Raw genomic sequence first — 489,781 nt, 5'->3', positions numbered from 1 at the left:
CTCACCCCAACTGAGATTGCATCCTTGGGCTAACAAAGCTGTGGCCTTTCCCTATTCATTTCTAACTGAGTTTGCTACTTTTAGTATGCAAAGTCGTAAGGTTTCATGCCACTTCTCTACCCTAAATTTTATAATTTTAAAATTTTTAAGTATTTCTCCTCTGGCAGCAGAACCACTGGGTTTTTGGCCAACTCTGAATTAGAAAACTACAATTCTTGCTGATTGATTGAGCTTGATGGGAGCTGGGGGGAAAGAATTAGCCTTCTGCTGTTCCTCCTTGAATCTCTAGGAGCTTTTCAACTTGCTGCCCATCTCTGGCAGGTTTCTAGTTTCCTGGGTGCTTTTGTCAATTTTGTCCAGTTGTATGATTTTTTTTAGTGGAGGAGTATTGGTGACCTCTTCATTCTGACATAATGAAAGTTGATTTTATAGATATGTTTTAATAAAATATCTTTAATTTTTATTAAAAATAAAAGAAACAGTGAAAAGAACATTTTTGCTTCTCTGAAACTTCTGTTGGAGGTTTCTTAAGTTGTCAAATGTCATTTGTACAAGGATAAATGGGATAAATTCCTTTTAGGATGTCATACACAAGGCCTCTCCCTTCCTTTATGACTTACTTGGTTCCTTGATAACATTCACAAGTTGAATCACAAAAAGTTAAACATTTATAAGGAATGAATGTTATAAATTAGAATTTTGTCCTTGAAACTCATTTCATACTGTAATATGCTGAGACATAATAAACGTTCTCTAAAACCACACAAATGTTTGTTTTTACAAACATTAAGTATGTAGAATTTCATTCAATAAATACCTACTGAGGGATTGATACGTACCAGAGACTGGACTAAGCACTACAGATGCAAACAAATGAATTCACTAGGTACAGCTGCTGCCCTGCCCTCACACGCCAGTGAGAGAGACGATTACGCAGGAAATTACTATCAAGTGTGTTACTGAGGAAGTACAGAGTGTTATGACTATGTCCAGTATCAGTGTTTTCTCACTTTTTTTTTTTTCTTGCCTTTGAAATTCTTTACGCTTTACAAAGAAAATATCATTAGAACCTGGACTGAAGACATGTCTTCTGTAGTAAGTATGAATGGTAAATGCTCGGAGAGGGACAATTTCCTTAGGAAACATGTCATCTATTCTCAACTTGGAATGTACATTAAATCACTTGGGAAACTTTAAAAAAAAATCCCCTTTGCTTGGGCTCCACTTCTAAAGATTCTATCTTACTTGGCCTGAGGTGAAACTCAAGGAACATTTTTTTTTTTTTTAAAGTACTCAGGTGGTTTTAGCATGCAGCCACAGCCAAGAACCACTGTAGTCCTCCCTTCCAGTTTCCTCAACATTTGACACCTATCATAAAAGATGCCTCCTTCAATGATTGTAGCTAAGTTTTCTGGGAAGTTCTTCTGTGCAATACTTATGGCTTCCTTCTACTGCACTGATATCTGGTAGGGAGGGAGCCCTTATTCTCAACACCTCAAGTTTCTACAGAACATGAGGTACTCATTCCTATCCCTTTCTTGCTGGAGGGGTTAGGGGAGGGGCAGATGATAGCACATCCATATTCTCTCTGTCTCTTATTCTTCCCCAAATGTGATGGAGAAATTCATCTGATGGGTTAGACACTGATATCCACTGCGCCACTATCTATACAGTGGTAGGTGTGGTCATTTTCCTTATAAGCGGGAAACATGCTCCACCTATTTCTCTTTTGTCCTTTATCCCTTTGGGATAGTAAAATTAGCTACTTGGTGCTTATTGAGTGTTTACCGTGTGTTGCATGCTGCTCTAAGCTTTTTATGTAAATTAATACATTATATCCCAACATCAACCTCATGATGTACATTCTATGGTTATACCATTTTACACATGAGGAAGCTAAGGCTTAGTGGGATTAAATAACCTGTCTGACACACTGAACTTGGACTGTGATTTCAACCCAGACAGTCTGGGTCCAGAGCCTGCTCCCTTAACTTCCATGCTACACCCTCATGCTGCAGCCTCGGCTGCACCCTCCGTGGAGCTGGTGGGAACTGGGGACAAGCGCGAGCCCTGCCCTTCTGAGTTGGGATGGGAACTCCCCTGGTGCCACTGTAGCCACCCAAACCATGGCTGTAGAACCTGGCCTCCCACTCCACAGAGCAGGCAGGAGCCTTGCCCTCCCAGTAGGGCTGCAGCCACCCAACCGTGGCTGCAGATGTGAGCTTCCCTTTGCTCTTGGGGGACTGGGAGCAGGCAGGAGCAGCAGGACTCAGGCATCCCTGCACTCTTGGAGGCCCTGGAATGCCCCCCTGCTCTTGCAGACTTGGAAGTGCCTGCTCCTGCTACCTGGCTTCTCCCCACTCCTGGTGCATGCTCTGATTGTGGAGCAAGGTTGGGGCTGAGCTGGGGCACTGTTGCAGGCCAGCGGGGTGGGCACACGCTCAAGGCAGTGCTGACATGCCAGCCCCCTGCTACCTTGGCCCCCTCCTGTCTTTGGGCACTGAAGAGCACAGGAGGGAAGCTGAGGGGGTGCTGAGGGCAGTTCAGTGCTGGCCTGCAGGCATCCCTTGGCAGTAAGAGCCTGGGTGCCATGAATGACAAGGGAGGCAGACAGCTCCTGGGCAGAAGGGGGCAGGGCCTCAGTGAAGTCCCACCTTCATGCCGAGAAGTCCTGAAGCCTGGGGGCCAGGCTGCCAGTACTGCTGCCTGGAGGGGGAGTTTATATCGCTTTTTCCTGGGCCTGCCCATGGCTGCGCATGGACCAATCAGCATGCACTTCCCCTCTCTGAAGCTAAAAAAACCATGGACTCAGCCAGAGCAGAGGAGATGTCTGAATGACCAGCTGCAGAGAGGCGCTACCTTCTCTGCTGAGAGCTGAATACTCATCGTGATGACCTGCCTGCAGAGAGGAGCCATCCACTCCATTGCCTCCTTTTTGCTGAGAGCTGAACACTCAATGGGATGACCTACCTACAAAGAGGAGCTACCTACTGTGGGTCTCCTCTGAGCTGTACTAACACTCAACAAAACTGCTCTTCATCTTGCTCACCCTCTACTTGTCTGCATACCTCATTCCTCCCGGACACAGGACAAGAACTCAGGCAAAGGCCCCACTGTCCACAGAGGTTTCTGGCCAGAAAAGCAACACCCCCAAAATCCCATAACACTACTATATTGCTAGGGTTCTAGCTGGCTTTTGTTCCACAATTGGTAAGCACAGTTGAAGGCCATTCACTGTTACTCAGGGGCTTGCTGACATTCTCCACTCCCCTAGTAACCGAGTCTATAGTCCTCTGTGCAGTTTGTTGCATAAAATCACTCCAAGTGTTTGTAAATACAACTCTACCCTCAGGTGGGTACCAGTGGCTTAGAACTGAGTAGGGGGATAGGAGTTAGCAGTGGAAACTCCTCCTGAACTAACACTCAGGCTCTAACATAATTTGTCTGGGAGTTCTGTACTTCAGGAACTTAGAATTCCCAACAATTTTGTGCTAACAGTTTCTCATCCTAAAGAGATCCTTTACCCACACTGCATACTTTCCTTTTGGATTTTACCTTGCCTCCAGCTAAAGCACTGCCTCTCTTTACAATGATTCACTATATCTGATTATGCATCCATGCAAAAAGTTTTCTCTCTCAGACAGTTCGTTGTGATTGTGCATTGCTATTGATCATACTAGTCTGGCCCCAATTCACTACATGGCTCCAGTCACTATGACCACATGGCTTTAAGTGTGTGTTTTTATTGTCACTATAGGTGTTTTATTTTCAAAAGCAAAAATTAGAAAAGTTGGAGCTTTTTAACTCAAGCCATTATAAGTAAAAGATTGCCAGTACCAGGAAAAAGTTTTCTTCTCCTGGTAAACTTCAATTAGTCAATGAGAATTGTATAAAAACTTGTATTTTCCTTGACATTCTAAACACAAAACATAGTTTTAGAAGTCTACATAAGGACAAAGATTTTTAAAGAAAATATCATACTTTAAGTTTCATTACGTATGTCCTTTATCAGAAGCTATTTTAAATCCTTTTTCAAACATGAATTGATTTTAATTAAAATAAAATTTTACTGGAACACAGTCATGCTCATTCATTTCTGTGTCACCTAGTGCTGCTCTTACCCTACAACAGCAGAGTTGAGTACACAGTTATGATGGAGACCATCTGACCCGCAAACACTAATGTAGTTACCATTTGGCCCTTTACAGAAAGTCTGCTGTTCCCAGCTGTATAGCATTCGCCTCCTACCTTCTATCCCATCAGCCCAACCTAACTCACTTCTCATTTTGTGTTCCTGATGTTTTATTTCAAAAGCGAATGATATAACTTTACCTAGTTCAGGTTAGCATTTTTTTAAAGAACAAAACAAAATTTAGTTGCTTCCTTATTGGTGCAGTGTTTTTTTGTCAGTGATCCTCAAGGGAAAAAAAAGGTGCCCCAATCCTAGTTTTGCTAGGGCAAGGTGAACCCTTTCAAGTTTGTACACTTAGTTTAAAAAAAAAACTCAGAAAATTAATTATTAAACTCTGATTATTGTTTCTATCTTATTTGTTCTGGTTTCTTCTTCAAGAACTCCGATTGCTTTGGGATAGGTCACCTACAGCTAACTGCTGTCATTTTAATCACTTTGCCTATTCTTTCCCATCTCATGTTGGAGCACTTAATAAATGTGTCGCCAACATTACCAATTTTATTCTCTGCTGTGATGTTTCTGCCCTTTTCACTGCATCCAAATGAATGTGTAAATTTTGTTGCTGGATTTTAAATCTTTTTACATTTTTCCCATCTTAGCCCATTTTCTTTCCTTTTCAGCCCGCATCTGTCTATTTTTTGACCGTGTCTGTTCTTATTATTCCCTACTTCAGTTTCTGAAAAGACCCTTTCTTTTTGACTCCTATTAAAAACACCCACCAAATGTTTCTGAAATTTTACTTGTTTCTTACAGTAAGATATTTTCTAACATAAGCTTTTATTGTTTTCAGAGTAGCACACACTTTCCTTTATAAATTCTTTACTTGAGTTCCATGTTGATGTTTTTGCTCATTTACTGTTTTTTCCTATTTGCCAGCCTTTGAGGAAGAATCCTCATGGAATCCTGATGCTTGTCAATACACAGGACGGGCAGATTGCCTTTCAACAGCACCATCTCTATGGCTGTTGCATGAACATACTTCTTAGATCTAAAGCTCAGAAGTGGGTTGATGTGCCACTGTAGAAGTAGACCAAAGCATAGTTTTCTGTTCCAATGAAGATGGACACTTGGGTTTCCAGTTTGGGACTATTGTGAATACCACTACTATAAATATTTTTGTCATGCCTGTTGGTTCGCATACTCATGCATTTCTGTTGAATATATATCTGGGAGATAAAATCCTGAGTCATGGAATATGCACATTTTCAGCCTTAGTAGATAATGCCAATGTCCTGCGAATAGTGAACCAAAACTACTTGGAAAAATATTCCACAACATTTCCTTTTGTTTGATTCAACAAACCAGCACTCCTCATAGTTAACAAAATATTGAAATGAGACATAAGAAAATGTTCTTTTTAAGTAGGGCGTCTAGAAGACACTGAAGAGAATGAAGATTTTTCATTTGATTATTATTACTGAAAACCATTTTAAATTATTGGGTGTTTAAGGAAAACAAATCTCCTTTCTCACGAAACACACATTGGCAAGTTTATGAGCAGTGCACACTTTGGGAGAAGTGCAGACCATTGGAATTCTTTATGATGATTCGCACTGCTTCTTTTTATTTTTTAAATCACAATCTGTAAAAAAGAGCCAAACAAATGTTTATGATTATGTCATCTTTTAGAAACATTCATTATCAGATCAATACATGCAAAAAATTACTGTGATACAGTGTGTCTGAGCCCTAGCTTTGGACTCCGACAGCCCCACACATACCCCAGCTCTGCCATTTATAAGCCTTAGGGATCCAGATGTTTCTTACTTCGCAGTGTGTCAGTTTCCAAATTCTAGCACTTAAAAAAATATGTACATTAACTGGGTTGTAATTGAAAATAATATACATACATCATAAAAAAAATAAAAATACAAAAGAATGTCAACATGAGGAAGGTAAATCTCTTTTCCCCAAGTGTGAACTCCAGTCCCCAGTTTCCATGCCTGGCAACAGCTACCTACCAATTTCTTATTGACCTTTCCAGAAATATTCTCTGTATATTGCAGGCATAATGTATATACATATATATATTTGTTTGTATACATACATATGTATTTCTAACTTTTAAAAAACCAGGTATGCCTTTATTTCATTACTTGTCCAAATATTACTGGACCATAAACAGAAGAGTCAGACATGTACTATAATAACTAAGTTTATCATCTTTGGTTCTTGCCATCTTTCAATTACATAAAACCCATAGCTGCTTACCCATTTTTCAATGTTATCATCTCAAAGACATGTTTGTGAAAGTAGGTGGGTAGAATAAATTTTATCTAACAGTATGTTAGCCTAATTTACAACTTTATATATTTTCATATGATATGAAGCTTCAATTCATCCTCTTGACCTGGGTCTTGCAAATACCAGGAGCAGGCCTGCTTATGAATGTCCTGAAGAGCAGTTATCCATGGAACATTTGTTTGGGAAAAGTTAATATGTAGACATTGGAGGACATAAGTACTGTTTCTGATTCTCTTTCCATTTTACTTTGACTTACTGCCAACATCCTTTACTATTTCATTTATTTACTTTTAACTGACAAAGAAAGATTATATATATTTGTCAGGTACAGCATGATGGTTTGAAATACATACACATTGTAGAATGGCTCAGTCGAGCTAATTAACATATGTACTACTTCATATACTTTTCATTTTTGGGGGAAAGAGTGCTTAAAATCTCTCTTTGCTATTTTCAAAATATAATATATTGTTATTAAATATAGTCACCATGGTTGTACAACGCATCCTTTGAACTTATTCTTCCTAATGGAAATTTATATCCTTTGATCAACATCTCCCTACCACACTAGCTTCTGGCAACCAACATTCTACCCTTTACTTCTATGAGTTCAACTTTTTTCTATTCTACATGTAAGTGATAGCATATGTGTATGTGTGTGGATGCATTATGCCTGGTTCATGGCATTATGCTGGTATTTCTGTGCCTGGCTTATTTCACTTAGCATAATGCCCTCCAGGTTCAGACATGTTGCTGCAAATGACAGGATTTCCTTCTTTTTTCTTTAAGGCTGAATAGTATTCAATTGTGTGTATACCATCATCTGTTGATGGACACTTAGGTTGATTTCAAATCTTGGCTATTGTGATTAATGCTGCAGTGAACATAGGAGTGTAGATATCTCTTTCACACACTGATTTCATTTCCTTTGGATATATACCCAGTTGTGGAATTGCTGGATCATATGGTAGTTCTATTTTTTATTTTTTGAGGACCTCCATAATGTTTTCCACAATGGCTGTACTAATTTACATTCCCACCAACAATGTGCAAGGGTTCTCCTTTCTTCACATCCTCCTCAACACTTATTTTTTGTCTTTTTGATAATAGCCATTCTAACAGTATGAGGTGATATCACATTGTGGTTTTCGTTTGCATTTCTTGAATGATTATAACGTTGGACATTTTTTTCATGTATCTGTTGGCCATTCATATGTGTCTTCTTTTGAGAAATGTATATTCAGTCCTTTGCCCGTTTTTTAATTGGGTTATTTACTTTCTTGCTATTGAGTGGTTTGAGTTCCTCACATATTTTGAATATTAACCTCTTACCAGATGTACAGTTTGCAAATATTTTCTCCCATTTAGCAGGATGTCTCTTCACTCTGTTTATTGTTTTTTGTTTTGCTAAAACTTTTTAGTTTGATGTAATCCTTTTGTCTATTTTCACTTTTGTTGCCTGTACTTTTGAGTCATATCCAAAAGATCATCATCCAGACCAATGTTAGACGAGTTTTTCCCTTATGTTTTCTTCTCGCAGTTTTGCAGTATGAGGACTTATGTTTAAGTGTTTAATCCATTTTGAGTTGGGTTTTGAATATGGTGTGGAGAAAAGGTTCCAATTTCATTCTTCTGTATGTAGATACCCAGTTTTTTCAGCATCATTTATTGAAAAGACTGTCCTTTTCCCATTGTGTGTTCTTGGCACCTTTGTCAAAAATCAATTAACCACAAATCCGTGGGCATATTTCTGGGCTATTATGTTCCATTGGTCTTTGTGTGTAGTACCATGCTGTTTTGATTAGCATAGCTTTGCAGTAGATTTTTAAGTCCGTTAGTGTGATGGCTTTGTTCTTTTTGCTTCAAGATTATTTTAGCTACTTGGGGTCTTTTATGGTTCCATATGAATTTTAGGATTGCCTTTTCTATTTCTGTGAAAAATGTCATTGGAATTTTAATAGAGATTGCAGTGAATCTGTAGATTGCATTGAATCTGTAGATTGCATTAAGTAGCATGGATATTTAAACAATATTAATTCTTTCAATCCATGAACACGGGATATCCTTTCATTTAATTGTGTCTTCTTCAATTTCTTTCATCAATGTTTGATAGTTTTCAATGTACAGGTCTCCTTGATCCAATTTACTCCAAAGTATTTTATTTTTTCCTTGTAGCTATTATAAATGGGATTGTTTTCTTGATTTCTTTTTTGTATAGCTTGTTGTTAATGTATAGAAATGCTACTGATTTTTGTATGTTGATTTTGTACCTGTAACCTAATTCCTTTATCATTTCTATTAGTTTTTTTTGTTGGAGTCATTAGGGTTTTCTATATATAAGACCATGTCACCTGCAAAGAAAAACAATTTAACTTCTTCCTTTCCAATGCGGGTGCCTTTTATTTCTTTCTCTTGCCCAACTGTGCTGGCTGAAATTTCCAGTACTATGTTGAATAGAAGTAGCAAGAGTGGAGCATCCTTGTCTATTTCTGATCTTAGAGGAAAAGGCTTCAACTTTTTACTGTTGAGAATGATGTTAGTTGTGGGTTTGTCATATATGGATTTTACTATGTTGAGGTACATTTGTTCTATAACAACTCTGTTAAGAGTTTTTTTTTTTTGTCATGAAAGAGTATTGAATTTGTCAAATTTTTTTCTGAATCTATTGATATGATCATGTGATTTTTGTCCTTCATTCTGTTAATATGGTATATCACATTTATAGATTTGTGTATGTTGAGCCATTCTGTCATCTCTAGGATAAATCCCACTTGATCATGGTGAAAGATCCTTTTAATTTGTTGAATTTAGTTTGTTACTTTTTTTTTGAGAATTTTTGCATGTATGTTAATCAGGGATATTGGCCTATAATTTTTCTTTCTCGTAGTATCCTTGTCTAGTTTTGAAATAAAAGTAATGCTAACCTTATAAAATGAGTTTGGAAGTATTCCCTCCTTTTCAGTTTTTTTTGGAAGACATTGCAATTTAAATGTTTGGTAGGATTCAGCAGTGAAGCCCTTGGGTCCTGCCTGGGATTTTCTTTGATGAGGTTCTTTTCATTACTGATTCAATGCCCTTATTTGTTATTGGTCTATTCTGATTTTCTATTTTCTTCATGGTTCAGTCTTGATAGGTTGCATGTGTCTAGACATTTATCCATTTCTTCTAGATTGTCCAAATTGTTGGTATATAGTTGTTTATAGTAGTCTTTTATCTTTTGCATTTCTGTGGTATCAGTTGTAATGTCTCCTCTTTTACTTCTGATTTTCCTCGAGTCTTCCCTCTCTGTCCTTAAGTAGTCTAGGTAAAGGTTTGTCAATTTTATTTTTTCAAAATACCAACTTTTAGTTCTGTTGATCTTTTCTATTATTTTTCTAGTCTCTACTTCACTTATTTTGGGTCTAATCTTTATTATTTCTTTCCTTCTACTAATTTTGGGCTTAGTTTGTTCTTTTTTTAGTTCTTTGAGGTGTAATATTATGTTGTTTACTAGAGATCTTTCTTCTTTTTCGATGCAAGCACATATTGCTATAAATTTCCCTCTTAGAACTGCTTTTGTTGCATCCCATAATTATGTCTTGTGTTTCCATTTTCATTTGCCTCAAGGTATTTTTTTTTAATTTCCCTTTTCAATTCTTCTTTGACTTCTTGTTGTTCAGGACCATGTTGTTTAATTTCCATGTAATTGTGAATTTTCTGAAATCCCTTCTGTTACTGATTTCTATTTTATATACCACTGTGGTTGGAAAAAAATACTGGCTATAATTTCAATCTTCTTAAGTTTGTTAGGCTTGTTTATCAGTCATCAGTCTTGGAGAATGTTCTGTGTGTATTTGAGGAGAATGTGTATTCTGCTGCTAGTGGATGGAATATTCTATATATGTCTGTTAGGTCCATTTGGTCTAAGGTGTAGCATAAGTCTGATATTTCTCTATTGATTTTTTGTCTAGATGTTCTGTTCATTGCTGAAAGTGGGATACTGGAGGTCCTCACTATTACTGTATTACAGTCTAGCTCTCCCTTCATATCTATTAATATTTGCTTTATATATGTAGGTGCTCCAATGTTGAGTGCACATATATTTATAATTGTTAAAGCCTCTTGATGAATTGACCACTTTATCATCACATAATGACTTTTTGGTCTCATTTTATAGTTTTTTACTTAAAACCTATTTTATCTGATGTAAGTTTAGCTACACTTGTTCTATTTTGGTTTCTATTTGCATTGAGTATCTTTTTTCATCTTTTCACTTTCAGGCTATGTGAGTCCTTAAACTGTGAAGTGAGTCTCTTGTAGGCTGGACATAGGTCTCATTTGTTTGTTTTTATCCACTCAGCCACTCTATGTCTTTGCATTGGAGAATTTAATCTAATTACATTCAAGGTAATTATTGATAAAGACTTACTACTATCATTTGGTTCATTGTTTTATGGTTGTTCTGTAGGTCCTTGTTCCTTTCTTCCTCTCTTGCTGTATTCCTTTGTAATTAGGTGACTTTCTCTAGTACTATGCTTTGATTTCTTGCTCTTCACCTTTTGTGTATTTAACATACGTTTTTTGCTTTGTACTCACCATGAGGAATATATAAAACACCTTATAGTTACAATAGGCTATTTTAAACTGGTAACAACTTAAATTTGATTGCATGCAAGAACTCTACACTTTTTATCCACCCTCCTCAACATCTGTGTTTTCAATTTCACAATTTACATATTTTTATGTTGTATATCCCTTAACAAATTATTGTAGGTATTATTTTTAATAGTTTTGTCTTTTAACCTTCATACTAAAGATAAAAGTGATTTACACGCCATCATTACAGTATTAGAATATTCTGAATTTGACCATGTACTTACTTTTACCAATGAGTTTTATACTTTCATATGTTTTTGTATTACTAACTTTCAACTGTGGAATATGACACATATAGGAAAGTACCTAAAAGCAACGTGCAGCCTAATGAATTAATGTACAGTACTCATCTGTGTAAATATCACCCAGGTCAGGAAATAGTATTCCATAAGCTCCCATTTACCCCTTCCCAATCACAATCCTCTCTTTACCTCCTAAAAGTAATCACTATTCTGATTTTTATTTTATTTTTACAGTAGTCACTTTCTTACTTTTCGTTATACCTTAACTTTCTAAGTATGCATTCCTAAACACTCTAGTTTGATGCTGTTGGTTTTGAACTTTATATAAATAAACTCATACTGTGGATTATTTTTGGATTTGGCTTATTATGGTGCTTATTATATTTGTGAGATTCTTCCATATGTTATATTTAGTTCTACTTCATTGTAATTACTGTAGAGTAAGGAATGATAAACTTTTTCTGAAAAGGGCTTAATAGTAAATATTTTAGGTTTTGTGAGTCAAATGGCAAAATCAATGATACTCATTTAACAAAAGAGAAAACAAATTTTCATAACATTTTTGATAAAATTCAAAATACACTACTAATAATTGACTATAGCTTTTTGTGATATAGTTATCTTAATGAAAAGAATGGAATTCTTATTGGGGGAATAACATTTTGCTTAATTTGGGTTCAAGTCATTGAAATTGATTGCAAATGTTCATTTATTAATAGTGATGTGTAATTAGACTTTCCTCTTTCTCATTTCATCTTTGAAAATGAGATTTTCCCCTATCTTATCACATCCCTATGTCATCTTTGAAAATGTCTTTTCATTCAGAACGGTATGGCCAATACTGGTATCCATCCACAATTATATACTTTTATATAAATATCCATATGTATTGCTTGGAAGGCATTTATAGAATTCTATTAGATTCTTCTCTTGATATTTTCTTTTTAGCATGTCATTACAATACAGATTACTTCCAATTGAAGGTAAGATGGACATGCTTCCATTGCAGATAAATAGATTTTGACATTTCCTTTGCACTTGTTTCAAAGTCCAAAATTGCTCCTAGAAAAGTAGTTTAGGCTCAGAAAATATATCCAATGCAAATACATGTAGGAATGAAGATCTTCCTTCTTGTTTTAACTTTTCATAACATAGGAAGTATATTATTTGGGATTCAAATAATGTTAGTTGCCAGTGAAGGGACTTCACCATAGCATAAGCTCTGCATGTGAGTTCTGCTTGCCTTGCAACATTAGGACAGATTCATTAAAAAATATTACCGAGTCTGCAGTAACAGCCAATTTTCAAAGCCAGTCAGTGTTCTGTGACAGTAGCTGAGGATGGTGCTCTTACTTACAAAAATCTCAGTCTTGGCCCTGAGCTGGAAAAAATCACACTGAAACTTTATCACTCTGAATCACTGAATGTCAGAGTGATGGTGCAAGTCAGAACATTCAGCTTCTCTTTCTGACCAAAAACCAACCAACCAACCAACCAACCAACCAAACAACACATATACACAAAAACCCACAAAAAACAAAAAATGATAGAAGTGTCAATGGTTAGGTCCATGGAACTGAGTGAATTTTATTACTGACATAACTGGTTAAATAACATGATGGATTCAAACATTTCTCAACCAGAAAAAGGGTATCTACCTAAAACCTAAAGCTAACATTATATGGGAAAATTTGGCCTCACCCTAGGGGCTCCTCTGCACCCTAATCCATCATGCCAGCCCACACAGCTCCCCTGGCTTCTCTTTCCCTTGGTAATGTCCCTCTGCCCTTGGCAAGAATATGCATCTGTAGTTGTTGGGCATAATATTCTATAAATGTCCAGTAGGCCAAGTTTTTAAAAATTATGTATCTAAAATATTCCATTTTAATTTTATTATTATTATTGAGACAAGGTCTTGCTCTGTCACTCAGGCTGGGGTGCAGTGGCATGATCTCAGTTCACTGCAACCTCTGCCTCCTGGGCTCAAGCAATCCTCCTGCCTCAGTTTCCCAAGTAGCTGGGACTACAGGTGCACACCACCATACCTGGCTAATTTTTTTTGTATTTTTTGTAGAGACAGGGTTTCACCATGTTGACCAGGCTAGTTGCGAACTCCTGAGCTGAACTGATCCACTCGCCTTGGCCTCCCAAATTTGCTGGGATTACAGACGTGAGCCACTGCACCCAGCCAAATATTACATTTTTTAAATGTTTTTTCTCTCTGCTCGCTTGTTAGTTCCTGATAAAGATTAAAATTTCCCAGAATTATTGTGGATTTGTCTATTTCTACAGGCAGTTCTGTTAAATTTTGCTATAGGGTAAGGCCGTGCTATTAAGTATATTTAAATTGTGACATTATATCTTCCCAATAAATTAGACCTTTATTTTTATGGCATGTCCCTCTTTTTCTCTAATACTTTGTGCCTTAAAGTTTTCTTTGATATGAATATTGCTATATCTGCTTTTCTATGGGTGGTGTTTTTACGGTATCTTTTTCAATCTTTTAACTTGCAACCATTTTGTATATTTAGATTTTATATAGGCTTCTTGCAAGCAGCATATAATTTAGTATGATTTTTATTCAGTCTGGTAAATTCTGACTTTACTTAGAATATTTTGTCCATTCACATTTAATGTACTCAATGACAAATTTTGGTTTACATCTACCATTTTATTCAGTGCTTTCTATTGGTTCTGTTTCCTTTTTTCTCCTTTCTATCTGCTTTTTGTATTGAGTGTTTTGAAAACTTAATCCCATTTTCTTCTGTTAGTTTAGATGTCATATATCTCCTTACTATCCCTTCAGAGTTACCCTAGAGGTTACAAAATGCATCCTTGAGTTATCACGGATCATTGAATTATCAATGTCAACTTATACTTTTATCTTCCTCCTAGACAATGCAAGTGTCTTAGAACAATTTAATCTATTTAGCCCTCTTCTGACTTATATATTACTCTTTTGTTTTATAACTGCATTGCTCCTATTACTGCTGTTTCTTGTAATTATTGTTTTATGCAATCAATAAGCCAATCCACATACCTGTCCTTAAATTTATTTCCAACCTTCCACCTGGGATAATTTTTCTTCTGCTTAAAAAGCACGCTTTAATAATTTCTTGTGTTGCAGATCTCCTAGTGACAAATTTTATTAGTTTCATTTGTCTGAAAATGTCTTTCATTGCCATTCTTGAAGAATATGTTTGCATGAAGAATACATTTGCATAGAATCCTACTTTATTTTGCTATTTTGATATACTGAACATATCATTCCATCTTTTTGGCTTTCATTGTTTCTGACGAGAAGTCAACTGTCAGCTTAATTGTTGCTCTTCTGAAGGTAATTTATCATTTTTCTCTGAATGCTTTTAAAGGTTTTTTTCTTTTTGGCTTTCAGCAGTATTAGTATTCTAAGATGTATCTAGGTATGGTTTTCTTTTTATTTATTCTGCTTAGGGTTAAGAAGTCTTCTTGAAAACAATTCTTTTATTATTTTTGGAAAATTCATATTCCATATGATCTCCCAACATATTATTCCTTCCTTTAGTAGTCAAATTTATTCAATCAGTGGTCCATACCTACTCACTTTTTCTCCTTTTCTAAATCATTAAGTTATTCTAAATCTATCCTTCTCTCTCTTCTATAAATTCCTATCCTTTTGTCTTTCCATGCTTCTTTCTAAATATCTCTGAGGAGAGATTCACTGAGTTTCTCATTTTTGCTACTGTATTTTTAAATTCTGGAATTTCTATTTTCTTCAAATATGCTATATCATTTTTATAATGTCCAGTTCTCTTGAAATTTTCAATATTGGCATTTACCCTTTGAACACAGTAAGTGTCTTAGCTCAGGCTGTCATAACAAAATACCATAGATTGAATAGCTTAAACAGCAGAAATTTCTTTTCTCACAGTTCTAGAGGGTACAAGTCCAAGATCAAGGTGCCAGCATGGTTAGTTTTGGTTGAAAGTTCTCTTTCTGGCATCTAGATGGCCACCTTCTCACTGTGTCTTCACATTGAAAGTGGAGGAAGAGAGGGAGAAAGGAAGAGAGAGAGAGACGGAGAATGGCAGAGGGAGAGAGGAAGAAGGAGAGGAGAAGCACTGTGATGTCTCTTCTCGTAAAAGCAATAACCCCATCATGAGGGTTCTGCCCTCATTACCTTATCTAACCCTAATTCTCTTCCAAAGGTCCTGTCTCCAAATACCACATTGGGGGTTATAGCTTCAACATATGCATTTTCAGGGACACATTTCAATCATAGCATTCTACCCCAGGTAGAATTCATGTTCTTCACCATTCATTCTACACCAACAATACCAAAAATCTTAACTCATTCCCACATCAACTCTAAAGTCTACAGTTCAAATTCTCATAAATATTATCCAAATGAAGTACGGGTAAGACTCAAGATATGACTTGTCCTGAGGCAAAATTATTCTCCACCTATGAGCCTGTGAAACCAGCCACACTATGTGCTTCTAAAATACTATGGTGGGAGAGGCATAGGGGACATATTTCCTTCCAAAAGGGAAAAATCAGAAGAAAGAAATGGGTGATGGATCCTAAGCAAGTCCACAACCTGGCAAAGCAAATTCCACTGGATCTTAATTCTTGAGTATAGTCTTCTTTGGCTTAGTGTCTTGCTTTCTAAGCCCACTGGGGTGGCAGCATCATTCCCATGGCCCTGCCCCTTTGACTCTACAGTGCCCCATCCCCATGACTCTAGGTAAGTGTCTGCTCCCTGTAGCTCTGCTGACCCAGGGTCCCACCCCATAGCTCAGATGAGCTGGGGTCCACTGGGTGATCCTTCCTCCAAAGCTCATGGTGAAAGCCACCTGGCCTGTTGAAACTGGGACAATGGCCCTGATGACCTCTGGATCTCCTGTGGAATCATTTTTCCTTCTTCTTGAAGAATAGTGCACGTTTGCAGCTGAATAGTTCTATCATCCCATCCTGTCTAATTCAAGAAGTCCAATCAATAGGCTTCCTTAATTTCATCCTGCAATGTTTCTGCTCATATAATCCCATACACTTATCAAATGTCTGTTAACCGACCCTTAGCATTCCCATCAGAAAGAGCTTTCTCTTTTTTTCCAATATGAACAGGCTAAGAATTTTCCAAATCTTCACATTCTGATTTCTTTTTGCTTAACAATTGCTTCTTCAATTAATCTCTTGCCATTTGCATTTTACGATAAGCAGTCAGGAGGAACCAAGTTGCTCCTTCAACACTTTGCTTAGAAATATCCTCAGCTAAATATCTAATTTCATTGCTTGCAACTTCATCCTTCCATTAAACACTACAGCACAGTTCAGTTAAGGTCTTTGCCATTTTATAATAAGGGTCACCTTTCCTCTAGTTTCTAATAACATATTCCATATTTCCATCTGAGAACTCACCAGAATCACCCTTGATGTCCATATATATATAGTATATACCTCAAAACTCTTCCAGCTTCTACCCATAACCAGTGGCAAGGCCACTCCCACATGTTTAGGTAGTTGTTACAGTAGTACCCGACTCCTGGTACCAAAATCTGTCTTAGTCAGCTGGGGCTGCCATGACAAAACAACATAGACTGGACGGCTTAAACAACAGAAATGTATTTTCTCATCGTTCTGGAGGATAGAAGTCCACAGTAGTAAACATAGTTATTTTAAAGTCTGTGTCTAATCACAAAGGCATAAGAACGATACAATGGACTGTGCAGACTTGGGGGGAAGAGTGGGAAGGGGACGAGGGATAAAAGACTACAAATATGTTGCAGTGTATACTGCTCTGGTGATGGGTGCACCAAAATATCACAAATCACCACTGAAGAACTTACTCATGCAACCAAATACCACCTGTACCCCAATAACTTATGGAAAAAATAAATAAAGTCTGGGTCTAACAACTCCAATATTTTAGATCCTTTTATGTCTGTTTCTGTCATCTGTTGTTTTTGCCGCTTGTTCAGATTGTCATGTCTCCTCATGTACCTGAATATTCTTGATTGTGTTCTAGAAATTGTGAAAATAGAGGTCTAGAACAATGTTAACTTCCTTTAAAGAGAATTTACATTTTATTTCTGGCAGGTTCCTTGAGGCAATAGAAACCAAGAACCTCGTTAAGTTTAATTTCTGGGATTGAGATTTTTAAAATCACTCAGATGATGAGAAGCTAAACTACATTATACGCCAGGGATAGTTTACTTCCAGTCAACCCTTACCACTAGGGCATAGCCTTTTAGAGTCCCTACCCAAATGAAGAAGGTTTACCAGGGCCCCATCCTTGACTCAAGTTTTTTGTCCCCCTGGTTTTGCAAAGCTTTTAAAAATACTGCTCAGTCTTTCAGCCACATTTTCTAGAATCTTCATATTCTCCCAGGAAAAAAGTAGCTCCAAATGCCAGACCCAACCCTCTAAATTTCTATCTTCTCCTAGATCTTGGCCCAGAAATTCTTCACTATTTATTAGCTCTCTGTTCAAGCTAATTAAAAATACGTATTTTTAAATATGTATTTTAAATCAGTGGTCCATGCCTACTGCCCCTTTCCCTAGCTATCATTGAATAATCTCACATCTGTCCTTCTCTGCTTCCCTCTGCAAGAAGGAAGAGGGAAGATATACTTTGGGGACAGCTAAGCTGCATGTTCCAACCATTTAATTTATTGGTTGATCACCTTTGTTGAGTGTCTGTAATTAGCCTGACAACTAGACTTTCTTGCAAGTAGATTTTATAATTATCATATACACTTTACATAGGCTTTAATGAAATACATTTTACTTTAAGTATAAAATAGAAGATAATTTTTGTTCTCCTCTGGCTTGATTTCACAGGTCACTATGGATGTCATGGAGTAGGTATCATAATCAGAAGTAAAGGCAGATGTATTCAATGCAAACTGTGTAAATTATTAATCTTATTAAATTTCCATGTCAGAAAAATGACCACCCCAACCTTAAGGCTTGCTTTTGTCACAGTAATAAGGTAGGCAAATGCTTTGGTCCTTGAATTTACATTGTATAGACAATATATAACATAACATGTAATAGATGTTTTATATTTTCAATTATTTCAGAGGTTATTTTACTATTAAAGTCTAAAGTTTTTCTGCTGTAATTTACAGCCACAGTTTGATATTTAAGAGTCACTTATTAGCTTTCTCTCTGCAGTATTTCTTACCTTCCCTCTCATCTCAACCTTCCTTCCATGATTCCTTTTGATTGAGACTTAAGATTCCATTCTATTGGACCAAGGACTGAAGCAGAGAAATTATTTGTATAAGATTATACAATTGGTGGCAGAGTTGGCCAATACACAAAACTTCTGAGTGCCAAACTAAAATTTCTCCCTAGCCCTGGTACTTTCCCCAACCTGATGGTTGGCATACCTTCAGGGCAAAACAGCAGAAGATGTGCCTCTACCACAAAAGGGTTGAGGGAGAAAGTATAGGCAAAAAGTTCACTCCATTCCCCTCCTCATGAGAATTTTAGTTTTAATTGACTCCCTAGCACTATTCTCCTAGTAACCTGATAAGGTGATAGGTGTCAACTGTGTTACTGAGCAACTTGAACTACTTAAAAATGACCCCTGATCGGCAACTTCCATCTGAACTGGGAGGAATGAATACCTAATAGAAAACCATAGCTTTGAGTTTCTGTGAGTATGTTGACTTTTATAGCCGGGCAAATCCACGGTGGGGACCCTGGAAGCTATGCCTATGGAATTATTACAAGAGATTCCGGCCCCTGGGGTGTGAAACTTTTACGCCAGGGCAGCTCCTGTACCCCCCCCCCCCCCCACCTACCTCTTTTTCTTGTATTGTATCTGCACTCCATAAACTAGGGACTAAAGAAAATAGCTATGTGTTCTTCTGCATGACTATGGCAAGGGCTCCTACAGGAAGAGAAATGTCTGATGTTGCCTTGCTGGAAGCTGTTTCCTGTCTTATATTTTTCTAAGTACATTCATGCCAAATATGGTCTATGTTAGTCTTGTGAGTATGACAGCCTTTAGTTGAGCCCAAGACCAACCCCTAGTGGGCACTGCAGAAGGTGTCTGAGCTAGAATTGGGCAGGCTCATGCCTGCCATGCTGTCTCATGCCATGCTTACAACTAGCACAATGCATTAGGGCATACCTTGTCTACTTCCATAAGAACAAGTTTTTTTAAATGTATAACACTGACACGTTCTGTAGCTTCATTTGACAAGGTACATACACACTAAAAGAACCCATAAAAATAATTTAGAGTCCTATTTTTTGTATCACAAGAGTCTATTTGCTGTAATATAAACTCTAATTTTCTAATAATCTCAACAGTAGATGCTATAACCTAGAGGAAATGTGCCAATTTAAATGGAAGTCCTCCATTTCTTAAACAACAATCTTCCATTTCTTAAACAGCAATTATGATGGTTAGAGCACAGCACAAAGCTGAACAATGCCGCTTTTCTTCCTTTCTCTGCTTTTTTTCCCAGGTGGAAAATCAAACTCACCTTAGCTGTTGTTCTCATTTTGAGTTTCTTTCTCAAGTAACATGGCAGCATTTGAGGCCTCATCTTGCTGTCCCTCAGTTAATCTCTTTTGAACCATGCTTTCTGTGCAACTGTGGATGATCTGATGGGCTGCAAGAATATGTTTCCGCTGTGCGTTCCTCACTGTGCCAAAGTAATAGAAAAATTTTCACTCTGAAAGTCTGAACGAAACCATTCCCAAATGTTTCAAGAGAGTCATGATAGAAATAATTTTGCAAACTAAAGGTAAACCCAACCCAAATCTAATTTCTTTCTGCTCCCTCGGTTCCCACTCTCTGGTTCAGCCCAGTCATACTCCTTCCCACCAGGCTTGCCTCCATTCCACTCCTCAGCAGTTTCCCTCACCTGGAATGCCTGTACTCCAAAACCTGGAAAGCTCATGTCCAAGATCCTCCAGGAAGTCTCCTCTGACTACATCAGCCCAGATTTACCACTTACCGCACTTCAGTTTGTACCAACCTATTCAGCATTGAAGCACTTCATGTGAGTTACATTTTGTTTGATACCTAGAGTGTAAATAACTTACAAATAAAGACCTTGTCTTATACTTCTTTTTGAGCCTTAGTTCTTAATGTGGAGGGGACTTGCTGATTGATGATGAGTTTATGAGCTCATGGCTTTAGAAGGTAGTCCTAGCTCCAAATTCTAAGAATATTCACTATCAGGTAAGCACCTAAGACCCTGGAAAGGAGTAGTGATGATGATGATGTTAGCAGTTAGCATTTGTCCTTACTTAGTGCCAGGTACTGTTTTAAGCAGTTGACATGTAATTCTTCATTTAATCCTCCTAAAAGATAGTATTTTAATATCCTCATTCTCAGAAGAAGAAACATGGACACAGAGACATTAGATAATTTACCTTTTTTTGATCCAATTTACGTTTTTCTGATCCATTGGCTTTTTAAAAAGTGATATATCTCAAAATCATCTGTAATATTATCTTAATTTTGGGTAAAGAGTGTATATATAATACATACGGTTCTCATTTGAAAAGAGAAAAAAAAGGTCCTAGTGTGCTCCCTGTTCATATGGCTCTTTTGATTTGGCAAAAATATAAAGGGAAGAGCTAGGGACTCACTCAACTTGACCGCAGATAAGTGCCACTGGATTCCTTTCACTCAAGTCTTCCTCCAGATCCTCAACTCAGACTCCCAAGGTGAGGGAGGGGATCACAAACTAGTAAATTTTTTTTTTTTTTTTTTTTTTTAGACAGGGTCTCACTCTGTTGTTCAGGCTGGAATGCAATAGCACAATCTCGGCTCACTGCAGCCTTCACCTCCTGTGCTTAAGTGATCCTCCCACTTCAGTCTCCCGAGTAGTTGGGACTACAGGTGCATGCCACCACACCTAGCTAATTTTAAAATATTTTTTGTAGCAACTGGGTCTCCCTATGTTGCCCAGGCTGGTCTCAACTCCTGGATTCAGGTGATCTTCCCACCCCAGACTCCCAGAGTGCTGGGATTACAGACTTCAGCCACCACACCTCGCCACAAACTAGTAATTATTAAACCCACTGTTTTCCTCCTCTCTTTCAATCCTAGGGTGGAATTCGACCAAGGGTGTAATGGCTTTGAAGCAGCCTGGCCTCACTTTGAACCCAGGAGAAGTGGAAAGGAGTTGCATATTTTCTTAAGGTCCTAGAAAACATAAGGTCCTTTTGTAACATAATGTGACACAGAAATATATTACTTGATCTGAAAATTAATTTTTTTGTATAAGCACTATCATACGCTACTGATGTGAGTAAGCGATCATTTTGTGGGGCAATATGGTAATATCAAATTGGGAGAACAATCTTTTTGTAGGAAATTTGGTACTATCTATCAAAATGTAAAATACACATACCTTATATCCCAGCAATTGTACTGTTAGGAATTTACTCTCAGAAGCATGGCCGGGATATGTGTAAAATATATTGATTGAAGCACCGTTAGTAACAGGAAAACAAACTGGAAACAAACTAAATGCTTATCCTTAGGGGGTACTCGTTTAAAAATTACACTACAACTATGCAATGGAAAAATCAGGCATTTCTTTGTCCTCTCCAAATGTGTTAGAATTCCACCATTTCTTTATCCCTGGTTAAGCAAATTGAAATGTTAAGCATTTTTCTGCTTAAACCTGTCTGGAATTCCCCTGTATCATTTTCAATGCTTTTGAGCTGCTATTTCACTTAAATATTGTTCTTCTGGTTGCTCCCCTCTGTCTAGGATCAAGCCTGCCATCAATAGTCTCAGAGCTATGGAAGAATCTTACTTTTCTGTTTAAGATATTATTTTCTCTTTCTCTATTGACTGAAAGCATCAATCTTTAAAAACATGCCACCAGTGACAAATGATAAATTAGGATATTTATACTTGGATGGAGTTCCAGCAGAAACAAGCTATTTGGGGTGCAGGCAGAGCAGCAGAGTAGATTTAGACCTTTCCCGCACCCCTGCTTTTTAATATTCACGGTTCACGTGTCCTGCCTCCATAAGGCTGCTACAATGTGCAAATCTTTTATGTGCTCATTATCTGTTTTATGCTTTAAAAAAAAATAAAAAATATACCTTTTCTGAAAACTTGGGAACATCCTTTTAAACAAGGTTTGGATTTTGATATTGTCACTCTTACTAGAACTACGTCCCATCTGTATTAGATTTGATTATATTCTAGAATCAGGTAGCATGAAGAGAACCTGACAAACTCTGAAATAAGAAAACTCAGTGATCCTCCTTCAGAAATTTCCCCATCCCTCTGTTTAATTTTAAATCTCTGGGATATTGAAAATAAGTTACATATTTTAAAAATCCTAAAGTAAAGCATTTACATTGGCTTACCTTTTTCTTTGACAAAGTATTTTTGCACCTCTGGGATCAGAAAACTATAAACCAACTCAGCAACAATCTCCTCTGACTGAAGATAGGTTCGGCTAAAAAATATAAAACAAATTGAATTATTTCTTTGGATTTTTTACTTGAGCTGCTGATTTATGCTTTCCTGCTGTGTAAGCAACTCCATTCAAATCCCAACATCACCTTTTCCTTGATTAAGTGATCTGAAATATCACATTCCTGGCAAGTTTGTTTAACTCCATAAAAAAAATTTGGATTTGACCCTGTCCTTCAGTTACCCTGCCTGCCAGGAAGAGAATGTTGGAAACACAGCTTATACATAGAAGCCAGAAACCTTGGGATGAAGTCCCAGTAATGTTGCACATACGTATTCACATTGTTTTCATGCTTCCGAGTATTCTTAAAGTAAGTAATGAGAGTAATCCAGATTGCAGAGGATAACTGAGAATACATACAGAGGTACACGCATATTGGCTTCTCAGGAGTTATGTTAATAAAACAATGGACCCTGAAGTATGAGTTATTTGTTTCTCCTTGGTGGTGAAATTGTAAGCTCTTGAAAAAATATATATGAGTATCAGCAAATAGGCTGTCCATTCTACAATCTGTTCTCTTGATACACACCGGCTTTCCATTTCATAAGCAATGTCATTGATTTTCTCAGCCATCTTCTCTATTTCTGCCCTGGCTTGTTCTTCTGCAGTATTCGCTTCAGTATTCAGTATTATGTCTTCTAGGTAGGAGCTTATAGTACTATGGTGAACTTTAACTACCTGCAAAATACAATAATACCCTCACTAAAACAGGTATGCTGTTGTAAACAACACAAGAAAAATACACAAACATTGGGTTAACTTTTTTTAGCTCATATATTTCATTTATTAAGTCAACAGTCCCTTCACTCATCATTCATTTTCTTTAGCATCTCATCAGTCTATTTCTCATCTACCTGCCTACTCATTCTGGGCAGCCCACACCCATTTAGCCCATTTCAGAATTATGGATCTTATTGGGTGGGGGGGCAAGACAGCATTGCTGAAGGATCATGGGCTTCAGAGTCAATAATGCTGGTTCAAATCCTGGCTTTGTTCTTACCAGCAACGTGATTTGGTCAAACTACCTAACAGAAGAACAGACTAGGAGGTATTCTCCAGTATCCTTTCCCTCCTTCCTCTTACATAATAGAACCCCTGGATTTCAGCTAGGCAAACAGGTGCCTAGAATAAAGACTACATTTCCTAGCACCCACAGGAGCTGGATTGGCCGTATGACCACATTCTGACCAAAGAAAGGATTCTTAAAGGGAAAGACCTGGCTTCTTTTTTTCTCTCTTCATTTCTCCTTTCATGAGGACATAATGCTGGAACACCAGCAATCATCTTAAATTGCCAGAAGGGCTACGACTTAGGAAGAGAAGAGCAGAAAGCTAGAAGGATCCTGGGTCTCTAATGAATTTATTGAATTATCATACCAGCCCTTGACTGCTTCTTTTTAAAGCTTACTTGATATCATGAAATAGGATACAGATTTTAAAAGTGCATTGGAAGCAAACTCAGAGATTAGAAAAATAAAACAAAATAAAAAGTACAGAGCACATAAATGTACAGTGTAATGAATTAGGGTAAAGTCAGAACCCATGTACTATAGTAACTGCCAGTATCTTAGAAGGCCACCATGGTTTCTTCTTTTACTACAGCACCTTCCCACTTTCATGGTAAACACTTTGTTTTCTCTATATTTTTGCTCCCTAAGTATGTAACCATAAGCAAAGTAGTTTGGTTTTTCCCGTTTTACAGGTGTATGCACATAGAAAGATTAAGCAACAACTGTGGCATAGTTTTGCGTGTATATGTATGCTGATTATCAGCTTCTTAGAGGTAGGGCACTTTTCTGTTTCATGTCTAAATATATCTTTGTATCTGAGATAATGCCTGGGACTCAGTAACAATTCAGTACCTGTTTCTGGATTGGCACTTTGGCACAATTCTGAGTATATGATACTGTACACCTATGTGTAAAACATCAACCTTCAATTCCTATGCCTTCTCTATGGGAGACTCTCAATGGCCAGTTGAATACAGTATCAACCAAACAACTACCCCACCAAAATATATCTGCTGAACGTCTATTAGGTACAGGGATCTATGCTGTGTTGTGCAAGGCACAAAGGGAATATACAATATTCATGCTCTCATAGAGCCCACCCTCTTATTCAGGAAGCAAGTTACATCTATATGGATCAATTAGACAGCTCAGTCATGTAATAGTAGAGAGGTGGAAAGTTTACTATGGTCCATCCATAGCCATATATGTACCTGTGTGTTTATGTATATCTTTATAAATGTGTAAATTTCTGGACACATTTGTGCGTGTATGTACATGAATAAGGAAACGTGTGGCTATGTGTGTTCCTCTATGTCTTGCTAATATTTTGCACACCAGATATTTGTAAATATGTTCTCATGTATGTGCCTGCAAAATTGTATATGTATTTAAAGATGAGTCTATGACTTTATATCTGTGTTTCTCACTATCTATATGCTATATTTTGGAAATGTATTAAATATTACATTTCTGTTTTATAATTTATGTGCAAGCATATTTCTCTTCAAGAGAATCTGTTTGAATGGAGGTTGGGGAAGTAGGATGGAAAATAGTCATTATATTTTAATTAGAAAGGTTGGGAATTAAAATGATGGATGATATTTGAATCTGTGGGTCCACAGTGGGTACATTTTTTACCTAAGTGATTCTTAAATCAGGCTAGAAGGGCTATCTTAACCCTTTCCTGCCCTTGCTAGACAGAGCTGATGTTTTCTGCCATCATTCCCATTTAGAAGATGTCTTCCTAAGAAGCTTTTTACCAGCTTCTTGCTTTCTCTGCTTTTGTGTATAGTAGCTCCTCTGTTCCATTGCTTCTTATTCTCACCCCCAGCTATTCTTCCCATCTCCAGCAGTTCTTCCTTAGTGATATTAGGTAGATATGGCAAGTTCTGATTTGCCAATAATTTCTAAATCTCAGTAACTCTTTTTGAAGAAAAGTGTGTTAAGATTGGTAGGAGGCTACAAGCTGGTCACCAACTCCCAAATTTACATCTTCAGCCAAAACCTCGTTTCTAAATTCCATCTTGTAGATCCACCTACTGAAACAATACCTCTGCTTAGATGTCCCAAACTAAATATAAATTGATTTCCTGATTCTTCTCCTGCCCCTACGCTTATTCCTCTCTCAACTTTCCTACCTCAGGAAATAATACCATCATCTTCCAGTTGCTCAAGCCTGACACTGGACGTAATACTCGACTTCCTGTGTCTCACTCGGGCCTTCACTACTTCAACAGCTACTTCCTGGCCGCCTTGTTCTCCCCTCTGTCCTCCCTCCAGCCTGTGCTCCACACAGCAAGTGGAGTAACCGGCTTAAAATGTGTCTCTGGGCTCTATTTGTTTCCTTCATGGAGCTCAATACATTTTCTAATTCTATACACAGGTGCGTATTATGTGTTATTTAAGCTTTAGGAGAGAAGGAATCGTGTCCGGGTTTTTTTCCCCTCCAAAGTTTCCCACAATGCCTATGTAGAGTGCCTGGCATACAGTAGGAACCCGATGCATAAACAAAAGCCAAATGCCATTTTATGTTATGAGCATCCTTTGGTTTGACTTGGCTCCTTCTAGGCAGCTTCCATACACCCAGCTGCCCCTACTTGCCTCCTTAAATATCTCGTCCTCCTCCCGCAGGCGCTGTTTTTCCACCTGGCGCCGACCACTCTCTTCAGCCTCTCGTACCCGCCGCTGGCGCTCGGCCAGCATGACAAAGGCATGGATCCTCCTCTCCTCCTGCAGTCTCACCAGCTCTTTGGACAGGAAGTCAAACATGTCTGCCAGTGCCCTTCCTTCCAGTCCAGCCAAATGGTTTTCAACCAGTGACACCTTGAAAAGAATAACATAACTTTAAGGACACAAATTCCACTATGAGTGGTGATTATTAGAAGAGGCACCGGATTACTCAAAACTCTTGGCAGTCAATTCACTTTCAGAATGCATTTAATTTTTATTGGGAATATTACCTCTCGATTGACTCCATCCCAGGTTCTTATGAGGAAAACAGAGGCGTAAGAAAGTCGATTGTTTGGTCAGTCACTGATGGACCACAGCCCTCAAATAAGCAAGAGAATTTAGCAAGACATTTCTGTTAGTGACCATGGAGAATGGGTTTTTTTCCTTTCAATTTTATCGACAAGGTAAAGTGTGTCTTCCCAGACATGAAGGGAAATGTCAAGTTTTTATTAAAGATAATATTGGAGTTTAATCAAATTGAATCTCCTAGAAATTCACTCGTGATACCTGTTAATTTTTCAATATCTTTCCTTTCACACAAGTTAGGAGTTAAGATCTTGAATAACATGAAAGTAGAAAACCTTGGTATTTTTTAATCTTTTCATAACTTTGAAGTCATTAACAACAATCTTTGAAATAGCACAGGAATGGCTGGGCATGGTGGCTCAGGCATGTAATCCCAGCACTTGGGGAGGCTGAGGTGGGTGGATCACCTGAAGTCAGGAGTTTGAGACCAGCTTGGCCAACATGGTGAAACCCCGTCTCTACTAAAAATACAAAAATTAGCCAGGCGTGGTGGTGCGTGCCTGTTTAATCCCAGCTACTCAGGAGCCTGAGGCAGGAGAATTGCCTGAGCCCAGGAGGCAGAGGTTGCAGCAAGCCAAGATCGCTCCACTACACTCTAGCCTGGGTGACCGAGTAAGACTCCATCTCAGAAAAAAAAAAAAAAAGAAAGCACAGGAAAAAGACCATATGTCCATCTAATCACTGAGGCAAAATTAGGAACCCATTGTGCTCTCTGCCAGAAGTCAGCTACAGTGCCTATTTATGAATCCCTGTGTCCTGGCTTTGACATATGGAGAAGAAAAGTGCTTAAGATGACTTTGCAAATTCATCCCCTTTCCTCTCCTATCCTTGGTTGTAAGGGAAAAGGGCTCATCTTCCAGTCACATGCCACCTTCTCAGTGACAGTTCTCCCTCTGTGCTCAGCTCCCTTCCTGGTTTCTATCTGAAGGGAGGGAATACTCAGTTCTCAGAGGCCATGGGGCTATGGGTAAAAGCATCAGTCAAGTGTGGTTGTTGGCCCCAACACCACCCATCTTCATCCTCACCTGCCTCCTAGCCCACAGACTTTCTAACCACAAAGTTCAACTTTATTTATATAGTAGGGAGAGATGGAAAGAAAGGGCAAAGCTAAGAGCATCTCACTACTCCTTCCGTTCATAAACAGTAGATACTCAGCCCAGAGATCACAAATAGATTCTCTCCTTAGCTGCAGGGAGCATAAGCTCCCTCACTCGGGGTCAGGTGCCACCTTGAAAATCCTGAGGTGGCTAGAAATCCTGCTCAAGTTTAGCCTCTTCTCAGCAAGAAATCTGGGTATGCACAGGCAGTACAATCTAATTTGAAATTAAGGGAAATGTTTAGGGAGGGGATTCTGCTGTAGTCACAGAAAGTACTGTGTTACATAATTGGGGGTTGTGCATTTTCTGGACTGTTTTCCACAGAAATATAAGAGAAGGGGAAAAGAGACAGACCAACATTGCTGCAGGTATACATGAAGTGCTCACTCCCTCAGATCCCTGCATACATCCAGGGTGTGTCCAGGTACAGCTGAAGGTAAGCAGAGTGAGTCCTTGGCTAAGTGACAGCTTTGCCCATTAACTCCTCCCTTAGCTGTAAGCTGACACGATTTCACCCACGCATATATCCACTAAATGGAATAAATGAACTGAAAAGCCTGGGTTAGCTTAGCTGTGCCCACTAAAGTCATGATCAGAAACCTGAAAGGGCCAAGGGGGGCATTTTTTCATCCACGGTCTCAGGGCCTAGCGCCCCCAGGGCATTCTGTTCCTTATCTGAGCTTTTCCAGGACTCTAGGACTTCTAGATTCAGGGACTTCAGTGTTCACATTCTCCTCTTCCTTCTCTGGTTCCTCTGTTGGATCTCACAGCCTGTGGCTTGCTTCCTCCCCATCCTGCCTCACTCCCCAAAAGTTCCCCAAGCCCAGCAACCATCCATGGTGCTGCTGTCGTGTGAAAGAAAGAAAGTTGTGGTTATTTCCAGGCTGCTTACTATTTGTGCTCAACTCCCACATAACACAAGAGTTATATATGTTGCTAAAGGGGGGTCATATTAACTTTAATTATTACTTCCCTATAACACTAAATTCTGTGCAAATTGATTCTTTTTCAGATTGACTTACAGAAAAGTGGGAGAGGGAGTAAAATAAAGTGTAACTATACTATGTCAATAGCATTTAAAAGTGTGTGTATACATAGACAAACATTGGAAGAAAATAGGAAAAATATTTACAGTTGTTGGTTTGGAGCTGTAATTCTTAGCTGTGTCAGGTGGCACAGAGCTGGGAGGTCACGATGAAAGTCACCACATATCATGAAACAGTAACATATTTAATACGCAGTTTAACCAGCACGAGCTATGACAGTTCTAAAACTCCAAAATAAATGCTAATATTTTAAGATAAATCTTATTTCTCACTTTTTTTCACATTGCTTTTGTTATTTATTCAGTCTGCAAAACCCTCACTAACTGAAATACAGTAGTCACTGGATATTTGTGGAAAAAAAGGAAGGAAAAAATCTTAAAGTTGAAAAGAATGCATTATTTTTGTTTTGTTGTTATTGTTTTGCAAATAAAGAAACAATACCACCATATTCAAATCAGTAAGGGCACATCCCCAATCAAATTAAGGACAACAGCAGCATTATTTAAGAATTCCAGCACTTTGGGAAGCCAAGGCAAGCGGATCACCTGAGGTCAGGAGTTCAAGACCAACCTGGCCAATATGGCGAAACCCCATCTCTACTAAGAATATGAAAATTAGCCAGGCATGGTGGTGCATGCCTGTAGTCCCCACTCGGGAGACTGCTTCACTTGAACCCATGAAGCAGAGGTTGCAGTGAGCCAAGAGTGCGTCACTGCACTTCAGCCTGGGCGATAGAGTGAAACTCCGTCTCACACACACACACACATACACACACACACACAGCTGACAGAGTGATGGGATTGTGGGGCAGTTTCTTTTTCACCATTTCATGAATTTTTATTAGAATGTTGCTGTGCCATGATAAAATCAAGGGAGAAAATTTAACAAGAAAGTAACAAGAAAAAAAAAGGAAAACCTTGTGCTCATGTAAGTTCCTCTGCCGCTGTAAGGCCAGGGTCACTTGCTTCTCGGCTTTTTTCACCAGCTTTTCATCTTCTTGTAGTGCGTGGCAGGTGCGCAACTCCTGGATCAACTCCAGTCGCTTTTCTTTCCCTTCAAACATCTGTATCAAATCAAATCAAATCAAATCAAAGAGAGACCTATAAGTTACCATCCCTTTGTGCCAAGCACTAGGAGTCACACGCAGTGATTTGTGAGACACTTGTGAACAGTGGGTTCTGTCCTGCCTTTTGGGTTCCACAGAGCGGATGTCTCCCACAGAGCTAGAGTTCAGCCCTCTTTTCTGTGCCTTCAGCTTCTCAGTCAGAGAATGGGCATAGTTTTCAGTGAGCTGTACTTAGTTTCTGACAATACCTCTCAAGGACAAGATGACAACTCTAGGGTCATATTAAGAAACCAGAACCTTCCCCTCATTTCCTGTGCTCCTTCGATAATAAACCTGAGGATGGCATTTTTCATGGCCATATTTCCTTTTCCAATAAATCTGTCCCTGGTTTGTGATAATCTGTTGTCCGAATTTAACTGTGGCATTTCTCTTGGGAAAATACTGAAAGGAGAGTAACAAACAGTGCTAAACACAAGTTATTCATCCAGTTGAGTTACTCATCATATCTGAATCTCTTATGAGTTATAGCTGTCTGGGGAAAAAAATTAACTGGGGCTTTATATCAGTCCATTTTTTACGTGAAGTATGCCTGCTCCAGCAACACAAATAATCTGGCTGAGGCTTTACAGTCAGGAAGACCAGAGCGGGGATAACTATATCTCCCTCAGACTCATATTACTTACCTGTAAAATGAGATTATGGATAGGAAAAAAAATGAGACAATACATGTAGTGCAAAGAATAAATAGTGTGGGCATATAGTAAGGGTTCAAAACCATAGTTCATTATTTAGCTATTTCATTTATAATGTAGGTATCATCAGACATACGCAAACTCAAATAATTGTAATGACTATGTTAAAAATTAGGGACTCCACCTAGTTGATAATGCTTAAATAGCCAAAATTCAGGTGAGAAAATGTATGGATTTAACAATTCCAAGGAAGAAGTCAGTTTCACACTGCCTTAGTTACAACCATGGCAAATAGCAGGTAGGTCCTTCCTGCCTTTCTCCTTGACACTGTGCCACCCACCTGGACAAACGATGTCACCAGAAGGAAATGGGACACCAGAAGGAAATGGGTAGTCAATTTAAGAGTTTAGCTGAATAGGATAGCAGGGTGCAAAAGGGAATTCACTCCAAGGAACCAAGCACATATGCATTCTAAAAAAATTATTCTCAAAAGAGAAACGCAGGGCCAGCAGTTGGACCTACACACCATGTTCTGAACGACTCTGCCCCGGAGTAACTTTTGAAGGTAGATCACAGCCATTTCTATTTCTTCTTCTTCCTAAAAGAACAAAGAGAGAACCAAGCAGCTTGAGAACTGCAGTAGTCCAAGCATCAAATATTCTTTTGAAGACTTATTTCAAGCAAAACAGACTGTGCCAGATGCCGAAAAGATTTAAAGAGAAATAAAACATGGTCCCTGCCCTTATTGAACATATACTATTTTAATGTTACTTACATTAAAATTCATTATTTTCATCATTAACAAACCATATTACAAGCAAAAAATTCACGCCCTGCCATGCTATCCCTACAAATGAAGCCACTTTCATTTCTTTATATTCCTTTCCAACAAAATCTTTCTTGAAGCAACAAGTATTGCTGATAACATCATTTTGCAATAAAATTTTTCACATTTGATCATCAGTAGACAAAAATACACCTAGTCTATTGTCAGAGTAAAGTACTTCTCACAAGAATTCAGCTATGCTGATAAAATCAGAATATAAGAGACAAGGTTAACCATATATAAAAATCATCTTAAAAACTGTGTGTCCAAAGCAGAAAAAGCAAGGTCTGGAAATCTAATTAAGGTTCCTTTGAATGTAAAAAGAAAACAGCAGTCTAATCGATGACATTAACACACATGAAAGACAATGTGTCAGGCTGAGTGCAGTGGCTCACGTCTGTGATCCTAGCACTTCGGGAGGCTGGGGCAGGTGGATCACCTGAGGTCAGGAGTTTGAGACCAGTCTGGCCAACGTGGCAACACCCCATCTTTCCTAAAGCTACAAAAATTAGCTGGGCGTGATGACACACACCTGTAGTCCCAGCTACTCATGAGGCTGAGGCAAGAGAATCGCTTGAACCCAGGAGGCAGAGGCTGCAGTGAGTCAAGATTGTACCACTGCACTCCAGCCTAGGTGACAGAGCGAGATTCTGTCTCAAAAAAAAAAAAGACAATCTGTCAACCAAAGGCCTGCACAAAGTCTAGAAAAGAGAATATTACCCAGCAGCACATCCCAGCCGGCTGGTGGGAGCTTTCTGGTCCCTCTGCAGGAGCCACTCATCAGAGGCAGTAACAGGGGTTAGTGTGGTCTCCCACCAACACCTGCCCTCAGCCAAGAAACACACCAGCCTTCTGAATACAATTTGGCTTCTTGTGAGGACTGTCCTATATTGAGAGATAATGTGCTGACTGGCCAAGAGGAATAGCCTGATCTAGTAGGCAGTTATGGTTCTCTCCGTAAAGTAATAAATTTGCAACATGGCATCTCTAACAGTTTCCTGTGGATTTGTTTAGTCTGAGTCAGTCCTCTAAATCCTAACCAACTCTGCTACCTTGCTCAAATTGAGTCTGGTGAGATGTGGCCCTGGGCAGGCCCTTTGAGTCATTCCCACCCCAGAAGCAAGCCTATCTTGATGACACCTCTGGCATTTCGTTCCTCTTCGACTCCAACAGTCATCAGCCATCTCTCCATATGGGAAGATATTTATGGTAACTGATCATCACTCAATCTTCTTTTTCTATTTCATATACATGAGCACTACCTTCTGATGCTGATTTTTCATGGAAAGATTTTTTAAATTGTGTTTTTATTTTTGAAAAGAACTGGGTTTAGATTTCATTTCATCTCGTTTGTTTTTGTGTGTGTCTGATGTTTGCTACATAAGAATAAAGACAATATTTAAGTTAGAGCTTGGGAAACTAACACTGCTAAATTAGATTTGCTTTAAGCTAAACTATCCTAAGAATAAGCTGACAACGATATTGAATTTAACATTTCAACTAAAAAGTTTCCAACTTACATTGGAAGTCATTTCCAAGGTTGGAGTTGGAAGCCGAGGTTGAGGTATTGGGTTTCTCTGAAGGAAGCGAGGGGGTTTCCTGGCTTCAAGAACTTTGTTCTTCTTATCCAACAGTGCCTGAAATAATGCCAATTAATAGAATCTCTTATTTTTTTAACAAAAATTTGCATAAATTTACGGGGTAAAAGTGCAGTTTTTTACATGAATATATTACATAATGGTGAAATCTAGGCTTTTAGCATACCCATCACCTGAATAACGTATATTGTACCCTATATTTTCCTTCATTACCAGATCTAGGTCACAGATATAAATATTAATCAGAATATTAATATTCTCTATGGTGATGCTAGGTCAGTTTGAGAAATACTACCAAGAATGTGTGTATCTCCCAAGAGGTGCTACGATATTCCTAAAAATACGTTAACCAACCAGCCTGACCAACAGAAACCCTGTCTCCATTAAAAATACAGAATTAGCCGGGCATAGTGGTGCATGCCTGTAATCCCAGCTACTCGGGAGGCTGAGGCAGAAGAATCACTTGAACCTGGGAGGCAGAAATTGCAATGAGCTAAGATCGCGCCAGTGCACTCCAGGCTGGGCAACAAGAGCGAAACTCCATCTCAAAAAAAAAAAAAAAAGTTAACCACTGACTAAACATGGTTATATTCTTGGTGGATTCATCATCAAATGATGAGTAGAGAAATAAAATGTGGTATATCCACACAATGGAATGTTACATAATCATAAAAAAAGAATGAAGTACTGAGATGTATTAAAACCTGGATGAACCTTAAAAATGCTATGCTAAGTGAAAGAAGCCAGACGCAAAAGGCCATATACTGCATGATTCCATGTATATGAAATGTCCAGAATCAGCAAATCCATAAAAAGAAAGTAGAATAGGCCGGGCACAGTGGCTCACGCCTGTAATCCCAGCACTTTGGGAGGCTAAGGTGGGTGGATCACGATGTCAGTAGATCGAGACCATTCTGGCTAACACGGTGAAACCCCGTCTCTACTAAAAATACAAAAAAAATCAGCCAGGCGTGGTGGCGGGTGCCTGTAGTCCCAGCTACTTGGGAGGTTGAGGCAGGAGAATGGCGTGAACCCAGGAGGCAGAGCTGGCAGTGAGCCAAGATCGCGCCACTGCACTCCAGCCTGGGCGACTGAGAGAGACTCCGCCAAAAAAGAAAAAAGGAAAGTGGTTGCCGGGGGCTAAGGGGAAGCGGGAATTGGAATTGAGCACTATTAGGCCTGGGGTTTGTTTTGGGGATGATGAAAATATTCTGGAATTAGATGGTGGTGATGGTTGCACAGACTTGTGAATATGCTAAAAACTACTGAATTATATATTTTAAAAGTGTGATTTTATTGTATGCAAATTACATTCCCCCCCGCTCCCCAAAATAAAGCGGGCAAACAAAGACTGAAGGAATTCATGGCCAGCAGACCTTCCCTGCAAGAAATGATTTTTTTAAAAAAAGTTCTGCAGGCAGGTGAAAAATGGAATAGATCAAAAACTTAGATCGATAAGTATAAGAAGAGCAGAAGAGAAGGAATAAATAAATTATATTGTTTTTCTTATTTTTAATTGATCTAAAAGATAACTGCTAACTAAAGCAATAAAAGTAAAATGATTATAGCATTATAATCTGATTATAGCATTTGGACGAGTGAAATGAATGACAGGAACATCACAGGGATGGGAAGAAGGAGTTGGAAATAATCTGCTCTAAGGTGTCCGCTCTACCCATGAAGTGGCATTGTGTTATTTGAAGGTGTATTTTATTATTTTATATGTATAATCATACACTGGTCCACAAAGCAAGCCTCATGAAATTTCAAAGGATAGGTAACACACAGACTATGACCTCTGATTACAACGCAATTGAGTTAGAGGTTAATGAGAAAATGAGTTAAAATTCCTGCATATTTGGAAATTTTAAAACACACTATTAAATACTCACAGATTAAAAAATTATAATGGTTTTTTTGATATTAGATATTAAGAATGACAAATACTACATATCAAAACTAATGAAATGTAACAAAAGTCAGCATTTTGAAGGAAATGTTTAACCTAAAATACTTATATAAAACAGATGAATGCCTGAAACTGATGAGCTACATGTGCAATTTAAGAAAAGACCTGTGAAACAAACCCTAAGAAAGTAGAAAGAAATATAGAATAAATATAGGAGTAGAAATTAATATGATTTAAAAAAACATATAATACAGGAAATCAACAAAATCAAAAGTTCATTGTTTGGAAACATAAATATTAAGAAAATAAGCAAGCCTTCAGTAAACCTGATTAAGGAAAAGAGTTAAGGCATAAATAATATTGTAAATGAAAAAAGTAGACATGAATAAGATAAAACAAACATTTAAAAGATTATAAAACAATACTATCAGTAATCATATGCAAAAAAAAAATTGAAAAGGTAGGTGAGATGGAATTTATTAAAAAAAAATTTACCAAAAATAATTCAGAAGAGTTCTACAAGTTGTAAAGAAATTGAAATAGTGGTTAAAATTTTTCCTATGAAGAAAACATTAGTCCCAGATAATTTCACATGCATAGTCTACCAAACTGAAGGAACAGATCATCCCAATCTTATTTAAACTCATCCCAGAAAAGAAAAAGGAAGGAATATTCCTCAGTTAATTTCAGGAGACCTGCATAATTATAACACCAACCCCATACATAGTCAAAATGAGAAAGAAAAACAAGAAGGCCATTTCACTCATGAATGTAGAAGCAAAATCCTAATCAACATATGAGTAAACCAAATCCAACAAGGTATTGAAAATAAGCTGTATGCTTTGACCAAGGCAGGTTCTTTCCAGGCATGCAAGGATAGATTAGCATTTGTAAACAATTATAAATGTTGCTACAATAATTTAAAAAATAACATGTCTAAAAATTGTGTGATAGAGATAAACATTTGATAAAATTCAACATAAACACATGATTAAAGGCTTTAGTAAATTAACAATAGAAAGGAACTTCCATAACTTAATAAAAAGAATCTATAAAAAATCTTAATAGAAAGTGAGAGAATGATGAACACAGCATTCAGGATGGGTAAAAGGAGATGGGGGAATGGGGATGAGGTGAGAAAGAATCACTTCGATAAACATAAATTACTGTTAAGGTCCTGTTTTGAGGATAGGTTACCATCAATCTTTATTAACTACTAAAATCAACTGAACAAACATGAATGGGTCAGTGATTAAAGCGTATCATAAACCAGTGGGCCTTGAAGTGTGATTCCTGGACCAGCAGCAGCAGCATCACCGGGAAACTTATCAAAAAGGCAAATACTCCAGCCCTACCTCAGACCTACTCAATCAGAAACTTTGGGGATGGGGCCCAGCTGCATGTGTCTTAACAAGTCCTCCATGAGATTCTGATGCACAGGAAAGAATAAGTACCACCAGCATAAACCACAGATTCCGTACACCTGCAGTCCAGCTACCAAAAGGGAAAGCCCAGCTGGTGGATGACATGCTGCGGATCCTGGGGAAGGCCATCACACATTTTCCTTTAGAGCTTTAACTAGATGAGAAAGGAGTTGAACGTAACTCTTTTTCTTCATATGCCCTAATCACATGAACACAAAAGGGAGAAAATCAGGCCTATTACAGCTACTAACACCAACAATAGAAACTTGCTACACCTTAGTATAGTGTCAAAGTTTATATAGAGATCCAAGTTGAAAACGCTTTCAGAAAGTAATATGATTTCTGCAAATGGGGAAAATAATCTCCAAGAAGTTTCCTGAAGTGTGAAATGAGGGGAAATCCACACATGGGTTCAGCAGAGCATGGGCAATCTCAGAAAACTGCAGAGCAGAGAATGTAGGTCTATGTTTGACCCACTGGACATTGCTGCAATTTTTGGAGTGTAGCATTTATCTGCAAAAATCACATTAGAAGCATTTTGTCCTCCAGATAATGATTATACCTTATGAACCTCTGCCAACTCATAGTCCAACCTTGCTGCCCTCTTCAGAAAACCAGCTGTGGTGGTAATGACTTTAGGTTTTGGAGCTCGGATTCGGGGTTGTGTCACAAAATCTGGGAGACGTGACTCAAGTTCGACTAATCCTATGAGAAGGAAGCACATGTTTTTTAGTATCCAGTGCTTACGTTTATTATTTTTAAGGTATATTGTTAACTTTTGTAGCTGTTTTCCAAGTAGTTTCATTAGAATTGTTGAAAGCGTGTATCTCATATAATAGAATGAAGTGTCCCTGAAATGTATTAGCACATTTCCATATAATTAACTCATATTCTCAGTGACTTAGACTGTAAAATGAGAAATGCATTCTAAAGTGAAACTATTGCCCTACAAAAAAGTAGCAATTCAATAATAGTAATCAACAGAAAATTAATGATTCTATGATATGTGGTGCCACCCTTCTAAAGTAGACGTTCACCAGTTTATTACATTTAGCTCCAGAGATGGCCAGCCAGAGCTACAAGTTCAGCAGTGTAACCAGCAACTCGTGATCTTGGCCACATGATACTTTAACTTGTCAGTGAAATTAAATAACTAAATAAGCCTTTTTTGAACTTCATAAGAGGTATAGCCCTCTCCATGAACTTATCCCCTGGTTCCCCATCCTCTTGCCCACTAGTTTTTTGACACTTCTTTATAAAGGGTTGATTTCATTATACATATTTCTTGTTTGCTTCAAAAACCTGGTATAAAAGTTTTCTCTATTTCATTGTTAAATAACTTTTATTATTAGTGACATTAAACATTTTTTAACATTTAGTAGCTAACTGAATTTAGTCCTTGCTGAATTGTTCTATAGCAAGGACTATAGTGTGTCTATTTGTGTGTTCTATAGTGTGTCTATTTATTTATTTGCGTCTTAGCAGTTTTTATTGGTTTGTATGAACTCACGTTAATAATGTTAAACCTGTTCATCAGTGTTTATTGCTGATATTTTTATTGCTTAGCTTTTAGTCTACATTTCTACATTTTGTATATTTGCTCATATTTCTGAGATAACCCTCTTATAGCAGATTTCCAATTATGTAAATTGCTTACCTTCATAGGTGTTGAGATAGTAGTTTTTTACTACAAAGTCCTCTGAGTTATTGTCTGGGAAACACCCAAGACGAGACAGAGGTCCATAGACTTGTGATGCATAATCAGAATAATCCTTGATGATATTTCTTCTCTCCAACTTCCCTTCTATGTTCTTTCCCTTTCCTACAAGTTTTCTGATTGCTGAAATAAAACATACCTCCATGACTATCTCCAAAATATTGCTCTGAATTATACAAATGCAGAAGAGTAAGCCAATTCTAGTGTTATTCACAGAGAAGCTATTGAAATGAATGAATTTCATGATGACTCACGACAGCCAGAATGTAACACTAAAAACAGAGGTCTGCCATCTGTGTGGCCCAGATTGTCATGAGACAGGCAGGAGTCACAGAAGCAGAATCAGCTAGTGCCCTCAATTGGTACTCGTCAAAAATATTTTATAATTGCATTTCAAACTCCAGGCCAAGAAGAGGTATTCAGTAAAAGTTTGTTAAATGAATGAAACTCAAAGCAACTGGAAAATACATGTTCAGTGGGGGAACTAGGGAATTATTCTCCCTTACAAGAATAATCAAAAGCAAAGACTATAGGTTCATCTTGGTTAACACCAAAATAAACCAAAGACTGTCCCAGCTTACAGTTTTTTGGCAGTCAGAGGGAAAGGCTCAACTGTGCACATGAGGAGTACACTCATCTAAAGAGTCACGCTCACCACCTCCTGTGCTCCTTTTCTCTCAGATCCCATCACAGACCCAAGCCCCTTTGGTGGCTCTACATTGTGCACTTTCAACAGGGGTAAAAATCTTATCACAAGATCGTGACGTCATGCTGCAAGAGGGGGCCTGTGTGCCACTGCTGTCTTGGGGATGTTGTTTATGTTTGATCCTCAGCACTTTTGGGTGTGACTTGGGTTTTAGAATTAAGTAAAAATGATTTAAATTTTATTATTTGCCTACAAAAGTCAGATCTATCATTAGTTATGCCAAGTACTGAAAAAAATGTTGATCATATCTAAATAAATATCTGGCAGTTAAGTGCTCTTTTCTCACATCAAGAAAAAGTTAAAATTTAAGTTCACTAAACATAATTGTAAGCAATAATTTGTTTTGTGATTTTTTATTTTTGTTAGAAAAAAATTTTGAATGATTTTTTAAAATGTGATTATATTGTGAATGAGTGCATATATAGTCTGCACATGTAATTGATACCATTTATTTATTTATTTTGAGACAAGGTCTATATCACCCAGGCTGGAGTGCAGTGGTACAATCATAACTCACTGTAGCCTTGAGCTCCTGGGCTTAAGCCATCCTCCCACCTCAGCTCCAAGGAGCTATGACTACAGATGTGTACCACCACATCTGGCTAAGTTTTAAAAAAATTTGTAGAGATGGGGTCTCACTATGTTGCTCAGGCTGGTCTTGAACTTCTAGCCTTAAGCAATCCTCCCACCTCAGCCTCCCAAAGTGCTGGAATTACAGGCATGAGCTACCTCTCTTGGCCTTAAATTTTTAAAATATAAATTTAACTTGAATCTTTAATTCAGTCATTCTTAATCTTGCACTGAATAAAAATAATAAACCATATACTTCCTCTTTTAATGTATAAAGTATAGATATACATATAGTATGTAAACATACATATGTTATATATGTGGTATTAAAATTTCTTGTGGCAAGGTGATTAGGAAAAAGGATGTCTAAAACGTCACCTTTAAGGGCAAAATGAAAAAAGGGTAAGAAACAGGGCTCTTTATCCAGGGCTGTGGACCATGAATATGGGGAACCTAACACCTATCCCACCACACATACATACAGACACACACATACATACACACACACACACACACACACACACACACACATTATCTCAATAACTTGATTACCTGTTAGGACACCATCACTTGATTTTCTTAGTAAGGGAATTTCCTCCACTCTTCTACCTTTAAGAAATAACTCATCTCTCAGCCCTTACCTATGTGATTCCCAGGACCAAAACAGAATTATATCATAGTTAAGTCAGGTTTGGTCAAAGATCCAAAGCAAAGCCCACTTTTCCACTGTCTTCATTGTTCATACTACACCATTACTTGATACATGTGTGCGCTGAATTTTTGCCATTTTTGCCTCTTTTGCCTCCTGCAGTTTAGACCACCGTGCATTCAAGTGCTTCATATTCACTTCATTCTGATTCTCTTCACGCTTCCTCAACAGCTCTTTTAGAACTTCCAGGCGAATCTCCTGCAGTCTTCAAGTAAATTACAAAACATAAAGAAGCATATGGCATCTCAAACGGAGAGGAAGGGAACGGCTGCCACAGACAGGCTCTTCTCTGTGGGCTGGTATCATGTTCATGTATTGTCAAAAGACCACTCTGGCAAAAGTATGACAGATGAATTCAGGGCGTGGGGGTGGCACTCAATAGAGACTCTCTATATAATAGGAATATATATGGGTGTAGTTCTCAAGGATGAAGAAGAGTATGCCAGGCAGATGGGGTAAAAGAAGGGCTCTCTAGGCAGATGGGCCTAAACGAACAGTAAGAGGTTTGTGCACAGTGCCAGGTCGAGTGGTATTCCTGGAGGGTTATGTAATAGGGGGAGTGAAGAGGAAATGTGGTTCTGGCATGCTGTCCTAAGGAATGAGGTAAAAATGCCAGTGCCTGGCATATAATAGGTACTCAACAAATCTTTGTTTCTTTTCCCCCTACCTTCAACTTGTTCTCCTTGGGCTACCTTGCTCATGTGCATCCAACAATGCACAGATGACTGTGTAATCTGTACCTCCAGCTTAGATATTTCTTTTTTCTTTCTTTTTTTCTGAGACAGAGTCTCGCTCTGTTGCCCAGGCTGGAGTGCAGTCGCCTGATCTAAACTCACTGCAGCCTCTGCCTCCTAGGTTCAGGCGGTTTTCATGCTTCAGCCTCCCGAGTAGCTGGGACTACAGGCGCCCACCAACACACCTGGCTAATTTTTGTATTTTTAGTACAGATGGAGTTTCACTACATTGGCCGGGCTGGTCTCGAACCCCTGGCCTCAAGTGATCCCACCTTGGCCTCCCAAAGTGCTGGGATTACAGGCGTGAGCCACCACGTCCAGCCCAGCTTAGATATTTCTGAACCAGAATTTCCATCTATTTGAATCTCCAGCTGCCCCTTGACAATTAAAAAAACAAAACAAAACCCTACTCATTTGTTCCCCCAGAAGTCTGCCCCTCTTACACCTTCTTCCCGCTGCTACAGATCTCTCCTCGTAAGTGCTTCTTGTATTCCCTAGCTCATGTCTGGTCATCTCACTCCTAACATGGACTCCTAGCTGCTAGTCTGTCCTCCTTCCCATCTTTGCTCCACCCAGCTGTCAAGGTTTTCCTTCCTAAAACAGAGATTTGAACATACATTTTACTCCTGCTTAGAAATTCATACCTGAATTTATTCACTTACTCATTTGCCAAATATTTATTAAGTGCCCACCATATGCCAGGCAGGAACAACAATGTACAAGACAAAACACCTTCTCTCAACAAGCACTGTTCCGGCGGAATAGGCATATGAACCAACATTTCCAGCACAAGGAGATACATACTAGGCTAGAAGAGTGAAAACTCTTCCTGGAAGAAGAAAGGATAGGGCAGGGGGAAAAGAGGGAACAGGTGGGGAAGCCTTCCTTAGAAGAGCTGTAAACTCAGGATTGGGATTTGCCACATTGACAAGGGAAAAGCAGGGCCTCAGCAGGGGAAGCTGAATGTTCAACTCAAAAGGACTGGAGGGAGAACAAGATGTCACACAGGCAGGGTTTCTCAGAGTGAATGCACTTGAGAGGGGTGAGAGTGTAGTGACAAATGAGAATGGAGTGGTAGGCTTTGTGTGTGTGTGTGTGTGTGTGTGAGAGAGAGAGAGACGGAGTCTCGCTCTGTCGCCCAGGCTGGAGTGCAGTGGCGTGATCTCAGCTCACTGGAGAGGTAGGCATTTTTAAAACTAAGCCACACACCCCAGTCACTTTTCTCTCTAGAGTTAGAAATGCTAGGTTCAATTTTCCATGTCACCACTGACCTCAATCTCTTCAATGGTAAAGTGGAGGGAATAATAGTACCCTCTTCATGAAGTTGTGAGCATTAAGTGAGTTAATGTATACACGAAGTGCTCTAACAGTAGTCTCAAATTTCAGAGTGCAGCATAATCTAGAGCACAGGTTCTGATATGGATTGCTGGGTCCCAACCCCTGATTCAGTAGGTCCTGGGATGGGGCCTGATCACCTGCATTTCTACCAAGTTCCAAGGTAATGTTGATGCTGCTGGTCTGTGGACCACACTTTGAGATCTATATGCTTAGAGCATCATCTGGTAGGTAGTAAGCCCTCTATAAGTGTCCCACGCTCTATAGATATCTTCTTCTTCATCTGATATCATTGACAGAACTCCTTATAATCCACTCATCACCATATTATTATTATTGTTATTATTATTATTGACAGAGCTCCTTACCATTCACTTATCATCTGATATTGACAGAGCTCCTTATAGTCAACTAATCGTCATCATCATCATTATCATCATCAATCTGATATTATTGACAGAGCTCCTTATAATTCACTGGGGCAGGAAGGGGCAGGAAGATGGGCAAAGAGATGGTGCAAAAGATCTCAGACCAACACCTCTGAAGTATTGGTCTACCTGATAGTTTCTGATATGACTGTCTGATATTACTATCTGCCTGATGGCTTCTTACCTACCCTTCAAAACCCAGCTCAGAGGCTACCTCCTCTTAGTAGTTTTCTTTCTCAAATCACCCACCTTAAATAGAACTAACTGTTCTTTCACCTGGGTTCCACCAAGCACTTTTTGTACAGAACAGCACATCACCTGATAGGCACAGCCCGAGAGGGGTTGGTCTAAGATCTTTTGTCCCATCCTTGTCCACCTTCCCTGCTCCCCCTGCCCCAGTGGACCATAAGGAGCTCTGTGAGGAAGAGCAGTTTCCTATTCATCCCTATTTTCCCAGCTCACAGCACAGAGCCTAGCAGGTAAAAGGGACTCAAAATACATGTATCAAAATTGCCCTCAGTTTAACAAATGTACTTGCTTTCTCAGGTGACGCCTTCACTCTGGCCAGATACATTTTTAATAGTTTCAATGCCTTTTGAAAAGACACATATCTTTCCAAAGTACAATAATAAATTTAAATTTCTGCCAACAGGATTGGGTATTTGACACCTACTTTACCCCAAACACTATTTTTTAAATTAAATTGCAAGCTTTTATCAAAACATCCCAAAGCCTAGATTCAGGCTTAATCTGAAGGTGTTGGAAAAAATTAACATATTCCAAATTTAGCACCAAGCTGAGTCTCTAACTCTCTGGGTCCCTCTCTTGTGTGTAAGGGTCCTTGGTAGCATTGCTATGAACAATAAAGTACGTCAGCACAGCCTAGCACAAAGCACAAACTCAGCAAACGCCCTTCCTTTGTTCTTGCTAGAGAGTTATAATTTTTTGGTTCTCATAATCTCTTATCATTTCCACATATCAGCAACAACTCCATTGCTGAAAATATATCAGTTAAAATAATTCAAAATCCAACCACAAGTACCTCAGCATATTGTTATTTATGTATATTGTTATATAAACTCATCTCTTAATGGAAGAATTCCATAATTTGTCTTTTGAATAGGAAATTCCCCATCAGCTCTAGCTAGAACGCAAGGCATCCTGACTGTGAATACAGTGTCTTGGGGGTGGAATGGGGGGGCAGTGGGTAAGAGCTAGGACTAGTGCCAAGGCTGTTTGAAGGGATACATAGAAAGCCCAGGGACTGGGACAGTGGCACTGGGAATGAACATGAAGGGACAGTTTGAAAGGTGCTTTGCAGAAATTAGTGGGATTCTGTGACAGTTAAGATAGCTACTAAAGAGAAAAGGGAAGAGAAGAATCAGAGATGCCCTTCAGGAGTTGTTCAAACCTGGGTTCCATGCTGACCTTCTTCACACACACAGAGGGCATTCTACATTTGTATGTTATTGGAGAGAAGAGTATACAGAGCTTCTGGACCACCTCAGAAGCATGTGACTGCTCCTGAAAGAAGCGGAAGCCCAATTTCCTATCTCTATATGTTGAGAATTGCTTTTCAACCCATACATTCGGGAGAATGCTTTGCAGATATAAAGTATTAACATTATTCCCACCAGTACAGGAACAGTTGCCTGGGTGACAGAGAACCTACTTTTCAATCTCCTGCTCTCTGAAGGCCCACTCCTTCCTCTCCATTTCATTCATCATCTTCCTCCTCTTCTCAAACTGGGAGGTGTCACTCAGAGCAGGGAGAGTGGCTTCCCAAGCACGCTTCTCGCGGGCTCTTTCTATCATCTCCACCTCAGCTTGTCCTGCTGGGAGACCCCGACCTGCAGGATGAAGCAGCACAGCTTAGGAACAAGTGGGCCAACCCACACCCCCCCCAGTATATAATTAACTCCCTGTCAGTTCCTTTCCTCTTCTCTAAATGTGAGGGCCATGACAGGATAACATGACATCAGGGAACAGCCTCTAGATGTGCCTCACAGCTTGTGTTATCTGTGCCTCACTGCCTCTTGTTAGTAATTGCACCATAAGACATTTTAGTTGCATGTAAGATGCTGGAATGCATTTGAAGAATATTAAGGGACTACTGAATAATCACATCGTGGAATGCTCTGTAATAAACAAATTTACATACTGAAATACAAGGCGTTTTCAGACTCCAGAGGTGGGAAAAATATGGGGTAGGGAATTTGTTGGATAAAGGTGAAAAATACATGTTTTTTTTTGAGTCAGGGTCTCACTCTGTTGCCCAGGCTGGAGTAGAACGGTATGATTACAGCTCACTGCGGCCTTGACCTCCCCGGCACAAATGATCCCCCCACCTCAGCCTCTCAAGTAGCTGGGACTACTGGCATGTGCCACCACACCTGGCTAATTTATTTTGATTTTTTTGTAGAGACAAGGTTTCACCATGTTGCCCAGGCTGGTCTCAAACTCCTAGGTTCAAGCAATTCTCCTGCCTGAGCCTCTCAAAGTGCTGGGATTACAGGTGTGAGCCACTTGGCCAAATACTGTTTTTAAAAAGTAACAGAAAATGAAGACACTAATCACTAGCTGAGAATTCACCATCTTTGGGTTTTGTCCCCACAGTGCATGTACAATTTAGGGCTATCTCTTACCTCCAACTTTAGGCATTCGAAGACACAATACCCGTAGGTCAGGCAGGAGGATAGGGACAGCTGGATATGTTTCCTGACCAGCTCCGAGGCACTGGCTGAGACCTAAACCTACGTATGCCTCCCTGGATCAAGTTTTGAGGATGCCAGCACACTTAGGTACCTAGCACCTTTAAATGAGGCCTTGCAAAAGCAAGTAAAGGAAAGGGAGGCTGGAACAAGTTTCCTGTTTGATCACTGAACCACAATAAGTCAACCTTTGTTTTATTTTCATTTAAAAATATAATTATACAGAAAAATTCAAGGAAATAAGTCACAAGTCATATTTTTACCACGTACAGTAGGGCATGCCTAAGATTTTTGTCTTATTTCAGATCTTTTGTAATGTTTATGCTTTTAGAAAGCAAAGAAGTAATATATGAATTCACAATCTCTTGTTTTTAATATTAGGGTATTAGCCAGGTGTGGTGGCAGGCGCCTGTAATCCCAGCTACTCGGGAGACTGAGGCAGAAGAATGGCTTGAACCCGGGAGGTGGAGGTTGCAGTGAGCCGAGATCGCGCCACTGCACTCCAGCCTGGGGGACAGAGCGAGACTCCATCTCAAAAAATAAATAAAATAAAATAAAGTAAAATTAGGGTATTATAGAGAAGGCTAAAGTTCTGTACTCTGCTTCCTCATTCTGATCACCTTCCCAGAGGTAGTCACAATGATGCATTTAGTGAAGAGGAATACTACCAGCTCATCTTTTTACTTTTATAGATGTATAAAGAAGTAAATAAATCTGTATACAAAACAACATATATATGTATGTGTATATATGTATATACATGTATCTACATATTATTTTGTGGGTCTTGCATGGCATTTTCTTTAGTAATTTTAAAAATAACTACGAAAATCATACCATAAGTATGCAGACTTAACAACTGTACACATTTTGTCATATATACTTTACATTTTTTAATAAAAAATTGAAACATTATAAATAAAGCCGATGTACCTTTTAACTACCACATTGAGTCCCACTGCCTTCTCCCATTTCCCAAAGTAAACACAAAAAGGAATTTGTGGATTTCCATTCAATCTTAACATTTTATATACAAATTTATGTGTCTATGAATTATAATAATAATGAAATCTAACATTACTTAAGCACTTTTATTATGCCAAGCACTTTTTTTTTTTTTTGAGACGAAGTCTCGCTCTTGTCACCCAAGCTGGAGTGCAATGGTGCGATCCCGGCTCACTGCAACCTCCGCTTCCCGAGTTCAAGTGATTCTCCTGCCTTAGCCTCCCTAGTAGCTGGGATTGCAGGCACCTGTCACCATGCCCGGCTCATTTTTTTTGTATTTTTAGTAGAGACGGGGTTTCACCATGTTGGCCAGGGTGATCTCGAACTCCTGACCTCAGGTGATCTGCCCACCTCAGCCTCCCAAAGTGTTGGGATTACAGGCGTGAGCCACTGCGCCGGCTATTTAAGCACTTGTATTATGTCAAGCACTTTTCTAATGCATTCAATCTTCAATAAATCCCTATCATGTAAACATAATTATGCCTGTTTTACAAATAAAGAGACTGAAGGGCTAAAAGGTTAAGTAACTTGCACATGGCAGTCTGAACCTTATATTTTTGTGCACTATACTATACTTCCTCTCTAGTAAAAACAAATATGAACCAAAAATGAATTATATAGAAGCAAGACACAGTACTGATGTTTCTTTAATATTTATATACATGGTATTGTACTATAACCATTCTGCAACTTGCTTTTTTAACTCATCTTTGTTTTGGAAGCCTAGCTGTACTGATGTATACAGATCTGGTTTCCTTCTTCCACTGTAAGGCTTTATTACAGTTTAAGCTATCTATCTTTTCAAATGACATTTAGATTGCTTTTAATTTTTTGAGCATACATAATGTTGCAACAAACATCCTTGTACTGGTCTCATTGTACCATATGTGAGCTTCTCTAGGATTCTTAGAAGTAGAAATGCTAGAGTCTAGCAGCTACATCACAAAATATGATCATTTTTAATTCTGGATATTGCTTAATTTACCCTCAGAAGTATATTTTTGCTCCTGCCTTCTGAGATCCCCTGATGGTTCCTCTCCCATGGTGCATGCTTCACTTCCTCCCACATTGCATCTGCCCAATCTCAGCTGCTTTTTGCAGTCCTTACAAATATTTAGTGGTTCGTGAATTACATATATTTTTAGTTTTACTGAAAATGGAGTTTGTGGGAGTATTGTTGTTGTTACTTTTGTAAAATTTCTGGGAAGAGAAGATGAAAAGTGCTAATTTACCCAGGCATAGTTATATTGAGAGTGGGAATCTGGATTAGAACTACTTGAAGGTATAAATTATTTGAGGGAGAAGTCTTATCTCTTCAAGCATGAGTTTCCCATTGATAAATATGTTCTCTCTTTTCATCAAATCTTTGTTTACGTGCTTAAAGAATAATTTATAATTTTCAACATAAATCCCTTGCACACGTTTTTGTTAAGTGATTCCCTAGGCACTTTGTTATTCATTGCTATTGTGCATGTAATTTTTTTCAGCCAAGTGCGGTGGCTCACCTATAATCCCAGCACTTTTGGAGGCCGAGACAGGAGAATTTCTAACTCCAAGAATTGGAGACCAGCCTGGGCAACATAGTGAAACCCCATCTCCACAAAAAAATATTTTTTTTTAATTAGCCTGGCGTGGTGATGTGGACCTGGGGCCCCAGCTACTTGGGAGGGTGGGGTGAAAGGATCACTTGAGCCATAGGGTTTGAGGCTGCAGTGAGCTATAATCACATTACTACACCTCAACCTGGGCAACAGAGTGAGAGTACATCTCTAAAACAAATAAATGAATGTAATTTTTTTCAATAAATTCTTTTTGGCAGAGTCTTGCTCTGTCACCTAGGCTGGAGTGCAGTGGTACAATCTTGGCTCACTGAAACCTCCGCCTCCTGGGTTGGAGTGATTCTCCTGCCTCAGCCTCCTGAGTAGCTGGGACTACAGGCAAACGCCACCATGCCCAGCTAATTTCTTTGTATTTTTAGTAGAGACGGGGTTTCACCATATTGGCCAGGCTGGTCTTGAACACCTGATCTCAGGTGAATAATGTTTCTTTTCTTTTTCTTTCTTTCATCTTCTTTTCCTTCTCTTTTCTTTCTTTTCTTTTTTTTCTTTCTTTCTTTCTTTTTTTTTTTTTTTTTTTTTTTGAGACAGAGTCACACTCTGTTGCCTAGGTGGGAGTACAGTGGCAAGATTATAGTTCACTGTACACTGTAACCTTGAACCCCTGGGCTCAAGCAATCCTGCTTCAGCCTCCTGAGTAGCTAGGACCACAAGTGTGCACCACCACACTCAGCTAATTCTTCTTTTGTAGAAATGGAGGTCTCACTATGTTATCCAAGTTGGTCTTAAACTCCTGGCCTCAATCAATCCTCCTGCCCTGGCCTCCCAAAGTGCTGGGATTACAGGTGTGAGCCACTGCACCTGGCCTCAACAATGTTTTCTAATTGGATATTGCTGTCATATAGGAAAGTGACTGATCTATGTTGACTTCTTGTTGAACTCTCTTTTTAGTTCTGATAATTTATTTGATTTTTGAAGTGAGCATGTGTGCAAATAATGATAGTTTTGCTGCTTCTTTCTCATCACCATGCCTCCATTTTTCTCTTATCTTGCTGCACTGTATCTCCTCAACAAGGGTGCTATTGCCATAATGGGCAGATAATTATTTGTATGAAACTCCCCCAAGCAGCACAGGATGTTTAGTATCCATGCCAGCCTATCCGCTATACCCTGTCCCATGAGCTAAATGCCAGAAGCACTTTCTAATCATTATTACATAGAAAACACCACTCATATTCCCAAATGTTCCTGAAAGGAGGGATCATAGCCAGGCTTGATAAACTCTGGGCTAAGGTCTTCTCTACGTTGTTAAATAGTAGTGATAATGAGCATTATCAATGTCTTTTTCTTTTAGGGTAAAGCTTCTGAAGTTTCACCTTTAGTATGATGTTTATTACAGGCTGTGGTAGATTATTAAAGTTTCCTTCTGCTCCCAGTTTATTCCAAGTAAATGTCATAAATGAGCATTGCATGTTATAAAATACTTTTTTCTGCATCCAGAGAAGGATTTTTCCTATGTTTTCCATTAAAATGGTAAATTACATGAATGGCTTTCTGATATTGCAACAAACTTGAATTTCTCTGATTAACTCCATTTGGTTATAAGTCACTCTTTTAAAACACAGCAAGATTAGATTGCTAGTGTCTTATTTAGAATTTTTTGTATATTTCTTCATATGTGACATTGGCTTGTAAGTTTCCTTACTAGTATAGTTGGCCCTTCATATCCAGGGGTTCTACATCTGTAGATTTGACCAAGTGCAGGTTGGAAATATTAAAAAAAAAAAAACAAAACTGTGTTCTGAACATGTACAAACTTTTTTCTTGTCATTATTCCCTAAACAATACAGTATAATAACTATTTATATAAAATTTGCATTGCATTAGGAATTATAAGTAATCTAGAGATTAAATATATGGGAGGATGTGTGTAGGTTATATGCAAATACTATGCCATTTTACAGAAGAGACTTGCGCATCCAAAAATTTTGGTACGGTTGCAGGGTCCTAGCATCAATCTCCTATTAATACTAAGTAACAACCGTACTGTCCTCACTCAGTTTTCAAATCAAGGCTATACTGGTCTCATAAAATGAATAAATTAACTTCTATTCTGTGTTTCCTGGAAGAAGTTGCATAAAACAGTTTATTTGGTCCTTAAAGGAGTGGTAAACTTGTAAAACTGTTTAGGCCTGGTGCTCTTAAAAGGATTTTTTTTTTCTATTTACCAAGTCCATTTCTATAGTTACTCTTCTATTCAGGTTTATGATTTTTTCTTAAAACCAAGTGAGCAATTTATATTTTCTTTAAAAATTGTATAATTTATCTAAGTTTTTTTTTATTTATTTGAGATGGAGTCTCACTCTGTCACCCAGGCCGGAGAACAGTGGTGCAATCTCAGCTCACTCACTGCAACCTCAGCCTCCTGAGTAACTGGGATTACAGGCGCCCACCACCATGTGTGGCTAATGTTTGTATTTTCAGTAGAGACAGGGTTTCACCATGTTGGCCAGGCTGGTCTCGAACTCCTGACCTCAAGTGATCCGCCTGCCTCAGCTTCCCAAAGTGCTGGGACTACAGGTGTGAGCCACCGCGCCCGGCCTTTCTAAGTTTTTAAATATAGGGCAAAAGATATTCATAGCACTCTCGTATTTCTTAAATTGTTCATTCTGTAGTTACTCTGTCCCACTTTCAGTCCCAACACTCTGCTTGCATCTTCTGTCTTCTTTCTTGATACTTCCTACAAGAGGCTTGGCTGTATTATCACTCTTTATCAGAAAATTACTTATGGCCCTAATGACCATTTCTTTTGCCTTTTAAAATATCTGTATTATCAACTATTTATTTCAACTTTATTATTCATTTAACGTGTGAAGACTGAATAGGTTTAAAATGTAAAGCACTTGGATCAGTTTTTGGCACATCATAAGCATTCAATTTTATCCCCGCAGTGCTTACAGTGTCATCCTTTTTCAGTGTCATTATTTTTCCCTTATCTTTATGTAAACTTTTCACAAATGTACAGCATACATAAACAAAAACAGATATCCCATCTAATCGGCACCCAGATCAAGGAATAGAATATTACCAGAACACTGGAATGCCCATGATACTCCCTTCCCAGTCTCTACCTGCCCCAAGGATAGCCTACCATCCTCATTCCTAATGCGTTCATTTAGTTTTGATTGGTTTTAAGTTTTATGTAAATGAAATCACAGTGTAGGCACTCTTCTGTATCTTATTTTGTTCAGCATTATATATGCGATTATATACACATCTACAATCTCCCTTGTAACCACATGCAGTTGTACTTCATTCTCATTATTATATAGCATTCCATTACGTGAATACACTATATTTTATTCATCCATTCTATGGTTGATGGACATTTGGGTTGTTTTCGGTTTGGAGTTATTATGAATAATGCTGCTGTGAGTTTTCTTGTGCATGTCTTCTGGTGAACACATCTATGTATTTCCGTAAGTAGAATAATGTGCTTTTTTTTTTTTTTTTTTTTTTTTTTTTTTTGGTGTATAGTTAGGAGTGAAATTGCTGGAGTGTAGCTATGAACACGTTACACAAATAAATTTACTTAATCCTTACAATATCCTATGAGATAGATTTCTTCTTATGTATGAAAATGTCTTTATTTCACCTTCACTCGTCAATAATAGTTTGGCTGGTAAAATAATTCTAGGTTTGCAATCATTTTCCCACATCACCTTAAAGGCAATACTACAAAATATCAATCCTTTTTTTTTTTCCTTTGTAGGTAATCTGAGTTATCTTTCTAATAGTTTTTTCACTTTTTCTTTTTCTTTTATTAGGAGGTGTGAGTTTTGAAAGAATCATTCTGCTTGGTACTCAGTGGAATTTTTCAGTGTGAAGGCTAATGTCTTTCTTCAGTTCTGGGGAGTTCTCAGCCACTGATTCTTGCATTGCTTCTCCACCATTTTCCCTGTACTGATGTCCTAGCACCCACAGCTCTTCCTTGTCTTTTATCTTGTTCTACCACTATATGCTGCATTCTGGAATATGTGTCCATTCAATCTGTCATTTCACTAATTTGCTCTTCAGTTCTGTCTGTTCCAGTATTGAGTTCATTTTATTTCAAACATTATAGTTTTCCTCCCCCTTGATTCCAACTGGTTCTTTTTCATGACTCCCATTCTTGTTTTTAGTGTTGCTATTTCCCCCTTATCCTTTTGAGAATATAGAAGGCACTTCCCAAGTCCTTTTCAGATTGCTCCATTTTCTGTTCACTCAGAAATTTCTTCTCCCATTTCCTTTATTTGTTGTGGGCCACTCCTGGTGTCTCTGTTCCTTGTGTGCTTTGGGGTTTTTGGGTGGAGATCAGCTGCTGGCTTCTCTCATAAGCACCCTGGTCAGTAAGCAGCCTTGACCTGTGAGTGGCTACTACCTAACCTCATTCTTCAGAGCCCTGTTCATCACCACAAGATGAGGAGTCCAAGGCCCCGTGCCCACCTGGAGCTAGTTCCACGTGTAGAGGTCCTGGAAATCCTACAAATGGCCCGAGCCTGCTTCCAAAGTCTCCATGGGCCTCTTTACAGGATTCAGATTCCTGAGGGCATACTATATGCTGCTGTTTGTTCACCCTTAAGCCCAAGGTGGGGCCAAACGGCAGCTGTTTGTAGGGATGTGTGAACATTGGGAAGAAGAGCGAGGTAATCACGGGCATGCATGACAGGCCCCTCAGATGTAGAGCAGAGCCAGGGTTGGGAGAGAAAGGGGCAGGCCACAGTAGGCTCTCGCCTCGCTGCCACATTACAGTATAGAATCCCAGGAGCCTAAGAATTCCAATTTAAACTTGTCCTTTTAACTTCTTATAAAGATGTTTGTAAAAAAACCCAACATATTTTACTTAACAGTTCTTAGCTTGATTTATACTTTTAAAATATCTATACGTATGGTAGGTGGGCCTCCCTTAGAGTCCGGGGTCCCACACATGGTAGGAGTAGGCCTGGCTCATAGAGGCTTTTATTGACACTTTAACTTCAGTTCTGCTATGACAGTGCACCAGATTTTTTTTTTTTTTTTTTTTTTTTTGCCTAGTGAAGCATTTCTGAGCCTCTGCCTGGCTCTTGTCCTCCTGCAGTTTAATGCCAAGACCTTATCACACTAAGAGGTAAAGTCCAAGGCCACAGGCAGGAATGCCTGACTCTGTTCTATTATCTTCATAGGCACCAGGCTTCAGCTGCACCTGTGTGCAGGAGAAGGACGCTGGCCCCTCCAGTTCAGGCAGGTGACTTGGACCTGGTTCCCTGCCATGCACAGCTCCCACTTACCACCAAAGGTCCCCAGCTACTTCTTTATTTAGGAAAAAGTCTCCATTTCTACATTACGAATATTTTCTTTCTTGCTTTTAAGTGTGTCTATATGTTTATTAATTTTTTCCTATACTTTTGATGCATTCAGAGCAGAAAGGGAAGGTTACAGCATATTTTTAATTTGCCACCTAGGCCTGAAAGTAGAGCCTCTGCTTTAAAGTACAGGTTTTGGGTCAGGCACGGTGGCTCACGCCTGTAATCCCAGCACTTTGGGAGGCCGAGGCGGGCAGATCACAAGGTCAGGTGATCGAGACCATCCTGGCTAACACAGTGAAATCCCACCTCTACTAAAAATACAATAAAAAAATCAGCCAGGCACGGTGGCACGCACCTGTAGTCCCGGCTACTTGGGAGGCTGAGGCAGGAGAATCACTTGAACCCAGGAGGCGGAGGTTGCAGTGAGCCAAGATCACACCACTGCACTCCAGCCTGGGCAACAGAGTGACACTCCATCTCAAAAAAAAAAAAAAAAAAAAAAAAATGGGTGTTGAGAATGCTTAATCTGGATTCATAAAGTGGGCTAGGAAACAAGTCAAAACTAGAGCCCAGATATGAACATTTTCTTTGCCTGGGATGCAGACTTGATCACAGCTATCTGTTACAATGCGGGGAAAAGCAATCTCATTTAAAAATCATTACTGTGTACCGACTGTCTCTGTGTCCTTGGAGGAATTAGTTAACCTCTCTGGTTCTCAGTTTCCCTGCTATTAATACAACTAAGTGAGTTAGATAAGCTAATTTCTAATAATTTCTAAAAGTGCTCTCACTTATTATTTATATAGGTTCACATAATACAGGCCTAGGCCAGATTTTATTGCATTCTAAGAGTTAATTTCTGAGCCTGAAAGATATTTAGCATTTCAGAGATAATATCAGGTCATCCAAATCATCTAATAAAGTATATAAGGGATCTTTGGTAAATTAAGATATTTTGGCAAATTAAGATAATATTACATATATAGGAATGTGCATTCAGTATTTTACACTTAAAAAAAGCTTATGTGTAAAGAAGTATGATTGCTCAATAAAAAGGAAGTGATTCACTAGGAGAGAGAAAAGAGAGGACATAGGTCACTAGTTAGCAAAGCAACTACAATATTAAGCTGAAATTCAGCTTCACAGATAGATACCTACAACAAAAATATAGTATCTTTATTTGACCAGAAGTATCAGAAAAATTATGAGTCTATGAAGTTGCTGCACTGAGTAAGACACTTTATACAGCAACACTGTAAACCACAATTGCCTGTACATGGGCCATTTGAACAGCATGCGTGGTTATCAGCACTGGCATCTGCCAATAGTCAGGAGATTTACCAACTCACCCCAAGTAAGCGTAGCCAGGGTCAAGAGCTCGGGGATAGAGTCCTGACACACTACATATTCTGGAGAGTATGGATCTGTTTGAACATCAGCATCCCGATAATCAGTCTGAGTGCCCACAGTTGACTTTGAAGGGATGGATAGGTGCTTAGTAGAAGTAGGAGGAAAAGTGTATGGTTCTGCCCTAAAAGGAAAAAATCGGTTTAAAAATTGAAACCTCTTATGATCACTTAAAATATTATATAACCAAGTGGAAACAAATCTTCGAAGCTTCATCAAGTCCATTCCTCCTTTAAATGTTGACAGGTACAAAGTCATGAATCCATTATAACCAGGATTATGCCCCCAAATCTTGAGAGGATTGCCTTGTTATTCTCATCTCTGCCAAGAAACTGAGTGGGTCTAAGTACCATAGTTGACTCACAAAAGTGCCTACTTATATGTGTGTCACTGGGCAAGGTTGTAGAACAAAGCTATTCTAGAATGCCGTACAGCACTTTCGGACCTGTTCAGAATTATTGCATTCTCTGGTTTCTTTCTCCTCTGTTTCAGTCTGATACCCACTCTCTGTTTCTTTCCAGAGATACGGGAGCACAGAAAAGAGAAGAGATGCTTTCTGCTGAAAGAAAGAAAGAGAAAAAGAAAAAGGAAGGAAGGGAGGAACGAAGGCAGGCAGGCAGGCAGGCAGGCAGACAGGCTCTATCTGGATAAATGATTCAATAATTAATGCTGGGATCACTTTGTTATTAACATGTGGGAAAGTTACCTTGTCTCTTGCAGAAAAATTAATTCTAGATCTTTAAAAAATTAATGTAAAAATGAGACTGTAAAAGTACTAACAGGAAACATAAGTCAATATTTATATCATCTTTGAGTGAAGGTCTTTTTAAGCCTGGCTTAAAAGCCAGAAGCTATAAAAGGAGATGATCAATAGAATTGAGGGTAAGTTTCAACTTCTAGGCCTCAAAAATATCACAAACAAATTTAAAAGGTGGATGGCAAACTTAGAAAAAGGTTTTAGAACATATATGATAAAAAGTTTAAATAGCCTTTCTACATAAAAAGCCCTTGTAAATCAATTAGGCAGTTAAATATTCCATGGAAAAATGAGTAAAGGAGAATTCACAAAACAAAAAGTAAAACTTCTAACAAACACATGAGAAGATAATGAAGATAACTAGTAATCAAAGAAAAGTAAATTAAAACGGCAAGATACTATTTTATGCTATTTTATCACATAAGCAAAAATCTAAAAGATTGAAAGTACCTAGCATCGATCATGTTGTGAAGAAATAGTCCTTCTCATAAACTGTTGATGGAAATACAAATAGGTACACCTAACTGACAAGTTAAAATACCCTTTGATCCGGCATTTCTACTCCTAGGAATTTATTCTAGGAAATAACTGGACAGGTGTACAAAGATATATATGAAAACATGTTCATAAAGTCTCATTTATAAGAGTGAAAAATTAGAAACTTAAATGATCACATCAATGCAAGAATTCTTTAGAAAAATGATGCAGCCATAATGGAATTTATGCAGCTATTCAAAATAATAATGTAATCTATACCTGTGAGCATTCAAAAATGTCCATGATTCATTGTAAAGTAGAAAAAAATGACACTATTAAGTGGGTATGTATAGTATGATTCCATTTTTACATTTTAAAACTGAGTTTTTATGCATAGAAAAATACCTAGATGTATATACAATAATAGTAATTATTTCCAGATAGAATTATACAGATAATTTTTTTCATCTTTATACTTTTCTGAAACTTCTTTTTTAACATGTACATGCATTGCCTCTAGAATAAGAAAAAAATCAATATAGCCACTTTGACTTAAAAGACATTTTTTTTTCAAGTTGGTAAAAGTAACTTGAAATTGGTTAAATTATATAAATAACTAAAGATGAAGGCAAAAGCGAGATATTTCCATTTTGAAAAACAGAGGCAATGGTAAGAGCTTACATAAGAGCACAGCAAATACATGCACCAAAGATCTTTAAAAAAAAAAAGGTGGGGGGCAGGGCACAGTGGCTTATGCCTGTAATCCCAGCACTTTGGGAGGCAAAGGCAGGTGAATCACGAGGTCAGGAGTTCGAGACAAACCTGGCCAACATGGTGAAACCTCGTCTCTACTAAAGAGTGTGGTGGCACGTGCCCTGTAATTCCAGCTACTTGGGAGGCTGAGGCAGGAGAATCACTTGAACCTGGGAGGTGGAGGTTGCAGTGAGCTGAGATCACACCACTGCACTCCAGCCTGGGCTGACAGAGCAATTACTTTAGATAGTTTTTTTGTTTTGTTTGTTTCGTTTGTTTTTTGAGATGGAGTCTCGCTCTGTCACCCAGGCTAGAGTGCAGTGGTGCGATCTCAGCTCACTGCAACATCCGCCTCCAAGGTTCAAGTGATTGTCCTGACTCAGCCTCCCAAGTAGCTGGGATTACAGGTGCCCATCACCTCGCCCAGCTAATTTTTGTATTTTTAGTAGAGTCAGAGTCTCTCCATGTTGGCCAGGCTGGTCTCAAACTCCTGACCTCAAGTGATCCTCCTGCCTCGGCCTTCTAAAGTGCTAGGATTACAGGTGTGAGCCACTGCACCTGGGCTTTAGTTTTTAAAGCTGAACTGTAACTGCTATTGAAATCACTTTCCAGTAGTTGCTATAATTTTCTAACATGTAGCTAATACATGGCTTCTTATGTTTTCAGTAGAAATTATTCTACTATAAAATTCTAGTTGAGGAAATAACTTCAAATCAGCTTTATGTCATCCAAAGTTACATGAAGTTTTATTATATTAGTGCACCATTATCTTGAATCAAGAGAATAAAATAATTTTTTTTGTTTTTGTTTTTTTGTTTTGTTTGTTTTTTGAGATGGAGTCTAGCTCTGTCCCCCAGGCTGGAGTGCAGTGGAGTGATCTCGGCTCACTGCAAGCTCCCCCTCCTGGGTTCACGCCATTCTCCTGCCTCAGCCTCCTGAGTAGCTGGGACTATAGGCTCCCGCCACCACTCTTGGCTAGTTTTTTGTATTTTTAGTAGAGACGGGATTTCACTGTGTTAGCCAGGATGGTCTTGATCTCTTGACCTCATGATCCACCCACCTCAGCCTCCCAAAGTGCTGGGATTAGAGGCATGAGCCGCCGCGCCCCGCCAAAAATAAATTATTTTTTTCTCAAATTGAATAATTACACATTTGGACCATCTGATCAAATGTGCTTAGTTTACGGTAAGGCCTAATGAGCTCTTCTGATGAAGGTTTCTGTCTCCCTATCTTTCCAGGTGGGTCTGGGAATAGAATGTAAAAGAGGAAAGCTACTTTGAACCCTTCCAGTAACTTAATACATGGTTTCTTAACTAACTTCTTAATTTCTCCAACCTATTTTTTCCCCATTTCAGTTGGCTTTAGGGGAGAGTAAAATATGAGTAACAAAGAGCAATGATCCCTTTCCCACCTCCTCCCCAACCTCAAACAGGACCCAAACCCAGAAAGGTCCCACATCTGCTCCATGCTGGCCTGACCCCTGCTGTGTCCTGGCCCCTGTCCTCAGGCTCACTTGCTCTGGCTTTAGTACTCATATGACAGCCAGGGCTACTCTGTGTGTTCTATCCAGGCCCTTCCTCCTCCACCACTGCCCGGGAACCAGGAGCATGCGCTGTCTGCCATACCTACAGTCTTCTAGATTTTCTCTCCCAGCCCCAACAGAGCTGTACAGAGACGGGCTTCACAAACCTAGCAAATCCTGTTCTACTATGAGCTTCACTGAATGTTTTAGAAGTATTAACTTTTTATTATCTTGGAAAAGGTGCTTATGTAGAATCCAAAGGAAAGACTCCAACAGCTAGCCATGAGAAAGGTGTGGCTGGAGAAGGCCAGCTGGTCCCAAGACAATTCCATCCCTGATAACACAAGGTGGCATTATACTCACTGCTCAGAAACTCAAACATACTGGAATTCCAGAGTTGACCTCACTCAGGAATACTGATTCATTCTTTAAAAAGTTCTAAGAGAGACAGAGAGTAGCTACAATGTCAAATGTCATAGTTTAACTGTTGGATGGAATCTTTATCCCTTGTGTCAGGGTTATTTAGGAAGGAGTCGGAGAGGTCACGGTGTTCATCACTGTAGGCCTCTGAACTCCCTCGAATTAGTTTAACAACTTTTAGACTGACGCACTTATGACCTCCAAAGCAGGTAATCCAGTGAGCCTGATTTTAAAGAATTACCAGAAGGATCTTTAGGGATCTACATAGCTCATAGCTCCCCTTTTGCTCATACAAAACACTTCATAGAATATAAGTCTACAGCTATCTCTGGATAAACTGGTACCCCAGGAAGTTGCTATCTGGGGAGAGCAGGGAATCTGTACTCCATCTCTATAAAGAGCCAAAGGCATCCACACAGTCTTAAAAAAAGTCAAGGGTGAAGTAGAACCATAACTAGCATTTATCTTGAGGATTACAGACATTTAATAACATGTGTCCTATTTATATGATGATATATATTATTAGGAATAACTATATTATTTAAATGCACCCTTGAAAACCCAGCCCTGAATAAATTTGTATTCAGAAATATGAGACCTTAAAAAAGGTTTCTATTCCTAATAATTTCATGAATACCTTGGACTTTTTTCTCTTATAGAAATATCAAATTTTATTAATGGAGGAAAGAGTGTAGCAAAAATTAGATTTTTAAAAGGAATACTCTACCCAGTCTGCTGCCTTGTCCTGAAACCAGAGATGAGAAATACACATTTGTCTCAGATTCAGCCCTTGTCCCTTACCTCCCTCTTACCTTGGTTCACTCTGTTGTGGGGCAAAAACCATGTTTTATTTATCTTTGTATACCACGTTGTCTGTGTAGATTAGATGGTTATTAAGTTATAAAATTCTAGCATTCAAAAAATATTACGTGACTGATTTGTTTATTTGATGAAATGTTGAAGAACTGTCATCAAATAAGTGTTTCAGAGAAGCAAAAGAAGATATTTAAAGCACTTTTCAACTTTTTTAAACCACAACTGCTACAATTTGAATATGTGGCTGTGTCTTCTCCAAAATTCATGTTCAAACTTAGTCCCCACTGTGGTGGTATTAAGAGGTGAGGCCTTTGGGGAAAGTGATTAAGTCATGAGGACTCTATCCTCATCAATGGATTAGTGCCTTATAAAAAGACTGGAGAGAACTAGCATAGGTCCTTTTTGCCCTTCCACCATTTGAGGACACAGCATTTGCTGCTTCTGCCATGTGAAGACACAGCAAGAAGGCCCTCACCGACACTGACTGCCAGCCCCTTGCTCTTGGACTGTCCAGCCTTCAGAATTCAAGAAACAAATGTATTTTATTTATATCACTAAGTCTGTTAATTTGTTATAGCAGCACAAATGGACAACTAACAGTAAGAAATACATTTTATATCATAATCCATCATATACATATAAACATATGCATATATTTTTCTGAAACAAAAGTTATAAACAAAAACCAGCTTACCCTCCATATACCTGATGCTTTGGTTATTTTCTATTCTGTTTCATGTTTTAAAACACTGCTCATGACCCACTAGAAGATTTCATACCCTTCCAATGTTTTGTGATCCACAATTTCAAAAATAGTGATTTAGATAACTATCTTCTAAGAGAAAATATGGAAGCAAACAATAAATAAACTGAAAAATAGTTTTTAAATAATGGTTACTTACTTGGATATGGCATAAACAACATTGAATGGCATCTGCTGAAAAAATGGAAGAAAAGGCCTGGGAAGAAAAGGAAAACATAAATGTGTGGGACTTTTGCAATGAATGTACTCTAAGCTCTCTTCCAGCTCTAATATTTGTCCCTTAAAAATCAGTGAGCTTAAATATCCCATATATCAGTGCTACTTCTGGATATACAAAATCACTGAGGTGTGGGGAGGTTCTTGTCTAAAATGCAGATTCCCAGGTCTGGCCCATGATATTCAGTACATACAGGGTAGAGCCAATGAATGTGCATTCTTAATAAACACTCCAGTATTTTCTCTTCAGATAGTAAACAAGTCACAATTGAAGAAGCCACCCTTTAAGCCCTATACTTGGGCTTCAGCTGGCCATTAGTTCCCAGCAACTTCTCAAGTTCCTGAGACATTCTGAAATTCACAACGATTTAATCTAAAGCCTTCCCCTAAAAGTTAAGAATTGTACAGTTAACTGTATAGAATTGTATAGTTAACAGTTAAAAATTTAACACTTCTCTGAAAAAGTTAGCATCACAAAATTTCCATAAGGAGGTTGCTCATAAATAATAATGTGGATTAGAAATTTACTTTCTCAAGGAAGCTTATGCAGATGTAATATCAAGACTATTTTTTCTAACTCCAGTAAGATGTATAAGGAAATCCTCATCTAATTTTTATTTGATTTGAGTATATGGTTATTACATGAGCATAAATCACAAATGAAATAAAACTAACCTTTTGGCTATGTTGGTTTGGGCAAGATTCACACAAAGAGAACAAACATTATCCCTTTGAACACAAGTTTCCCCTTCACCATGACTTCATGGTATCTCCACTGTGTCTCACTCATTTGATGACTTCATTTCAAATGTTTTCAAATACATATTCTTAGTTGCAATCAGTATCTCTAAAGTCAGGCAGGCTTAGTTTGAACCCCAGATCTACCCCTGGCTAGCTTATATGACCTGAAGCAATCTATTTATCATCTCTCAGTCTCAGCTTCATTACTGGTAAAACAGGGATCATATATATCTTATCCTACATTTCTGTTGAAAAGATTAGATCATATGCATGTAAAGCACTTAAAATAGAGTCTGACACATTGTATGCACTGAAAAATGATAACTGTTATTAGTATCATAAAGAGGTTCTCTAATAATATTAGAGCTCAAATATTCATTAGTAATTACATTCTACCTTTCAAAGTATTTATAGCGATTCTTTCCAGTAACTTCAGGATCTTCATAAACTTCTCTAGGCATCTGAAAAGAAGTGTCAGTTCTAAAATGAAGCAAGAAAACATCATTTAAGTCTAAAATATTTCCACATATAATTTCTATTTAATATTTCTATGTGTATAGAGTAGGAGTTACACAAAGTATCTCATACTGAGAGTAAAGTCTTCCATAACCTGCATTTGACTGTCATACAACTTAGAGTATATATGATTCTTCCCCTGCCCTGAGCCAGGAGACCCAGGACCTAGTCAGAGGGTAGATTTATGAAATCCTACATACAAAAAAAAAAAAAAAAAAAGTAGATTTATGAAATCCTACATACAAAAATGCCCAATTTTAATTAAAAGCACACAAGAATAACAAAATACTAAAAGACAATTTTTTTTTTATTTATTTATTTTTTTCAGACAGAGTCTCGCTCTGTCACCCAGGCTGGAGTGCAGTGGCGCAATCTCGGCTCTCTACAAGTTCCACCTCCTGGGTTCACGCCATTCTCCTGCCTCAGCCTCCCAAGTTGCTGGGACTACAGGTGCCCGCCACCACACCCGGCTAATTTTTTGTATTTTTGGTAGAGACGGGGTTTCACCGTGTTAGCCAGGATGGTCTCGATCTCCTGACCTCATGATCCACCCGCCTTGGCCTCCCAAAGTGCTGGTATTACAGGCATGAGCCACCATGCCTGGCCAAAAGACAATTTTTCTATGTCCAGGCTAAAAGACTTTATACTTTTAAATTTACTAAATGTGAACTTGTAAGTAATTAAAATAATAAATAATTCAACTTATCCTTGAAGGTGCTTTGGCCGCAAGTTCCAAAAAATATTTTAGATATTAGCAGAAAAGAGCACTTTCAATTGCTAAGTTGGATCCAAGCAACAACAAACTCAGTCATCCCTACCTTTGGTGGACAGTTGTCATTATATATATATCTATATATATATAGATATATATGATGGAAAAAATATATATAATACATATAATCAGGCTTGTTTGGTCAAAAGAGGTTTAAAAAGAAAATTTGGTCTAGGTATAACACCACGACTGAACATTTTAAAACCACACATGGTAAATGAATTTAAAAAAATATTTTTAATGCATTTATTTTAGGCCCTGGAGCCACCCGACACTTACATGGCAAGCTGCTGGAGGGCTTCTCTGTGTTTCTCCTCATGTCCCTTCCATTCCCGACTGATAAATGGTGGGACAGGATCTGACTTGCTCCAATATAGAGAATATCTTGGATAATGGATCAGGTTACTGAACATGGTTTTAAACCTGGGAACTTTTCTCTAACGTTAGGGAAGGGAGGCAAAGGACAAAATTATACCATCAGCTTTTCTAAAGTATTTTAATTACATTGTAAATTTTTTAAAAAAAGATACAAAACAATGTATATAATATAAGAAGAGGGGTTATTGCTATATACATAGAATATCTTTAAATGGATGCCCAAGAAACTGATGACAATGGCTGTTTATGTGGAGGGGGTGAGGGTAGGGCTAGAATTTATTTCGTACTGTGTATGCTTTTGTACTACTTAAATTCTTTTAACATGGGCATATATTATTATATTTATCCCATTGAAATAAATTAGCTTATGGGTTCTCTATTCATTATTAGTGACTTAATCCTCGCAACGAGCCACAAGTATTAAGATGCTTTGGCCCCCAGTAATCTTGGCAAAGTAATTTCTGTGGAACCTAAAATCCAGTGAAGATTTGGTGATTAGTCAATCTGATCAATGCAGTTAGGCAAACTAGATGGTTCAGGTTCATTAGGTCGCCTTGGTTGATGCATTAGACATACCAGTCTGCTGCGAATCAGGGTGGCTTGGATATTTGCCTGTGTGTGGTCTTTCTCACTTGACACAATAAACAATGGATCTGCAAAATAAACAATCAAGTAGCATAACAAATAGAACATATCTACCCCTAGGCTGAGAATAATGGCAAAGCAATGTAATCTCTTAATTGGAAAACAAATTTAAAAGTTTAAATATTGCCCGACTCGGCAGCAGCTCATGCTCTGTTGTGCATGTGGCCCTGTTACTCTACCACTTCTACCAGTAACAGTTGTCAAGATGATTTTCTTTTCTGAGTATTCCAGGTCAGCATATGGAAGTGGAATGCATAAAGAAAGTCTAGCATGTTTTCAAGTACTACACCCTAAACACACTTTATAATCTCTCCTACGAACAAAACTCCTTCTGAGCCTGGGTAGCCCAAAAAATTCTTTAAGGGAAAGACCTTGTATATATGCACTATGCCAATTTGCAAGGGAAAGAAGCAATACATTTATACTATCTCCCATCTTTGATGCACTAGAAAGATGCAAACCACATGATATCTCAGAACTGGTGAACATGATTTAAAAAAATCAGCTATCTTCAGAATTCACCCCTTAAGTTTGTAAGTTTGCTGATGATGGGACCATTATTTTTACAAAGTCCAACAGAATATTGCCCTGCTATTATAAGTATCTGTTTATCAGGTATATCTTTAAAGTGATGAAGAGTATTCATGATTGACTATACTGTACTGCCCTTTAAAATCAACTGATTTGCCATTAAATTAACAAGCAGCCTTCAGATATATTTGATTTCCCAAGTAGACTTGTCTCTGGGGAGGCAAATACCCTGACCAGCTAGTCTAGATAACATGGTAACACGTATTTCTCCATAGAAATTAATAAACTGGGAATTGCGATTTAGAAATGTCTCTTTTGAATTTGGATAATGTGTGTTAATTCCTGAAAGCTAATAATTCATCAGTTACCCAACAAATATGATTTATTGAATGCAGACATTTGATATTCCCACCAAGGCTGAAAAGCTGCAAGAGGCTCAGGTTCTTTTTGCTCCTTCATTCAACACATGTTTATTGACTGGCTGCTCTATCTAGGTGCTTAGAATACATCAACAAAACGACAAAAATCTTTGACTTCGTACGAGAGAGACAATAAGCAACAAACATAATAAACTAGCAAATTAGACATTAGAATTTGAGGGCTGTTATTTTTTAAAAAGAAGAAATCGGGTAAGGGAGACTGGGTGGCAATTTTAACTAGGGTGGTCAGGACAGGCCCTTGAGAAGGTGGCATGTATAGAGACTTGAAGGTAAGGGAGTTAGCTAGTTAGATATCTGAAGAATATTCTAGGATGGGAGCATGTCTGATACATCTGAAGAACAGCAAAGTCCCTAGGATGGGAACATGCCTGATACATCTGAAGAATAGCAAAGAAATCAGGACAAATGAGGCAGAATGAAGGAGGGAAAAGAGAGCAGATAAGAGGCCAGATAAGCAACTAGGGAACTAATCACATACGGCTTTGTAGGGAAGGGTAAAAGAGCCTGGAAAGGAGTTCATCTTTGCACCACCACAGTTCTGTCAAGGTGGAAACCTGGCCCAAGGCCAGTCAATTCATTGGCCAGCCAACAACCAATCTTAAATTTCTAACTTAAATTTTCAGCTACAGTACACAAAGATGCTATACAATTGGTGGTGAGCTTTAGGGCTAACTAGTCAAGAAGCAGGCCACCCTAGTCCCTATCATAGTAAGAGAAATCCATACACAAGAGGCTTTCTGTCAGATGGAAGAAGTAAGCAAGCATAGTGATGTCTTGCTTAATGATGGGGATACGTTCTTAGAAACGGGTCATGAGGTGAGCTTACCATTGTGTAAATATCGGAGGGTGTTTAACATAAACCTAGATGGTATAGCCTACTCCACACCTAGGCTATGTAGCATAGCCTATTGCTCCTAGGCTACAAACCCATACAGCATGTTATTGTACTGAATACTGTAGACAACTGTAACACAATGGTATTTGTATATCTAAACAGAAAAAGTGATGCATTGTGCTACAATGTTATGACAGCTACAACCTCACTAAGTATTTGGAGTTTTTCAACTTCATTATAATCTTATGGGACCATCCTTATACATGTAGTCCACTGTGGACCAAAATATCATTACTTGGGGCTTGACTATACATAGAAAGAAGGCTAGAGTTGCCAGATAAAGTACAGGATGTCCAGTTAAATTTATATTCAGATAGGCAATGAATAATTTTTTAGTATAAATATGTTCCAAAATATTGCACAGGACAAAAATTTATACTAAAATATTATTTGTTATCTGAAATTCAAGCTTAACTGTGCATCTTGTATTTTTATTTGCTAAATGTGGCAACCCTAACAAGGTGAAAGGTTATAAGGTCAAAGAAAGAAAGCAGGAGAGCACAGCATCTTAGTTCTGATCTTCCCCGTCCAGGTTCTCATCTGCCATGGCTATACTTCGCTTCCTGTCCATGAATACCGGCGAGATTGTCTGTTTTATAACAACACAAACTTTAATTTGATCTACTGAGTGAATTTCTGTTCTTAGCAAGGCACATGGAAACATTTAGCAATTCCTCTGCAAAAGAGACACTTATGCATCAAAGAAACCACCACCTTAATAAATACTTTGGGGAGATGTTTGTCCTCCTTCTCAAATTACCCGTGAAAAAAACATGGTGATGTGTTTACAGGAGCTAACTTGATTTATTTCACAAAACCAAGAGTAAATACAGAAAACCACTGGCCAGAATATGTCAGCAATCACTACACAGCCTCTATCTAGGAATGTGTACTCTAGAGAGTCCCACACAAAGGAGACCCTGGGATTCCCAGAGGCAACACCACATTGCTGAAAGCAATGCAAGGTTCAGGTGAAAAACCTGGGACTGCAGAGGGCAAAATTGGAAAAAAAGCATGCTTAGCTGGTTACAATTCTTGCCACGACAAATTCAATAAACATTTATTAATTGAAGCGCCTAGTACATGTATCAGCACTAGAATAGGTGCTCACAAGGCTACAAAAATATACAGAACAGGAACCTAAGGAACTCAAGGAGCATGGAGAGAGAGAAAACACAAAACGCACAAGCAAGCCGTTAAAATAAACTGGGCCTTTATTGGCCCAAGAGGAGCCAGCGGACCTAGTCTATAAACAATGCTTTGACGCAGAAGTTGAAAACAAAAACAAAAACAAAACTAAAAGCAAGCATGAGATAAACTGGCACTTTTTTTCGCCCAACTTGTATTTGCCCAGAGAGTAGGAGACAAAAGATTATTTTCGTAGGGCATTTTATGCAGGAACATTGAGTGAATTTCCGAGTCTACAAATCGTTGCATACTTTTCTGGGTACCAAAATGCCCGGAACAGGTATCAGGAAGATCGCCCCTTGAAGCGGAGCGCACCCGCGCCTTTCGATGCACGCGAACCCCCGACCCCACCCTGAGTGCGGGCACCTGGAGGGCTCGGAGCTGCCCCTACCCGACCAGGGACAACCGCGGGCAAGAGGTCAGTCCAGAGGGTCGTCTTTCGTTCGCCATGCCCCTGGCCAGGTCCCACCATCTGGGAGCCCACCTGGCCCAGAAGTGGACGGACGCGGAGGAAGGTCTGCGACTGTCCTTACCGTACAGAAAATCATACGCTCGATTGGAGGAGATGTGGTTCCCAGCCCGCGACCTCTCCCGGTACCGAGTTTGAGACACCTGAGGCTGGGCCTGGGGCTCCTGGATGGTTACTGCGTGGCTCATGGTACCGCCTCTTTCCTCGGGCCAGCAGGGGACCAGCTGGTCTGGCTTGGCTGCTGCGTGCACGTCGCTATGGTAACCGCCGCCGGCGCTAGGGGATAAGGGGCGGGGCCAGGAGGAGGGAGGAGGCCGCGGGGCGGGGCCGAAGAGGAGTGGAGAAAAGTGAAAGCAGGAGTGGCCGGCCAAGAGTCGGGAGGGGAGTGGAGGGGAAGATGAGATGAGAGGGGAGAGGCAGGGTGAAGGAGGAAAAGGCTTGCTTCCCTCTACACTCCAGAGACAGTGGGGAGGCCGGGAGAAAGCTACTCTTAAGTCATTGATTTGCCAGTTACACCTCGTAGCCTCTCGGAAATCCCTGAGAGATCTCAGAACCTTCTAGAATAATTGGGTTCTTCCCCGCCCCGCTTCCCCAGCCCTTTTCCAGGGGATTTGTCCCGAGAGCTGCGGAATTCAGTCAGGTTCCTAAATGTTGCTCCTTAGCACGCTGTGAACTTTGCCCCACACTCGTGAGCATCAGTGTTTAGGGTGGGTTAGGTAATCAGTAACTGTTGATCTGAGACTGCTGACCCTTTCTGAGTCCTGGGCATTAGGTAACAGAAGATGATGTGGGGTAAGCACTGACTCTGCTTTTAAAAAGTATTTATAATGGAAAATTTTAAACATTAACATAAGTGATTCTACTTTTAATAACAAACCCTCAAGTAATCCATCCCTCAGAATCAACATTTAGCAACATTTTGCCAATGAAGTTTCAGTTTCTTTCCCCTCTTTTTTAAAGAAATCCTAGACATAATATTATTTTACCCTTAAATTAGTCTGCATCTCAAACTGATACAGATTTTTAAAATTTAACTACCGCTATCATATCTAACAAAATTAACAATAATTCCTTAGTACTATAAATATTCCAATTTTCCTGTCTGAGTCCAAATTGTCTTTTATAGTTGGTTTGTTCTAGTCAAGATCCAAAAAAAAAAAAGTCCACATGTTGCATTTTGGTATGTCTCTTATCCTAGAGCAGTGAATTTCTAATACTTTCAATAATTCTCTATTTATTACCAGAGGTTCTTCTATAAAAGGAACTTTTTCATACCAACTCATTGGTTATCCTAAGATAACCAGGATAACCCCATAGAGGAAAGACTGGGTAAATGCTGAATTCGTTCTCTTTAATTATGAAATTTCAGAGACATGAGTTGGTGCCCTACCAAACTCCAGAGTTAACCACAAAGTTTTTATTTGTTTGATATCATTATGAATGCATGCATTTTTTACAGATCTGATGTTTCAATCTATTATGATCATTATTATTTATTATACTCACATTATTAAAGCTAATGGCATACCTTAGAGTTGGCTTCTTTGTCCTTTAATGTTGAGATGAGAAGTCTTCCGATCAAAGATTTTTCTTGATCGAAGGGTTCATGGTCTCATGGGCTTCAAGGAATGAAGCTGTGGTCCGCAGCTGCGAGTGTTACAGCTTTACTAGAGAAATGCCATGGCAAGATTTGTTAAAGCCAAAGCAAAAGTTAAGGGAAAGTGAAAGTAAAGCTTCCACGTGGTGGAAGGGGACCCCGAAGGATTGCCGTTTCTGACTTGGGTGTCTTACGTTTATATCCCTTATGACTCCTCCCCTTTACCTTTTTCTGTCCTGTAGGATTAGCTTATTTTCTATCCGCTTGTGGGTTTGTAGCAGGAGGAGCTGCAGACAAGAACCACTCAGACACCAAGTTGTGGAAGGAAAGGGCTTTGTTCAGCTGGGAGCATTGGCGGACTCACGTCTCCAAAAACCGAGCTCCCAGAGTGAGCAATTCCTGTCCCTTTTAAGGGCTTACAACTCTAAGAGGGTCCATGTGAGAGGGTTGTGATAGATTGAGCAAGCAGTGGGTACATGACTGGGAGCTGCATGCACTGGTAATCAGAATGGAAAATAATAGGACAGGGATTTTCACACTGCTTTTCCATACAATGTCTGGAATCTATAGATAACATAACCTGTTAGGTCAGGGGTCGATCTTTAACTGCCAGGCCCAGGGCACGGTGCTGGGCTGTCTGCCTGTGGATTTCATTTCTGCCTTTTAGTTTTTAATTCTTCTTTCCTTGGAGGCAGAAATTGGGCATAAGACAATATGAGGGGTGGTCTCCTCCCTTAGGTTGGTGGGCCTGGTTGGTTAAAAACATCAGGCTGCAGCTAGAGCTTAAACTCCCTATATGATTGGTTGAAGTTTCAATCCCTTAATTTGCAGCTGGGACTCACTTTGGCTTAGTGGAAAGTCCCCTTTGATTGATTGAAGTTTCAATCCCTTAGCTTGCAGCTATGACTGATTTTGGCTTAGGGGAAAGTCCTGTAGGGAAGTTCCTATTGAACCAGGAAGTCCAGCCAGCTTAGCCACTTAGTCCCTCAATGTGATCCACAGACACTTCCTGAATATGCTTCCTGGCCTATGACTCTTTCTGCATATACTCCTGGTTTTAACTTATTGTCTCTACTTCTAAATTTCTTGGGGTTTTTGAAAACCAGCTATGTCCTAGGTCTGTCTGTGTACTTTCTTGTAAAATTCAGTTTTAGCAAAGAACCATGCTAAGTCAGTTTGGCAAGAATTCCCCATCCTAGATATCTGACTGGGGTCCTCATCCTTTGCTTTTGCTTTTCACCCCCAGGTGAGGTCTGATTACCCTGGCTGTCTTCAGCAAGAATCCTTTGGGATGAGTTTAACCAGAATTCTCTTTACCTCTGATATTTCCGCTTAGTAATTTTTCATCCACTGACCCCCACCCTGCTCTTTGCTATAAATTGCTACTTGCTTATGCTATATTCGGAGTTGAACCCAATCTCTCACCCAACTACAAGACCCTGTTGCAGTAATTCCTATATCTATTGCAGTGGTCTTGAATGCAGTCTGCCTGTCCATGCCTTAACAAGATCATTGAATAATTTTTTCTTTAACACCCCTCAACTAATTTAGGTACATTTCAAGACTCACCTCTAACTTTGCCACTTCTATGCAGTTTCCTCATATCTCTCAAATACAGTGAGATATCATCCTTCCAATGCTATAGTAGTACCAATAGCATTGACCACCTTTTATTAGTAATTAGTAATTGCTCGCAACTCTGCTTCCCACAACTTTGAGTTCACTGAGGGCACAGCACTTCACCTGGTCATTTTTGTATCCCTGAAGTATCTGGTACATGAAAGGTTAATGAAATGATTACTAAATCCATCCCTTTGTTAAATAAATTTACTGAATGTCTACTATATAATAGATGTTAAAGATTTTGAGATAATTTGTACAGCCCACTGGGTGATAGAGAAAGCTGACACAGAAGCAAAGTACAATATAATAGTGGTATAGTACTTTTCCATCTGGGGTACAGCTACATTCTCAGAGCCTCCCACTTCTCATTTCTTCTTCTCAATGTTCCTCACTCCCACCTCCTTATCTTCTCACAGCTAGCTCCTCAACATATAACATCAGCTAAAATGTTCTCTCATTACTGGAAAGGGGTCCGGATCCAGACCCCAAGAGAATATTCTTAGATCTCATGCAAGACAGGATTCAGGGTGAGTCCATAGAGTAAAGTGAAAACAAGTTTATTAAGAATGTAAAGGAATAAAACAATGGCTATTCCACAGACAGAGCACCCCCGAGGGCTGCTGATTGCCCATTTTTATGGTTATTTCTTGATGATATGCTAAACAAGGTGTGGATTATCCATGCCTTCCCTTTTAGACCATATAGAGTAACTTCCTGACATATAGAGTAACTTCCTGACATGTAAACTGGCATGCTACTGGTGGGAATGTAGCAGTGAGGATGACCAGAGGTCACTCTCATGGCCATCTTGGTTTTGGTGGGTTTTAGCTGACTTCTTTGCTGCAATCTGTTTTATCAGCAAGGTCTTTATGACCTGCATCTTGTGCTGACCTTCTGTCTCATACTGTGACTTAGAATACCTAACCATCTGGAAATGTAGCCCAGTAGGTCTCAGCCTTATTTTATACAGCCCCTACTCAAAATGGAGTTGCCCAGGTTCAAACGCCTCTGGCAGTCTCATCAGAAAGACTTTTCCTCAATCAGCCATGGTGGTTCACACCTGTAATCCCAGCACTTTGGGAGGCCGAGGCAGGCAGATCACCTGAGGTCAGGATTTCAAGACCAGCCTGGCCAACATGGTGAAACCCCATCTCTACTAAAAATACAAAAAAATTAGCCAGGCATGGTGGTGGGTGCCTGTAATCCCAGCTACTCAGGAGGCTGAGGCAGGAGAATTGCTTGAACCTGCAAGGCGGAGGTTGCAGTGAGCTGAGATGGCACCACTGCACTCCAGCCTGGGCAACAAGAGCAAGACTCTGTCTCAAAAAAAAAAAAAAAAAAAGAAGAAGAAGAAGAAGAAGAAAGACTTTTCCTCATTCTATCAGATAAACGATCTAAGGTAGTCAACAGCCAGCAGCCTCCATAAACACATCCGAAGACACTATTACCTTGATTTTTTTACAGCACTGAAATTTTACTGATTTGCTCATGTATTATATCTCCTCCCACTAGAATGTAAGCTCTGTGAGACCAGAGACCTCAAATGTCCTGTTCACCCTGAATTCATCCATATCTCTTAGGCCAGTAAAACCATCTTTGCAAAAATTATAACAGAAAATTATGACAGTGAGAAAAATCTGACATGGCTGAGTCCATCTTGACTCCAGCCTCACAGGTTGGCTGTCTTTGCTCATTCCGGGGCCTGAGCCAGGCTAACTTCGGGAGAAATTTAGTGTATAGTTTTTTTGTTTGTTTTTTGTTTTTGTTTTTGAGATGGAGTCTCGCTCTGTTGCCCAGGCTGGAGTGCAGTGGCACAATCTTGGCTCACTGCAACCTCCACCTCCTGGATTCAAGCGATTCTCCTGCCTCAGCATCCTGAGTAGCTGGGATTACAGGAGCCCGCCACCATGCCCAGCTAATTTTTTTGTATTTTTTAGTAGAGACAGGGTTTAGCCATGTTGGTCAGGCTAGTTTTGAACTCCTGACCTCAGGTGATCCACCTGCCTAGACCTCCCAAAGTGCTGGGATTACAGGCATGAGCCACAGCGCCCAGCCTTGTTTATAGTTTAAATGATAATAGCCCCTCCCAAAAACTAAACTATTTTTATAAAATGAGTGAAAGGCCACAAAGTTAGGATGAGAGAGGCCTGAGTGATAAATAATTACCATTTTTTTCTGAGGTCGTAAGATTTGCAACTTCCCCAATTACTCTTGAAGATAACATCACTATTGTAGAACCTAAGATTGACCTTTTGAACTATCTTTTTAGTCCTTTGCATTTCTGACAACCAGATGGCCCCACCTGGACCTGCCAATGAGTCCTGTGGCCCTCCACGTAGGAACTGACTCAGCCCAAGAGGACAGTATTGATTCCCTATGATTTCATCTCCAACCCAACCAATTAGCATGCCATGCCCCCTACTCTACCCCCTTGCCCTAGTAGCAGCAAAATGTAACTACTATGTAACTGGTAGTTACGTAGTACTAGCAGTAGTATCAGCAGTATTAGTACTGTGTACTACCAGTACATACTATTAGTTACTATGTAACTATGTAACTATTACATAGTAACATTTACTACTACATTACATAGTAGTTACATTTAGCTTCTAAATGCTATACATCAGCTTTTGGTACTTTTGGAAAACATTAACAGTTCAATCAGAAAAAACAAATGTTATTAGAAAATAAAATTTCCAGTTTAAGCTGGCTCATTAGGTGAAATTTTAAATTTACAGGTTAGTGTGTGTGTGTGTGTGTGTGTGTGTGTGTATGTATGTATAGCATTTAGGCCAGGTATGGTTGCTTATGCCTGTAATCCCAGCACTTTGGGAGGCTGAGGCAAGAGGATCACTTGAAGCCAGGAGTTTGAGACCACGCTGGGCAACATAGCGAGATCCACTCTCTGCAACAACAAAAGCAACAAAATTAGCTGGGTATGGTGTCATGTGCCTGTAGTCCTAGCTACTCAGGTGGCTGGGGTGGGAGGATAGCTTGAGCCCAGGAGTTTGAGGCTGCAGTGAGCATTTTATTTTGATCAGTGTTTTGCAACTTATTGGAGTTTGTTCTGAATTTTGGTTGATGGGCTCACAGCTATAGAAATTCTTTGTATTTTTTGGGAAGAAGAAATTCTTCCCAACCAGTAGCTAAAGACAAAAATAACACAGGTTTGGTCTCATTTATTTTAGATAGTTCACCAACTTTTATTCATTTATGTGTATGTTCACACAGTCTCTTATTAGCTTTTAATCTTTTATCAATAACAAATATGTAGAGAGATGAATCTCCAAGCAAAAAAGGGTTTATTTTGGAATAAACAAAGAAATAGGGTTGCAATCTGGTACACATGCATAGACCAGGGTGGTCTCTGATATGTGGTAGAACAAAAAAAAAATGGTTGAGGTTTTATCAGGAAAGGAGAAAGACTATGCGGGTTGTTATGAAAGAAAGCTCTTTGGTGCTTGCAACATGTTTTTGCAGGAGCTGGTGAGCTCTGATTGGTCAGTGGCCACAATTCCTAAGTAAAACTAGTTTTAAAGTCATGGTGGCTGTTTCCTTGTAAAACTAGTTTTAAAACTGTAACAGCTGCTTCATTGAAGTGGGCTTGTTGGACAGTTTCTGGAGCAGGATTTTGAGACCTGAGTTTTGTTTTCATTTTTGTTTTTTCTCTATGTACCCCCGCCCCCTAAATTTTAGTTGGGTATGACAGGAATGACTCCATTTAGATAATCAACTCTCACATTCTGCTCCCGCCGCCCCCCCCCCCCCCTTTTTTTTTTTTTTTTTTTTTTTGAGACGGAGTCTTGTCCTGTTGACCAGTCTGGAGGGCAGTGGCGCCATCTCGGCACACTAGAACCTGTGCCTTCCAGCCTCAAGCAATTCTTGTGCCTCGGCCTCCCGAGTAGCTGGGATTACAGGCAAGTGCAACCACTTCAGGCTAATTTTTGTATTTTTATTAGAGACAAGGTTTCAGCTGTTGGCCATTCTGGTATCAAACTCCTGACCTCAAATGATGCACCCGCCTCAGCCTCCCAAAGTGCTGGGATTACAGGCGTGAGCCACCGCACCCATATTTCCCTTTTTTGACTAAGATCTTTCTCTGAAAGCATCACTGGTCAACTATCCTTGAAGTTAGACTTGATCGTCCCTCAGTGCCGGGATGTGCTTGTCCTAGTTGTTCTGACCCCACACTAGAGGGAAAATGTGAGTCAATAGGAGTCAACATTAGAGGCCCAAGCCACATTTGTACAACAAAGGGGCCAGAAGGAAAGACCCTTACAGGGTAGGTCTACTTGGGATTCAGCATTGGATTCCATGTTATTAGTTACACAGGCATTAGCAATCGTCTGGAAGCACTGGACTACCATTTTCCTATTGGGAAAGCAGGCTTTGCAAAGATTAGACAGGCAACAAAAATGTAACTTAACTATCATAATGTCAAGAATAAGCAGCAATAGTATCATGAATTCAGTTAGAAAAATAGCTCTAAACCATGAATCTTATTTTGAAGGTAAGCCACTAAACAGACTGAAAAGTCCAAATGCATTGGGTGGAAGTTTCTGGAGCCAGGTGGCATATTCCTTTATCTTTCATAATTGTGTTTTCTACTCCCATGTGCAGCTAGTGTAAGCAATTGCACAAATACCACCTTGTTCAGCTAATAAGCAATCTAGAGCAATCCTGTTATTGAAAACCACTTTAGCCAGAAAATCTAAGGAAGTCTGTTGAGCTGCCATGGCTTTGGCTGTGGAGTCAACTGGAGCTCCAATAGTTCTGGATAAATTTCTTACCATTATTTCTAAGGTACTAACCCCAATCCAAAGGAAGAAGGATCTAACAACTGAGGCCCATCCTGCTGAGTTTATGCCTCTAGGTAGAGTGTCTTTTCTGATATGATGGTGCAAGTTAGTAGGTGTCAACCAATGTTCAGATTTTGCTAGTTTAAACTGAATGTAGAAATATCCTAGACCATATTGGTGCTTTTTTTCCATTTAGTGAGACATGATGTTGCCCATGAATAGAGCTGACTGTAGGCTCCCCGACAGATGAAAATGTATCTCAATGTGGCACAACAGGTAATTCCATGTAGATGGGTATCTTGTGCATTAACAGTTACTTGTAGGGAGGGTGTCAACAGTAATTATCCAGGGTTCTATTATTGAACTATTGCACTGTTGGAGGTCATCAATCAACAATTAGAGGATGAAGGTCAGAAATATTTTTATAAGCTATCAAATTTCTTTTATCTTGAATTCTATCAGCATGTTGTTTGCATAATCTTAATCTAACTTCAAGGCCTTTTCTGTAGATCTTAGGTAATGCTAGGGTGAAACAGGAAATCTGAATATGTGAGTCTAAAAGCTTGACCTTGTAAAAAGGACTAAATGTATAATTAGAACAGTTACATGGGGAATATCAGTAAAATCTGTTATGAGGGCTGGGCACCGCTGGTCACGCCTGTAATCCCAGCATGGGAGGCCAAGGCGGGCAGATCATGAGGTCAGGAGTTCGAGACCAGCCTGACCAACATGATGAAACCCTGTCTCTACTAAAAATACAAAAATTAGCTGGGCGTGGTGGTGCACTTGTAATCCCAGCTACTCAGGAAGCCAAGGCAGGAGAATTGCTTGAATCCAGGAGGCAGAGGTTGCAGTGAGCCGAGATCACACCACTGCACTCCAGCCTGGGCAACAGAGCGAGACTCCGTCTCAAAAAAAGAAAAAAAAAATCCATTATGAGTTAGACCAGGGGTTCACTTGCATCATGGAGACTGAAGATTTTTGGTACCAAATCCAACAAATCGGTTATGTTTCTCATTTTGGAAATAGATTAGAAAATGCAAATTAGAGCATTATTTTCCCAGGAAAATAAAAGCACGTAAGAAGAGACTAATAATAAAAGGAAAGGGATATATTGGCCTGGTCTGGATATATTGGGAATAGCAGTTTATTTCAATTGTTGTCTGCTTCAGATAACAGATAAACTTTAACTTTAAATCACCTGCTGGAGTACTGGTCCAGGTAGAAGTAGAAGCCCTTTCAAAATGAGAGATGTGGATCAATGAGTCAATGCCTTTGAGTTTGGTGATACAGGGATTGGTGAGAAGGTCTCGATATGGGACCTTCCAATGAGGTTGGAGGGAGTCTTCATATAGGTGTCTTTTCAAAATAGACAGAATCACCAGGTTGTAGCTTTAGGTCTTGGTGCTTTAGGTCTTTGTCCTGCAGGAGCACACTGTGGAAAGATTTTTCTACCAAAATATAATATTTGTCCACTACTGTATATAGTATCTCTCCTGTTAACAATTGAGGGTCAAAGACAGTGGGCATTAAATGCATAGGATGACCTATGATTATTTCAAAAGGTGAAAATTTGTGAGCTCTAAAAGCAGTGGTTCTCAGTAATAATAACCAAGAGAAGAACTTTAAACTAAGGGAGGTGCAAGTTTTCCATACATTTTGCCAACTGAGTCTTTATGCTTCCATTTGTTTATTCTATCAGGTCAGAAGATTGGGGACGATAAGAACAATGTAAGTCCTATAAGACGGTAAGCATAATAAGAAGTCCATGTGGCTAGTAAAGTGGGTTCCCTGGTTACTATGAAGCTCAAGGGGAGTTCCCCAAGGAGGGATAATTTTTTTCAAAGAGAAGTTTGGCCATAGCTGAACCAGTAGCTTATCTACAAAGAAAGCCTTCCACCCAATGGGAAAACATACAGATCATAACCAATACATATGTATACTTATGGGAGGGAGGTACTTGGAAAAAATTCAGTTGCCAAATGTTGAATGGCCTATTAGGTAAATTTAAATGTCCAGGAGCAGTCTATACAGATTTTCCTGGGTTAAATTTAGGACAGGTAGTAAAAGTCAAATAAGCATTTTAGTGGCTTTTAAAATATTTCCCCACCAATATATTTTTATGGAAGAAATTAATGTCAGTTGCCTAATGAATCAAATTATGTACTGTAGTTAATAGTGGATATTTCCATGAATCTGGAAGAACTGGTTTGTTATCAGGTCCAGATCAGAGTTCCTTTTGATTATCAAACCAGAAATCATGGTCCTTTATCGGTTTCATTGTTGTTTTTGAGACAGGGTCTCACTCTGCCACCCAGGCTACAGTGCAGTGTGATCATGTCTCACTGCATCCTCAAACTCCTAAGCTCAAACAATACTCCTGCCTCAGCTTCCTAAGTAGCTGGGACTACAGGCACACCCCACCACACCTGGCTAATTTTCTTATTTTTTGTAGGGATGGGGTCTCACTGTATTGGGCAGGCTGTTCTTGAATCTCTAGCCTCAAGCAATTCTTCCACCTTGGCCTCTCAAAGTGCTGGGACTGCAGGGGTAAGCCACCACCCCCAGCCTGTTTTGTTTTGTTTTGTTTGAGACAGAGGGGTCTCAATCTGTCGCCCAGACTGGAGTGCTGTGGCGAGATCTCGGCTCACTGCAAGCTCTGCCTCCCAGGCTCAAGCAATTCTGTGCCTCAGCTTCCTGAGTAGCCAGGATTATAGGTGCGTGCCACCAAGCCTGCCTAATTTTTTTGTATTTTGACAGGGTTTTGCCATATTGGCCAGGCTGGTCTTGAACTCCTGACCTCAGGTGAACCACTCACCTCAGCCTCCCAAAATGCTGGGATTGCAGGTGTGAGCCACTGTGCCCAGCCCTGTTTTGTTTTTTAACTTCAGTTTTGTTTTTTTGACTTCTGATGCCTAATTCTGTGCATGTTTGGTAATTGTCCTTTTTTTTCTTCTTCTTCTTTTCTGGGTCTCATTCTGTCATCCAGGCTGGAGTACAGAGGCTTGATCATGGCTCACTGCAGCTTCTACCTCCCTGAGCACAGGTGATCCTCCCACCTTAGCCTTCTGAGTAGCTGGGACTACAAATGCACACCACCATGCCCAGGTAATTTTTTCAGTGTGTTTTTTTGTAGAGATGAGGTTTTGTCACGTTACCCAGGCTGGTCTCAAACACCTGGGCTCAAGCAATCCACCTGCCTCGGCCTCCCAGAGTGTACAGCCATGAGCCACTGTGCCTGACCTCTTTGGTAATTATTCTTAAGTGATTTGTTGAAAGTTCTTTTAGTGGGGCCACAACAGAGATTTGATCAAATGATCCTTTAATAGCAGCATTCTTTGCTGCATTATTAGCAAAGAGGTTTACTCTCACTTCCGTAAAAATGTAGATTTTAATGTCCAGAAAATTAGACAATAGCCAAAGCAGCTGGTAGCTAGATGACATCCAGTAAGTCTTGTGTGTAGGATCCATTTGTAATTTGGCTTCCCATGGAAGTGAGGAAACCTATTATTTCCATAACATCCCCAAATCATGAGCAACCTCAAAAGCATACCTACTGCCTGTAAATAAAGATTAGCAGATTTCCCTTTAGCAAGGAGGCAAGCCAAAGTAAGGGCAAAAGCTCAGCCTGTTTGACAGAAGTAGCCACAGGTAGGAAGCTAGCCTCAGATACTTCAAAAGAGGTAATAATTGCATATCCTGCACACTCTTTGCCAGTGTCATCCTTTAAATATGATCCATTTATAAACAACGATAGTTCAGCACTGTCTAATGGACTTTTCTGCAAATCTTTCTGGGGAGTCAAAGATAGTGAGGGTCAAACACTTATAGGGGGTTTCATCAGAAAGAAGGGGTGAGTGAGATGCAGGATTAAGATTGTTACATAGAGAAAGTTATGTGAGGAGCAGCTAGTAAACAAAGTTCATAAAAGCTAAGACAACTGGTGGAAAGGTGTTGGGTATGATGGGAATTTAAGAGCTTCAACAGAATGGGGAACAGAAGTGGTCAAAGGAGATCTCATGATTGTTTATTCTGTAGCTGTAACTAGTAGAACAGTAGCTGGAATAGTTCCCAAACAGGAGCATAATCCCCAAGCCACTGGATCTAGTTATTGGCTGTAATGTCCACTAGGGGCAGTGTTACTCTCAATGCTTTTTTAGTTGGGATGCCCAAGGAATTTCCCTTTTTTCATAAACAAAAAGGAAAATAAGGAGTGGATAATTGGGATGTCTCAGGATATGGGGGGTTTAATAATTCTTCCTTTAATTTAGTAAATGCAATATTTTTAGATTCTTCTCAAACAATGGGATCGGTTTTAGAGGTCTTGAGTAGGCTGTACAGGGGTTGAGCAATTAAGTAAAAGTTTGGTATCCAGTTACTGCAGTATCCAGCAAGTCTAAGAAACTCTCTGAGTTGCCATTTCATTGTAGATTTGGGGAACTGCAGGACACCTTGGATCTGTTCGGGGCCCAAATGTAGTCCTGTTCAAGAAGTCAGATGACCTAGATATTTAGCTTGGGTCTTAAGTATAGTTATATTTTTTCTTAGAAACCTTATGATTTTTTTTTGTGACTAGAAGTTTTAAAAGATGCACACTGTCTATCTCACAGGCTCCCTGCATGAGAGAGAACAAAGAAATAAATTACCCACGTATTTTAGTAAGGGTGAGCCTTGAAGAAAAGCCACATTTTGTAAATTAGCTTTCAGAATTTGAGAAAAGTAGGAAGGGCCTTCCATATAGCCCTGAGGCATAACTGTCCAAGTATATTGTTGTCCTTCCCAGGTAAAGGCAAACAGATATTGACTAGTTTGATCAACAGGGATGCTGAAGAAGACACTGCAGAGGTCAGTAATAGTGAAAATTCACTATCAGCAGGTATAGAAGTCATCTGTATGTGGATTTGGGAACAGAAGTATGTATATTTGGGACCATGAGGTGACAGGGTATAACGATATTATTTATGGCATGGAGATCCTGAACAACTCTCCATCCTCAACCATTAGGTTTTCTTACTGGGAGGGTGGAAGTGTTAGGGGCTGATACAGGGAATTATTAGGCCTTGAGTTTTGTATTCTTCAATATTGGGTCTAAGGCAGTTTGGTTAAGGACTATTGTTTAATACCAGGCAAGGGCTTGGTTGAATCAATTTGGATTTTGATTGAGGGTGCATTATGAATTCTACCAACATCTGTTGATGATGTGGTTGATAAAGAGACAGTTTTCTGTTCCAGTAGGGAACTCTGGGACCCAGTGGAGAGTTCTTTACTGCATGAGACAACATAACAAATGAGTGGGAGATTATTGGTAGAGTTCAACAGGCTATTTGGCTTATCAGACTCCAAAATTATTTCCCCCTTTAGGGATAAAGAGATGCCAACATGACTTTTTTTTTTTTTTTAATTTCATCCCAATAAGTTAGCTGGAGCAGATTCTGCTAGTAAAAAAATGATAGGTATCTTGTAAAAACCCAAGGCAAAAAGCAATGGGCTGCTCTAGAAATGCCATCAGTGGTTTATCAGAAACTCCTACTATTTGAATAATTTTATAACTCCAAGGCAGGGCCTGGCTTAGGTTGGTGGGTTTGAGCACTGATAGGGTTGCTTCTGTGTCAATGAGAATGGGTAGGACCTCATTGCCAAGGAGGTTGAGGGGAAGAATTGGAAAAAGCCCCTGTATATTTTTGGATCCCTTTCATTAGGAGGCAGGAGTCAAAGAGTTAAATGAAGAAGACTATTTAGATTGGTTAAGTTTATAACAGTTTTTCTTGCTGTGTCCAGGTTGTTTACAATAATGACAGATGCCAGGAGGTGAGTTTCATGAATTAGAGGAGTGGTGCCATTCAGAGCCCTAATTGTTTTCTCTGGGACCTTTCATTTGTTGTAATTGGAGGCTTGGGATTTTTGTAGTCTTCTTTTTATTGGTATCCTCTAGGGTGCTATCTAATTGATTTGCCAAATTAACAAGGTAAAGGATTGGCATGGGTTCTCATTCCTTGCAAGCTCTTTTGACTAACTGAGCAAATTGTTAAGAGAGACCATTAACAAACATAAAGTTAAAGGCACCTCTAGTAGAGTCAATGTCCATGGGAAGGCCAGAATTCTCTTTAAGTACAATCTGGAGTCTATTATAATCACATAGTTATGAACCGGTTCATTTGGTTCTTGGGTACATGCTTGAATTTTATTCTGATCAGTGACTTTAGGGAATGCTTTGGGGATGGCCCTATATAAACTTTGAACGTTACAGTTCCTGCTCCCTATATTATAAGCCAGTTTCTAGGGAGATGAGGAGGGGTCTTTCTAAATTCTGTTAGGGGTGTGATATGATTTGGCTCTGTGTCCCCACCCAAATCTCGTCTTGAATTGTACTCCCATAATTCCCATGTGTTGTGGGAGGGAGCTGATGGGAGATAATTGAATCATGGGGAAGTTCCCCCATACTGTTCTTATGGTAGTGAATAAGTCTCACAAGATCTAATGGTTTTATCAGGGGTTTCTGCTTTTGCATCTTCCTCATTCTCTCTTTGCCTGCTGCCGTCCATGTAAGATGGGACTTGCTCCTCCTTACCTTCCACCATGATTGTGAAGCTTCCCCAGCCATGTGGAACTGTAAGGCCAATTAAACCTCTTTCTTTTGTAAATTGCCCTGTCTTGGGTATGTCTTTATCAGCAGCATGGAAATGTACTAATATAATAAACTGGTACCAGGAGGGGGCTACTGCTGAGAAGATACCTGAAAATGTGGAAGCAACTTTGGAACAGGGTAACAGGCAGAGATTGGAACAGTTTGGAGGGCTCAGAAGACAGGAAAATGTGGAAAAGTTTGGAAATTCCTGGAGATTTGTTGAATGGCTTTTCCCAAAATGCTGATAGTGATATGGACAATAAGATCCAGGTTGAGGTGGTCTCAGATGGAGATGAGGAACTTGTTGGAAACTGGAGTAAAGGTGATTCTTGTTATATTTTAGCAAAGAGAGTGGTGGCATTTTGCCCCTGCCTTAGAGATTTGTGGAACTTTGAACTTGAGAGAGATGATTTAGGGTGTCTGGTGGAAGAAATTTCTAAGCAGCAAAGCATTCAAGAGATGACTTGGATGCTGTTAAAGGCATTCAGTTGTAAAGGAGAAACAGCATAAAGGTTTGAAAAGTTTGCAGCCTGACAATGCAATAGAAAAGAAAACACCATTTTCTGAAGATAAATTCAAGCCAACTACAGAAATTTGCATAAGTAACCAGGAGCCAAATGTTAATTTCCAAGACAATGGAGAAAATGTCTCCAGCGCATGTCAGAGGTCTTCATGGCAGCCACTCCCATCACAGGCTCGGAGGTCTAGGAGAATAAAGTGGTTTTGTGGGCTGGGACCAGGGTCCCCAAGCTGTGTGCAACCTAGGGACATGGTGCCCTGCATCCTAGCCACTCCAGCCATGGCTGAAAGGGCCAACATAGAGCTCAGACCATGGCTTCAAATGTCACAAACCCCAAGCCTTGGCAGCTTCCATGTGGTGTTAGCCTGAGGGTGCACCGAAGTCAAGAAGTGAAGTTTAGGAACCTTCACCTAGATTTCAGAATATGTGTGTAAATGCCTGGACACCCTGGCAGAAGTTTGCTGCAGTGGGGGGTCTCTCATGGAGAACCTCTGCTAGGGTAATGCAGAAGGGAAAGGTGGGGTTTGAGCCCCTACACAGAGTCCCTACTGGGGCACTGCTTAGTGGAGCTGTGAGAAGAGGACCACTGCCCACCAGACCCTAGAAGTGTAGATCTACCGACAACTTGCACCATGCACCTGGAAAAGCTGCAGACACTCAACACCAGCCCAGGAAAGCAGCCAGGAGGGAGGCTGTAACCTGCAAAGCCGCAGGCGGGGAGCTGCCTAACACCATGGGAACCTACCTCTTGCATCCGCATGACCTGGATATGAGACATGGAGTCAAAGGAGATCATTTTGGAGTTTTAAGATTTGACTGCCCCACTGGATTTCAGACTTGGCTGGGCCCTGTAGCCCTTTTGTTTTGGCCAATTTCTCCTATTTGGAACAGTTGTATTTACCCAATGTCTGTATTTCCATTGTTTCTAGGAAATAACTAACTTGCTTTTGATTTTACAGGCTCATAGGCAGAAGGGACTTGCTTTGTCTCAGATGAGACTTTGGACTGCGGACTTTTGAGTGAATGCTGAAATGAGTTAAGACTTTGGGGGACTGCTGGGAAGGCATGACTGGTTTTGAAATGTGAGGACATGAGATTTGGCAAGGGCCAGGGCAAAATGACATAGTTTGGTTCTGTGTCCCCCCTAAATCTCATATTGAATTATACTCCCATAATTCCATGTTGTGGAAGGACCCAGTGGGAGACAATTGAATCATGGGGGTGGTTTTTCCCATACTGTTCTCATGGTAGTGAATAAGTCTCACAAAATCTAATGGTTTTATCAGAGGTTTCCACTTTTGCGTCTTCCACATTTTCTTTCCCTGCCGCCATCCATGTAAGATGGGACTTGCTCCTCCTTGCCTTCCACCATGATTGTGAGGCTTCCCCAGCCATGTGGAACTGTAAGGCCAATTAAACCTCTTTCTTTTGCAAGTTGCCCCTTTTTGGGTATATCTTTATCAGCAGCATGAAAACAGACTAATATAGGGTGTGTGCAATTGACCTTTTTCTTTCTTTCCTTTTTTTTTTTTTGTTTAGACAGGGTCTCACTTTATCACCCAGGCTGGAGTGCAGTGGAGTGATCTCGACTCATGGCAACCTCCACCTCCTAGGTTCAAATGACTCTGCCTCAGCCTTCCGAGTAGGTGGGATTATAGATGTGTGCCACCAGGGCTGGCTAATTTTTGTATTTTTAGTAGAGACAAAGTTTCGCCATGCTGGCCAGGCTGGTCTCTATCTCCTGACCTCAGGTGATCTGCCCACCTCAGTCTCCCAAAGTGTTGGGATTACAGGCGTGAGCCACCATGCCCAGGCACAATTGACCTTTTTCATCCAGTGATTAGCCTGGCCTTCTCCCACAAGCATGTGGACAAGTTGATTAAGATCAGAGAAGCTGGGCTAGTAAGCTTCAATTGTAATGTTAAATTCATCAGCAAAACAAAGAAGGTCCTGGGTAACTTTAAGAAATTCCTTAGCTTTAACATGGATTTCAGCCTTATTCCAAGGACACAGACAATCTAAGGAACCTCAGGATTGTTAGTGGGTCTAACTCTAAAGTGATGAGTTTTTATAGGTTGAGGATGGGGATCAGAAGCTGGGAGGGTAGTAGGGGAGGAAGTATCAGGATTGAGTAGGGTTTTCAGAAAGGGAAGGGTAGAGAGGAGAGAGAGGTGGTGGTACCAGGCAAAAGAAAGACTCTGATTTTCTAAGACCTTTTTAAATCTTCCTTTAGTTGTTTATCTGTCTCAGTTAACTTAGCGATGGTATTTTGGACTTAGGTGATTTTCGAGGCTGGAATACATTTAGATGTTTCAAGATATCACTTAAAGTATATGCCCCTTTCAGGCAATTTAATTTTGTAGCCATAGCCTTCTAATTTAGTTTTAAGAAAAACAAATTTAGGGAGTTCAAGAGATGGCCATTGTAATTCCAAATTTTCTTTGGTATAATTGGTCCATTGAGATAACAAAGAATAGGAAGATGGACCATAATACTTAAGCATATAACAAGCTCAAGTCCCCAGTGCGGGGGAGCTATTTTGGTATATCTTTGAATTTGGGGAGCCCATGTGTAAATAAATGTATCCAAGTGAGTCAGTGCAAAGCCAAACACACAAAAGCCAAAATAAAAACCAAGCACACAAAATGAACCAAAGAGTGAAGTACATACTCACCGGGAAGAACGACAAAACCTTCTTCAAATCCCTTATAAATAGGAGTCCTAATAAATAGGAGAGGAAAGGCCCTTCATAAAGAAATCCCAAATAAAGCTGAAGAACTCAAATCCAAAAAAAAAAAAAAAAAAAAAAAGGGTGTTTAACCCAAGAAAAACTCACTGTGGTGGAAAAAGATCACCAGGGGAAGTAGGGGGCTCAAGGGGTCTGACTGTGAGTGCTGCACACCATAGTTCCAGGGGCCATTTTCTTTCCAAAGTCAATCTGCTTTGCATCTCACTTCTGACACCATGTAATGTCAATAACAGATAAACATATAGAGGCTAATCTCCAAACAAAAAGAGTTTATTTTGCAATAAACAAAGAAATAGGATTGCAATCTGTGACAAACACACAAACTGAGGTGGTCTCCAGTATATTCAAAAAAAAAAAAGGAAATGGTTGAAGTTTCATTGGGAAAAGAGAAAGGTCATATAAGTTGTTATGAAAGAAAGTTCACTGATGCTTGTGGCATTTTGCAGGAGCTGGAAAGCTCTGATTGCTGGGTGTCAAAAGTTACTAGGCAAAACAAGCTTTGAAGTCATGGCAGCCATTTGTTGTCAAACTAGTCTTAAAATTGTAGCAGCTATTTCATTGGATTGGGCTTTTGGGATAGTTTCTGGAGCAGGCTTTTGAGACCTGAGTGTTTCTTCACCCCTGTGGTCCTCTAACTCTAAATTTTAGTTGGGTATAACAGGAATGACTCCATTTGTATAATCAATTTTCACTTTAGATAATCGACCTGTGGTAGACAGATTCTTAAGGTGGCCCCTGGATCCTGATCTCTTGGTGTTCATGTTCTCATGTGATGCCCTCTTTTCGAGTATTTTAACCAATAGAACATGCCAAATATGATAGGATAGATGTAATTACATGGTTTTCTTACATAAGACTGTAATGCCTATATTTCTGGGTGGCTCTCTCTCCCTTGCTGGCTTTGAGGAGGTAAGTGACCATGTTGGGAACCCTATGTGGCAAGGAACTACAGGAGGCCTCTAGGAGCTGAGGGTAGCCTCCAACTGATAGCCAGCAAGAAACCAAAGCCTTTAGTCCTACAATAGCAAGAAACTGAATTCTGTCAACAACGTAAGATTGGAGCATATTCTTCCCCAGTACAACCACAGATGAGACCAAGTCTTGGCTGAAAGCTTGATTCAAGTCTTGTAAGACCCTAATCAAAGAAGTCACTTAAGTAATGCCCTTAACCTACAGAAACTCTGAGACAATAAATACGTTTTACCACCAGGTATGTGGTAATATTGTTATACAGCTGTCTTAGTCTCCTTGGGTTGCAATAACAAAATACTATAGACTGGGTGGCTTAAACAACAGATATTTATTTTTCACAGTTCTGGAAACTGGGAAGTCCTAGATCAAGGTGCCAGTCAATTTAGTTCCTGGCAAGGATCCTGGCTTTACTTCTGACTTACAGAGGGCTGCCTTCTTGTTGTATCCTCACGTGGGTACAACAAAAGGGCTCTGGTCTCTTTCTCTTGTTATAAGAGTACTAATACCATCATGGGGTCTCCATCTTCATGACATCATCAAACCTACTTATCTCCCAAAGGCTCCATCTTCAAATATCATCACATTGGGGATTAGGGTTTCAGTATATAAATTATGGCAGGACACAAACATTCAGTCCATAGTAATAGCAATAAATGACTAATACACAACCTTTGTGAAATTAGGTCGTGTCATTTAGGTTACTTGTATTAAAATAACTTTGATATTGGAGAGGGATATTAGTTCATAAAATTTAATTAAAATGAAGTACATAGTAATGTTGGGAGATAATTCTCCATGGGTGCACATGTTTCTGCATGTCTTTTTTTTTTTTTTTTTTTTTTGAGACAGACTCTCACTCTGTCGCCAGGCTGGAGTGCAGTGGCATGATCTCGGCTCACTGCAATCTCTGCCTCCCAGATTCAAGTGATTCTCCTGCCTCAGCCTCCCAAGTAGCTGGGACTACAGGCATGTGCCACCACGCCCAACTAATTTTTGTACTTTTAGTAGAGACAGGGTTTTACCATGTTGGCCAGTATAGTCTTGATCTCTTGACCTTGTGATCTGCCTGCCTCGGCCTCCCAAAGTGCTGGGATTACAGGTGTGAGCCACGATGCCCGGCCTTCTGCATGTCTTTCAATGGGTGGCACTGTTTGCCTTTGTTCCTTTGTGTAGGAAACAATCTTGGAAGACAAAGGTAGTGTCTCCTTTGGGAGCAAAAGTCAGACATTTTTACTACCCACAACTAAAGATTTGAGTTTCCTAAGCTCACTGTTCCTTTCCTATAATTCAGCCCAAGGCGTATGTGGATACCATCTGGGTTTCTTCACATCCGCCTGTGGACTTGGAGCTCAGGGAACTGGCACAAAAATGCTGATATTCTGCTGCTGCTATTGCTATAAGTAATAAATTGTCCTTCATCTGTGACCTAACTGCTTGGAGGCTTCCACCAATAATATGGTGTGGCTGTGTCCTTACCCAGAATCTCATCTTGAATTGTAATCCCTACGTGTCAAGGGTGGAACTGTTACCGGGGGTCCTTGCTCCCAGAGCTCCCAAGATGGTGGTGGGCTGCTTCCAAAATGGCGGTGGGCCACTTCCAAGATGGTGGCAAGCCTCGTGTTCTCTGACCTGGGGGTCTTGGCCTCATGGATTCCAAGGAATGGAATCTTGGGCCATGCAGTGAGTGTTACAGCTCTATTAAAAGCCGTGGGTCACGGAAGAGAACCGTGGAACCCAGTGACTAGTGTTCAGCTCGATTAGGACAAACCCAGGCACTTAGCCATACAGGAACAATGGCAAGCCTTTAGCCTGATCAGGAGCAGCAATGGGTGCCTCACTGGATCAGGAGCACACGGACACCCTGCCGGATCCGGAGGGATGGGAGTCAGCCGCGGGTCTGCGAGGGCGGCAAACAGCAGTGGTGAACAGAGAGCGAAAGCTCAGCTCGAGCAGTAACAAACACGGACCAGAAGAGTGCAGTTGTAAGATTTAATAGAGTGAAAACAGAACTCCCATATAAAGGGAGGGGACCCAAAGAGGGTTGCCGCCTTGCCAGCTCGAATGCCTGGGTTTATATCCGGATCCTTGTCCCTCCCGCTGTGCTCCCAGGCAACAGATGATTGGCTATTTCTTTACCTCCTGTTGTTGCCTAATTAGCATTTTAGTGAGCTCTCCTTACTATCTGATTGGTCGTGTGTGAGCTAAGTTGCAAGTCCCATGTTTAAAGGTGGAAGTGGTCACCTTCCCAGCTAGGCTTAGGGATTCTTAGTCTGCCTAGGAAATCCAGGTAGTCCTGTCTCTCAGAACCTGGTGGAGGTAACTGGATCATGGGGGCAGTTTCTCCCATGCTGTTCTTATGGTAGTGAGTGAGTCTCACATGATCTGATGGTTTTTATCAGTGTCTGGCATTTCCCCTGTTGGCACTCACTCTGTCCTACCATCTCATAAAGAAGGTCCCTGCTTCTCCTTTGCCTTCCACCATGAGTCTCCTGGACCCTCCCCAGCAATGCAGAACTGTGAGTCAATTAAACCTCCTTCCTTTATAAATTACCCAGTCTCGGGTATTTCTTTATAGCAGCATGAGAACAGACTAATACAACCAACATTCATAAAACTGTGGCAGGCAATTTGAATAAAATTGCAGCTATAGAGAATGTCGTGCAGTACATATTTACCTGTGGAAACTGGAAAGCATTTCTTTATTTGCAGGGGCAGATATAAGTAGAAAAATCACCTTACTTACTTTTGTAAGTTAGTTTATACAAAGTAGACATAGTACATTAGGCCAATGAGAATTTAAGTCTTGTAATTCTTATCTCTCAACATATGGTGTCACTCCTTCTCCGCCAACAACTACCCACTCTTACTTGGTAAAGCTGCCACACCTGGGATTAGTTAGGCCTGAAAAATGGCTAAAAATACCTTTATCATAGAAGGATTTTAGAAAGTATTTTCTTAGTTGTTGCTTCTGGCATTACCAGGGCTGTCATGCATCCACGAAATTGCTGTTTGGTGCCACTGGTAGCTAATGTCCCCATTCAATAACATACGATAAACATATTCACTGTGTTATGAAAAAGTCCACTACAGTCACCACTTCAAGTCTTAATGCCTACTAATTTAGCAATTATAGTGATAGCAAAGCATTCCAAAGGTTTAAAAGAGTTCCAATTCTGGTTAAAATCAAAATTGAGGAGCAAGAGCTTGATATAAAAGGTACAAATCAAACTAATCTCAGAGTTGCCTTTGTAAAACAGATGGGTGAATTTTATCTTTTATTATTTGGTACTGATCAGCCACCTAGTGTTAATTTAAACTCTAATTACAGCTCTCTAAAATTATTTTTCTTGGGGGAAGTGGGCTATTAAGATTTTTGTTGGGGGTAGAAAGGGAAATGATAAATTTCATATGTTATATACTCCTACTTTTCCTTTAATACCAAAACAGGCCATCCCACAAGTATAAAAGCATTTAGGCTAGGTAGGAAAAGAAAAAATGATAAAGAGAAAGAAGAAAAGCATAATGATAACATAAAAATCAAAAGTTGACCTTAAAGCTTACTTTATATAAATTTTTATTATTTTGAGACAGTCTCACTCTGTTGCCCAGGCTGGAGTGCAGTGGCATGATCTCGGTTCACTGCAACCTCTGCCTCCCTGGTTCAAGGGATTCTCCTGCCTCAGCCTCCTGAGTAGCTGAAATTACCGGCGCCTGCCATCACGACCAGCTAATTTTTGTACTTTTAGTAGAAACGGGCTTTTACCATGTTGGTCAGGCTGGTCTCTAACTCCTGACCTTAAGTGATCCGCTGGCCTCAGCCTCCCAAAGTGCTGGGATTACAGGCGTGAGCCAGTGTGCTCCACCTTACTTCATATAAAAAAAGGTGGAAGGAAAAGTAACCCACATATGTCGGTTAGCTGTACCATCCTGAAACAAGAGGATAGTTTAGTAGCTAGATATAAAGGACTAAATATTTCACTTTGGAAAGGCCACTGTTCTTTTTTTTCAAAGTCAGGAGAATATTTCATCCTGAAGAAGCAGTTGTTGAAAGAGTGTAAGGGTTACAGCGCTCATTTGTAAATGTCTGGAACATAGCAGGTTAAGGAAGTGTGGTGCAGAAAGGGCTGCTACTCAATTTTTTTGCCTGAGGCCTGCCAGTATTAGCTAACCTGAGGAAGTCACAGACAGTGTTATCACAACCAGTAATCTTTCTTCCCTGAAGCAGGGAGGGACAGTGGGCTAAAAAGTCCAATTGCAGAAAAGTTCTTTGAGTCTTTGGGTTTGTAATCTGTTCCTACTGTTTATCTCAATTCTCTTAACTCTCTAAACTCTTGTTAGATATTTATCTTCCTTTTCTTCCTTGTTCATTTCCTATACATAAAAATGCAACAGCACAAGTGAATGCAAATCAATGATTAGTTTTAAAATAAAAAAAATTGCTTTGCATTAATTAATTAATTAAAATTTTTTGAGCGTCTCACTATATCACCCAAGCTGGAGTGCAGTGGCACAATTTTGGCTCACTGAAATCTCCACCCCTTGGGTTCAGGGGATTCTTATGCCTCATCCCCCCAAGTAGCTGGAATTACAGGTTATCACTCCTGGCTAATTTTTGTATTTTTAGTAGAGATGGGTTTTCACCATGTTGGCCGGGCTGGTCTTGAACTTCTGACCTCAGATGATCTGCCTGCCTCAGCCTCCCAAAGTGTGGGATTACAGGTGTGAGCCACTGCACTGGGCTTTGCCTTGCATTTAGATAAATTAAGTAGGAAAGTAGAATACAGGGAGAAGATGGTGAGACTCAGTACTGCCACTTTCAAGTTATGAAGCCTTGAACAAATCATGTACACCTCTGAACTTCAATTTTTCCCCATCTATAAATGCAGATAATAATTTTGACTGCAATGAAGATTAAATGATGGCTCACAACCTCCACAGCTCTATGTATATGGAAGATATTGTGGCTGAAGGTGACATTGTTTCAACTGAATACACCTTCTAAGTGAACACATTAGTTTTTTTAACTCTAAAAATTTTTAAAAATATTTAGATTTCAAATATGTTCTCCCAATTCTGTCATCTATTTGTTAACTTTGTCTATAGTAATGTATGTAAAACCCCAAGCCTTTATTTTGATGCAATTTCTTCAATTTTTTGACATACAATTTGTACTTTTGAAATGTTGTAACATAAGTTATTCCTCCATCCCTCAGTATTAAAATATTCTCCTCCACAATTTGCTATTAATTTCACATTTCAATCTTTCCCATGTAGGCCTTTAATGCATCTGGAGCTCTTCCTTTTAATGTAGTGTTCAATTTTCTCCAGATGGCTAGCCTATTTTCTTTTCCCCATTGATTTGTTGAACCACATTTTATTGTATATTAAGGTTAGAAGTGATGTTGATATTGCTCATCCAGGAAGCACTGTTTAGCAAGATTCTAAACAATGTGAGTTAGCACCTAGTTGAAAGAATTGATAATAATGGATGAGGGTGAATTTAGAATATGAGGGTAATATGTTGTATTATTAAACATATCGATCAAGAAGGAAATAAAAATCATGCTTATTGAAAGTTTTCAGATGACAAAATGGGGATGGTCTTAGTAACTAGAAAAATACACATATAGAAATTACTCTTATACAGCACCAGTTCACAGACACACCTGTAGATTCCCTGAGCTAAATATCTATAATATAGAAACAAACTTTGATTAGGTGACACTGAAAGTTTAAGTACTTAAAAACACCCATCACCAGGCGGCTATTGAACAGGGCCTCGAAGCCCTGCTTTAAAAAATGATTTTATTGGCCAGGCGCAGTGGCTCACGCCTATAACCCAGCACTTTTGGAGGCTGATGTGGGCGGATCACCTGAGGTCAGGAGTTTGAGACCAGCCTGGCCAACATGGCAAAACCCCGTCTCTACTAAAAAAGGCAAAAATTACCCGATCGTGGTGGTGCACACCTGTAATCCCAGCTACTCAGGAGGCTGAGGCAGGAGAATCGCTTGAACCCAGGAGGTGGAGGTGGCAGTGAGCTGAGATCATGCCACTTCACTCCAGCCTGGGCAACAGAGCAAGACTTTGTCTCCAAAAAATAGAACAAAATAAAATAAAATTAAATAGAGTTTATTGCCTGTTTCCAACAGTTCTCTGCAGGAAAAAAATCCAATGATTATATCCATTTCGTTGCGAATAAGACGGGCACCAGTTTACCTATGTACCTGAGGAAATGCTATGGAAATGGTATTTTTCAATATTATTCATCAGTATATTAACGAATATATGACTGAATAATTCATACTGAACTCAAATCAGTTGGAGATGGGCTATAAATGCAAATTAGCTGAGGGTTGAATGTGCATAGGAGATGTATAGGGGGTTAGAGGACCTTTTAAATTCCCCCAATAGTTGTGGTTTGGGTGGTTCTGTGTCTTTGCTATTCATTTTTAAATAGGTCAATTAAAGGAAAGGCCTGCAGCGTGTGGGGATCAGGAAGAAGGCAGATAAAAAACGGGGAAACTAGTCTGTTATTCAAGAGAACTGGCTTTCGCTTGTGGTTTCTCCTGTTTGGCTTGAACAAATCATTTCACCATCTTGGGCTTCCGTTTCGATACTGGGTGGGGAGGAACGGGTGTTACAAGATCTCTCAGTTGTCTTGCTGCTTTCCTTCTTCGTGAGCCCTCCCCAAGTTGATTTAACAAATTCTCTATAACCTAGAGTCCTAGAGTGTAAATACTACAGTCCAGGTGACCGGTCAGCGGGCCTCCTTGCGCATGCGCTGATGAGGCACCCTCTCGTTAAGGCCGGAATTTTGCCTCTGCTGCGCACGCGCCCCTTTTAAATCCCCCACCTGTCAGAGAGAGGCAGGACTTCCTGTATTTTTTTAGAGCGACTGCCGGAAGTGGCGGCGGACAAATCGGCGTTTGCGGAGGCTGGGATAGATTTGGCTGTCTCCGCTCGTAGCTGTTTTTGGCGCGAAAGATGCCGGGTCTGGTCGACTCAAACCCTGCCCCGCCTGAGCCTCAGGAGAAGAAGCCGCTGAAGCCTTGCTGCGCTTGTCCGGAGACCAAGAAGGCGCGCGATGCGTGGTCAGTGTGCAGCCTGAGAGGGCGCGGCCGACGAGCCTCGGGCCGCGGCCTGTGCCTTCCGGTGCCTCTGCCCTACGCCCTCTGCCCTCTGCCCTTTTCCTTCCCCTCTTACCCCCTCCTCTTCCCTGCCTCCTCCCCCCCTCCTCCCCTCCCCCCGCCTCCTCTCCCCCACTCCCCGCCTCCTTCCCCCTCTCCCAGCCCGATTGCGGCGCTCTGGAGATAATTACTGGGCCTCGTAGGTTTCCTGGTCGGCTCTCTGTTGACTTATCCGGTGGCTTAGTCCCGGGGAGCGATGAAGAAAGAGGAGAACCGCTATCAACCACTCATTCCTTCTTACAAATGTGTTTTGAGTATCTGTTCTGGGTTAAGCACTGCGTTAGGTCCGAAGATGTAGACATGGATAAAGATGGGTCTTGATATAAAGGAGCTTAAAGTTAATGGAGACATATACCAATGACTTGTATACCACGTGGTAAGGGCTATGATAGAAGATTTGTTAAGACCAAACAGGAAAGGTTTTCTGGTGAATTCTAAGGCTTCCTCCCAAAATTTAGAGACAGTAGGACACGGTGCGTTCCTTACAGTTCTGAAGAGTTCCCCTTCAACCCTTTTAAGGCAACCAAAAGTTGAAAATCAACGTCTATGGCGCAGGGGACAAAGTATTCAGAATAGTTCATCTAGATTGTCAGTCCACAAAAGGTTTGTTCTTATTTTATATATCCTCTTTTGTGGAGCAAATCTCATTAGAGGACGTCCTGAGATAACGTGAATGTGCATCTCTTCCTCTGGCCCCTTTTGTCTTCGCAAATAATAGATATAAGAAAGAAATCATTAGTGCTGTAATGGGATAATAAGAGTGTAGGAGCTCAGTGCTTTTATTAATCCTCAGTATTTTGTAAATAATACTGTGAAGGCAGGATTGAAAGACTGCCGTCTGAACAAATTGTTCCAGTGGTAACAGTAAGTGCTATTGAACCTTGAGTAGTATGACAGCATGATTAAGAGTCTGGGATCCACAGTCAACGTTTGAATCTTAATCCACTAACTTGGTGACCTTGAGCCTCATGTGTCTATAAAATGACTCTAATAAAAGAAACTCCCTCCAGTATTACTGTAAAGGTTAATGGTACAAGCCATGTCAAGTGCCTAGCACAGTGTACATGGCAATAAATGATCAATGAATGCTAGCTATTATCTTCACAATGATCTCACTCTCCCAGGCAATCTCTCCCATTTGCGGGCAGCTCTTGAGCTATTGAAGGATGGGTAGAGTTTCGATGGAAGGAGAACCTATTCCCTTCTTTAAATTCCTTTTGCCTCGATTGCCTCAGACCACGTGGGTTCTCCCCAAATATCTGTAGTCAGGAGTCAGTTTTTCCTTGTAATTGAGTTTGGCTTAACTTGATTGTTTGCTAAATCACATTTTCAGGCCTTAGAAATAAAGCTGTGTAGTCCTAGTCTTGTCTTTGTGAATTTTACAAGTAAAATGTTCTTTCATCATCACGAGGGGGTGCTCATCTTGGTCTCCTGGCTACCAGATGTTTTTGGTGTTTATGTTTTTGATGTCTTGTAATTAGAAGTAGACTTATTTGGTTGTATTTGAATGTAGGGCAAAATCAGAAAGTTAATTTCTCCGTGATAATAAGCAAAAAATTGATCTGTTTTCTGTGCCCTTCATTTAGCATAAATGTTTTATTCAGTCAGTTTATTTCTTTATAGAGCAATGTTACTCCTTGGATATTGACTAGAGGCAATATTTAATATGGGTGATTATTTCTTATCAGATTTACCCCCCAAAATCACTTATCTGTGTAATGTCTTCATAGGCATGGAAATATCATAAGATCAAATAAAAACAAAGCTGGTTGAGGTAATAGCATTTGTTTTAACTCCAGCTACATTCCATTATACCCATGTTTTGTCTCACTGCCCATCACTATCATGCATACTTAATAATGTGCTTAATGCCTATTTAGATAACAAGTACATTTTGTTTTATAGTATCATCGAGAAAGGAGAAGAACACTGTGGACATCTAATTGAGGCCCACAAGGAATGTATGAGAGCTCTGGGATTTAAAATATGAAATGGTAAGCTTCTTGCTTCAAATTTGTATTGCTTTACAGATTTAGCAACAGTTGGGCTACATTCTCTCTGAAAGGTAGTTCACCTGGTTAATCTAAAATGCTTAAGTATCAATTTGAAAAAACCATGATTTTTCAGTTCCCAGTGAAGGGAGTAAATTATGTCAGTAAAGACAGGCATTTAGCAGATTGGGGAAGGGGAGAATTGAGCTTTTAAGAAAGGATTTGACAACAGTCTTTAGGTCTCATGGCTTTAGGAAAATTGTCTGACTGAAGGAACTAAAAGAAAAATATTCTCTTTCTTGTTTCTAATATTGTGAGACTTCAGTAAATGCTTTTTTTTTTTTTTTTTTTTTTTTGAGGCAGGGTCTCACTCTGTAACCCAGGCTGGGATGAAGTGGCCCAGTCACAGCTCACTGCAGCCTCAACCCTCCAGGCTTGGGTGATCCTCCCCTCAGCCTCCTGAGTAACTGGGACTACAGGTGTGGGCCACCATGCCTGGCTAATTTTTTGTTTTGTTTTTTAGAGATGGGGTTTCGCCATCTTGCCCAGGCTGATCTCAACCTCTTGGACTCAAGCAGTCCTCCTGCGTTGGTCTCTCGAAGTGCTGGGGTTAGAGGTGTGAGCCACTATGCCTGGCCAATGAATGCTTTTAAGTAGGGAGTAGGTATCCCATGGAAGTGTTGCTCTCTGAAAAATGAAAATGGAATTGTAGTTATTTCTTTTGTGCCATGCTTTATTCGAATAAAACTAAAGCCTCAGGCCCATTTTTTTTTTTTAATTAAAAGTAAACTTTAATGTCAAAAATGCAAACTTGGGGAAGACAGAAAAGATCACACACAATGCTGTTACTTCACACTTGGAAGGTTGCACAGCGACTGGGCAGAGGTGCTCCTCACTTCCCAGACAGTGGGGCAGCCGGGCAGTGGCCCTCTTCACTTGCCAGGTGGGGCGGCAGCTGGTCAGAGGCGCTCCTCACTTCCCAGACAGGATGGAAGCCGGGCAGAGACGCACCTCACTTCCCAGACGGTGGGCAGCTGGGCAGAGGTGCTCCACACTTCCCAGACAGTGGGGCGGCCCCGCAGAGGCGCTCCTCACATCCCAGACGGGGTGGCAGCCAGGCAGAGGCGTTCCTCACTTCCCAGACAGGGCAGCAGCTGGGCAGAGGCGCTCCTCACTTCCCAGACGGGGTGGCAGCCGGGCAGAGGTGCTCCTCACTTGCTAGACGGTGGGCAGCCATCCAGAGGGGCACCTCACTTCCCAGACGGGGTGGCTGGGCAGAGGCGCTCCTCACTTCCCAGACAGTTGGGTGGCTGGGCAGAGGTGCTCCTTACTTCCCAGACAGTGGGCAGCCGGGCAGTGGCACTCCTGACATCCCAGATGGGGTGGTGGACCTCAGGCCATTTTTTAAAAGAACTTGGAACTCTTAATCCAAATTTAAGTGCTGAAAGGGACCTTAAGTGATATGTGTCCAACAGTTCCATAAACAAATGATATTCTTTTGTTTGGAAGCTCTTTCTTTAGTTATCAACTTAGCTCACCTCCCCCCCCCACACCCCCTTTACTCAGTTCTCTTCAAAAGTCTCCTTATTAGAGAGGCTTTCCCTCAACGCCCCATGTAAATTACATCCCTTGCCCATCATGGTGCTGTCCTAACAGAGCTTTCTGTGAACATGGAAATGTTCTGTATCTGCACTTGCCAGTCTGGTAGCCACTAGCCTTATGTGGCTGTTGAGCACTTGAATTGTGGCTGGTAAGACTGAGGTACTGAATTTTTAGTTTTTAAAAATTTTAATAGCTACATGTGGCTAGTGGCTACTCTATTCTATACACTGTCACCTACATATTATATATATTTTTAATTATCTGTGTTGCTTCACGGCAGCTAGAATGTAAGCTCTGAGAAAGTAGAAATTTTCTATTTCATTGACTGTCATATCCCCACCACCTATAACAGTGCCTGGCTCATAGTAGGTGCTCAATGGAGGATTGTTAAATGAATGAATAAATAAGGAAATTAAAGCTAATGGTTACGAAATGACCCCTAAGGTGGGTTGTGCAGTATCAGAACTGGAGCCTCAGTCTCCAGGCTGATTCCCTCTGCTTTTTGCCCCTACCCTAACTTCCACACCACACTGCCACTTTTAACTTAATAACAGCTGAGAGATAATGCCAAAGCCACATGCCAATATATTAGTACTGGAGAGCCTGGCTTCTTTCCCTTGCACCTCTTTCCTGCCTCTTTGGAATTTCACATATGGCCGGTCTTCCTCACTGAGCTATAAAAAAGAAGGGATAAGGAACTTGTCGCAAGCTGATAAGAAGTTACTGTGTAATGGAAAACAGTCTAGGCTGAAAGTCCTGAGGCTTTATTTTTATTCTTCTGATATTTAGTTTAGCATGTTTTTCACTTTAGCTACATTTAGCTTCATCAAGACATTATTCCTCTGAATTTCACGTATTATTTATAAAAAGAGAACCATAATACATTTTGTGATTCTATATATAGTATGGTATATCTTCTGTCGTGTATATGATACGCTTAAGTAGCTTTTAGACTAGATGGTTATTTAAAGAAATGCCGTAATGAACTATTTTGTAAAATAAGTAAATTTGAAGGGGAGTGTGTTCTTAAAAAGTGTAAGTGTACTTTATTAACTATTTTTAAAGATGCAGCCTCAACATTTGTACGTGGTTTCCTTGTTCATGATCTAAGTCTCTCATCAGTTGCATAAGCTGTAGGCTTGTGCTGAACCTGCCTTGATAAAAAAGGGTGATTTTAAAAAATGCTAATTTTAGGAATATCAAAAGCTTATCTTGGACTTCATCGGAACCACAAAGGTGGTGCAATTGTTATAAGTGGCATATATTCAAAAATACCATATGATATCATAGTTTTCTTTATGTTATTGGGACAGAGAGTGAGAATTATGTCTGTGTACTTCATTTGTGTGTAAAAGAAAATGCAAAAGCTTTAGACTTAGAAAATCTACTGTTTAACTGATTGTGTGGTCTTGGGCAGGTCCTTAACTTTCTGTACCTTGGTTTCCTCATCTGTAAAATGGAGACAATAATACATGCCCAAACTACTTCATAGAGTTGTTGTGATGATTAAATGTAAAATAAATCATCTGTAAAAACCAGAACAGAATAGCTCATACCTTGAGAGTTGTAGATAGCAGACATTCAGTTGAGGTCTGTTAAGTATATGACTTGATTGTTATTGAATCCTGGTTACAGGAAGAACAATCTGAATCCATGTAGGACCTTTCTAAGAATTCAAACTGCATGTTCTTCATTTTCAGTGTAATAATATTTTTGGAAGAGGACTGGTTGTTGGATCCTCGTTGGTCCCAGGTGTCCTATTTCCCCAACCTCCATGGGGAAATGGAGGCACAGTGAAGTCAAAAAAGACTTGCTCAAGTTAAGAGTGGATAGTGGTCAAATTACATTAGAGTTCAGATCTTTTATATTCTCCAAATCACAGGCACTTTACACTTCACTCCTTGTATTTAATGAGATTTTATTCCAACATGTTCATTTTTAGAATTGCACATAATCTTGATCTTCAATCTTAAAACCTCATTATGAATGCTAATTAGAAAGACCTGTTGCTGAAATGTACAGTTGCATATAACCGAGTAAACAGGCCATTGGCTGGAGGGTGAAATCCAACACAACTGTCTGCATTGCTATAAGATAAACTTAACCTAAATTGGTATTTCTTAGACTGTTAGATCACATTTTTCTGAGAATAGCTTCAAAGGAAAAATATTTTGCAAACTTAGATCTTTCTGGCAATGATCATGAAAGTTCCTGAATTCAGAAACCTTTGTAGATTTCGATGTTATTCCTAAGTAGATCTTAATTGTACCTCGAGTACAGTAGATTGGGAATGAATCTATTATACATTTTTTATACTTAATGTGAAAGTAGGCTACATTCACCCAGTAGTTCTTACCCAGAGGTGCACCTCAGAATCATCTGAAGAATGTTTTACAAAATTCACAACTTGGGCCCTGGTCTGCACCTGTTGACTGAGAAACTCCTAGATAATTTTCAAGTGCACTCCTCTTTAACAACCACTGGCCTAAGTTGAAGACAAATAGCAGAGATAATGCTAGATGTAAATTATCTGAAAATTTAGTGGTAGCAAAGGCAGAAACTTGAAAACTCAAGAAAAAATGGGTATGGTGGTGATTTTAGACAATTTTTTCTATTTTTTGACTGCTTCTTTTACTGAAAAGAGAAATTACAAGAACCTAGAACCTCATTAGAAATATAAGGAGGAAATGGATGGCTACTGTCTTTCTGCCTTTAGGTGTCAGAAGAAGCCTAAAGAACCCATTTTGGAGACTAAAGTCATTGAAAGAAATTAAAGGACTAGTACTGAGTAGTGGTGATATTCAGTATTAAGTTTAACAGCTTAACAGTTGGGTGCTTAAAATATGCTGAATTTTACGCACACACACACACAAAACTGATTATGTATGAAAATCTGATCCCAAGATAATCCAGAAAGAGTAATTTCTGCCCTTCAAACGTTTATTCATTCAACAGATATTTATTAAGACCCTGGAAAATGCCGAGGGGAGAAAGATTATCCCTCCAGTCAAGGACTTTACATCCAGAGATATAACCAAACAGGTTTAAATCCACAGTCTTCTACCACGTAGCCCCTTTTGATGTGTAGTCAGTAGCAAAAGTGGTAACAATGCTATGAGCTGCTATAATTGAAAGGTTGAATGGCTTCGCTTTTGGTTGTCTTTCCAAGCTTTTCTATAAATGTATTCTTCCTTTGAGCCTTTTAGAAAAGAGAGAGTTTAGATGTTTGTGTCTTGATGTGTTTTATCTTTATCTAAACCAAATGAAGTGAACAGCTAAATGAGGCAAGTATTTGCATTAGACTTGAAGAGTTAGCTACTCCAATTTAATTACCTTCCTACCATTGTTCTCAATCTTCTGGGATAGGCATTGGGAGCAGTGTGAGAAGCCTGGTATTGACTTGACTGGATCAGCAACCCTATCTATGCTACTTTCCCTTTTTGATTTTTCCAAATGAATGTTAAAGGGTTGCCCTTATCTTGCCTTTGGAATTAAGGGAGTAACTTTCCACAGGAAGTGCCTTGAGTACTGAGCTGACCTTCTGCCTTCTACTTTGTGGATCTTCGCCAGTCATACTTGAATCAGCAAAGAGGGGTTTGCAAGTCTTGTTTCTTGAATATCTGTAAAAATAACTGCTGTAGCCTTTTTTGGAGGATATTTTTGAGAAATACATATTTCTCAAACACACGTATTATTTCTATATATATACACACACAGAGAGGGAGTTTTTACTTCAAAAACTTTTAAAGAGTAAACAGTATCGTAGTAGTTTCACTGATGTTTTTAGTTAGGCAAACCTAGAATTTTAAAATGTTGATTTTGAATTTTATGACTGATTTGGAATAATTCTGGCAATTAGTTAGTTACTCATCTGCGGCATTCATTTCTAGTGGTCTTAATTCCCTGACTCCATAGGTCTGGCATGATGTTTGAAATCTGACTTTCTAAAATAAATCTTTTTCTGTAGGTGGTCTGCTGTGTGAATAAATAATTCCTGAAGAATGAAGAAGATTAATTTTGGGAGTTCTTTGATGAACTTTGATATGTGGAAAAAGTATTTATAATTTATTTTTAAAAGAAAGTAAAATATTACTAGCGAAAGATCTTCAGTTGTGTTTCTTTTTGTGTGTGTGTTCCTCATTTGCTCACGTGGCTTTTTTTCCCCAAAGGGTATATATCAACAAATCTTGTAACATAAAGTGCTTATATTCTTATTAAAATGTCATTCTGGGAACTCTGGATATCTGTTGTCAGGAGAAAGCAGATACTGATCTCAACCAATGAAATCTCCAGAATTAGGTGAATAGAAGTAGGAAAAATAACCCTTTACCAATTCAGAATCAGTGTGGTAGCCGTATCATCTCCTTCAACACTCTTTTTTTTTTTTTTTTTTAAACTTTCTTAAAGGTAAGAACAAGCCTTTAGTCTTATTATTTAAACCATTATTGTTTATTAGCTGTCTTTTGGAAAAGTCAGTTTAGATTTTGGATCAGATTAGGGTGATTTGGCTTGGAAGATCTCAACTGTTTGGCATTATAAATCTGTACATGGCTAGTTATATTTTAAAATAGACTAGGATTTTAAGTTTCGTGCCTACAGGTTAGACAGTTGTCTCTTAATTAGAAGCTGGCTTAGGCTGGAGACTGAATTGGGACTAAAAGTCACTAATCAAACAGCTCAGTGCTATGCCATGGTGATGTCTGGAGTTGAACAGAGTGTGATTTCCTTAGTATAGCAATCTTGTCATCCTTGTAGCTGCTGATGGGCTAATGAAGTATGGTCATATTCTGCTTGTAAAGTACATTGAGTCTAAAATCTCAAGAACAAAAGATACTGAGAACATAAGAGGATATGTAATGTTCATGTGTCATTGTGTGATGGAAAAAGTCTCTCCTTTATAAAATAAGGAGCTGAGTCGGATGATTCCTTAAGATTCTTTCCTAATTCATTAAGAGCATGGCTTTGAGGTATGACAGACTTAGGTTCAATAGCTGACTATGTGACCTCAAGCAAGGGATAGCTTTTTTGGGTCTCTTTCTCAGCTGAAAAAAAAAAAACCAAAAAAAAAAAAAAAAAAAAAAAAAACAGCAGGTATAGAAGTAATACCTAACTTACAGGATGGGAAGTACTAATTAAAAATGATGTATACACAGTATTTGGCACTGTTATTAGCATTCTCTTATTTTATTTTTATATTTTTATTTGAATATTCATTTGGATATACTTTAGTAAGCACTTTATGATTTACAGACATAATTTACATGAAGAATAGAATCTTGGACAATTAAGACAGGTATGAACCAACTTCCCACCCAATACAGATCTTTGGCATATGGTTATCCAAACTCTGCTTGAATATGTCCTGGAACTACAAAAAATAAAACAAAAAAATCAATAACCTTATCACCTGTTGTTGATTTCTAATATATACTAGTCCAGACTTTTTCTATGCCTTTATACATGTTTTAAAACAAAAATAAAATTTTTTCTGTGCTATATATATTTTAATGAAGTTATAACATTATCATGTTTTGCCCCTAATGTATTTTACCATCAGTGAGTATAGGTCTATGGTGTCATTTGTATTGCCTATGTATAAATTCATCTGTGACTTAACCATAATTTAACCAATACCCTGTTTTTTCTTTTTGCACATTTGGACATTCATTCATTAAACAAATACTTCATATAGAGTGTCTTCTGTATGTCAGATGCCATTCTAGGAATTGGATCTCAGTCTGGAACAGGATGTATGTCAGATAACCTAAATTCTGAAGTTTTGTTTTATTTTGTTGGTTGCTTTAATGGAAACATTATAAGGAAGAAATATCCTGAAATCCCACCAGTCTACAATAGAACCTCTCTTCAATAGCATTCTCTCTCTCTCTCTCCCTCCCTCTCTCCCTCCCTCCCTCCCTCCCTCCTCTCTCTCTCTCTGTGTGTGTGTGTGTGTGTATATATACACCTTTTACTTTTTTTTTTCTTTTGGCTACTCTGATAACACTGCAATAGAAGTCTCCTTATGGAAAGTCTTTACAAGTGTCCTTTACTAATCACTCAGCTAAGGAGGGGCCAGAGGCCATGCATGTTTTCAAGGCTTTGAGTGACGACTGCCCCCAAATGATCTCTAGAAAAAAAAATACGCATTTGCACCTTAGTGTCTCAGAGCACTGATTAATCTCTGAGCAACACAATTTTTTAAAACTTTTGCCAGTTTGGTATGCTTGCCTGATTTGTAAAGGACCTGAAAGCACCCTTTTTGGCCTCTGCAACACTTAAAAGTACATCTCACAAGACCCTCTGCCCACCCTTTCCTAGTGCTTGAGTCTTCCCAAAGATGATGTGCAGCATTTCCGTAATAATAAGAGGCATCACCACAGTAACTGGAAAAATGAAGAACTTGGCCTCCTAGTGGGTAACAACCACATTCTAATGCACCTCTTTGCTAAGCCTTTGCTCTTCACAATAATGACTAAACTCAATGCGGATATATTCACACTATTCTTTCTAGTCCCCTCTTTGTCTAACCTTGAAATGTTTAACTTGAAGGTTGATGAAAACAGGATCATATCCTTAAGTAAGGCCTATCTTGGGATTACTACGTCTTTCACAGGTCTAATGTGATCTGTGATGTGATGGAAAAACCATGATCCTCATTTTACAGGTGAGTATAGGTGCTCAGAGAGGTTAAGAAAATCACCCTGATCCAATAGCTGGTAACCTGTGATGTAAGTTGAAGCCCAGTGTTCTTTGGTGTACTAGTTATCCAGTATAAACATCATGTATTTGTAGTTATAAATTCATTTAATGCATACTTAGTGAAGGCCTGTTATTTGCAGGTAACAGCCCTAGTGTTGATAATTCATGTGTGAATCAGACATACTTTTTTCAAGATGAGAGGCTGTGTGATTCATCACTTGCTGAGGACATACTGTATGCCAACTATACAGAGTAGTAGTCAAAGAGTAGTAAGACATAGACTCTTCCCTCAGAGAGCTTATAGTCTAGTGGATATATATATATATATATAAACCATAGAAATATAAAGTTGAATGCTCAGTGGTATGATGGATATTCCAAGATGCTTTCCTAAAGTGCATGTGTGATTATGCCCAGTATTTATTTCTTTAGGTATTAAAATGTGCTAGATGTTCCGTCTGTGTTGATTATGGTGCTTTTGATAGCAAGTAATAGAAAATCCTCTTAAGGAAAAGTCACGTAGCTGGAAGTCCAGTTAGAGTCAGCTCTAAATGTGATGATATCATAGGATCACTAATTTCATCCAAGACTCAAGTTATTTTCATCTCAGAGCTTTCTCGTCCAGGACTGATGAAGCCCATCATGTGCTTTCTTGTTCAAGTGCAGCAGAAGAGAGGGAAACCATTTCCTGGGCATGGACTCTTAGTCCCTTTTCTAAAGTCTGATTGAGCCAAATTAGGTTATATGTATTTTTATGGACCAGTAATAGTTATCAACGGAATACGTTATGCTGATTGGCTTACACAAGATTCCCCACCTCCACCCCACCCCCGCTTAGATCCATGTGCAGGTTTGATATCTGGACAAAACAAATTCTGTCACAATTGAGGAAGAGGTAATTGGATATTGAATAGACAACTAGATTTCCACTGCACCATCTTGTTCACCTAACAGGTCACCCTGAACGGTCAAATTGAGTTTGTAGGAGGAATTCCTCTCGTAGTTTACTCAAACTTTAGAAAGAAAATTATTGGTAGAGCATAATTCTGATGTTCAGTTTTTATAGAATAAGACAATTAGCAGATGTTCAGAGAACTGTTCCCTGAAGAGTTGTCCTTAGGGAGATCTGAATTAGGATGCTTTCAAAAGCAAGCACTAGAATACCCAACTATGCTGACGCAAGCAATATAGAAAAGTAATTTATCTCCCTGTTAGGAAGTTTAGAAATTAAAAGCTCCAGGTTTGAGACAGTGGCTCAGTGGTGCTTTCAAGAACTTAGCCTTGGCCGAGTGTGGTGGTTCATGCCTGTAATCCCAGCACTTTGGGAGACCGAGGCCAGAGGATCGCTTGAATCCTGGAGTTCAAGACTGGCCTGAGCAATGCAGTGAGAACCTGTCGGTACAGAAAATAAAAACATTAGCTGGGCATGGTAGTACATGCCTGTAGTTTCAGTTACTTGGGAGGCTGAGGTGAGAAATCACTTGAACCCAGAGGACTGAGGCTGCGGTGAGCCGTGATTGCGCCACTGCATTCCAGCCTGGCTGACAAAGCAAGGCCCTGTCTTAAAAAAGCAAGCAAACAAAAAACCTAGGCTTGTTCTATTTTTCTGCTCTTTATCCTTCTCATCCTTAGGCGTATCATATCTCATGACTATGGTAACTTCAAGCATTACATCATCACACAACTGTTCGAGCCTGGATGAAAGGTAGGCCTGCTGTCTATCAGGGAGTATGCTTTTTCCCAGAAGCTCCCCCACATACTTTCTCTTACATCTCATTGCTCACATGTCTCCTTTTGTGCCAGTCACTACCAAGGGGAATGAGATACTGTGCTTGGCTTCAACCAATCTTAGATCAGGCTCTGGCAACCTGGGGAAAAGCCCACCTTCCTTAACATATTGCCCAAGCAAAACTAGATTTGCATAAACTAAAGAAAAAGGGGAAATGGCTATGGAAGTCAACCAATAGTGTCTGCTTAAGTTCAACTGGACACTGTGTGTCTAGACCATAAAATTATGCCTCTGTTTTATTTTAGTATCCATACTAGGAAAGTGTTAGCCTCAAGCTCAGTGTTTCTCAAACTGTATGTGGTGAAGAACCAGCTTTTTTCCCCTCAATTCATCACAGACCAACACCAGGAAAATGAAATAAACCCATATAGATTTTAAAATATACTATACAAACCCAGAATTTTTGTTCAAAGGCCATAGTTTCTCTGTGGGATTGCTATAAAAAATGTCTAAACTCTCACAATTTCTGTCCTTACCCCAGTGTGAACCAGCATGGACCAGTAACAAACAGTTTGAAGACCAGGCTGAGTTCATGACCACACTTGTTGACTCTGCTGACTTCACAAGCTGGCCCCAGCCTGCCTCACCTGCCCCTTGTCTGCTGCTCCTTTTGTTCACCTACAACAAGCTGTTCTCTGTTACCAGAATATGCCACATATTTTGTTTCACTTCTGGAATTGACTTTATAATCTGTTCTTTCTTCTTGGAATGCCCTCCTCTAGCTGGGGAAAATTTTTTAGACCAGATTAAAAGTCACCTTCCCTGTGATGTTTTCTCATGAAAAAAATATTTTTTTAAGAGACAGGGGTCTCACTACGTTACCTAGGCTGGTCTCAAACTCCTGGGCACAAGTGGTCCTCCCACCTCAGCTTCCCAAAATACTAGGATTACAGACATGAGCCATCACGCCCCAACCTCATGAATTTTAGTTAGGTTATGGCAGTATAGTAAAAGTCCCTATGCATTAAATTATTTGCTCCCTCATCAGTGTTTTTTCTTTGAATCCTAGGTACACTTGTTTTATTGGATTACAGTTTCTGGGTCAGTATCCAGGATAGACTGAAAGTTTCTTGAAGTGATAATTATCTTATTCATCTTTATATCCCCTGTTCTTGGAACACATAGTTTGTCCTGAATAAATACCTACTGAATTGAATCAACTCAACAAATGAGAAAACTTCTGTTTCTTTACTTTTTTCTTTCCCAGATGTTTATTGTGTTCTACCTTCATGTTTGTGTGTTTCCTTGTAAGAACATACCATTTTGACAGATAATACATTTTTTCTTTCCTTTTCTATCAGATCTGGACTTAAACAAGACACAACTTTTCATTGTTGTGTTCTAATCACAGGTCCTATCCTGTGGGCATCAGTTTCACTATTACTGCAGGCCACGTGTGGGGTTTTTGCACCCATGATTCTCTGACATGTATGCCACCCTAGCAACATACTCAGATTTCCAGCAGCAATAGATGAGCTTGTATATGCAGATATGTAAACTCCCAAAAGTACCTGGTAGGATGCTATTAATATATTGTAGAGAATATACAATTCAGATACACACTGACCTGGGCTTTAATCCTTATTCACAGACTGACTAGCTTTGTGGCCTTGGGCAAGTTCCTTAGCCTCTCTAAGCCTGCTTCTTCTATTAAAACAAAAAATAGGTATAGTAAGATAACGTGAGAAAACAATAGTTTCTTGGTAAATGTTAGTCCCCTCTGCTGAGACAGCACATACGTGGATTGGCAGGAAAGCAGGTTGAGTGCAGTCTGGGCAGCAGGACAAGTGAACCATAGAGTTAATGGGTCTGCCTGTCTCTTTAATGGGTCAGGGCCAACCTCTTTGGCGGGTCTCCTGAGAAAGATGAGCTGCTTTGAAATTCTATCTTGGGCAGAGCCTTGGTTGCTTCTCCATTTCTGGGCTTCTGACTTCCCTGCTTACAGCTGGCAGGGACAGCTACTCTGGAAGCTCAGGGCCTGCATGTCTGTGGTAGAAGGATGAGCAGCTGCTGCTTGTTAAAGTAGGGGGGTTGTTTGGGAGGCAGGCAAGTGACATAAAAACAGTATATGGAAATCCCCAAACCCCACTGTTCAAATGACTTCAGGGGTCCAAATCATGTCCATGAAGTGGACTCAATGACATTTCTTCTCCAGACACTCCAGCTCTTTCCTTTACTGATTTTTTTCCTCTTAACTTTAGAAAGGAGGAAATACGGTATATATTTGTTGGTCAGATGATTTTAATTAGGTTGAGAAAAAAATGGCTTCCTTCAACATGCCGTGCATTTTCATACTTCTGTGCCCGTGCTTCTGCTGTTCTTGCCAGTAGAAATGCTGTTCTCCCTCTACCTGCCTGGTGAATTCAACCTCTAAACCTTAAATTAGAGGCCAGCCCTTCTTTGCGTCTTCCCTCCCTGATGCCACCCTTCTTTCTAGGCTGCCACCATCCTTCAAACTTAACTTGGTTGTTGCGCTTCACACACTGAACTGCCTTTGTTTTTTGAGGTCTCTTTACCCTAACGGTGAAAGTTTCTCTTGAGGATTTTTGATCCCCAAGTGCTTAGCTCATAAAAGGCACTCAGTAAATATTTGTTGGGTGAAAACATCCATATTTGACAATTTCTCATTTCTCTTAAATTTTTATCAAGTTATAACAGCATAGTAAAAGTCCTTATGGATTGAGTGCTTGATTAGTTCTGGGAGGTTACTGAGCGCCCCACCTGCACTTCAGGGGCAATAGGAGTAATGGTAGTAAGTACTGACCTAGCAGCAGGAAGAATCAAGGAGTCATTTGGAATCCATAGAGTCATTCTTTCTCCCTTCCTCCCTCCCTCCCTCCCTCCCTCCCTCCCTCCCTCCCTCCCTCAGTCCCTTCCTTCCTTCCTTCCTTCCTTGAGAGAATCTCGCTCTGTCACCCAGGCTGGAATGCAGTGGCAAAATTTTGGGTCACCACAGCCTCTGCCTCCCAGGTTCAAGAGATTCTCGTGCCTCAGCCTCCCCAGTAGCTGAAACTACAGGCACCTGCCACCACGCCCAGCTAATTTTTATATTTTTAGTAGAGACAGGGTTTCCACCATGTTGGCTAGGCTGGTCTCGAACTCCTGACCTCAGGTGATCCACCCGCCTTGGCCTCCCAAAGTGTGGGATTACAGGCGTGAGCCACTGCGCCCAGCCAACATTTCTTAGCTTAATGTTTGCATACTCCAGCTTTATTTCTTGGCAGCCCAAAGTAGATTCCTGGGTTCAACCAGAAGTTCCTTGAAAATTGTCAGACTTCATAGAAGTGTGGAGTTGGGAGTCATGGATCTAGTACTGTACTTCCACTTACTGGCAAACCCCTTGGGACAGAGTATTAAGTTTGATAGACTTGGGTTCAAATCCTGGCTCTGCCACTTACTATCTGTGGGAGCTTGTTACCTCTCTGAGCCTCAGTTTCTTCTAGATCGAGAAGGAGAATAGTATTTATTTTGAAGGGTTGTTGTCACAACTAACTTATAAGTGTATAAAATGCCTAATCTAGGTTTGGTACTTCATGGGTGTTTAATAGGTGGGAATTATAACTTGGAAACACTGGAGTGGGTGGGATGATGATCTGGGCAATGTATTATTATTTGTTTACTATTACCAGATCCAGATATATGCAGGGGAAAGCCAGCTTAGAATTCAAAAAGCCGCTTTACATAGCTACTTTTGCTAAATGGATGTCAAATAAATATGTAATGATACTTGCAGTGTGACTTAATAAAGGCCTTCAGGGGTTTTCCCAGCTTTCACTGTTAGGACTTTTTCTGATAATAGTCCCACACTTTCCTACTCTGATGTGTCCTCACTCAGGAGCACTGTCTGGCTCTCCCCACAGGGAGCTGGGGACAGTTTCCTACCTGAAGCGTTGAGGTGAATTCTGTGCTCACTTTTCCTTTCTCTCTCCTTGTCTGCCTCTCTCACCCTGAGGTCTTATCTCGTCCTCTGGGAGGTATGTTAAGTGCTCTGCCAGGCTGTCTGTGCCTGGCCTGTTTTTTCTCACTGCCAGTACCTCTTGGATTCCAATTCCAAACATGGTATCCATCTGGGGTCACCCTTTCTTCCGGTGCCAAGAGAGAACACATTCCAAATGGAACACAAGTGTGCCTCCCATGCTGGCTCTCCTCATTCTGCTTGGGAAAAACAGAGAGCAGGATGTGGCCGCGTCATCCCACACTGCTGGGCTTTTCGGTCCTGTAGTGCTACTTTCCCTGGGGACTATTTAGGTTTTTCTGCTAAGAACCAAATTTGAAGACTGTCCCAAGAAACCTGGAACCAAGGAAGTTTGCCAGAGCTCTGCAGGGAGAGCCAGAGCCTTGCTGAGGCGGGGGTGGGGGGGCGGGGAGGGGGAGAGGTTGGGGGAGAGGAGAGAGAGAGAGAGAGAGATTTTTAAATTCTCCATGAAGTATACTATGTTCCATCACTCCTTCCCAAAGCCACTGGAAGCATTCCTTCTAGGAAAGGTGGAGTTGGTGGCGAGAAGCTGGAGGTGAGAAGAACCCTGAACGGACGGATTCATTCATTTTCTGAATTTCCTATGTGAGGACGTATTAGAGCCCAGTGAGGCTTTGAGAGGCCCCAAAGATGAGCGCCAACAGCAGCAGAGCGGGCCAGCTTCTCTTGCAGGCTTCAGCGTGCATTAGCTGGAAGCAGGATGTGGAAGGGGCTGTCTACCATTTAGCCAACTGCCTCTTACTCCTGGGCTTCATGGGGGGCAGTGGGGTGTATGGATGCTTCTATTTTTTTGGCTTCCTGAGTGCAGGTTACCTGTGCTGTGTGCTGTGGGGCTGGTTCAGTGCCTGTGGCCTGGACATTGTTCTTTGGAGCTTCCTGCTAGCTGTGTTCTGCCTGCTCCAGCTGGCACACCTGGTATACCGCCTGCGTGAGGACACCCTCGCTGAGGAGTTTGACCTCCTCTACAAGACGCTGTGCCTGCCCCTGCAGGTGCCCCTACAAACATACAAGGAGATTGTTCACTGCTGCGAGAAGCAGGTCTTAACTCTGGCCACTGAACAGACCTATGCCGTGGAGGGTGAGACACCCATCAACCGCCTGTCCCTGCTGCTCTCTGGCCGGTAAGCTACTCTGTCTATTGCCCAGAATTTCTTTCCCCCGCCCACACTTCTCATTTCCTAGTGTGTCCCTTTCCATTTCATGTCCCATTCCATTGAGGGAAGGATGTGACAAGTCAAACAAACCAAAATAGATTTTTCTAAGAGTGGGGTTGCTTCCTCTTTCTTGGCATTTTCCAAGAAGGAACCAGTTGGTGAGGCATCTTGGTTGGCAAGAATGGTTGTGTGCGCCCTTGCTGCTGGAAGGTGTGCAGTGTGTGTGTCTTGCGCCTGGGCCTTAAAGAACCCCTCTACCACCACCACACACATATCAGTGTGTCATGCCTAAGCTGCAGCAGTATCTCTGTAAGCTTTGAAAAACTAACATTTCAGTAAGGTTAATCTGTTCCTTATTCAAATTCAACATTTGCTAAGTACCAACTATATTCAGGGAACAATGCTAGAAATGGGAGATCAGGGAAGGGGGGTGGTTCTCATAATCCCTGTTCCCTGCCAAGGCATCGAGGAAACAGCCCCACTTGTGTTTGGGGTACCTGTATGCAGCCAGGTAGGGAGAGTGAATACCCCTTGCCCACCTTTCCATTTCCAGTTGTTCTATTGAGGCTCTTGCAAACTAAGAAGTCAAGTACAGTACTGTTAATCTGATGGCCTAACAATGGGAGAAGAGAAGTGATGCTTATGCTGATCTCATTAAGGCTTGTGTGGAAGCACCGCCTCTTTTGGAGAAGGCTGACAGTCGGATATGGGCAGAGATGGTCTTAGTCAGGATCAGTGTATGCCCAGTCAACCTGGATGTGAATGTTGGGCACGGATATCTTCTGAGAAAATATCACGGGGCTCTGTGCTACACACTTAGTAGGTAATTGTGGATTTTTTTGATACTGCCCTAGTGGCTCTTGAGCCCCACAACCCCCACTCCACCAGCTTTCTTGAGACCAGGAGAATGTGGTAGAAAAGGTAAGATGGCAATTAGAAGGCTCCAATTCCAAGAAAAAACAAATCGAATCCAGATAATACTGCCAACCACACAATGGGGGAAAAACGTTTGACAATGATGCTAATTGTACTACAACTACCACTAATAGTAATAATACACGTTTATGTATTCATTTATAGAACCTGAAATATCATGTATATATGTTTTGATTTTGTTTGAACTCAGAGGTCCTGGGTTGAATGAACTATGAGGGGAGACATTTTGTGGGGGTACATTTCATTTCATTTATTGGTGAACTGATAGTGTAAACCAATGTGATTATTTCTAAACAAATATAAGTGTAAATACAAATACATATAACTATTGCCAAAATGTTTGAACCTATAGTTCCATGCTTAAAGACAATTTAGGGAACTTGCTCATTCATGAGACCCATGACGTTGTAACTCGTCTGTTCAAAGGAGGAAATTGAGACCAGCAGAAGTGCTTCCTCCAGTGTAGGGTGCTCATTTGCTGGAAGCATGTAGGGTTACTGTAGAGTTCAGGTAGGACAGATTTACTGTGGACTTGTATAAGATCACTTCCCAGTGAAGGGGAGAGGGGGGCTTGCCCTTGGTGTAGCTTTTCCTGGTATACTTAGCATCAAAAGGCCGAGTCAGAAATTAGACAATTTTGATTTTTTTTCTTGCCTTTCAAGGTTTGGAGTAAGAGTTTTGTTATCTTTCAATGTCACCCTGTCTCAGCTTTGCTGAGTTGGACATAGGGGAAAAGGCTTCTAGTCTATGACTGGGCTCTAGTTTTAAAGGAGAATCGCTGAACCCTGGGCTGGTTGCAGTAAGGGAGCAAACATCTCAAAGCAGCAGACAAGAACTTTGTGCCAGGAGGTGGGGACTCTTGTGCAGACTTCCTGATCTCACATGCACACTGTTCTCTAGAGTCCTTCACTCAAACTTCAGAAGTCATTTTGTTTTATTTTAATAAAGGAAACCAATCTAAACCAATCTCTTTCAAAACTCAGAGAGGCAAAGTGACTTCCTCAAAGTCTGTCTCCCTGTTAAGCAGAGCTTAACTTAGACAGTTTCTCTCATATAAAATTCAAAACACAAACTTCCATATATACAACCCCCTGAGCAGGCAACTAACTATCTAAGCTATTCATATAGGAGAAGATCATCCATCATCCAGTAGATCAAGAAGGAAGAAGAGACAGATGATAAAGGGCACAGCATTCCAATTAAAATGGCTTCAGCGAGCCATGAAGACCATTAGACACTATCTACACTCTATAGTCATCACTCTTTGGTGGCTTGCCTGGGTGGCTGAAATCGCCTAAGGATCTGACAGGTGCTGCAGCAGCACCATTCTCTTCTGCTGTCTTCCTTTCCTAGGGAAGCTTTTCACTGAGGTTTTGATCCCCTTTTATTGTGACACAAGTGTGTTTGTTCCTTGGTTTCCTTTGTTGATTTATTCATCCTTCCTTTCTTGTTTCCTTCTTTCCTTGTTTTCCCCCTTCCATACATATTTATTCAGAGTGTTCCTGTCTTCCAGTTTTAGGTTGTCAGATAATAAGTGCAATCGTTTTTTAATTGGTCATGATCTTTGGTAATTTGTACACACGCATATATACCTAGGCATTCATTGAAAGGAAGGCTCAGGAGTGCTGATATCCCATTGGCCAGGACTTATCACATGCCTATGCCTAGCAGTCAGGGAAGTAGAGAAATGTTGATTTTTGCTCTGCAGTCATGTGTCCAGTTAAAATCTAGCACCATTAAGGAAGAGAAGAAAGCAGCTACTGGAGAACAGACTGCCACACTGGATTTCCCAGGTCTTTGTTCATCCCCATGTTTATCTGCTTCTCAATACCCTTTGCATCCCTCAAAATTCAGTTCAACTGTCATCTCCTTCAAGAAGTCTGCTGCCCAAAGAGAACCAATCTCTCTCCATCCTTTGTTACTGTTCCACAATAGCACCTATCACATTGACTTACAGTCAGTTATTTATGTGCCTGTGACTTCCACTAAATTGTGAAATCCTCAAAGACAAAGACCAGATTGTGTCCATCTCTGCATTCCCAGATCTCCAGGAACATGGGAGATGCTCCATGAATGTCTGTTTAGCCAATAAATCTCCAGAAATAATGGAGGGATATCTCCACCAAATGAACAAGGTGTACCTTAGAGATCTTTTTCATCTTCCCCCTTTGCCTAATAGAGGCACCCCATTGTCCGATATAACTCACTTTAGAAGAGAGGTTAAAGATGGAACTCTTAAGTTTTCTGGGCAGTGGTTGAGAGGGAAGGATAAAGCCCATACTGGATTCTAATCTTTTTCCAGATGTGGCATCACATCTGAAATACATTCCCTGTCCTCAGGCATCGTCATACAGCCACAAGCGTACAAAGGCAGCAAGCAGCAATAGTAAGGCTCCTAACCCCATAAGTTGTGAAACCAAGCCTGGGGTCATGGGCCAGTCAAGAGCAATTGTTTAACCTGTTGGTAGTGTGGAATAAGAATATTCATAAAATTAAAGTGAATATATTAATTAGGATTTCTGGCTGCAGACAGAAACCCACTCTAGCCAGCAGAAGGGTGTGGGGGCTGGAAAGGTCTTTATTTAAAAAGATACAAGGATTTCTCATGAAACTCAAGGAAAGACATGCACCTGAGCCTCAGGTAGTACTAGAAACAAGAACGTGTCCTACTAGGACATTTTATGTGATTTCAAGTCTATTTTCTCTATAGCCAGTTGGGACCCATGCTCTTCAAAGTCTGAGTTATGTGTCAAAAAAAAATTTTTTTTAGTTCCTTCAGGGAGGAGTATGTTAGTTTTGTTAATGTCTGATAATTGTCCCCATCCAAGGCATGATTTACATTCAATTCCATTTCCAAATTCGCAGGGAAGGAGTTTGATTGGCTCAGCTTAAGTTAGGTGTTCACCCTAGGACCATCAACTGGATAGGGTGCGTAGGATCTCATTGTCTAAAGAAACAAGCTATTATTGTCCCCTGTGGTTAGAGAGGTCAGGGAAGGGATCATGCTGGGAGAGTCCACTACCATCTACCCAAAGCTCTAGTAATAGGGTGGCAACACAGTGTTGTGCCAAGAACATAGAATTTTGGTTCTGCCACTTGATCGCTATGTAAACTTAAGCTCGCCACTCAACCCTTCTAAGCACCAGTTTCCTTAGCTATAAAATACAGAAATGAATAATCTACCTTGAGGTGTTGTGAACATTATATAAGAGAACACTGGTAAAGTGTCTAGCAGAGTCTGGCATATACTGGACTTGCCACTTCCTTCAAAGTCTACAAAGTGGTTAAATGTAAGCATGGATCTTCACGTAGCTAATGGGAAGGAAGAAAGGAGAATCTGTGGGGCAGTGGCATCCAACAGAGCTTTCTGTGATGACGGAAATGTTCTAGATCTGTGTTGTACAACATGGTAGTCACAGGCCATATGTGGCTGTTGAGCACCTATAATGTAATTAGGTAAGGAACTGAATTTTTAATTTTATTTAATTTTAATTAGTGTAAATGTAAACTTAAATAGGCAGCAGCGTTCTTTTCTCTTTTTTTGAGACATAATTTTGCTCTTTTGCCCAGGCTGGAGTGCAGTGGTGTGATCTCGGCTCACTGCCACCTCTGCCCCCGAGTTCAAGTGATTCTCCTGCCTCAGCCTCCTAAGTAGCTGGGATTGCAGACACTCACCACCATGCCTGGCTAATTTTTGTACTTTTAGTAGAGATGGGGTTTCACCATCTTGGCCAGGCTGGTCTCGAACTCCTGACCTCAGGTAATCCACCTGCCTCGGCCTCCCAAAGTGCTGGGATTACAGGTGTGAGCCACTACACCGGGCCAGCAGCAGAGTTCTTGAGCAGTAGTTTCCATCCTGGCTACACATTAGAATCACTGGGGAGATGTAAATACTAATAATATCCAGATCCTACCTAGAGAGATTCTTGTTTCATTGCTCTGGGATAAGGCCCAAGCCTAGGTGCTTTTTTAAAAGCTTCCCTGGGGCTTCTACTCTGCAGCCTGAAATTGAGAACCACCAGTAAGGAGAAGGAGGAGGAAAATGAGGGTTCAGGAAGTCTCAATGGGTTCCATTTCTGAACTATTTGCATGCAGTAACTAGGCTGGCTAGTCTAGCTTTGGGTTTTGCCATGCTTTAGGCAAAGTATTTCTACAGGAAGATTCGTGTTAATCAGCGACACCTAACTTCAGAATAGATGACTTGGAGAGCCATTTTCCTTTTCCCACATGATCTCTTCTCTTCCCTTGCCAGGGTTCGTGTGAGCCAGGATGGGCAGTTTCTGCACTACATCTTTCCATACCAGTTCATGGACTCTCCTGAGTGGGAATCACTACAGCCTTCTGAGGAGGGGGTGTTCCAGGTAACAGGGAGCCCCGTGGCAGCACCGCCTCGCCCCGTCCCACTGTAGCCCAGCAGTATCCGTGCCTCCATGTTTCCCCTCTCACATCTGCCCTTTGCACCACTGCCAGTGTAAAGCTACAGGCCGGGGCACTCTTCCTCTGTGAAAAGAGTTCCTGGGCTCCTAGCCATAGGTGAGGCAGGGTAGGAAGATACTGGCCCCTGGGTAGACCATGTTACTTGAATGCTTAAACTCTTCTGGAAGACCCTAGTGCCACAAGATAAAAACCCACACTCCTTACAGGGTAACTTAACCCTTTTAGTGCTCTCTAGCCACATTCCCAGCTCTCCCTCCTTCATATTTTTTGCTCATACTAGCCATGCTGAACCACTAGTCCTTACCTAAATACATCACATTGTTTTGCATCTCTGTGCCTTGGCCCCTACTCTCCCCTCTGAAATGGATTTCCCTTTCTAGATGAGACCACAGCACCTCACTTCCTCTGTGAAAACTGCCCGAATTGACCTCACCAACATCCACCCCACAGCCTAGTGCTCCGGTGTGCCTGTTCTAGTCCTTTTACTTATGCTAACTGGTGCACATCTTGCTCTCTGTTCTAATAATCTGGTCTCCTTTCTGTCTTCTGTACCGTGAACTCCTTGAAGTAAAAATCTAGGCTTTTCCTTCTCTGTTCCCAGACTCTAAAGGAAAGTACCTGGAGCACAGCAGCTGTTCAGTAAAGAATTGCTGGCTGGGCGTGGTGGCTCACACTTGTAATCCCAGCACTTTGGGAGGCTGAGACGGGAGGATCACGAGGTCAGGAGATCGAGACCATCCTGGCTAACACAATAAAACCCCATCTCTACTAAAAATACAAAAAAATAGCTGGGCGTGGTGGTGGGTGCCTGTAGTCCCAGCTACTCGGGAGGCTGAGGCAGGAGAATGGCGTGAACCCGGGAGGCGGAGCTTGCAGTGAGCTGAGATTTCACCACTGCACTCCAACCTGGGTGACAGAACAAGACTCTGTCTCAAAAAAAAAAAAATTGCTGAACTGGTTTGCCACTGGGCAGCTGATGTCCCAGAGGACTCCATGGGGCATTCACATACATGCTTCAATGCAGGTGCCTGGCTGCCTGGCCCCTACTCTTCTTATCTCTGCCAATCCCTCAGGCTTTGGTCACTTTCTCTTTAGCTCTCACTTATTGAATGGCTAGCATGTGGCAGGCACTACATATCATATTGCCTCATTGGTTCTCACAACAACTCTATGGGTTGAATATGATTATTACCCCATTTAACAACTGAGGAAACTAATGCCCAAAAACATCAAGTAATTTGCCCAGGGTCTTCAGCTAGAAAGTGACAAAGCCAAGTTGCCTGGATCTACCATTTCTGTTCTTTATTAAAATGGGAGGGTCACCAGAAGAGTGGAGTTTACACACACATGCACACACACACACACGCATGCACACACACGCACACACACTCACTCACCCCTTTAAGGACTCCCCTGCCTGGATAGTTTGCTGGAACTGGAAACACTGGGTTCCATGTGTCTCCTACTACTTTTATCAGGGAGTCCCTCAAACCAACATATGAGCCAACCCCGGAACAGACACACACAGGCATTGCTACCTGGCAGGGCCTGCTTCCGCCCCCACCCTGACACTTAGCTCTGTGATAATAATGGAGCCTGAGAGGCAGTCCTGATCCCACTGCCAGGGCACACAGCCGCAGATCCACTTCCATCATGTTCCTACCCTGACCTCCCTCCACACACCCTCTCTAGCTAGCCCAGAAACCTTCTTCAGGAACTCTCTCAGGCACATGAGAACCTCTAGGAGGGCTGAGTCAGGACGTGAGCCAGCTGGACCGGGGCTCTTTCTGACACTGACACGGAGGAACAGGTGGTAGGTAAGCCGGGTGTCCTCCCCTAAGTTACGCTCAAGAGGAAGGGCTGTAACCCCACATGGCCTCTCAGCCTGGAATGTAGGTGCGGTCATATTCCTCCATTTATATTTTTAGTGTGCACCTCCTTTGGGACCAATGAGAGCCACACATTTGCTATTGGCTGTGTAAAGTCCCATTTCCTCTTTGCAAATGTCAAGTGTTATCTTAAGTTAGAGTTCATCCTGTCCTTGCCTTTTGCAATTACATAGTCTTTGTTGACTGAGAGCAATCCACAGTGACAGCCTAAATTACAATTCACATTGTACTTAATACAAATCAATCAGCATTCCACCACACCTCTCAACAATTCAATTAAGTCAGAATGCATTGTGTGTTCAGCACTGTGACACTCATTAGTCACCGAGAACACAGCACAGGAGGGATCACACAGACATCATCACTGTTTTTCTAATTTGCATCCTATCTTACTGGACTTAAGCCCTATTTACATAGGTTATCTCATTTACTTCATTCAACCATCCTGGCCAACATGGTGAAACCCCATCTCTACTAAAAATACAAAAATCAGCCAGGCACAGTGGCAGGTGCCTATAATCCCAGCTACTTGAGAGGCTGAGGCAGGAGAATTGCTTGAACCCAGGAACTGGAGATTGCAGTGAGCCGAGATCACGCCACTGTATTCCAGCCTGGGTGACAGAGCAAGACTTCGTCTCCAGTGGGGAGAGGAGGGGAGGAAAGTGACATTAGGTTGTTTTGCAATATACAACATTGGCTGTCTTCCCTTGATTCGTTTATTCACTTCAGTTATATTTATTGAAAACTTAGTATGTACCAGGCACTGTTAAAAGGGCTTGAAATATATCAGTGAACAGAACAGATGAAGATCCCTCACCTCATGAAATTTACATTCTCATAAGGGAGTCAAAAAGCCATAGGCATAATGAATAAGTAAATTATATAATATGTTAGAGGACAATAACTGCTAGTTAAAAAAAAAGAAACCCTAGAGTAGTATAAGGGAGATATGGTTGCAATTTTAAATAGGGTGGTCATGGAAATCCTTGTTAAGCAGGTAACATTTGAGCAAAAACCTGAGAGAGGTGACAGGTGAGGTCTGTGAATATCTGGGAAAAGCATATCAGACAGAGGAAAGAGCCAGTGCAAAGGCCCTGAGGTGGGGCCAGTGGTGTTTGACTCACAGAAAGGAGGACAGTGGACCTGGAATGGAGAGAGGAAGGGGAGGGAATAGCAGGACAGAAAGTTGGAGAGGTGATGAGGTAGCAAGATTATGTAGGGCCATAGCATATATTGTCTTGATACAGCCAAAAGGATTTTCTAAAGGGTTGGATATAGTATGTGAGAGAAAGAGAAGATCAAGGAAGACTCTAAGGCTTTTGGCCTGAGCAACTGGACGGGTGGTGTTGCTGTCATCTGAGATAAAGAAAGCTGCAGGTACAGCTGCTTTCGGGGGACTAGGAAGTTCAGTGTTTGATGATCTGTGGACATTTGGATGGAGATGCTACATAGGCAACTGGATATTTAAGTCTGGAATTCAGGAATGAGATCTGGGCCTGAGATATAAATTTGGGAGTTGGTTGTATACAGATGATATTTAAAGCCATTGGATAGGATGAGCTCACCAAGTGAGTGAGTGTGGATGGAAGAGGGAATGGTTCAAGAGGGGAGTCCTGGGACACTTTAGTGGTAAGAAGTTGGAGAGAAAAGGAGAAAGCAGCAAAGGAACTTGAAAAGGAACAATCATGAGATTGGACCAGGAGTGTATGGCATCCTGGCAACCAAGAAAAGAAGGTGTATTAAAGAGGAGGGGGAAATTGATGGATGCCATGAAAAGTGACCATCAGACTCAGCAGCTTAGAGGTCATTGGTGACCTTAACAGGAACAGTCTTTGTGGACTGCTAGGGACAAAGTCTTATCGGTTTAAGAGAGTGAGAAGAGAGGAATTGGAGACAGTAAGTATAAACAGGTTTTTTTTTCTTTATGAGCTTTGCTAAAAAGGGAAGCAAATTAGTGGAGTGATAGCTAGTCAGGGAAATGAGGTCAAGAAAAAGAATTTTTATTTGTACAGTTTTGTTTTATTTTAAGATGGAAGAAGTAACAGCATATTTCTTAGAAGGTTCACAGTCTTTGTGTTGGCTTTAAGGACATTATTTACATTCAGCTTAGCTCTTGCTCAAACACACCTGCTTCATATTTGGTACTCATTTCTTGTTTGGGAATTGTTCATAAGTACATCTAAGGTATAGGCTATGGCAGATTGTGACGACTGTTTGCTGAACTATTAGTCATGGACAGATTGTATTATTTTCAGAATTATTTCTCATGAGGCAAGAGAGATTAAGTAATTTATCTGACATCATACAACTGATAGAGGTAAAGTTGAAACATGAAACCACTTCTGGCCTCGATAACGTAGTTTACGTCCTGATTGCAGCGCTAACAATTAGTGGGGAAAAGTTGAGAGGAAGAAATGAATAAAGGATGTGGGGGAGGGGTATAGCAGAAAGGAAGGAAGAGGAGGTTAGTGGGAGATCTGGTAGGCAATGCAGGAATGAAAAGGATTATATATAATCTCTAATAAAGAATGTTTGGAAAGCTAACCTACCTTCAATTTGACAATTCATATAAACTACTTAACACAATGCCTGGCACCTCTTGACAAATGTTAGCTGCTAACATCATTATCATCATTTCCACTGTCTCCATCCACAAAAATACATCATGAACTCTGCCAGCCCAAAGTATTAGGGTCAATTAGATTATTAAAAATTGTGTGATTCTGCACCTTTTCCTGCACTGTCCTAAGCATGTTTCCATTTTAACCCCAGCTTTACCACTCATCATTATTGTAACAAGGATTTATCACGCATCTGCTGCATGCCAGGCACACGTTATTGTTTATTTCCCATGCAAATGTAATTTAGCTTTGCATCATGGGCACATAATGAGTGCTCAGAAATTCCTAGATGAATAAACAAATGGAGAATGGGGTGCCCTTTGATTTTCTGTCCTTTAGAGTTTGTCTTCCTCTACGCCCTTTTTTCTGATTTCAGTCATCAGATCCTTTTGGTTACTTGAAGTGGCCAAGTTAAAAGCAATTTCATGGACCCAAATCCCAGGCCCATGCTTCATCCACATGATGTAGCTTGGCATACCTCATCAGAAGCTTTTTCTCAAACTGAACTTTCCAGCTCTTTTTGTGTCCCTACCCCAATATTTTATCCTTCCTCAGTCTTAACATGAATAGTTGTCAGCATTTCAACCACTCTTCAGAGCACCAGAAGGCCCTTTCTTTCTCTATCTCAAAATCATAAGACTCAGAACCTTCTGCAGTCACTAGTACCATTAGCCATGGAACCACAGAATTGGAGCTGAGGAAAATGGGTGAGGAACCTGAGGCTCCAGGAAGTGATGGGTGAGTGAGTGAATGGCTGATCCCAGGGCTCCTGATACTAGACACCCCCATATCAGTGCACACAAGTGAAAGTCATCTACTAGACCTCCTCCAGGCAAGGTCATAGAGGGGTACTCCCACACAGCTTCTTCAGTACAAGTACAGCTATTTTCCAAGTGACTGTATGGTCTCTGTGCTCAGCATGGACACATTTTCTAGTTTAAACCTTTACTGTCTGCTTCTGACCCCTCTCAGGTCACTCTGACTGCTGAGACCTCATGTAGCTACATTTCCTGGCCCCGGAAAAGTCTCCATCTTCTTCTGACCAAAGAGCGATACATCTCCTGCCTCTTCTCGGCTCTGCTGGGTTATGACATCTCAGAGAAGCTCTACACTCTTAATGACAAGCTCTTTGCTAAGTTTGGGCTGCGCTTTGACATCCGCCTTCCCAGCCTCTACCATGTCCTAGGTCCCACTGCTGCAGATGCAGGACCAGAGTCCGAGAAGGGTGATGAGGAAGCCTGTGAGCCAGCTGCGTCCCCTCCTCAGGCCACACCAACCTCTCTCCAGCAAACACCTCCTTGTTCTCCCCCTCCAGCTGCCACCAACTTTCCTGCACCTCCTTCCCGGGCCAGGTTGTCCAGGCCAGACAGCGGCATCCTGGGTGAGGACTCCACCAGTCTGGTGCTGGAGGATTTTGAGGAGGTGTCAGGATCAGAATCATTTATGGATTATAGGAGTGATGGGGAGTACATGAGGTGAAGGGAGAACTAACATGGGCACAGCCACCGGCTCAGGATCCTATGTAAGTACTCAGAAGGCAGCTGCCGCACATTCCCGTCAACAGCTGGCCTTAACTCAGCTTGTTAGGGCAAAAAAAAAAAAAAAAAAATCATTTGTGGAATATCTCCTCTTAGAGGACTCACAGAAAGTGGCATTAACCCAACTTTGCAGATAGCAACTCACTCCGGGTGCATGCAAGGCATGAAGGGATTTTAAAAACTCATTCATTATTAACTGTGATTGCATTTTGGAAAGTGGGCTGGTTGATATGTTGAGCCAGGAAGGTAGATTGCTAAGCATTTTTGCAAGTTTGTTCTAATAGCTGAGGCCACAGCTGGAGTTAAAGGGGCTTTTATTTGTGGCATGCATTTCAAAAGAAAAAGAATGTGGCAGGGTTCTAATTCTGATTGCTTGTCTTTCCTGGTATAGAGCCCATCCTGGAAAGCAGTTGTTATTTAGCCTAGACTGGGCAGGCATCTCTATTAAAATTGCATATTTTAAAGAGAATTGTGATTATGGGCTAATAGCTCAGGGAGGAAAATGTCCTCATCTTGCTTTCCTCTCACCCAGTGAAGAATGTGTTTGTTGATCACACAGACAGAGGACTCGATACTGCTATGAATAAATGTTACTATGATCAGATGGGTATATGGCAGCCTGGCTTTCCCGTCACCCACACCTGTGGGAGGTAGGATGTGTATAAATCCTGGAGGGCCTCACGGTGCGTGCAGGATTTCCCTCACAGAATTTCCCTCCCCAGAGAGTCCACAAGAAAGTCTGTGCCCAGTGGTTCTGGGAAATTGCTCTCATGTTCCCCCGGCCCCCTCACAATGCTGTGACGTTTTTTTCTGTAACTCCACCCAACCATGATGTAGGCCTGAATTTCCTGAGGAAAATCCCATTGTTCCAATTTGGAAGGCGCTTCCCACTGTTCTTTAGAAAGCACCAATAAAAATTAGCCCAGTGAGGAAGGTCTCCAGAGTACATGAAATGAATGAGTGAATGTTTGTCTCTTCTGAAAAACAGGTTATATAAACGATGAAAGAGGGCCCGGAGGTGACTGATGAAAGGTTAGAGATTTGGTTTTGTAGATATGGAATTTACAATCTCCTGTGTTACCAGTGTCCTTAGAACCATAGTTCAGCTGATTCTGAGGTAATTCCAAGGATCAGTCTAACACTCCAGATCACTTTGTTGAGTTCCTCCAAGTGTGTATTGGCCACTCTGATCACTCCTTTCCCTCTGTGCAGCTGTTCGCCTTCCTACTCATTCATCCTGCATCCACGCATGCTCCTTATGACCTGTGGATCCCTCTTGGTCCAACTTGCCCATCCACCTATACACTCTCTCTTGGACTCACAGCAGCTCTGTTTTCTCATGTTGTTCTTCCTGGTTTTCTTCTCTTTCCTTGGTTCTATTTTTCTCTTCTTTCTTCTCCAATTTCTTCTTAGTCCTTGATTCCTTGATTGTCTCCATTTGCTGTTTTGTTGTTGTTTTTTTTTTCCTTTCCTTTCTTGAGACAGGGTCTCACTCTGTTACTCAGGATGAAGTGCAGTGGCACGATGTCAGCTCACTGCAGCCTCTACCTCCAAAAGTTCAAGTGATCCTCCCACCTCAGCCTCCCAAGTAACAGGGATTACAGGCACATGTCACTGTGCCTGGATAATGTTTAATTTTGAAATGTTTTTTGTAGAGACAAGGTCTCCCCATGTTGCCCAGGTTGTTCTCGAACTCCTGGGCTCAAATGATCCTCCTGCCTTGGTCTCCCAAAGTGCTAGGATTACAGGCATGAGCCAGCTTACCTGGCCAGTTTGCTGCTCTTAAGTGTCCGTTTTCTTCCGTCTTCTCAGTTTATTTCTCCCTCTTCAGTTGTCTCTTGTTTTCTTCCATTTTATTGTTCATATATTTATCTCTCCTATTACCTCCTTTTTTCTTTCCCACTTTTTTTGCCTTGCTCTATGTATTCTTCCTCCTAAACACCCTGTACCCCCATCTTATTAGTTTTTAATCCTAACTCTTCCAAAGATCAGTACTTTTCCCTCTGCCTATAAAGAAAACCATACGGCCGGGCGCGGTGGCTCAAGCCTGTAATCTCAGCACTTTGGGAGGCCGAGGTGGGCAGTTCACGAGGTCAGGAGATCAAGACCATCCTGGCTAACACGGTGAAACCACGTCTCTACTAAAAATACAAAAAAATTAGCTGGGCGAGGTGGCGGGCGCCTGTAGTCCCAGCTACTCAGGAAGCTGAGGCAGGAGAATGGCGTGAACCCAGGAGGCAGAGCTTCCAGTGAGCTGAGATCCGCCACTGCACTCCAGCCTGGCGATGAGTGAGACCCGCCTCAAAAAAAAAAAAAAAAAAAAAAAAAAAAAAAAAGAAAAGAAAAGAAAAGAAAACCATTCAAGTGAAGGTGTAAAATCCCCAACTTCAGGAATATTTTTCAAACATCAGGAGGCAGACAGCACGGTAAATGAGAAAGAGACCAGGACTGGGAATCCAAAGTCCTGGCTTCTATGTCTGGCTTTGCTACTAATCAAATACGTGACTTTTTTGCAAACCATACAACCTCTCTAAACCTTACTTTCTTCGTTTGAGCGTGTTGGACCAGCTGTCCCCAGGAACCCTCTTGGATTTATCTGAGAAGGCAAGGATAAGTTTTTCAAAGGAAGAGAAGAGGAGCAGTCAGACCGCAGTTCAGTAGACACTCCAGCCCAGGATCTTGAGTGTCTTCAGCAAGAGCTCTCATGTGTTTCTCACTACAGTTTCTCTCTGCCACCTTTTAGACTCTCCCCAATCTCGTGTGTGGTCTTGCTTCACTTTCAGAAGTCCTCCATTCTAGGGAGCCAGAAGAATCTATCACTTACCATGTGATTGCAGTGAAGATTTTTTTCATTCTCTCTCTCTCTCTCTCTCTCTCTCTCTCTCTCTCTCTCTCTTTGAGACAGTTCCTTGTTTCTGTCTCCCCAGGCCAGCAGGGCGCTTGTGGGAAAGCTTCTGCCTTCCGGGTTCACGCCATTCTCCTGCCTCAGCCTCCGGAGTAGCTGAGACTACAGGCGCCTGCCGCCACGCCCGGCTAATGTTTTTGGTATTTTTGGTAGAGACAGGGTTTCACCGTCTCCATCTCCTGACCTGGTGATCCGCCTGCCTCGGCCTCCCAAAGTGCTGGGATTACAGGCGTGAGCCTCCGCGCCCGGGCTACAGTGCAGATATTTTATGTGAGAGGAGATCACAACTCACTCCCCAAGCCCTCAACCCTTAATACATACATGCCTCTTTCCAAATTCAACCTTTTCTAAAACTCAAGATGAGAAAACTGCTGATGAGGCTCACTTTCTAAAATACCGGAATTTGCAATATGGAGAGAATAGGTTTTTCATGTTTCTTTGTTTAAGCAATAGAGAGAAAAGAAAATTATGTTGTTTACTTTTTAGGCCATAGAGGTTTTCAGAACAACTTGAAAACATGATCAAATTAGCCAAACTTCTGACAGTTTTCAATGTAGTCTGTAATAATGGGATAATTTAGCCTCAGTTCTTTTTCTGGAATTGTGTTTTGAATGTTTGGTTTTACTTATTTACCATCAAACTTGCTGTAGGGTTATTACTGTAACTAATAGGCCTATTCCCTCATGATTGGGAGCAATTTACTGTTGTTTCTTTCACAAAGTACGGCACCATTCACTATCTATTTCCTGGCTCTTTAGTTATCAAAATTTTAAGCTCATTGCTATTCATCCCATCACAGCACTTATATGAGAGGCATGAAGCTGGCTGAATTCTGCATCATTAGGGATGACACAGTCTCATTACATTGATACCAGCGCTTGTCTCTCACACCAATCCAAATTAAGACCAACTGAAAATAGCCAAAGTTTCCTCTTGAACTCCTTGTTGAAGACACATATGTGTTTTAGTCTGGTGGTACCCAAAATTGAACAAAAAAATGGGTGCTGCTTCTCTTAACAGTCAAAATTATGCTGCAGGATAATGTATTCATGCAGGGTCTTCCAGTCAGACCCCAAATTATCACTGCCTTCACTAGAATTTTTCTGTTTAATTCTATGGCCACTCTCCACAGGAATCCATTCTGTGTCTTACTTATAGGAGATGCTCAGTGAATGAAGGATTTATCTTCTAGAAATGCAGCTCCGATGTAGTCCGTTGAGTGAAATAATGAATCCATTATCACAGACTAAATTGAAAGATGTCTGACATCTGGAGGATTTTAATTTTGTTTCACATTGTTCTGAAAACTCTGTGGCCTGGAAAGCGAAAACTGTACTGTTTCTTTTCTCCCTATTATTTAAATAAACAAATGATGAACAGATTACAAAATGGAGGACGCTCGAGGTAAGGGAAGGAGCCCCTCGACAGGAGGATCAGGACATAGTACCAAGGGCCAGAGAAATGATTCGATAAACATTTACTATTTACCATATATTTCAGGCATGGTTCTAGGTAATCACGTGATAAGTAGTTGAAAGAACTGAAAATGTTTAATCTGCAAGAAAAGGGCAAATGTAATATCTTCAAATTTTAAAAAGAATGTGAATTAGAACTTGACTTAATTTGGTGTAGTTTTTGTGGGCAGAAATTGAATGGCTGAAAGTTACAAAAAGGATTTTAGCTTAGTATTGATACTGGATTGTTCATGGGTAGTGAGAGTTACTCATCACTGGAAGAGTTCAAGCAGGGGCCAAAAGAAATCTCAGAGATTTTATAAGGTGATTCACGCTCTGGGGAAAGGATGCCTTGGATTATTGCTGTTAGAGTACCTTCTAACTCTAGGATTCTGTGGTTCTAAGATCTGGACTCTAGCCTTGCCATTCACCTGCCATCAAGAGCAGGTTCCTCATCTGAAGGACAGGACCAAGATGTCTCTGTCTACCTTACCGGGTTGCTGTGAGGAGCGATTGTGATAAAATACATAAAGGCAGTTTTTAAGCTGTGAAGCGCTAGTTAAATGTGTAGCGTATTTTAAGATTCTGTTGTATGTACAATTATTTAGCAGTCTCTCTCTCTCTCTCTCTTTCTTTTATCAGAGATAGATGATTTTCCCTCTTATTTCCCTCAGTTTGGCTTTTCAGGGAAGGTGGCAGCTGGCAGAATCCCCTGACAACAAAAGGTACAGCAAAAAGTGGAGGCCTAAAGAAAACATGTGCTAGCCCCTTAGCCTCTGAATAACGAAGTCACACCCCAGTCTGCTCTCCTTCATCTGTTTGGGAGGAGGCAGATTAGAGTCATCAGGCTCTTCCCCTCAGAAGCAGCTGTAAGGTATTTGGTAGCTGTCAGTGCTAGCAAACAGCACTTTTCTCACAGAACTACTGGAAAGAGTCCTGGCACAGAAAACTTGCTCTTGAAAGTGACACGGCCAGAGCAGTGGTCTCTAGAGGGTTGTGCCACCTCTACCTGCCACAGGTTCCATTGTCAGTCAGGTAAGTTAGAGGCAGCAGGTCCTCACCTGCCCTCTGGATCACAGCAGCCTGGGGCTGCTCCCAACTCATATTTCCACTTCTGCCTTACAGGCCTCATTTTCCTACCCATCTTTCTGTAAAAATGAAAGTCAGGAGTCTTATGAAACTTACCATTATTCAATACAGGCTTTTGGTTTTTTTCTTTAAATTAGATAGGGTTAGGTAAGAAGTAGAGTTCTGTAGAATGTTCATAGGAAGCAACAAAAGTTGATCTCTTGATCTCTACAATAGGAGAGGATTGGGCTAGATAACTTCAAAGCTGACTTGCCCTAATATTCTAGTACGAAATGATTCAAAGGTACACCTGCCCCTCTCATGTCAGGCAGTGAGTACAGCTAAAACACTGGGAATTGATAGAGGAAAAGAAAAAAATTGAAAAGAACCCTTTGAAGTTAGACAAACGGTCCAGAGACATAGTGCTAAAATCCTCCCTCTTTTTCTTTCCACAGCTTCTAGAATTCCTCTCCAGAGCTACTCTCCAGTTATATCCAGGGGACAGGCCCCTTTGGCTCCAACCCACACGCCTGAACTTTAAGGATCATTGGACTATCTTCTCTGTGGCCGGCACAGCTCCCTTCTGTGTTCACAGAATGGCCACTGATAGGCACGCCTCTTTCCCCACCCACTGGAAGGCTCACAGGCAAGGTGAGAGAGGACACAGAAGGTGCCAACACTGTCGCTGTATTAAGGACCTTGAGTGACTTTGAGAAATTCACCCTCGCAAGCCTTCCTTCAGGAGCAGGCATTGGAAGTGCAGAGGCGCAGATTCCATTCTTTACCAGCTGCAGAATCTTGGGCAAGTTGCACGGCCTCTGTGAGCCTCATCGGTAAACAGTGGGGGTAATGAAACCCACCTCACAGGGTTGTTGTGAGGATCCGATGAGTTGATTTAGGTAAGCACCTAGCACATGGCGTGGCACCAAGTAAGCACTCAATAAATCACTCAATTCCTTTCCCTATGTTGTTTCTTTGCATTGTCTGAAAGGATCAGTGGAGTCAAAGATCCAGCTTTTCACTGGTGATTATTTTTTATTTTTCAGTTAAGATTCAAATTTATGGAAGTCGAAATTTAAAAACCTCGTTTTCCCTTAGACTGTGACATTTAACTTATATCTCTTTTTCTATTGATGAACCTAGTATTAAACAATAGTTTTTAGAGGAACTTCTACAAACTTAGTTTATTAGGTTTTCTTAAACATCTTAAAGTAGGTTTATAAATTTAATATATTCTATTTTCCTTTTTCTTTAAACACTTCAACAATATTTCAGTTATCTATTGCTGTGTAATATCAATCCCTAAAATAGTGACTTAAAATAGTCCTAATAATTTGTTGTGCCCATGAGTGTGGGGCCTGACTGGGCTCAGCTAGGCGGTTCTCACTCAGGGTTTCTCATGTTGTTTCAGTCAGATAGTGGTTCAGTCTAGAATCATCTCTAAGGCTTCTTCACTCACCTGTCTGGGAAGACTCAAACAGCTGAGAGCTGAAACAGCTGGGAATCCTTGGACATCTCTCCCTCTCAGTAGCTTTTTCGTTTTTGTTGCTGTGTACTCTTTGTATCACTATACCACAATTTATTTATCCAATCTACAATTGATGGGCATTTGGATAGTTTCCAGCTTGGGGCAATTACAAATAGTGCTGCTATGAACATTCTTGTACATGTCTTTCGGTACACATATGTATACATATCTTGGATATATACCTAGGAATGGAATTACTCAGGCATTGGGTAACCCTAGAGGGCTGTTGTGGAGAGTAACCAAAGCAATAAACAAATAACAAAAAAGTACACTGGGCCAGGTGCAGTGGCTCACACCTATAGTCCCAGCACTCTGGGAGACCGAGGCAGGTGGCTCACTTGAGGTCAGGAGTTCAAGACCAGCCTGACCAACACGGTGAAACCCCATCTGTACTAAAAAAATACAAAAGGTAGCTGGGCGTGGTGGCAGGCACCTATAATCCCAGTTACTCGGGAGGCTGAGGCAGGAGAATTGCTTGAATAAGCTGAGAGGCAGAGGTTGCAGTGAGCCAAGATTTGCACCATTGCACTCCAGCCTGGGCAACAGAGCAAGACTCCGTTTCAAAAAAAAAGTACACTGTACACTGTAAATTGAGAGTCAACATAACCTGGATGTGGTGCCACTGCCCAACCTGGAGGATCACCAAGGCAGGGCTGTCATTACACACCTATGGCATATAGCAGTGGTTTCTCAAGATGAGGACCTCTTTAATCCCTTTTCTCCGCCAAAGAATCAGACCTTACATTGTCGAAGTTGTGCTTTTATTATCTAATGGTGTATGTAAGGCAAAAGACATTTGGATTTCAGTAGGATTTTTAGATAAATTTACAGGTTTTAAAAATTCGCCACAACAGTCTCTTTATATATTTGAAAAATAGCATTACATATATGTATAAAGCAAAAACCCGTGAGAGACCATGGGGAGAAGAATTGCCTGGAGGGGGAAACTAAGTCCATCTCCAATGTTCAGTACCTCTTCTCTTTCTGTTTTTCTTTTTTTGAGACGGAGTCTCGCTCTGTTGCTGAGGCTGGAGTGCAGTGGCACAATCTTGGCTCACTACAAGCTCTGCCTCCTGGGTTCACGCCATTCTCCTGCCTCAGCCTCCTGAGTAGCTGGGACTACAGGCACCCGCCACCACATCTGGCTAATTTTTTGTATTTTTAGTACAGACGGGGTTTCACCGTGTTAGCCAGGATGGTCTTAATCTCCTGACCTCGTGATCCGCCCGCCTCGGCCTCCCAAAGTGCTGGGATTACAGGCGTGAGCCACCGCGCCTGGCCGCACCTCTTCTCTTTCTATTTTTGACACCCTGTAGACACCCATACAAATCTTGAGGTAGAAGTGAAAACAATACTGTCAGCAGTTTTATGTCTGCTGTTGTCTTTGATTTCATGCACTGACATGTGCCTCCTACTCGGAAATTTATCTGGTGATTATACTTTATTTCACTGTGGTTCACTTCTGTGATATCATCCTTCCTGAAAGTGTCTTCACCCAGCACATGATCACCAACTGTCACATGATTGCGTCACTGCCACAGGGGAGCCCAGGACACAGCACAGAAATCAGCTTAGTCCAGCCTGTAAACTGAACCTTTGCTTAATAGCCTGGAATTGCCCTCCACCCCTCAGCCCTCAGGCTTGAAATCCTATTCACCCCTCAAACCTAATACACATGTCCTCTCCCTATGCACACTCTCCTGGCCTTCACCTCGCCCTCAGCATTGACCAATCCCCTTCAGGACTCGCAGAGTCCTCTGGGGCCACCCCCCTCAGCTCTCATCCCTTGCTAGGCACTTGAGGGCTGGGGAAGTCTTACTTATTTGCTGTGGCCCCAGCACCTCACACAGGGCCACTTGTGTGACATTTAGTTGGTAATGCTTAAATGTTGGTTAAACTCAGCTGTTAACTGCTAGTAGGACAATTCATGTGCGCATTTCGGCAAGGGTAAGGTTAACACTTGGGGTTTTAGAGATTTCTAGTTCCACTTTCCAGTTTTCTTTTCTTCTCTCCCTATTCAAACTAGCAGGATAAGAGAGTAGTAGTTCAGGGGTTGGTGCCAAAATCCAGAGCCTTATCAGGGGGAATACACAAGAAGGGACAGATCTCAGATGCATTTTAAGATATTGAGAGACAGAGTCTGAGTATAAATTGGGGGAAGGAGGCAAACAGCTTTAAAAAAATTTTTTTTTTAGCACTGTGATGTTCTGAGTCAAAGATGACTCAGGCTTCAAGCCTGGATGATTGGATCGTGGTGGCAGCTATTACCATAAAAAGTGGAGGAATAACTGGGGAAGATGTTGATTTCCTTTTGGATGGATTGAGTTTTGACTCTTGTCAGGACACTAAGTGGACACAGAAATGCAAACAGTTGTTTTCATAGATGAGGGTAAATGCTAAGGATCAGAGAGGATTCCAAGGCCTTCTTAGGGCCTAGGAAGACTCAGGCACTGGATACTCTCATCACCCCCATGTTCTTCTTAAGGGTATGAAACCTACCTCCTCTGAGATGGTGGGGCAGGGGGGAGTTGTGATGGTCATCCCAGGGCTTGGGGTGTGCCCAAGAGTGAGATCAGATATGTGTTTGTGGCTGTGGGGAGCAGCATATGTCACTTTCAGAATGTCAGACTTGGGACCACTCAACCAGGAGATCAAGGGCTGGGTGAGAATTCAGCAATTACAGAAGATTTATGTTTCAATGTAATATCCTTTTTCCTACAGAGATTTAAAACTTTTAAAAGTTTACACATACAATTTTAAAACAAGATGAGTACATGAAGGCCATTCCTGACACTTATGAAAAGACATTAAGCCCTCCTTTAAAGTTAAGCCTCTCTGTGCCTGACTTTCTCTCCCTGCCTTTGTCTATACCACTAAGATTACTGCCTTTAATTCAATTCACGGAGCTTTTATTGTATGCTTACAATGAATTACAGTGTTTTGGGGACACAGCGAAAGAGAAAACATAGCCCCTGCTTTTAAAGACCTTACAATCTCATCATAGAGGCGTGACATACATGCAGTAAGCTATTAACCACCATTGCAAGGCAGCATAGTTACTGACTGATAGAACATATGGGTGACCAGGTTCCCTGGGGAAGATAGAAATGGAAGTGGACCCTGAATTATTGGTAGAATATAAAAGTGTGGGGGTGGGAAGGAGAAGGAACAAAAAGACATGGAGATGACATTGACCATAGTATGTTTTAGGGGAATACTGGCTTCAGCACACTGGGGAAAGTGGCAGATAATTTTAGTTAGGCAGAGTAGGGCCAGACTGAAGAACCCTATTGAGCTAATACATCTTGGTTGCAAGTGCTAGAAACCAACGTGAACAGGCTAAACTGTACAAAAACATGGTGGTTAGAGCTCAGATTCTGAAGTCAGATGGCCTTGATGTGAATCCTGATTTTATCCATTGCTAACTATAGTGGACAAGTTACTTAATTTCCTTGTCCCTGTTTCCTCATATGTAAAATGAAGTAATACATGGATTTATTGGGAATATTAAATAAGATAATTTGTGTAAGCTAACTGAAACTTTACCTAGCATACACTAACTGCTCAGGAAGTTTTGTCTTTTTTGTTGATAATGTTGACAATGTTGATAATTATGATGACGAAGCGAAGGAGAACTTAAAAGGACACGGGGGTGCCTTATAGAATTCAAAGACAGAAATGCCTCCAGATTTTAATATGGGACTAGATCAGAAAGCCATCAGGGAAAGCAGAAAGCCGTCAGGGACCCAGTCACTATCTTCTGTTTCTGTTTCTCTTAGGAGAACTGCAACATGTTTCTGTTTTCCAACAGAGCAGTCTTTCCTGTTTCTCTGTTCTCACAGTGGAATATGTTCGCCCTCAGCTCCTGAGTTCATATGGAACAATTCCAACTACCAGAAGACAAGTATGGCAGCCTCTTAGTTGTAATTTCAGACTTTCAGGAAGGAAATCTACCTTGTCCACATTCAGTGATGTGTCTACTTCTGGTCCACTCACCTGGGCCTGAGGACCGGGTCATGCAGTACAATTGGGGCTGCCCATCTTCTAGATGGAGGTCAGTTCTTAGAGAAAGGAATGACTCTTAAGTTCAAAAGACGCTCAAGCTCTTTCCCTTCGGCGTGCCACTGAAGATTCTGGTGTCACCACGGGCCGCCGCCCCACTGGTGTTACCATTATTGTAAGAACAACCCAAAGCCTCTCTTCTCGCGAGGTATTCCTGATGCCAAGATTCTCATCTTTGACCTGGGGCAGAAGAGGGCAAAAGTGGTTGAGTTTCCACTCTGTGGCCACATGGTATCAGATGAATGGAGCCCTGGAGGCTGCCCGAATTTGTGCCAATAAGTACATGATAAAAAGTTGTGGCAAAGATGGCTTTCACATCTGAGTGCGGCTCCACCCCTTCCATGTTATGCACATCAACAAGATGTTGTCCTGTGCTGGGCTGACAGGCTCCAAACAGGTATATGAGGTACCTCTGAAAAGCCCCAGGGCACTGTGGCCAGGGTTCACACTGGTCAAGTCATCGTGTCAATCAGCACCAAGCTGCAGAACAAGGAGTATGCGATTGAGGCCGGGCGCAGGGCCAAGGCCGAGCTCCCTGGCCACCAGAGGATCCACGTCTCAAAGAAGTGGGGCATTACCAAGTTCAATGTGAATGAATGTGAAGACGTGGTGGCTGAGAAACAGCTCATTCCAGATGACTGCAGGGTCAAGTACATCCCCAATCGTGGCCCTCTGGACAAGTGGTGGGCCTGAACTCATGAGGGCTTCCACTATGCTGCCCCTCCTAATGCCCGACAATAAATCCTACTTTCTGTCCACCTGAAAAAAAAAAAGACACCTCAAACTGGCTAGGTATCTACTACAGCAGTGGTCTCCAACCTTTTTGGCACCAGGGACTGGTTTTGTGGAAGACAGTTTTTCCACAGACCAGTGCAGTGCGGGGACGGTGGGGAGGGGGATGGTTTCAGGATGAAACTGTTTCACCTCAGATCATCAGGCATTAGTTAGGTTCTCATAAGGAAAGCACAATCTGGATCCCTTGCATGAGCATTTCCTAGAATCCAGTGCCACAGCTGACCTGACAGGAGATGGAGCTCCCGTGGTAATGTTCACTCACCCAGGGGTTGAGGACTCCTGTACTAGAGCACTCTAGCCTTCTGACCTGAGGAACATGATTTTTAAGATAATGTTATTCATTTAGGAATTCCAATGTCTGGTAAATGACCACCGAGGTCTCAGGATCTGAGTGAGAAAATGAGTATATTCTGTACTTCAGGCTCTATTGAGGATAATGTTAAGGAAAATTCCATTCCAAATTTGTCTCTGAAATAGATCTTTGTGGTCCAAGAGTGAAGATAAGTTAGGCATATGTAGCAGAATATCTTTTTGATATAGTAACCAATGTAAATTTTTCCAAGAATTGCCTGTGATCCTATGACGCTATCCTTTTTGGGCAAGAGATCATGAAAGATCTGGTGCCTCAAGGAAGACTGACAGAGCAGAAGCAAAAACAAAAGGGTCAAGGCAGATTTGTGGCTTTAGCTGTTTTTCAAAGTGATGTGGAATAATATCTAATCGAGAAAGACAATAAAGATTAGAGTAGCAATTATCACACTAGAGAATAGAAAACCAAAGTTGATTCCTTGAAAAGATCAATGAAATTGTCAAATCTTTATCTAGACTTACCAAGAAAAAAAGAGAGAAGACTTAAATTACTAAAATCAGGAATAAGAGAGGAGACATCATTACTGACCTTATAGAAATAAAAAGAATCACAAGAGAATACAGCAAACAATTGTGTACCAACAAATTAGATAAATAAAATGGACAATTTTTACAAAGGTACAAATTACTGAAATAGACTCAAGAGAAAAAGAAAATCTGAATACATCTATAACAAGTGAAGAGATTAAATTATTGAAAAACTACTCGGCAAGAAAAGCCAACACTGAGATAGCTTCACTGGTGAATTCTGCCAATAATGAAGCCTTAGACATGAAAATACTTCCTGGGACCACTTATTTATTCATTTTCTAACAAATATTGGAGAACTTACTGTATGCTAGGGACTTGGAGTACAACAGTAGACAAGACAAAGTCCCTGCTGCCCAAGGGCTTGATTTGTCATGAGAAGAGTTTTAATCAAGGCACAGTTTGTGAGCTACAAGGGAAACTATTGTGAACTCACGGAGTCTGCATAGGACTTTATGGAATGCTGGGTTTGTGTGCAAACAACTGTTTATCTGACTGCAGTCACCTCTATCCATGCTTCCGTCTCCTCTCTCCTCTCCCCTATCCTTCTGCTCCCACCTTTTTCTCCCTCTGTTGAAGCAGCCAGCCCTGCTATTCAGAAGTGAGTACACATGTCTTCTTTGCTGTTAACCACTCTGCAGTTGCTAGACAATCTCACCTGTAGACACAGGAGTGGAAGGTCTTTCCTACGTCTATTCTCAAAGTGTGGATCATCAGACCTCGAAAGAGGATAGGAAGTCATTTTCTCCCTTATCAACCCATCCCAATCTCTCCCTGGCATCTTGTGCTCCAGATGTTGGGGACAGCATTCCAAAATGCTGCTGGAGATGGGCTCTCTCCTACATGTCACCAAGCCGTGCAGTGGAAACCAAGCTCCCACAGCCTCTAGTGTAGAGGAACCTTAAATAACATTCATCTGAAAATCTAGTGATGGTTAATACAGGAACGTGTCCCCTGTATTATTTTTTTCTTTTCTTTTTTTCTTTTTCTTTTCTTTTTTTTTTTTTTTTTTTTTTTTTGAGATAGAGTTTCACTCTTGTTGCCCAGGCTGGAGTGCAATGGCACAGTCTCGGCTCAGTGCAACCTCTACCTCTCAGGTTCAAGCGATTCTCCTGCCTCAGCCTCCCAAGTAGCTAGGATTACAGGTGCTCACCACCATGCCTGGCTAATTTCTGTATTTTTAGTAGAGACAGGGTTTCACCATGTTGGCCAAGCTGGTCTCGAACTCCTGACCTCAGGTAATCTGCCCGCCTCAGCCTCCCAAAATGCTGGGATTACAGGCATGAGCCGCCGCGCCCGACCGGGTCTGAATATTTTCTGTAAGAAACGCTAGCACCCCTCTCAAAGGCCCTATAACCTTTTTTTCATCCTTCACAACTTTCTTCCTTAGCCACCTGGGGTTTGTCTGGGTTCACAGTCAGCGGCACTACACAAGCTCGGCTGGAATGCCTGGCTCTGGGGATTGACAGTGTGGCTCACGTGGCTGCAGGGCTGGCTTCCTGGGCATGCGACCTGTACACTTGGGCACAGGGCTCCACTCAGGCCCCACACTTGGTTTCATGCTCTGCTGTCACCATCTTGAAATTCTCAACTTTTTAAATAAGGAGGCCGCATTTTTATCTTGCACTGGACCCTGCGAATTATGTATCCAGTCCCACAGGGTTGCACTTTGGACCTTTAGGGGGGACTTCTCTGTTGTGTTTCTGAGTCTGGTTAGAGTGGTGATTATTCTCCTGGCTCTGGGGTGGACAGCTGGCATTTGAATCCTGGCTCCTTTACTTACTAGACCCGTGATCTTGAAAGTTCCTCAGCCTCTTGATTTCTTTATCAGTAAAGTAGGATAATAATAGCATGTATCTCATAGGCTCGCTGAGAGGATAAAATATGTTAATACATATGACACACTCAGAATGGTGCCTGGAACATAGTAAAAAGCTGTGCAATGTTGGATGTTTTTGTTGCGCGGCTATTCCAAGGTCACGTTGCTCTGTATCTTTCAGCAGTGTATCTCGCACTTCGTGGTGAATCTGCCTGTTGGATTTAATTAGCTCTGTAATAGTCTCTGTTCATGAAAAGACTGCAGCAGAGTGCGCAAAGTGGGTGTGGAAGGGAGACCCAAGCTCTGCTTTTGCTCTGCCATGGAGCAGAATTCCATGTTAGCTCTCCCTTTTCCTGAACCCACAGACATCCCATCTACTTAAAGCCGTGTTTCCCAAAGTGTGGGCCACGTACCCCTGGACAGGATGATTTTAGGTACCACATAGACCCAGCATTAAACAACATTCCATCTCATAGACAGTTATACATTTCTTATATCCTTTCCATCCGGTGATTATATATAGAAAAATGTCTCCACTCAGTGTTAATACTTTTTTTTTTGGAGACAGAGTTTTGCTCTTGTTGCCCAGGCTGGAGTGCAATGGCTCGATCTCGGCTCACTGCAACCTCCGCCCCCTAGGTTCAAGCGATTCTTCTGCCTCAGCCTCCTGAGTAGTTGGGATTACAGGCGCCTGCCACCATGCCCGGCTAATGTTTTGTATTTTTAGTAGAGACAGGGTTTCACCATGTTGGCCAGGCTTGTCTTGAACTCCAGACCTCAGGTGATCCACCTGCCTCGGCCTCCCAAAGTGCTGGGATTACAGGCATGAGCCGCCGCGGCTGGCCAGTGTTGATAAATTTTTAACATCTCCCACATACTTGCAAATTTTCCCTTTTTAGTAAAGAAAAAATTTTGCCTTCTGAACATGAAAGAAAAAAAAAAAAAGGAAAAAACTGGCCCGGGACTTTGAGCCTGCATCGGACCACAGTATCTAGTTGGAATGTTAAACATTATAATGTTCTCATTATATTTCTTTCTAGGATTAATTTATGAGTAGAGAAACTGGTTTTTCCATGTAAGGTAGTAATCCAAAGTTTCTAACTAGGGGCAAAATAACATGTGAGAAAGTCTAACAGTGTTTAAAAATAAGAAAATATTCCCAAAGAAACCCAGGGCTATGGCCAAAAGCAGAATGGAAGTGTGAGGCCACTGCAGAACAGATTGAGTCAGTTTAACACCAGTTAGCATCAACATCACAAAACATGATTTGTTGTTGTTGTTGTTGTTTTTGAGACGGAGTCTCACTCTGTCTGTTAGGCTGGAGTACAGTGGCATGATCTCAGCTCACTGCAACCGCTGCTTCCTGGGTTGAAGCAATTCTTGTGCCTCGGCCTCCTGAGTAGCTGGAATTACAGGAGTGTGCCACCACACTGACTAATTTACAGCTAATTTTTTTTTTTTTTTTGTATTTTTAGTAGAGATGGGATTTATTTCATCATGTTGGTCAGGCTGGTCTTGAACTCTTGACCTCAAGTGATCCACCCGGCTTGGCCTCCCAAAGGGCTGGGATTATAGATGTGAACCACCGTGCCCGGCCCACAATATGATTTTCATCACAGAAATGTAATACACATTTGGAAATGAAGCAACGAGCAGTGGGGAAAACTAAGGAAGAAGTATGTGCTAAGCAGTGTCTCCCAGGATGGCAAATGGAAGTGCAGCGTAATACAGCTCAGGGTAAGACTGTCTCCAGGGAGGAACCTGCGTGGAGTAAAGAGAGGGAAAAGGAAAGGAGGGTTTTTGGTTTGAAGAAAAGTAGAAAATTGAAAGCCTACGCAGTAGGGAACATGTGTATTCTTTAGACATGACTGTGATCATGCAGACAGTTAAACATCTTTGTGAGCCTCACCTGTCCTTTTGGTGGCATTTCCAAGGCCTGGACGAAGGCCGAAGCTCTCAGTGCCCTGGCTGACTTGGCCCAGATGGAGTCATTGCAGCCTGTTGCTTCCATCATTCTCCCACTCTTTCTTGTGGAGAGCAAATCAGCAAGTCAGCAGTTTCCTTTTAAAGCTCATTTATTTATGTTTTTAAAAAAGTGAATTTAAAGAATAAAAGAATCCAGGGGAAACCTGGATTTAGGAAAGTGGTGAGGGCGTGTGCCATATCTGTTAGTTCCCCACCCCCTTCCCATCCACTCTACACCCTTCTCTGTCCTGCTGTATATGCCGCAGGCCTGTTTAGGCCATGTCAATGTGTTATTTGCCCTCTGGCTTCTGTTGGGGGTCCTTAATGGGGAGCACTAGCAGGAAAATGGGGGAGGAGGAACAGTGAAGTCAGAGAATCTGCTCCTGCTCCCTCCCTGCGGGGTTGCTGCTGGCTGACTGTGTCCCTGTACGGCAGGTCTGCAGCCCCCGGTGCTGCCCCTCCTCTGGCCTCTTCAAGGGTAGCGTAGTAGCAGCTTCTACTGCCAGTAGCTTCAGGGAACTACATTATCCCTGTGGTTTCCCCACAAAAGACTACGGCAAATAGTCCTTTTCTTAAATTCTCCCAACACAGATTGAGCGCACCATCTGTTTTTGGCTGGGCTGCGGCTGATACAAGGTTATTTACAAAGATCAAAGTTTGGGAAACAGTAACCCAGAGGAAATCCACCTGTATTCCCCAAGATCTCTCTGATCCCTCAAACCTTCCAGATATCCAAAGGAGGTAATGGTAAGGGTTAGTAAATGGTGCCATCTTCCTCCCCACCCTTCATCCCCTCTCTTGTTCCAAGTACTTCTTTTAGTTGCTATTTTAATACAGATAATGCAATACTGTTTTCTGCAATCCTACAGAGTATAAATCTCAACTTTTTGTAGGTAACAGAATTCCATTCAAGTAAAACAGTTCAATGATTCAGGTACTCCATGAAGTTTTATTTTTAAAAAATTGTTTACTCTGTACATGTTTCTATTGAATCCTAAGTACAGATATACAAGGAGCTAAAGCAAGTGCAGTTAAGTATGCATGGGAGAGCTAAAATGGGTATGTACATAAGATCAGCAGCAGAAACCAAGCTCTGTAAAATGAGTTCTCCCTCCCCTCCAGGGTGGCTCATTATGGAGAAAATAAGAGCTTTGCCTTTCTCCGTAGCAGTAATGGTCTACAATAAGCTGCACACACACACATCCCTCATCACACCTCCCTCCAAAAAAAAAAATGCAGGGAGATGTGTCCTGCCCAGGTTAAACTATACGCAGGCTATCTTCAGGTCATGAGAAGCAGTCACACTTGCTTGTAAGTTCACCGGTTCGGGTAAGCAGATCACCTTTTCTCTGGAAGAGAAGAGCAATAAGAGAGCAGTGGCTGGTGAGCAGACAGGGCTTGGCATTCTGTGGCTTTTGAATTTCCATGATGTCTGATGAAAGAAGTCTGCAGTCACCTACAATTAAGAGCCAGTTCATGTGGTCCAAGGGCCGGGGGTGGTAAGGTTAATGACATAAATGCCTTCAGAGGAAGGGAAAGGGGATGTGGATTCTGGATCCACACCCATGAATGTGACCCATGATATGTTTGGAGTGGAGGCCACAGAGGAGAAAATATGCAATGAGAAAACTTTGTTCTAATGAAATCTTACATAGAAACTAAATATGTAGAACAAACACAGTCGAATTTCCCCAACCCAAGATGGTCCCACAGGAGGTTCTGGAAAGCTGGGTCTCTGTCATTTCTGCTTCTAAGATGGTAATCACTATGATGAGCTTGAATCTCAACAGGCAGCACATCTAAGGCCAGGACTGATCTTTGATGTGTGTGTGCGTCTGGCGGGGGGAAGTGGATACTGGGGCTTACCTGTGATTGACAGGCAAAAGGGCAGTGCAGAACTTCCCAATAATAGTAGTCCGGTCTTTTTTCCAAACTCGGTTGGAAGACTGAAACTTGAATTTCACTTGCTTTATCTGGCACTGTGGGGTGGCATGAGCTATGATTCCTTTCCCGTGAAGTTGCCGCTTAGGTCTGCAAGGAAAGGGGCAAGGGAAAGTAAAGGACTGCAGCCCTTATGGCCTGTACTTTCCCTTTGGCTCCAATCAGGCTCTGCTGGTGGCACTGGTTGGCTGTCATGCACCAAAGGGTTAGCTCCTTACCACAGTCCTTTGTGTCACCCTCACCAGCCCCTCTGCCCACACCTCCAGCTTTGAATATGACCAAGAAAGTAGTTGTTGATTTTTTAGAGTGAACAAGTGGACACTGCAACAAAATAGTAGCTCCTGGATTTTCATATCTGGAAAAACTGTTCCTCATTCTTGGATTCCCAGCTGGAGGAGACCTTCACCTTCACATCCAATTACCCAGAAGTAGAAACCCTCTTTTAGAACATTCCTTTTCAAAGAATTCTGTGTAAGGACTTTTCTGTTTTAGGCTAAGTATGAATGTGTGGGTGGGAACAGCGACAACAAAACAGATCATGAGGCACAGACAGAGCTGGGTGGAACCCAGGTTTTGTCTTCCCAGCTGTGTGGCTTTGGAAAAGTTACCTAACCTGGCAAGGTGGCTGTGGAGTCACTAGCAACTAGGTGTAAGTCCCAGCTTCCCTACATGCTGCTATGAACTTGAACCACGGGGTTTGGTTCATACTGACTTAGGCCTAGGAGGCTCAGAGTGAAAACAGTATCCAGTTCTGTCTTAACCCACCCTCTTGGCTTTGCCCCTCAGATTCCCTATCTGTTTAAAGATTCAGGCACCACTTTGGACTGAGACAAAGATGAGGGAGGAGTATGAAGTGATCAACCTAGCAGCGTGCTTCCAAAAGGGCTGTGGTACCCCCTAGGTACTAGGTACTGGAGACAAAAGCAAAAAATCGTGAGATTCAATGAGGACAGTCTTCATGCTGAGTGCAAGGCACAGCCCAGCCAGCAGAGCCTGAGGGTGGTGAGCAGGGGATCAGGGAGAGCGCCCAGCAGGGCTGCACCACCCAACTAGGGAAGGAATTTGATTTGTGGGGCCCTTTGTGATCCTCCCTGGCCTCTGAGGGGAACTCTGAGAAAGAGGAAAGAAGGAGGGCGCTGCGTTCCTCTCGGCGGGGGGCGGGGGCCAGGGGGTGTGGGGAGCCACCCCTGCCAACTCGGTTTCCTGTTCGTTTCTGGCCTTCACAGAGTGATGACAAGGCTTCTTTGTGTTCTTTTTGGTCCAGGGTTAGTCATATATCTTGTTTTTTCCTTCTAAGAGAAGATCATTATAATTTTGTTTAAAAACCAGTCCCTCTTTTTTTTAATTCACAAGTCTTTTGAAATACCTCAGAGGAAAAAATAAGATTGTTTCCTTTAAGAAACAGCTTAGATTGAAGAGTTTGTAAAATTCAAGGAATATGAAAAATCTTTTAAGTGAGTGATTTGGGGAGTTGGCCCAGGTTAATTCTCCAATTAGAAGAAAATCTTAGAGTCGCGTAAAGCTATAGAAATTTGGAGAAAGACCACACGTAACCTTCTCCCCATTTTTCCCCCAGTTTCTGATCTGCAAGAAGTGAATCATGTTCTGGTGCCTTCTTCAAAAGAGTTATGTGAACCCGCTCGGGGAGGAAGAAGCGCTAATCTGTGGACGTTGACTGGAATTCTTCGGGGAGCTTTTGAAGTGTAGCTGTGGAGCCTGTGCCCAGAGACCCTGATGTGATTGTTCTGGGGTGGGGGGCTTGGCATCAATTTTTTTTTTTTTTTTGAGACGGAGTTTCGCTCTGTTGCCCAGGCTGGAGTGCAGTAACGCAATCTCGGCTCACTGCAAGCTCCGCCTCCCAGGTTTACGCCATTCTCCTGCCTCAGCCTCCCGAGTAGCTGGGACTACAGGCCCCCGCCACCACGCCCGGCTAATTTTTTTTTTTCGTATTTTTTAGTAGAGAGAGGGTTTCATCGTGTTAGCCAGGATGGTCTCGATCTCCGGACCTCGTGATCCACCCGTCTCGGCCTCCCAAAGTGCTGGGATTACAGACTTGAGCCACCGCTCCCGGCGGGCATCAATATTTTTTAAAGCTCTCCAGGTGATTCTAATGTGCAGCCAGAGGTGTGGGTCATTTTCATGACTCCTGCCAGTGTTTTTGGACCTACCAATGGGCTAGAAGATGACGAAAACACCCTTCTAGAAGTAGCACAACCTTGAGCGGGTCTAATGAAAGGTATTTGGCTTACTGATACATAGCCACAGTCTGCAAGGCCCTGTGGGCACCTGCAGGCCTGTGTTGGAAACCTGATGGCTATATGTAGCTGTGTGACCTTGGGTGAGCCAGAAGGAACACCAGCTACTGGCCAGGGATTTGGGAGCGAAGAAGTGCGCTCCTTCCAGCAGAAACTTGTAGTGCCTCTTAGCAGAGTTCACGTCCAACATCCCAGCCTGAGAAACATCTCCAAACTCACATCTGATCTCATCACTGTCCTGTTTAAAACTCCCAGTGGCTCTCCAAACTACTCTCAGGATAAAAAAACTTGTCCTTCAAAGCCTGGCAGGGTCTGACCCTGACTTGCCTCTCCAGCCCCACACCATCCCCGTAACCCTAAATCTGTGCTCCATACACATCAGAAGTGTCACTTTCTCCCTAAGCCTGGCCTGGGTAGCTCCTGGAAAGCCTCCAAATCTCTGCTCATCATTTCCTTAGACTCGGTCAGGCTCCGTCTTCCATGCTTTCACTCTCAGGGCATTGCTGACACATTTAAGTGTGTATGCACCGGTCATTTCCCTGTTTGCTCTGGATTGATCTGTTCCCCTGCAGGTTCCCCCACCAGCAGGTTCCAGTGAGGTCTAACCCAGTGGAAGCACGCTCAGGTGGGTGGCTGCTTTGGGCAGGGATTCCAGACGGGCTGCACTTCCCATGGGTTCAGCTCCTGCCAAGCAGCCTTCCCTGTGGACCCAGCTTTGCCAGTGCCACTCCTGCTTTGTCTCTCTAGCTTAGGGTGGTCGTGGCTCCTGTTGTGAGTACATTCTGCATTGTGTCCCCATCTCTCAGTTTTTCAGCTCATCCAACACACTTGTAATGAGTTCGCCGTGCTAAATTCCTTCTCTTGGACCTCCTCTGTTTTCCTGACCGGACTCTGACTGAGACAGTGACATTATCTGACAGTCTGTCTGCCGCTGGCTTGTGAACAACGAACCAGTTGCTTTTTAAAGAAGTATGCACCATGGCTGCTGCCTTCCTATCCCCTGCAGGCTGTGGCTCCCTACAGTTGGGGTTCTTTACCCTCTCACTTCAAGCGTAGTTCCACCAGCCCCCAAACCCAAGTCTGCCCCAACAAAGGAAGGGAATGATTAGCCCCAGTTCCAGGAATCATCAAGCCCTCCTGGCCGCCAGTCTGGCCCTCAGCTTGCACTCCTTTGCTGACTGACCCTGTGCCTCAGATTCCATTCTGATAACTAACCTAGAACTGCTCTCCTTTCCCAGGAGTGGGTGCTCTCCAGGCTCTGGCTAGCCCTCCCTGGGCTGGTGACTGAGGCCCTCCTCCCTACTGACATCCCTGATACCCGCACTGCCTGGATTCCAGAGTACTGTTTCCTCTCAGGGACCTGATTCCTAGGTCCTCTCCACCATGTTGGCATGGCATGTTGCGACATGCCGTCCCTGCTGCCTGCCTGCCCTGCCTGCTCTCATCTGAATCTGTTATACTTGGACCCACTACTGAGCAGCTCCCCAGCCTGTGTCTGTGGCTGGATCTAGAGTAGGTGCTGCCCCCAGCCGAGCTGGCTGGGCCCCGGAATCCGCAATCACACAGTACCTGACCTGGGTTGTCCATGTGTGTAAAATGAAAAAGTAACCAGCTCCTAAGGGAAGGGGTCAACCAGGTGGGACACTTACGTACATGGTGATCTTAGATGAGAAGGTGACGTTACTGCTAAGGAAAGTAACCTCGATGTTGGTGTCCTTTCTTCTCAGTTGCTTCAAGTGAAACTCCACGAGGCTGTGATGCACTAGGAAACCAAAGCACAACAGAGACTGGGCCAGAGGGCAGAAGGTACAATGAGCAAAAACCCCAGAGAGCAGCAGTGTGGTTGGGAATCTTGGCTCTATCTCTTAGTAGTTGTGTGCCCAGGAGGAGATTACCTATAATCTCAGATCCTCAGTTTCCTCAAGTGTAAATTGAGGATAATAAAAATAGACACTTGGCCGGGCGCAGTGGCTCATGCCTGTACTCCCAGCACTTTGGGAGGCCGAGGTGGGTGGATCACCTGAGGTCAGGAGTTTGAGACCAGCCTGACCAACATGGTGAAACCCCATCTCTACTAAAAATACAAAAATTAGCTGGGTGTGATGGTGCACATCTGTAATCCCAGCTACTCAGGAGGCTGAGACAGGAGAATCGCTTGAACTCAGGAGGCGGAGCTTGCAGCGAGCAGAAATCGCACCACTGCACTCCAGCCTGGGCGGCAGAGCAAGACTCCGTCTCAAAAAAATGAAAAAAAAAGTAGACACCCTAGGCCTGAGATAAATAGGTTAATATGTATGAAGTCCTCAGGCCAGTGCCTGTGCCTAGGAAGCATTCAGTAATGTTGGTTTTTGTTATTTTGTAATACTACTGTTTTACTTCCCCTTGTTTTCTCACATTTTCATGGTGGGATGATCTTGAATGAACCAAATGCATCTGTCATATATGGCTATCCTTTGAATGTTTGTGTCCCCTCCAAATTCATGTTTAAACTGAATGCTTTGTGCAACAGTATTCAGAGGTGGGGCCTTTGGGGGAAGGGATTACATCATGGGGGCTCTACTATCATGAATGAAATAGTGCCTTATACAAGGGCTCAAGGGAATTGGCAAGGCCCTTTTTTGACGTCCTGCCTTCTGCTGTGTGTGAACGCAGTATCTGTCCCCTCTGGAGAACGCAACAGCAAAGCACCTTCTTGGAAGCAGAGAGTGCAACCCTTATAGACATGGAATGCCGGCGCCTTGATCTGGGACTTCCCAGGCTCCAGAGCTGTGGGAAAATAAATTTCTGAGCTTTGTAAGTTACCCAGTCTCAGGTACGGTGTCATAGTAGCACAAATAGACTAAGACATAAACTAAAGATTTAACTCGTAAGGTCAGGCACGGTGGCTCACGCCTGTAATCCCAGCACTTTGGGAGGCCGAGGCGGGCGGATCACCTGAGGTCAGGAGTTCGAGACCAGCCTGGCCAACACGGTGAAACCCTGTCTCTACTAAAAATATAAAAATTAGCCGGACATGATGGTGGGCATCTGTAATCCCAGCTACTCAGGAAGCTGAGGCAGGAGAAGCACTTGAACCCGGGAGGCAGAGGTTGCAGTGAGCCGAGATGGCGCCATTGCACTCCAGCCTGGGCGACAAGAGTGAAACTCTGTCTCAAAAAAAAAAAAAGAGAGAGAGAGAGAGAATTAACTCATAAAATATAGCAACGGCCCTGCTTCCTCTCCACACACCCAGCGTCAGGAAAGGAGGCTGTGTGTATAGGAGACTGCTCCTCGCCCTGCGGCCACTGGTTGCCTATGTGGCATCTGGACTCTCCTTTGAGCAGCGTGGATGCTGGAGTTCTCAAGGTGAGTATCGCCAACGTAGACTGGATGTAAAACGTGGGCCACGGTGATATCCCTGGGACCTGTTGTCCCTCTGACAAGAGAAGGTAAGAAAGATTACAGGCCAGGCATGGTGGCTCACACCTGAAATCCTGGTACTTTGGGAGGCCAAGGTGGGCAGATAACTTGAGCCCAGGAGTTCAAGACCAGCCTGGGCCACATAGCAAGACCCAGTCTCTACACAAAAACAAAAACAAAAAATTAGCTGGGCATGTAGTATGTGCCTATATTCCCAGCTACTTGGGAGGCTGAGATGGGAGGATCACCTGAGCCAGGGAGGTTGTGGCTACAGTGAACCGTGACTGTGCCACCACACTCCAGTCTGGGTGACAGTGGGAGACCCTGTCTCAAAAAAAAAAAAAAAGAATTAAAAAATTTAAGAAAAGCCAGTCGCAGTGGCTCACGCCTGTAATCCCAACACTTTGGGAGGCTCAGGCGGGCAGATCACCTGAGGTCAAGAGTTCGAGACTAGCCTGGCCAACATGGTGAAACCCTGTCTCTACTAAAAATACAAAAAAAGTAGCCAGTCATGGTGGTGGATGCCTGTAATCCCAGCTACTCAGGAGGCTGAGGCAAAAGAATTGCTTGAACCCAAGAGGCAGAGGTTGCAGTCAGCCGAGATCATGCCACTGCTCTCCAGCCTGGGTGACAGAGTAAGGCTCTGTCTCTAAATAAATAAATAAATAAATAAGAAAAGAAAGATTACAGTTTCCCTAACACACTGTCCCTTTTTTTATTAAGGGGTAGGTGCACCTGGTGGCATTTTGCAATCGCTTTAGTCTCAGGGAATTTTCCCAGGCTCCTTTGGTGATGGAGATACAGCTAGAGATGCAATCCTTCACCTCTACTCTACCTGTACTTTTTCATTTGCCATATTTTATGGGCTAACATTGGGGAGGGGAACATAAACTGGATGCAGGTGAACTCAGCACTAAGTTGGAGGAGTGCTATGGCCCATCTGGGCTCCCTGGGGTAACAGGGCTCACCAAAAGGTGCCAAGATGCCAAGAATCCACGAGAAAAAAAGAGCCTTGACTGTTTCCCCTCCACAGAGGAGGACATCTGACACCACACCCCATCTGTTTCTCCTTCTCAGATGTTACTATGGGATATCAATTGTTATGGGGACAGGCAAGGGCTGAACTGGAATGGATGATATTTGCAATGTGGAAAAAATAACTAACTTACATAAGCTTTAGGAATTTAATTCTCAGGGCTGAGTTTGCTATATTATATTATTAATACTTCTTCCTTTGCTAGCAGGTATCATTGATTAAGAAAGTTTTCTAAGATTCTGTTTCTTCTTCTTTTTTTTTTTTTTTTTTTTAAGAAACAGGTTCTTGCTCTGTTGCCCAGGCTGGAATGCAGTAGCATAACCAGCTCACTGCAGCCTCCAGCTCCTGGGCTCAAGCAATCCTCCCACCTCAGCCTCCCTAGTAGCAAGGACTACAGGTGAGCACCATCATGCCTGCCTAATTGTAAACAATTTTAGGAGAGACTGGGTCTCATTATGTTACCCAGGCTGGTCTCAAACTCCTGTCCTCAAGCGACCCTTCCACCTCTGCCTCCCAAAGTGCTGGGATTACAGATGTGAGCCACTACGCCTGGCCTGCTTCTTTCTTCACTAAATTACCCTGGAGGCCCCAAGGGAGCCAGGCCTAATGTTGGGTGGGTGGGAATTAGTGGAATCAAATGTGCACAGGAACATGTCTCATGTCATACAACATAGAGTCCTGGGTGGTGGGTCAGGAGGCCTGGATCCAAGCCCCAACCCTGCTGCTTACAAACCATGCTGCCTTGCCTAAGACACTGAGCCTCTCCATGCTTCAGTTCCCTCATCTGCAAGCAATAGCCCCCAACTTATCACACAGGACATGGTAAGGATGGGGTGAAGTAACGGAGAGAAGGTACACTATGTGAAAAACTGTTCTATGAGGGAATATATTGTATAAAAGTTATTTGTTAGAAGATCCTTTGCCCATACTGGTGCATGCCTGGCACAGGTCAACATTGCTGAAGTCAAAGCAGGCCAACGGTGCTAGGCATGGGAGCCCAGTGCCATGATGGCCTAAGAGTAGCTGGAGAGCTGCTTCTCCCTACCCACTCCTGAACATACCCATATCTGTCCAGGGAGAGCAGGGAGGATCCAGCTTCCATCCCTAGAAGTGACAGCTTACGGCAGAGCATGCAGGCAGGCATGCCTGTTTCTGTACCCCTCTGTGGTTTTGGAACCAACATGGCTATGCTTCTGGAGGCATGGGGAGGTGGTCTCACAACAAATATGAAACAGTCAGAAAAAGTATGGCTCTGTGAACCCCCTCAGCAGGGACCTTAACATGCTTTTAACCTCCAGGCATTCCCCAAACTTTCCTGCCAGGTGTATTCTTAGCTGCACAGACATAGAGGCGCCAGCTCAGGTTGCTGTGAATCTGCCCAGCAGCTGGAATTAAAAGCCAGGACATCTGGTCCTGGCAGCACCGCGTCCACCACCAGACAAAACATCCTCCCACATGCCAGCTCTGATGGGGTGGCGCTGACAGAAGGGGAGCTGAGACATACGGCCTGCAGACAGCAGGTTTTCAGAAGATGGAACCATGGTTGTGGCGAGGAAGGAGTATAGATTTTAGAGTCAGAAGACCTGGAATTGATTTCTGACCTTTTCACCCAGCTGTGGAGCCTTAGGCATGCCACTTGGTCTCTCAGAGCTTCCCTTTCCCTACGTCTCCCAGTGGGTTGTCAAATGAGCTGTTAAGGATGTGAAAAGCCACAGTTGACTCTGTAGTCCACTTTGTTCCTAAGAGGTAGCCATAAATTTTCTCTGGCATGAAGGTAGAAACACCCTAACTATTCCTCTCCCAAATTCTCCGATTGACTAAGGGAAGGAAATTATTACTGATTGGGTTCCAGTCCCAGTACTAGTGACCTCCTGTGTCCATTTTATTTTATACTCACAATTGATTCTTTAAAGTAGGTACTGTTATGGTTCCTGTATTCACATAAGGATATAGAGTTCAGAGAGTTTAAATAACCTGCTCCTGATCACACAGCTGGTAAATAGAGAAGCTGAGATTCAAATCCAGGTCTAGGTGAGCACAGAGTCTGAGCTCTGGGCTCCATATCACATGGTACCAGGCCTTCTAGTACCAGGAAGATATTGTCACAAAGATCCCTCCACTGACCCGACACGAACTGACCAGAAAATCAGTTAAAATTGGGTGGCATACAGTTTATATCCAAACCAGCATGCTTTATCCTGTACACATGATAAAGCAGACAGGATCCCAGGATAACCAGCATAAACCAGGAAATATAGTCACCCTAGTTAAGATGCACATAATATAGAGAAGGATGATGGTTCAGCTTGTAATGTATTTCATGGATTCCGGACACACTTTTCTTTCACATTTAACATTGTTACAACCATTAGCATCCTAGCTTCAAAGAAATGCCATGGTTAGGAGTAACAGTGGGAAGCCGGAATGCATCTGTGAAGGGGAAGGAGAGCAGAGGGAAAGGTTCAGTATTTCCCAGGGACCCCCACCTTGGAGGCTGCCAGGGTGAGAAACACATAGGGTGGGCACCAAGAAGTGGGAAATGAGAGAGCAGAAAGGAGATGGCCAGAGGACACTCCTAAACACCACTCTAGAGAAGACCCACTGGAGGGTAAATTTGGAGGGTCGGAGGAAATAGGACCAGTAGATAGACGGTAAGAAGCCCCAAGTCCTCATCTGAAGAGCAATCGGTTGGACTCTGAAAGTTTTGGTTCAGACCAGGGGCTGTTGTCCCACCTCCGGTGTTGCCTTTGCCCTTATCATTCATTCCCACCCAGACTACCACACTGGGCTGGGCACAGCCCAAGCCGAAGCCCTGGACTCTTCTGGTGGCACCCTGGCAGAGCTGAGCTCATGCATTTCCCCCTACTCACTGCAGTACGGAGCATTGGAAGTAGTCAGGAGGTAGACTTTCACTTCCTTGGGAAGTGGCTCTATCTTGACACCGCCGTGTTCCACCAGGCCTGAAAATAAAGAAGCAAAGAAGCAGAGTCCTGAGAAGGCTATCTTAGGGTCCCACAGCACCCAGCCACATGTTTATTAATTCACGCACCCATTTATTCCACAGACATCTACACTCCACACGCACTATGAGAGCGCAGAAAGGAGAATGCAGAAAGGAGACAGCCAGAGGACACTCCTAAACACCACTCTAGAGAGAAAACCCACTGGAGGGTAAATTTGGAGGGTAGGAGGAAATAGGATCAGTAGATAGACGGTAAGAAGCCCCAAGTCCTCATGCTGTATTCTGAGGTGAGTCCTGGGATCCCAGCAACTCGGTCCAGTGGGCAGTAAACACACACATAAATGGCACTATGCTTTTTAGATCATCTGACTCATTCTTGGCAGGTAATTATAGGAAATCTGAAACTGCATCTCTAACTTGCAAAACCAATCTCCTATAGCAGTTGTTTTCATGACACTTACATCCCGTGCAGTGGGAGCACGGTGAAGCACGAAGTGTTTGACCTGAAGACTAGTGGATGACAGGTGGGGAGAGCGCATTTTGGGAAGAGAGTATGGTTATGGCCAAGGCACACAGGTGAGGAAGCCTGATGTACACTTGGAAGTACAAGTAGTTAGCACCGTCCGGTGTTCAGTGCAAGGGAAAGTGTAGTGAGACATGAGGCTGGGCAGACAGTGTGAAGCGGCTGTTATGTCTGTGGGTCCATGGCATGTAGGGGAAACTGACATATGCACAATGAGTAGGAAATAATGTTGACTTGTTCTATCATGGGAAGCTACCCTACTTTACTATTTTGTCAAGCTGGTACCCATTTCACTCATATAAGCAGTAGCAAGCTGCTACAGTTGAGTGGCAGCCAGGGGTAGCGGGAAGCAAGAGAGTGTGGGAAGGAGAGAAACCGTTTCCACTGCCCAGGAGTTTTTCCTGGAGCTCTTCATCCTGGATAACCACAAGATATTCATAGCAATGGTCTACACAAGTGAGTTAGAGGCCAGATCCTGCAGCCTTCCTGGCATCCTTTCCCCAGACTGGCCTGGATCATCCAAGAAGGTACCCAAGCCCCCCAGCAATTAGGCATCTCCCCAGCTGCCATGAGACCACCAGAATCTCAGACCTCTAATGTGGGTCTTGTGTTCCACTCTTAGGGATTCCCCACCACACAGAGAATTAGGGTCTATGAAGAACTGGAGAATGGCAAGAAGTGAGAAAGATCTATAAGCAGCATCTGGTCCAAGAGTGGGGGGACCTGTATGTGGGAAGGGTGTGTGTGGAGCAAGGATGGCCATAGGGAACACTATAGAGGGTGAGGGTTGGGGCACGAGAACCAACCATCCATCTCCAAGTAAGAACAGGCTGAGCACCTCATTGCTTAATTTTCTTTTCCCCAATTGGATAGAATTCTTGACCACAGGAGATCAGGACATTAAGAGGGGACAAGTAGTAGGGCTTGAACTTTCCTCGCATTGTCAAAGGAAGTCAAAGGGGAAGCACTTTACCTATCCTTGGGCAGGAAAGCAGAAAAGGGTTAAAACAATCCAGACAGTGTCCGGCAAGGAAGGCCGTGTAGCTGTCACAGGGAAAGGCCATCAGTGGACAGGAATTCTCCAGGGCGCTGATGTAGAGGTGCACGGCTCTCATGTGATCACAGATCAGATAACTATAACCTGAACAGAGAAAAAACACAACCAAAGTTTCAGTCAAGACAAATGGAATTCCCTCTGTGCTGCTCACTGAAACTCTATTGAATTTTATATTCCAGCAAGCTGTAAATAAATGCATGTGAGTCCCCTCAAATCACTGTTTCAAAATATTAGTGTACATGGTTACTACATTCTACTTTTTCATTTTACTTTTCCTGAGATACATAAGCATAATCCATCAAGAAAATTGCTTGATTTGAGATGCATTCTTTCTTTTCTTTTCTTTTTTTCTTTTGAGACAGAATCTCACTCTGTTGCCCAGGCTGGAGTGTAATGGCATGATCTCGGTCCACTGCAACCTCTGCCTCCTGGGTTTAAGTAATTTTTCTGCCTCAGTCTCCTGAGTAGCTGGGCTAACAGGTGCACACCATCACACTTCACAAATTTTTGCATTTTTCATAGAAACAGGGTTTTGCCATGTTGGCCAGGCTGGTCTCGAACTCCTGACCTCAGGTGATCCACCTGCCTCAGCCTCCCAGAATGCTAAGATTACAGGTGTGAGCCACCATGCCCTGGCCTTGAGATGGATTCTTATATGATCATGCAAACTCTCCTTCATAAAATGGGAATATATAGAGAGTTGATGATGCTGCCCCACTTCTCAAAATGGGTATTTGTGCATATTTTTACTTTCTTCATCATCACCCATACAACAAATTTTTTACAACCTCATTATACCCAACATCAGCCGCAGTTTATGGTCGATCACTCTCTACAGCCAATGTGCTGAGGTTCACCGGGCCAAATGACTGATATGCTGAATTTGTCAAATATCCCAGTTTACCAAAACTTAGTTTCATTGTTATTTACTATTTAAGTTTGCAGCATTCGACATTGGTTAAATTGGCTGGAACTAAGAAGTATGTGGTGAGCTACAACTCCAGGGTCCTGGGGTCTTCAAACTCTCCCTACACCTTGAGACCTCGTTGCTGAGACCTGCAACCAAAGCCAAGCAGAATTTTGACTTTCCTTTCCCCTGTGGTTGGGACACTCTCTATGGTCAAGCTCTTTCCAGCTGCAACAGGGAACTGGGGCAGAGACAAACTAAACCCTTCTCAAATTGTGTTATGGAGAAAAAGTGAAAAGTGGTCAATTGAAATGCCACCAAATCTTCAAAAGCCATTGAAACCAAACTCGTATTTTATCAGAATTGCTGAGAAATTCACAAATTGCAAAAAGAAGCATGTTTTTGGAAAACTAGTAAATTTGGTAAAATCAATGAGTAGTTATTCAATAAGATTGTCAAAGGAATCCTTAAAATGTTAAAAATTTAGTAAAGCAAGACAAGACTAAAAACATAGTAAACAGAACTCAGCATTTTAAATTTTTATATGAAATGCTGATATATTGGCTATATTCATAAGATATAAGAAAACCAAATAATTATTGATCTTAGCTTTTGACACATTTAGTATGCTAAGAATATATCAATAAATATATTAAAAAGAACATTCCAGAAGGCTATATTTAAAGAGAGGAAATGTCCGGTCATTGAGTGTGTTCAAAAAGATCACCTTGAAAACAATTTTAGAGAACTGTTAGAGTTGGTAAATGTGGTGAAATGACTGGGCAGTGAATTGATCCTTCTGCTCACTAGCTTTGGGCAAGATGGCTTGCTTCTGCCAAAGCAAGGCTCTGTAGAGGATGCAGTTGGTGTGGACTGTGCCACACCCTCCCCTCAAATGCCTGGGCTCTGAAGACGTCCATCCTTGAATACACTCTGAGTAAGGCATTATGGGACATAGCAAAGGACACTTGTCAAGCAGACCCTCTGTGGGCCATTCTGGCTGACTCAACACAACAGCTGTTGGTGAATTCCAATCTCTGGGGTCACCAAATACCAACTTTTACTGGATTTCTGACCTGCATAAAAGTAGGTGGGGCAGCCGGGTTGGTCTTGGCCTCCATTGACAAAGTAGTCCACGTGTCCAACGGGAATCCGAATACCGAAATCTGAAAGGAGACAGAACTCCATTAACTTCTTTGCTTCAGGGAGTTGGCTGGCAGCAGACCTCAAACTCTGACCTCAGGAGCCCACCCACTGTCTGCCCCGTCACTTCTAAGTGCTGTGAGACTTCACAGGATGAGCCCTCAGACAGATTTTCCTTTCCTTTCCTTTTCTTTTCTTTTCTTTCTTTCTTTTTTTTTTTTTTTTTTTGAGACAGAGTTTCACTCTTGTCACCCAGGCTGGAGTGCAGTGGTGCGATCTCTCACTGCAACCTCTGCCTCTTGGATTCAACGATTCTCCTGCCTCAGCCTCCGAGTAGCTGGGATTACAGGCTCATGCCACCACACCTGGCTAATTTTTGTTTTTTTTTTTTTTTTTTTAGTAGAGACAGGGTTTCACCAGGTTAGTCAGGCTGGTCTCAAACTCTTGACCTCAGTTGATCCACCCACCTCAGCCTCTCAGTTTTCTAAAGGGATTTTTCATGCTAAAAGGAACCAAAGAGATTCAGTTGGTAAGATGCTCATATTTGCCTAAGAAAATCAAGAAAAATATCCTGTAACACAAGGTTTTGTAACTCAGTAAATGTTATAAACTTGGTAAATTTCCTCATTGAGTAGTATCAGTTTTCTTTTGAGTAATAGTTCAGGTAAACATGTTTGGGGTCACATTTCCACAGTCCCCCCTAAAACATATCTTTGTGCTCTCCTGAGTGGAAATAGGACACGGCTCCAGAGCTGAGGTAAGAGAGCATCTTCTGCCCTCATTCTGTCCCTGTGATCAACTCCTGGATGCTCCACTGTGGCAGACTTGAGCCCTCAGACTGGCTCAGGCCCAGCTGCTGAAGACCCCAACTTTCTCCTTCCTATCACCTTTCACTATTGGAAGAAAATGATTGTGTATTATTTGCTTACCGCCATCAACCTGGAGGTTAAAAAATGACCTAGAAGCCACCCTTGAGTCTTGCCTTTCCCTCATACCCCACATGCAGCCCTTCACGAGTCTAGTCAACTCTACTTCCAAAACATATTTTGAATCTGTCTACTTCTCTCTGTCTTTACTGCCACCACCTTTACCCAAGTCACCATCATCTCTCACCCGGACCCCTACTGCAGACACTCTCTAATGGGCATCCGGGCTTCCCTTGGTGACTCCTACGGTCCATGTAGCCTGTAAGCAGCATGTAGGCAGGGACCTCATTCAATGTGTTGATCATTGCTAAATTCTCAGCACCTGCCACGCAGCTTAATAAATAGTGATTGAATAAATATAATTTTTTCTTTTTAAGTCACATCAGGGAGAGGCTCCAACTTTGAAGGGGCCTGAGAGGCCTCGCTTAGATAAATGGGTACCTAATAAGTCACATATTTAGCAAATTTTAGGATAGAAAGGATTCACTTTTTTTTTTTTTTTTTGAGACGGAATCTCGCTCTGTCGGCCAGGCTGGAGTGTAGTGGCCGGATCTCTGCTCACTGCAAGCTCCGCCTCCTGGGTTCACGCCATTCTCCTGCCTCAGCCTCCCGAGTAGCTGGGACTACAGGCGCCTGCCACCACACCCGGCTAAATTTTTGAATTTTTTTTTAGTAGAGACTGGGTTTCACTGTGTTAGCCAGGATGGTCTCGGTTTCCTGACCTTGTGATCTGCCCGCCTCAGCTTCCCAAAGTGCTGGACTTACAGGCGTGAGCCACTGTGCCCGGCCAGGATTCACTTTTTAAATGAACAAGCTTAACTCACCTAATATAGCTAGGATGAGGCCTGTGGGCTTTGGTTTCCTATCTGTGAAATAAAGGTGGGAAGAAGGGTTGAACAATATAACTGCGTGTGTTTCTTTCAGAATCATGAGTCTTAAATGCCAAAAAGAGACTTCTGACCACAGGAAAAGAGACGTGGACATCTCTCACTTGAGCTGCAAGCTCCTCTGGTCAGGGACAGATGTTATTTCTCCCTGCACCCACCACACTAAGCACAGACCTCATGGGCATTGGCTGCGGAGCAGAAATGAAGAGGAATGCCCCCGCCTTTCCCAACTGGTCAGAAGAACTTAAGTTGGTCAAAACGGGTTGAGAGTTGGAGAACCTTTCCTGTGCCTGTCACTACTGGAAGAGGGATTCTTTTTCTTTTTCTTTTTCTTTCTTTCTTTCTTTCTTTTTTTTTTTTTTTTTTTTTGAGACAGACTCTCGCTCTGTCCAGGCTGGAGTGCAGTGGTGCGATCTCGGCTCACTGCAAACTCCACCTCCTGGGTTCACGCCATTCTCCTGTCTCAACCTCCCGAGCAGCTGGGACTACAGGTGCCTGCCACCACGCCTGGCTAATTTTTTGCATTTTTAGTGGAGACGGGGTTTCACTGTGTTAGCCAGGATGGTCTTGATCTCCTGACCTCATGATCCACCCACCTCGGCCTCCCAAAATGCTGGGATTACAGGCGTGAGCCACAGCGCCCTGCCCAGAAGAGGGATTCTTATTCTCCACTGGACTGAAGGGCCAAGCTTGTCATCTGGGGAGGAGGGAAGTTGTGACACGCCTACCTGCCTGCGGGGGCCCAATCCCTTGGGACCAGGCACACCCATCCTAAAAAAGCTTCATGACTTTCCCATAAGTCAGCCAGACAGCAATGCCCTACCCAGTACTGCTTAGCACACTGTTGTTGCTGCATTCGTTTGAATCAGAAAGTGAGACTCATAACCAAGTACTTTTGGTCTGTGAGTGAGAATCCTCCTGCCTATGGTGGCTAAAAACACAACCATTCACCTCAGTGGTCACAGAGACAGAGCCAGAAGAGACTTTCAATATAATTTTGGTAAACTCCTTACTGTGCAGCAGAATCTCAGAGAGGGGGCAGAGCATCTCTGCCCAGGGTCACACAGCTAGATGCCAGCCTCCTAGGCGCTGCCTTGAGCTCATTCCCTCACCCCAGGAAGGTCACCCCAGCTCACTGTCAGTGTCTGTGTGGATGGCTTCCACGAAGAGGGCATCTCCGGCATCCAAGCGCTCCTCCACACTGGCGCTGGTGTACTCAGGTCCAGCGGGGTCCAGGCCTGTGAGAAGAGACTGATATGAGGGACCACTTTCCTCTCAGCTGCAGGAACATTCATGGACCCACCACACACCCACCACTTCCAGTGCAGATCATAGAGCCTCCCTGAAAAGACCCAAGGGTTGGGAGAATTAGCTGAGGACCATCTTCCTCAGGAAACCCCACTCTCTGTTGTCTCTCTAGAGGTAACCTCTCAATGACCCAGTTTCTCTGGCTCTAAGATGAGCTTGAGGCTGCGCGTGGTGGCTAATGCCTGTAATCCCAGCACTCTGTGAGGCCGAGGCTGGCAGATCACGAGGTCAGGAGATCGAGACCATCCTGGCTCACATGGCGAAACCCCGTCTCTACTAAAAATACAAAAAATTAGCCGGGCGTGGTGGCGGGCGCCTGTAGTCCTAGCTACTAGGGAGGCTAAGGCAGGAGAATGGCATGAACCCGGGAGGCAGAGGTTGCAGTGAGCCGAGATCATGCCACTGCACTCCAACCTGGGCAACAGAGCAAGACTCCATCTCAAAAAAAAAAAAAAAAAAAAAAAGAGCTTGATAACACCAATTATTTGATAGAAGTTAATATAATGTAAAGCTTGTTACTGCCTTCATGTAGTAACAGCAATAGCTACAATTTCTTCGAGCAGTAACTATGGACCAGGCTTTATGCCAGGCAGTTTTACACACTGTAGTCCTCATCATAACACAGTGATTACTGTGAATACTACTATTCCCATGTCTCAGTTTGGATCTCTTCCCTTCCCCTACAAAAAGCAGACCCTGCCACAAGAGTTCAAGGTAGATTTGGGAGAAAGTCTCGGAAAGCATGGTGAGGGAGTGGGAAAGCAGGGCAGGAAATAAAGGAAAATAGTAGTGAGTAGGATATCCCCATGGGCTTTCACCCCACTGGAGTGCCTCTGTGAGATTCTGTAAAACAAGACCCAGAATTGTCCCACTGAAAGGCCAGGAAGCTAAGGGTTTTTGCCATACAACTCCAGTCCCTTATTAACTGAGAGTGGCTCTGGAAGCATAAAGTCCTCCACACTTTTACATGTATATAGCAAAACTGTGTAAAGTTTATTTCCACAGTGGGCCAAGGAGATGTGGGCTGTTACCACTATTTTACAGATGTAGAAACTGAGGCTCAGAAAGAAATAGAAGGGGAAGTGCTTGCCAGAGCAATCAGGCAAGAGAAAGAAATAAAAGGCATCTAAATAGGAAAAGAGGAAGTCAAATTGTCTCTCTTCATCAATGAAGAGAACCCTAAATGTTTGACCAAAAGACTTCTAGACCTGAAAAACAACTCCAGCAAAGTCTCAGGACACAAAATCAATGTACAAAAGTCAGTTGCATTTCTATGCACTAAGAACATTCAATCTGAGAGCCAAATCAAGAATGCAATCTCATTTATGATAGTCACACACAAAAATAAAGTACCTAGAAGCACACCTAACCAAAAGAGCGAAAGATCTGTACAAGGAGAACTCTAAAACCCTGCTAAAAAAAAAAAAAAAAAATCACAGGTGACACAAACAAATGCAAAAATATTCTATGCTTTTGCATAATATTTGCCAAAGTATTCTGTATTCTATGCAGGGTTGGAAGAATAAATATCATTAAAATATCCATTTTGCCCAAAGCCATCTACAGATTCAATCCCTACCAAATTACCAATGTCATTTTTCACAGAATTATAAAAATCTATTCTAAAATTTATATGGCACAAAAAAAAGAGCCCAAATAGCCAAGGCAATCCTGAGCAAAAAGAATAAAGCTGGATGCATCACACTACCCAATTTCAAACTATACTATAAGCCTACAGTAAGCAAAACAGTATGGTACTGGTACAAAAATAGATACATAGGCCAATGGAACAGAATAGAGATCACTGAAATAAAGAAGCACACCTATAACCATCAGACATTTGACAAAGTTGACAAAAATTAACACTTTTTTTTAGAGAAAAAGATACCCTATTTGATAAATGGTGTGGGAAAACTGGCTGACCATATGCAGGAGAATGATTCTGGACCCATAGCTCTCACCATATACAAAACTTACTCAAGAAGGATTAAAGACTTAAATGTAAGACCTCAAACTATAAAAATCCTAGAAGAAAATCTGGGAAATACTCTCCTGAATATTAGCCTTAGGCAAAGCATTTATGACCAAGTCCTCAAAAGCAAATGAAACAAAAACAAAAATTGGCAAGTGAGGCTTAAACTAAAGACCTTCTGCACAGCAAAAGAAACAACCAATGGAGTAAACAGACAACCTACAGAATGGGGGAAAATATTCACAAACTGTGCATCTGACAAAGGACTAATATCCAGAATCTATAAGGAACTTGAACAAATCAACAAGAAAAAACAACCCTATTAAAATGAGGGTGAAGGACATGAAAAGAGACTTCTTGAAAGAAGACATACAAGTGGCTAACAAACATATGAAAAAATGCTCACCATCACTAATCATCACACCATGATATACCATCTCACACCAGTCAGAATTGCCACTGTTAAAAAGTAGAAAATAAATAAATAGATGTTGGCAAGGCTGCAGAGAAAAGGGAATAGTTATACACTGTTGGTGGGCATGTAAATAAGTTCAGCCAGTGTGGAAAGCAATCTGAAGATTCCTGAAAGAACTAAAAATAAAATCACCATTTGACCCAGCAATCTCGTTGCTAGATATATACCCAAACAAAAAGAATTTCTTCTACCAAAAGGATACCTGCACTAGTATGTTCATTGCAACACTATTCATAATAGCAAAGACATGGAATCAACCCAGGTGCCCACCAATGGTAGACTGGATAGAGAAACTGTGGTCCACATACCCTATGGAATTCTACACAGCTATAAAAAAGAATGAAATTATGTCCTCTGCAGCAACATGAATGTAGCTGGAGGTCATTTTCCTAAGCCAATTAATGCAGAAACAGAAAACCAAATACTGCATGTTCTCACTTACAAGTGGGAACTAAACATTGGGTGCACATGGACACAAAGATGGGAACGATTGGCACTGGGGATTCCAAAAGGAGGAGGAAAAGCAAGGGGAAAGGGTGGAATAACTGCCTATCAAGTACTGATTGCTACTTGGGCAACGAGATCATTAGAAGCCCAAAGTTCAGCATTGCATGCTATACCCATGTAATAAACCTGCACACGTAAACCCTGAATCTAAAATAAAATTTTTTAAATAAGAAATTTAAAAATAAAAAGTGAAAAAAGAAATACATGGCCTCTCACATTGATATTAGAAATCATGCAATAATAACACACACCGTTTTATACAAAAGAACCACAATAAATAAATTTTAGTGGTAATAGGTGACTTGATTGTAAGAACAAAGGCTCCGTACTCCCCTCTGCTTGCCTTAGAAGAGACATTTTCAGGGAAAGCTTTTCTATCTCTAAAGCCTGGAGGATGGGCAGGGATGAATGTTACCTGTGATCTGTCCCAGCTGGCCTCCGAAGAGCTGTCCCACCATGCCCCCAACGTGGGCCCCCAGGCTAACACCAATGATGTGGATTGAGGATTCCGACACACCCAGCACCTAGAAGAGCAGGAGCAGTGAGCTCCCTGTGGGCCACAGAGTCTGCTGGCTTCGCAGTGGCAGGCTTTCCCCGAAAGCTTCAGAAGCCGAGGCCCTGGGCATGACAGAACCACCACACTTACTTTGGAGGGAAAATGGACAGCACTCTCATCATTAATCACTTCTTCTCTTCCTGGGCTTCCCACCCTCACAACCCACTCACTCTCCTTTTGGTGCCCAAAGTATGTGAGTAATGACCACGGCCATTCTCTCTTGAGGGACAACTAAGTGCCAGGCCATCTGCATTCGCTGTCCAATGTGCCATGACACATTTTACAGAGGAGCAGCAGGAAGCTCAGAATGTTCAATAACCTGCCTAAGGTCAGTGCTGTGAGTGGCAAAGTCAAGATTTGAACCCAAGACCACCAAGCTACCCAGTGACTCTGTTTCCACCCTAAGCCTCCTCAGGCAGTGCTTTTGTCTTTCTGACCCTCTCTCCTTATACGCAGCCCAAACTCACCTGAAGCTCTTCTGCACCTACCAGGAGTTTATTGAGGAAAAGGCAGATCTTGAGGCTCAACTTAATCACATTTTTCACAGCTAAGAAGTAGACCCCTGTAGACCCATAAATCCAGTCCACGACAATCACATTAGCATTCGTTGCACGCAGAAGAGTTCTAATGAATTTATCAATCCAGGAAGGCTTTGTTCCTAAAACCCTAGAGAGGGGCCCAAAAACGGATGGAGAAATTACCCACCAAGTGGATATTCATTGTCATGTAAAACCTCTATTAATCCCAAACCCAGAAAAGAAGTCAAAACTAGAGGAGTTTATTACACAGCACTTGGAGCATAGGGAGGACACAATTCCAAAGTTGTCAGCCCTTCCGCCAGCACATATGCAGTCTTCGTGTAAATTATAAAACTTTGCCTTTTGTTCCAGGTAGAGGCAGCCTCATGCCAGGGTTCAGAACTCAGGTTGGATTTCAGCCCCATCAGCCTTTTGTCAGGCACCTTTGCACAATGCATAAACCACATAAACTGTATACATTGCATCGCTCCATTTGTGTTATTTGTGGAAAGCAAAAGATAGCTTTGTGCCCTAGAGTTAAGATTTGCAATCTTAATTCTCATTCTAAAATATAGGCTCTTTCTCTGTGGACATTTTCTTTTTTTCTTCTTTCTTTCTCTTTCTTTCTTTCTTTCTTTCTTTCTTTCTTTCTTTCTTTCTTTCTTTCTTTCTTTCTGTCTGTCTGTCTCTCTCTCTCTCTCTCTCTCTCCCTCCCTCCCTTCCTTCCTTTCCTTTCCCTTCCTTTCCTTTCTTTTCTTCTTTTCTCTTTCCTTCTTTTTCCTTCCTTCTTTGTTTCTTTCTCTCATTCACCCATCGATTTATTCAACAAACATTTATTGAGTATCTATGGGCCAGGCAGTATGCTAGGTGCTTTCCAAAAAATAAAGACAAATAAGATATCGTCCCTATCCTTCTGGAACTTACAGTATAATGGGAGTTTTCCAGGAAAAGGAAAATGATAGAAAAATGTTTAGAAATCTTTCCCAACAGATTGGGATCAGGAAATAAGTTTTTTGATGGCTCCCAGTATAGAAGCAAAGAGAGCACGCTCATACGGGCAGAGGAGTGCGGACTGGGTGTGTGCCAGAGAATGGGGTTGCGGGATTTAAGAGCAGACAGAGTGCCTCGCCTGACGAGCTCTCCACCTCTATTAGCTATCCCTGGGTTGGAGGTACACACTCAGCCTTGGAAAGTGGTCGAATGTAAGCTTTGCTAGAGGAGAGGCTTTGGCACAAGAGCAAGGAAGCAAGAAGAGAAGCCTAAGGAAACGTGGCTGAGTCCTTGGAGTCCAGGGATTTGAGAGGCAGAGACAGGCCAGAGATCAGGAAATGGTGGTCCTTTGTGCATGGCCTTTGTGTCTACCTTTTCATTGGGTGCCCCGAACTCTACTTGCTCCATGGTGCTGTTACTTTACCATATTCTCTCCCTCTTTCCTCCCATAAACCTTTCTCTATTTCTGGGCTTATTGATGGGCTTTGGAGAAAAGCTGTTCAAAGAAAGGATGGTGATTGGAATTGAGACTCAGTGACTGTATATTACAACAAAATGTGGACTGGAGAGTGTCAGAGAAATTGAAGAAGAGAACTACATAGCTCCATCACACCCATAACCTCTGGGTATGATGGAAGTGGCACCCACAAATGGAAGTTTCTTAGGTCATAAAACCAGGGAAGAAGTGAAGAAGGGGAAATACAACCCTGGGTAATAAAGGCTCTGTGTATGGAGATTTGTCCAGAGTCACAGACATGTACTGTTTGTGAGTATGTAGACAAGACTGGCTGGGGAAGTACGATACATGACCAATAAGAATGAACACCATGTGTGCATGTTGACATGAGACCCATCAAAGACAGCAGGACATGAGGGATGGAACATGTGACCTTTGGTAAACTCATTCTTCCTCTTGTTCCCCACTAACTTCTTATGGTATTATGGTTACTTGATCATTCGTAGCTGAGAGGTCCTGTTGGTTAGTTAACTCCCACCTGAATCCATGGATAATTAGTTTGGTTCCCAGAGTGGCATTGAACCCAGAGTTTTGGAGGTCACTGCTTCCTTCTAATAGCTTCCCACAGTTAGGATTCGAAGGGACAAAGAGGAGAAACTGGACTTTGAGATCGGAGCCTTCAAAAAGGTTGGCGCTCTGGAAGTCAGCGCACTTTGGCTGTGGGGTAGGAGGTGCATCCCCTGGAGGAAAATAAAACAAACGAGAAACATCCAAAGGTGAGGTCATCTGTTCTTAGAAGGAAGAAAGACAACCTTGGAAGGAAACAAGAAACAGGGGCCTGCAGTCATGGGGTTTATTATACATCACTTAGTGCAATAATCACTCATTTATTACAGCCTGCATCACTTCTGTAATGAAACTCTGTGAATATTTTTCATGCCTGAGGACAAAATAGCAGAGAAGAGATATTGCTCAACTAGATGAGCTTAAAGACCATGGTGAAATGGCTGTTGTTCTGGGCTGAACTGAGTCTCATCCCCCAAAATTCATATGTTGAAATCTTAACCCCCAATACTTCAGAATGTGACAGTATTTGGAGGTAGGGTCTTTACAAAGGTTAAAAGGAGTGCAACAGAGTGGGCCTAAATCAATATGACTATTGTCTTTATATAAAGAGGAAATTTGGACACAGACAGAGGAAAGACAATGTAAAGACACAGGGAGACAGTGGCCATCTACAAGCTAAGGGCAGGGGCCTGGAACAGATCCTTTGCTCATTGCCCTGAAGGAACTAACACTGCCAACATCTTGATCTCAGACTTCCAGCCTCCAGAACTGTGAGGCAATACATTTCCATTGTTCAAGCCACCCAGTCCACAGCACTTCATAATGGCATCCCTAGCAAACTAGTAGAGAAGTCTAAATAGAACCCTGGTCAGCCAAATGAACAGTTGCCCTGGGGACTAGCCTCACTCTAGTCTGAACACTCTGTCCCAGAAGGATTTCCAACCCCTTAGCCCCGCCTAATCACCTCTTGTCCTTATGAGCAGTCAAGAGCCCTGCCATAGCCTTCCAGTGCCCAGCCCATGGCCTAGAGAGATGGTAGAGAAGAGCCTTAACAAGCCCCATCTACTTCACAGCACCTTACAATAGATACCTTTACAATGGAAATTCTCTGGCCAAGATAACTGCAGGCCTTTAAAAAACACTGAACAGAAAAGGCAACGTGAAACTCCTGCTTCCCAGGGAGCTGAAAATCTGGCCCATTTTCAATACCTAGCATCCCACCCTGATCCCCACTTCTGTGATGCAGAGGTGTGGTCCCTGACTTCCATGCATCCCACAGGGAGACTAGCAGGAGCAGCAGGGTGCACGCTGACCCACAGAACAGAGCCCCACACAGCATTGCTGCCACCAGACAAAGTGATTCACAGAATCAGAGGTTCAGAGGAGAGGTCCGGATTGCAGACTTTGGTTTGTGTGGGCCCCTTTGTCAAAGAAGACGTAACTTTAGGTTTCTGGAGTGATCATCTGCTATCAGAGATAACTGGGAGCCCATATACAACCGGGGTGTGGATCTGGGATGCTCTGGTATATGGTGCTGTGAGTGTGGAGAATACCTCAAGCCACGAGGCCTTCTGGAGCATCGCTGAGGTAGACTAGAGGTTTCCCCATCACTGCTTCTGAGCCCCAGACTTTATCCCCAATCCCCTTGCAGAGCCAGACCAAGCAGACAGGTTTGGAGGCTCCTGGGAAGAAGCCCACTCTGAGAGTGCGAGCCCTAAGCTCTTCAGCCTGCGGTTTGAACTCCCACAGCACATGAGAGAGCTAATACCTGACTCCATCCTTTTATCAGCCTCCCCCAGCGTTTGGCTCTTTAAAGAAAAGATGAAAGGACTGTGCTTCAGCATGAGACGTGAACCACATTAATGAGTCAATCTGCTCTGTTGTTCACATAGGGAAGCCTTCATCCATCAGAGAGTCTGAGTCCTTTTAAATAACCATAATATGTCACAAAGCAGGCCCAAATAATCACCAAAGAATCAATATCATCTAAATAAAATGTAATAAAACTAGAAATCAATAACAAAAATTATTTTAATATACATTTGGAAATGTAAAAACACCCCCTCCCATTTTTTCCAATAAGACAAGCCCATCCCATGTGCCTGTGGTATTTTTACCAGCCCACACAAAGAGAAGCTCCTGGGCACAGTTCCTCATGGACATATATTGCTGAAACTTGTTCAAGATTTTTAAACATTTTTTATATTCAGGTAAAAAAATATATAAATTATCATCTTTACCTTTTTTAAGTGTACAGTTCAGTGATAATAAATACACATATATTCTTTTCTCCCCTTCATTCCCAACTCCTCTCCCCTTCTCAGCCTCTGGGAGCCACAATCTACTACTCTCTATCATCATGAATCCACCTTTTTAGCTCCTGCATATGTGTGAAAACGTGATATTTGTCTTTCTGTTCTTGGTTTATTTCACTTAACATAATGGCCTCCAGTTCCATCCATGTTGCTGCAAATGACGGGATTTCCTTCTTTTTAAAGGCTGAATAGTATTCCTTTGTGTATATATACCACATCTTCTTTTTTTTATTCATTCATCTGTTGATGGGTTCTTAGGTTGGTTGGTTCTATATCTTGGCTATTGTGAACAGTGCTGAAATAAACATGAAAGTGCAGATACCTCTTTGATATACTGACTTCCTTTCCTTTCTTTTGGATATATACCCAGTAGTGGAATTGCTGGATCATATGGAAGTTCTATCTTTAGTTTTCTGAGGAGCCTCCATCCTATTCTCCATAGTGGCTATACTAATTTACACTCCTACCCACAGAAAAACACCCTTTTAACCTTTTAAGGAATGTATGGGTTAAAGAATAATCACAATGAAAACTATAGAATATTAAAAACTAAATGACAATAAAATCAACACATATCAAAACTTGCAAAGAGTGGCTAAAACAGCACTTGGGTTGTTAAAATAATTACTTGGGAAGCCATTAGACTGAGGCAGCTCTAGTGCTTGAGTTCCTATAGAAGCTCACCAAACCTCAACTCATAGTGAACAGCTATGTCCTATGAGGCTTAAGCTTTAGCACTCAGAAGCTGCCAACTAACCTAGGGACCTTAAGGTACTGCTCCACTTTAATCAATCAAATATTTTCTTTGCCTTGCTCCATAGGCACCTTATAAAATTTCTTCCTCATACCCCTTTGGTGGAGCCCTGAGCCACTTGCAATGTGAAGCTGCCCAAACCATGAATCACTGTTTGTTCAAATAATCTCTTTAAAATTTTAATGCACCTAAGTTTACCTTTTAAGAGGGAAAAATGTATAACCTTACATGCAAATGTTAGGGGGGAAAAGGGAAAGACTTAGATTAAATAAGTTAATATTTTAACTCAGAAAAGAATACCACAGTAATCCCAAATAAAATATAGGGAAAGAAATATAAAGGTAATAGTTGAAATGGAAGAAATAGAAAATAAGGAAATATGAGCAACATTGGTAGCAACCAGTCATTACAATTTCTCAGGCTTTGCAAAGTTGCCTGGGATGTCTTTGACTCTTCCCTGTCCCTCACTTCCCACATACAATTGGTAAGTTCTGTTAGCTTGAACATCAGAATGAAATATTCGGAATCTAACCCTTCTCACCACCTTGGTCCAAGCCATCATCATCTCTCACAACCACTGCCATAGCCTGCAACTGCGTTTCTTGCCCTCTCTTTTGGCCCCTTCAGTCTATTTGCAACACAGCAGTCAAGATTTTTCTTTAAGTCAGTCGAGTCACGTTACATCTCTGTGCAAAAGTGTCCAAGCCTTTTCACTCAGATAGAAACCTGAAGTCCTAACAATGGACTGTAAGGCCCTAACTGAGCTAATCCACCCCACTCCAAGAGTCCTTTGCCTTATGCTAAAATCACTCACTTTTGCAGCCAGTTATTCTCCTGGCCCTTCCTCAGTCTAGATGGCTTCCTGCCTGAGGGTCTTTGCCCGGCCATTCCTTCTGCCTGTAATGCACTTCCCTTATGTATCTACATGGCAGTTCCTTCCCCTCCTTCAAGTCTTTGCTTGTCAAGTGCTCTCTTCTCTATTCTCACATCCTATTTCAGTTGTAACCTGCTTGTGTTCCTCACCTCATTTCTCTCAATCTTCCTTACCCTGGTCTATTTGTTAGCAATCATCACCTTCTAATCTACTATGGAATTTGCCAAGTTATTATACTATTGTCTATTGGTGGTCAGTCCACATTAGAATGTACTTTTGAACAAAGCAGGGATTTTTAAAATCCATTTTATTCACTCTACTGCCTAAAGAAGTAGCTGTCACACACGAAGAGCCAGTACTCAAAACTAGCTCTTGAAAAAGAATAATGAGCTAGATGTACTTTTGATAAGACAGAATAAGAGAAAAAAGGGAAGGTACAAGTAAACAATATCAGGAATAAAAAGGGGATATAAATACAGACAGTAGATTTCCTTAAACCATAAAAAAGTTTATATATACCCCAAAACTGAAAATACTGATATTTTGCTAGAAAATGGATAATTTCCTAGAAAAATGTAACTTACCAAAACTTAGTCAAGAAAGGAAAAACAGAAAATCCAATGTAAAACTATAGCATAAAGGAATTGAAACACTAGTTTCAAAACTATCCCTCAAAAAAGTCTAAGAAGCCTGAGAGTTTTACAGAGGAATTCTATAAATCCAGCAATCCCTAGCTTACACATGCTGTTCCAGGAATAGAAAATGGGAGACAGGATTCCAGTTCATTCTATGAGAATATCCAACATACCAAAACTGCACAAGGACAGGCGAGAAGAAAAACTAAAGGCTACTTTCATGTATGAACATAAACAGAAATCTAAGATAAGATATCAGCAAATCTAAATCCATCCGGGATAACAAGACCACAAAGTATATCATGGCCCAGCAGGGTTTGCTGGGTCAATTCTTTGCAAAGAATTAAAGTTTATTTTAACATTAGAAAAAGTACTAATGCAATTCACATATGAACAAACTAAAGAAGAAAAATCATATGCTCATCTCAATGGATGAGCAGAAAAAAAGAACGCTTGACAAAATTCAACACTCTTTAACATAAGAAAGGATATCTACTAAAAGCCTATAGTAAAGATTAGATTTACTGGGAAACATTAGAAGTATTCCATCTAGAACTGGGAACAGATGAGAAATGTCTGCTACCACTGCTTCTGTTAAATATTGTGCTAGAGGTCCTAGTCCTAACCACTGAAACAAGACAATACAATGGGATAAAAGTTATAAAGTTTGAAAAGGGAGAGAAGAAAATTGCCAATATTTGAAACTGATAAAATAGGGAAGCAAATTCAGATACTGACTCTACCTAGCCACCACTCCAACCAAAGAACAGTGACAGCTGAGTATCTGGCCAGGCTGACCAGAGGTTTACAAACAATAGAAAGGAGGGGTGAAGAATGAAATACTGGCTTGTCTGAGTCTGAAAAGAGCCTATAGTTTTCTGTTCTTGAATCTTTGACACTGAAGAAGTGTTAGAGAAGGGTGAGTAAAGCCTGGTAACACCCATGTTACCATAATGGGAAGTGACTCTCAGGCATATGTGACAGAGCTCCCTTCACCCTCCTGGGATGCTCGTGGTTCCCATGGGTGGCCTCTGTGATCTGTAAATGCTGAAAATGTGCTCGTCTACGCTGCCACCTGCACCTCTCTCAGCTGTGTTCTGTAGATTGGTATCCCCCATGTGCTTTTGTTTCATAGAAGTGTTATTTTGCTAAAACAGTTTTGATTGTGTGACCTGGACCAAGAACGGATGGGTGCTCTGGCAGTGACAGAGCTGGCACAAAACCATATCAGACACTTTATCAAATGTGGAGATGACAGAGGAACCACTGGTGCATGTGTCGGGAAGCGGGTGCCCTTCTCCGGGCTCCTCAGGAGGACACTGTAGGAGGGGAGGAGGGCGGAGGCCCTCTCCCAGTAGCTGACTTGAGAGTGGCTCTGCCATGCATGCAGGGTGCAGTACCACCTTCAGGTCCAGGCTGGCCTTGGAGAGGCTGGTGTCACAGGCTGCTTCTACTCAGCTGTCTCTGCCGCCAGCTCAGCACTACGGGCCCCTGAACTTCCTGCCACCCCCTTGAGCTCTGGGCTCCCCACAGACAGAGCTGTGCTATCAGATGACCTGTGGATTGAGGCATCAGCAGCCAGGAGTGTCTTTGAAATGGGCCAACCTCTGGAACCCTTCTTTGGCTGAATTGTTTCAGGATGAGTGTCATTTAATCAATCTGCCCTAATGTCAGGAAGTAGAGATGAGGACTGCAGCCCGCTCAATTTCTTTCTTCTCAGTTGCCAAGACCTTTGGCTTATTGAATGTGTCCTGTGTGTCAGGGCCTAGGTGAGGCTCTGGGGATTCCAGGATGAAGAAGACGCCAGCCATAACTGTCCTTTGGGAGCTCAAAGTCTAGCGGAGAAGGGGAAAATAAGCCAGAAGCCCCACAGCAAATAGGGATGTAAGATCTGTGACCAGGAAACATAGGTACTGAGAGAACACACAGAAAGGCCATCTACCTCAGATGGAGGAAGACTTGTGCACCCATCTGGAGGAGAGGACGCCTGAGCCGGCCTGGAAGCTCAAGGGCCAGGTTGATCAAGGAGCTCAACAATCGCAAGCTCCATAGTCCAAGGAAAAGCTGGGTGTGACTGGGGTTGCCATGAAAGATTGTGTGGGCACACAGTCAGGAAAGTGAGTGGAGGCTGAACTTCCAAGAGGCCCATGTGGGTCAGCTACTGCCCTTGTGTGACAGCAGGCACCTGGATACCTCCTGAACCTCCTCCCTCCCGATCATTTGAGCTCTTCCTTTCCTTTACCTTGAGCTCTCTGCATCCGGCATCCTCTTTATTTCCACCTACTTCATCTAGGCTGTCTGAAGACAATTATATCCTTTTTCCTTTTCCCTTTGGCATATTTCTATCCCTGCCAGCCACACACACACACACACACACACACACACACACACACACAGACACACTTCTATCTCTGCCTATCCATCAACTTACTTACTTTCTGAGATAGCACTGCTAAAAGTAAGAATAAGGAACATTAACTAAATAAATATTGTTGCTGTTGACAGTGGGAAAGGAAGAGAAGCAGATGGGAAATAGAGAATACTTCACTGGGTAAGTGTGAAAAGAAAGACACGAGAGACAAAGGCAAGAGGACAGGGCAAGGAAATACCCAGGTCCTGCTAACATGTTTTCATAAGCCCACTTCCTGCCCAGAGCATCTAGAGTGGTTCCCACATATGTGGTTGGAACCTGATCCGCTTCTGCCCTGATCCTAACCCTGCTACCTGGTTCCGAATTTCTGAGCTTCTCTTATCTGTGTGACAGAGACCCCAGGCTTACCGACAGATGAGCTTCCAAAAAGAGATTGATGCCAATTTACTATTAGTCCTCCCACTCCTCAACCTTCAAACCGGGACAACTAGCAAATGCCTTCCAGCCCCTAAGGAGGCCTGGGGCTCCTGAGCAGGGACAAAGTGGGCCTGCCAAGCCCACTTCTCAGAATGGGACCCACAGCTCTCCTAGGCGATACCTCCCACCTTCTCTCCAAGGTGGCTCATGACAGCCCTGCTCCCTCCACTTCCATCAGCCTAGACAACCATTTGCTAATAGTAAAATCGTAAGGGAATAAGCAACTGCAAAAGTCAGACCCTGTGCACAGATGATCTCATTCAGTCCTTACAACATTCCTATCTGGTAAGGATCATCTCCAACTACAGGTAAAGAAAGCCACTTCCTCAAGGTCACATAGCTACAAAGAAACAGAGCCAGGATTCCAGTCAGGGTTAGCCTGACCCAGACAGAGCCCACTTCCCATCAGCTCAACCCATTGCCTCCTCTAAGCAGCAATGCAGCAACATTCACTGGACATCTGCGGTATACAGAGCACAGCACTAAGTATGCTAAAAGAGACAGAAACCTCAAATCCTCGCCTTTTAGGAACAAATAATTGAGGCAGGAGAAAGCACATACAGAGCTCAACAGCACCTCTGAGAAACCAGCCATGAGTGCAAGGAGAGCATGCAGTCACCTAAGTGGAACTTTGTAGCAGGGAGGGGTGTTGAGCAGAAAAATAATGAATACAAGGGAGATAGGAATACAGAAGCCCCGTTGGAAGATGCAAAGAACAGAAATCAATCCAAAGGTGATGTGAGCAACTCCAGGCAGAAGCAATGACATATTCTAGAGCCAGGGAATGAGAATTAAATGTCCGGCAGAGAAGAAAGAAAAGCAGCCTGCTGTTGGGAGCAGAGGGAGGGGATTTTTCTAAGGGTGAGGTCACCACCAGAGTGAGAAGAAGTCTCCTGAGAACTTCTGAGAACCCAAAGCAGAGCAGGTTAATTTGCTATGTTAGGCAAGTGGGATCAGTGCGTCAGTTCTTTACTGGGGAAAGATAAATGCAAATTGGCATCTGAGGGAAGTTTTCCTAGGGGCATCTGGGGTTAGCAGGGACTAGTTCCCATCACCCAGCGGGGATGACGAACCACTTGAGTTAGGTTGCCGGATTAGAAAGGACATCTAACAATCTCAGTGACAAAATCGTTATTAGTTTGGAAAACCTAAATTTTAAAATTAAATATATCTTAGAATGGTGGATATTTATGGGATGAAAAATGAATATCTTAGAATTAACCAAATTGTATTTTCTTACAGTGAGTCCTGGCTTGTGCAAGGTGAAAGGGGTTTTTTATGTGGGTTTTAGAAAAAATGAGTCGGATAACCAGGGAAAGTTCAGGTTCTGTGACCTGTTTACCATCATTCTGATTATGATAAAAGGGTTTTTTTCCCCCCCTACTCTTTTAAATTCACCTCAGAAGAGGCAAAAGGCTTTTAGGGGACCTTCCAAAAGTTGGTACTGCATAAGTAGTTGGAGATATATGATCATTGACTGAAATAAGTTCCTCCCAAGGCCTGAGCCCTGGCTTACCTGAACTTCCAACGCTGAGCCACAAAAGTAGGCCCCCCACCCAGAAGCGGCTTTTCCAGGGACCTGGGGGCATTGCTGAGCTGGAAATCTCAGAGCTGGTATGGAGTAATTCCCTAAAGCCAAAGAGATCACATAACCCAGCCTCTCAGAAAACACCCACGTGGATTTCACTAATCATTAACTAGCCTCATGACCTGAAAAGGAAAAATAAATTCTTCCTTATTTATTTAAATGCCAGAGTTTTCGGTTTCTTCTTCTCAATGAAAATAAATACACTTTCTTTTTTGTTAACCAGAGTGCATTGAAACACACTGTCCTTCCTCTTTGAGCCAAACATGATCAGGAAACTATTTCCTGCACCTCTCCCACTTCCCATGATAGGATGTTACTAATAACCAAGGCAGAAGTCCTTCATCTCTGGGTGACCAGAAACCCCTCATCGTGTTGGAATTATCTGTGGACATGTGTGTCTCCCTAGAAGATTCTGAGTGACTTGAGAGCAAAGGCTTTCTCTTTTCATTTTTTAATCCGCAGTGCCTAGCACAGGACTAAAATAATAATATATTTTAAGTGTCCATTTAATGGACAGAAAGGAAGAAGATAAAGTTTCCCTCTGGAGAGTACTATCATTTTGTAGAATCTTGGGGCTAGAAGTCAAGTCCAGCTTTGGAGATGTTCAACTTCCTGAATTCACAAAGAAACTGAATATTAGAAAAGAAAATGACCTATAGAGATCACATTGGTGGAAGTGGCAGAGCCGGGCCTGGAACCAAGGTGGTTCCAGCACCATATGGCCTCTCCACCCAAAGGTGTGGCAGAAACCACAGAACTATTTCTAGGCACGTCAGTGGGGCTGGGGCAGAGGGCGGGGCACTTGTCTGCCATTCCCTAAATCATAACACATTGCTGTTAGGCAGACAGCCCACCAGCAGGGCCAGGATCATCTTTTCTGAACAATAACTCTCTGAGGTGAGTATTAATAACTACTGTATTAAGTACAAATTACTTAACTGTGATAATTACACAGTTAATAATCACAGATAAGTACAAATTACTTCTCTGTGACAGAAGTTAAGTAATGTGTATTAAGTACAAACATTTGTGTTTTACACAGCTGGTAGGGCACAGAGAATTTAAGTCATTTGCCTGAGATCATGCAGAGCTGTGATTTAAAGCAGGATGAGCCAGCCTCAGAATCCATGCTCTGAGCAATGATACTGTACAGCAACAACTCCTGAAGAGGCACTGGGACCATGCCATCATGGCTGAATACAGGATACGATTATTTTGGAGGGGCTAGCCCTTACTTCCCCTTGTGCGCACGATCTCACTGCTCAAGTGTTGCTGCAACCAGGCAGGAGTGTGACAATAAGTAGGGCACAGCAGAGGTCACTACTGAAAGCAGTCTTGATGTTAGAGATGAAGCCGAGTGTATGAGTTCAGGTCCTCGGAGAAGAAGATGCCAAGATAAGACAAGATATACAAGAGATTTATCGGACTAACACCTGTAAAGAATAAAAGGTGCTAGAGAAGGCAGGAAGAGCCTTTAGGTTGTGGTGCACATCTGACACCTGTGAAAGAGAACGGGCAGGAAACAGAGGATTACATAGGAAGAATCTCGTGCTGCAGGACAGTTTCTAGAATATTCTGATCAGGCCAATGGGGACTCCTCAGGCCAAAGTCTTTTGTGACAGCAGATCTGTGTTTTGTAGAAATGAGCCTGCATTAGCAGCCACATCCTGCTTAGTCATTAGCTGGGGTCAACCTCAGCACAAAGACAGAGGTAGATTCAGAAGGCAGCAGCTGGAGCTGTCAGTCAATCATTTTCCCTACAGCAGGAGACCTGAGGGCTGTTTTCCTGGCCGCCCACACCGTGGCCAGAGATAGTTAATCCCAGGTGCCCTTGTGCCTGGCATGAACACAGCTGACACTGACAGAGCACTTTCACTTTCTTTCACATCCAACACCTAGCACAGTGCTCTCCGAGCGGGATCAGAGTGGTCCCTTCCAGAACCACCTGCCTCACAACCTTCCAATTGACTTGGGACAGATTGCTGGACCCACTCCAGACACACAGAATGAGAATCTTTGGAACAGGGCCCAGGACTCTGCAGCTCCAGCAGGCTCCTCGGGTGATTGCTAGAACCGCTAGTCTTCTGTTAATACTTACAACAGCCATGTCCATTTCACCAGTGGAGAAACTGAAGCTCAGATAGGCCAGGGGCCTAAGGACACTGCCTGAGAGGGCCAAGGCGAAACAAGATATGCAAGAGTTTTACTGGACTAAACCTCGTCCTTCTGAAAAGTGAGATTACATGTTTTAGAAGGTGAGGATGAGACCCTTCTACCTGGAGACACTGAGAGAGCCACAGTTCATATTCAGTGTATGCTGTCTGTCTCCCCCAAGGAGAACGTCAGCCTCAGAAGGGCAGAGTCCTGGCCTGTTTTGCTCACTGAGATATCCCAGTACCTAACACAGTACTTGTTACACAGTCAGTGGTCAATAAATATTTGCTAGGGGAAGGCATTGTTCAACTGGTAGGGTGTGCTGGTCAGTCCCCACCCCTCTTTTAGAGAGGGGGTCCTACTCACCCATTTTAAAGTGGAGTCAGATGGTTCTATTTGCCTAGGATCCAGGCACACAAGGAACAAGTGACCAGGGAATCAATGTTCAAAATTCTGAAATGCAGTGGTGTGATAATGGCTCACCACAGCCTCAACCTCTTGAGTTCAAGCAGTCCTCTTGCCTTGGACTCCTGAGTAGCTGAGACTACAGGTGCACACTACCACACCCAGCTAATTTTATTTATTTATTTATTTATTTGTTTGTTTGTTTGTTTGTTTTTGAGACAGGGTCTTGCTCTATCACCCAGGCTGGAGTGTAGTGGTATAATCTCAGCTCACTGCAGCCTCAACCTCCTGGCCTCAAGTGATCCTCCCACCTCAGCCTCTCAAATAGCCTGGAGTACAGGCGCCTACCACCATTCCTGGCTAATTTTTAAAAATCTTTTTGTAGAAATAGAGGTCTCGCTGTATTGCTCACGCTGATGTCAAACTTCTGGTCTCAAGCAATCTTCCCATCTCAACTTCAAAGCATTGAGATTAGAGGTGTGAGCCACCATACCTGGCCTAACATGCATTTTTTAATAGCTCTACACGTATACACTTTTTTAAAAAATACAAAAACACGGTTAAAAATAAATCTCCATCTCCTTCCCCCAGGTTTCCCAGATCCTACAGAAATCAGGCAATGTCATTGTTTCCTTGCACATCCTCCTAAAGATATTCTATCTCATGCTTTTTAGATTTTTACACCCTTCTTTTGACCTACTACTTTTTTTTTTCTTTTTTGACAGTGTCTTGCTCTGTCACCCAGGCTGAAGTGTAGCAGTGCAATCATGGCTCACCGTAGCCTTGGCTTCCTGAGCTCAAGTAATTCTCCCACCTTGGCCTCCCAGGTGGCTGGTACAGGCACACACCACCATGGTCACCTAATTTTTCTTTCTTTCTTTCTTTCCTTCTTTTTTTTTTTTTTTTTTGGTAGAGACAGGGTTTTGCCATGTTGCCCAGGCTGGTCTTGAACTCCTGGGCTTAAGTCATCTTCCCGCTTTTGCCTCCCAAAGTGCTCAGACTCTAGGTGTAAGCCACCACGCCTATTCTTACACAAACTCTTTTGAACCTTGAGTTTCACACTAAACAAAATACTTTGGAATTGCCTCATCCTTCTTTTAAGGTTGCACAGAATTCCATCAGATAGAATGTGTCATGAAATTTTAGTGCTCAACCCAAAATGGCTGAAGCCCTTATCCTACCTGATTTTCAGAAAGTCCAATCTTTCGCCAGATTCTAATTTGAGGTGAAGAGCACGATTATGGAGTCTCTCCACTCCTGCTGTCCTATATGCCCTGCATGTGAACATGGGTACATGCACGCACGCACACACACACACATGCACCTTCTCAGAACAAGTCATAAAACACAAGTATAGTGAAGGACAGTTTTCAAGGTCTTGGACTGGGCCCAGTTCTTTCAGTTTTCTGGCTTATAGTTCTCAAGAATAACTGTAGAATGTGCTGGGAATCCAACATCCTGGGACCTGTTCCAGTCCCCCCACTACACGATATCCTTCAATGCTTTAGCTCAGTGATTCTTGTTTCCCTTGAGTATAAAACCCAGGATGGGCTGCCTTCCTGGGGGTCCTCAGCTGTGGTGCAAGTGGGCATGTGCAGATGAGGCTCTGTGTGCCCCAGACAGCTTTCCTAAGCCTTGGGGGACTGGCTCACATGAATTTCAGGCTTCTGTTGTCTGCTGCCTAGCTGTAAGTAACAAGCCAGATTCCTGTAACTTATTGTGTGCATAGGTATTCTGTCTCCCAAGACTCAGACAAATCACAGTGAACCTGCTTTTCACACAGGACAGTCTAAAACCTTACGGAGAAAGAGAACATTTCATACCCCTAATACGCCAAACCACATTATTTTAGCCTTCATTTAAAAACATCTATATTCTGTCTCTGTTTTTCCAGAAAGAATAAGTAGAGACCGGCTTTACATTAGCCCAGACAAAAAGGTCATTTGTGGTTTTGCCAGAACAGAGAAGCTGTGTACCCTGCCGGTGATGCCAAGCTTGCAACTGTTGAGAGGGCTGAAAATTATTTGTAGCTTTAAAATGACAGTTTGATACTAAAATTCAATGGTTTTGTGTTTATTCTCTGAGATCACTTAACTTCAAAGTAAAATTGTGAACTTTAAGGGCTTATCTTTGGGTGTGCATTATGGCAAGGGAGTATTGTGAGAAGGTTGAAGGGAAAGAAGGCCCTGTGAGCACCCGGGGTTGTGTCAAAAGTTTCCCACATGACAGAAGAAACTGGCTGGAGGTGGTTGTCTGGGAATTTCCCTGGGTTTCTCATTTCATGACAGCTTGGTAAAAAGAAGACCCTAGATACACTTTTTAAAAGCCACCAGTAATATGTAGATAGTATATGTTAACATATCTTTTTCCATTTTTTGTTTAACTGCTTATTATATGCTAGATACTATGCTGTGTAAAATGTACAACAATCCCACAAGGTAGATACTATTATTAACTCCATTTTCCATGTGCAGAAACAGGCAGTGCAAGGTTTAATAACTTGCCCAAGGCTGCACAAAGTGGCATAGCATGGATTTGAATTTGAAAAACTACCACCAGCAACAGGTCCTTATCCTTTCTGCTGAATTCATGCTACCTACTCTCATTCTCACCATACTCTCAAGGTGGGCATTATTAGCCTCAACTTACATTAGTCCTGAGCAACCTGAGGCTTGGAGGCATCTGGTGGCAGAGCCAGGTTTCAATGGTGGCTCTCTGGAAAAGATCACAGAGCATGCCTTTTCTTAGTCCTAATTACATAGCAATTACCATGTTCCTGCAACAAGGAAAAAATTCACACCTTCAGAGCACCCTCCTCTTAGGTCTCCTGGATTCAGGGCTGGTGGAATAAGGGACAGTAGAGAGTCCACCTCACCCCAGAATGTCACCTCCATTAGAGCAGTCTCCAATAGAAAGTGTATTTTAGAAGGAAGATATAGTAAGAAGACACAGCCAGCCCCTGAAGTGGGCCGACAGATGGACTGTGTCACTTTCACCTGCTGACATTGACAATGGGGAGGAGGGTTGTCCATATACCAGCCAAAATGATGAGAAACACCGCTTTGAAGCATGGCTCTCTATTAGTAAGTACATGTTTCTATCCACAACTCTGTAGATTGGGAGACCAAAAGATTCTTTCTTTGCTCTTATCTCCAAGTCAGACAACCCCATTTTAGACTCATGTTCTCTGGGTGTTAGTATTGAAAGTCCAGGGGCTCCAAGCTCAAATACCCTGAGAGGGGTCACTTGCCTGAGGCCACCAGTTGGTAGAGACAATGACCTCAAGGCCCACAAAAGTGAAGGACCTTGGCAAGTGGAGACAGATATAACCAACCACAGTGTGAATAGATAAGTCTAGATCATGTCCGAAGCATTGGGTGGGGTCTCCACTGTGGCTAAGGGGCAAAATGAGTGCAGAGGTGGGGGAACTGCCTGAGAAGGGGAAAAAGCCTGAGAGGAGAGTGAAGATTCTCTGCCCACTTCACAATTTTTCCTGGGTTCACTCTGTCCCTTCCCTACCCCTGCTGCCAAATGTGGATCTCAAACCCACACCTAGTCTTTCCTTTTGACATCACCACTTAATTGTAGGAAGGTGAAGACAGCACAGGCTTACACTGTCACCATATTATACCATTTTGACCTAAGGAATGATTTTCTAATACTTAAACAGCTAACAATTAGAGTGTAGTAAAATGTGTACAAAGAAAATGGGCTTTAAAGACTGTGCTATGATGACATAGTAAGAAATATGTATTTGGTCTCTACCCCTGAGTTTCTGATGCAGAGCTGCTAAAACCCTTGTAGATAGGGGTGCTAATCTTTTGTTCAAATATTTAGTCTTTGACCCTGGTTCCTGGCACAGAACTCTTAAATCCCTTGATATTTCCCGAGTGAGAGGAGCATCTTTTGTTCTAGTGAGAGGACTTTTCGGTGGGCTCCTGGATAGCCTCTGGATGGGGACTTGTTGCCAGGGGGATCAATCATGTGATTAGAGGGTTGCAACTTTTGTCCCCACCCACCTCATGACCCGCAGGGAGGGGTGGGGGCTTAAAGGCTGAGTTGATTCCGAATGGCCAATGGTTTAGTCAATCATGCCAACACAATAAACCTCTATAAAAACCTAAAAGAACTGGGTTTGGACAGCTGAACCCATGGAGCTTCCTAAAGGGTGGTATACCTGGAGAGGTCACCGAAGCTCCACACCCCTTCCCACATGCTTTGCCCTGTGCATCTCTTCCAACTGGCTAGACATTTGTAGCCTTTGTAATATCTTTTAACAAACCAGTAAACTAAGTGTTTTCCTGAGTTCTGTGAGCCACTCCATCAAATTAATCAAACCTGAGTAGGGTTTTGTGGGAACTCTGATTTACAGCTGGTTGGTCAGAAGCACAGGCCAGAACCTGGGACTTGTGGTCAACATCTGAAGCAGTGGTATGGGTGAGAAGGGGCAGTCTTGTGCCTTAAATTGTGGAATCTGATGCTATCATCCAGAAGATACCATCAGAATTGAATTAGAGGACACCCACTTGGCGTCTGTTAGACACTTGCTTGGTGCATGGAGAAACAACTCCCACACCTTTGGGTGTCAGAAGTGTGAGTGCTGCATGAGACTGAGAAAAGCACCTTGGTTTGGTTCCATCCTTTGTACGAGAAACAGACCTGGTTTTAAACCGCAGCTCCATCTCATCCTGAGTGACTTTGAACAGATGGCAACCTCTCTAAGCCCAATTTCTTCATCTATTCATGGGTTGTTGTGAATGATCTGACACACAGCAATATTCTCTTCCTCTCTTCTTTATCCTTCCCCAAATGGAAAGAGCCTCCCCTACTCCCTAGGAGTTACTCTTTCCAACCCCCAAGCCCAAAGAGTAAAACAAATGATGGTAGGCTGCCCTCCAGTCCCATCTAAATAACCTGTGGGTCCTCAGCCTGACCCCAGGCAACCATTGTTGAGGAGCTGGCCCGGGAGGCCGGTTGGATTGTGAAGTTAGTCCCCATTCCTTCCCCTCAATGTCCTAGTAGCTCAGTGGCTGTTTTAAAAAGATGCAAGTTTACTCACTCCAGAGAGGTACAGAAAGAAGAATAAATGAAGAATGTTGTTGGAGAATCTTGAAGAAGGGTGAATGAGGTCAATGCTAATTTTGTAGATCTAAAACAACAAACAAACAAGCAAACAAGAAACAACTATTGCCAAGGCTTCTAGACAACATGTAGCAATCTTGGCTAACAAAGAAAGCAAATGAAACAGGCATCACACAGCAGGTCCAAAAACTATCATTTGAAAGGTCACATATGACCTCCTCTGTTGTGCAATACACATAGATTAACTTGATAAGAATGGCAAATTCATACAATGTGTCAGACCATCTTTATTGATTTACCCTAACGTTATGCATAAAGTTCATCTCTTTCCCCCATTCGTTTTCATCCTCCCTTCTCTCTCTCTCTCTTTCTCTGACACACACACACACACAAGGAAGCAAAGTCACCAGCTGAGAGTGAAGTTTGGGTGGAGGTTTTGAGGTTTGAGAAAAATGAAGTCTGAAAGTCTAACCTCTTTTTGAAATGTGCCTGTAAGGAAGAGTGACAATCGGCAAAGCAAATCTAATAGGATCCCTAAAGAGCATTTTCCTCTTGTTTACAATTGTGGCTAAAGCCCTGCACTAGAAAACAACAAATGCTAAGATCCTCCCTGCATCCCCTAACCCCTACCCCCTGCGACACACACAACCCTCCTCCACCACATTCTAAAAAGACTGGAAGGACCTGGAAAAACATTCCTATGGGACAAACCAGAAGGGGGCAGGACAGCTATCATCAGACCTCATTTCCCCACCACTCCCAGCTGAAAACCAGGGATTTCACAAAGGAAAAATCATGAGTCATAGTTTTGTGGTTTTCTCAAAAGGAGAAGGAGGAGACGCTCTTCCTTCCCACCCCTGAGAATAGGCCAAATGAGAGTAAGCCCACTGGCTGGACTGAGGGTGACCAAATGAACGTGATGATGGCATCTCATTTCCCAGGTGGACATCTGCTGGGCAGCCTGTGCCTAGGACTGACTCAGAAGACACACAGCACCACACAACAGGATTGATGCAGTGACAAGGCCAGGACAGAAGGTTGTGGGAGGAGTGAAGAGAAGGTGGCCAAGTGCCTGAACAATCAGAGCAGGTTTCACCCAGGAAGCTCTATCTATCTGAGTTGGGTCTTGAAGGACAAGTAAGAATTTATTATCAGGTAGACAAGGATTGGGAAGAGCATCCAGAAATGAAGAACATGATTAGACCATGATTAGTTTAGCATGGTCAATTTATTATTTGTAAACATAACTCTGGAGGGTAATGAGGGAAGCACAAGCTAGGAGGCTAGTTCATAACACTCAATAGATACTGATTAATGCCTATTGGCTGCCCAAGCACTGTGCTAGGTTCTGTCTAGAAATAATACAAACAAGCAAATAGATAATAACAAAATTGGTAACGTGTTAACTGCCATGATGAGGAGAGTACTGAGAGCAGCTCAGAGCAGCATGTCCCAGACTTGAGTAGCTTGGCTTGCAGAAATCCAGCTGAAAAATCCTCAGGGCAAGAAGGTAATAGAGGTGATAGATTTAGAGTATATTTAGGAGGTAGACCGGCCTAGCAGATATTGTTAGGACCCCACATATACCCTCACTGTTCCCATGCCCCTTACAGCTTGCCCCTGCAAGTATCTCTGAGTCTTTACCTGAAGACACTCAGGTTTGGTTTGTTCAAAGGGCAAGCCAAGAAGTACCAGGGATTAGCACCCCTGGCAGTGGTCCTCAAGCAGTGTCAGATGGAAGTCAGTGGATAGATACCCCAGGTTTGCTTGCTCTTCAAATGGGATAGTTCTGAGGACTGCTTTAGGCAGAAGACTCAGATGGCAGAGTGCCAACTGCTCACAGTGGAAACCTGCTCATTGACATACCCGGTACTAGCTCCCTTCCCTTCCTGGTTTCATTTCCCCATTCTCATATCGGTATTTCCTGGAATCATCTCCCAGATAAACTGCTTGCATTCTGATCTTTGTCTCAAAGTCCACTTTGTGGGAACCCAACTTGAGACAAACAGAAAAAACTTTTAGAACAAGTACATGATGAAAATGAAGACTCAAATATGAGGTTATGAGATTTTTTGGTTGGGAGACACTGACTCCATCAACTGAGTGAAAAGAACAGGGATAGATTCTGGAAGAAAAGGATGAGCCTGAAAACACTGAGCTCAAGGTGCCCAAGGGACTTGTTATCTCAAAATTCCCTGAGTACAAGGTTAAGACTCTTGACTTTGGAAAAAGTGAAAAGAAATAGCACAAAAGGAAATACACAAAAGAAGAATCCATCAGAAATGAACATCACATCTCCTAAAGGGAAATTACAGTGTCTTCTTTTGCCCCGAGAGAATATAAAGCCCTAGCTGTCTCTTCCAGCCGGTTTCTGTATTCTAGTTTCTCATAGTTGGAGGGACTCACTCCTTTAAAACCATACATAACTCCCCACCAGCAGCCAGCAATGGCAGCTGTAGAATCACTGTCTCCACCATGGAAAAAGGCTCGGTGGGCAAGCTCCTTCCAGGAGTCTCCCGCGGCAAGGACAGCATCGTAGGCAATCATGGGGGCATCGTGCCCACTGCTGCCACCCCAGCCAGAGTAGCTCAGGGAGGTGTAGAACTGATCCCTCTCCTTCACACCGAAGGGCTCGGGGAAGGTAGGGGCTGATTCTCCATCCAAAATCCCTCTAAGTTTTAGGTAATTTTCCCATTTGGTTTGGAAGTAGGACCTGTAGAAAGGAAAAAATCTAGAGTCAGTTGAAAAAAATAAGGTGAAAAGTCATAACAAAAAGCACCAGATGGATGTGTGAACAGAGGAAAATCCAACATAACTTCGACTTCTTGCAGTAATATCTTAAACTATTTAAACATTAAAATTATTTCTATATAAGTACCATTCATTCAATACATTTCTCATAAGGATCTACATAAATAAGGCACTGATCCTGTTGCTAAATAAAGAGATACATATCATGTTAAAGGGTAGGAAATAAAGGTTTGTTTTTCCTGGGAGGGTCGAGAGCAATGACCTTTCAAGGGGGAACTTCAGGACATCACAACTGTGGGTGACTTCAGCAGAAAGCCTCTTTTTATTCTAAGAAAGAGAGTGTGAAGTGAATTCACAAGAAGGGGAAGATGTGGCCTTACCACTTATTAGTGAGCTAGTGGAAAAACCTGTCTCTGGCATTTTAACCAAGGATTTCAAAATATTATTTGTGTATGTATCAAGACAACACTGAAAAAGCAAATTCCAGGAAAGTAGGAAATAGGCATGAAAATTCATGGCAGCATAGGATAGCCATAAAAACGACAGGATCCCTGTGTAAGAAGGAAACACCACAGCTGCCCTATTCATTGAGGTACCCACTTGGCTACTTTGTACAATCATTACTGGAAAGGACCTTGAAATCCTTAGCAGATTGGTAGAAAGGGGGCTGGGTGGTGAAAACCATGAGGGTTGCTGTGATCTCTGAATACAAGATATATATGTGCAGGTGGATGTGCACACACAGATTCAACCATGTTTGAGCAGGGCATGCACCTACAGACTCACCAGTGTTGAAGATTTTCCTCTACGAAGTAGCCTGATTGGACAATGTACTTTTTAGCTTCTGGTAGCAGCTCCATCAGTCCTTTTCCCCACTGCAAGGGTGGTCTGGCATTCACAGCATAGGCTGTAAAAAGAGCGGACGCAAGGGCCCCCAGGTAGCCTGTTGGGTGGTGGTGGGTCATCCGACCGCTCTCGATGCTCACTTGGATCAGTGTGTCCAGCTGGCTATGGTGTGGGAACCTGAGACCGATGCACATGGCCCGCATGGCGGCCCCACAGCCGCCCTCATGGCTGTTGAAGGGAATTCTCCAGCCATTGGGCTTGCCAGGTTTCAGCTGCATGGCGTTGTGCATCGAGGCATTACCTGGGGAAGAGTCGGATAAGGGATGGGGGTTAGCATAACCAAAGCAAAGGCCCCAGCAGGAATAAATAACTAAACTCTGTCTCCAAGTATTTTTGATGGAGAGGGAGAGCCAAAAAATATGATGATGAATGCCCCAAAACTCCAAACCCCACCCAACAATGTGCCTTTCTTTATGTATAACCCTTGGCAAGAAAACGCTAATAAAAGCAACAGACTCATATAGGGACCCTTGGAATCTTTACCAGTCATTACTGAGACATCATAACAAATTTAAGAAATAAGTATATTATTCTCTTTTTTAAGTAAATAAGTCTTTTAAACTCAGAGCTTAAGAAACTTCTTCGAAATCACATAATCAGCTAGTTAATGGCTGGGTAAAATCCATCGGACTCCAAAGCCCAATCCCTTATGGAGTCCAATAAGAACGTTACAATTAGGCCGGGAGCAGTGGCTCACGCCTGTAATCTCAGCACTTTGGGAGATCAAGGCAGGCAGATCACAAGGTCAGCAGATTGAGACCATTCTGGCTAACACGGTGAAACTCCGTCTCTACTACAAATACAAAAAATTAGCCGGGCGTGGTGGCACGTGCCTGTAGTCCCAGCTATTTGGGAGGCTGAGGCAGGAAAATCGCTTGAACCTGGGAGGCAGAGGTTGCAGTGAGTCTAGATCGCGCCACTGCACCTCGGCCTGGGCAACAGAGTGAGACTCCATCTCAAAAGAAAAACCCAAAAAACAAAAAACAAAAACCTCACAACTGGAGTTCCTGAATATCAAAAAGAGAGAAAGAGGCCAAAAATTCTAGAGTGAAGCCCTGGGCTCAGATGAGGAGCAGTGGATTCAGGGAAACAATGTGTCTTTGGTGAGTCACTGAACCTCTGGGCCTCGGCTGTCCCCTCATGGCAGTGACGTAAGCAGGCTTGTCGCCCTGACCTGTCCTACTGGAGACCTGTGAATACGCATGCGAGCCAAGCGATGGCAGCAACATACGACGGAGTGTGGCACTGCTGTTCCTTTACTAGTCAGTGTATTCACAACAATGTTCATGGATGGCACAGGTGGACAAAAAAAAGTTTCCACTTGCTAAACTGATGAGCTATCGGATGCCAAGAAAGAATAAACAGAGATTGGCATCTCAAGCCAATCTTTGGGGTGACAAGGACCCCTTGGTATGGTGGTGGGAAGCTTTCATCAGGAGGTGTTATGTGCTGAATTGAGTCCCCCCAATTCAAACACTATAGCTCTAAGTACCTCGATTTGGAGATAGGGCCGCCTTTAAAGAGGTGATTAAGCTAAAATGTGGCCTTTAGGGTAGGCCCTAATCTAATCTACCTGGTGTCCTTATATGAAGAGGAATGCGGACACACACAAACACTAGGGATGCATGCACACAGAGGAAAGACCATGTGAAGACACAGCGAGGAGGCAGCCGTCTGCAAGCCAAGGAGAGAGGCCTCAGAAGAAAGCAAGCCTGTCAATACCCTGACTTGGATTTCCAGCTTCCAGAGCTGTGAGAGATAAATTTCCATTGCTTCAGCCACTCAATCTATGCCATTTTGTTATGGCAGCCCTAGTAGCCTCAAATAGGAGAGGTAGGTCAGATGGGCCAGAGAAAATCACCTGGTGGCCCAAGTGGCTGTGACAAGTTGCCGAAGTGGGCAAGAACCACTTGTGAGCAAACCTGTGGCCAGAAGTCTCTAGAAAACCATTTGCATTTTTTTTTTCTTTTTCTTGAGATGAGGTCTCACTCTGTAGCCCAGGCTGGAGTCCAATGGCGCCATCTTGGCTCACTGCAACCTCTGCCTCCAGGGTTCAAGCGATTCTCCTGCCTCAGCCTCCTGGGTAGCTGGGATTACAGGCATGCACCATCACGCCCAGCTAATTTTTTTATTTTTAGTAGAGACGGAGTTTCACCACGTTGGTCAGGCTAGTCTCTCCTGACCTCAGGTGATCCGCTCGCCTTGGCCTCCCAAAGTGCTGGGATTACAGGCGTGAGCCACCGTGCCCAGCCGCATTTTTCTTTAAAAATAAAAAATACACATTTTTCTTTTCACTTATTCATCACAGAAAACTTAGAAATACAAATAAGTAAAAATAAAAAACTATAAATACTCCCATTACCCAAATATAATTAGTAATCTTTGTACATGTTCTTCAAGACCTTTCTCAACACAGAAATACATATCTATTTAAAAAAAAAATTTTTTTTGGCCGGGCATGGTGACTCATGCCTGTAATCCCACCACTTCGGGAGGCTGAGGCAGATGGATCAACTGAGGTCAGGAGTTGGAGACCAGCCTGGCCAACGTGGTGAAACCCCACCTCTACTAAAAATACAAAAATTAGCCAGGCATGGTGGTGCATGCCTGTAATCCCAGCTACACGGGAGGCTGGGGCAGGAGAATCGCTTGAACCTGGGAGGCAGAGGTTGCAGTGAGCCGAGATTGTGCCACTGCACTCCAGCCTGGGCAACAAAGTGAGACTCCATCTCAAAAAAGAAAAAAATTTTTTTTAGAGACAGGGTCTTACTCACTCTGTCACCCAGGGTGGAGTGTAGTAGTACAATCATGGCTTACTGCAGCCTGGACCTCCTGGGTTCAAGCAAGCCTCCCATCTCAGCCTCCCAAGGAGCTGGGACTATGGGTGCCTGCTACTACAACTGGCCATTCAAAAAAATTTTTTTTTAAGATGGGCTTTTGCTATGTTGACCAGGCTGGTCTCAAACTCCTGGACTCAAGCAATCCTCTCCCCTCGGCCTTTCAAAGTGTTGGGATTACAGGTGTAAGCCACAGCACATGGCCCCACAAGATCTATTTTTTAAAGGACGGTAGGTTCATAACATACATATTATTTTACAACCTATTGGTGTATAATAATACCTTTCAGTATTAGTAAATATTATTTGCAAATTTTAAATTTTTATTAATGTTAATTGACAAATCATAATTACATATATTTATTTGGTATAATGTGATGATTTGATATATGTAAACAACGTGGGATGATCAAATCAAGCTAATTAGCATATCTATTGCCTCACTTATTTTTTGTGGCGAGACATTTGAAATTTACTCTCTTGGTTATTTTGAAATATACAATACCTTGTTATTGACTACAGTCACCCTGAATAATTTTAAATGGTTCCAAATGTGTCAGCTTAATTAATTATGAGATATTTAGGTTCTTTCTATTTATTTCTTTATTTTTTAGAGTCAGGGTCTTGCTCTGTCACTTAGGCTGGAACACAGTGGCATGATCCCAGCTCACTGCAGCCTCGACCTCCTGGGCTCAAGCAATCCTCTTACCTCAGCCTCCCAAGTAGCTGGGACTACAGGTATGTGCCACAACACCTGGCTAATGTTTTAAAATTTTTTTCTGGAGTGGTAGTCCCCAACCTTTTTGGCACCAGTGACCGGTTTTACAGAAGATAATTTTTCCATGGACGGGGTTGGTTGGGGGAGCTTTTGGGACGAAACTGTTCCCCCACAGATCATCAGACATTAGATTCTCATAAGAAGCCCACAATCTAGATCCCTCCCATGTGCAGTTCACAACAGGGTTCAGGCTCCTATGAGAATCTAATGCGCCACTGATCTGATGGAGGCAGAGCTCAGGTGATGATGCTCCTTCGCCCATCGCTCACTTCCTGCTGTGTGCCCCAGTTCCTAACAGGCCATGGACTAGTACCTGTCTCTAGAACAGGGATTGGCTACCCCATTCTAGAAACAGGGTCTCAGGATATTGCTCAGGCTGGTCTTGAATTCCTGGGCTCAAGTGATTCTCTCACCTTGGCTTCCCAAAGAGCTGGAATTACAGGTATGAGCCACCACCATGCTGTTGTTTCTATTTTTATCACATTTAGAAACACTATTGTTTCTTTGTTATTTAAATCTCCATCAACATTGTTAATGATTTCCTCGAGGCTGTTTTATTCTTTGCCTTCCTTGTACCTCCCACTGGCTGTGCTCACCTGGTGCCCGTCCATCCATGTCTTCCATGCAATCTTGGTAATGCTTAGCAAGGAGGTAATACAGTTGAGTCAACTTAGGGGCTTTCCCAGCTTCCACAAGAGCTTCTGCTGTGGCCAAGTGCATCACTGTGTCATCACTAACTCTCCACCTTCCCACATCTAGGGCATCCAAGCCGCCCAGCTGGGCCAACTGCCGGTGTATCTTCTCCCCATCCTGGAGGAACTCCCACTTCCCATTGTAGTACCCCAGGGAATCTCCAGCTGCACTTAGCACCATAGCAGCCACATACTTCTCCATCAGTCCTTCACACTTGCTGGGCTCTGGAGAGGGTGTCTTCGTGGGAAAATTAAGACAAAGGAAACAAGATGAGGAGGAAGAAGAATCAGAAAAAACAACGGCTCCAGCTATGTTTTATTGAGCACTCACTACTTGCAGGCATTGTATCAGGGGCATCTCATGTAATCCTCCTCACTGCTCTATGAAGAAAGTAAAGCCCAATTTATGTATGAGCAAGTGGAGGATCATGGAGATAACGCAGTTTCAGAAATGTTCAGTGACTTGTCTCAGGTCACAGAGCTAATAAGTGGCACGGCTGGGATCCTAACATAGGTTCATCTGACTCCAAAGTCTATCATTATAACTACAACTGTATCTCTTGCCTCTTGGTGAGTAGTAAGCCCATTAAATTCTGCAAGTCAAACCCAGCTCATCATTTTCTCTTCTTAGCTGGGATTTGGCCTTAGAAGTGCAAGGCTTTACACTTCCTATTGGTGTCACAATGTGTAGTTCACAAAGCACCTGCACATTCATTGTCTCACTAGTAGGGAGGGATTACAGTATGCATTTCACAGATAAGAAAATGAAGGCTCAGATAAGCTAAATTCACAAAACAAGAGGAGTGGAAGTACTGGAACCCAAATCTTCTGATTCCAGCCAACCCAGGATGCTTGGCATCACGCCACTCAGCCTCAGCCCAGATTTTCTTACCTTGGGCAACCTCTGGGTACCTCAGCCTCCACATTTGTAAAATGGCACTGATTTTAAAAAGTAACAACCTCCTGGATTTGTTGTTAGGAATAAACAAATTAAATTTCATAAAGTTGGCTGGACACGGTGGCTCACGCCTGTAATCCCAGCACTTTGGGAGGCCGAGGTGGGTGGATCACCTGAGGTCAGGAGATTGAGACCAGCCTGGCCAACAGGGTGAAACCCTATCTCTACTAAAAATACAAAAATTAGCTGAGTATGGTGGTGCGTGCCTGTAACCCCAGCTACTAGGGAGGCTGAGGCAGGAGAATCGCTTGAACCCAGGAGGCAGAGGCTGCAGTGAGCCGAGACCGCACCACTGCACTCTAGCCTGGGCAACAGAGCGAGACTCTGTCTCAAATAAATTAAAAAATAAATAAATAAATAAACAAATAAATAAATAAGTTATTAGAGTGCTTGGCACATAGTAAGCTTGATTTTTGACGTATTTGTATTATTCATATACAACCAGGGAAAATGGGTGTTCTGTTTTAGAACTAGAACATTTTATCCCCACAACCTTTCCTTCGACAGCAATGTTTAAATATTGTTTCTCTTAGAAATGATCAGCTTCTAGAGAATTAGAATCTCGATTAATAACATACCCACCATGAATGAAATCCCTGGTAAAGCGCTGGCTTCCCTTTTGGTGCATTTCCTAAGAGCCCCCCTCTTTCAGCCAATTCCCCAGGGTTCCCTACTCCCTGTGGCTTTCAGGTCAAAGCCCTCCATCCCATCCAGGCCAATACTTTTATAAGGGTCCGGCAGACTAGCTCGTTCTCCCCTCAGGTGAAACTTTTCCCTCCCCTCCATTTATCTAAACCCTATTTACTCAAGGTCTAGTTCAAGTCACGGGGCTTCCAGAAGTGCTTCTGCAGCTGCACTGCTGTTGTCCATGGAATGCAGGCTAGGGAGCCCCTGGAGGAGTAAACGACGAAGACGGATGCGTTCTAGTACCCAGTTACTGGTAATGCTGTTTCTGCTCACAAAGGATATTTGTAAATGTTATTTACGTCGCTTATTATTTACAGTGAAGCCTAGGCACTGAGGTTCTGGGCTATTAGACCTGACTCTGCCGAGACAGAGTTGTGGGAGAACAGACACTCGGGACCGCGGTTTCCCCATCTGTAAATTGGAGGGGTAGTGGGGAGGTATAGGCTCCCTGAAGTTCCGTCCTGCGCTGTGATTTTCAGACACTAGCTCCGCTTCTTGGCTTCTGAAGACTAACTGTTAACCCCCCATACCCTCCATCTCAATGTCCTCATTGTACTTTCCGTAATTCCTTCTGGCTCCACCCTAATGTGTGTTTCGGTGAGTTGCAAGCTGGGATGGGGGAAGAAGACCGGCATCTTTTTTCGTTTGTAAATTGCCTTTAACGTTCGCTTTCAAAACGCTGTAATTCCTTAACTCCTCTGAACTTTCATGGGTCACATTCTCGTACCCGAACTATACATTCAGAACTAAGATCTGATCAGCTGCTTCCGGGGGGCGGTTGACAAGCTCTCGCGCTTTGCAAGACTGGGAATCCTCACGGCCCCGCCAGCCAGGGGCCGGGGAGGGGAGCGCGGGGCCGAGGGCCGGGGGCGCGGTACCTGCTTGTAGCCTGGACTGGAACGCGCGAGCGAAGGGCGCGGCGCGGGCTCCCGGGGCCAGGGAAGAGGCCTGGCTGCTGCCGGTGGGCGACGGCGCGGGCTGGGGCGGAGTCAGGTCCCCGGCTTCCGGGACTGTCCCCAGGTCTGCGTGGAGGCGGCGAGTGCCCCAGCACCTGCGCTCGGCTGCGCGGAGTTTGAGCTAATCTTGGAACTTCCAAGGCGGCTTCCCGGCACTGCCGCGCCCTTCTGCACCCAAGCGAGAGTGGACAGGACCTCCGTCGCCCGCCCCAAATGCTCTGAAGGGCCCGGAGCCTGGTCCCCGGAATGTGGCGGCACCGGAAAGCCGGCTCTCGCCCGGGTGTGGTCAGTGACTCCCGCGTAGACCCGGCTGACGCCTTCGCCCGTGCTCACGTCCGACTCTGTAGGGCTGTAGTGGACCGGGTGTGCCCAGATGCTTGGAAGAGCGTACTGAGTGCGCCGCCCTTGCCCGAGTTCTGGGCCTTCACGCATAAAGTGGGATAATAATATCTGCCTCTTAGAATGGTTGTTAAGGATCCAGTTAGTTAATTTTAACTCGTCTTTTATTTGGCAGCAGCGTAGAATTATTTTATCCTGATCGTAAATAAAAGCAAAGAAAAACGAAGATTATTTTCGTCTAAATACATTAATCATGCCACTTTTAAAGCAAATCAGGATCACCATATGCAAGTATTCTATGTATTTCTCCAAAGTTTTAAATTTGCTATGCCTGTTTTCTTGCTGTAATGACTAGCTTTGGTCTGAGAGCTTTTTAAAAAATTGATATCTAATTTATGTATAATGAAATGCCCTTACACCATAATCAAAATATGGAATTTTCCATTACTTTAAAACATTCTCTTGAGGCCTTCCCAGTGAATCCCCATCACCATCTCCAACTCTAGCCTAAGTGACTTTTGAGTGTTTACAAAAATCAAGTTCACCAGTAAGGGAGGCAGAGATCACCCTGAACCCCCTACACCCTTTAGCTTTTAGTGGGCTAATCAGCTGCATCTAGAAGCCAAATTGACACTAGGCAGATTAACAAGAGAAAAGCATACAAATTTTATTAATTGTACATGTACACGGGGATGTTAAGAGACTGAATCCTGAAGAAAGTGGCCAAAGCAAGATGCTTTTATACTTTTTAGAAAAAGAGTGATAAATTAAAGAAGAAATGACAGGACAAAGAAAATCTGGCTAAGGTGGTAAAAATTTCTGGGGGAGCCCCTAGGAGATACATGGGGGGTGGGGTGTAAAACAGGTGGAAGATAATGGTTACTTTGCAAGAATGTTTATTCCAGTCCAAATGCCACCTCCAGTTCCAAATCTCTGGTGATAAGGGTTATTTTCTCACTCTGGCGTGGAGAACATACCTCTCCTAGAGGAATCTTTATTGCTGGCTACATGTAGGAAGAGACAGTTCAGCTCCTGTTAGGGAACCAGGTTCATTTGCCTTTCACACAGTATGCCAATCACTGAGGCGCATGAGTTTTGCAGTAGAGAAAGGGCGTATTCACAAGGCAACCAGGCCAGGAGACTGGAGAACAGGCCTCAAATCTGCCTTTCCAAAGATGGAATTTTAGGGATGCTTATAGGTTAGGGGAGGAAGGTGGTCCAAGGTGCCCAAAAAGATGAGGTAAGGAAAACAGGCAATCGGTAATCTGAGCAAGCATAGTCAAGCTTCATGGCTGTTCATAGAACACATGTTCACAAAATCACGATGTTAGCATGACCTGAGGGTGGAGTTTTGGGCCTTCTGATGTCAAAAGTTCACCCATTGGACACTCATGCAGGCCCAGATGAAGGGCTGGTGGCTTGAACTGGACAAGAACTGATTCTAAGTTCCTAAAAAATAACTTAAGCAATCATTTCCATGGTGTCCTATCAGAGAAGTTATCTCTAAGGAGGCAAGTGGAATTTAGTTATGTATTGTATAGCTACGTGACTTTTAGCTATGCAGGTTTTAAAATTGACTAGAAACAAGGGACTAAAAGCAAGTGAGGCAAATTAAGTGTCAGGCCTTATCAGGTCAGACCTCACTTTTACTCACCCTTTCTGAAACTATAATTTCTTTAATGTTTTCAACTCAAAATAATCAATATATTATATGGCATATTTGGGGATGACACATCCTTTGTTCCTTCAACTATCAAAGATTTTCAGCCTCTGAGGATGCAGCCGAAGCAAGTTCCGTAGTAAGAGACATTTCGAATAATAAGCATCCCGATACAACTCAACACAGTTTCAGCTTAAGATGTCTGCTGAGGATATTGTTCATATTATATAGTGATCTTTCTGTGAGAATCCATGGGAAAGGGTGATTTTTTGTTTTTGGTTTAAATGTAAAGAATAACTGGGGCTGGGCACAGTGGCTCATGCCTGTAATCCCAGCACTTTGGGAGGCCGAGGTGGACAGACTGCTTGAGACCAGGAGTTCGAGACCAGCCTGGGCAACATGGTGAAACCTGTTCTGTACAAAAAATACAAAAATTATCCAGGCATGCGCCTGTGGTCTGAGCTACTCAGGAGGCGGAGTTGGGAGGATTGCTTGAGCCCAGGAGGCAAAGGTTACAGTGAGCTGAGATTGTGCCACTGCACTCCAGCCTGGAAGACAAAGCAAGATCCTGTCTCAAAACACAAACAGACAAACAAACAAACAAAAACAAAACAGAAAAACTGGGGTTGTTAGCAATTAGTTTGCTCTGAACTTTATGGTGCCTGTGAACTTGCGACCATTAGCATAGACTCCTGACACATCCATGCTATCTGGTTTCAAATCCTTGTGATAACACTTGGGGGCCAGGCACAGTGGCTCACGCCTGTAATCCCAGCATTATGGGAGGCCAAGGCAGGTGGATCACAAGGTCAGGAGTTCGAGTCCAACCTGACTAACATGGTGAAACCCAGTCTCTACTAAAAACAAAAAATTAGCCGGGCATGGTGGTGGGTGCCTGTAATCCCAGCTACTCGGGAGGCTGAGGCAGGAGAATGACTTGAACCCCGGAGGTGGAGGTTGCAGTGAACCGAGATCGTACCACTGCACTCCAGCCTGGGCAACAGAGTGAGACTCCATCTCAAAAAAAATGAAACAAAACAAAAACAAACAACAACAAAAAACACTAGCTTGAGTAAGTGACTTTAGACAAGTCACTTCATCTTGCTAAGCTTCACTTTCTGTTGTAAAGTAGGAAAAATAATAGTACATATTTCATAAAGTTGGTTTGAAGATAGCATGAAATAATTAATTGAAAAATTTTAGCACAGTGCTTATCAATGTAGTAGTCATGCAAAAAAAAATTACTACCAGATCAGATACCTCTCTGTATTCCCAGTTCTCATCTCCATCACACACATGAGCCATTCTACCTTCTTTTCACATTAGTTAACACCTACTGACATCCTTTCTCCTCTGTCAAAATTAGAAAATGTTTCTGGGGCATCAAGGACATTGTCGTGTAAACCAACAGGATAATTCATCAGTTAGCATGTTTCTGGTTCCAAATAATGGCAAATAACATCACTCTTCCCCACCCCCAAAACACCACATACTCACCAGGCTTAAATAATAAGGACACTTATCTTATGTAACAAAATGTCTAAAGGTAAGAAGTCCCAGGGTTAATTCAGCAACTCAATACTATCATCAAAGGCCCTGTTCTTCTTATCTTTCTGACCTACTATCTTCAGTTATTTTTATTCCCAGACTGATGTTTTTAACTGGCACAAGATCACATTTTTCCCCATTTTAATTCATTTTATCAAATGTATATAGAGGTCCTATCCTTCGGTGTGTTTTTGTTTAAAGTATTTTGCTATTTTGTGTCTGCTAGTGAGTCCAAGAGGCCTTGCCTATTAACCACTTACTGTTAATTCCTTTGAAAATTTTTGTTTAGCTCTGATTATTTCAGATTATATATTTATGATTATATTGCAGTCAAGATAATGTGTATGCATAATAATGCATTGCAGTTGCAGTTATAGACAGTGTCCAGTGGAAAAAGAGAGTGTCTCTTCTTTCAAGATAAAGAAACTATTCTCAAAGATCCTCCAGAAGTCTAAACCAATTCCCGGCAGGCAAGTTGGATTATGATGTTTCCCTTAGATCAATGATAGACACGTCTTCCCTGAGAGATAGTGGTAGGTTCTTTTACAAAAACCAGTGTTTGTTTGCGAAGGAAACAGTGAATGTTGTTCTGCCAAAAAGAACAAATAGTTACTTGGCATCTTACTAGGTGCTAGGCATTAGCACAGGTCCTGGAAAGACAAATATATTGCATACTTGGTTCCTTGCTCTTAGTTTTATTGAGGAAGACACATCATAGGCATCTTCATTACTCACCGATACTGAATCAATTGCTATGTTGATGCTCTTGCTGAGAAATAAACTTGTAGGCCTTGGACCTGATCTCTAAGATCCTTCAGACACTTCATGTATAAGGTAGGAACAATGACACTGTTCTTAACAAACTTGTCACTTACAAGAAAGATCTTTATACATTCTTCAGACATTAAACACCTGCTGTGTAAGTATGTGCTAGGCCCTGACAGCCCCTGCTCCTCTAGAGTACCCAAGTAATCTTATTTTTAGGCTGCTAACTATTTTTAAAATTACCAAAACAAGTGTTTATATGTTTTCTTAAATAACTTTATTGAGATATGACTGACATACAAAAAGCGGTACATATTTAGTGTATACAACTTGATGAGTTTGAAGATAAGTGCAGTAACTTTTTTATAATAAAAGTAATGTATAATTGTAGTCAAAATGTTCTAAAAGAAATACCCACACACATTCACAAATATAAATGTTTCTGGATGTTCTGCACAAAATGTTCCCAATGGCAGAAAATTGGAAATATCCTCAATATCTATCTACAGGGGAGTATTCATTTCCTTCCCCTATATTGTGACATAACTATTCATGGAAAAACTATGGAGCTGCTTAAAACCGTGAGGTAGACATAGACATGCTCACATGGGAAGAGCTTAGAGACACTTAACTGAAAAAAACAAAATTTTAGGCTGGGCGTGGTGGCTCACACCTGTAATCCCAGCACTTTGGGAGACCAAGGTGGGTGAATCACCTAAGGTCAGAAGTTCAAGAACAGCCTGGCCAACATGGGAAAACCCTGTCTCTACTAAAACCACAAAAATTAGCCAGGCATGGTGGTGCAGGCCTGTAGTCCCAGCTACTCAGGAGGCTGAGGCAGGAGAATCGCTGAACCCCAGAGGCAGAGGCTGCAGTGAGCCAAGATTGCGCCACTGCACTCCAGCGTGGGCAACAGAGCAAGACTCCATCTCAAAACAAACAAACAAAAAATTTAAAAGATTTAAAAAGATGAATATATATGGCCTTATTTATATTTGTGAGAAAAGCTCTGTGTGTGTGCATGTGCAAATGCACGTATATGTGTATAAAATGGATAGAAGGATAAATATCAAATTACTAATAATGATTACAGTTATCTCTGAGGATGGGGATGAGAGAGTTGTCAGGGAGTAGGAAGAGAGAGAAAGGGAAGCTTAATGCTTGCAATAAGCATTTTTGTATATTATGTGTATGAAGAAATTTTAGAAAACATAGACAAAATAGAAACCATCCACAGTTCATGATTCAGGTTGTATATATTTACAGTCTTTATTTTATGTACATATTTTTTGAACAAAAATGGAATAATTTTGTGTATGCAATTTTATATCCTGTAAATAAAACTACTTACTTTTACATTATAAGTGTGTCTGTCTCATTTGCAATAGTATTATGACCGTAATTGATTCTAAATGTTCAGATAAGGTCATGCTTTTAGAATAAACTCCCTTCCAATTTGACACAAAAAAGTCTAAGGCCCTAGTGGTCAGCTCCTCTACCACACCGTGGCTAAAACTGCTTCAACAGGAAAGGCAAATGGAAGCACAGAATCAAAAAACAGGAATTAACTCTTTGCCACTTTGGGGCCTGAATATGTGGATTATACATACATGACTGCCTAGCTGAATAATCGGAGCTTAAAAAAAAAAAAAAAAAAGTGAAAGAAAAGGGAGTTGGTTGAACACGAAATGGTTGATAGGCTGGGCCGCTTGGACTTACTAGCAGACACAAAATAGCAAAAAAGCTTAAAGAAAAACATACTACAGGTTAGACCTCTATATACATTTGTTAAAATGAATTTAAATGAAGGAAAATGAAGAAAGCAGAAGAAAGCTAGTACAGGAGAAACAGGAAACCAAAAGTAGCTGCTCACATATCCCGTGTTGTCAATTCAATTCAAGAAGATTTAGTGAGCATCTGTGATGGCTAATTTTGTCAGCTTGGATAGGCCACAGTACCTAGATATTTGGTCAAACATTGTTCTAGATGTTTCTGTGCAGGTATTTTTTAAGATGAAATTCACATCTAAATCAGTAGCCTTTGAGTAAAGCAGATTACTCTCCCTAATGTGGATGAGCCTCATTCCAATCAGTTGAAGGCCTTAATAGAAAAAATACTCGCCTCCCCCAAAGAAGAGAGAATTCTGCCAGCAGACTGCCTTTAGACTCTCTGCCTTTAGCTGCAACTCTTTCCTGGGTCTTCAGCCTGCTGGCCTACCCTGTCGAACCTACCAGCCTCCACAATGGTATAAGCCAATTCCTCAAAGTAAACTCTCTTTCTCTGCATGTGTGTGTGTGTGTCCATCCTATCGGTTCTGTTTCTCAGAAGAACCTTGACTAATACAGTATCTAAAATGTGCCAGCCAGTCTGGTGCGGTGGTTCACGCCTGTAATCCCAGCACTTTGGGAGGCCGAGGTGCGTGGATCACCTGAGGTCGGGAGTTCAAGACCAGCCTGGCCAACAGTGTGAAACCCCATCTTAACTAAAAATACAAAAATTAGCTGGGCATGGTGGCGGGTGCCTGTAATCCCAGCTACTTGGGAGGTTGAGGCAGCAGAATTGCTTGAACAGGGGAGGCAGAGGTTGCAGTGAGCCAAGATCGCACCATTGCACTCCAGTCTGGGCAACAAGAGCAAAACTCTGACTCAAAAATAATATAAATAAATAAATAAATAAAATGTGCCAGCCAAGCACATGCTTGGTGCTTCTTGCAGCTACAGAGGTAGGGCAAAAATCACATGAGAAGAGGAGACACTGTACAGGACAATGGCACGAGGCTGTGAGAGTGTGGAAAGAAAGAACGGTCAAGGTACATGGTTGGCACCTATGAGAGAGTTAATGTTATCAGCTCAGTCAGGGTGTTCAGAGAGCGGCATCCAGAAGATCAGCTCATCGGTGAAAACAGGCTCAGACTCCACCGCTGATTTCAACCAACCACATGACTGCTGTCCCTTCCTTTTGCAGTTTTCACACACAACTGACACACAACTGACCATCATTCTGTCCTGATAAGAGACCACCAGTCACAGATTGGTTTTGGCCAGTCTACAGAGGACCTGCAGTGAGGGTTTTTGTGTCCTCTGCTTCACCTTTTAACATCAGAGGGCCGAGAACTCCACCCTCAGATCATGCTGATGCTGTCATTTTTTGTACAAGGGACACCTTAAAGGGGCATGAAGCTCAACTGCACATGCACATGTTTCTCCTTTCATAAATATTCATGATTTCTCCTATAGCTTATTAAATATGTGTATTTTTGTAATCCCAGCTACTTGGGAGGCTGAGGCGTGAGAATCGCTTGAACTCGGGAGGTAGAGGTTGAAGTGAGCTGAAATTGTGCCACTGCACTCCAGCCTGGGTGACAGAGTGAGACCCTGTCTCACTAAATAAATAAATAAATAAATAAATATGTGTATTTGGCCGCCCTGCTCAGCATACATTCCTGTTCCCTTTGCCCTTCCCTCGAAGTGCCTCTTTTTGGCTTCTGGCTGGAAGGCTATACTTCCCAGACTGAGAACGGACACCCTGCGGTCTGCAACCCTTTATGAAAAATAAAGCTCTCCTTTCCAGATTTATAAACTTGTCAATTCTCAGTTGACGACAGTTTCTTTTTTTCCTTTTTTCTTTTCTTTTTTTTTTTTTTGAGACAGAGTCTGGCTCTGTCACTCAGGCCTGAGAGCAGTGGTGCAATCCCAGCTTGCTGCAACCTCCACTTCCCAGGTTCAATCAATTCTCCTGCCTCAGCCTCCCAAGTAGCTGGGATTACAGGTGCTTGCCACCATGCCTGGCTAATTTTTGTATTTTTAGTAGAGAGGGGATTTCACCATGTTGGCCAGGCTGGTCTTGAACTCCTGACCTAAGTGATCCACCTGCCTCAGCCTCCCAAAGTGCTGGGATTGTAGGCATAAGCCACCGTGCCTGGCTGACAATAACTTTCTAGGGAGGAAGCTGAGGTCAGTGAAGACAGTTACTCAGAGTTTATATAACTCAGTTTCACATGTGGAGAGAAGTGGGCCTGGAGCCCATGCCTTTGAACTCCCAGCCAGGACTTCTTCCATTCCTTCTACTGTCACTTAGAAAAAAATTGAAATTACGTGATAGACTAAACATCTATTAAAGATATGAAAAAAAAAAAAAAAAGATATGAACCTCTTGAGTCTGATTTTTAAAATATTTGCTGGGTACAGTGACTCATGCCTATAAACCTAGTATGCTGGGAGGCAGAGGTGGGAGGATCACTTGAGTCCAGGAGTGCAAGACCAACCTGTGCAACAAAGTGAGACCCTGTCTCTGCAAAATAAATAAATAAATAAAATTATCCAGGTGTGGTGGTGCACACCTGTAGTCCCAGCTACTGAGGAGGCTGGGGCAGGAGGATTGCTTGAGCCTGAGAGTTTGAGGTTACAATAAGCTAGGGTCACACAACTGCACAGTAGCCTAAGTGACAGAGTGAGACCCTGTCTCTAAATAAATAAATAAATATTCTATACCCTGCCCCCAAAGAGGCTTAAGTCTCTTCTTGATGACAGTCTAATAGTTGTATTTAAAGAAAAATCTAAGATATGCATTGTAATTCTAACAAGAGGTAGTAATCAAATATAGCAAGAGGTAGAGATGGGAGACTATATGGAGAGGAGCAAAAGAGATAAGTGGATACAAACTGGTTTTAAAACCTAGGAGTGGCCGGGTGTGGTGGCTCACACCTGTAATCCCAGCACTTTGGGAGGCCGAGGCAGGCGGATCACAAGGTCAGGAGTTCAAGACCAGCCTGGCCAACATGGCAAAACCTCCTCTTTACTAAGAATACAAAATTATCTGGGCGTGGTGGTGCATGCCTGTAATCCCAGCTACTCGGGAGGCTGAGGCAGGAGAATCGCTTGAACCTGGGAGGCAGAAGTTGCAGTGAGCCAAGATCATGCCACTACACTGTAGCCTGAGTGACAGACCCATACTCCATCTCAAAGAAGAAAAAAAAAAAAAAAAAAAAAAAAGGAGCAGCTTCCACCCTTCCCTGCAGAGCGGAAAGAGACCCGAGGGAAGTCTATGTGGATGTGAATCCCGCCCCTCCCAACAACGCAGTAGCCTGCTCCTGTAGGTCAGGGCTTTCCAGCCTTTGCTCTGGAGATCCACCAGTACTTTTCAAATCTTCTTTGGTACATTTCCTAGCAGATGACCTCTGTTGCTCCCTTTCTCCTGGTTTTGCTGGGATTTCCCACAGGAAGAGAAGCTCAGCTGGCCAGCTGAGTCCCAAGTTCCGCTTCCAGGGTTTGCAATGAAACATCAATCCTCCTGCCCACGGTCCCATCCTAAGGGGACTTCACTGCCTGCTAGACTCTCAGTAGGTGAAAATACAGCTTCTAGGAAGTAAAAAGTGACTGCTCCTGAAACCAAAAGTTTGGAGAGCCTTACTGAAGTTATCTTTCTTTCATGCGGCCTCTGCCCCACAATCCCTCCATTGGGGTCAACCTGGGCAAACACACACGAATCTACTCTCATTTCTGTTTCTAGAAGAGTCCTTGAGACAAAGAGTAAAGAAAAATCTAGTCAGGGGACATTTTGTTCCTCTCGTTTTTCCAGCTAGCTCCTTCTCCCTCTGATGAGGCAACAGTCCCTCATTCCTTGGTCTCTGGCATTCATTCCTAAAATTACTCTCTGGAGAGAACTCCTGAAGTTTAGGGTGGTGCATCTAAAAAAGGACACCAAAAGGTTTCAAATGGCAGCCAGTTTAGGCACATTTCCTAGTTGTGTCTGGGGCCATTGGAGGAGTCACTCAACTTCTACCAGTGGCCACTGGAGAAATCAATTCAGGCTCCGGAGAGATTCAGTCTGAGAGTGCTGCTAAGGATCTTCACTCCATAAAATCCTGTTCTTCATCATGTGGTACTTGTATAAATCAGACCCTCAAGTGGTCAAATTCCTTCTCGTATTCAAATCATAGGTAAATATCCACACGAGGTTAACTTTTTTGGTTTTTGTTTGTTTGTGTGTTTGTTCGAGTCAGAGTCTCACTCGGTTGCCCAGGCTGGAGTGCAATTGTTCAATCTCAGCTCACTGAAACCTCCGCCTCCCAGGTTCAAGCAATTCTCATGCTTCAGCCTCCGGAGTAGCTGGGATTACAGGCACCCACCACCATGCCCAGCTAATTGTTTAATTTTTAGTAGAGATGGGGTTTTGCCATGTTGGCCAGGCTAGTTTCAAACTCCTGACCTCAAGTGATCCCCCCTCATTGGCCTCCCAAAGTGCTGGGATTACAGGCGTGAGCCACCACACCCGGCCACAGGTTAAGTTTTAAATGTTGACCCTTCTAGAAAGAGTTAGTGAAGGGGAACTTCCCCTTTCCATTCAAGTCTTGCAATTTCTCTTTAATTTTAGGAACAGAATCAAACTCCTTTTCCGAAATCTGGAAACCATGACCTTTGACGTTGTGGACCAACGTAATATACAACAAATGGCAACTGTTTGATTTATTTTTCAGAATAATACACAAAAAGGAAGAAGTGGGGGTCAGAGCTGGGGAGAAGGGAGGGAGGAGGAACAGGCTGTCTCCATGACCCTTCAGCTCTAATTCATTCACGTCATGGTGGCCCACTTTGAAAGCATAGATTATGTCTGGCATCTCCTACTGCTTGGTCCTTGGTTCCTGTTTCTCAGGGGACAGGGAAAATGAAATAGAAAACTGAAAAGGGTGACTTTTATAACTTTGTTAGTGGTTCTGGTGGACAGTGTGTCAGGGCTGGGGAGTGGCAGCCAGTGGCAGTGACATGTAATGCCTCAGATCCTAGAATCGTGGACGGCCCGGGATTCCACCACAGTTCCATACTCTCAGGCAGAGAAACCTCTGTTTTTCCAAAACAGGATTTGTCTCTTCTCTTCTTAAAGCATCAGGCAATAAAAATTTGCAACCTTCTTTGAAAGTCACCTTTTCCAGCTTCAACACAAAAAAAGTTTTCCTTAAACACAATCAAAATTTATCCTGCTTACATGTAGATTATTTTCTCCAGTTTGGTCGCCTACAGACATAGAGGGCATTTATGTCCCTGACTAGCTCAAAACAAAGAAACAGACACACCTCAAAGCCACAGAGGATCATTACCAAATGCCTCAAAACCACTTGGCCCGTCTAAAACATCTCGGCTCCCCATTCCTCTGTTCTCTGAGCTGCCTGATTTAGCATCTTTTTTGTTATTGTTTGTTACCTTCTGCCGGATCCTCTCCACATTTAGTTTGAAGTTGGAAGTAATATTTCAATAAGGATCTGGGTTCATGTAGAAAGACTCCAAAGAGATAATTTCTGGCCATGGTATGTCATGTTGCCACTCATATCTCGCAATATGTTGTTGGCATTTTCGCCACACTGCAGACTTAAATTCAGCTAGCTGCCCTGCTCTTTTTCTGCTGTTTCTTTTTCTTAGCATCTGTCCACATTGTCCTCTCTCTCCTGGTCAAGCCATTTTGCTTCTCCAGTGTTTGAACCCTTCCAGGCACATAGCAGGCACTCAATAAATTTGGGGGTGGGTGGGTGGGGAGGGATTGGATTGGTGCCAAATGAGTGGCACAGACACAGACATAGGACCTCAGAGAAGGAAAAGAGCAGATGGAGATTTAGAAGAGTCAGGAAATTCTTGGGGAAGTGGCATTTGGCCTGGTCCTTTGAGGAAGAAAGATGTTTAGATGGGCAGAGAGAATGGGGAAAGGCAGCCAAGGAATTTGGGGGACAGTGTGTCAAGAGTCACAGGCAGGAAGAGTAAGATGCCAAGTATAGGAGGGAGAGTGGGCAGTGAGCAGTAAGAAGAGGGCCCTCACTCTGAATGAGGGCTAGCTCTGAAAGTCCACTTCTCTTCATTTTAGCATTTTGGTGATTTCCATCTCGAAGAACCAGAAAGAACGTGACAGCATTTTAAGATGAAGAGGTGAACTCTTCCACTTTGATGACATTTGCTGCCAGCTTTAGCAGACTGTGGCACTCCTGGGGAGCACCGTAGCCTTAAAGCCTAGATCAGCTGCCCTATGCGGGGTACAAGCCTGATAGACGTGCTGGGTTAAAGTAGGGAAAGGAGCCAGGAGCATTTCAACCCTCCACAGAGAAGCTGACAGTCACTGCCACCATATTCTGTGACAGAAAACAGTGTGAAGATGCTGGGGAATTGTATTGAAATGGTCAGAAGGCTTCTTGTTATCCTTCACTGCCAAGACTGCAGCCACATCTAAAAATGAACTTCTAAACTCCATGTTAGAACATGAAAAACTCCCCTGAAAATTTTTGTCAGTGCAATAACGGGTTTTGTTTGCATGGCACTGTGGGAAACGGGTTTTCCCAGCAGTCAGGCTAGCACCGTGGGCCCTGAGTAGGCAACCTACAAATGGCAGCACTTACAGTAATTCTGAGGCCACTGCCTGGAGCCAGCCCAGCCTTCCTTGCGGATGCTGGAAGGAAGGGTAGGAAGTTTGAGCTCAGGCCGGCTTTATCAGCTGAGGAGGTGAAGTGGCTCTGAGGTCAAGAGTGGAAAGATGGAATCTTTGTTTCCACAGAGATCATCCTGCTCGGGGGTAAAGCAAAGGGCCAGGCTTCCCCTACAGTGTCGCAACAGCCTCTGTACCACGTGTGCTTCCTGAGTCACAGAGCTGCATCTCCCTCTCCTCATCTCTTCCTGCTGGGTCCTCTACAGTCTGTGACTGTGTTTTCATTTCATTTATGGTGTCTTTCATTGTACACATATTTTTAATTTTTATGAACTCAAATCTGTGTATCTTTTCTTTTTTCACGGCTTCCAAGTTTTGCGGCTTGCTCACCCTAGAATTACAAAAATATACTTTCATAAATTTATCCTTTAAATTTTTCACATAAAAATTTTTAAAATAATTTCTTTCACTTTTATTACAGTAAAGCCAAGGATGGATTAAAAAAATAAGTGGCGGTGACGAATTTACACTGAGGAGCAGTAATTCCTGCTCTATTCTTCTCCAACCCTGGGTCTGCTCCTCAGAACAAACTCATTTAAAGTGTTTTTGTTTTTGTGTTTTGTTTTGTTTCATTTTTGAAACAGACTCCTGCTCTGTCACCCAGGCTGGAGTGCAATGGCACAACCTTAGCTCACTGCAACCTCCACCTCCCAAGTTCAAGCAAGTCTCATGTCTCAGCCTTCCGAGTAGCTGGGATTACAGACGTGAACCACCATGCCCAGCTAATTTTTTTTATTTATTTATTTATTTATTTATTTATTTATTTTTGTAGAGATGGGGTTTCACCTTATTGGCCAGCTGGCCTCAAACTCCTGGCCTCAAGTGATCCGCCTGATTCAGCCTCCCAAAGTGCTGGGATTACAGACATGAGCCACTGCGCCCGGCCTCCTTTTAGATCTTTTACTTGGTTTTGTTTTGGTTTGTTTTCCAGTAATATAGGTGTTCGGGGTCAGCTTCCTTTGCCCTTCTTCATCCATCACCACCTCCAGTGTCCTGAAATTTACCTTAGAAATCTGTGGTTCACAGGTCATGCTCCTAGACCCATTGAAGGAGGAAGAGGAATTAAACACATCCCATTAGTACATAATCTTGGAAGAGGAGCCTTCTGAATTTTAGAATCAGGATTGGGGAAACCCTGTAAAGTACCTACCTGGTGTTCCTTTCTTCCAGCCTCTTTGATTAAGTCACATCAAGATGCTAATGGCAAAGCTGTTTAATGGGTGTTTCACCAAGGCAGGTTAGGATTTCACTGGGATTCTTAAAATTTGAGGGTGTCTGTGATCATCAAAATTTTTATTCATATAGTCCCTCATGAAATTTCTAAAACTCGGCTGGGTGCAGTGGCTCACGCCTGTAATCCCAGCACTTTGGGAGGCCGAGGCGGACTGATCACGAAGTCAGGAGTTTGAGACCAGCCTGGCCAAAATGGTGAAACCCTATCTTTACTAAAAATACAGAAATTAGCCTGGCGTGGTGGCACACACCTGTAGTCCCAACTACTAGGGAGGCTGAGGCAGAATTGCTTGAACCCAGAAGGCAGAGGTTGCAGTGAGCCAAGATCGCACCACTGCACTCCAGCCTGGGCGGTAGAGCAAGACTCCATCTAAAAAAGAAAAGAAAAGAAATTTCTAAAACTCTGTATTTCTTTGCTCATTTTAAGTTGACATCTATAACTTTCTATTACTTCAAATACCTGGAAAAATTATCACTTCCAGTGCATTGTAATAATGTATCAAGTAGAAGCGGCAAAAATCAGTGAAAACATTTATTTGATCTGAATAAATGTTCAAGAAAATAGAAAGCATGAACTTACCTCTAACCTATGTTCCCTTTACTTGAAAATTTAATGTTGATCTACCAGAGGTAAGGCGGAAATGGTCACGTCCATATTCCTTGCAATTATTCAAAATATGCATCTGAGACCAGAACAAGACACAGGTGAAGAAGGGTGTTCACTAGGCCCCTTCTGCCAATACAGAAGGTGACAGTGCAGTGGAGTCCTTTCATAGCAAGTTCTGCCTGCATGATTTCCAAAGCTTGAGTATTCCAAATCTAAGGTGAATAGGGTGATATCCACTAAGCCCTGCCAAAAACTTGTTGCTGAGATGAAGGAAGCCGCCGCTGCAGTCAGTATTTCTCACCCACACACTTTGCTCTCTTTCTGGCTGGTATGGGAAGAATGGTGTCTTTTTTTTTTTTTTTTTTTTTTTTTTTTGAGACAGAGTCTCAAAAAACTCAGGCTGGATTGTTGTGGTGCTATCTCAGCTCACTGCAACCCCTGACTCCCAGGTTCAAGTGATTCTCCTGCCTCAGCCTCCCGAGTAGCTGGGACTACAGGTGCCCGTCACCATGCCTGGCTAATTTTTATATTTTTAGTAGAGACAGGGTTTCACCATATTGGCCAGGTTGGCCTTGAACTCCTGACCTTGTGATCCACCCACCTCAGCCTCCCAAAGTGCTGGGATTACAGGCGTGAGCCACTGTGCCCGGCTGGCATCTTTGATGATAGGTAGGTAGTAGAAGACGCAAGTTTATTAAATAAAAGCTGCCGTCATTCCTGCCACCCCACTACAATACATGTATTTCTTTTGTTGTTTTTTTTTTGTTTTTTTGTTTCTGGTTTTGTTGTTGTTGTTTTTTGTTTGTTTGTTTTTGTTTTTCTTTTTGACAGAGTCTCACTCTGTCGCCCAGGCTGGAGTGCAATGGCACAATCTTGGCTCACTGCATCTTCCGCCTCCTAGGTTCAAGTGATTCTCTTGTTTCAGCCTCCTGAGTAGCTGGGATTACAGGCTCCTGCCACCACACCTGGCTAATTTTTGTATTTTTAGTAGAGACGGGGTTTTGTCACGTTGTCCAGGCTGGTCTTGAACTCCTGACCTCAGGGGATCCACCTGCCTCTGCTTCCCAAAGTGCTGGGATTACAGGTGTCAGCTACCATGCCCGGCAATACATGTATTTCTAATGCCATGTTTCTACTTAATAGTAATATAGACAAGATAGGAAGGACACATTGGCCCGATCTTGGGCTTATATTGTCTTGATTTAAGGAGGCCAAATTGATAAAAGCACCAGTATTTCAAATGGTCCCTTTATTTGACACTCTGAAGTTTTTTTTACTTTCTAGAATGTTGTACCACAGTAAGATTCAGGTTGGGTGAGAGGTAAGCCTTTCTTTTTACATGAGGTGAAGGCCAGGATCCTTCTCACTGCAAGTTAAGTTTTAGGAAAGAATACATAACAAGACTGAAAACCTAAAAATTGATTCTCTTAAAAACTATCAGTGCTGGCCGGGCGCGGTGGCTCAAGCCTGTAATCCCAGCACTTTGGGAGGCCGAGACGGGCGGATCACGAGGTCAAGAGATCGAGACCATCCTGGCTAACACGGTGAAACCCCGTCTCTACTAAAAAGTACAAAAAACTAGCCGGGCGAGGTGGCGAGCGCCTGTAGTCCCAGTTACTCGGGAGGCTGAGCCAGGAGAATGGCGTAAACCCGGGAGGCGGAGCTTGCAGTGAGCAGAGATTAGGCCACCGCACTCCAGCCTGGGTGACAGAGCGAGACTCTGTCTCAAAAAAAAAAAAAAAACTATCAGTGCCCACATACCCTGTGAAAATCCCCAACTGTTCTCAGGAATACGAGTACTTCAGTTACAAGAGCTTGCCTCAGCCCAAGTGAATGCATCTTGTGGCAGGGAAGTGCATGCATTGTGGGGTGCCAGTAGTGGTGACGCTTTAGAAGTGGACCTATTTAGAAGTGGAAAATGCCTGTATTCTTCCTCTCTCTTTCTTTAGGATGATTTTCACTCTCCCAACCCAATGGACACCCAGAAGCCTCATGCTTTCATCCTTCCTAGTCATCTTTTTATTTAAAGGGATCTCAGTGTCTTCAGTAACACTGAAAAATACAGGATGGCTAGCAGCTCAAATTGCTATTTTTGCTAGGAAAGTTTGTTTTCTAATGGCCTTAAGTCAATATTCAGACACTTCTATATCATATTCACAATGTTTGTCACATTCATATACCATGTCTACTATCATTTTCTTATTTCTCTCTAAATGTACTCTTCATTCTACATGTTTAATTTAGAGAAAAAGCTATTGTATCTCCACCACACTGAATATCCCTGCTGTCTTAGCCTGCATTCTCCAGAAAGCCAAGCTGGAGATAAAGGCTTGAGTGAAGTAATTTATTTAGAAACATTGGTCCAGCAATGCAGGCCTGGGAAGGAGGCACAGCCAGTACAAGGAAGCCTCACAGAGGTGACCACTGTTAGGGGCCACTGGTACTTGATCCCACAGGGACTTTCTGGGGAGCCTCACGCAATGTCCGTCAGAACTGTTCACCTGGGAGGCAAAGGAGGAAGCAGTTATCCACCAGCTTCCAACCCTCTTGGTCAAGAGCAACTCCATGGGCATCGACTTCCCTGTATTTCTGGATTGCACATGCTTGAGTGAACTTTCAAAGAATGCCAAGACAGCAGAGAAGCCCTGGGTGAGGACAGAATGGAATCAAAGTGTGGATCCTGCAGGCCCATGCAAGGTGCTGTCAGGTTCCACCTGTGCAAACAAGTACAGTGGTCCAGCATGGGTCAGCTGCTCACTCACAGGGGCTCCAGAATCCTGCAAAGGGGCACACAGGGGTGGGTGGCAAGCTAGTTGGAAATGGGAGAGATGGGCATGACTAAAGTCTTCCTCACCCCACCTGAGATGCACTCAACTGTGGCTAGGGTGACCAGAATTCACTGTCCAACGTCGCTGGCAAGAGCCCACTCTCTGAAGATGGTGGGATGCAGAGGTGGGAGCACAGTTGAGGGTGATCTTGTGAGCTGAGCACTCTCCCAGAAGTGTCCCCTACATATGAGGTCGACAGCTTATTCCTGCAGGGACTCAGGAGTAACTCTGGGTGCTAAAACAAAACTTGAGACCAGCACAGAAACAGCCAGCCCATGAAGTTCGCCTTCCATCACACAGCAAGGCTAGCGGGATGCCCCTCCCTCTTCTTGGGCATCATTCTTCACTTCCCCTACGCCGCCGGGTGCTCTTGGTGTTTTGTGTTTGTTAGTCTGTGCACGGTGGTGATGGAGGCTGCTGTGTGATTTGCCCAGACACAGCCTCTGCAAAAGCAACTGGGAGAAGTCAGCAGCAGAGGGAACTTCCTCTGCTGTCCAATAAAACTGCTGGCGCTAACAAAGTACGTCTGAGTCAATTCAAATCTTCTGTCAAGCAACTGCAGGCTAGAAGGGGGAAATGCCACCTCTCTGATAGACGACCCACCCGAAGAAAACGGAGCGACTTGTCATTGCTTTATAGACTACAAGAAGAGAACATCTCAGAAGTGGAGTCTCATCTGAAATCAAAGGAGTTAAAGAAAAAGTGGAATTTTTCTTCAGCAAGTAAGTACATTTACTATTATCTTACTGTGGGATAGCTTGGTAGAACTAGTTACCAGCAACCTCACTGCTTTTTTTTTTTTTTTGAGACGGAGTCTCGCTCTGTAGCCCAGGCTGGAGTGCAGTGGCCGGATCTCAGCTCACTGCAAGCTCCGCCTCCCGGGTTCACGCCATTCTCCGGCCTCAGCCTCCCGAGTAGCTGGGACTACAGGCGCCCGCCATCTCGCCCGGCTATTTTTTGTATTTCTTAGTAGAGACGGGGTTTCACTGTGTTCGCCAGGATGGTCTCGATCTCCTGACCTCGTGATCCGCCCATCTCGGCCTCCCAAAGTGCTGGGATTACAGGCTTGAGCCACCGCGCCCGGCCACCTCACTGCTTTTTAAGCAAACACACCGCCACTACCACCTCCTGGATCCATGCTTGCCCTCAAAGGAAACTTCAGGGTCTCATTCCCACAGGAGGCTGTGGCTTCCCAACACATTTGGAGCATCATAGTCAGAATTGTGGCCCTTTATTTTAAAATGTCCTAGATGCTAGCAAATATTATTTTTGTGGGCTGTATTTGAATTTCTCAAGCCAGTAAAATTCTAGTGAAAGTCGGAAAATCGCTCGAGCTCGGGAGGTTGAGACTGTGGTGAGCTATGGTCACGCCACTGCACTCTAGCCTGTGCGACAGAGTAAGATTCTATCTTAAGAAAAACAAATTCTGGTGAATAAGTCTCTTTTAGCTAATCCTGCCTAAAATGCATGATGGCTAACAAAACAATATGGCGTGACGAACTCTAGCTTCAGCGTGGTCTCCAAAGAGGACACTCAAGTATTCTCCGAGCAGCACGAGGCTGTGTCCTAGTAGCAGCCTGAAGGCGTGACAGTGGAGCACAGTGTTCATTTTCATTTCTCAATTTTGATGTATTTACTGGAAAAATTAAACCCTAGCCGTCTCACATGAGATCACATAATTTTTTTTTTTCTCTGTCACCCAGGCTGGAGTGCAGTGGTGCAATCTTGGCTCACTGTAGCCTCCACCTCCTGGGTTCAAGCAATTCTCGTGCCTCAGCCTCCCAAGTGGCTGGGATTACAGGCACCCACTACCGCACCTGGCTAATTTTTGTATTTTTGGTAGAAATGGGGTTTTGCCACATTGGCCAGGCTGGTCTGGAACTCCTGACCTCAAGTGATCCGCCCACCTCAGCCTCCCAAAGTGCTGGGATTACAGGCATGAGCCACCACGCCTGGCCCTGGAGTACATAATTTTAATAAGTAACGTGTGCAGTGTCTTTTTTCCCTCCCTTTTTATGGATAGACTTTTCTGGTTATTGAGATCTCATACCCCTTTATGATATGTTATTTGAGCAGCGGGTTTAAAGAATTGAGATACCTGTTTTCTTATGTTAATATGTCAAGAAAGAAGTTATTTCATAACTTAGGTCCTGCCTTGGACAAAATACACCCTTACTGTCTGCTCTGTGTTTCTTGGTATGTTCAGAAGAGAATTTGAACTTTTGGAGGCTGGCTAGCAGATATGGAGGGTCCTTAGAGCTCTCTGTGTTTCTAACCAAATCTTACTCCCGCCTATTAAGTAGAAAGCCTTTACATGGAAGGGCTGTGGTTGGTTCTTGGAACTGGTCCCTTCACAGAATTTCAACTTTCTTTCCCTCAGGGTCATGCCCTGCTTTAGAGGTTGCTTAGGTTAAACTCTCTAACTAATTTTAGCAGGCAACTCCGGAGTTTTACAACTCACAGTAGGCACACCTTCCTTCCTGGATGACTTTTATTTGTTCCTTTTTCAGGTTGTGAAACTAAATCCACAACCTTTGGACACCCAGGAACACCCTCCAATCTCTGTGTGCTTTGTAAACATCACTGGAGAATCCTCTGGGCCGGCAATTGGATTGTCACCACCCTGCCTGTTTTGTGCCTGGGAAGTGCCCTGGTCTTGTTTGGCTCCAAATTGTTGGCTTTCACTTTTGACCCGAAGCATCTGAAGTCATGGGCCACACATGGAGGCAGGGAATATCACCATCCAAGTGTCCATACCTCAAGTTCTTTCAGCTCTTGGTGCTGGCTTGTCTTTCTCATTTCTGTTCAGGTAAGCAACTTTCAGGAACTTAACGGAGTCAACTGCTACAGGGTTAAGAGAAAGGAGGTGGGGTTCTCTGAGCTGCTCCCTTCTATTATCCTATCAGCTGGAAGGAACCTTCAGGGTGTTTTCAGAACATTTTAAAGATGAGAAGACTGTGGTTCAAAGAGGTTAAAGGACATTCCTATCATCACACAGCAAGTTAGCAACCAAGTTAACTCAAGAACGTACAAGGAAGCATGGAAGGGACGGTGTTATTTTAACAAAACCATAGAACCAATTCATAATGGTCTCTTTCATTAGATGAGTATTTTGTGATGTGCTAATACCAGCCTCAGAGTCCATTCCCAAACTATATTTTCATGATACAGCTCAGTGAAAGTGTCCTGCTTCTAAAGTTGAACAATGGTGATCTTCTTTCCAATTTGAAGGCGGGAGAGTAGTTGAGGACAATTCCTCTTAATGACGTTAATCTTCTTAACCTTCTTAAGTTCCTCTTAATACATTAATCTTATTTGTTCTGTTTTGGATGCTGAGATCTTTTTTCAACATTGGCATCTGACTTTAAGTGGTTTCAGATTTAATATAAAATTATATTTTTGGTTGTTTCTAATCTGCCACAGAGGTATAACATATATGTCCTGAAAGTAATAATTTGACTTCCAGAGGCTTTTGTTCCTGCTCAGGTGATCTTAAGAGTGCTGAACTTTTGGGACTGTCAAGAAGGGTGAGGCTTGTCCCTGCTGGCAGGATGGTTCTGATTTTTTTTTTTAAAGTCAGAAAACAAAAGATCTGTTTTCTAGTGAGCAGCATACCTCCTGGTTTCCCACAAATCAAGAAGTTTGGGCTCCAGCATGATTTGCCAGTCTGCAAAGACCTGACTATTAAGGGTTCTTGTCTTAAAAACTTCTCACGTAAAGTACTGCCTAGAATATCAGAGGTGTGAGAGAGAGGTAGAGGGAAGGGAAGAGGAGTTGGGGGCACACAGATTACTTGACTGCAATGGTGGTCATTTAAAGTTTTCTCTCCAGAGCTATTTTGCATTGTTTTCAGGACCAAGAGAACCATGGCTTACATTTCACAATTTACACCTCAGATTTTGTATATATTTGACAGTTACATTACATTTCCAACAGTTACAATTTCCTTCTGGGGAGCTGGGGAAGCATTCCCAAACTAGTCTTCTGGGGAGTACAGAGGAGTTTAAAATATTTAGAAGGAAATTTGTACAGGCTTCCCAGAAATAAGGGAGGTGGGAAGGGAGAGAGAATAGAAAGAGGGAGAACGATAAAAAAGTAAAAGAAGACATAAAATAAAAATTAAAACTCAAACTTTAGAAACTGTACCAGGAAAATTAGAGTCAGAGTTAAATGGAAAGAGATCTTTGAGCTAAAGAAAGATGTTTAGGAAAGCACCTTGTTCTCCAGCTATATCCTGATTTTACTGCTGCTGTGACTAAGTCAATGAACCACCTACTGTGTGCCAGGTGGGCCATAAAGTTGAGGCTAGGATTTCTGCACTCAAAGAGGTCTGCAAATGTTAGTTGGGGGAATGCAAAGTTAACCCATGTAAAACAAGCAAAGAGCAATGAAATGCTTTGCCCTGATTGTAGGAGCCCAAGATCTGGGAAAGGGGGTACCAGACTGGGCTGCAGCAAGGAGGGCAGGCTTTACAGAGGCAGATGAATGATGGAGAGAGAATTCTGGTCAGGGCAACAGCCTGGACAAAGGCACAAAGGTAAGGATGAGGCTGGCACAGGTGTTCATTCTTTTGTTTAATCATTTATTAATTCAACAAACATCATCTACAAGCAAGAGACTTTTCTTGGTCCTGGGGACATGGCTCGGGCGTTTGTGAAATTTACTATCATTGGGAAGAGGGAAAGTAATCCAATAGCCACTCAAATGAATGTGTTTGTTTGTTGGCCAACAAACAAAGCCAAGTGCTTTGAAGGCAGGGCATAGGCACTGCCTGAGAAAGTGCTGTCTTCCCCTGCCAGTGAGGAGTGGCAGTGAGCTATGGGAGGAGCAGAGGAGGGACTGGCCCAGTGAGCAAAACCAGACCCTGCAGCACTTGTGGACTATAGTCACGAATCCGCATGTTATTCAGGAGGCTGGAAGGGCTTTACCCAGGGTAGTGGCGTGGTCTACCCCAGCTCTGTTCCCACATACCCGTAACCGGGGGATTTTGCTAAATTGCAGTCTCTAGCACAGGGAATTTTTTAGAGAAGTGAATCTATTTTGCATAATGCTGTAATGATAGATATAAGTTATTATAAATTTGTCCAAATCCATAGAATATGCAATACCAGGAGTGATCCCTATCGTGAACTCTGGATTGGGGCGGTAATGATGTGTTAATGTAGGTTCATTGATTGTAACAAGTGGACTGCTCTGGCGCCGGATGTAGACAGTGGTGGAAGCTGTGAATATGTGGGGAGGGAGTATATGGAAATCCTCTGTACTTTACACGCAATTTTTCGATGAATCTAAAGCAGCTCTAAAAGATAAAGTCTATCTAGTTTTTTAAATGCTGTTTCCACTTAGGTGGGTCTGGGATGGGCCTGAGATTCTGCATTTCTAAGAAGCACCTAGGTGATGCTGATGCTGCTCTGCATACACTTTGAGTTTCAGTAGTAAAGGTGTAAATAACTTCGAAAAGGAAAAAGTGTTCCTGAAGAAGGGCTTGTAGGGCAGCCCCCATGACTGTGCAAAACCTATTAGGAGGTTATTTCAGTACTTACAGTAACTGATGATGTGTTTGATGAAAAGAATTGAGTCAGAGGGAAGTTGATGGAGAGTGTGTACCATGTAAAATTAGTGAAGACTGCCCAACGGGAGTGTAGGTGTGAGTTGTGCGTGGTCTGTGGGAGGCGAGATTGAGTGAATAAAGTGGAGTAGGATTATAGAGAGCTTTATTCAGGGCAGAGATTTGCCACACTAGGTCTTCCTCTCCTGCCCTGGGTCAGAAAGCTATACCATGGCAAAGGTGTTCCCCCTCTCCTCCTGCCCAGTCACTGATGCCCAGGGGAAGGGACCCCTCTTTCATGCACAAGGTGGAACCAGCCAGGCTCCTCTCCCACTCTAGGTCGGCAGGCACTGTCTATGGGGCAGAAACGCCTGACTTTGTACTCCAGCAAAGTACAATAAGTGCTTTGTCAGTAAGTAAGTGGCAGTAAGGCAGAGGCTCTAACAGGGGAGCCCTCAGGAGGACCAATGTGGGTAGCTTTTCTTTCAGAGCCAGAGTCCTTTAAGAGAGGGTCAGGTCTAAGGAGAGGGGAAAGGCCTCCTGCAGGAGGAGGCAAGAGATGCAGGAAAAGCATTGCCTATAAGTTTATAGTCTGAGAACTCAGAGCTAGGAGAAAAGAGAATGCCCCAAAGTGCCACCATTCACAGAACACATCCTCCTCTCCCCGCAACACATACCACTATGCTGCTGGCCCAGGGGTCCCATGACCAGTGATTGTTCCCATCATCACCCTGACAACAGTTGTTCAAGTCCCTGAGCATTTTAAGGATATAAATACTGTGTAGAAAGAGAAAAAGTAAGGATCAGATGGTACAGAGTATATGAGCGGGGTCTAAACAGGGGGAAAAGTCAGGAACAGTGTGAACACCAGGAGACACAGGTCTCAAGCCTGCGGCTGCCAGAGGCAGCTCTTCCTGTCTCCTTTGTGTGGCTAGCACCTAGCCCATGGCTGACACCAGCCCTGTCGGTGCTAGTTCACCTAATCAAACATTTAGAGGGGTCCAAGATGGTCACTCCTGTTGGAAGGGTGTGCACAAACCAGGAACAGTAAAATCTCCAGGTAGTGAGACAATAGGTGACTTTCACGCTTTTCTATATCTTCCATTCTTTCTAAGAATGTTTATTTTCTAGTCAGGGCAAATGTTTATTTAAAAAGCACACTTGTGTTTACAGGGAGATCATGTATGCCCTGTCATTTGGTAAGTTTTAAGATGTTGTGTCAACTGCTTCTCTCCCTTCTCCACCAGCAGTGGCGATGCAGCTCCCTTTCTGACTGCTGCTGGGTAGAGGTGCTGGATGGGCTCCCCATGCCAGCTAGGGGCACTGAACTTAGTTCAAGAATCAGCCAGTTACCATGGTGATGTGGTCCTGTGGGGGTGTGGTTCAGCAAAGCAGGCTGTTGTGCATGAGAAAGAACAGCCCCATTAAAAATCTGTAGAGCCTTCTACACTTAAGAAAGCACTTTACATCTGGTATCCTGTGATCATTGTGATAATTATGTGAAGCAGGGAAGATAGTTATCTTGGTCTGTTTTGTGCTACTATAACAGAATACCTGACACTGGGTAATTTAGAAAGAACAGAGATTTATTTCTTACTGTTCTGGAGGCTGGGAAGTCCAAGGTCAAGGGGCTCACATCTGATGAGGACCTTCTTGCTGTATCATCCCATGGCAGAGGATAAAAAGGCAGGAGAGCACGCACAAGACACAGAGTGGGAAGGAGGCCAAAACCATCCTTTATAAGGAAGCCGCTCCTGCTGTAGTGAACCCACTCCCAAGAAAATGGCATGAATCCATCCATGATGGCAGAGTCTCCATGACCTAGTCACCTTTTAGCAGTCCCACTTCTCAACACTGTTACACCCAGAATTAAATTTCCAACACCAAAACTTTAGGGGACACATTCAAATCATAGCAATAGTATTATGACTGTTTTACAGAGATGGAACCTGAAGCCCAAAGAGGTTACCCACCTTGCTCATGGTTATGATTCTAATACACAGTGGATGGAGCCAGACCTCATTTCCTCATGCCTAGACATGCATTCAGCAAGTATTTACTGAGCACCTACTATGGGCCAGGTCCCGTTCTAGACACTGCAGATATGGCGGTGAACAAAGGAGGAAGCCTCTGCTCCATAGCTCCATACGTAATTATGTATCACATATACATGTAAATATACATCACAGTTGTAAAAATATATATCAGTTGGAGACAAGCCTGAAGAGAAACAAATCAGGCAAAGAGACTAAAGAGTAGCAGGATGGAGCTGGGCAAGGAGGATGATGCTGTTCAAGGAGAGTCAGGGAAGGCCTCTTTGACAAGGGGCCACGAGAGCAGATGTGAGCAAAGTGAGACCTGAACTGTGTGGATCTCTGGGGAAGACATTGGCTCCCTTTAATGTCCCAGGTACCGTGGAGGACTTTTATGAGCAGCACTTCATTTTGAATCCTCACACCCACTGGGATGGGTAGGTCTCACAATGCCCATTCAAAAATGGCAAAGCAAGCTCAGAAGTTCAACCAGGTTTGAAATAGTAATATTGAGATTTCTGGACCCTGACTCTCCCCGCCAGAGTCACTGAAGCAGACAAAACCGTTAGAGACATGTCAGTGTCAACCGCTTTTTGTCTGTGTGTGACAGAGTCCCTAAAACAGACAAAACTGATATAAATTTGTTGGGCAAATTTATAATGACTGTTTTCTGTCTCTGTGTGGTGGAACCCTGAAAACTGAGTTTCTGTGTGAATTTCCAAATTGTTCAGAAGATTTTGGTTCCTCTTTTTAGTTCTATTCTTCCTCACGCTTATCCTCAGAAGGCTGGACAAAAACTCCTTAGAAGCCATCATCAAAATTACATGGTTTCTCTTTCAGTTATGCTATCTCTTTTGCTAACATCACCACATACCAAAATCAGTGAGAAATATTGGATTCTTTTTGGGTGGGAACAAATAGCTCGGTGGGGAAAGACCGTATTATTGGGGGCCCAGATAAGTGAGTTGCTGTCTGTCTGGCCCAAAGCAAGACCAGAGTCCTATATCTGACATAACCCTTGAGTGAAATGAAAGGTAAGAGTTAGCAGTGGGAGGAGGGAGAAAGAAAAATTGAAACTCTTACAGAAGACCTGCTATGTCCTTGGGACTTTTTATTTATACCATTTAATTGAATTGAATTTTCCAGTGATCCCAAGGGGTAGGTGTCATACCAATTTAGAGATGAGGAAACAGATGAAACAGCAAGTGGCTGAGCTGGAACTAGAATCCCATCAATGGAGATGGATAGCCCATGTTCCTTCTATGTCTCATTTTGCTTTCCTTGCAACACTAGGAGTGTCTGGATTGTCATTTGATCTTTAGCTAATATAGCTTCACTTTGAAATACGCTCCCCTCAAGTATATCTTTTCATTTCTTCCCTTCTTTCAGTTATATTCCCTAAAGCAGGGACCGGCAACATTCCACACAATTGCTGAAGGGGTGCCTGGACTATTCTGCATTACCTCACTTTGCTATGCAAATACCCACCATCACAACACTCTCTTGTTCAGTGCTGTGGTGGGGCTGTATCCAGTCTCACAGAGGCCTGAGAATGGCTGGTGAGATGGAAAGGTGCTAGTGCCCCATGATCCTGCTATCTAAGAAGAGAGAGGGCTTGGAAATGAAGTTCCTAGACATGGGTCTCCCTAAGGGGATCTGTATGGCTTCAGGGAATACAGGGCCCAGAAGGCATAGCATGACAGCACCGGGCAGGGGGCACTGGGGCCTTAGAGGGATGCTGCTTTTAGGTCCTACAACAGCCTAGGAAGAATGACCATGCCTTCTAAACCAAAAATCAGAAAATATAGCCTGCTAAGGAATTTTGGTGCTATTGACACAGAGACTAGTTTAGATATTGATGTGCTGATATTTCTTGGTTATACGGATGTTTTAAACAACACTTCTAGCAAATCCAGGCTGGAGGGTAACTGTATAGCATGGACTGCAGATAGCCAAAGAGATAAAGCAGGCTATAAGATCTATTTAGGGTACCTGAAGATGGTAGAAATAGTCCAAAGGTATAAGCATGGGAGTCATTTCAGTCTGAAACCATGGAATCAATCAGATCTGGAAAGAAAGGGACTCTGTTTCTTATTTATTTATTTATTTATTTATTTATTTATTTATTTATTTTGAGACGGAGTCTCACTCTGTCACCCAAGCTGGAGTGCAGTGGTATGATCTTGGTTCACTGCAACCTCCACCTCCTGGGTTCAAGTGATTCTCCTGCCTCAGCCTCCTAAGTAGCTGGGATTACAGGTGTGTGCCAACATATCTGGCTAATTTTTTTGTATTTTTAATAGAAATGGGGTTTCACCATGTTGACCAGGCTGGTCTCAAACTCCTGACCTCGTGATCCACCCACCTCAGCCTCCCAAAGTGCTGGGATTACAGGCTTGAGCCACGATGCCCGGCCTGGGACTCTGTTTCTTAAAGCAAAAGGGCTCAGTGGTAGGGCTGGGTTGGAGTGGGGGGAGGACAGTGTTGGCTTACTTACTGGAACTGGGGCCTAAAACTGAAGAAATCAATAAACAAGAAGAATGGCTCTAAAAGCCTGGGCCAGAAAGAAAAAAATGTGTAAAACTGGGGCAGTTTCTTTTCCTCAGCTCAGTTTCCTCATTTGTAAGATAAGGCCACGAGAATGAATGATCATGGAAATCCCTTCCAGACCTCACATTCCTTACTATGACTTTCATATCCCCTGGGGCTGAGTACATTGTTTAACCCATGGTTGGCACTTATATCCAGGCCTTCTCAGGGAACCAATGGACTTTATCCCTCACTAGGGATCCTTGTCTCTGTCCCCAACTCCTGGCCCATAGGCATCTGGCTATATACATAAAACAAGCAAGTGCCTTTCCATATTTCTGAATGCTCAAGATGTCTCGTCATGCTGGGTGTGGCGGCTCAAACTTGTAATCCCAGCATTTTGGGAGGCTGAGGTGGGCAGATCACCTGAGATCAGGAATTTGAGACCAGCCTGGCAAACATGATGAAACATCGTCTCTACTAAAAATACAAAAATTAGCTGGGCGTGATGGTGGGGGCCTATAATCCCAGCTACTTGGGAGGCTGAGGCAGGAGAATTGCATGAGCCTGGGGGTGGAGGTTGCAGTGAGCTGAGATTGCGCCACTTCACTCCAACCTGGGCAAAAGAGCAAGACTCCGTCTCAAAAAAGAAAGAAAGAGAGAAAGAAAGAAAGAGAGAGAGAGAGGAAGGAAGGAAGGAAGGAAGGAAGGAAGGAGAAAGAAAGGAGGAAGCAAGGAAGAAAAGAGAAAGAAGGAAGGAAGGAAAGAAAAAAAGAAAGAAAGAAAGAGAAAGAAGAGAAAGAAAGAGGTGTCATCATATGGAGATGCAGGGGAAGGGGAAGATTCTGGATAACTCTTGAAAGGTAATATCACTGGAAGAGCTTTACCCATTTGGTTGGGTGTTGAACTGGATGTAGGAGCAGCACTCAGTGGTATGTGCAGGTGGAAAAATAAGGCAATTTGCTTGTCAGTATATCAATAGGTATATCAAAGGTGTAAGGTGGCTGCTAATATATTGAATTCAACTTTAGGCTGCAAACATAGATTTAGGTAAAGGAGGTGACAACCCAGTTCTACTCTGAGCCAATCACACAGTGGATGTCTGGAATGTTAGATTTAATGGACTTTGCTCTCTCAAAAAAATATACACACAAATCAAACTGTGTAGTGAGGAAAGTGAGGGCACTCACTTTCAATACATCAATAAGGAACAGGGGCAGATGAGAACTTGCAGAACTATCTGAGAGAGGACATCACTATACTCAGATATCTGCAAGTCTTGTCATGTAAGAAGAATGAGATGTGTTTTGTAATACATGTAGAAGATAGAGGGAAACAGACTTCAACATAAAGCAAAGCAAAACTTCCTCAGTCAAACTGTCCAAAGATGAAATCAAAAGCCTTAGAAGTTAGTAAATTCCCCACCCCCTTGGAGAAAGGAGAATGGGATTCATATTTGGTGTGCATCTAGGCACTGAAATACAGTACGTGCCTGCCATAAATTACCTCATTTAATCCTCATAATAACCAATGTGAAGATTGGGGTTCAGAGAAGTAAAGCAAATTGCTTGAGGTCACACAGCTACTGTGGATTTTATTAAACACAAAAGGCCCATGTTCTTTCTACACCAACAACCAGGAGCCTCTAGGCAAGGATGCTAGCAGGGGGCACTTAGTCATGATTGCCTTTAAGGTAAGTAGGGAAGTAGGCAGTCCTGAGAGCTTTAAATCCTAAGTCACTCAAGTGAAAAGAGGAGGAATCAGGATGTGTATTAAGGTGACAGATGAAGGTTTTATTCCTGTGCCAAGCCAGTGAAGTCACATGAAATGGATTGTCTTTAGCTCACTTAATCTGGATAAAATTTATCCTTAGATTTTTTCCATGGTTAAATGCAGTTCTGTAGTTTAAATGAATGGGTGTACACGTGCATATCTCTGTGTGTGTGTGTGTGTGTGTGTGGTTGCATCACGTGATTGTGGGGAGAGGGGCTGTAGGAGAAATGCAAGGGAAAGGGCAGTAAGCATCAGAGACTAGGTCTTTATAGTGAAATTCTAATTTCTCAAGGCAGTAGTAGCTGAAAATTACCTAATCAAGTGACCAGGCAACAGAGCCAAGAAGGAGGCCTTCTGTAAGTGGGAATTCATGAATAATGAAGATTGATTATGTTCCCTACCTATTTAAAGTATGGCCCTCTTTTTTCTTCTTAGTTGACCTCATCTCCCTCCCTTATTCTTCGTCATGGCTGCAGAATCATAGGCCCTTGGAATCTCAGGCTGACCTGCCCTGTCCTAGACTTCCTGAACCTCACAATCTCTCAGTTGCCTCAGCTGCAAAATGGGGAAAATAATACATATCTCATGGGGTTGTTGGGGGATTAAATGAAATAGCACCTGTCCCCTCCATAGAGCCACCACAGAGGAAGCAAAAAAAAGGAAATATTATGAAGAGTAATTCAATATAGGCTATCTAGACAGAGGTGGGCAGCAGCACCTTGCCCTCCTCCACCACCACGGTGCCCAGAACCTTAGTCAGGACTGACTTCTCTTGGGGGTGGTATTGTGTTAGATAAACCAAATAAGAAGTAATAGGACTAAACATGCCTGCTGTAAAAGAAGGCTCATATGCTCCTAAATCTTGCATGTCATTGGAAAATTCTCAAGAAAAAGGAAAGGGATAGTTTATGTTATAATGATTGGTCCACGAGTCCGATTTTAGTGATTTGTCTTCACTGTTTTCGAAACCAAATTTGTTTTTTGTGCAATCACATTTAGTTTTTCTAAATAGTGACTTCCAAAACCTTTAAAAAGCATTTAAGGTGCAACTGCTACTTTTTGAGGTTCCTCAAAAAATTAAAATTAAAAACAGAACTACCATATGACCCCAAAATTCCATATATCCATAAGAATGGAAAGCAGGGTCTTGAGGAGACATTTGCACACCCATGTTCACAGCAGCACAGCAGCCAGGAGTTGGGAAGCAAGCAAAATGTCCATCGACAGATGAATAGGCAAACAAAATGTGCATCGACAGATGAATAGGCAAACAAAATGTGCGGGGGGTGTGTGTGCATAATATTATTCATTATTCTCATGATCACATCATTACCATTCCAAAGGAAGGAAATCCTATCGTATGCTACAACTTGAATGAACCTTGAGTGCATCATGCTAAGTGAAATAAGCCGATCATAAACAGGCTGTTACTGTATGATTCTATTTCTATGAGATATTTAAAGTAGCCAAATTCATACAAACAAACAGAATGGCAATTGCCAGAGACTGAGGGGAGAGGGGGAAAAGGGAGTTGTTTAATGGGCATAGAGTTTCAGATTTGCAAAATGAAAATTTCTAGAGACCTGTGTCACAACAACGTGAATATACTTAACACTACTGAACTGTACACTTAAAAATCAATAAGATGATAAATTTTATGTTATGTGTTTGTTTTGAGACGAAGTTTCACTCTTGTTGCCCATGCTGGAGTGCAATCTCAGCTTACTGCAACCTCCACCTCCTGGGTTCAAGTGATTCTCTTGCCTCAGCTTCCCGAGTAGCTGGGATTACAGGTGCCCTCCACCACACCCGGCTAATTTTTTGAATTTTTAGTAGAGACCGAGTTTCACCACGTTGGCCCGGCTGGTCTCAAACTCCTGACCTCAAGTGATATGCCTGCCTTGGCATCCCAAAGTACTGGCATTACAGGCGTGAGCCACGACGCCCGGCCTGTTATGTGTTTTTTACCACAATTTTTAAAAAATGAAGAGAAAAAAAGCATTGAGGACCCAAAAAGTCAAACTGGATTGATGCTTAGTCACTAGACACAACACCCTAAGTTCTGTTACTGCCAACTTTGGATTCCTGACCGTGCAGGAATCTATATTTAATAAATATACAATCCTGTTCTGTTTGCCTCTCCATAGGTGTTATCCACGTGACCAAGGAAGTGAAAGAAGTGGCAACGCTGTCATGTGGTCACAATGTTTCTGTTGAAGAGCTGGCACAAACTCGTATCTACTGGCAAAAGGAGAAGAAAATGGTGCTGACTATGATGTCTGGGGACATGAATATATGGCCCGAGTACAAGAACCGGACCATCTTTGATATCACTAATAACCTCTCCATTGTGATTCTGGCTCTGCGCCCATCTGACGAGGGCACATACGAGTGTGTTGTTCTGAAGTATGAAAAAGATGCTTTCAAGCGAGAACACCTGGCTGAAGTGATGTTATCCGTCAAAGGTTGGTGGGATTTTCTGATTTTACTTTAGGCCGGCAGATTCTTAATGCCCTTAAAGACACATGGCTATTGATTTAGGTGAAAATTTTACCAAAGAGGGATGTAACTCACTTCATGTCTTGGGGTTAAGTCTCTAGTTGTATGATAAACCCTAACTGGTTTCTAAAGATGTCCTGGAAATATCTGTTAATGTGCATTTCTTGTTCTTTGACAATCCTAGTTCATGACAATCATCCTGGGGCACTGTAATGACCTAAAGAGCCTCTCAATTACCAAGGGGCATCTTTGACTTGATATAGCCTTGCTACTAACTGCACTTGACCCAGCAATATCTGCTTGTGAAAGTATGCTGAAAAGGTAACGGGGCTGGGTATGGTGGCTTATGCCTGTAATCTCAGCACTTTGGGAGGCCAAAGCGGGCAGATCACTTGAGGTCATGAGTTCAAGATCAGCCTGGCCAACATGGCGAAACTCCGTCTCTACTAAAAATACAAAAATTAGCCAGATGTAGTGGCGCATGCCTGTAATCCCAGCTACTCTGGAGCTGAGGCAGAGAATTGCTTGAACCTGGGAGGCGGAGGTTGCAATGAGCCGAGATCACACCACTGCACCCCAGCCTGGGTGATAGAGCAAGACTCCATCTCAAAAAAAAAAAAAAAGAAAGAAAGAAAAGAAGAGGTAAAAGAACAATGGAGGCATAAAATCTCTTTCAGGTAGTATGTGAATGTCTATTACTATGGCTATTTTACTATTATATTCTAATATTTTCAAAGTGATCATTTACTTATTGCATATTTGAAACTCTAATCTAGCAGTCAGTCCTGAAAAGTTAGATGTTAGAGAATTGGGCCGGGCGCGGTGGCTCAAGCCTGTCATCCCAGCGTTTTAGGAGGCCAAGGTGGGTGGATGGCTTGAGCTCAGGAGTTCGAGACCAGCCTGCCCAACATGGTGAAATCCCATCTCTACTAAAAATACAAAAATTAGCCAGGGGCGTGGTGGCTACTTAGGAGGCTGAGGCAGGAGAATCATTTGAACCTGGGAGGCGGAGGTTGCAGTGAGCAGAGATTGTGCCACTGCACTCCAGCCTTGGTGACAAAGACTCTGTCTCAAAAAAAAAAAAAAAAAGTAGACTACAGAGGAGGGTGAACATTTCCCTAGTGGTAGAGACTCTGTCTTAAAAAAAAAAAAAAAGTTAGAGAATTGAATGCATAATTAATTCCTGCCACAAGGAAAAAAACTAATCTATGAATCATAGCCCTATTTATCTACCTACTGTGGAAGGCAAGCATTTCTGGTCTCAGAAAGAAAGGCTTTTGTAACTGCCCAAGCGGTTTACCTTGCCTGCTGCCTAGACAGAGCCAATTCACCAAGACAGGGGAATTGCAACAGAGAAAGAGTAATTCATGCACAACTGGCTGTGCGGGAGAGTGGAGTTTGATTATTACTCAAATCAGTCTCTCTAAGCATCTGGGGAGCAGAGTTTTTAAGGATAACTTGGTGGGTCAGGGGAAGCCAGTGATCTGGGAGTGCTGATTGGTCAGGGATGAAATCATAGGGAGTTGAAGCTGTCTTCTTGCACTAGGTGGGGGCCACAGGATCAGATGAGCCAGTTTATTGATCTAGGTGGTGCCAGCTGATCCATCAAGTGCAGGGGCTGCAAAATAGCTCAAGCACTGATCTTAGGAGCAGTTTAGGGAGGGTCAGAATCTCGTAGCCTCCGGCTTTATGACTCCTAAACCATAATTTATAATCTTGCGGCAAATGTTAGTCCTACAAAGGCAATCTACTCCCCAGGCAAGAAGGAGGTCTGCTTTGGGAAAGGGCTGTTACCGTCTTTGTTTAAACTATAAACTATAAACTAAGTTTCTCCCAAAGTTGGTTCAGCCTACGCCCAGGAATGAACAAAGACAGCTTAGAGGTTAGAAGCAAGATGGAGTCAGTTAAGTTAGATCTCTTTCACTGTCTCAGCCATAATTTTGCAAAGGGGGTTTCACTTTAATCACAGTATAACAGAGGATACTGAAGGAACCAGAGTCCTTCTTGAGAAATTATAGCCCTGAGCCACTTTCTCACAGTTGGAATTTGAACATATTTCTTTTTTTCCCTGGGCACTTGAGACTGTAGTGCAAACCAAACTTGTCACTTAATAAAACATAATGATTAATCTTGATAATAGATAACTTCAGCAGATCCTTAGTGAATTCCTTACTGTTCTTCGTTTTGATCATTAGCTATGAATCTTTCCTTGTGACATCTAGATCACACCTAAAGTTTTGGGGAGTAAGGCAAAGTTACATGGAACTATCTTAAACTTCACTCGGTGTTTTCTCTGCTCTTGGATAGAATAAATGATTATATGGTGATGTGATTTGAGGGGTACTAAGAAGCCTACCTCTTCCACAATTTTCACCTGCATTGACTCCTGAAATTCTCATCATCATAGCCATTCCTGCTAGTTTCTCCATTTTCCTCCTAAAAGATCCCTGTTGAAACATTTCAAGGGGGCAGGCCCTATTAGCAGATTACCATAAGAGGACAACGTGACATTTCTGGGGTACTCAGAACCGAGGGTGTGGGGGTGGACAAAATCCAGTAAAGGGAAGACAAAAAGATTACTTGCTTAATTTTACCGAGAAGCATTCTGAATTTTCCAACTGAGTCAAAGCAGTGCTTCTCAAAGGTTTATATGCCTATGAGTCACTTGAGGGTCTTGTTAAAAAGGCAGATTTAAGTTCAGTAAGTCTAGGATTTGGATCTGAGATTCTGCACCTCTAACAAGCTCTCAGGTGATGCCTGTGCTGCTGTGGAGGACCACAATTTGAGAAGCAAGAAATTAAGCTCTCATTTGGCTAGAGTGACCAGTTATCCTCTTTGCTCAGAACCAAAGGGTTTATTTGGGGCACAAGATTTTTGGTGCTAAAACTGGTCCTTAGGCAAATAGGACAAGTTGGTTATCCTATATTTGTCTAAGATTGCAAAATGGTAATATAATATCAGCATAGCTATATGAAAACCTCCATTAACTGGCATGTATGAGAACTAGCTACATTAGTTAACAGCTTAACTAGGTTGATGGATTTTTCCTTCTAAAACGTGTGCACCTATTCCTTTACTCATAAGATATTCTTACCCTTCCCTATTAAGAGTGATGAAACTTGGGTTAACTAATTAAAATGAGATACAAAGGTCACAGTCTTACAACGTCTTTGATTGTTCACAATCTCACAGGACCTTAGGAGTGGTTACCCTAAACAGATCACCCTAGAAAAATGGTGGGAGATGGCGTTTGGGCTGTTCTAAGCCAAGACAGATTTTGAAATTTTTTTTTTTTTTTTTTTTTTTGAGATGGAGTCTCTCACTCTGTCACTCAGGTTGGAGTGCCATGGTGTGATCTCGGGTCACTGCAGCCTCTGCCTCCTGGGTTGAAGCGATTCTCCTGTCTCAGCCTTCCAAGTAGCTGGGACTACAGGCGTGTGCCACCACGCCTGGCTAATTTTTTATTTTCAGTAGGGACAAGGTTTCACCATGTTGTCCAGGGTGGTCTCAAACTCCTGACTTCAAGTGATCATCCCGCCTTGAGCTCCCAAACTGCTGGGATTACAGGCGTGAGCCAGCGTGCCCGGCCTTGAAAATATTTTTAATACAATTCTTGGTATAAGTGGCATTCCTGTAGTTTATTTCCCAGAAAAGCAGAGAACAAAAATTAACATGAATCATATTAATAATTTAGGATATGAGTTATTTGGATTTGTTATTCCTAATTATAACACAAAACATATTGATGTTATAAGAAACAGAATATTCTAGATGTCAGCTGCCTGTGTCATGAGTCGATCTTATAGGATAAATTAGTAAGTGGGAAATAACAATGCCAAATAAAAATGGCTCGGGAACATATCAAACTTCATTTAAGGATAGGGTTCATTGAAAAAAAAAAAAAAAAAGGTAACTTCACCTCCAACCAAATCCAACTTTCCCCCTTTCCTGGCAATTATAATCATTTGTCATGGCTTCCCTTTATCGTCTTATTCTAGGTGCCACAAGGCATTCCTGGAAGTGTTTGCCTGGCAACCTGATTTAAATGAGGGGGCTTACCTAAGAGAGGATAAATTCAAGACCCACTTAAATATAGCTATCATTGGCTGGGTGTGGTGGCTCACGTCTGTAATCCTGTAATCCCAGCACTTTGGGAGGCTGAGGTTAGTGGATCATGAGGTCAGGAGATGGAGACCATCTTGGCTAACAGAGTGAAACCCCATCTCTACTAAAAATACGAAAAATTAACTGGGTGTGGTGGTGTGTGCCTGCAGTCCCAGCTACTCTGAAGGCTGAGGCAGAAGAATCGCTTGAACCGGGGAGGCGGAGGTTGCAGTGAGCCAAGATGGTTCCACTGCACTCCAGCCTGAGCAACAGAGCGAGACAGTTTCCTGTATGTCAGGCTCTGTACTAAGTGATTTCTATGAATGATGTCATTTAATTCTTACAACCCTGGGTATTAGTATCCCTATCTTATAGATGAGCAAACTAAGACTAAAGGTGGGTAAGTTATTGACCCAGGGTCACAAGGCAGAACTGGTTTTAAAACCTGCTCTCGACGATCATATGCTACTTGACATCTCTGTGGGGCTCAGAATTCTGAAAAGAAAGATAACTCTATGGGGAGATTGAATCCCCACACTCATGCTAAGAAGTTAAACTCTTTACGTGTAAGAATAAGTGAGGAAGTCGCTAGGGGATCTTTCTCCTATGTTCTCTGCATTTATTTTCCTGTACTTTGTACTTCAGTATCTTATGGGGATCAAATATATAAATGAAAGAGTGCCTCAAGTGTCTTGGAGGAATGCTAGGAAGGCCTTCCTGTCCCTTTAAGGCATATCAAAATATTAAGAAAATCAATAAAGTATGGTGGATGAGGTTATAGGCTCAATGTTGTAGTTTGGATATACGTTTTTCTGAGTAAAAGATTACTTTTTTTTTTTTTAATTTCAACCAGGTATTTAATTGGTCTGGCAACTGCACAATATACAAATTTCTGAAAGGTATCTCCTGTTTGAAAGCTAGCATAGCTTCATCCCAGTAATTAATTCAGACAAATACACAGAACACAGAGAAGTCATAAATTATACATGGAAGACTCCCAAACCAATTAACAACTAAACTCAACCTATACAGCTTTCTATTTTTCAGGCTTCCGTATACATATTAAATAAATAAACAGCATGTCTACTATCAAAATAATTTTAAAAATTCAAATGAATTCAAATAAATTTATTCAAATAAATTTCAATGACATTTTCAAATGAAAATATTACTGATATGGTTCACAGTTTTTCTTCTCACCTAAAATAAAGAGCTTTGCCCATGGTCTCAGGACAGAATAAAGAGAGGAGAAACCCCCTCCAGAAATAGATATGCAAATCCAAAAATATTGGTCCTGGGTGTTTTTTTGGGGGGCTGCGGGGTGTTGGTGAGACTCAGTAGAAGCAAAAGCTCATGACTATAGTTCAGTGCCCGCCCCCCACTCACACGCACACAATGCCCCCTCAAAAGCCAGGTCACAGGCTTGCAAATTAGGCAGCATTTTCCTTTCTCCAAGATCTCCTCTCCTTGACCAGATTTATATTTTCTCTCTCCCCATCTAGACCCTTTCCAAACGAAAGTTCTGTGTTAGGCGAAGCCTCCTCTATTTATGTATTGAGTTTAGGTAGTCAGAGAGAAGAGGGAACACAACTTCATGGAGCCCTTACCTGTATCAGACTTAAGAGTCAATGTTCAAAGGATAAGACCAGAAAGGAAGACATGAGAAACCATTCTCAAGAGCAAAGGGGTAGGCCCCTCATGTAAAAGACGACCTTTTAAAAAGGAAAGAGATGCTAACCATAAATTTAGGATAGCGATTACCTTAGGTAAGGGAAAGAGAGGGACAGGATAGGTGACATCATAGTAGCAGATTTACCTCAGTTACTGTCAGTGTTTTGGGTCTCAAGTTGAATGGTGGGTTTTCAGGTGTTCACTATAGTTTAGTAAATAAATAGATAACATAGAAGAAAGCCACTGTGTACCTCAGGCATCAGGAAGAAACAAAGAGAAGACAAGAAAAGGAAAGGAAGAAAGGCAAGGTCAAGAAAAGACAGGCTCTGGTGTCAGACAGATTTGAATTCTGCCACTACTGGTTGGTTATAATTTCTCTAAACCCGTTTGATTACTTATAAAATGGAAATTATATTAGGTTAAATCATATAAAATTACTGATCTTTGACCTTTTTAGATTTACAACTTACCTCTCTAGGGATTCTGTGAAGACAAAATGAGATAAAGTCCAGACCTAACAAACAAGAGCTCAGTAAATGTTGTCTATTATTCTTCTCTTTATCTCTTACAATTGCAAGTACTCTGGCAACATTTATTCACATGAACCTACTTCTCCTTTCTCTAGTAAGTGCCCTCCTATCTCCATCAAAAGTGGTAAAGAATTGATATAACCAATTCAAATCAAAGTTAGTCTTTGGATTATACATAACTATTAATGATTAATGGGAAGTTGCAAGTTATATCTCATTTTATCATTCTTGTTTTGTTTTGTTGTTTTTGAGATGAAGTCTTGCTCTTTTGCGCAGGCTGGAGTGAAGTGGTACGATCTCGGCTCACTACAACTTTCACCCTCCAGGTTCAAGCAATTCTCCTGCCTCAGCCTCCCGAGTAGCTGGGATTATAGGTGTCTGCCACCATGGCTGGTTAATTTTTGTATTTTTAGTAGAGATGGGGTTTTGCCATATTGGCCAGGCTGGTCTCAAACTCCTGACCTCAGGTGATCCACCTGCCTTGGCCTCCCAAAGTGCTGGGATTACAGGCGTGAGCCACTGTGCCTGGCCTTAATCAACTCTTATTAAAGCTAGAAAATTATTTAAAAATAAACCTCTACACACATAGGTTTGTAACTATATGTAATTATATATTCTTGTTCTTTCCTTAGCTGACTTCCCTACACCTAGTATAACTGACTTTGAAATTCCACCTTCTAACATTAGAAGGATAATTTGCTCAACCTCTGGAGGTTTTCCAGAGCCTCACCTCTCCTGGTTGGAAAATGGAGAAGAATTAAATGCCATCAACACAACAGTTTCCCAAGATCCTGAAACTGAGCTCTATACTGTTAGCAGCAAACTGGATTTCAATATGACAACCAATCACAGTTTTGTGTGTCTCATCAAGTATGGACATTTAAGAGTGAATCAGACCTTCAACTGGAATACACGTAAGTGACATTGTTCTGGGGAGTTTCTACTATATCGAATCTAAAAAGACAATATAGTCGTGTGTCATTTAATGATGTGGATACATTTTGAGAAATCCATCATTAGGCAATTCTGCCACTGTCTGAACATCAGAGTGGACTTACATAAACCTAGATGGTGTAGCCTACTGCACACCTAGGCTACATGGTACAGCCTAGTGCTTGAGGCTACACACCTGTACAGCATGTTACTATACTGAATACATAGGCAGTTGTAATACAATAAGTATTTGTGTATCTAAGCATATGTAAACACAGGAAAGGTACAGTAAAAATACAGTATTATAATTTTATGGGACTACCATCATATATGCGGTAGGTCATTGAAAACATTGTTATGTGGCACATTACTGTAACTCAGCCAGATACATTTTAGAATTGTCATATTTACTTTGATAGTATTTTATAGTATTTTTAGATACACAAATGACCATGTCCTATTATGACTTATTAAAGTCACTGTGAGGGCTAAGCACAGTGGCTCACGCCTGTAATCCCAGCAGTTTGGGAGGCTGAAGTGGGAGGATCACTTGAGCCCAGGAGTTCAAGACCAGCCTGGGAAGCATGATGAGACCGACTCTATGAAACATTTAAAAAATTAGTTGGACTTGGTGGCACATACGTGTAGTCCCAGGTACTCGAGAGGGTAAGGTGGGTGGCTTACTTGAGCCCAGGTGTTCAAAGTTGCAGTGATCTATGATCATGCCACTGAACTCCAGCCTGGGCAACAGAGTGAGACCCTGTCTCTAAAAGAAAGAAATAAAATAATTTTAAAAATAAATTTAAAAAATAAAGTCACTGTGCAAGGTGTGATAATGTTACTAATTTTCTTTTTATTTTATTTTTTTGAGACCACCTCACCCTGTTGCCCAGGCGGGAGTGCAGTGGCACAACCTCTGCCTTCCGGGTTCAAGCAATTCTCCTGCCTCAGCCTCCCCAATAGCTGGAATTACAGGCGCCAGCCACCACCCTCGGCTGATTTTTTCTGTCTTTGGTAGAGATGGGTTTCACCATGTTGGCCAGTCTGGTCTTGAACTCCTGACCTCATGACCCACCCACCTCAGCCTCCCAAAGTGCTGGGATTATAGGCATGAGCCACTGTGCCTGGCCTTATTTTCTTGTAATAAATATTCTAAAATTTATATATACTAATAACCACTATCCATCATCTTAAAAAGTTATTGTAAAAATATTGTTATTGAAAGTATTAAAATGTGCCCTTTGGAATTGCCCTTAGGGATTTGGTACTTTCTTTTAGGGCATGCCACCCACATGGTTCCATGGTGCCAAACAATTTTTTTTTTTTTTTTTTGTGGGTGAATGTGCTTTTTAAGAACTATTGGTTCCTTCTGAACCAAGTCTGGGAAAGGTGAGTGACAAACTCCTTGAAGACAACGCCTGAAAAGAGGTCATTTTGGAGCAAATATTTTACCCTACTGGTAGTAAACTCAGAGAATTCTCTTTCCCCGAGAGGTGAAATCACTTGAAAATATAAAATGAAATCGTTGGGTTTACATGAATATATGCATCTTAGGCCTATAATGGCTTAAGATGGCTTACAAGGTGAACTCAGATGCTCAAAATATTAATACTTGTTTAAATTGTATGGTTGATCATACAGAAGACCACAGTCTCTCTCCCTACCCCGAGCCCCACTCCCAAGGATAGGTTTTGTGACTAGAGTAAGAAACAATACACTGAGTTTGATATACAGTTGCACATAAGTATATAGCACAATATATATTATATAGTATGTCTTTACTTATAGTTGTGAAGTGGATAATTTATTTTAGATGGTCTAGTAATTCATGCTAGTATATGATTTACTCTAGATCTTTCAGTGTTACAGCAGATTCTTTTTTTGGGGGGATGGAGTCCCGCTCTGTTGCCCAGGCTGGAGTGCAGTGGCGTGATCTCGGCTCACTGTGACCTCTGCCTCCCAGATTCAAGCAATTCTCCTGCCTCAGCCTCCTGTGTAGCTGGGACTATAGGTGCCGGCCACCACGCATGGCTAATTTTTGTATTTTTAGTAGAGACGGGGCTTCACTATGTTGGTCAGGCTGGTCTCAAACTCCTGACCTTAGGTGATCCACCCACCTCAGCCTCCCAAAGTGCTGAGATTATAGGTGTGAGCCACCACGCCCAGCTACAGCAGATTCTTTATTTTCCTCAATGAGATAAAATTTCATGGGAAAATTAGGTCAACTATAAACCAAACATTGACATGACTATTGATACTCCAAACTTATCAGTCTCAGTCATCTTTTATGTGTTGTAAAAATTTTATTAAAATGAGGCTTCAATCATAAAGATAGTTTATTAAGTCTCTGTTTTTACCTTCTTGTTATAGAATTATTTAACGAATTTTATATTATTCTGATTGAAGGTAGAAAACAGTAGAGTCCTGATTATTAAATCAGTAATACTAGCTTGAACTGCATTTTGATTTGGACATTATTTATATTGGAATATGGATATATGTGACATTCTAGGACAGGGGTTGGCAAATTTTTTCTGAATAGAGCCAGGTAGTAAATATTTTAAGCTTTGCAGTCACAGTCTCTGTTGCAACAAGTCAATTCTGCTGGTTGTAGAATGAAAGCAGCCACAGACAAGACATAAATGTTCCAACAAAATTTCGTTCTTTCTTTCTTTGCTTTTTTTTTTTTTTTTGGAGACAGAATTTCACTCTCATTGCCCAGGCTGGAGTGCAATGGTGTGGTCTCGGCTCACTGCAACCTCTGCCTCCTAGGTTCAAATGATTCTTCTGCCTCAGCCTCCCAAGTAGCTGGGATTACAGTTGCCTGCCACCACAATTGGCTAATTTATGTATTTTCTTAGTGGAGATGGGGTTTCACCATGTTGGCCAGGCTGGTCTCGAACTCCTGACCTGGCTGGTCTTGAACTCCTGACCTCAGGTGATCCATCTGCCTCAGCCTCTCAAAGTGATTACAGGCGTGAGCCACCACGCCCAGCCACAAAATTTCATTTTTAAGAACAGGTGGCAGGACAGGTTTGGCCCATGTGCTATAGTTTGCTAACTTAAAGATTTTGTGGTTGGAGAGCTTTGGTGTATAAATGTCTGAAATCTCATTAATTGGACTGTGTGGGGATTCTTTAGAATAAGATTCAAAAGCAAATAATGCATTTATGGGAGGTCAAGGGCTGACTGCACTAACAAATATACATTAGATGTACAGTTCATAGAAATGTTACAGGTCAATGTGAGTAAAGTTTTGACGTGAAAAGTATTAGTCTGTTTCCATGCTGCTGATAAAGACATACCCAACACTGGGCAACTTACAAAATAAAGAGGTTTAATTAGACTCACAGTTCCACGTGGCTGGGGAGGCCTCACAATCATGGCAGCAGGCAAGGAGGAGCAAGTCATGTCTTACATGGATGGCAGCAGCTAAAAAGAGAGCTTGTTATAAGGAAACTCCTGTTTTTAAAACTATCAGATCTCGTGAGACTCATTAATTATCACAAGGACAGAGCAGGAAAGACTCGCCCCCATAATTCAGTCACTTCCCACTGGGTTCCTCCCATGACATGTGGAAACTGTGGGAGTTATAATTCAAGATGAGATTTGGGTGGGGACACAGCCAAACCGTATCAGTAAATAACTGATCTGGAAAAAAAAAAAAAAAAAAAAGCCCAAATGTATTAATTAAGCAGATTGGGCATATGATTCTTTTTAGTGTAGTCCCACCAAATTTGTTTTCCCTTGATAAACTGGAAGGAGATAAATCTAGGAGAGTCATACTCATGGTATCTAATAAGCTACATGTGCAGATGCCCTCACACAGCTGTGCACCTTGGATTCTGGGTCTGCCCCTCTGGGGTGTTACCAGGTTTCTAACAGGTGTCATGACAGACCTGGCTTGCTGCTACTGAGGCCTCCCTCTTTCCCTCACACACATACTCTCTCTAGGTTGAAGGAGGCTTGTGGATGGGTGTGGAGTGGAAGCCAGGAATGAGCTGAAGCCTGTGAAACTTCTAGACACCCAAGATAACAGCAATGGCTTGTTATTTTTTGTGTCATTCTAATCTGTAGAGGTCAACTCTGATAATCACTTGATGTCTCCATGCAATCTGGTGTTTTAGAGAAAAAAGAAAAACCAACTCTCCTATCTTTAAGTGGTAGATACACTATGATTAAACAGGTGTTTTAGAATGATTACTGTGACAGCAATGTGCAGGAATTATTAGAGCCTAGGAAACCTGAGGCAAAGAGACCGGTTTGCAGGCTACTAAGTGGGAGATGAGAAAAATCTCAGCTAAGGCAGTTGCTGCAAGAGATTTGGGAAAAAGCAGTAAGTTCCAGAGATATTCTGAATATAGAACAGAAAATACATGGGAGCCTACTGGGAAGTGAGCACAAAGAAAATACCACACTCTTATTTGGGTAACTAAATGGTATTGTTATTCACTGAAATGGGAGAATACAGGTGGTAGATATGATCTGGAAAGCATGTAGTAAATTCAGTTTTAATCAAGTGGAAATTCTGGCATCCATCCAATATATAAATTTAAAAATCAGATGACATTTTTGTTTTTTTCTTTGTCTTTTTCTGAGATGGAGTCTTACTCTGTCACCCAGACTGGAGTGCAGTGACGCGATCTCAAATCATTGCAACCTCTGCCTCCTTGGTTCAAGCAATTCTCTTTTTTTTTTTTTTTTTTTCCTGAGACGGAGTTTTGCTCTGTGGCCCAGGCTGGAGTGCAGTGGCGTGATCTCAGCTCACTGTAAACTCCACTTCCCAGGTTCACACCATTCTCCTGCCTCAGCCTCCCGAGTAGCTGGGACTACAGGTGCCCGCCATCACGCCCGGCTAATTTTTTGTATTTTTAGTAGAGACGGGGTTTCACCATGTTAGCCAGGATGGTCTCGATCTCCTGACCTCGTGATCCGCCTGCCTCGGCCTCCCAAAGTGCTGGGATTACAGGCGTGAGCCACCACGCCCGGCCTCAAGCAATCCTCTTGCTTCAGCCTCCCGAGTACCTGGGATTGTAGGCATGCACCTCCATGCCCCGATAAGTTTTTGTATTTTTAGTAGAGACAGGGTTTCACTATGTTGGCCAGGCTGGTCTCGAACTCCTGATCTCAGGTGATCTGCCCACCTTGGCCTACCAAAGTGCCGGAATTACAGGTGTGAGCCACTGCACCCGGCCTCAAATGGCATTTCAAATCTTGGGTGTGGAGGATATAACCCAGGAAGACTGGGGCCAGGAAGGGCAAAATGGGACCACAAACAGAACCATGGGAACAACAATAATTAGAGGACAAGAAGAGGAAGAAAAGTCTTTGAAGCAAAGCCTTCAGAGAAAACCGAGTGCAACAAACCGAAACAGAAGGATGTGGTGTCACAGAAGTCCAAGAAGGAGAAGATTCCAACTGGCCAAATGCTGATGAGAAGTCCAATAAGAGAAATAATAAAACTAGGCCAGGCACAGTGGCTCACGCCTGTAATCCCAGCACTTTGGGAGGCCGAGACGGAAGGATCACCTGAGGTCAGGAGTTTGAAACCAGCCTGGCCAACATGGGGAAACCCTGACTCTACTGAAAATACAAAAATTAGCTAGGTATGGCGGCATGCCCCTGTAATCCCAGCTACTTGGGAGGCTAAGGCAGAAGAATTGCTTGAACTTGGGAGGCAGAGACTGCAGTGAGCTGAGGTCGTGTTACTGCACGCCTGGCCTGGGGAACAGAGTGAAACTCCATCTCAAATAAATAAATAAATAAATAAACAAAACTTACCACTAGGTTTGGTAATCAGAAAAGTAAAAACAGGGATCTTGGACTCCCTGGTCCCTGGACCCTGTCTCCAGCCCAGCCTTGCTAGCTCTGCATCTGGTGCATGCTCCTGCCTCTGACTCAATGGTTTGCAGGAAAAATTTAGAGAGCACAACAGTGGCAATTCGCAATGAAGAGATCTACTGCAAATCCTGCTATGGAAAGAAATATGGGCCAAAAGGCTATGGTTATGGCCAGGGCACTGGCACGCTTAACATGGCGAGAGGCTGGGCATCAAGCCAGAGAGTGTTCAGCCTCACAGGCCTACAACAAATCCAAACACTTCTAAATTTGCTCAGAAATATGGAGGTGCTGAGAACTGTTCCAGATGTGGGGACTCGGTATATGCTGCCGAGAAGATAATTGGAGCTGGAAAGCCCTGGCACAAAAACTGTTTCTGATGTGCAAAGTGTGGGAAGAGTCTTGAATCAACAACTCCACTGAAAACGAAGGTGAAATCTATTGTAAAGGATGCTATGCAAAGAACTCTGGGCCCAAGGGATTTGGCTATGGCCAAGGAGCAGGGGCTCTTGTTCATGCCCAGTAAGATGTAAACCCAGAACTAAGCATCACACACTGATAATCTCTTCGTTATCTAGGCACAGATAATCTTTAACACTAAACTACTGTGAAATTCTACCAGCATTGAGTATTGTATATTACCCTGTACTTGGATAGGCTGGGCTAACTCAGAGGGAGAGAGCACTGTATCATACCATTTTGCTTTATTCACCAGCATTTTTGGGGAACATTTCTTTTATGTTTTAAATAAAACTTCAGCATGGGGGGGAAAAAAAGGAAAAACAATAAGTTAGTAAATATTCATTTATTTGTAAGCCATTTCAGAGAAACCAGATGAGCTGCTATAATTTGTGTCCCTGCCCTTTTTCCAGATGTTGCTAACTATTCTTCAAAGCAGCTGAAGAATAAACAGTGTAGCTGCTGCTCCTGATCTGGAGGCATGGACCAGCAGCACCATATCCACCAACACCTTTCTCCTCCCCACCCTCATCCTTCCTGTGTACTTCTTGTGCTCTGTGGGACTGAAACTACAGCTGATAACCTTCAGAGCTCTCTTCTAGGATGGTCCCACCTAATACCAAGCCATATCCACACTTAGTTCTTTGCTGGACTTGTTCTGTATTTCCAGTAGCTCTAGGCTAGAGGGTGAAAAACCTGTATCCGAAAGTGAATGCAAAGTGGCTCCTGCAGCTTTAGGGCAGCTACTGTGAGGTAAGGATGTGTGTGATGTGTATGTGTTGACAGACAATATGGTAGGAGAAAGGGAGAAGGCATGACAGAGCTAGAGAAGGAAAAATAAAGTATACATAGAACACAACATCAACCAGTTAGTAGTAATACATAGTTATAATCAGCTATAAAAGTGAGATATTACAAGATGGCTTGTAAAAGATTTCCTTAAAATCTTCCTTATATCAACTTAACTCAGTAAATGCAGACATTCAAAGTGCCTTTTTCACTTTTAGTATCTGACATCTGAATATTAGTTGCCCACAAGTGTGTGCCTGATGGAAGAATTATGCAAGAAAAATGCTAGCAGCTGCATACTGGAGAGGTGACCAGACAAAGAATACTCCACAGTTGCCTCAATAGAAAAGGCACAGAATGAATATCAGGCAGTAGGAAACACATTACAGCTGACATTATTCTTTTCCCTCCACAGCCAAGCAAGAGCATTTTCCTGATAACCTGCTCCCATCCTGGGCCATTACCCTAATCTCAGTAAATGGAATTTTTGTGATATGCTGCCTGACCTACTGTAAGTACTATCATACTATCATCCTGATCTCAATTCTGGAAGATCAAACTTTATTAGCATGGTTCAGCAGCTCTCTGAGATTTTAGCCTATTCTCTCTCATATTTACAGAAAGTCTGTGGAAACATTAGCATCTCCTTTACTTGTCTCAGTAAGTTCTGTTCATTCACTGGACATTTTCCGACACCTCCTACACGTGTGGCACTCTACTAGGCATTGGAATTACAGAGCTAAGAAGTCGCTGCCCTCAAGACACATTCTAGTTTAGTCCATCTATTTTTTCCCTAACTTCATATATTTTTGGAGACTGGGGTTTGCTAACTAATTTGAAAATGTTTCTGATGCTAAATGATATTCTAACTTTTTTTTAAGGGCTAGTCAATTTGGCAGGTGAGTTGTTAAACACTCCTTAGTGAATTCCAACTTCCATGGCCACCATCCTGCTGATATTCTAATTTTGATTTGGAGTTAGAGAAAAGGCAAATTGACAAATTTTGGGGCCAAGAATCATTTTCTTGGAGGAGGGCAAGATGCACTGATACAGTCGAGAAACTACATGGCTACAGGTGATCCTACCAATTCTCAGTTCTTGGGCCGGGCAAGGTGGCTCACGCTTGTAATCCCAGAACTTTGGGAGGCCAAGGTAGGTGGATCACTTAAGGTCAGGAGTTTGAGACCAGCCTGGCCAACATGGTGAAACCTCCATCTCTACTAAAAATTCAAAAATTAGCCAGGCATGGTGGTGTGCACTTGTAGCCCCAGCTACTTAGGAGGCTGAAGCAGAAGAATCGCTTGAACCCAAGAACCCAGGAGGCAGAGACTGCAGTGAGCCAAGATCACGCCATTGCACTCCAGCCTGGGCAACAGAGTGAGACTCCATCTCAAAAAACAAACACACACATTTTCAGTTCTTTTTTTTTTTTTTTTTTTGAGATGGAGTCTCACTCTGTCACCCAGGCTGGAGTGTAGTGGCCCAATCTCTGCTCACTGCAGCCTTCACCTCCCAGGTTCAAGCAATTCTCCTTCCTCAGCCTCCTGAGTAGCTGGGATTATAGGTACGTGCTGCCACACCGGCTAGTTTTTGTTTTTGTTTTTGTTTTTTTGTATTTTTAGTAGAGATGGGGTTTCACCGTGTTGGCCAGGATGGTCTTGACCTCCTGACCTCGTTATCTGCCCGCCTTGGCTTTCCAAAGTGCTAGGACTTCTTGTCTTTGTAATTCCAGTGCCTAGTAGAGTGCCACACACATAGGTGTCTGGAAAAATGTCAATTTTCTCAGTTCTTTAGAATACATTTTTGGATGAAAGATCAGGAGTGGCTGATGAAAGAAGAGATTTCTAAGATATTTTACCCTATGAATTTACACTTTGGGTGTTAGACATATGCTGCCCTCAATCTCTATGATTAAATGAAGAGGAACTGCTAGTTCTATGGTCTGAAATAAGGCCATAATCACTATGAAGGGGTACCAATTCTTCTTTGAGTAGAAATCATGTACGCTGATCAAATAAAATTGGAAGATCAACATCTGCTGATTTTCCCAGGATTTAGCACCAAAAAAACCCCAAAGCACAGTGAATTCCTTAGAGAGTATGTGCTGTTAACAACTTATCCCAAGGGTAGGATAAAGAGGTCTGGTGGGCTCAAGGATGTTTCTAATACCAACTATCCAGTGTTACCCCTTTAATTCAGGGGTTCTCATCCTCAACATTATTGGCATTTTGGGCAAGATAATTCTTTGTTTTGGAGTGCTGTTCTGTGCACTGTAGGATGTTTAGCAGCTTCCTTAGCCTCTAATCACTACATGCCAGTAGCACTCCTTGCCCGTTGTGACAATCAAAAATATCCCCAAGCATTGCCAAATGTCCCCTTGACAAAGAGATGAAGAGGTAGGTTGTAAATCACCCCTGATGTAAGAACCACTGCTCCAGTTCTAAGTCAGTCTGAAGCCTTGCTAAAGTAAATATTAATATATGGGCACAATTCAAGGGAAACGCACTAATCATTTTTATTGTTTGTTCTTGTCTCCAAGGTTTTGCCCCAAGATGCAGAGAGAGAAGAAGGAATGAGACATTGAGAAGGGAAAGTGTACGCCCTATATAACCGTATCGGCAGAAGCAAGGGGCTGAAAAGATCTGAAGGTAGCCTCCGTCATCTCTTTGGGGATACATGGATCATGGGGATCATGAGGCAGTGTTCCCTTACTCTTAGTAGTAAATTTAAGCTGTTTTACCTACTACCTCACCTTCCCAAAAGTCTATTTTGGATTAAGCTGGACAGTTATAAGATGGCTGGCATCCCTCTCCTTTCTCCCCATATGTAATTTGCTTAATGCAGCCTCTTCTTTTGCCATGTTTCCATTCTGCCATCTTGAAATATTCCCCTGTCAGCCAATTCAATGTCTTCCATTACCTATTAAACACTAATTTGAGTTTGTCTTGAATATTCCTGTGGTAACTTCTTATTCTGATCATTCATTTTTCCCTATATCTCTCAGTATTGATGGACATGGGTTGGGGCCACTTTGTATTAATATGGTAACGTTTTCATTGGTTTCTCTGCCTCTTACTAACAGACTCATCCTACTGACCAATCATGGAGCCAAATTTCATAAAGAATTACTCTGTCATGTCATTTTCCCACTCAAAAACTCAGAAGAGACCCCCGTGCCTACAGGAAAAGCTTCAAAGCTTTTTAACTTTCTACATTCCACCTGATCTCTTGTCTAAACACCCTTGAGTTCTGTCAGTTGTTCCTCACATGGCATGGTTTCCAGAGCCTCATATGAATGGGAAAAACGGAACCCAAGACTTTAGATTTGGTTTTAATGACTCTACATACAATGAGATAATTATTATCTGGGGTCTGGAATGTCCATTCTGCTAATAGATCCTAACACAGCACTAGCTTTAGTGAGTCACAAATCCCCAGGTATTTTCATGCAAGAGAAACTTACATGGGACATTAGAATCCAAGAGACTGATACCAGGTCTAAGGTAGTTACAAGCCTCCCTAAACAGTTCAGCTTTGACTTGTGAAGATTGGAGTAACACCAGTATAAGAAATTATCTACAAAATTATCTTTAAAAATAAAAGAAAGCAAGAATTGTCCTGGGCAGGAGGGGGAAATAGAAATAAAAATGAAAAATAATACCTGAGACTTATACAACAGGTTGTTTTGCAAAAACACGATTTCATCTTAGTCTTATAAAAATCTCTATGAGCAAGATCTATTTCCATTTTATGGGAGAGAAACCAGAGGCTCCCAGAGGTTAAGTAATTTGCTTGTAAGGTCATACAGAGGAGGAATAAAACCAAGATTCAAACTGGACATCAAGTTCAGGTTCCTTTCCCTACAACCTGCCAGCCTATACATATTTTCCTCCAAGGCAGTCTCTCAACTTCCTATCCTGTTTTTTCACTGCCACTGAATGCTTGCTCACTCCTCAGAATGTCCTTTCCAGGATGTTGCTGTGGCTCAGTTCTGTCATTATTTTCTTGACTTTCTATCTAAAGTCTTCTGCTCAGTCTGCTGATACTTCAAAATGAAGCCATGTATCCAATCTTCTACACAAGGCCTTCTGTGGCCATCTTATCCAGCTCAAGCAGTTCCACCTGTAGAGCACATCTCATACCACTAGCATAGGTTGATTTTCATGTACCACATCTTCCTTCCATCCTTTACCGGACTGTATGTAGGCTTACTGAGAAAAGCAACCATGCCTGATAGCCCCATACATAGAAGAGTACCTTCATCAAGCATGTGGCCGTTTAGTAATAGCTGGTAATAACTAAATATTTGCCTGATCAATATTTCATGTGATAAAAATCGCCAGAGTAGTTTTAAGTTCTCTCATAATTTAGCTCTCCCTTCATATTCTTCAGCTATCAAGGTTACTATGTACAAGTTGGGAATACCCTTGATCTTGAGATTAAAATCTAAATTAAGAGATTAACATTAAAATTTATATGTATGTGGATATATAAATTTAAGATGTTCTCCTCCTTTGCCAATATAGGGTTTGATGTAATCATTTGTTTTCTCAGGTCCCAGCTCCATTTGCAATTGACCTCTTCTGGGAACTTCTTCAGATGGACAAGATTACCCCACCTTGCCCTTTATGTGTCTGTTCTTAGGTGCTTCTTCACTTCAGTTGCTTTGCAGGAAGTGTCTAGAGGAATATGGTGGGCACAGAAGTAGCTCTGGTGACCTTGATCAACGGGTTTTGAAATGCAGAATTCTTGAGTTCTAGAAGGGACTTTAGAGAATACCAGTGTTATTAATGACAAAGGCACTGAGGCCCAGGGAGGTGACCAGAATTATAAAGGCCAGAGCCAGAACCCAGATGTCCTAACTCTGGTGCTCTTTCATCAGTTTGACTGTGGCCTGTTAACTGGTGTATACATATACATGTCAGGCAAAGTGCTGCTGGAAGTAGAATTTGTCCAATATCAGGTCAACTTCAGAGACTGTCTGATTTCCTAATGTCAGAGTAGATTTTATATTGCTGTTTACAAAAGCCCAATGCAATGCATAGGAAGTATGGCATGAACATCTTTAGAAAGCTAATGGAAATATTATTGGTGTTTACCCAGTATTCCATTTTTTTCATTGTGTTCTCTATTGTTGCTCTCTCACTCCCCCATGAGACACAGGAGAAAGTAGAACTATCCAAAACTAATTTCCTCTGACATGTAAGATGAATGATTTATGTACCTCAAAGCAGTAGTCAAGGAGGAAAGGGATAGTCCAAAGACTTAACTGGTTCATATTGGACTGATAATCTCTTTAAATGGCTTTATGCCAGTTTCACCTCATTTGTAAACCATTTATGAGAAAGTTCTCATTTAAAATGAGATCATTGTTTACGGTGTACACACTAAACAGTAAGCTATCTTCAAATGTCTAAGGTAGTAACTTTTCACATAGGGTCTCCTTAGATCCCTAAGATGGCTTTTCCTCCTTTTTATTTCTGGGTCTTTCCGACATCAGCAGAGAACTGGAAAGACATAGCCAACTGTTGTCCATGTTACTCGTGACTCCTTTCTCTAAAACTGCCTTCCACAATTCACAAGACCAGAAGTGGATGCTGTGGGGAAAAGAGAGAGAGATCAGACTTACTGTGTCTATATAGAAAGAAGTAGACATAAGAGACTCTATTTTCTCTATTTGAGATGCTGTTAATCTGTGACCCCACCCCCAACCTTGTCCTTGCAAGAGACATGTAGAGTGGTGACTCAAGGTTTAATGGATTTTGGGCTGTGCAGGGTGTGCTTTGTTAAACAAGTGCCTGAAGGCAGTATGCTTGTGAAAAGTCATCACCATTCTCTTAATCTCAAGTACCTAGGGACATGTACACTGCCAAAGGTCACAGGGACCTCTGCCTAGGAAAGCTAGATATTGTCGAAGGTTTCTCCCCATGTGATAGTCTGAAATATGGCCTCATGGGAAGGGAAAGACCTGACCGTCCCCAGCCTGACACCCGTGAAGGGTCTGTGCTGAGGAGGACTAGTATAAGAGAAAAAGAAGGCCTCCTGGCAGTTGAGATAGAGAAAAGCATCTGTCTCCTGCCTATCCCTGGGCAATGGAACATCTCGGTGTAAAACCCGATTGTATGTTCTGTTCACTGAGAAAGAAGAAAACTGCCTCAGGGCTGAAGGTGGGACGTGCTAGTGGCAATGCTGCTCTTTATGCACTAAAAAGTTTTATGGAGATGTCTGCATATGCATATCAAGGCACAGCACTTTTTCTTAAACTTATTCATGTCACAGATCTTTATTCACATGTCTTACTGCTGACCTTCTCCCTACTATGATCCTATTATCCTGCCACTTCCCTTTTTCTAAGATGGTAAAGATAATGATCAATAAATACTGAGGGAACTCAGAGACTGGTGCCGGCGTGGGTCCGCTGTATGCTGAGTGCCGGTCCCCTGGGCCCACTTTTTCTTTCTCTATACTTTGTCTCTGTGTCTCATTTCTTTTCTCAAGTCTCTCGTTCCACCTAACGAGAAACGCCCACAGGTGTGGAGGGGCAGGCCACCCCTTCATCTGGTGCCCGACGTGGGTGCTTTTCTCTAAGGTGAAGGTACGCTCGAGCTTGGTCATTGAGGACAAGTCGACGAGAGACTCCCGAGTATGTCTACAGTCAGCCTTGCGGTAAGCTGGTGTGCTCGGAAGAACCTAGGGTTACAATGGGGCAAACTAAAAGTAAATATGCCTCTTATCGCAGCTTTATTAAAATTCTCTTAAAAAGAGGGGGAGTTAAAGTCTCTACCAAAAATCTAATTATACTATTTCAAACAATAGAACAATTTTGCCCATCATTTCCAGAACAGGGAACTTTAGATCTAAAAGATGGGAAAAAATTGGCAAAGAATTACAACAAGCAAGTAGGGAAGGTAAAATCATCCCACTTACAGTATGGAATGATTGGGTCATTATTAAAATAGCTTTAGAACCGTTTCAAACAGAAGAAGACAGTGTTTCAGTTTCTGATGTCCCTGAAAGCTGTGCAGTAGATTGTGAAAAAGAGGCAGGGATAGAATCCTGGACAGGAACGGAAAGTTCACATTGTAAATGTGTAGCAAAGCCGGTAATGGCTCGGTCAATGCAAAATGTTGGCGATAATCAATTACAGGAGGTGATAGATCCTGAAACGTTAAAATTAGAAGAAAAAGGTCCAGAATTAGCAGAGCCATCAGAGTCTAAACCACGATGGCCAACTCCTCTTACAGCAGCTCAGATGCCTGTAACTTTACAACCTCAAATGCAGGTTAAACAAGTACAAACTCCAAAAGAAGATCAAATAGAAAAAGATAGAGTCTCTGTCATGGCAATGCCAATCCAAATACAGTGTCCACAATATCAGCTGGTAGAAAATAAGACCCAGCCGCCAGTAGCCTATCAATACTGGCCGCCAGCCAAACTTCAGTATCGGCTGCCCCCAGAAAATCCATATGGACAGCCAGGAATGTTTCCAGCGCCACAGGGCAGGGCGCTAAATCCTCAGCTGCCCACCATGGAACGTAATCCTACAGCACTGCCTAGTGGACGGAGTGGTGCATTACATAAAATTATTGATGAGGCAAGAAAACAAGGAGCTATTGAAGCGTGGCAATTTCCAGTAATATTAGAATCAAGACCACCTGGAGAAGGGGCCCAAGAGGGAGAGCCTCCCATAGCTGAAGCCAGATATGAGTCCTTTTCTATAAAAATGCTAAAAGAAAGAGGGAGTAAAACAGTATGGACCTAACTCTCCTCACATGAGAACATTATTAGATTCCATTGCTCGTGAACATAGACTCATTCCTTATATTGGGAGATTCTGGCAAAATCATCACTCTCACCCTCTTAATTTTTACAATTTAAGACTTGGTGGATTGATGGGGCACAAGAATAGGTCCTAAGAAATAGGACTGCCAATCCTTCAATTAACATAGACGTAAATCAACTATTAGGAACAGGTCAAAATTGGAGCACTGCTAAGTCAACAAGTAATAATGCCAAATGAGGCCACTGAGCAAATTAGGACTATCTGCCTTAGGGCCTGGAAGAAAATCCAAGACCCAGGAACCGCCTGCCCCTCCTTCAATACAATAAGACAAGGCTCTAAAGAGCCTTACCCTGATTTTGTAGCAAGGCTTCAAGATGCTGCTCAAAAGTCAGTTACCAATGAGAATGCCCGTAAGGTCATAGTGGAGTTGATGGCATATGAAAACGCCAATCCTGACTGTCAATCAACCATTAAGCCATTAAAAGGAAGGGTCCCAGCAGGATCAGATGTAATCTCAGAGTACGTTAAAGCCTGTGATGGAATTGGAGAGGCTATGCATAAAGCTATGCTTATGGCTCAAGCAATCACAGGGGTTACTTTAGGAGGACAAGTTAGAACATTTGGGGGAAAATGTTATAATTGTGGTCAAATTGGTCATCTAAAAAAGAATTGCCTAGTCTCAAATAAACAAAATATAACTACTCAAGCTACTACAATAGATAAAGAGCCACCTGGCCTATGTACAAGATGTAAAAAGGGAAAACATTGGGGTAATCAATGTCGTTCTAAATTTGATAAAAATGGGCAACCAGTTGGGAAACGAGAGGAGGGCCAGCCTCAGGTCCCGCAACAAACTGGGGCATTCCCAATTCAGCCTTTTGTTCCTCAGGGTTTTCAGGAACAACAAACCCCACTGTCACAAGTGCCTCAGGGAATAAGCCAGTTATCACAATACGGCAATTATCCCCCCCACACATGTGGCAGTGCAGCAGTAGATTTATGTACTATACAAGCAGTCTCTCTGCTTCCAGGGGAGCCTCCACGAAAAATCTCCACAGGGGTATACGGCCCATTGCCTGAGGGGACTGTAGGACTAATCTTAGGAAGATCAAGTTTAAATCTAAAGGGAGTTCAAATTCGTACTGGTGTGGTTGATTCAGACTATAAAGGTGAAATTCAATTGGTTATTAGTTCCTTAATTCCTTGGAGTGCCAGTCCAGGAGACAGGATTGCTCAATTATTACTCCTACCTTATATTAAAGTTGGAAACAGTGAGATAAAAAGAACAGGAGGGTTTGGAAGCACTGATCCGGTAGGAAAGGCTGCATGTTGGGCAAGTCAGGTCTCTGAGAGCAGACCTGTGTGAAAGGCCATTATTCAAGGAAAACAGTTTGAAGCATTGGTAGACACTGGAGCAGATGTCTCTGTCATTGCTTTAAATCAGTGGCCAAAAAATTGGCCTAAACAAAAGGCTGTTACAAGACTTGTCGGCGTAGGCACAGCTTCAGAAGTGTCTCAAAGTACAATGATTTTACATTGTTTAGGGCCAGATAATCAAGAAAGTACTGTTGAGCCAATGATTATTTCAATTCCTGTTAGTCTATGGGGTCGAGATTTGTTACAACAGTGGGGTGCAGAAATCATTATGCCCGCTCCATTATACAGCCCCACGAGTCAAAAAATCTTGACTAAGATGGGATATATACCAGGAAAGGGAATGGGAAAAAATGAAAATGGCATTAAAGTCCCAATTGAGACTGAGAAAACTCAAGAAAGAAAAGGAATAGGGGATCCTTTTTAGGGGCGGCCACTGTAGAGCCTCCTAAACCCATTCCATTAACTTGGAAAACAGAAAAACCGGTATGGGTAAATCAGTGGCTGCTACTGAAACAAAAACTGGAGGCTTTACGTTTATTAGCAAAGGAACAATTAGAAAAGGGACACATTGAGCCTTCAGTCTCGCCCTGGAATTCTCCTGTATTTGTAATTCAGAAAAAATCAGGCAAATGGCGTGTGTTAACGGACTTAAGAGCCATAAATGCTGTACTTCAACCCATGGGGCCTCTCCGACCCGAGTTGCCCTCCGCAGCCATGATTCCAAAAGACTGGCCTTTAATTATAATTGATCTAAAGGATTGCTTTTTTGCCATTCCTCTGGCAGAGCAGGATTGTGAAAACTTTGCCTTTACTATACCAGCCGTAAATAATAAGGAACTAGCCACCAGTCTTCAGTGGAAAGTGTTACCTCAGGGAATGCTTCATAGTCCAACTATCTGTCAGACTTTTGTAGGTCAAGTCCTTCAAACAGAGACAAATTTTCAGATTGTTGTATCATTCACTATATTGATGATATTTTATGTGCTACAGAAACAGACAAATGAATTGACTGTTACACTTTTCTGCAAGCAGAGGTTGCCAACGCAGGACTAACAATAGCATCTGATAAGATTCAAACCTCTACTCCTTTTCATTATTTAGGGATGCAGATAGAAAATAAAAAAATTAAGTCACAAAAAATAGAAGTAAGAAAAGACACATTAAAAACATTAAATGACTTTCAGAAATTGTTAGGCGATATTAATTGGATTCGGCCAACTCTAGGCATTCCTATTTATGCCATGTCAGATTTGTTCTCTATCCTAAGAGGAGACCCAGACTTAAATAGTAAAAGAATATTAACCCCAGAGGCAACAAAAAAAAATTAAATTAGTGGAAGAAAAACTTCAGTCAGCGCAAATAAGTAAAATAGCCCCACTCCAACTTTTGATTTTTGCTACTGCACATTCTCCAACAGGCATCATTGTTCAAAATACTGATCTTGTGGAGTGGTCATTCCTTCCTCACAGTACAATTAAGACTTTTACATTGTACTTGGATCAAATAGCTACATTAATTGGTCAGGCAAGATTATAAATAATAAAATTCTGTGGTAATGACCCAGACAAAATAGTTGTTCCTTTAACCAAGGAACAAATTAGACAAGCCTTTATCAATTCTGGTGCATGGCAGATTGGTCTTGCTGATTTTGTGGGAATTATTGCTAATCATTACCCAAAACCAAAAATCTTCAGTTTTTAAAATTGACTACTTGGATTTTACCTAAAATTACCAGACATGAACCTTTAGAAAATGCTCTGACAGTATTTACTGATGGTTCCAGCAATGGAAAAGTGGCTTACACAGGGCCAAAAGAGCAAGTAATCAAAACTCAATATCAATCGGCTCAAAGGGCAGAGTTGGTTGCAGTCATTACAGTGTTACAAGATTTTAATCAACCTGTTAATATTGTATCAGATTCTGCATATGTAGTACAGGCTACAAGGGATGTTGAGACAGCACTAATTAAATATAGCATGGATGCTCAGTTAAACCAGCTGTTCAATTTATTACAACAAACTGTAAGAAAAAGGAATTTCCCATTTTATATTACTCATATTCGAGCACACACTAATTTACCAAGACCTTTAACTAAAGCAAATGAACAAACTGACTTACTGGTATCCTCTGCATTCATAAAAGCACAAGAACTTCATGCTTTGACTCATGTAAATGCAGCAGGGTTAAAAAACAAATTTGATGTCACATGGAAACAGGCAAAAGATACTGCACAACATTGCACCCGTGTCAAGTACTACACCTGCCCACTAAAGAGGCAAGAGTTAATCCCAGAGGTCTGTGTCCTAACGCATTATGGCAAATGGATGTCACACATGTACCTTCATTTGGAAAATAATCATATGTTCATGTAACAGTTGATACTTATTCACATTTCATATGGGCAACCTGCCAGACAGGAGAAAGTACTTCCCATGTTAAAAAACATTTATTATCTTGTTTTGCTGTAATAGGAGTTCCAGAAAAAATTAAAACTGACAATGGACCAGGATATTGTAGTAAAGCTTCCCAAAAATTCTTAAATCACTGAAAAATTACACATATAACAGGAATTCCTTATAATTCCCAAAGACAGGCCATAGTTGAAAGAACTAATAGAACACTCAAAACTCAGTTAGTTAAACAAAAAGAAGGGGGAGACAATAAGGAGTATACCACTCCTCAGATGCAACTTAATCTAGCACTCTATACTTTAAATTTTTTAAACATTTATAGAAATCAGACTACTACTTCTGCAGAGCAACATCTTACTGGTAAAAAGAACAGTCCACATGAAGGAAAACTGATTTGGTGGAAAGATAACAAAAATAAGACATGGGAAATAAGGAAGGTGATAACCTGGGGAAGAGGTTTTGCTTGTGTTTCACCAGAAGAAAATCAGCTTCCTGTTTGGATACCCACTAGACATTTGAAGTTCTACAATGAACCCATCAGAGATGCAAAGAAAAGCGCCTCCACGGAGATGGAAACACCGCAATCGAGCACCACGGAGACGGAAACACCGCAATCGAGCACCATTGATTTGCAAGATGAACAAAGTGGTGATATCAGAAGAACAGATGTGCGGGAAGTCAGGGACCCTGAACGGAGGGACCCGCTGAAGCCACAGCAGAAAAACATAAAATGTGAAGATTTCATGGACATTTATTAGTTCCCCAAATTAATACTTTTATAATTTCCTATGTCTGTCTTTAATCTCTCAATCCCATCTTCTTTGTAAGCTGAGGAGGATATATGTCACTTCAGGACCCTGTGATGATTGCGTTAACTGCACAAATTGTTTGTAGAGCATGTGTGTTTGAACAATATGAAATCTGGACATCTTGAAAAAAGAACAGGATACCAGCAATGTTCAGGGAACAAGGGAGGTAACCTTGAACTGGCCGCCGGTGAGCTGGATGGAACAGAGCCATATTTCTTCTCTTTTTAAAAGCAAATAGGAGAAATGTCGCTGAATTCTTTTTCTCAGCAAGGAACATCCCTGAGAAACAGAATGCACTTTGAGGGTAGACCTATAAACGACCCCCTTGGAAGTGTGCCGCCTTTTACGGTAGAAGCCAAAGGGATGAAATAAGCCCCGGTCTACTGTAGTGCTCCCAGGCTTATTAGGATGAGGAAATTCCCGCCTAATAAATTTTGGTCACACAGGCTGTCTGCTTTCAAACCCTGTTTCCTGATAAGATGCTATCAATGACAAAGTGTGCCCAAAATTTCACTAGCAATTTCAGTTTTAATTTTAATTTTAACGCCATCTTGTGGTCCTGTGATCTCATCCTGCCTCCACTTGCTTTGTGATATTTTATTACCTTGTGACGTATGTGATCTCTGTGTTGGTACCAGAAACTGAGGCAATTGCAGGAGTTGCTGATGGCCTCACAAATCTTAACCCTGTCACTTCGGTTAAGACCATGTAAAGTACTACTATTGTAAATTTCACATTAATCCTTGTGTGCCTGTCTGCTGTTAGTCTGCAGGTATACCCAACAGTTCCAAAGAGACAGCGACCATCGAGAACGAGGCATGATGACAATGGTGGTTTTGCTGAAAAGAAAAGGGGGAACATGTCGGGAAAAGAAAGAGAGATCAGACTGTTACTGTGTCTATATAGAAAGAAGTAGACATAAGAGACTCCATTTTGTTCTGTATTTGAGATGCTGTTAATCTGTGACCCCACCCCCAACCTTGTCCTTGCAAGAGACATGTGCTGTGGTGACTCAAGGTTTAATGGATTTTGGGCTGTACAGGGTGTGCTTTGTTAAACAAGCGCCTGAAGGCAGTATGCTTGTGAAAAGTCATCACCATTCTCTTAATCTCAAGTACCCAGGGACATGTACACTGCCAAAGGTCACAGGGACCTCTGCCTAGGAAAGCTAGGTATTGTCCAAGGTTTCTCCCCATGTGATAGTCTGAAATATGGCCTCATGGGAAGGGAAAGACCTGACCGTCCCCAGCCTGACACCCGTGAAGGGTGAAGGGTCTGTGCTGAAGAGGATTAGTATAAGAGGAAAGAAGGCCTCCTGGCAGTTGAGATAGAGAAAAGCATCTGTCTCCTGCCCATCCCTGGGCAATGGAACATCTCGGTGTAAAACCTGATTGTATGTTCTGTTCACTGAGAAAGGAGAAAACCGCCTTAGGGGTGAAGGTGGGACGTGCTAGTGGCAATGCTGCTCTTTATGCACTAAAAAGGTTTATGGAGATGTCTGCATATGCATATCAAGGCACAGCACTTTTCCTTAAACTTATTCATGTCACAGAGATCTTTATTCACGTCTTACTGCTGACCTTCTCCCTACTATGATCCTATTATCCTGCCACTTCCCCTTTTCTAAGATGGTAAAGATAATGATCAATAAATACTGAGGGAACTCAGAGACCGTGTGGGTCCTCTGTATGCTGAGTGCCGGTCCCCTGGGCCCACTTTTTCTTTCTCTATACTTTGTCTCTGTGTCTCATTTCTTTTCTCAAGTCTCTCGTTCCAACTAACGAGAAATGCCCACAGGTGTGGAGGGGCAGGCCACCCCTTCAGGATGCAACTTAAGCTAGGATAATCACATTATCATCTGAAAATTTGGAGTTGGACAGCAAAAGACGACAACATTTCTCAAATGCACATCTCATGGCTAAGCCACATGGCTGGGATTCAAAGCCTTTAGAGGCAGCCCATGGCTTTAGCTACCTCACTATGCTGCTTCACAAACCTTGCTACTATGTAAAACTATATTCTCAATGCAGGCAGAGAGGTCTAATACCAACATAAGATACTAGAAGTGTTTCCTGTATTGACAGGAATAATTAATTCAGAAATTCTTTTCTTTTCCATTTAGTAACAGTTGTGATGACTATGTTCCTATTCTAAGTAATTCCTGTATTCTACAGCAGTACTTTGTCAGCAATACTAAGGGAAGAAACAAAGTTGAACAGTTTCTTTTTTTTTTTTTTTTTTTTTTTTAATTTATTTATTATTATTATACTTTAAGTTGTAGGGTACATGTGCATAACGTGCAGGTTTGTTACATATGTATACTTGTGCCATGTTGGTCTGCTGCACCCATCAACTCGTCATTTACATCAGGTATAACTCCCAATGCAATCCCTCCCCCCTCCCCCCTCCGAACAGTTTCTTTAATAACACTGATCTACTTTTTGTTGAATTTGTATTTATTTCAAGTGGGAAATAAATCACCTTTATTAAGAGTAAACCAAACACTACTACACGTTTACACTCACACTGCTTCCAGGACCCAAGGGTTTCACAGACCATTTGCCTACCTGGTTCTTTCCTCTCCTCCTTCCAGTGATTTCTAGAATACCCTTTCAAAGGACCACATGAATATATGAACTGTAAAATTCAACTTTAATCTTTTGGGAAATGTTTTATTTACTGCTTAAAATCTAGGTGAGTGGATATATTCATGTATGTATATATTGACAGATTAATACAAACATAAATATGTATTTAAATTTAAGGATAAGTAAAGAGAGTGTACAACAGCCCCATTCTTAAAAAGAAAATAAAAGAAAAAGACAAGAGCAAGCCACTGCCACCACAGGTACCAGCACTTACGTTTGTCAGCAGGCTGACCAAAGAAAGAGTGGCCTGTCTGTTGGCATTCAACGGACATGGCAGCATAGCTCCTTTCAACTCTCCAGTGAGTTTCAAGTTCAGAGCACTTTCAGTCCTTGTCTTGTTTATCTACTACTGAAGGGTTTCTAGGAAGGTTTAGCAGTGCTTCAATTTTCGTAGCATCATTCTCAGGTTCATTTTTCTGTAAACTACTTTCAATTTTCTCAGGGAGGTCCTCAGTAACTTGTAGTCTGGCTTTCCTGTAATCAAAAAAAAAAAAAAAAGGATAAATCAAATACTGCTCCATTTCTTTAGTTCTTACAGATTTAAAACAAAAAGGATAGCATTTGTCTTTTCCTCCCTGCTTTGGTACAGCAACTTAGAAGTGAACACTGCTGCCTGCACTTCAAATGCAGTAACTCTCTTCTCTCCTTTGTAAAACTATATTCTACGAGGAGACTATATTCTATATTCTAATAGGTTAGGAGAGAAGAAAGCCAATTATGATTTTCACATTACCATAATGGATACCCTTGTGGTGACAGTTCTGATCCGTAAGATATTCCTAGTATGCTGGGTCCTAGAGTTCTCACAGGAGTGATGTGTGGGAACCAACACACTTTGTGCTAAGGTGTGAAGGCTTGAAGTCTTGCTCTCCTCTTGCTCCCAGGGCTGGGGGAATGTGAGTACCTTGCCACTCTTAAACTCTGTGACCAGACCTTGTAGGAACTGGACAAAGGCTGTAACAATGGTAATCAGCGGGCGTAAAGGCTCCTGCCTCCCCAGCACTTTGGGAGGCTGAGGCAGGCGGATCACAAGGTCAGGAGATCGAGACCATCCTGGCTAACATGGTGAAACCCTGTCTATATTAAAAATAGAAAAAATTAGCCGGGCGTGGTGGCGGACACCTGTAGTCCCAGCTACTCAGGAAGCTGAGGCAGGAGAATGGCATGAACCTGGGAGGCGGAGCTTGCAGTGAGTCAAGATAGCACCACTGCACTCCAGCCTGGGTGACAGAGAGCGACTCTGTCTTAAAAGAAAAAAAAAAAAGGTAATCCTAGGTAGAGAAAAGTCAGATAGAACAACACTATAGATTTACATTCATGAAGAGTTAAAATCTAATTTCCAAATAATAGATCAGTTCTGTTTCTAAATCAAGTATTAGTATCTTCCTTAAGTGATTATCAGGGTTAAAGCTTCTTCTCAACTCTTCACAAACAGATTTGGTCATTTGTTCTTCTATAGCTCTATAGTCAGTTTTCTACATTTTCTGCTCATTGAGGCAATTTTCTTGACTCTCAATTTGATTTTCCTGTATTATTTTCAAGCGAAGAAGTAGGCACATACAAGACACTTAAACGTTTATTGAATTAACCGTCCTTAGAAATATCACACACACACATAAACACACATAGGTGTATATGCTATACAATTTTGACACTTTCATTCTGCCAAAGTATTCTTTCATTACTATGATTCAAGTTGTTTTTATCTATCCTTCTTACAATTGAAACTAATAATTGTACATATTTATGAAGTACAAAGTGATATTTTCATATACAATGTGTAATGATCAAATTGGGGTAATTAGCATATGCATCACCTCAAATCAGGGTAATTAGCATATGCACCACCTCAAACATTTATCATTTCATACTGTTGGGACCATTCAAACATCCTCTCTTCTAGCTACTTGAAAATACACAATAAATTATTATTATTATTATTTTTTTTTTTTTTTGAGACGGAGTCTCGCTCTGTCGCCCAGGCTGGAGTGCAGTGGCGCGATCTCGGCTCACTGCAAGCTCCGCCTCCCGGGTTCACGCCATTCTCCTGCCTCAGCCTCCCGAGTAGCTGGGACTACAGGCGCCCGCCACCGCGCCCGGCTAATTTTTTGTATTTTTAGTAGAGACGGGGTTTCACCGTGGTCTCGATCTCCTGACCTTGTGATCCGCCCGCCTCGGCCTCCCAAAGTGCTGGGATTACAGGCGTGAGCCACCGCGCCCGGCCTCACAATAAATTATTATTAACTACAGTCATCCTACAGTGCCACAGAACCCTAGAACTTATCCCTCCAATCCAGTTATAATTTTGTATTTATTAATCAATCCCTTAAATCTCCTCTTCTTATGCTTCTCCCTGTCCCCTCAGCCTCCGGTAACCATAATTCTACTCTTTACTTCTGTGAGCCCATTTTTTAGCCCCCACATGAGCAACAGAACATGCAGTATTTGTAAGTGTATGACTTATTTTACACAACAATGTCCTACAGGCTCATCCACGTTCCCATAAATGACAGAATTTCATTCTTTATTATGGCTGAATAGTATTCTATGGTGTACATATACCACATTTTCTTTATCCATTCATCTGTTGGACAATGACATTGATTCCCTACCTTGGCTATTATGAATAGTGCTGCAATAAGCATGGGGGTGCAGATAACTCTTTGATATGCTGGTTTCTTTTCCTTGGATAAATACCCAGTAGGGAAGATTGCTGGATCATACAGTAGCTCTATTTTCAGTTCTCTGAGGAACTTCCATACCGTTTCTATAATGGCTGTACTAATTTGCATTCCTACCAAAAGTACATGAGTTCCCTTTTCTTTCTGCATCCTTGCCAAAATTTATTGTCTTTTTGATAACAAACATTCTAATTGGGGTAAATATCACCCCAATTCCCCAAACTGTCCCCAAACCACATTGCACTGTGGTTTTGATTTGCATTTCCCTGATTAGTTATGTTGAATACTTCCTCATATATTTTTTAGCCACTTGTATGTATTTTTTGAGAAACACAAGTTTCCCCCCAACCCCCTTCCCCACTCTTTTTTTTTTTTTTTTTTTTGAAGAGACAGGGACTTACTTTGTTGCCCAGGCTGGAGTGCAGTAACACGATCATGGCTCACTGCTGCCTTGAATTCCTGGGCTCAAGGGATCCACTGGCCTTAGTCTCCCAAATAACTGGGGCTATAGGCATGCACTACTGTGACCGGCTAATTTTCTTTTGTCTCATTCTGTCACTCAGGCTGGAGTGCAGTGGCGCCATCTTGGCTCACTGCAACCTCCACCTTCCAGGCTCAAACAATCCTCCTGCCTCAGCCTCCCAAGTAGTTGGGATTACAGGTGTGCACCACCACACCCAGCTAATTTTTGTATTTTTAGTAGACACGGGGTTTCACTATGTTGGCCAGGCTGGTCTTGAACTCCTGACCTCAAGTGATCCACCTGCCTCAGCCTCCTAAGCGCTGGGATTACAAGTGTGAGCAATGGTGCCTGGCCTCCAATGCCTTTTATTTCTTTTTCTTGCCTAACTGCTCTGGCTAGGATTTCCAATACTATGTTGAATAAGACTGGTAAGAGTGGGCATTCCTATTTCATTCCAGTTCTTTGAGGGAAAAGCTTTTCATTTTTCCCTGTTCAGTATGATATTAGCTGTGAGTCTGGCATATATGGCCTTTATTGTACTGATAAATAGTCCTTCTACCCCTAACTTTTTGGGAGGTGTTATCATGAAGGGGTGTTGAATTGTACCAAATGTTTTTTCTGCATTTATTGAGATGATCATATGGTTTTTGTTCTTCCTTCTGTTTATATAATGTACCACATTTATTGATTTGTGTATGTTGCACCATCCTTGCATCCCTAGGATAAATCCCACTTGTTCATGATGTATAATCTTTTTGATGTACCCTTGGATTTGGTTTGCTAGTATTTTGTTAAGGATTGTTTTGTAGAATACATTGGCCTGTAGGTGGTGGTGGTGTTGTTTTTTAACGTGCCCTTGTCTGGTTTTTGTTGTATAAGGGTAATGCTGGCCTTGTAGACTGAGTTTGGAAGAATTCTCTCATCTTCAATATTTTGGAATAGTTTGAGAATTGGTCTTAATTCTTCTTTAACTGTTTGGCAGAATTTAGCAACGAAGCCATGTGGTCCTGGACTTTTCTTTGTTGGGAGACTTTTTATTACCAGTTCAATCTTGTTACTTGTTATTGGTCTGTTCAGGTTTTCTATTACTTCTCGGCTCAATCTCAATAGATTATAGGGTTTCAGGAACATATCCATTTCATGTAGCTTTTCCAATTTCTTGCCATATAGTTGTTTCATAATAATCTCTAATGATACAAGTATGTCCGTGGTATCAGTTGTAATGTCTCCTTTTTTGTTTTTTAACTTAATTGGGTCTTTTTTTCTTAGTCTAACTAGTAGTTTCTTGATTTTGTTTGTTTTCAAGAAACGAACTTTTCATTTAGTTCTTTTGTGTGTGTGTGTGTGTGTTTTTTTTTAAGTCTCTATTTCACTCAGCTCTGCTCTGATATTTTTATTTATTTTCTTCTACTGATTTTGGGTTTGGTTTGTTCTTGCTTTTCGAGTTCCCTCAGGCGCAGTGTTAGGTTGTTTATCTGAAACATTTCTACTTTTTGATGGAGGCATTTATTGCTGTAAACGTACCTGTTAGTGATACTTTTGTTGTATCCCATAGGTTTTGGTATGATGTGTTTCTACCTTCATTTGTTTCAAGAAATTTTTAAATTTCCTTCTTTTTTCACTGACCTATTCATTGTTCTGGAGCATATTATTTAATTTCTGTGTATCTGCACTGTTTCCAAAGTCCTTCCTGTTACTGATTTCTAGTTTTATCCTGCTATGGTCTGAAAAAATACTTGATGTTATTTTGAGCTTTAAAAAATTGTTGAGACTTGTTTTGTAGCTTAACATATGGTTTATCCTGAAGAACATTCCAAGATAAGAAAAAGGTGTATTTTGCAGCTCTTGGATGTGATGTTCTGTAAATGTCTGCTAGATCCATTTGATCTATAGTACAGTTTAAGTCTGATGTTTCTTTGTTGATTTTCTGTCTACATGATCTGTCCAGTGCTGGGAGTGCGGTGTTGAAGTCCCCAGCTATTACATTAGGGTTTATCTCTACCTTTAGCTCTAATATTATTTGTTTATATATAAATGGATGCTCTCGTGTTGGATGTATATATATTTACAGTTATTTCCTCTTGCTGAATTAATCTCTTTATCATTATATAATGACCTTGTCTCTTTTTGTAGTTTTTTATTTAAAGTCTATTTTATCTGGCCTAAGTATAGCTATTCCTGCTCATTTATGGTTTCCATTTGCATGAACATCTTTTTCTATCCCTTTACTTTCAGCCTATCTGTACCTTTACAGGTGAAGTGAGTTTCTTGTAGTCAGTATATATAGTTGAGTCTTTAAATTCTTTTTTGTTCATTCAGCCAGTCTAAATCTTTAATTGGGGAATTTAAAGTGTTTATATTCCACGTTGTTATTGTGGGTATGGATTTACTCCTGTCATTTTGTTAATTGTTTCCTGGTTGTTCAGTATAATCTTTGTTCCTTTCTTCCCCTCTTATTTACTTCCATAGTTGGTGGTTTTTGTAATTATAAGGTTTGATTCCTTTCTCATTCTTATTTGTGTATCTATCTGCTCTACTAGTGAGTTTTATTCTTTCATGTGTTTCCATAATGGTAGTTACCATGCTTTTGCATTCACATGCAGGAGTTCTTTAAGCATTTCTTATAAGGCAGTCCAGTAGTGATGAATTCCCTCAGTGTTTGCCTGTCTTGGGAAGACTATTTCTCCTTCATTTTGGAAGAACAGCTTTGCTAGGTATAATACTCTTTGCAGGAGTTTTTTGGGGTTTTTTTGTTTGTTTTTTCCTTTCAGCATTCTGAATGTGTCATCCCATTCTCTCCTGACCTGTAAGTTTTCTGCTGGCAAATCTGCTGTTAACCGGATGGGGGGAGGTAAATGGTGGCAGCAGGCCCTGGATGGGCCAGTCTTCAGGCAGTGCACATGACAGCTCAACCACTAGAATTGGCAGCGTTGCCAGTGGTGGAAGACTCCAGGTGAATGACCTTAGAATGGCCTTAGCCAGCCATTCTTAAGCTTTTCCATCTCAAAATCACTGATCCCTAAATCACTGACAAACTTCTGCAGTTTTTAATTTTTCATTTATTTTTTAAATTTTTATTTATTTTTTTGAGATGAAGTCTTGCCCTGTGGCCCAGACTGGAGTGCAGTGGTGTGATCTCGGCTCACTGCAACCTCAATGCTTTTTTCCTCATATAGCACATAAGTCTTTGGATAATGGACTACAGCTCTTAAGAATTTCCATGTATGTGTGTGTGTGGTTAGCAGAAATGGAGGTTTCAAATGAAAACATTGGAAAAAAATGATTTCTTATCTATCCAATTATAATACCAAAACAGCAACAGCAGCAGCAGCCAATGCTATCTTAGGTACCCAGGAAGCTGAACTAGTGAGAATCATTTGTACTCAGGAGCACTAGATAGCAGCCTGTTATATTCATCTTACATATTGAATCTGTGCAAAGTCAGCTATCAGTCTGATTGCCCTACCCCACAAATTGCATCCCAGGAAATGATTAGATGCAATAGGTAAAAGTTTTCATGCTCCTCAGTGGCATTCAGTGCATGAACAACCACTGTCCACCTAATTCCTCTGTGTCTACAGCAAGAAATAGAATCTTTGTGGAGACTTAACATGCTGTGTCTTACATACATATTTGTGCAAAAAAAAAAGATGTCACTTCTTCTCCTGTTTTGAGATGGAGTCTTGATCTGTGGCCCAGGCTGGAGCGTAATCATGGCTCACTGAAACCTCCACCTCCTGGGTTCAAGTGATTCTCCTGCCTCAGCCTCCTTGAGGAGCCGGGACTACAGGCACGTGCCACCATGCTCAGCTAATTTTTGTATTTTTAGTAGAGATGGTGTTTCGCCATGTTGGCCAGGCTGGTCTCGAACTCCTGACCTCAGGTGATCCAACTGTCTTGGCCTCCCAAAGTGCTGGGATTACAGGCATGAGCCACCCTGCCTGGCTAAGGATGTCACTTTTTAAGTAAGCCAGGTAAAGCTCACTCCTTGGTGAATATTCCCTTTAGGTAATTTCCTATGCAGTCAAGAACATAGGAATATAAAAAATATGCAAGCAAGTAAGATTTACAACATTTTAACTTAAAAAAAAATGCAAAGAAAGACCTTTGTTAAATTAAAACTAAAATTAATGTCTTTCATTTTTCCATTCTCCTTAAATAGATTAAAAGACAATGTACAGAATGAGTTGAAGGACTCAGTAAAAATAAACTCTTCTTTGAACTGAGTGGCAGTTCAGAGTACACAAGTTTAACAGAGCACCACTATATAAGGCCTGGGGCAAGACAGCCAAGATTCCCTGGGCTTAACATGTTCCTTACCACTCTTCCAGTTTTAGCTCATGGAGCGCCTTTCGATTCTTCTGTTTTCTCTCCTGAATAGTCTCACCAGAGTACTTCTGAAATGCCATCAGCAGGCCTCCTACAGGAGTACTGAGAAGAAAGGAGAGGGAAAGCTTAGGAAAAAAGAATCATTAGACCTTGCAACATGTGAGATTCTCTGCTAAGGTGTGAGCAACACCAGAGCCATTTGTTCACTATTAGGTATAGGAACATTTGAGAATTAAAGTGTCCTTGTCAAACAAAGAAAAACATTGAGGTAATCTCTTCTCCGGTCTGAATAACAGAGAAAAACAATCACTACAACCTCCTAAAGTTAACTGATATATAATAAAATAACAGATCTAGAAACTGGTTGTTTTTATGAGGAATGAGAAATAAATCATAACGAAGAGAAAAAAGTATATAATTATGACAGGATCTAGTAAGTAGTCCCACACCAAAGAATTCTCAGAAATGAAATTTCTAGTTCAGAATGGCACCAGCTCCTCTAGGAGACAGGAAATGTGGAAGGCATTTTTGGTTGAGGAAGGGATGCTACTGGCTTTTGAGGGTGGGATCACCAAAATATCCTAAAGTTCAAGAGTCTGGCATAACTGTCTCACCAACAATGCCAATAGCAACTCACTGAGAAACTGATTTAGATAATAATTGCTATAGTGATGAAGAGAATTTGGTTCTTGTGTTCTCAAACTAGAAGTATTTGACCTTCACATACCTTAAATTTCCTCCAGCTACAATTTAAGTAACCTCATACTAAAAACTACTTTTACTTGGCAACATAAATGTTCACTGACAGATGGCTAAAGAAAATGTGACATACACATACAATGGAGTATTATGCAGCCTTAAAAAAGAGGGCAATCCGTCACAGGCTACAACATAGATAAACCTCAAGGACATTATTATGCTAAGTAAAATAAGCTAGTCACAAAAGGAAAATACTGTATGATTCTACTCATATGAAGTATATAAAGTAGTCAAAATCATAGAAACAGAAAGTAGAAATATGTTTGCTGAGGGCTGGAGGGTATGAGGAGGGAAAATTAGTTTTTAACGGATATAGTTTCATTTCGCAAGAGAAAAAAGTTCTAGAGATCTCACACACAATGTGAATATACTTAGCATTTCTGAACTATACACTTAAAGTATGATTAAGATGGTGAATGTTATGCTATGTGTTTATTACCACAATATAAAATATTTTTGTTGCTAACTTCTACAAGTCTTCCCTTCAAACCAAACTGGTATATTAACACTACAACAAAAGTAATGGCAGTAGTAGATTTTGACATGCTGATTTTATTTAATTTAAATTTTAAAAAAATCATTAAATCTATAGCATTATCTTCTCCTTTAAAGGAGGTAGAAAAAGGGGTGAACAGGTGCAGGAGGAAGGTAGCACTCTTCTAGTCAAATACCAACTAATAAAAACAGAAGAACTGACAGAATTAGCTTATCAACATTTACAACCACCTTTCTAGTAACAAACCGATTACAGCATGGGTCGTCAATGGATCATTAAAAACACATGATGAAAAGATAGTTGGAGAGCAGGATATTCAGTGTCACCCTCCAGATTACTAATTAATCACATTGGGAAAAAGATATCTTTGCAATGGAGGCACTGAACAGATAACACCTTAACCAAATGTGGTAGGCAGAATTCTAAAGTGGTCCTCCCAAATATCCTGCCTAATCACTCAACAGTGAATATATTATGCCCATGATTATATTATCATACATGGCAAAATTTATGTGAGAAATGTAATTAAGGTTACTAATTAGTTGAATCTGAGGTAATGAAAAAGGAGATAGATATCTGAGTGAACACTTAAAAGCAGAGTTTTCCCTGGCTGGTGGCAGAGTAGAAGTTGAAGATTCGAAGTATGAGAAGGAGTCAATGTACTATAGCTGGTTTAAACACAAAGGGGCCCTGGGAGAAGATATATGGGTGGTGGCCTCCAGGAACAGAGAATAGTCTGGCTCACAGCCAACAAGGAAACATGGACCTCAGACCTCCTCCAGGCACAAGAAACTAAATTCTTTTTTTGCTTTTCCTCTCTCTTTTTTTTTTTTTTTGAGACTGAGTCTTACTCTGTTGCCCAGGCTGGAGTGCAATGGTGCAATACTGGCTCACTGCAACCTCTGCCTCTGCCTAGGTGAAGGGTATATGGGGTTCAAGCAATTCTCCTGCCTCAGCCTCCTGAGTATCTGGGATTACAGGCACCTGCCACCGTGCCTGGCTAATTTTTCTATTTTTAGTAGGGACAGTATTTCACCCCGTTGGCCAGGCTGGTCTCAAACTCCTGACCTCAAGTGATCTGCCCACCTCGGCCTCCCAAAATGCTGGGATTACAGGTGTGAGCCACTGTGCCTGGCCACAAGGAACTAAATTGTCAACAACCTGAATGAGCTTGGAAACTGATTTTTCCCCAGAGCCTCCAGGAAAGAGCCCAGCCCGGCCAAGAGCTTGACTTTGGCCTTGTAAAATCTTGAGCAGTGAAACCCAGCCAAACTTATAATCTATAGAACTACAAGGGTGTTGTTTCACATGCAATACATGCTCAGTTCGTGGTAATTTGTTACACAGCAGAAAACCAATATATCAAGTAATTGAAGTTAATATTACTTATAATGGGTAACAGAATATCTCCCGATGTGATACATGAGGATACAACTTAACCTATGTTGTATTCTTGACAAAAGTACATTAATGTAATCATGATGGGATGATCAAACAAAATGGAGAAACATTGTGGACATTAGTATGATAATTGAGGAGTTTTTAATATAGACCCTAACTTAGATGGTTGTGTTGAAACGATGTTTACTGTGATAATTGTATTATGATTTCATGGAAGAGTCTTCTTCATCATGGGAGATACACGCTAATATATATGGAGGCAAAGTATTATGAGGTCTCAAACAGTTTATCCAAGAAGCAAAGGGAAAGAAAAAGAAATATATTCACATCCCACACATATACACAGATATGGAAAACATCACCAAGGCATTAACAATTGGTGAATCTAGGTGAAGGGTATATGGGGTTTTAATGTACTAATTCATTCCACTTTTCTGCAGGTTTGAAATTGTTCAAAGTAAAAAGTTGGGGTAAGAACTTTTTTTTTTTTTTTTTTGAGATGGAGTCTCGCTCTGTCGCCCAGACTGGAGTGCAGTGGCCAGATCTCAGCTCACTGCAAGCTCCGCCTCCCGGGTTTACGCCATTCTCCTGCCTCAGCCTCCGGAGTAGCTGGGACTACAGGCGCCCGCCACCGCGCCCGGCTAGTTTTTTGTATTTTTTAGTAGAGACGGGGTTATGCAAAACAAATAAAATCCTACCAACAATTTTTATATAATATGCCTGTTAATTAATTGTTTTTTGTTCTTTTTTCCCTGCTCCCATAAATACGTTTGTTCAAACTATAGTTTCAGGTGTTAGCAGTTTTTAAACAGTTTTACCCGGTAAAAAGGAATTTTGAATAAGGGCCCTACCTTAGATAGTTGTACTGAATAAATGTTATTTTTTGAAATAGCTGGTAAGTAAAATAAACTATAAAAAAAACTGTAAGTAAGATAAACTATTGGGGTAGAATTAGAACTGGACAGTCAAAGCTACTACCAATACAAGAGTAGAGATCTTTTATAGATTCTAAGGATTAAATTTGTTTTTTGAAAATAAATGAGATTTTTTAATAGGCAAGGCATTAATGAAAGTTGTGCCAATCTAGAACCAAACCGTGTTAATGCTTACCCCAGCAAGGCTCCAATTATACCACCAGCCACCAGGCCATGCAGGCCTAAGTTTATTCTAAAAAGACTTCCCGTGACAGCTATTTAAAAACAAGAAAGGCAGTATTAAATCATCTTTAAATACTAGAATCCTATTTTAAAACTTTCCTTCTATAAAATGGGCACAAATCCCTAAGTGAGCTTTCTGAATCCAATGTTAATATACCACTACAGCCTATACTTCCTGAATCTAATATGCCAACACAGGCAGTTTCCCATCCACTCCGCAGATTCAAAGGAAGAAACATCTCTCCTACAAAAAAAATCTCCAATCTGTTCTATGGATCCATTTATTCTGCTTCATTTTTCTCCAACTCTCCTTAAAAACTTGAAAATGTTTTCCCCCTTCTCTTTCTTTCTTCTTTCTTCAAGGAAAATAAAAAAGTAAAAAAACCTTCACTAGCCCCTCCAGTTTATGCCTTCCCCTAGACTCACTCTCTCTGTACTGCTACATGACACCACTCAGGCAGGGTGACAAGAAAGCAGCATTTGGCCTTCTTTCCTTTCTGCTGGGACTGTGCATCAATCATGCTCATTCATTTTCCTTTCACTATGCACAATGCAACTAATACCACCTAAGGTGGTAACACTTTTTAAAGAGTAACATTTGAGGCCAGGTGCAGTGGCTCACACCTGTAATCTCAACACTTTGGGAGGCCAAGGTGGGCAGATCACTTGAGGTCAGGAGTTCTAAGCCAGCCTGGGCAACATGGCAAAACCTTGTCTCTACTAAAAATACAAAAGTTAGCCAGGTATGGTGGTGCACGCCTGTAATCCCAGCTACTCAGGAGGCTGAGGGCACGAGAATTGTTTCAACCCCAGAGGCGGAGGCTGCCGTGAGCAGATATCACACTCCCGCACTCTAGCCTCAGCGAAAGAATGAGACTCTGTTTCAAAAAATAAAAGAAATAACAGTTGAGGTTTATATTTTTAAGTACTATATATTCATTTTTAAAATTTTCAAAATTCACCAGAACCAAAATCACCTTTAATCCCATTACCCAGAGTCAGCAATGAGTGAGTCTTTTTTTCTGATCCTCCAAACAAAAAAAAACAAACAACAACAAAAAAAACTGGGGCTGGGCACAGTGGCTCACATCTGTAATCCCAGCACTTTGGGAAGCTGAGATGGGTGGATCATGAGGTCAGGAGTTCAAGACCAGCCTGGCCAAGATGCTGAAACCCCATCTCTACTAAAAATACAAAAATTAGCTAGGCATGGTGGCACACACCTGTAATCCCAGCTACGCGGGAGGCTGAGGCAGGAGAATCACTAGAACCCAGGCAGCAGAGGTTGCAGTGAGCGGAGATTGCGCCACTGCACTCCAGCCTGGGCAAGAGAGCAAGACTCTGTCTAAAATAACAAAACAAAACAAAAACACAAAAACTGGTGTCATGGTGTACATATTAAATTTTTTATTTTCACAGAACATATTATTAAATTCTGTATTACTAAGTTTTCTCCCTCCTGGTTCCATTGCATGGAGGTACCACAAATTTTTGTCTAACACTTAGATTTTCTATTTATAGATATTTTAAATAAAGGTGTGATGATAATCCCTCCACAAATAATCTTTTTATACATTTGACTGTTTCCTTAGGATGAACTCACAGAAATGAAATTTCTGGGTCAAAGGGTATAAATATAAACATTTTTAAGGCCTTTGACTTAGATTACTAAACTGCTATTCAAAAAGGATGCATAAACTTATTTTCCAAATAAAAGTATGCTAGTAATCTAGTCTTCTGCATTCTCTTAGTTTATTTTTTCCAATTCGATAGGCCAGAAGTGGTATGTAATTTTAAGTTGCATTTCTCTGATTAGTAGAGAAAAGAAGTTGTTTTTCCCTAGGTTTACAAGTTATTTATGGTACGTCTGTGAATTACAAATTCATGTCCTTTGTCCAATCTTCAACTGAGCTATCCTTTCTTTTTGATGTATTAGGGCTTTTATCCATTATCTGCACATAATATTATTTTGGCGTTGTTTACGTTTAATGTCTCCTATAGTATTTATGACATAGATAAGTTTAAAAATTTTACGTGGCCAAAACTGTGGTTTCCTGTTTCCTAGTTTCTTAGTTCTTATGCTTAAAAATATATACAGTTGATAAACACGAGTTTGAACTGTGCAGATTTACTTACACATGATTTTTTTTTTTTAAGACAGTCTCACTCTGCTGCCCAGGCTGCGGTGCAATGTCACGATCTTGGTTCACTGCAACCTCCACCTCCTGGGTTCAAGTTATTCTCCCCCACCTCAGCCTACCAAGTAGGTGGGACTACAGGTGTGCGCCACCATACCTGGCTACTTTTTAAACATTTTTTAGTAGAGATGGGATTTCACCATGTTGGCCAGGCTGGTCTCGAACTCCTGACCTCAAGTGATATGCCTGCCTCGGCTTCCCAAAGTGCTGGGATTACAGGCATGAGCCACCATGCCCGGACACATGAATTTTTTTCAATAAATATACTGAAAAATGTTTTGGAAATGTGCAATAATTTGAAAAAACTTGCAGATAAACTGTCTAGCCTAGAAATATCAAAAAAAATTTAAGAAAAATGTGTGTCTTTAAGTGCATAAAATATACGTAGATACCAATCTATTTACGTGTGAATCAACTGTTTATGTTATTGGTAAGGCTTCTGGAGAACAGTAGGCTATTAATAGTTAACTTTTGGGGGAGTCAAAAGTTATATGTGGATTTTTCAACTGCGCAGGGTGGAGGTCAGCATTGCTATTGTGTTCAAAGCTGTTTTCAGTGTTGTTCAAAGGTCAACTGTGTATATGTACACATTTATATCTCTTCCTACGCAGAAATCAGAGACACATTTACTTCTAAACTTTCCCTAATCTTTTATGGACGTTTTTTACATAAGCACCATAATAAATGTTAACTAATTTTGTTGAACTGAATACAGATATAATGTCTTTCCAAATAGTTAACTGTTCCAGCCCATGAATGGTCTATTCTTTCCCCACAAATGTGAAATATCACCTTTACTTACTTGTGTGTGCTTCGTTTTGTTCCTGACCTTTGAATTCCATTCCACAGATCGACCAATACCTCACTGTCCTCTTTATTGTAACTTTATACAGATTTTAATTTTACAGTTGCAAGAACCCCTCATCATTTTTTTCTGAAATGCCTTTGCTATGCTCATATAATCAGCATTTTAGATATGATTTAGATATTGTATCAAGTTCTTTTTTTTAAAAAAAGTCTGTAATTTTGATTTGAATTGCTTTCAATTTATAAATGAAGTAGAAAAATACTGGGTTAACTATCAACTATTTCCCCATTTTTATTATTTATGATTTGTAATTTTCTTCAGAGAAGTTGTACATTTATTAAATTTATTCCTTATTATATTACATTCTTGGTATTATTATAAAGAAAATTTTTTACTTTTCAAGTAACCATTGAAATATAAAAAGCCTATTTATATATTTACACTTTACTAACTAGCAATAATTTTTCAAGTCATCTTTTAAAATATCACCTACAAATACAGACAATTTTGCTTCTTCCTATCTAAAAGCACTGCTTTTTTCCCCTTCTGTGTTAGTGTATTTTTAACAGTTTTATTGAGGTATAATTTACATCACACAAAATTCACTGAAATGTACAATTCAATAATTTGTAGTAAAAAAATTTAGTGGCCGGGCACAGTGGCTCATGCCTGAAATCCCAGCACTTTGGGAGGCCGAGGCAGGCGGATCACAAGGTCAGGAGATGGAGACCATCCTGGCTAACACGGCGACACCTCGTCTCTACTAAAAATACAAAAAAAAAAATTAGCCAGGAGTGGTGGACTGCACCTGTAGTCCCAGCTACTTGGGAGGCTGAGGCAGGAGAATCGCTTGAACCCGGGAGTGGAGGTTGCAGTGAGCTGAGATCACGCCACTGCACTCCAGCCTGAGTGACAGAGCAAGACTCCGTCTCAAAAAAAAAAAAAAAAAATTAGTTGCATTGTTATATAATCATCACCAAAATCCAATTTTAAAATGATTCCATCATTACAAAAAGATCCCCCATGCCCCTTTGTGGTTACTCCTGGTTCCCAATCTTACCTCAGTCCACTAATGTACTTTCTAACTCTACAGATTTGCTTATTCTGGACATTTCATATGAATAGAACTACACATTATGAAGTCTTACGTGTCTAGCTTCTTTCACTTAATGTTTTTAAGTTTTATTCATGTTGCAGCAAGTATCAGTTTTTCATTGATGAAAATATTCAAGTGAATGGACATGCATTTTATTTACCCATTCACTAGTTGATGAACTTACGGGTTGTTTAAGTTTGAGGCTGTCAGGAATAACACCACTATAAAAATTTATACGTAAGTCTTTGTGTGGACATGTTTTCATTTATCTTGGGCAGATTCTAAGACATGGAACTGCTGAATTGCACACTAAATTATGCTTAACTTTTTTTTTTTTCTTTTGAGACGGAGTCTTGCTCTGTAGCCCAGGCTGGAGTGCAGTGGCGCCATCTTGGCTAACTGCAAGCTCCGCCTCCTGGGTTCACGTCATTCTCCTGCCTCAGCCTCCCAAGTAGCTGGGATTACAGACATGCACCACCACGCCTAGCTAATTTTTGTATTTTTAGTAGAGACGGGCTTTCACCATGTTGGCCAGACCGGTCTCGAACTCTCAACCTCAAGAGATCTGCCTGCCTTGGCCTCCCAAAGCACTGGGATGACAGGCATAAGCCACTGCACCTGGCCTTCCAACGGTTTTCTGAATTCATTTGGCTTTTCTACATCCAAGATGTTGTGGTTACCCTCCAGAGACAATAAACTTCCCTACCCAAAATTTGAATTAGATATTGAGATGCGAAAGTACCGAGAGGTACTAAGAGGTATTAGGTTTATTATACACATAATGAGGCTTTCTAGGGAGAGCAAGGCAGGATCCCAAGCACATCCCAAAATTACTTGAGAACCTGAAGGGTGACTGACTGGCTTGTGGTTTTAGAAGGTAGGGCTAGAGCAAGAGGTCCCTCATGTAGGCCTGAGCTTGAATGGTTGAAACTTCTTGCCGGTGTCAATCAAGGTAGCACTTGGGCTTTCTTATCAGCTTGTCAAGATGTGGGGCAAAAAGCAAAGGGAGACTTCCAGTTTCTGGTATGGCATGTGAGAAGTTTAGAATTTAACACTTATTCCTAACAACAAGTGTTAACAACAATTTAACACTTATTACTAAACAAATGAAAAAACTGACAACTCTTCTTAGATGCATCAAAGAAGTGAACCATGGGTAAACTGCTGCCCTCAAAATAGGAGAGACAGACAGATAAGTACAGAGAATCACACCTTATTATAGTAGAAACCCATGAGCAGAAGCCTCCATGGAAACCAGTACCAGAGTAGGAAACCTTGACTATAAATGATAAATCGCTGGAAGCTCAGTATAGAAAAGTCTAAGACATAAAAACTGTAGGGGGCCCAGTCACAGAGGGTCCCCACACTCCAGGAGCTCTACCAGGTTCTCCCAGTAAAGATCTGAGAAAAATCCCCTCAGGCTTCTGGCAAGGGGGAAGAAAAGTAACCATTATGAAATATGCCAGAACATTCTGTCATTCTCACCAAGGCCTGCCCTCAAGATAAACGGTTTTGCACAGCCCAACCTACTGGGGTTTTGTCAGAGATTAACCAATCTGGGGAATATCCAAATGCAACTGCTCTAGTCTCCCATGTGGGAGAAGGGAAATACCCATTCCAACCCACTGTAGTATCCTGTCCCACCAAAGGAGAGGAAAAAAAATGAAAAGCACTTGTGAAGTTAACATTTCAGAGGCACAGGCTCACTAAAAGACTAAGAACCTAATCACAGGACTATAAAACACTTTCCCTCTCCCACATCTTAATACCAAATTACTAAAGACCTATTTACCACAATTCCTTTTTACCCAGGTACATCATGTCCAGCTATTAAGAAAAAAAATTACAAGGCATCCCAAAAGGCAAAAGCAGTTTGAAGAGACCAAGTAAGACTAACAGAGTAAGCACCAAAACCAGACTCAGATATGGTGGGGATACTGGACTTACCAGACGAAGAGTTTAAAGCAACTATGACTAATATGCTAAGGGCTCTAATGGATAAAGTAGATAGCATGCAAGAACAGATAGGCAATATAAGCAGAAAGATGGAAATTCTAAGAGAGAATCAAAGAGAAATGCTAGCAATAAAACAATTAAAAACCCACTGTGACAGAACTCAAGAATAGTAGACTGGACACAGCTGAGGAAAGAATCCCTGAGCTTGAAGACGTATTAACAGACACTTCCAAAACCGAAAGACAAAGAGAAAAAAGATGGGAACCTCCCCCACCAAAACCAAACAAACAAACAAACAGATAAAATATCCAAGAACTGTGAAACAATTATGAAAGGTGTAAGTGTATTAGAACACCAGAAGGAGAAGAGAAAGCTAAAGAAATCTTTGAAACAATAACTGAGAATTTATCTTAAAGTAAGTCAGACAACAAACCACAGATCCAGAAAGTTCAGAAAACACCAAGCACAGTAAATGTTCCTCAAAATTATACCGGGGCATATCATTTTCAAACTGCAGAAAATCAAAGATAAAGAAAAAAATAGTGAAGTATGTGAACACAGGGGAAAGACACCTAAACAGAACTAAACATAGGAAAATGGCTAGGGAGAACTCTCTAGGGAAGCTGAGGCTGACAAATGATCTAGACTTTGAAAAGTAAGGTTAAGTAGGAGCCGAACAAAATTAATCGTGGTAGTGAGAAAGTGCATTCAAGAAGAGGGACTGATTCTCAAAAAAACAAAAACAAAAACAAAAACAAACATGTTCAGAATATGTATGTGTGTTTTTGTACGTACAAGAATGTACATGAGTTAGTGATTGAGTGTATACGGCAGTTAACTTAATTTACCTTTCTGAAACGAATGCTCATTTTAAAATTATTTTTTAAATCTGACAAGTAAAAATTGTACACATATGGTATACATGTTTTGAAATACGTATATATTGTGGAATGTCTAAATTAAGCGAATTAACCTACACGTTACTTCACATACCATTTTTTGTGGTGAGAACATTTAAAATCTACTTTTTTTTTTTTTTTGAGACAGAGTTTCACTCTTGTTGCCCAGGTTGGAGTGCAATGGTGTGATCTTGGCTAACTGTAACTTCTGCCTCCTGGGTTCAAGTGATTCTCCTGCCTCAGCCTCCCAAGTAGCTGGGATTACAGGCACCTGCCACCACGCCCAGCTAATTTTTGTATTTTTAGTAGAGAGGGGGTTTCACCATGTTGGCCAGGCTGCTCTCAAACTCCTGACCTCAGGTGATCCACTTGCCTTGGCCTCCCGAAGTGCTGGGATTACAAAAATCTACTTTTTAAAAGCAATTTTGAAGTATACAATACACTGTTATTAACCACAGTTACCATGTTCTAAATAGATCTCTTGAACTTATTCCTCCTGTCTAAATGAAATTTTGTATCCTTTGACCAACATCTTCCCAACCCCATATCCAGTCTCTGGTAATCACCATTGTACTTTCTATTTTTAATGCTCATTTAAAAGAAGACATATATACTAGAGGCAGAAAGCTTTAAAATAAAATCCAAGTTCTTAGCATAAAAAATTTAGTCCCTTCCTACCGTCCTCACCAATCTCATCTCAAGCTACTCTTACCCTCACTCACCAGGTTACTATCCTGCTTTTAAGGAAATGTATTGCCTTAGAGCCTTCCCCCCTTTATGTTCCCTCTATTTAGGACACCCTTCCTTGCAAGTCTTGTTCCTTCCTATTCTTTGGGTATCAGCTCAAATGTCACTTCCTCAGAAAGGCCTTCTCTGACTACCCTGTCCATATGAGATGCCATTGTTCCACCGAATTGTTACTTTCTATCACAGCAACCTGTTTTATCACATACATATTAGACATTAAAATTCAAAGAAAGCAAGGGCCTTGCTGTTTTGCCCATTGAGTATATCAAGGGTGAAGCACAACACTGTCCATAAATACATTTTGCATGAATGTTGATGAGATGCGATGGGAAGCCAACCAAAGAATTCAGTAGTTCTGATGTATAAGTCCTTACATATTTTATAAACTATATTTGAGAAGATTGAAAAATATAAACAAAAATGTCTTACCTCCTGCAATTACAAAATGGCTTAGGGCATCTTTATTTCGGTATACATTCAGACTAGTGCTCACTGTGCTGGGAAAAAGGGAGGAGAAGGAAAATATAAGATTTAAAGCATATCCCATTTACCTTCTTTAGTGTTATTTTCACTGACTTAATAGATTTAGAAAAGTCTACTATATCAACCCCTGGTCCTAGTCTAGGCCCTTCAATGTGTTCCAGACATGGCTATAAAACCATAACTGCACCAGTCTTTCACACAGACAAAAGTTCTTGGGGAAAAAAAAAAAAGGCATTATGAATCACTTTCATGTGGGTATTCAGTTTTCATAACCCCACCCGCTCAAAAGACACACTCCTAAAACCATATCAAGAAAAGTCACTATCTCACAATTCAGAGTGAACTTACTTGAATATAGTCACAAATGCTGTAGTTCTCCAACTCCAGCGCCAGCCATAACGAATGAAGCCTCGTGCAGCAGCACGATGTGCAGATTGCTAAAGTTAATTTAAAAACTGTGAGGTTCTAAGACACCATCATATTTTCCCTATTCTAGAACTGTGGTAGCCATGGATTAGTCAGGTACACTTAAACAGACAGAAACACTAGAAAATCTCTAGAAATATTATTCTTTAATTATTGAAGTTCCATGTGTAGCTTTTCCTGTCAGGAGATGAAAGATGGTTGAGTATCCCTTATCTGATACTTGAGACCAGAAGTGTTTTGGATTTCAGATTTTTTCAGATTTGGGAATATGCGTATTTAACACTTACTGCTTGAGTATCCCAAATCCAAAAAACCGAAATCTGAAATGCTCCAGTGAGTAATTTCTTTGAATGACATGTCAATGCTCAAAAAGTTTTGAATCTGAGCATTCAGGATTTCAGATTTGTGATGCTCAACCTGTAGCGAATTATAAATCTACAGAATAAAATAAGAATCCATGAGACCCTACTGATAGAAATAAATTATAAATAGACAAATAAATATGTAAATAGAGGGGGAAGGGAAAACACTTCCTTAGAGCATAATACTAACAAATAAATGTAGAAAGAATGATAGACTTTAGAAAATGCCCATTTGGCCACCACAGTCATAATTGTTACAGGCAAGAATCATCACTAAATGCTAAAACTGCCTGGGTATGGTGGCTCATGCCTGTAATCTCAGCACTTTGGGAGGCAACGAGGGAGGATCACTTGAGCCAACAAGTTTAAGACCAGCCTGGGCAACATAGCGAGATCCTGCCTCTACAAAAAAAATTTAAAAATTAGCTGGGCATCGTGATGTGTGTTTGCAGTCCTAGCTATTCGGAAGGTTGAGGAGGGAGGAAACCTTGAGTCCAGAAGTTTGAGGTTGTGGTAAGCTATGATCCCGCCACTGCGCTCCAGCCTGCACTGAGGCAGCAAGACCCTGCCTCAAAAAATTTCAAAAAAAAAAAAAATTAATTAAAAAATAAAAATAGGCCGGGCACAGTGGCTCACACCTATAATCCCAACCCTTTGGGAGGCCCAGGAGGGTGAACTGCTTGAGCTGAGGAGTTTGAGATCAGCCTGGGCAACATAGCAAAACCCTGTCTCTACAAAAAATACAAAAATTAGCTGGGAGTGGTGGCACATGCCTACAGTCCCAGCTACTCGCGAGGCTGAGGCAGGAGAATCGAGTGAGCCTGGGAAGTGGAGGTTGCAACAAGCCAAGATTGTGCCACTGTACTGCAGCCTGGGCAACAGAGTGAGACTCTGTCTCAAAAAATAAACAAATGAAAAAATATTAAAAAAAAAAAAAAAATCAAATGCTAAGATAGCATTTATAATTTAGAATAGTTTTTAGATAGTAGAAATATTATAGTTTATAATAGCCTTTATATAGTAGAAATTTGATGTAAAGCAGGATATTTACATAGTCTCAAAGGAACTAACAAGTACTCAAAATACTTATAAATTACAAACTTACAAATTACTTATAAAATTACATAGTAATTTTACAGTGTATAGTTGGCAGAGGCCATCTTAACCAAGTAACTAAAGTAAATATCACCAGTAAAGGGACAGAGATATCATAGGTTTCTAATTTAATTTCAGGTCTAGGGTATTCCTGTCAAAAAACATAGCCTGAATGCAATCATGAGAAACCATCAAACATACCCAAACTGAGGGATATTCTACAAAATAAATCACCCATAGTCAAGGCCATGAAAGACAAAGAGAAACTCTTCCAGACTAAATGAGACCAAAGCAGCACCACAGGCAAATTCAACCTGTGATCAGGGTCAGTTTCTGGACCAGACAAAAAAATTTTTTCAATTTTTTAATAAGAACTCAAGCCTAACTTCTGAAAAATACATATTTTTAATTTATTTTTAAAATAAATGATACTGTGGCGTAACTAGCAAAATTTACATGTCTTTAAATAAGGTAATAGTACTATATCAGTGTTAATTTCCTGATCTTGATATTATAATCGTGGTTGTATAAGAGAATTTCCTTGTTTTTAGGAAATACATACTGAAGTATTCATCATGTCTAGAACCTACTGTCAAGTAGTTCAGAAAAAATTAGTACATATTATACAGAGGAAGAATGATAAAATACGGTAAAATGTTAACAGTGGAGTATCTGGATGAAAGTTATATAGGAAATCTTTGTACTATTTTTGCAACTTTCAAGCCTGCCATAATTTCAAAATAAAAAGTTAAAAATTCTCTGAGCTTTAATATTCTCATAGAACTGATGTACAGATCTAATGATGTAACAAATGAGTTAGCACTCTATAAAGTTATAAATGTTAACTATTGTCTTAGTGTAAGCTCCTATACTCAGGGAGGCTTTGTGAATGAGGTAAATATGTTACAGTTGAGCCTTGATGATTTAGCAGGGGATTGGAAGAAAGATATTTCAGAAAGAAAAGCCACAGTGGTGATGCCAAACATGTCTGTTCTGAAGATAAGGAAGTAGTCTCAAGCCACATGCAGGCACTTTAATGTTAGTACTTCCACTGTTATTAAGTATAGACTTTATTTCTTTACTCTGACACTTTAAAACAACCCTCCATCCCCACAAGCTAATTGAATCATTAAGTGTAAAGTGAATTGCTAAGTCAGTGTGCCCTAAATTTCTTTAGGCCACCAGTACATACCACAGCATCAAACCTGTTATGATAAATTTCTGCCTGGCTCTGCTCAATGTATCGTCGTTTAGCATGAATGAAAGCTGGTATACCCCCATACACCCAGCCGAGGACGCCTGCTGTAGCTGCCATCTTACAGATATCAGCAAGTTCCTTTGAAATTCTCTGCTGTTCACTACAACATCAAAAAGACAATGTTGTTTGGGATTAGTTTATGGACATTACTCTCCAAAAGAATCTATAATCAGAATTATCCCGAATGCTAACACCACAACATTTTTCATCATAGGTAGAATCCTCAGATGAATTAAACAGTTCAGTTATATTAAAAGGAATGTAAGTCTCAGACAAAACGAAGCTATGCTGTTAGAATTAGGATAGTGGCAACTCCTGAAAAGACAATGACTGGAAAAGGCACAAAGGGAGCTTTTGGGATGTGATAATAGTTGCCGTTTCCTTCTGAGTGTTGGGTACAGCTATGTTCAGTCTGTGAAAATGCATTCATCAGTCTACTTATGTACATTTTTTGAAACGCATTTCCTACTTCAATAAAAAGTTTTTTAAAAGGTGCTTTTATTTGATGACTATTACACCCCTAGAAACAGGAAGAATTTGTGAGTTAGATAGACCAATATTTCCGTTTAAATCTTAAGCTAACTTTAAGAAATCACACCAACTCGTGAGATTTTAGGGCAATGTATCAAAGAAAAAAAAAACGTGGACGTTAAGACAAAAAATCTAAATTCTATTTTACTAAATAATTTCATGAAATACTCAGATAGGACTGTATTAATAAAAGCACTGGGCTGGGCACAGTGGCACATGCCTGTAGTCACAGCTACTTAGGAGGCTGAGGCAGGACTTGAGCCCAGTTCTGGACAGCATAGCAACATAGCAAAGATCCTGGCTCTAAAAATAAACAAATAAATACATGTTTTTTAAAAAACGCACTGAGAAAGTTCACTATGCAGTGGGTGGCACATGCTAATCTAAAATAATAAGGAAAAGCTACTATTTAATTCAGTTTGTTACTCTCAAACGCATAAGAAGCTAGAACTGCTAATGAAGCTTCCAAGATGTCATCCTGAAACTGCTCTAACAAATAGCTGTCTTAAGTTACTATGAAATAATTGCCATTCTAGGCCGGGCGCAGTCCAACAACGGTGACACACGCCTGTAATCCCAGCACTTTGGGAGGCGGAAGCAGGCAGATCACATGAGGTCAGGAATTCGAGACCAGACTGCTGAATGGTGAAATGCCGTCTCCACTAAAAATACAAAAATTAGCTGGACATGGTAGTGGGCAACTGTAATCCCAACTACTCGGGAGGCTGAGGCAGGAGAACCGCTTGAACCCCGGAGGTGGAGGGTGCAGTGAGCCAAGATCGCACCACTGCACTCCAGCCTGGGCGACAGAGCACGGCTCAGTCTCAAAAAAAACAAACAAACAAAAAAAAAAATACGAGTTTGGGCTGGCGCGGTGGCTCATGCCTGTAATCCCAGCACTTTGGGAGGCTGAGGTAGGAGGATCACCTAAGTCCAAGAGTTCAAGACCAGCCTGGGCAGCAGGGTAAGAACCCTGTCTATAAAAAATATATTTTAAAAAAATTAGCCAGGCGTGGTGGCGCGCGCCTGTAGTCCCAATTAACCGGGAGGCTGAAGTGGGAGGATCACTCGAGTCCGAGAGGCAGAGGTTGCAGTGAGCCGAGATCGCACCAGAGCACTCCAGCCTGGACGACAGAGCAAGACCCTGTCTGGGAAAAAAAAAAAAAAAAAAAAAAAAAGATACAAGTTTGGGTTACAAATATCAGAACCTTTAAATATAATTTAAAAATGAAGCACACTTGGCGTCCTAAGGCTGACCCAGGCCGCCAACGCTGCAGGACATCGCTTTCGCGTCCCCCTACCCACTTCAGACCCCAGGCACTTTTACTCTTTGGCAAACAGCTCCTGGAGGCGGTCCCATCCAGATTCCGGGTAATAGGGCTCTGGGACGTAGAGAGGCCGCTTCTGACGCTCCGCAAGGGCTTCCGAATCTGCAGTCACAACTTCGGCAGCAAAGACTCGGGGAAATGGACACAAGGCTCTACAGAGAAAGCTCCGCGGTGCCGGTGGCGGCACCTCCATGTCCTTCTCTCGACCTACGGACAAATTGAGCCTTCAAGACTTCAAGTCCTCCCGGACGTGCCGCGGGAGAGCGTAACTGTACGAGGTGAGAATCCGTGCATTTGGCCCAGGATAACCCTCTGCAAGAGGGCTCGACACCAACGCCTTCAGTCCTGGGCCTCGCTTTAGAGTCCTTGGAAATACGACACAGGAAGTCCCGCCCAACCGGGGCAAAGGCCAGGGGGCCGGGCGACGGCAAAGCCGGAGCCCAAAAGACTTCCGGTTGAGGGCGGGTCGGGCCACTGCTGTGCTGAGTCCACCACGGAAGTGAGTTGGCTGCCGGTAGTGAAGCTCTGCGTGGTCCCGGCAGGCGTTCATTCCGTGTCTTAGTGGTTCCTGGGTCATGCAAACAGCGTCTGCGGCTAGTTACATTCAGCTTGAGGTGGTCATAGGTTGAAGTAATTTAGCGTAATTAAAATGCCAGGAATTAGCTGGGCATTGTGGCGGGCGCCTGTAATCCTAGCTACTTGGGAGGCTGAGGCAGGACAACCGCTTGAACCCAGGAGGCGGAGGTTGCAGTGAGCCGAGATCACACCACTGCACTCCAGCCTGGTCAACAAGAGCGAAAATCCGTCTCAAAAAAAAAAAAAAAAAAAAAAAGCCAGGAATCCCGCATCAGTGAGAAGAAAGTGCAATATTCAGTGCAAGTGGAATAGGGAAAGAGGGAAAGGCGATTTGTGCAGGTAAAGGGGATGGGTCTTGGTGCCAGTTACACCAAGATTTCGAGAACACTTTTTTGAAGAATCAGCTTTTTGGCAGGTCTTCATAAGGTGGATTTCACTCCCTTTAGTTCATATGCCTACTGCTTCTCAAAAGGCAGGAGAATTTCTGGAATTTCTGTGTTTGTATAATTTGCCGTCACTACAACCTCTGCTAACATGCTTCGAAGTATAGTTTTCATTAAAATGAATGCATTTAAAATATTTTCAGTATTCGTGTAATTTCATTCAATCCTTGTTAACAAGCATGCTCCCTTATTCATTTTACCAATCCCTTCACTCCTTTATTCCTTTCTAGTTGTAAATCAAAATTGCCACACTGTAGTAGAATACAGTAAACAGACTTCTGGAATTTGATAGCTGGAAATTCTATACACAAGTCTCCGAGAAGTGGCTGACTAGAGTGACCAGCTGAATTAGTGACGGCGCTACAAAGACTACTCTGGGATACAATATTTGATTCAGCACTCATCGTGGCACTTATGACACTGCATCATAATTTCCTATTTGTTCATCCGTCTAAATAAACTATCCTTGAGGTCACAGACCACATATATTCATCTCTGTATCTCCAGGACCTAGAACTGTAGTAGGTGCTCAGTAAATATTTGTTGAATGAATAATTTAGATTCCCTGACTTCTGGCTCTGGGTTGCTGCTTATCTCATGTTAGGTAGAAGTAGGCACCAAGATAAGTTAGCAAAGCTTGGAAGCCCAAGAAAATGGCTGTACAGTCTGTTTCTAACCCATACGTAGAAAAAGCTAAATGCATAAGATGACCCCAGAATTATTCTGGGATGTAGGAGGACTTGAAATGGGTAGGAGGGTTTGGGTGGGTGTTGGGAAGATACTGACGAAATCATTTGTGTACAACTCAAGTGCCCCAGGATTCACTAGCCTATAGATGAGGTCATATTAACAGGCAAATTTTAAACTCCATAACTTGTTTCTCCTTTGGGTAACTGAAGACTCATTTGTAAGGTTTCTTTTGCCACTTAGTACTTCAAAAAAGTCCCCAGTCCTTTGGCTACTGCTCACACTGTTGCTGCTCTTCCATCTGAGCCCTCCCACATTTCCTACTTCCCCAATCCCTTAGGGATTACCTTCTTTTAGAATGAAGGAAATGCTCACCCTCCTCTGTAATCTACTTATTTTATTTTTGATACAGTCTAAACTCTTGTCACCCAGGCTGGAGGGCAGTGGCACAATCTCAGCTTACAGCAATCTCTGCCTCCTAAATTCAAGCGATTCTTGTGCCTCAGCCTCCTGAGTAGCTGGGATTACAGGCATGTGCCACCATGCCTGGCTAATTTTTGTATTTTTAGTAAAGATAGTGTTTCATCACGTTGGCCAGTCTAGTCTCAAACTCCTGGCCCCAAGTGATCTGCCTGCTTCAGCTGCCCAAAGTGCTGGGATTACGGGTGTGAGCCGCCATGCCCAACCCTGTAGTCTGTAGTCTGCTCTTTTTGAAGGTTCTCAGATCAACACAGTCTAAGCCAGAGGTGTCCAATCATTTGGCTTCCCTGGGCCACATTGGAAGAAGAAGAATTGTGTTGGCCTACACATAACACTAACTATAGCTGATGAACTAAAAATAATAATAATAATAATAAAAGTCCATGCATAAATCTCAAGTTTTAAGAACGTTTACAAATTTGTGTTGGGGCTCATTCAAAGCTTTCCTGAGCCGCATGCAGCTTGTGAGCCATGGGTCGGACAAGCTTGGTCTAAGCCAAAAGGTGTTATGGGGTTTACTGGACCACTGTTTCACATATGGCTTTCTTGTCCCCAGGTCATGTGTTTGACAGCAGAGTAACTGCATCAGGGAAGGATTTCAGTGGAATCACCATACTGCCTGGAACACCATTCTTCCACCATCAGCCCTTGTTGCTGAATTCTGTTTGTAGAACCTAATAGTTTCTTCCTTCATAGTGAATTTTTTTCCCAGGGGTCAGCAGGTTCCCTTCCCTGCCAGTTTCACCAAGTACTGCCCTTGCTACATATTTTACATTTTGTTACATTATGTATGATATAAAACTTTTCCACATGTAGAGAGATAATGAATTTTGAGAACTCCAAGGACCATTTCATTTACTTATCCTTCATGGTGTAAATTAATTTTTACCTCCACAAAGTTTCCCATCTGCTCCAGTTGGAAGTTTATTCTTCCTCTAAACTCCAGATCCACATTATCTTCATGAATACTCAGCACTCCTGTTGTCTTAATCACCTTCCACGTATATATGATGCCTCTCATATTGTTTATCATCTCAACAGCACAGCCCCTTGAAGTTTGGGAGCCTCATGTAAACTTACCTTGTCTCTGTGCATAGTAGATGCTCAAGAAGTATCTGGTAAGTATTAAATGAGTGACTTGTAAATATAACTGTCTGCTCCATCCACAGCACCTTACCTCTGGATGCAGTAAGATTATCCCAAGAGAGGGCATGTTTACACGCATGTAAAGATAGACTTTTGTGTATCTGTGGTTTTTGTTTTTTGTTTTTTGTTTTTTTAAACAGGGTCTCATTCCCATTGCCCAGGTGGGAGTGCAGTGGCATGATCATGGCTCACTGCAGCCTCAACATCCCAAGCTCCAGCTATCCTCCTGCCTCTTTTTTTTTTTTTTTTTTGTAGAGCTGAGGTCTCACCATGTTGCCCAGGCTGGTCTTGAACTCCTGGGCTCAAGTGATCCTTCTGCTTTGGCATCCCAAAGAGCTAGGATTACAGGTGTGAACCACTGTGTCTGGCCTGTTTGTGCTCTTGTTTGTAGTCAGTCTAGGGGGTTAAGTGTAGGGAACTCTTGGAGGGGACCCAAATGAGCCAATTAAATTTTTTGCCCTTGGGAATTTTGGGCTGAGACAGAGTCCAATAGGCAAGGGAACTGCATTATGGTAGCACCCTGGAAACAGTCAAAATTCTTACTGAGATTCCTGGAGGTGCCCTTGCTTCTATCCTTCTAACCACTATGAAACCTTTTTAGATTCCACGAGATGCCCTCATATTCTTCTAGTAAGTTACTTTGCTTAAACTAGCAAGAGGCAGTTTCTGTTCTTGACCACTAGGAAAATTTGACCTGATATACTAGAATAAGGTGGGTCACTGACAGCACATAGATAACACTCCCGAAATAAATAAATAAAAAGCATTATTTGTGTTATCCAAGTATCCCACTTCATTCAAATAAACTATTCTTTCCTTGAAGAAAAGCATGGCCATTAGCTCTCTGAAAAGGAAAGGGTAAGTTTGGGACTGAACTAGTAACAACAACAACAAATAAAACCTTCAAAAGTTGTGGGGAAACAAATTATTTTCAAAAACAAACCATTTACATAGTTATACCATCCTCATATCATCTACACTGAGGTAAACAGATAGACAAGTACAAAATCTGAATAATATTTGCTGTATTTAAAGACAAAGATGATCTTATTGGCTCTTCAAAGGGCAAGTGAGGATTTACATTGATCCAATTCTTACAGTCTTATCTAATCATCCTTTGGAGCCAGTAACAATCTGTATATAGGATCCAGTTAAGCCAACTGTCTCCATTCCTCCATCCATCCACCCACCCACCAGTTCTTTGGGATCTATTCTGTATGAGGCACTGTGCTGGATCCTGGAGACATCAAGATGAGTAAAACTAGATTCTCACCTATTAATAAGTTCACAGAACAGTAGGAGAAACAGTCAAGCAACTACAGTGATGTCATATAATACAGGCATAAGCAAAGTACTATGGTAGCCCCTTACTGCCTCGAGGAATGAATGAAAGGAGTCAGAAAGAAGGTGATGTTTGAGCTAAAACTTGAAGCTAAATGGGAAACATTCCCAGGGAAATGAATCTTCAGCTCCTAATATAAAGGATAGTAAATTTTGTTCCTATTTTAATGAGAGGAAATTAAAATTCAGAGACAATGCTTACACCTAGTAGGGCCTCATAGTGACAAGGCAAAACCATAGTACAACTCAGAAATCTGGACTGCCTATAGACAGACTCACAGCACCTAAGAACACAGTCCCTGTGCATTGCTAGTACTAAACAAAACAAAAACACACACACACACACACACACACACACAAAAATCCAACTTTAAACATCTGCTTATTCCATGAAATGATCTTGCCAAGCATGTTCAACTTCTCTAAGAAGGTCAACAGACTTAAAATTTTGTGGAAAAGAGTTTAAAAAGCCTAATAGATTTCTGACAAATGGAATGTCTGATAATTATGTGACTGAATCTCACATTTACTAATTCTGAAACTAGTTAATACCCAGTAGGTCTTAAGAGACAAAAGAAGAGAGGTGATTTCTCTGTGGAAAGGGTGGGCCTAAGGGTCAAGGATAGTTCTAAGTCATCAGACTCCAGAGTTTTAATCTAAATATTTTTCTTCATTTTATACTATGTTAGAAAGAGCACCCTGAGATATTAAACTACTACCCAAAACATCTTTTTCAAAAAGGGAAAAAAGGAAAAAGGAAGCACTCCAACATGGATTTGCACTAAAACAAACATCTCCTATATATTTGAAGTTGAAAGCTCTTAACTACCAAATGAACGGCACATTCACATATGAAGACTTCTTGTGGTTCCTGCAAGACAGTGAGAGTGTGAATGACCCCTGCTGTGGCCAATTTAAGAAGGAAAAATATTAAAGGTATGCAAAGGGTGAGGAAGAGCTGCTGCTCTATGTATAGTTCCATTAAAGAATGAGGACTACTTCCTAAATTTATTAAGAGGCTTTGTCTTTTTTTTTTTCTTTAGAGAGACATTAAGAAGTAGGGCATGAAGGCACAAAAAGGGAACCCAAAATCCAATTGCAATAATTACTCATGCAATTGGCCTCTTTATATGTGGCATTATAGAAACCTCCTGAGTAACAGAGTTTATGGTTTTACAAAAGAGAACTCCTATATCACTGTATGGCATGGCTACCGCTTCCTTAGACCATTCAGAGAATGATCCCCAAGTATTTTTCATAAACCCCATAGGATTTCCTACATTAAAATAAAGTGACAGAGATCACACCTAGGATAATTTCACAATTCCAGCAATGAGTTGTACTACTTCCAAATGATGAATTTTCTGCTCCAAATAATGGGACAAAGGGCATCATCACATGGACACGGTCAATTTCACAGTGGTGGATACATACAGGTGGATGATCTGAGGCACAAGCTGTGATTGGTCTTAAGAAAATGAAAGGTAGAGTTGGGTTCAAAATCCACATCTCATGATTTCTGGTCCTTATTCATCCAAAAAGTTGAACTGCTTCATATCAGTGTGTTAGACACATTTTAAGTCTTTCTCAAGAGTTGCTCTGGGTGCAGCATGATAAGGAAAACCAGGTATTTGGCTTGATAACAGGTATTCAAGGTATAGGTGCCAAGCTTATGGTAAGCTTCTCACCGTAGGATATCTGAGATCTGTTGCCACAAAGAGGACTATGGTCCTATGATGACTACTATAGTTCAGTTTTCAACATTTTGGGAATAATTTGATCATAACCTTTCCTTCTTGTTACATTGTAAGACAGGAATTTAGAGTATTCACTCAAGAGGTTCTCCCAGTAACAGGTGATGTCATCCATCTGCAAGTGGTTCCTAATAAACTGGCTTCCCCTAGAGACAAGATTTAACAAGAAAATGTTAAAGCACAGAATTTAATAATAATAACAGTCTGCATTTGAGTGCTCACCTTGTGCCAAGCATTATTCAGCATTTTATATAAATTAATTCATTTGAGCCTCAAGAACCAACCCTATGGCAATCATATCCACATACATGCATGCAGCAATAGAACTTAACATCTTTTTCCTTTAAAACAACTTATAAACAGCCAAGGTTCATACCTGTTTAACTACCTCAAAGATTTTAGTCTACTTCTATAAAGCTTGGGCATATGTAGACGTGTGTATATGTTTCCCCCCAGGACAGCTTTAGTTCTGAATTATCTCCATATGATGAGGATAAAATACAGTATCACCATGATAACAGTATTCAGGTAACTTTGGCTAGGGCATAATGGGGATGACAAAGTAAAGTGGAAAGGGAAAATGAACAAAACTCACCTTTCAGCAATCTCTTGAGCTACATCATCATTTGCTTTTACAAATTGTAACAGCTCTCTAAAAGAAAAGAATTTTAGATTCTGAAATGTAGACCAACTTTATTAGCACTAAATCAGAAAGACCATATAGATTGAGGTCTATGGATAATTTTAGGTATGTGGATGGTGGATTATTTCCTTAAAGCAAAGATATCAGGGTTCTCTCAAGAACAAAATAATAATAAAAAAACCCCACACACTGATTAAAGATACCCTATTGTAGATTTGGGACATATTTGAGAAAATACAGAAGTTACATTATATATTTACATATATTTTGTATACATATATTTTACAATATATATTTATATTTATCTTACATATTTATATATAGAAAAATATATATATACACACAGATATCACCATCATAACAATATGCAGATAACTCTGGTCCTTCTCTATACCTCTTCCTTGTTCCTCCCATCATGAGAGGAAATTTGCCGAAGCTTCACTTGAATCAATTCTCATGCTGTATCTGAAAATCCTTTTGACAATATAATAAGATTGAATATCCCTATCTTTAGTCTTGGAGAGATTAGAGCTTTTTCACTTCATTTTGTCTGAATGTTTCATTTGAAACCAGTATTAAAGCGCTTTTTCAAATTAAATTCCACTTATAGCCTACTTGGATAATAATGCAATACTATGTATGTAAACCAAGAGGGAAAAAAGCTTTCAATGGAAAAAATTCATAGGACTAAATGTCTTACATGACTGGTTTTAAGGCATTAAGGCATTTTTAAAAGCAGATTGGAAGGGTCTTTAGAAACTCTGCATTGGGGGATAACTGCTTACTGGACATTGGAGAGATCTGTTTTGACTGGGATATAGTGAACCCATGGCTTCAGCTGTGGATAGAAGAATTCTAGCCACTCATCACCAACATGGAAAACAAGTGAGCCACACAGGAAGAGATGTTTAAACCGGAAACTTGCAGCTACACCTCGAAAATTAAACAGATACCTGGGGAAAAAAGAGCAAAATACACTTGATACTGTATGCCTGCTGCCACAAATATGACCTTTTATGCTTATTCTCCCCTCCCCTTCTTTCATGATTCCTCTCCACTCTCTTTCCACTTTGAGTTTTCAAGGACACATTGTATGTTCCTAAGGGGTTTCTATCAACTCTTTGCTTTGCCAGGGCTAGGACTACAGGTTGTTCTGGGAATGTCAGGGTGAGGAAAAATAGGGGATTATTTTCTCCAGACAGAGCTAGATAGGGTCAGGAGCTGGGTGCCGGCTAGAGTGTATACAGGGCTCAGAAGGAAATGACAGTTTGTAGATTTGGAACATATTTGAGAAAATAATTGTTCAATGGTAAACATAAAATATAAAGAGTGAAAAAAAATTCACAAGCTTTTCTAGGCCTAACGTCTCTAACTAGTCATGGCCTCCCAAAGCCTTGTTTTTCCTCTAGTGTACCCCATCTGCTCAAAGGTCTCCACTGCTTCCTAGACATCACCCTCTTCTCTTAAAGTATAGAGCAATGGTCCCCAACCTTTTTGGTACCAGGGACTGGTTTCATGGGAGACAATTTTTCCATGGATGGGCAGTGTGGGGGAGATGATTTTGGATGAAACTGTTCCACTTCAGATAATCAGGCATTAGATTCTCATAAGGAGCACGCAACCTCGATCCCTTGCATGCGCAGTTCACAATAGGGTTTGATCTGATCAGAAGGCAGAGCTCAGGTGGTAATGCTCACTTCCCCACTGCTCACCTCCTGCTGTGCAACCCTGTTCCTAACCAACCAGTACCATGGCCGGGGATAAGGGCCCTCTGGTATAGAGAGGAGAATGAGGAAAACCTAATCAATTTTCAGAGATTGCCCACAGGAAAAAAAAAAAAAAAAAAAGGCTGTCTTCTCAGCATTTCTCATGCATGCACCTGTCTCCAACCAGAGTTGCTTTCACCATGTAGATCCTACTCTGTGTGTCACTGGCATTCCTAACTCTGAGCCACCCCCACCACTGCTGCCCTCCTCTAGACCTGGTTTTACCTGTTCATCGAATTCTTAGTCCTGGAATTTTATTTTATTTCTCTTAGAGACAGGGTCTCACTATGTAGCCCAGGCTGGTCTTGAACTCTTGGGCTCAAAGGATCCTCCTACCTCAGCCTCCCAAGTAGCTAAGACTACAGGAGCATGCCAGCATACCAGGATAATAATTCTAATACTTATTAACTGAGAAATATTTATTCTAACTTCAACTATTGAGTGGGTGGGGCATATGGAGAGGTAATTACATTACTGTGATTGCTAGCTAGCATGCAGCTATCTGTTGTTCTGTTCTACAGATGTTCCATTCTTCTCTACAGTCCCCGCAGAACTCAGGTCAGTGCATACAGGCCCTCAGGAAAAGCCAGTGAAATGCATTAATGCAACTTTCATTTACTCCAGCTGGGCCTTTATATTAAAGTTCTCACCCAAAGTGAAGCTATTTCAAAAGCAGTATGGAAACCATACTGGAAATCTTACTTGTACTTGCAGTGATCGACAAGATGGACATCCTTAGCAGCTGGCTTTCCTAAGGTATCCTTTAAGTGGAAAGGAAGTTATTAGTATTAGTAGCAACAGCATTTATTGTGATCACTGTGCAGCAAGCATTGTTAAACATTTCATCAACATTACCTCATTTAAGCTTCATAATCAATATACTCAGGAGACATTATTATTCCCATTATATAAATGCAGAAGCCAAGGCTTCGGAAGTTGAGATTTGCTCAAGGTCAATGTGGCTCTAAATAGAAGACAGAGTTTTAACCAGGGTCTGTCTGATTTCAGAGTTTAAGCTCACCTAAAGCCATGTTGCCCTTCTTTGAATTCAGATGTCACAGCCCGCAGCACACTTCACTCTGTATAAATTATGTATGCAGAGAAGATCCCAAGTGCTGGCTGATAACCTTAGGGGTGTATACAGCCCATGCTCAAATTATGTTGGGCATGCAAAGTATTTAAAAAAAAAATCCAATCATTGCCAACCTTTATAGGTGGTAGGATATTTCTTGCAAAAATCCAGATTTCCAATCTTTCCTGGGGAATAAAAAGGATGATCTGGCAAACTGGGCTCTTACTAACACTTGGAAGTGTTAGTATTCTCTCTTGCTCACCTACTGATATCACCTGCTGGTCCCTGGGGACATCTGAGTTTGAGATCCCCATGTACACTCCATCTACCTTAGCAGATGGTAAACTCCTTGATGAGGGGACAAGTTTTGTTTGCTTCTGCAGCCTCCCACAGTAGATGCTAACAATTTGTATTCTAAATGAATACATTTTTCATATTTTTATTATTTAATAAAGTTTTGTAAGTTCACTTGCTCCTATCTGATTAAAAAACTGTATGAAATAATACATACACCTCAGATTTACTTAGTTTTCTCCCAAGAAGTCTAAAGCTTTTTCTCATAGCATCCTCATATGGTATATGGAAATGTCATATAAAGGAAGGTTAAGGCTTTAATTTCTTTGATTAAGGCAAAAAGCCATAGAGTTAAGAGGAGAGAGTGGACTGTAAACCAATGGTCCCATTTCTGGCTTCACCTTAGAATCACTTGAAAAGTTTTAAACAAATGAAGATTCCTGGACACGAGCCCCAGAGATTCTGACTCATTTAATTCATTTTTTAAAGCTCTCTGGTTGTACTGCACAGCCAGGGTTGAGACCATTAATTTAAACCAGGGGTTGGCAAAGTACGACCCATAAGCCAAATCTGACCCACTGCTTGTTTTTGTCATGGACTAAGAAATTTTTACATTTCAAATGGTTAAAAGAAAAGGCAAAAGAATAATATTTTATGACAAAATTACATGAAATTCAAAATTCGGTGCCCATAAATAAACTTTTAATTTTTTTATTTATTTGATTTTATTTATTTTAATTTTTTTTGAGATGGAGTCTTGCTCTGTCACCAGGCTGGAGTGCAATGGCACAATCTTGGCTCACTGCAATCTCTGCCTCCCAGGTTCAAGCAATTCTCCTGCCTCAGCCTCCCGAGTAGCTGGGATTACAGGTGCGTACCACCATGCCCGGCTAATTTTTGTATTTTTTAATAGAGACAGGGTTTCACCATGTTGTCCATGCTGGTCTCAAACTCCCGACCTCAAGTGATCCACCCACCTCAGCCTCCCAAAGTGCTGGGATTACAGGTGTGAACCACCATGCCCGGCCATAATAAAGTTTTTATAAGAACACTGCCAGGCTCATTCATTTACAAACTGCCTATGGCTGCTTTCATACTACTGCTGGCAACTACAACAGAGACCATATGACCTGCAAAACCTACAATATTTACTATTTGGCCCTTCCTGGAAAAAGTTTGTGACCCCTGGTTTAAACCTTCAAAGTAGTGCAATATACTAGTCATAATATGGCCAGAAAAGCAATGTAAGTTTGAAAAAGGAGAATTTACATATATGCTAATGCTGGTTCATGGAACTTTCTTTACATTCACCTCACCACTGAGAGGAAACCTAATCTCAAATTCTACCTAGGTGGCAATGTTCTTTGAGTGAGAATGTTCACTGCTGTAGTTCTAGTCAGATGACTGGTGATTACTTTCATAGATTTCCAGGCCTGGTTTTTGGTGTATTCTGCATCAACAAGTTTTGGATTTTTTCGAGACAGAAGAATAAGAGGATCTCGTTCTGGACTTGTCCTATAAAAGAAACACATGACATAAAACTGTGTGGCCTGTATTAGAATACTGTTCCCAATCCCTGAAAGGTGAGCAGGACTAGGACCCAAGGCAATGACTCTGCACAAATGGACAATTCATTGGTGCCGTGACAGCAGAGGAGAGGTACACTGGGTACTGCAGCACCTAGGTTGTCCAGGGCTGGTCCCCTCTGTACCTTTAGGGTTGGGGAGTGCTTGGCTCTTCTTTGTCTGCGTTTGGTCTTAAAGGGTATGTTGTTCAGGTCACTATAGTCAAATCCCAGGGAATGATTTCCCTTTTAGGAAAGTTCATGTAGCTTCTATAATCACTGGTGCTTATAACTGTGAGGCTAGCTAGTCACCACTCACTAAAACAGCTACATGACCTTTGTTACGTACACTCTGTACAGTCCAGTATAATATTTAATTTTTTAAAAATGCACAAAAACCAAAGGGCTTAAAAACCTAATGACTATATGTGGAAAAATTTCTAGTGATGTTCCAAGTAGCAGAGGATCTTGACATGTGAGGCATCATGGATTCCTTGATAATCTGTTAAGAACTATGAACCAACCTCCTCTCCTTCCCAGAAAAATGCACATATCCCCACATAATTTCAAGGGAGTCCTAAAACTCTTGAAGTCCAGACATGGTCCCCAAGTTAATTTGTGACTTCAAGATTTAAGAACCAAAGAAGTTGGTAAGAAACAGGACATAGTAGCTGGATAATCCATTTACCTCCTAAAGTCTATCTCCCAAGCGAAGAGGAGGGTGGAGAGAGAGTATAATCTCTGGCAAGGACTCACTTGCTAAAACTACAAAACCCTTCTCCCTTCACGGTCTTTTCTATTCATCTACTCCACAGATACTTATCGTATATTGACATGCTAGGAACTGTTATTGGCACTGAGACTATGGAACTGAACAACACAGGGACCTTCTACTACCTTTGCCATTTTTCTCTTCTCTTTCCTCCCTGCTCTCTTCTTCATTTTCAGCAGTCTCAGTCTGTGCTCTTAACTACTATTTGGCAGTCACATGTTCTGATAAAAAAGGCAGTTAAGAAATATGGTGTTGAGTTCTGCTCTGCATTAACCAGCAGAGTGACTGTGGCATGATCATAAGCTACTCCTAGAAACTGATCATAAGCTACTCCTAGGGACTGTAAGAAGACACCCATCTGTTGTGTTTGACATCACACAATCAATGCCCAACACACTTGTAACACTATGTAAAATATCTGCTAAATGACTGAAGTGGATGAACTTTACTTCTTTGAATATCAACTCAATCAATGGCGATTTGGGCAAATAATGTGAATTATTCTCAAATCTAAAATTGTGATTCCACATTTCTTTCTTTGCTATCTTAGCTTTCCCTTTGAACTACAGAGCTTGTCATACCCTCAAGGTTACTTATATTTTACATTACTTGGAAGAATGTATTTGTAAAATGTCAGAAAATAATTCACCTTGATCCTCGAAAATATGCTGTAGAGTTTTTCTTTTTCCATGGCCACTGTGCTGCTGACCTAAGAATACAGAATTTAATTAGTTTCAATATATCTTTTTCAACTATATAAGAATGTGCTTTAACCATTTCTGAAGATTAGTTCAGAGCTTCATATTTCTAAATAAGTCTAATCAAAGCTACTCAAAAGAAAAAGCCCTAAAGGACACTTTGTTTCCTTTTGCTACCATTTCATGGCTCTGGAGGTGCTATTCAGTTGTATCTACAAATCTACTCCCCACTAACAAGTTAACAACATTGAAAGAAAAGCCCCCAAACCGTGAAGGTCATGATCAGGTCTCTTTATAATTTGGCAAATGTGGATTTCCTCTGTACCTTAAGTAGGGTGCTACTGATGAAATTAATTATGTGAACAAAACTGCAAAAAAATAAAAAAGCATCAGAAATGGAATGAAAGGGAAATCACTCTCTCATTTTATGTTTTGCATAGGTGGGAAGTGTCATCGGATTTAGTCTGATATTTGAAAAGCACCTTTGTATTCTTAAAGCCAGACTAAGTGCTCCATAAAGATGAAGTCCTTGAAACTCAGATCTCAGTACACATTACCACGGCCAGTCTTCCTTACTGAAACTGCTAGCTCACAGATGCATCATTCTTAACTTGCTTCGTAGGAACCCTCCCTGTACAGAAGTCTGCACAGCATCTTCCTCTGAAAAAGGAGGGGAAGGCTGAACTGAAGTTAATGAGGGATTGGTGGGCTGTATTACAGTCATGGAGAAACTCAGGATATAAACTTTCTAGGCATAGATCCTTTTCAGATACATATAATGTCATGCTGCTCATTTTCACTCAGCTGAGAATGCACTCAGTATCTTCCAGGTCCTCAGACCTCCACCCTCAGCCAACCTGGCTCATCCTCTGGCCTTTTCTGGATGGATCACCTTTACCTGATTCTCCAGTCTTAAGGCCAGAACTATCTTGTTTACCCCCTACTTCTTCCTGCCCAAGCAGAGACACTATAGCACTGGATTTTTGTTGTTTTGTTTTTAGTGGAAAATATTTCATGCTCCTCATGCAAAGTTCTCATGAAAAAGCATAAAGATAAAAGTAAGAAGTCCTCTGGAATCTCCCCGTCCACAGGTAACAATGTAACATTTTAGCCAAGAATTTCCTGGCAATCATTTCTTCATATTAGTAGCTTTCAACTGGGGGTAATTTTGCCCTTCCCTCCCACCCAGGGGACATTTGGCCATGTCTGTAGACATTTTTGATTGTCACTACTAGGGGACTGCTACTGGCATTTAGTGGGTATAGATCAGAGATCAGAGATGCTGCTAAACAATCCTACAGTGCTCAGGATAGCTCCCAGGACAAAGAATTATCCAGCCCAAAATGTCAGCAACACTAATACTGAGAAACTTTGCTCTATGTAACAGAGGTCACACCATACATACTGTTAGGTAACAATCATTTTTTATTTTTTTGAGACAGAGTCCCACTCTATTGCCCAGGTTGGAGTAGAGTGGCGCATCTCTGCTCACTGCAACTTCCACCTCCCAGGTTCATGCCATTCTCCTGCCTCAGCCTCCCGAGTAGCTGGGACTACAGGCACCCACCACCACACACAGCTAATTTTTGGTATTTTTAGTAGAGATGGGGTTTCACCGTGTTAGCTAGGATGGTCTCGATCTCCTGACCTCATGATCCGCCCACCTCGGCCTCCCAAAGTGCTGGGATTACAAGCGTGAGACACCGCGCCCAGCCCAGGTAACAATCTTAATAGGAAATATAAATAATAATAACAGCCAACATCTATATAGCACTTCACTATGTTACAGACATTGTTATAAGTGCTTTGTAAATATAAAATCATTCTCACTATCTTAAGAGGTAGGTTTTATCATCCCTATTTTACAAATGAGGTCCTTCAGAGGTTAAGCAACTTGCGCAGAGTCATGCAGCTATTGAGAGCCAGGATTTGAACGCAGAGCTTTTAAAACCTACACTGCCTTTCCATTCATGCACTATGTTCCATTTTATAACCTCTGGCAAAGACTCACTGCAAAAATTCCATTTTACAGTCATATTATGATTCACTTCATAATGGTTACAGTCATATTATGATTCACTTTATTGATGGGCTTTTGGGTAGTTTCCAACTTTCTGCTTAAGAAACAACATGGTAGTAAACATCCTTGTACACAAATCTTTGCATACTTGTCTAATTCCTTAGGATACATTCTAGATGTGAAACAGCTAGGTCAAAGGATACACAGTATACATTTCCAATTTTGATACATATTGTCAAACTATCTAACAAAAAATGTATCAATTTATACTCAAAGTTACTTCTCTTTATTTCCTTGGTTCCTGCGGAAGCTGTGTTTAATATACATACACAGGACCCAAACTGTGTATCACTGTTCTCTCTCTTTCATTCTCCTAACCTACCCATCCTCCCTCAAAAGACCTAGGTTAGGACTTGTTTCTCCAGGCAAGTGCTAACAGTGGCCACCACAGCCTGGTGCTACCCCAGCCCTCTTTTTCAAACTCTCTCTGACAATAACAAATGAAATATTTAGTAGGCCGGGTGCGGTGGCTCAAGCCTGTAATCCCAGCACTTTGGGAGGCCGAGACGGGCGGATCACGAAGTCAGGAGATCGAGACCATCCTGGCTAACCCAGTGAAACCCCGTCTCTACTAAAAATATACAAAAAACTAGGCGGGCGAGGTGGCAGGCGCCTGTAGTCCCAGCTACTCGGGAGGCTGAGGCAGGAGAATGGAGTAAACCCGGGAGGCGGAGCTTGCAGTGAGCTGAGATCCGGCCACTGCACTCCAGCCTGGGAGACAGAGCGAGACTCCGTCTCAAAAAACAAACAAACAAACAAACAAACAAAAAAAACAAATGAAATATTTAATCTGTAAAGAACAATGAATTCTTCTACAGAGTCAAATATAAATCAGTGGGCACAAACTCTCAAAATATCAGAAAAATAGAATGGAGAATGGCAGGCAGACATCAGTGCAGATGGATAAACAAGCAGATTATTAAATTTTCAAGGTAACCAATGAACATCACTAGAGATTCCAAACGGAGGGTTCTAAAAAACAAAATGGCAATTCTATAACGATGAATAAATTCAATTGAATAAAATAGGAAGGTATCAAAAGAAAAAAAGCATTCATATAAGATTACACTTTAAAACATTCTATCTGCCTAAAAATTGTTTACTAGTTTACATGGGGGGAAATGGTATTAATAACTACATGGTGGAGTAACTGGATAACACCTTGACCCCAGGAGTTTGAGTCCACCCTGGCCAACATAGTGAGATCCTGCCTCTTAAAAATAAACAAATAAACAAATAAACAAATAGATAAATAAAGTGACTGCTTCATATGTACTGACATGGAAAGATTACTTAGATACACCAATAAGTTAGGGGGAAAGTTGCCTAAGTTATACATATTTGTAAAATTTTATGAGCATATATAGGTTTCATAATCAGTTAAAATGTTTTTAAAGATTTTAAAAACAAGGCAGCTGCATGGCAGGTGGGAAAAGAGCTACAAAAAGAAGAATGTGAAAAGGGTATTTGCAAGTACCTGAGGGGGTGGGGTGGGGGAAAGGATTAGAAAACCAAGGCCAAGTCCAAGAATAACTTAGGGAAAAAAAAAGTTTAAAACCTTTTTTCCAGCTTAGTGTGGTGGCTCATGCCTGTAATCCCAGCACTTTGGGAGGCCAAGCGGGGAGGATCACTTGAGCCCAGGAGTTTGAGATCAGGCTGGGAAACATAGCAAGACCTGTCTCTACAAAAAATTTTAAAAAACAACCAACAAACAAAAAAAAAAAAACCATACCTTTTTCCCCCGTCTCAAAATTATGTTCAAAACCCCAAAATAAGCAAGCAATGACAGTCTCAATGTCAGGAAAACACAAGGAATATTAACCAGTAAAGAAGGTTGCATAAAGCACTTGGAAACCAGGACTTTAGGCCTAGATTTGCTTCTGACCTTGACCAGATCACTAAACCTTTCTGTGCCTTCATTCCCTTATCCCTGAAATTAAGGGCTGGACAAAGACAACTTCTAGTTCCAGTTCTGTAAAATATGAGACTGTTATTATTTTTTAAAATTTCCAAATTATACCCACTGGAGAAGTTTGTTTTTTAACAAAGGGCTCTACCCACCACTGAGGACTGCAGCCCTGTATGTTTCTTCAGGAGGGGAATATTCCCTTAACCCTCTTTGAACCTTCAGCCACACTTGGGAGAGGTGATAGGTATTTATGGAAACAAGGTTGAATTGTTTGCTTTCCTTATACCTGAGAGAAGGCCTATAATGACTGTGTTTCTGGAAGTTCCCTAATTAAGCACCAAAGTTGTTTGAATCATGATGTAAAATGTAGCTGGTTAAGAAATACCTACAGCTTGGATGAGCTACACAATCTAAATTCTGAAATGATAGCAGGATGGAGTCAACAGGCCAAGGCATGTCTCAGTCATGAATCAGAGAGGATCTGGAATAAGCTTGTACTTGAGATGCTTATGGAACATTTATGCTCCCTCAGCCCTGCCTAAAGTATTTCGTTCTCAATTGCCAAGTACGTTTATATTCTTCCAAATAATTTTCTATCCCCCACATGACACGGGCATTCATTTTTTCTTACTATGAAAGAACACACTCTTATTTAAAGAATCTTAAGTATAGAAAAACTGAAAATACTGACTGGGCGCAGTGGCTCACACTTGTAATCCCAGCACCCAGTGGGTGGATCACTTGAGGCCAGGAGTTCCAGACCAGCCTGGTCAACATGGTGAAACCCCATCTCTACTAAAAATACAAAAAATTAGCCGGGTGTGGTGGTGCATGCCTGTAATCTCAGTTATTCAGGAGGCCGAGGCAAGATAATTACTTGAACCCGGGAGGCAGAGGTTGCAGTGAGCCGCGATAGCACCACTGCACTCCAGTCTGGAGACAGAACATGACTCTGTTGCAAAAAACAATTAAATTAAATTAAATTAAAAAAAAGAAAAATTTAAAATAGAAAACAAAAGTCTCTGACAATCCCTTGCAAAGAGGCATTGCTGATAGTTTAGGATGGACTATTCAGCCCTTTTCTATGGATATGTAAACATTATTAGACATATACAAAATTGCTAATGTTACAGTTTTCTGTCCTTAATTTTTAACTTAAAAATTAGTTACTTAAAAGTAAATAGGCTGGGTGTGGTGGCTCACGCCTGTAATCCCAGCACTTTGGGAGGCCGAGGTGGGTGGATCACCTGAGGTCAGGAGTTCGAGACCAGCCTGACCAACATGAAGACACCCCATCTCTACTAAAAATACAAAATTAGCTGGGTGTGGTGGCACATGCCTGTAATCCCAGCTACTCAGGACGCTGAGGCAGGAGAATCACTTGAACCTGGGAGGCGGAGGTTGCGGTGAGCTGAGATCGTGCCATTGCACTCCAGCCTGGGCAACAAGGGTGAAACTCCGTCTCAAAAAAAAAAAAAAAAGTAAACAATTGGTTATATTCTATGGCTTATTTCAAGAAAACCCAGAAAGAGGAAAAAAATAAAACTTCTTTAAAGCACCTACCTTACCAGATCTTCTCTGAAGAGATCCCACCGTCCAAGACCTGTAGGATAAATTGGCCAAACAGCAGGTCCCCCTTCCCAAAATGTCCAAGCAGGATACATGATATCATGGTACTCTGATGTCTTCAACAAAAACAGACAGGTCGTTCTAAATCAGTCTTGGAACAGAGTGAAAAGAGGCAACTGCAATCATGCCACTGGATCTGGACAGCCTTGGTTTAGTGTCACATTGCCAAAGATATATTTTCCCTATTTTCCAAAGTCTAGCCTGTAGACATTAAAAGGCAAAAGTGACTATGGATTAAAAGTCATGGGCTCACTGAATTCCAGAATTTAGAATCACATTAAAGGTCAACTTTTTTAGTTCCCCCAAATTCTGTTTTCCTAGAGGATATATACTGTTAAGATTTTCAATTTAAGGAAACAATATGCCCAATTCTGAATAATCACAGAGCTCTCTCATTGTTTGACTATTACGCTTAAGAGTTTACACTGTCTTACCAGTTTTTGGTTATTTCCCAATGGGTTTTTTTGAGAGCAAGAGCCAAGAAATACAGTGCAATGGTTAAGAGTGTGGGCTCCTGACGTGGATCATATGGGTTTGGATGCTGACTCCACCTCTTTATAGCTCTAGGCAAGTTACTTAATGGTTTTATGCCTCAGCTTCCTTATCACTGTAATGGAGGAAACAATAATATCAATAATATGATCTACCTAAAAGGCTTATTTTGAATATTAAATGAGTTGATACACGTAAAATCTTAGAACAGTATCTGGCACATTTTACATACTTCATAAATATTAGCTAGTGTTATCTCATACTATGGCACTGTTGGGCTCACATTGATTGGTCAATACATTCTTGGTTATTCATCGATCAGGGTCAGAAGTATGGATGAGCAGAATGAGAGGAAGGGGTGTTATCACATCTTTTTGAAGAAGTTTGAGGCTGGGCACGGTGGGTCACACCTGTCATCCCAGCACTTTGGGAGGCCGAGACAGGTGGATCACCTGAGGTCAGGAGTTCGAAATCAGCCTGGTCAACATGGTGAACCCCTGTCTCTACTAAAAAATACAAAACAAAACAAAAAAAATAGCCGGGCATGGTAGCAGGTGTCTATAGTCCCAGCTACTCGGGAGGCTGAGGTGGGGAATCGCTTGAACCCAGGAGGTGGAGGTTGCAGTGAGCCAAAGTCGCACCACTACACTCCAGCCTGGGCAACAGAGTGAGACTCTGTCTCAAAAAAAAGAAAGAAGTTTGAAACCATTTGTTCCTTTTTTTTTAATCCACCTGCCTCGGCCTCCCAAAGTGCTGGGATTACAGGCATGAGCCACTGTGCCTGGCCTCCATTTGTTCCCTTTTTATGGTTACTTCTGTTCAAAATCTGGCCACTGATTAACCTCTAACTCTACTGTTTCTTCCACTGGAAATACATGCACAATATGCTGTTTGCTGTCTCTCAAATATGTAAAAAAAAAAAGATGTGATTCATCAAGCACCTTAAACATAACAGCTATTCAATAGAAGCTGCACAATTAACTATAAAGTTGACAGAGTAAAACCCTCCCTTGGAAACTAGAAGTCACTGATTTAAAAAACAGGAGGGAAGCAAAGATGAATGGAAAGTTAGTATACCGATGGTCATACTTCATTATCTGCAGAAACAATAGATAGATAACAAACACGAAGTCCCTACTGACTTACATGGGAGCCTCTATCTGTTCTTCTGGGTGAGTTTCACGACAAACAATGGAACCAAGCACTTTTGAGAAATGAGGCTAGATCATGGGAAATGCAACACAAATGTGGCCTCTGCCCACTTGCAACACAGGAAATAAAACAAGTCTAGGGAGAAAGTAAACTGTGATAAAGAAAAAGTGGGGATAAAAGGTCCCTCTGCTTTGGACAAACCAAATCAGAGATAGTGTTCCTTTCCCCAGATTCCATGGGGTTTTCCTCAATTCACTCTTACCCCATAGAATCTTCCATCCACTCTCTTCTAGCCTTTCCACCCCCACCCCCAAATGCTTTCCTTGTCTCTGGGGAACCAAGGCCCATCCCTGGTGATACAACATTTACATGAACCTGAGCACTGACAAGATATTCCTTGCCCCAATTCCCTAAGCCTACAGGTGTGTCCTAGCTACTCCAATCTTCCATGATGAGTCTAAAAGATCACCCCCTTGCATAGCCCTCTAGGTTATCTCTGGCCTATCCCTTCAAGGCACTGCCTGCACACACAGCATATGGAGTTATCTGGCACCTTCAGGTTCACTTTTAGCCATGCTGGGCCCCTGGAATATGGTGACAAATGGGACAGATGATACCCAGCACTATGGCTGAATATATACATAGTGGGAGCTCAATAAACTTTTGGAATGAAGGTGCTCCCTAACTCTAAGCTTTCTTGGACTCCTTCCTCCCATGCTCTGTAGGATCTTCGAGACCCACCTCTAATTCCTGTAGGTTTCTCAGGCCTCTCACGCCCTAGCCTCCATCTCTAGCCCTATAGACACTCAAGCAATCTTACATGACTTACCGGTTCTCAACTTCCCCTCCTCTGTCTTTTTGCTCAATCACTGTGACGCTAATAGAGACACAGACCCATTTCTGTAGCTCAGTCCTCATCCTTACCATTGCCCATCAGACTATGTCACAGGACAATGATCTCATGCTCATAACTTAGAGGACCACCCTCCATCCACCCATGTGGCTCTCCCTGTACTTACCTTACTGAAGGAGAAGACTGGGATGGCAGGCTCCATCCATTTAGGAACCTGAGGATAATCTCGTACGTTGATCACCATCTCCATATCAGGGAGACGCCCAATCACTTCCAAAATAAAGTGCTCAACACCACTACACCTGTCAACCAGACATACCATAAATTCAGCAGAGCAGTGCCTGCAGGCTCTACGACAAGGTGAGATCCCATTCACATTTTAAAGTAAGACAACTCAGTGTTCCAGATCATCAGCCTACTGCAAAGTTCCCTGAAAGCAATGCTTCTAAAGGGGTCATTCTGCTTTTTTGCATTGTGCAAGTTCACTCCTAGCTAAGCTGCTCCAGCTTAAAATACTTAATAAAATTTTCCAAATAAATCATCATAGCTTTGAAGGGAATATTATTGCTACTTCTACCACTTTATTCATTCTTCTTTTCTTTATTTCCCTTATATGGCATCATTTAATTAGTAGACAAGATACAAACTCTCGTAACAGGCGAAATAGCTAATTTTCTACCTGTGTTCCTTTGGCTTTGCTTCTCACAAAGACACCATTTTTATTTCATTATAATTAAGTCTCCTAGTTTATGAGAACAGATAGAAAACCTTTCATCATCTTCAACCTGAATAAAGAACACTATCAAAATCAGTTCTGCAAGCCAGAAAAAGTGTTATATACAGAATCATAAACACTGTAACATAGCTTTCTGACTAGATTCCCTGGGAATCCTCAGAGGATTTCTTGAAAGAAAAAGAAGATACACTGACAATTTAGCTGGTTTCTGCCTCATTCTTTGAGGTCCTGACCAGCACGATGCTAGAGGCAGCATTCAAAGGCTTGATCAAAATTTCCTGGCAGCATGGAAATGACTGATTTAAAATATTGTTTTACTACTTGGGCGACTTAGGCAGAAGGGTTCTTTGAGCCCGAGAGTTCTAGACCTGCAACATAGTGACACAGTAGGCAATGTAGTGAGATCCCCCAGCAAAAAAAAAAAAACAAGTGTTTTTTATATATAGGGAGATAATTGCAAAAAATATCAACGGTTCACAAACATAGGAAAAGATGCTCAACTGTATTAATAATAAAGAAATATCAACGAAACTAGATACCAATTTTACCAATCGGATTGACAAAGATCAAAAGTCCAATAGTGCAGTGTTCGTGAGGGTGTGAGATCTATTTCCAGCATATGATATATGAGCTATGGAAGTGTTTAGCCTCTTTGTAGGACAATTAGCTTCTATTTACCAAGATTTCTCTCTTTTTTTTTTAAATTTTTTTATTTGAGGCAGGGTCTCTTGCTCTGCCATTCAGGCTGAAGAGTACAGTGGCATGCTCATGGCTCACTGTGGCCTCAAAAATCCTAGGAGCAAGCAATCTTCTCACCTCAGCCTCCTGAGTAGCTGGGACTACGGGTGTGTGCCATCACACCTGGCGTGTGTGTGTGTGTGTGTGTGTGTGTGTGTGTGTAAAGACAGAGTCTTGGTATGTTGTCCAGATTGATCTTGAATTCTCGGGCTCAAGTGATCCTCCCACCTTAGCCTCCCAAAGTGCTGGGATTACAGGTGAGAGCCACTGTGCCCAGCCTATTTATCTATCTATCTATCTATCTATCTATATACGTGTATATATATAAATAATTTTTTTTGAGATGGAGCCTCGCTCTGTGGTCCAGGCTGGAGTGCAATGGCACAATTTCAGCTCACTGCAACCTCCGCCTCCTGATTTCAAGTGATTCTCCTGTCTCAGCCTCCTGAGTAGCTGGGATTACATGCACAGGCCACCATGCCCAGCTAATTTTTGTATTTTTAGTAGAGACAGGTTCTCTCCAGGTTGGCCAGGCTGGTCTCAAACTCCTGACCTCAGATGATCTGCCCGTCTCGGCCATCCAAAGTGCTGGGATAACAGGCATGAGCCACTGCACCCAGCCTATTTATCAAGATTTTAAAATGACATTAATTGGCCTAGTTATTATACTTCTAGGAATTTAGCCTACATATATATTTACATGAGTGTTCACGGTAACAAGGATATTCACTGCAGCATTGCTTGCATTATCCAAAAAGCAAAGGGATGTGGTGAGGGATAATCTAAATGTCCATTGATAAAGGGCTGAATAAAGAAATCCATATAATAAATTATTATACAGCCATGAAAAAGTGAGGCGTTCTCTATGGACTCTTATGGAACAATCTCAAAATCTACTGTTATATGGAAAAGACATCTAAGTGCAGAACAGAAGATAGAGCACGTTTTAGTTCGTTGATAAGTCTAGATGCTTGTATATGTATAGACTATTTCTAGAACGATATACAAGACACATATTCTTATTGTTTTTTGAAAAGAGGTCTCAGGGACTAGCGGTCTGAGGTGGAAGAGAAACTTCCTTTTCACTGAATGTCTTTTGGAGGTATCCAAATATTTTAGCATGGTAAAATAGTCATTGGCTGCCTGAAGGTGGGGCATGGGGAGGAGAGGGAGACAGGGAGATGCAGGAGAGAGGGACTGCAAAGAGGCAGCCAGCCTCCAGCCTGGGTGACAGAGCGAGATTCCCTCTCAAAAAAAAAAAAAAAAAAAAACCAAAAAAGGATCGTATCTAGACCCAGAAAGATATTATTTCTAGCTATATGGGAATCTTCCAGATATCATACCACTCTGTGTATTTCATTCAGGATTGTGTTTTGGAATACTGCATTCTATTTGTATTTTGTCCCTCTCTGTTTTTTATTTTACCATGCTAAAATATTTGGATATTTTACATATCCAAAGTGCATGTAATATTCTTTGACACTAAAAGAAAAAAAATCTAGTTAAAAAGTTTTTTAAAAGTTGCAGTACAATTTATACATTATAGCTAAAACACTCATATTTCTTTCACATTTGGCTTTTAATTTATTTTAATTTTTTATTTTTTGAGATGGAGTTTCTTTCCTGTTGACCAGGCTGGAGTGTAATGGCGTGGTCTCAGCTCACTGTAACCTCTGCCTCCCAGGTTCAAGCAATTTTCCTGCCTCAGCCTCCCAAGTAGCTGGGATTACAGGTGCCTGCCACCATGCCTGGCTAAATTTTTTTGTATTTTTAGTAGAGTCGGGGTTTCACCATGTTGACCAGGGTGATCTCGAACTCCTGACCTCAGGTGATCCACTCGCCTCAGCCTCCCAAAGTGCTGGGATTATAGGTGTGATCCACCACGCCCAGCCACATTTGGCTTTTAAAATAGTACTCTCTTATATAATTCCATTTATAGAAAACTCTAGAAAATAATCCATAATTCGAGAAAGTAGTCATCAGCTGCCTGAAGGTGGGGCATGGGGAGGAGAGGGAGACAGGGAGATGCAGGAGACAGGGACTGCAAAGAGGCAGAAAGAATATTTTGGTTGTGATGGAAGGTTCATTATCTTGGCATAAACATACATGAAGACTTAGTGTACACTGTAGGTTTTATTTTTAATTGATAAATAATAATTGTATATATTTACAGGATCCAATGTAATGTTTTGATACATGTTTACATTGTGGAATGAGTATATCAAGCTAATTAACATAGCCTCACATACTTTTTTTGTTGTGGGAACATTCTATACTTCACATGTAATTTATCTTAACCACACCTCAATAAAGCTGTTATCAAAAAATACTATTACAACTCAGTTTTGAAATGACTTGTCTCTAGAATTAGATAAATCTCTGGTTCCTCTGCTCATCCTTGAAATGTGGAGTTTATATTTCATTTTATTCAAAACTGAATTTTTAAAATGTCACATAGGTTTCTGAAACTGGATAGATTAAAAGTATCTAGACCTGCCTGTAATCCCAGCACTTTGGGAGACTGAGGCAGGTGGATCACAAGGTCAGGAGTTTGAGATCAGCCTGATTAACAAGGTGAAAACCCGTCTCTACTAAAAATATAAAAATTAGCCAGGCATAGTGGCGGGTGCCTGTAGTCCCAGCTACTCAGGAGGCTGAGGCAAGAGAATCGCTTGAACCTGGGAGGTGCAGGTTGCAGCGAGCCAAGATCACGCCATTGCACTACAGCCTGGGTGACAGAGTGAGATTCCCTCTCCAAAAAAAAAAAAAAAAAAAAAAAGATCGTATCTAGACCTAGAAAGATATTATTTCTAGCTATATGGGAATCTTTAAGATATCATACAACTGTGTGCATTTCATTCAGTATTGTGTTCTGGAATACTGCATTCTATTTGTATTTTGTCCCTCTCTGTTTTCCTTAGTTGTACGTGTAGCTAGGATAGGGAACTTTCAGTGTCATTGGAAATATACATTACTTTATTGCTAATGAAATGTACTGTACTCCCTTCAGAACATTTCTAAGCTCATGATTATGATCAAAATGTTCTGAGCTCAGGAAGAAGAGAATTGTGCCTTTCAGAAACTTTGAAAGCATTTCATTTCATTTGGCAATTGTTCAGCAAACTATTAAACATTGGGTAAGCTTTCAAAGTCCAACAATGTCTATATTCTTATTTTCTTTCTCATTTGTGGAAATTAAAAATTCCCCCAGACTCACAATTTATATTTAAAGTCTCTATTATTGAGTCCCAAATAACAAAACAAATGTCTGTTTAAAATACCTTAATGATTTTTTCCTCTACAACCTTATTTCCCCTGATATCTGATAGCCAAAGGGTAACTGATTTCCTCAGGGTTGTGGGATATTAAATAATCTTTCTTTTTCATTGTTCTTATTATTATTTATTTGAGACAGGTCTTGCTCTGTCACCCTGGCTGGAGTGCAGTGGCATAATCATGGCTCAGGCTTACTGCAATCTTGACCTCCTGGGCTCAGGTGATCCACTCACTTCAGTCTCCCAAGTAGCTAGGACTACAAATACATGCCACCACACCCAGCTAATGTTTGTATTTTTTGTAGAGATGAGGTTTTGCCATGTGGCCCAGGCTTGTCTTGAACTCCTGAGCTCAAGCGATCTTCCTGCCTTGACTTCCCAAAGTGCTGGGATTATAGGCACAAGGCACCATGCCCAGCCTGTTTTCTTGTTTACATTTATTTATTTATTTATTTATTTATTCACTCTTGCTGCCCAGGCTGGAGTGCAATGGCGCAATCTCAGCTCACCGCAACCTCTGGCTCCCGGGTTCAAGCGATTCTCCTGCCTCAGCCTCCTGAGTAGCTGGGATGACAGGCACGCGCCACCACACCCGGCTAATTTTGTATTTTTAGTAAAGACAGGGTTTCTCCATGTTGGTCAGGCTGGTCTCGAACTCCTGACTTCAGGTGATCTGCCCGTTTTGGCCTCCCAAAGTGCTGGGATTACAGGCCTGAGCCACCACACCTGGCTTACTTTACATATTTATAACAGTAAATATTAAATTGTTACAAAGTTGTTATTAAATACAAATAATACAAATCTTTATGTACAAATTGATAATTTTTTTGCAACTCTGCACATTTATTTTACTTTTAATGACAGAATAGGGATTGTTTAGAAAGATGCTCTTACATAAGGGAATATTATGCCCTCTGAGTTTTGTATCTTCTAATTTGATAAAGATTTGAGTTAAAAAACAAAAAACAAAAAACTCCAAAATGTAATGCTGCCTAAACTCAACCTCCACGCTCAGCCCATGACCCTCCCTGCCTACCACCCTGCCTTCAGCCAAATGACATGGTACCTCGGGTCTCACACCTGAATTTCTGAAGTCTTGGCTGGCGTTAATTTGCAGCACTAGCTACTCCTGTTTTTTATTTTTTATATTTTTTTATAGACAGGGTCTCACTCTGTCGTATTATTTGCCACTCTGTCAGATTATTCGCCATAATCCACGCTGCTCTCAAACTCCTGGGCTCAAGCAATCCACCACAAAGTGCTGGAATCACAGGTGGGAGCAACCATACCCCATCTAGTTACTCCTCTTGACTCTACCACCTCCTCTTGAATATTCAGTATCTAGAACTACACTGGCCCATGACATTCAACCAATTCCTCCTCCTTCTTCAGTCCAGCTCCCTCCTGCTAGGCCTCATCGGCCTGTATCCAGCTGCTACTGTATCCCAGGGAAGGAGCAGAAGAGGCAGAGCCACCACCAGTACTACCAGTGATGAGCCAAGTCTCACAGAGGAGACAGGCTTTGAGAGTAGCTCGCAAGAAAAATTCCCAGGCAAAGAGAAGAGCTTGTCACTATTTCATAGTCTGCCTGAAATGGGAGGAGGGATCTGCTTGCTAGTCCAATGAATTGGCTCCTCTATAAAAGGGTATCCGGTAAGCCTATATGTAATAAAGTCAGAAGATATATCTACCTCGTAACTCTTACCTTGAGGGGAACATGCAGTCATTTTCCCGGTATAGTCTGTTCTTGATGATCTGATAGTGGGTCCCTAGCTTCCGTCTGACTACCTCTGCCATCATCTTCCTGGAGATGCCTCCTCGGAAAGGAGTTAGATCCTCTTCTATGACACTGGGAAAGAATGGGAGTCATCAGGGAAAGCAGGCCAAGAGAGTGGTGCCATTCCACCTACTTCCTAAGTGCATTTAGGTTTCGTATTAGAGAACACAGTAAGTGGAAGGAAAGAATCGAGGGTGAGAATGAACCGCTCTTCCCTAGAAGCCCTGTAGGTAATCTGAAACATCAACGGCAATAAGGCAATAAAAAGTAAAAAGTGGGTCAATGTCTCTTCTTCCTCCCTCCATCTGGATTGCCCCTCCCTTGGCAGTTCTGTATTCCTCTTTCACCACTCATGCCACACCTGTGTCCTTCTAGTCACTTCAGTCCTCCTGGCATCTCCTCCCAATCCCAGAGGAGGTGAAGTTTCTGCCTTACAGTATAGCACGGACTCTCTTGTTCTGGTCTGTCTGGTCCACGCTCTCCCCGATACCCCCTTACTCTGATAGCCTGACAGCAGTAACCAAAATTACACTATTTTATATTCCTTTTAAAGTTGAGTGCATAGTAAGTTTTCAATAAGTATAAGCATCCAGGGAATTTTTTGAGGAGTCAAAAATAACATAAAGCGGAGCTTAAAAGACCCTGTTACTTAGCTGATGAAGAATCTGAGACCCACAGGAGTTGAAGTGGCTTGGCACAGGGGTAACCAGTGGGAGTACCGGCACTCACACCCAAGTCTGTTTTCAGAGTTATCTATCTACCATACCTCATCCTGGCCCTGAGGTGCATTCTCCCTCTGAGACGGAGTCTCACTCTCTCACCCAGGCTGGGGTGCAGTGGCGTGATCTGGGTTCAATGCAACCTCTGCTTCCCCGGTTCAAGCAATTCTCCTGCCTTAGCCTCCTGAGTAGCTGGGATTACAGGCATGTGCCACCACGCCCAGCTAATTTTTGTATTTTTAGTAGAGACAGGGTTTCCACATGTTGGTCAGGCTGGTCTCGAACTTCTGACCTCAGATGATCCACCGGCCATGGCCTCTCAAAGTGTTAGGATTACAGGCATGTGCGTTTTCTAAAGATAACCATCAGGAAATTTAGGACTAGATTCAGCTATAGATGGGTTTATTTCCTCAACAATATTTATTGAGCACGTACTGAGGGCTAGCACCAGGGAGACAACAACAAATAAGACACAGACCCTGACCTCAGGAAGCTTGCAGCCCAGTGGGAAAAACAGATGCACGTGCACTGAATCCCACAGCCAGTCAGTGGTTAGGCTGAGACCACCTGAGCCTTTCCCATCCCAGGGCATATTTATTCCCTAGAAATAGAAAAATATCCTTGCCTTTCTGACCACTGCAACCAAAATCTCTCGAGGATGTTAGAATACTTCCTGTGACACAACTAAACTCTCAAAGACACATCAAAGAAAAGAACTCACCCATGGTAGCAGCTGCAGTTTTGACTTGAACATGGTTCGTAATTCTCCAAAGACCTGTTAATTTGGTCAATAAATACTTTCCATTTTGAACCTTTAAAAAGTGAAGTAAATGAGAGTTAAAAAAAAGTCTCCTGAGCGTTATTTGCTAACACCACACAGGCAGAAGCAACAGAAGACCAAAACTTTCAGAAATCCCCTTCCCATCCAACTGATGGAAACGAAACGCCAGGGAGGAATTTTTGTGTGTGTAACTCTCACGCTCATGTCAAGTCTGTTCCTCTACCCGGGTGTCAGGTGTCCAAGAAACTGGAAAATTCCCAAGCTTAACGCCCAACCCTCAGAATGCTATGGATAGTGACGCGGACTCTCACTTTCTACTAATCAAATTGAACTCCACAAAGAGGATCGGTTAAAAGCTAGAGACAATAAACCCCTCTTCTCTTCTGGCAACACATATACACACAGGCGCGCGCGCACGACATTCGTCCCCATCCCCGACCCTCAGTGTTTCAGGCAGGTCCAGAGTAGCCAAGCACGGGCGACGCCTCCTGCGGGTGAACGGGGAATTCTCTCTCCTCCCTGTCATTCTGAATTCTGGGGGATGGGTTACTCTCCAGCGTCCAGAGCAAGAGCAGAGACCCCGGCACTTCACTCTCCGCCGCAAGGCGCCCCGGTGCCCTCTGTCCAGATCCGCGCTACAGCGGCCACAGCATCTTCCTGGGCGCCGGCCGCGCGGGGGAGCGCCTCGGGACTACGACCAGACCACGAGCCCAAGGGGCAGGTTCGGCACTGCCCGGAGCCCACCTGACTCCTTCTGGCGGCCCTGCGCTGGGGGCAGGAGGAACAACAGCAGCCAGAGCCGAAGCGGCGAGCTAGCCCACCACTCCATCGCCAGCCGACCTGCTGCAGATTCCCCGCCGCGGCGCTGGCGGAAGCGCGGCCCCGCACAAAGATGGCCACCCTGCCTCCTCCCCCCGCACCCCTCCTCCAGTCCCCAGCCTTGAGGCGGAGTTTCCCTGAGAAGGCTGCGCCAGGAAGGTGGGGAGAATAAACCAATGGACCAGTTGCCTATCCTCCCTCCCTGGCATCCCTGGGAAAACAGGTCTGCAGCCAGAAAACTGAAGGTCAGAGAGGGTATGTTTCACAGTTAGTGGCACAACCAAGGCTTGGCATAGAGCCTAGGCTAAATAGTTCTCTTGACATCAAATTGCCTCTTATCAAATAGCATAGATTCGTTGAGCGTGTGTGTGTGTGTGTGTGTGTGTGTGTGTGTGTACAGCACAGTTAGACCCAAAGGTTGCAATTAGCATAGCAGGGGTCCCTTTGTAATATGAATTTATAAAAGTTGGGGTGACTTACACGTAGGGAAAAAAATCAGTGGTGTTAAATAAAGTTTATGGCAGGTCGTTGTTTTGGACTGATCTCTGGCACTAGGCCTCAAGACAGTAGACAAAATCAGAATGGAGGCACTTGTCCTAGGTGCCACATAATTAAACTCAACTTTAAAAGGGGCCAGTTTTCCAACAAATAGGAGAAGGGGCCCATATACTTGTGCTGGCATGATAAAGAAGCTCCCTCTGATGTAACTCTTTAAGGAAAGTAACTTCAAAATGACCAATCTGCTTTTTGTTCCTTATTTCTGCTTTCTTCAGCCCTCTTCTGCCTATAAGCCCAACCCCTTCTGCTCAGCTCATTGGAACACTTTTCTGTTTCATAGCTGAGATGCTGCCTGATTCATGAATCACTAATAAAAGCCAATTAGATTTTTTTTTTTTTTTTGAGACAGAGTACAGTCTTGCTCTGTTGCCCAGGCTGGAGTGCAGTGGCACAATCTTGGCTCACTGCAACGTCTGCCTCCCAGGTTCAAGCGATTCTCCTGTCTCAGCCTCCTGAGTAGCTGGGATGACAGGAGTGTCACCACGCCCGGCTAATTTTTGTATTTTTAGTAGAGACAGGGTTTCACCATGTTGGCCAGGTTGGTCTCGAACTCCTGACCTCGGGTGATCTGCCCACCTCGGCCTCCCAAAGTGCTGGGGTTACAGGCATGAGCCACCATGCCCAGCCAAGAACTTTAAATTTGGTGAAATTTTGTTTCTTGACAGTGGGCAACATGATACTGGACAATATAGGTATATAGTATAGTACAGGTATATATCTTTATATAGGTATATATAGGTCAGCGTAGATATATTTAGTGATCATAGAACTACAAATACTTATTTTCTTTCTTTTTTTGAGACAGAGTCTCACTCTGTCACCCAGGCTGGAGTGCAGTAGCATGATCTTGGCTCACTGCAACCTCCACCTCCTGGGTTAAAGCGATTCTCCTGCCTCAGCCTCTTGAGTAGCTGGGATTACAGGCGAGCGCCACCACGCCTGGGTAATTTTTGTATTTTTAGTAGAGATGGGGTTTCACCATGTTGGCCAGGCTGGTCTCGAACACCTGACCTTGTGATCCACCTGCCTTGGCCTCCCAAAGTGCTGGGATTACAGGCTTGAGTCACTGCACTCAGCCTCTTTTTTTTTTTTTTTTTTTTTTTTTTTTCGAGATAGAGTTTTGCTCTTGTTGCACAGGCTGGAGTGCAATTACTCAATATTGGCTCACCACAACCTCCGCCTCCTGGGTTCAAGCAATTCTCCTGTCTCAGCCTCCTGAGTAGCTGGGATTACAGGCATGCACCACCACACCCGGCTAATTTTGTATTTTTAGTAGAGACGGGGTTTCTCCATATTGGTCAGGCTGGTCTCAAACTCCAGACCTCAGGTGATCTGCCCGTCTCGGCCTCCCAAAGTGCTGGGATTACAGGCGTGAGTCACCGCACCCAGCCATATTTATCTATTTTCTAAAATGTACATGGTTACATCCCTAAGCTTTGTGGAAATATGGAAATACAGAGAAGTACAAGATCAAATCTGTGCTCCCATGTGTTTAGAACTAGTAGGGAAGACAAATATGCTTCCTTAGAGATAGTTTACAATTTAAGACAATAGTTAAGTGCCACTGGTTTCAGTGGAGGAAAAGATCAATATGAACTGGAAATCTGGAGAAAGGGGTAGGAGGGGTGTATTTTGTACGGAAGAAAAGGATATGTTGCAGTTAAGGAATATTGTTCTGGACTCACTAAAAATATGGGAGCCATAATATGCAGAAGGTGGGGATCAAATTTAGCTTGACAGTAGTGGAGGCTTTAGGATGCACGTTAAGGAATGGTGGAAGAGAAAATAATGTTGATTACCTAGGAATGGGCCGTATCAGTCACATATTACACCCATATGGGCATTTGGTCTATATTCCACCAGGGCAGAACCACCCAGTTTTTGTATGAGTGAGGCTCACTTTGGGTGAATAGAGAGGAAGAAAAAATGTATCCCCCAAACTACAGCATATTTCTTCTGGAATCCAAATGAAACTTTAGTCAATTTTTTTTCTACTTCCAGGAAGGTGTGCAGTACAGTCATGTGTTGTTTAACAATGGGAATATGTTTTGAGAAATGTGTCACGCAATTTTGTTGTTGTGTGAACATCATAGAGTATACTCACACAAACCTACCTAGTATAACCTACTGCATACTGAGGATATTTGGTATAGCCTATTGCTCCTAGGCTACAAACCTATTCAGCATGTTAGTGTACTGAATATTACAGGCAATTGTAACACAATGGTAAGTATTGGTGTATCTAAATGTAGAAAAGGTACAGTAAATGAGTAAAAATGATACACCTGTATAAGGCACTTACCATGAATGGAGCTTGCAGGACTGAAAGTTGCTCTGAATGAGTCAGTGAGTGGTGAGTAAATGTGAACACCTAGGACATTATGCTACTATAGATTCTATAAACACTATAGTTAGACCATACTATACTTATAAACATATTTTTCTTTATTCAGTAATAAATTAGCTTACTGTAACTTTTTACTGTACAAACTTTTTAATTTTTTTCAACTTTTTGACTTTGTAATAACACTTAGCTTAAAACGCAAGCACATTGTGCAGCCGTACAAAAATATTTTCTTTTCTTTTCTTTTTTTTTTTTTTTTTTTTGAGACAGTCTCACACTGTTGCCCAGGCTACAGTGTAGTGGCGTGATCTCAGCTGACTGCAACCTCTGCCTCCCAGGTTCAAGCAATTCTCATGCCTCAGCCTCCTGAGTAGCTGGGATTACAGGTGTTCACCATAACACCTGGCTAATTTTTGTATTTTTAGTAGAAACAGGGTTTTGCCATGTTGGCCAGGCTGCTGTTAAACTCCTGGCCTCCCAAAGTGCTGGGATTATAGACATGAGCCACTGCACCCAAGCTATTTTCTTTCTTTCTATCTTTATTCTACAAGCTTTTTTTTTTTTTCTATTTCTAAAATGTTTTATTGTCTTTTTTACTTTTTAAACTATTTTGTTGAAAACTAATATGCAAACACACACGTGTGTGTTTGGGTCAGGCCTACGCAGGGTCAGGATCAATATCACTATCTTTCACCTCCACATCTTGTCCCTCTGGAAGATCTTCAGGGGCAGTAACACAGATGGAGCTGCCATCTCCTATGATAAAAATGCCTTCTTCTGGCATACCTTCTGAAAGACCTGTCCAAGGTTGTTTTACAGTTAAATTTCATTTTTTTAAAATAAGTAGAAGGAGTACAATCTAAAATAACAATAAACGTATAGTATAGTAAATACATAAACCAGTAACAAAGTAATTTATTATCATTATTTAGTATGCTATATTGTACATAATTGCCTGTGCTATACTTTTATACAACTGGTAGTGCAGGTTTGTGTACACTAGGATGCATTGCACTACAACATAAAGACAGCTACATCATTAGGCAATAAGAATTTTTCAGTTCTATTATACTCTCATGGGCTCATCATCATTTACGTGGTCTTTCATTGAAACATCATTATGGGACACATGACTGTACTTAAAAACAAAAAAAAAAACACCACAACGGTTGTATGAGTACTGAAAGTACAGTTTCTACTGAACGAGTGTTGGTTTTGCACCATCATAAAGTCGAAAAATTGTGAGTCAAACCATCCTAAGTTGGAGATTTGTGTGTATTCCTAAGTGACAGCTCTGTGATACTTTAGGACATTCGGAATATTTGGGAATATTAGTAAATTTACTGGTTTCGATATCAGTCATTCTGGCTGTAAATTCTGGTTCTGGCACTTACTAGCCAGGCTATTTTTTTTTTTTTTCTATTCTTCTTCTGATTATTATTTTTGAGACAGGGTCTCTCTCTGTTGCCCAGGCTGGAGTGCAGTGGCATGATCTCAACTCACTGCAAACTTGACCTCCAGGGCTCAAGTGGTCCTCCCACCTCAGCCTCCCAAGTAGGTGGGACTACAGGCATGAGCCATCATGACCAACTGATTTTTTTAACTTTTTTTGTACAGACAAGGTCCCACTATATTGCTCAGGGTGGTCTCCAACTCTTGGGCTCAAGTGATCCTCCTGCCTTGGCCTCCTGGTGTTGGAATTGCAGTCATGAGTCATCCTGCCTGGCCAGGAAGGCTATTTTCAACAACTTCAGTTTCCTCTGTAAAATAGGAACCATAGTAGAAACTATCAAAATGTTGTGAGATTTAAATGAAATGTGTAAAGCTACTAATCCAGTGCCTGACACAACAAAATTCTTAATAAAGGTTAATCATGCAGTCAATACAAACAACTTTCTATTAAGGAGCTTAAAATCGCTGGAGTGAAAGATTACACAAATGCTCCTTTTGACACTTTTACTCTTCTTCTAATACCAAACTATAGGCAATTCCTGAACTCAACATGACGTTGCTCACAGATCTTTACCTTTTTATCTGCCACTTCTCCAGGAGGACTGCCATTCTCCCACAAAGCCCCTATGCCTTTGAGGAGTCTTGGCTGAAACCCCAAGCTCTTTGCAAAGCTTTTCTTGGTATTGACACCACCACCATCCAACAGAATTCATTGGTGTTGCATGCTATCTCTGGACCTTGGACATACTTTTAATATTGCATTTATTGTAACAAATGGTAATTACTGTATTTTCTTGGTGTCTCCTCTCTTCTACTAGACTCTGAGACTTTGTAACCACAGCATCTGTCTAGTTTTTAGCAAACAATAAGCACAGGTTTGGATGCTGACGCATGACTTCATGACTTAGGCTCCCTCACTTAGCAATGACGTGACCCTAGGCGACACCTCCTAATCTATACTCATCTGTAAAATGGGGGTGATAACTTGTACATGGTTATTACACGGAGTCCAAGAGACAACAAGAAGGATCAGTAGCACAGTGCCCGCACCTCGTAGCCGCTAGCTGACTGAGGCCAAGGGAGGAAATGCGTTGGCCAATACTGGCCGGAAGGGGCGGGACCGCGAGTCAAGAGGATCAGGCGAGCCCCACTGCGCAGGTGCAAATGGGAGGGGTTAGCGTGCCGGCTGGTTCCGGGGGCCCACTCGCTGCTGGGGCGGACCGCGGTCGCGTAGCTGACGTCATCGCTGTGCGCTGCCACGTCTGCTCAGCTCCGCGGTAATGGAGGCTGGGGATGGGTGCTGAAGGTACCAGGCTCTGGCTCTAGCTTTAGCTCTGGCACTGGAACTGCCTCGGAGTCTGGGTCTGAGTCTTGCAGCCCGAAGCCTGGACACCTTTTCTTGATTCTCTAGGCGGGGGCTGTCTGCGTGCAAGCAGCTGGTTTGCAGCGTTTCAACGCGGGGAGGGAGTTCCCTTACCTGGGGTCCAGTCTGTAAAGTTGTCGCCGCTTTCTAGGGATCCCGCCCCACCGGCTGGGACTTTTCCATGCGTGAGTATTACTGAGCTGCCGCAAGGTCCGGCTGTCCTGGACCTGCCTCGGCCCTCTTGGATGTGCGGCGGAGACTGCTTTGTCCACTTCTCTGCGGACTTCTCTTTGGGACCAGTCTGTTGAAGTTTGTGGTCTCCTGCAGTCCACCCCACCCCACCCCACCCCATACTCTCACCTCTTCCGTCCCAGGTTTTTCCCTGCACTTTTCTTTCCCTTTGCTCGTTAATGGAGCAAGGACCAGCAGCCCCTGCATCCAGCGGTTTGAATGCTTTGTTTCACTTGGGGTTAGTTTACAGCCGAAGGCTGTTAGGAATAGGGAGCACATGAAAACAAGGGTTTTTCCAGTGTCATCCTTGGGGTTTTAGGTATTGTTTAGGAAACATTGGTATCCGTATTGGCAGAATCATATTTGCCGTAGAATGATGAAAATAACTTTTTTTTTTTTTGGTCTCCAGTGAGGATCTTTATCTTTTACTTGCCTCTTAATCTTGCAGTTTCAGTAATTTCTATATGATTTTACACCAGCTTTTCTGGAGCGGACATCCACTTAAAGAGTTACTTTCAATATTTTAACCCTAACATGTAGAGATACCACTTGAACAGTTTTACTTTTAAACAGTTAAGAGAACTACTGGTGCCGTTTCATTCCACTTCCTCAGTCCTGACAACCTCTACAGAACAGGGAACACTTTTTTTTCACCCACAGTGAAGAAACACACTCAGAACTTAACTTATTCGGATAAGGTCAGATAATATGTGACCATCTGAACTCAACCCATATCCCTTGATAACAAAACCTAACGTTTTATAAAATGCCGATTCTTCTATATTTCAAGGAATTTAATTGTGAAACATTGAGCAGGAAATGTATAAAGTGTGATGTTTCTTGTAAACTTCTGTCTGATTATAGTATCTTACATATGATACAAATCAATTGACGAAAGACACAAATCATGACTTGCCTAAAGCCTAACAGAGCTTAGATCAGAACTTAGGGTTTGACCCATTAGAGTCTGAATGGTCCTTTAATTCGAATAATGTAGGTAGTAGACACTGGGAACATTCGTTTGAAAATCTTTTGTAAGGCCTGCTCACTCAGTTTTTCTCGTTGTTTTGTTGCCTACTTTAAAAATAGTCTACTGATATTTATATGTTTTTGTTATCGTTCAGAGTTGAAACTGGTTGACAACCATTAACCTGGGTTGCAACTACAGGTGGCACTGGAAGCAGACTGGTTCCTGGACATGCCCGGTGGAAGGAGGGGCCCTAGTCGGCAACAGCTAAGCCGTTCAGCTTTACCTTCTTTGCAGACTTTGGTTGGTGGGGGCTGTGGCAATGGCACAGGCTTGAGAAACAGGTAAAGAAAAAATAAGGCTATATTTAATTTGTAATGTCCTATCATCAGTAAGACGAACATAAAAGTCATCTTGTCATTCAGATATTTGCTTATTGAGATTAATTCTTGACACTGAGGTAGAAATCCTGCCTTTGAAGACAAAATTCAGAATTTCAAAATACTTTGGAGGTAAAAAGATGTGATATGGGGCCCACAAAGTGAAAGCAGTCCCATTCTTTCTTTTGGCTGATCATCTAAATTCTAGTTATCCCCTTTTTATCTATTAGAAGAAGGGAGAAGTGAATGAAAATACAAGGCAAGTGTGATGGTTTATCTACTTATAAGCATTCTTTTTTTAGAGGGCAAATTAAAACTCCCAGCTGAAATTATAAGTCAGATTCCATCAAGGGTTTTAAATTGTCAAAAAATTGTTTGGTCTTAATAAACGTTAGCTGTTTATTAGCTGGGGTAGCTCATGCCATCAGGAGGTTTGATAATGTAGCAGTGCAAAGAGATGCTTTTACCTAATCAAGTATTTGCTCAAGATAATTTCTGCCAGCTAATTTCTCCTTCCTCCCTGAAAAAAGTTTTTCTCTTGCCTTGATTTTAATTTTCAGAGCTAGCAATCAGTACTACTGTGTTTTCAGGCCTATCTGATGGCATTAATGCACTTTTGTTTTCTAGGCCTGACCTTTGCCCTTTTTTTTCCTGACTTTCCAATCCCTCTTCCAATCTTTAAAATTAGTTTTGATCTCATCGTTTCAGTCGAGCTCTCCCTGAAATTCCAGTTTGAAGGAATTTTTCCAGTCTCCGATTCTCATACTAATTTTTAATCCAAGTTTTGTTTATGTATGTATATAGAACTAGTTTATGCTAGAGTATTTTTTACTCTGCTGTTCGTTGGATTTCCTTATTTGAAAAATGGTGATACTGTTTGCATCATAGCAGAGTGTTGAAATAAATGAAGTAGTAAATTGCAGTAACTTTAAAAAACTTTACTGAATTTTACAAATTTTCTACATATATTAAGTATTATTTTATATGTTTAAAAATAAGAAAGAATATGCGAAAATGCTTTTGAAGAAAAGTACTATCTAATATAGGTATTGAGATAAAAGTTGTTTGCTATTTGAGGTACATACCTTAATTTTATTAATATATACTATCAACTTATTGATTCAGTACTTTCAAGTTGTGATAGAAAATCCTAGCTGTCCCTAACTAGGATTCTACCTAGCTAAAAAATTCTAACTTTGCCTCTGTATTAACTCTAGCAGTTCTTTGTACATTCTCTTTGACTTTGGCTTTGAGGATTCCTCTAGATAATTATGTTCTCAGTGAAAAATGTTCTCAGACTGTCCCATGAAATTGCTCTTCAGTGTCTCAGGTGTTGCTGTAGGAGGGCTTAGAAGGGAAAATGGATCAGGCAGGCCTAATAGTCTAGGCTTGAGGTTTCCTAGTCTTCTCTTAATTAGACTGACTTATTTTCCTATGTGTTTTAAATATTAAGATACTATGTAAAATATCATGGGGAAAGGAAAACAAAGTGTTCTGCTATTAAAAAGAACTGAAAGCCAATGAAAATGTCATTTGTAGATGCTTCTGCTTGCACTTGGAGTCTGCAGATGATTTACTGGGAAGAAGTAGGAACATTTGGAAAATACCTGTGCTCTTGACTGGGTTTGGTATTCTTTTCTCTGCCTTCACTGTAGCTCTTCTATCCTGGTATTAGAGGTTCCAACCATGGTTGCTTTAATCTGCCTTTCTCTTCTCCTTTAACATATGTTTATTTAGCAATTAACTTGTGGGGAGGGAGAGAGTGGGTAGAAGAAAGTATTTTCAACATTTTAAAATGAAAGAAATAATTGTTTATGGTTTGAAAAGTTACCAAGATTATTATTATTGAGTGATTATTTTGTGACATGTTTACCTAGAGAAATTGGGAAAAAGAAAGCTTTATATTTGTTTCTTGGTAGGAAGCAAGCAGCTGGAATAATTTGTTATAAAAGACCTGGGGAGGAGGTATAAAAGCATGAAAGAACCAGCAGATAGCTTATAATATAGTTTTAGGAAGGATATATAGAAAGAAGGAGTGTCCAGATGAGGAGAACTCACTTCTGGAGTGTCTGTAGAGTATTGGAGGGAAATAGATAATTGCTTAAGTATTATATACTTTTGGATGATACATTTGATTCTGCAAGACCGACATAGGTCAACTGGAGAGGAGAGCATTTGCCCCTGTTTGGTAGGTGTTTGTGGTCTGATTGGTGAAGTTAAACTCTAGAATGTCAAGGAGCTAGTTTGGTAACACAGTCAAGATTGAAATTGTAGTTCTTGTCCTGCTTTCCACCTTTAGGGAGCAGGGATTTGTTCTTGCAACAGGGTGTTTAGAGTATTATCCTTTTAAAAAGGGAAGATATATTGTGTATTTCTGGATTTCTTAGAGAGCTCCTGATTGAGGGAGAATCTTATTTGAGAAGAACTGTTTTTTCCTTTGCTTATATATACTTTGTTAATAATATCACCTGAACATGTCCAAATGACCACTGCTTTCCCTATCTCTTCTATTCCTCTTTAGGCCTTTGAATCTTTCTTCCTTCATCCATTTGCTTCCCTAAATTCTGCTGCTTGCTCGCTCCATCAGGCCTGCTGTGTTAACCCTTTCCCACACACAAACTTTATATGCAAGGACAAAACACAGGTGTTCAGCATAAACCACATTGTTTATATAAACAGTTTAGGCACAGTGAGCCATTCTTGTTATTTAGGGAAAGTTTATCTCACTGTAGGGAACTGTTTACTAGTCATGGTTCCCAGATGTAAGCCTTGTAAGCAGGCCTTCCTAAGAGTAGCTATGCTGAACACCTGCTTTCCTTTTGGAAGTCTAGAATTTTGGTACTGCAAGGAAGAAGGTGCCCATGTGGCCAGCCGCCAATAAAAACCCTGGACATCAAGTCTCTAATGAGCTTTCCTGGTTGAATAGCACTTCACATGTGTTGTCACAACTCATTGCTAGAGAATTTATATGGTTTCTGAACAGATTCTTAAATTTGTTTATATATATATATATATATATATATATATATATATATATATATGTATTTTTGTTTTGTTTTGTTTTTGAGATGGAGTTTTGCTCTTGTTGCCCAGGCTGGAGTGCAATGGTGCCATCTTGGCTCACTGCAACCTCCACCTCCTGGGTTCAGGCGATTCTGCCTCAGCCTCCCGAGTAGCTGGGATTACAGACATGAGCCACCATACCCGAGTAATTTTGATCCACCCGCTTCGGCCTCCCGAAGTGCTGGGATTACAGGTGTGAGCCACTGCGCCCAGCCCTATTTTTAATATTCTATTAGAGGAATAACACTTAAATTTGTTCCTAAATAATACCTCTGTGACTGATTTTCTGAGATATATTGACTAAATCTGTTTATTTTAGTTTTAAAAATGATCATATCTCTTCTCAAGTTTTCAACTTTATAGATCAGATAGAGAAGACATAATCTCATAGATTCTTTTTATATTTATATAGGAGTACTTTTTTCCACTGATGCGCCACATCTCTAGATCTCGTTTATTTTATTTATTTATTTTTATTTCTTTATTTTTGAGGCAGAGTCTTGTTCTGTCACCAGGCTGGAGTGCAGTGGCACAATCTCGGCTCATTGCCATGTCTGCCTCCTTGGTTCAGGCAATTCTCGTGCCTTAGCCTCCCGAGTAGCTAGGATTACAGGCACATGCCACCGCACCCAGCTAATTTTGTATTTTTAGTAGAGACAGGGTTTCACCATGTTGGCCAGGCTGGTCTCAAACTCCTGACCTCGTGATCCGCCTGCCTCAGCCTCCCAAAGTGCTGGGATTACAGGCATGAGCCACTGCACCCAGCCAGATCTCGTTTTATTTGACTTTGGTCTCTTTGTTTTCTGGTTTGATGTTTAATAGTCAAGCTGTATAGAGTATGACAAGTGTAGGTCTTTTCTACTTTGTTTTGAATATCTTTTTTGAGGCCTAGCATTTTATTGACTTTGTTAATGGTAAAAACACGTTTGTCTGCTTCACTTGGGAAAAATTCTGTAAGAACCTTTTAACCATTAAGTCATAACAAGTAATTTAGCATGTGTTCCCCCTTAGCGTATTTTTGACTGAAGGGAAGTAAGAATTTTTAGTTTGTCTGGAGTAGAGGCTCGTAACCTTGTAACTTCTCATCAGAGTTTTTAATTTCATAAATCAACTGGAGTGAGGGAGTAGATTGGCTTCTTGTTGTAATCCTCTTCATGCAAGTCTACCAACTTGTAAACTTCAGAGGCTGCCTTTCGTGTTGTGTTTTGTGGAATGGTGCCTTCTGGAGTTTTTACAGTGCTGTGGCCCACCTCAAAGACTGGTTTGTGATTGAGCAGGTATGGTTCTGAGACCTACTGGTGGTTCACAATGTATTACTTGGTAGGCTTGTTCTATTGGAGTATACTCTGGGAATGAGAAGAAGAAACTTATAATTTTTTCCATACCCTCCTCCACCAGTTCCTGTTCTTCCCTTCTAGGTCTTCTGAGTTTCTGCCATAGTATTCTTAACTGTTCAGAATGAGCAGAGTTCATATTCCCATGAGTCACTTAAAGTACTGTAAGTGCTACATACCAATTTCTATATTTGGAAATTTTAGAGTAGAATGGTAACGCTAGTTTTGTTCCTTCTCTCAAATCTTCTTTGGAAGTATCTAAGCCAAGCTTCTTTTCTTTGGTCTGTAAATAACAGTAGACCCTTAGATCTCTGTAAGTATTCCCAGGCATATAAACAAAGGAAACTTTTCTCCTACTTCCATCTTATACCTTTAGATAGCCTGGCTATTTCTAATCTGTAAAAGAGCATGGAAGAAAGAACAATAAGAAGATAGGGATTAAAATATCTGCATCTTTTTGTGTTTTAAGGGATATCTCTTTTTCATAACTATATTGGTCTACTGCCTTCTCAACCTAAAGATACATATTTGCAGTGAACTAAGAAGAGTATAGTCTCTGTTCTTAAGATTATGATCTGGTAGACAACACATAGATGTATACAAAAAATTATGTAACAATGTGAAAAGTATAATAATAAAGGTATAGTTAAGTATTATGGTGGCACAGAGGAGAGATGAATCAGTTTTGATGGAGTAGAATAAGCTTCACAGAGAATGTGTTTGAGTGGCTTAAAAATCTTGAAGAAGGAGTAAAAAAAGTTTTGAAGGATTTTGTCAGTAAATATGTATGTGAGAAGTTAAGGAAGGTGATTATGGAAGGTGATTAGTACATTTAAAGGGAATAACATATGCAAAAGAAGAGCATGTATGTTCCAGAAAGCAAATAGCATAAGTATCATATAGGGTACATGTGAAGGAGTGGTGAGGTGAAACTAGTCTGTTAAGCTGAGGGACCTCATAGGGCTACTAAAAATTTTTGGCTATTACCCCACTATTAGTAGAGAGCCATTAAATGTTTTTAGGTAAGAGTAACACTATTAAGAGTTTTACCTTAGAAAGATCCCTGAAAACAGGTTGGAGAGTTTGGTGAAAGTGGAATTGAGTATAGGAGGATTACTGCGGTAGTTTAGGTGAAAATAGTAAATGCTTGAACTAAAGCAAATGAGATTAAAGAGGAAGGTACAGTTTGGACAAAGTTTTATAAAGTGGAATCTAGGAGATTTAGAGAGTGATTGGACATTGAGAGGCAGAAGAAAAGTTTTTTTTGTTTTTGTTTTTTTTTTTTTTTGAGAATGGAGTGCAGTAGTGGGTTCTCAGCTCACTGCAACCTCCGCCTCCCAGGTTCAAGCGATTCTCCTGCTTCAGCCTCCCAAGTAGCTGTAATTACAGGTGTCCACCACCATGCCTGGCTAATTTTTGTATTTTTAGTAGAGACAAGGTTTCGCCATGTTGGTCAGGCTGGTCTTGAACTCGTGACCTCAGGTGTTCCGCCCACCTTGGCCTCCGAAAGTGCTGGGATTACAGGCGTGAGCCACCGTGCCTGGCCAAGAAAAGTTTTAATATGACTCCCAGGTTTCTGATGTGGGTAGCTAACTGAGTGGGCCATGAACTAAGGTCAGAACTATAAGAGGGAAGAACACAGATGTCCAATAGAGATTTGAATAATGTGTCTGTAATTTAGCAGTGAGCTCTATGGTGAGAAATTATAGTCTTCATCATGTAGGAAATAATGGAGGCCATAGCTGCATCTTAGATCACTGACAATGTGTGAAGGGAGAAGGTAAGAGGATCCCAGGAAGGAGTCTTGCAGGGAAAGCCAACAGTGAAGGGATAGATGGAGGAGACAGCAGGATCCCTTTATGTTCTGTGACAGTGGAGGTTATGACCATTGAGTTAACCATAGTTTTCTCTTTCAGGAATGGTAGTGCTATTGGCCTTCCAGTCCCACCTATCACAGCCTTAATCACCCCAGGTCCTGTTCGTCATTGCCAAATTCCTGACTTGCCTGTGGATGGGAGCCTACTCTTTGAATTCCTTTTTTTCATCTACCTGTTGGTTGCTCTTTTCATTCAGTACATCAACATTTATAAAACAGTGTGGTGGTATCCTTACAATCATCCTGCTTCTTGTACGTCACTGGTAAGTCTTACTCAGCCTTTAAGTTCTTCATGTTAGTTACCCAAGAAACTACCTGGAAAGCTTTCTGTAGAAATTGTTTTTCTTAGTAATTTTTCTTTCAATAAAATGTTTTTTTCTAGACCACAGATTACTTTCAGAAATAAAATTTCATAAGATTGTTAAAATATAAGTACTATCAGGGGAAGTAAAAATGTAAATGAAAATGCAGAAAACATTTAAATAATTTATTATAATATCACAGAAAGGTTTTGGTATTTAGTTTTCTCTACACCATTTTAAATTTGTAAGTATAAGGTGTCAGTGTTACTACATTCTAACAACTCTACCCTTTTAATGGCTGAATTAGGATAATGGTAGCTTCTGTAACAAATAAACTCTGAGGCAGTTGTCCTGGTTGCCAGGAGTTCTTCCATGTGATCAATCAGGGGACCGAAGCTGATGGAGATGCTATTGTCTTCCACCATGTGACCTCTAAGGTGGTTGTGACCCATCCCTGTCAGCCAGAAGGGGAAAGAGCTTAGGGCAATGTAAAGGAGAGTTTCTTATGGGCCAGGCTTGCATCATTTCCACACATGTCCACTCCTAACTACAAGAGAAACTAAATATAGTCCTTTAGCTGGGTACATAGTGAACTTAAATAAAATTGGGTTCTGTCACACAAGTGAAGTTGAGAAATTGGCTGTCTTTGGTGAGGTACATAAAAATATATTGTAGATTTCTTCTGTTCTCTTTCCATTTATTAAGAGCACCATGATAGGCCAGGCGCGGTGGCTCACACCTGTAATCCCAGCACTTTGGTAGGCCGAGGCAGGCAGATCACGAGGTCAGGAGATCAAGACCTGGCTAACACGGTGCAACCCCGTCTCCACTAAAAATACAAAAAATTAACCGGGCATGGTGGCGGGTGCCTATAGTCCCAGCTACTCGGGAGGCTGAGGCAGGAGAATGGCGTGAACCTGGGAGGCGGAGCTTGCAGTGAGCTGAGACCGAGCCATTGCACTCCAGCCTGGGCAACAAAGCGAGACTCCGTCTCAAAAAAAAAAAAAAAAAAAAAAAAAAAAAGAGTACCGTGATAGTCTTGATGCAGAGAAGGTTCACCATAGATGGATATATAAAAAAATATTGGTAAGGCCTGGGCATGGTGGCTCATGCCTATAATCCCAGCACTTTGGGAGGCGAAGGCAGGAGGATTGCTTGAGCCTAAAATTTGAGACCAGCCTAGGCGACATAGTGAGACTTTGTCTCTACAAAAAATAAACAAAATTAGCTGGGCTTGGTAGTGCACACTTGTGGTCCTGGCTTCTGGGGAAGCTGAAGTGAGAGGATTGCCTGAGCCTGGGAGATAGAGACTGCAGTAAGCTATGATTGTGGCCACCATACTCCAGCTTGGGTGACAGAATAAGACCCTGTCTCAAAAAAAAAAAAAGAAAAAAGAAAAAAAAATAAAATTTAAAAATGTAAGTATATGTATTGTTAAGGCTAGTCAGATGACTTGACGGATAGGTTGTTGGCAATGGCAGATTTGAATGGGTGATAGAGATATGCTCTAGGCAAAAGAAGACTATTGTCTTCTTATATATGTGTTTGGGACTAATAAAGATTAGAAAGCCTTCCTAGCCTGGTGAACATAGAAAGGAAATGTGGGCCAAAATCCTTAAGATAGTATGGAAAGAGAATAAAAATTTTTGTTTTAAATATTTGTATCATTTGGTTGTTCCTGGTATTAACTATTAAGAATTTTCTTGCTATATTGACCTTCTGTCTACTTAATATCATGTGATAAGAATGTCAGTTTCTGTATTGGAAAATTGCAATGATTTAGTGCCAATTTTTTTTTAATAGTCTTTCTTTCTTACCCGGATTATGAGCTTATTGAGTGTAGGAACTGTACTTTGTTCATCCTTTTTGGCCATGGTGTTTTAAAGAGAAGAAGGTGGATTAGATATTCTTTAAGGCCTTTTCCACGTATATATTTATATAAATAAATACTCACTGTCTTAACAGTGTCAGTAACAAACACACATTAAAATATTTAGTAGATTCTTCTTTTTTTTTTTTTTTTTTTTTGAGATGGAGTCTCGCGCTCTGTCGCCCAGGTTGGAGTGCAGTGGTGCAGTCTCAGCTCACTGGAAGCTCCGCCTCCCAGGTTTATACCATTCTCCTGCCTCAGCCTCCCGAGTAGCTGAGACTACAGGCGCCTGCCCTCATGCCCGGCTACCTTTTTTTTTTTTTGTATTTTTAATAGAGACGGGGTTTCACAGTGTTAGCCAGGATGGTCTCAATCTCCTGACCTCGTGATCCGCCCGCCTTATCCTCCCAAAGTGCTGGGATTACAGGTGTGAGCCACTGTGCCTGGCCAATATTTAGTAAATTCTTTACAAGTATTATCTCATTTACTCTTTATAAAAATGAGTAGGTACCATTATATGACTCCCATTTTATAAATGAATGTAAGACCTATAAACTGGTTCAAAAATCACATAGTGGCATAGTGAGTGCCCAAGTCCAGACCAATCTACTGTGCTTTACTTCTTGTTTTAGTCCTATATTTATTCCGTAAGTTCTTTTTGGGTAGTTCATTATAAAATTTCTATTTGGTTTGACATTCCCCTGGAAACTTCTCATGTGTTGAATTTTTAGTGTCATCAAAGAGTTCTTTGCCCAGTGTAACATATCTGACTATAGCTCTTTAGAAAGTTACCTACAAATACTGCCTTGAAACAGAGGGAGCCAGTGTTCTTGTCATAATCAGGAACGTGCTGCTACAGCTGCTGACTCCAGAATTAATGCTTCCTTTGCTTTGACCCTTACCACCAAAAATGGATGCCTTTTGCTACCTTTTCCCCTAACTTCACTCACTTCTGAATTCAAGTTTTATATGATGCCTGTGGTTGACAGAACCGAAATCATATCTAGAGTCTGAGTGCAAGAAAGTTTGGAAATGTCATTTTTAGCTTTCCAGCCTCTGCAATAGAGGAACGCACACTTAACGGAGGTTGTAGAGTAGATTGGCTCATTTATCTGATGCACATAATCTTTGCTAACACAAAGCTTAAAATTGGGTTGTGAAGCCAAGAGTAACATGTGAAATAGCATATATGAGTTTAGCCTGTGAATCTCAAAGGAGCCTGTATCAGTGAGTTGTTCAAAGATAGAATGGACTGCTGGAGGTCAAGTTATTTTCCATCACTGAAGGTATTGAAGCGTGGAAGGTGCTTACCTGACCAGGAGGCTCTAGCAAGGACTTCTGTCCCAAATATCTGGTCTGTCTTTTAAGTTTTCTTCTATTATGAGTGTCTGGGTCAGACACTCATAATAAATTTGTCAGATTTATATATTAGGTTTTTATTTTTCCATTCCAAGATCTTAATATCAAAAAGAAAATGTGGACACCTGAATATGTGAAGTATTCTAGCTGTCAACCAATTAACTGAATGAGTCTTAACCCTAAGAAACATAAAAGCTAGACGTAATAAATTATTCAGAATAGGAATAGAGGGCTCTGATTAATCAAATATTCTGGGTTACAAAGAGTTAATCATAACCACATTACCATGTTCATTGATTTGGTTATAACATGATTTGCTTAACAAAAAGATGTATTAGGCACTTAAATATTTTGATTTTTTTTTTGAGACGGAGTTTCACTCTGTCACCAGGCTGGAGTGCAGTGGTACGACTTCTGCTCACTGCAACCTCCGACTCCCTGGTTCAGCAATTCTCCTGCCTCAGCCTCCCAAGTAGCTACGATTACAGGCATGCGCCACCATGCCCAGCTAATTTTTGTATTTTTAGTAGAGGCAGGGTTTCACCATGTTGGCCAGGATGGTCTTGATCTCCTGACCTCATGATCCGCCCGCCTTGGCCTCCCAGATTGCTGGATTACAGGCGTGAGTCACTGCACCTGGCCAATGTTTTGATTTTTAAAAATGTCTTAGATGGACTGGTGATGCATTAATAAGACCCAGACATTAGCCAGGGGTTGAGTGAATCTGCGTGCATTATTTTGGAGGAATAGGGTGAGCCAGGGAGAAGTCCCAAAAATAGGAGGGGATAAATACTATTAGAATCCATAATACTTAGAGAGGGAGAAAAGGAAATGATCTAAGGAGTGGCAAACCACTCAGTTGACATTCTGGCTGTTCTGTCTCTAAAATGTATACTCAATTTGGCCACTTCATTCCATCTCCATTGCTACTCACCCTGTTCAGTCTGTGATCATTTTTCACTTGAATTAAAAGCAAGAGCTTCTTAACTATCTTGCCCCACTATAATAATTATCTTACTCCAGCCTTCTTGCTGCCTTTTAGACACACTGGGCATATATTTTCCTGTCTTAGGGCTTTTGTGATTGCTTTTTCTTCTGTCTGGGGCCCTTTGTCCCCAGAGCTTGAAATGCCGGGTGCCTTTTTGTCATTCAGCTCTCAGCCCAGATGCCATCCTCTCAGGGATAGCCTCCCTAACCACCAATTTAAATGGGCTCTGCACCTCCTTCTTAGTCATTATTTGTTCCTGTTTTATTTCTTACAAGCAGTTTTAACCATTTAAAATGCTTTTGTTGGGAGCTTGTTTATTGTCGTTACTTGCCCTGCTTCTCCAAACAAATTTATTGAAGATACGGGTTTAGCTGCCATAACAGGGTGACTAAAACAAAATAGAAACTTATTTCCCTATTTAATAAAAGTTTAGGTGAATGATATAACATCAGCATGGCGACTCTTTGTATATATTGCTCTTCCATCCCCAATATACTTCTTCCAAACCATGGTCCATGGTAGTTACTCCAACTCCAGTTGTCATACCTGACCAGCAGGAAGGAGAAAGAAAAGAGAAAAGGGGACAGCTCCTTTTAGAAGAGTATGGCTTAGAAGTTGTGCCTATTACTTTTTCACTCATCCCTTGGCTAAAAGTAGTTTTTGCAAGGGAGGCTGGAAAATAAACCTTTAGTTGGCTAGGAGTCAGTGCCTAGTTAAATTTTATGGTGATGCAGAAGGAATGAATAGTAATCTCTGCCATTTCCTTTCCCTCTCGCACCACAGTGGAAAGTAAGACAGGAGAGCAGGAACCTTGGCTGTCATCTTCCACGCTGTATCTTTAGTGTGAAGGAGAGTACCTGGCACATTGTGGATGCTATGTATAGATTTATTAAATTAAGTAATTGAGAAATTTAACATTTCATTCTGGAAGGAATTGTGGAAACCTATAGACCTTTTGATCATCAAAATGAAAATACATCCCGATTTTGGTGGTTCCTGGGATATTGTTGCTAAAGACTTTTCATTTGCTTATTACCACAGTTATATATACAGATCTAGACCTAGAAGGAACTGTAGACAGCATCTAGGTAAATGCTGTTATTTTATAGAAGAGACCAAATGTAAGGCCTACTTCTAAATCAAACTAGAGAGAAACACTAAATGAGTATAATTGATGTACCATCTACTAGAGAGTTTAGTAGACGCCCAATTAGATTAACGTAAGCTTGCATAAGAGACCAACAACAGAAACTTCTGAAGACTGTGAATCCCAACTGATCTATTAACTTTAAGACATTATAAATACAATATTTTATATAAATTATTCTTGCCATAATTCTGCAGGTTATAACTTGTTAACTCAAAGCTGCAATCTTTACCTTTTAGTAGAGTAATACTTTTGAAAAGGGAGAAGAATACATTCCAGGTAGTTTAAAATAGTGTTTAAAAACTTAAAGCAATTTGTTGTGAAAGGAGAAGTAGAAGGTACATAGTCTGTTCAAGATCTCTCATATTCCCATAATCTGTAAGGGTGTGGTGATCTAAGGAAGATCTTTTCAGGAATAAACCTCTATTCTTGTAGTAGTGCCAGCTGAATACACATCATATTTCTTTCTGATGTAGTTATTTAGTTATTTATTTCTGTTGTAGAATTTTCATCTCATTGATTATCATCTGGCAGCATTCATCACAGTGATGCTTGCGAGGAGGCTTGTATGGGCTCTCATCTCAGAGGTAACAGTTCATTCACTGTATTCTATCACATGTAGCTAGAGTTAGTTACTAGAATGGGTGCAGGTTGAAAATGTGACCAGTCCCAATTTAATAAAACAGTAAATTGCTTTACTCCCATGTGAGTTCTGCCAGTACTTTAAAAAAGGTTTCCCTGCAATGTAATTTTTTAAAATTCAAGTGTCAAAAACTGTTAGAAAATTCATTTGTAGGGTCGGAGCTTGTGTTCTGTTTCTGAGTTTTTCAGTACAATTTAAAAAATTTAAATAGTTTCAGTAAAAATAGGATGAATGTCAGGTAACTATTAATATGAAGTATTATCTGTACACATACAGTTGTACCTAAAACATTCAGTTCCAGATAATATTCACTTGATACTGTTTATATATACCATTTGAGAAGATTGTTAGCAAGAAACATTTATTTGAGTTTCTTAGAATTTTTAAAAAGCAGTGACTTATCAGAATTTGTATAGGATTAATCTGAAGATTAGAATCTAAGTTTAGTGAGCAGAATGACAAAGAATAAGAATATTAAATGATCTTTTTAAAATTAAAAGTTGTTGACAGAGCTAGCCATTGGTATCATTTTTCTTTTCTTTTCTTTTCTTTTGAGATGGAGTTTCGCTCTTATTGCCAAGGCAGGAGTGCAGTGGCACAATCTCGGCTCACCACAACCTCTGTTTCCTGGGTACAAGCGATTCTCCTGCCTCAGCCTCCCAAGTAGCTGGGATTACAGGCATGCACCAGCACGCCTGGCTAATTTTGTATTTTTAGTGGAGATGGAGTTTCTCCATGTTGGTCAGGCTGGTCTCGAACTTCCGACCTCAGGTGATCCACCTGCCTCAGCCTCCCAAAGTGCTGGGATTATAGGCATGAGCCATCGCGCCTAGCCTCATTTTTCATATATTTGTAAATCCCAATGAGGCAGGGAAATGTGCTTTCTTAAAATATTGTTATCTTGTGCCCCGTGATTACAAAAACAAAAAATGTTAATTTAGCTGAAGTAGCTAATGATTTTAATCTTGGAATTTATAATTCAGTGTGAAATTTTAAATGAATAGTTACTATAATCACAAATAATTGAGAGTCAACTTGTTTTTCCCAAAACATATGTGGAAAGTCTGTGTGTGTAAGCTCTGATTTTCAGGAGCCCTATTTCTGGAAGCAGAGTAATTGGAAATACTAAGTCAAGATCTGAAAACCATTTGAAGTTAACCAAAAAGCACGGGTAGTAGGATTGCTTGTTTTTCACAGTAGGAACGTCTGTTTATAATCTTTTCTTTCAGAGTTTTTATTTAGAGGATGAAAATAGAAACTCACTTTTTAGTATATTGAGAAAGCGTGTTCTTTCTTTAGAGGATCTCAATGGAATTTTATGTTTTCATTTGTTAAAATAGGAAATGATTCTGTTTCATCCCTTCAGTTACTTGGAAATGGCTGCTTGTACCTGTCCAGTTAGTATGCCCAGTTCGTGTGTAACCCTTCAAAACTGGGGTTTCTACCTTGTTGCTGCAAAGATTATAACTTGAATGACCTAAAAGTAGTATAGCAGCTTTTGCATAGCCTTACTTGGAATAGGCTTGCAATTTTTTTTTTTTTTTTTTTGAAATGGAGACTCGCTCTGTCACCCAGGTTGAAGCGGGAGCGCAGTGGCGCCATCTCAGCTTATGCAACCTCTGCTTCCCAGGCTCAGGTGATTCTCCTGCCTCAGTCTCCCTCCTGAGTAGCTGGGATTACAGGCACCCACCACCATACCCAGCTAATTTTTGTGTTTTTAGTAGAGACAGGGTTTCACTATGTTGGCCAGGCTGGTCTCGAACTTCTGGTCTGAAATGATCCACCCACCTTGGCCTCCCAAAGTGCTGGTATTACAGGCGTGAGCCACCATGCCTGGCCAAGGCTTGCAGTTTTTAATGGGAACAGAATACTTAAGCTAAATTTAAACATAGTTTAATCAAAGTTTTAATTCTGTAACTTAATTTTCATCAGGAAGGGAATGTTTAAATAATTTTGGTACATCTACATAATGGAATAGCATACAGCCATTGAAAACATAAAGATGTGTTTATGTATTGACCTCCAGGGTGTTAAGTGAAAAAAGCAAGGTGCAGAACAGTGTTTAAAATGAGACAGGAGTGGCCAGGCATGGTGGCTCACGCCCCCGTAATCCCAGCACTTTGGGAGGCCGAGGCGGGCGGATCACGAGGTCAGGAGATCGAGACCATCCTGGCTAACACGGTTAAACTAAAAATACAAAAAATTAGCCATGCGTGGTGGCGGGCGCCTGTAGTCCCAGCTACTCAAGAGGCTGAGGCAGGAGAATGGCATAAACCCGGGAGGCGCAGCTTGAAGTGAGCCGAAATCGTGCCACTGCACTCCAGCCTGGGCAACAGAGCAAGACTCCATCTCAAAAAAAAAATTAATAAATTAGGAGGAGGGAACAAAATGTATTTGCTTATATATGAATAAATTGTTTCCAGAAGGACACACAAACTAATAACAGTTGCACAGTTGGTGGCTAGGAGACAGGATCAGCAGGTGGGAAGCTTTTCACTACAAGCACTGTTACATGTTTTGTGTTTTGAGTGATGTGAATGTATTACCTATTCAAAAATTTAAAATAAGAGCTCTATAGTGATTTTCTTCCTAAAATATCTAAATTAGATGGATAAAACCTATCATAAATCATCTTTCCTTCCTTCCATTAAAATATGTTTTCCTCCTTTGTTTGCATATATCACAGAAAGGGTCCCTACCCTGAGAAAGATCAATAATATTAAAGGAGAGGCTGCTGGTAATTAATTCATAAACGGAAATGCTATTCAGAGAGGACTACCTCTCCATGTAGGTAGAGTCTGTTTATTCACCTCCAGGCCAGCTCTGCCTGTTCACCTCCAGGCTAACTCTACTTACGTACTTGCTTCACAAGATTAGAAATAAATTTAGCTGTTCTTTTACCAACCTGAAGCAACTTTCTTTTTAAAAATTGTTTTTCTAAATAGGAAAGTAGTATATTTTATTGAAAAAAAATTTGGAAAACACTAAAATATAAAGCAGGGACAGTTAAAAATTGCTCACAGTCTCATTATTGAAGACCACTTTTTTTGCGGGATGGAGGGCAGACAGAGTTTTGCTCTTGTTGCCCAGGCTGTAAATGGCATGATCTTGACTCACTGCAACCTCTGCTTCCTGGGTTCAAGTGATTCTCCTGCCTCAGCCTCCCAAGTAGCTGAGATTACAGGCGCCCACCACCATGCCCAGATAATTTTTGTATTTTTAATAGAGACCGGGTTTCACCATGTTGGCCCAGCTGGTCTCAAATTCCTGACCTCAGGTGATCCACCTGCCTCTGCCTCCCAAAGTGCTGGGTTTACAGGTGTGAGCCACCTCACCTGGCCAAAGACTGCATTTTGCTGTATTTTCTCCTGATCTTCGTATGCATATGAAGATTTTATATTTACATTTATTTTAATATATTTGAGAATTATTTGTATACAGTTTCATATCCTGTACTTTAAAATTAACATAATGTTACGAATATTTTTCTGCCCTTCACCTAGCGAACTCTTGCTTATCCTTTAGGTCTCAGCTTAAATATCATTTACTAACACAAGCTGTCTCTAGAATAGGATCTCCTGTTGTTTACTTTCCATAGCAGCCTACTCTTCCTATAGCACTCATTACAATTATAAAAATGATTAGATATAAGTTTAATATTTGTTTTTCTTGGTTAGTCAGCTTCATCAACACAGGGGTTTTGTTTGTCTTGGTTACCACTGTGCCTCTAGGACCCGGTAAAGGGTCTGTCACATATAGCACAGTGATTAGCAGCTTGGGCTCTGGAATAAGGCAAAATTAATCAACAAATCCAAGCTCTGTGCTCTGGTGACATTGGGCAGAAGCAGTGTTTTTTATTTCTAACCCTGAACTTTTGAAAAGGAGGTAATGGAGTAACTCCAATAGCTTAAGTAACTTTACTAAGCTTTGATTTGTGAGGTAAATTGGCATGAAGGTATGTATCAGGGGAGTTATGTGAAGCTATGTGTCAGGCTATGGCTGAGAACAGCTTAAGCCATAGTTTGAGGCTTAAGCCGTTCATTATGGCATTTATTTAACTGCTTTTTTGCATTTTAAAGTAACTATATATTACATATATATGCTCTCTATATATGGTATTCAGTGTACAGTATATTGCATATATGTTATAGGTACTCCATAATATGATCTGTAAACTAAGAAACGGATATGTAGGAGGAAACTGAAAAGCTCCTATCCCCTACCATGTACTGTTGACTCTAGATTTTTTTTTCTCCTTTCTGGTTTCCAACACTGCTCTCTTAGAGGTTATGGGGATCCTCCATTTTCCCCTACATTTTGCTCATTCTCTTCTCCCTAGTTAATTTGGAAAGAAAATAGCATTGCAGAGTAAGTTATGACAAGTACTTACTATAGTTAGTCGGTTTTAAAGATTTGCAATTGAAGAAGCATATTTGAATAGCTGTGATAAAAAGAATTGGAAGTGATTATGCATTATTTCCATGTTTGCAAAATTAAAAAAGAAACTTATTTATATAGGGATCTGTCAGAGAAGATTAGATTATTTTTTGAAACTTCACTCATTTATTAAACATTAATTCACCAAGCAGATTAGAGGTGAGGATTCAAAGAAAAATAAAAATATCGTTACTGCTGTTGAGGCCCTTCTAGTTTAGTGGGAAGTAAGACAGATAAATTAGTGGCTCTCCATGTTTATGTACATAAAAAATCAGGCTGGGCACAGTCGCTCACGCCTGTAATCCCAGCACTTTGGGAGGTGGATGGATCATAAGGTCAGGAGTTCAAGCCAATCCTGGTCAACAAGGTAAAACTCTGTCTCTACTAAAAATACAAAAATTAGCTGGACATGGTGGTGCATGCCTGTAATCCCAGCTACTCAAGAGGCTGAGGTAGGAGAATCGCTTAAACCCGGGAGGCGGAGGTTGCAGTGAGCCAAGATTGAGCCACCGCACTCCAGCCTGGGCGACGGCAACAGAGCAAGACTTCGTCACACACAAAAAAATTAAAAAATAAATAAATAAATACATAAATAAATCACTGGTTAAGTTGTTAAAATATAGGTTGCTTGACTTTATTCCTTATCCCTGGAGAGGGAAGTTGTTAGGAGTTTACATGTCCAATTAGTAGCCCAGGTCATTCTGATGGAACAAAATAAATGATTCGTGGAACATACTTTGAGAAGCTTCAATGTAAACAAAGTAGATGATATAATAAGACCTTAAAAGAGGTCTGTAGATGGCACTATCGGGTGCAAGAAGGAAACAGCTGTGCCTGGAGAAGTCTGAATTTTCAATTATTATGAAGATAAGGTGGGATGGAGCAGTTTTTCTTTTATTTCATTTTTTAAAGACACATTTTAGCTTCCACTGAACCTATTAAGTTCTTACTTGAATCACACTACTTTTGAAGAAGATCATTTATAAAATGTTCCTTTTGGTTCTTCCAAACTTTCAGGCTACTAAGGCAGGTGCAGCATCAATGATTCACTACATGGTTCTGATATCAGCTCGCTTGGTACTACTCACTTTGTGTGGATGGGTACTTTGTTGGACCCTCGTCAATCTCTTTCGAAGCCATTCAGTCCTCAATCTCCTTTTCCTTGGCTACCCGTGAGTACTCCAGTTTTACCATTCATTAGTAGATCTTAAGAAATACTTTGGTCATGTAAACGATACTATAAAAGAGTGAAAAATGAAATTCTTCAAATATAAATGAAGCATTTGGAAAATTGGGAAATCCATGAGCATGGTGAACATACAATTTGTTTTCTAAACTGGAGTACAGTTGGGACAACAGGCATAAACCAGGACTACTCCTGGGGAACCTGAAATGTAGGGCTGTCTTGCCAGTGGAGAATATTTTAATTATCTCTCTTCATCAAGTAAAGGCCCCTCTTGCTGTCTATATTTGGGCAAACGGTAGTTAATTTTAGATGAATGCAGTGGTTCGAAAACCAGTCTTACTCTTAGTTGGTCATACTACTTTGATCTTCTGGTTCCTGTAACAAAATAACAATAAGTAGTCCTCCGTTATCCATGGTTTTGATTTCTGAAGTTTCAGTTACCTGAGATCAACCAAGGTCCAGAAACATTAAATAGAAATTTCCAGAAATATATGACAAATTATGTTTTAAATAATTTTAAATAATAATTTTATTTAAATAATTATTTAAATAATTATTTAAAATTATGTTTTAAATAATTTGTCATATATTTATGTTTTAAATAATTTGTCACTATTTATGTTTTAAATAGTGTGCTGTTCTGAGTAGTATGGTGAAATCTCTCGCCATCCCACTTTGTCCCACCAGGATGTGAATCATCTCTTTGTCCACCATGTCCATGCTGTGCATGCTACCTGCCAATTAGTTGCTTAGTAGCGGACTTGGTTATTAGATGGACTGGCATGGTGTCACAGGACTTGTGTTCACGTGACCTTTATTTTACTTAATATGGCTCCAAAGTGTAGTTATGCTCACAATTAGGGATGCCAAAGGAAAGCTGTAAAGTGCTTCCTTTTAAGTGAAAAGGGAAAGTTCTTGACTTAATAAGGAAAGATGAAAAATCATGCTGAGGTTGCTAAGATTTACTGTAAGAATGAATCTTCTATCCATGAAATTGTAAACAGTATGTTGTTATAATTGTTCTATTTTATTATTAAATCTCTTACTGTACCTAATTTATAAGTTAAAACTTTATTGTATGTATGTATATATAGTATAGGAAAAAACAGTGTATGTAGGGTTTGGTACTATCCATGGTTTTAGGCATCCACTGGGGTGTTGGAATGTCTTCCTGCAGGTAAGAGGGTCTACTGTATGCCATATTCAAGTGCTGTAGACATGTATATGTATTATGATTGTAACTAACATTTTATTACAAAAACTTTTAAACATTCAACAAGGTTGAAAGAATTTTACAGCTATCACCAGTGTAATCCTCACCTAGATGATTCTGCCTATTAATGCTTTACTATAGTAATACTTACCTGTCCATCTCTCCATCCCTGTATCCATTAGTTCATCTTACTTTTGATGCATTTCAAAGTTAAATTTCAGATCTCAGTTTACCTCCCCCTAAATACTTCAGCATGTATGTATCATTAACTAGAGCTCGATATTTGTTTACAGCTTTTTTTTCTTTTGAAGTTAAATTCATATAAATAAAATTCCTGCCAGGCGCGGGCTCAAGCCTATAATCCCAGCACTTTGGGAGGCCGAGGCAGGCAGATCACCTGAGGTTAGGAGTTTGAGACCAGCCTGGCCAACATGGCGAAACCCCGTCTCTACTAAAAAAGATTAGCAGGGCGTGGTGGCGTGTGTCTGTAATCCCAGCTACTCAGGAGGCTGAGGTAGAAGAATCACCTGAACCCAGGAGATGGAGGTTGCAGTGAGCAGGGACTGTGCCGTTGAACTCCAGACTGGGCGACAAGAGCAAGACTCTGTCTCAAATAAATTAATTAATTAAATTAAATTCCCAAATCTTGTGTATATGGAGTTTTGATAAATGTGGACACACCTGTGTGACTTAATCCCCTATCAAGAGTTCAGAGCGTTATGCATACTCAACAAGATTCTGTCATGCCACTTTCCCATCAAACCCCACCACTGTCCAGAGACGGTTGCTTTTTTTTTTTTGAGACAGGGTTTTGCTCTGTCTTCCAGGCTGGAGTGCAGTGGAGTGATCTCAGCTCACTGCAGCCTTGACCTCTCAGGCTCAAGCGATTCTCCCACCTCAGCCTCCCAAATAGCTGGAACTACATGTGCACACCACCATGCCCTGCTAATTTTTTAGGGTTTTTTTTGTTTTGTTTTGTTTTTGTTTTTGTTTTGTAGAGACAGGATTTCACCATGTTGCCCAGGCTGAGGAGTAAGTTTTTTCTTTTTCATTCCAGAGTCCTTATTACTATATTAGTAGTTCTCAAAATGTAGTTTCTAGAACAGCAGCATCAGCATCACTTACAAATTTGTTAGAAATTCTCAGAATCTACACCAAACCTACTGACATAGAAACTGGAAAGTAGGATCTAGCAAGTTGTGTTTTAACAAGCCCTCAAGGTGATTCTGATGCATACTCAAGTTTGAGAATTATTGCTTTATATTATTTATGGTGCTGAAGTGTTAGCGTGAATTTATGTGGGTAATTACAAAGTATAAAATCAAGTCATAATCAGAGATTGTGCTAATAAAGATGACAGGAAGAGTCTATTGGTTATACTATGGTAGGTCTGATTACATTGTTTAAACAGTTATGTAAGTCACTCATCAACTGAATTCATTAATATTACCCTTGTTTTCTACAAATGAGTTATCACAAACATTTTTCTTGACTGATTTCACATGAGGAATATATTTTACATCAATTGTTTCTATGTTTATAGATTAATATTTCAACTATTTGAGTTGAAAATAAATGTTTAGTCATTCTCCTTACTGGTTGAATGAGAAGATTAACCATATCTGATTTGAAAGGCTAATTATAGATATATTGAAGAACATTTTGGCCAAGTTTAAGAGGATTACCATCATCAAGATGGCTAACGAACTTTTCTGTTTCAATTTAAGTATATAAAGAAACTTACTTATTCTTAGAGGCTCTCCACACCCCTTAAAACAATGAAATAATTATGTAATTTAAATGCATTTTAGTTTTAAACCTACAGGCATACCTCAGAGATATTGTAAGTTCTGTTCCAGACTGCTGCAATGAAGCGAATATAGCAATAAAGCAAGTCATGTCAATTTTTTGATTTCCTAGTGCATATGAAAGTTATGTGTTCACTATACTGTAGTCTATTTTATTTTATTTTATTTTTTGAGACAAGGTCTTGCTCTGTTGCCCAGGCTGGAGTACAGTGGTGCAATCACAGCTCACTGCAGCCTTGCCCTCCTGGACTCAAGCAGTCCTAGGGGACTGGGACTGTAGGCGTGTGCTACCGTGCCTGGCTAATTTTTAGATTTTTTGTAGAGATTGGGTCTCGTTTTGTTATCCAGGCTGGTCTTGAACTCCTGGCTTAAGATCCTCTTGCCTTGGCCTCCCAAAGTGCTGGGATTACAGAGGTGAGCCACCATGCCCAGCTTTACGCTATCTATATTCTATTAAGTGCACAATAGCATTATGTCTTTTAAAAGTACGTATCTTAATTTAAAAATACGTGATTGCTAAAAGATGCTGATGAGCATTTAAGCCTTCAATGAGTTGTAATCTTCTTGCTGGTAGAGAGTCTTGCCTCAGTGTTGATGGCTGCTGACTGATCAGGGTGGTGGTTGCTGAAGGTTGGGATGGCTTTGTCACTTTCTTAAAATAAGACAACACTGAAGTTTGCTACATCAGTTGACACTTCCTTTCATGAAACATACCTCCGTAGCATGTGATGTGTTTGATAGATGATACTTTACCCACAGTGGAACTTCTTTCAACATTGAAGTAATTTCTGTCAAACCCTGCTACTGCTGTAACAACTATTAAGTTTACATAATATTCTAAATTCTTTGTTGTCATTTCAACAGTGTTCATAGCATCTTTACCAGAAATAGATTTTATCTCAAGAAACAACTTTCTTATCCATAAGAAGCAGCTCCTCATCTGTTTAAGTTTGATCGTGAGAGAGTGCAGCCACATCTTCAGTCTTCACTTTTTTTTTTTCTCTAAACAGGGTCTCACTCTGTCGCCCAAGTTTGAGTGCAGTGGTATGATCACAGCTCACTGCAACATCTGTCCTGAGCTCAAGTGATCCTCCCACCTCAGCCTCTCACATAGCTGGGACTACAGGTGTGTGCCATCACGCCTGGCTAATTTTTTTATTTTTATTTTTTTTTAGAGGTGGGGTTTTGCTATGTTGCCTAGGCTGGTGTTGAACTCCTAGGCTCAAGTGATCCAGCCTTCTTGGCTTCCCAAAGTGCTGAGATTATAGGCGTGAGCCACTGCACCCGGTCCAGGCTCCACTTCTAATTCTAGTTACTTTTCCTACCACATTTGCAGTTACTTTCTCCAGTGAAGTCTTGAACCTCTCAGTCATCTGTGAGGGTAGGAACCAACTTCCTCCAGATTTGCTCATGTTGATATTTTGACCTCCTCTCATAAATCACAGATGTTCTCAATGGCATTTAGCATGGTGAATTCTTTCCAGATGGTTTTCAGTTTACTTTGCCCAGATCCATTGGAGGAATCTCTATTTAATGCAGAAATATGTTTTGCCTTACAAAACGTATTTCTTAAATAATAAGATTTCAAAATCAGAATTACTTCTTGATCCATGGCTGCAGAATGGATGCTATGTTAACAGGCATAAAAACAATCTCCATCAGAGCCTTTGGTGACTAGGTGCATTGTCAGTGAGCAGTAAGTAAGTATCTTTTTTTTGAGATGGAGTCTCGCTCTGTTGCCCAGGCTGGAATGCAGTGGCATGATCTCGGCTCACTGCAACCTCTGCCTCCCAGGTTCAAGTGATTGTCCTGCCTCAGGCTCCCAAAGTGCTGAGATTATAGGCTTGAGCCACCACACCCAGCCGTACATAATATTTTTAAAGGTATCTTTTTTCTAAGCAGTAGGTTCAACAGTGAACTTATTAGTAAACCATGCTATAAACAGATGTGCTGTCATCCAGATTATGTTATTCTATTTCTAGAGCATTGACAGAGTAGATTTTGCGTAATTCTTAAAGGTGGTAGGATTTGAACACTCGGAGGCCATTTAGGGTTATTAGTTGGCCTAATTTCAATATTCTTGTGTTTTAGGGAATAGGGAGGCCTGACGTGAGGGAGAGGGAGAGGGAAATAGCTCATTGATGGAGCAGTGAGAACACACTTTCATCCATTAAGTTTGCTATCTCATATGGGTGCAGTTTGTAGTGCCCCAAAACAATTACAGTAGTAATATCAAAGATCACATTTCGCATAACAGATGTAATAGTAATGAAAAAGTCTGAAATATTGGGAGAATTCTCAAAATATGACAGAGACACAAAGTGAGCACTTTGGAAAATGGTACCCCCAGATATGCTTGATGCAGGGTTGCCACAAACCTTCAGTTTATAATAATGTGTCTGGGACGTGCAATGAAGTGAAATGCAATAAAATGAGGTCTGCCTGTGTTAGCCTTCTTTACTTTTAAGAAGTTGTATAATCTACCTTTTATCTAAACTTCAATTTAAAAATTGAAAGTGTGAGAAATTTAAAATACTAGATTATGACAATAGCAACATATTTAATTTCCTGTTTATTCATAGGTTAAAATAAGAAAGAGGCCCTTTTCTGCCTCGTTTTTTCCCCCTTCGGTTCTCAAATAGTTTCTCATTAGGGTAAATTAGTCTAAAGTCTAACAGTTGTGGTTCCTAAGTGTGTCTTGAATTGGGTCCAGTGCTCTCCATAGTTTTTACTATTGCATTGTCAACCTTCTTCTGGTCTTCTGATAATCCATTCTTGTTCCCCTCCATTTCATTTTTATTGTAGCTAGAATGATTTTCACAATGGGAAATTTAATCATGTTACTAACCCTCTTTAAAATCCTTTAATTAATTATTTTATTTACCTTACAAAGCCCTCCATTGTAGAGCCCAGTATGGGGATAGGGCAGGTGGCCTCACCCATAGAATGAGGGCCATGCAGTTATGTGGCAATGAGACTACAAAGAAGGGTAAAGAATTGGGACCATCATTGCAATCTACCACACACTCCACCTCTTATCCCCATCCCTACACCTACACATGCAGCTTGTGTTTTGGCAGCATTGAACTTATGATGACCTGCTGTAGCCATCACAAATATGCACATATGAGAGTTTTTTTGTCTAATACTTCTATCTCTGACTGGGTGTGGGGGCTCACACCTGTAATCCCAGCACTTTGCAAGGCCCAGGCGGTAGGATCACTTGAGCGCAGGAGTTCAAGAACAGATTGAGCAACATAGGGAGACCCTGTTTATACCAAAAATAAAATAATTAGCTGCATGTAGTGGCATGCGCCTGTAGTCCTAGCTACTTGGCAGGCTGAGGCAGGAGAATTGCCTGAGCCCAAGAAGTTGAGGCTTCAGTGAGCCATAATCTCGCTACTATACTCCAGTCTGGGCGACAGAGTAAGACCTTCTCTCAAAATAAATAAATAAATGAAAATTAGAATTAGGCCAGGTGTGGTGGCTCATGCCTGTAATCCCAGCACTTTGGGAGGCTGAGGTGGGCTGATCATGAGGTAAGGAGATTGAGACCATCCTGGCTAACATGATGAAACCCTGTCTCTACTAAAAAAATTTTTAAAAATTAGCCGGGCGTGGTGGCAGTCGCCTGTAGTCCCAGCTACTCAGGAGGCTGAGGCAGGATAATGGCGTGAAAAGGGAGGTGGAGCTTGCAGTGAGCCGAGATGGAACCACTGCACTTCAGCCTGGGCGACAGAGTGAGACTCCGTCTCAAAAACAAAAAAAAATTAGAATTAATACTTCTACCCCTACCCCCTCATGTCCTCCCAAGGGCACATTCACAGTGGATCCCAGAGCTAATGCTAAGAATGTTCTTAATTAGTTACAAGTAACATCTGTTCTCCCTGTGTAGAAAACTATGGATAAGTGTCATTTGTTCAGTTTGTAATAAAATATATAACTAAATATCTTTTTTTTTTTCTTTTTTTTTTTTTTTTTGAGAAGGAGTTTCGCTCTTGTCACCCAGGCTGGAGTGCAGTGGTGTGATCTTGGCTCACTGCAGTCTCCACCTCCAAGGTTCAAGTGATTCTCCTGCCTCAGCCTCCGAGTAGCTGGGATTACAGGCACGCGCCACCACACCCAGCTAATTTTTGTATTATTAGTAGAGGCAGGGTTTCACCATGTTCACCAGGCTGGTCTTGAACTCCTGACCTCAGGTGACCCACTTGCCTTGGCCTCTCAAAGTGCTGGGATTATAGGCATGAGGGACTGTGGCTGGCCCTAAATATCTTTTTATTTGCTATTTTTCATATCTGAATTTATGTCCGTGAAATGAGCATTTAATTTATAATACCTGGGTCACAATGTGGAAATTACTTAATGAGGACTTGAAGTATTTAAAAAAATTTTAAGGAACCAGCAGTTGGAATACTATAAGAAGTTATCAAAAGTCTCAAAAATATTCACTTCTGTAACCAAGTAATTTTACTTTTAAAAATTCATTTGTACTTCTAGAATGACTCAGAAAGAAAACACCAAAACTGCCCCAGAGTTAAAAATCGAATAAACATGGTAAGATCTGTGGAGAAAAATAAGCAGGAAAGGAGAACTAGGGTCGCCTGTGGGAGTGGGATGAGTGATACAGTAGGGAGGCAGGAGGGTCCCCTACTAAGAAGGGGACATTTGAAGTGAAGGACAAGCTGTACTTAAATGACCAAATGTAAACACGTGTTAGGAAAATCCTTATCACATTGTTATTTATAGTAGTGGAAAATAAGAAACAGCCTAAGTTTCCAGCAAGAGAGAAATGGGTAAATTATGGCATCTCTATATGAGAATACTATTGTATCTTTAAAAATTGCCATAGAAAAATATTTAGACTTGAGAAAATACTCAGTGCACATGGAAAATACTCAATACACACACATGCACACATGCAAAGTTAAAACAGCAGGATACAAAACACATTGTACTGTATGAGGCCAAACATAAAAGGAAAAAAGCATATGTAACTATATATAAAGTTTAGAAACTTTATATTGGAAATATGTGCATCTAGTTATAAAAATGAGTATTGCTAGGTGATGAGTGTTTTGCCATTGTGGTTTTCTGTAGGTTCTCTATAATCTACAATGAATGTACACAGCTTTTATGGAAAGAAATTGAAGAGCTCTCCAGATAATGAATTTACTATCAGCAGTGCCCCTCCTGAGTTATGTTTACTCTTGTGGGTCCTGACTATTTTATTGACATAAGTTGTAAGTTATATTGACATAACTTATAAGGTGTGATTTAAGGTGGTATCTGGGGTCTCATTTTCACACTTTGTTTTACAGGTTTGGTGTTTATGTTCCTCTTTGCTGTTTTCATCAAGATAGTAGAGCTCATCTTCTTCTCACAGACTATAACTATGTGGTTCAGCACCAGGCAGTAGAGGAAAGTGCCTCGACTGTGGGAGGCTTGGCCAAATCCAAAGACTTTCTCTCCTTGTTGCTGGAGTCTCTAAAAGAACAGTTTAATAATGCCACACCCATCCCCACCCACAGTTGTCCCCTATCTCCAGACCTCATTCGCAATGAAGTAGAATGTCTGAAAGCAGATTTCAACCACAGAATCAAGGAGGTTCTCTTCAACTCCCTCTTCAGTGCCTACTATGTTGCATTTCTCCCCCTGTGTTTTGTGAAGGTAAGTGGTTATCTTACTTTTATGTGCTTCCTGGATCTGTGTGTGAATTACATAAACTGGGTATTTCTTGTTTAATCCCCCTTTTCTCTGTCTCCCCTTTGGCAGCCTGGATGGTGGAGTTCGGCTGCATCTGGAGTGCACTAATACCGCTCCTGGTTGGCGGATAGGTATTTCCATATATGTGATGCACCCGTGGTGGTCCCCTCTTTTTTTTTTTTTTTTTTTTTTAAGTATTTTTAGTTTCTGGGGAGAATCAAAATGTACTTATAATAGAATCAGTATGTAGTAGCTTAAGAGGACCAAGGTTTCAGTAAAACTCAGCCTACTATGGTTGATCTTAACATGGTTGTCAGGAGTTTCCTTGAATTTAATCTAACCTTTATCTAAACTTCAGTTTACTTCAATAGAAAAGAAAAATGGTCTGGATGTCACTTGGGCCCAAAATCTTTTGGGACATTTTAGTGCCCTTTCTTTACCCATTCAGAAGTACTTCTGCAGCCGGAATGGTCCTTCAGAGAACACAGTTCTTCTAGAAAGGAGACACTTAAAATATAATCGCCTCTCCCTCCCATCCCTAACTCATACAGCCAGAAAGTTAGGTTGAAGGATTGTGGAGGACTCTGCTCTTGAACTTTCTGCACGGACAGCAGGACCACCAGTGCATGTGTGATTCAGTGTGGCATTTGTCTGCAGGGCATATGTACACGCACCCATCCCTGCCTCTTTTTACCAGTGCATGTATCATTTCTCTCTCTTCTGATCTCTTCCAGAGTACCCAGTACTATGACATGCGCTGGTCATGCGAGCACCTCATTATGGTGTGGATCAATGCTTTTGTCATGCTCACCACGCAACTGTTGCCATCCAAATACTGTGATTTGCTACATAAATCAGCTGCTCACCTGGGCAAGTGGCAGAAGCTGGAACATGGGTCCTACAGCAATGCTCCCCAGCACATGTGAGTAAGCTAGAGGGTAAAACCATGTAACACTTTCTACATGCTGCTGATCATGTTTATTTGCTTTGTATGTCATTCTTGCTCTTGTCTTTGAACATTTAATTTTTAGTTTTTGTCTTACATGGATGCTTGTCATCATGCTAAACTGAATACAAGGGACATTAACTCATTTCCACCACCACCCCCAGCTTCTTAAATGCGTTCTACCTTTCAGCTGCCCAGTCACTCTTAGAGTGTATAATTTGTCTCCCAAGCAATGCAATTGGAGTTTTCTTTCAATCTTACCCCTTTGCCCAAATGCAAAGAGTCATATATTTTATTCCTCTTTAGAAGACTTTAAGATTTGTCTTCTCATCTTCATTGCCACAGCTGAGTAGTTGCTAGCTACTCATCTCACACTTAGCTGGAATATGCTTCTCTCATTTTTTTCTTTCTAATACATGCAGTTTTATTCTAGTAATTTTCCTTACCTGTACTTTTTTACTATTATTTTCTTTCTAAACTCTCTACTGAATATTTCCCTGCTTCTCCTGTGTTTAAGTGAGAACTGTGCCTGACTGTGAGTTCTTTGGAAGAATTTTTCTTGTTGTGTTCCCCCTTATCAGTCATTACTCCACATGGCTCCTGTGATCCAAAATGGCTAACATTAGGACCGTTTTATTCTGTCACTTCTGAGTCCTTCATCATACTTTTCTTTCAGACCCAAACCATCTTCATCTTCCCCCTTTTGTAATTCGAACATTTCACAAATTTCATCTCCTAGAAATTTTTCCCTAGTTAAGTGGGACAGATTGAGGTGACCTTCCCTTTCCCTCTCCCCCTGAGAGTTCTCCCTTCAATTATCTGCCTTGATGTCTGATACAGATTAGCACAGGCCTTCAAGCCCAGGAACTGAAAGAGATTGGGCCAGGCTGAAAAGAAACCCGACTGTGGGCAAAGGACAGATTTCAATAAAAATTGAAAATACAATCCACAGTACTAGTACTGTACATCTTCAGGCTACTGATGGCACATGGCCATGAGGTGTATCATCACTTTAATGCTGGTAAGTGTGAGCAAGGCCGGTGGAACATTTTCTGAACTGGGAAAGCTTCAGGGTGCTAGAATTTTTTTTTTTTTTTTTTTTAAATAACATATCTAAACTGCCTCCCAGTTCTTACCCTAGGAAACTAACCTTTCCAAAATCAGGAAGAGATGAATTAACTTAGATTTTTTAAAAAAAAGCTTAACCTGAAGATCCCTGTCCCCACCCAAACTCCATTGTGCTGGAAAGAATGAAGCTGCTGCTTCTGTAACTTCTTTTCCCCCTGAGAAACCTATAAAAATAAACCACAAAAGCAGTGAAAAGTCTGTGTGTGTGTGAGATGTGTCGCTGTGTTCTACTGTATACCTTCTTACAGTTGTGAGGTATTTGAATTGTGTGATAAGCAAACTGATTTCCTATAGTTTTTTGGGATGTAATTCTGCAGTAAATGTCATGCTAGATTGACAATGTGCTAATTTCTCCACTACGCTTATTACCATCAGCTTTCTCTTCTTGTTTGTTCCCTCTAGCATTTCCACCAGTAGACTGCTCACTTGGGATGGAGATGACAGTCTGTCTGCTTACACACTATTTTCTGGCTCATAGTGTGACTCATAGCCACACTATTTTCTGGCTTACACATTTATGTCTGCTCATTCTTCTAAGCCTCTTAAGTCCTTTGACACTGAGTTAACTGTACTTCTTTGCAACCTCTGTGTACTATATAGCAATGAATTTAAAGTAACAAATCCTTTCTAAAACTACTCCAGTTTGACCATGGAATTACTGTATTTTCAGAATTCAGGCAGATGAAGCCTTGATTGTTTAATTCCTTCCATTAAAATACAGCTGGCCTTGCCAGATACTATCTTATCTGTAATTGCCAATATGCTAACATTGCATTTCTTTCTCCCTTAGTTGGTCAGAAAATACAATATGGCCTCAAGGGGTGCTGGTGCGGCACAGCAGATGTTTATATAGAGCCATGGGGCCTTACAACGTGGCAGTGCCTTCAGATGTATCCCATGCCCGCTTTTATGCAAGTACCACTTATTTATTTTCAAACGTAAGCTTAGGGGTAAGTGTTAGGAGGCCACCTGTGTGGAAGCATGTAGCATAGTGTGTAGCACATACTAGGAAATTATTACAAGGTAATTATTGCCACTAGCGTAACAGTGGTCCCTGTACTTTGGAAATGTCTTCTGAAGGGCAGATTGAAGATCATATACCATTATTCCAGTTTTAGTGGCTTAGCTGGTTTCTGTAGTTACATTGGTATTTGTTGAATCTAGTATTACTTGAAACAAGTAGGCAGTTATCTAAGACTCCTTTTTCATCTTACCATTTTTGTTTTGTAAGAGTTTGGTTTAGTGGTATTGTTAAGATATACTGTATCTGTGTATCCATAAGTGACATTTAATATATTAATAGTGTGGTGGTTTTATTTTTAGGTATTTGTCATATATGTTGTTTCTTTAAAAAGGCTTTAGCTTCCCCTTTGGAAGTCAGATAAATGCCATCAAAAGGAAAAAAGCTTAAAAGTTAAAAAAGGAAAAAGCAATAGAAACTCACTATATCCAGTTTCTGTTCCATTGAACTCATCCCTTTGGTTATGATCTATTTGGTCTTTCAGCCTTCCAGAAATTATCTGTACAAGACAAAAGTATATACTTATAAAAGAAAGACCAGCTGACCAATGCGAGTGGGGAAAACTAGGTGCCTGTGGGGGACTGTTTATAGTAAAAATGCCCATAGTGCAGTGCGTTGCTTTTGAAAGGGGATCATATTCTAAACAAGAATTGAAGATCTTTTTAAAATACTTGCATCTCTTTCTCCCTCAGTCCTTCCCAGTTCCTGTGAGGGGGGTACATGGACTTTCTGGTTCTGCAGGTGTTTGTTACTGAGGGACACTTCAATTAAATATTGGGAACTTGCACCAGGCATGATGCTTATAAATACCATGGTAGGGGAATGCAGAGTGGGGCAGGTTGGGAGGAACATGGGGAAGGTGAAAGGCCCTTGAATGAGAAAATGACAGGCATCTCCTTCTTGACGCCAGTGGAAATGCCTTAAAGTGGAGGAAAGGACTTAAGTCACAAGTACATGAGCATTTGATTTCTGTATAGAATATTTAATTCAGCCAGCTGAATTCTCTAGGCCATTAATGACTTCTGTTGGTCCTTGCTATCTCCTTGAGACCTGTGATAGCCAAATAGTTCATTAGAATTTTCTGCTTGAAAATTAGGTATTTTCCTTGCTAGCTTTGGACAGCTGAAAAATCAGATGGAATCCATGGAAAGATATTAGGCAAGTTGATTTATTACTGATTTTGCAGGACTGGATAGATAGTTAAATCAGTGCTTCTCAAAGTGATCCATGGGCCACCTGGCCCACTATTTTTAAAAAGTGATTCAGGGCCCCTATATCAGACTTCTGAACCAGAATCTCTGGATGATCCCAGGAATTGGCAGCATTTGTGGATTTGGAAATGATTCTTAGGCACACTGAAGTTTCAAAACAGTCATTTAAAATGTGCCTATTACCTATCGCTGTCAGACTCCAGGTTAAACATTTTCTTCCTCTTGAACCTGGAAACTTAAAGCTGTCAGGATAATTTGGCTTCATTCTGAGGTGTAAGCTCTGAGATCTAAGTTCCATTTAAATTAGTTCTTTTAGATCTGATCACTGCTGTTACTGTACTGTTTGTCTTCATCTAGATTTAGGATTAGACTGGTTAAACTGAACTGTTAATGTTCCTTTACAACTTGTGGCCTATATGTTTGTATTCATAACTTTGTATTAGAAAACCAGAATTTAGCCTTTTAGAGTGGAGAATTTAGTGGGAGTAAATATAGTAGTAAGCCCTATTTTTAGTCTAATTCTGACTCATTTTTCCTTCCTCCTTATCCTGTCTTTGTGTACCCTACTTCTCAATATCCAGAAAAAAATCAGTAATTAAACACACAGGTATATGGTGTAGAGGATTTCAGTAAGTGACCATGGTGGGTAAACAGTTTAAGGAAAAATTAAGAAACTATTATATTGATACTCGATTTGTAACCTCTCTTTTCCCCAAACTTCTCTAGTGTTGGTATTTATGTCTTAGTTTACAAGCCAAGAATGTTTTTTACATTTTTAAGTGGTTACATAAGTACCTATGTAATATCCTTAACTTTTGCCTCTTGACTTACAAAGCCTAAAATATTTCCTATTTGGTCCTTTATCCACCTCTGTCTTAGATAAATATACTTTCGTGTTTATCCTAAATAAAATCTATGCCTAAGATACAGTCTAAGAAAAATGTTTATAAGTAGTTTTCTTTTGGGCATAATCTCTTTTCATGTCTCAGGGGCATTGAAATAAAACCTATTTCATTATTTCTTGGGCAAAAAGGAAAATGTTTCAGTCTTTATAGCAAGAAATAGCCTGATAGTAAATAAACAGATCTATTTGTTATTATATATGGGAACCTGTAAATATTAAATTATTTTAGAAAAATAAATGCAAGAATAACTACAGCCATTACTTTTCTATGAAATAACATTTTGCTTTTTTAACTTCCTTACAGTTCTTATTTCATCGACCATTAAGGCTGTTAAATCTGCTTATCCTTATTGAGGGCAGTGTCGTCTTCTATCAGCTCTATTCCTTGCTGCGGTCGGAGAAGTGGAACCACACACTTTCCATGGCTCTCATCCTCTTCTGCAACTACTATGTTTTATTTAAACTTCTCCGGGACAGAATAGTATTAGGCAGGGCATACTCCTACCCACTCAACAGTTATGAACTCAAGGCAAACTAAGCTGCCTCTCAACAATGAGGGAGAACTCAGATAAAAATATTTTCATACGTTCTATTTTTTTCTTGTGATTTTTATAAATATTTAAGATATTTTATATTTTGTATACTATTATGTTTTGAAAGTCGGGAAGGGTAAGGGATATTAAATGTATCCGTAAACAAGGTGATGTGATCTTTCATGTGTTAGTATATTTGAATAATATACATATGAGAGGTATGCCTGTCCAGTAAAGAGATTGATTTGTTTGTATGGCTCTGGAATAACTCATTCGTTTATGAACACATCTCATGTATTACTTGACACAGTACCTTTGGTATGTCTGCTTTCCTTTCAATCTTCATTATCTTTAGCCCTCAGCTGGCCAGTAATTATTGCTAAAGAAAGGGAGATCAGTGGAGTTGCCTACCAGCACCCATTCTCTTTTAGTTCAGCTGGCTAATAGTATTGGAATACATCGGGAAAAGAGTGGGTTAAAGTCCTAGGTGGGGTTCTCTTTGTTGCCTACTAGGAGGAAGCAGTAGGCTTCCTTTCTAAGATAGGGACTCAGCTGGTCTATTTTACCCTGTGACGTGTAAATATACTTTTGAATAAGCTACTATCCTGAGGCTCAGGGTTTTGCTGCCACTTTTCCTGTTTTTCCACTTCTGCTTCCAAAGATTTTCCTTTTAGTTGTTTGAAACAATACTTTGCAAGACAGGAAGTCTTTAGACTGCCCGCATTCGTGAAGGAGATGATGTGTGGCTAGATCAGTAGAAGAAGCTGAGTGCAAATGCCTTGTTGGCTAGAGTATCGGAAGGTTGAAAATTCCAGGTAACTGGGAGAATGGGCAAGTCCTCAGCTGAACAATCTTGGATGTAGTCTAGCAGCAACCCACCTACAGTGGCATTATGTTTGGAGTTACGAGGAGAAGTGAAAGATAAGAATTACCTACAGCTTTGTATTCAGATAATTATATCCAAAATTTGTGTTTTAAATTTCATACTCCAGAACTTTTATGTTTATGAGTATTAGCCCTTTAGGTTATGGGAGGTGATATACTTAGTCCATTGATATTGTCACTTGTCATCTAAATTTATGAGACCTTGTCTTAGAGAATCTAAAATATATTGTCTTATGTTTTCTGTGCTGAGTTTGGTTTGTTACACTCTGAAACTTCTGGTGAGACAAAATAAGACTTATGAAGTAAAAAGACCAATCATGTAGTTCACAAGCTGGCTCTGAAAATAATTCTTGCAGAAGAGTTCTGAAAGGTTTCACCAAAGGAAGCATTGTGAGGAGTGTGTATAAAACCAAGGTACCCAGTATCAGTTTATGTTTAAATTAATAATTGTTTCCTTAAATATTTTGATGCGTATACTTTTTTTTAAGTTAACATTATTTGGCATTCGGTCTGAGTCTGTTCAACCATTCAACAAAGATATATTAACCACTAGACACTATACTAGGCCCTGGGGATATAGCAGTGAATAAGAAATGCAAAGGTCCTACCTGCACAGAGCTTAAAATATGCATGGGGATGGGGGAGTTAGGTGGTGCAGAAAATACAGCAAATAAATTTATGTATAATATAACATTCCCTGGTAGTAGTGATAAGTGCAGCAAAGGGAAATCAGGGCAAGGAAATAGTGGTAAGAATGGCACTGCTAGAAGGCATCTTTGAGGAGATGATTTTTGAGCAAAGCAAAGCAAGACTGAATCATATAAATAGCTTTGGGGAGAATGCCATGTTACAGTAGCAGCAAGGGCACTGTTGGTATATTGGAAGAATAGCACGAAAATAAGTATATTAGTTAGTTGCTTTTTAAAGTAGTTCAGCCTAAATATAGTGGTTCTTGAGGTAGGGGTGAGGAGGATAGGGAATCTGCCATCTCTCTATGCTTTCCATAGGATCTTAAAGTATGCTTCTCTTAGCAGCAAACATTTTGATGAGATTACTCAGTAGTTTAGAGCAAAATGGGTGGCATGGGCACAGAGATATCTCATCAAAATTGCCCCAAGTTGGCTGTAGCTTGGAAAAGTAACCCAGATAACCCTGATTAGAGATAACAGACCAGTCTTATAAACTGATATGATGCCCCTTCTGGCTTGATCTGTCTTGGTCCTGTCCTAAGGGAATAGCACAGAACCAGATACTGGTTTGGCTAAATAAATAAATGGATATAAGAAATAAATAAAAATAAATTTTGGCTAATGGAATTGCAAAGTTCCTCCTACCCTCACCTCCAGATATGGCAGCATAAGGGGCATAAGACCGTTTAGTTCAACGTGTTCTACACATTCGAGCTGTTTTTTTGTTTTTGTTTGTTTTGTTTTTGTAGGGGCCATGTTCATGGAAGAGAGAAAAATTACTAGTTACCTGGATATCCTATTATAGTTCATGTAACAGAAGGGACACCATATTTGCTCAGTGATAGTGGAAAAATGTGTAATCATTAAATAATGACCTTTTTTGTAATTCTTTGTTGGGAAGTTAAAAATGTTTGTGGAAAGCATGGTTTAGCAAAAGTTCAGTTGGGTGGACTTGGATACTGGAAAAGGAAAGAAGATACTTGACTAGTCTAGGGGTCTAAGGTGGGTAAATAAATGAATAGAGGAGGGCAGTTCACAGGAATGAGCATGACAGAAGTTTTCCTCAATATCCTATTTACTCTGATTCCATGTTTATATTCCTGATCCTCCTTTCCTTCCTGTCCCTATCAGTCACCACCACTGCCACCTGTTCTGCCGTTTCTCCCTTTTTTTTTAAATTAATTTTTTAAAAAATATCTATTAACTGAGCTAGCCAGGCATCTCATTTCTATGTACTGGGCAATTATATGCCAAACACTGGTGCTGGAGATAGTGATGTTCAAGTTCATTAACTAATAGAAGACAGACAAGTAAACCAATTGTCACACAAAGGTGTTCATTAATAGAAATATGTATGAGATATGTAATAGATATCAGATCTATTAAGAATCTTGAGTGTGAAGCTCAATAAAGTGCACTTTTCATAAGTACTTCAAATAAGCTGACAGATGTCTTGGGACTTTTGTAGACAGAAGATAGCTAATGAAAGATTTTAAGCTAAGAATAACTTACGATCCAATGGGTTGTAGTTCCCAAAGTAATCTCTAGGTCAGCAGCATCAGCATCACTTAACTGGAAACTTGTTAAAAATGGACATTTTCAAGCCCTACTCCACACCTGCTGAGTAAGAAACTACATGGAGCCCAGCAATCTGTTTTAACATGCTGTCCAGGTGATTTTTAGGAATGCTGAAGTTTGAGAACCACTGTCCTCTCTTAGACAACTTTGGCAGCAGTATGTAGAAGGTTTGGAGATGGGGCAATGTCGATGAGACTACAAGTAGGAGACTAGCCAACTCTTAAAAGTCCATGTAAGAGAAAATAAAAAAGAGCAAGACGGCAGAGTAGGAAGTCTCAGCCTCCACTTGCTTTCATAGAAAGTTCAGCTAGCAACTCCACAGACTAGAACATCTTTTTGAAAACCCCAACACTTAGAAACTAGTCTGAGACACTAGTATGGTCCATAAAGCTTAATGAAATCTGAATTCAAAGGGTAAGAACAGTCTCACTTTGACTATATTGCTCACTCCCTTCCCCCAAGTTGACATAATGCCAGATGAAGAATTCCCTAGGCCAACAGTTTATACAGGGGGAAAAGAAAACCAGATCCAGTTTCCCTAGCATTCCAAGATGCTTCCCAGGAAGCCCAGTCCGGTCTCATCTCATGAGAAGCACTAGGGGAAACCACATGGCTAGACTGCCTGGAATCAGGTAGAAACAAAGAAAGGAAGCAGAGGTAGTGAACAGCATGCAGATACTGGTGGACCTCTGTGTTCCTGCTTGGCTGAGGTGCCTGATCAAAGATATCAGCCAACCTCATAGCCCACCTGCAAGGCTGAGCTGGTGACCTTCAAAATTTGCACAGTGGGGGTGGGTGTGGTGGCTCATGCCTGTAATCCCAGCACTTTGAGAGGCTGAGGTGGGTGGATCACTTGAGGTCGCTGAGTTCAAGACCAGCCTGTGAAACCCTGTCTCTACAAAAAATACAAAAATTAGCTGGGCATGGTGGCTCACGCCTGTAATCCCAACTACTCACGAGGCTGACACAGGAGAATTGCTTGAACTCGGGAGGCAGAGGTTACAGTGAGCTGAGATTGTGCCACTACACTCCAGCCTGGGCGACAGAGCAAGACTCCATCTCAAAAAAAAAAAAAAAAAAAAAAAGGACAGTGGGAAGTACAATCTAGCCTGAGTGCCTACACTACTGGTCTTCCTGCCTAGCTTCAGAGCCAACTCCCAACAACCCTGCCAGGAAGGTAGATGCCTGCCTTTTATTTTGGAGAAGTGAAGGGGCTAGACCACCTTGACCTCAGAAGTCAAGCAGCAGCTCCACCAAGCCAAAAAGCACTTCCAATGACCCTGCCCAGGCAAAGAGACTTCCACCTCCACACATCCGGAAGAAGCAAAGTGGCTAGACCTGCTTAACTCCGGAGACCAAAAGCCACTGAACTCGGCCAAAATTTCACTCCATGGCTTCATCCTGATGGAAGCAACCCTTAATTGCACATTTCTAAGGAGTACAGCCTCTGGATACACATGTTATGAGTAGTGACTCCGCCTAACCTTGTAGCCCAGTCTACAGCCCTGCCCAATTGCAGGCCCCAAATATCAGAATTATCAGTCAGGCAGTACCAGAAGTGGCCAGTCTGACCAGAAGTCATTGCAATACCCAACCAGCAATTCCACTCAATACAGCAAAGGCAGTGGCCCAGTCAGCTAGAGAACTCACAAGAAGCTCTGCCTGCCTGGGGTTATCATCAGCTGATCCTTCCAGAATCATAGGATAGACTAAATAGTGAAGGGCTATCCCTGCCCAAGAACACCTGTAACGGCCAGAAGAGGGGGCTGTCTCCTCAAATGCACAGACAACAATACAAGAACATACAGATTACGAAGAATCAGACAATCATGACACCTACAAAAGAAACTAATAAAGCTCCAATAATAGGCCCCAAAGAAATGGAGATTTATGAAATAACTGACAATTCAGAATAATACCCATAAAGAAGTTCAGTGAACTATTAATGTATATACAGATAAAAAATTTAATGAAATTTGAAAATGGTACACTAAAAAGAAAGTTGATAAATAGAAACAATAAGAATGGGATAGAAGTTCAAGAGACTGAAAAATTCAACAGAAAGCTTCAACAGCTGATTCAATCAAGAAGAATCAGAATATTTGAAATTATCTAGTCAGGAGCAAAAAAAAAAAAAAAAAGAAGAACAAAAGAATTTCTAAAAGCCTACAGATTATGGAACACCATCAAGAGACCAAATCTTCACATAATAGCAGCTGCAGAAGGAGAAGAAAGAGGTGCCTGAAAAGCATATTTAAAGGGGCCAAAAAGCATATTTAAAGAAATAACGGCTAAAAACTTCCTTAATCTGTGGTAGATGCCAACATCCAGGTATAGAAACTGCAGAGGTTTCCAACCAAATTCAACCCAAAGAGGAGTACACCACAACACATAATAAACTATCAAAAATCAAAGGCAAAAAATTTTGAGAGCATCAAGAGGCAAGAAACGTATCACATAAAAAGGAGTGCCATACAACCATTGGCAGAGTTCTCAGCATAAACCCTGCAGGCCAGGAGAGATTAGGATAAATTCAAAGTGCACAAGAGAACAACTGCCAACCAACAATACTTTATCCAGCAAAGCTGTCTTTCATAAATGAGGGAGAAGTAAAAAAAAAAAAAAAAAAGTTTGTTTTCCCAGACAAACAAAAGCTAAAGGAATTCATCATCACTAGACCTGCCTTGTAGGAATTGCTAAATGGAATTACTTAAACTGAAACAAAAAACTGGTAATTAATAACATGAAACATGCACAAAACTCAAACGTATAAATAAAGCAGAGCCCATTCAGAATACTATTGGATTGTAATGATGGTGTAAAAGTATAGAGTTATATGCAAAGTTAAGTAGTTATAAGCTTGAAATAGGTGGTTGTAAGTATAAGATGTTCCATGTAAGACTAATGGTAACCACAAAGCAAAAATCTTTAGAAGCACAAAGCAAAAATATCAAAGCATACTCCTATAGAAAACAAACCACAAAGGAATACAGCAAGAGAGGAGGAAATGAAGTATGTACAAAACAATCAGAAACAACTAACAAAATGACTGTAGTAAGTCCTTACCTAGCAACAATTGAATGTCAATGGATTAATTTCTCCAATAAAAAGACATAGAGTGGCTGAATGGATAAAATAAGACCTAACTATATGCTGCCTACAAGAGACTCACCTCACTTTTAGACATAGACTGAAAGTGAAGGGATAGAAAATAATACTCCACACAAATGGAAACCAAAAGACAGTAGGATGGCTATACTTATATCAGACAACATAGACTTTAAGTCAAAAACTCTGGAAAAAAGAAAAACATAAAGAAGGACATCATATGATAAAAGGGTCAATTCATCAAGAAGACATAACAATTGTAAATTTATATGCACTCAATATTGAAGTACCTAAATATATAGCACAAATATTAGAGGATCTGAAGGGAGAGATGGATTACAACACAAGAATAGTAGGGGATTTCAGTACCCCATCTCAACAATGGACAGAGCGTCCAAACAGAATAAGGAAGCATTAGACTTGAGCAACACTGGACCAAATGGACCTAACAGACATATACAGAACATTCCATCTAATAGCAACAGAATACACACTCTCAAGTGCATACAGAGCATTCAACAGAATAGATCACATGTTAGGGCACAAAAAAGCCTCAGCAAATTTAAGAAGACTGAAATTATATCAAATATCTTTTCCCATCACAAATTATATCAAATATCTTTTCATTCCAATGGTATGAAATGAGAAAAGAATACCAAGAGGAATTTTGGAGAATTCACAAATACATGGATATTAACATTCTCCTGAACAACCAATGAATGGGTCAATGAAGAAATTCAAGGGAAAATTTTAAAGGATCTTGAGACAAAAGTGGAAACACAACATATTAAAACTTATGGGATACAGCAAAAGCAGTTCTAAGAATAAAGTTTATAGCAATAAATGCCTACATCAAAAAAGAAGTTCTCAAATAAACAACCTAACATTATACCTCAAAGAACTAGAAAAAGAACAAATTAAGCCCAAAGTTAGCAGAAGGAAGGAAATAATTATGATCATAGCAGAAATAAATGAGATAGAAAGGCAATACAAAAGACCAATGGAAAAAAAAGCTGCTTTTTTGAAAAGATAAAATTGACAAACCTTTAGCTAGGCTAAGAAAAAAAGAATAGATCAAATAAATAAATTCACAAATGAAAGAAAGGACATTACAGCTGATACCCCAGAAATAAAAAAGGATCATGAAAGACTACTATAAACAAATGCCAATAAATTGGAATATCTACAATAAATGGATAAATCCTTAGATGCGTGTAATCCCAAGACCAAATAATGAAGAAATAGAAAAATCTGAACAGACCAGTAACAAGTAAGGAGATTGAATCAGTAATAAAAAGTCTGTCATCAAAGTAAAACCCAAGACCTGATGAGTTCACAGCTTAATTCTACCAAACATTTAAAGAATTAATACCAATCTTGCTCAAACCCTTCCAAAAAAAATTGGGAAAGGAGGGAGTACTTCCAAGCTCTTTTTGTGAGGGCAGCATTACCCTAATACTAATGCCAGACAAGGAAATTACAAGAAAATAAAATTACAGGCCAATAACCTTGATGAACATAGAAGCAAAAATCCTCAACAAAATACTAGCAAACTGAATTCAACAACATATTAAAAGGATTATCCACGATGATCAAGTGGAATTTATCCCTGGTATATGAGGATGGGTAACTTATGCAAATCAATACATGTAACACATCACATTAACAGAATGAAGGACAAAATCTATATGATCATCTCATTAGATGAAGAAAAAGCATTTGACAAAATTCAACATCCTTTTATGATAATAACTCTCACTAAAATAAGGAATAGAAGGGATGTACCTCAATACAGTGAAGGCCACATATGAGAAGCCCATAGTTAACATTATACTGGATGATGGAAAATTGAAAGCCTCTCCTCTAAGATCTGGAACAACATGAGGATGCTCACTCTTGCCATTTCTAGATTATACAGTATTGGAAATCTTTGCCTGAGCAATTAGGCAAGAGAAAGAAATAAATAGCACACAAATAGAAAGGAACAAGCGAAATTGTCAGTTTGCTGAAATGACATAATCTTATATGTATCTTATATATAGAAAATCCAACAGTCTCCACCAAAAAAAACTGTTGGAACTAATAAATACAGTAATGTTGCAGGATCCAAAACTGACACACAAAATCAGTAGCATTTCTATACACTAACAACAAACTATCTGAAAAGAAATCAAGAGAACAATCCCACTTACAACAGCTACAAAAAGAAATACTTAGGAATAAATTTAACCAATGACTTGAAAGACCTGTACACCAAAAACTATAAAATGTTAGTGAAATAAATTGAAGATGATACAAATAAGTGGAAAGAGTTCTTGTGTTTATAGGGTGGAAGAATCAATATTGTTAAAATGTTCACACTACCCAAAGTAATCTAAAGATTTAGCACAATCCCTATCAAGATTCTAATGTCATTTTTATAGAAATAGAAAAAATATTCCTAAAATTCATACAAAACCACAAACACCCCCAAATGGCCAAGGCAATCAAGCAAAAAGAACACACCTAGAGATGCCACACTACTTGATTTCAAACTATACTACAAAGCTATAACAATTAAAACAGTACAGTACTGGCAAAAATAGACCCCTTGACCAATGGAATAGAATAGGGAGTCCAGAAACGAACCCACACATGTACAATCAGTTGATTTTACAAAGGTTCCAAGAATGCCCAATGGGAAAAGAGTAGTCTAATAGGTGTTATTGGGAAAACTGGATATCCACATGCAGAAGAATGAAATTGAACTCTTATCTCACACCATATACAAAAATCAACCTAAAATAGATTAAGAGATGTGAATGTAGAACCTGAAACTATAAAACCACCAACCCCATCTCTACTAAAAATACACACACACACACACACACACAAATTAGCCAGGCGCGGTGGTGGTTACCTGTAGTCCCAGCTACTCTGGAGGCTGGGGCAGGAGAATGGTGTGAACCCGGGAGGCAGAGCTTGCAGTGAGCCGAGATCACGCCACTGCACTACAGCCTCGGCAACAGAGCGAGACTCCATCTCAAAAAAAAAAAAAAAAAAAAAAAAGAAGAAGAAGAAGAAGAAGAAAACATAGGAGGAAAACTACATGACACTGATCTGCGCAATGATTTTTTGGATTTGATCCGAAAAGCACAGGCAACAAAAGCAAAAACAGACAAAGGGGATTACATCAAACTAAAAAGATTCTGCACCAAAAAGGAAACAATTAACAGTGTTACAATTGGAAACAATTAACTGCACCACAAAAGGAAACAATTAACAGGAAACAATGAACAGCAGAGACAACCTATATATTGGGAAAAAATTTCTGCAAGCTATACACCCAATGGAGAGTTAATCTCCATAATATATAAGGAGCTCAAACAACTCAATTATAAGAAAACAAAAACTGAATTAAAAAATAGGCAAGGGATCAAAATAGATATTTTTCAAGGAAGAACTGCAAATGGCCAATAGACATATGAAAAATTGCTCAATATTGTTAATAGAGAAGTGCAAATTAAAACTACAACAAGAGATCACTACACTTTTCAGAATGAGTGGGATGGTAGTTACAGAGGCTGGGGAGGTGATAGTCAAAGTGTACAAAGTCTCAGAAAGAATATGGTCTTTTTTTTTTAGTTCTATTGCACAGCATGGTGAATACAGTTAATGGAGTATTACATATTTCAAAATTGCTGAGAATAAATTCCAAATGTTCTCACCACAAAAATTTTAACCTGCTCAATTTAATTATTTAACATTATATTCATAAATCATAATATCAGTTTGTACCCCCAATGAAAGTATGCAGTTGTATAATTTCAATTCCCATGGAAGAGAAAATAGTGGTGAGGTGGGTCACCAGTGTGAAGGTGGTAGAAGCAGCTATGGGCATACATAAGACAGTGCAGGGAAAGCATATGAAGTAAAGAAGGACAGAATTCTGGCGAATAATCACTTTCAAGAAAACTTGTTTTGGGGAGACAGAGTCTTGCTCTGTTGCCCAGGCTCAGGTGATTCTCCTACCTCAGCCTCCTGAGTACTTGGGACTACAGGCGTGCGCCACCGTGCCCGGCTAATTTATTTATTTATTATTATTATTATTATTTTGTAGAGATGGGGTCTTCCTGTGTTGCCCAGTCCAGTCTTGAATTCCTTGGCTCAAGCAATCCTCTTGCCTTGGCCTCCCAAAGTGCTGGGATTGCAGGAATAAGCCACAGTGCCCGGCCAGGAAGAGGAACCTTTTAAGTGAACAAAGCTAAGAAAATGAAATGACCATGGAAGGAGGCAAAGCAGAGAGAGTTTCAAAAGAGGCATGATCAATAAGATCACATATAACAGGGAAGTCTAGAGACTGAGAAGTGAATGTTGGATTTGAATATGAAAGACTACTGGTGACGTTAGCAATAGAGATTTTACTGGAGCTATGCAGGCTGAGGTCAGGCTGCAGTTGGTCCAGAATAGTGAATTGTAATGAAGAAGTATAAATTGCGCACTGATGACACTGATGACTCTTCCAAGAACCTAGACACAAGGTGGTAAAGGTGGACAGAATTGAGGAAGACTTTTGTTTAAGATAGAATAGGCTTTGGCTGAATACACAGGGAAGAATAGTGGATGTCAGGAGACTGGGAACACAGAAGCCTGGGAGCTCTTGGAAAGAGGGGCAACACTTCCTCTGAACTAGAAGGGAGGTTAGGTCCACACATATACAGGTAAGGGGAAATAGCAGTGCGAGCTTGAATAAAGATGTCTGATACTATAAACTTATGAAGAAATAACAGTTATTTGTTTGTGGGGAAGAAAGAGTTGTATAGGAGAGAGTCAAGAATAGTGGAATAGCCATTGTGGGTTGTGGAACAGCCGTTGTAGGTTTTGGAAATGAGGCTGCTGTTGAGGCGGTGGACCACAAATATCTAAAAGCTCTTATATTATGGTTGTATTGTTTTCTCTAATCTAATCCACAGACACAGTTAAAGGGCAGAGATGTGTGATAAGGGTCCAGGTTCCAGGTTGAAGGTTTGTCAAGCAGGTGTGGCTAAAGGACTAGTGGTTAAGGGAGTTAATGGTCCTAGTGAGAACAATGGGGATGATGCACCTTAGGTCTGGAAAGGCTAGGGAAGGAATTATGAAGTGTGGTGGGAGTGCTGTCTATCAGAGGAGGTTGTGGGGGCAGGCATGGTAATCTTGCACAAATACAAGGAATAAAGTAGTAAGGCTAGAGAAAGTTCTGAAAAAGGAAAATGAGAATTTAGGATCACAAAATTCTCTATTGTGAAATAGCCTGATGTGTAACCCTAGAAGCATATGCTCAAAACTGAGTAGATGTAAAAAGCTGTAAGCAGTTATGGCAAGGGTACTGGGTGGGCTTTCCTCTAAAACACTGAAGTCATCCAGGATGATGGTGGGACATGAGGTAGAAGGAAACGGAGATTGGTACCCAAGACTGGGGAATCTGGGACATTCACTATAATCATGGCCACAAATGATAAAAGTTGAAATAGTTGGATCCACACATTTTGGTAATGAGGGATTTTTGTATGGGATGGGAAGAAGCAATGGTGCAGAAGCAGAAGTGAGGACTTGGGAGAACGTCCTCTGACCATTCGTATAAGTCTCATAATATGGGCGCATGTGCACGTGTGCAGCCTTTTGTGGAGGGAAGGAAACGTTCTCACATGAGTTTTCTTGAAGTTCAGGAAGTGGCAACAATATTCAGTGAAGAGACTGGGACTGCAGGGGAGTTTATAAGGAGAGAGTGACTCCAGAGAACAGTGGGAAAGACTGGAAGTGAGGGGAACTGTGTGTTGGAGTGGGGTTGGGGGAAGTTCAGGAGAAAAACCAGAGTGTGACGATCCAGGAGTATATAGGAGAAAAAGGCATTTAGAGCAGTAGTGAAGGATAGCAGGAGCAGGCCTGAGTAGTGTAAGGTTCTAAATAGAAAGTTGTTGCCAAAATGGTAGTGTTTTCAACCCGTTGGCAATGAAAGGGGAAATATCACTGCAAATATTTCACTGCAAATATCACTAGGTTGTGAACCTAGGTTGTATGATTGTTCACCTCCCCCTCCCCACCTTTTTGGTCATACATATAACAGGATATATGCCAGGACAACAAATGTTTGCCTTTCCCCCTGGAGCATCAATAATATAATTACTCAAATAAAAGAAGAGTCCCCTTTGATTGATTCAAGTAATAGAAAAATTGAGTTCACATCTGTGCAGGTGGACCCATGTGCCTCCATAAGCTGTGGAGTTCTGAGAAGCAAGGAGCTTTTATTCTTCTCATTTCTCATTATGATATCCTGGACTCACACTGGGTTTCCTGAGTGACATGACTATGTGTTTGCAACAGTAAGAGGGTGAAGTTGCAAACATCTGGCAATTATTAGTATGTAGAATAACAAAAACAACAAAAATGTACGGTAGCAAATCATCACGGACTTTTTTGGTGAGATCAAACATTGAAGTAACAAAAAATGACATCAAACAGAACAAACTGAACCAATGAGCCTGCTGCACATAATCTACTTTTCTGATTATTGATTTTGGTGACTCCATGTCCTCCTCTAGCTCATAGTTCCATCATAAGCATTATATTTTATATCATTTATTAGAGTATTTTTTAAAGCATAACAATCTGTTTTAATTACACTTAAATGTCTCTAAGGATAGTTTTAATATTTATATTTTTAATCACTAGAATTACATTTTGATTACATCTTTGGAAACGTATTTGTAGAGCTTAAAACACAGCTGAAATCATGTGGCTTTCCAATACACTCCTTTGAAAAAAGTGCTTTACTTTGCAGAATTATAAGCCAGAAAGTACTATGGCATTAAGTTATTGCAAAGCATTGTGATTTATCCAGTAAAACACATGGCTTTGGACTTTGTAAGCTTCTTATATTTAGCTACATCCTCCTTACCCTCACAGAAAAGTAATCTCTGCATTATTAATGTACCTCAAGATTACTAAATGATCTACACAGTAGCCAGCCAATCTGTGGTGACCCCAATTTTATGCTATCTGTACTGGCACTGATTTCAGGCAATCACCCTTCCACCATTGCCCCCTCCTCTCCATGCCTGGACAGATGCTTGCTCCCTCTTCTGGCCTTGTTTTGCTAGGAAAGGTTTTGGTAATAGAGCACATTCTTTGTCATGTCACATTTTGAGCTGACCTTCCTGCTGGACAAGTCTAAAATCATACTCTTAGCAACACTTAACCCCAAGACTCATGTGGTCATCAGATTGGACTGGCCATGGTAGAACGTGGCCCAAATAAATCCTGGTGGGAACTGGACTTACTGTGAACTTCTCCCACTCTAATACTGGACAAAATAATTGTATGCTCCCCAGTATCTCTTCACGCAGGAATGCAAGGTGCCTGTGTAGACAAATGACTGTCCCATCCAATTTTAGCCACATGTGATTATCATATGCCAAACACTGACAAGAACAATTTATCTTGAAATGAACAGTTTATCTTCGGCCTACTGCTTCATCATTAACTAGGAGTTAACCTGCTTTGTGATGACAGAAGTCTCTAAAATTCCCTTTTCAAGCGGTACGGAATACTGATGTTACCTGGCTCATTTGCAGAGATCTCACACTTCGCCAAATCAATTATGACCACACGAAACCTCCAAACTACTTATTCTAACCTAGTTGCCACTTTCTAGTTTTCTAAGTCAAAGCAAAGTTCTCAAACACCTGAGTGCCTCACTGGGATGTTCTATTGGATTTGCAGTTGTGTTCAATTTGATTATTTGAAGTCAGTAGGTCACTTGAATACCATCGACTATCCTATTAAAAGATGCTGGTTCCCACACGTTTTTCCTCTTCTGCTTTTGTTTGGCAACTTAATGGTTCTCAACCTTGCTCCTGGTTGTTTATGGGGGTGTTTGATTTGCTGCCATCCCTCTCCCTTTTTCACTAGACTCTTGAACGATTTGGGAGTGCTAAGGTACCCAGTGCACTACTACCAAGCTCCCGATAAATATTTGTTGAGGAGGATGACATTTACATTTTTTATGTCCTCAGAGTCTAGAATTTTGATTTGGACAGTATTTTGAATTTTAGGGTTTAGATTGTTAGGTGTCTTAATGGGATTCTTGTTCAGATCTCTTCATATTCCAAGTGTAGCAGAAAATGTAGGTTACTATTTTCTTCAGCAACCACTAATGCTGAAAGAAAACAACAGTACATGCATGGGTTTCACCTCCAATTCATCATTTAACATCAGCCACCCCCATTTTGAGGACTGATAGCTGATTTGAAGGAGCCCTCTGAGAATTTGATTCCATAGCCCTTTCTAGGGCACCAGGTAAATCCTCCTAAAAACAGCAGCTCCTGTTCTGTTCCCTCCTGAATGGAAGCAGACTATTTGATTCCCATCCAGCCATTCTCAGGGAGTTCTTTTCTCAGAGACTCAAATGAGTGGTGAAATAGGCAATCCCAGAGCATTTGGGGGAACAATTTGGGGAGGAAATACGAGTTTTTTTTCTTTCGAATGGAATTTTATCAGTGTCAGGCTAGCCCAGACCACAGGAAGTTGACGAATGCCTTTGTGACGGCTGGCAGGCTGGGCGAGAGTCAAAGCGGAGGTCCGCACTTGAGCAGCAGGACGCTGACTGAGAAGGTGAGTCAGTTTCTAAGGCCTTCCGGACTTGACTGGCAAGGAAAGCTGACAGTAGGGACTATCTCCACAGCTGTCAGTGTGTCTCATGATGACATCCACAGAATTGTGTTCCTGAAGGTGATGCTATAAATGTCAGAGTCTAAAAGATCTTGCAACCATTTTATAAATCCACACAGGCACCTCAACCCTTAGAACTGAAGTCACTTGTTAATATGTAAATGGTGACTTCTCAGTCTATCCACAAATAAAAATATATCTTATAAATGTTATCAAACATTTAAAATAATCATAAAATAGTTTACATATTTCATTATTTGGCTCAGAGTTCTGATGGTGAAGCAAAGTGCAGCTCTTTCCCTCCCTCACAATGTAACTGGAACGTGGTCCTTATCAAAGCGTGAACACCGCAGGGGCACTGAGGCTGACATAAAACCTATCTGCCACATTTTCTGATAAGGCAGGAATGTACTTCTCAGATCTCTTGAACATGGCCTTTCTCATCTGTCACAACTCTATTTCTTGACTTTCTGGCCAAGGGGAAAAATACTATATTCTAGGACTTTTCTTTCAGGTTCATATCTCATTGGCTGTTGGTCCAATGTCTTGCTCACCCAATGAGGCCAAAACACTGATGAAATGCCTTGCTCACTCAGTGCTCTCGGAAGGCAGAACTCATCAGCTGACTTGCCAGTTACCCTCATCACAGACACTGGCTTAAAAGGTACAGAACAAGATTTCAAAACTGTAAGGTTTATCAGGGAGGAAGGGAGGGAGGAAGGGAGAGGGAGGAGAGAAAGAGAGAGAGGAATATATATCTGTTGCAGGGAATCAGCTCCCAATTTCTCAATGGAGGAGGTAACTTCATCTCAGCCCCCACTAAGCCCAGAACCACCCTTGGTTGTGATGTCCCAGCCCTTAGAGAAATTTCTGCAATGACTGAGCTTCTGAACAGAATTCAGCCAGGCTTGAACCTGAGAAGAGATGCCCTGTGAAGTCCTTTTTTGGGCAGCACCAAAAATCTGCCAGCAGGTATATTAGTTCTCCTTTCTCTCGCCAGCTGGAAAGGAAAGAACCATTGAAAGTTATACATAATTGAAAAGAAAATCAGATTGGTTTATTGCTTCTGCTTGTATACAGAGTTGAAGAGCAAGTTTGAGTGAGTGCCTAGAGTGGGCGGTGGATGAGGGGAATTATGGAAGGGAGAGGGGTTCCTCAAGTCTGTTATTTTTAAAGAGATGGGGTCTCGCTGTGTTGCCCAGGCTGGTCTTGAACTCCTGGGCTCAAGCAATCCACCCATCTCAGACTCCCAGAGTGTTGGGATTACAGATGTGAGGCACCGCACCTGGCCTCAAATCTGTTCTTGAGCAGTGGAGAGGAATGGAGAAAGGAAGGGACCCATTGGCTAAAATAAAATACATTTTTAAGAAGGGCAACTCTCAGTGAGTGGTTGTGATGATCACCCTGCTGGGGCTCTTCCCTCTCCTCCTGGAGCTCCTCCCTTCATTCTCTCCTGTACTGCTGGGCCCAGCCTAGTGTGGAAGAAGAGTAAAGCTGAACTAGAAGTGTTTTCTGCTAGTGCCCCACCAATTTAAACACATTACATTTGGAGTGTAGTTCTGCCTTTGTGTGAGGCTTTTATCTATGATGACATCCTGTTCTTGGACTCTTGATACTGTAAAGAAAGCAGATGCCTTCACTTCACGATTGCATACCTAAATGAAGATTTAGTACATTTCATTATGGTAATCCTCAGCTCAGCCTCCACCCTGCGCAGCTACTGGATTTATAAATTACAGTCCAGTACAGTGGCAGTTGGGGCCCCAAATTACTAAAAGCCAGAGCCAGGAAATCTTCTTGGATTGTGCCAGTCTCAGAGTTTGCTCTTGATTCTGATTTTCTATGCTGGTATATGGAAATCATCTTGGACAGGTCTCCAGGGATTCCAGGGAAAGAGCATGGGTAAGAGTGGGTAAGCTCACCCACCTGGATATCTAAGTGCACGTTAGTTTGCATTTCCAAATCCACTTCTAATTTGGATAGTACACTTTACAAAGCTTATTAGAAAACTGGTCTAAAAGAACACGTTTTAAAGAGCATTAAAAAGCATGAAGAGGAGGCCTTCTAACCCCAATAGCAACATTTTGAGGTTTGACACAGCAAGAGATTTTTCTTTCTTTCAAAGAACATTATTTCTTTCTTTCAAAGGACAGCCAGCTCTCAAGAGTAATAGCTAAAAGAAATAGGGGAGCAATCCGACTCATATACAAGCTCCAAAGTTCATTGGAGGTAAGCATTCCATCCTCTCCCCTTACCTAACCTTCTCTCACTTGCTCACACAGACTTAACTAAATTTCATCTCTCGTTTTTTCCCTTGACCACTCTTCTGGCAAATGGACTAATTAATAAGTGGTCAAAAGGCTGAAGAAAGAGAAGTCAGAGGCCAAAATAGGCCCAAACTTGATAACCTGTGCCTGGAATATGGCAAGCTGGCCCTGTAATAACTTCCAGATGAATCAGGTATTTTTCAGACACCAGCAGGTGAACTGAAATCATTCTATTTGCCTCCCACTTCTTCCATCCAGAATTACTGATCTCCGCTGGGGCTGGTAAAAACAGCTAGTTGAGGTCTCTAGTCTCTGGCCATTCTTAGGGATGGTCATTTTATTCCTAAGTGTAACCCCTTCTGGTGTGACCCATGTGTTTTCTGCCAACTCTCCACAAAGAAGGCCAGGGGAAACTGTCTGGGTGGGACTTCTGATAGGGGACAGCAGGACCTTGGAATCTGTCACTGTGGATGAGGGGGGCAGGTGGTCCATAATGGGGAAAGGAGGACTGAATAAGATTAGGCTCTGAGGTCTTCCTGGCCTTGACCTGTGGAAAGGCTTAGAACCCCCAGATGGTCGCTCTAGTTTTGAAGAAAGAAGGTTGTCCCCAGATGGCTCTGTCTCTGACATGCGCTTTCTGCATTGCACTGTTGCGTCCTGGGTGGAGAGCAGGTTCGATGAGCCTGGTTCTGGAGAAAGGGTGGGCCCCTCGCACACGCAGGGTGCAGTGGCATCCACTGGTGAGGACTTAACGGTTCCGGGATCGTGCTTTGGTTTTTCTTCCTTTGGGCTTTCCAGGGAAGAGGGAGAATCATCTTTGGCAAGTTTCTGAGTGCTCCCACTGGTTGAGTTGGCTTCCTCTTGGCTCCTCTCCAGAGGCTGAACCCCACTCTCCCCTGAGCTCTGAGAGGGCAGGGGCTGTGGGATCTGGGTGTACTGAATCTTGGGAGGGATGACTGGGACCGCCCTGGCCTGGCACATTTTGACCATGAAGGAGGTTCTCACAGCTGACACACTCACAGGAGCTGAGTTACGGCGGCCTGTCAGTGCATGAGCAACCATGTCCAGGTCCTGAGGGTCCTGGGGGTCCTGGGAGTAAACCCTCCAGGGGTCTGCTTTACAGTAAGATGAGGTCATCCATGTGACCTTCGGGTCTCCCGGCTCAGAGACCTGCATTCCAGGTGAACTAAATGAGGCCACATTCTCAAACCAGAAGAGGTCAGCAATGGGAATGGCAGGGTCCAAGTTGAGGGAAGAAGGCCTGTTTTTCCCTTTTGGGGGCCCACACTCTGTGCTCTTCAGCTGTAACTTTGTGGGGTGCTCTCCAGGTGAAGGGCTGTCCTGCATGCTGGGTGAAGTCTCCTTGCTGCTCTCTGGCCCAGGAACATCACCTTGCCTCATCTGTGGCCTGCTGTGCCCCAGGTGTGTCCCCAGTTCCTTTCCCTCTGCTAGGCTGATGGGGCTGGTCTCTGCTGGCTTGGGTTGCACACCACGTGGTCCCTTCTGGTTGGGAAGAGCCTCTGCCCCTTTCAGGCCAGAGAACTCTCTGAAGGACCTCAGGGCTTTCTCATCCCACCCAGTAATCTCTCTCCTGGGTGCCTGGGGCTGAAGAGGGTCAGAATTCCTCTCTGTTTCAAGATTAGCACAACTGCTGGAGGAGGGAACCTCGAGAATCCACTGGCTTTTAACCGTGGGTTTACTGTCTAGAGAATGGCTCTGGCGAAGGCTGGGCCTGTGGGAAAGCCTCTTCTCCAATTGGTGACCCTGAAGGCCCTGTACCTGGGCCTCGTGCGCGTCTTTCAGGGTGGGAGAGTGAAGGGGACTCGTCACCCACTGGGGTTCCTCCCAGGGCTCCACCATCTCCAGGCCATGCTGGGCAATGTCTGTCACAGTGTCATCTTCGTCACAGTCTGAAGGCTCCTGTACTGAATGGGTTACATCCTCCTCTCCTTGTGAGGCGATCTCAACCTCCCTGGTTGGGCCTGGAAGCCCACAGCCTTTCCCCTCGGAAGCAACATTCTTTGAATTTTGCTTGTCACTGTGTCTTGGGGTGGCCTCCTCTCCCTGACACCGGTTAGAGATCTCAGGGCTGTCTTGGGACTTCTGCTGGTCTATGTAGGGATTTGTCCTCAATTTCCTGGATGAGTCTTCTCTTTCCGGGCTGCCCTTTGAAAGCAGGACTGGAGGTGACTCCTCCAGAGGAGTTGGAGGGGGAGGAGCAGGTGGGAGTGGAGGAGACAGATTCCCTGGGCCTCCTACTTCCACTGTTGCTTGTGGAGATGCCGTCTCAAACGGAACTATTTCCAGAGGAGCCAGGCTGGCGAGGTCTGGGTGCACGCCCTGCTCAGGCTCCGGCTTCTCTCTACTGGCTGCTGTGGAAGCCCCCTGTGTGCTCTGATTGGCTGGATCCCTAGTCCACACCTCCAGAGGGGAGGAGACTGGAGCCGGGAAGGAGCCACAAGGCAAGCTCCCAGAAGGCTCTGGGGGAATAAAGGGCCCCAGACTCGACTCAAGAATAGGCTGAATTGGGCTGGTCTTCAGAGCAGGAGGTGGCAACGATGAGAGCTCCTCCTCAGATTCAATGATTTTCAGCTCCTGTTGAATCTCGGGCCAGATCAGGACATTGGCCAGATCATCTTCATCCTGAAAAACATCAATAAACTGATTGTCTTAGAACCAAGTACTCTGGGTGCTGACATCAGCATTTCCAGTGAGAGGGAAAAGACTGGCAGCGCCAGCCTGTGCCAGTTCAGCAAATACAGGATGCAGCACTGATAATACCTGTGGCTATCTGAGTGCTCACCATGCACCATCACATACTTTAGCTGTATCTTGTGTGATTTTCCCAACAACTCTAGGAGATAAACACTACTATAATTACCCATTTTATAGATGAGAGGTCTAGGTTCAAATAGATTAAACAATTTACCTAAGTCATACGGCAGCACACCAGGATTGAAATCCAGTTCTGTCTGCACCAGAACGTAAGTACCTAATCTCTATGCACTGTTGCCTTATAAAACAACAAAAACCCTGGTCTCATTTAACTTCAGGTTCACTAGAAGGCACACAAGGATGAGAGTCTTCCAGTGGAATGAAAATGTTAAGTCTTACCCTGACACCTGCTTTCCAAATAAGTAAACATAGTTCTTTTTTAATTTTTTTTTTTTTTTTTTTTTGGAGACAGAGTCTTGCACTATCATCCAGGCTGGAGTGCAATGGCGTGATCTCGGCTCACTGCAACCTCCGCCTCCTGGGTTCACGTGATTTTCCTACCTCAGACTCCCTACTAGCTGGGATTACAGGTGCACACCACCACATCTGGCTAATTTTTTGTATTTTTAGTAGAGATGGGGTTTCACCATGTTGGCCAGACTGGTCTCAAACTCCTGACCTTGTGATTCATCCACCTTGGCCTCCCCAAGTGCTGGAATTAACAGGCGTGAGTCACCACGCCCAGCCTTTAATGTTATTTTTTGAGACAGAGTCTCACTCTGTTGCCCTGGATGGAGTGCAGTGGTGTGATCTTGGCTCACTGCAGCCTCCACCTCCTGGGTTTAAGCAATTCTCCTGCCTCAGCCTCCTAAGTAGCTGAGATTACAGGCCTGTGCCACCCGGCTAATTTTTGTATTTTTAGTAGAGATGAGGTTTTACCATGTTGCCAGGCTGGTCTCAAACTCCTGGGCTCAAGTAATTTGCCCACCTAGGCCCCTCCAAAAGTGCTGGGATTACAGGTGTGAGCCACCATGCCCAGTCTCTTTTTTCTTATTACCAAGGAATATACATTTCACATGGAAAAAATTTAAATACGTATTAAAATAAAGGAAAATACAACGACACCAAATCATATATCCTTACTCCCCACAGATAACCACTGTTAACATGGTGGGAATTTCTTTGTTGTGGTTTGTGGAGCTGCCTACTTCTCCACCTTGCTTGCTGTCCTTGTCTCCCCTCAAGTCCAGCTTCCCTTTGTCCTTCTAGACTCCTCCCTTTCCCTGCCTAAAGCCCAAAGCTATAGACAGGAAAGGGATGGAAGGAGGCCTGCTCAGGGCCAGGACAACTAATTTCAGTTTCTTTCTGGTTTTTTTTTTTTTTTTTTTTTTGAGACAGAGTTTCACTTTTGCCACCCAGGCTGGAGTGCAGTGGCATGATTTTGGCTCATTGCAACCTCCTTCTCCGGGGTTCAAGCGATTCTCCTGCCTCAGCCTCCCAAGTAGCTGGGACTACAGGTATGCGCTACCACACCCGGCTAATTTTGTATTTTTAGTAGAGACGGGGTTTCACCATGTTGGCCAGGCTGGTCACAAACTCCTGACCTCAGGTGATCTGCCCGCCTCAGCCTCTCAAAGTTCTGGGAAAGGTGTGAGCCACCGCGCCCGGCCCAGTTTCTTTCATTTCTTGCCTCAAGGGCCTAATTCTATCTCAGGGCGAGGCAGCCGGGGGACAAATCTCCATCCTGGGGTGGCGCAGGCCTTTGTGAAAGTAATATTTGCTGCTGACTTCTCGACCCTTCTCACCGAGCTCTAATCACTTGCTATTTCATATTAAAGTTACTTTTATGCTTGTCTTATTATTCCCAATAGACTGTGAGCTTCTTGAGGTCAGGATTGTGTTTATTCATCTTCGATTCATCAAGGCCAAAAGGTGCCCAGTATACTGTAAATGGGGGCTCAATAAAGGGTCTGCTGAACTGTAATGAATTCAGTGTTTTCTTTTGGATTATTTCTTTTACATATCTCTGTGGGATTGTCAAAATTAGTCTGCTTCTACTACACTGCATTTATCTGTGAACATTTCTATTTTGCCTACTAGACTGTGCCCTGCTTCAGAGCGGGGACAGCCTCATCTCTTTACTCTCCTCAGCACCTACATTAACTGAGCTCTTACTAAGAAATCAGTACTAAGAAACCATAAATTTAGATGAACAAATGAACATCTAAACTCCCTTCCACTTCACTCTGCCCTCTCGGTGAGTGGACCCACAGCGCATCATCCTGCTCAAACCAGAAACCTATGAGGTGCCTTTGACGTTTCCTTCTTTCTCAGCCCTTACCTAATCCTTCAACAAGTCCTGTCCATTCTACCTTCTAAATAGTGATTGTAGTCCTTCATTTCTATCCCCATGGCCTCACACTAGTCTACACCTCCAGCTTTTCTCTCCTGGCTTACCATATACTCCACTCCTGATGCATTCGTGCCTCCTTTCTTCTCCAAGCCGTTCTCCGCACAGAATAGAATGACCCACGAAAGATAAAATTCTGAACACTTCATATGCTTTCCCATTGCCCGTAGGTTAAACCTCAAATCCCTTCCAAGCAGTCCTGGCTCCTGCATCCCCCTGAGTCTCACTTTTTCCAGCCCGGCTATCCCAGGCTTGCTCCCATTCCTTGAATGGGAATGCTCTTTTCTACCTTGGATTCAAGGCACATCTTATTCTTTCTGTCTGGAGTTCTCTCCTTTCCTATTCCACCCACTACCCCTTTCTTCCGTCTGAGTTATCTGCCTAAATATGCACTCTACAGAGAAGCTTTCCCTGACCCTTGTGGCATGCATGCCTCCTCCCTCTGACTAGGTTGGGTCCTCTTGCTATGTGCTCCCATGCACTCCATGCTTCCATAGCACACCAGGAATTACTTGTTCAATGTCTTTCCCCAACTAGGCTGTTAGCTCCAAGAAGGCAGGGATGGCTAAAGCCTTGTTCACTATGGTGATGCCAGTGTCTGGCACAAAGTTCATGTTAAATACAAGTTTTGAATGAATGAATGAACTGATGCCTTTACTTGTTCCCTTGAATCCACCCGGGTCTCATTCCAGCACTAACTTTACCTGCTTCTCAAAGCAATGCCATTCATTCCTACAGGGTCCTCCCTGTAAGAATTCAATCAATTCCCATATGAATCTCTTCATCCTTCCCCTTCAACAAATGCAAATAGATCTTATAGAGACCCTCGCTCAGCCACCCTGAGGCCTCCATGTCACCTCACTCTGCCCTAACTCCCAACACATGGTTCTTCTGTGCACATCCTGAAAATCAAGACACTGGAAGCAAGTTCAAAGGCATCCTCCTTTCTGGTACCCTCCTCTTGTCACAGAGCTGCCACCCAAATGCATGACTCTTCCTTGGGTATCCCTGGAAAACCTCCTCACACTTTCTATGGAAGGACAGCCCATAAAAACCTTCTTGGAAAATTCCACCTCTACAAAGTAGACAAGGTTTAGTCAGCTCCAGTGTTGTATTTTAACTTCCCCAGAGCCCACGGGAGGAAAGAATGGATCCTGGAAATATTTCTGGTTTTGGAAATAAGTGTAGACAACTGCCCATCCAGGATGTCTGGAAGAAGAAGGCTGGACTCTGTGAATGATCATGATATTTGGGACTGGGGTATGACAAGCAGGTCTTGTGCTGCTTCTGGGATTGAATGTCATTACATTCCAAGACATGTTACTGGCTTATGGTGACCTCAGGTCAGGAATATTTAGAGTTGAGTCTGTACTACGGAATCTGAGCAGTATATTTCCTCCCCATCCCTGCAGGACTTCTGAAAAGTCCACTGCAAAACAAATCTCAGACCTTCATTAGAAGTTTGTCTCTTAAAGTCCCTTTGGCAGAAACTGATTTTCAAAAAAAATTGTTTTTCAATTTACTTTACATTGTACCAAGAGCCCTTGGGCAAAAGTAACTCCACCTGGCTGGAGCAGGTGGAGAGTGCACCTTACCATCTCATGGAGAAGGACAACTTCGGCTCTGGCCCTGGGGCTCTCCTGCAGGGCGCTGGACTCCATCTGGCCAGCCTCTTGTCCCTCCTCCACCACCTTCTCCGGATTTGGTCTCTTCTCTAATTCATTTGAATTTCGAGAGCTCAAGGAGCTTTCTGGGGTTTTCTTCTCCTCCAGGTGGACGCCTGGCTCCTGGGACAGGCCTTTGCTGCATTCCACTGTCCCAGGTGCTTCAGGTACTGGCTTGGCATCCTCAAGAGCTGCCTTCTTAGGTACAGAAGCTGCAGTGAAAATGGGAGTTATCAGTTAAAGGAGGCTTCATTTTAAGAGAGACTGTCCTAAAACAGTCACTGTCCTGTCTCCTGGCCCTGCTTCAAGAAGGATGGGGGAATTCCCCAGCTCACTGCCCCTTGCATTTACTCTTTTCTCCTAGCAACGTCCTGGCCTCAGTTTCCAGAGTTAAAGATTGTCAGAGAAGAAAGGGACATCAAAGATCACCTAGTCTGGTGGTTCTCTACCAGGGACCATCTTGCTCCTACCGTTTTCTTCTTCCAGTGGACGTTTGGCAATGTCTGGAGACATTTTTTGGTTGCCACAACACTGGGGAGGGGTGAATGCTACTGGCATCTAGTGGATAGAAGCCAGGGATGCTGCTAAATATCCTCCAGTGTACAGAACCTGTCCCACAACAAAGACTTATCCAGTCTAAAATGTCAGTAGTGCTGAAGTTGAGACACCATGCTCCAGCCCAGTCTCTGACTTCTCAAATAGCTAGTCAGACTTTGAGAAGTCCATCTAGGTGTCCAAGGTTACAAAAATCTATTATTCACATCTTGCTGCAAAGATAACTTATAATTATGATTAACAGCTTCCTGTGTGACCCTTCCCATGGGGTTATCTCTTGTGAATTTGGATCTATCCAAAGTGATTAAGCTCTGTTCTTAAACATCTATGAGATCAGGAAGCAGGAGGCAGATCTCAAGTTTGGTCTCTATTGCTTTGCATGAAGGAAAGCCCCATTTCATTGCATAAAGCTGTTTCCACACTCTGGATTAAAGACTGAGCGAGTACCCAGGACTGTGCTCGGCACACAGCAGGCCCTCAAGAAAAATTACCATTTACAGTGGTATTAAAGAAACCTGGGTTCAAATGCTAATTTCTCAATGAATCTTGTAATCTTGGTACAAAGGCATCATAAGACTTGCTTTTCAGGGCTGATGTGAGGATAAAGTAGACAGTGGAGATAAAGCATATAGCAGTGTCTGGCATACAGCACAAGCTCCAAAAAGTTTGTTGGTTAAGATTGGTTAAGACCAAACCACTCTTTACCATTGTTTATACTGGTATCCTAACTCTGAGGTGTCTCACCACGAGGCCACCCCAGCAACTCAGATCTAGTGACAGCATCCTGATGTCTGAACTAAAATGCTTCAGAATTTACAACAGTGGTATTTCCTTTTGCCCATCACTTTGTAGGCTTATTTCCTGAAATTCAGTTTTATCTTTGAATATGTAAAATATTTACAGAGTTCAAAAGTTAAAACTACAGGTCATTCCTTGGTATCCACGGGGCAACTCGTTCCAGGACCTCCCTCCAATACCAAAATCCATGTGTGCTCAAGACCCTGATATAAAACGGCATACATAGTATTTGCATATAACCTATGCACATCCTTTTGTATTAAATCATCTCTAGGTTGCTTACAATATGTAATACACTGTAAATGCCATGCAAATAGCTGTTATACTGTATTGTTTAAGAAATAATGGCAAGAATAAAATCTGTACATGTTTAGTACAGATGCAATGTTTTATTCTGGAGACTTTTGATCTGTGGTTGGTTCGATCCATGGATGTGGAACCTTTGAAAGTCAGGGGCCCACTGTATATAAAAAGGCCCCTTCTTGCTGGCCCAGCCACAGGTCTGCTCTTCTACCAGTCCCCTTGCCAGGCCTTGTACTCTTCTGCTCTGGTCCTCCCTGTGGTTGCAATCTAACCCCTTCTTCAAGGCAAACCTAACGACGCCTCTTTCAAGGCTTCCCAGACCAACCGCTCCTTGGTCACCCACCACGTGTCCATCACTGTTGCCTCTGGTTTGTTCCATACTCCCACTGTCTCTTAGCGATAACTACTTTTATTAGTTTATTGCTTTATTCTGCCAGTTTATTTTTGCATATTTAAACAGATACTTATATATATTTTAGTTTCCCATCCTTAGTACACAAAATACACTATGTGATACAGATTGTTGTTTGCTTTACATTTTCTCACTTAACATACCTTGAAGCCCATGCCATGTTAGTAGAGAGGGAAATTAGTCATTCTTTTTTTTTTTTGAGACGGAGTCTCACTCTGTTACCCAGGCTGGAGTGCAGTGGTGCGATCTCGGCTCACTGCAATCTCCACCTCCTGGGTTCAAGCGATTCTCCTGCCTCAACTTCCCTAGTAGCTGGGACTACAGGCACCTGCCACTGCACCTATCTAATTTTTGTATTTTTTAGTACAGACGGGGTTTCATCATGTTGGTCAGACTGGTCTCAAACCCCTGACCTCAGGTGATCTGCCCGCCTCGGCCTCCCAAAGTGCTGGGATTACAGACGTGAGCCATCGCGCCCAGCCTGATCATTCTTTATGATGTGGCCTAGTTTGGGTTTCCTTCAAAGCAGATCCTGAAACAGGGTCCGAGTAGCAGGTGGCTTATTTAGAAGGTGGTCCCAGGAAGCAAAAATGAGAAAGTGAGAGGAACGGAGGAAAAGTCAATAAAGAGTATTTTGTTGAGTTGGTTCCCATTTTCAGCAGGGACTCAATCTCTGGTAACCCTAAGAAGCACTATGTAGAATGTGCCCCCCAACAATCCCTCCGTATGATAAGAGGCTGGGTCATTCCTGATTCCTGGCTTGTATTACTTGAGAGCTACCCCAGTTAATTCTCCATGCTTCTGAGCTGTCCCACACAAAGGCTGAGTGAGCCAGTCCCTTCATAAAATGCTCTGAGGCAGAAAACCGGAAACGCAAGACAGACATCTGAAATAGGTGCCTTTTGTGTGCACAGAAACTGTCCCCGACAGATGCACAGGAGTTTGGGGGAATGTAGTGCAAGGCTCACGAAGCTATGGACTCTATAGAACTTCATTGTGTGGATGCATCCTAGTTATTCAACCAGACCCCTAAAGGGGGCATTTGGGTTGTTTCCAGTCCTTTGCTATTACAAATAATGCCATGACATGCAAACGTCATTTTGTATTTATGCAACTATTTATTTAGGATAAATTCTTAGAGGTGAAACTTTTGGGTGAAAGGGTAAATGCATCCGTAATTTTCAAACACATATTTTTTAACATTCTCCTAAAATGTAGTAGTTGGAAGAACTTGCCAGTGTCCCTTTTGGTAGAGCTTCTTTCCATTGATCATGACTATTAATATGGACTCCTGTGTGAGCTGTGGAGGAAGGGCCCATGCTAACCATGAGTTTGTTCCTATCACTCACTCCCCTGCTGAAAACCCTCTGTGGCTCCCTATTGCCTCCACTATGGCATGCAAAGCCCATCTCACTGTGGCCCAGTCACATGTCCTCTCTTCTCCCACTCCCCTAACAGGCCTTGTTCTCCACAGCTTTGGTCCTCTCTGTGATTCCAATTGAATCCATTCCTCAAGACATAAACCTAACAACATCTCTCTGTAGCTTTCCCACACCATGTCCTACCGCAGCACTCAGTGTTATTATCCATGTGCTGCACAGTCCTCACGTTACCATGATCTCTTCTCAGGTACATGGCTTCTATCCTTGGGTAGGTTCCTCATAACAGAGGCAGTATCTATTCCTAAAAATTACCTGCAAATCTCCAACAAATTTTTGTTGGCTGACAGATTTGGTGGCTACTTCTAAACTACAAGAAATCTCCATAGCTCAAAAGGGAAGGGCATTGTCACGTTCCCAGCATGTGACGCATTATACACAAAGCGGGTGACCATAGAGGCAGAGATTGATAATCGGTGCCCAATATCTATCCTCTTCTTTATTTGGAGCTAGAACCTCCCCCACCCCTCAGGTTTTAGCTGGGCACATCGCTTTCCATCTAGTACAACATTTCTCAGTCTCCTGAGGGTAAGTGTGGCTATGTGAAATACGTTTGGCAGATGGGATGCAGTGGAAATGATGTGTGCAGCTTCTAGGTGACACCCTCAAGTAGAAGCTGCTCAGCTTCTTCCTGTAGCCCTTTCCCATGGGTGGGAATGTGACTGCGGGGGTATTGAGCCCACTCTGACCATGCAGACAAGGACAACACCCCTGGGTATGGCTGAAGGAGCCTGGAACACCAGATCTCCTGGATCACAGTCACCTTACTCTGGACTTGTGCGTAAGATAGAAATAAACTTCTATCTTGTTTGAGCCACTGTATTTTTGGTTTTCTATATTATAGCAGCTTAGCCTGTACCTTAACTAATATAATCAACTAATGAGTTTATAAGGTAGGCTTGCTCCTGGTTAAAAAAAATAGGGCGGCCGGGCGCGGTGGCTCAGGCTTGTAATCCTAGCACTTTGGGAGGCCAAGGCGGGTGGATCACAAGGTCAGGAGATCGAGACCACGGTGAAACCCCGTCTCTACTAAAAATACAAAAAATTAGCCGGGCGAGGTGGCGGGCGCCTGTAGTCCCAGCTACTCAGGAGGCTGAGGCAGGAGAATGGCGAGAACCTGGGAGGCGGCGCTTGCAGTGAGCCGAGATCGCGCCACTGCACTCCAGCCTGGGCGGCAGAGTGAGACTCCGTCTCAAAAAAAAAAAAAAAAAAAGGGCAAAACACCTTTTTGCGGATGTTACAGAATCATATTTCAGATGCACTAAAATAGAACTAAGAGAATTCTACTGTAAGTTCTTCAGTAAAAGAATGAGGCAACTCCTAATATCTCTTAAGGAAATTCCGGATTTTCATTTATCAAGTTTCTGTAAAGCTATATGTTTATTCTGATCTTCCTTAATTAACATTTCTAGAATGGGATGCAGAGAGTGTTAGTTGTAATTTTTACACCAGCCCATAAGCTCATCCTTCACTTTCGGAAGGATTCTGTTTGTTGTCCTTCCTCCCCACCAGCTGAGGATGAGGTTAGCAGGACATACTCTTGAATCAGGTAAAAGTCAGATAATCAACCATGACGATTACATTGATTAATCCTTCAATTTTTTTCATTCAGAGTAATCGGTATTTACAATCATTTAACTTTAGTTAAAATGCACCACTTACTCGATACCTCTACGCTTTGGGTCGCACTGGAATTTCACTTAGATTGGCCAAAAGTGGGAGAGTTGGTTTGACTACATCAACTAAAAGTTTAAATGGGTAACCTGGAAAATTGTCTTTAATTCTTTTTCTTTTGCCCACTGCTACTTCACAACAGAAAGAAAAATATTTAACAAATGAAGGTGAAGTTCTCCACCTGGAATAATCATGGACGTTATCATGAGGTTAACACTGAGGTTAACCTCACCCCATCAGAGAGCAGGGTGAGGGGACCTGTTGACCCTGAGACTTTCAGCAGTCCCCTTCCACCCTGGGTCTCAGATCTGGATGGCTGCCTTCCACAAGGCCCCCCTTTCTGCCCTGACTGCCCATTGGCCACAGGTAGGAAGGCGGGCTGGAGTCTCCCTTAGTGTCTTTCCCAGACCAACTTAATGCAAAATGGGTATTCTAATTTATAGGGAGGAGAGAGGGGGGATAAGTGGATAACAGACTGTCTCTAAAAGACCCCGACCTACTCTTCCACAGAGGATAACAAATCTCACAAAAGCCTTTGGAAACACTGTTTTCCTCAAAGCCTTCACTCCCTCCTCTACCCTTCATCCTGCTGCATCCACGCCAGCCCATGACACTGTTTTCCAGACAAGGCATCACTGGATCCCCTGAACTGTGCTCATCTGTGTACCCATCCTGAAAGGAAATGGGAGGAGAGGACTGATATTTACTCACATCTTCTGTGAGCCGGACTATGGACAGGTATTTTATGGACATTTTCCCATTCAGACTTCACTACAGCCTTTGGGATAGGAGCCTCCCCTGCTTTGCAGATGAGAAACAGTCTCCAAAATCTCCCACTGCCACACTGACAAAAAGCAGTAAAGCTAGCATCTGAATCAGCCAGGCTGGGTTCCAAAACCTACATATTTCCCACAACATGTAGCTGCCCGGAATGCCCTTTCTCATCTTTTCTGCATGGAGAAACCTTACCCATTTATGAAGGCTCAGTCCAAATGTCACCTCTTCTAAATCTTCCTGGACTCCTCCTGAGAGGACTGCCTCTCCTTCATGCCCTTGCCATCTGTTATGAACACCTCTTTCATGATGCTTTGGGTACCTAACCCCTCCCTAATTCCAAAAATCCTGAGGAGGCTCTTATGCTTCTTCCATAGGCTGACCCTGTGCTGGACTTCAGTGCAGTGTTTCAATTTCCCTTCTTAGTTTGTGAGCTCACTGTGGGGAAGGGATCATGTCTTAACAATCTTTGTAACTCCACAGCCCATAGTGAACACAGGAGGGAGCGTGGTCGTGTTACAAGCGTGGACTTTTTTAAAGTCTGGATTAAAATCCTGGTTTTTCCACTTCCTTGCTATGAGTGATTGAGTAAATAACCTATTCCTCTTTAAGGAAATGGGGATAATAGTGACTACCTATATCATAGGATAGAGGGGAGAAATGAGATAATATTTGCAGGACACTTAGGAGAGTGCCTGACAACCTAATAGGTGCTGAAAATGACTAATATTAACTGAAAAGAAACATTCCTAAATCACAATAAACATTTGTTGGTTTGATTGTCAGCCATCCTTTCCTTTGGGGTGCTCCCTGCTTCCATTTTATGTGGCCCATGTTTGCTCGTTAATTAAAGAACCTCTCCTCACTCCAGACACACCCAGAGACTCAAGTCTGGCCAATCTCAGAACCCAATGAGCTGGGCAACAGTGACTGGTCCAAGGCTGGGCATGTGACTCAGGCAGATCCAATCAGAATCCTTCCTGCATTTGATATCAGAAAATTGGGAGAGGGATGCTCTTTCTCGTTGCTAGGGTTGCTAGCCATGTTGTCTGCAAATATAAAGTAGAAATGAGGATGGGTGGATGGTGAGAGAAGGAGACTGGAAGACCTGAATTCCCAATTCCAGCTCTGCAGCTCTGCATTCCATTCTGAATTTTTCTCCTGCCTTCTCCCTCTGTGAGCAAATAAAATAATAATAGGTAACATTTATTATATACTTGTTGTATGTAGACACTGTTCTGAGAACGTCATATGTATTAAATAATTTAATACTTACAACAAACTTATGAAAAAGGTATTATTAACATAATTATTTCCATTTTACAGATTAAGAAACCGAGGCACAGAGTGGTTACACCTGCTGGAGATCACGCAGTGAAATGGCAAAGTCTGGATTTGTACCCAGTCGGGCTCTAGAGCCCACAGGCTTAACCACTTCACTGTATTGCCTTGCAAACTCGAAGCAAATTTAAGTCCGGTTTTTCTCTCTTGCGATGGAAAGAGACCCTCCCTCCTCTACTTACCTGCAGAAGTCTCAGCTCCCAGCGGTTTCTCTTCTTCTGGCCAGCCTCCGCTCTCTGATCCATGAAAAGAAAACTCTTCCAGGCTGGAAAGAGACTGCAGCTCCTTCGGGGGTGTTCTGCACGGCGTGCTGTTGGTGCTGATGACGGCGGACACGCGGAGCGGCACAGACACCGCAAAGGGCTCGGAGATGTTCAGCGCCTTGCGCTGGTGACGCGGCGACGGCTCCATCTGGAAGAGGCTGCTGGTGAAGACGGATTTGCTAGGGCTGTCGTTCGAAGTGTAGAACATACCCAGCATCTTTGGGGCTGTTTGCTCGCCCTCCGGATCCTCAATAGGCCGGAAAACCTTCAGTTGTTCCGGTGGGGGCCGGGCCTGAGCGCCCTGGAGATGGACATCAAAGCCGCCCTCAGCCCCCGGAGGCATCCCCTCCTGGCCCCATTCGCCCTCCTGCTTGGTGAGGTCACATGAGCTGCCGGTGCCGGTGGAGTGCATCTTTGTTGCTGGAATGAAAAATCCACCGGTGGTAACTGTTCGATTGAAATTTCCCTTGGTTTCTTTTCCTAGTAAAAAGGAACAGGTGTATGGTCAGCAGCCTGGGCACACATACAATGGCAGGCCTTCCAGTAAGGGCAGGCACACGACATTTGAATACTAGAGAGGCACAGCATTCTAATAGGGGCGTAACCGCGCAGATAAAGACAGGTAACATCTGGATGACAAAAGAGAAAGCACTTCCTTATATGCACAGAATTTTAGCATGATGCTTTGGTAGGACCATTTGCTGTCGTGCCATACAGATCACTTTTAAACTTTGCAGGTAGAGCAGTTTTCAAAAAAAGATTACTGCTAAAGTTGCTAAACAGAGCCATCATCCACCAGGCATTAATTGTAGATCATGAAAAAATAAAGAGACAGATGGGAGGTGGTAGGATGATGTTTGCTCAAAATGAAGAAGACAAAAATGAAAAATAAACAGAATCTTGTCTTATTTTAGAACTTTAAAACTTATTGTTTTAAGTTTTCTCTGGCAGATGGACCCGGACAGGGGGGTTTGATTTCCCAGATAGGAAACAAATGCTGTTAACAACTAGACCTTTCCCATCTTTTCTCAGGCTTCTTCCTGTTGATTCAGAGGATGAGAAACTAGAAATGTAAATTAACTAAATGTTAGAAAGTACAGTTGTGAGGAGTGGATATATATATTTTTTTGTGACGGAGTACAGCTCTGTCGCCCAGGCTGGAGTGCAGTGTCATGATCTTGGCTTACTGCAACCTCCACCTCTTGGGTTCAAGCGATTCTCCTGCCTCAACCCCCTGAGTAGCTGGGATTACAGGCACCTGCCACTGCGCCCGGCTAATTTTTGCATTTTTAGTAGAGAGGAGATTTCACCATGTTGGCCAGGCTGGTCTCAAACTCCTGACCTCAGGTGATGTGCCTGCCTCAGCCTCCCAAAGTGCTGGGATGACAGGCATGAGCCCCTACGCCCGGACCAAGTTCTTGACTGGCTTAGACATGAAGGCAAGGAAGAAAAAAGTCTACATGGGAAGTAAATAAGCTTGGAGATGATATGTGAGTTGCCAGGGATCTAAAAAATAATTTCTAATTTGGTACTAAGCACTAAACTGGGCATCTTACATAACTCTATGCTTAAAGTTCTTATGACCATCCAGTAAGAAAGTGTAATGATCTTTAACACATGAGGACACCGAGACTCAGCAGTTAGATGAACTGTCCAATTCTCACATGTCATGTATATAATGACCTATATTTTGAAATATTAACTCCTGCAAAACTGGGCAAGAACTGCCAAGAAGTTTCTAAACCAAAGCAAACGTATGAATATAAAAGTAAGAAAATGCTGAAACTATCAAGTTAACTTAAGAAGACCTCACTGAGTATTCTACAGGTTTAGAATTATTAATTATTATTAGTATTATTATTATTTGAGACAGGCTGAAGTGCAGTGGCACAATCTTGGCTAACTGCAATCTCCACCTCCTGAGTTCAAATGATTCTCGTGCCTCAGCGTCTGCCTCCTGGGTTCAAGCGATTCTCATGCCTTGGCCTCCTGAGTAGCTGGGATTACAGGCATGCACCACCATGCCTGGCTAAGTTCTTGTATTTTTTTAGTAGAGACAGGGTTTCACCATGTTGGCCAGGCTGGTCACGAACTCCTGGCCTCAAGTGATCTGCCTGCCTCAGCCTCCCAAAGTGCTGCAATTACAGGTGTGAGCCACCAAAGCCGGCCCAGGTTTAGAATTATTTTTAAAATGTTGTTCTAAAGATTTTCTGTATTGTTTTGGTCTGATCCATTTTTGAAAGAGAAAAATGTCTTGTATTAAAGGGGCTGGAAAGACATAGGATAAGTATAGGGGAGTTTTAACGGTCTGTTGCCAGACAAATCCTTTGCCTTGTAACTTGTAATGGTGCTTGTTGGTTACTTAACAGAAGTAGAAGGGAGAGATACAGGCAAGTCAGCCCTGAAGGATAGAGCTGTGAGAACAAATGTTATGTATTATTTTGGTGGTGGGTGTTACCTCGTGTGCAACTGTATACACGTCTGCCCCAACAAAGGATATTGTGGTTTGCACATGGCTGATACATAGCTGGTGCCTAATTAATGTTTAATGATACATAATAAATGAATGAATGAATGGATACATGAATGAACCTACCAACCGAAAATCATGACTTGACACAAAAACTAGGAAGCGAATGCATATGGAAACAGCCAAATTCAAGATACATAGGCCTCTAGGCATAAAACCATAGGGCATAAACCAATGCTTGGCTCTTTCTTTCTGCCCAAAGGGGAAGCCTCTTCTGCCTTAGGTTTCAGGTGTTGACCTTTTACCTGGTTCAGGTTTGAATGAAAAATAGCCATGGACTCCAGCTGTGGCTAGAGGAAGGATGGGCAAAGAGGATGGCTCTTTAGGCCTAGCCCTGGAGAAAGGTAGGGGAGGTTATGGTGCTATGTAAACCCCTTAAATTAGGGTAGGGTTAGGGAGGGATTTGGGACTAGGTAGTTGTGTGTGATTGTGACTACAGAGAAGCAGGCACGACAGCTTATAAAGGCAAGTGAGCTCCAGCCTCCTAGTTGTAATCTCCAACTCAGAAACTACTTGTAAAATCTTACCTTCCACAGGCACTGAACACAGTGAGTCCATGCTTTTAGCTGGTCGGATAGTAGCCTTTTCCACTAAAGACAAAAGAAAAAATATCCTTGATGAATGCATATTAACAGAAAGCATTCAGAAAAATAGGTCAGGCTGTTCAAGTACACAAGAAAAAATTCTTTAGGAAAGTTTTTCCAGTATAATTGATCCCCTTGAAAACATTCCTCTACCCCACCCTAGATGTTCCTACTTTCTTAATGGGACAGACTTCATAAACTCAGGGCAGTTATAGACCAAAGTTTTATTAATATTTTACAATAAAGGTAAATTGCAATTTTGTCAAATAGCTCATCGCAAATGAGGAGTCCCAATTTTACTGTACAAAAAGTATTCAAGGATGAATCCAGGGGTAGAATCCATGAGGCTCCAGGCCATTCTTCATATTCAGCAGCAGAGAGCTGAGACCATATCTCAGCTACTGCAAATGTGGTACAGCAGGTGAGAGGGCCCAAGGGAATTGGAGTTAGGTTTCTGCCGGATGCAGCTCTGTTCCTTGAGGCCTGCAGGCTGGGTGCTCCCCAATGATCTCACCCGTCAACCTCACCCTGGAACAGATCCCAACAAAACCTTTTTTGCACACCTACTCTGTGACTGGGTGTGTGCCACGCATATCTGTAAGCCACCTTAGCAGCTTTTTGGAAGTGTGGTTTAAATGAGTAAAAACGTATTCCAGGCATAGTATTAAATAGATGCATTCACAAACACCATCTCTTTTCAGGGAACTAAATTGGCTGAAAGGTTGTTCCTTCTAGGTCGAGCTTGTCAAGAGGGGAAAGAGGGTACTTGGAAGCAGGAGGCCCAGGACTAGTAGCCCTTAAGGTAACTCTGAATTCAGAAACATCTGGGTTTGAATTCCAGCTCTGCCACTTTTGGGCTGTGTGACCTCAGCCAAGCAGCTAAATTTTTTTTTAGACAGTGTCTCATTCTCTTGCCCAGGCTGGAGTGTGGTAGAGTGATCATAAGCTAACTGCAGCCGCAACCTCCTGGGCTCAAGCAATCTTCCTGCCCTAGCCTCTGGAGTAGCTAGGACTATGGGTACACACCAACAAATCTGGCTAATAAAAAAAAATTTTTTTTAGAAACAGGGTCTCACTATGTTGCCCAGACTGGTCTCAAACTCCTAGACTCAATCAATCCTCCTGCTTTGGCCTCCCAAAGTGACAGCTAAACTTTTCTAAATTCCAGTTTTATCATGTGTAAAATGAGAAAAAATAGAGCTGTTGTGAGGATTACATAAGTAATGACTATAAGGTAATTATATTGTACTAGTCTGCAATAGAGTAAGTACTCATTAAAAAGTAATAATTATTGATTGTTGTTGCTGCTATTCCAGATGGATTAGGGCTCAGCAACAAAAGGGAAGACAGGAGAAGGTTCTATGAGAAGCAGTTAGAGTTGGCCTTAACCAAAATTGAGCTGTAACTCAAGCTTGTTTTTGTTTCTTGTTTAAAGTTCCCCTGTTCTTCCTCCTTGATCCAAACCTGCTTCTTCTGGGAGGTTCTGAATTAACCCCTTGGTCTCCCAGCGTGGGGCTTCTCTCTTTCTGGGGCCTGCCGTGGGACGCCCAGCCATCTCCATGCAAATCCTTTGCAAAGGCAGAGATCACCTTTCACCTCCCCACTTCCAATGTGCCCCAGAATTCTTATCCTTTGAAGATCTGCTATTTCCACAAATCTATAAATTGATTTACTGCCCTGACCCTACCTGGTCAGCAACCCTTTGTTTGTGTATTCTAGGACATGCATTGCCTTTGTTTTCCAGGCTGGAATTTCTCTGGTTTCCACGTGTCAACCTTGACAGGCAGTGACCAGGTGCCCCTGACTGTGTCACAGAGGCCGGGCAGCAGCTCTGTCTGTAGGTCCATCAGTGTCCACCCACCTTTGGTGGTGTTGAAGCCTCTTTCTCATGATGCAGTTCCTTGTGGCCTTGCGCAGCACAGCAGCACATCAGAGATGTGGCTTGGGGGACAGTCCCCAAGCATTCCCTGGCCCCCTTTCTGGAGAGTAACTAACAGCTCAGGCTCCTGTGGCCTATGACTATATTTAGATTACATTTTTCTGTCTGGGACCTTGGCCTGGCCTCACAGAGGTGCACCCCCCAGTTTTCTGGCAGCCTTTGTGTCCTTGAGTCCTCCTCTCTTAGCTGCGTTACTCAAAGGTGAGTCTGGACCTGCTATAGCCGTATGGCTTTGAAATTTCTCTGCTCAAGAGGGTGCCCTGAACTCTTCTTTCTCTTTAATAATGTACAAACAACTTAAATGGAATCAATTAAAATACCCATATCTGGAAGGCTCTGAAGTTTATGCGTCTTAATTCAGTTCTCCATTTTTTCCAACACTTTCTTTCTTACCTGTTTCATTTTCTAGATATGGTTAAACAACCCTTCACCCACTCCTCCCCACCCAAAATGATCCCAATACTATTCGTGGTGAATTAAGTTTTTAAATGTCCTTAGTTACGGGATTTTAAAGCATATTATTTACGTGTGTTAATCCACTGGTTCCCCTTTTCACATACATATTTCAACAGTGAGCTCACATGCCACTTACAGAGACCACACTGGTAGATTACATTTGTTATGGGGTTCAATGGCCTAACTTTAATCACAGATTCCATTGAAGTTATGGCCATGAAGCCTATTGGTCTTTATTTTCCAGAGTTGCCAGCAATATTCTTCTGGTAAAAAGAAACCACTTCAGGCAATAGTTAAGGCCACAGGGTGCCACTTATATTGACACTGACAATTCTTGAATTTCACCCCTGCATTCAGTTAGTGAAGATCTGATTAGTTTGTTCATAAGATCATAAGCCAGTGACTTTCAACCCTGGCTGCATATCAGAATCACCTGGGGAGTTTTTAGAAAATTACCAATACTCAGACCTCACCACAGACCTCCTGAGGCAAAATTGCTATGGTGTGATCCGCTCTGTGGGCGATTCTGAGGTCCAGGTGTGAGAAGCCCTGGCCAGGGGCATCTTGCATGTTCTGTGAGTTTACCACCATTTGATCTAGTGCCTTGGACTTGTTCTTTTTGAAAACCACATGGGGGTGGAAATCTTCCTAAGTAAAGATCAAAGCAAACCACTTATTTCCTTTTTGTTGTTTTGTTTTGTTGTTTTTTGACTTTTCATTGCTGGTGAACCTCTCTCATGGCTGTACCACTAATTCTGCAACTGAAATTCTCTCTTTGATGTGCTTAAGCAAAGCTCTTTTCATAGATTAGGAGTTTCTGGTCAGGTACTCTTCTCCCCTGTTTCTCCCTTAAGAATCCTATTTTCTGATTTGTATCTGTCTTGCCATACTTGTGGCAACCTGTCCTCTTCATTCTGGCTATCTTTCCGTTTTGTGCAAGCTGAGTTTTGCCATACAGTGATTACAGATGCGTACCCAGAGTCCATTTCCCTTCTGCCCTTCGCACATGGCTCTTGTACTTCGTGGGTGTGAGTCCCATTCCTCATGCGAGGAGTTGGCTCAGGATCCCAGGCTGAAGCCAATCAGCACAAGGCACACCATTGACAACAGGGACTGAACCATGTGGCTCAGTGAAGGATACTGAGACAAGGGGAATTTTGATGAGGCCTTCTGGAAAAGAAGGGTCCCTGCTCTTAGGAGCAAGCTACCAGAAATGTTCTTTCTCCCTCTGGACCTAGAGGGATAGTCAGAGGGAAAGCCTAGAACTACTGCAGCCACTTTGCCACAGAAAAGAAGCCAGTCTGGGGTTGAAGCTGACCCAAAGAAGGACACAGCTGGGGAAAACATGGAGAAATCATGACAGAGCCCATGTATTAAACCCCCTGAAGCCTTCCCTCTATCAGGGTGTTCAACTGCAGAAGCCAGTAAATTCCCTCATTGCATAAGTTGATTGAATTGATTTGCCATTATTTACAACTTAAATCGTTGTAACTGCTGTACTGTGACACCCCTCCTTACTCTAATAGGCAAACATAAAGATTTCTAAAATCTGGACTTTCTGATCCTTGGCATGTGATTATTACCGGGTTTGAGGAAAGTCCTTAAAAACATTATCTCACATTTTTCCTATAGGAATTAATTTTCCCCCAAATCTCTATTAAAAATTTCAAACATTTAGAAACCTACCACCCTTAAACTTACCACCTAGTTTGATAATTATTGACATTTTGCCTTATATTTGCATTATCTAGTTCTATATTGATATTTATCTACCTACCTATAATTTGCTAGTTATTTGAAAGTGTCAATATTTTGCTGCTTCATCCCTGAATACTTTAATTTTAGCATATGTCTCCTAAGAACCATTAGCACACTATGAAAATTTATAATTCCTTAATATCATTTAATATCCAGTCTATATCCACATTTTCCCTCTTTGGCCCCAAATTGTCTTTTGTAGGTTTTTTGTTTTTGTTTTTTAGAAATGTGGTTTTGCCATGTTCCTCAGGCTGGTCTCGAACTCCTGGGCTCAAGTGATCCGCCCACCTCAGCCTCCCATGTGTTGGGATTAGAGGCATGAAACACTGTGCTCGGTCAGCTCTTTTTTTTTTTTTTTTTTTTTAACCAGAATCCAGTCAAAGTTTGCTCATCGCATTTGTACATTTCTCTTTTACACCTTGGTTTCATAACTATTGCCTCCATTTTTATCATACTTTCAATCTATAACACTAAAGATCATTATGAAAAATTTCCTTGGTCTTCTGTTTCCTGACATCATATTTAGCTGCATTGGTTAAATTCCCCACTATATATGGTTCCCTCATTTCCTTCCTGTATCAATTTCTATTCAATACTCAGAAATAAGTCCCATGGGGTAGCATCCTTCTTTAAAAATCACGACCCTGGGGGAAAAGGGACAGGTCTTTTCAGCAGAATTCCAGTTAATAGAAAATCATCATTTAGCAATGCCATAGGAATAACTGTTACATCCAAGAACCATTAGAGGATCCTAAAATTCATGACAAAGAGCAGTTTAACCAAGGGATCACAGTTCTCTTCACACGCAATAAGATACTGACATCATGTGCCTCCTAATATGACACACTGAGTCAGGCACAGGGTCACTTCTGCAGGCTTTCTGCAAAAATTCCTAACCTCAGTCTAACCACGAGAAAACACTGGACAAACTCTCCCTGAAGTAGATTCTACTAAATAAACGGTCAGTACTCTTCCAAGTTATCACGGTCAAAAAGATGGAGTAATTGTTCTAGATTGGCAGAGGTTAAGGAGACATGACAACCAAATGCAGTGTGAGATCCTGGATTGGATCCTAGACCAGAAAAAGAACAGTAGTGGGACAGCTGGCCAAATATGAATAAGATCTGCAAATTCATTAGGAGTATTGTATCAATATTAATGTTTGGCTTTGATAACTTATATAAGATGTTAACATCGGGAGAAGCTGCATGAAGGGTATACAGGTTCTCTGTGTAGTATTTTTGCAATTTTTTTGATAAGTCTAAAACTTTTTTTAAAAAGACTCCTCTTCCCCCAGTTAATTTATAAGTTTCTCTTTCAGAGTTAGTGTGTTTGATAAGATCAAACCAAGACTTAATAAGCAGAGCTAGGAAACTAATATTTGTATCATAAAACAATTACTGTTGATTCTTACCCGAGAGCCTCTGTCCTCTCACAAATACACTCCCATTTCTACTCAGTTTTGATTTGGAGTCCGATCCAGAACGTCCCAGGTTAAATATTGATTTCCACTTCTTTGATTTACTGGAGAGCTTTCGCCTAAAAGAACCAAGGCATAAGGGGTTAGTTTGTTAACTAGTCATTTCAAGGGGACTTTTAAATTGAGACCAAATATTCCATTTATGTCCTTAGTTATGAATGGCTCTGATATTTCAGGAAATTTCCCTCTAAAATCCAAGGTAAACTTGATTCTTACCTTGTCTAGAGATGCCCCAGGTGACCAAGCAAGGCTTTCATGAGTCACAGCAAACTGTATTTCCCAGGGCAAGAGGTAAAGTGTGATATTAAAGGCAGAGGTGGGGGCAAACAGAGGCAAGGATCGGTGGGAATCTCAGCAGTCACAAGCAAACACGCAATTCTGGGAATTCTGATAAGCACTTTTGTTCTGGAATTTCAAAGACACCATTCATTCATTTCATTCATTTATTCATTTATAGAGATGGGGGTCTCACTATCTTGCCCAGGCTGGTCTTAAACACTTGGCCTCAAGCCATCCTCTCACTTCAGCCTCCCAAGTTCTGGGATGACAGGACTGGGCCACCCACCACACATGGCCAGTTTTTATGCAGGATGAAGCACTGAAGACCATATGGACCTGAGTCCTGTTAGGCTCCGGCACTATAACCACACTGCTGGGACATCCACAGGCAAAGAGAGGGCTGGTGAAGACTTTCATGGACTGAAAAGGGTTGGATGAGAAAGTCGACCTGGAAAAGAGTCTGGCCTGGTGAGGCTGAGGAGAGTAGCACCCTGCAGGGTGTGGTCAATGATCACTACAGAGAAATGCAGAGGGTAGTTAGTATGTCTCTGGCTTAGCCTCACACCAGGCTGCTTTGGTGAGATGGGCAAAGGGGATCACTAGGCTGGGTCGAGAGAGCCTGGCACCCCAGGGGTCATCATGGAGGCCTCGCCCTGCTGTGGCTCTGCCCAGCCATTGGAATGTATAAAGTTTCAGGATGAAAACCTGCAATCTGTGAGTTCCACAAGGGACCTATTCTCTGCAGGGCTCTCACGGAACATCCAGATCTCAAGCCCACCATGTTTGTTGCTGTTGATGTTGTTGTTGTTGTTTTTGAGACAGGATCTCGCTCTGTTACCCAGGCTGGAGTTCGGTGGTGCAAACAAGACTTACTGCAGTCTTGACCTCTTGGGCTCAAGCAATCCTCCTGCCTCGGCCTCCCGAGTAACTGGGACTACAGGCACATGCCACCACACCCGGCTGATATTTTTATTTTTTGTAAAGACTGGGTTTCCGCTGGGCGCGGTGGCTCAAGCCTGTAATCCCAGCACTTTGGGAGGCCGAGACGGGCGGATCACAAGGTCAGGAGATCGAGACCATCTTGGCTAACATGATGAAACCCTGTCTCTACTAAAAAATACAAAAAACTAGCCGGGTGAGGTGGCAGGTGCCTGTAGTCCCAGCTACTCGGGAGGCTGAGGCAGGAGAATGGCGTAAACCCGGGAGGCGGAGCTTGCAGTGAGTTGAGATCTGGCCACTGCACTCCAGCCTGGGTGACAGAGCGAGACTCCGTCTCAAAAAAAAAAAAAAAAAAAAGACTGGGTTTCACCATGTTGCCCAGACTGGTCTCAAACTCCTGGGCTCAAATGATCCTCCCACCTTAGCCTCCCAAAGTGCTGGGATTACAGGAGTGAGTCATTGTACCTGGACCCAGGATGTTTTTATGATCCATCTGAGATAGCTTTGCAGTGCTTGGTGGTTTCCTTTGGACTTGGCCTGCATTTTGTCAAGCTTTTATCCTTGGGAAATATTTTATAGGGTAGCATACCTTTGGGTATGGTGCACCCCAGGTGTGGTTTAAAGCACAAAGAAAATGCATTTGATGGTCTTTCCAGGGTATTCTTCCTGATCTCTGGAGGATCAGGGAGAAATGAGACTTATTCTCCAGGGACATAGGGAAAGGAGCAGTGGAGCTCAGTCTCAAGAAACCACAACCCATATACTTTCCAGCACACAGATGGGTTTCTCACCAGATGAGTTCCAGATATGTCATTCCTATAGCATGCAGCATGACTGGCATCTCTGAGTTGTGCAAGGTGGCAGCCTGTGCAAGAGGTGCCTGCTTTCATACCTCTTTTCACTGACCGAACAGTGGGGATGACACCTTCAATGGAAAGGTTGCCTTTCAGCCCCTCCACCTACAATCTGCTTAGAATTTAGGACTCCTGTTCAAACCCTGCTTCTTTCTACCATGGGGTACGAGTGAGGGGGTGGGTAGAGACCCAGGTGGCAACAGAGGAAGTGACAGGGAGAAATGAGGAAAGAAAATATTCTACCAATGAAAACAATGCTTTATTTGTTTTGGAGATGAGGGAGGGCTCTGACAGGCTCTGACAAGGATGCCAGGTTTGCACGTCCCCAAGTGCTGCTCACCCAGAGCTATCAGCCTAGAATGACACTATTTGTCAAGGTGTCCTCTATCAGAACACTCAACCCTATGCCTTTTGTATTGTCACGTGGGGATGGAGGGTCAGGGGAGGGGGTCAAATTTTTGTTTTTAGTAAACTTTATTTTGTAAACACCAAGCCTGATTTATCCATACTAAAAAGTCAGGAATTTCAGTCATGACTTATGATGTGACCCCTCTAACACTGTCCCAGCATGGTGCTTGATCAATGGGAGATCGGGGGTCTTGTTAACTTTGGGGCAGTGTATGCATAAAGGCATCAACCGCTGGTGAGAGAGTTGTAGAGACAGCTCCCCTCTCTTCTGGAATGTTTCCTTAAACCCCAACCCAGATGGTACCTCCAACCCACACCGCCATCTTGATCCTGAGACTGTATACCTCTCCTCCTCTTTCCTCTTCAACCACACATCTCCTAGAATTTTTTTAAAAGAGTGCCACTTACTTGTTGTCTGGTAACTCAAGGACGGTGTGGAAGAGGGTGCCCATGGGAGGGACAATCTCAGGCAGGCTGTTCTCCCTCCTTTCCTTGCGAGCAGGATGGTTAGTGGCCAGGCTGCGGGCCTGAGCTTCCTCAAGGCTCACCAGCTTCATGGGCAGGGAGAGGGCTGGCAAGGTCAGGCTCTTCATGATAGGCCGGTTTGCTGTAAAGGCAACAGAAGAGCTCAGTGTTGGAGGAGGCCTGTTCATCACATCCATCCAGACTCCCCATCCACAGTCCCTCCATTCCTGATCCCATGATGGGGGCTGAGTGCCACCCTGGCTTCTCTTGGGCATGGTGGGGCCTGGGGCTGAGGCTGCACACAGGAAACTGATGACTCTCCTGGCCAGACTTGCCAGAGGACAAACAGGGGCTTCAGGAGGTAGCTGCACCTTCCATACTTTTCAGAGAGGGACCATTCACTTATTCGTTCATTCATTCATTCATGCCTATAACAAGCATTTACTGAACACTCATTGTGAGCCAGAGTGACAACAACGAGTCTTTACTCCTGAAAACTCTGCCTCTGCCTCATGCTTCAGCCAGGTGGGAATGTCTGTCCAGCCACGGAGGTAGCCTAACGGCCAGAGTAGGACAGGAGGCTGCCTCTCCTCCCCACAGCTGGAGAGCACATGCTCCAAGGCCATTTCAGGTTAGAACCTCTACTTTCCCAGATCATCTAGGCTTATATCCCTGCCACAGGAAGATACAGCCTATACTATGCCCTGTGGTTTTCTTACTCACTACCCAGTTGTATTTTAGTGTATGTAGCGGATCCTTTCCTATTCTATGGCATTTTTTTTAAGGAATGGAAGCGATGATGACAATCACTGACGCACAGGATTCTCTTTTCTCCAAGTCAGTGGTTCTCACCTTGAGGTGATTTTGTGTACCACTCCCCTCCCCACTCAGGGACATCTGGCAATGTCTGGAGATATTTTTGATGGTCATCAATGTGTGTGGGAGTGCTACTGGTATCTAGTAGGCAAAGGCCAGGGATGCTGTTAAACGTCCTGCAATGCACAGAGCAGTGCCCCACAGTAGGAATCATCCAGCACTAAATATCAATAGTGCTGAGGTTGTGAAGCTGATCTAAGTTAAAAAATAGTCTGAGTGTGCTTCTATTTAGCTTTTGGTGACCTTGCCAGTTTTCTATGACTTCTGAAGTAGTAAAGAGACTCAAGGATAATTTAGATCAATTGAAATCACTTTTGGTGGAAGACTCACTGTATTTTCAGAAAGCATATTGATGGCACTATTTCTCTTTGCAGCGCATGACCCTCTGTGGGTGGGGAGAAGTAAAACTATTGAAAAAGGGCCTCATGGAAAATGGAGACAACTGTTATGTGACAATGGGGTGTTTCTGGGGAGGACTAGCATGGCACTCATTCAGTAGGACTACTGTTAAATACAGCCTGGGATCCTGAAAACTTTTCAGTAAACTTTCTGGCTTTAGTGCAGTCTTTTGACCCAATCCAAAGAGGGGTAAAATATTTAAATTTAATCTACTTTCAGTATTTGTTCAAAGACTCTCACATATTCTTTATTACTCATGATTATGTATTTGCTTAAAAATACATAAAAATAAATGCATACATTAACTCACTCTGGGAGCAACTGCAACAATGGGAAGAACATAAACTGCAGAAGACCAAGTTTAGTGCCCACCTCTCCCCTCAGCTCCAGGCTCCTAGGACTAAGGCCCGTTCAGCATCTCTGCTTAGATGTTTGTGTGTGTGTGTGTTAGCTAAGATTTTGGTTTTCATTTTCTGTTTTTTGAAATGGAGTCTCAATCTGTCATCCAGGTTGGACTGCAGTGGTGCAATCTCGGCTCACTACAACCTCTGACTCCTGGGTTCAAGTGATTCTCTTGCCTCAGCCCCCTGAGCAGCTGGGATTACAGGCACCCACCACCATGCCCAGCTAATTTTTTGCATTTTCTAAAATAGTAATGCGGTTTCTCCATGTTGGCCAGGCTGGTCTCGAACTCCTGACCTCAAGTGATTTGCCTGCTTCAGCCTCCCAAAACGCTGGGATTACAGGCATGAGCCACCGCGCCTGGCCTCTGCTTAGCCATTTCTAACTTTACATTTTGTAACAGAGCTTGTGATCTGTGCTCCTCTGCTCTACTCTAGTACCTCCTCTCATCTTCTCTGTGTCAGTAGGTGGCACCACGGACCACCCAGTGCCTAAGCTAAAGCCTGGGGGGTTGTTATTTTTTATTTATTCATTTCCTTAATGCATCTCTCCTTCCATATACAGCCTATAAGCAAGGCTTGTAACTCTACCTCCAAAATACATCCGGAACCCAGCCACTTTCCTCCTTCCCACTGCTACAGGCTGCCATGATTTCCCACTGCTTTTGCCATAGCTTCTCAACTGGTCTCCCTGCTTCCAGCCTCTCAGCCTCTCCTCCACACAGCAGCTGGAAGTCTTAGATCCTGCACTGGCCTGCTCAAAACCCTCCAATGCTTTCCCAAGACACAGAACAAACCCATCCCTTCACATGACCTAAATGGATCTTTCATCTGCTTCCCCTTTCCTGTTTGCCCACTGGCCCAGTAGTCTACAAAAATATAGTAAACATTTAAAAATGTATACATATACATATATATATAAATTATACATATACCTATTATATATACACACATATGCCACTGTGTTTGCGCACTGTGTTTGCGTCATGTGTAATAGCAAACATATAAAAAATAATAGAAATTACACAGTATAAGACAAAAATAAACGGAAAAAAGAAATTCGAACAGTTTCTCCCAACACCCATAACTCATTACTTTGGTCTTTGGTACCCATCAGAGTGGGGCACCCCACTTTGAAGGCCACATTGGTTCCAGCCACATTGGCCAATGTTCTGCAACACCGCAAGTTTTCTGCCTCACAGCTTTTACAACCTCTGTTCTCTGTCTTTGGAGGATTTGCTCATAGATCCTCACATGCCTGGTTCCCCATGTCTCGGGTCTCAGTTCAAAGATCACTTCTTTAGAAACCATGACCACTCTGTCCCAAAATCATACCCCCAAGTCACTGACTATTGCCTTACTCTGCTGTGTTTTCTTCTTGGTATTTATTGTCTTTGAAGTGATAATATATTTATTTGTAAAGGTATATATTGCTTGTCTTCCCAACCAGACCATAGTTCTATGCCGGAGAGGGTCTCTGTCATTTTGTGCACTGATGTGTCTCCAGTGTCTAGAACAGCACCTAGTTCATAGGAGATATTCAATACACATTTATTTTTCAGTGAATATTAGAGATATCACAATCTCTTTGGCCTCAGTGTTCTCATCTATCAAATAAAATTACTGGATTCAATGCCTTCTTCTATGCTGTGAATGTTTCTGTCCCCTCAAAATTCATATGTTAAAATAGAATCCCCAAAGCAACAGAATTAAGAGGTGAGGCCTTTAAGAGGTGAGGCCTTTAGGCCTTTAGGTCATGAGGGTGGAGCCCTAATGAGTGGGATTAGTGATCTTACCAAAGAGGCCCAAGGGAGCTTGTTTCACCTTTCCCCATTGAGAACACAGTGAGAAGGTGCCGACTGTGGGGAATGGGCCCTTACCAGACACTGAATCTACCGGTCCCTGGATCTTGAACTTCCCAGCCTTCAGAAGTGAGAGAAATATGTTTATTGCTTATAAGCTAACCAGTTCATGGTATTTTATTTATGGCAGCCCAAATGGACTAAGACAACTTCTAAAATCTTTTCAGTTTGAAGCAGAACTCTGTCCAAACCTAAAATTCCAAGGAATAGGGAATAAAATTCCATTTTGTATAAATATTAAGTATGGCACTTTACCAAAGTCAGTAAGAATTTATAATAAGAAACTTTAAATGAAATGTATGTGAACAATGAGCACTGCAGGCAATCAGAGTTAAAGGCTAAAGAGAAAACTGGATTTTAATATGCAGGACAAAAAGATGGTTAAGGCAATAGCCATAAAGAGAAAAGGCATTTTCAGGTTGGAATTAGGACGAGCCTTAACATTAACAGTTATGGATGGGATTTGCTGTCCAGAAGAATATTTCCCAAAAGGCCTAGTTCTCCACAATGATTTATCCATTTTCATATTCTTTTCCTCATAGAGGCAGAATAGAGTTAAGGAAAGAGCATGGGCTAAAAGATTTGGGTTCAGCAGTCCCCATGCAGCAAGTTACTCGCTAGGTGGCTCTGGGAAGTTACTAAGTAAGCTATTCTGGTTCTCTGTTCTTCATGTATAAAATAAGGTTGATAACGACTTTATCATGTTTGCTGTAATAAATCAGTGAAATGCTGCATGTGGAAAACCTACAACAGTTCCTGCTGTAGAGTAAATCCCCAGTAAATTTTTTTGTAGGCTCAAAAGGGTGAATGAATAAATGTATGCATATTACTTCTCTTTTACTTTCAAAAAGGTTTTTATATAGTTTAAAAGAAAAAATCTATAACTGGAGAGTTGAAATAAAAAAGAAAGGCCAGCCACTCCGACATATATAATAAAAAGAATTGAAAATATATATTCAAACAAAAACGTGTACGTGAATGTTCACAGCAGCATTATACATAATCATAAAAAGCAGAAACAACCCAAACTAAGGGATGGATAAAAATGTGGTATATCTATACAACAGAATATTATTCAGCCATAAGAAGGAATGAAGTACTGATATATACAACAACATGGGTAAACCTTGAAAACATATGCTAAGAAAAAAAAAAAAACCAAAAACAGTCGGCTAGGCGCAGTGGCTCACACCTGCAATCCTAGCACTTTGGGAGGCCACGGCAGGCAGATCCCTTGAGGTCAGGAGTTTGAGGCCAGCCTGGCCAACATGGTAAAATCCCTTCCCTACTACAAATACAAAAAAAATTAGCCAGGTGTGGTGCTGGGCACCTGTAATCCCAGCTACTCAGGAGGTTGAGGCAGGAGAATGGCTTGAACCTGGGAGGCAGAGGTTGCAGTAAGCCAAGATCATGCCACTGCACTCCAGCCTGGGCAACAGAGTGAGACTGCATCCAAAAAAAAAAAAAAAAAAAAAAGTCACAAAAGACCATATATTGCATGATTCCATTGATATGAAATGTCCAGAAAAGGCAAATCCATACAAACAGAAAGTAGACTAGTGGTTGCCAGGGCCTGTGGGGAGAGGAACATGTGAAGTGATTGCTAAATGGGTATGGGGTTTGTTATGGTTTGAATGTGTTCCCCAAATTTCATGTGTTGGGAACTTGATCCCCAATGCAACACTGTTGTGACGTGGGACCTTTATGAGGTGATTAGGTCATGAGGGATCTGCCCTTCTAAATGGATTAATGTCATTTTGCAGGAGTGGGTTCCTTCTTGTAGGAGTGGGTTTGTTATAAAACCAAGTTCAGCCCCCTCTCTCACACTCTCTTGACTTTCCATCTTCTACCATAGGAGGACGCAGCAAGAAGGTAAGGCCCTCACCAGATGCTAGCCCCTTGATTCTGGACTTCCCGGCCTCTGGAACCATGAAAAATAAATTCCTTTTCATTGCAAATTACCCAGTCTATGGTGTTCTGTTATAGCAGAACAAAACGGATTAAGACAGGTTTCTTTATGGACTGATGAAAATAGTATGGCATTAGGCAGTAGTAATGGTTGTACAATTCTGTGACTACATTAAGAACCACAGAATTTTACACATTAACATGGTTAAAATGATGAATTTTATGTTATGTAGATAAAATAATTTTTTAAATGGTCATAAACTACATAGAGGACAGGGTAGGGATAGGAACAGTTATACCAGGAATCAAAATTTGATACTAATTGCAACTGATTATTCTGAAAACTGGTTTTTCCAAAATATTGGACAAACTGGAAAGGAGTTCTTTGATCAGCTAAAAAATATATTGCAGATATTTTTTTTATGCACCAGTGATTCTCCAAGTGTGGACCTGAACAGCAGCATCAGTATCACCTGAAAACTTGTTAGAAATGCAAATTATCAGCCACACTCCAAACATATTAAACCAGAAACTCTGGGGATGAGGTCCAGTAACCTTGGTTTAACAAACTCATCAGGTAATTTTGATTTACACTGATGTTGGAAAACCACTCTCATGTACCAAGCTTCTTAGTCAGCAAGATTTCTGGTCTTTACCAACTGGGTTCATGGGAGTTTAATTCACTCCTAGGGCTCATTATATTCATTACAAGATGCCCACAAACACACTCATTTTTGTATGCCTACTGCCTGGCACAGCGAAGAACAAAGCATTCAAGAAATTATTGAGAAGAGAATGCGTTCTGAATATATGTGTGAGTATGAACACGCTGCCTCTTAACTTGTTCCTCTAAGACTTCAAGGTGAAGGCATAAGGGTCTTCTGAAATACAGTGAAAGTAAAGATGAAGTCTAACAGTCAGGGAGAAGAATGCTGGCAGTACCTCTTTTAGAAAATAACTTGGAGTTTAAGAACTCACTAAAACTAGTAGAACATTATTCTAGTTCTATTTCAGCATACCACATTCACAGGATAGGCCATGTATATGACTGATTAGAAACATGCTAAAGCCACATGCAAGCACGCCATAGCTTCCCTTCACACATACAGATGTATATATGCACGATCCTCAGACACTGACACGCAGTAGTCAGCATACACACAGCCAACACTCAGAGCTAGAACTAAGCCCGCCCTCACTTTCTGTTGAATCCCACCACTAGTTGCAAGAAAGAAGGATAGGCTGGTGGGGTGTATGCTAGCAGGAGTCCTTACCATCATTCTCCAGAGACCCAGGTGCACCGTTGTTAAAGATTTGATCTACATGATTCAGTATGAACTCAATCACCACCTGCTGGACCCGGACTGCAAGGAAAGCTGCATCTCCATTGCAACCAGTGGCTTCAATTTCTTTAGACCTACGGTGTGGAAGAAACATATTCAGTGAGTGAGTTTGCCTTACCACCTGAAGCAGCAAGGGGAGCCAGTAGGCCTTTTGCACAAGCCTCATCTCCTAAATTGATACAGTTTATAGAATATTTTAATTATTTAGGGCCAATTAAAGGAACTCTCCAAAGGCTGTGAAGCCCAACAAACTGAACAAATTTGAAACAGTTACCAGGTACTCTACATTGCAATACTATAAACACTATCCCGTACACATACAGAAATGGACTTTCGTTTCCTGCATGGTATGCCTCTCCACTCCCACCTACCTGTTCTGTGGAGCAGGTCTTCATCTATTAAATCATATGAAGCAGCTGATTCAAGTTGTAGCCAGCTGTGACTCCACCAAAACAAGCCAGTGCGCCCCAAAACAATAAAGGCCTTTTCAAGAAATTGTAACATACAGACCCATAAGTTCAGCCATATTGTAGCTGTAGCCAAAAATGTCTTTAGAACTCAGAGTTTCCAAGTTAGCAGACAGAGAGCTTAGGCTATTATCGCCTAAATCACCTTTAATTCTATATGTGTTATAAATGACCACTTAAGCCACAGATTTGTTTTAAAGGGGCTTCAATGTGAAGAATTCAATCTTCATGTCAATCGGGGGCTGCTCTGAGCCCCCCAGGGTGGTGACAAGGGGAGGGTACAGTGGTTACCTGAGGAGGTTTGGCGCCCACACCAGGGCCAGGTTCCGGGCGTGCATGTTGGTCTTGCTGCTGAAGGAGGCGATATGGGCCAGGTGTCGAATCAGGTATTCCAAGGTCCTAGAATGGTTTGTTTTTTGACAAAGTAAGAAACTTCAGTGCCCGTGTGAAGCCTGACATATGGAGATAATTTCTAAATTTGGATTTAAGAGACTCTAAATATTTCTATCTTAATGAATTTGGAAGGAATATTGGGAAGATGTCAAGATTGACCAGAAGTAATTTTCTTGGCCCTAGGCACACTGACCCAGGGTGGGGAAGGGGGTCCATCTTGTCAGATGTAAGCAGAGGCCCCTGGAGCACCAGTCAGAGACAGAACCAGGGAATCACAGCACCTCAGAGCCCGGAGGCTCTTAGTGGCCATTTGTTCCTCTTTTCAACCAGGGTAGGATGGCTTCAAGCAGTTTTGAAATAGGCTCTCCTCTAGGCTTGTTTTAATAAAAATTCTCCCAGCTACAGGGATCTTGGTACTTGTCAGGGAGCTAATTTCATGGATAAACAACATTTATTGGAAGTTCTTTCTTATACCACATCAAAATCTGCCCCCTTGTAAAAGATGGGCAGGCATAGGGAACACTGGGAAAGGTGGCAAAATTAGGGGCTAAACTGTGAGAATGAAATGAAAGGGTGGGAGATGATGATAGGGATGGTACTAACGAGCAAATAGAACAATCAGCCAATGCTCAAGAGCCCACAGTCAACCCCTGCTGAAAAGCTATCTTGGTTGCCATAGATTTGGTTATGCTACAAATCTGGGTATGAACCAAGAAAGCCACCAAGAGGCTAGTATGCATCATCGGAATGACTTCCTGAGGGGTTCTAAGGGGTGTCCTGCAGGTGATTTGGAGACGGCCTGCTCCTTGCTGCCAATGTCCCTGGTCAGACACCAACTCACTTTGATAACAGTGACCTGTTCACCCACTTCAAAATGCCCTCGGGAAAGCCTAAACTGGCTACTGTCCACTACATTGGTTCCTTTCCATGATGCCAGCCTGTCTCTTTGGTATTACACTGCATTGAGAGGCCACACGTTTCTTTCCCCAACCATTCTTACCTATAGTGGGATGGAGGAAGCTCCTGGATAACATTTTGGATTCGGGCCAGTTGGCCTTCTTCAGGGCAATGCGACACTGCCTCCTGTGGAGAAGAACACAAGGCAGCCTGGTGAGTGCCTGAGAGTGGAGACGGCCATCTGCATGCGCTGGGATCACTTGAGCCCTCATACTCCAGCCTCACAACCATGCCTAGAGATCACCCTTTCAAGAGGCACGCTTTACTATGAAAACCACCAACCCATGACAGTTTCTGTCGGTTCTGGATGTGTGTGCAGAGCCTCACCGTGTGTGCACAGGGGACGGTGGGCTGCCTGGGACTCTGAGTATCCTGAGATGGTTGCTAGGCATCTGGTAAGAATGTGTAGAATCTCGGGTGTGTCTCGGGGGTAGAGAGACACAGAGACTTACACACAGAGAGATAAAGAGATAGAGACAGGCCCAGCATGGTGGCACATGCCTGTTATCCCAGCTACTCAGGAGGCTGAGGTGGGAGGATTGCTTGAGCACGAGAGTTTGGATCTAGCCTAGTGACATAGTGCAACTCATCCCTAAAATATGAATGAATGAATGAATGAATGAATAACAAGCAAGTAAATAAATAAATAAAAGAGACATATACAGAATGAGATGGAGATGACAGGGTGGTGCCAAGTCCACTCAGCCAGCTGTCTTTGTGGGTGCAAACAGCTACTGCCTACCTATCCCGCGACTACTCCATGACCTCAAGGACTCAGCTGCTGCCTGTCCTAGAAGCCGGAAAGCAGGGAAGATGTGCCTTTCTTGGCAGGGATAGTCCCTGAAACCTGGTGGCCTTGCCCAGACTTGCTCTCCAGTTATTTGCTGTCTGGGTATTTTGTTCCCCCATCAGCCCAAGTGCCTTCAAGGAGAGGCAGGAATAGCAATAAAGGCAACGTGATTACAGGCTGGCCCATGTCCATCTCTTGCCTGCTGGGGGTTGCTGCACGATGCAGGCATCCCTGGGCAGATTCCCCTGGTCCCAGCCCTGCACCCCTGTTCTGAGAATCTGTCCTGCGGTGCTCATGGCCCCTCCCACTGCAGTGTGAGTGCTCACGAACTGCCAGCATCTGAGCAGCGCCTCAGCCTAAGGTCCATGGTAACCACAGCTATCTTTTATTTTTCACTGAGATATAATTTATGTATATTAAAAATGTGTGGATCTTAAACGATAGCTTCATGAGTTTACTTCATATGTATACACCTGGGTAACCCACCTAGATCAAGATGTATCTTAAAAGGGGCTTTAAGATCATGAATTCACAGGCACACATCACTTAGTCTTATATTTCCTCCCAGTGCTGGAAACTTGCTTTAGATTGATACATAACAAAAGGTACAATCATGGAATATCTTAATTAATTTGATAAATATTGCCCCTTGCCATACAACCCAAAATAAGATCCTAACGAGGTGATGGTTTTCTTATGTTGCTCACCTCTGTTCAACCTTTAGCTGCCGTGTGCTTGTTGCATGTAAATACTGAATTTCACACTCGCAGTAATGAGAAGTTTTAGGCACAGAAAAGTGGAAGGGAATTAATTTTACCAGCATATTCAGTTCCTACGACCCACCAGCTGAGTGTGATCTGTTTTAGCCTAGAGGAGACCACTGAGGTTCTGTTCCAGCCTGGGCCTCCCAATCCCTCCCACTTTTTCCCCACAGGACTCACTGCTATTACACTACAAAATGCACTTAGTTATTGGAGTTATTGTTTACTGTCTGTCTCCCTTGCTAGAACATAAGTTCTGTGAGTGCAGGAACGTGATGAATCCCTGTGTCCAAAACAGTGCCTGGCACACAGTATGTGTGAGACAGCAGGTCAGGGCTTTGCCCACCAAGTTTTTTCTTTTTTATCTTTTTTATTTAATTGAAGTAAAACAAACATACAGAAGCCCACCCATTTTTAAAGGCAATCCGACTTCTCTGTGTGGAAATCTTGAGGTCTCACATTTGAAGCAGAAGTGGGGAAAAACGTGGGACTGGGAGGATTACAGTCATAGGCGTTCCAGTCTTCTGGTGGGTTTGCCAGCCTGAGACCAGGCCCAGCCTAAGCAACATCGCTGCCGCAATGCTCGCTTTGTGAGATACGCAGGGTGTAGGGTAGGGGCAAGAATGGGGCCTCCGGTAAGCACCCTGACACCTCCCTTTTCTTCCCTGGGGCTGTCATTTGGAAAACATGATTGTGGAGAGGACCCTGGCTCCGCAAGGCAGTGAGAACCTTGCAACGGGGAGCCGAGGGAGAGAAGCTCTGGGGGAGGGAAGGGCTGCTGGAATGCTCTGTGGACTCTCCCACATTCTGCTGTGCACACAGGGCCGCGGGAGGGGGAGCTTCTCTTCATCTCTCTGCAAAGCCCAACTCATGCTTCACATATGTTGTACCACTAACCCCACCCTCCTTTAAAAAATGTGTCTGGGGAATAAAGGTGTAGGTCAATTTAACAACCCTCATGGAAAGTTCCTTTAATATTTTAGGAAGCTGTTAGTCATCTTTGTTCTTCAAGAGGCAGGGCAGGCTCATCCCCGGATGCCTGCAGGTCCCATTTGGGACTGGCATTTATTTCATTATTTGCAACCTCTCCCCATCCTACCCCAAACCTCTCCGGAAGCTTTCTAAATCCAGGTTTTCCTTCTGGAGGGGCCTGGCCACTGCTACCTTATTTTGAGCTTCTCTATGTTCTCCCATTAGGACCACAGAACCCATAGCTGGCCAATTGGGGGATGGGAGTGGAAATTTTACCTACCCCAATTTTTTGCCTATAAGAGAATTTCACTCAGCATTAGTCAGGCCAAAATGGCTAATGGTTAAATCTTAAAAGATCTAAGATGAATCTGTGACTATTTGTTCTTTTCAAATCAGTATCAATAAGGCCAGCTTCCTGCCCTTGGAGGACGCTAGCAGAGGCTGCGCTCTTGTCCTCTGTGGTAGGATCCTCACTCTGGGTTTCTGTTTACTCAAAGCGACCATGGTCCCTGAGCTCAAGTCCTGCTGCCCAGGCAGCCCTGTCACCAGGGTGGCCCAACACAGTCTGAGGCTCTCCCTTCCAACAGCACCCCAGCTGCAACTTTAACTTTTTATTCATTACTTTAAAATTATCAAACCATTTTTATTATTTTAAGGTATTTTAAGCTATTTACTAGACCTTTAAAAAGTAATTTACGCACATAATTTAAAAAGTAATTCATGCACATAATTAAAAAAAAAAAAGGAAAGCATCCAAAGGAATGTACAAGGAAAGTTAACCTTCCTTCCAACTACAGACTCCAGAGGAACCACTGTGTGTCCTTCAGGGCAGTCTTTATAGCTACGTCTTTGTTACACCTTTGGAAGCAAGCACTCCTAACTGAGCTGGTCCCTCTGCAAATTCCCCTGTTCCGTCTCTCATCATTTCCACCTGCCTTGCTCCATACAGGCCACACTGGCCTCCACATGTCCTCTAAGCAAGCCCAGTGTATCCCGGCTGTCCCCAAAGCCTTTGTACCTGCTGCTTCTTCTTGGCACCCTGTTTTCCCAGATACTTGCACAATTTGTTCCTTCACTTCATCCTTGCCTCTGTTCAAATGCCACCTCCTAAAGAGACCTCTGATTATCCTGTCTAAAAGAAGAGTCCCCATCATTCTCTCCCCTGTGCCCTGCATTATTTTTCTTCACAGTACTTATCAACAGTTCACATTATGGGTCTATGTCTTACATTGTGTATCATCTGTCCCTTCCATTAAAATGTAAGTTTCACAAGCACTAGGATTTTCTCTGCTCTATTCACCATTAAATCTCCACAACTAGAACTGTGCCTGCCAAATATATGTAGTAGATGCCCGATAAACACTGTTGAATGGAAGGATTAAGTGAATGAGTCAGTATTTTGCTTTGTGCTTGAAAATGCTAAATAGCCACATTTGGGCCACACTTCCAGACCAGCATCCTAGGCTAATTCCCCATCGTGATGAACACCAGCATTGCAGAGGCAGCTCCTTTTGACTCTGGGCTCCCGGCAGGATGACCAATGTCCTGGTTTGCCCAAGACAGTTTTCCTGGAACATGAGATTTTCGGTGTTGAAACAGGGAGAGTCCCTGGCAAACCAAGACAATTGGCTACTGTTCCCCTTTGCAGCCATCTTGAGCTCACAACCAGCCTGACTTTACCTGTTGCAAGGTGTTAGTTGTCTGCCCTAAGTGACATTGCCTTTTTTTTTTTTTTTTTTTTTGAGATGAAGTCTCACTCTGTCACCCAGGCTGGAGTGTAGTGGCGCAATCCTGGCTCACTGCAACCTCCACCTTCCAGGTTCAAGCGATTCTCCTGCCTTAGCATCACAAGTAGCTGGGATTACAGGCGCATACTACCATGCCCGAATAATTTTTGTATTTTTAGTAGAGATGCAGTTTCACCACGTTGGCCAGGCTGATCTCAAACTCCTGACCTCAAGTGATCTGCCCGCCTCAGACTCCCAAAGTGCTGGGATTACAGTCATAAACCACCAAACCTGGCCCTAAGGGACATTTCAAATGAGAGTTGCTAGTCAACAAATCTGTCAGTAAATATTTCCTAAGTAACAGTTACAACATTTTCCAGTAGCTAGGGAGCGGAGAAACACAGCAATAAATAAAATAAACACAATTCCTGTCCTCGGGAAGCTTATAATTTAACCTAGGGAGACTGACGGGTAAACACATTATTTCAGGCAGGGCTTGATGCACACACCTGTAGCCCTAGTTACTCCAGAGGCTGAAGCAGGAGGGTTGCTGGAGCCCTGGAGTTTGAGGTTGCAGTGAGTTATAATTACACCGCTGCACTTCACATTTTGCGAACAGAGCAAGAGTGCATCTCTAAAAATAAATAAATTTCAAAAAATTTAAAAAGATACTATTTTGGTATAAATTAAATATACATTCTGACAGGTGAAAAGTTTAATTAAAAAAAAAAAAAGGCAAATACATAATTTAACACCTCTCTTAATGGCCTTCTCCAAAAATCTCATGTCAACAAAGTTTTCCTATTTTGGGTGTAATAGTTTTAGCTGGATCAATCTGAACAAAACTGAATTTTTCCTAAAATAAATGGTGTTATTTTCTGATAAAAATGAAATGTAGCAGGTTGAATAACTGCTCCCGAAGATATCAAATCCTAGTCACTGGAACCTGTAAGTGTTACCTTATTTGGAAAAGACTCTTTGCAGATGTGATTAAATTAAGGATGTTGAGTGGGGACATTATCCTTGATTATCTGGTTGCATCCTAAATGCAGTCACAGGTGTCTATGTAGGAGCAGGGCAAAGGGAGATTTGACACAGACAGAAGAAGAAACGGCAATGTGGCCCTGGAGGCAGAGACAGAGTGATGCACCAACAATCCAAGGAATGTCAGCAGCGATCAGAAGCTGGGAAGGGCAAGGAACAGCTTTTCCTCTAGAGCCTCTGGAGAGAGCACGCCCTGCTGAGACCTTAACCTCAGCCCAGTGAGGCCAATTTCAGACTTCTGGCCTCCAGGACTGTGAGGGAGTAGGTTTCTGTTGTTTAAGTCATCTAGTTTATGGCAATTAGTTACAGCAACAACAGGAAACTAATACATGTACTTAAAATTAAAGTAGGAAATCTGTAGAAAATAAAAAATCCCCTTTTATCGCATCACCCAGAAATAACTACTACTAACCTACTTACAGGTGAAGCAAAAAACAAAACAAAACAAAAAACAAAAGCAGCAGTTTGATCAGGCCTCCAAGCACCGAACATAAACACTGGCTTCATTTCCTATTTAGTTACAGATATTGCTTTCTTCCCTGTTTAACGTGATATTACGGTGTGTTTGTCTGTTTTTGTGTCATTATGAAGGAATACTGTATTAGCCCTTTTTCACATTGCCATAAGAACTACCTGAGTCAGGGTAATTTCTGAAGAAAAGAGGTTTAATGGACTCACAGTTCCACAGGCTTCACAGAAAGCATGGCTAGGAGGCCTTGGGAAACATAATCATGGCAGAAGGTGAAGGGGAAGCAAGCAGGCCTTACCGCGGCGGAGCAGGAGTGAGAGAGAGAGGGCTGAGGGGGAACTGCCACACACTTCTGAACCATCAGATCTTGTGAGAACTCATTCACTATCATGAGAACAGCAGGAGGAAAACCACCCCCATGATCCAATCCCACCAGGTCCCTCCCTCGACATGTGGAGATTACAATTCGAGATGAGGTTTTGGTGGGGACAGAGCCAAACCATATTGAATACCTAAGACTGGGTAATTTACATAGAAAAGAGGTTGAACTGGTTCACGGTTCTGCAGGCTGTATAAACATGGTTCCAGTATCTGCTTCTGGTGAGGGCCTCAGGAAGCCAACAGTCACGGTGGAAGGCCAAGGGAGAACAGGTGATGCCACGTGGTGAGAGAGTGAGCACGAGACAGCAAAGTGGGAGGTCCCAAACTCTAACCAGATCTCACATGAACTAACTAAGCGAGAACTCATTCATCACCAAGGGGATGAGGCTAAGCTATTCATGCCATTCATGCGGGATCAACCCCCATGATCCAGTCACCTCCCACTAGGATACTGCCTCCAACATTAGGGATTACACTTCACCAGGAGATTTAGAGGGGACAAGCCTCCAAACCATATCATATGGTCAGTAAACATTCTTCAAAACTGTGACTTTTCATGGCTACACAGTTTGAACAATAATAGATTTATCATTTATTTAAATCATCTCCCATTGTTAGACAGGTACTCTCCAAAATGTTGCTATTATATGTAATATTGCAATGGACATACTTGTACATCAATTATTTGTGTGCCGATCTGATTGTCACCCTAGAATGGAGTCCTAGAAATAGAATTACTGGATTAAAGAATATGAGCATTTTAGTATTCTTGATAGTAATTTCATATGACTTTCGGGGATGTCCAACCAATTTACACTTCCAACAGAAAACTATAAAAAACCAGTCTCAGCCAGGCGTGGTGGCTCACGCCTGTAATCCCAGCACTTTGGGAGGCCGAGGCAGGTGGATCACCTGAGGTCAGGAGTTTGAGAACAGCCTGGTCAACATGGTGAAACCCCGTCTCTACTAAAAACACAAAAATTAGCTGGACATGGTGGTGGGCGCACGTAATCCCAGCTACTCAGGAGGCTGAGGCAGGAGAATGGTGTGAACCCGGGAGGAGGAGCTTGCAGTGAGCTGAGATCGCGCCACTGCACTCCAGCCTGGGCACAGAGTGAGACTCTATCTCAAAAAAAAAAAAGAAAAAGAAAAGCCAGTCTCATCATAGGCTTGCTAGTGTGAAATAGTAACATTAAAAATTATTTTTTAATGTGCAACTGTATTATTATAATATATTAATACTTTTTAAATAATTCAATTTCTTTTTTTATAAATTATCTATCAAGGTCCTTTGTTTACTTGTCTAGTGAGGTATTATGTGTTTTACTTCTTTTTATTGATAGGTTCCTTATAATTAAAGAACATTAATCCCCGTCACCTTTATGTAAATAGTTCCTGTATTTAGTCATTTGCCTTTTAATTTTGTTAATATATTTTTATAAAGAAAAATCGTTTACGTGTAGTAGAGTTTTTAAGTTTTTTGTGTGTGTGTGTGACTTTTTTCCTTTGCTTTTATAGTTAGGAAGCCCTTCTCCACCCTGAAATCTGCTAAACGGTAAAGACGAAATTTGATTTCCTCCTTTTGCAATAGATAGCCAATTTTCCTAGCACTGTTTATGGCATTGTTCCTTCATTATTTTATTTCATATTAAGTTATTTAATACCTGAGCCTTAATTAAGTGTCGTTAACTCTACTTTTAAGTAGTGTGGGAGTTATGAGACAGAACTAAATCTTTACCTCCACCTACTAGCTGTACCACCCCAGGCAAGAGTCACTCTGAGCCACATTTTAATGATCTGTATAATGGAGACAATAAAACCTACCTCACAGGGTTATTCTGAGAATTAAATGAAATAATATTTATCATGAGTTTATCATATAGTAAGCACTCAACTAATGATGACTATTATCATTATTAATATTATTAGTCCGTTAATATTTTTTCTAATTCTCTCATCATTCCATCAAGATATTCTTCTATGGCTATTACTAAAAGTCAAAAATAGGCTGGGCATGGTGGCTCATGCCAGTAATCCCAGCACTTTGGGAGGTCAAGGCAGGTGGATCACCTGAGGTCAGAAGTTCGAGACCAGCCTGGCTAACATGGCGAAACCCTGTCTCTACTAAAAGTACAAAAATTAGCCGGCCGTAGTGGTGAGTGCCTGTAATCCCAGCTACTCAAGAGGCTGAGGCAGGAAAATAGCTTGAACCCAGGAGGCAGAGGTGGTAGTGAGCTGAGATCACACCACTGCACTCTAGCCTGGGCGATGAGAGAGAGACTCTGTCTCAAAAAAAAAAAAAAAAAAAAAAAAGTCAGAAATAACAGATGCTGGTGCGGTTGCAGAGAAAAGAGAACACTTATACACTGTTGGGAGTGTAAAAAAATTTCCATTGTGGAAAGCAGTGTGGCAATTCCTCAAAGAGCTAAAAACAGAACTATTATTCGACCCAGCAGTCCCACTACTGGGTATCTATCCAAAGGGACATAAATTGTTCTACCATAAGACACACGCACACGTATGTTCACTGCAATGCTATTCGCAATAGCAAAGACATGAAATCGACCTAAATGCCCAACAATGGCAGATTGGATAAAGAAAATATGGTACATATATACCATGGAATACTATGCAGCCATAAAAAAGAATCAGATTATGTCCTTTGCAGGAACATGGATGAAGCCAGGGGCCATCATCCTTAGCAAACTAATGCAGGAACAGAAAACCAAATACTGCATGTTCTCACTTATAAGTGGGCGCTAAATGATGAGAACACATGGACACAAAGAGAGGAACAACAGATACTGGGGACTACTTGACTGGGAGTAGGCTTAGTATCTGGGTGACAAAATAATCTGTACAACAAACCCCCGTGACACAAGTTTACCTATATAACAAACCTGAACACGTACCCTGAACCTAAAATAAAAGTTAAAAAAAGGTATTATTCTACTTTAGCTGTGCAAGTAGGTTTGGGTAAACTATAGGGATAATGTATGACAATGTAACAGAGCTATTTCCAAACCCCTGAGGGTTTGCTTATATTATCTGTGATCAAAGAAATCTATTAAATGCAACATTCTCCAACATAGTTACCTTCACTAGGTCCTATGTATATAGAGTTAGTTGTCATAACAAAACATCCCTGTTTTTTAATGTCAAATAAACTGTTTAAATACAATGTCAGATTTCCCTCAACTCTGATGGCAGGTTGACAAGCTGCCTTGGTATTTTTCAGTTGCTGTGAGAAAACAGAATGATTAGCAATATCAGGGAACAGGAGAGGGGAGAGATAAATACGGGTTTCATTCTGAGCCTGTAGACAAGAGCTAAGGAGAAATTGTATTTCTAAAGTTTCCAGACAAAGAATTCCTATCTACCCCCAACTATAATAGAGTGAGATATTAGTTAATAGAAATTAGACTGATTCAGTTCATTAACATAATGATATTCCATTCTGTCATATTCAAAGATGGTAATATCGTACTGATAAGAGGATTACGACTCTATTGAAAACAATAAAGTCTTACACACAAATTAAAGCAACAATAAGGTATTATTTTTAGTTAATTCAGGTCGACAAATAATTTAACCAATTGGAAATACCCAGGGTTGGAAAGTCTGCAGGGAAAAGAGCATTCCTTGTCTTTCTGGAGGCCAGACTGGCAATATGTGACAACATTTTAAACAAGAACCTTTTACACAGCAAATCTAATTCAATGATTTTTCTCTAAGGATATAAACAAATAAAAAATAGTGTAAAAATATAGGTGAAAAGATGTGTATTATAATGTTTATAAAAGGAACGTCTTGAGAAATGAAAAAGCTAAATGTCCATTAGTGGGAGCTTGGTTTCAGAAATCATGGCACACATGAGAGAATGCTGTAAACACAGTGTCTTCCTGTATTTCTTAACACACAAAGATGATCACACTGTTGAATTAAAAGCATCCCCAAACAGCAATATGTAGTACTGACAAGTGAGAGTGTGTGTGTGTGTGTGTTTGTGTATGTGTGTATGTGTGGTGAGATCTGTTAACATTTATTACTACAGATATAGTTAATAGTTCCATCTGTTAATAGCAAATATGCCTGGGGTATGGAATTTCAGGTGACTTGAGATTTATGCTTTCTCCTTTATACGTTTCTGTATTACTTTAACTTTTGCAATAAAATTTTATTTTGATTTTGGAAAACAAAACACAAACCACAGCAAAAACACTATGGAAAGAATAAAGATGGAAGGAAATATCGACAACATGTTAACTGTAATTTTCTTTGGTCTTTAAGAAGACAGACCGATGGTTCCTTTTTACTTTCCTTCATTTTTCATAGTGTCTATTATTAAATAGGATTACTCTTAAAATGACCAAATACTTACATATGGTGAAAGTGATTATAATCTGACAGACCCACATGAAGCTCACAACACCTTCCTTCTTGGTTCCTAGGAAAGACTCTTCTGTGGTTCCATGGGTAGGGGATACCATTATTTACAACTTAGCCATGCAGATTGGAGGCTTCTTTACCTTCTGCCTTAGATCTAAAGGAAAGGGGTCCCCTAACCTATGCCAGCTGGTACATGTTGACTTCTCTAGAGGTCAACATTTATGCCCATTTTTTAATGTGCTTTGGACTATTTTTTTCTTTTTTTTTTAAATCTTCATTTCTCTCCCTATTTCTTGATTTTGTTTTCCCTTTTTAAAATTCTTTAAGTATATATAACCAGAAGATTTTTGTTGTTGTTGTTGTTTGCTAAAAACTAATAGTGGGCAAAATTATGAAAGTTAAAGAAAAAGGAAAAACTGTCTGAAATCCCAGCACTGAAATGAATAGCTGTTAGTCTTTTAGTCTTTTGAACATCTTTCCTTTTAATCCTTTCTTAATATACAGTTGTGCGTTTAGTTTTTCTTCAATTATCATTTGAATATTTCCCTGTACCACTGAAAACTCCTAAACATATTTTTACAGCCCAAGCCCATTTTTAAGAAATACCATTCATTTATTCCTATATCATTTCAAATTGAAGAACCTTTCATATACTCAAAATAAATTTATTACAGGAGCCATGAGAAACGTTCCCTCCCACTGTTGGTGACTAGATCTGGTCCTTACCCAAAACCGTAACCTCGTCATAATCTCACTCTCAAACATCCCTCTCTAACTACCATACTTCAACACTCCACTGACTTCACTGGGATGATCTACTTTTACACTGTTACTCATCTACCTTGTGCCCTCACTTCCTTTCGCATCTACACTAAATTCCATGGTCAATTATTTCAATGTCCCCAGCACACGCTCTCATCTCCCTCATCCCTCTTTGCCAGATGAACCCCAACCTTGGTTAAACTCAGCCCGCTGCCTACTCTACACCTTCTCTCATGCTGCCAAATGTTCAAGTCATGTTTTTCACGCTATCTCTACAGCCACCCTGTCAGCATTTATTCTTCTTTCTACTATGCCCTATTTGGTGACCATACAGCTGCTACTTAGGTGTTTTGCTAATGCCCATCCATCCTCTCCACCAGCCCAACTCACCGTCCCATCCTGCTCTCCCTCTTGGCTGTTTTTCTCATATTCTTTTTGCTTCCCAGCTTTCTGACCCCTCTTGACATTTGTTTGTTCCCTCTCCCTTCTCTACCCACCCACTTCTTTCCCCAGCCCACAAAAGAAACACAGAGGGAATCGTCTGATAAAAAAGCTAGCAAAGGGTGTAGCATGAGAAGTCTCAGGTTCCTGTCCTGCCTCTGCTGTGTGACCTTGGGCCAGCCACTTTACTTCTGGGGTTCTCAGTTTCCTCCCTATACAATAAGGCACATTCAGTTGAATAAACATGGAGATAATTCAACCCAGCTCTTAAAACAAACAACATGATTCTGCAAATTCAAGAAAGAAAAATTTAGCAAACAGTTCCACTACCCTATTTTCCTTACCATATTATCCTACCTCCCTCACCATGCTAAGATAATGTCAACCATCTGGTGAGTGTTATTATTGTTATTTTAGTGCTGAAACTCTTCTTGGCCCATCCATGCATCCCACCCAGTAACCATAATGGAAATCCAAACACTCACCGTGAATTTCTCATAGAGCTCATAAGTCAGGAGGGGGTTGGGCAGCTCCCTAAAGTAGAGCTTGCAGAGCGAGCCCACACAGTGGATGTCCTGGAGGTACACTTCCCTTGTCAGATCTGGACATTGATCTGAGCCAAACTCTTGCCTGAAACAACACAGACGGAGACATAACAATCCCAGGGAGTGTATGTTCCATGTCAGCAGCTGCTTGGCTGCTTAGGGGTAAAAAGACCCTAAACTGCTGATCTGACTATATTTTTGACCTTAATTCAAAAAGATCTTCTACTGCAGGCCCGAGGAAGTCACAGGAAGACTTCCATTTCAGGTTTGGATCTTCCTTGCAAAATCTGCTGTGATGAGAAAGACACAATGCTCATTTACAAATGGATTTCCCATGGCATCATGTCTGCAGTCTTGGTTATGAACATTGGGGAAACAGCAACATAATTTGCCAAAAAGTCCTATTGAGATTTCAGTTTTTCCAAAATATTGTTCAAAATGAATTTCCCTTTCTTACAGGAGAGACCGAAACTAGGGTAGGTCAGGTTGTTGTCGCTCATCTCCACATATCCATATCAACGAACTGGTTTTATCTGGAGACTCAAACCCAAACTTTGAGAACTTTAATCGACCTTTTTTTTTTTTTGAGATGGAGTCTCGCTCTGTCACCCAGGCTGGAGTGTAGTGGCGCAATCTTGGCTCACTGCAGCCTCCGCCTCCCGAGTTCAAGTGATTCTCCTGCCTCAGCCTCTGAGTAGCTGGGACTACAGGCGCCCGCCACCACACCTGGCTAATCTTTTGTATTTTTAGTAGAGACGGGGTTTCACCATGTTAGCCAGGATGGTCTCGATCTCCTGACCTCATGATCCGACCGCCTCGGCCTCCCAAAGTGCTGGGATTATAGGCGTGAGCCACCATGCCCAGCCTAATCAACTATCTTTTTGGTGCTCAATAGAACCTTCTAGACTGCCTGATGGTGACTCCTACAGGACAGATGTCTTGGAACATCATCCAATTCCAGGCCTGAAAAACATTTAGAAAACATTTCCTAAAAAGGTCACATGAATATACTGCCTCAAATAATATATATATTAATACTTATAAATTAAAATCTGTTTTAAAAATGACAAATTTGAGCTTTAATATAGAAGAGAAGTTAAGCTTTTTGAGAGTATTCACTTAGTCATCTAATGTGACAAAGTCAACAGTACTCTCAGAACCAGCATTTTTGAAACAGCTCACTGCCCATTCTCCTATTCTCTGGGCCTACCCCTTTAATGAAGGGTAGGGAAATCCCTGATGCTTTCAGAACCTGAAAGAAACTGAGTGGGGCTTTGAAAAGAGATCTATGAAATGCTATTTTTTTTTTTTTAGATGGAGTTTCATTGTTGTCACTAAGGCTGGCACAATCTCGGCTCTCTGCAAACTCCACCTCCCAGGTTCAAGCGATACTCCTGCCTCAGCCTCCCGAGTAGCTGGGATTACAGGCGCCCGCCACTACGCCCAGCTAATTTTTGTATTTTTAGAAGAGATGGGGTTTCACCATGTTGGCCAGGCTAGTCTCGAACTCCTGACCTCAAGTGATCCACCCACCTTGGCCTCCCAAAGTGCTGGGATTATAGGCGTGAGCCACTGCACCCGGCCCATGCTATGTTTTAAAACAGAACTATGCCATGCTATGTTCTCTTGGCATAGCTCTCTTTTAAAAAGAGAATGTTTTTAAGAGAGCAGAACAAGAGCAATCTAGAGCTTATTCATTTATTTAGCCAAAGATTTCTCTTGTCAAGGATAAGGTCAGTGCTGAAATAAAAAACAATTCATTACTACCCAAGTGTCCTTCCAGGATGCAACCTACTATGCAGTATATTTCAAACCATTAAGAAGTATTTGCCATTGAATGGAGTACTAGTAAATTAGTGAAATTGTGTAAACACATAGATTCATTAAAATCTATGGCTGCAATAAACCAATTTTTTTTAACAGCTACCACTTCTCTAGAAGAAAAAAAAGACGCTCTATTTCTTTGGTATAATTTAATTACAATCTAAATCTGGGGGGAAAGGGCAGAAACCAAACAGGAGAAAGAATATGAAAACTGAATTACCTGCACAACTTATTATATTAACCTTGTAACAATAATTTTTTTGTTTTAAAAGTCTACATTTGTAACTAAAGAACATATAATAAATATAGGTAATAATAAAGTGTTATAATTAAAATAATATTAAATTATGTTCCTTTTGGTGTTAAGGAACAATATGCAAAATATGCAGATCTATTGTTTAAGTCATATACAATCATATATATATATACTCTACCTTCTATATACTCTCTGTATAAATATAAAACACACACATACCTGTGTTTTGTATAAAATGTTTTGCCCTCTTTATTTAATGTGATATAAATTTCTTCCAAATATTTAGGATAAATACATAAAATTGGAAATAGTTCACCCATCAGTAATTTTTTTTATTTATTTATTTTTTTTTTTTAGTCGTCAGTAATTCTTAAAATCCTAGCATCAGTTAGAGACACGTACAATCATACAGGTTTCTGATTTCTCAACCAGACAAAACATCAGATTTGAGGGTGCGCCAGCAGAAAAACTGACATGGATCTCAGGGTTCTGAACATTAAGTAACAGGAACCTAGTCTAACTGAGCTTTGGGCTGGCCAGCAAATGATAATAAATCACGTTTTCCTTAACTTGTAATTTAAATCATTTGAGTTAAATCAAATTCACCTAAGAAGAATATATCTAGTGCAAGACAAAGAAACAGATTGAAAGCCTTAGGAGCTTCTGTTGGAAAGAATTATATCAGGCTGGAGGGTTTCCTGATTAGATTAAGAACAGTCAGGCATCTGAAAACCACTGCATCTGATCTTCAGTGCTGCCACACTTCCCTCAGTTCCTTTGGGTTTTTAATACTCTGGACATCGGCGGACAGAGGCAAGGACACAGGAAGAATCATGGGAGAATTCTTTTAGGGCTATTCTTTTAGCTTACCTTAGCCGTTGTATGTTTGAGGTGACGCCTGAAAGCCGATAGATTCCATCCACGATGCCGTGAGTCTCTATAAATTCTGCACAGCTCTTCAAAACATATGGAACTATGTAAAGGAAAAGAAGAAAACAATTAAGTATCAGATGTAAATCTGCCTGTCTTTTAAAGATATCCTTTTAAAAATCCAGGTATCTTCAAAGAGATATAAGTATGGAACTCATATGACTTACAAGAGGAAACAATTACTTGTAAGTGGTAGGTGATGTTCCTTTCGTGTTAAAAAAAAAAAATCATAGGGTGTTGCTAAAGAATTGTTTTTTTGTTTTGCTTTTTTTTTTTTTTTTTTTAGACTTGCTCTGTTGCCCAGGCTGGAGGCAGTGGCGTGATCTTATCTCACTGCAACCTCCACCTCCTGGGTTCAAGCAATTCTCCTGCTTCAGGCTCTCAAGTAGCTGGGATTACAGGCACCCGCCACCAGGCCAAGCTAAGTTTTGTATTTTTAGTAGAGAACTGGGTTTCACCATGTTGACCAGGCTGGTCTCCAACACTTGATTTCAGGTGATCCACCCACCTTGGCTTCCCAAAGAGCTGGTATTATAGGTGTGAGGCACTACGCCTGGCCAAGAATTGTTTTTTTAAAATAATTTTTAAAAATATTCAAAAACTTAGATTTTGAGACCATTGGTAAGCTTGGACATCCCACAACTCGGTCTCTTCATTTCACTGGTTCTCCAAGTATGGTCTTCTGACCAGCAGCATCAGCATCTCCTAAGAAGTTGGAAATGAAAATCTTCAGGCCCCACTCCCGACCTATTAACTCAGAGATTTTGGGGTGGGGCCCAGCAATCTGTGCCTTTTAACAAACCCTCTGGGTGACTCTGATGCATGCAAAAATTAGAGAGCCACTGCTTTATTCTAAACATGAGGACATCAAGGCACAGGCAAATTTACTTAAGTCACTCATGATTACTTGTTGCTTAAAAAAAATAATTAATACATTGGAAAATGCTTACAATTCCATTCTTTTAGAAGAAAAAAATCTTCGACAAACTGAATATACATTGTAAATTCAGTTTGTATTTTAAAAATTCGAAGGAAAAAAGACTGGAAGAAAATCTGCCAGAATATCGAAGGTGATTTAAAGGTTAAAGTGTTTTTTGTTTGTTTGTTTGTTTCTTAAGGTGAGAACTGCCCCCCCCCCACCTCCACCCTCCGCCCGCCGTGGATCGAAACCAGTCATTGATTTAATGGACAACATAAAAGGGACTGACAGGGCCTCCTGAGTTCCTGCCTCTCCAGAGGTTCAGTGCCCTGGTAGAAGGGTCTGGCTGTGCTGTTCTCTCCTGGCGGCTGACTTTGAGAGAACCAGCCAGCTCAGTGACCCAGAGGGGCAGATACAGGCCTTCTGGATGGTACAGAGAGAGCAGCAGATCACTTGCCACTTTGGTCCCTGGACAGATGCACCTGAGTTCCCCCATGTGAGAGTGCTGTGAATGGAGGTGTGGGATAGAACAACCCCACCCACCAAACAACCCACTGAAGGCTCTGAGATCTTCATTGGCTTCTCGAGGCTACCACAGTGATGTGGGACCTCCATGAATTAACGCTTGGGCTACTACTGTGCTCACACTTCCAACACATACTCAATCCATTAATGCTGTAGATCAGACCAATGCCAATTCATTAATGCTTATTACATATACTCATGCCTACACACAATTCGAAGCTGGATTGGATCTTTATGCGGTTAGACACAAGGCATTCAGACTCAACATTCTACCTGAATTCTCTATTATGATGTGCTCTAAGCATTCCTTTCCCTTGTGACCTTCAAGTAACTGTAATTTTAAGTGCTCAATAAAGTTCACCATACTTATTCTGCTGCCTCTCAAAGGTTGTGCATTCTCAAAGGCTGGAGTGTTCCCTTCCAGCACACATCCATGGTTTGCCCCTCAGGGAATGGACTTGGAATTGAAAATATTGAGGCCAGAGACCATAGAGGTGGAACCACCAGAGACCATAGAGGTGGAACCACTTCCTAGGAGTGAGCACAGCATGGGAGTAGGGTGTGGTGGGGGTGCTGTGGGAGTGAGCGGGGTTCCAGAGCCTCTGCCTGTCTTCAGCCAGAAGAGCTATGATTTGATCTGTTTTACAAAATAGCGTTCTTCGTGACATTTTGTTTCCCATGCTCATGCAAATAGATAGATAAATAGAAACAGTTCCAATGATACTTAAAGTCTCTCTCTCTCTCTCTTTCTTTCTCTCCCTCTCTCTCTCTCAAAATCCCTATTGTGAACAATGATGGTGGACTCTTTCCCCACCACACCTCACTGTTTGGTAACCTGCCAGCATACAGTCTACGGTTGAGAGTGCAGATTTGGATACCAAACTGCTTTTGTACCCTTGGGCAAAATATACAAGAGTTCTGTTTCTTAGTTTCCACGTGTGTGAAAGGAGGATAATAGTGATATTAATCTTGTAGCTTAGGACTGAAATAATATTTACAAATATTTGGCACAGACCCTGGCATATAAGAAGCATTCCACAATGACCAATATTATTTCTACTTGCAACTTATCTATAATATAAATGTATAATCTGATTTTCTTGGTGAAAACAGAGCTTGCCTCTTCCCATCCAGTGGGCACTTAGGGTAGATGACCAACCTTGTACAGGTCAAAACTCATCTCTACTTCCCCCTCTTTTTTTTTTTTTTTGAGACAGTTTCGCTCTTGTCACCCAGGCTGGAGTGCAATGGTGTGATCTCGGCTCACTGCAACCTCTGCCTCCCAGGTTCAAGTGATTCTCCTGCCTCAGCCTCCCGAGTAGCTGGGATTACAGGTGCCTGCCACCACGCCCAGCTAATTTTTGTATTTTTCATAGAGATAGGGTTTTACTATGTTGGCCAGGCTGGTCTTGAACTCCTGATCTCAGGTGATCCACCTGCCTCGGCCTCCCAAAGTGCTGGGATTACAGGCATGAGCCATCACGCCTGGCCTCATCTTAGAATGGCATTCTACTTCTTAGAATGGCTGTTGTGTCCTTCTTTAGCAAATTTTTTTATTTGAGAGTAATTTTGCTTCCATGAGATGTCTTCTCTGTGCACGTAGGTGTATCTTTGCAGCACAAAGGCAGCAGGATCTAACAGTGTATGGGTTGTGAGTTAGCAGTCTGGGAGCTGTGCTTGGCACTCAGGGTGGTCTGCATTTCAAGTCTGTACCACAGTGCATGGCTGCTGTGCTGGGCTGGGCACAAGTGGACTTAAGAACTCGGAACACTCACAAGGAGGACTCAAGCACAAAAGCCTTGGACTCTAAGGACCTTGATAAAGAACACTCCACAAAAGGAGCAGTACAGGGTAACCAACCTGTTCCAGCCTGTTCTCAGATAGGGACCTCCCAGTACCGTAGCTCTCATCTGCAGCACTTCAGGCTCCATTTGTCTCAAAGGTGGGAAAACACATTCTGAGACAGAGCCTCTGCCATAAATTTATTCTGGCTTTGGTACAAAGGCCTTAGAACCTATTGTCCGTGGCTTTGCTTAAGTGGGAGGCAATGTTAAAACAACCCAGAAAGAGGTCGTGGTGCCACTCACTGTGGAGTGTTAGCTTTCTTGGATTTCTCATCTTGGGCTGAGTTGGAAGATGTAGGAATTCTCCATCACTGTTACTCAGTAATGGGAAAGGACTCAATCTCTGTGTCACCATCCAGCTCTAGACATTAGAGCAGCGGTTCTCAGACTGTAGTCCCTGGATCAGGTCCTGCAGCCCAGCGTCCTCCAGATGATTCTGATGTACTCAAAAGTTGAAGAACCGCCGGGCGCGGTGGCTCACGCTTGTAATCCCAGCACTTTGAAAGGCCAAGGTGGGTGGATCACTTGAAGTCTGGAGTTCGAGACCAGCCTGACCAACATTGTGAAATCCCATCTCTACTAAAAATACAAAAATTTGCCAAGTGTGGTGGGGGGCCCCTGTAATCCCAGCTACTCAGGAGGCTGAGGCAGGAGAATCACTTGAACCTGGAAGACAGAGGTTGAAGTAAGCCAAGATTGTGCCATAGCACTCCAGCCTGGGCAACAAAGCTAGACTCTGACTCTGTCTCAAAAAAAAAAAAAAAAAGGAATGTTGAAGAACCACTAGTCTAGACCAGGGCTTCTCACATACCTTAATGTGCATAAAATCACCTGGGGATTTCACTTAATATGCATATTGCAATTCAGTAGGGAGGTAGGTGGTAGGAGTGTTGAGAATTTGCCTTTCTAACAAATTCCAGGTCATGCAGGTACTGCTAATCTGCAGCGCACACTCAGAATAGCAAGGGTCTGAAAATAGCCCTGGAGGGTAGTGTTGCAGTGGCTACTGTTTAGTCTCAAAGTCTCAGAATTCTTTAAACTATTGTCCCGGGGGTCCAATCAGATTGGGGACACTCTAGGATTCTGGACAGGGTAGAAGAAGCTTGATCAAAATAGCTGAGTAGTTACAGACAGAAAGCAAGCTTCTATTGTCGATTTAGGCATGGGAAGGAGTGACACTGGAGGTCAGAGTCACAGAGCTCATTCTGTGGGATTCATCCTGGGCCCACAGAACTCTGAGTCTCCTCCTACAGAGGTACACATAGTTGCTGTCGATGACATAATATTATAGCTTCTTAGAATCGTTTCACCGATGGCCCTCTAACTCCCTTGTTTCATTTTGTTTTTCCTAGATCAGTTACCTTAAATGTTAAATTTTAATCTGAGCACAAAATACAACTGAAGTGGTTTCTGAGGGAAAATAAAATCTTGCCTTTGATTTATGCCTTACAGTTTATAAAACATTATAAAGTCCTTTGTTTTATTTATTTACAAATAACATATTTTACACTTATAAGTAACATGTTTTCCTCAAGTCCTAACCTCTCAAAGGGTTTAGTGCAGAAAAGGCCAGAAGTCAAACATTTATCAGTTACCCCCAGAAGTCACAACACTGCTAAGCTGCCTCAGCTCCCCGTGTGCCTGGGACCTGATCAGACCTGGAGACAGAGATGGAAGGAAGCACAGTTGTATTTGGTCATTTACGTGGTTGTGGTGGCCACATTCTTTCATAGTGCAAATGGCATTTGTATTTTAGGGAAACAGGCACTCCCCCATCTCCATTCTGGAATTTGGTAAGGTCTTGACGTGGTCAGATTTTGTCCCTTCTCTGAGTCCTGCAATCCTGACCTTCAAAGTAAAGTCTCATGGTGTGTACACGTAACAGAATATACTCGGCAACAAGGAGTATACGATAAAGCCTATGAGTACAGCTCAAAGACACTCGGCTGGGTATAGAAGCCAGATTATGGAAGACTACATAGGGTAGGACTCCATTGATGTAAAACTCTAGAAAATGCAAACTAACTTCTAGGAAGAGAAAGCAGGGCAGAGGCGGGAGTGAGGAATGACAAAGGAGCCCGAGGAAACATTTGGGCATGATGGATATGTTCATCATCTTGTTTGAGGTAATAAAAAGAACCAAGAACTGCTGGTGGGCAAAGAATCATGATACTTGAGGGAAGAGGGTAAGATAATGAGAGAGACAAGGCACTGCACAGGAAGAAATCCTGTGAGCATTTGTTGCGATGCACGTGGGAGAGAGGGGGGAGTTTTAAACAGTTTTGCTGTGCTGTGAATGGGCCCCTCTTCCGCATTTTCCCAAGAGATGCAGTAAAGATTTACATTACTTCCTCATTTCTCTGGGTTCTGAGTACAGAACTTTCTAGGCGTTTACCCCGCAGAATCCAAGAGCTCTCTCTGCCAGCCTCTGTTCTTCGTTCCTGTCCCATCCTTTCCCCATCCCTGTTCCACTCTTCTGTCCCATGCTCCTCCCTGGCCTCTGCGAGGCTCTCCCTGCCTGGAGGTCACTGCCCACCCCAGTTTTCCCTCTGAGTCTCCTTCCTCCGCCCTGTTTTATTTCTACTCTCTTCCTCCTGGCCTAATGTGGAATTAAAGAAATATTGAAAAGTTGTGGTATTTATCTAATGAAGCATAATGTGTTCTGTTCTTTAAAAAAAAATTAACCAATTTCTAATTTTCTAAGAAAAAAGATTTAAAAATATGTTGAGGCTTTGGCTTGTCCTCCTTGGAGAAAAGTTTCCTTTTAAATCTTTTATTTTTTATTTTTAAACCTGAGATATAGGCCAATTGCAGTGGCTCATGCCGCCTATAATCCCAGCACTTTGGGAGGCCGAGGTAGGTGGATCACCTGAGGTCAGGAGTTCAAGACCAGCTTACCCAATACAGTGAAACCTCGTCTCTACTAAAACTACAAAAACTAGCCAGGTGTGGTGGTGCACGCCTGTAATCCCGGCTACTCAGGAGGCTGAGGCAGGAGAATCGCTTGAACCTGGGAATCAGAGGTTGTAGTGAGCTGAGATCACACTATTGCACTCTATCCTGGGCAACAGAGTGAGTGAGACGCTGTCTCAAAAAAATAAAATAAAATAAACAGTTGACCAGGCACGGTGGCTCATGCCTGTAATCCCAGCACTTTGGGAGGCCAAGGCGGGTAGATCACCTGAGGTTGTGAGTTCGAGACCAGCCTGATCAACATGGAGAAACCCCGTCTCTACTAAAAATAAAAAACTAGCCGGGCCTGGTGGCACATGCCTGTAATCCCAGCCACTTGGGAGGCTGAGGCAGGAGAATCGCTTGAACCTGAGAGGTGGAGGCTGCACTGAGCCGAGATCGCGCCGTTACACTCTAGCCTGGGCAACAAAAGTGAAACTCTGTCTCAAAAAAAAAGAAAAAGTTAAAAACAAAAAACCTGAGATATAATTGAAATACCATAGAATTCACCCTTTAAAGTGTACGACTAAGTGATTTTTAGTATATTCACGGGTTAAGCAACCATCACATTCATTCCAGAATATTTTCATCTCTCAAGAAAGCAACCCATATCTATTAGTAGTTACTGCCCATTTTCCCCTCTCCCAGCTCCAGCAGCCACTAATCAACTTTCTATTTTCTATGGGTTTGCCCGTTCTGGACATTTCCTATAAATTAGATCTTAAAATATGTGGCCTTTGTGATGGACTTCCTTCATTTAGCATAGTGTTTTCAAGGTCTGTCCATGTTGTAGCATGTGTCAGTATTTCATTCATCTTTATGGCTGAATAAAATTCCAAATAAAGCCTTCGTTTTGTTTATTCATTCACCAGTTGACAGAAATTTGAGTTACTTCCGCTTTTTGCTATTAGGAATATTGTTGCTATGAACCTTTACGTCCAAGTTTTTGTATGGATATATGTTTTCAATTCTCCTGGATATATATCCAGGGGTGAAACGGCTGGGTCATACGGTGACTCTACATTGAACTTTTGAGGCACTGCCAAACTGTTTTCCACAATAGCCATGCCATTTTACATTCCTACCAGCAATGAATGAGGGTTTCAATTTTCCATATCCTTGTCAGTACTTGTTATTGTCTATCTTTTTTATTGTAGTCATCCTAGTAGTTGTGAAGTGGTATTCATTGCAGTTTGGTTTGCATTTCCCTGAAAACTAACAATGTAGAACATCTTTTCTTGTGCTTACTGGCCATTTGTACATCTCTTTTGAAGAAATGTCTAATTGGATAATTTGTCCATTTTTAGTTGGGTGGTCTTTGCTGGGTTATAAGATTTCTTTATGTATTCTGAATACTAGACTCTTATTAGACCTATGATTGGCAAACATTTTCTCCTATGCTGTGGGTGGTCTTTTCACTGTCTTGATGGTGTTCTTTGAAGCACAGAAGTTTTACATTTCAGTGAAGTCCAATTTATCTATTTTTTTCTTTTGTTGCTTGTGCTTTTTATATCAGGAGAAAAGCTTCTTATTTCTGATTTATATTGTCCATATCCTTCATTACTGGTTACTGGAATAATGGTTCATCATTATTCACATGCATAAAGAGTGATGCTATAAGTAATGCAACTGTTTCTTATTGTTATAGACGAGAACATATAAATCCAAATGAGCACTATCCTTTGAGAAACTAGAGCATTATCTGGCTCAGAACATTTTTGAAACCATCCTTTGGGAACTGTTAGTTAGAAACTGTATACATTTAACTCAAGTATAACCTCCTTCCAGGAGAAAAAGAGGAAAAAAAGAGTGAGAAGTGTTTATACTGTACTTCTCATTTTCCCTACAGGATTCAAAGCGATTGTTTTATTATTATTTCACTTTCGAATTCGTTTTGGGGAGAATGGGCTTTAGTTCTGTTTTCTCTTTAGTTCCTACACACAGGGAATATATTTTATCTTTTAAAAACCGAGATTTGATTTAGAAGGAGGCCTAGGAGGTTTTCCACAATCTGGCCACACTCCCCGCTGCCAGTCTCATTGCTAATTGCAGAGCTCTCCCTCCCTCTCAGCCCCACACAGGAATGCCATGTTCCAGTCACGCTGGACAGCCTGCCACTTCCTGAATATGCTCTGCACCTTCACACCTTCCCGGCTTTGCACCCGATGTTCCCTCGTCTGAGCCCATTGCCCCTTCTCCACTGAGAAACTCCTGCTTATCTTTTGGGATTCAGCTCTACCCCCAACTTCTCTATAAAGCCTTCCTCAGGCAGAACGAGGTTCTCCTTCCTCCGTGTTCGCATCTCTCCTGTGCCGCCTCCCTTTGTGGCACTTTCTAGAATTATCTAAATTCAATTCCACTGCAAATTAAAACTGCACTGATATATCATTTTTCACTTCTCAGATTGGCAAAGGTACCTAAGTTTGTTAACACACAGTGTTGGCAAGGCTATGGGAAAACAAGTACTATCATGCGTTGCAACTGGTAGGGGACATTGATACAACCTCTGGAGGGCAATTTGACAATATCCGTTAAAACTATAAGTACACATACCCTTTGACCCAGTCGTTCTTCTTCTAGAAATGTATCCCACAGATATTCTTGTACACGTGATATGTAAGACATGTGCAAGGCTATTCATTACAGCAGTTTTCATAATTGCACAAGATTGTCATTAATAGCAGGTAGTAACACAAATAATAGAAGATTCACATAGTGGAATACTATGTGGTCACTAAAAAGAATGAGAAAACTTTTATGTACAGACATAGAGTGGTCTCTCAGATATACTGTTAGGCAAAAAGAACAACATATATTGTCAGCAGACCAGAATAATGGTATGCTAGCATCTGGTTGTTTTCTCTCTTTTTTTTTATTTTTGAGACAGAGTCTTGTTCTGTCACCCAGGCTGGAGTGCAGTGGCACAATTTCAGCTCACTGCAACCTCTGCCTCCTGGGTTCAAGTGATTCTCCTGCCTTAGCCTCCTGCGTAGCTGGGATTACAGGTGCATGCCACTACACCTGGCTAATTTTTGTATTTTTAGTAGAGACTGGGTTTCACCACGTTGGCCAGTCTGGTCTTGAACTCCTGACCTCAGGTGATCTACCTGCCTCGGCCTCCCAAGGTGCTGGGATTATAGGCATGAGTCACCGTGCCTGGCCATGATTTTTTTTTTCTTTTCCTTTTTGTGAAGAGAGAATGAAAGATTAAATATACACATCTATTTATACATGCATTCAATATCTACGGAAGGATACATAAGAAAGCAATAATTTTAGTTGTCTACAGGAAAAGAAACTGGAAGCTGGCGCTAGGCCTCTGAGTAAGAGAGAGACTTCTCACTGTATATTCTTTTGTACTTTTGAATTTTGAACTAGAAGAATATATTACCTTTTCTGAAAAAATTTGTCAGAATAAATTTAATCCTGCAAATATTTACTGCAAGCCTACTCTGTCTAGCACTAAGTGTGAGGTGCTTGTTTTTAATTCATCTCCATTACTAAGTTGTGAGATCCTTGGGGACAATGAGGACAGTCCCGTGTCTTATTCATCCAGAATAGCCTTGAAAACAGAAGCACTCACTATTCACAACAGCAAAGACTTGGAACCAACCCAAATGTCCATCAGTGATAGACTGGATTAAGAAAATGTGGCACATATACACCATGGAATACTATGCAGCCATAAAAAAAGGATGAGTTAATGTCCTTTGTAGGGACATGGATGAAGTTGGAAACCATCATTCTGAGCAAACTATCTCGAGGCCGGAAAACCAAACACTGCATGTTCTCACTCATAGGTGGGAATTTAACAATGAGAACACTTGGACACAGGGTGGGGAACATCACACACCCGGACCTGTTGTGGGATGGGGGGAGCGGGGAGAGATAGCATTAGAGATATACCTAATGCAAATGATGAGTTAATGGATGCATCTCACCAACATGGCACATGTATACCTATGTAACAAACCTGCAAGTTGTGCACATGTACCCTAGAACTTAAAGTCTTAAAGTATAATTTAAAAAAAGAAAAAAAAGAAAAAAGAAAACAGATGCACTCAAAATGTTTTCCTGAACAGGAGCTTGGTCATTTTTCTCCAGATGGATTTTCTGTGCTCCTTTGTTATCTGGGTTCCTCAAAGAAAATAATTACTATGTGTCAGGCATGGCTTTAGGTGGGTTTTTATTTGTTGTTTTTTTTTTGTTGTTGTTCTTTTTTCTTTGAGATGGAGTCTCACTCAGTCGCCCAGGCTGGAGTGCAGTAGCGCGATCTCGGCTCACAGCAAGCTCCGCCTCCTGGGTTCGCGCCATTCTCCTGCCTCAGCCTCCGGAGTAGCTGGGACTACAGGGGCCCGCCACCTCACCCGGCTAATTTTTTTTTTTTTTTTGTATTTTTAGTAGAGACGGGGTTTCACCGTGTTAACCAGGATGGTCTCAATCTCCTGACCTCGTGATCCGCTCGCCTGGGCCTCCCGGAGTGCTGGGATTACAGGCGTGAGCCACGGCGCCCGGCCTGTTTGTTTGTTTTATAGCATTCTCCATTCTATAACTGTAGCCAACCCATGAAACAGACAAAATGATCTCCATTTTGAAAATAGGAAAGTTGAATCTCAGAGGGAATAGATAAATTGCCCAATGGCCTGCAGCTAGGAAGTGCCAGAGTTGGGATCCAAACCCAGGTTTGTGCGCTGCCAAAGTGCATGCTTTTTCTGTGATACCACAAGTGACGAGGAATAGAAAAAGCCCCAAGCTACACCTACCATGGTTCAAACACTCCCCAACAGGAAGGCAGGTCCTATGAGTTGGTGGCAACTTTGGAGGTGTGATTTGAGGAGAGTGGATTGGCTCCTTGCTGTTGACTGCCAAAATGCCTAAATCCTACCACTGCAGGGCTGATCTTTAAGTATTCAACAGCTCATGGTTAGTATCTATTTTTAAGTTCCTTTTGAAAAAAATAGCAAAAAAGTTGATAAATTAAAATTATATATAAATATAGAGTACAGAATGTCTCTTTAAAACTACTTCTCCCCCAGTATATTAAATAACAAAAAATAACACACACTGGCAAGTGGATCACCTGAGGTCAGAAGTTCAAGACCAGCCTGACCAACATGGTGAAACTCCGTCTCTGCTAAAAAATACAAAAAAAAAAAAATAGCCCAGCATGGTGGCGGGTGCCTATAATCCCAGCTACTCGGGAGGCTGAGGCAGGAGAATCGCTTGAACCTAGGAGGTGGAGGTTGCAGTGAGCTGAGATTGCACCATTGCACTCTAACCTGGGCAACAAGGGCGAAACTCTGTCTCACACACACATACACAAACCACACACACAGACACACACACACTGAGATGTTAATGGTAGTTACTGCTAAGTGGTAGAAAACAAATGATTTTTGCTTTTCTCTATTTTTAATTTTGCTTTTCTAAATTTTCCGTGAAGGGGATATAGTAAAAGTTTTTTTTTTTTAAAGAAAGAAATGGGATTTTGAAAAACAAGTTTCATTTAGGAAGATGGAGGGGCTTCTGAAATCAGTGACCCAAGTTCTAAATGTTTGCTGAAGTCCTTTCCGGTGACCCTGTTGAGGTTATTACCCCTTGTGAAGCAGAAGTATTTGCCCAACCTGCTGGCCCGGGATGGCTGAGGACTAGCTATGCTATCCTGCTGAGCAAGGCAGCCTGGAGCCGGGTTCACCGGCTGCGGGTCCCTGCCCTCCTCATTTTTAGGCTCTCAGATGTCAAGCCAAACCAGCACTTTCCTGCAGAGGTGTCCAGGTCCTCCTCTGGTCCACTCTGTGACTTATCCCTGCTGGGACCCTCAGGTCTCTGCTCTCAATGCTGTCTCTTTCCCAATGACAGTGATTCTCCTTCTACCAAAGCAGATGCACTGAGGGCCCATCTAGAGGAACAAAAGGTAATAAGATCTTTGCCCTCAAGAAGCCAAGAAGGGAATGGGTAATTATTGTGAACCTAGTATGTGCTGGTCCCAGAGCTATACACTTCTTATCCATTATTTGTACCCAGTGCAATCCTCACAGTCACCTTATGAGGGAGGTATTTATCTCTGTTTTGTAAATGAAGAAACTGAAGCTCAAAGGTATTAAGTAACTTGGCCAGTATGAAAATATCAAACAAAATATGCTAAGGAACCTAGACAGGCACAAAAAATGTAACGAAAGTTCTTTTAAAAAGATTACAGCTGGTGGGGAAGTCAGGCAGAGCTTTTAGATGTTGAACAAGAACAGGAAGTTGTGTGCATTTATAGAGAGCCAGCTGTCTGAGAGGGACCATGTTGGGGAGTGCTGAGACAGGACCCTCACGCTCAGGGGCTCACAATGTTGTGAGCTAAGTGGATAAAGGACAAGTCAAGGTGCTGCAATAAGATTTCTGACACTGGTGCAGAGGGATGATTTGATAGGATGTGAGATGCTATCGTATGATGTAATTGACGTGATGCAATATACATTACAATACATGCAGAACGCTCATGTAAGTGCCTAGCATAGAGTAAGCACTTAGTAAATGTCATACACATTCTTTTGGGACAGGAAACAGAGAGCAGTATAAACAAGGTGAAAGGCAAGAAATAATGTGGTGAATTCCAGGAATGCTGACTAGACTAGTCCGGTGGAAGAGAAACATTAGGGAACTTGGGGGCATTTTTACTGACTGCCTGGGAAGATTGCATTCTATCTTGATCTCCACTTCCAGACAAATCTTTCTAAAACACTACCTTGATGATAAAGCTCCCCTACACCAAAACAATCAATAGCTCCCCATTGTCTGTAGAATAATGTCCAATACAGGCAGCTTTGGGACTAGACCTGCAGCTTCCTCATCAGGGCCACCCTGAAGTTCTTCCCTTCAAAGAAATAGGCCTTTGTGTGTTGGGGGGAGGGGCGGGGGAAATAGGGATGGGAGGTAATCTAGAAGAAAAGACTTGCCACAAAAAGAAAAAAATAAGGAGTCCCTTTAGGGTCAGAAGGGACAACCTCTCATGGTTTGTCAATGAAAGGGGAAGTGAGAGGACTCACTCTTTTCTAGCTGTTGCCTGAAATTTCTTTAGGAAAGGTAAGAGCCTATCTGACTCACACGTAAAAGGCTGGTTGAGAGTGGTGAATGTGTCTGGGTCCACAGGTCATTAGTGGCAAAAGAGCCAGTGGGGAGAGCTTAGGAGGGACTCCCACAGGGTGCCTCTGGGTATGTGTGTTTGGGGTGGGAGTGATTGTGGCTGAGGAAGGGTAGAGAAAAAGGTTCAAATGCTATAACATAGACAACAAACCTGCAAGGAGTCCCCATATGACCTTGGTCTTAGAGCTGGCCCTGCTTATCTGTACACAGAAACTGTACAGAAGGGTTTTGTCCCATTGATGAAGCTGCTGGGCTTTGTGTAATTGACAAAGACTTATGTGGTTCATCCTTTCTACTGTCTGTCTGTGGAGAAAGCTTTGTTATTAGCAGATTTGTAGGGGCAGACATCACTCACTCCATGGGGCTGCTGATGGAAGACAGAAAGATCTCAGTCAACCCCTAGCACATTCCTAGGCAACAACAACTCATTTAAAATCATTTAAATCCTCAGTGTAACTGCATAAAGCGCACATCAGTGGAATCACTTGATCAGGGTTTCATTTACTGGATGAGCAGCTTTCTTGCCACCTGCTCCTTGGGATACCACTGGTGGAGGCTCTTAAGTGCTAATGGATACAGAGAATGGCCTCATGTGCCTGAGAGTGAGCCCCAGGGGAGAAGGTCGTGAACTGAGCAGATTAATGGGAGAGAAGCAAACTTGTTTCTTGAACTGTATGCTTCACTAACACTGATCATCTTAAGAATGAGGACAATGTAAATTTTTTTCTACTCTGAGTGTGTCCAGGCCACCTCTTTTTTTTTTTTTCTTGCATACCTCATGGGTGGTTATGGGGATGAATTCACCATCATTATTTCATTTAATTCTTAAAACTCTGAGATGTAGGCATTACTACTCCTATTTTCAGATGGCAAGCTAAGATTCTGTGTGGTTAGACAACTTGTCCAAGCTCAAACAGCTAGTGGCAAACTAGGGTGCAGTCATAAGTCTGTTTGAATCCAAAATTCATGCACTTTCCAGTACATTTTATAAGCATAACCTCCACACTAGGGAAACCAAGAATGGGCAAGACCAGAAAGCAGCAGAAGGTAGAGACTGACTTCACAACTAAGCACAACTTGATGAGAGAGAAGGACTTAGACAATGAATTAAGAAACATGGATTCTTGCCCTAATCTACATGTATGAGATTCTTGACCTCTGAGGAGACTAATTTTCCTCTTCTTTGAATTCCCCTAGGTATCTTGCAGGCAGTAGGTGCTATGGTATCCATCAGTTACAGCAACATGAACCAGTTGTATGTCCTCCAGCAAATCAGCCACTGCCAGCCTCAGACTTTCATCTGTGCTAGAAGCAAGTTCTGGATCCAAATGATTTCTGGATCTTTATGTTTCTTCCAGGTCTAACCTCCTTCCAGGATCTGTCAGCTTCTTGGATGACACTGGGAGGAGAGGCTGGGCTGGAAATTAAGAAGGCAGATTCGATTTCTATCTGCCGATGTTCAGGTCCTGACTCCTACCAGCTCTGGTTTACAGCTAGGTCTTTCAGGACAAAACATTAGGGTAATTTTTTATTTGTTTTGTTTTTGTTTCTCATTTGTACTGTTAATGGTTCCCCAGCTTACTCCACCCATATAAATGGAAATTTCTGTTAAATAAAACATAAACTGCAATCTCAGGAGGTTTATACATATCTCCTTTGGTATGGCTAGACGCCCGTTAACCCCAAGGCTATTTTTATTTTTATGGAGGCTGGAATCCTCCAGGGACTTAGCTCTAAAAGACGCCTAGTTCATCCGAAGGTCCTCTCCGCACTGATATGACCATGGCCTAAGAGTGAGAAATCCCTTCCTTTGCTTATTGTACCCTCTGGTTTCCCAGGCTGTAGAGCTTCCTAATGGTTTCCAGACCTACAGCACTATGGGTGCTTTTCATTTTTGTATTTTTCTAGAATCAATTTTACTGATGGGAGATGGGGAGCATTTATGAAAAATGATTTCATCTTGGGCCAGCTACGACTATGTGAAGAACAGCCAGGTAATGCTTATCAGTTCCTCGCTCTGCCCCAGCCCCCACCCCAGCATCCTTTCATTTCCTGCCCAATATTCCCGAGCCACAGGCAGCCATTGTTTCCAGAACCGCTTTGCTTGGAAGCCTTGGTACTGAGGCCTCTCAGCGCTTCCTGTTGTTACCAGGCCTCTCTTTCCTGCTGAAAACAACAGCACTTCCCTGCAGTTTGTAACCCTTTTCAGGCAATTCATTTCTTCCATGGGCTTGTTCAGTGCTTGCAAATACTGACTGCTCATTGCATTTATTTTAGTTAACATTTTTCTTATTCTACAAGTAGTGCAAGTTAAAAATAAAGATGAGCAAAAGAAAAAAAAAATCACCAAATCTCTTCCCCTTCTATTAGCACTGAAATCTCTTTGGTGTTCATGCTTTAAGATTATGCATCTATGTACAGAAAATTTACCACAAGACTCAGGGCTTGAATAGATGACCATTCTCAATAGTGGAAATGGAAGCAGGGAAGCCTGCCCAGAATCCTTTCTCCTGGAGGTTCTCATATTTCTGAGCAAAAGGGCCTCCCAGCAGCTTAACAAGAGTGCAAACTCCAGGAGACTCCCCTGCAAATTCTCAGGACTACACTTGGAGAAACTCTGAGAGAGATCTTCTTTAAATAGTTTGTTAAATTTGGGAGAGGCTCATGGGGCAATTGAAGAGGGTAGGGAGGAGGGAGAGCCCACTGTTATCAGGACTCCAGGAGTCTCTTCAATCCAGCTGCCTGCCAGCTGCTCCAATGAGCTTTTGAAAACACAGATCTAGTTGTTTGTCTACAGCAAGGAATGCTAAGTTCTTCGTGACCCCTTCCCCAACACCACCCTCTCCAATCACGTAAACTCCCCACAGTTTTCTTCAGAACACCCCTTCTGCCTTTGCATTCTCCGTCCAGGACGGAAATTGTCCCCAGGAGATGCTTCTCTCCTGTGTTCTTCAGAGCCCAGCCCAGAGAAGTCCTCCCTAGGGCTTTTACTGTAACCTCAAATAGAATAACTCACCAAAAATGGGACACCAAGCTCCGCTGCAGTGTCTAGGTCTCTGGACACTAGTTTATGGTGCAAATCAAGATATTTGAATTTCTATGAGCTTCTGTTTTGCCCCAGGGAATATACTTGAGGGATAAGATGTAAAATATTTTGGAGACTCACATTGGCCTCTTCCTCAATTTTCTCTCCATATCTCTGACAGATCCCAACAAAAAGATATGCTTTCTGCAGAGACTATACTTTTACCTTTATAGATAATATATTATTCCTTATATAAAATCAGACAAAAAATAGTAGCAATTTGTGGTTTGTTAAAACAGCAAGGGGTGATGATATTGAAGCTTTTATCCTGAAGTTTTACAGCTCAAAAATTGCTTAGTATTCTCTGAAATGCCTCCTATGAGGAACCAGCATTCATTTCAGAGGCCAGATATTATCCAAACCTGCTCACTCCTCTTCTCACTAACAGTTGTTATACCTCTGCTCTCAGCACTGCTTTCAGAAGTAATTTGCACCAGATATACAGTCAGCCACCCATATTTGTGGGTTCTGCATCCTTGGATTCAGCCAACTGAGGATTGAAAATATTCAGAAAAAAAATGGATGGCTGTGTGTGTACTGAACACGTACAGGATTTTTCTCTTGTCATTATTCCCCAAACAATACAGTGTAACAACTATTTACATAGCATTTACGTTGTGTTAGATATAAGTAATCTAGAGATGATTTAAAGTATACGAGAGGATGTGCATAGATTACATGCTAATACTACACCATTTTATATCAAGGTCTCGACAATCCATAGATTTTGGTATCCATGGGGGTCCTGGAACCAACTCCCCTTGAGTACCAGGAGACAACTCTTTTTAGGATTAAGGCTTAATGATGAAGATGATACAAAGGATTACTGTCAAATACGTGGGCACCTCCTTATAGGGGGAGGAAGTCATAAATCATATATAAAGCAGTGGTCCCCAACCTTATTGGCACCAGGGACCGGTTTCGTGGAAGACAGTTTTTCCATAGACCAGGGTCAGGGGGATGGTTTCGCAATGATTCAAGCACATTACCTTTATTGTGTACTTTATTTCTATTATTATTACATTGTAATCTGTAATGTAAATACATGTATATGCTATTACATGTAATACATGCAGTGACAGATCATCAGGCATGACATTCTCACAAGGAGCCTGCAACCTAGATCCCTTGCCTGTGCAGTTCACAACTGTGTTCAGGCTCCTACGAAAATCTAATGCCACTGATCTGACAGGAGGTGGAGCTCAGCTTTGCTGGCTTGCCCGCCCGTTACCTCCTGCTGTGTAGTCCAGTTCCTAACAGGTCATGGACAGGTGTTGGTTTGTAACCCAGGGCTTGGGGACCCCTAATGTAAAGGACACATATAACTAGCAAAGAGAATGCTAGTTTATCATGCAGACACTCTTATTTCTAGAATTAGAGACTCTGAGTTATCAAACAGATCTCTTTTGCTTTTAATTTCTAACTTTTTCTCTCCTCACACTTTAAGAGCTTCAGAATTAGAATTTTCAGTTGTTTGCTACTGAAAATGTCAGTGGTCAGATCTGATTCAAGGGTAGCCCAGGGAAGATGAGCTTTCACAAGGTAAGGCTCATATTCTGATCCCTTTTCTTGGGTACACAGAAGGTATCAGAGCTATATCCAGGGCACTCTGGGCACCCAAGGGCAACAGCCTGTCCTGGGAGCAACAGCCAGGAAGAGGTTTCAAATGGAGACTGAATCTCTACTCGAGCTTGTACCCAAGGAGGCCACTGTAAAGCTTCCATGAAGACACTGGTGTTTTAAAAGCTCTGTCAGCATCATTTAGAGACAGAAAGACCCTCTGGGAAGTGATCCAGGCATGGGGTGACCCATCTCCTGGTCACCTCCTCTGGGAAGCCTTCCCTGATATCCAAGAGTAGGGAATACTTGATACAGTCTTAAATCAATGGGTTCACTTTTAATACTTAATTGAGTTGTTTTGTTTTGTTTTAAAACATCTGCCTTCCTTCTATTCTGTAAACTATATGCAGAGCTATGTCTGTCTTACTCAACTTCCAAGACACTGTCCTTGGCCTCAGTTTACAGTCCAGTAATTTCCCTGTGCCTTGAGCTGTGCCAGGAACAAGGCAGAGCACATACATGGAGGAATGAGTGGAAGAAAAGATTGGGCCCAGGTGCATGGGCATCAGCTGGACACCATGTAGGATGTGATGGATGACACCATCTTAGTGAGAGCACAGTGAGCCTTTGAAGGGATGAGAAAGTGTACCCTAGTCTCTAGTGCTTTTTAGTCTCTTCCCAGATCTATATTTATTTTCTCCTTCCCAGAGACACCATCCCCACCCCCAAGGATCCACTCCATATTCCATCCCTGCTCTCCACTTTTTGGTCAACCAGAATCCTGGAATGTCAGAGTTGGAAGAGACCGTAGGATCATCGTATTGAACCTGCCTGATTCAGTACCAGGACTTACAAAGTGCTAGTTAGTCTGGGGCAGAAAGAAGCCCAGAAGTTTAGGGACGTGTCCAAGGTCACCCAGCTTGACAGCAGCAAAGCCCTAGAGTTGGAAAGAGACTGAGACGAGGGGACCAGAGTGATTTGAAAAGTGATTAAGATTTCCTTTTCTCTCTGATTTTCAGGATTAGGGCTTAAGTACCTGGGCTTTTTTCTGCCCCAGACTAACTAGCACTTTGGTGTCAGAAGCAATTTAGAGTATTTAAGCTTAGACACACCCTTAGCAGTCAGCTAAATTAATTATGTTTATTGGATTCCCACAAGTAAAACACTGTGCTAGACTTTTGGGATTCAAAGTAGTAGCTTATACTTATAAGACACTGCCCATAACCTCAGTTTACAGTCTAGTTAGTTCAATTACATGCAGTTAAATTGTGGGTGGAACAAAAATGCCAGAGAGAGCCCTTCCTTGTTCATTCTACAGCTGTCAGGCAGGAGTCACTGGGTTTAATGATATCTTTCTGGAGAGAGGGGACAGCCAGCTGCCAGAGGCTGTCTCTCCCCTTCTATAAATTTGCTTTCTCTTCTTAAATAGTGAGTAGCTGATCCTCAGCAAGAAGGAGGGGTTTGTTTATTGTTCTAAAGATCTCATGATTCCTGTTTAAAGAGGGTGTAGGCTTGCAGTAGATTGTTGTAGGCTTAAATTCACTGAAGAGATGGAAGCAGCAGGCTTTGTGGGTGCAGTCAGAGCAGCTGGGAGTGGGTAGCCTCAGGCTAGGGCCTCTGGTGGGAACACAGAGGAAAGCAGTCGTGAGCTGGTGAAGGAGATGGAAGTTGGGGAAACTTCCCTAGGGGTCAGCTCACCCAGAAGACAGAGTACCACTGGTGCTACAGGACCCAACAGAGGGCAGTCAGCTGGTCAGGACGCAGGAAATGTGACGGATTCTAAATCTGTAGGGTCTGGACTGGAGAGGGCAGGCAGTGAGCACCTGAGTGTCCACGTAAAAGAGTCAAGTCAGGGCTAACAGAGCCCTTCATGACTTAGTTTCTAGAATAGGTGTCACCTTTTTACGTCCCAGAGATTTGGTTTGCAGTCACGTGCACAGTTCATTGAATGGCCCTCTCTTGCTGATCCTGCCTCAAACACCTGGGAAGAGGGACAGAGCCAGGAAGAGAAAGGGGTCCCTGCACAGGTCCGCTCTGTTATTCAAGCTCTGCTCATATCCTGCCCTCTCCATAAAGGCTTCCCAGCTTCATTTGCTCATCAAGTGCTTTTTGGCACCCACTCTGTGCTTGGGTACTGGGTGCTGGGTGTTAGGTTCCAAGGACACAGTGGGAAGCAAAACAGGAGGCCCCATCCCCAGGAGCTTAGCATCCAGTGGGAGGAAGTGCCTGTTGATCAGTCTCCTCTCTTACTGTTCCTGGTTAAGGGCATGAGTTCTGGAACCATTCTGCCTGGGTTCAAAGCCTCCCACTGCCACTTTCTTTTTTTTTTTTTTTTTTTTGAGACGGAGTCTCGCTCTGTCGCCCAGGCTGGAGTGCAGTGGCCGGATCTCAGCTCACTGCAAGCTCCGCCTCCCGGGTTCACGCCATTCTCCTGCCTCAGCCTCCCGAGTAGCTGGGACTACAGGCGCCCGCCACCTCGCCCGGCTAGTTTTTTGTATTTTTTTAGTAGAGACGGGGTTTCACCGTGTTAGCCAGGATGGTCACGATCTCCCGACCTCGTGATCCGCCCGTCTCGGCCTCCCAAAGTGCTGGGATTACAGGCTTGAGCCACCGCGCCCGGCCCCCACTGCCACTTTCAAACACTGAGACCAGGCCTGCCTCCTGTAAGCAGAACGCCATAACCACAGTGTGCTGGGGCAGCTCCAGAGGACACCTGCTGCTCTGTGCAGTTACGGATTGTGCTCCCTTTCACTTAAATACACATCTCTAAAATTTTTTTTTTAAAATCCCACCAGCAGTGAAATTTCTCTTAGAAATAAAAATAAACAAAACACATCTAAATTAGGGTAAAAAAACTGTATGGTTGGTTACCTTACCTACAAGGTTCAGTTTCCTTATTTGAAAACTGAAGTTAATAATACAATCGACCTCATAGGATGGTAAAAATTAGCCAGGGTGGTTGTACATGCTTGTGGTCTCAGCTACTTGGGAGGCTGAGGTGGGAGGATCACCTGAGATGGGGGGAAGTTGAGGCTGCCATGAGCCATGATCACGCCACTGTACTCCAGCCTGGGCAACAGAACGAAACAAACAAATAAAACAAAACAAAAACATAGATAAAATATCTATGAAGGGCTTGGAACATTGGCCCAATAAGCTCTCAATACATATTAACAATTGCTGTTATTATTTTAATTGTGATTACTGTCCCATTGGGCTTTGGTCCTCCATTAGTGAGTGGGTCCTTAAGTGAGGGGCTGTTGTACACCTCTGTATTCCTAGCACCCAGCACCACACCCTGCACAGTGGTGACTTGGACTCAATGTCTCCTCAAAGAGACTGGGATACAGGCTTCAGCCATATGAGGCTGTTCTTGCAGAATGGGTGGACTGTTCAGAGATACTGTGTCCTATCTGGTTTCAGACGGAAACACGGGGAAAATAGTGGATGTTCTCCTCCTTCCCTTTCTGATTAGAGGTGACAGATAAAATACAGAACATCCAGTTAAATTTGAATTTCAGATAATGAATAATTTTTTGTGTCAGTATGCCCCCAGTATTGCATGGGACATAGATTAAAACATGATTTGTTGTTCATCTGAAATTCAAAGTTCAGTCCAGGGTCTAGTATTTTTATCTGCTGACTGTGGTAACTCTGTCTCTGGGTTCCTTTCCCACTCTTTGTGGCCCCCGGCCAGCAGCAGTGCTCCCTCTCAGTATCACACTCACACAGCCACAACCACAAATCTTTCCCCGCCTCCTATTTGCCCTCCAGGGCCAACCTTAGGCCTACTCGTGGGACACCTCTCATGATTTAGCTTCTTCCACCAGGAGGAGGAACTGAGAAAGAGTGGGCAGCAGCAGATGTCAGTGTGTCAGGGAGCCAAACTGCCCATTGGGTTAAAGAGACTTCCAGATGTCCAGGAGTGTCTCTGAGCTCCTCCCCCTGAAGAGATAAGGGGAAGCTGTTTTCTTACCTGGCCTCAGGGAGAAAAGGGAGAGCAAGGATGAAGCCAGCCTTGAAATCCTCATCAGGTTTTCCCTTCCCATAGGTGTCTTTGTCTTCTAAGCCTGCCTCTGCATGAACCTCCTGGTGGCTCTGCTCCTCGGCTACCAGCCACATTTTTGATGGTATGAATATGTGGATGGGCTGGGGCAGGGGGATGTACCTTTGGAGCACTCTTCTAGAAAAGTGAGGAGGAAGATGCCAGGGTATCTCTGAGTTTAGGAAGTATGAATTGTTAGAGTACCACCTCCCCTGGCTCCTCCCTTTTCCTCAGAATATTTACTGTGGGCCAGGCCCTGGGCTAAGTCTGTCACACATATTACTTCATCCAATCCAACCTTGCAAGGCAAGTTTAACAGTCCTCATTTTTACAGCTGAGAAATCAGGGGCTGAGGGAAGTTTACCGCCTTGCTGAACATCATTCAGTTTGTAAAGTGGTGGGGCAGGTATTTAAGCCCAGTCTCTCTGACTCCCAACCCCACTCTTAACCAGCCTCTTATACTGCTCTGTTTTCAGAGTTCACCCTGGCACCTACTAGGTGCTCAATAAATACTCCCTGGAGGAATGTATGATTGAATGTATAAATGAATGGGTCATTCTAAGGTCTACATTTATTTCTGTAGACTCGCCTGTCAATGATAATCAGAAGAATGGTTTGTTCTGACATGTTTATATATTTTTGATTTTGAAAAATTCATCAAATTATAATTTGTGATCAAATAGTTCAAATTACAGCCTCTGGATGCTAATTTTATTATAACATTGTGTGTATTTGTCTTTTTTTTTTTTTTTTTTTTGAGGCGGAGTTTCACTCTTGTTGCCCAGGCTGGAGTTCAATGGCGCAATCTCGGCTCACTGCAACCTCTACCTCCCGGATTGAAGTGATTCTCCTGCCTCAGCCTCCCGAGTAGTGGGGATTACAGGCATGTACCACCAAGTCCCGCTAATTTTGTAGTTTTGGTACAGATGGGGTTTCTCCATGTTGGTCAGGCTGGTCTCGAACTCCCAACCTTAGTTGATCCGCCTACCTCGGCCTCCCAAATTGCTGGAATTACAGGCGTGAGCTACCGTGCCTGGCCTGTATTTGTCTTTAAATGAAAATGTTTTGGTTCTAGGCCCTGAGTTCCATAGGCTCTTACTTTTTTTTGGCATGTATTACAGTTTTTGGTGGGTACATATTCCCTGTGTAATTCAGGATGCAGCCAGTTTTGGGGGCCGTCATCCTTGTGGGATTCTCAAATCACAGTCTCTGGTTTGTCCCAGCCTTTTTAAGAACCTTACTGAAACATGCTCTGAATTTCAATTTTATGGGAAGCAGCAGTAACCAATGGTCTCTGCATAGCTCTGAGTAGTCCATTGAGAAATTTATTTTTTCTTTTGATCTTGATGTACATTTGGTATTAATTTTTTTCTTGGTGTATTTCCATTTACACATGAATGACCGCTGTCTGTTTTTAGCAAAGCATTGCTAGAGCTGGATGAGGATGCAGGGCTCATTAACAAAAAATCATTGAGGGGCCTAGGTTATAACTGCTCTTTCAAAGCTCACACAGCCATAACACACATTCTGTTACACAAACACACACACAGAGTCACAGCAGGTTGTGAAACAGAGAGGGACTCTACTTTGAGGAATGTGGCCATGAATATGAAAAAGTAAAACAACCATGATCTTAACAAAAAAAAGTGGTGGGGACTAGGTTAGATACAAGCTGTGACCTGTGGTCTGCTATCATTTTGATCAACATTTTAGGAGTGCCCAGAACTTGTAAGTCTCATGTCAGAAAGTGAGAGGCGTGCTCACTTGGGCAGCGCATATACTAAAATTGGAACCATACAGAGAAGATTAGCATGGCTCCTGCACAAGAATGACATGAAAATTCATGAAGCGTTCCATATTTTAAAAAAAAAAAAAGCACTTTGGGAGGCCGAGGCGGGCGGATCACGAGGTCAGGAGATCGAGACCATCCTGGCAAACACGGTGAAACCCCGTCTCTACTAAAAATACAAAAAAAAAAAAAAAAAAAATTAGCCAGGTGTGGTGGCGGGCGCCTGTAGTCCCAGCTTCTCAGGAGACTAAGGCAGGAGAATGGTGTGAACCCAGGAGGCGGCGGAGCTTGCAGTGAGCCGAGATCGCGCCACTGCACTCCAGCCTGGGCGACAGAGCAAGACTCGGTCTCAAAAAAAAAAAGAAAAAAAAGTGAGAGGATGTCTGGGAGACCCCTGAGAGGTAGCAGGAATGTCTTACACACAGATCTTTGGTTGTTACATAGTATCAGTGATGCATTTTTTACTGCAAATTACCACGACCATTCTAAGTGTGCAACAAGAGTATATATAGTAGCCCTGTGAAGTCCAACTACCCATGTTTATAGATACATATTTAAGAAGATAGGAGTCATACTGTTATCAGAGCAGATGGAACTCCCTTGGTTTCACTAGAACCATATTGCAAGGGTTCATAATGCTAATTTTGGGGAGATTTTCTTCTCACAAGCTATGTGACCTTGAGCAAATTTCTTAACCTCTTGGTGCCTTAGCTTCCCCATCTGTTAAATTGGGAGAATAATAGTAACTCCTTCACAGAGTTGCTGAGCAGATTAAATGAGTTAACCTGTGGAAAGCACTTAGAACAGTGCCTGACATAAAAAGTGTTACATACTAGTTTGCTATTATTATTATCATCAGCAACAGCAACACCAGCTTACGACAACCATGAATGTCATGTCCTCACTGAAGCTTTTCCAGGATTTCTCAGTTGGATGCATCCTCTCCTCCATGACCTTTATGACCATCTGTCTAACTCTACCTAGACTAAACTATGTGCCCTACCTCCCTGACTATCTGCTGTCCTTGACTCCAAATATCTTCCTGGCTAAGAGAATATATGTGGACTCCTGACTCCCAACTCCTCTATAGCATCAAGACTCATTCATTTTTTTTTCATTCAGCAAATATTTATGGTTATCTTCTCTGTACAGGCTCTGCTGGGTGAGAAAAAAAATCCCATGATATTTCCCACACTAACGTACACACTGAAGGAAGGCTCACGCAGACATTTGCTCAGCGCCTCTGGCCAGCTGAGTGAGCACGGGAAGTCAGGTATAGTTAAAGTGATCTTGTGTTTCGAAAAAAACAAGATATGTGTTCAGACAAACATTAGCATACTTAAAAGAAGAGCAAGGCAGAAGAATAGATTTGGGATTTTTTCAGATATTCTCAGCCACATGGTCAACAAAATTAAGTCACTCCGGAAAGAGACTCACTTTAAAATCTTTACTGGAGACCACAGCCTTGGCTTGTGCGTGGAAACAGCACCCACAACCACACTGCGCACTAGGCTGGGTACCTCATATTCATGGTGTTTGATCTAAGTCTTACAAGACCTTGTAAGGGAAGAACTGTTATTCTCCTTTTAAGAGAAGGAAACTGAATCTCAAAGAAATATGTCTTGTCACATCATACAGTTGGCAAGTGGCCCAGGCTCTCTGCCCCACGTAAGGTCAAAGGGTGCTAATTTTCAAAGACACTTGAGCTACTCCTATATCTAATTGGTCACTAAATCCTGCTGGACTTAGACATGGCATTTGGGAAGAGTGACCTCTGGAGACCTTTGTGGATCTTCAAATTTGGGAATACTATTAGAACACTTGATGACAAAACGAGAAGGGAACAAGTCACTTTAAGAGATAGCCATTGGTATCAGCTAAGCTCTTTTCCTGGATAAACTATTAATTTCTAGGCACTAGACCCTTTGTGTGTGCCATAAATGTGTGGCCCAGGCAAATCAGAAATGACCAAATGGCATGTGTCTCATTGTGGTTTTAATTTGCATTTCCCTAGTGGCTGATGATGATGAACATCTTTTTGTGTGCTTACCATTTGTCTATCTTCTTTGATGAAATGTCTGCTTATGTCTTTTGCACATTTTCTAATTAGATTGTTCGTGTTTTACTGCTGAGGTTTGAAAAATTTTTAAATATATTCCATATGCTAGTCCTTTGTTGGATATGCAGTTTGCACCTATTTTCTTCCTCTCGCTATCTGATTGTTCCGCTTCTTAACAAGGTCTTTTGCAGTGTGCATTTTTAACATTGATGAGGTCCAGTTTATCAGTTTTTCCCTTTGTGGGTCATGCTTTTGGTGTCAAGTCTTTTGGGCCGAGATTCCAAGGATTTTCCTTAATTTTTTTTCCTAAGAGTTTTATAGTTTTGCATTTTATATTTAAGTCTATGATCTCTTTTGAGCTAACTTTTATATAAGGTATAAAGTCTTGCCAGGTGTGGTGGCTCATGCCTGTAATCCCAGCACTTTGGGAGGCCGTGGTGGGTGGATCATGAGGTCAGGAGATGGAGACCATCCTGGCTAACACGGTGAAACCCCGTCTCTACTGAAAATACAAAAAATTAGCCGGGCGTGGTGGTGGGTGCCTGTAGCCCCAGCTACTCGGGAGGCTGAGGCAGGAGAATGGTGTGAACCCAGGAGGCGGAGTTTGCAGTGAGCTGAGCTTGCGCCACTGCACTCCAGCCTGGGAGACAGAGTGAGACTCTGCCTCAAAAAAAATAAATAAATAAAAAATAAAAATAAAAATAAAAATAAAGTCTATATTAAGGTTCATTTTTTTTGGCCTAGGAATGTCTAGTTGTTCTGGCACTATTTTTTGGAAATGCTCTTCTTCATTCATTGCATTGGTTCTACAACTCTCTCAAAAGTTGGTTGGCTGTACTTGTGCAGGGTCGGGATGCGGGGGGTCGGGGGGAGTTAATGGATTCTCTATTCTGTTACATTGATCTATGTGTTCTTCTGCTAATAGGACACCACCTTTATACTGTAGCTATATACTAGGCCTTGATACTGAGTAGAGTGATTCTTCCCACTTTATCTTTCTTTTTCAAGATTGTTCTAGCTAATTTAGGGCCTTTCCATATATGTTTTAGAATAAGCTTATCTATATCTACAAAAAAAACCTTGCTGGGATTTTTATAAGAATTGCATTAAACTTACAGTTAACTTAGGGGAAAATAGACATCTTTACTGTGTTGTTTATAAGATCTCTTTGATTTGTTCCTTCTGCGTAACTGCGACCCTCAAGGAGAATGTCATTAGCTAATGCCTGAAATTATTGACCAACCTTATAATTCACCTTTCTTTATGGTCTTCTGTTGTTCCCACTCATGCTGTGTGTTGCTGCCAAAATGATGAAACTCTAGCTCTCCCCCACCAAAGTTGCTGTCTTGTTTATGAATCTCAAATTTCTTCCTACTCCAGACCTAGGCCCAGGTTTACCCTCTTATTCAAACTCCCCCAATTTCCACTTCTCATTCAGTCTTGATACACCCAAGTAATTCATGACTCTGAACTGCTCCCTAAACATATAACTTAGCCAGGAATTCCTTCCACTCTGCCAATCTGCTTCCATTTTCTTCTGTCCATTTAAGCTTACTCAATGCAAGAAATATTTCCTAAATAACTTGGTCATCTTGTACGAGTTCATACACAGTGGCAGGCCTAGCATATCTGACATCTGGAACAGGTGATTTTTAATGCTACTCTCCTCTACAGAATGGATTTATGTTCAGTAATAAGTGTATAATGCAGTAACAGCAATCACTGGTATTTTCTGATTTTGTTTTTTAGTTTTATTTTAAAACTAAAACTCTTTTCAAGCTTAACTTGAATAAAATTCTGTTTTTTAGCTTTGAATTCTGAGCTTCAATTAAAAAAGAATTCTACTTTAAAGATACTCAAATTCAGTCAAATATTTCACATATTAACTAAAATTTGTACTTATGAAACAAAAATATCATACCTTGAAGTCTGCATCCCAAGTCACTGTTTTAAGTTTAAAACACAAATAAAAACCTCAAGTGGTCATATAATGACTTAAGTTCTGATTCTTTCTGTATTTACTATGCTATTTTTGTTTATTTCACATCTGCTGATTAAATGCAGGAATATGTAGTACTGCAGGAGCTAGAAACACACACTGCACCTGAAACAAGGTCACACTATTTAAATGAGTATGAGCTAATTGTTAAATGAACACTTAGTTGAGTCCACGTGTTACGTGGACATGGGTTGGGACTCAACTAGGAGTAACACCCATGTAACACCCTTGTGTTATGTGGTCATGGATGTCACTATGGGTAGGAGTTCTCCAAGTAACATCCATGTTGATACAGCATTTATTAAAGGACAAGGAATGAAAATGTACTAATCCATGTTTATTAAAGGATAAATAATAAAAGTGTACTAATATGCTAAATATATTTGCATACATATTATTAAAACTCACAGTCCCTCAAAATGTCAATACACTGTCAACAGTGTTACCCTATGATCCTGCAATTCTAGCCCTAGGCATATATAGACCTTAAATGAATAAAAACATATATCTGCATACAAGCTTGTACCCAAATGTTCATAGCACCATTATTCGCAACAGCCAAAAAGTGGAAAACAACTCAAATGTCCATCAACTGATGAATGAATAAACTGTAGTATATCCATAGAATAGAATATTATTAGACAATAAAAAGGACTTAACTAACAACACAAGCTTTAAGTGTATGTCCCTTGAAAACATTGTTTAAGTGTAAGAAGCCAGAAACAAAAAGCCAGATGATTCCATTCATATGAAGTGTCCAGCATAGACAAATCTATAAAGATAGAAACTAGATTCATGGTTTCTTAGAGCTGGGGGAGTAGGTGGGAAGGTGAGGGAATGGGAAATGGCTATTAATGGGTATGAGGTTTCTTTTTAGGGTGACGCAAATGTTCTAAGATTGATTGTGGTCATTGTTGTACAGCTCTGTGATTATACTAAAAACTATTGACTTGTATACTTTAAATAGGTGGCTGTGTGGTATGTTAATTATATCTCAATAAAATTTAAAAATAAAACCAGCAGTAAATGCAGCAATTGTTTAGAACTTAGACCAACAAAAGATTTTGTGGGGAGGAATATTTTACCACTGTCAATATTAGAATTACCAGTGCTTGGTGATTAAAACCCACTCTTAGTTGGTTTTATTGTCATTTTTCACTTTTCTGCTGACCACACATCCCCTTATTTTGGGCATGCAAGGTGCCCCTCTCCCGCTGCTGCAACCTGGTACATCCCTGCTAACACAGTCAGTGTAGATCTACGCTATGGCCCATCTAGTGACTGGCTGATGTAAATCGCTTATATGTAGAAAAAAGTCTAATCTGGGACTTATAAGAAATTTTAAGAATTTGAAAAATAAGGTGAAAACCATTTTAGGAAGTCAAGAGCCATTTCAAATGAAATAAAGCCTTCTACATAGTTAAATGACTCTTCTGTAGACTTCTTACACAGAATCAGTATTTTTGTTTTGTTTTTTGAGACGGAATTTCACTCTTGTCGCCAAGGCTGGAGTGCAATGGCCTGATCTTGGCTCACTGCTACCTCTGCCTCCCAGGTTCAAGCGATTCTCCTGCCTCAGCCTCCCGAGTAGCTGGGATTACAGGCACCCACCACCACACCTGGCTAATTTTTTTGTATTTTTAGTAGAGACGGGTTTTCACCATGTTGTCTAGGCTGGTCTCGACCTCTTGACCTCAAGTGATCCGCCCACCTTGGCCCCCAAAGTGTTGGGATTATAGGCCTGAGCCACCGCTCCCGGCCGGAAACAGTTTTTAAACTCAATTAACCCAGGATCTAGATTTCCTGTGCACTCGGGGAGCTCTTCATGCCCATTTGCAGAGTGGCTGTCTTCCTGAACCATGAACAATCCCTAGGTACAAATGTCTGCTGCTCTTCCCAACCCCAAAACTAGAACAGCTCCTGACAGCTGTGGAGACACCACCCCCGAGACTATCTTACCTTGCAGCCACAGACCAATGCCCCTGCTCCTCAGAGTGCAGACCCCCACTGCTCTGTGGCTGCCACATACTCCTCTTCGCCTAACTGGGCCCCAATCCTTGTGGAAGCCTGTGTTCTCCTCCCCGATACCATTCTCTTCCTATGTTTCTCACAGGCCCACTGGCTTCACCAAGGAGAACACATTTCCACAGAGGTCCCCTGGCCTGCCCTGGCCTGGTCATCCATCCTCCCGCTACCCCATCCATCCCATAGGAGTTTATGTCTCCCCTTTGAGTTAGGGTTAGGGTTCTCCAAAACTTGGCTTGCATCCTGGCAATGTCATAAATGGTGGTCAGTTCCTACAGTGTGATAAGTGCTGTTTTTCAAAACACTTTATGTACATTATTGCCTGTGATTCTTGCACTTTTTAGAAGCTAGACATTATCTCAATTTTGATGATAAGACTGAGGCTCAGAGAGATTAAATAATTTGTCTCAAGTCACACAGCGAGTACGTGAAAAAACTATGATAGGAATCTATGGCTTCTGTTTCCCATGCCAGTTCAGTATTACATAGAGGAGACGGCCACAGTGAAATTATAGTCTGCATAGACTGCTGTTGGCTGGGCTTGGAGCCTAACCACCATTTTAGATCTTTTTTTTTTTCCCATGGGAAAATGAATTTCAAATTCTGAGCAATCAACATATAAGTGTTCTTCTAGAGCGTAACTCATTTTTAATTTGGAGACTATCTCCATTGTCTCCCCACTGAAGGTTTCATTTCTATTGATTCCTTTATCTTACTGGTCAGGACACAAAAGGAGGATTGAAAAGTAAAGGCTTTAGAGTCAGACGGGGGCCTACCACTTAATTGATGTGACCTCAAGCAAATTACTTAACTTATCTGGGCCTCCGTTTCTTCCTTTGTAAAATAAGGGCAACATTACACATAGAAGATTATTGTAAGAATTAAATGAACGGTGCGTGCTTGTAAAGTGCTTAGTGCAGTGCTTGGTGCAGAGTCAGCCTCCAATAAACGTGGACCTTCGTTGTTCAATGGGACAGTCAGGCTGACTACAACCTAGAACATATCCCTACTGGCCAGGGATGGTCCTTGTTTATTCCTATAGTGCAGATGAAATTATTAACAGCACTCCCTTGTACTCTTCAGGTGCCCCAACTTGGATGATAAGTTATATGGGTCAACCTACCTGAAGATGGGCCCAGAAGGCGTGACTTCTAGGGGACCACAAAGCCCCAAGGCTGGAGCTCCTTAATCATAGGGAAATTTGGCCTTTGTCAAGAGCATCTCACCAGGGAGCTGAGAGCTACTGTTTGGATGTTTCCAGAAGCAGCGTCTGGGTTCCCAGTGAGGGTCTGAAGCCAGGAAGAGAGTCTTCAGGGATAAGGGAGCCCAGCCAAAGGCACCAGCAGTCACGCAAGTGTCTGGTCCGACAGGAGCCCTGCCAAGGAGCCAGGCCAAAAGGGCAGGGTGGGGGCTGGAGTGGGGGCCAAGACGGCAAGCCAAACAGGAGATGAGGGGGAGCCGGGAGATGAAGTGTCAGGGACACCAGTAAGGGAGGTCAGCAAGGTGCCGGAAGGGCAAGAGGTCTCACTGTGCCTGGGGGAAGGGGGGTCCCTGGGCATCAGTTCCCCTCCGGGAGCCTACTTCCACTCTTCTTTGTCTGTAAAGGAGTTGAGGCACTGTCTAGGGCACATTTGGGTCATATCCTCCTCCATGGTGCTGTGCACATGTGCCAGGCTTGATCAGTGACTCTGAGACTGTTGGTGATAACAAAGACCAAACTTAAAGCAGGCAGTATCATTTAAACCTCCCACCACATTTAATGAGCAGGATTGGCAGCTTATTTCAATTTTACTTCAGTACTTAACTTCTCACAAAGTAGCAGTCATAAAACACTTCTCATAAATGAGGTGTAATAATTGAAAGCACGAAGAATCAAGAGGCAGCATTGTGAAATGAAAGGAATAAAATGGTGAGAGTCAGAACTAGGTTCTATCCTGTTTCTGTTCTGCCTCTTCCTGACTCAGAATTTTTAGGTAAGTCACTTCACCTCCCTGAGCTTGCCTGTCAATGGAGGTAATAAGTGCTGGGAAGGAAAAGTGTGGGGAGGCACAGATTACAAAGGCTGTGGAGTGCTACACAAATCTAAGCTAGGCATCTCTCCAATATGATAATAAAGTAGGAGTTTCTAAAATAAACATTTATCACATGTTTTAAGAAAAAAGCTCAGAAAAGACGAAATACTTTTTAAAAGAATATAGCTGGAGTAAACATAATGAACAAATTCTAGTACTACAGCACAATCAGAACAACTTCAGACGCTAAAGAAATGCTCCTTTATACAGTGGGTAATATGCTAGTGGGAGCTGCTAACCTTGGCTCTTCCAGAAATGTACAACAGTTAGAAAACATAAATATCTTCTCAGAAAGTTAGGATACATCCACGGATAATAGGTTCATAGTGGAAAATTAATATTAACGAAAATTCAGAGTCCCTTTTTGAAGAAGAAAGAGCAACATTTCTTTCCAACAAACATGCCTGGTTCAAACCAGAATGCTGGGTTGGGCTGTTTGGGTCCAGTATTTCCAACATATGGAACAAACAGCACCTTTGATGAAGGCAGCACAATGCAATAGAAGACGCATGGGCTCTGGAATCTGATGAGCCTGGGCTCTTATCCAAGTTGGCCCTTAGTCTTCTGTATGACTTTAGGCAAGTTCTTTAGCCTCACTGAACCTTGCTGCTCTCAACTGCAAAATGAAGATAGCAGTATCTACCTAATAGGTTGAATTAAATAACATCTGCTATACTTCAAGTATAGTGCTTGGCACAGAGGAGGGACTAGTAAATGGAAGTTCTCATTATCACTGTGAAAGTACCTTGACCTCTGCTTAGCACTGCCAGGAAGTCAGGGACAAAGACCATGACAATTGCCTGCTACTTGTCAACATGAGTGAGCAGCGGGGCAAAGCTGCCAAAAAAAGGCTCACTCAGCCAGGCTGCATGAGTAATGAGTACCACTATAGGTCTGGAAGTCGTGCATGCGTGTGTGTGTTTGTGTGTGTGTGTGTGTGTGTGTGTGTGTGTGTGTGTGTATGAGAGAGAGACAGAAAGAAAGAGAGCGCTGTGCACTCCGCTCCAGTGCGAGTACATCTGGAGGATTGGTTACAGCTTGTAGAAGCACATCTTAAAATACAGGGAATCTGGCTGGTGAGGTGGCTCTTGTCTATGTAATCCCAGCATTTTGGGAGGCCGAGGTGGGTGGCTCACTGGAGGTCAGGAGTTCAAGATCAGCCTGGCCAACATGGTGAAACCCCATCTCTACTAAAAATACAAAAATTAGCTGGGTGTGGTGGCGGGTGCCTGTAATCCCAGCCACTTGGGAGGCTGAGGCCGGAGAATCATTTGAACCTGGGAGGCAGAGGTTGCCGTGAGCCGAGATCATGCCATTGCACTCCAGCCTGGGCAACAAGAGCAAAACTCTCTGTCTCAAAACAAAACAAAACAAAACAAAACAAAACAAAACAAAACAAAACAAAAAAAAGGAATCCAGAGGACGATGAAGAGAATCCAGAGGACCTAAACACTAGCTCATTTGGAGAATGGTTGAAGGAGCTGGCGGATTTAACTTGGAAAAGAGAAATCTAGAGGCGAAGTAATAACTTTTAAAATAATTAAAGGGCTTCAAGCAGAAGTAGATGGAAACATATTCTTTGTGACTTAGAAAGCAAAACAGGACCCAAAGTCAGAAATGACAGAGGCTGTTCAGCTCAGTAGTAGAAAGGACTGTCAGTCCCATGGAGCTCTTCACCTAAGGCAACGGGCCGTGTAGTGAGGCGGTGCAGGAAGCCAGGCACTGTAGAAGCTGAGCAGAAGCTGGATGACTCCTGGGTCCAGGATTCCTGTACTGGGTTGGGCTGGGATTAGCTGCCCTATGGGGTTTCTTCTGAGTCAAACTTTAAAAGAGCCCTGGTTTTCATAATCCTGCTAAAATTGTTTTGTCCTTATTAAATCATATTTTATCAATCTCAAGTCCCTCAAAATGTTTGAAGAGGTGATTATGCCTGAATACATTAAAAGCCAGAGGAAATAGTGAATTTAGGGCTCTTGGAGTTGTTTTCTTTTTGTAATTAGATTCAGAATGTTTTTGATGATTTTCATTCTAGTCCAGGCCTCATGAATATTTATGAGAGTTTGCAGGTACTATATACACACCTTCTTCCCTCACTCCTTTTCAAAATCCAACATGGAGTCAGAGTTTTATTTTTCCCTGTTTTGTCTAAAATTTAAAGTATTTTTAAGTTTAAAGTCTAAAAGTAATTCATATGGCTTCATTTAACCTCTTTCATTTTTATTCTTTTCTCTCAAATTGTTCAGAACATACACTATACGTACACACAGAAGAAAAGTAATTAAAGGGCCGATTTTGATCGCCTTTTTTTCCCAAATACAACCATGTAAACTACATTAGTTATCTCATCTGAATCACGGAGTGCTACAGAAATGTGATTCAGGGCTGAAACAATGTTTAATTATTTAGCATGGGGACTCTGGGGCGGATTTGTGGACCCTAGGGTCTTAGCCAAGCACCCCTGGAACTCAAGATTTGACCAAGGGCAGACCATCAGAAGTGGACATTTGAACCATGTCAGCAGTTTCAGAGGAGCACCCAATGACATTTTAATCTGAAAGATTATAAACAACCTCACTCCCACCACTAGCCATGCCACCTCCTGAAGAATGTGCAGCGTGGTGGATCTGAAGGAGCCATTGATAAGGAGGAGAGCAGCTTGAAAGCACCCTGGTGAAGCAAGAGTTTGACAGCCGAGATTATTTTTAATGCTTTCAAAGGCACACACTTTATAAATATATCGCACATATACAGAACAGGTCTGTTCCTATGCATAATGTGTGTATGCAACAGTCTATTTAAAAGCATTTCAAAGCCCATTTAGTTATAGTTTCTCCTAAGTGGTGTGGGTAAACGATAAAGAGATAAAGGGCAAGGGCCCTTCCCACAGAACCATAGACGGCTCTAGCTGACAGTCACTTGAAGACAATCTCCATTTTCCTCACTGTATAGATGAGGAAGCTGGGATTCCAAGGGGAGGTGACTTGCTTAAGGCTCACCAGAAAATTAGCTCTAATATAATAATAAATCCAGGTTTATGGTTCCAAAACTAGAGTTTACTAAGTGATGGTGAAAAGAAACCATCCACACTGTAAACAACCACAAAATAACCCTAAAAACAAACAAAGCCACTGAGAGCCAGGAGTCATGGTTCTTATCCCAGCGAAGGAATGCACACTCTGTCTGATTTCCTCGCCATTGCAACACAGACCATCGGGGTCATGGGATAATCATGCCATTGGTATGGAATACAAGATGGCTGGTTTTTCCTAGATGCCTACACGCTGAACTGATGGCATCACCCTGCTTTGTAACGGTAGATCTAGCCAGGCCATCCTCTGCAGCTTTGGCTGTTCTGGGTTCTCTAGGATAGCTGAATTGATCCACTAAAGATAAGAAGAGGCACATGGGAAAATGTACAAATCCCACCCCCTACATTCTCCCAACTGCAGCTCCTGCCTTTGAGCCTCATTTGCTCTTTTCCTGAAGGCTCTCTCCACAACACTAACTGGGGTGATTACATCAGTTCAAACAACCAGACGATTGAATGGAAATATCTATCACACTAGTTGGTTTTATGAAGCAACTGGCTAATGGAGTCACTGATGATAGTGGAAACTCACTCCGCATAGACACAGCCTCATTCTCTTCTCCACTTTGACTTCTTCAGCCTCTTTGTTTGTTTACCCAGACAGGGTCTTCATTTGCCAGGTTTCTCAGCACCAATGAGGACTCACACAATGAGGCTTGGATAACACTTTGGTGGGGACACTGCAGACAGACTCCTCTCAATACGTTCATGGTTCAGTCACAGAACAGTCTGTCCTTTCACTGGGCACTGTGGAATGAGCATGAGCTCTGTGAGCGGGCAGGCAGGGCATCTTCTGTTTGAGAGCCAAGTCCTGTTTCGAAGTTCCCCACTGTAACCTTGGATACAGCTGGCTGGGGGTGGGAAGGCCCTGTGAGAGGCCTTTGTTTATAACTGGAGACTCCGGGGAAGGAGGTTATGGATAGCTGGATTTGGGGCCTTGCAAAGGAGGAGGGGAGAAAACTAGAAAGAGAACTTCTCTTTTCAGAACTTCTGCAGGTTCACAAAGAAAGGATCCCAGCCAGGTATAGATCCATTGCAAAAAGCATTCTGTATTTTCTAGCTCTCCTTCAATACCTCCTGAATGTTTCCTTTTTAGCTGCTCCCACTCACAAAGGCGCCAAAGATTTTACAGAGGACTTCCAGGAGCCTGTGGTGTTTTTGTGGCATGTGCGTGTAGTTCTGGTCATGAAATGGCATGTTGGGCAATTCTAGGTAACTTGGTGCAGGCTATATTGACATGTGGCTCAAGAGAATAAACCGTGAAGAAAGATGAGCTTGGTGGCCATTGGCCAGCACGATCTAGAAGGCAGCAAAGTGGCAGGGACCTCTAAAGTCTCCAGTTCTGGATAGCCTTTGGGGACTGTGCGCACTGGACTCACTTGCATTCTCAGACAGACTGCCTCGCCATACGACTTTCAGGTCCCTTCCAAGGTACATGAGATGGCTATATGATCATGTCATGAGGTTCCAACATAGGTGATTTAATTGTCTAACAGTTACCTTTTAGAATCGTAACAATGATTATTATTTTTCTAGGAGTCATTTAAAGCATTTATCATATGCCACATATTTAGTTACATGGTTTCATTTCCTCTCCTCAACAATCCTGGAAAGTGGGTATTATCTCCTTTAATAAATGAAAACGCAGAAGTACAGAGAGGTTGAGGCTGCATAACTAGAAAGGGTCAAGATAGTTTTCATTCCGAGGCCTGTCTGATCCCAAAGCCCGTATCTTTCTAATAATAAATAAAGTTGAGAAAGTAGTAAGCAAACATTACATTCAATTTAAAAATATCTTATAAATATTTTATATTTAATATCATATAATGTGATTTCCATTTTGAGTATCACTTTTTCATCTCTGAAAACACAACTCATCGTCCTCCTGGCTATGGCAGACAACAGGGAGCACACTATGTCCAAAGTGTGATGTGGCTGATAAAGACATTGATGTGTCTAAGGCTGCGTTAGAAGCACAATGTCTGGAAAGAGGGAGGAGAATGCTACTCTCTGCACTCCTTAGTCCACACCTGGAACGTTGTATTCCATTCTTGGGGACACGGTTTATAAGGGACATAGGTAAACTGGAGTTTCAGAGGAATCTGAAATGTTCAGAGGAGTGTGACCCAGAAGGTGAGTGGACCCTAAACCTATGTAGAAAAACTGAGGAGCTGAGATTATTTGGCTTTAAGGAAAGTTGGAGGCCAGGCGTGGTGACTCACGCCTGTTATCCCAGCACTTTGCAGGGGAAGACTGAGGTGGGTGGATCACCTGAGGTCACGAGTTCGAGACCAGCCTGGCCAACATGGTGAAACCCCATCTCTACTAAAAATACAAAAAGTTAGCTGGGCATGGTGGCATGTGCCTGTAATCCCAGCTACTCCAGAGGTTGCGGCAGGAGAATCGCTTAAACCCAGGAGGCGGAGGTTTCAGCAAGCCAAGATGGCGCCACTGCACTGCAGCCTGGGCAACATAGCAAGACTCTGTCTCAGAAGAAAAAAAAAAAAAAAGAAAAAGGTGGAGTTTCTTGTGATATATAGGGGTTTGGGTAGGCAGGGAGGAAAAGGGATATAATCGGTATCTTCAAAGCTTGAAATGCTGTCCAGAAGAAGAATGGAATTCCCCAGTACAGCAGCTAACAGGTAGCTCTAAAACCAGTATAAGGACGTTGCTAACTGCTCAAAAGAAAGAAGGGCCCTCCAGTATTTGGAACTGTTCACAGATGGAATCGTCTGCTTTGTGAGGTAGGAGTTTCCCATCACTGGAGATGTCCATACAGAGACAAGAGAGTCAAGCATCAGGACCCTCTAACCTTCACAGTCCCTTCCAACCCCAAATTCCACAATCCACCAGTTAATCTACCATCAGAACTGTCTTCTTAAATTAGGTTCCCCCCCGCCATTAATGTCTCATTTGCACATAGTCTGCTATACTAGGTGGCATTTACTCTTTCCCTTCACTTGTGCCATAATTATATTTTAAAATAGTTCAATATCAAGCTAACCTAATTATTGGTAGCTTTATGAGATTTTCTTAAACTAATTTTTTTAAATCTGATTTTTTAAATCAAACATTTTTCCTGGATTTCTAATATGAGACATCTAAAAACAACTTTCTGATCCTTGGGAAGGCAATTTATTTTCCAGAACACGTTATTCAAAATGTTTCTATCTAATGATCAAATAGTGCTATAAGTGTCTCTTCTAAAATGAAACAGTAGCAAGATGGATTATTTCGGTTTCTCTTGCCCTTGAATGTTGAATTTACTTGTGCTGGTAACATGAAAAGTAATATGCATTCAATTCAATATGTACCGTTCATTCATTCAACAAATAATTGTGGAGTATCCAATATTGTTCTAGGCGCTGGGGAACCCGCAGTGAACAAACACAAACAAAATTCTGTGCTCCTGTGGACCTGCTTTTTAATGGAGGGGACAGAGAGTAAATAAGATAAAGAAGTAAATATATACAAGATAAAATATAAACGAACTGGTGACAAACACTAAAGGGAAGACTAAAGCAGAAAGAAGTGCATGGGAGAGGTGGGGAAAGAGAAAGAGAATGTTGCAATTTATTTTACTTTATTTAATTAATTAATTTATTTATTTTGAGACATTGTCTGGCTCTTGTTGCCCAGGCTGGAGTACAGTGGCATGATCTCAGCTCACTGCAACCTCCGCCTCCTGGGTTCAAGCGATTCTCCAGCCTCAGCCTCCCGAGTAGCTGGGATCATAGGCACGTGCCACCATGCCCAACTAATTTTTGTATTTTTTAGTAGAGACGGGGTTTCACCATGTTGGCCAGGCTAGTCTCAAAACTCCTTGACCTCAGGTGATCCTCCCACCTCAGCCTCCCAGAGTGCTGGGATTACAGGTGTGAGCCACTGCGCCTGGCTGATGTTGCAATTTCAATGGAGCGGTCAAGCCCCTTTAAATTCTATTTAAATAAAGGAAGCCCCACTGAGAAAGTGACAGTGAGGTTTTTTGTTGTGGTGTTTTGGTTTTGCTTCTGTTTTTGAGACAAGGTCTGGCTCGCCCAGGCTGGAGTGCAGTGGCGCCATCTCATCTCACTACAACCTCTGCCTCCTGGACTCAAGCCATACTCCCACCTCAGCCTCCGAGTAACTGAGACTACAGGAGCCTGCCACCATGCCCGGCTAATATTCTGTGGATTTTCTGTAGAGATGGGGTTTTGCCATGTTGCCCAGGCTGGTCCTGAACTTGTGAGCTCAAGCAATCCACCTGCCTTGGCCTCCTAAAGTGCTAGGATTACATGAGCCAACCCACCTGGCATAAATTGAGGTGTAAGCCACAAAGGAAATCAGCGAGTGATCAGGGTAAGTATCTGTCAGAATATAAAGGGAAGAGCAGATACAAATGCAAGATTCCAGTCTGTTCTGAATACCTGCTGAATGCTTAGTATCATGTATGGCAAAACACACTAAAACGCAGGTTTCTGAACACCAAGGTCTTGAAGAGGGAAGAACACAAATGCACCAAAAACAATAGTTAGTTAACTGCCAAGTGCTAAATTTGGAAGATCAGATCTCTGAAAAACTTCTCCCCATCAGGTATACTGGACCAGCATGGTCCCCTGAAACATTGGATATTTCCACCTTTAGGCCTCTGTCTCATTTCCCAGATGGGAATATGCTCTTATATTTTCTTAAGTATTAGATCTTACACAATGTCCAAAGCCCACCCTGACTTGTTCTCCTTCACAAAACTCTTTCTGACCACCGAGCACCCAGGGTTTCCTTTTTCTGGATCTGTACAGTAGCACGTCATATCCTTGGCTGACTGTACCAGACCCTAATTTTAACAAGATCCACAGGTGATTGAAAATGCACACAAAAATCTGAGAATCGCTGTAGGCCACTTGTCTTCAAATGTGGCTACACACTCTAAAATCCTGGGAATCTTTTATTATTATTATTATTATTATTATTATTGTTACTTTTGAGACAGAGTTTTGCTCTTGTTGCCCAGGCTGGAGTGCAATGACATGATCTCAGCTCACTGCAACCTCCGCCTCCTGGGTTCAAGTGATTCTCCTGCCTCAGCCTCCTGAGTAGCTGGGATTACAGGCGCCCGCTACCACACCCGGCTAATGTTTTGCATTTTTAGTAGAGACAGGGTTTCACCATGTTGGCCAGGGTGGTGTTGAACTCCTGACCTCAGGTGATCCACCCGCCTCAGCCTCCCGAAGTGCTGGGATTATAGGCGTGAGCTACCGTGCCCAGTCCTGGGAAGCTTTTAAAAATACCAAAGCCTAGTTCCACCTTCAGAGATTCTGATTTAATCAGTATGGGTGAGAGCTAGGCATCAAAAAATTTTAAAAACTTCCCAGGTGATTCTAATAGTAAGCAAAGTTTGAAAATTACTGGTAGCTCCTCTCTCCTTTCCTTCAGTTTCTTCTCGCCACTGTTTTGCCCTAGCTGTCAAATAGCCCGCCTTCAGGCTAAGTAATTTTTTCCCCTCCGTGAGGTGGATTCTTTCGTATACAGAACTAGTAGAAGCATGCTTCCTCTCCACCCTTTCTCCCCTGGTTCAAAGGCTCTGGGACTGGCCCACAGCAGTGAGAGTAGGAGGAGGCAGACCCAGGGCAGACTCCCGACCCAGCAGTGCGGACTTAGGTAAGCCTCCTTGGGCAAGCCACTAAAATATCTTGTCTGTAAAGGGGGAGCAACAACATCTCTGAAATCAGCCTGTAGAGTCACAGGGTCTGGGAAGATCAACAGAGATGATATGTGAAAGTGTTTTTAAAATATTAATGTGCGTGACAGCTGGGATGGTTTCCTGTCCTAGGATAACCATTTCAAATTTTAAAATCTTCCTTTCCTCTACTTCCCACACAACTAAGCAAGAATTTTAAGCAAAATTTTATCTTAGCAACCAAAAAAAGATGAATATGCATGTGCAGTATCTGTGTCAATATAGGTAGGTATAATTCAACAGTTACAGTTTGCTGCATCACTAGTTATGGAGGGCAGTGGTTCTGTGACTTGAAGATATTTTAATTAGCACCGAACACACTGAGAGTGTTCAATAAATATTAACCAATGAGGCCTAATTTAAGACGGCATCATGTAAGTCCACACTATGCCACTATTGACATGAGGAGTACTACTTACTGCTTGCCCAAATGACCACATTTTCACCTTTCAAGTAAAGTATTGCACCTTCATTTAGCCATTCCGCTGATCTGCAAACTGAAAGACCAAGAGATCCTGGCTTATTCAAAATAGGTTCTCTGTTTTACTAAAAGTAGTCCATTAAAAGTCTTGCCCAATACTAAATACCAGTTAGAATAGACACAACTGTGCTGCCTTCACCTACACTAAGGGCTAGGGGTTGAGAGTAGAGAAAGGCTCCTCTCCCCAATCTTTGTTTTTCCACGTCCATCCTTAAACATTCTTTGGGATCTGATTCTCGAAAGGGTTTTTGTTGTTTGTATTTGTTTGTTTGTTTCTTTTAATAGCTACAAATCTCCTTGGGAGGGACAAGGGACCTTGATGTGAACCACATGTGGAATACAGCAATGGTACCCAAGCTTTTTGGATTTCACAGATCGAGTTTAAAAGATTTTGGGGATCCACCTAGAACTGCTCATTTTTTATTTTTCTGAGAGAGGACATCAACCAACAGTAACAACTATCATATTTCATAATAGAATGGACAATTCAAAATAACTAAAACTGTGAAGCATACAGTCTTAAAGAATTGCCCTGTTCAAAAAAGGACAAGTGTAACCTTAAAATTGTGATAATACATCCGGATAAATTTATTACATAGATGGCCCTACATCTCCTATGGGTTTGCAGTTGTAAGCCACTGTTCTAGACGGCTAGGAGGGTTTGAAGTGAGTTGAGAACCTTTACTGTCCTGAAGATGGGGTAGGGGCTAGACAAGGGTATATTCTAAAAAGAAGAAAAGTAGAGAGCAAAGCGCTACTGTAATAATCTTGCCTAGGAGTACATACAGATAGGGATAAGAGTCCCAGGACTTCACCCCTTTGGTATTGAGCAGGGATGGCAGGGATGGCAGGGATGGCGAGAGCCCCAGCTAGGATACCTGGAAAAAGAAATCTCTGCGGCAAGGGGTCCTTGTGCTGATTTTTCTTTTTTTTTTTTTTTTTGAGGCGGAGTCTGGCTCTGTCGCCCAGGCACGAGTGTACCCTCTGTCTCCTTGGGGGCCCACCTTCCCATTCCCAGTAGGAAAGGAGAAGGGGGAGGACAGAAAATGTGGAAACCGCGTTAACAGCCTGATTGTGAACCAGCACTGCGACTGAGATGTGAGGAGGGAAAAAAATGCCTCTCTCGCTTTTCAAAAAGTGAGCCATAAAAGTTATAGAAACATTTTCTGTTAAACATCATTTCCACTTTGCAGAGAATCTAAGGCTCCGAGGACTTGCCCAAGGCCATACAGCGGTCGAGCCCCAGGGCTCAGCCCCAGCCCAGGTTCCGAGGGCAGGGCTTGCTCCAGCCAGCACTGGCTCCCTCTTCGGCCTCCCTCTCTCAGGTGAGACAGTACGTCAGGTGAGGCAACCGAAACCATGTCCTGCAGTTCGGATGCATCCTCCCTCTTCGTTTCCTGTCATGAGGCAGGTTTCTCCTCTTCCTGGATGTGGTTAAAAAAAGAAGAAGAAAGAAAGAAAGGCAAAGCAAAGCCCCAAGTCTTGACTCTCAGGGTTTTACCTCCTTTCTCTACCCGCGGAATCTGGCCCGGCGGGGTGTGGCCGCAGCCCTGGGGCGCGAAAAGCCCTTCCGGGCCCGAGGCGCTGAGCGGCCTGGAGTGCTGGCTGCCCCCAGCGCCAGCGGCTGTCCCTGGGGTTTCCCCGCTTCTGGGCTCGGTGGCCGCGCGGGCGGGCGCCGAGTGACTCAGCTGTCCCCGAGGGCATTCCGGGAAGCGGCCGGGGGCGCGGGCTTTCCCGCCGCCGCAGCGTGTGGGTCCCCAGCGCCGAAAGGGGATCAGAAACCGCTGGGCGGAGCAGCGGGAGGAAGCTGCGGCGCGCAGAGCAGAGTCAGCGCCACCGTCTTTCGAGCTGGAGCAGAGGGAACGTGGCCTTGACGTTGCGGGCGCCCGGACCCCGGGGCGGGGCAGAAGCGAGTCGGTTCCCGGCTGGGGGGCGGGGGCAGGGCTGGAACGGGAGTTCAGGGGGGACGAGGACGTGGAAGGAGTCCAGCTGAGGGCACCTGGGACCCCCGCGGCCAGGCCGAGTTTGGCGGGAGCCCCTCTTTCCCTTTCCCTGGCGGAGCCCGCCCCCCCGTAGGGTCTGACCCGGTGCCCCGCAACAGGCGCGGGAGGAGGAGCAGGCCCAGAGCGTCCTCAGCTAGGGGGGCGCTCGAGGGGAACCGAGTGAAGTGAGGGCTCCGCCAGAGCAGTACCCCCTTCCCCGCCGTCCCTCCCGGACTAGCCGGACCTCGTCAGAGATTCCTTTGTCTTCGGCGCTGGCCCCTTCCCACCAAGGTGGGAGGCTGAGGTGGGAGGTGGCAGAGCGGTGGGAGTGGGAGCAAGGCCGGAGCGTGGGTGGAGGCGCTAGTCGCGGGCTTGCAAGGATGGCACAAGGGAGACATCCAGGACAAACCATGGGGAACACAGCTGCCATTGAGAGAAGCTGCCCCGAGGAGGAAGGGGCTGCAAAGTTCAACCACCAGGCAAGGCAAGTCCACGAACAAAATCCTCGCTCTAAAAACAGAGCAGCAATTGTCACTGTGGGTTAGACACTGAGTTACCTCTATTTTCATTTATGTCTAAGATAAATGCTACTACCCCATTCAAGAGACAAGGAGAAAGTCAGAAGGTTAAAATTCCAGCCTCTGGTCCCAGCTCCCTAAAGCCAGCTCCCTTCTTGTCTTTGCCAAAGTTTGCTTTTGTGAATCAGTAATCAGCCCCCATTTTTTTTTTTTTTTTTTTTTTATGTCAGTCTGAGTTCCTTCACTCACAACCAAGAGAGTCCTGACTAATAACACACCTTTTAATCCAGCAATTTTACTTCTGGGAGTTTATTCCAAAGAAATATTATTACACAACAAAAGAGCCATATGCCTCACAATATTCACTGTGGGCTTGTTCATAAAATTAAAACAATCATAAATATAAATGTCCAGTAATGGAGTCAGGGAATAAACTGGCATATTTATATAATAAACTACTACGGGCACAGGGCGTGTGGTGGCTTACGCCCGTAATCCCAGCACTTTGGGAGGCTGAGGCGGGCAGATCACCCCAAGTCAGGAGTTCGAGACCAGCCTGGCTAACAGGGCGAAAACCCGTCTCCACGAAAAATACAAAAAAAAGGTAGCTGGGCATGGTGGTATAGTCCCAGCTACTTGGGAGGCTGAGGCAGGAGAATCACTTGAGCCTAAGAGGTAGAGGCTTCAATGAGCCGAGATGGTGCCACTGCACTCCAGCCTGAGCAACAAAGTGAGCCGCTGTCTCAAAACAAAACAAAACCTACAGAGCCTTAAAATGTTATATGTAGGGTTTTATAACTTGAATAAAGGCTTTGGTTATAAGAAAGCAAGATACAAAATCATATATATATATGTATACACACACACACAGAGTGTAATCACAATATGAAAATGCACATAGAAAAAAAACAAAGGAAATCCACCAAAATGTTACATCTTTGGGTGACAGAATTACATACAAATATTTTTTTCTTTCTAAAACATTTACGTATTTTCCAGTTTCTCTACAATGAGGATAAGCATGTATTATTAATTAAAATATTAAAACATTGATTTCAAAATTTTACATATATAATATATAAATTATATATAATACATATATATATGAAATTGCTGCTGAATAGGAAATCACTGGGCCTAGGTGAAAGATGACAAAATTTACTTGAGCAGTTTTTCCACTAATTGAATGATTTTTCTGCAATTTAAAAAGGGTATATGGAAGTTAAAGAGGATGGGTCAATGTTTATATGTCTGTATTAGCTGTTTTCACACTGCTGATAAAGGCATACTGGAGACTGGGCAATTTGCAAAAGAAAGAGGTTTAATGAACTTACAGTTCCACATGGCTGGGGAGGGCACACAGTCATGGTGGAAGATGAAAGGCACTCAAGAGAAGAGAGAGCTTTTGCAGGGAGACTCCCGTTTTTCAAAACTATCAGATCTCGTGAGACTTACTATCACAAGAACAGCCCGAGAAAGCCCTGGCCCCATGATTCAGTTACCTCCCACCGGGTCCCTCCCACAACACGTGGGAATTCAAGATGAGATTTGGGTGGGGACACAGCCAAACCATATCAATGTCCAAGATATTAGTGAAAGGGAAGGGCATGCTACAGTGGGCCAGAGGAGAGAAAACATCTGAGTTTTAGAATACACAAAAAGAAAACGATGAGATCGCAGCTGATTCTTGACTGGTGAGAACTTGCTGGTTCGCGGGCAGAAGGAATGGAACTTTTAATGGCAAAGGGAAGAATACACTCATAAACATTACTTAAGATAGGAGGTAAGGGAGTAATAAGTAAGGTTACAGCATCATGAGAAGTTTTGTTTACAATGGGTTTACTGTATTTATTAGGATAATATTTTTTTAATCCTGAAGAATAGGTGTGCAAAATGAATTTAACATCTTCACATCTGTCCCAAGGTTGTTGATACCAGTATTATTATCTTACCTTAGCAATAGAATGATTATGCTTATTTTGGGTTGGAAAATGCCTAATGATCATGTAGCCCCTTATTTGGGGCCTATTCCTCTTCTATAGGGAGGGAAGGAAAGAATATCCGGAAAGCCTCATGTCTAAGTGCCCTGTATCCCTGGAGATCTTTATGTAGCAGCAGAGAATAGACACTAATAAAACCAGGTTTCCCTAGTTTGAGAACTGTTCAGTCTTGTGGGAGGATCTGGTAGAATGGAGAATGCAGCAATATCCTTCAAGTAACACTACATACCATACCTTAAACAAGGAATGTAGCATAAACTGTGGCAAGGACCTATGTTATGATAGAAGGCAAAGCTTTTGCACTGGGATTGAAATATAGGACTCTCTGGGTGGTAGATGTAGAATTACCAAGCCATACACAGAGCGCTGTGGGTCTGGGCTTAAGGAAATCTTGGGTCATTCCAGTTCCCCTCCCTTGATTCTTCCCCTGCCTGGGGGGATCCCTTGCTGATCTCACCTTGTGTGGGCTTTTTATCATCGTTGAAAACCTCACCTATTGAAAGCTGTACACGTTTTACTGGGAATTAAATGGGAGGTCCCACTAAGTTGAGGGCCAGACCCTGGACATTCGTGGATTCATGACCTTCCTGTAACAACTTGACCATCTCACCAGCCTCATCACCCTATTTTCCAATCACTGGAACAGATTATAGGGAAGGAAGAGGAACCACTCATAGCTCTTTTTAGACTTTTAAAATTAAAGTCTGTTAGAGCCAGGAGATATGATGCTTCAGTACTAGGAAAATGTTAGGTTATCTACAGAAACTTGTTGGTTAAATGAAATAAGCGCAAACGTTTGGGTTGGATATGACTTTGTGCTGGTGCCTAGATGGAACGTGGGAACTGTCTTGCTTGATATCCTGCAACTTATGGAATGCAGTGAAATGTTATCTTCTTAAGACATCTTATGCTATAATGTACAGTGGTTTCTTAATATTTTCCACAAAAATAAAAGAGGGTGGCAGAGAAATTATCTTTTTAAAAGTTATTACAGCAGAACAGAAAGCAATTATCTTTGCTTTGTCTAAAATCAAAACACCAACATAAGTATTTGTATGACACTTGGCTCACAAAATAGAAAATTTTTCTGACCCATCCTTAAAAAGAAACAAATAAACAAACAAACAAAAAAAACTCTAGAGGTTATTTTTACAAAATATATGATGAAATCCAGAAGGTGCTTTTATCTCGTAACACCCATACCAGAAGATTAATCTCTGTGGTTGGTGTCTTGTTCTGGTTGAAAACGTGTTTGAGCCGAGCTTTGGAATCCTCACCAGTTAGAACATCTGTTCCACAGTTGTTAATGTTTGTTTGGTATCACTCAAAAGAAGGCAGCAGAAGGGAAGAATTTTTAACAATGAGTCCCAAGATAGACTAGACCAGCAGCACTGCTTATTTTGAAAAGGCATTTTTTTGTTTTTTTAGAGCAATCTGACCTGCATGTAAAAAAAATGGGCAGGTTGTTGGACCAAGAGATGGAGGTCCATCTAATACTGGAATGTAGTTTAGCTCGTTTTCATCTTCTCAATTTTTTCCCAGGCATATTTTTTTATTGAATTATTGCTGCATTCTCTACTACCAGAGCTTAGATTTTGAATTTTTAGAGATTTAAATGTTTAACTCAAAATAATTATAAGTGAGAGACTGATTTTACAGTATTAAATTAGAAGTATGAAAGAGTAAAAACGTTCTAGCTGTCTTAGAGAGAAAGTCTAGGTAAAATAAGTAAATATATTATTTGTGAATTTCTGCCCTAGCCAAGAAAAGAGAGAACTGTTCCTTCTATAGGCTCTATGAAACAGAATTAAATTAATCAGGAAGTAAAGTATCTCCTTAATTTGCTAACTAAGGTAAGGTTTAAGAAAAATCAAGCTGACCTGCATCTACTGGGTAGAAAAATTATATTTAATGCAATACTCAAATTATTAGATGATGTTTTTAAAAAGATCAGAGCACAACCTCTGTGTCAATAATGCCATCTTTGAAATATTCTTATTACACCTTCAAGAGTTCAAATGGAGACAACTTAAATCGATTCTGAAAGTCCACCAGTGAAAAACCATTAGACCTAGCATCTGAAAACTCTGTAGAAACTGCCGGGTATTACTGAGACAGGGTCTTCATCTTTCACCCAGGCTGGGGTACAGTGGTGCGATCATAGCTCACTGCAGCCTCGACTTTCTGGATTCAAGCAGTCCTCCCACTTCAGCCTCCTGAGTAGCTGGGGATACAGGCATGAGCCACCATGCCCAGCTAATTAAAATTTTTTTTTTTGGTAGACACCAAGTCTCAGTATGTTGCCCTGGGTGCTGCTCCAAAATAAAATAGAAAGAGGGAAAGATCCTAACCCTTCAAACCATCTATTTAAAAACAGTGAAAAAATTGACAGGACTCTTCAGCTGAAAGAACAGCAATTCCCTCTTTAACGAAAGTCCCTTTCCTATTCACTACTTCAGCTGGTCCTCACAATATCTCTTTTAGGTCTATCAAAGCAAATATTTTTATCTCCATATTCATCAGTTTCCAGATAAGCAAACTGAGGCTCAGGGAAGAATCTTACCCCATGTCACAATAGTACTTCCACTTAGTCAACTACTTCAAAAATTCTAAATTACCTTGTACTTTTCTGTACCAGCTTCTAATTCCATTCTTCCTATCCTCGTTCCTTTCTTTTTCCCTCTCACTTCTCCTTTCTTCCCTTTCCTCCTACAGTAATTGGGATGAATCTGTAGTGGTAGGAATTATGCTGTGTTGTTAGTGTTCACATAAGAAATATTTATACCCATAGTGGCAGGAGGGCTGAGAACTATTCATAGAAATGCTGGTATTAAGTGGCATTAATATCAGCACTTCAATTCTGCTTTATTTCTTTACTGCTTCTATTGAAAATAGAAATGTGGCATACCATACAAAACATAAAACATCACATGACGTATTAGTGCTGAGCATTTTTTATCAAACAAAAATATACATGGCTTTGCATATGTATTCTTCAGGCTATTTACAAAATGTCTTACGCAAAACAAAACACATGGACTGCCCAGAGGAAAGGTTCTGGAGTAAGCCTGATCGCAGAAAGCAGGTATTAGTGAGGTCAGGGAGAGCAAAGACAGGAGAGACATGGGGGATAAATGGTTGGCTGGGTGGGTGACCTGCCGCACAAAAGAAGTTTTGCTGATTTGCAGATTCAAGCAGCAGTGGTTTTCAGCTTATTTTTTAAAGCATGAAGTGCTTTGTTCAGATAAATTTCACCCCAAAGCATAAAACAAATAGCACGAAAGAAGCAGAGTTCTCTGGCTGAAGCCGGGTGGGGAACCCTAGAGCCTTCCCTCCAAGGCCTTGCTAGTGGCTTCTGTGATGGGAAAAGCATAGCACAGACTTGAGGTTTTTGTACTAAACCATCCTTTAAAATAAGCAGGCAAACACAATTTCTTAAGATTAAAGTATGGGCCCCACAGCAACTATTTCACAAAGAGCCCCCAACTCAAGCTCACTCCAGCTCAGGGTTTCAGAGAGAAGAGGCTGCTGGCCAGGGATTCCTCTTTTTCCCAGAAACCTGATTACCTATCTTTAAAGCTGAGTGTACCCTACACAGGACAGGGGTGTGAAAATAGGTTTGGCTTCCTAGGGAAATGGCGGGGGTTGTAGGATTGTTGTGGGCTGTATCAAGTTTATCCAGTCCTAAAACAACAGTTCTGTTTAGAGAAAGTTATTCTCAACCTATATCCCTCAGTACTGCACCAGGAGATTAATCATACTTTATATTCCTTTAACAACCCACTATTTTCAAAGCACACTATTTTTGCATTCATTGTCTTGTTAGATCCCCACTCCATGGGGCAAGCTAGACAGGTATTATGATCCCATTTTACAGATGAGGAAGCTGAGGCTCAGAAAGATGAAGAGAATGCTACAAGGTCACACGACTAATACATAGTTCTGATTCCCATCCCGAGCTTTAAACACACATGCTGTGTACATACATCTTGCATCCTAGGGAGGTAGTAGTAAAGGCCACAGATTTGGTGTTACCAGCTTTATGTCCCTGGGGAACATCAGTGCCCTCATTATACAGCATGTGTGATAATTACATGCCTCACGACTTCACAGGATTTTGAAGAACAATGAGACAATTTGTAAAAGTAGTCTGTCATGTGCTATCTAAGGATTAGTTACTCTCTCCCTTCCCCACCCCAACATTTTGGCAAGTTTGCTGTCCTTCTATTAACTTGGACCTCACTTTTACAAACCAAATACAATTTGTTGCACACTCTCTGTTTGTGTTGTGCAAGCCTCTTACTATTTTTAGCTGCTGGTCAGCATCCACAGGCAGCAGCTAGCTCCTCTTTTGCACCAAACCAAGCTCTTTATCTCTCCCAGTCAGAGATTTGAGTATGCACCACCAAAGGTTTGTAAGGCTGCCTTACCCCTAGTCCCAAGCAGTGTCCCCAGGGACTGTGGGTCAGGCTGATGTCTTAGCGAGGCCTTAAGAGGTGGCAGGGGGAAGCTGGGCCTTTGCAGAGTCATCACAGGCCAGGGTCTTGTCTTTTCCTTGGCAGAATCATAACCTGAATTTGGCAAGTTCACTAGAAGGTGATCTGTGCTCTGCAGCTAAGTTCAGAGGGGATGACTTTGTAATGTCAAATGGCAATTGAATTATTTTGTATAGGTGTTCAAAATTGGGTTTAGGCTTCTTATAGATAGATGGGGGCCTCACTGAGGAGAGCAAGTTGCAGATAATAAAATGTGTTTGATAAAAATAAAATCAAAGTAAAAGAAACTTGGAATAATTTAGGGAATATGTACGTTTTATAGAATGAAAGCAACTTTTTTGGTTTTTCAAAGTATAAACATTATACATGTTCATTGCTACAAAAAGCAATTCAGACAACACAGCAACAGCAGTATACACAGAAGAGAAAAGCATCCATCCAGAGAAAGCTCTTGCTAATGTTTTTGAGTATTTTCCTCCAGACTTTTTCTTATATCTATATAGTTACCCAAATGGAATTACACTGTATATGCTGTTTTGTAAACTTTTTAACTTAATATGTTCTTGGACATCTTTCCATGCCGTTAAATATGTGTCATCTTTGTAACTAGTTGTATAATCAATGATATTTTTCACAAGCTGTGAGGTAGTCTTACTTTTGGAAGTCTTCTCTTCTAAAGGCACCATCGTCTTATCCTCCTCCCACCCTTTCAGAAGTCCTCGATGCTGGCTGGTTCTGAGAAACACACTGGCCTGTGATTTCTGACCAACACAAACAGCCAGCCAGAAATGTGACGAGCCAGCTGCATCTTCTCAGGCAACTTATTCAGCCAGGGCCTCAGGTTCTCTGAGTGTTAAATAAGAGGTTTGGATAGAGATTTTCTACGATTCTTTCAGCTCTAAAATGACTTATTATCTCCTAGTTCACTTATCTCTGCATTGACCTTGGTACTGCGTGAAAGAGGGTCCCCTGGGGATCCCCAGCTATGCACCTGGACAATGTACTAGAAGGCCCTGGAGGAATTCTGCTGGTAGCAGATGGCTGAAGCTGTCAGGCCTGGGGGGAGGCACAAGGGTCGGGAGGAGGGTTGTGTCAGGAAAACAGCTCTGCCAATTTCCTTCCACTATGGCAGTGGGGGATGTCTACAAGGACTCATTCCATTCACAGCCTATCAGTAAATACAGGCTCTGGGGCCATTAGCTTTTCCTGAACACAAGTGCCTAAACTACCGGACAATCATAGTATTCAAATGTATTTTAAAAGTTCTTTTGCTTATATTATCTCACCTAATTCTCACTCCTCTTTTAGATGAAGAAATTGAGAAGCAGAGAGTATGATGATTTGCTTAAGACCAGATGATGATTATCTGCAGAATGAAGACAATCCTGACCTCCATCAGTGGATCCCTTCGCCATCTCTCCAGTCTCCACATTGGATGGACACAGACCCATGACAGATGCACACATATGTGCAAAACACTCGTACAGAACACTCCTCCACCTCCACCTCACTACTACGCAATCCCAAGACAGCATTGCCCTTCTCTGGACCCAGCCACTCAGTCAACACATGTTGTATGAGCATTATGCTAGGCCCTGGTAGCAAAATAATGAACACCGGAAGACACAGTTCCTGAGTCTCACAGAGGTGACCCAGGATCATTCAGAGTCTAGGATGAGACAGGGATAAGGTGGGCGTGAGGATGGTAAGAGCAGCGTTGGGGAAGTACAGGATAAAATGAGAACACACACCAAGGGCACCTACCTAACTCTTTTTCTGAAGGACCAGGAAAGGCATCCTGGAGGATGAGACATCTAAGCTGAAATGCAAAAGATGAGCTGGAGTTGGCAAGGCCCAAGGTGAGGCTAAAAAGAGAGTTGAGAGTGTTCCAAGCAGAGGAAGGAGCAAAAACTTGGAGGCAAGAGCAGCATGGCACTTTTGAGGAACTGTGAAAGGTAGAGTGTGGCCAGGGATAATGCTCTTGTCTGGAGATGTGTCCATTGAGGCTGCAAAGGAAGCAGGTGTCTGTGTGTGAAGGTGGTAAACCTTGGTATTGATGGAGTTGGTGTTTGTCTTCCAGGCATTGGAAAGCCATTGACGGATTTAGTGAGCGCCACTGGTGACAAGCTCTTATCAAGACATTCTCTTTTTGCCCACTATAAGAATCTATGGGTATAAATGTTTTCTGATCCTACCTTAAGATATACTCTGGTTACAGCATCTGCAAAAATATAGATACTCAACTTCAGGATACGTTTTCAGTTTAGGCTGACACCTCCATTTCACCTGCTTTTGCCAGTCTTCCTGGGTCTCTGTGATCTGTGCCAGGTTGGCCTGGATAACCACTGTGGCCAAGATTCATGGATATGCCAGTTTGTGGGCCAGACAGCTTCTAAGTCTCCCCTGTTCTCAGCCTCTGCTTTACGCCAGGGTCTAAACTCCAGCTGTCCAGCTGACAGAATATCAATTGACCAGACAAAATCCCTCACGAATACTGGAAAACAAGTTTAAACTATAATTAGAACTATGTGAGCTGGTAAATTCTACCCTCATTCCTTCAGCAAAGGGAAGCCATTATTGATATTTAACAAGTTATAGACAATAGAAATTATCAATGAAAATGATACGTGGCTCATATATTCAATAGATAAGTGATCAATATTTAGATAATAAACTAAGTATTACAGGAACTTGTAAAAGGAGAAAGTTTCATACACAAAGAAATGGTAAAATATGATTTTAAAAATAAAACGTATGTATATTTGCTTGTATATACACAAAATATCTTTGGAAGGATTTCCAAGAAAATTAACACTAGTTGCTTCTGGCAAGAGAAACAGAGAACCTGGAGACAGGGATGGGAGGGAAGTTTTTTTGCTATACTCTTTAGAGTCTTTTACATTTTAAACAACAAGAATGTGATATCTGGTTTTAAAAATAATTAACACTTTAAAAACCATCCGTTCAGTAGAATCCCATCCAGTGATTAGAAAGAAAGAAAGCAATTATAGTTACAAAATCGATAGTTCTCCAAGGTCTACTCTCACTTGAAAATAGCATATTTCAGAACATGTGTATGATATAACTTTATTTTTGAGGGAAAAGAACGAAAAATATCAATCTGCATGTAAATTTTTAGTAAACACATGGAGAAAGGTCTCTGTGCTATGCAGTAGAACTGCCAATAGCCACATTTAAATTAATTAAAATTAAAATTTTAGTTCCTGGGTAGCACCAGCCACATTCAAGTGCTCAACAGACACATGTGGCTAGTGGCTGCCGTACCGGGCAGAACAGATAGAGCAAGTTTCCATCTTTGCGGAAAGCTCCATTATACCGAATTAGGTGAATCTGTCTAGACTGATAACTGACAAATGGGACTGCAAGGATGTGAGAAGGGACTTTATACTTTATAAATCACATTGTTGTTGTTGTTGTTGTTGTTAACAATTACTTTTGCTATTTTATTTTGTTATTTTTGTAATTTTACAAGAGAAGAAGACAGCTTGTACTTGTGTCAGGTGTTTATTCCTTATTAAATCATATCCTGCACTGTTTCTCAAATGGGGGAAATGACACAGATGAAGAGAAGGCTGGAAGAAAAAGAGATAGGAGGGAGTAGAAGCATGACCAGGAAGCGGGTGAGAAGGAGCATTACAAAGTTTTTCACCTCAAATAAAACTTGGATTTGAAACATTAAACATCCTTCTAGTTATCATCCCAGGACTGAGTGAAATGAAATTTCCTAAAATTATAAATAAACGGAACAAATTTTGAAACTCTGGTTTAGAATTGTCCCAGGTACCTCATTTTCTCTCCACCTGAAATAAGTTTATTCCCTGATGGGGGTCCAATTTTTTCTCAACAACTACAACAAAAACAACAAAAAGGACAAGGTGGTTTTAAATGTGGCTCTTGTGAGCTTCCCCTTCCTTTATCAGTCTGGAATTTAAATGGACACATTTGTCTTCACCACTCTCTTTTCCCTGGAAGATTTAAAATCTAGCCATTTGTTCCTGTAAACATAGAGTTCAGGCAGATAGATACTGTCACCTTTGTTCTCTTTTGAGAATGTTGATCCTGCTGTACTGTTGTTACCACTCTACCTTGATTTATGTTGTTACCTCTGTCTGGAATATCTTCCCTTCAGACAGAGACTACTCAGATTCCAGTCATCTTTTAAGATCCCACTCCTCTGAGTCAGAACTGATGTAATCTAGTTCCTATTGTGGTTTGTGTGAGAATCAGTTGAAGATATGTCCATCTCCTGCATGGGATTGTGACCCTCTCTCCCACATTCCCTCCCCAGGACAGATGATACCTGATAAGTGCTTAGCAGATGGTGGCATTTGATGTCCATCTTTTCCTCCACTCCCATAATCACCACTCTATTCTCTTCACTGAAGTGAATGCTATCTACTAGCCAACCATGTCCTGTGGGAAAACAAATTGTGGTTTGTTGAGTAATGTCCCCCTAAAGAGGTCCACATCCTTATTCCTACAATCTGTGAATGTTACCTTATATGGCAAAAGGGATTTTGCAGATGTTATCAAATTAAAGATCTTGAGATGGGGAGATTATTTTGGATTGTCTGAGTGGTCCTAATGTAATCACTTCATAAGAGAGACGCAGGAGATCAGACAGGGAAGACAATGTGAGGATGGAGGCTGAGGAGCAAAGGTGACATGAGTGAAGGAATAAGGAAGGTCTCTAGAAGCCGGAAATGGCAGGATTCTCCCTTAGAGCCTCCAGAAACGAACCAGCCCTGCAGACACCTAATACACAGACGAACAGAGGATGGGTGCCAGTCTTCAAGGAGCTCATTTTCTTTTTACTCAAGGGAGGAAACTATGACAGCGGTTGGAAGTGAGAGGTAACAGGGGTCTACTCTAGGGCAGAAACACTGGGAATGGAGACGATTGGTCAACTGGGGAATCTACTGGCATTAAAATGGACAGGAGTGATGGGGAGCTGGAGGCAGACGAAGGGGAATATAGGCTGTCACTTCTATGCTCTTCATTGACCACTTTCTGCCTTGTTGGAGGTTAGCATCCCACCAGCCCACCCACTTCATCCGCATGTCTATCCTTCAAAGCTGTCCTTTCCCCTTTAAAAGCCTGTTTCTTCAGTTAATTCCAATTTAGGGCTGGGAAAAAGGAAGTTGATTAAATGAATTCCCGCTGAGATTAAAAAAAAAAACAGTTGGTAGTGTCTTTAATCTTCCCAGGCGTGTGGGCATTTACAACAGGCATTACCTAACTGAAAGTGCTCTCGCTAAATGCTGGTCGTCTAAGCCAGTGGTCCCCAACCTTTTTAGCACCAGGGACAGGTTTCATGGAAGACAACTTTTCCATGGTGGTGGTGGGGTGGGGGGAACGGTTTTGGGATAAAGCTGTTCCATCTCAGATCATCAGGCATTAGGTAGATTCTTATAAGGAGCCTGCAACCTAAATCCCTCGTGCACAGTTCACAGTAGGATTTATGCTCCTATGAGAAATGCTGCTGATCTGACAGGAAGCAGAGCTCAGGCGGTAGAAACTTGCCTGCCCTCACCTCCTACTGTGCAGCCTGGTTCCTAAGGGACCATGGATCATACCTGTTTGCAGCCTGAGGTTTGGGGACCCCCAGTCTGCACCATATTACCAAGGCAATAACTCCCTGGAGGGTGAATCACTTGGTTAAGAATCTGTTCTGGAGTCTGGATCTCCTTTCTTGCACACCACTGGGTGACCACAGAATGTTGTTGTGTCATCTCTGGCTGCTCTCCTGGAAGCTTTTCCAGGCCAAGTCCCTAACTGATTTTCTCTTTTGACCCCTGAAGACTGAGCCTGGGCTCCCTGTGTGGCTGAGGCATTCAATTACCTGATGTAATCTATTGTTCTCTAGCTGCTTCTCCTGTGAATGCTGGTCAGCTTGACGGGAGGATAATTTAGAAAGGGACCATGTAGTGTGATGGACTGAGACAGGGCTTAGATTGAATTCTGGCTTTGCCAAGTACCAGCTATGTGGTTTTGGGCACATCATTTCACTTCTCTGAGATTCTATTTTATTTTGTTTTCTTTTTTGAAACCTGAGATTTAAAAAAACCGTTGGTAGTGCCTTTAATCTTCCTAAGCATGTGAGCATTTACAACAGGCATTACCTAACTGAAAGTGCTCTCGCTAAATGGTGGTTGTCTAAGTCAGTGATCCCGAACCTTTTTTGGCACCAGGGACGGATTTTGAAGAAGACAACTTTTCCATGGTGGTGGCGGTGGTTGGGGGGGATGGTTTTTTTTGAGACAGAGTCTCACTGTGTCTCAGGCTGGAGTGCAGTGGCACCATCACAGCTCACTGCAGCTTTGATCTCCTGGGCTCAAGCAATCCTCTCACCTCAGCCTCCTGAGGAACTGGGACCACAGCCCCGTGCCACCATGCCTGGCTAATTTTTGTATTTTTTTTTTTTGTAGAGACAGAGTTTTGCCATATTGTCCAGGCTGGTCTTGAACTCCTGAGTTCAAACAACTCTCCCACCTCAACCTCCCAAAGTGCTGGAATTACAGGTGTGAGCCACTGCACCCACCCTCTATTTTCTTCTCTGACCTCCTAGGGCTGTTTTCAGAGACACGTAAGTTAACATTTGTACAGGACCTGGCAAGAGGCAAGTTCTCAATCGAGGGGAACCATGATTCCATCACTTCTGTGGCTTCCTCAGCAGTCAACAGGGCTGAACACATATTACTGACAGGCCAGCAACACTTTACACTTGCAGTCTACAAACTAGAGACTCATTTAGTAGAATGACATGTTCTCCACAAACCCTGACATACACGGCTTTCTGTCTGTCCATTTTGTTTCGAGCAATCGGAAATGGAATTTAGGGAGTATTTCTAACAGTGTACCAAATAGGATTAATTGGCCAGGCACGGTGGCTCACGCCTGTAATCCTAGCACTTTGGGAGGCCAAGGTGGGTGGAATACCTGAGTCCAGGAGTTTGAGACCAGCCTGGGCAATGTGGTGAAACCTTGTCTCTACAAAAAATACAGAAATTAGCCAGGCGTGGGGGTGCATGCCTGTAGTCCCAACTTCTTGGGGGGATGAGGCAGGAGGATCACTTGAGTCGAGGAAGTCAAGGCTACAGTGAGCCAAGATTGCACCACTGCATTCTAGCCTGGGTGATAAAGTGAGACCCTGTCTAAACTTAAAAAAAAAAAAAAATCATATAATGACCACGTTTAGGAATTGGGGAATTGGGGAAGACTTCAAAGGCATCAGGTATGGGCAAATTGCCCAGTGTGACATCTTTCTGGAGGGTGGTAAGCAGTATAATGCCCTTCAAAGATGTCCATGCATAATCCCTGGGACCTGTGAATATGTTACCTTCTATGCAAAGAGGCTTTACAGATGTGATTAGGTTAAGGACCTTGAGATGGGGATAGCATCCTGGATTATACATGCAGGCTTAATCTGATCACATGAGTCATTGAAAGTAGAAAAGCTCTCCCACTGTGGGAAGAGAAAGACATGACTTTGGACAAATGGTGGATGAGATGCAATATGGCTGGCTTTGAAGACGGATGGAGGAAGGTGCCATAAGCCAAGGAATGTGGGTGGTTTCTAGAAGCTGGAAAAGGCAAGGAAATGGATTCTTCCCTAGAGTCTCCAGAAATACATCTTGCACCTTGACTTTAGTGACAGCTGTGTTGGACTTCTAACTTACAAAACTAATAGATTTGTATTGTTTTAAGCCATTAAGTTTGTGGTAATTTGTTATGGGAGCAATAGGAAACTAAGACAAGTGACAACGAACACAACAACCCAGAGAGGCCAGCATGGTCATGTCTGCAAAGGAAGCAGCTTTTACTTGCTTATAATAAACATTTTCAGCAACTTCATTTGTCATCTGTAGCATTTTACAATCCTTCACTCTTCTGATCACCTTCCTAAATATAATTCTGTGTACAAGCTTCCATGTTAAAATGCAGCTCCAGAATAAAGACAACGCTCCGTGTGTGACTCCAGTCCTGAAGAGTGCGGGATGGATCCCTTGATCTATACGCTCTGCTGCTGTTCCTACAGCCTAAGATTGAGTTTTTGTTTTTGTTTTTGTTTTTGTTTTTCCGTTAATTCACTCTCAGGCCAGATTTACCTCATTCCGTCAACTTCCAAAATGCAGTTTTGGGGCAAATAAATAGGCATACGAGAGATGTAATATGGCCCAGCAAAAATCCAGGACTTACATTGTTCCATCAATGATGGAAACAGGCTTCACCACCAGATTTATAACTCTCCTGAAATACAGATGGAAACTAGCAGGCTGGATGGCTGTCACTGTGATTATAGCCTTTTACCATAACCTTTGTAAGGCAGGAAGAATTATTTTTAGATTATTTTCTTTTTCTAATTGCTAAAGAAATATAAAACTTAGAAAGTTTGCCACATTCCCACCTCAGATATATTTATCAACAGATTAGAATCTTAAAACTAGCATTTTTATACATCCATCCAAGGGAAATAAATAATTGTGTACATATAAGAGAACTTCTTAAAGAAAGGAGCCCCTAGGAATAGATGGGGATCTCGGAACATTTGTTCTCAGCTTTCTCAACTTCCACCATCTGTAGCATAACCCAGGAACCACACTTTCAGTAATAAGGCTGAAACATGGTAAGATTTCCAATCATCAAGGAAATGATAACCATAGTTAACATGTATGGAAGGTTTACTAAATTCCAAACAGTGCACCAGTTCCTTTAATGCTCATAATGACTGTATGTGGTAGGTACCATTATCATCATAATCTCTACTTTACAGATGAGGAAACTGAGGCATAGAGCGGTTTGGTGGCTTGCCCATGGTCACAAACCTAGCATGTGGTAGAGTTGGAATTTGAACCATGGTAGACTATCAGCAAACAAACCATATGCTCAACCACCCTGCTACACTGCGGAAAGATTAATTGGCTTCATTATACTGCATCTATTAAGGCAGGAAAAAAAAAAAAACCCTAACAGACTTAGTCTTTTTCTAAAAATAAGAATTGAAACAAAGGGCATTTATGAAAAAGCCAGTGACTCAAGACACACTATTCCTACAATAATTTTAGAAATGTTTCTTTCTAATTTAAAAGATAAAAATATATCTTCACTGTTGAAATGTTGGGCAATATTAAAGTATAATGAAGAAAATAAAAATCACGTCGTTTCACATAGCTGCTTCTTTCTATGTGCTAAATCAGTGTTTCTCAAAGTGAGATCAGTAGGCCAAGGATATAAGATCACCTGGACCTCATCTTTACAATGCGGATTTCCCACCCCAGACCAACAAAAGTAAAATCCCTGAGGAACTGGACCTCAGAATCCCGACTTGCAGCAGCGCTTTACAGTTTGCTGCCCTACAAACTATGGAACCCATTCAGTAGAATCATATGTTCTCCAAGGACCCAGACACTACACAACCTATGCAAATTCCCGTTTGAAAACTTATTTTTATTTTTATTTTTGAGACAGAGTCTCACTCTGTCGCTCAGGCTGGAGTGCAGTGGGGCGATCCCGGCTCACTGCAAGCTCCGCCTCCCGGGTTCACGCCATTCTCCTGCCTCAGCCTCCCGAGTAGCTGGGACTACAGGCGCCTGCCACCACGCCCGGCTAATTTTTTGTATTTTTAGTAGAGACGGGGTTTCACCATGTTAGCCAGGGTGGTCTCGATCTACTGACCTCGTGATCCGCCCGCCTCGGCCTCCCAAAGTGCTGGGATTACAGGCGCGAGCCACCGCGCCCGGCCTTGGAAACTTTTTTCTTTGTTACAGAGTCTTACACTGTCCCCCAGGCTGGAGTGCAGTGGTGCGATCTCGGCTCACTGCAACCTCCACCTCCCAGGTTCAAGCAATTCTCCTGCCTCAGCCTCCCGTGTAGCTGGTATTATAGGCACGCACCACCATGCCCAGCTAATTTTTGTAATTTTTTTAGTAGAGACGGGGTTTCACTGTGTTGGCCTGGCTGGTCTTGAATTCCTGACCTCAAGTGATCCGCCCGCCTCGCCTCCCAAAGTGCTGGGATTATAGGCCTGAGCCACCGCACCCGCCCCATTTGAAAACTTTTATTAGATGTCCATTTTGTCTCAAGGAGTCCAAAACTGGATTTAAAGAGTATCTCTAGTAGTATACTAAATTTGACTAATATTTAATTTTAAATTTAAAAGTAAGAATTACATTTTTAGTCTTTCTTATGCCCAGTAAAGTTTGAGAAATGCTGCCCAAGGGTTAACAAGAGAGGTCCAGAATTCTTGGACTCTGTATTCAAAACTCATACTGTACCCAGAGAACTAGCCCTCCTTTCCATCTGAAACCAAATTGTCTTTAGAGGTACTAAAGAAAGGAGAACTGAGGAAACCATGCCCCATTTGGAAGTCAGGCTTAGGATGGGGGAAAACAGGACCTTTACAGATTACTTGAAGGGGATATTCTGGCCTTTAGCTATAGGCTCTGTGCCCAGGTCAGCTACAGCTTTCATGCAGCCTCAGAGGGCCCCCAACCCAAGCAGCGTTTCTGTCCTCAGCTCTGAGCTTGATTCGGAGACCTGCATTTGGCTTTGCTTTTCCAGAAAGCAAAATGGCTCTTCTCCATGAGCACCAAGCTCATATTCCAGCTATTAGCCAAACAAAGGATTTTCCAAATATAGGCCCCAAAAAGCATGTGCACTTTGAAGGCCACAATAAAGCTTAAATCGCTAAAACTTATTAAAAAGAAAGCCAACAATTGTCGCCAAAAGCGTGAGTCCTTAGCAGAACAGCAAGACAAAAGCCAGAAAGAGGAACAAAAATATGCATTGTAGGGGAGGGGCTGGCAGGGAGGTGTAGATTTATATGGAAGAGTTGACATCATTGTTTCCCAATAATACTCAGCATGCAGGAAACAGATGGGAAAGAAGTGGTGGAAGGGGCTACTTATGGTAACAGGGCATGCTCTCTGTTTAGAATCCTGCCATTTGGAACCTAAGTGTTTTACTTTGAAAAACTGGGGATGGGAACTCAATTGCCAGAAGTGTTATTAAGTCTAACTAAATCCTACTGAACTTATCACCTTGGCAATGCATGGCAAAATGGAGCTCTGCGTATCAGACCTGTTTTACTGCTAGCATAGCTATGTCTCGTTGGGTCAAGAGCAGACAAAGCCGTGGAAGGAGAATTTAATGTTGGACAGACACAGCTGGAGTCTTGCTTCTCCCACTTCCTGGCTGGGTGACATAAGGCAAGTTACTTAACCTCTCTGAGTTGGTCCACCTTTATAAGATGGGGATAAAACAGAACTTTCCATATAGTCAAAGACTCTGCAGTTGGACATTCATGCCATACAGATAGATTTAATCAAGAAACAGAGGGTCAGCTAGCATCATTTTTAAAAGTTTTATCTTTTTTTTTGTTTGTTTGAGACAGAGTCTCACTCTGTCACTCAGGCTGGAGTGCAGTAGCGTGATCTTGGCTCACTGCAACCTCCGCCTCCCGGGTTCAAGCAATTCTTTTGCCTCAGCCTCCCAAGTAGCTAGGATTACAGGCGCCCGCCACCAAGCCTAGCTAATTTTAACAGAATTCTCCATTCTTCTGTGCTTGGGCAGGGGATAGACAAAGCCACGATAAGCAAATCAAAGGCCACTCTTGTTACTATCAGCTGGTTTGCCATCTCCTGAGGGCAGGTTCACTCCCCTGCAGCTGAAGGCAGGCTTCTGTCAGCCCAGCCAGTCTCGGCCTCACCACTCTAAGTACCCTCAGCTGTAAGCCTCTTCTTCCCCAGGGTGCAGAGGGGTGTGACCAATTCCAAGTGTCAGGCAAATCCCTGTGGTTTCCTGCCTCTAGAGACCAACCACCCCATCCTCCCATAGCTCTGTCATAACTCAGTCAGATGATGTTTGTTTTATAATTTTACTGATTTTTCCCCTGGTGAAAACAACCCACTCTGTCTGATGCTTCTTTCTCACTTGGCTGCCTCACATGTGCATGTCCCCTGCTTGCTCATCCTCTGCAGCCCTCATTCCATTCTTCTTTGTACTTCTTTTAGTTGTTTTCCCTCTTTGAATCCTTTAGGTCAAGAGCAACTTGACAGCATTTCTGTAAAGCCAACAGTGTCTGGCATGTTAGAATCCCATTATATACTTGTTGCCTTGAATTGAAAGTCCCATTCCAGATAGGTTCTGATTAAAAACATGAAAAGAGTCCAGGCACAGTGGCTCACACCTGTAGTCCCAGCACTTTGGGAGGCTGAGGTGGGTGGATCACGAGGTCAGGAGTTCAAGACCAGCCTGGCTAACATAGTGAAACCCTGTCTCTAATACAAATACAAAAAATTAGCCAGGCATAGTGGTGGGCGCCTGTAATCCCAGTTACTTGGGAGGCTGAAGCAGGAGAATCGCTTGAACCTGGGAGGTAGAGGTTGCAGTGAGTCGAGACGGCACCATTGTACTCCAGCCCGGGCGACAGTGCGAGACACCGTATCAAAAAAAAAAAAAAAAAAAAAAAAAAAACATGAAAAGAGCTGGGGAAAGAAATATGCATAATCACACAAATTAGCTCAATTGCCTTCACATAGGCTATAGATTTATTTACGGTTTCTGTTTTCTAGTGTCCGTAACGGTGAGAGCTGGTATATGTTGCTTTTGGGGGGAGGGGTGACATTCACCCGTCTCCCTCCAGTGGTGGTGGGAAGGGGGCCTGCAAGGCATTCTGGGCCAGCATCAGGCCATGGGCGTGGTACCAGGGCCTGGTATGCATCAACCAAGCTTAAACAAGAACAAAGACTGCCTGAGACTCGATCCCAGAAACTCAGTTGGTTCTGGGGCCTCGCCAAGAATGTGGTTCATACCAAGGAGTGATTGGTGAGGCACTAGGAAAAGGCGGTGTTTCTGGGGAGTTCTGTGCAAAGCCTGGATCAGTTTCTATTTGGGAGTAGCAATGAACCCCTGTGGGGACCATTAAGCAATTGGATTCCTGATAATCCAACACATTAGTAATGTGCTTTGTCCTGAGCTTCCTAGAAGGGCACAAGCACTGGTTTTCTGAAGAAGGAACTAGGGTCAATGAATTAACTGCTGCATGTCCCACAAGGGGCTCATCCTGAGAGAGCCACAGTGAGCTACCAGATCTGCCTTCAGGGGAATTCACCATCGATTTGCATACACAAAGTGTTAAAGAAGAAAACAACAGGTAGAATGCATAACAAATTGGGTACTCCTGACCCTAAAGCAGTGGGTATTCCAAGAGGTGAAGATGTAGCTGCAGTGGGCAAGGGACCTGAGAGGAAAAGATAGGGTCCGGCTGGGCTTCAAAGCTGGTAGGTTTAGATCCATGTGTGTGAAATGCACCTTGCAGAAGGTAAAGTGCTATGCAAATGTCCTTTGTTGTTAGGAGCCTTCATGGTTTAGGCTGGGGGAAAAACAAAGCAAAGGGAGAAAAATCGTTTTTCATAGGTTGGGGCAAAACTGTTAATGCCAAATTATGAAATGTGCTATCCTAGGAGATGTGATTCATGCTTAAGACCATGGCCTTAGGAGTCATACAGATCTTGATTTCAATTCTGCCTTTCCCATCTCTATAATCTCGGCATCACTTGGTTAAATCACTCAGTTTTCTCTTTTCTAAAATGGGGATTAAAATGCCCAATTCTTAAACATACTGAAATATTACTTTGCATGTGTAAAGTAACTGGCACAGAGTAAACAATCAACACAGATAAGTAGCACTTACTACCAATGAAAATAACAACAAGGCCTGATGTGGGACTCAGGCTTCATGCCTAAGTCCTTTTTCTTCCTCAAAGAGACCTCCTCTTCCTCCTCTTCCCTTCAGCCACTCAGCAGCCTGATGTTTTCATCTTTCTCTATCAAATTCTGCTCTTAGAAAAAAAATCTAGCACCAATACTTATTCTCCTCTGAATTACAGTCAGCCTGTTTGTTCCCAGGGGTTTTAAATTTGAAGCCTTGGTTGACATTGTATACTGCAGCAAAGTCTAGAGAGACAGGGAGTGCTATCTAGACTCCTGAAGTTCCAGCAGGCTGTGGCCCTCGCTCAATCAGTACTTGAGGCTAGCCCCTTGGGGGAGAAATAGCAAGATCAGTTCAACTCAAGAGTGGCATTTGTGTTGGTGCATAGGGGGAAACAGCTCAGGAAATTGGGTAGGCCATGTACCCATAGGCAAAAAGAAAAATAACTTGAAGCTTGGGGATAAGTGGAAAAATGTCACATTGGCTTAAATACACAGCAAGCACTGAATGGAAAGGAAGCTAACTCCATGTTCCTGGGCCTCAAGGCTGGTCTGAAGGCACTGCCAGAAGGAAGTGGAGTCCTGAGACGCAGAGGCCAGGGTGGGAAGGCGGCTCAGCGCAAGTGTGATCTGTTCTGGAGGAAATGAGCAATGGGGGTAGCCCCAACTAGAAGACTCTATCACTACTTTGTTCCAGAATCTTTAGCTAGACTTAGCTAATGGCAAGGGAGGTGGCAGGGCAGTGACAGTTCTTATGCCCAGAGTCTTGGAACTTAGAGCCCCATCCCCTTTCTCCACCCACTGCAGCAGAGCCTCACCCACAGCCACAAAAGCCCAGGAAACCTCTCTGCAGTGAGGTGATTCCTGGTAAAAAATAGTCCCCATCAAGTGCTTTAGAACTGTCTTGATCAGTCAACTTCTGGAATTCGGAATGTGTTTCCCCTCACACCTGCTTCCATCCTACAGAAAAGGTTCCCAGGCTAGCCCACAGATGCCTAACAAGCTAAGGGGAGGATGATAAAACAAATGCATCAAAAACTACAGTTCTAATGGCACTGGAGAGTGTCCACCGCTTACAGCATCAGCTATGGGAAAATGTGTTCCCAGTTTCAACATGTTTCCCTCTGTGCCAGTACAAGAGCAGGCCTTCAGCTCTCCCTCACCCTGCAGACGGTTCTTAGCTCCAGGGAAGGGCTGGGGCAACAAGGGAGTGGGCTTCCTTAGCAGCCCCAAAGCCTGAGCCTCCTGAAGCTGGAAGGCATCTGGTTGGCAGCCAGTGGGGGTAGACAGGGGAGAAGAAAGGGTGAGGCTGTCCTTGTGGCCCAGGGGCTCTTGGCAGAGGTCTAAAGAGTGGGCAGAAGGGAGGCATGTGGAAGTGGTTCTTTCTAGTCTCTGTGTGGGTTGTCATCTCCAGACTACACAGAGTAAGTTACAGCTCGGCCTCAAGTTAGCCAGTCAGTTTGCTCCACGTTTAAAGCCTAATTCTCCTTTTTCAATTCTTTCTGTTTCATTCTGGGAGCCCAAAGGCGGGGGTGCCCGCTAAACTCAAGCCCACAAAGTTGCTGTTCTCACTCCACAAGCTCCACATCCAGGATCTGACTTCTGCTTCATTTCTGCTGGACTCAGCAGTGGCTGTGTCCTTCTTTCTTTATTTCTTTTTCTTTTTTTTTTTTTTTTGAGATGGAGTCTCACTCTGTCGCCCAGGCTGGAGTGCAGTGGTACGATCTCAGCTCACTGCAACCTCCACCTCCTGGGTTCAAGCGATTCTCCTGCCTCAGACTCCCAAGTAGCTGGGATAACAGGTCCCCGCCACCACGCTTGGCTAATTTTTTTGTATTTTTAGTAGGATGGGGTTTCACCATGTTGGTTGGGCTAGTCTCGAACTCCTGACCTCAAGTGATCCACTCGCTTTGGCCTCCCAAAGGCGTAAGCCACCGTGCCCGGCTGTGGCTGTGTCTTTCTCAGGCCTTTTGAGGGCCCTTTAATTTTAAGGTGACCTTTAGTTCCTGAGTGTATACTGATGATCCACCCTGTAGTGACTGTGAGAAATCCCTGCATAAATTGGCTTCTTCATTCCGTAGGGCAAGCAACCTGCTTCGGGTCCCTTTTGGTGATGGATTAGCTCAATCTTATCATATCATTTACTCATTTAATTGGAGCCTCATCACTCGGTCCTGGATGGTAGGTGGTGATGCTAGGGTAAACTCAGGGTGCCATGATAATAGCTACACTTATGGTTTACCATGTGCTTGCCCTCTGCTAAGTGCTTTACCTATATTAACTCATTTATTTTCATATCAATCCTATTATCATTTCATGAGTGAGGATACTGAGACCCAGGGAGGGTAAACAACTGGCTCCAGAGTCACTCAGCTGGGAACAAGCAAAGCTGGCATTCTATTCCAGGCAGTAAGGTTCCAAAATTCCTAATGGGATCCTCCAGCAGGGGCACCTGCCTCAGGAGGATCAGAGATTTCCAGAATCTTCCAAAGCTGAGTCAAAGGATGAAGAGTTAGTCAGGGAAGGTGTGACCATGATGTGCCAGGCAAGCTGCTGGAAAGGAAGCAACTAAGCCAAAAAAAAAAAAAAAACCCCTGCCTTCGTTCTCCATTCAAGGTTAAATATTTTCTTGAACAGAAAATATTTACCTTCTTTGCTAAGATTTTGCTGCTGCTGATGTTTGAGTATCTTGTCTATTTAACTGGAGATCAAAACTTTCAAATTTTCTTCTTCAGCTTTTCCTTCAGCTATGACAGCTAATTTCAAAGCTTAATTGATCTGAAAGTTTGTTCATATCCCTTAGACCATAACTTTCTTGAGCCTGCAGCCCATCTTTTTTTTTCACAGTATCTACCACAGTGCCTTAATAAATATTTGTTAAATAAATAGATAAACAAAGAAAGAGAATCATTTAGCCTCAGAAACGTAGAAGAGTCACATCTAAAAGTTCCCATTGCCTTGTCCTTGTTCTTTGAAATACTGGGGCTTACTCTCATCAAGGTTGAAGTCATACTTGTAATGGGCACTTATTTGTTATGAACCCTCCCTCTGTCATGCCTCAAATCAAACATATACATTATATATTAAAGATATGTCATATATATGTTAATGTATATTTTTTCAGTGCGGTAAGAACTAGGAAAAAAAATTTTAGGAATAAAAAGGCTGACGGTTCTTATCAAACATTCAGAAGGTGCATTCTGAATGGCTAAGGCTGCTTATCCAGGGGAAAATGGTCTGTAATCTGAGCAGAGATTACCACCCTGCCTACGTATCCACATATTCTAGGAAAGATTCTGATTTCATCGTTCTTACAGGGGTCTGAGCATCAGCGTTTTTTTCTTAAAGCTCTCAGGTAATTCTAATGTGTTGCTATCACTGAGAGCCATGGGGCCAGAGCAAGCAATATCACCTTTTAATTTTTTTTAAGTACAACTTCCACTTTCTTTTTCTCGAGAGGACAGTTTTCCCTCAGCCCTTAAAGACTCAGCTCCTTACACGGGCTTTGGTGGAGACCGTAGGACAACACAGGCACATCTAAATCAGGGTGGGAGTGTTTGGTCCTTGCAGGCTTCATGAGATCAATTCCTGACTACCTTGCTGTGAATGGCACAACTCACACAGTAATGTAGCTTCACATACAGCTCGAGAAATACATAGGCGGTGAAAACGCTTGCTTCAGAAATGTCCCTGACAGCAGTGGCCTCTACTATGTTTTGAATGAGGAACTTCTTAATAGCCTTGTCTTTGGGCACGCATTGGGCACAGTTTGTGCAGCGAAGAGGCCGCAGGTAGCTGCAGCCCTTTTCGGCACAATCATCGCCCCTTCTTTTCTTTGTCAACTGGGAAGCTCGGTATCACTTTTTACCAGGGAGTGGGTAAAATGAACAAGTTTGTTCAGAGCAGCAAAAAATCCTCAGCCATTAAAGTAAAGCCAACCCAGAGGAAGAAGACAATTTTCCCTATAACACTCTCTTACTTGTCTCTTGGCTCCTGGCCCCAACCATCTCCAAGCTCTACTAGAAGACCCAGAACACTTGGCGTATAAAGGAGAGGTAGCAAATGACCATGGGCACATTATGACCTCGCAGAGCTTCACCCACAACCTTCTAACCTTAGGCAGGAACGTGATATGGTTTTCATTATACAGCTGAAGCAAGGGCCTTCTTATTCAGTGGTCAAGAAAAGAAAAAGAAAACTGTACTATTTTCAGCAGCAGCAGTAAGGAAGGGATGATCTCCCTTTATTGCAGACAGGAAGAGAAAGTTAGCTGGTTCCCAGGGGAGAGCTGGGGGTTGGGGACAGCAGCCACTGTGTTGGAGGGGAAGTGCAACAGGCTCTGGACAAGTCTGCCAGGAGCCACTTCATGCCATTCTTGAGTGTTCTTACCAGGCTAAGAGTGTTCATTGCTCCCTTCTTACCAGGCTAGAGAAAAGTGGTCAAAGAAGAGGGAAAATTGGTCCTGGATATCAGGCCCCGCTGTGTAGCCAGTGAGGGGTGATCAGAGCAGGGTCTGAAATTGGCATCTATGTAGATACCTGCAGAAATTGCATACACGGTGTGTGTGTGTGTGTGTGTGTGTGTGTGTGTGATTCTAAGGAAAAGGTTTCTGTTTTTCATCAGCTTCCCAAAGATTAAGGTTGACAACTGGCCCTGAGCAATGTCTGCCCTAAGCTGAACACCTATTTGTAAACCACACGCCCGGCCTTGTCAGATTTCTCCAGTTGAAAGTAGCAGGGCTGAACCTCAGCAAATTACAGAAGCATACGACATTAAGTCTCTGTCTTCAGCCTTTGTCTCCCCAGAGTTCCCACTCAAGCGTGTGGAGTCCCCATGTTCAGATGCCCTGAGCATAGCTCGTTGTCACCCTGCTTTGTCCTCCACTCCAGCTCAGGGCTTTCCTTCCCTGTCCAAGGACAGGGGCTGTCTTTGCGTCCCTAAATCTTTGGTCTTCCCCTCTCCCTTTGTACTCCCAGACCCGAACCTATTTTTCCTATCTCAGTGCAGGTCCACTGCACCACCCTTGACCTTCAAAGCTCAGTAACCATGATGTTAGTCCAGGGAGCCCTTCTCCAGCCCCCTGGTTCCCAGTTACCACACTGACTTGTCACCCTCAGCATTCTGGGCTGATCTTCCAAGGTGGTGGGCAAAGGGCCAGTGCCCAGCTCAGCTTTTCCTCCCAGAAGCAGAGTCCAGGCTTTGTCTGTGAACCAATACATGTTTCAGAGAGTCCAGGAAGAAGCAACATTACTTTTAGAGAAAACCATTAGCACTAACTTTGTTCATTGATGCTACACTATGACAAATATATGGAAAAAACCTATCCAACTAGTTTTAGCTGTGGGAAAAAATAAATTCTAATTACTCTTATTTACATAAGCAGTATATTATGCATGCCTAATTTCCGTGTAGCACAATAACAGTGTGTGGATCATTAAGTGGGTCAGTTGCCTTTCCTTTCAAAGCTGAACTCTCATCAGGTATGTTCAGTCTTGAAAGTTTGCTGATCCTGTAGCAGGGCTGTCTGCTTTCAATTTAGGGGGAAAATATCATTAGAAGAGAATGTTGGCTTAGACATAGAAGCCAGGGAGGGCAGAGGAACCTAACAGGCCAGGGAGGGCCCTCTGATCCTTCATGATTAGCTGTATCACCTTAGGCAGGCCAATTTACCCCTCTGGGCTTCTTTTCCTCCTCCCCAGGGTGGGGAACCCTGGGTACTGGTTTGCTGTTCTTTTAAGCAGTAGTCTCTTTCCTTTTTTTTTTTTTTTTTTTTTTTTTTTTTTTGTCTAAATGAAACATATGCAGAAGCCCAAAATATAAAGCAGGTGAAAGAACAGCTGCCTAAAGCTGCCTCTGAGGTATCTTCACAGAACCCTGGGGTTCTGGCTCATCCTATGATCTATTAGTTTGTAAGAATGAACAGGGCTGGCAAGCACCCCTATGCAACTCTCATAGCTTTGAGGGAGGGGCCAGAATAACACGCGCATGGTGAAAGGTGGCATCCCAGGAGCATTCCTAGTGTACCTGGAGGTTAACTTGAAGGCCCCTGCAAAAACAGGTGAAGGGAAGCATTTCATTGTAAACTTCTGATGACACTGGCTAAGAGGCATACTTAGAGTTCTCTCACGCTCAAAAAAAACTCAAACCAAGTGATTTTTATCTCAAATCTACCTCTCCAGATGGTTGGTGAGGATTCAACGAATTGTTCAGTTATGCATCAATTTCAAAAGAGTCAGTTTTGAAACTTGTGGTTCTCCAAGCTCTAAAATCCTAAGCTATTTGTCCTAATGACACAGCACACTGAACTCTAGAATACCACAGGAATATCACACCACTGCAAATTACTAGGTGGTGCTGAGTCTCCCAAAAAACGGAAGTGAAACAAAAGCATCGCACTGTTTTTGAAATGCATATTCGATATGGACTAATCAAATAGTTTTTGAGATTATTTTCCTGGAGGCAGAATTATTCTGCACAGTTACACAGCCCTTGTGTTTTCCCCTTTGTTGTATCTATCTATGTATAAACACATGGCCCATATAGTAGGCTATTTTCCCTCTTGAAGACAAGGCCTTTTTGTCATGGGTAAGTGCAAAACCAGTCAACCTTACAAAAGGAGTCATTTAATGCTCAATTTTCCAACTTTCCTATGATTAAACACTTATAAGCTCAAACGCTGTTATTGTAATCTAGATGGTGTTTTCTTTCCCCCTTCCCCAACAAATGTTTAAATTGTCTCCGCTGGATTCCGCCATCCCCAACTTCCCCCCCTCCCGTTTCTGACCTTGAAAACAGAGAAGTTTTCCTTTCCTCTACTTACCCTAAACTATTTAAAAATCGAGGCCCTCTGACCTTTTTACAACACTCTTCTTGCCTGACACACCAAATGTTAATCTGAAAGCCAAGAGGAGGGAAAAGGTCTTGGGGGGGGTGGTGTGGAAAGGGGGTGGAGGTACTATATATTTGGCATCAGCTCAGAAATTCAGAAATGTTTGCGCAACCACTCCCCCAGTTAGGATCCTCCCCCACCACCCACCCCCAACTGCCTTCTAACACATTAATAAAAAAAGATGTGAGCAGACGAAATTGGAGAGCCCAGGAGGGACAGCTAAGGCCGTTATGATTTTGTACCCAGGGAAGCCCACTGATCACCATCCCACATGTCCACCCCTCCTCCCTCCCTACTACCAACATGCCAGATTTAGGATCGGGACCTCTGCAGCCTCCACCCCCATCCCCCGAGGTGGCCCGGTAAACTTGCGGCAGTACCACCCATTAACAGCTTGTGTGAGACAAACGGAAGGACTGACACAGCAGTCTCCGCGCGTCGGGACGGCAGCGCTGTGCACCTTAAGAATCGTTTATGTTCTTAGAAAAAAAAAAAAAAAAGTACAATGAGCGCACAGGCCTGGAATACATTAACTTGTGAACCGACTCTAACACAACTCGAGAGAGTCCATCTCTCCCTCAAACAAAAAGAAGTGGAGGAAAGGCCAAGGCACATTACCATCCTGTCCCGAGCTTTCCAGATACTCCGTCAGGTCACAGCCAAACGCGCTGGCGGCTCCCTTTCGTTTCAACTTCTGCTTGGCACCCTTGTTCTTCATGAGTTAGTCCCAAAGAGGCTGCCCCTCCGTCTCTGCCGCCCCTCTGCTTGGCACCGCTGTAAGATGGGCTCCCGGGCTAGATCACCGGCTGCCCCGCGGCTCTGGGGGGCCGCATCGGAAGATGGAAGAACCTGGGCGGGGGGCCCTGCGCATGGACCCCGCGGGGCGCGGGCCGGCAGAGCCTGAGATCCACCCCGCGCCGCTCCGGGGCCGCCGTGCCGAGGCCGTCAGACTGGCAGCCGCGGGCCGGCTCGCCTGGGAGTGTCACTTCCTCACTTGGAGTCCCAGGGACTTTCACAGGCTCCTGCGGTGTCTTCGGGTGTTCCTCCTCCGCTTAGGACGGAGGGCAAGCTCTCCCCCCGCTTCTTAAGTGCCCCGGAGAGGACGCGGACGCGGGGTGAGAAGACTGCCCAGGGGGCTGCGGTGGGTCCTGCGCCCTGGGCCCGCTGTCTCGCCTTCAGTCGGCTTTGGTAGAGCGAAAAACAAGCATCCTGTCCCTCCTGCCCGCCCTCACGCCTTCCTTTTTTTCCTGTCTTACAAATCCTAGGATCATCCAGCTCAGGAAACGCTGGAAGGAAGTTAGCTAGGGAGGGGGGCGGAGGGTGGAAATTTTTGGCAGCTCCGTGCTTGTGAGTGTGTGGAGCTGGAGGAAGTAGGTGGGTGGGTTGAGGAGCACGGGGTGGGGGTAGAGAACGCGTTCTCCCGAGAGCCGTTCTGCGACTCCAGAGATAACTGGGCAGCCCCGGAGGAAATCGCGCTCTCCTCGCAGGACCCGCAGCCGCAGCCGCCGCTTCCTGCCCCGCCGAGCCGGCTCTTTGAAGCGGCGGGAGGTGTGCTGGCATTCTGCGGGGACCGTGCTGGATGGGACTTTCAGAACCCTCTGCCCTGGTTTTATCCTCATGGTCATCGTATCTTTGACACTTTCTATTTCGGTGCCCGCCCGTCTGCTACGCAAACACTTAAAGAATTATGACAGAGACAAAGAGGGGACTCCAGCGGAGAGACTTGACAGGCAGTCGCTTCACGCCGGCCACTCCCATCCCAACCTCCGCTGCAGCGTCCGTGCACCCCCACCTCAGCTCACTCCCACCCCACGCTGGGTAAAGATACCCCTGGGCAAAGAGAGGCTGCAGCTTTGTAACCACTGCCCAGGAAATCAGATTTCTGGTTACAAATTCAAGCCACACACACACACACACACACACACACACACACACGCGCGCGCGCACACACACAATACTGCAAAGTTTTCTAAATGGAAGTGAGTTGGGGGGGACAAATCAGGATTTAAGGTGCCTCTGACACCTTAAATGTGAAGAAAGCAGTCTCCCAGGTTGTTTCACAATTTGTTTCAAGTTGTTTCAAGAGGGCATGTTTTTTGCTTCTCCAGTTAGGTTTTAAATTCTTTAACTTCTGTGTACTCAGCACACAGAAAGCACTCAAATTCTTGTGATTTAACCATTTGAGGATTAGATGAAACTTCTGTATAAATTCAAATCCATATACAGGCTTGAAGGGTAGGGGTGTATGTCATACAGCTCAGATTGCTGGCAAAGCTGCATCTGTAGCATTTTAGGTACTGAATCCCTTTACAGTCACTGTCTCTCTATGTATCACCTTAACAGTCTATGAACTTTGACCCTTGACATTTTCTCTATGTCAAAGGTCGCAACTTGATAGCCAGCCTGCCAGATCTGGCCCATAGATGTGCTTGGCTGGCAGACACCCTGCTTTAAAATGTTTTAAAATTAGAAGCTAGCATTAAAAGGTTAAGAGATTTCACATAAGATCTGAATTTCTGGCTTCTCTTGAAAATATGGAAGATCTGGTTACACCACAAGTGCATTCCCATATGGCAAGGACGGTTGATGCTGAGTTGTGGCAGGCCCCTTGGAGGCACCCTCTTTAGAGAAACTACTCTTGCAATTTTGCAGCCCCCATGACCTGTCTTCCCCCTTTTGCACCTGCCTGTCCTCTGCAGCCGCTTGAGTTTGCAGCCGAACCTCTATGAATTGTCTTTCCTTTTTTTTCATTTTCCATCTCTCAGTGACACTGAGAAGCATTTGCCCCAGTCATCTTGGCGAAACATCTTCAAGTAACCACAGACTCATTTGTCTCCCTCCTCTTCCACCTCCGAGCTAGTCCCGCCCATACGGATGAGCTCTTCACCATGCCTCTCAGTTTGGTTTATTCCTTTCCAGGCCCACTCAGTGAGGACCATCCACTCCTCAATTATTAAAGTAACTCCTAATGGGATTTGTTGAGTCCAATCTCCTCCACTTCCTCCATCCTATGTATTAAAAGCTGAGGAGTCATCCTGAAGGATTGCTGCTGTTGTATGCCTGCCTGCCTTGCTGAACACCTTTCAATAGCTCCCCGAGTCCTACTTTTAGGGCAGCAATTTCTAAGCATTTTGTAAACTGCTTGGAGACTCTCTGGTAGGGCATTTCGTATAATGGCTTGTTCCTCCCTTTATTTATAGAGAAGCAGCTCCATATGGGACTATAATGTTCACTATTAACATTTGCTTAGCAGTTTACTTCAGCAAGGACTTTTGCATTCATTCTTTCATCTGACTTATGGTGGATTTCATCATCTTGTCAACAAAAGAGAGAGGCTGAAGGAGCCCCTTTTCTGGGTGCAAATAATGGAGAAATTGTGAAGCTCTGTGAATTACCTTTTTAAATATTTTAAAACTTTCTTTTAATGTTTCATTTTCAAGTAATTCCAGCTTATAAAGAATTTACAGGCCAGGCGCGGTGATTCACACCTGTAATCCCAGTACTTTAGGAGGCCGAGGCAGGTGGATCACGAGGTCAGGAGGATCGAGACCATCCTGGCTAACACAGTGAAACCCTGTCTCTAGTAAAAATACAAAAAAATTAGCCGGGCATGGTGGTGGCGGGCACCTGTAGTCCCAGCTACTCGGGAGGCTGAGGCAGGAGAATGGCGTGAACCCAGGAGGGGGAGCTGGTAGTGAGCCGAGATTGCGCCACTGCACTCCAGCCTGGGCGACAGAGTGAGACTCTGTCTCAGAAAAAAAAAAAGACAGAATTTACAAAAAAATAGTCAAGGAATTCCCGTATACCCTTCACCCAACTTTCCCAAATATTAATATCTTATATAATGAGAAATTAGAAAGTTTATATTGATACAGTAATATTAATCAAGACTTTATTCAAATCTGAATTAATTTTTTAATTACATACAATTTTTATTAAATATGGTCTTTCTCATAATGAAGGCTATCAGTTAAGTATGCAAATAATAATTTATAAGTAATTCTTAAAGCACTTCACAGTATAAATTTAGCTATGTACAAAATCCCCATAATAACCATCAAACCCAGCAGATGTAGTTTGTTGAAGAACAGGGCTGTCTAGGTGAACCAGTGAGGTCAGTTGGTGACCTTAACATAGCCCTGAGATTCTTCTATGCTTTACTTGGAATTTCCCCAAATGCCTCTGGCATTAACAGGATTTTCAACCTGGAATGGCCTGATGGACCTTTTGATCCCTGCTTCATGTTAAGTTGGGTTCAAGTTTGTAAGAGTTCAAGGTGGAGGTAACACTGAGCACCTAGCAAGGTGTTTATTATTCCTGTGCTGGTTAAACAAATCTTATCTGAAATGTACACATGATGTGCATTTCAAGGTTATCTTGATGATAACTCAGTTGTCCACATCAAATGGTGGGATGAATTCACAATATATCAAGCGAGATAATGAAGTCACATGGTGACAACCTGATTTGGGGAGCTGGAAAGCTGTCCCCCTCCCCATTTGTTTTCTGCCTCCTCTTAATGTTGAGTATGTCCTATGATAGATGCCAAACTGGAATCTAGTGCTTGTTTTAGGTTTTTTTTTCCAATTTTTCTTTATCTTTTCTTCCTCTACATATCTCTTTCTCTTGCCATTTTTTTCTTTCTCCTTGCTTATTCTAAGCAGAGTCTTTTCTGGGTCTATGGAAAAAAATCTGATTTGGTTCCAAAATCTGATTTCTGTTTGGCTGAGCATTACCTAAGAAACAAGTTGGTATGGAGATAGTGTAGGAATGTTAACAGAAAGACTAATTGAGAAGTTATTTGGTGATCTTGTAAATTATACCTTTAGCAGACTGTCATGGTGCAATTTACTAGAAAAGCTCTTTGCTCACACAGAGATACCTCAGAATTCTGTTGCTGCCTGTGATCCCTCTTATTTGCACTTGTTGAGAACTGATGCCTATCAACATGTGCTGTTTCCTTCATTACCAAGGATGGTAACAACCTTCTCTCCTGTAAATAAAGAGATATATAAAAGCAAGATGACTGACTAGAGATGCCTGGCATTCATCCCCCTGACAATAAAGGACCCAGGCAACAAATAAACAGCTAAGATTTTACTGAAGTGTCAAAAGGAGAGTTGCTGGAGTGCAGTGTGGGAGTGGAGATGGACCTGTGGTGATTGGAAGTCCAGGAAGGCAGCATGAAGGTACAGAGCCTTTGCATCCCCATCTCTTTTGCCCAAATCAGATCAGCCCATAGACAGGAGGGACTTCTGAGACAGAATCTTACTCTGTCACCTAGGCTGGAGTGCAGTGGTATGATCTCAGCTTATTGCAACCTTGGCCTCACTGGTTCAAGTGATCTTCTCACCTCAGCCTCCTGCATAGCCAGGACTACAGGCATGCACCACCATGCCTGGCTAACGTTTTGTAGAGATGGGGTTTTGTCATCTTGCCAGAGGTTAGTCTCAAACCCCTGGACTCAGGTGATCTGCCTGCCTCAGCTTCCCACAGTGCTAGGATTGTAGGAATGAGCCACAAGGCCCAGCCTACAGTCCTTACAACAGGAGAATTCCACAGTCCTCACAAGCCCTGAGCCCAGTTGGGAGAGCTGATGGAAATTCACACAGCGACGTGGCCCTGATTAAGAGCACAACGTGTGCACTCCTCACCCACACCCACCCTCTGTGAGGCAAGCTGCTGCAGCATGGTACCATCTTGAGACCAGAGCTACCTCTGGAGTGTGCCCTGCTCTGATGGCCGGCAGCCACCGCACCTCCCTAGTACTGGGGCTCCATCTTCCTTGTACCAAGCCCACATGAGTGGCTGAATGCCACAACCCCAGCTGTATGGAGACTGGGCCAAGGATCAGCTGTGACTCTGGTCCTATATAGCAGGGAAACCAACTCCTGCCACCACAATTCTAGAAGGAGGAACAGTCTGCCAGTCCTGCCCAGGGTGAAACCACCCATGAGCCAGCCAAACCGCTACATATCCTTCCCTGAGTGGGAGAGGCCCCCGAGCCTCCAAGCATCTGATACGTTCCCAGGCTAGTGAAGTAGCTACACATCCATGCTCAGGACCTGAGAAACAGCCCCGCTGTGTCCCCAGAGCCTCTACCTTACCATGCCCCAGCCTGCCCAATGGCCCTGCACTCCCT

General features: G+C 42.0%; 10 protein-coding genes, 1 long non-coding RNA gene, 1 other non-coding gene and 3 pseudogenes across 34 annotated transcripts; 8 read left to right on the top strand and 7 right to left on the bottom strand.

Moving 5' to 3' along the window:
• Window positions 1–3,723: 3,723 nt before the first annotated feature.
• Window positions 3,724–68,684, bottom strand: MAATS1 (MYCBP associated and testis expressed 1). Of its 4 annotated transcripts, none has more exons than XR_643433.4 (19): window positions 67,035–67,231; window positions 63,379–63,455; window positions 62,704–62,861; window positions 61,533–61,616; window positions 60,319–60,375; window positions 54,614–54,795; window positions 44,341–44,518; window positions 40,219–40,376; window positions 38,127–38,309; window positions 37,032–37,174; window positions 33,059–33,175; window positions 31,239–31,310; window positions 29,871–30,017; window positions 26,377–26,598; window positions 23,296–23,444; window positions 22,657–22,748; window positions 19,797–19,958; window positions 18,482–18,557; window positions 3,982–5,774 (listed from the first exon to the last, which is right to left on the bottom strand). XR_643433.4 is itself a non-coding variant. In XM_021933091.2 (18 exons), the coding sequence occupies exons 3-17, from the start codon at window positions 62,835–62,837 to the stop codon at window positions 19,798–19,800; spliced, it is 2,079 nt and encodes a 692-aa protein (XP_021788783.2). In that variant the 5' UTR covers window positions 62,838–62,861; window positions 63,379–63,455; window positions 68,499–68,684; the 3' UTR covers window positions 3,724–5,774; window position 19,797. The 4 variants fall into 4 exon arrangements, 2 of the variants coding, with proteins under 2 accessions (XP_021788783.2, XP_003894020.2); XR_643434.4 differs by lacking the exon at window positions 3,982–5,774 and adding an exon at window positions 17,112–18,200; XM_021933091.2 differs by lacking the exons at window positions 18,482–18,557; window positions 67,035–67,231 and adding an exon at window positions 68,499–68,684 and having other exon boundaries at window positions 3,724–5,774.
• On the top strand, window positions 20,509–26,493 carry LOC103881859. Of its 2 annotated transcripts, none has more exons than XR_002519628.2 (3): window positions 20,509–20,578; window positions 21,377–21,469; window positions 26,407–26,493. It is a non-coding gene; the product is annotated as an uncharacterized LOC103881859 (long non-coding RNA). The 2 variants fall into 2 exon arrangements; XR_643432.4 differs by lacking the exon at window positions 20,509–20,578 and adding an exon at window positions 20,884–20,991.
• A 24,009-nt stretch (window positions 68,685–92,693) lies between the features above and the next one.
• LOC101024162 (cytochrome c oxidase copper chaperone) lies at window positions 92,694–107,639 on the top strand. 3 transcript variants are annotated; one of them, XR_002519623.2, is made up of 4 exons: window positions 92,694–92,947; window positions 94,949–95,037; window positions 100,604–105,040; window positions 105,606–107,639. XR_002519623.2 is itself a non-coding variant. In XM_003893976.2 (3 exons), exons 1-2 carry the CDS (start codon window positions 92,841–92,843, stop codon window positions 95,031–95,033), a joined length of 192 nt encoding a protein of 63 aa, XP_003894025.1. In that variant the 5' UTR covers window positions 92,700–92,840; the 3' UTR covers window positions 95,034–95,037; window positions 100,604–100,739. The 3 variants fall into 3 exon arrangements, 1 of the variants encoding a protein (XP_003894025.1); XR_002519624.2 differs by having other exon boundaries at window positions 106,134–107,635; XM_003893976.2 differs by lacking the exon at window positions 105,606–107,639 and having other exon boundaries at window positions 92,700–92,947; window positions 100,604–100,739.
• A 1,591-nt stretch (window positions 107,640–109,230) lies between these two features.
• On the top strand, window positions 109,231–128,064 carry POPDC2 (popeye domain containing 2). Of its 4 annotated transcripts, XM_009200055.4 has the most exons (5): window positions 109,231–110,221; window positions 115,443–115,551; window positions 121,110–121,518; window positions 126,677–126,759; window positions 127,558–128,064. In XM_009200055.4, exons 1-4 carry the CDS (start codon window positions 109,731–109,733, stop codon window positions 126,748–126,750), a joined length of 1,083 nt encoding a protein of 360 aa, XP_009198319.1. In that variant the 5' UTR covers window positions 109,231–109,730; the 3' UTR covers window positions 126,751–126,759; window positions 127,558–128,064. The 4 variants fall into 4 exon arrangements, with proteins under 4 accessions (XP_009198319.1, XP_009198316.1, XP_009198317.1 ...); XM_009200052.4 differs by lacking the exon at window positions 126,677–126,759 and having other exon boundaries at window positions 109,233–110,221; window positions 121,110–121,659; XM_009200053.4 differs by lacking the exon at window positions 127,558–128,064 and having other exon boundaries at window positions 109,233–110,221; window positions 121,110–121,659; window positions 126,677–126,744.
• Window positions 128,065–132,758: 4,694 nt separating this feature from the next.
• Window positions 132,759–133,465, top strand: LOC100998463 (annotated as a pseudogene).
• A 5,624-nt stretch (window positions 133,466–139,089) lies between these two features.
• Window positions 139,090–171,741, bottom strand: PLA1A (phospholipase A1 member A). Of its 3 annotated transcripts, none has more exons than XR_643431.4 (11): window positions 171,497–171,741; window positions 162,526–162,727; window positions 160,511–160,688; window positions 159,882–159,990; window positions 156,341–156,442; window positions 153,325–153,414; window positions 151,258–151,425; window positions 149,670–149,759; window positions 144,014–144,126; window positions 140,035–140,199; window positions 139,090–139,517 (listed from the first exon to the last, which is right to left on the bottom strand). XR_643431.4 is itself a non-coding variant. In XM_003893968.5 (11 exons), exons 1-11 carry the CDS (start codon window positions 171,567–171,569, stop codon window positions 139,433–139,435), a joined length of 1,371 nt encoding a protein of 456 aa, XP_003894017.1. In that variant the 5' UTR covers window positions 171,570–171,724; the 3' UTR covers window positions 139,090–139,432. The 3 variants fall into 3 exon arrangements, 2 of the variants coding, with proteins under 2 accessions (XP_003894017.1, XP_009198315.1); XM_003893968.5 differs by having other exon boundaries at window positions 144,018–144,126; window positions 171,497–171,724; XM_009200051.4 differs by lacking the exon at window positions 162,526–162,727 and having other exon boundaries at window positions 144,018–144,126; window positions 171,497–171,719.
• A 7,731-nt stretch (window positions 171,742–179,472) lies between these two features.
• ADPRH (ADP-ribosylarginine hydrolase) lies at window positions 179,473–190,058 on the bottom strand. 2 transcript variants are annotated; one of them, XM_009200050.4, is made up of 4 exons: window positions 188,714–189,670; window positions 187,078–187,411; window positions 182,747–183,107; window positions 179,473–181,922 (listed from the first exon to the last, which is right to left on the bottom strand). In XM_009200050.4, the coding sequence occupies exons 1-4, from the start codon at window positions 188,714–188,716 to the stop codon at window positions 181,508–181,510; spliced, it is 1,113 nt and encodes a 370-aa protein (XP_009198314.1). In that variant the 5' UTR covers window positions 188,717–189,670; the 3' UTR covers window positions 179,473–181,507. The 2 variants fall into 2 exon arrangements, with proteins under 2 accessions (XP_009198314.1, XP_003894019.2); XM_003893970.5 differs by lacking the exon at window positions 188,714–189,670 and adding an exon at window positions 189,697–190,058 and having other exon boundaries at window positions 179,477–181,922.
• On the bottom strand, window positions 188,954–190,387 carry LOC116272808 (annotated as a pseudogene).
• Window positions 190,388–207,589: 17,202 nt separating this feature from the next.
• CD80 (CD80 molecule) lies at window positions 207,590–241,618 on the top strand. Of its 3 annotated transcripts, XM_003893967.5 has the most exons (7): window positions 207,590–207,936; window positions 209,725–210,023; window positions 221,245–221,562; window positions 228,534–228,815; window positions 236,336–236,431; window positions 238,460–238,568; window positions 240,475–241,618. In XM_003893967.5, exons 2-6 carry the CDS (start codon window positions 209,924–209,926, stop codon window positions 238,528–238,530), a joined length of 867 nt encoding a protein of 288 aa, XP_003894016.1. In that variant the 5' UTR covers window positions 207,590–207,936; window positions 209,725–209,923; the 3' UTR covers window positions 238,531–238,568; window positions 240,475–241,618. The 3 variants fall into 3 exon arrangements, 2 of the variants coding, with proteins under 2 accessions (XP_003894016.1, XP_021789771.1); XR_002520288.2 differs by lacking the exons at window positions 238,460–238,568; window positions 240,475–241,618 and adding an exon at window positions 235,545–235,884; XM_021934079.2 differs by lacking the exon at window positions 240,475–241,618 and having other exon boundaries at window positions 238,460–238,866.
• Window positions 234,554–235,538, top strand: LOC103881858 (annotated as a pseudogene).
• Window positions 241,619–250,935: 9,317 nt separating the features above from the next.
• Window positions 250,936–275,999, bottom strand: TIMMDC1 (translocase of inner mitochondrial membrane domain containing 1). Of its 2 annotated transcripts, XM_017955188.3 has the most exons (8): window positions 275,421–275,804; window positions 274,314–274,396; window positions 273,497–273,662; window positions 270,770–270,858; window positions 270,368–270,435; window positions 262,188–262,266; window positions 258,413–258,523; window positions 250,936–251,422 (listed from the first exon to the last, which is right to left on the bottom strand). In XM_017955188.3, exons 1-8 carry the CDS (start codon window positions 275,451–275,453, stop codon window positions 251,272–251,274), a joined length of 780 nt encoding a protein of 259 aa, XP_017810677.2. In that variant the 5' UTR covers window positions 275,454–275,804; the 3' UTR covers window positions 250,936–251,271. The 2 variants fall into 2 exon arrangements, with proteins under 2 accessions (XP_017810677.2, XP_003894015.2); XM_003893966.5 differs by lacking the exon at window positions 274,314–274,396 and having other exon boundaries at window positions 275,421–275,999.
• A 3,664-nt stretch (window positions 276,000–279,663) lies between these two features.
• Window positions 279,664–305,701, bottom strand: POGLUT1 (protein O-glucosyltransferase 1). Of its 3 annotated transcripts, none has more exons than XM_003893965.4 (11): window positions 305,543–305,701; window positions 304,739–304,829; window positions 303,227–303,370; window positions 296,939–297,074; window positions 294,210–294,331; window positions 288,609–288,668; window positions 287,039–287,138; window positions 284,960–285,018; window positions 283,277–283,444; window positions 282,444–282,500; window positions 279,664–281,994 (listed from the first exon to the last, which is right to left on the bottom strand). In XM_003893965.4, the coding sequence occupies exons 1-11, from the start codon at window positions 305,625–305,627 to the stop codon at window positions 281,838–281,840; spliced, it is 1,179 nt and encodes a 392-aa protein (XP_003894014.1). In that variant the 5' UTR covers window positions 305,628–305,701; the 3' UTR covers window positions 279,664–281,837. The 3 variants fall into 3 exon arrangements, with proteins under 3 accessions (XP_003894014.1, XP_017810676.1, XP_009198311.1); XM_017955187.3 differs by lacking the exon at window positions 305,543–305,701 and adding an exon at window positions 305,202–305,536; XM_009200047.4 differs by lacking the exon at window positions 305,543–305,701 and adding an exon at window positions 305,238–305,536.
• Window positions 305,702–311,177: 5,476 nt separating this feature from the next.
• Window positions 311,178–346,796, top strand: TMEM39A (transmembrane protein 39A). 5 transcript variants are annotated; one of them, XR_001899602.1, is made up of 10 exons: window positions 311,178–311,519; window positions 312,690–312,876; window positions 319,226–319,448; window positions 325,355–325,438; window positions 330,949–331,103; window positions 339,457–339,805; window positions 340,576–340,763; window positions 341,628–341,808; window positions 342,706–342,826; window positions 345,356–346,796. XR_001899602.1 is itself a non-coding variant. In XM_003893964.2 (9 exons), the coding sequence occupies exons 2-9, from the start codon at window positions 312,764–312,766 to the stop codon at window positions 345,587–345,589; spliced, it is 1,467 nt and encodes a 488-aa protein (XP_003894013.1). In that variant the 5' UTR covers window positions 311,178–311,519; window positions 312,690–312,763; the 3' UTR covers window positions 345,590–346,796. The 5 variants fall into 5 exon arrangements, 4 of the variants coding, with proteins under 4 accessions (XP_003894013.1, XP_017810675.1, XP_009198310.1 ...); XM_003893964.2 differs by lacking the exon at window positions 341,628–341,808; XM_009200046.1 differs by lacking the exon at window positions 341,628–341,808 and having other exon boundaries at window positions 311,195–311,519; window positions 312,734–312,876.
• A 14,768-nt stretch (window positions 346,797–361,564) lies between these two features.
• On the bottom strand, window positions 361,565–484,887 carry ARHGAP31 (Rho GTPase activating protein 31). 2 transcript variants are annotated; one of them, XM_031663034.1, is made up of 13 exons: window positions 484,258–484,395; window positions 481,855–481,953; window positions 412,674–412,776; window positions 409,664–409,808; window positions 397,486–397,568; window positions 396,384–396,491; window positions 395,557–395,699; window positions 388,780–388,978; window positions 385,826–385,950; window positions 380,202–380,264; window positions 377,064–377,624; window positions 369,517–369,797; window positions 361,565–365,439 (listed from the first exon to the last, which is right to left on the bottom strand). In XM_031663034.1, the coding sequence occupies exons 1-13, from the start codon at window positions 484,355–484,357 to the stop codon at window positions 363,022–363,024; spliced, it is 4,428 nt and encodes a 1,475-aa protein (XP_031518894.1). In that variant the 5' UTR covers window positions 484,358–484,395; the 3' UTR covers window positions 361,565–363,021. The 2 variants fall into 2 exon arrangements, with proteins under 2 accessions (XP_031518894.1, XP_003894012.3); XM_003893963.5 differs by lacking the exon at window positions 481,855–481,953 and having other exon boundaries at window positions 484,258–484,887.
• Window positions 436,551–436,657, top strand: LOC116273889. The gene has a single exon (XR_004182393.1). It is a non-coding gene; the product is annotated as a U6 spliceosomal RNA (small nuclear RNA).
• Window positions 484,888–489,781: the final 4,894 nt, after the last annotated feature.

Source organism: Papio anubis, chromosome 2 (assembly GCF_008728515.1).
Source record: "Papio anubis isolate 15944 chromosome 2, Panubis1.0, whole genome shotgun sequence".
Taxonomy (NCBI): domain Eukaryota; kingdom Metazoa; phylum Chordata; class Mammalia; order Primates; family Cercopithecidae; genus Papio; species Papio anubis.
The sequence above is the reverse complement of the archived record's forward strand: the minus strand, read 5'-3'. Positions and strand labels throughout refer to the sequence as shown.

Coding starts and splice junctions, on each gene's coding strand:
- MAATS1 (XM_003893971.5), bottom strand. CDS start 67,158: ATGAGCCACGCAGTAACCATCCAGGAGCCCCAGGCCCAGCCTCAGGTG. Junction 31,311..33,058: donor CCTTGGAAATGACTTCCAAT/GTAAGTTGGAAA, acceptor TTGTTCTTTTAG/GAAGAAGAAGAAATAGAAAT. Junction 30,018..31,238: donor GCAGAGTCGTTCAGAACATG/GTGTGTAGGTCC, acceptor GATTTGATACAG/ATGTTTGAAGGGAAAGAAAA.
- LOC101024162 (XM_003893976.2), top strand. CDS start 92,841: ATGCCGGGTCTGGTCGACTCAAACCCTGCCCCGCCTGAGCCTCAGGAG. Junction 92,948..94,948: donor AAGAAGGCGCGCGATGCGTG/GTCAGTGTGCAG, acceptor TTTGTTTTATAG/TATCATCGAGAAAGGAGAAG.
- POPDC2 (XM_009200052.4), top strand. CDS start 109,731: ATGAGCGCCAACAGCAGCAGAGCGGGCCAGCTTCTCTTGCAGGCTTCA. Junction 110,222..115,442: donor TCCCTGCTGCTCTCTGGCCG/GTAAGCTACTCT, acceptor TTCCCTTGCCAG/GGTTCGTGTGAGCCAGGATG. Junction 115,552..121,109: donor CTGAGGAGGGGGTGTTCCAG/GTAACAGGGAGC, acceptor GACCCCTCTCAG/GTCACTCTGACTGCTGAGAC.
- PLA1A (XM_003893968.5), bottom strand. CDS start 171,569: ATGCCCCCAGGTCCCTGGAAAAGCCGCTTCTGGGTGGGGGGCCTACTT. Junction 153,415..156,340: donor CATCCACACAGACACTGACA/GTGAGCTGGGGT, acceptor GTCTCCTTTCAG/ATTTCGGTATTCGGATTCCC. Junction 144,127..149,669: donor TTCCAATGCTCCGTACTGCA/GTGAGTAGGGGG, acceptor TTGGTTTCCTAG/TGCATCACAGCCTCGTGGAG.
- ADPRH (XM_009200050.4), bottom strand. Junction 183,108..187,077: donor CATGGATGGACGGGCACCAG/GTGAGCACAGCC, acceptor ACTCTTCCCCAG/GTAATGCCTCGATGCACAAC. Junction 181,923..182,746: donor GAGGAAAATCTTCAACACTG/GTGAGTCTGTAG, acceptor TCCTTTCTACAG/GTCCTACTTCCAAACCAAAT.
- CD80 (XM_003893967.5), top strand. CDS start 209,924: ATGGGCCACACATGGAGGCAGGGAATATCACCATCCAAGTGTCCATAC. Junction 228,816..236,335: donor GACCTTCAACTGGAATACAC/GTAAGTGACATT, acceptor TTCCCTCCACAG/CCAAGCAAGAGCATTTTCCT. Junction 236,432..238,459: donor GATATGCTGCCTGACCTACT/GTAAGTACTATC, acceptor CTTGTCTCCAAG/GTTTTGCCCCAAGATGCAGA.
- TIMMDC1 (XM_003893966.5), bottom strand. CDS start 275,614: ATGGAGGTGCCGCCACCGGCACCGCGGAGCTTTCTCTGTAGAGCCTTG. Junction 270,859..273,496: donor ATAACAGGTTTGATGCTGTG/GTATGTACTGGT, acceptor AATTAACTTTAG/CAATCTGCACATCGTGCTGC. Junction 262,267..270,367: donor CCATTTTGTAATTGCAGGAG/GTAAGACATTTT, acceptor GTTTTTAAATAG/CTGTCACGGGAAGTCTTTTT.
- POGLUT1 (XM_003893965.4), bottom strand. CDS start 305,627: ATGGAGTGGTGGGCTAGCTCGCCGCTTCGGCTCTGGCTGCTGTTGTTC. Junction 294,332..296,938: donor CAGTCTTCTCCTTCAGTAAG/GTAAGTACAGGG, acceptor TTTTTGTTGAAG/ACATCAGAGTACCATGATAT. Junction 288,669..294,209: donor TTCAGAGAAGATCTGGTAAG/GTAGGTGCTTTA, acceptor CTGTATTCTTAG/GTCAGCAGCACAGTGGCCAT.
- TMEM39A (XM_003893964.2), top strand. CDS start 312,764: ATGCCCGGTGGAAGGAGGGGCCCTAGTCGGCAACAGCTAAGCCGTTCA. Junction 319,449..325,354: donor CTGCTTCTTGTACGTCACTG/GTAAGTCTTACT, acceptor TTTCTGTTGTAG/AATTTTCATCTCATTGATTA. Junction 342,827..345,355: donor TATCCCATGCCCGCTTTTAT/GCAAGTACCACT, acceptor ACTTCCTTACAG/TTCTTATTTCATCGACCATT.
- ARHGAP31 (XM_031663034.1), bottom strand. CDS start 484,357: ATGAAGAACAAGGGTGCCAAGCAGAAGTTGAAACGAAAGGGAGCCGCC. Junction 377,625..380,201: donor GTGTTCAGTGCCTGTGGAAG/GTAAGATTTTAC, acceptor CCTTTTTACTAG/GAAAAGAAACCAAGGGAAAT. Junction 365,440..369,516: donor TTGTCCTTCTCCATGAGATG/GTAAGGTGCACT, acceptor GATGTTTTTCAG/GATGAAGATGATCTGGCCAA.